This window comes from Elgaria multicarinata, chromosome 1, assembly GCF_023053635.1.
Source record: "Elgaria multicarinata webbii isolate HBS135686 ecotype San Diego chromosome 1, rElgMul1.1.pri, whole genome shotgun sequence".
Lineage (NCBI taxonomy): Eukaryota > Metazoa > Chordata > Lepidosauria > Squamata > Anguidae > Elgaria > Elgaria multicarinata.
In genome coordinates this window covers 59,278,599-59,855,314 of record NC_086171.1, presented here as the reverse complement: position 1 = coordinate 59,855,314, position 576,716 = coordinate 59,278,599, and the positions used below count along the sequence as shown (strand labels likewise).

The window sequence follows — 576,716 nt, the reverse complement described above, 5'->3', positions numbered from 1 at the left end:
CTGACCCATGCTACTCACCCCCTGGGTCGCATGACACCGGATGGGGTGACGAGAGCCGGCCTCACAGGTGGCGTTATCCCCCCACTGGGGCCACGCAACCCTTAGTGGAAGGCTTTAGATATCACTTGTTACCAAACAACAGTGCCACAGAATGATGACCATCCCTTTCTTCTAAGCATGCCTGCCCTACCAATCAGGAGAGGACGGCAAGCTTATTGCTTAGTCGTTCACCCCCCACCTGCGCGAAAACTTCACACAGGCACCTTTGCAGATCAGACAGGTTATTGCCTGAATCAGTCACATGGACCATCCTGTCAATAAAGCTCCCTCCTTGTCGATATCTAAAGCCTATTTAACTTCTGGCAGGCCCAATCCAGGGCCCATGGTTCCCAGCCTTCCATCTAGGCCATTCTGGGAATCAGGCAGGACCACAAACTTACTATTCAACTCCATCCATCCATCCATCCAGACCATTCTGGGAATCAGATGCAGGAAGAAAAGGGAAACCCCGTGAGGGAGTGAAAAAACATGCTGAAGGCAGGGGCGGAACCAAGGATAATCTTGCAAAATGTTTATATAGAAAAAGGTTTAATGAAGGATGCCGACATGTTTCGGACACAAACGTCCTTCCTCAGGGCTTATTCAACAAGGTTTTTGCAGTTGTCTGCTCAATGAAATCATAGGCAACACACCAGACCATGCTGGAATAACATGGGCAGGACATGCTCCCACCACCTGCCACATCTGTCCAACCACTGGATGCTGGCAAACTGTCTGGGTCTGAATCAAAATCCTGAGCCCAACTGGGCAGCCCTCTAACCTGTCTGGAAAACCGCATCACACTCAGGTGAACCTGCATTGATTTCCACCAATTCCAGCAGTCTAAAGAAAGAAGATAAGCATGAGAACCAGAACTGGAAACATGACTGTATTCCCAATGCTTCAGAAGTGGGCAAACACATGAACAGAATGACTCAGACTCCATCTGCCCTCAGCACGTACTTCGTGAAATGTGATGCCCAGGTGGCCACCAGAGAAGCAACCCCGACGTGGAAGAATGCATACCCGAGTAAAAGTACCCAAGTCAAGCACATACAAGCCAGTTTGTCACAGCTCAGAACAGGCATGTCATTAAGAGGCCACGTCACTATGGCAGAATAGAGGTCCAAACTCTGTGCTTCCCTCCTTGCTGGAAATGCTTCCTTCGCCTTCACAGGGCACAGTTCAGGCACTGAGCAGAAAAAGGGAGACACTCATACCAGGGTCCCTCTGGGAGAATAAAATTCCAAAAGAATTCAAATCCTTTTGGTTGACAAAATGAAAGATATCTCTTTTGTGATGGCTAAACTTATCTTCTTTTTATTTTTCTGACTTACAAAGAAAAGAAGAAAATGTTTAAGAGATGAAAAATGATACATATGTGCATATGTGTGTGTGTGTGTGCATGCATATATTGTAACAGGTATTTTGTAATAGATGTAATAGTATCATTGATTTCCTATGAGGGGAGGAGGGTGGGTTAATTATGATTGTATGTATTTTTATTTCTATTTCTGATTATTATTTCTGTATGTTATAAAAAGATATATTTTAAAAAAGGCAGGGGATACATTTCCTAAAAATAAAAGAGTAATACTAAGCACAATAATTTATATAGATCTTTGATACGTGTCATGCAATTGAATTTCAAATCTGGTTTCTCTTGCTTGGGAACACAGGCTGACAGCTGGTTATCAACGTTAAAAAATAAACAGGGTCCTTTGTTCTCTAAAATTCATGAAGTATAACACATTGGTGGGGGAATGAAAGGACATACAACTTGTTTGCTTTTTAAGAAATGAAATCCAAAAGAATAAATGAAAGACGATATGTTTTTACTAGTGCGCCTGGCTGTTCGATGGTTCTTTCCTCCCTGTTGTTTCTTTTTCAACTGTTGAGCTGTTGATATCTTTGTTTTGAAGTTCAAAAATGGCAAGGATTGAATGCTACACAGTTGAAAGAGACTATTTCACTCCAGACCAGATTCATGAAGATTGACAGCATAATCCTGTCTTCAATTTACACCAGGATGAAAAGAATGCCAGCTGACTGCCCTTGCAAAGGCGCTGGAGGGAAGGCTGACATCACACCACAGTGATGCCAGCATAGCAGTACACTAGTGTAACCATGACACTGGCATTACTCCTTCTTCCACACCCAACATAGCCTCTGATTGGCTATGGCACTGCTCTATTGTTGGTGTGGGAAAGGACCCCTCCCAGCTTTTGTTAGTGGGAGACTATATCCAGGGTCCCAATCCAAGGGACTCATGTGCACTGTTCCAGTGGACTACAGCACCATGTCAAACCCCTTCCTCCCTAGGCTTCATGGCAGAGTTGCTGGGATATTACAAAGGCCTCATCAAGTTGTTGTTTTTTCTCATACCTATGTGGGAGGATTGTTTTCTTAAGGAATTTCACATGGAAATTCATAAGCATTTGTACATTTCTCCAAATGGGAGGTCATGTCAATCATGTGTGTGTCCACATGCACCTCTGACATCATTGTTGCCGCCCAGCAACTAATCATTGCCTTATACTGGTCAATTCACCAGTCATCTGATGCTTTCCTTTACCAAGCTTTTGGGATTACATGCAGACACTGCTGTTAGAAACTTGCTTGAGTTAGCTAAGCGAATCTGTCCATTTTGGGGTTTTATTTTTCCTGCATTCATTTAAAAAAACCCAACCAACTCAAGTTCTTTCTCTCTGGAATCTGAATAACGTTGTAAAGTCTTATCTGTTCTGAAACTCACAATAATCTGCCCCAGCCAAACTCAGTCCCAGCATGGAAAGGACCATGAACAGGTCATGGAGCAGTTAAAGATGAGAAGCTTGTTAGAAATAAAGATGTGGCAACCCTTTGCCCAATACTGGGCCTCAAGGCGGCCTTACAAAGTTTAAAACATACATTGTAAAACTTAGGAAAAGAAATGTACAAAAAAAACCACCACACACCCAATATTAAAACATAAATGTTTAAAATACACAACAAAATTATAAGACATTGACATAGATGGAGGGCCAGATTATTCTCCAAAGGCCTGCTGGAACAAAGAAGTTTTAACCTGCTCCAAAAGCCCATCAAGGAGGGAGCCAGCCTAGCTTCCCCGGGAAGAGAGTTCCAAAGCACTGGAGCAGCCACCGAGGAGGCCTTCTCCCATGTTCCCACCAAGCGCGCCTGTGAAGATGGTGGGACTGAAAGAAGGGCTTCTCCAGAAGATCTCAAAGCACGGGCAGCCTCATGTTAATTCAGCACTAACATGGCTGAATACACAAAGATTCAAGCCTAAAGTTTTAAGAGCTAAGCACTCAAAGCCCTAGGCCTGGATGGATGAACCTGTCAGGTTCAGTTTTGCCCATATTCATTTAAAAAAGATATACTCAAGTTCTTCTGTCCTGAATATGGAAAACTTTGTGAATGTTGGTAAATTCTTACCCAGCTTAACTGACATTCTCACACAGTTTTAGCGATATCCCTAGCAGTATCTGTGTGCTTGTGGGATTTGGACACTTCTAAGAAGACAATGTGCATTTAGGGATAGATAGATCTGTCAGTTTTGGATTCTCTCAATTTCTCATTTTCTCAAACTTAAGATTGGTTTCTTGCAAATTTTGAGCATTTCTTCTGTCTTAAATTACGTTCATCACAAACATTAAGATTTTTTTAAAAGACGTTTTACACAAAAATGCATACACATTTTTTGCATTTCTCCTAACACATCCATTTTTGCAGCCCATTTCCCTAATGTAATACATTGTCGAATATTATTTTCCATGATATACACATTTTTTTTGCATGCATTTTTCGGAGAACTCCATGACAAAAGTTGGAGAACTACAAATTGCAATGGATAACAGTTCACACAGTGGTCTGAATTAAGTTTGCCTTAAAATGCAAACTGAACAAATTTCTCCTCTATCTCTAGCATTGATTAACTCTATCTATTCCTGGCTGAAGCAGAGGTGTTGTCAATGGGTATGATTGATGGGTAGTGGCAGAGTTCTCATGGGCATAGGAGGTGGGGGGGGTTTGTCAGTATTGCTACATTATTTCTTTTCTTAAAGTAGTAACATTTTGCTTTCTACGGCCTTAGCTAGACCTAAGGTTTATCCCGGGGTCGTAACGGGGCTGTCCCTGCCTGCTCCGAGATCCCCTGTGTGTCATTTACATGAACAGGGATGACCCCGGGACGATCCCGGGATAAACCTTAGGTCTAGCTAAGGCCTACCTTGCCATTTGAAAATAGGATCCTGATTACATTACCCCAATGTTATGCCATTGTTGGTGACTGCCAGCATTAACTGATCCATGAGATCACTCTTCCAACATAAAAGAATAATCTCCATATATCTAAAATGTTCCCTGAGGCATAGGGCCTTGCTAGACCTTCCTTTAAATCCGGCCTTCAGGCGCGGCAAGCCCGTGCTACAATTAGCATGGGGCATCGCGCCTATCCAGACGTCAGACGCGACGTGGAAAGGAAAGCCCCGTCGTGTCCTGCATTTTTAAAAAAGAGTTAAAGGGGCTATGTGCGCAGGAGCGCACCAACGAAAAGGTAAGTGGCTTTTTTAAAAAATAAAGGGTTCCCCGCTCCCCCTGCCCCCGATTTCCCACACACACACAATGTCTGATGCCCCCCACTTGCCCCCTCGCTCACCCGCTTGCTCACCCCCTCGCTCAACTCCTTCGCTTGCACCCCACTTGCCCGCCCCCTTGCTTACCCCCCGCTCACCCCCTCACTCGCCTGCTTGCTTGACCTCCACGCCCGCTCCCTCGCTCATCCACTCGCCGCCCCTGCTCACCATGTCCAATGCCCCCTCCACCACCACCCTGGCCGCAATCTCCCCACCCTGGCTGTACTCTTCCCCCCATCTCTCCTGCCGAGTCCGCTCTTTCCCCCCTGGCCCCCATCACTCCCACCCCAGCGATTCCCTCACCCCCAGCCCAATGGGCACAGCCCACAGCTTCCCCCGGCTACTCGCAAGTAAGCGAGCAGCCGGGAAAAGCTGCGGAACCAGCTAGACTTTCCACAGCCCCGGGCTCAGCCCGGGGCTGTGGAAAAACCAGGCCAGAAGTGGATCCGGTTATCCCGGGTCAAGGGAAGGTTTAGCCCAGCCTGACCCCGGGATCCCCTGTGCATCATCTGCACGCACAGCAGGGAGCTCGGGCCTCTCACTGGGCTAAACCCTCATCTAAAAAGGCCCAGAAAGTAAGAAAAGAAGAGCAGTCACTACTGTTAACACAAACAAAAAAAGTCAAAACTAAATGTTCTTGTGCAAATTTAAAGACTGGGCAAATTTCCCTTGAATTTACTGACTATACATAATTGATAGCTGAATATTCCCTCTTGCACAGTTGCAAAAGGGGTAATTTTTTAAAAAAATTGCACAAATTTCAAGACACAAACACACAGACAACTCCATTTCCCACAAATTTAAAACAAAAACAAAACAGAAACCACATTCTTGGATTGACTTGCTACAGATTATTATTATTTACTATTTTATTTATTTATTTAAAACATTTATATCCCGCCCTATATCTTTAAGATCTCAGAGCGGCGTACAGGTAAAAACATACAGTATAAAACAATAAATATGCACAGTTAAAACAAATTAAACTATGATCCAAGTTAAAACAATATATAATTTAAAAGCAGTAAAAGCACTTAAAACAGTTAAAACAATGTGCCAGTGAGTTTAACCATCAGGGAGAAACAGAACGAAATTCGTTGGGGCCAAAGTGGAAAAATCCATCATGTTTTCACCCTGCAAGTGGAATTCTCATACATTCTTAGCCTGAAGTCTTGAAGAGTTGCTGCCAGTCAGTGTTGACAATACTGAGTGAGATGGACCAAGGCAGGATCTATACTACTCCTTTATAAGGGTTTATAACAGTATTGACCACGGTTGGGGCCCATGACACACTCCATATATCATTTTCAACCGTTTTCAAAGTGTTACATCCTGCTTGGTGTAGATCTGGCCTCAGCATAAAGCAGCTTCCTATGTTCCTGTTGCTGCATTCTCTCACAGGCAATCTGTCAGGGGCTGCATATCTGTGATAGCCAAGGCCAAAGCCAATTGTAACGGAAGTCCAAGCTGGTCATCCCTTTTCTGTTTCTGCCCCCCCCCTTTTTTTCTCTTTCTTTCCACCACCTCTTATCCCCCTTATCCTTTTCCTTTTCACCCAGCAGGCTACCAGGAAAGGGACATATCATTTTGCACAGAGGTCTAAACTGATCACTTTCAGCGGATTTTGAAAATTATACTGAGGGCTGTGAAGACTGGCCAAGATAGCTGCTGTCTTGTTCAGACTTATTCAAGCTGCCTAACAGGGATGGAGGGGGGAGTTCACGAGAACCGCTCTCAAGGACCACCTCAGAGCAAACCGTTTGTTGAGCTGAACGTTCTTCTCCGACAACAGCACCTGGGCAGTTATCAGCCTAGGAGGTCAAGGTCGTGCTGCGGAAAATTGACCTGGTGGGAAAGACCCCCATTCGCAAGGGAGGGGGAGCTGGAGGCCTGAGTGAGGCTTGGGCTTGGTTAGGACAGGTCATAGTACCGACGGGGCTGAAAAGGGATAAAGGAGTGGGCAACCAGGGGCCAGCCATCTTCCCTGGAACTACATGCATGTGGAATGGAGGATCCCTGGTGAGCCGGATAACTGCTCGGTTTTAGAAAGCTTTTTTGTGTTTTAAGTGCCTGGATGCTCCAGGGATGACCAGCCACCTTTGAGGCATGATTTATGGTGGGCTAACGTTTTAAGTGTTCGATTGCTGTTAAACTTATCCTAATCCTCTTCCCTCATCCCCCCCTCTCTTTCTCCCTTCCCTTTACATTCCCTTGTCTGTACATTGTGGGGGGATCTACACTATTGCTTTTAAAGCGCTTTAAAGCACTTTGAAAACGTTTTGAAAACTGCATATGCAGTGTGTCCTGGGCTCTAACAGTTGTCAAAACTGTTATAAAGCGCTTTAAAGTGCTTTAAAGCTATGGTGTAGATCCCCCCCTGTGTGTGCTTTCGATTGGAGCCGTACATGTTAGGTTTAGTGTGTGTTAATAAAACTGCTTCAGTCTTTAGTCTGTGGTGTGTGTGGTTATTCTCCAAAGGGCTGGCTAATACCATCTTGGTACGGGGTTAGGGAGGTAGAGATCTGGGTAATCGGACGATTGGTCCAGAGCCTACCTTGCAGGGAGGTTGGGTGGACTCCAGCCTTCCTTCACACTACTGCTGCCAGTTCCCCACCCCTGCGCTAAGCACTCATATAGTTGTTGCCAAGAAGCCCCCCCCAAAAAAGTGTTTCTTTAAAAGGGATGAGGAAATAGCCCTTTCGTGTTTGATGAGGGATTAGTAAGGGAGCATTTCTATTGCCATCCGCTGCGTGGATTTGATTGGAGAGATTCTGAGAAAAGGCATCTGTTGGCTCCTGCTCGACTGGGCAGTGTGAACGGTGCACTTCAGGAGACGTTTTGAAAGCCATGCATTTTATCTCCTCAGTGCATCTTGCAACACCTAAAAGCCATTTGCAGTCTGGCTTGGTTCTTTTTTGGGAAATGCGATTAAAACATCCTCTTCAGCTTACCGCCCTGAGACAATTCGCTTTGCTGTTTAAAAGCAACAGCAGGCTTTTGTCTCTTCTTTGACTTTTCTCCCATGGAGTCTGCTTCTAATAACTCAGCGATTTGACAGGCAAGTATAGACTAATTCTTTCCCCCCCCCCTTTTTTCTTTTTTGAGTGAATTGGAATTCTATTTTCTCTTCTTAGGAAAGCACATTTCTGGTTACCTTTGAACTATGCACAGCCAGCACTTAAAACAGCATTTTTACAAAGATGTTTGCCTACTGATGAGTGCCATTATTTCCTACAGTAGCCAGATCCAGCAAATCTTGTGCAATTAAATGTTTTCTTTCTGACAAACTAACTTAATAATAATAATAAAAAAGACGGTAATCCATAAAATCAGTGTAGGGTCAAGAACCCACTGATGCCCACCCTCAAACCCCTAATATGACCAGAATGCTAATAAGTTACTGTAAATATGTTTTACAGAATAAACTGGCCTTTCTAAAGTGTTGGGCAACCTTGTTTGTAACAAGAAGCATTCTCCATTTTCTCCTCTTGTAAAGCACTATCGTTATCAGTGAGGTCAAAAACTACAACTAGGTTGCTAACCAACCAGAAAAACAACAACAGTCCGGAAATTTTACTCCACTTGAGCAAGTGGCCAGAAAAGCCAAGGACAAGGCCATCTGGTAAGTGCCCTCCGCAGCCCACAGCCATCAAGGCTTTTTTTAATGTATATAGCTGAGCTGCTCAAACACCTTGAGGATCTGCCTTGAGAACCACCCCAAACCCTTGGGTTCAACAACCCAACAACTCTACTACCAATCTTCTCGGAACAACCTTCCCTGGCCCACAGTGCTCCCTGCTGAGTCTTCAGTAAGAACCAGAATTTCATTTATTATTTCAAGGATTGAAAAACCAAGCAATACATTTACCTTTTACTAGAGAGGGAGTAGAAATCAGTTCCATTTGCATAGTAAGGTGAATTCCACTCTTTCAGACCATCATGCCAGCTGAAATCCAGCCATCCTTCAAAAGTCGCTCTTCTCCAAATTTTGCAATGGAGTTCTCCAATGAAAAATTGTGTACAAAAATGTGTATATTAAAGGTAGCAAGGTTCAAAACTGCATTATAATTAGGACAATTGCTTGCCAAAAAAAGGGGAGCATATTAAGCAAAAATGCATACACAAGTGCATGTATTAGGAGAAATATGCACAAAAACGCTTATGAATTTTCATGTAAATTGCCTTTTCTTAAAAATAAATAAATCTCAAATTCGAGATGAAACAGAGTTAAGATTGGCAATATAAGAAAATGAGCAAACTGAAACTCACCGATTTAGCCCTCCCTTCCTTTTAGCATCCCTACCTTTTTTCTTTTGCTTTGTGAATGCCATACCATGGCCACAAGTGTGAGCCCACAGACTGTGAGTTCTCAAGGGACAACCCCAGCCACATGGAATCGACAGGATGGTAGCGAGTGGTCTGCCCACAGAGCAGGAGGCAAGAAGCAATGAGGTTAACGAGGGTGAAAGTACCCTGGATAACTCCAAGGCTAACAAATGGCTCCAACATTAGTAAGAAGGGCCTGACTGAGCTTTTACATCTTTGGGCAAGCCCCAAAGATCCACCTGGACTCTGCCTACCCAGGGTGAGAGGTGCCTCCTCTGGCACTCTGTAGACCAGGGGTTAGGCAACCTGGTGCCCTCCAGATGTTTTTGAGCTACTACTCCCACCCAGCATGGCTAATGGTCAGAGATCCCAGAGATGTAGTCCAAAACAGCTTGAGAGCACTATGTTTCCTAGCCCTGATGTAGGCTGTGTAACTCATTTACTGCTGCCTCCTCAACCCCTGCATATGTGTTAGGGTCTGGGCATGGTGATTCCTTCTCTTCAGGTTCTCAGTCTGACTCATTGTGTGGAGCCATGTCTCCTGCATCCTCTCAAATGCTTCTCTCACTCTCTTTTAGTTCCAATTTGTCACAATTCACCACTCTCTTTTGTTCTCCCCTGTCCTTCTTGAGAGCCAAACTGGACATGATTTATGTTGGATCAACTGCACTGTTGGATGTGGGCTTCTCTCTCCCCTCCTTCCCATGGCAGCTCCTCTAGCCCCCTAAAAAAGCTACACAGAGAGTCAGGAGACCCTGCTGAATGGGGCAAGCAGGGGGTCCCCAAAAATTGGGCAGAAGGACTTTCCACAAGCAGAGCCCTTTCTCTTGCAGAACTTTCCTTCCTCTCACAGAAAGCAGAACCTGGATCCAACTAATGATGGGCATCTACACCAGCCCTATATCCTGGGATCATCCTGGGATCATTCCTGTGCATCCAAATGCCACACAGGGGATCCCAGGAGCAGGCAGGGATGATCCCTCCATTTTCCTGGGATAACCCTTAGGTATAGAAAGGGCCGATGCCTGTTTTCATTTATAAAAAAAATGGTGCCATGGAGAGTATGTCATCTCAAACTCGACTGCAGGAGGAGAGGTTAACTATTCACCCCAGGCCATTTCCTGCTGAATTTAGTTTCACCACCAGCTCTTTGCCCCAACTGAAAACACTGCTAAACACAAACTTGTTGCCTGTGTTTTTTTTCATTTGGGGCAAATGACAGCTTAGCAGGGGGGAGAGATGTTTGGGAACAAACAGCACCATGGGAAAGTGTTGACCACGTCCCTCTGTGCCATGTTCCCAATCTGGTTTGCCCCACAACTGTTTTTATAGAAAGAAGACGACATTGGGAGTTCTGATCATGAGACATCCCATGTGTAGCCACATTTATTCTGACCCTGATTGACCCCACTGAAGTGTTCAGCATGGCAAACGTGCAAAGTTTTGACTTTATTGTGCAAGACAGCTCTCTTGTAACTGCATGGCTTAATTAAACACAATTGGCTCTTTATAAAAAGTGTGTGTGTGTGTGTGTGTGTGTGTGTGTGTGCATGTGTGTGTGTGTGCATTTGTGTGTGTCTTTCCCCATGAAAATGCACAACATTCCAGTTTTATATCCATTCCCGTACCCCTTGAATAACACTAAATTAGTTATAGGATTTTAAAGATGAATATCTGTGAGAATTTTCAGATCTGTTCTCATTTTGAAACATGTACACCAAATTACAGTTTCTCTGTATTTGAAGATCTGTAATGGGCAGAGCCACCTGTCATACTGATATCATTCCTGATCAGGCCACAAAATTATAGGTGCTAGATACTGGAGCAGGCATCAATGCAAACAGAGGTGTACATTTTGTTTGGAAAGAAGCAGGTATGACTGCTGCACTTTAGATTCCCAGTGAAGGATACCTCCCCTTCTCAATTGAACTGTGTTCAATGGGATGATAATTCCAGGCTATGATGAATCACTACAAATGAGTAGGTGCATCCGAGAGCTTTGCATTGAAAGTTAGCTGTCTATAACAAAAGATCCAAAGGTGCAGAAATTGGCTTGTTATTTTACAGTTCAGAGAGCGTTTATTCGTCGGAACAAGCACACAACAGCTGAAAACGTAACTACTATGTGGCACAGAGAGAAAAAGCTGGAAGGGAGCTGTTTTCTTTCAACACCTCCTGCAAAATTATTTCTTTCCAAACTTAAATTTATCAGCCCTGGATCTCAATTATTTGTTAAGTTTCTGCATTCTGCTCTGATAAGATTTTTTTTGTTTGTTTGAATGCAAAAAAGAAGAAATATTTGCTCTAAAATTCAAACCAGGCCCAAATATATCAGGATACCTCTTGATGAGAGGTCCCCTTACTCCAGAATTGATGCTATATTGTTGAACTGAAAGTACAGGAAACAGAAATAACAGGTTGTCAGCCCTTCCCTTTGTTTGGCCAGAAAGCAAGCAGACTAGCAGAGCTTTCCCAAGGATGGCTTTGAATATTAGGTGACAAAAAGCCAGTGCATGAGTGATTTTCAATTGAGAGATGAGAGACCAGTTCGTCATACTTCTGAAGTTTAGAATCGTGTCTGAAGCACTCTTGACAATTCATACTTCTTGCCATGTACGACTCTTCTCTTTGGATATTTCAGTGGAAGTGTGAAAAGCAGGTGAGCTACACAAATTCGCTTCTCATTTTAATGAGAACTTAACTAATTTTATGCTTCCAAACGAATAGGCGAACCAATGCTATGACATTCGCACTTCAGCGAACTTTGCAGTGGAGTTAATACAAAACATAGTATTCAACACACATAAATTAGAGAAACCTGCATCCAAAAATAGGTGTTAGTGGAAAGAAAGTGTTCAGAAGGCATTATATTTGGAAATTGCTTGCCCCAGCCAAATGAGGTAAGGTGACTACTAAGGAGAAGGCCTTTTCAGCAGAGTCACTCTAGGTGAGGAATAAGCTTCCCAGAGAAGTTCACCCAAAGTCTACATTGTGGTGCTTTCAGCATCAAGTGAAGACTTTTTGATTTTCCTAAGCTTTTTTTTATTTCTCCAGTTTTGTTTTCAAATATATATTGCTTTAAGATCTTAAAATGTGATTTTAGATTTTCCTCAACTGCTAGCTATGATTCTGGATTTAGTCTGTTTTAAACTTCTAAAGGTTTTACATTATTTTTTAACATAATTATGTTTAGGGTTTTTAAGTATTATGAACTGACCAGAGAGATTTTGCTACTGAGCAGTATATTAGGCAAAATCTCATGTATTGCAAGTACACAAATAAATGCGTACAAATTTGCATCCAAAAAAATTCTCAAAGTTCAGGATGAACCAAAGTTAGGATTGGAAAAATTCTCGAAGTTTGGGATGAACCAAACATAAGACTGGGAAAATGCGAAACTGAGAGAATCCAAGATTGATAGTTGTATCCGTCACTAGTTTTTTTGCTGAAGACTGTGTGATCCCTGTCCTTTTATGTCTGTGGACTTAATGTCTCACAATGAAAGTGAGAACTACTTTAAGCTTCATATATAAAAACACCCTTAGCTGAAAAGGACCTATCTTTTTTAAATGTATTTGGAGAGTGTTACATTGAAATGGCTTTGTCTGATGAAGCATCAAGCCAAGAAGTGATTGAAGTCTTCAGAAACAGGGGCATATTATTTATGAGCAGTGGGTTTAATTCATAAGACAGATAGATAGAAAATCTTAATCACTTTGAAAGAACTGTCAAAAGGAAATGTTTGCTTTCCTTTGTAAGCTTGCCTTTCAGAAGTCTACCCATTTCCAGCAAGGGTACCTTGCTGTAATTCCGGAAGTAATTTGCAGTGACCGGAGACATCTCACTCTGAAAAGAAATGAATGAGTTGCCACCTGCATATCTAATTAAAAAATAATCTAATAGGCACAGTCTGAAAAGTTGCTTTTGAAAGCATGGAGTACACTTCCATCAGCTTCAAGCCCCTGCAGTCAGAACAGGTAATAGCAAGCAACAAAAATCTGGCTCAATGCGTGTTTCTTCGCGTGAGTTTACATTGTTGCAGGTGCCCAAAGCAGGACTTTGTATTTACAGGGGCTGCCATCTGATCAAGTGAAGAAAACATGCACATGCAGCAATGCCATAAGAAATTGGCTAGAAACATATTGGGAGTGTATGGCATATTTGCATGGCATTCCCACTTCTTTAAGCAGAAGCAAGTTTGAAGGGCCGGTTCAATTGTTCTTGTTCTTATAAGGAAGGATACTGGAGACCTACAGAGCAATTCTGGGTCTTCTTAGATGGTGTCTGAGAAATCATAAAATGGTGCAGATTCCCCACCCCACCCCATCCCAAAGCCATAGACCACAGTAGGAAACCTTTGGGGGCCATGGGCATATTTGGCATAGGAGACATGGCAAAGGGCAAGTAACCAGTGGAGGCTGGTGGCTCCGATGTCAGTGGGGCAGTGAATCCACTCTGGGTTTCAGTTAGGACTTTGCACCTTGGATAGCTCCTTAAGACTTCTGACATTGAAGCCACCAGCCTATACTGCAAGAAACCTGCCTAAAAGACTGAGTACAAGGCAGAAGTGGGGTCCAAGCCCCAACATACTAAATAATTCCTTTGAAACCTGCTGTTTTCAGTACCAACAGAAATCTATTTCACAGCAATTCCCCATGGTTAAAACTGTGGTTTAAGGTGGCTTCTGTACATGGCCTGGCTCTCTGACTTAACCACGAATGTTGGTGCCTACAAGTGTCATGTTGCCTATTCCTCCCATAGATACATCTATGACCTCAGGGGTGGGAATCTGAGTGCAGATTTCCTCCACCCCCACCAATCGCAGCCTTCATGGAAAGCACCATGGTGGGTTCTCTTCAGAAGATGCAATAGCATCTTTGGAAGAAGTCGAGGACCGTTAAAAGGGGGTGTTGTGAAGAGGTGAGGGAGAAAGAAAGGACCCATTCCACTTGATCAAGAACCTTTCTGTCATCATCCCCACCAACTGCCTAGATAAGGATCATCTCCTCCCATACGTACCATAAGGTCATCTTCAACTGTTCTTCTCCGTGAGCCCCTGCCAAAGGAAGTTAGGCAGGTGGCTACCAGGAGAAGGGCCTTTTCTGCTGAGGCACTCCAGTTATGGAATGAGCTTCCTAGAGAGGTTTCCTTGGCACTTACGTCATGTTCTTTCCAGTGCCACGTGAAGACCTTTATATTTCCCCAAGCATTTTTAGCATTTTAACATTCCAGTTTAAGCTGTGCTGCTTTAAACTTTCTATTAGGGCTGTGCTCCGCTTCTCCTTGGACCAGAGAAGCAGAAGCAGATTGGGGTGCTTTGCTTCCCCTTAAGGCAGAGGCGAAGAGGATCGGGGGAGCAGTGGAGCGTCGCGGAGCAGATTGAGGTGAAAGTGGATCCTTCGCCTCGATCCGGAGCTCTGCAAAAAAGGTAAGGGGGTTTACTTGGCCCTGCCGCCACTGCCACCCGTCCGGTGACAGTGGCAGAGCCAGGTAAGGGGACAAGGGGGAGGGAGCTCTTACCTGCATCCATCCGTGGCCCCACGGCTGCTTCAACTGCACCCAAGGACTCAAACAGGAAGACCAGGCCGCTGTGGTCTGGTCTTTCTGTTTGAGTCCTCGGGCTCAGTTGAAGCAGCTGCATGGCCGCAGACCGACGCAGGTAAGAGGGAGGAAGGAGGGGGTGGTTACCTGGCCCTGCTGCTGCTGCCACCTGTGCGGCGATGGTGGCAGAGCCAGGTAAGGGGGCAAGGGGGAGGGGGTCTTACCTGCGTCCATCGCCAGCTTCACTAGAGCCCGCAGCTCAACCCGGAAGTGTAGGCTGCAGGCAGGGCCTACAGTTCCTGGTTGAGCCACGGGTTCTAGTGAAGCTGGCGGCGGACCGGGATGGAAGCAGGTAAGGGGGAGGAGGGAGGGGGCCTTACCTGGCGCCGCCCCCCACCGCTGCAGAGCTCCAATTCGGAGCCGGAGCTTCGCAGCAGAGCGGAGCGGACCCTAGGTGGATTAAGGCAGGGCGGATCGGGAGCAGCCCTACTTTCTATTGCCTCTTAAATCTGTGCATTGCTACTAGATTTTACTCTGGTTGCACTTTTATGCTGTAGTTCTAAGCTATTATATTTTATATTTTATTTTATGCTGTGTTTTGCAGATTTTAATTTTCTGAACCACCCAAAGAGCTTTGGCTATTGAGCGGTATAGACATGTAAATAAATAAATAAATAAATAAATAGGGTAAATAGGGCCGATCTATCTGATGGTTTTCTTGTTTTTAAAAGAGGACTGGGGGGCTGTAATAGTCTCTGTCCTCCTCCTGCTCTGCCTGGCTCTTGCCAGGATGGACAGAGGGCCCGGAAATCAGAGCCCTCTCTTGATCAGGCATTAATCTCTTAGGATTGCACTCTTAAGCAGGCAAGCATCCCAAAAGGTGGCTGCAGCCTGGAAAGCAGGAAAGAAAGATATGACTGCATGGCACGCACATCCGTGCAGTGGGTATTTCTGAGATCGGATGTTCTCCAGCAAAATGGCTGTTCGTTTTCTTGAATCCGTTGTGCAAGAGCCGTCTCCAAAATATGATTCTCCACATGAAGGCTAAGGAAAGCAGCGAAGGTTGGAGATCAAGAAGCAAGCCTGAAAGGCACGCTCTAAAACCAAAGCAGCATTCCACTGTCCTCTTTCTTCCCAGCTAAGCTGTCCATTCCGCCCCAGGGCACGCTGGGGGCACGCTGCTGCAATATCTCATACTAATATCTGTGCTAAGGGCTCAAGAGAGTTGGCGCAATCATTTGGGGCGTCCATGTCATGTTCATAGGTCATACAAGAATTGCTTTTCCGCTCGCTAAAATATTTCTTTCCATCCCCTGCTAAACATTCCTTGAGTCTGGCGAATGTTAGCTTGGTGGGGGCAGGGTGTGTAATCTGCAGTCCAGAACAGCTTCTCCCATGACCTGTTGTAACTGGGTCATGAGACAAGTTTCTATCCTCTGTGATACATGGCTCCTTCACAGATGTTCTCTTTCTCTCTTTCTTCTTTTAATGCTGTTTAACATTCCGGTATATTCCCTGGCCTATTTGTTGGATTAAATATATAGCCTTAAGCAACAGAGAAAAAGCCGACACATTTCTCAGTGTAACCTTAAGATGTAATGTGCATTTATCCAAAATCGGTACCATTTTTCTTCTTTACCTGAGACATTTGTCATCAATCTTTTGAAGCGAGTCAAGTGGAAATCTAAGGTGTCATTCATGCATAATATTACACCCACCGCTTACTAGCCGCAAATGTTTCAAATCAGCTAACTGAAGCCTTGGGCATCTTGCTATTACTAATGGAACTTTCCTTTTGTGCCATACTTGTCATGTTAGTGAGCAATAAACTTAAAAACATATCCTCCAGTCCTAGTGTGTCAATTTGGGTGGGGGTGGGGATATACTGATCCCAGGGTTGCACTTTAGATATCCAAGGATCGGTAGTAACAGTGGAGGCTGGTGGCTCCAATGTCAGTGGGGCAGTGAATTCACTCCGGGTTTTAGACAGAACCAGTCAAAACTCTAAAGCAGCTTCCATGGTCCTCAGCACCTTGGATTGCTCCTTTAGGGTTCTGACTGGTTCTGACTGAGACCCAGAGTAGATTCAGTGCCTCACTGACATTGGAGCCACCAGCCTCCACTGAGTAGAAGCACCACACATGGTGCCCATATACCCCCAAATTACCTAATGCCCCTGTGCAGCACTGATGCCAGAACCTGGCATGTGCAGGAAGCTGCCAGACCTGCCTGGTCGGGAGGGGGCGCTTTTTTTCCAGCCTGGAACTCCAAACCGGACTGAGTGGATGGGCCATGCCACCATTTTAGGTTTCCATAATGCCTCAGAAAACATGTCACTGTGTGCATTGTGTGAAATATTAATGGTGAGTAGACCCAGCCACCTAGCAATGCCAGGGCCCACCATAGGGTACTTTGTTCCCCGATCAAACCTAGAGCTCACCTTGTCCATTTGAGGTAAGGGACCAAGGGGGAGGGGGGCCTTACCTGCCTCCGTCCGTGGTCCGTCGGCTTCTTCAGTTGAGCCCGCGGTTCAGCCAGGAAGTCTGGGCCGCAAGTGCGGCCTAGACTTCCTGGTTGAACCGCAGGCTCAATTGAAGAAGCCAACGGACCGTGGACAGAGGCAGGTAAGGGAGAGGAGGGGGGGTTACCGGGCCCTGCCGCTGTTGCCGCATGGGCAACAGCGACAGCGGCAGGGCCCGGTAAACCCCACTTACCTTTCCGGCGGAACTCCGGATCAAGGTGAAGGATCCACCTTCACCTCGATCCTCTTCGCCATGCTCCGCCAGCCCCCCAATCCTCTTTGCCTCCGCCTTAAGGGGAGGCGAAGCACCCCGCTCCGCTTCTAATTCGCCAGTCCGATTAGAAGCGGAGCATATCCCTAGTTTCTGCAAACTTTCCCTGGCATGCAATTGATTATCATGATGTTGCTCAATTTGATTTTTTTTTCTATTGTTGTTTAATTGTTTTATTGTTTCTGTTACTTTTTATCTTTGTTTGTTGTAGCTCTGATTGAGTATTTTAATAATGATTTTTAATACTTTGGCATGTAAACCGCTTAGAGATCAAGCAGTATCTAATTTTAATTTGTTTAATTTGTTTTTAGCTGTGTATATTTACTGTTTTATACTGTATGCTTTTATCTGTATGCCACCCTGAGATCTTATTGATATAGGGTGGGATATAAATGTTTTAAAATAAATAAAGAAAGAAAGAAAGAAAGTATTAATTAATTCATTCATACTTCCACCACCCACCATGCTTTCTTTCAGCTCTACTCACATTCTTGAACAATCTCACATTTGCAGAGATGTATAAACAAGGATTGCCCCTTTTCTTTGCACAGTATGTATAAACACTAAGGATGTGTCATGTCTCCAGCAGCGGCAAACTTTTTAAGAGGTCATTGTTGGGGGGGGGCATGAATTATGGAGAGATTTCCATATATACATCCAAAAAGGTTTGATTGTGGACATGTAATTTTGGAGCTTCTGTGTTTTTTTCTGTTCTTTTTTTAAGGCATGAAATTGCAATGTGGCCACTGGGGAAGTGTGGGATTCCATCTGTGTGAAGTCCAACTTCTTTTGATGGGAAAGCTAAATAGGAATTCGATTGCCAGTCAACAGATTGGTCAGTTTGCAAACACTGTCAGAGGGAACCCAGCTTTCATCCCTTAACCTAGATGTTGCTCTTTGTGCTTGGACAATCTTCTCACCACCAGCCAAACAGCGGCTTTGCCTTGGCTTTCATGTCTTATTCTTTGTTGCATTTTGCCGTAATTCTTGGAGGAACTCTATGATCTTTTCTCCCATCATTTCTGCACTATCTGGGCTTCTTGTCTATCACTCCATCTTCCACTCCTCTGGATTCCCAGAGTCTAAAGAGAGTGATGGGCCACAGACCTCTGAAAGAAACAGATTGTATTTCTGCCTGACAGATGTAACTTACAAGACAGCATGTATTTTGCCATCAATGGCAGGTAATTTTGATAGATGCTCCTGTGGGTGAAAATGCTTCCCATAATGCTGCTAATATCAGATGTTATTGTATTTTAAACATACTGCCTGTCTTTGAATGACACCAGGCCCACTGTGAAGTAACAGGTACAAGCAGACTTACTGTGTGACACTTATATTTAGTTGCAACACAAAAGAGCCTTTAGCATCATGAGTAAACATTACTTTTTGCTCCGAAATAAAATGTGGGGTGAGGTGTTCTTTAAACAATAATAAATTAAGATTCAAACCCCTGCCCTTGATTGAGAACTACTTTATGAACATTTTTCTCCTCCTTTTGTCAGCTGAAATAAAGGTTTTTGCAGCTGAAATCAATGGTGCCATAGCAGAGTGGGTATGTGGGATATCGGAGCCTATGATAAAAGCTATATTTGTTCTGAGAAGTGTGAATTATTCTAATTCAGCTGGTATTATACATGAACCATAATAAGCATTATGAGATCACTACAGACAAAAATCTGCTTGCATGGATGCATTTATACTGTCAGTGAAACAGCTGGAATTAACCTGCTTGCACAGTGTGATATATTAGGTGTTCTGAAAAATACTATTATTAATAAGTGCAAGTTTACTAGATAAGGGGAAATAAACCCTTCATATACCATGGGCATATACCAATGCATAAATGCATTGTGGATTAACAGTTACCTGGGAAGTTGTTTTATACTGTCAAACCATTTGGCCCAGCTAGCCCAGTATTGTCAATAATGACTGGCAGCAGCACACCAAGGTTTCAGGCAGGAGTTCTTCCAGACCCTACCTGGAGATGCTGAAGGTTGGACCTGAGACTTTCTGCATTCAAAGCAGGTACTCTACCACTGAGCCATGGCCCTTCCTAGTTCTCCTAGCTCTAGGTGACATGGAGATGCCACTGAAAATGGCATCCATGTGTCACATTCTCCTGTCTTCCCCTGTAGCATTTAGAACTTTACTGTGTCATTTTTTATATTCTCATGCTGTGTGTTTTGTTGCTTCCAGCTGCACCTGACATTGCTGGCTGCTGCTGGGAAGTTCTGAGAAATGCCCAGTGCTCTGAATCCAGACTAAGTTAGTTGCACTTGGAATTAACAGGAGACAATGCTGCAATTCTGTGCTTGTTTACCTGGGGAGTAGACCCCATTGAACTGGGTAGATATGTGATAGGGTTGCACTGTAAGTGGAGTCATGACTCACTTAGCCCATCACTGGAGGCTGAGTTCAACCAGTGTAGCCTGGATCCAACCCAATGTGATGAAGTCAAAACAGGGTTATGTTATGTATGTGTTGTCGCTGCTGTTGTTAACATTAACTTTACAAGAGAAGTGGTGGAGAACTCCTTGGGAGTGCTTGTTGTTATAGCATCCCCATGTCTCCCAGAAAAGAACATGCAGCTCTATCCTTGCTCCCTGGGTCTGAATGACTTCTCTGATGATTACTCATGAGCCATCATGTTCCTTGTACAGTCCTGGGACCTGGCCTCTTCACCGCATGGCTTTTGCTTTGTAAAAATTGAATCATGATTGCTAAAGAGCAGGTATTTGCAGGCCCTTGGAGAAGACACCCTGAATGGGCCCCCTCCTTCAGCGAGTCTACTTTTTCACTGCCCTTGTCACCAGCTGCTATTGCTCCTCATTCTCTTTCTCATCATTACTACCTCTTGCTTGCTTCACAAGCAGTCAGCAAGTTGGTAGTGACATCTACTACTTCTTCTTTCCACCATCATTGCCTGGGCCAGAACAAGAAGCAAGTGAACATGTAGGATGCAATGGTGACGAAGAGAAGAAATTACAGGGGCCTCTTGTCACTGGCCCCCTAGTAGGGTGTGGGCCCTTGCAAGGTGCCCAACCATACCCACCTTTGATGCCAGCCTTGCTAAGGAGGATCCTTAGAACTAGTTCCAGATATTGGCCCAGGTTAAAGCATATTATCTTAAGGATGGCTTCTTCCCATATGTAACTACCAAGACCCTTCATCTGGGGCTCTTCATTCAGTGGCTCTGCCAAGTGAGGTATGGCTTCTGGTTCTGAGTGAATGGGCCTTTTCAAAAATGGCCCTCCAAGTATGAAATGCTCTCCCCAGAGGCTCACCTGGTGCCTATGTTAATATATTCTTGGCTCCAGGTAGGAATAGCAGAGAAATGGACTTGGTTTGCATTTTAACATGGACTGACCTAAGTCGCAAATCATAAAACCATCTCCAAATTTTGAAGATCTCCAATCGAAAATGCATATATTCAGGAATATTGCATACAAGTATGCTTGCACTGGGAAAAATAGCATGCAAAAATGGGCATATTTCAGAGAAACTTCCTTGCAAAAAAAATGTGTACATTAGAGTACATTTTCATGCGTGTAAAAATGTGCATGAATTTTCATGCAGTATTATTTAATTTAAAGGGGGGGGAATCACAAACAAATGGAGAAATGGGATGGAGCAAACCTGAATAAATACAAATGTTATAGATAGTGGAGCACAGAGATTTATTCATCCTTAGCACCAAGACAAAGAGCTCTTTTATTTATTTCTCCAGCCTTTTAAATCTTTGTTGTGGCTTTTAACTTGGTCTCAGCGCCATAATTTTTATTCTCTGTTCTCTGTTTGTTTTGATCTTAATCTGGTGTTGTTTAATTATGTCTTAGAGAGCAATCCCAAGGGACTGACACTGTATAGATGGAGTACTCGGAGATCAAAACCCACTATCTATCCTATACCCTGCCAGGCAAGGCGGGAGGAATGACAGAGATGAAAACACCTGCTGTTCCTCCTGTCATCTATTTTTAGCTAGATGGGCCTCTGAACTTGACTAGCTGTCTGGTTTACTTGGGGGCATGGCCAGCAGTGGAGAGGCTTGCAGATTCTCCTCACCCCCAGTCACCAGCCTGCCTCCTTCCTACCTTTCCCAGTCCTCTTCCAAAACTGCATTAGCAATCTCAGAAGAGAAGCCAGCATGGAGCTTACCATGGTGGCTGCAAAGTGCATTAGGACTAGGACAAAATCCATTTGAACTTCCACTCCCAAGGTCACAGCAGTGTCTACGGCCTTAAGAGGGGAAATCGTTTATATCCTATGGTCTCAGGGACCCTCTCCGAGAGACCACAGATTACTGTGTTAAAGTATTTTTATTTTGTTATTTTGAATTTGCTGTTTTTATTTTTGAGTTGCCTGCAGAACTTTTTTTAAGAAATAGAATGGACTGCCAATGTCCCAAATAAATAAATATCCTAATATCAATCTCGCCAATCTCCATTACGGATGACCTGTTGAAGTAATTGCCAAAGCTGAGGGAAATTCATTCAGAATGTGAAACACATTTCCCAACATTAAGGTTTGTGCCCACCACACTCTGGTCACAACAGCTAAGATCTCTAGCATTATTAGGAGGATGCTGAGGACTCTATGGCCTTAGCTAGACCTAAGGTTTATCCCGGGATCATCCCTGTTCATGTAAATGACACACAGGATATCCAGGGAGCAGACAGGGATGACCCCGGGACAATCCCAGGATAAACCTTAGTTCTACCTAAGGCCAGAGTATGCTAAATCAGTTGCTCTAAGACAGGTGAACAACCCATTTCTGCATATAGCACGATCTTGGAGACCCCAACTTTCTCTTGTGCCATTGCTACTGCTTCTTCCTGTGGGTAGCTTCATCATGAACAAGGTAAGGGTGCTCCTATGACCCTGAGTCCATCACTAAAAATCCACTATGAGGATGACAAAAGCATCTGAGAAACAGCAGGTTCACCCTACATGCATATGGTAGTGGGCTTAAGGTACCATCATCCCCCAACACCTCAAATACCATTGCAATTTTTTTTAGTGATTGACAACACAATTCTGCATAGGTTTGTTCAGAAGTAATAAGTTTGATGGGGCATTGGGGCATTCCCTTGGCCTTCTGTTGCCAGAAAGCAGGCCCTTCATGATAAAACTAGCCTAGATACAAACTTATACTTCCAGTACTTAATCTTGCTGCCCATTCTTCATTTAAATTCAAAACGTATATGACATTACAGCATTCTGCTCCCAAATGTACTAGCAATTTTAAATTGTGAGTAGTAGCCTTGGAAGTATGGCAGGAGGCAGTGGAACTGACAAACCAGTATTTCATTAGTTGCCCAAATTCATCATACTATATGCATGAATAAATTTCACTTAAAAACTATAAAGTTTTGTTCACATTATATATATAAAAAACCTACCACTAAGGTGAATCACATAAACAGAAACTGTTAAATGTCATTTTACATATTTATTTATTTCAGGAAGGATACACAATCCATTTTTCACAATTGATCTGCATTTTGCACTACTCAAAAGATAGATGTGGAGTCATCTGAAGCTAAATCTTGTTCAGGTGTTTAGCATCTAATTTAATAGAACTGGATTTGATATCCCAGCAGAAACCTCATTAAGGAAACGTATGATTTGGAGATTGGAGTATCTTTGCTGCTTGTCAGCCGGTGAGATGAATTCATGGGGATATTTTGAAGTCAGATGATGTTTCATCCATTGTCTCTTTGATGCATTCATTTCCATTGTCGGTACACAATTAATTTCATGATGAAATTCTTGACTATCATTGCCAGTGTGCATTTCATAAAGTAATTCTCCCCCCACCCCCACACCCTTACTTTTGCCTGGAAACTGTTAATTTCCAAACAGTTTGTAGAATGAAAACAGCATTTAAGGCCCAATTTTTATGCTGCTATTATATGGCCTAGCCCTATGCCATTCTGGTAATGCCTGTAAATGTCCCTCACATGGGTAAAGCAAAGGCAAAGTTGGTATAGGAAGTAACTCAGTCATTCAGTCAAGCCTTCTGCCTTACAGAAATTGCCATTGTGGTAGAAATAGCTCCTGTGAAACTATTTTTTACCTCACAAAACTGATATTTTGTGAGGTAAAAGTTTAGTATGTTCAACTGTTGTGTTTTGTTTCAATGACTGAAGACAAAGTGGTTAACACCAGAAGGGAAAATGTGTGCCTTTTACTAGAGACTTGCATCTGAGGAATGGACAGATTGTAAATATGGTGTGCTGTTGGAGTGGCATTTACTGTTACCATTGAGAGGGGAATCTAAGGCTAGGGCCAAATCTACACCAAGCAGGATATTGTACTATGAAAGCGGTATGAAAGTGGTATATAAAAGGCAGGAGCCACACCAAGCAAGATATAGCGGTATGGAAGTAGTATATGGTATGTGTCAAACAGGCCCCAAGAGTTGTCAGTGCACTTAACTATCACTATAAAGCAGTAGTGTGGCTCCTACCTTTTATATACCACTTTCACAGTGCAATATCCTGCTAGGTTTCTGTGTTATGTATAAGAAGATTGGATCACAATTGGTACCACCTGATTGGAGGATAGCTAAACATTCTAAAGATGCCCATTGGTTCTCTTGAGTTTAAACAGAGTGTATAAAGGAGTGTTTGCCACGCCAACGTTGATTGGTTGGAGGATTCTGCCAGACGCAAAGCTAAGGTGCTGTTGAGAGGCATTTGAGCGAGTTTGCCTGGGATAATTTGTGAGGAGGTGTCTTCATGAGCCACTCAAAGCCTGAGGAAGACATCAGCCAAGCAGAAGAGCAGCTGCAAGATTGGGAAGTCAGTCTGAGAGCTGAGAACATGTGGGACAGAAGTCCGAGGAGATCTGCAAGTGAAGAGGAGAAGACTCCTGGATAAGGATATTGGAGGAATCTGCAATGGAATCAAATGAGTTCAGATTTCTCTGAATCCACCCCATGCATTCAGCAGCAGACCACCTTTTCCCAAGTTGTGCAGATTCCATGTACTTGCGGGCTGTTGTTGTTTACATTCCAGAATTTTACACAAATTTAGTCATAGAAAAATATATAGAATAAAGAAAAATACCAGCCAAAAATGCAGATTTCCCCCATAGGCTAAAGCATAAAAATGCATATGGAGGGGGAGGGATTTGTGCAAGTGCATATTTACACAAATGCAAATTTGTGCAAATTCAGGAAATTGGAAAAAATCCAATTCCATCAGTGAACGATGGAATAAAAGATACCAGACAATCTGCAAAACACAGGCGGAATGGATTTTACAAAATCTGTATAGCCCTCCTCCTGGAGCAGCCTTTGGAGGAAGGTCCTGAGACCTGAATTTCAGTGGTCTGAAGTCAGAGCAACTGGTGGACTAAACTGAAGACTTTAAGGGAAGCCTGTGAACGGCCTTAAAGGTGCCAGTCTAAACCCTACCAGAGAGAAGACTGCTGATCAAGCCCTCATTGCTAGGGCGGTGAGTTAACTGGGATGTAGCTTGATAGGGGAATTGGTTAAGATAGAAACTGGGGTTAAGAACTGGGGTATAACCCAATAGTTGGTAATAGTAACAGTAACAATATCAAAGCCCTGTTTTTAAAGTAACACTATAAGGAACTTGTTCTTAAAGTAACAGCAGCATGAATAATAAGGCTTTTACTTTTATTCCTTTTTAATTAACTATTCATTATCTTTGTTTATTATACCTGTACTTCTGCCTTGCTTGTCTCATGCCGAGTGACTAGATACCTTAGGGAAAGGGGGGAAATTAAATAAAGGGTTGTAGATTCATAGTGGCAGTGGAAGTGAATGGTGGGATTACTCAGTTGTAAGCGGTGATCTTCCTCAAGTGGTGGCAATAGCAGGAGGAATGCCCCAGTGAGGAAGGGTGTTCTTCCAGAGCTCTGAACTACAATGGCAATGGATAAATCAGGAGGGAGAGAGATGCAGGAGGCTGTGTGGTTGTCCTACCTTCTTGGACAGCCTTGCCCAACCTGGGGCCTTCCAGATGTGTTTGACTACAGCTCCTATCAGCCCCAAGCTGGGTGGACATGACTGGAGTTGTAATCCAACATACCTGGAGGGCACTAGGTTGGGCAAGGCTCTTTTTGGATGACAGCAGGAGGTAATACCTATTTGTAATGCTTGTCTTCGTATCAATCCTAAATCAATGCATTACAAATTTGCTATTAAGTTTGGAATTAATTGTGAGTTTCTGAGCATGAACAGTAAAGCAGTACACAGATGTCCACCCCTACATTTTCAGTCATCCAACCACCTAGACTCCCAAAGAACATGCTTGAAGCTGTCTCATTTGCTGCTTCCTTCAGGATCATGGCTGCACCTCTAGCTTCGAGGAGGAAGACTCTGCAGGTCCATCTTTGTACTGGCAGTCGGTGACGGTGGGGAAATATCACATGGCATCATCGCACAGGCAGGCCATGTGGAAACAAGCAACCAGAAAGGGGCCACATAACATGGCAGCACATGACATCATGCCTTACTTCATGATTCCAAACTGCAGCTCCTTGATATTGTGCATGTGCACAAACTCTTATGTAGGGTGACCATATGAAAAGGAGGACAGGGCTCCTGTATCTTTAACAGTTGTATTGAAAAGGAAGTTTCAGCAGGAGTCATTTGTATATATGGGGAACCTGGGGAAATTTCCTCTTCATCACAACACTTAAAGCTGCAGGTGCCCTGCCCTCTTTTAAATCTGGTCATTCTAGTATAGCTCCTGCAGCTTTAACTGTTGTGATGAAGACAGAATTTCATCAGGTTCTGGCTATGTGCTACCTCAGGATCAGAAGCAGCACAACAGATGTGGGGAAACATTAGCAGGAAAGTGCTATTGCACTCATGTCCTAGTAGTGGTCTTTCCACTGAGTGAGCAGGTTGACTACTGTGTAAACTGAATGCTGGACTAGATGGAATTTTGGTTTAATCCAGCATGGGTCTTCTTGTGTTCTTATGATCTCAGAGTCTCTGTCCTCTTCTAAATGTTAGTATGAGAAATAGTGAAGCCATTCTTTGCCTTTCCATCCCCCCAGAAGGAAATGACCATTTTGCCTCAGAGCCCATCTAAATTTCCCTTTCTGGCAGGGGTGTGACTGGGGGATGAGAGGGCCTAGGAACTCTTAGATTCTCTGCCACTCCTTTTCTGCCCATAGGTACAGCCTAGACACTCCCTTTCCTCCAAATCTACACAATTGGAGTTCCAACCTCATAGTACAAGCCAATGCAGAAACCTTCACAGTAGCTAGGAAAAACCAGGGCCCATTCTACACCTGCCTTTTTTCCAGGGATCATCCTGGGATCATCCTCGTGCATCCAAATGACACACAGGGGATCCCAGGAGCAGGCAGGGATGATCCCTCCATTTTCCTGGGAAAATCCTTAGGTGTAGAAAGAGCCCAGAATGTGGGTTCTGACTTAGGAAAAACTCTTCTGAGGTAGGAACTCTGTCCATGAACTCATAGGAATTTTTTAGACATACCTATGGCCCCCAGAATTCTCACTAGAGACCATAGGATTGCTCTATAAGATACTTTATACTTTTTTCTATACCACAAAAAAGGCATCTTGAGTGACATTTTCGCTAGGGCTATGCACGGACCCCCCAATCCGCTCCGGATCCCGATCCGCTCCTTTCAGATCGGGTCCACTCTGCTCCATGTTACTCCACCTTCACTCCGCTCTGGAGCTCCTGATCCGGAGCTCCGTTCCCCTCCCCAAAGACTTGCATTGCAAATGTAAAATGCCTATAACTTTTTAAGTTTTCAAGTTAGAAACATGAAAATGGGCACCACAATAGCTTCTAAATAGATCCTTAGTCATAGCCACTTCAAAGGAAATCAGATCATGCCCTGATTTGGGGGGAATATTTAAAAGATTTTCCCCCATTTACAGAAATGCAGTTATCTACATTATTTTTTAAGATACACACATGGAACTGGTCACCATGATAGCTTCCACATAGAACCTTAGGCATGGCCACTTTGAAGGAAATCGGATCATGCCCTGATTTTTAGCGATTTTTAACGTTTTAACCCTCAACCATTCCCCCAATTTACAAAACTGCATTCATCTCCGTCGTTCCTCAAGCTACAGACATGTAACTGGGCACCATGATAGCTTCTAAATAGATTCTTATTCATGCCAATTTTGAAGGAAATCAGATCATTCCCTGATTTTGGGGGAATATTTAAAAGATTTTCCCCCATTTACAGAAATACAGTTATCTCCGTTATTTTTTAAGATACACACATGGAACTGGGCACCATGATAGCTTCCACATAGATCCTTAGGCATGGCCACTTTGAAGGAAATCAGATCATGCCTTGATTTTTGGGGAATTGTTAAAAATACTTTTCCCCATTTACAGAATTGCAGTTATCTCTGTTATTTTTTAAGATACACACATGTAACTGGGCACCATGATAGCTTCCACATAGGACCTTAGGTATGGCCACTTTGAAGGAAATCAGATCATGCCCTGATTTTGGGGGATTTTTTATTTGTGGGGAAATGGGAAAAGTGGGGGGGGGGCTTTGCCCTCAGTTTTTGTATGCTTCTGCACTGTAAACAAAGCAAACACAGTCACACACTCACAAACACACACACACACACACACACAGAGAGAGAGAGAGAGAGAGAGAGAGAGAGAGAGAGAGAGAGAGGATAGATGTATTTTTTTTGGTAATTTTTTTTGTTTAGTTTTGTTTTTTTTATAAAGAAGAAGGAAAATAAGAACACACTCACAGAACACAGGGTTTAACTAAGGAAAAGACAGGGAGAGGGGGGGGGGGTAAACACTCCAAAGGAAGAATTATAAGTTTATATAAATTAAAGAAAGGCAAAAGAGCACAGGAAAGCTAAGGAAAAAGTAAGAAACAAACACACACACCCAGAAAAATCCTAAATCTCCAACTAACTCCTACAAAGACAGCTCAAGAAAAACCCACTCCTCAGTGACTGAAGTCCTACCCCACAAAGACAGAGAAAGAAAAGTTCCTCTGTATGCCTGTGGCTTTAGTCCCCCCCCCCTCCAATATTGTGATTGGAGGATGCTTCATGGGGTGATCACTTATCATCACTATTGGGAGATGAAGCTGTCTATCAATGCCAAAAAAGGCTTACTTCCTCCTCCCATTAAAAAAAATGTTGCAACCCAACAGCTGAACTTTTTTTCTGAAAATCTACACAAATGACCTCCAATCATCAATCTCTAAGCACAGTAATTTTCAGGGATCTAGCTTGAAAAACAAAGAAGTTATAGGCATTTTTTCATCCAATACAATCCTATGTAAAAAAAAACATCCAAAATGGCAATCGGAGCTCCAGATCAAGGTGAAGTGCCCCGCAACTGAGCGAACCGCTTTGCCCCCCTGACCCGATTTGGATACGCCTTTGGTGGAGGCAGATCGGGTCACTCTGCTCCGGATTCACTGATCCGAATCAGAGCAGAGCACAGCCCTAATTTTCGCAAGATGAAAACTTATTTAAATTTCATCGGTTTTCTAAAGCAGATGTCTGTTCAATTAAAATGTATTTAATTGGCCAATAGTCCAATAGCTACTATGTTTTCACACAATGCTCCCTGGGATACTTTTTTTTCCCCCATGAGACGAGAAATGAATTAACAAGACCTCGAGTGGAACAGCATCACCGCTCCTTCTTTCATGGGGGGTTGAGTGAGCAGTTGGCATAATATATCCATAAACAATATTTACCTTCAGTCTTGTTTAGATGCAATTTCAAGCAGATGAGCAATTTCTGAAAAGCAACTGTTGGAGATGCACTTTTGCCTCTTCATCAAGGAGGAATAAAAAAGCAATATATTGCAATATTTATTGCAATGTATTACAAGCTTCCGCTGTGATCCAATCGAGGCGCCTCTTTTCTCCATGGTACCCGACCTTCAAAGATGATGATGTGAAAAAGCCCCAGATTTTATGACAGCTTAACTCTGAATATGTTACAGCCTCCATATTAATATGTATTTCAAGCCCTGCTATAAACTTTGAATATGAAGAGATGCTCCATGCCGTGTGCTCTGCAGTAAACTTTGAATATGAAGAAAAAGATGTTCATATGAGCAGAAGCGGGTTCCGACAATATTTATGGGAAATCATGTTCTTTCTACCTCTTCATCCACCAAAGGCATAACTCATTTTGTGTGTCCCATAAATTTGACATTTGCTAGATTTGTAAATCGAATCATTCGCAATATAAAGACCACACCAGGAAAATGATATATTAGGATACATCATCATAAAATGACTAGCATCTCTTAGTTCCATAGCCAATTGGTACTCATAGTTTAATTTGGAGAGATTCTTCTGACATCAGTCTTATAACTACTGCTCCCTCTCAATCCTACAATGTCTCTGTTTAAACGTTATTTGCCTTAAGAGGAACTAAATTCTTTTTACATTTACAGGCAAGGCCTCTAGGTCAGGCAGAGGGTTGCCAATTGATCAAAATTATACTGTCTGGATCAGAATATAATCTTCTTACCCTGTTGCCAGAATAGGAGGTTGCAAAGGCAGAAAAGAATGAGTCCAGTGTTTTCAGTTTTTGGGAAGTCCAAAAGTATAAATAAATAAATAAATAAATAAATAAATAAATAAATCTGTCTATTCAGCAGTGAGTGCTTAGCGTTTATTAAGGGGAATAGATTTTGTGAGTGCTCTGCACATGTTCAGAGGCACTCTGTCCATAGGAATTTTTTTTAAAAAAAAAGAAATAGAAATTGGTTCCCTTCATAATCTAAAGTACCTCGCACATCTTCAGAGGTACTATAGCCTTGGTTTTTTAAAAAATAAATCATTCTCATTGGAAGAAAGGTGATCTTCAAATGCTCAGAGACACACAAAAAATGGCAACAGTAGTCAGAAAAACGGTTGGAGATGCGAGATTCCTCTCCTTCTGTATCTATGGCACTTTTCTCTCTGCTCAGACATTGAACTGCAGACGTCTTTAAAATTATGGAATTCACTACCACAAGATGTAGTGACAGCCTCCAATTTGGCTAGCTTTAAAAGGGGGTTGGATAAATTCCTGGAGGAGAAGACTATCAATGGCTACTAGTCCTGATGGTTATGTGCTACCTCCAGTATTCAAGGCAGTAAGCCTGTGTGTACCAGTTGCTGGGGAACATGGGTGGGAGGGTGCTGATGCACCATATCCTACTTTGTTGGTGCCTGGTTGATGGCTGGTTGGCCACTGTGTGGACAGAGTGCTGGGCCCTCGGTCTGATCCAGCCGGGCACTTCTTACGTTTTTCATATTGAAAAGCAGCTCTCCTAAGGATATGTTTCTGGCAGTAAGAACTTTAAGTTAAAATATGCTGGTATTTTTGGTATTTTCCCATACCTCTTTCCTTTGGCACCACCTACCACTGGAACACAGCTCCCAAAAGCTTCTCTGAAAATGATTAGGGGAAACCAAGAGTCTTGTGCCCTGCTTTCACAAGGATTTAAGACTCTGAGTGAAAGCAAGCTATTGTCCAATTTCCAGAATTCACCCATGTCTGTATTTTCTCCTGGGAAACCTTAACTATGCTTGGGATGAACCCTCTATTGCTTAGCTCCATTCATTTCACTGGGCTTCAGCACTGCCAACTCTCAGCTGGGTTGTGCTTCCTGTCATGGGGTTTGAAACACACTAAAGCTGTAATCCTATACAAACTTACCTGGGATTGGGTCCCATTGAATTCAACGTAACTTACTTCTGAGGAAACATGCATAGGGTTTCATTGCAAGTTAAGCCCTATTCAATTTTTTCCTCCACACTTGATTGATTTATTTCTATACCACCCAATTGCCAAAGCTCTCTGGGCGGTTCACAAAAATTATAACCACGAAGTACAGCTTAAAGTAAATGTGGAAACTTAAACCACACTATTAGGGTGACCATAGGAAAAGGAGGACAGGGCTCCTGTATCTTTAACAATTGTATTGAAAAGGGAATTCCAGCAGGTGTCATTTGTATATATGGGGAACCTGGGGAAATTTCCTCTTCCTCACAACAGTTAAAGGTGCAGGTGCCCTTCCCTCTTTTAAATCTGGTCACTCTAGTATAGCTCCTGCAGCTTTAACTGTTGTGATGAAGAGGGAATTTCACCAGGTTCTCCATATATACAAATGTCCTCCTTTTCATATGGTCACCCTATATAAAACCACAATATAAAAGTACTACCATAATAAAACCAAGCAGCAATGCAGAGGTTTAGAATACAGATTTCAAATGCAGGCTTGAAACAGAAGAGTTAAAATACTAGGATGGTAAAATACTAAAATACTGGGAAAATAAAATGGTCTTAACATGGTGCTGTAAAGAGTAGGGTTCCACTGAAATCAGTGTGAAATGTTAGCTGTAATTTAAATCCCATTGATTTCAATATGAACTAAGTTCAATGAGTTCCCCCTTCTGAAGTTTTTCTCCCACATCTTCAAATGGTTGATGGAAGGGGTGGGGCTATGTTTGCTAGTCACACCTCCAACATCCATGTTCCCATTGACACCATTGCTGACCTTTGAACATTGAGTCTGATGGGTGATTCTGTGCACATACAGTCCTTCATGTGATTTGGAACATGATCCTGCTCCACGCATTGTCTGAAAATCCATAGAGAAGTTCGCCTGGCACTTCTCTATGGATTTTCAGACAATGCGTGGAGCAGGATCATGTTCCAAATCACATGAAGGACTGTATGTGCACAGAATCACCCATCAGACTCAATGTTCAAAGGTCAGCAATGGTGTCAATGGGAACATGGATGTTGGAGGTGTGACTAGCAAACATAGCCCCACCCCTTCCATCAACCATTTGAAGATGTGGGAGAAAAACTTCAGAAGGGGGAACTCATTGAACTTAGTTCATATTGAAATCAATGGGATTTAAATTAAAGCTAACATTTCACACTGATTTCAGTGGAACCTTTGATCAACTTGGATCCAACCCACCATTCCTCTCAGTTGCACATCGTTTTGTTTTGGTTTTAGATTTCAGTTAGTTAATCTATTTCTGAGCATCGCACATATTGCATTTTGCTTCATACATCTTTAATGGTTTCTTCCCTTAAATGAATTAATTTGGTTTAATGGCTTCTTTGCAACTCCTTTTTGCCACCGTGCCATAGATATGAATCTCTAAGATAGCAAAAATCACAGTGTGAAGTGAACCAACAAAGCGGTGTTTATCATCAAAATGACCTGGCTACAGTCAGAAAACTCTCAGCGGTTTGTGGGAATGAGATATTTAACTAACAGAGGTCTCATTTAAAATACATGGTGTTAATGAAATAATTTCAATCTCCCTACCAGACAATCAACAAAAACAGCAGGGAAAGAATGGCAGGGGAAACTACAGGAATCCTAAAGGCCTTTCATTTAAATTAAACTCTACAACTTTTCCTTTTACTTGCAAAACTATACTGGTGTCAGGAATCACTACTCAGCCCTACCCTGCAGACTTTCAGTTAAACTCAGCTGGGATTTTTGCCCTTTCTGATCTCATTAATCACAGTCTCCCAGCAGCCCTTGTAAAAGGAAGCAGGAAGAGGCACCTGGTGGTAAGAAGGTCAACAGGTTAGTGATTGGTACACAGAGATAGAAAAGTTAAATAGTTTTATATGTGGTTCACCTTTCAGTTTTTCTTGGAAATCTCATTCCACCTGTTGTGGAATGCAACATCTCTAGATGGATTATGAGGCTATCTTCATGCAACTGAGTGTTGGCTCTGGGCTGAGAAGGATTGAAGTGGCAGTTAACGTGACTAGATTGACCTTTGCTGGGTATGTTTTAGCTAGGGGGTTGTCATTGCTGCATTTTAAGGCATTATTTAATAATACTGCTTGAACTACACATGACCTCAGGATGTCCATGATTATGCATCTGGGGAGAGGTGGTCATTGCCAAGTTGGTTGTAGTAATGTACCATGGGGGGAATGGGATGATTACCACCTCCCTGGTGGGCCATCTTTGGGGTCAAAATTATTATTTTCCCCTCCACAAACTAGTTTCCCAACCATGATGGGGGATCTGAAGGGACCACTGTGAGTAGGGGTGCAGATTTGATTGTGAAAATGGCTCACTAGGAAAGACTAAATTACCCACTTATTCAGTGTCACTACTCAAGTCCATTTTGCAACCCCCTGAGACAGCATACTCCTAAAAATGAAAAGAAAACTTTCAGAAGATTGATCATGGATCACCCAAAGTCATCTGTGGTTTAAGCCTTAATTTAATACTCGAGGGGTTGAACCCAGACTCAGTCATACTTCAAGTATATCGACTGAAATCGAAGGGACTTAAATTAGTCATGGCTTACTGGTCCCATTAATTATAATGTCAACTGTAGGCATAGAATCATAGAATAGTAGAGTTGGAAGGACCCTATAAGGCCATCTAGTCCATCCCCCTGCTCAATGCAGGAATCCACCCCAAAGCATACCTGACAGGTGACTGTCCAGCTGCCTCTTGAATGCCTCTAGTGTGGGAGAGGCCACATCCTCCCTAGGTAATTGGTTCCATTGTTGTACTGCTCTAACAGGAAGATTTTTCTGATGTACAGCCGGGATCTTGCTTCCTGTAATTTGAGCCCATTATTTTGTGTCCTACGCTCTGCGATGGACATGGAATAATGGGCTCAAGTTACATAGCCTTTCCTAAATGAAGCTTTTAACTTGCCACTGTACAGAGACTTCTGTTTCCAGATTCTTTGTGTGTTTATGTTCAGCTCCTTTACACACTTCCCCCCCCCCCCGGAGTTCTTTCTCAGCCTTTCTATATGTTCTACTATATGGCCACTAGGTGGCACTGTGTTATAGTGGAATTGCGTGAACACACCAGGGGTTCATGGCACCATTCATGGATGTACCAGACCTTCCTCATTAGAAAAAAAATGCTATAATGGTTGCAAAGCACAAGAGAGGCCCCGGAGGATGACAACATTGTGTAAAGCACCTGCAAACTACTGTGACTGAGGAATCACAAGCACACAATAAATGCCTCATATAGAAAGGCTCTAAGACTGGATCCAACCCAAGGGTTGCTAAAGTCTTTAACATGGAGAGCATTTACAGCATGTGTCACACATCATCCAATAAAGGAAAACAAAGTTGTGACAAAGGATTGATTGGGCATTAGTTAAAACAGAGCAGAAAGCGATAATAAAGATATTCCCAGTTCTTACTCATTTTCTTTCTCCTCTAATCATGCTGTGTGTTACACAGACCAAGTGGGACATGCTTTACCAGAGAGGAAATGTACTGACAAAAAGCAAAGCAGTTATAATATTTTATTGCATTGTTCATTCTGTTTGCAATGCTCACCGTATGTTTTAGAAACATTAAAGCCCCAAGCCAGCATTCGCAAAGCATGTAACTTCTATGCATGAGGAAGGGAAGCAAGCATGAGCATGGTAGCTCTCCCTCAAGCCCAATTCTCATTACCTTCCACAGATCATGAAAAATAGTGTTTTTATGGAAAAGCCTTCACAGATAGAGGAGGTGCTCCACTACATACAATGGTCTATTCCCTGCCCAAGTCAAGACAGCCTGAGAGGATTTAGTGGGAACACATGCCTCTCCTGGCCACAACCTAGCAATCCCCTCAGAGGCCTCCTTCACAATTTGAGAATTGTGATAAATGCACGCTAATGCCTCCAAGAACTAATTTTAAGCAAGACTTTTAAATCCTTGTTGGCTCTTTATGATTAAATTATGAATTTCACGTTCCCCATTTTCCCCATGACTATGCATTTTGTAGTTCTCCCCTTGCCCTGTAATAAAGACACAAAGCTCTTGACCTTTTCCAGACCTCTAGAGAATGTCCCATTATTAGATGACAGCTTTCTATTCGCTTTGCCCTCTGAAAAGGCCAGAATAAAAATAACTGTTTAACAAATCGTCCATGTCTCTCATTGGGCGTTGCTAGACCTACCGGGTGTTCCGTCGTTGAGGAGCGGTGAAAGCGGCTTTTCCCGTTCAGCCGTGACGCCTCATGATCCACACCTGCCTTCGATTTATGGCGGAAGTTTGCGCCGGTTGTGCTGCTGCCGCCGCAAGCACGGTTGCGCAGCCACACCGGCCTGATTGCCGCGGCTTTTTTTTTCGCTCGCTGCACGGTTTGCGCACGTCCGAAAGACCGCAAACTTGCGCAGCCGTCAGCGATGCCGCCGCCGGCCCTGGCGGCGGCAGCGGCGGCAGTGCCAGTGCCAGCTGAAGTGCTGCTGGTGCTGTTGAGGGTCAACATTGATGCGCTCACTTCCTGATGGGGGTTGTGGCGGGTGTCATATGACCCGAGGTCAATCGTCTGCATGGCCACTCTGTGCCTACATCTCCCATCATGCCTCTGAGGTGTCGGCGCCGATGACCGCCTCTGTGCCCTGTGCCCCATCCCAAGGAGCCAACCCACATCTGGCCGTAGCCATGGCAGCAGCCCACAAACAGCTCTGCCCTCTGCCAGCCTGGTACCCACACTAACAGGCAGCGTACAGCACCGCCATTATGCGGCCACGGTAGCTGCCCACCGCAAGGAGTCACCAGCCACTTTTCCGGTCCTCCGTTCCTGCGCAAACTGTCACTGGGGAAATAAAAAAAAAAAAGCCGCTCCGCCGCGCTGCCCCAGCTGCCGGACTGCGCGCAAATGGCGGAGGCGGCTTGACCGAAGCCGCTGACCACTCCCCCTTAGCACGCCTTTTCCTGACCAGTGCCGACCGCAGTGACCTCACATCCTCCCACACGTACTCCGAATTACCGCGGGACAGCAGGAAAAGGCGCACTACAACTCACTTTTTTAAAGTCGGGAGAAAGAGGCTTCACCGCGGGATAACGGCGGATCCTCGTGAACGTCATCTGGAAGCCTCGACGTGGCTGCGGAAGGTAACGCGCGCTAGAGCCTCGTCTAGTAACGCCCATTGTTTCCCTTTCCCTACTATCATTTTTAGTGGACCAATCTTCTCCTTTATGGCCTGTCAGCCAGGAATATATGTGATGCATCCTTTATTGTTAGGTGAACATCCTCTCAGAAAATCTCAGCTTTTCCTTGTTATCTTAATTTCTTTTTTTAAAAAAATTAGAAATAACTATGTTCTCAGGTTTTTTTAAAAACAAACACACATACACATATAACTGTGATTTCTGTTTCACTTTTTGTTGTTATGGGTTGCCCAGCCATATTAAAATGATCCTACAGCTCCAACTCTGGCTAGAGACAATTGTCATTTTAATTTGATGAAGGTGGGTTGATAGAAACATTGTTGCTTAAGCACACTCATTTTTTCTGTTCCACTTAGGATAGAAAGGAAAAGAGAAGTCACAATTCAGTCCCCAGACAGTTTCTTCAGAGAGTAGATATGACTAGTGATGCCACCCAAATTCATAATTAATCAGCTTGGTGGTCAAGCTTCACCCTTTCGTAATGCTCACCTCTTGAACAAGCCAGGGTTAAGTTCCAAACTGACCGTGAGCTTCTGAGCAGCCACAATCGGTATCTAAACAATACTACACTCATGCATATGGTGAGTTGGTTGGATTTCTTGTGGCATCATCACAATTTACAGGAAACATCCCTCTCTTACTCTCATCAGATCAGTTCTGAGTCATCACTGTTTGTACAATACTTTCTTTTATTTTGTTTGATAGGTAAATGTGTACTTTACTTACCGCTGGAGGTGTGCAGAGTGTTTCTGTAAGAGGCTACACCTAAACAACCATTCAGGAAGGGGGTACATAATGGGGTGATGCATGAAGTCATGATGCACTACACACTTCCAAACTACAATTCCCAAGATGCACCTTGATATTGTGCATGCACAAAAACTCACTTCCGCAGAACAAGATTGGATTGTTAAAACTTTGGATTCTTTAAACCAGAGGTTGTTATGTGTGAACCCAGAACCATGGGTTGTTTTACCAGGCTACAAAGGTTCCAGGCAAGAATGACCAAAAAAAAACCACCCAAGAAACAGAAAACAAAATCAGCTACTCTACATGTCAGTATTAAAGCAAAAAAGGCATTTAAGGCATATGGAGGGAATAGGTGAAAAAGGAAGGAGTCAAAGAAGCTACAGTTTGACCAATTGACTACCAGATGAACACTAAGTAGGGCAACAAACCATGGGTTAACTATGGGTTAAATAAACTACAAATTAGCATTATGTATGAACCAGGTGATTGTGTCAGATGATGCAACCACATCTGTGCATCAGCCCATCAACACCCTGAGCAAGCAATCTTCTGTTGGTGGAGGGGTTCCAATGTGCACATCTGTAAGGATGCCATTATAATGAATGAGAGCCCCCACATACAACACACCCATACATGTTCCATATACACACACTTGAACATACACAAGGCGTTGGATTAGGATGCTTACATTGATAAAATGTTTCTAGAAGAAATTCAACACCCTGCCCAAACTGGTTATTTTAAATGTATATTTACATTTAAATGTTGTACATCTCAGTGGGGAATTTTGTCTGAATAGGGTCTTGTTTTGATACAAACGTGTAGGGTCTTCATTGGCACTAATAGGAATAGTTATTTAAACAATAGTTTTTGTAACACGGTAACACACATTCTTCCTTGAGCCATATAATCAGAAAAGGAAGAGCCAAATGGAAGTTTCATAAAGCATCAAAAGTGTATTGAAACAACCTTCGAAACCTGCTGTACATATGCACAGAGGCACTCTTACTGTGCTTCCCTAGAAGTCCATACGAGTGATGGGTGCACTGGAAGTCACTTGAGGACTGGATTATTTTGCTGAACGCCCTCTAGAAATCCAGCAAAATAATCTGTTTGCTTCAAATTATTTCTGATGTGTATCAGATCCTTACTGTAGCACACCCATGCAAACCCTCTTCATGACACCCCCCTTTCCCCTTCCCTACCAGGGTGAGGTAGTGTTGAGGATTCCCTGGTCTGCAGTCCTGGCACAACCATGCACAGCAGAATCTATTGGTATCTCTCTGTACCACCATTTCCCACTGTTCCTGGTACATCTAGTAGGCATGTGCTCCGCTCCGATTAGAAGTGCAGAAGCAGGAGCGAATTGGCCTGCTCCGCCTTGCCCAGAGGCAGAGTAGAAGCGGACCGCGGACCCCTAGAAGCAAGGCGAAGAGAAGCGCCCATTTTCGGAGTGCTCCGGTTTCCGTGTTCCGCTTCTATCGCCATCTTGAAACATTTTGCCCATAGGATTGCATTGCAGAAAAGAAAGGGGGATAACTGTGTTGTTTTTGATGCTATCTTTCTGAAAATTCTTGTGCTTAGAGACTTGTGGATGGGGGTCATTTTGAGACTACTCTCACCTCTCTGCGTGGTGTGAGTCGTGCGCTAGAATTTTTTAAAAAACCGGCAGGAAAAATACCTTTTCCGAAGGGCTGAGGGGCAGAGTCAATTCCCGGTCATGATCACATGATCCCAAAGTTGGAGGAGGGGATAGGCAAAACGGGTAACTTGGGATTCTGGGAACTTCTCTTTCTTAGTCTGAACGGACTTTTCCCAGTGTTTTTTAAAACAGTAGCCCCACCAAATGCACAAACACAACCTGTGAAATCATATACTAAGCCAATAATAAGAGATAGAAACACAGCACTGCTACCCACCCTAACTTTGGGGAACAACTGAAAAGATGTGGTGCAAGGGGATGAGCTTGTGGACGTGCCCCCACTCTCTCCTGTACTTGGAGGGCCATTAGAGCCTTCCAAAGAGAGTAACCCGGTGGAGCAATGCCTATCATGAGTTGAAGTGACAGTTCCACTTTTCTGTTGTGGTGAAGCAATGGCTTTCATGAGTTGAACTGACAGCCTTGCTTCTTAAAAGACTGGTTGACCACCAGTCAAATTGGCAGCTGCTGCTTCCCCCTCCCCTGGGCACATCCCCCTATTGCTGGTAAAAGACAGATATAGCCTTTTTAAAAAAGTTCTTCTTGTTGTTTATTCAGCAACACTGCTGCTTTTAATTCCACCCCTCCTTTGTTTATTTATTTATGTATTCCATTTTATATGCATTACTGGCTTATCCTTGGCTCACTTCCTTAAGCCTCCAGAAATGTCTGCTGCCTGCCTTCCCTCTCTCCTCCCCTGCCCGCTTTGCAGGGATGTTGTGTGTGTCTGGCTTTGACTCAGGGGAGAAGTCCTTCCTGCGCTCACTTGGAGTTTTGGAAGTTCCAAATCCATTTTTCAAGTGTGGAAGAAGATTCATAGGTTTATCTCTACTCCCCAATTCATGGCATGTTGGGATTTCCTTTGAAATGGCCCCATTGAGATGTCTGCAGGTTTAAGCCCCGCCAAAAATCAGGGGATGATGGGACTGCCTTGAGTCTGGGCGTGCGTATGTATCCCTGGATAAGCTATCATGGTGTTGAGTTTGAGGTTTTACTTTCTAACGTGCAAATTGACGGAGCTTTGGAAAGGGGTGTGAATGGGGTGTTGGATTTTCCTAAATTCCCCAAAAATCAGGGGATGATGGGACTGCCTTGACTCTGGGCGTGCATGTGTATCCCTGGATAAACTGTCATGGTGGAGAGTTTGAGGTTTCTAACATGCAAATTGATGGAGCTATGGAAAGGGGTGTGAACGGGGTGTTAGATTTTCATAAATTCCCCAAAAATCAGGGGATGATGGGACTGCCTTGAGTCTTGGCGTGCATGTGTATCCCTGGATAAGCTGTCATGGTGGTGAGTTTGAGGTTTCTAACATGCAAATTGATGGAGCTATGGAAAGGGGTGTGAATGGGGTGCCCGATTTTCCTAAATTCCCCAAAAATCAGGGGATGATGGGACTGCCTTGAGTCTTGGCGTGCATGTGTATCCCTGGATAAGCTGTTATGGTGGCGAGTTTGAGGTTTCTAATGTGCAAATTGATGGAGCTATGGAAAGGGGTGTGAATGGGGTGCCCGATTTTCATAAATTCCCCAAAAATCAGGGGATGATGGGATTGCTTTGAGTCTTGGCGTGTGTGTGTATACCTCCATGAGGTGTCATGGTGCCAAACTTGAGGTTTCTAACTTTCACAGAAAAAAAGTTGTATACTTTTTTAGCTTAATGCAAGCCTATGGGGGGGGAAACGGAGCTCCGATCCGGATCCGGAGCTCCGAGTGCAGCGGAGCGGACAAGGGCAGAGCGGGGGCGGAGCGAAGCGGCCCAATCTGTGAATCACGGATCTGGAAGTGAAGCGGAGCGGGGGGTCCGTGCACACCCCTAACATCTAGTACATCTAGACAGGACATGTACATAGAAAATCCTGAGTGCCTTATACTGTATATAGAGATGTATGAGAAACTCTTTTCAGTTTGTCTTTGATCAGATTTACCCATTTTGTACCTTCCAGACTGAATACAGACTCAGACACAATCTGTGTTCGGTCTGTACATTTCAGGGCTTGCAGTGTAATTTGCAGACCAAGAAGAAGGTATTCCACAGCATGGGTACATTTGGAAAATGTGCATGAAAAAAATGCACACTTCTGAAAAATGAACACAGATACACTTTAATAAATGGGAGAAGAATGGGTTTCAAAGATGTGGACAATTGATGCATACATTTGGAAAAATATGCTCAGATTTTCATGGGGGTGGGGAATAAAGCTCACAATCTGAAAACTCAAATTGAAATGAGCTTTGAGATGGAATTTGGAGAACTTTGCCAAGCTCAGTTTTTGCTGGTTTGCACATCCCTGCCCTCCAAGCCCAGGTAATTGTCTAAATTAGCTGCAAATATTATGTTTTATCCATTTGGTTTTGTGATAGTTTTCTATTGGGATCTTATATTGCTAAGCAGCCATGTTTGAATTGTTATGGAGTGAAGACAGGGTTAGTTGGTTGTATTTTAAATGATCTAAATATTGGAGGACAGGAGAAAGATCCAACAGGGTCTAAATTTCCAAAATGCATGGTATTCGATGCAATCCTTTTTATTTTTATGCCCTGTAAAAGCTATTGCAGCGTTATCAGCCCAAGACATAGGAGTTTCCTTTCCTGTAGAAGCCAAGATATGTGTGACTTTGCCCTGCATACCTAGCACATTGTCTCATTTAAGTTCTAGAATATATATTTTTTTGAAAGGTAAATCTCGATATGGTACCAGATGGAGAATTTAATGAAATGCAAATGCATATGATGGGACACAAATTGGACATTAGAAATGCTAACACAGAGAAACCAGTGAATGAATATTTCAGTCTCCCAGGACATTCCACTTCTGAAGCCAAGGTCACTATATGCATGCAAAAAGAAAAAAAAATGTTTAGGAGGTAGGAAAAATATGAGGCTGCTGAACTGGAGTGTCAGATTTAAAACTATTTCTTTGGGCTTGATTATCTTTCTTTTAGTCAAGACACTATGAGCAATAATTGTAATAAAGTAATAAATGCATGTAGTGTAATAAATAGGAAAAAATAATTTACAAGTGGTATTATCAAATTGATCATAAGCCTCATCGAAGACCTGGGCAGAAGAAATAGATGTTTGCCACATAAGTATATATTTTAGATATTGTCATTGGATTAGACTGTGATAAGCCTTCAATGTCAACGAAGACAACCATCACCGACATGGCCACTGGTTTTCCACAAGGATGACATTGGCTGGCAAAAGCGTCAACCATGCTCAATGGAATGTAGGTCTTGCATCCTGGATCTGCCTTCCATTACCAGAAGGACTTCACTCATGGAAGGTGCCTCTGCCTGACTTTCAGATGTGTCCCCTTCCTTCCCCTACCACCTCTCACTCTGTTCAGCAGTGCCCCCCTCCCCATCACTCTGTGTAGCATTCCCAATTGGCTGGTGGGGCTGCTGTGGGGAGGAAGAGGGGGAGAGGAAGTGTTTCTGCCTGCCTTGTTGCACATGCCTAAATCTGGATCCAACCTCAGGTGTACAATACTGACTGTACTGGATTTGGTTTCAGAATAATACTGAGGAGTCAGTTGTGAATTTGCCCAGAGCCACATACAGTATTTAATGGCATAAGCACACTAAAAGGATTTGGCAAAGGGGCAGGTGGTGGGTGTGCTTCCTGACAGTTTTCTAACTCAGTGAGACTTGTTCTATAAAATCCTGAGCAAATTGGCCTGGTATCTGTTCTCATCTGAGAGAGGGAAGGCGTGCCACCTGCTCAAATAACTAGCCCCATTGGATAGAGTCTGTCACCTCTCAGGGAACTGAACTGTCTGAAGTGAGAGTTAAGGATGTGTAAGCTTTACTTTTTCTTTTCTTTTCTTGCTTTTACTTTTATTCTATCTGCATCCATTTTTCTTCAATATATACTATCATTCTTTCACACAAGTGGTCTTGAGCCATATTGGTATCCTCGAACCTGTCCAGTGTGGGTCCTGGCTGGACCAGGCCCAGACTGAAGACACTGACAAACGTTAGGATGACATTGACTCTGCGGTTAAACTTTCAAACACGCCTGCACTGTGCCTGAGATTTCAGCTTGTCTCTGCTCCTTTTATAGCAATAGGCTTGAAGACAGACACACACAGGCCCAAAGTCTGTGAGTCCTCTGTGGTCTTACTTTGTGGCCATTACTGCCACCGGCTGCTTGTGCCACCGCTATTATTATTATTATTTATTTATATAGCACCATCAATGTACATGGTGCTGTACAGAGTAAAACAGTAAATAGCAAGACCCTGCCGCATAGGCACAGTAGCTTTCAAACTGCAAATGATGGGGTCTGCAGCAGCAATGTAAAACCCCAGAGGAACCAAAGAGATAACAAGGGTTGGTGGCTGGAGCACAAGATGCAAAACTTTTGCTTTATGAGGAGATTCAAGGGTTTGGCTCTGAGACCCACTTCAGAGCATTGCCAAAAATTCTCCAACAGCCATTTTGCAATCTGTTCTCCCATCTCTTGAGCAGTAGGGTGGCCGCGTTTCCTCTATGACACACAGGCTGCCAGAAGGGTGGATGTGGTTTTGAAAGGCATCCTCTATTTGAAGGACTGTCCAGTTCAAGTTTAGTTTAAAGACACAAGAACCATCCAAAGGCAGAGCTGGGCCTCGAAGTCACCCATCAGCAGCACCTGGACAGCAGACAGAGGCAGGATCTACACTACTGCTTTAAAACAGTTTAAAATGCTATTGACAAGTGTGGGGGTGACGACACATTCCAGCTGCAGTTTCCAAACCATTTTCAAAGTGTTCTATCCTGCTCGGTGCAGATCTGGCCTTGAACAAGGCCCACAGGTCAACTGGTCACTCTTCCACACCATGGTGAGATGTACTGCGTTTCTATTTAAATTGTCATTATTATTTCTAAATTTGCATCTATAGATATATAAAATAGCATATGCAGATGTTATGCCAATAAATGGCCTCTTTTTTTAGTGATGCATGTCCTCTTTTTAGGCAATTCACAAGCGGCCATCCTACTGAATACTGAACCAGCTGGCTGCTTGATCAGGTTCCGGTCGGTGCCATATAGGTATCCCTCCTCTCTTTTCAATGGAGCCACAGTAATTCCATTGGCCGCGATAGAGAAAGGAGAAGGGTCTGTGTAGCCTACATGCTGCCTTGGGTGGGAGTGGGGAGACACCATGGACCAAAGCAGGAAGCCAGATGTGGTCTCCTCAACAAGCAGGAAGAAGGGAGGCAGCATTGAAAGCACTGGCACCCCACCCAGTTGAGGACCACAATCCTAACAAGAATAGAATTGCACCACATGCAACTCAAAGAACAATGAGAATAGACCATACTGAGCACAAAAAGGAGGAAACGGCAGTTAGGGAGGGGCTGCCTCAGAGATAAGAACATGAAAAAGTCTGAGGAAGGTCAAAAAAAAATATGATGAGAAAGAGGAAAAAGAGGGAACTTCAAAGCCTTCCTAGCTTTCTTTAAGAAGCCTTACTGTGAAAAGAGGCAAAATCCTGACTGAGGCTGTAACAAGTTCAAATGCTAAGAAAAGCAAGAGAAAACTGTAGTGGCATAGATTAGTATGTGGGATGAAAGGCTGGTGGGGGGGAGCAGCACCTCCAATAGGTGAACCAGAATGGAGGAGAATGCTCCCATGCGGAGTGACGGCACAAACCTTTATTCTTGTAGCTCTATGTGTTTGGAAGTAAAAACTCATTCTTCAGGAGCAAACTGCAGAACTTACAGAAGCAAATTGCAGAACTTTCAGAAGTAAAAGACTTGCTTGCTTGCAAGGTATTTGAAAGAAAAAAAATCTTAGAGAAACAAAAGAATAAAGCTTTCCTGTTCTCTGCATTTATAAAGGCACCAGGACCAGCATCAAGAGTAGGCATGGTTGGGCACCGCAGCAGGGGCCCACTGGCAGGAGTCCTCGGGACTTGCTGCTCCTCTTCATCATTACAACCTGCTTGTTCAACTGCCTCTCTGGCCCAGACAACAGTGATGGTGAGAAGGAAGTGTTGGGTTATTGTGCCAGAACTTTTCTCTTTCTGGAACTCTGTTTGTGCTCAGAAACAAACACACATCACGCAGGTCTTACACAGCAGAGCTGGTTTATTTCCTTCAGGCTTCTGTGCAGTCCAATTCAGATCAGTTCAGATCAGCACACAGAGGCATACACAGAGAGCAGTGATCATAGAGCAGTGATCAGTAAGCAGTGATCAGTTCCATTTTACACAAGTGAGAAACTATATACAGATCTACACAATTCTTATCTACATTACATACAGCTGTGATGAGGCTAACTTAGAATCTTGGCAAGGTTCCCAGAACAGCCTCTATCTCAAGGTAATTGCCCACAGATAGACTTTCTCTGTTTAACCCTGAGATAGCCATACACACACAATTTTAATGACTAAGCAAGTATTTCTTTTCATATACTTAACAGGAAGAACAGTAGTTGCTACTGCAATGATGAGGATGAGGAGCAATAGCAGCCAATGACGATGGTGTTGAGAAAGTAGACTGGATGACTTGCCTCAAAAAACCTGGAGATGGCACTGAAAGCCACTGTGCAACCAGAGTCTTTGATTAAAGCAGAGAGTTTAAAAATGCAGAGTCTTCTCCTTTCTGCTTTGCAGATTAGTATGTACCTACAACTTGGTGGTGGACCATAACCAACACACCACACCTATTATAGCCTGCATCATTGATTGAGGTGTACCTGTGTCCAGTCACACATGTGATGTGACTACAGCGATGGCCGCACAAAAGACCCGTTTGAGAACTACTACTCCCTGTTCTCTTTGAAATTATTATGGAAAAATCAGTCTAATTTTAGTAGGCGGGTTGTCACTTGAATAACACCTCCTTATCTCTTTTTTCAAAGACCTCAGTATTGTTTTGGCCTTTCTGAGTGCAAGTCCTTCATCAAAAAGGACATGCCAGCATTTTAAATCAAACAATAGAAGCCCCTTCTTCTGAAACTATCCTTACAGTCTCGGGTTCTTGACAAACTTGATTACAGCTGTAAGAACATCTCATTAATTTAATTAGCGGCCAAGGGAGTTCGCTTTTAAATAATTTTTCGTTAAGTAGGGCTAGATTTTATAAATAAGTGATAGATATATTTTTTTATTACCAAGAGCTTCTTTGTGACTCGATTTATGCAGATTAAGTTATCCTTAAGGAAAAAAATCTTTCCCAACATGAGTGTCGTTGTGATGCATCTTATTAACATTCCTTGAACAATTGTCCATATTTACAGCAACACAAGCTTCACTTGGATTATTTTCAGCAGGGCTAGGCAATGTGGTGCCTGTGGGCACCAATGCACCCCTGGACACCTTTCTTGGCATCCTCCATGGTGCCCTGCCTTTCCCAGTTTACATAATCTCTTACCAGCAACTGGAGTTACTGTGAAATAAGTATCTGTTAGTGCTGAAAACTATAGGTTCAACAGAGTTGTTGATTGTACTGGGGCTCAGACAGCATATCTGCTTTGCATTCTGTCTTGGGGCACGTTACTTGTCATCTGCCACACCTCCCATGGCAGCCGTTTTCTGCTTGTACCCAAAACAGTTTCTCAAATTGCCAAATATACCCATGACCCAAAAGGTGGCCTACCCCTGATTTACACAATGAATATTACAGGAGAGCTAGACATGCAGGTAGAAACTTGCATATTTCAGTTTCATTGAGCATCGTGAATGTATATCCATCCTGTCAGCTTTGTGTACAGGTACACTTGCCTGTCTAGCAGGACTTTTTGGTTCCGCTCAACATCATAAGCATAGATCTGTCATCTTTGGATAGCAGCAGTAGTGACCATTTTAAGCACTTCTTTTCTTTACTCGGTGCATAAATAAATTAAGGAATTCACTTCAGAAAGATGTGGAGAATTTAAACTGGTACACAAAGCTGACAGGTCTGTGTTTATGTTACCAAGTACAAGAAAGAGTTCCTGCTTATCAGAAAATTCCAGCTGTATACAAAGCTGACAGGTATGCATTGGCGTCGTTCAATGGAACCAAAAGGTCAAGGTTATCAGAAAAGTCTTACCCATATTCAAACCTGTGTTAAGAGATTGATGCTAGAAATGACTGTAAAAGAAATCTACTGGAAGACTATCGAGGAGATAGCTGTGACATGCTACAATTGCTTCTTTCATGCCTGAATCTTCGTAATCCAGTCCCTTGAAGGGTTAAAAGTCTTCAAACTTCTTGGCTTGATATTCTGATCCTCAAGGTTAAATCTCGACCCAGGATGGTACAACTGTGGAATGTGGGCGGGTCTCTTGATGCATTAGGTTCGCTGCTGTCCACTCACTTTTAGTAAGATAAAGAATGTATAAACATAGGAGAATGGGATTTTGACTATCACCGCAGGTGTGACCAATTAAGGTGCTGTGAGGAACAGCACGTAGTCTCAGGAGAAATCATGTATAAAAATCCCTCCAAAGTCCCACTTGATTTGAGCTTCGGCAAAAACCGGGACCGCAGAGGTGCTGTGCAATTGTCTGACTGGAGTCTCTCCATTGCCATTTCCTGGGGTTTCCAACAACAGATTGGGGATGTAAGCTATCTTGCTCAGCTTTGCTGGGTAACAGTGTAAGTTTAGCTGTAATATTTAGCCTGCTACTTAATAAATCTTTAGATTTCTACCCACCAGTGTTGCTATTGCTTCTGATTCCTAAAAGAACTCTTTTGCATTTGGCAAAACAATGACTATCCAACTGCCTTGATTAGACATCCATAGGAAGTGGGAGCATCACATTTTAGTGATGCCCCCACTTCACACTGAACAGAAGAACATTGACCCTGGCAAGATTCAGTACCCGTTGGCTGTGAAATAACACATTGCATATGTGAGTCTCTGTTCCCTAATTTAGATTTCCTTTATGCACATTTTCCAAAGTGTAGTGAAATCTGATTCCATTTGTGGGTGCCAAATGGTCATAGGGCTTACTAATTGCTGCTAATAAGCATGGTTCATTGCATTTGAGCATGCTCATCAAGACTACATACAAACATGAGAGATATATTAAAAGGAGATGAAGCACTTTTGAAATAGAAATACTCCTATCAATAGTCTCATAGGACAGCCTTTCCTCACAACCTCCCATTATCCTTGATCATTGGCCAGGCTGGCTGTGGCTTATAGGAGTTGCAATCCAAACATCTGGAGGATATCAGGTTGAGGAAGACCACCACAGGGTTTGACCATTAGAGGAACAATTGCTGCTCCACTGATCACTGGGTTCAGACCTCTTGAATCTTTGGAGAGCTGCTACCAATAAGAGTGAGCCAAAGATCTGACTTACACTAAAACATCTCCATATTTTTCCCAACTCAACTTCTTTTTCTGAATATAAGATCAGGCCCAGAACATAGGGTCAGGCCAAGCACAGTGTTTTCTGCTATTTTTGAGCCACTTTGACTGCTGGTACTATCACTTGGGGACCTTCACAAGCCATAAGGGGCCTCTTCTCTTCTCTCCAGCCCATAGTCAAGTGGCAACACTGTCCACCAGACTTGGCTGGAGGCTTTGGGGCCTTCTTCCCTATCCCCTCCACATTGTCCAAACCAGGCCTCATCAGTCAGTCAGTCAGTCACCAAGTCACCAGGCAGGCAAATCCCAACAGGTTCACTGGGTCCTTCAACTGGGGTGGATATTTCTCTCATCACTGAGAGGACACTGCTCTACTGTGGGCTGCAAAATCTCCCAGGGAAGATCCATATTTCTTGCTCTCTCATCCACATATTCCATTTCTGCACCTCTTCCAACAGCTGTGCAGTGCACCACTGCAGGTAGACAATCATGCTGTTCTTCACCTCCTTCCCACCACTGCTGATTGGCTGCATTCTCCTCTTCTCACCCCGTCCAGCCACCCTATAGCTGATGAGTGGCAAGTCTCTCCTCTTCTGGTAGCCCAACCGGTCCACGGCTAAAACAAACAAGACAAAGCTAGAGAGGCCTAGCTGAGAATGAGCAATGACTACATAGTGGAGAGCTGCTGTTGAGCTGATTGGGAGCTGCCAGTGTTCCCTTGGGGTTTGCAGTGAACAACACTGGCCTAGCACATGTCTTGCTTGACCAGGGCACAGGGTGAACAACACATCAAACTTGCTCCAGTGTTCTCCTTTGCCTTTTCCTCCTCCTCTTTGAACGTGAAAAGCTGTTTCTACTTCTGTGCCCCTATTGCTTTTGATGGCCTCCTTGATCTTCCCTAAGACGTTTAATTGCCATGCGCAGAGTGCTACACGATCCACAGCCACATTATTTATCCTAAATTATTAATAGTTAAGAGTATTCAAACTGGGTTTAGATTTGTGACCTGTGCTTTACAAAGAAGCCTTTGTCAGCTCTGATGGTATGTGGTAAACACACATCCATCCTGGATTTAGGAGACACTTCAGTGTAGTTAATAAATGTCCTTCTAATGAATCCAAGGCTGGTCAATTCCCCTTTTCTAAGCACAAGAGGTTTTAATGAAGTGCTTCTCCTTGGCTGGCTTGAAAATTCTTGTGATCTTATAGAAACCATCACAATTTTTAAAAGCCTGACAAGAGGTTTTTGTTGACCCTATTAAATACTAGTAGTGAGGGGTGAGTCCTGGTGGTTCACTTTGAATTGCTTCAGAAAGAAGGAACAAGGAGCTGATGAGGAGCAGTGTCTGGGGAGATTCAAAGGCAGTGTTAAGATACTTCTCCCTCCCAAAAAAACACAACAGGAAACATCTCTGTTCATTGCTAAGTCAAACCAAATTCCCTACTGAAATCAATGGAGAACAGCACCTCTACTGATTTCATTGAGGAAATGTAAAGAGGCTGAAGTCCCCAATGTGACCGGTGGAGGCAACAGCTATCTACTGCTGAAGTTCCCATTGACCCAAGAGTTGTCAAAGGTGGGTTTCTGATTGCTCCCTGCCTGCTCTTTGGCAATTGGCTGGCAAGGAGAGGAAATCCACAAAGTCTTCTCCACTATGCTTTTTAATCTGAGCTGAAGAAGAACTTGGAGGCTTCAGTGAGCTTTTCTACACAAGGTTGTTAATCCACTGTACCTACTTTCGGTTTCATCACAGAATTGAGATCTGAATTCTTCACAAAGAGCTTTTCCTTTCCTGCTTTTCTGCCACATAGCCTCTAGGTGGCACTGTGGTGTAGCAGAATAGGGGAAATACACAAGAGAAAATGGCACTTTTTTCATTTTTATAATTAAAAGCCACATTTTCCCTGTTCTAAAAAACTTGCCGAAGTGCTGGTTAGACATAGAAGGGAAACCAGGGAATCATGACACTGTCTAAAGAACCAGTAAACAACTGTGAGTAGTTAATGATGGACGTGCAATAAATGCCTCATATAGAAAAGTCCTAGTGCTTCACTCTCATTTGTAGTTAGCATTACCAAGTGTGCAGTGCTAGTTTCTGGGCCCAAGCCTGGGAAACCTCACCAGCATTGATACATACTAGGGATAATTCTGAAATTCTCATCCAAATGTCACTCCTGGTCTCGTAGTTCCAGAACATCTTTCTGAAGTAGCACTGAAGCAATAGAAATACTTCATTTTTCCTTCTCATTTTTCCCCACATTTGTACAACAGCACTATGTGTGCACAGCTTGTTGCAGCTTTCACATCCTTCCTGGCTTGCGCTGCCTCCGTCCCCTGTCCCCCACCCTGGGCCTTTGCATCACCAAAGTAAATGAGTGCTTTGGAAAAACACTGGGGGGGAGGGGGAGGTTACAGTCTTGATGTGACCATACACAGGCCTCCATCAAGAGCATTTTTTGGTGGCATGTGCAGCTCTGAGCATTGATAACACGCTGTACAAAAGTAAACTCAATGTAGGATGATACACAAGTTCCTTTTGTGTTCTTTTTTTACCCGTGTGCATAAGCGCATGTATGCATATCAGTAAAATGACACACACAAAAAGTCTGGATGCAAACATACATTAAGTTAAGATTGTGTTTTGAGGGTAATATTATATTAAGGCATGTGCATTAGTAATGCAGAGTGGGAAAATAATGCCAGTGAACAGAAGGAAGGAAAAGCTGAGACACTGTTCATGCCCCGATTCTAGAATTGATTTTAGAAACTCTTCTAGTTAAGCTGAAACTCAGGAGTAGAATGTAGGGCAGAGCAAACTACCCACTGAGTACTTCCTATATCAAGGTGATCAATGGTCATTAATTTTCTCCCAGCCCCAATCATTACAACAGCTTCTAAGACTTTACATGAGTCCCAGATGGAAGAAAAATAACCTAGGAGAAGGGCTGGGATGTTTGGGGTTCAGCACCCTCCCACAATCCACTTTTTCACCTAAAATCACTTCCCCAATATCCTCCTTTACAGATATTTATTGCTGATTAGTGATGGGGTGAATTAGCAATTGAAGAAGTTCAAAATATGACCTCATATTTTCCTGCAAAGTATGGGGACGGTAGTCCAGCGCACCCAGAGGGCACCAACTTGGAAAGGCTGAGGTATGAGGTATTTCTGTCCAGTCTTCTGCTGTTTGGAAGCATAAATACGAAGCCAGTAAAAAGGCTGACAGTGCTGGGAGGGGAAGAAGTTCTCAGAACACACACCCAATTTGATAGAATGACGAACGATAACACATGCATAGTCTGCCCATCTTCCAAAGAGCAAATGGCAGCATGCCTGGGTCTTCTTCCTCATATCCTCATGGCAACCTGGTGTGGTCGGTCCAGCTGAGAGATAGTGACTGGCCCATGGCTTCATGACACAACCCACCACTCTCTAAATCTACCGTGCTATTTAGGGTGGCCATGTGTCTTCTTTTACAGGGGATAGTCTTCTATCTGAAGCTGCCCTCTCTTTGAAGGTCTATCCTGTCCAAGTCCAGTTCAAAAGCAAAGAACTGTAAGAGCTGTTGCCCATCAACTGTGAGCACCTGAACATCAGGCTGACTGGCAGGAACACATAGCCTTCCATACTATGGTGAGATGTGTTGTTTTTCTCTTAATATGATTATTTCTAAATTTGCCTCTATACATATGGTTCTGCTTCTTCTCTATGATCGTGTGTTCAAGATTAAGGGCTGTATAAGTGGAACAAAACAGTGATTGCACCAACTTCAGTTTCCAGGGACAACCATAGGGATAACAACTTTGCTTAAGGTTCATGTGCCATTAATAGCTGTGTGGCAAGCCAAAGATCAGCTGGGGAAGCTATTTCACATGAAGCGGTAGGAAAAAAAGATCCACCTGCTGAATTTGTGTTTGTCGCATGACTGTTAAATATACCAGCACTCAGACTTGTTTCCCAAAAAACAAAAGTATGCACAGTGCTTCTCAGGGCTTACATTCTCATTGCCTGTCTTGTGAACAGGGTTGCTGACATCTTTTTCCTAGCTTTGCTGCTCCTGTGCCTTGAACAGCGGCCTAAAGCACAGCAATTTAGCAGGACAAAGTTTTTCTGGCATGAATTGACAAGAAAAGCTTCCATCTGCTTAATTTCTTTGTCACAGTATGTTATAAAGCAGAGAGTAGTGCCGGGGGGGGGGGGGGTGTCAACAAGCCCATTTGTCATGTAGGCCATTGTTAGATCAACTGTATAGATAAGGGAATGATGGTGAGAGATAGTGGCTTGCTAAGAAGTACTGAAAGATGGCCTAAGGCAGCCTGAGTAACATGGGGCTCTCCAGGTGTTTTAGCCTACAACTCCCATCAGCCCTAGCTAGCATAGCCAACAGTGTGGGATGATGGGAGTTGGATGCTAAAACCTCTGGAGGTCCACAAGTTGCACACTCCTGCACTAAGACATATGGGCGCCTGAGGCAAAAAATCAAAATGGCACCCACACCTTCCATTATAGTAAAAAATAGAATGGTCCTGTTCAGACAACACACTAAGACATGGTTAGACCACTAACCCTTTTGCAACAAATGCTTAGTGAAGATGTTTAAAACATGGTTATGTTGCCACCAGGGTTAGGAATGGTTCACACAACATGCTAAGCCATGTTTCACATGATACGCTAGACCATAATGTTTAACTCAAAATGCTTAGCCACCATGGCTTAGGGCCTTGCTAGATGACGGGGTAGCCCGGTGCGAGCCCCGGGCCAGCCCCTGTGCATCCAGATGATGCACAGGGGATCCCAGGCTCAGGCAGGGGAAACCCTCCCTTGGCCCAGGATAACCGGCACCGGTTGTGGCCCTGTATTTCCTGCAGTCTCGCGAGACCGTGGGCATATAGCCCATTTCACCGCTTTTCCCAGCTACCACATTTACTCGCGAGTAGCCAGAAGCGTTGCGGCAATCAGGGCAGGGTGGGGAGATGGGGGAAATGGAGCCAGGGGGGATGGGGGGATCAGAGATCGTGGGGGGGATCGGAGATCGCAGGTGGGCAGGGGGGATTGCAGCCAGGGGGGAAATCGGGGGCAGGGGGAGCGGGGAACCTTTTTTTTAAAAAAAACACTACCTTTATCATTGGTGCGCTCCTGCGCACATGGCCCCTTTAAGATATAAAACAAAATGGCAGACGTGACGGGGCTTTCCTTTACCCTGTCGCGTCGATATGTGGATAGGAGCGACAGCCCACGCTATTTCTAGTGCGGGCTGGCCCCTCCACACGCCCGGATTTTAAGGTAGGTCTAGCAAGGCCCTTAGTGTGTTATCTGAACAGGGTCAATGATAAACAAATTGACAATTGGCTGTTCTCCATTGGGGACTTTTTAAATCTGCTCCCTGAATTGGGGCACCTTGTTTTGCTTAATGGTAGGACTGGCCCAGCCACCCGATGAGAGCCAATGGTTGAACAGAGATATAAACCAATGCCTTCTAGACCATCCCAAGTTCTTTAGAATCAGACAGATGGTAAAATCTCCTATATGCCCAGAGCCTTCCTGATTTCCAGTTAAGTTCAGGGTGCCCTACCTCCTTTGTTTTATTAAAGCTCATAAATTGACCAGCCTGCATTCACTTGAAATAGGATGCTCTTCACCTGAAATAAGGGTCTCCATGCCCACATGCCCCCCTGGATAATGAGAGATGTAAATTGCAACTGGTTTAGGTATTCCAGCCACACTTTGCACTTTAGGTGAGCCCTTTGTCATGCTTTTTCAGACTGCCATTATACGCTCTTTGCCATGAGGCTGTTAAAGGCTCCATAGGTTTACCTCACAGTGGAAAGTGCTGCAGCAAGAGATATACAGACCACAGTCCCGTCCCCCGTCCCCCAATAATACAGCAATTTGCATAAAACTTGGAAATTGGCATTGTGTGATTCACCTTGCCCGAGTGTCCTCAAAAAGGAGCCACATTTGTGTTGGAACGGCAGTCATACAATGCTGTTTACACTGAAATAAATCATAATAAAATCCATTAACGGGGTTGGAAACAAAACAAAAATCCAATTTCCGCATTGTTTCCTTTTCAGTTTAGCTCCAAACAGACAATAAACCAGGCATCCAGATGAGGCAAGCTGGATTATAGAGGCCAAGCCTTTGCAAGGCGCACGGCGATTTGGAGAACTGCAAGAGTTGTCCTTTTTTGTGCAGCTTCTGAAAAGGCAAGCAAGAGCAGTTTCCAGGGCATTCCATTCTCCTTCCTGGGTTTGGCACCTTTCGAGGATGAGGGTGCCAAGCAACATGGCCCAGGAAATGGCACCTGTTATAAAGCAGATGTGCTTGTTTGGCCCCACTGGCAGCCCTGAGCTTTCTTGAAGAGACACACAGTTGCTGTTGTACTTGTGAACGGTGTCTACAGACAACGTTATGCCCATTATAATAGCCAAACATGTTGAAAGAATGGAGCTTGTTGTGGTTTGTACGTTTGCTTGTTTTAAGAAAAAAATATTTTATTAGAACAATGATAAGAAATATATAAAATAAATCATAAATCATCCTACAAATACAGAATCTCTAATACACACTGTCAGGAGATCAGCTTCACCCTGATCTCTCAGTAAAATGCATCACACACAGAGAGAGATACAAACAAAACCATAAGAACAAAGGGGCAAGAAAAAAGCCAGGGTTTAAATTTATCCAGCTGATTCCTAATTAGACAATGTCCCTATTTTCTCTAAGTTCTTGCCAGCAATGTCTTACTGTCGGAGGTCTCAGTTCTCCCAAGCATTCAGCTTCCCTCAAACAGCTCTCTGATTTTCTTTCTCTTTCTGATTCTTCTTTCCTTCCAATTTTCCTCTCCCTTTCTACATTTTTCTCTCTATGTCAGCCTGCCTTTACCCAAAACTACCTTGTTGCCCCAACTTTTTATATGTTAAAGCTAGCCTGTTCTCTTGTAACTAACCAATCAAGAGGGTTCACCTTTACCCTAAATTCCTTTTTCTGAGTGCCACACACATTTTTGCAAAGCCTCTTCATTTTGCAGAACTGAACCCTGTCTTGCAAAATTATACACTGTTCAAAGCCGCAATGTAAACAAAACTTTTGTGCAGGCTTCTTATCGCCCTGGCCATCTGTTCAATCTCCAGCCCATTCCCTTTACCTCTTTTACTTTTGCAGAATTGATGGCACCAAAGCCTAGTAAAATATTAAGTGAACTTTTGACCTTTGAGTTTTATACTGAACTGCATACAAAGAAGAAGAAACAAGTAACCCTATAACATTCAAATTGAACTATATACAAAATTAGAAGACATTTCTGTTTCTTCACACATACATTCACACTAATGAAAATAACAAGTATGGCTGAATACTATCCCAGAATTTATCATTCCAAAATATAACAGAAAAGCTCAATTTCTCAATAAATGTATTCTGAAATTTTTATTCTTTCTTGCTCTACATAATACATAATTTTCATCTTAATAGCAATGTCCCATATCCTGAAAAACCAATCAGACAATGGGGGACAATATTCTATTTCTATGTGATGCAATGAATACTTTAGCTACTGTCAACAAATTAATAACGATCTCTACATCTAAGATTAATACACATCCTTTAAAATAACTCAAAAGCACCTAAACCGACCCATTGGTATTTTATAAAGTCAGTGTAATAGAGAATTGAAGGTATTTTACCATAATGCAAAATAAAAAATAAAAATGCTCCTTGCTCAGCACACCTCCAACATTTATCATGAGTCAAATTATATATCCTCTTGAACTTATGTAGTGTAAAATAACATTCTCACTGCTTCCTGTGTTGAACATTGATGTAAGCATTCTGTTTTAAATACATCACTCAAATTTGTTCCAATATTGGTACCTTTTTCCCACTTGTTTTTTTTTTTTCCAAAATTAGGTGTGCATCCCTTCTGTAAGTCCTTTAGCAAAGAAAGAGAAGGAAGGAAGCTTGTTTTATTATTCAGTCCAGGAACATATATCAGGTTGAACACAATAATTAAAAAGCAGTGAAAATATTGGTGATTATAAATATTTAGCATTTTCAGGCTACTATCCTATACACATTTAGCTGGGAGAAAATCTCAATGAAGTCAGTGTGGCTTACTTCTGAGTAGACATGATTAGGTTTGCAGTATGAGAGCATTCATCTGTTTGGTTTGCTTCACCTATTCAAGGAGAATTTTCTAGATTGGTTAAGCAAACGAATGAAGTTATTACAGGCTGTCAGAGACTCTGGACTGCTCCTGCATGTCAGGTGTCAGATATGCTGAAATGCTGACACTATTGGAAAATCATTGGCTAGCAAATGATATGAAATATCAATTATCTGTCAAATACTCCCACATCCAGAGAATATTAGGAAATGATTCCTTATCAATGTCTGCAGAGGAGAATTTTGAAGAGGTTGTTCATGGTGGGGGAGGGACAAACTCAATTCAGCTCTTCTTTAAAGGCAAATGGAGAGTTTGGCCGGTAATCAAACTCCAGAGGTTGGCTGCATGTTGGTACAAGGCCAGGTATATAGAACCTCTTTTAGTTCAGCCCAAGGGACAAAGTCATTTTTGGAGAAGCTCTCAGGGGCCTCATTCCAATGGTGGGTGGAGGCAAAAGCAGAAGAGGCGAGATCAGGGGTTAAAGGGGCGGGGCCAAAATACCAATATATTTTAGCTTCAAGCTCTCACTGCCGGTCACTAAGCCTTAAGAGAAGCATTTTGACTTTTCAGAATGGAAAAAATAAAATCCACAAAGGCTAGTAAACCCTGTGAACCTTGGAGGCTGCTGAGTATCCAAAGCAGGGTAGGAGGAGAAATGCAAGGTGGCAGGACGTGCTCCAGCCGCCCTGCACTTCTGCTAGATGGGTGAGTTAAGGAGATTCAGGTTGCTATAGGATATGATGTAACACAGCCACCCTGGTCTCCTCCCCTCCCCTGCCCCAGGACCCCCTCTCCTTTCCCTGTCTCTGTGCTCTATTTTGCAAGTGCAGAGTGGTAAATAGGGCATTTCTTTCCACACCAGTCACAAGGGGGACGAGGAGTTGGCCGGGAGTGTGGTTTCCTGTATCCAAGCTCAAAGCCAGGAAACCATTACTATCCTATTCCCCCCCCCCTCCCCAATGTTGTCTGGTGGGCATAGGATTGCTCTCTGAGAGGCCCAGAAGAATAACAGAAAAGTAGAGTTGGAAGAGGCCTATAAGGCTATTGAGTCCAACCCCCTGCTCAATGCAGGAATCCACATTAAAGCATACCTGACAGATGACTGTCCAGCTGCATCTTGAATGCTTCTAGTGTGGGAGAGCCCACAACCTCCCTAGGCAATTGGTTCCACTGTCGCACTGTTCTAACAGTCAGGATGTTTTTCCTTATATCCAGATGGAATCTGATCAAGAAGAGATCCCAGCCCTCTTCCATGTGACGTGACAACATTTCAAGTATTTAAAGAGTGCTATCATGTCTCCCTTCAATCTTCTCCAGGCTGAACATGCCCAGTTCATAGAATCATAGAATCATAGAATAGCAGAGTTGGAAGGGGCCTACAAGGCCATCGAGTCCAACCCCCTGCTCAATGCAGGAATCCACCCTAAAGCATCCCTGACAGATGGTTGTCCAACTGCCTCTTGAATGCCTCTAGTGTGGGAGAGCCCACAACCTCCCTAGGTAACTGATTCCACCATTGCACTGCTCTAACAGTTAGGAAGTTTTTCCTGATGTCCAGCCGGAATCTGGCTTCCTTTAACTTGAGCCTGTTATTCCGTGTCCTGAATTCTGGGAGGATCGAGAAGAGATCCTGGCCCTCCTCTGTGTGACAACCTTTTAAGTATTTGAAGAGTGCTATCATGTCTCCCCTCAATCTTCTCTTCTCCAGGCTAAACATGCCCAGTTCTTTCAGTCTCTCTTCATAGGGCTTTGTTTCTAGACCTCTGATCATCCTGGTTGCCCTCTTCTGAACACGCTCCAGCTTGTCTGCGTCCTTCTTGAATTGTGGAGCCCAGAACTGGACACAATACTCTAGATGAGGCCTAACCAGGGCCGAATAGAGAGGAACCAGTACCTCACGTGATTTGGAAGCTATACTTCTATTAATGCAGCCCAAAATAGCATTTGCCTTTCTTGCAGCCATATCGCACTGTTGGCTCATATTCAGCTTGTGATCTACAACAATTCCAAGATCTTTCTCGTTTGTAGTATTGCTGAGCCAAGTGTCCCCCATCTTGTAACTGTGCATTTGGTTTCTATTCCCTAAATGTAGAACTTGGCATTTATCCCTATTAAATTTCATTCTGTTGTTTTCAGCCCAGCACTCCAGCCTATCAAGATCACTTTGAAGTTTGTTTCTGTCTTCCAGGGTATTAGCTATCCCACCCAATTTTGTGTCATCTGCAATTTGATCAGCGTTCCCTGCACCTCCTCGTCCAAATCATTAATAAAAATGTTGAAGAGCACTGGGCCCAGGACTGAGCCCTGCGGCACCCCACTCGTTGCCTCTCCCCAGTTTGAGAAGGTTCCATTGATAAGTACTCTTTGAGTCCGATTCTGTAGCCAGCTGTGGATCCACCTAATAGTTGTTCCATCTAGCCCACTTTTAGCTAGTTTGTTAATCAGAATGTCATGTGGTACTTTGTCAAAAGCTTTGCTGAAGTCAAGATATATGACATCCACAGCATTCCCACAGTCCACAAGGGAGGTTATCCTATCAAAAAATGAGATCAAATTAGTCTGACAGGATTTGTTCCTGACAAATCCATGTTGGCTTCTAGTAATCACTGCATTGATTTCAAGGTGTTTACAGATTGACTTCTTTATAATCTGCTCCAGAATTTTCCCAAGGATGGATGTCAGACTGACTGGTCTGTAGTTCCCAGGTTCCTCCTTTTTGCCCTTTTTGAAGATAGGGACAACGTTAGCCCTCCTCCAGTCGTCCGGCACCTCACCCGTCTTCCATGATTTTGCAAAGATAATAGACAAAGGTTCTGAGAGTTCTTCTGCTAGCTCCTTCATTACTCTTGGATGCAGTTCATCGGGCCCTGGAGATTTAAACTCATTCAAGGAAATTAGGTGTTCTTTGACCATTTGTTTATCAATCTCAAACTGCAATCCTGCCCCCTCAACTTCTGCTTCACTTTTTCCAGGGGGGTCATAGATAGGGTGACCATATGAAAAGGAGGACAGGGCTCCTGTATCTTTAACAGTAATGTAGAAAAGGCAATTGCAACAGGTGTCAATTGAAGTGGGTGAAATTCCCTCTTCATCACAACAGTTAAAGCTACACTAGCTATAGTAGAGTGGCCAGATACAAAAGATGGCAGGGCTTCTGCAGCTTTAACTGTGTTGATGAAGAGAGAATTTCACCCTTTTCAATTGACACCTGCTGAAATTCCCTTTTCTACATTACCGTTAAAGATACAGGAGCCCTGTCCTCCTTTTCATATGGTCACCCTAGTCATAGACCCGCTTTTGGGAGAAGACCGAGGCAAAGTAGGAATTGAGCATTTCAGCCTTTTCTTTGTCGTCTGTTATCAATTTGCCATCCTCATTAAGCAGTTGAACCACCATTTCTTTCCTCTGTCTTTTACTACTCACGTATCTGAAGAAAGCCTTTTTATTGCTTTTAGCATCTCTCGCTAATCTCAGCTCATTCACAGCTTTAGCTTTCCTGACGCCATTTCGGCACTTCTGCGCCACTTGTCTGTACTCTTCTTTTGTAGCCTGGCCTTCCTTCCACTTCCTATATGTATCCCTTTTTGTTTTCAGGTCATCTCTAAGCTTTTTGTGGAGCCACATTGGTTTCCTCTGTTGTCTTCTATCTTTTCTCCTTGTTGGAATTGTTTGTAACTGTGCCTTTAAAATTTCATTTTTTAAATACTCCCACCCATCCTGCACTCCTTTTCTCATTAGGCTCCCTTGCCATGGGATCTTACTTATTATAGTTCTGAGTTTATTAAAATCAGCTTTCCTAAAATCCAGAGTACATGTATGGCTATGCTCGACTTTTGTCTCCTTCATAATCAAGAATTCAAGTATGAAGTGGTCACTTTCCCCCAGAGTTCCCGTAACTGCCACTTTAAGTCATCCCTATTGGTCAATAACAAGTCAAGGATTGCCGACCCTCTAGTTCCTTCCACCACTTTCTGTAGGAGAAAGTTATCACCCATACAGGAGTTCTTTCAGTCTCTCCTCAAAGGGCTTTGTTTTCAGACCCCTGATCACCCTCGTTGCCCTCCTCTGAACCTCCTTCATCTTGTCTGCATCCTTCTTGGTGTGGTGCCCAGAGAATAAACAGGGACAGGCATATCTGTCGTCTTGCCTAGTTCCTAATGTAGATCATCCAACAAGGCGGACGAGGCTGTTTCCATCCCAAAACTGGCTCAGAAGCCAGACCAAATTGGATCAAAATATGGTTCCATTCATAGCTTTGGCCGCTTCCTCCCCAACTATTTCCTTTCTCTCCTCAGCATATCATGGTATCCACTCCCTGGCCTCTGCTGGTTACAGCAGTGAGCCAATTAACAGATATCCTTGGGCGCATTGTGCAAAGCGGAATCACTCTTTGCAGGCCACGTTAATTCCCTAAAGCAAATTTCTTTGCCCCCTTCCCCCCTCCCCCACTACCAGCAACATCCTTGAAACTGGCTTCCCCCCCCCACCCCGCATTGTTAAAATAATAATTGTGAGATGAAAAGCTGAGCTAATTTGAGAAGAGCACGGAAGAAAGGGACAATGTGGAGGACTTGGCAGGCCAAAGGTACCGAGAATCAGGTGAAGGGAATGAACCGGCGAAGATGGAAATGATTTGTGTGTTTCAACCTTGGTCTCATTACCGTTAATAAAAGTGCCCTCTTTGTCACCAGTGGAAATAATAGCTAGGGCTATAAAAAGCTTTTAGAAAATGAGGGAGCCCCGTGGGGGGGGGGGGGGGAGGAAGACTTTAATATAAAAAAAAAGAAGAAGAAAGGAATCAGTCTTGATGAGTGAGTGTGCAGCCTCTGCTGCTCTGAAATACAAGCTCATTATGAATAGGATATTTTCTCCCTCTCCTGCCTGTCTTTTCACACTGCACAAAAGGGTAACAGAGGAAGCCTTGAACAGCAGGTGAGGTACTTGTGATCTCTCCTGACTGGAGCGTGGAGTTTGAAGGGATGGTGAGTATGCGTGTGAAGTTTCACACAATGGAAAAAGGCTTTTCAGACACCTCTTTTGTCCTTTTTTCTTTTTTCTTCCTTTTTTTTAAAAAAAACCCTAAATCCCACGGGCTCTGCATTTCAGGAGACTCAGAATAATACAGGAGCTATCACAGAGGCTTACCTCTCAGTGTGTTCACCACACACACGTGCGCATACACATCTCGATCATTGGGTTTTGTCTTCACAGAGAAATGTTGCCATTTGCTTTCACAAAGAACACAGTAGCCAGAAGCACATCATGTAATCACGCCCAAACACACAGTCCCATTCCAATGATATATATAAAAATTACATTGTGCTGTCATTCAATGGGAAGCTTGTTTGGTTTTGCCAAGTCTTGATTAACTACATAAGAAGAAGGCCTAATCTACATCAAGCAGGATATTGCACTATGAAAGCGGCATGAAAGTGTTATATAAGAGGCAGGAGCCACACGACTGCTTTATAGCGGTATTGAAGTGCACTGACAACCGTTGGGGCCCATTGACACATGCCATATACCACTTTCATACCACTTCCATAGTGTTATATCCTGCTTGCTGTGGCTCCTGCCTTTTAAATACCACTTTCATAGTCCAATAGCCTGCTTGGTGCAGATTAGACTGGTCTCTGTGGGGTTAGAACAAAGGTCCATCTCATTCAGCATTTGGTTTCCTGCTGTGGCCAATAGGGTGGCTTCATCTCATGTTTTGTAGAGAACCGTCCTTTCATGGAAGGGCTCCTGGAGGCATCTAGTTGTGTGAAAAGGTGTCCTATTTGAAGGTGTCCTCTCTTTGACAAGATATGCAGTTTAAAGGTTTAAAAAACCCTAAAGGAAATGTTGCTCCTCAAAAGTTGGCACCTGAACAGCAGACTGAACAGGCACACTGTTCCCAGTCTTCCACACTGTAGTAAGACGTACTGTATTTCTTTTTAAGCTAAAATAATTCTTTCTAAATTTGGATCTATACATATAAAGTAGCATATGCAAATGTTATGCAAATTGCAGTCCTTTTTCATCCTCATCTTTTGGTGCTGCATTTCCTCTACTTTGGTGATTCATAAGTGGCCCCTAAACATGGATGCTCCATTAAACTATCATAATTAACAGCCATTGGAAGACCTATCATCCATTAATTTATGTAGCCCCTTTTTTAACGTCATCTGAATTGGTGGCCATCACCACCTCTTGTAGCAGCAACGTATGCATGTCAATTGTGAATGATGGGTTGGACCCAGGATCTGCCTTCCACAAGAGGAAGAGTACCATTTGCGAAAGGTACCTGCACCTGAGTCTTGGGGATCCCACACACACACACACACACACACACACACACCACAAGTCACCTCATTCATCAGGGTTTCCTGTCTCTCTGTGCAGCTTTTTCCTAGAGCTGGAGGGGATGCCATGGGAAGAAATGATTTCTGTATATCCATTTCACTTGATTGGTTGACTTCAGGATCAGCCTTCAGCAAGAGGAAGGGACCAACTGCAGGAGGAAGGGACCATCTGTAAGAGGAATTTACCTTTTTGACCACCACCATCACACACTCCTGATGTGCTGTAGTGATGGCCACCAACTTAGATGGTTTTGAAAGGGGATTTGGCAAATTCATGGATGATAAGGCTACCAATAGCTGTTCGTTACAATGACCATATATTACCATATATCAGAGGCTGAACAGCTTGTATACCAGTTGCTTGGAAAGATGAGCAGGAGGATACTGATGCATCTAGTTGTGTGAACAGAATGCTGGACTAGATAGACCTTTGGTCTGATTCAGCACCGTTGTTCTTAAGCTATTATTCATTGAGCTATACAACCACAATTTCTGGATAGCCAAAGCCTAAAGAAAGAGATAATGATGATGATGATGATGATGATGATGATGATGATGCCCCAAGGTGCTAGAGTAATCCTATACTTGAAATGTACAATGCCATTACATTGGTGGAGGGGGTAAACACGTAACACAGAAACCACCCAAATAGCATAATAGCAGATAAGCTCAGATCATACCTGGAAACACTACAAAAGCCCACCAATCAGGGACTGTGCTGGCAGCGACAGCCACATGCCACCCACACATGCCCTACTGACCCACATCCCTTTTGTTTACCTTTATTAAGCCTCAGTTATTAACTCACATCTTGTATCTTGCATACATTTCAGAACTAGAACTGGGTAGATATTGCAATAGCATGGTTCATTGGTGGTGGTTACTGTAATTTATCTACTATCAGATGCTTGCATTGACTTATCTCAAATCAATATGTGCTTCCTCTCCTCCGCGGCTGTGGGCCATGTGCAGCTGTTCTCTCTGTTCATTCTGTTTCTTGTCAGACTCATGCCTCAGCTTTTCTCCTCTTCCATTCAATACTTTGGACCACTTCCTCTGCCAACACTCATTTCTTAAGTCCCTTCCCCCAGCCTGCTGCATTTCCTAGGCCCATGTTTCATCTACCTTTCTTTTCTTAGGCCCTTCTGCCTGTTTACAGAAGTGGTTGAATAAAGAAGACTGAGACCTCATCTACACCAAGCAGGATATTGCACTATGAAAGCATTATATAAAAGGCAAGAGCCACACTACTGCTTTATAGCAGTATTGAAGTGCACTGACAACTGTTGGGGCCCATTGACATATACCATATACCACTTTCATACCGGTGTATCCTGCTTGGTGTGGCTCCTCCCTTTTATATACAGCTTTCATAGTGCAATATCCTGCATGGTGTAGATGAGGCCACAGTCCAGAAAGTGAAGGGCCTGACAAACTTGACTGAGTCATATAGCCATCTGGCTAAGTGGTCAGAAGTATAAAATAATAGATCAAATCAGGCCAGGTTTCTGACAGAATGAAATCACTACTACTACTGATCATACTAATCTTTTTATACACAGGAAAACCAGGGTAAAAGGAAACTAATTTGGATCCACCTGGCTGTTAGGAAACATCCCAACGTTGCATATTTGTGAGCCCTACTTGCACCCAAAGCTCTGATGTATCCAGAGCCATTAACTAGCTCTGCATCATCAGTTCCTTTGCTATTGAACTTAATAACTTTACACACTCTGAGAACAAATTAACCTTTAGCTTGCACTTTTGTTTGATGTGACACCCTGTCATCACTATTCCAACACTGCCTGCCTTCCCTCTTTCCAGCCAAGGGTATCAAGTTCAACCAATGCCAGTTAGAAATTATTCTACCTTTCCCACCCCTATCTCACATTATGAAGATCAGGCAGTCACTTCAAGAGGTTCCATCACCATCACAAATCCTTTAGCCCATCCCAATGAAAAACAGATCATATGCAGCAAACTACACTTGATGTACTATTGAATCTTGTATAGAACAACCGGTACTGTATGAATAGTACTCCAGTTTCACTTCCAGCAGCAGTGAGAAACGTCACCTAAAGCTAAATCCAGAAACCTTTTGTCTGTTCTGGAATTATCTTTATTCCCAAACAGCTGGATGCGGGTAATAGCCATATACTCCCTGCCAGAGCAAACAAATTAGTAATCTTCCTCCTGTTTGCTGTACAAGCTACTGTTGTAACATCAGTCTCAGAGCACATTATTGTCGCCCTTCAGGTATCTTTCCCCCTTGCAAAGCTGTATTTAACAGGAGATACTAAATCTGTTTGGGTTTCTAAGTTTTAGCAGCTTTACTTTAACTGTAGTGCTTGCATTTCATGGGGATGAATGGAGGGGAAAGCCTGCAAATAGAACAATCTTTTTGAGTTGTTTAAAAGGCAGGGATCGGCTTATATTATATGAAGGACTGGGGGACAAACGAAACGTCCATGCATAGCAGAATGATGTGTGATTGGATCATTTAATTTAGTGTAAGCAGATGACCCCAATTTGGATTGGGACCACGACACTCCGGGAGGGAGGATTTAAGCTTTTCCACCTCCCATCCAAAAATTCCAGCAGCACCACACCACTTTAAAAAAGAAAAGAAAAAAATGTCTTCATTGGAATCAATTGAGTCCCCCCCCTTTGTTTAATCCTAGGGTGACCATATGGAAAGGAGGACAGGGATCCTGTATTTTTAACAGTTGTATAGAAAAGGGGATTTCAGCAAGAGTTATATGTATGCATGCAGCACCTGGTGAAATTTCCTCTTCCTCACATCAGTTAAAGCTGCAGGAATGCTGCGCTCTTGATGTTTACCCCACAGAAATATATCTTAGGGTATCCAAGCAACACTGGGCATATCAGTTAGTCCACATTAAAGCATCCCTGATAGATGGCTGTCCAACTGCCTCTTGAATGCCTTCTAGTGCAGGAGAGCCCACTACTACCTTCTATTGTTGTACTGTTCTAACAGTCAGGAAGTTTTTCCTGATGTCCAGATGGAATCTGGCTTCCTGTCACTTGAGCCCATTATTCCGTATCATGCACTCTGGGATTATCGAGAAGAGAACATGGCCCTCCTCTGTGTGACAACCTTTCAAGTGCTTGAAGATCATGTCTCCCCTCAGTCTTCTCTTCTCCAGGCTAAACATGCCCAGTTCTTTCAGTCTCTCCTCATAGGGCTTTCTTTCCAGACCCCTGATCATCCTCATTGCCCTCCTCTGAACCCCCTCCTGTTTGTCTGCATCCTTCTTACATTATGATGCCCAGAACCATAATACAGAGTATTCAAAATGAAGCCTAACCAGTGCTGAATAGAGGGCAACCAGTACCTCTCACAATTTGGAAGCTATACTTCTATTAATGCGTCCCAAAAAAGCATTTGCTTTTTTTTGCAGCCACATCACACTGTTGGCTCATATTCAGCTTGTGATCTACAACAATTCCAAGTGTTCAGGAATTAAGCCCTTCGGGAACACAAATGCTTTGGCCAAATTTAGCTCAATTAATATTATTTGAAATACTATCAAAATTTAGCTCAAATAATAGCTCAAAGTGCTGGTATTGACATTTAAAGCCCTAAACGGTTTGGGGCCAGGTTATTTGAAGGAACGCCTCCTCCCATATGTACCTGCCTGGACCTTAAGATCATCCACAGGGGCCCTTCTCCGTGAGCCCCTGCCAAAGGAAGTGAGGCAGGTGGCTACTAGGAGGAGGGATTTCTCCGCTGTGGCACCCCGATTGTGGAACGAGCTCCCCAGAGAGGTCCGCCTGGCGCCTACACTGTATTCCTTTCATCGCCAACAAAAATACTACAGAGCCAGGTGCAGGTGGAGGTAGCAGTCAAGTCATTCTGCCTGGGTAGAGGAGTTGCTCTCATATGGTACTCAGGAAGCTACAGAGAGAAGTCACAATATTTCTAAAAAAAAATAGCATTTTTTTTCATTGAGAAGAATATCACAAAATAGTAATTAAAACATTAGCCATGAAGCTTTCTGCAAAGATAGGAGGAAGAAGGAGGATGTCATGCCCCCACCGGAGGAATCTTCCTCCTCTGAGGATCTAGAACTCCCACAGAAGGATAATGCCGAAAAATCACCCATGTCTGGGGGAACCTGGGCCCTCTGGGGAGATCAGCACTAGTCCATTCCCACAGATGGAGGAGAGTTCTGCCTCTGAGGTAGGCAACTAATTAGCCCCACAAGAAGACCGTACCCTCAAGAGGCAGGCCTATAGGACTCCTTGGAAAAGGTGGGCAACCCTAGCCCCAAATGTTGCAAGTATGTGTGAGAAAGATTTTCATTTGCACCACGGTGTGAGGAAAAGAGTTAAACAATCCCCCTCACTGAAGTCTCAATCATGATTTAGGCCCCCACCCTGGATGCAATTCAGGGAAGGGGGCAGAAAAGAAATTGATATAAAACAATATTATTTTGAATCATAGAATCATAGAATAGTAGAGTTGGAAGGGGCCTATAAGGCCATCGAGTCCAACTCCCTGCTCAATGCAGGAATCCACCCTTAAGCATCCCTGACAGATAGTTGTCCAGCTGCCTCTTGGGAAGCGTTAAAGCAATGGATTTGATTCCTAGAGAGGAGAGAGAGACCATAGTGAAGGAAATATCTGGCATAATCTATGCAGGCCACAACCAGCCAAAAATGGCACCAAACAGCTGGATGATGGCTCATCTACACCTGGGGAGACTGCACAGCCATTCCACTGTATTAAAAAAAAAAAGACAGATTTTTTGCACTCTGGTGAAAGGGGAAACCATGGGAAGAAGGTGTTTTGCTCAGGTTGTTGTGCAGATGCCTTGCAAAAGTGGGTGCACAGAATGTGGCTGTTCCTCAGTAAATGCCTGCATGCAGCTCAAGTTATGCCTGAGCTGGAAATATGGAGGGGCCCGGGCTCAGTAACAGAGCCGCTGCTTGGCAGGCAGAAGGTCTTGGGTTCAATCTCCAACACCTCCAGGTAAGCCTACAATACTGGGCTCGACGGACCAATGGTGTAACTCTATATAAGGCAGCAGCCTATGTTCCTATGGAGGAAAAACCCAGACTTCGGTCTGCTTCAAGTCATGCGATCCATCTTCTTCCCTTTGTCTTTTTAAAGCACTGTTTACGCCTGCTCTGAGCGTATACTTCCGAAACGTTATCCTTGGGGTTGGGGCTGCCCACCTGCACAGAATGCACTTTGGATGCTACAAGCCTGAAAGCAGAGTTGCTCTTCCACTTGCAGCTTGAAACAAAACAGCAATGATTGGGTACTGCTAAATCATCCACATCTCTTGATGCACTCTTGGAAAGTTATTTCCATAATCTAACACGCTGTTCTCTTTGTTGGATCTTTACTGTACTATTTCAGACAATGCCCTCTCAGTCGCTATCACATCGTTACTCGAAGGTTCCAATAAACCAATGTTTATGTGTTGGTGGGTCCACTTATTCTGGTCCCAGGAGACCATTTTGTGCAGTCTACTGGTGAGGGGAACAACGGCAATCAACTTGGGGGATAGTAAAATGCCTGTTGTGCAACCGTGATAAATATGTCGCTACAGAGTTGCTCAATTTGCTACAGCAGTCCAAAACCTGAGGAGGGCTTTTATAACCGAAACATGATGTATTATCTTGGAGAATGCCTGCTTTATCCTATCCCTTGTGATACAATTGACTACTGTTTTTAATGGCATTTTGTTATGGTTCTACTTTTCTGTACTCTGTTTTAAAAAGAAGTGCTTTTATTATTGAAATGACCTATAGTTAACCAATAAAATTGTTGGTATTGCTAGACAGCACATTAATAATCCAGTTTTCAGCTTGTCAGAGATATATTGGCAGTTCAGATCCCCAAAGCTATGAGTTAGAGTTAGTCCCAGGAACAGAGCCTGAGGTAAATCTTCCAGGACTGAGGCCCAATTTCATTAAAGCACTGATGGTCTCTAGTAGGCAGAGAGGTGAGCTCCACACAAGAAAAAGCAGGTCTCCAAATACAGATAAATCAGATTCCAGTATATGGGCTTCATGCCAAAAGAATTCTAAAGTCCAAAACCTGGTCAAATAGGACTGGAATAATTCCAGGAGACAGGGTGAAAAGACATACAAATGCAGCTTGGACATTGAAGCTAGCAGTCCATACCATCTGAGTGCCAACTTCTGGAGAATTCTGGATCTTCTGATGCAAAACCATCCTGAATTTTGCAGGAAGCTTAATAGACCCACTATCCAACCAGGCTGCAACTCTTTGAGGTCAGAAAGGTCTGCCCAAAAGACTTTATTCTGACACCGCTGCGGCATCGTAGTTTGTTTATTATTATTATATCCTGCTCTTCCTTTTTAGAAAACTCAGTGCAGCTTAAACAAGGACGTATCCAGTGGTTTCCCATGCAGGAACTAATTAGGTCCACACTGACATGAAAGAGGTTTATAAAATTATGAATTGTACAAAGAGGGTGGATGAAGAGAAAACATTCTCCCTGTCACATCATGATAGAACTTGGAAATTGCCCAAGGAAGTTAATTAGCACTAGGCACAAGAGATGGGGTGGGGGTACAATTTTTTTCTTCATACATTGTATGTGATAGCTTAGATGATTTTAATATTTCCTCTTACAACATCTTGCATCACACACACAGCTCCTGACATTATGGGGTCCTCCATTTTCTTTAGTCTCTTTGTGCACATGGAGCAGTTTCTTCAGTTGAATTGAACGAGGAAGGTGTTATGCACCAGGGATTGTCATGTGCACATCAGAACCTGTGCCCACAGCAACATCCACCTCTCTTTGTAGGAAATAGCCAACTTTTAAATGCTTCCTGCATAAAAAAAAAACTTTCTAATTTTTTTTTTTTAAAAATAGAAATTGTTGGATCTTTACATGTGCAGAGATATGTATACATACAGATAAACTAGGGATGGCACGGATGTAAAGGCAAACATATAAACTAGAGGTGTGCCCAAAAAAAGTTCCTTCAAATGTTTGTCTCAAATTTCCTACTGGCAAAATCCAGTGGTATTTCTCCTTGAATTTCAATTTAGGCGAAGTTCAGTGGCCACTTTAATTTACAACCCTGTTAACTTTCAAACAAATGACTTTGCCAAGAACAAGCATCTAAAAACCTGAGGCGCGCACGCGCTCGGTTGCGATTGTGATCTGTAACTGCAACAGAGCTGGCTGTCAATATTCCTTTCTTTGCAGTTGGAAATGCCAACTGCTTCACTATGAAAATTCACTTTGTGAAAACTTCACTGTGGCATGGGAAGGTTCTCTCTCCCTCTCTTTGTGCAAATGTTCAGACGCGTTGCAATTCATCTCCATATGCATGGAGGATTCAAGCTAGAAATGTGCCTTTCAACGCAAAAACGTTGTGTTTGCATCAATTAGAATAGACTACACAAAGGAGCCTGAAGCCGAGGAACCGGCTGGTGAATTCAAATCAATATATGCCATTCAAGACCCTTTACGCTGCTTTTGGGCAGCCTCAGCATAAGGTTGTCAGGTCATAATGCTGCAGTGACAGCAGAAATTCACAGGATAGAATTTCTTCAAGTTTCTAGACCTCAAGCCTGGGGGCCAAATCTAGCCATCTTGGGGTCCCTATCCAGACCTCTGGGGTTCCCCCAGATACCCACATTTTCTACCCTTTCCTCCAAACACTGTTCATTTGTTGGCTTTCGCAGCAGTTTTCCGCCCATTCTAAACACATTGAAATGGCTCTCCTAAGGCTTACGTACTGGCAATAAGAGCTTTCGGCTACAATAAGCTAATATTTTTGTACATTTGGCTCCACCCCTTTTACCTTTGGCCCCACCCTCTTTCAGCCCTACCTACCATCAGAATGATGCCCCCGAAAGCAACTTTGAAATGGAATTTGCCCCTGGCAAATTGTGTTCCCTTTGAAGTGCTAATATTGTCCTAAGATGCACTATCTCCTTTATTTCTGAAGGATTTTGTGGTTGAAGTTTAACTTTAAAAATGTCCTAAAAATCAGGGCATGATCTAATTTCCTTCAAAATTGGCACAACTAAGGATCTATTTAGAAGCTATCATGGTGCACAGTTACATGTTTGTATCTTGAAAAATGACAGAGATGAATGCAGTTTTGTAAATGGGGGGAATGCTGAAATCGTTAAAAATTCGCTAAAAATCAGGGGATGATCCAATTTTCTTCAAAGTTGCCATGCCTAAGGTCCTATGTGGAAGCTATCATGGTGCCCAGTTACATGTGTGTATCTTTAAAAATAACAGAGATTACTGCATTTCTGTAAATGGGGGAAAATCTTTTAAATATTCCCCCGAAATCAGGGCATGATCTGATTTCCTTCAAAATTGGCAAGACTAAGGATCTGTTAAGAAGCTATCATGGTGCCCATTTTGATGTTTCTAATTTGAAAACTAAAAAAGTTATAGGCATTTAACCTTTGCAATGCAAGTCTATGGGGGGAAAACAGAGCTCTGATCTGGATGTGGAGCTCCAAAGCGGGTGGAGCGGAGGTGAATCGATGCGGAGCAGACCCGATCTGAAAGGAGCAGATCAGGATCTGGAGCAGATCGGGGGGTCCGTGCACAGCCCTAATTTTATCCCGGGTTGGGGGGGTAGAGCGCTAAAGCAGAGGCTTAACGTCCTCCTTTGGCAAGGTTGAGCGGGAATCTTGGGATATCAGAAGAGGTTGGTGAGCACTCATTGGGCACCTTATGGTGATTGGCAGGTTTGGAGGACTGCTCCTCAGGAGCTGCGTGGCTCTCGACCCAGAATATAGCTTGCCTTTGGGAACCTCACTGTCTCACTTACTTGGGGTTATGCGGCTCTAGGCGGGAGTGACACGGGGAGGTGTCCCCACAAGCACACACATGTCGCTTAAGAAAGGAGCTGACTCTTGGCTTGGCCGAGTGGCTCGCCCTTTGTGCAGGCTAGTTGCCTGGAGATAGGATGCTTGGATTCCCGCACTCTCACATGCAGATCCAGGGAGGGGTGAGTTACCTCATTTAAATAAAGAGGGCCTAGTAATACCCTAGCTCTGGTATCTGTGTCGTTATTTCCTTGCTTCTCCCTACTCTCTGCATCCTCTCTTCAGTCATGTTTCCTCTCGGCTGTTTTCCTCACGTCCTGGGATGACTTCTTAGTCCTCAGCCACTTCCCATGCAACATTTTCATCCCATCCAAACTGATGACTTCCCTGAGTTTCACAAAAGTTGGACTGGAAATTACTTGTTTCCTGAGCAATTGGACCTATTGAGCCATCACACCAGCTCAAGACTGTCGATGTAATTGACTTCAGCACTAGAAGCACAATACAAGTATATTATTGCACTTTTGGCTGTTCTGCTTATCACCTGGTATCTGGTGTGAGATTAGAGACTTAACAACAGAGTGTAATGCTTGGAAATCTCTTTCCAAATTCTTGTAATGTCTCCGCCTTGCGCAATGGGCAGACATTAAAAGAACAGTTGCAGTTTGAATTTGGAACAGAAGTTTAGAATGGGTCCTTTTTTCTTTCCTTTCCTTTTTTTTTATTTATTTATTTATTTATTTATTTATTTATTTAAGGATTTTTATGCCGCCATTCAGCCAAAAAAGGCTCTCATGGCGGCTTACAAAAGTATTTCTTGACAGTCCCTGCCCACAGGCTTACAATCTAAAAGACATGACACAAAAGGAAAGGGGATTGGGAGGGAGGAGGAGGAGGGGGAAAAGGAAAGCAAACTCAGGCACTACAATCTTAGTTGGAAAGTTCAGCAGTTACAGGTGACAGCAGGAGGGAGGGGGCTCTCAGCTGGAGCTGGACCCAGGCACGGTGGAGAGGTGCCTGGCTGCTGCTTCCTCCCTCTCTGGTGGCCTCTGCAGTTACAGTTGGTAGCAGGAGGGAGGGGGCTCTCAGCTGGAGCTGGACCCAGGCATGGTGGAGAGGTGCCTGGCTGCTGCTTCCTCCCTCACTGGTGGCCTCTGCAGAGACAGTTGGTAGCAGGAGGGAGGGGGCTCTCAGCTGGAGCTGGACCCAGGCACGGTGGAGAAGTGCCTGGCTGCTGCTTCCTCCCTCACTGGTGGCCTCTGCAGAGACAGTTGGTAGCAGGAGGGAGGGGGCTCTCAGCTGGAGCTGGACCCAGGCACGGTGGAGAAGTGCCTGGCTGCTGCTTCCTCCCTCACTGATGGCTTCTGCAGTTACAGTTGGTAGCAGAAGGGAGGGGGCTCTCAGCTGGAGCTGGACCCAGGCACGGTGGAGAGGTGCCTGGCTGCTGCTTCCTCCCTCACTGGTGGCCTCTGCAGTGTCAGTTGGTAGCAGGAGGGAGGGGGCTCTCAGCTGGAGCTGGACCCAGGCCCGGTGGAGAGGTGCCTGGCTGCTGCTTCCTCCCTCACTGATGGCCTCTGCAGTTACAGTTTTTTTTTTTTCTTTTAAAAGGAGTTTTATAAAACAAAGGGTGCTGCCCTTTGGGAATTTGATGCAGGATTAGCATTTGTGCCATCTGTCTTGGGAGTCTGATTGTTTTCAGTCTATTCTGATTGCTTTCAATACGTTCTGATTGCTTTCAATATGTTCTGGTTGCATAATTGTAATCGGATATTACAAAAACAACACACATCTCCAGAGTCCAGTGTACGCTCCCTCCTTGCAAGTCAACAGATTCCGTAAAGAGGTCTCCACTGCAACTTCTTACCTTTGGAGAAATGAGATGACAGTGTAAGAAGATATTAGCAGATGGAGGGTTCTGTGCAAACATATTGTGCGGGGAATGTTCCATCTGTTTAGGGCCATTGTTTGATATTATCATATGAATCTTGATTTCCAAAATTCGACTTAAATATCTCTTAAAGAAATAAAATGTGGCCTCTATTAAGTAGAATTTTGAAATCGATGCACTCAGACTGCTTCTTGGTAGCTTATTTCAAGAGTCCAGTGTATCTGTCTCTAGGACAGTATAAGGAGAAGGTGACAAAGTTTCAACTGCTCAAGCTCTTTCAGAAGCAAAATGTCATTTGGATCTGCAATCATATAAGCTGCTTGATGAAGTGACGGGAATCCCTAAGTGATTACAGCAATACTACATCATTTCCCCCCTCCTTTTTTCTAATTCCTCAGCGTAGAAACAATCTTTAGTTCATTAAATCTACGTGTGGTCTGAAGAACCATTAACTATTGATCAACGTTTTCCTTCTATTCCTATAAAATATGTATGAGTCATAGGACAGCTCCTCCAAGTGACAATTTTTAAAATGCATTTAGTGGGGTTTTATTTTATTCAGATTGGCAATAAATGTACTTATCTAGGCCAAGCGAACTGTCAGGAGGGGATCTTTCTTGGGATCAAAGTCACACGCATGCCACATTCTGTCTTCTGCAGAAACCAATGTTTTAGAAACTTCTGTCTTGGGTGATGTCTGTCATCTCTCTTCACTCGCAGGCATGAACATTGGCGCAGTCCACTGCGTTTTGGCTAGCTTTCTCTTCCTAAGGCACATACATTCAGTGAATTCTCTTGATTTTCATCTGTATCTTTTTCATCTCCGACCATTTGATCATCTGTTCATGACACAGGCTGATTCACACGTGCATTTCCTTGGCTCATAAACCACTTGGTGACTCAGAAGTGAGTGTGTGATCTTCTTCCATGGAATAGAATTGATTCATCGTTGGAGTAGGACTGTTTAAAGGGTTTTGTAACTGCATGCTACCAACATCCCAATACTACTGCCTTCCTTGAAATACCAAAATCAAAATAGTTTCAAAGAATAAATTAGTATTTCCTAGACTCCCATCATTTAGTCAGCTAACTTTAGTGGGTTGATCTATTGATTAAAGCCTGCTACCCTCGCTGGAAAGGAGGTGAGGTGATACCGCGCTGTGTCATTTGCTGTTGTTCTCATTAGTTATTTCATTTCTATACTGCCCAATAGCCGAGGCCCACTGAGCAGTCCTCAACAATTCATAAAAATAAGTACAAAAACTACAACACTGTAAACATTTTAATATAACATTATAAAAGGTGGTCTAAAAAAAATCAAGATACAAAATGGAAAACAATTAAATCGCTAAAGACAATTTCAATTCACAATTCCAATAACAGACCTGCTCAAGACAGCTGACGTAAGTGCCTCATCACGTGCCAATCACATTCACATGGGTGAATGAAAGAACTTGAGATTTAAACAATTCAAATGTGGAAGACTGGTAGTTTTGCCCACCCCTAGGCAAAACTGAAGACTTTGGGGGGTTTTGTTTGTTTGTTTGTTGTTTTGTTCCAGCAGCATTTTAGGCTCTGGGAAACTCAATTTTGTTTGTTGATATTTTGCCTGATCTCTTTCTGTTATTAGATTTCCCCCCCCCCACATGTTTTAGTTGATAGGTGTTTGTTTTTTTATTGCTTTGTTCTTTTTGATCTTCTTGTGAGCTGCCATGAGTGCCTCAAACCGAGGCAAAAGGACAAAATCAGAACAATTTTTTAAAAAACAGACTTGGAACCATGGAAAAACAATGCAAAACATCTCATAGACAATGATTCGGTCATTCACTGGTACATAAGTCGCCAAAGTGCAGTTAAGCTAGGCTAGAACATTTTTCTCTCACATGCTGTCCACTTTTCAGTGTGGAGAAAAGTTTGTGTATGGAGAAATATTCAGTTTTGTGAGGCCCCGACTTGCCATCTGAAGCAGTCACAGCTTCGGTGAGCGCTAAGTCCCCTTATTTCCCCCCTGCATGCCTACTCTTTTCCATTATGGTCTTTCTTATTTACTTATTTATTTATTACTTATACCACTCCATAGCCGAAGCTCTCTGGGCGATTTATAAAAGTTAAAAACAATAAACATTAAAAACAGATATACAAAATTTTAAACCCTCAAAAGTATATATATATATATATATATATATATATATATATATATATAAAGATCCATTTAAAACAGCAATTCTTGGGTCAGTTATATACTCAGCATATGCTGTTAAATGCCTGGGAGAAGAGAAAAGTCTTGACCTGGCACCGAAAAGATAACAATGTTGGTGCCAGGTGAGCCTTATCAGGGAGATCATTCCATAATTGGGGGGGCACCACAGAGAAGGCCCTCTCCCTCTCCTGAGAAGGCCCTCTCTAGGGCATTTCCTAAAGATGAGGGCAAAGTTTATTTGGTTTGCATTTTCATACAAACTTCCCTAATTTCGCACTTGCAAACCAACATGTGCATCAAACCTCCAATTAAAAAATGCACAAACAAAATGTGTATATTAGGGAAATGTTCTCTCTAAAATTCATATATTAGTGAAAATGACATTCACAAATGCATTGTATTAGGAAATTGTTTGCAAAGAATATGTGTATTAAATAACATTATTTACAAAGATGCATGTATTTGGGGGAATGTGCAAATACATTGTAAAGGAGCTATCCAATGTACTGAACTTATTTTGGGGATAGGGTTCAGCACCTTGGATATCTCCTTTAGAGTTCTGGCTGGTTCTGACAGAAAGCCAGAATGGATTCACAGCCCCCACCAAATTCAGAGTCACCAGCCTCCACTGCTGCCTTCTTAAAATTGTATTGTTTTGCTCTGTATTTCATCATTTCGCACCCAGATTTGATTTTATTTTTTATGAAGGGTGTCATATAAACTCTTCAGATAAATAAATAACAGACATCTCAAAGTGTGGATGAGAAACAGCCATTTCTTTCTATTACACCAAAACAATCCATGCAATTAGTAGAGGAAAAAGAAGGCCTATTTTTTACCCAACGATAATAAAAAAAAAAAGCCAGATGGCTCCATCTGCAGAATATTTCCAAAGTATGACATATGTTTCATTTAATTCTTAAACTTTGTTCACAACCAAAGCAGAAAGGGGGAAAAGCTTTTGTTTTATTCATAGCTTCTGTCTTTGGTGGTTTTTAAAGAGTATTTTCGAAGAACAGGTGAAGTGTGAAGTTATCTTTACAGCCTACCGTTATGCAGCATTTTAAGAAATGTGCAATATATTTGCTTTATTGTCCGTCCCTGGCATTCTTTCCATGGTGGTGTAACTGAATCTTAGTTTTATTAGTGGCATTTTATTCTGCGGGAGCCAGAGTGGAACATATGCTTGAAACCATTTTTTTCTGGGAAGAGTAATTCTAATTTTAGGTACTGCAATCCCATAATTCTTTCAAGTTCAGCAACACTGACATTTTGACCATGTTCTGTCACTGAAACTGGAGTGCTTTGCTTAAAATATGGCTGAGAATTTAGCTCACTTGTTCATGGTTTTCAAAACTGGTGACAACCATCCGAGAAGCTGTTAGTAAGAAAACAAGCGTCTGACCGCATATTATAGTTCTGCACATTGAACAGGTCTGTGACTGTACAATAAACTTAGAGTTTGACACCCAGACTTTCAATCATATGTAGGAATATAGGAAGCTGCCTTATATTGAGTCAGACCATTGGTACATCTAGCCAGTATTGTCAACACTGATTGGCAGCGGCACACCAGGAATTCAGGCAGGATTCAGCTTGACAACCATCTGTCAGGGATGCTTTAGGGTGGATTCCTGCATTGAGCAGGGGGTTGGACTAGATGGCCTTGTAGGACCCTTCCAACTCTGCTATTCTATGACTCTATGATTCTTTCTTAGCCCTAACCAGAGATGCCAGGGGTTGAACCAGGACCCTTCTGCATGCAAAGCAGGTGCTCTACCACTGAGCTGCAGTCCCTCCCACTACATGCATCTCTCAATTCTCATGGTCAAGTTAACCTAACCTATATTGCTGAGATTCATTAAGTAGGGGTACAAAACCTCTTTCTGGCTAAGGGACACATTCAGTTTTGGAGAAAATAAGGACATAAGAAGAGCCATGCTGGATCAGACCAAAGATACATCTAGTCCAGCACTCTGTTCACACAGTGGCCAACCAGCAGTTGACCACGGACCCACAAGCAGGACATGGTGCAACAGCTCTCTCCCGTCCATATTCCCCAGCAACCCAAGTTTCCTCAGTGTAGAAAAGGGCAGCTAAAATGATCAAGGGGCAGGAGCATCTCCCCTATGAAGGAAGGTTACAACAGCTGGGATTGTTCAGCTTGCAAGAAAGCTTGTGCCACTGCTGGTGTATTGCAGCATTGGTCTGAGCAGGCAACATGCAGGCACCAGGTGGGGTACTGAGGGCGGTGTTGGAGCACAGAACTCTTTGAACAATGCACCCTATCCTGTGCTACTTAAGGTAGCCTGCTGCACTCAGGTGCATTGGAGGACTCTTTCAGTGTGCTGAAGTAACTGCCAGTCTTGGTGGATTACTGGATGTGGGACATGGATGCCATTTTCCCTTTGCTTAAAGCAGCAAAACATCTTGGGACAACCCTGGTCGCATCTGCCCTGCTTCATTGGGGTTGAGGAAACTCACAGGGCATGTCTACCCTGGGCGATATTCCGGGGATCATCCCTGTGCATCCACATGATGCACAGAGGATCCCGGGAGCAGGGAGGGAAGATCCCTGCATTCCCCGGGATATCACCATACCCTTTCTTCACAGCTTTTCCCACGGTCCTGGGACAATCCCAAGGACCACAGGTGGTATGGCCACCCATCCCGGCTTCTTCCCCGCGAGTAGCGGGGGTCATCAGAGGGAAGGAGCCAGGATGGGAAGAGTCCAGGGCCACCAGGGTGGGGTGGAGAGCAGGCTCAGGGCTTTTCTTTTTTCTTTTTTTTACTTATTTTTATGCTGGAGCACTGGTGCACTCCAGCTCATGTCCATTTTTTTTTTTAAAAAAAAAAAAAGTGGGCACGACATCCTTCTTTCTCCCTGGACGTCGCATGCCGCATGTCGACAAAGGGGAAGATCTCGCGATCAGCATATCGCGAGATCCTCCCCCCCCTTCCCTGCCCTGGTGTAGACATGCCCACAGTGGAATTACACCATTTTATAGAATCAGAGTTCCTAAACACAGCAGGGGGAAATGGGGGAGAGTCACCACAGGAATATTGGCTTTGGGCAGCATCACCATGGTGCACGTAACGAACAGCTTGGCCTTCAGAAGCATGTTCACCTCTCTCATGGAAGTCATGCGCAGGGCAGGCAACACAGATTCCCCACCCAAGTCAACTGCTTGAAAAATGAGCAGCAAGTATCTTTAAAATGAGAGTGAGGAAATTATTTATTTATTTATTTATTTATTTATTGCATACTGCCCCAGAGCCAGAGCTCTCTGGGTTGTTTACAAAAGTTGAAAACAGTCAACATTAAAACAAACATACAAAATTTAAAAACAAAAAAAGCATAAAAACACAGTATTTTTTTTATATAAAAACAGTGATTCTGGGGTCTGTTAAAAACAAACAAACTCAGCATATGTGTTAATTGCTGTTAACTGCCTAAGTAAATTATATTTACTTAGAAGCAGGAAGACTGTCGAAATGTTGACAGTCTGATTTCTCTGTAGAGTTTTGAAAATGCTGAAGTTGGTGGCTATTAAATAGAGAGATATTTCTGCAATAATGAATAATCTCTTCCTTTATATCTCTTCTCTCTCTTTTATCTCTGTGGTCACCTCTGAGGCCTTTTGCTCTACTGGCACCAATCTCCTAGTTAAGTCTATGATTTCCATCTTAGTTCACCATCTGTGCCTCTTTTCCTTGGCCCTGCTCTATCAATAGAATGCCTCCCACCTGGCTCATTTCTCTATTACTACCTTCAAGAGACACCTTAAATCCAAACCTGGCTTTCGCTGATTGACCCCCTAACATGTTCCAAATTTGTGGACAGGTTCTGTATTCACTTCTAAGCATTGCACAGTGCCTACAAATATTATCATGTTGATGCTTAATATCTTACATAGTGATGATGAAAGAATACATTGTGAGGAAGAAGATTTTATACATTGCTAGAGAGAAAAGATGGAAAGGAAGAGATGGTTCATTGTTGCAGAAATGTCTCTCTATTCAATATCACCAACTTCCTGGAGAGGAAAGCTATCAATGGCTACTAGTCCTGATGGCTATGTACTACTGGAAGTAGCAGAGGCAGTAAGCCTATGATCACCAGTTGCTGAGGAACATGGGCAGGACGTTGCTGTTGCATTCGAGTCCTGCTTGTGGGTTCCTGGTCAACAGCTGGTTGGCCACTGTGTGAACAAAATGCTGGATTTGATGGACCCTTGGTCTGATCCAGCATCTGTCTTATGTTCTAGACAGATGATAAATTTAATTCAGAAACATTTATAGAGTAATCAAGTCAGGCAGACTCCAGCAGATCCAAAGAGTTTGGTTTATTGTTGTTGTTGTTGTTGTTGCACTTGGAGTTTACCTCTTTACCTCTTCAGGAGGAATTCTGCAAGAATTTACTGTGGGAAAAGAGGAGTTTACTATTTATCACTGGAAAGCTGCAAGGAAGGACTAAGCAAAAATCCTGTACAAGAGTTGGCAGAACAGGACCGCAGTGTCAGAGCAGAAAGGCAAATGTGGTGTGCATGAAATGCTTTTGCCAAAAATAAAAACTCCCCAGTGAGAAATACTGGATTCCGTGTCCGGTATAATTTACAGAAAGGGAACTACTTTGCACTTTTGCTTATTTTCCATAAAGTTTGTATCTGTTGCTCATAAGGAGGTTCCCAGAACTATAAAGGACACTGAAGCCCCAATCCCAGTTATCCCTTTTAGCTTCAGCATTTTCACCAGCAGTGTGAATGTGCTACACATATTCAAAAGCTCTAGAAACCTATGAAAGAAAGCTGAAGTTCTTGGGAAATTAAATTCTACACAACACAATGGGTCAGTTTGGATGTAATTTGCCTCTTCCCTTCACACACAGGGTTGGATCCAGGATCAGTTGATGGAAGGTCTCCAGTCATAGAAGCTGCCTCTGCCTGATTTTAAGGATCCCCTCTTCCCCAAACCACAGCACACCCCATTCAGCGGGGTTCCCTGACACTCTGTGCAGTATTTTCAGGCGGCTAGAGGGGCTGCTATGGGAAGAAAGAGGTGGGGGATCCACTTCCACCATCCCAGTTCCATGTTCCTAAATCTGGATTCAACCCTGATTTCAGTGTTTTAATCTTGGGCCTTAGCTAGACGGGGCTTTATCCTGGGGCAATCCCCGGGATCGTCCCTGTGCATCCACATGACGCACAGGGGATCCCGGGATCAGGGAAGGATCATCCCTCCCTTGCCCCAGGATCTCGCCCTCCACTTTCAGCCCAGTTTTTCCATGGCCTCGGGCTGAGCCCAAGATCACAGGACTTGTGGCTGGGCATCACCATTTGTTCCGGCTCCTCGCAAGGAGCCAGGACTCACGCACGGGGCGCAGAGCTCCTCAGAAGCTCTGCACCCATCAGAGGTGGGGTGGGGGGAGCAGGGAAAATATATTTTTTTTAAAAAAATCCCTACCTTTGAGTGCACAAGCGCTCGTGCACTCCTGTCACTTTTTTAAAAAATGGTGGGCGCGACCCCTCTCCCTCTGAGGCTGTCACACGCTGCGTGTGAACAGAGGCGGAGATCTCGCGGTAAAGATATCACGGGGTCTTCACCCCTTCATCGTGCTAGACCACTAGGTCTAGCTGTGGCCTTGGTCTCTAAACCATCATTTTCCATTACATCCAAAAGGGAGAACTATGGTTTAATCTCAGTTTACTAATCGGGATCTTAAACCATGAGGTTTTTTTCCTGGTTAGTAAAAGGACATTAAACCATGATTCCCCATTTTGTCCATAACAGAAAACTGTGGCTTAAAGAGATCAGGATGAAAGCACTGAAGAGGGAAGGGGAATATGTGGGCCCAAAGCTTATTCCCAGCAGGGGGGTGGGGGGTGGAATCAACTTTTTCAGCCAGAAATATTATGTCTAAATCAGAGGGGTATATGATGTGAGCTTTCTGTGCTTGGATAGGATCTCAGCCATGAATATTGCTGAAGAAACTAAGGGCTTTGCTAGACCTACCTGCAAATCTGGTGGTGAGGAAGAGTCAGCCCGTGCTAGAAGTAGCATGGGCTGTTGCTCCTTTCCACACATCAGACACGACGGGGTAAAGAAAAGCCCCATCACATCAGCCATTATATCTTCATCTTAAAGGGGACGGATGTGCACGAGCGCTCATGTGCTTAGTTAAGTGTTTTATTTTTAAAAAAAATCGTTCTCCCCACTCCCCCCTGCCCTGATCTTCCCCCTGGCTCCGATTCCCCCATCTCCCCATGACTCCATTTCCCCCTCATCCCCCATGGCTCCATTTCCCCCCCATCCCCCATGGCTTCATTTTCCCCCATCCCCCATGGCTCCATTTCCCCCCCCATCTCCCATGGCTCCATTTTCCCCCCCATCCCCTATGGCTCCGTTTCCCCCCCATCCCCCATGGCTTTGATTCCCCCCCCCCCGATCTCCCCTCCTACCCTGATGGCCACTTTCCCCAGTTACTCATGAATAATTGCGGTAGCTGGGAATAGCAGCAGACTGGTCTACACACCCGCACTCTCAGGCTCAGCCCGAGGCTGAAATACCGGGCCAAAAGTGGTGCCCTGATCTTCCCCCTGGCTCCGATTCCCCCATCTCCCCATGGCTCCATTTCCCCCACATCCCCCATGGCTCCATTTCCCCCCCATCCCCCATGGCTCCATTTTCCCCCCATCCCCCATGGCTCCATTTCCCCCTCATCCCCCATGGCTCCATTTCCCCCCATCCCCCATGGCTCCATTTCCCCCCATCCCCCATGGCTCCGTTTCCCCCCATCCCCCATGGCTCCGTTTCCCCCCCATCCCCCATGGCTCCGTTCCCCCCATCCCCCATGGCTCTGTTTCCCCCCCATCCCCCATGGCTCCGTTTCCCCCCCATCCCCCATGGCTCCGTTTCCCCCCCATCCCCCATGGCTCCGTTTTCCCCCCCATCCTCCATGGCTTTGATTCCCCCCTCGATCTCCCCTCCTGCCCTGATGGCCACTTTCCCCAGTTACTCATGAATAATTGCGGTAGCTGGGAATAGCAGCAGACTGGTCTATACACCCGCAGTCTCAGGCTCAGCCCGAGGCTGAAATACCAGGCCAAAAGTGGTGCCGGGTATCCCCGGCCAAAGAAGGATTACCCCTGCCTGAGCCCGGGATCCCCTGTGCGTCATCTGGATGCACAGGGGCAAGCCCGGGGCTCGCTTCGGGCTAACCCATGGTCTAGCAAAGGCCTAAGAATGGCTTTCTTTTTCATGCATTCTTGCAAGAGGGTGTTAAAGCACAAGTCAATCAACAACAGTACACAGTGCACCAGTAGATGTGTCATTTTCTGCCCCTGTGTTCCTTTTCTTCTGAACAAAAGCTTATTGGAAGTTGCAGACAGTCCTTGGAAAAAATCCGCTCCTGTGAAAGCTTTCCAATTCAAGAAACCGAGCCCAGAAAATAATTTGCACATTTAATTGATCACCGGTTGACTTGTTAGCCACTTCCTTTCATCTGTCCTGGCAGTCAAAACAAGGTATTACATTACTTATGCCATAGTTTAACGCATCAGTGCCAAGTTGCATTTATTTATTAATTTACAGCTTTTGCCAAGGAGAACAATACATATGCAATAAAAATGCTAAAGCATATAAAATGGTTGCACTATAAAACAATATAAGATGTCTGCACTATATCTATTCCTGTGAAGTCAAAATCAGCGTTGAATAATCTTTTTGCAGCACATTTTATGGTTGTAGGGAGACTAATGAAGTATGAAGTTAAAGCACATATATACAGTATGCAGGAAAAAATGTCAAATGGTGGGAGTTCACCCCCTCCCTAAATCAGATAAACTTGACCCCCCCCAAAAAAAAATTAAGCCTGAGTAAACACCGGCTGCAGTGTTTGAGACTTCTATAGAAATTGGCTATGGGAGCTCTGTTTTCAGTTTATTGAAATGATTCTTCCTAGCAATGAGCTTGTCTGCTGAGGTGTTATGGAATATGCATGAGCATTCCAACTTCTCAGTAGCTTTTAAAAAAATCAGCATACAATTCCTAGGACACATGGAGTTATTGGTTGATAAGCCAAAGGAAAAAGAAGTAAAGTGAAGGAACTATTGCAGAGTTGGTCAACATTTAAAAGTTTTATGACAAGTGTGTACAAGTAATGTCAGTTAACAAATATTGGGTATGCGTAGTGTGAATAAGTATGTCTGTGCCTAAGGGCATATATGACAAAGTGACAAAGAGAAGGTATTACATGCACAAAAACACTTCCAAATATTTATGTGAATCTCCACTTCTGACATAGGGAGAATGCAGACAACCATTTTACAAGTGTTAGCTTATCATTATGTGCATATAACCACTTGGTAAAGCTGGTCATCTTCCAAGTGGTGAAGGAAGTCTGAGCACACTTTTCCACCTGTTCAGAAATCCAAGGAGTAATCCAGGGGAGTGGTCAGATTCTCCCTACCACTTGGCAGGGTGATTCAGATTATCAGTTTACCAAATTGTAAGTTTACACCTTGGCAAAGGGCTCACCCAGTTCTGTTTGGTAGGATGCAGATAAGCTGTCCTCCTCCGTTCAGAGGAGGACAGTGAAGATGATCAGGGGTCTGGAAACAAAGCCCTTTAAGGAGAGACTGAAAGAGCTGGGCAGATTTAGCCTGAAGAAGATTGAGGGGAGACGTGATAGCACTCTTAAATAGGGTGACCATATGACCGGATTTGCCCGGGTTTGTCCGGGTTTTTGACGGCAAATCCGGGAGGGGGAGTGAAATCTGGATTTTTTTCCAAAGAGCAGCTCTAATTGAATTAACAAAAATGCTTATACCTCTGTCATTTTTTAAGATAAAGACATGAAACTTGGCACATCGGTAGCTCTTAGGAAGGGCTTTAGTCATACCAAATTTGAAACAGATCCGTTCATCCATTGATTTTTTAGGAATTTTTTAAAAATTGAGGTTTTAACATTTTTAAAATTGTCATTTTAAAGATAAAGAGATGAAACTTTGCACCATGAAAGGATTTAGGTAGAGCTTTAGCCACACCAAATTTGAAACAGATCCGTTCATCCATTGATTTTTTTAGGAATTTTTTAAAAATTGAGGTTTTAAAATTATTATTTTTAAAATCGTCATTTTTAAAGATAAAGAGATGAAACTTTGTACGATGATAGGATTTAGGTAGAGCTTTAGCCACACCAAATTTGAAACAGATCTGTTCATCCATTGATTTTTTTAGGATTTTTTTTTAAAAAAATGAGGTTTTAAAATTATTATTTTTAAAACTATCGTTTTTAAAGATAGCTGAAAGTTGGCACCATGATAGCTTTTAGGTAGAGCTTTAGCCATACCAAATTTGAAACAGATCTGGGGGCAGTAGCAAACTCTGTTAACAACAGCAGCAGCTTGAAATGAGTGAAGATACAGTCAGAAAAGATATTTGAGGGAAGGGGAGAATGTAACACACAGAGTACAGCAAAAGCTTCAAAGTACAGCAAAACCTACAAAAGTAGGAGTGAGTGAAGTTAATTTCAGATATATTGAATCTCTCACTAGTTCTTTATTTCAGTGATTTTAACATTAAGATGTTATGTAGAACAGATTTGTCTTAAATGTGTGCTGTAAAATCAGACATGTGACCAAGGCTATGTTCGAGTGGGCACACCCCCTTGGTACTGGACACACCCTCTTGGGGTGACCATGTTGTCCTCCTTTTTGGTTTCCAAAATATGGTCACCCTATCTTAAAATACTTGAAAGGTTGTCACATAGAGGAGGGCTGGGATCCCTTCTCGATCATCCCAGAGTGCAGGACACGGAATAATGGGCTCAAGTTACAGGAAGCCAGATTCCATCTGGATATAAGGAAAAACATCCTGGCTGTTAGAGCAGTACAACAATGGAACCAATGACCTTGGGACATAGTGGGCTCCGCCACACTTAAGGCATTCAAGATGCAGCTGGACAGCCATCTTTCAGGGATGCTTTAAGGTGGATTCCTGCACTGAGCAGGGGGTTGCACTCAATGGACTTATAAGCCCCTTCCAACTCTACTATTCTATGAAACAATGAAGATACACTTCGTCTATGAAATGCTTTCTCATTTCTTGTTCATATAAAGCCACTATCCCAAATGAGTATAATGCAAATTATGGATATGCAATGAATACACAATTAACAATCTGAACAGTTTCACCTTTCTTTCTTTTCTACTTTTTTCTTTTCTTTTCTTTTGGGTGGATCTCACATTACAATTAATGGATCAAGCCGTCGTTCTCACAATGCCTGGTAAAGGCCATTTCCAAAAGGTGTTGGTAGTATCTCCTGTGTTTCGTCCAATCATTTGGGCATATCCTCCTAACACTGAATACCGCTCCTTCATTTGGACGTATTAAGCCTTTCCTGTGTAAATATTACCATGAGGCACACTTTGCACAGAGGTTATTTTTAGTCCAAGGTACTTCTCTTGGCATTTGTTAGCTGTTAGATTTGATGTGCAGCTGACGGAATGCCAGATCATGCTAATGCACCCTGTTTTGCCCTCTAATGTTTCTCTGCCAATGAGTTTTTAAAGCAACAGGCCCTCCCAGGTACTGTTCTATTCAAAAAGTGCTCATTGCTAATGTATCCCCTTGACATTGCTTGTACATCATTAGTTCCTGCGCTTAGCCTGCTTCTTTTCTTTTTCTGTGAATGCGACAGAACAGAACAAAAAAAACACACAAAAAAAAACACCTGACTTATGGAAGGACAAAAAATTGCACTCTGCAATAGCGATATTACAATATTAATGCGGCACTATGCATCTGCAAAGCACTTTGCCAGCATTAGCCGGTTTAATTCAGCAATTAAGCATTCCAAGCTGGAATATAATTTGAGAGGGAAGTAACAAGAGCTGATTGAATTGCCTGTGCTATAGTTCTTGAACTGTGAATTAACATTTCAAAGGGTCGATATTTTACCCCAGCCAGCCAGCCAGCCCATTTTAGTCCTCTTAGTTTGCTGTTTCTAAGGAAACCACTGCAAAGAATCAAGTGGTTCGGGAGACGTGAGCTTAACAGGTCCACTGTGGAGGGCGGAGAGGAGAGTTGCGAGGGAGTGTCCCTCAGAACCAGGCCCAGAAGGAGTCGCCTGCCATTCTGTATTAGAGATGGACGGATATGGTATTTGGTCTCGCTCAGATGGTTATTGTTGTTGTTTTTAAGAACAAGCTTGCCGCCTCCCATTTCCACACATGCTTGTATTTTTTTAAAAAAGAAATCCACACTGAATTTTTATATATATATATATATATATATATATATATATATATATATGTAACGTATACATTTTTAAAAATACTCATTTTTGGATGTATACCCCTACGGACCAAAGTGTTTTGTGCAAATTTTGGAAATGTGGGCATTTTTCTTTGTGCATTTTTGTATGTGGGCATTTTGTGCAATTCAGCCTGCTAGTATAGTAGACTGTACTAATCTCCCTGCTAACTATTCCACCATGCCTCTGGGTGAAGCTCCCAGTCTCTGATAGGTCATTACATAATGGGCAAATAATGCAACATTTTCAAGCATTCCCCCCCCCCTCCAGAATGGAAGTTTTGTCTTTTCTGTAGGAAGTATACTTTTTTTTGTGAATTCTCTAATTTAAATTGTGTTCAGGTCTGCAAGATGTGAATGGGATTAATCTGGTAAAAACAGAACAAAACAAAAACACCTTGATGAAGCAATTTTTTCACATAACCCCATCCCATGCTCCCCTTCCCTTTGCCACCGCCTGCCCTTTGTTTGCCTCATCATGTGGAGGGCTGTGTGACCAGAAGAAGTGGCTGTGGAGCTCACCCATGCCTGAAGACCTGGGCAAGCTCTCATGAGATCCCTACAGCCATTTCTTAGAATCATAGAATCATAGAATAGCAGAGTTGGAAGGGGCCCACAAGGCCATCGAGTCCAACCCCCTGCTCAATGCAGGAATCCACCCTAAAGCATCCCAGACAGATGGTTGTCCAGCTGCCTCTTGAAGGTTTCTAGTGTGGGAGAGCCCACAACCTCCCTAGGTAACTGATTCCATTGTCGTACTGCTCTAACAGTCAGGAAGTTTTTCCTGATGTCCAGCTGGAATCTGGCTTTCTGTAACTTGAGCCCATTATTCTGTGTCCTGCACTCTGGGAGGATCTAGAATGCATGGCTCTCTGCATGGGCAAACAGAGAGTAGGAAGCTGTTTTAGAGAGCCTCAGCAAAGACTCTCTCCTTGTGGCAAATGCCAGGGTGGGAGAGCAGCTGGTGGGTCACCCACATCAGCTGGCAGAGTGGTGAATTGTACTGCCACCCACCCCTCACCATGAGGGTTCTCAGAACATCCACTGGAGGTGGTGGGGCAGAGGTGGCAGGCCCTCCTGGGGGGGGGGGCAGGGAGGCATTGCAATTCCCCATTCTGCCCCGTAATGCAGTGCCTCACCCTGCTTCACCGGAGGGACGGCCTTTTTGTGAACCGCCCAGAGAACTTTGGCTATTGGGCAGTATAAAAATGTAATAAATAAATAAATAAATAAATAAATTAGTCAGTGGTGCAGCTAGGGATGGATCGTGGGGCCCAAATCGAACACAGCCCACAGGGCTCACAAACGACTATGCAAAGAACATCAGGAAAGCAGAAGACAACTCCATTTTATTCCTGTAGTCATGGTGCTGCTATACTTAAATGAGTTTCAAAATGCAAAACTGCATATGCTTCGAGTGCTGTTGTTGTTGTTGTTGTTAGCAGGACTGGAAAACAGTTTTGCTGTTTTTCTAACACATCAGGAATGTAGATGCTGTTTTAAAGCATGAAATGGCAGCTAGACTGGGTGAAGAGACATGTTAGTCATATGCTTTGCAGCTGAAGTAATACATATGACCATCTAAAGGGGGAGGGCATTAGACCATTCAGTTCAATTGCCTAGCGCCAACACTGAGTAGATAGAACAGAAAGAACAGAGTGAGGATTTAAAAGCATGCTTGATTAAATAAAGGACTTTGTTTTATACAATTCCTGCCAGATTCTTCAGTGGTTGCAAACTTCACTGGAGATATATGAGAAATACAGTTCAGTTCATTTTTGTTCAGGATTTACCCAATTCATACCTTCCAAACCAATCGCAGACTCAAATGCAATCTGTGGTCGAAGTCCCTGCATTTGCAACATGGCTCACAGACCCAAACAAAAGCGGCTGACAGCATGTATGCATTCGAAAAAATATGCATTAAAAAATGCTCACTTTTTTAAAATGTGCACAAACACTTTAATCAATGGGAGAAGAAAGCGTACATTTCAAAGATGCAAACAACTGATGAGTAGATTTGGGGAAATACACATAGATGTTCATGCAAAAAAAATAAAACAACCCCCCCCCTCCAAAAAAAAAATTCACAATCTGATATGGACCCAAGTTGGAACAAGCTTCAAGGTGGAATATGGAGAACTTTGGTGGGTTCAGGTTGTTACTGATTTGCGCATTGCTACTCAACACTCACACCACCCACCTCTCCAGTAGCAAGCTCCAATAATGTTGCTAGTGGTCATCGTATTTTGCACCTTGATCTTGAATATGGAAATAAACCCTATTAAATTTAAATTCCCTTATTTAAATGGTAGGTGAATCTCTTTAATTATGTATGTATACAATTACAGAACCCTCAGTAGCACACTGTGAAAGGTTTGCAAAACATTTCAGGGACAAAAATCGCTCGTATTGTCATGACTTAGATTCCACAGTTCAGGCAGTTCAGTCCACGGAGGTACCCAGGGCACTGGCTGGTTGGATATTGTCTGGTGATTTTCAGTTATTTGGACCCAAGGATGTGGACAAGATCCTTGGTAAGGTTTGATCTATATTTGCTCCTCATACATTATTGTATCTAGTAGGGAAGGAATGACTAGAGGAATTCTTCGATCCAGAGGGAAAGGCGGGAAACAAATAAATATATTATTATTATCTCTCTATATAAAATGCTTAGGTATGTTTCCGTAAAGGCTTCAGCTGATACAGGTTTCTAAGCAACAGTAACATGTAACATCAGCTGATACAGGTTGCTAAGCCCCTCGCCCAACTCCTCTGGGCTTTCCAAGGTAATCCTACCCCCCTTTCTGCCTCTTCGCACACACACCCCACAAAGGGGGTAGCGCCACAGTCTGGAGTATGAGCGAGGCACGGCCGGGGCCCTTGGTGGCTGGGTGGGAGGCCGCTCGCCTGCTGCGAGCCCAGGCCCCGGCCTAATCTCATGCAAGCTGGGCGGGCAGCCCAAGGCTGACAGGGATCCCAGGGAGAGGGGGACACCTGCTACCCCTCCCCCTGACCTCCCTGCCCCCCAGGTCTGCCAGATGGCGCTGTATCAGCGGCCTCCAAGCAGCCCCCGCCCCGCGATAATATTTAATTAATAAACTTTAAGACATGCTAAAACGGAGTACGTTACACCGGGTACAGCTAGTTGATATTATTATTATTGTGATTGTTATTATTATTATTCCTTATTAGAAGGAATGATCTCAGCCTACTTAAAGGAGGCAATTGTGAGACCATTACTGGCGGGGGGGGGTGGAGGGTGGAATCTTTGGATCTGAAAGATCTGACTAATTATAAGCCAGTGGCCAACATCACCTTCCTGGGCAAGATGTCTGAACAGGTGGTATCCAATCAGATCAGATCACTTTTGGATGAAATGGATTTTCTAGATCTGTTTCAATTGGGTTTGGCACAGAAACTGCCTTGGTCACCCTGTGAGATGACCTTTGTTGAAAGAGGACAGTGGGAGTGATTCTCCTGGGGCCTTTGGTGACTTTCTGTACCATCAGCAAGCTTTCCTTCTGGAGAGGCTATCTGAGTTGTGTGTAGATGGTACAACTTTTCAGAAGTGCCACTCATATTTGAATAAATATTTCCAGGAGGTGGTGCTGGGGGACTCCTACTCAACTGCATGGCACATATGCATTCCGTCTTGTCCCCCATGCTACTTAACATCTCCATGAAACCACAGAGTGAGGTCGTTTAGAGATTTACAGCTCTGCCTCTTGTTCTCATCAGATACAAGTGAGGTAGTGGAAGTACTTAATCAATGTCTGGTCATTGCAATGGATGGAATGAGAGTCAGTAAACTCAAGCTTAATCTGGACAAGTATTCCTGGTGAGTGGTTCATATCATGGGGATGGTTTTATATCCAACTTTGTCACTAGAGGCCCAAATGTCTTTGGTGGTCCAGAGCATCTTTTACCAGGTTGAGCTGATATGCCAGCTAATTTTATGCAAATCACTATCCTCTTTTGTTCTCTTTTTGGCAATTCATAAGTGGCCGACCTAACTAGAACTATTCACAGTGTTCTAAATGTGGCAACTCTAATGATTTACACGTCAGCTTTTGTTGGCACAATTTACAATCCACTAAGCCAGGGGCAACTCACCCTCCATGTACTAAAGCTTGTGAGACTGTTGAGAATCCTCCTGGATTTGCAGTCATAAACAGGAGCTCATCAAGGCCTTGGTAGGCCTCCATAGATGGTGAATGAACTAGGTTAAGCTGGACGGCTCACAAGTTGTGCAGACCTGATTTACATGAAATCTTTTATCAACATTTGGAAGGCACCACATTGGGGTGGCTCCTTATGAACAGGCAAAAAAAGAGGAAATGCATCAACAGAAAAAGAGGACATCAATTTGCATAAAAGTTGTTTATATGTATAGATGCAAATGTAGATATAATTATTGTAATTGAAATAGAAATGCAGTACATCTCACCACATGTGGATGACTGTGACCAGGTGTGCCTGCCTGTTCAGACTGCTGTGCAGGTGTTCATTGTTGATGGGCAAAAGCTCTTATGGTCCTTTATCCTCATACTGGACTTGGATCCTCATACTGGACTAAGCCCTTCAAATAGAGGATGCCTGCCAATAGAGCATGGTTCTCGGGCAGCCTTCAACTAGAGAACTCTCCTCCATAAAAGAGGACACGTGGTTGCCCTACATTTCATAAATGAATGAATGGCAAAAGATGTAGTTGTTCCCCTTATCTTCAGAAAGGTGAGACGCTGAGTCGACCATTCTGGATCTCTGTTTTGCCACCGCTGCTTACTATTGCTTGATAAGCGGATCCTCCCATACTCTCATTTAGACAAACCTGGAAATTACCTACTTGAAAAAATATATGCATCTGCCATTGAGAGTAACTGATAGACGAGACCAATTTGAAAAGCTCAGGCCCACTCTGGACTGTAGCCATAAATAATGATTTTTCCCCACCCCTCCACCCCCTACTCCTTTATTTATAAAACTGTGATGTCGCTTTGGCTAATGACGCATCTATCCTTTTTACAATCCACTTGATATGTGAGTAAACACCACCGCGAATTGCACCATAAATTACAAATCAGGAGATCGACTAGGTCAATATTACAAATAAAATGTGTCCAACACTTTCTCTAATTACAGCGAGTATTCCACCGACAGGGACATTTCAGATCATGCTGCCAGCTGTCCAGCACTTCAGAGCATAGTTACCCAGTAGTAAGGGAGTACTGCACATACTCAGAGACATTTTGACCCTTTTTAGATGACACACTAAGCCATAGTGGGTAAGCATTTTGAGCTAAACATTATGGCTTAGCGTGCTGTGTAAATCATTCCTAACCATGGTGGCTACATAAACACAGTTTAAACACACTCACTAGTCATTTGCTGCAAAATGGTTAGCGGCCTAACCATGGCTTAGCCTGTTGTCTGAGCAGGCCCTGTTCCTTTTGATTTCCCAGCATGAAGCCCTGGAAGCACTGAACCCTGGAGCTTATTGCAGGATCTTTTCCTCCCCTGAATCACTGTTCCCCCACCCCTCCACAGGTATCTTGTGCTCTCTCAAGACTTCCCAGTTTAATAACCACTGCTCTAACCACTTTCATTTGGAAGTCATTTCAATTAAGCAGCCTACACTCAAAAGATTGTCTTGTCAAATTCTTCTTTAAGGCTTCCTCATCTCTCTATCACATAAAGCTGGTTTGGGACCAGGGGAGGGGAGCATATACTTTTCTAAAGAATGTAAAATATACCTGTTCCTACCTTTGGGAAGATCTGGAGTTTTTTAATCCATAAACCTGAAATAAAGATTCCACCTCCGATGGGGAGGTAGGGAGATTCTAAGTATTTTTTTGTGTTAAGGCTGTTCCATTATGCTTTAAGGAAACTAAAGGGTACTGAATATGTCTACGTTGGTTTCTACCTGGCGACTCAATAGTGGAAGGAGTTCTTAACGCTAAGCCAAACCTACACAGTAAGTGACCCACCAAGCTGAACACAGCCAATATCCAGAGACGGGAAATCATTTTTTCTGTCAAGGACCACATTCCTTCAAGGATAATCTGTTGGTGGAGGAGAGACCCCACGCTGATGGTGGGTGAGGCCAGAACCAAAAAGAGGCAAATCTGCCCCTTTCCTCTTTTTCCTTCTCTCTCTCTCTCTCTTCCCACCCTCCCTCTCTTCTTTCTCTCCCTCTCTTTCTGAGACTCCTCCTATCTCCTCCCACCCCCATGCCCAGGGACAAGTTGCTCATGCCAGAGGTCTAAACTGATTGCTTGCAGAGGATTTTTGAAATTAGGCTGAGGGTCAAAGGTTGCCCACACCTGCTATTAAAAGGGAACAAGCATGGCAAAAGGGTAGACTTTATGGGGGCCCAGACATCTAAGGCCAGTGTGGTGTAGTGGCTAAAGTGTTGGACTGGGAGTTGGGAGATCTGGGTTCTAGTCCCCACTCAGCCATGGAAACTGACTGGTGACTTTGGGCTAGTCACAGACTCTCAGCCCAACCTACCCCACAGGGTTGTTGTTGTGAGGATAAAATGGAGAGGAGGAGGATTATGTATGCCGCCTTGGGTTCCTTAGAGGAAAAAGGCGGAATATAAATGCAATAAACAAACAAACAAACAAATAAAAAGGCGATCTAGCTCAGGCTGTAGCCCCACTGCCATGCCGTGGGGGGGGGGCGCGGATGAGACTAAATTGTAGATTATGCTTGAGGGAACACATGGAATCTTATTTCCCTGTATCTACCTAACTATTGTTCAAATCTTGCAAGATTTGGTGGAACCAATCAGAAGATGTATAAGAGCAAGATAAGCAATATTCTGACTAGTGAGTTGCTTGAAAAGCCCTAGTGAGTTGCTGGAAAAGAAGAGCTGCTTGTGTAGTTAAACTAGGATTTGATGTTTGAGGGGCAAATTTGTGTTTCCCCATTTATTTATTTATTTATTTATTTATTTATTACATTTTTATACCGCCCAATAGCCGAAGCTCTCTGGGCGGTTCACAAAAATTAAAATCATCATAAAACAACCAACAAGTTAAAAATACAAATACAAAATACAATACAAAAAGCACAACCAGGATAAAACCATGCAGCAAAATTGATATAAGGTTAAAATACAGAGTTAAAACAGTATAATTTAAATTTAAGTTAAAATTAAGTGTTAAAATACTGAGTGAATAAAAAGGTCTTCAGCTGGCGACGAAAGGAGTACAGTGTAGGCGCCAGGCGGACCTCTCTGGGGAGCTCATTCCACAACCGGGGTGCCACAGCGGAGAAAGCCCTCCTCCTAGTAGCCACCTGCCTCACTTCCTTTGGCAGGGGCTCACGGAGAAGGGCCCCTGTAGATGATCTTAAGGTCCGGGTAGGTACATATGGGAGGAGGCGTTCCTTCAAATAACCTGGCCCCAAACCGTTTAGGGCTTTAAATGTCAATACCAGCACTTTGAATCGGGCCCGGACCTGGACTGGCAGCCAATGAAGTTGTAAAAGGACTGGCGTAATGTGATCTCGCCAGCCAGTCCCTGTTAGTAAACGGGCTGCCCTGTTTTGTACCAGCTGAAGCTTCCGGACCGTTTTCAAAGGCAGCCCCACGTATAACGCATTGCAGTAATGTGACATGGTCTTCCATGAATCAGCATTCCCAGAGTTCCTTGTGCATAAACAGGACAGAGGCAATTACCCTCAGAATAACCAGGTACATTAATCCCTTGAACAGTGAGAGCCAAAGCTGCTAATAGGATTTATAGTATGGGCCCCAAACATGTGCAAATGAATGTTTACTTCATCCACATGGACGCACACATACATATTCCCATACACACTGCAGCCATGTCTGCAGAGGCATGTGCAAGGGGTGTGTCAGGTGTGCTCAGGCACACCCTAATGTCTCAAGCAATAATGTCTCTCTGCTGGGAACCACATTTCAAAGAGGCCAGGAGGAGGGGACCGGAAGGCTAATATTACCTCATAAGACCCTTGTCCAGCCAGCGTCACCACAAAGCTCCCCCTATGCTGAGTTTTTAAGAGTGTCTCCTCATTCTCTCTCTCTCTCTCTCTCTCTCTCTCTCTCTCTGGGCCAATCTACACCAAGCAGGATATAACACTTTTAAAATGGTATAAAACTGTATATGTAATGTGTCCTGGGCCTGAACAGTTGTCAAAACCATTAAAAACCATTATAAGCAGTAGTGTAGATCGTGCCCCCCCCCCCCCCGTCTCTCTCACACACACACCCCTGCAATGGCCCTCCTGTGGTCAGGGAATCTGAACACGGACATCAAAGGAACAGTGTTTAATAAATAAATGAATACAAATAATGAGTATTCAATAAATGTTCACCTTTAAAAAATAAAATAATACATTTCCCTGGGTACACACCCTAATGAAATGTGCTGCATATGCCTATGCATGCCTGGCTATAAATACAAAACAGGCAGCCTGAAACACAAAGAGCTTAAAGAAAAGGAACTAAAAGAAGCTAAAGGGCACCAGTTAATTTTCCAGTTTTTTCTAAACAGACAAAACCTTTCTGTAGTGTGGCTGGGACAATACACTAATTAGAGAATATCTACAGATGGAAGATGAAGACAAGCCACCAGATGGACAGATAAAACTCCAATCTAAAGTTTTCAAAAGATAATCAGGTAATATCACAATAAACACCCCCACATTCAGAGGGTGGTTTACAAAAAGCAGGCAAAAGTAGTGCCACATTATCTGATCCATGTTTTGTCAAAGATCCAGGTTCATGGTCTAAACACATAACAGATTTTATCCGTCCAAAAAAAGGGGGGGGGGTTCTATCTGACATCCTGACTTTTGAAGAAATGCAGAAGCTAACAAAGTCAATACCCAAAGACCTTGGTGGGCATAATTTTCCTGAATTTCTTCTCAGATGTAAGACTTCCAACGAGAGACAAGAAAGGTTAATCCACCTAAGCTGTTTTGTCTGTTGTTCATGAACTTGCGAGAGAAATTGACTTTGGGGAGATGATTCATGATTTTGCAAAGAAAAAGGCAAGAATGATAAACTTTTAAAGGGAATTGGTCCTTTCATAAAATGTTTGCGCCCCCAATGGGCCCATTATAAATTTTTTTTAAAAAAAGCAAAACATGACGGGACCAATCAAAAAGTTTCAAAACAGCAAGCTTTGCAGGACTCTTCTTTGGAGGGGGGTGTCTATATGCCACCACTTTGTACCTAGGCTTCCTCATAACCCTGCAGCGTCACTGCTGCAAAGCGGGACTGATAAATTCAGATGGCAGGAGGGAGTGCCGGCTCTCCCGTTAGGAAAACCACAGCGCTAGTGGCCACTTGGCTCCTCAAGCCCACCCTCTGCCCTTCCTTCCCGCCCTTCCCTGGACTTACCCTGAGACTTGCATCCACCCCCAGCAACACCCACTAGCTTAACCTGAACCAAGGCCCCCACTATCAGCCTGGGAAACAACTTGGTGACCTCGAAGCAAATTAAAAATCTGTGGTAAAAGGACACTGCAAAAAACCTGTTTCAGGGATAGAAGCCCAGTGAGCCTGCGAGTTTGCAGCTGCATCTAATAAACAACGCAGTGCCACTGCGCAGCCATGACGGGGTAACTAGGGCCATATAGACATCCTCCTCATTGGACGTTGTGTTAAACCAAATAGCAAACAAAATGGAGGGGTGTTTGAGAGCATGCAGGGGGAAGTTCCAGTGTGACCGATGGCCTTATTTCAGAAATGAAGAAAATATGATTTCATAATTAAAAAGAGAAACGTTTATTCATGCCTGAAGAAATTATACAGATGGGAAGGGATTCTGGTTTGTGTGTGAGGGAAAGGACCTCTTGTTTGTACTGTGCCCCCCAAAATTATGCTTGGTCCCTGGCCATATGCCATATAATGACCCCATTCAGAAGACACCTTAAACCATGGCTTTAACCACAGTGAATAAGGCTTTTTGCCTTAGTCACCATGGTTAAAGCCTTGGTTTAAAATGTCTTCTGAACATGACCCAGCTTTCTGGCTTAAGCACCATGGCTAAACCCATGGTTTAAAGTGTGTTCTGAATGAGGCCACTGTTGTCTTCCAACCCTTTGACAACCCTTTGGTTTTTACAGTCCCAGACAGAAAGTTTATTGAATCCATCATGGACTGCATACATTGGACTTGGGAATGGGATATTCTTATTACATGTATACACCACCCTTATCACAGAGCTCAAGGCAGAAAACGTAGGATTCCCTTCACTTCCAAAAATATTATCCTCACAAGAACCCTGTGAGGTGAGTTTAACATAATGACTGGACCAAGGATACCTACCATACTTTTCAGCTTGCTGCTTGAAAGACCATGAATAAATGTAGTCATGGGTGAATGTGGCAATGTACAACTTGAAAATACGGGAGGGAGAAAGGAACCATGTTGTCACATGTGATGTCCTGCCAGACACTACAGGAAAATGTTACTTTGGCATTTTGCCTAGTGCTTCTATAAAAAGAGAGCAAGGAAAACTAAAAGGAAGTACTTCTTCATACAGTGCATAGTTAAATTATGGAATTCACTACCACAAGATGTATTGATGGCCACCAATTTGAATGGCTTTAAAAGGGGGTTGAATAAATTCCTGCAGGAGAAGGCTATCAATGGCTACTAACCCTGATGGTTATGTGCTACCTCCAGTATCTGAGTCAGTAAGCCTGTGTGCACCAGTTGCTGGGGAACATGGGTGGGAGGGTGCTGTTGCACCATGCCCTGCTTTGTTGGTGCCTGGTTGATGGCTGGTTGGCCACTGTGTGGACAGAGTGCTGGAGTAGATGGACTCTAAGTCTGATCCAGCATGGCACTTCTTATTAGGGGTGTGCACGGACCCCCCGCTCCGCTTCTCTTCCAGATCCGCGATTTGTGGATTGGGCCGCTTTGCTCCGCCCCCGCACCGCCCATGTCCGCTCCGCTCCGCTGCGGAGCTCCAGATCCGGATCAGAGCTCCGTTTCCCCCCCCATAGGCTTGCATTAAGCTAAAAAAGTATACAACCTTTATTTCTGTTAAAGTTAGAAACCTCAAGTTTGGCACCATGACACCTCATGGAGATATATACATGCACGCCAAGACTCAAGGCAATCCCATCATCCCCTGATTTTTGGGGAATTTATGAAAATTGGGCACCCCATTCACACCCCTTTCGATAGCTCCATCAATTTGCACGTTAGAAACCTCAAACTCACCACCATGACAGCTTATCCAGGGATACACATGCACACCAAGAATCAAGGCAGTCCCATCATCTCCTGATTTTTGGGGAATTTATGAAAATCGGGCACCCCATTCACACCCCTTGCGATAGCTCCGTCAATTTGCACGTTAGAAACCTCAAACTCACCACCATGATAGCTTATCCAGGGATACACATGCACACCAAGACTCAAGGTAGTCCCATCATCCCCTGATTTTTGGAGAATTTATGAAAATCGGGCACCCCATTCACACCCCTTTCGATAGCTCTGTCAATTTGCATGTTAGAAACCTCAAACTCGCCACCATGACAGCTTATCCAGGGATACACATGCACGCCCAGAGTCAAGGCAGTCCCATCATCCCCTGATTTTTGGGGAATTTATGAAAATCGGGCACCCCATTTGCAGACGTGGACTGTTCTCTGACATTTGGACAGATAAAAAAAAGGGAAGTGAGCACACTCACAGATGCCATCTAGACCCACAATCATGCCAAGGTACAAGGCAATCCCATCATCCCCTGATTTTTGGCAGGGCTTAAACCAGCAGACATCTCAATGGGGCCATTTCAAAGGAAATCCCAACATGCCATGAATTGGGGAGTAGAGATAAACCTATGAATCTTCTTCCACACTTGAAAAATGGATTTGGAACTTCCAAAAGTCTAATTGAGCGCAGGAAGGACTTCTCCCCTGAGTCAAAGCCAGACACACACAACATCCCTGCGAGGCGGGCAGGGGAGGAGGGAGGGAAGGCAGGCAGGCAGCAGACATTTCTGGGGGCATAAGGAAGTGAGCCAAGGATAAATAAATAAATAAATAAATAAATAAACGAAGGAGGAGTGGAATTAAAAGCAGCAGTGTTGCTGAATAAACAACAAGAAGAACTTTTTTAAAAAGGCTATATCTGTCTTTTACCAGTCATAGGGGGACGTGCCCAGGGGAGGGGGAAGCAGCTGCCAATTTGACTGGTCCTAGTGACCAGTCTTTTAAGAAGCAACGCTCTTACTTCAACTCATGAAAGCCATTGCTCCACCACGAGAGCTCTACTAAGAAGTAAAGCTCTCACTTCAACTCATGATAGGCATTGCTTCACCGGGTAACTCTCTTTGGAGGGCTCTGATAGCCCTCCAAGTACAGGAGAGAGTGGGCGCATGTCCACATGGCATGCCCTAGGGGAACTCATCCCCTTGCACCACATCTTTTCAGTTGTTCCCCAAAGTTAGGGTGGGTAGCAGTGCTCTCTTATTATTGGCTTAGTATATGATTTCAGGTTGTGTTTGTGCATTTGGTGGGGCTACTGTTTTAAAAAACACTGGGAAAAGTCCGTTCAGACTAAGAAAGAGAAGTTCCCAGAATCCCAATTTACCAGTTTTGCCTATCCCCTCCTCCAACTTTGGGATCATGTGATCATGACCGGGAGTTGACTCTACCCCTCAGCAATCGAAACAGGTAACCTTTTTCCCGCCTTTACCCTACTTTTTAAAAATTTCTAGCACACGAACCACACCATGCATAGAGCTGAGAGTAGGTTCAAAATGACCCCCATCCACGACTCTCTAAGCACAAGAATTTTCAGAAAGATAGCTTCAAAAACAACACAGTTATCCCCCTTTCTTTTCCGCAATGCAATCCTATGGGCGAAATGTTTCAAGATGGCGATCAGAGCGGTCAGCGGAAAGAGGATCACTCCGAAAATGGCCGCTTCTCTTCGCCTTGCTTCTAGGGGTCTGCGATCCGCTTCTACTCCGCCTTTGGGCAAGGCGGAGCAGGCCAATTCGCTCCTGCTTCTACGCTTCTAATCGGAGCGGAGCACATGCCTACTTCTTATGTTCTTATGGTCTTGGGATGAAGTGTGAACAGTACCAAATATTTGCAGTATATTCAAGGGCAGCCTTCCCCAATTTGGTTTTCTCTATAAGTTTTGGGCTTCAGTACCCATGATTCCCATCCAGTATGGCCAGTAATTGGTAATGTTGGGAGTTGTGGTCCAGAACATCTGGAGGGGATCAGTTTGGGGAAGTCTGTTCAAGGGCAGGTTACAGAAGAACAGCTGATATAGATACACACTAAGAGTGCATTTTCTGATTTTAAAAAAATCAGGAGCATTGACCAATTCACCCACCCAGCTCTAGCCATTCAAAATTTCTCCTGCCTCAGGATCATTATCACAGTTATCATGCTTATGTTCTCCTGGGGGGAAATAATCTCTTTATCTATTTTGGTGCTTAAAGGGGGAAGGGATAATTTAAGGAGGTGGTTATTAGTAGGGATGTGCTCCGCTCCGATTAGGAGCGTAGAAGCAGTAGCGGATTGGCCTGCTCCGCCTTACCCAGAGGCGGAGTAGGAGCGGACCGCGGACCCCTAGAAGCAAGGCGAAGAGAAGTGCCCATTTTTCGGAGCTCCGAGTTCAGGCGGAGCGCTCCGGTCGCCATCTTGAAAACATTTCGCCATAGGATTGCATTGCGGCAAATAATCGCGTATAACTACGTTGTTTTTGAAGCTATCATTCTGAAAATTCTTGTGCACAGAGAGTCGTGGATGGGGGTCATTTTGAGACCACTCTCACCTCTCTGCGTTGTCTGGGTCGCGTGCTATATTTTTGTGAAAATCGGGTCAACCGCGCGGCTCAAACGGCGTTTTCGGCTTTTCGCCCATAGGATTGCATTGAGGGAAAGAATCGGGGATAACTGGGGGGGTTTAAGCTATCATTCTGAAAATTCTTGTGCACAGAGAGTCGTGGATGGGGGTCATTTTGAGACCACTCTCAACTTTCTGCATCGTACGGGTCGCGAGCTATATTTTTGTGAAAATCGGGTCAACCGCGCGGCTCAAACGGCGTTTTCGGCTTTTCGCCCATAGGATTGCATTGAGGGAAAGAATCGGGGATAACTGGGGGGGGTTAAGCTATCATTCCGAAAATTCTTGTGCACAGAGAGTCATGGATGGGGGTCATTTTGAGACCACTCTCAACTTTCTGCATCGTACGGGTCGCGGGCTAGAAGTTTTAAAAAAATCGGCGGGGAAAATACCTTTTTCAAAGGGCTGAGGGGCAGAGTCAGCTCCCGGTCATGATGATCCCAAAGTTGGAGGAGGGCATAGGCAAAACAGGTAACTTGGGATTCTGGGAAACTTCTCTTTCTTCATCTGAACGGGCTTTTCCCCGTGTTTTTTAACACAGTAGCCCCACCAAATGCACAAACACAACCTGAAATCATATACTAAGCCAAGAATAAGAGATAAAAACACAGCACTGCTCCCCACCCTAACCTTGGTGAACAACTGAATAGATGTGGTGCAAAGGGATGAGCTCCCCTAGGGCATCTCATCGTGGACGTGCCCCCACTCTCTCCTGGACTGGAAGGCCATTAGAGCCTTCCAAAGAGAGTAAAACGGTGGAGCAATGCCTATCATGAGTTGAAGTGAATGGTCACTTTTCAGTGGTGGAGCAATGCCTGTTATGAGTCGAAGTGAGCGTTTTACTTCTTCTCAGAGCTGTTGGTGGCTGTCAGTGTCTTGAACTGGCAGCTACTTCCCCCTCCCCCGGGCACATCCCCCTATTGCTGGTAAAAGATAGATATAGCCTTTTTAAAAAAAATCTTCTTGCTGTTTATTGAGCAACACTGCTGCTTTTAATTCCACCCCTCCTTTGTTTATTGATTGATTTATTCCATTTTCTATGCATTACTGGCTTATCCTTGGCTCACTTCCTTATGCCCCCAGAAATGCCAGCTGCATGCCTGCCTGCCTTCCCTCCCTCCTCCCCTGCCCACCTCGCAGGGATGTTGTGTGTGGGGTGCCCGATTTTCAAAAATTCGCCAAAAATCAGGGGATGATGGGATTGCTTTGAAACTTGGCGTGCGTGTGTATATCCCCATGAGGTGTCATGGTGCCAAACATGAGGTTTCTAACTTGAACAGAAAAAAAGTTGTATAATTTTTTAGCTTTCAATGCAAGCCTGTGGGGGGGGGGAAACAGAGCTCCAGATCCGGATCCGGAGCTCCGGGCGGAGCGGAGCGGAAGTGGGCAGAGCGGTGGCGGGGCGGAGCGGCCCGATCCAGAAAATGGCGGATCTGCAAGTGAAGCGGAGCGGGGGGTCCGTGCACACCCCTAGTTATTAGGCATGTGCTCCGCTCCAATTAGGAGCGGAGAAGCAGTAGCGGATTGGCCTGCTCCGCCTTACCCAGAGGCAGAGTGGAAGCGGGCCGCAGACCCCTAGAAGCAAGGCGAAGAGAAGCGGCCATTTTTCGGAGCTCCTAGTTCAGGCGGAGCGCTCCGATCGCCATCTTGAAACATTTTGCCCATAGGATTGCATTGTGGAAAACAATCGGTGATAACTGGGTTGATTTTTAAGCTATCATTCTGAAAATTCTTGTGCACAGAGAGTCGTGGATGGGGGTCATTTTGAGACTACTCTCACCTCTCTGTGTCATGTGGTTCGCGTGCTATATTTTTTTAAAAATCGGGTAAACAAACATTACAAACAGGGACAGCGCGGGTCTAACGGAGGTTTTCGCCCATAGGATTGCATTGCGGAAAACAATCGGGGATAACTGGGTTGATTTTTAAGCTATCGTTCTGAAAATTCTTGTGCACAGAGAGTCGTGGATGGGGGTCATTTTGAGACTACTCTCACCTCTCTGCGTGGTGCGGGTCGCGCGCTAGAATTTTTGGAAAAATCGGCCGGAAAAATACCTTTTTCAAAGGGCTGAGGGGCAGAGTCAGCTCCCGGTCATGATCACATGATCCCAAAGTTAGAGGAGGGCATAGGCAAAACGGGTAACTTGGGATTCTGGGAAACTTCTCTTTCTTAATCTGGACGGACTTTTCCCCGTGTTTTTTAACACAGTAGCCCCACCAAATGCACAAACACAACCTGAAATCATATACTAAGCCAAGAATAAGAGATAGAAACACAGCACTGCTACCCACCCTAACTTTGGGGAACAACTGAAAAGATGTGGTGCAAGGGGATGAGCTCCCCTAGGGCATCTCATCGTGGACGTGCCCCCACTCTCTCCTGCACTGGAAGGCCATTAGAGCCTTCCAAAGAGAGTAAAACGGTGGAGCAATGCCTATCATGAGTCGAAGTGAGCGTTTACTTCTTAGTGGTGGAGTGATGCCTGTTATGAGTTGAAGTGAGCGTTTACTTCTCAATCTCAGAGCTGTTGGTGAAGCAATGGCTTTCTTGAGCTGAACTGGCAGCTGCTTCCCCCTCCCCCGGGCAAGTCCCCCTATTGCTGGTAAAAGACAGATATAGCCTTTTTAAAAAAATTCTTCTTGCTGTTTATTGAGCAACACTGCTGCTTTTAATTCCACCCCTCCTTTGTTTATTTGTTTATTTATTCCATTTTATATGCATTACTGGCTTATCCTTGGCTCACTTCCTTGTGCCCCCAGAAATGCCAGCTGCATGCCTGCCTGCCTTCCCTCCCTCCTCCCCTGCCCACCGCGCAGGGATGTTGTGTGTGTGTGGCTTTGACTCAGGGGAGAAGTCCTTCCTGCGCTCACTTGGAGTTTTGGAAGTTCCAAATTTTGCAGGTTTAAGCCCCGCCAAAAAACAGGGGATGATGGGACTGCCTTGAGTCTCGGCGTGCGTATGTATCCCTGGATAAGCTTTCATGGTGGTGAGTTTGAGGTTTCTAATGTGCAAATTGACGGAGCTATGGAAAGGGGTGTGAATGGGTGTTGGATTTTCAAAAATTCCCCCAAAATCAGGGGATGATGGGATTTGCTTGAGTCTTGGCGTGCGTATGTATCCCTGGATCAGCTTTCATGGTGGCAAGTTTGAGCTTTCTAACGTGCAAATTGACGGAGCTATGGAAAGGGGTGTGAATGGGGTGCCCGATTTTCAAAAATTCCCCAAAAATCAGGGGATGATGGGATTGCTTTGAAACTTGGCGTGCGTGTGTATATCCCCATGAGGTGTCATGGTGCCAAACATGAGGTTTCTAACTTGAACAGAAAAAAAGTTGTATAATTTTTTAGCTTTCAATGCAAGCCTGTGGGGGGGGGAAACAGAGCTCCAGATCCGGATCCGGAGCTCCGGGCGGAGCGGAGCGGAAGTGGGCAGAGCGGTGGCGGGGCGGAGCGGCCCGATCCAGAAAATGGCGGATCTGCAAGTGAAGCGGAGCGGGGGGTCCGTGCACACCCCTAGTTATTAGGCATGTGCTCCGCTCCAATTAGGAGCGGAGAAGCAGTAGCGGATTGGCCTGCTCCGCCTTACCCAGAGGCAGAGTGGAAGCGGGCCGCAGACCCCTAGAAGCAAGGCGAAGAGAAGCGGCCATTTTTCAGAGCTCCTAGTTCAGGCGGAGCGCTCCGATCGCCATCTTGAAACATTTTGCCCATAGGATTGCATTGTGGAAAACAATCGGTGATAACTGGGTTGATTTTTAAGCTATCATTCTGAAAATTCTTGTGCACAGAGAGTCGTGGATGGGGGTCATTTTGAGACTACTCTCACCTCTCTGTGTCATGTGGTTCGCGTGCTATATTTTTTTAAAAATCGGGTAAACAAACATTACAAACAGGGACAGCGCGGGTCTAACGGAGGTTTTCGCCCATAGGATTGCATTGCGGAAAACAATCGGGGATAACTGGGTTGATTTTTAAGCTATCGTTCTGAAAATTCTTGTGCACAGAGAGTCGTGGATGGGGGTCATTTTGAGACTACTCTCACCTCTCTGCGTGGTGCGGGTCGCGCGCTAGAATTTTTGGAAAAATCGGCCGGAAAAATACCTTTTTCAAAGGGCTGAGGGGCAGAGTCAGCTCCCGGTCATGATCACATGATCCCAAAGTTAGAGGAGGGCATAGGCAAAACGGGTAACTTGGGATTCTGGGAAACTTCTCTTTCTTAATCTGGACGGACTTTTCCCCGTGTTTTTTAACACAGTAGCCCCACCAAATGCACAAACACAACCTGAAATCATATACTAAGCCAAGAATAAGAGATAGAAACACAGCACTGCTACCCACCCTAACTTTGGGGAACAACTGAAAAGATGTGGTGCAAGGGGATGAGCTCCCCTAGGGCATCTCATCGTGGACGTGCCCCCACTCTCTCCTGCACTGGAAGGCCATTAGAGCCTTCCAAAGAGAGTAAAACGGTGGAGCAATGCCTATCATGAGTCGAAGTGAGCGTTTACTTCTTAGTGGTGGAGTGATGCCTGTTATGAGTTGAAGTGAGCGTTTACTTCTCAATCTCAGAGCTGTTGGTGAAGCAATGGCTTTCTTGAGCTGAACTGGCAGCTGCTTCCCCCTCCCCCGGGCAAGTCCCCCTATTGCTGGTAAAAGACAGATATAGCCTTTTTAAAAAAATTCTTCTTGCTGTTTATTGAGCAACACTGCTGCTTTTAATTCCACCCCTCCTTTGTTTATTTGTTTATTTATTCCATTTTATATGCATTACTGGCTTATCCTTGGCTCACTTCCTTATGCCCCCAGAAATGCCAGCTGCATGCCTGCCTGCCTTCCCTCCCTCCTCCCCTGCCCACCTCGCAGGGATGTTGTGTGTGTGTGGCTTTGACTCAGGGGAGAAGTCCTTCCTGCGCTCACTTGGAGTTTTGGAAGTTCCAAATTTTGCAGGTTTAAGCCCCGCCAAAAAACAGGGGATGATGGGACTGCCTTGAGTCTCGGCGTGCGTATGTATCCCTGGATAAGCTTTCATGGTGGCGAGTTTGAGGTTTCTAATGTGCAAATTGACGGAGCTATGGAAAGGGGTGTGAATGGGTGTTGGATTTTCAAAAATTCCCCCAAAATCAGGGGATGATGGGATTTGCTTGAGTCTTGGCGTGCGTATGTATCCCTGGATCAGCTTTCATGGTGGCAAGTTTGAGCTTTCTAACGTGCAAATTGACGGAGCTATGGAAAGGGGTGTGAATGGGGTGCCCGATTTTCAAAAATTCCCCAAAAATCAGGGGATGATGGGATTACTTTGAAACTTGGCGTGCATGTGTATACCCCCATGAGGTGTCATGGTGCCAAACATGAGGTTTCTAACTTGAACAGAAAAAAAGTTGTATAATTTTTTAGCTTTCAATGCAAGCCTATGGGGGGAAAAACAGAGCTCCGATCCGGATCCGGAGCTCCTAGTGGAGCGGAGCGGAAGTGGGCGGAGCGGGGGCGGGGCGAAGCGGCCTGCTCCGAAAATCGTGGATCTGCAAGTGAAGCGGAGCGGGGGGTCCGTGCACACCCCTAGTGGTTATTTCTTTAAAGGAAGGTATTCATAATATGTAGCAGGGAAAGCTTCTGAACTGAGCTGTTCTTATTTCATGTACTCATTTTTGACAGTGAATAATTCACTGACACTAAACTACACATAGAGACATGGGCAAGGCAGCAGGGGTATAGATGTTCGTGTTGGTTATGACTTGAGGAAATCACGGTGTTTTCCATTCATTCTTTGAAGCCACACTGGAAATGTGGCAATCCATTCCTGCCTCATGAAGCAGCTGATAACGGCCCTAGGCCAACCCAGCAAAGGGAGAAATAATGGACAGCTTGTGGTAGAAGATGAAAAGCCAAAACTGGAATGGAACCCTTAGCCCATGTTGATTTGCTCCCTGTGCAATGGGCATTATAATGTTGCTAACCTCCCATTCGTGCCCAATTTATCTCTCTGTTCCACAGTGCCATCTAAAGGAAGGGGAGGCCTTGATCTCCTCTGGATTAATTAGGTGAGGCTATAAAACCCATAAACCATAGTGGAGCAAAAATCCGCAACTCCACAGCGCTGCCTGCAGCATTTTCTTTTGCTAATGAAGCCCAGGCGCTGCGTGGAATGGAAGTGACAGAGCAGCAGCAGCGGCGGCTCCTTCTTTTTTTCTCCAACAGCAGAGCACAGCATGTCCATCAAACAGCCGGTGGAGCTCATTCCTAAAAAGAATCGCTCTAGCCAGATGCTTTGAAGGTGGCGATCTCTCCTCCCAACCCATATTGCAGGGATAATTAGTGCCTTGGTATTCTTGGGCATGTATTATCCAATGATTGAATTGTTTTATTACATATCCAAAGGTCATCACGCAAAGCTGCTGCAATTAAAATACTAAGAAAGAAGAGAAGTAAGAATACAGCACTTAATACAGCATAAACTGTCTCAATGTCGCCTTTTAAATTCTGGAGCTCGAAATTACATAAGACACCAAGGTGCCATGGGAAATGGTATTCTTGTGACTAGCCCTCCTGGGGTATGTCTACATGAAGGGTTTGCCCTGGGGTGGCTTCACAGTAGTGGCACGTCATCTACATGACACAGCCGCCATTGCGAAGCCCTCCGGGGGCAAACCCTGCAAACTCCGCTCCTAAAAAGTTGGGCACTTAACCTGTCTTTTTTTTGGCAGTGGAGCCCATGATGCCCTGATTGGTCGCCATGGGCAGCACCACGCCTATAAAAGTTTTTTAAAAAAAAGGTTGGGGGAGGAAAGGAATGGGACTGTTCCTCCCCCCTTTTCAATTTTATTATCTGTCTCTGCGGAGCTCTGCAGATACAGATAATTAAAAGAAAAAGAAACCGGATGGGGTGGGGAGGAATGGGCAGTGAGAGGGAGGAGACGTGGTTCACCCAGTCCCTCTGCTCGGGTCCTCCTCTGGCTGCCTCATTCCTCCCCCCTTTTTATTTTTATTATCTTTATCTGCGGAGCTCCGCAGATGCAGATAATAAAATTTAAAGGGGGGGAGAAATGGCCCTGTTCCTCTCCTCCCCACCCCCATTATTTTTTTCTTCTCCAGAGCCAGAAAATTCGCACTTGCATTCCTTCCCATGCAGATTGCCGGGAAGGAATTCAAGTGCGGGAGAAAGGCGCTTTATAGCGCCAAAGCAACGCTGTAAAGGTGGGGGCCAGGGCTCCTCAGTAAAATCTGCTGAAATTCACTGTGACATCGAAATACTGTTGGGTCATCATAATACTGTTGTGACATCACAATACTATGTGACATCGTATGATGAGTATCCCTGCCCCCATCAGCACTGGCCAATGTTGTGGAGCAGAGGTAGGGAAATTCATGGTCTCATGCCACAATGTCAAGTGGTGAGTTTCACTAGACATGGCAGGATATTTTTTTAAAAAAACTAATACAGTGATACCATTTTCAGACCAGCCTCCAGTCTTCTAATGCATCTACTTATACCCTCACAATTAAGCAGGGAAATCAGAATGTAACTTCAAGAATTTACCCAACCTAAACCACAGGCCTGACAAACCTTTTTGTAAGTATTCACTTTGCCTCTGAAAGAGATGGATGCAGGTGGACTTCCATGAGGTGGTAATTCCAGAGGCTTGGCACAAGCACTGAAAAGGCCCTTCTATGGACAGCTGTTAAATGCATCTTCCAGATGGTTAGGATATGTGGAAGGACCTCTCCAGAAGGTCTTTGTGGGCATGGGTGTTCATACTGCTGGAGGCATTTCTGAAGATACAATAGACCCACAGGAATGTTATCTTTGGATGGTCAAACAACCTTTTTGTCCCATCCTTTAAGTGGTCAAATTGAAATATTTAACTGTAGACTCTGTATAAAACACTTGGTTGTTTACAAGCCAGGCTTTTAACAGGCCGCCATTGATCTTTTCTCCAAAACAATACATGCTTTGGAGCAGGATTTCATCACAACAGTGTTTGTGGGGGCACTTTTTGAACCAGATCCAACAGTTCTCTTCAGCATATCATCTTCCTGTCTGACCAAAGTCAGCTTCGTAGATAATAAATCACCTTTCCAGACATTCAATCACACAACCCAGCCTGATGTTAATTCTTTTCTTATGGTGTTTCATGCTGACTGTCATATGGATATTCCATACAGGTAAAATAAGAATTAGAAAATAACTGGCCATTGATCATTATAAGAACAGCTAAGATCATAATAAATTGAAATGATCAATGCTCCTACAATTTAAAGAAGAAGGTACATTTCATAGTTCATAACCATAGTATTTTGCAAGGAACTTTAAAAGCCGATTTGTATGCCTGTTTGTCCAAAGGGAGCTAAATCCAATAGGTGCCCATTTCTCATTATGATAGGTTTTAAGCCCAGTTGTGAACATGCTCTGCTGCCTGAAGTGGGTAGATGACTTAAGACTGATCTGAAGAGCAGCCAGGCACTGGTAGTACTTTGTGTTGATTAGGGATGGTTGAGCAATTCACTATATTGTGGAGGTTTTATGGATTTACCCAATGTGTACCTCTCAGACCTGAACATGGACCCAAATGCAATTTCTGGTCATACATCCCCAATTTTCATACATACATTTCATACATCCCACATTTTACAGAATGCGATGCATTCTGTAAAACAGAACAAAAAAATGCATCCATTAACATGTGCACATGATAAAAATGTGCAAAGAACACTGTGTACATTTCAAAAATATGCACAAACTGCAAACATTTGAATAATGCGCCCCAAAATGGTACATTTGAAAGATGCACTCAAAAATATGCATAAAGTTTGAGGGGGAGCATATAGAACTGGGACATACTGTATTTCGTAATTGTGTTTTAACCTGTTGGGTGTTTTACTGTGGTTTTAATTTTTGTGAACCGCCCAGAGAGCTTCGGCTATTGGGCGGTATAAAAATGTAATAAATAAATAAATAAATAAATAAATAAATAAATAAATAAATAATAAATAAAACAAGCTTGGTGTGGGCAGGGGTGGGGGGAACCTTGATGAGATCACGCTTGACAGAACTACCCATCCCTAGGGTTGATGGGGAAAACCCACATGCAAACTCTCATAAGGTTGGTGTAGAATCATAGAGTTGGAAGGGACCTCAGAGGTCATCTAGTCTAACCTCCTGCTCAATGCAGACTCTGGACTCCAGAGTGCAGTTACATCATCCCTTACAGTTGGCCATCCAGCCTTTGCTTAAATATGTCCAGCAACGGAGAACCCACCAGCTCCTGAAGCTGTTCCACTGCTGAACAGCTCTCACTTCTAGGAAATTTGTCCTAATATTAAGCCAAAATCGCCTTCCCTGCAATATCCACCCATTGATTTTAGTCCTGCCCTCATAGGACTCGGTTTGCAGACCCCTCACCATCCTGGTTGTTCTACTCTGAACGTGCACCAGCTTCTCCGTGTCCTTCTTAAAATGAGGTGTCCAGAACTGAACACAGTACTCCAAACATGGCTTGACTAACACAGAATTATTCATTCCCCTGATCTGGACACTATGCTTCCATAAATGCAGACCAAGATAACATTAGCTCCCTTAGCTGCCGCTAAGAAAGGATAAAATAGAGAAAGCCTCGTATATGCCACCCCGAGCTTCTTTATTCTCTGTATATTGGAATGTTTGTGGACATTCCAAAGCTCTTTTCATACCTTCTCCTCCATGTAGAAGAGAGAGTGGGATTGTGCCATTGGCCCTGCTGCCCCTGACCTTGCATTGCAGTGTGCATTCTGCTGGCTCTACATGATTTTCACACATAGTGACACAGTTTGAAAAGGGGGGTCTAAGGTCATACTGCTACATATATGTAAGAGCTCCCCATGTTCTGGATCTCTGAGAGTTTTAAGGTTCCCTTAACTGTTGGTAGCAAGGATATGGAAAGGGGCCCAGGTGATCACACCAGCTCAACGAATCCATATCAGAGGCTTCACCATCACTAGTCCACTGCAGCATAGATGGTGAGACAATTGTTCCTCCATGTACGAAGGGCAAAATTCACTTGTTTTCTTTTGGATTCACCTGAGATGCAGGCAAACCACAGAAGTAATTCTCCTGGAGACTGTTTCCTAATATTGTCTCTTAGACACTATCTTCCTAGGTCACTCATTGCCTCTCAGCTTTTTAACGAATTTTAAAAATCACTCCACTAGCTGCCAATTAGTTTCCGGGCGAAGTATAAAGTGTTGGCTATTACCATGAAAGCCCTACATGGTTTGGGTCCAGGTTACCTGTGTGATCACCTTCTCCCGTACAATCCGCCCCACACACTCAGGTCCTCTGGGAAGAATTTACTTCAGCTTGCTGGGAGAGACTGGCCAACTGAACAGTCTGAATATAAAAAAGCTATAAAGACTGGTCTCTTCCAGCCTACCCAGTTGAATTTTAAGAAGTCTGGCTGTTATTTTAACAATATTTTCATTTTATAAGTTTTGATCAGTTTTATGTATTCTTTAACTTTTTTGTATTTTATGTTGTTCCCCACCTCGATCCAGAGGGAGAGGCAGGTAAGAAATTATTATTATTATTATTATTATTATTATTATTATTATTATTATTATTATTATTTCATTTACATTTCCTACAGCTTTTCTCATTTGCACTGTCTTCCAGTGGGTGCTTTTCGGTTAACACAATCATTTGCCTGAGAGTCAGTAATGTTTCCTGCAAACATAAAAATCGAACACATGAAAGACGGAATTAATCCACTAATATTGTAACAAAAGTGTGGATTGCATGCTTGCCTGGCTTTACAGATGTGAATAAGAAAGACTGCATAAACTCTTTAATAATCCTACATAATATCTTATACTGCCATAGCCTTTTTTCTCTCTCCCTCAATCGCATTTACTGGGAAACTGGTAATTTTTAACTTGTTCGTTCTGTGCTATATCAGGTAGCTCCTATTTTATGCATTGGTTTTTACTCACCAGTAGAGCACTTATACTTATCATTGACCGATGAGCATATGTGGTTAGCTAATGGGTACGTGCACAGTCATGTGAATGCCATTTCTTGCGTGCTTCAAATGTAAGAACGTGCCTAAATTGTTTGCCAAATGACTGCCTCATGAATACTCATGACAGTAACCACTGAATCTGGAAGGAAGCACATGTGGGTGAAATTTACTGATGATACAAAGCTTGCAGGGGAGATATCACAAGGGTAGAAAATGACCAGAATATCACAGGGCCAAACTACACGCTCTCCCCTCAGCCACTTTTCTCTGCAATGTGGCAAATGCATGTCTATAATCCAAGTGGGGAGGAAAATGGTTGGTGAGTCTGTTGCAGGTGGTGCCATGGGGGAAGACTTCAGCAGCACACACACTCCTGTTTGTCCGCTGTGGGTCCCATGCTTTGTAGGTATTTAGCAGTGCCCCAGGTTTCCAGAACTGGGTCTGCCGCCAAGCTGATCTTAGCCCAATACACAAAGGAGCATTCCAAATGTTACATGGGGTTGATATTTCCAGCAGCAACTATGAGTAGGACTTAAAGTCTTTTCTAGAGGTTGAAGAACACCTTTCTTTTTGAGCTGGCATTTGCTGATCAGGGTATGGCTCTTAAACGTTGACAACCGGTGTTTGATCTGTTTAAAAGAGGGGTGCATGACCCCATGAAACTTGGTCATTCCCATGGAGCTGTGAGAACTCCGCCCCCCACTCCCGCACAGCCAAGCTGATCAGGTGACTGGCAGGATGGGGGTGGGTGGAAGCTGTTCTGGTGCTGCTATTAGCAGTGCTGCTCTGGACAGCGAATTTGCTTTGGGAGCTGAGAGAGGCATTTGTTTGTGAGACTGCTGTTTCCCAGGTGCTAGTAGCATGGTGGAGAGATTTAAAACACACCACCTGTGTGCTGAGATGTGTGCATGACGGCAAGGAGAGTATTTGTATTTGTAAGGAGGGAAAGGAAGTGTGTGTGTCTCTATCTCTCTGTGTAGATATATTGAGGAAGTATGTGTATACTATGTGCATGTGTGTGTATATATGTACATATGTATGTATGTGGGGAAGTATGTATGTGTACATGTACCTGAGCATGTATATGTGCATGTGTGTGTATCTATATGTGGGGAAGTGTGTGTGTGTGTGTATGCATGCATGTGAGTGACTGTCTATGTATGTATACATGGGGTATGTATGTGGATGGCCCCCATCCAACACTGGATTCAGCCCTTGGAGTCAAAAAGGTTGCGAGGCCCTGGTTTAAACACATACGCTAACAAAATAAGTATGTATCCAGAATGTATGAGAACAGAGGCATAAAAGTACCATAGAAGATCCTGTGGGTGAACCTGCAATGTCTGTCCACCAATGGAAGAGAAAACCAGAACTTCCTTATGTCCTTCTTTGTACTTCTCCTGTGTGCCTTATATGACTGTTATTTGGATTGGGACCACTACATTTAAACCTTCCTCCCCCACTGTTGTTTTTTTGCAAAAACAAAAAACCAGGGGGGAGGGGTAAGAAAAAGAAAAAAAAAACAATCTCAGGAGGGGGGATTTCAAGAAAAATGGGGGGGGAGATTTAACCATCTCCTCCTGGAACACAGTGTTCCTGGTCCAAATCAGGGCCACATGTGCTTACAGTAGAGTAAAAATAAATAAATAAATAAAGCTTCAGCTACATGCTATGCAATTACATAATGTGTAGTTTGGCAATCAACCACCTCACCAAAACAGCTGTATTTGTTTTTTCTAACAGGCATTAGGACCGTAATATATACCTCTGCATATAACACAATTATCCTCTTACATCAAGGGATAGAGAATCTGTGGACTTCAGATGCTTTTGGACCCCGTTCATCCTTTGCCGCAAGGCATGCTAGCTGGGGCTGATGGGAGCTTGTATCCAGCAACATCTAAAGGGCCACCAGTTCTCCCCCCGCTACTTAGAAAGAGGGAATCTGCGGCAAGGCATCAACACATGAATCCTGATGCCAGTCCTTTTCTCCCTTCCATCGCATGAATTCTTTTGCGGTTCTCATAGTTACCCTCCATTAGAGCAATTTTCTTCGAGGTTACAAGATGAGAGCTGAAATTTCATTCATCTCAGCAGGCTAATATGGCTAATACAGATTTAACCTGCCTACGTCTGTGAGCGTCTCCTGTCAAATTGTTATTCCTCCTCTGGGCAAGAGCCTAAGCAACATCACGGTGACATCATATGCCAAAATATCTTACTTGGAGAGTGGCGTCTTCAGCATCACTGCTTAATGAAGTAAGTCATCCAGTCTGGCATGCCAAAGTGTAGGTCAACAAGCAATATTATGAGTGACAGCAAGAAATGATCTTGTTATCCTATGCCTGTGCTTGTTGCATTTCTGGAATGATATCATGGCTTGGGAGTTGGGAGGAAAAAATGGTAACACGTGCAAGGACTTTGAGCAGTGGCTGCTCCAGGGTTTTGAGGACCTTCGGGCAAGATATCCTCAATGGGAGCCTTCCCTCAGTGAGTCCCTCACCAGCTACTATCGCTCTCCATCGTCTTTCTCCCCATTGCTACCATTTGCTTGCTTAACAGGTTAACAACCAGTGAGCACATTGGCATCTGCTGCTCCTCTTTCTCACCATTGTCTGGGGCAGGGCAAGAAGCAGGTGAACAAACAGCTTGCAGGGGTGAAAAGGAGGTGCAAGTCTAGAAGACTCTTGTCAGTGGGCCTCTGCTGGATTGTAGGCCTTTTGCAGGAGCCCAACCATGCCTACCCTTGACAATGGCCCTGACTTTGAGGTGGTGGTGGTGGTGGTGGTTGTAATTTAGACTTTGATCTCAGTAGGTCAGGTAAAAACATAAGAAGAGCCATGCTGGATCAGACCAAGCGTCCATCTAGTCCATCATTCTGTTCACACAATGCCCAACTAGCTGTCAACCAGAAACCCACAAGCAGAACACCGGTACAACAACACCCTCCTGCCCATGTTCCCCAGAAACTGGTCTATATATGCTTACTGCCTCCAATGCTGGAGTTGCACTAGGAGCTTTTAATCTGGAAGCAGCCCTGACCTGATTCTGGCTTCAACGTGGGCTCAATTGTGCAAGGACTACTGAATCTGTGTTTGTTCCTTATACCTTTTTGCTTTTAACGTATATACTTCTTCCTGTGTGTTGAAGAGATCCTGTGTGTTGAAGCATCTTCCATGGATGGATTTCCTGCTAAGTCCAGGAACCATATGCCTCTGTGGTGCCACATGCATTGAGTTAAGAGGCATCCAATGCATCTTTCCTTGACATCTTCGCAAGGCCATGTGTGCACTATAAACATATCCATTTTATCCCATATTAATTCTTCCCTAAAGAATTATGAGAATGTTGAGCATATGTAATTATCTATCACAGATCCATGGCATCCCTTACAGAGCTATAGTTCCTATTGCAGGAGGTGGCAACCTGGGCTCCTCCAGATGTTTTGGCCCATAATCCCTGACCATTAATCATGCTGGCTTGTGCTTATGACAGCTGTAGTACAAAACATCTGAAGGACACTTGGTTGCCTACTGCTATCTTAGGGTTGCCTGGGGAGAATGAATGACTGTTAAGTGAGCTTAATGTTGTAATGTTGATATATCCACAGTGTTACCTGCCCTGCATCAGTACACAGAGAGGAATCTTTTCTTGCTCTTGTTCTGTTTTATTTTATTGGCATCCCCTTACAGCTCTTCAAAGTTTGACATGGAAATCAGCATCGGATCTTCATTCCATTTTGATATAAAACCAGGGCAGAATGAGAGGAGACTTAACACAGTGGAGTTAACCAGCCATGATGAGATGAGTGAAGAAAATCAGTGAAGAGGATGTGAAATCTAAAAGAGTCTTTCCTCTAATAGGCAGAGAACATTATTAAAACTTTTCCCCAGAGTAGAAACGAATGAAGTCTCTAGCAGGTGTGCAACTATTGTGTTATTGTTTGTTTGTTTTAAAAAAGAATTAAGTCCATCTTTCAGACTAAAGCACATGAAAGGGAGACCAAATGCTGTAATTACTAATTTACATTCAATAATTATAGTTGTTAGGAAGCTTAGATGAAGAACCTTGAAAAACACTGGTTTTGGCTCTTGTGTAGAGTTGCATCACTCAGCTCATCTTAAGCTTTTACATTTGTTATGCATTTCTGTTGGCCCAGAGTTATCCCTGGCAGGAGGGCTTGCCAAGTTGTCAAAGCTGCATCTGGTGGTGAATTGTAAGCAATTTAGTAACACCGGACCAAGCAAACCTCCATGTGGTGAGTGATAATCCAAGGGCTTGCAGAACACTGATCACAAAACTGAGAAATGTGAGTGTGAGAAGGAAGTGAGCCCTGCCTGAACCCACATGGTTTGTACCCATGCGTGCAGAGAGTATTCCAAAGTGGAGGTTACATTTTATTCCGATCCTGAGATCTGTGTGCCCGCTGGCCCTTGGGGGAAAGGAGAGTCTACACCAAGCCTCCCCCTCTCTTCAGAAGGTCTAGGGGGATCCATTTCAAACCACTTGTGATTATTCTGCAGCAACACCTATATTTCTGACCAGTTCTACACTGCATGACTATGGTTATAAACAGTGAAATCGGCCTACGGAATTAGTGTGTACATGCCGAAGGCACAAATCCCTGTGCATAAAAAAGGACCGGGGGTGACTGACTTGTGTTGATCAAAATGCTACATAGATGTTTTCAGGGATTTAAACAGTAGGCACAAGTAATATCCTACAAAAGACATCACTTTTTGCTGTTTACGTATGACAGCCTCCAAGATCAGGAGATGAAATCTTGCTGAACATCTTCCCATCCCACCGTTACTGAAATCTCTTTGCCATCGCTTACGAAAACCTGAGATGGCAACTCTGAACAGAAACGGGAAGGGAGAGGGTTTCATGTGATGTAGTGCCTTGAGAGGGAGGAGAGCACTTCCACATCACCCAAAAAGAGGACTCCAATTTGCCTAAAATTTGCATATGTCCGTTTATATGTACAGATGCAAATTTAGACATAATCACTATCAATTAAATATCTATTTCATATTTTATTTAATTTCATAATTTTATTTCATAGAAATGCAATACATAGTGACCAGGTGACCTGTATGCCTACTCAGTCTGGGTACCATTTCTAGTGGTGGCTCCTGCCAATGCTCTGTGCTGTACCCTGGGTTGCAGGTAGTGTGGGCCAAAAATTTTGACCAACCCATTTTTGGCATTTCATGGGGGGGGGGGAGGAGAAAATGAAAACTCAGGCCATAGCTAGATGGGGCTTTATCCTGGGGTGAACCCCGGGATCATCCCTGTGCATCCACATGATGATCCCTCCCTTGCCCTGGGATCTCGCCCTCCACTTTGGCCCCATTTTTTCTGTGGTCCCAGGCTGAGCCTGAGACCGCGGAATGTGTGGCTGGTTGCCGCAGTTTGACCCGGCTCCACGCGATTCCTCACGCGGAGCCAGGAGCGCTGCGCCCGTCAGGAGTAGGATGTGTGGAGCAGAGAAAGTAAGTTAAATTTTAAAAAGGACTTACTTTTTGTGTACGAGCGTTTATGCGCTGCTGGTCCTTTAAAAAAATTTAAAATGGTGGGCACAACGCCTCTCCTTCTGAGGTCGTCGCATGTCATGCGTAAATGGAGGAGGGATCTCACGTTAAACACAACACGAGATCTTCCCTCCTCTGTCACAGGATAGCAGGTAGGTCTAGCTAAGGCCTCAGGCAAAAGGGGCTGGGAGAGTGAGAATTTCAGGGAATTTTCTCCTTGAGGAGGGGATAGGGTTTCCACAAACCTTTTTAAATGCGGCCAGTTGTTGAGGGATCTTCTTTCTTGCTTTTTAATTTTTTAAAAACACCCTTGGCATTTTCAGGAGCTCAGGAGTTCTTCCCAATTGCTTATTGAAGAGGGCAGGGTCACATGGTCTCCAATAGGCATTCACTAAGAACTGGGCTCCTCCAAATGCTGAGGGAAGGGGGGATGTTTTTTGAACAACTAAAAAAATAGAAAGAAGGTTCCTCAGCAGTTAGCTACACTTAAAAAAACATATGTGAAAACCCTGATCCCTCCCCAAGGAGAAAATTATCTGAATTTACACACCTCCCTGTGAAAAAGGCATACAAAAAAATGCCTCTTTCACAGGGAGAGAGGAAGTTCCCAAAAATAGAGGACAGGATTAGACCCAGCACTTATTGCAGGGATCTGCTAAGGATCAGCTCTTCATTAGGCTCTTGACTATGGTCCAGATTAGGTCAGGCAAAATGGGAAGAATTCAGCACCAGGGAAAGCTCTGAACAGTCCTGGGCTGGAAGTCAGAAAGAGTCGGCTTTGATCTGGTTCGCACGATTATTGCAGCTCACTGTGACTTATTTCAGTCACAATAATATTTACCCACAGAAATTGGGTAAAATCCATCATAACTCCTATTTAGAGTCGATGCATTGAAATGATGAAGGACTTAACTTCATCATTCACTTCAGTCGGTCTATTTATTATTTATTTATTTATTCCATTTCTATACCACCCAATGGCCAAGTCCGTGCTAAGTTGGACTTGTGTCGGATCTTACCCACCTCCTCTACATTTGCATCGACATATATAAATGTGCAGGTGCACATTTTATGCAAAACCGTGCCCCATTTTTATCCTATTTAGCCACCAAATCCTCATACCATCTCCTGCTCACACAGACATTACTTCTCTACTTCTGCTAGAGCATGAGTCAAAAAGTTTGGTGAGGCTTTCCAGGATTCTTGGGTGTGGTGACAGTTTGAGATATTATTTATTTATTTATTATATTTCTATACCAACGCTTAGCCAAAGCTCTCCAAGCGGTTTACTAAACAAAGCTTAAATCCGTAAAATATTATAAACCATCAGTTTAAAATAGAATAAAAACAAAGTAGTGAGCAAGATAAAAAGCCAGCAGCAGTGCAAAGGTCTAAAAATGCACTAACACAATTTTGAAACTGAAGGGCTAAAAACCTGTGGAATTAAAAAGGTCTTCACCTGGTGCTGAAAAGATCACAATGGATGGAGGTGCTAGCTGAGCCTCTTTGGAAAGGTCATTCCACAACCAGGGTGCCACCACTGAAAAGGCCTTCTCTCTTTTATTATTATTGTGAATATCAACCGAACCGAACAGAAAATACATCATGAAAATGAAAAGAAAAACACACATATAATGCATATAGGATTATCATCATTTCCCATCATGTATACCATTCAAAGGAAAAAGAGGAAAAAGGGGGAGAGAGTTATGCAAAGGTTTTAGGAAAAGCAGACCAGATATCCATGTATTTATCCACTTGCAAGTTGTGCCTATATAACACCCATTCCAAAGTTGATAATGTTATTAGGTCCTCGATCCATTGCATTATGCGAGGTGTGGATTTGTCCTTCCAATGTGATAGTATAAGTCTTTTGGCTGTCATAAGGGCTCTGAAGATCCATCTGTGCTGACCATGTGCTAACTTCCAAGAAGCCGGTAGGTAATTTAGGAGGACATGTAGCCACCTGCCTCACCTCATTTGGCAGGAGCACCCAGACAAGGGCCTCTGAGGATGATCTTAGGGTCCAGGCAGGTGTATATAGAAGAAGACAGTCCTTGAGGTAACCTGGCCCCAAGCCATTTAGAACTTTGTAATTTAATATCAGCAGTTTGAATTTGGACTGGGAACAGACTGGCAGCCAGTACAGATCATAAAGAACATACATTTTGCTGCCCTATTTTGGACCAGCTGATAGGCAGCCCCACATATGACACATTGCAGTTTGTGTATGTATGTGTGCAATCCTTGGCAGACAAATCTCAATGTGGAAGGGGCTGATAGAGTGGCCACCTATGAATTGCCAAACAAGAGGAAATGCATTGCTCAAAAGGAGGGTAGTAATTTGCATAAATTTTCAAATGCTAATTTATATGTAGAGAAGCAAATTTAGAAATAATTACAGTACTTTAAAGAGAAAAAAAACCTGTACATCTCACCACAGTGTGGAAGGCTGTGCCTGCCTGTTCAGTCTGCTGTTCCGGTGCTACCTACTGAAAGGCAACAGGTGTGATGCTTCCTTACCCTTAACCTGGAATTGGACAGGGCAGCCCTTCAAATAGAGGACTGTCCCCTGGCAGCCCTTAAAACAGAGGGCTTTTAAAAGAGGACCCATGGCCATTCTACAAAGGGAAGTTTGAAAACCACTTCCTTAAAGACCATTCCTTCATCATTCCCCTTTTCCCCTTGAGTTATTTTGTCTCCTTATTCAAAATGCTCTTAGCTGCAATGATACACTTCTGTCAAATGTTGGAAAGAACACAAACTCAAAACTCCGAAAAGACCCTAGCCGTGCTATTTTTAAAGCATTCACAAAGCATCGAAGGGGGAAAGGGGACAGTTGGCGTGATGGACAACACCTGCCTGTCTCGCCTACTGCAGAGAAGTCATACTTGGGAATATATAATTGGGTGATCATAATAATGCAAATAGCTACAAAAATCATAGGGTGTATGTTTACGTGTCTGGAAAATATTTCAGCTGGAAAGGAAACACTAGAGTGATGGCAGCTGAGTAGCACTAATTGCTTACAGCCGTTTCTTGATAAAAGGAGACAGTCAGGAGAAGGGGAAAAGTGGTATGACTAATAACTTGCAGAGCTGTGCCCCAAAATTAGAGCTGCTTCAGTATGCATTTAATGGAATGATGGTGGCGGAGGGAAAAGGAAGCAGGCTAGGAGCGAGTAGGGAGTAGATCCCCAGATGTTTTTTAGACTTCGATTTGCAGCATTCCTGACCACTGATGGTACTGGCAAGGACTTCTGGGAATTGAAGTCCAAAATATCTGGAGATCTACTTTTTGCCCATCCCTGGGACAGAGAACTATAAATGTAGAATTGCACTTCTCTACATCTGCAGAAACGAAGTTAGTTTTAATTAGGGATGTGCTCCGCTCCCTTGCTCGGCTTCGTCCATTTTCGTCTGCTGCCCCTTACGCCTGGAACGCTCTTCCAGAACATTTGAGAACTACAAGTTCAACCACAGCTTTTAAAGCTCAACTAAAAACTTTTCTTTTTCCTAAAGCTTTTAAAACTTGATGTTGTGCAGACTTCTACTGTTACTTTCTACTGTTAGTTTTTCCCTACCCTGTGCCTGCTTACCCTTCCCTGTACCTGTTGGCATTCTCTTCCCCTCCTTATTGTTTTACTATGATTTTATTAGATTGTAAGCCTATGCGGCAGAGTCTTGCTATTTACTGTTTTACTCTGTACAGCACCATGTACATTGATGGTGCTATATAAATAAATAATAATAATAATAATAATAAGCGGAGAATCAGAAGCGAATTGGCCTGCTCCGCCTTGCCCAGAGGCGGAGTAGAAGCGGACCAGGGACCCGTAGAAGCACGGCGAAGAGAAGCGCCCATACGCGGAGTGCTTCTCTTTTCGCGGACTGATCTGATCGCCATTTTGAAAAATTTCGCCCATAGGATTGCATTATGGAAAAGAATAGGGGATAACTGTGTTGTTTTTTAAGCTATCTTTCTGAAACTTCTTGTGCTTAGAGAGTCGTGGATGGGGGTCATTTTGAGCCTACTCTCAGCTCTCTGCGTGCTGCGGTTCGCTTGCTAGAATGTTTGGAAAAATCGGGTAAAACAGCGGGAAAATGTACCTTTTTCGAAGGGCTGAGGGGCAGAGTCAACTCCCGGTCATGACCACATGATCCCAAAGTTGGAGGAGGGGATAGGCAAAATGGGTAACTTGGGATTCTGGGAACTTCTCTTTCTTAGTCTGAACGGACTTTTCCCAGTGTTTTTTAAAACAATAGCCCCACCAAATGCACAAACACAACCTGAAATCATATACTAAGCCAATAATAAGAGATAGAAAACACAGCACTGCTACCCACCCTAACTTTGGGGAACAACTGAATAGATGTGGTGCAAGGGGATGAGCTCCCCTAGGGCATGTGGACGTGCCCAGTGCACTCTCCTGACCTTGGAGGATCATCAGAGTCCTCCAAAGGTAAATCACTGGAGAGAATGCCTATCATGAGTTGAAGTGAGCATTTGCTTCTTAAAGACTGGTACCTAGACAGGACCAGTCAAATTGGCAGATGATTCCCCCTCCCCTTGGGCATGTCCACTCCCCTCTTACTGGTAAAAGACAGATATAGCCTTTTTTTAAAAAAAATTCTTGTTGTTTATTCAGCAACACTGCTGCTTTTAATTCCACCCCTCCTTTGTTTATTTATTTATTTATTTATTCCATTTTATATGCATTACTGGCTTTGAAACTATCCTTGGCTCACTTCCTTGTGCCCCCAGAAATGTCTGCTGCCTGCCTGCCTTCCCTCCCTCCTCCCCTGCCCACCTCGCAGGGATGGTTTTTGTGTGTCTTGCTTTGACTCAGGGGAGAAGTCCTTCCTGTGCTCAAGTTCCAAATCAATTTTTCAAGTGTGGAAGAAGATTCATATTTAGGTTTATCTCTACTCCCCAATTCATGGCATGTTGGGATTTCCTTTGAAATGGGCCCATTGAGCTGTCTGCAGCTTTAAACCCCTGAGATAATGGGGTCTCCAACCTCAATAAATTCCCCAAAAATCAGGGGATGATGGGATTGGCTTGAAACTTGGCATCCATGTGGACACATGGATAAGCTCTCATGGGACTGAAGGTGAGGTTTCTGACATGCAAATTGACGTAGTTGTAGCATGGGACTTGATTTGGGGTGAGTTAAAAGGTTAGAGCCCCACCAAAAATCAGGGGATGATGGGATTGGCTTGAAACTTGGCATCCATGTGGACACATGGGTAAGCTGTCATGAGACCAAAGGTGAGGTTTCTGACGTGCAAATTGACATAGTTGTAAAATGGGACTTGATTTGGGGTGAGTTAAAAGGTTTAAGCCCCGCCAAAAATCAGGGGATGATGGGATTGCCTTGAGTCTTGGCGTGCATGTGTATCCCTGGATAAACTCTCATGGTGCCAAGTTTGAGGTTTCTAACGTGCAAATTGACAGAGCTATCGAAAGGGGTGTGAATGGGGTGCCCGATTTTCAAAAATTCCCCAAAAATCAGGGGATGATGGGATTGGCTTGAAACTTGGCATGCATGTGTATACCTCCATGAGGTGTCATGGTGCCACACTTGAGGTTGCTAACTTTAACAGGAAAAAAGTTGTATACTTTTTTAGCTTTCAATGCAAGCCTATGGGGGGGAACGGAGCTCTGATCCGGATCCGGAGCTCCGTAGCGGAGCGGAGCGGACATAGGCGGAGTGGGGGCGGAGCGAAGTGGCCCAATCCACAAATTGCAGATCTGGAAGAGAAGCAGAGGGGGGGGTCCGTGCACACCCCTAGTTTTAATCCAGATCTTAGGGGCTGTATTATAACAAGGGCTCTTCATTGTCCACTTCAGACTGACCTAGCATTTACAAATTAATTCTGCAGGTAAATTTAGGCTGGCAACTTTTAATTGTTTATAATTAAAATTATCAAGTAGAAGAATGATTATAGATTTCTAAATATTCTGATTATTAGATCAGGATTACCATCATTAATTTCTACAGTACCATTTAGTCTCACCTCATTTATCTTCATATATACTCACATGACGCCGGTCTTATAGGACCCTGGTATGGATGCTGAGCTGGGGGGAAATGTATTCCTTTATAGAAGTGGAAAAGAAAATAGATGATGTAGCTGTGAGGCACTTCTGCTGGAGCTGTACTGTAAATATTTGGCCACCTGAAGACCTTTCCAAAGTTACCAGTTGCGAACTTAAAATTTAGCAGCTGTGTTTAAGGATGATGTACCATGGAGCTGGAGGGAGAGAAGGTGCATCAGGATCTATCAGTAGATTTGCACTTGATCAGCAAGAGTTTCTGACTCTCAATTATTTAACAATAGTGACAACAACTAAAAGGGACCTTTCTTCCGACTGCTGACCTCAAGAAAGCTTGGAAGAAACTCTGTCTACTTTTGAGTATGAAAGGATTTGTGTGCAAGCTCTGGTTCTGGTACTAAAACGAATTCTTGAAGAAATAAAAATTGGCAACCACTTTTGCCTGAGTACATGTTTTTCCAGCACAGTGGAGCAGGAACACAGAAGTATCCCATATCAGAAGAAGTCCAACTCCAAATTAGTTTTGCTTATCTCTCTAGAATATCTGGGACCATGCCCTTTAATAAGGAAATGTGCCCGTGATACGGGGAAAAGGTCTGCTACTTCACTGGTGATGTTGACCAAATAATATTTTATATGAAGGGAAGATGAAAGGCTTGTGAAAAGCCAATCATAGAAACTTATGCTAACAAGAGCTCTCCTTTCCTCACTCAAATGTGGGGTAATTTGGATTAAGCATCCTGAAGTACTGAGCTATTACATAGAACTACCACATGTCTCTATACTTCTGTTCTCTGACTCCCTAAGGGACTCCTGTGTTCAAATAAGTGCTGGAAACAAATCAGAGTAATTGCTAGATATATATTTTTAAATGAGGGATGACAGCAATCATTTGGTTGGATCCAGACTTACTCATCCTTAGAGGAAATCAATACATTAGCCATCCCTCATTTCCCATTGATTTCTATGGGTCTACTCTAGTCTCTTTATGCCAGTAGCTGCTCGTGCAATCTGAAATATGTTCTGAGTCTAATCTGATTAAGGGTGTGATCCTATTCATGTTTAGACAGAGAAAATGTATGTTTAGGCAGTATAGCTGGCTGGAGCATGCTGGAAGTTGCAGGAGTCATTTCTGTCTAAGCATGCATAGAAGTGCACCTTTAGTCTTCTTAACATGTCCTGCATCCCATTTTAAGATGGTGACAAGCTGTCAAACTTTGGACCTCTGCCATGGCCAGCATTTTCTCTCTCCCCATAACCGCCATACTTTTATATTGCAAAATATTGTGAAATGCAAGAAAGTGCACACAAACCGCTTTTGTTGGTTTGCTTTTTCCTACTTTGCTGATATTAACATGAGCAGATATGAATGTTCCTGTTGAATTATTTGAGAGAGAGAGAGAGAGAGAGAGAGAGAGAGAGAGAGAGAGAGAGAGAGAGAGAGAGAGATTCCCGTGTAATTCTACATCCACTTTCCCGGGAATACCATTTAATTGACTTGAACTTCCTTTTGATTAGACAAAATCCACAGTAGGAGGAGGAGGAAGAGGAGGAGGAAGAGGAAGAAATATGTATGTACAAGTCTTATGCTCAGACCAAAATGGGGACTAAGACTTCTTTTTAAAAAAATATGCTGCAAAATCTTGGAAATTACACCAAATACTGGCCTGGCTCCTGACTATGTATAATAGCATTCAGCACAATTAACTGATTAACATATTGAGAAACATGATTTGTCTAAGGCTCTAGTTTGATGTATATTTTCATTTGTCTAGTATTTAAAGTATCTTAATGCTGCCTTTCCAGAAGGATGGCTCTGAAAGAAAGAAAAAAGTACAAATAAAAACCAAATCCAATATTCACACATAAAATATCAGCATTCATAATAGCAAAAAGAAAAACAAAAGGAAGCAAACATAACTAACCGCTACCCAGCAGCTCCACATTGCTAAATGACTCCCAGCACCAAAGTGTCTGACATCCTTTCCAGCAAGGCCAGCCCTAGTGATGGCAAACTGAAGCGACGGCCTCAGGTATCAGATGGTGGGGCAACAGCAGCGTTAGTCCCTGTGCTGTTCCTCTTGAGTCCCTGGTCATTTCCTTCTGTTGCAGGAAGAGCTGTGTATGCCACACACACCCTGACAGGGATCCCCTAAATTACAACAGACCGCTGCAATGTGGAGTATGATTCAACTGACAGTCCAGCTGGCTTCTCCACATGGAGTGGGTTGGTGGCACCATCTTGTTTTTTGCCTCAGGCAGCAAACTGTCTCTAGTCAGGAATATGCTGCTGCTCACTTCTACCCTTTATATGCCTTGTGTCAGGATTCCACCTATGAACTGTATCCCTGGCTAACTCTTTAAGGATCTTTCTTCCTTCCCCCTTCTCAATAATATGGGTTTTAGACTGTAGATGTGGGGTGGATGATACTTTAGGTTTAGCACAACAGTTTGCTAGTATATTGAAACAATTAAATTACAAGTAAAAGTATTTAGTCAATAGAGCTGAGTGATACAAAGGAATTAAAAGAAAATAAAAGTTGCAAAAATGCAAATTCTTTTACCCTAACTGCATCTAGATTTCTTCATGCTTTGGTCTTTTTCTGCTCTCTTATACCCTCTTCCCCCCAAACCAGAAACCTGAAGAAATGGCATTTAACCAGGGAAATAAATCATAACAAGTGAAATGAAACTACTCCTCTCAGAGATATCCCTCCCAACAGAAAAACTCCAAGCCTCTAAGGCCTGGTTATTTTATAGGTCTCAACCCTTGTCTGTTTTACTGTTATCCATCTTGGTTGTATTTTATGGAACGTGACATGTGTGTGTGTAGCTAGATGCATACACTCACACACATATTCTGATCTTCGATATACTTTAGCTCTGCTACGTTTGTCATTCATTAAGAGAGCCGCTATTGGCATGAGGACATACAGGATCAGGCTCTTGATGCAAGAGCATTGAGCAATGTTTCTAATTATAATAATTACCACCATTAGCAGCTTAAGATGTTGTGATTTCCAATGTTAGGTCCTGGTGATTTCTATTAAGATGTGGCTGTTAATTGGACAATTATTGCTTGCTGAGAGGGTGCATCCGATTAAAAGGGATTCCAGCTGCAAAGGGGGAAAGACTGAGCCAAACGGTCTAAAGACACTGATTATGGTTATTTTAAGAGGTCTTGTTGCTATTCGTTTTGAAAAGTCCAATTAAATGTTATTTTAAAAAGGTAAAAAGAAAAAAAACAGCTGTTATCAACATCTGTTTGATTAAATATTATCTAAGCATTAATGGTAAAATGCTTTAGTGCTTTTGATAAGATATGGCATTATTGTTCTGATATGTTTCAGAGAAAAACTTCCGTGGAATAATGCTGCTTTTTGCAATAGGCATGGAACTAGCCCTGGGGTGATGCACTAACATTAAGATGACTGATTTTCTTCATATAGGCCGATCCTATCCTGTATAATTGCATAATTAAGATTTCACCTATCTCCATAGAGCAAAAAACACGAAGTGAACGATCCATGTTTTCCCTATCCAAATCAGTTCAATCAGTGTCAAGAGGAAAGTCTTACAATGGAAAATGTGGAAGTAAAATTTTGTTAGCATAGATCTCCCTCCCTCCTTTTGTGAAGACTTCACCTTTTGATGTTTTGTCATTGCCTGTTGCAAATGATCCTTTCTTCACACAGTGACACCTCCGCTCATTTTAACAAAATATCCAATTCACATCTGCCTTAGTGACTGAGCAGGAAATAATATAGCCTCAGTACTGAATGGACCTGGTATTGCTACCTACAACAATTCACTTCTGTTTGAGATTTTAGTTTCTTTCATGCTGTGCCTTCAGTGAGTATACTCTTACCCGTCCTTTCTACAGAGTTTTTTGTCTAGAGATAACTATTCCCCACTGGTAGGGCCGGCCTTAGGGGTGGGTGAGCTGGGCAGGCACGAAAGCTGATCTGAGTGGGGTGCTAAGCTGAGCTTAATGGATGTATGTGTGGGTGGGTGGTTTTTTAATGTATTTCTGCAGTGAGCCAGGCTGGCTTTCTTTCAAGGGTCTACAGGTTGTTTGGGTACTAACTACAAAAATAAAGTTTACTTTGTTTAATGTTGTAGATGTCTCTTTAAATTGAAATGGAATGTTTGCTTTCTATCTGCCTGTAACTAACATTTCCGTCTTGTCTCTATCCATTCCTGTGTCTGGCGAAGTGGTTTTAGCCCAGGAAAGCTCATGCCTTAATAATAAAACACCATTAGTCTTTAAGGTGCCACGGCCTCTTTTTATTCACAAAAATGATCTACCTTCAATTAGCTTTAATGTACGTTTCTTCTTCCATTTCCAATTTGATGTCATTTACACTAGGTAAAAATCACCGGAACACAACTTTTCTTTGAGGCAACGTTACAGAGCACTTAGCACTTCAAATACCTAAACCTTATAAGTACTACATAAATAATAATAAAATAAAGCTGTAAGGTGGAAGAGGTCAGCTGGATCCCTTTTTATTTAAAACTACTATTATTTTTAAAGAAAAAAGATGGACATTTTAAAATAAAGAATGCTTGCCAAAACATAGGAACTACTACAAAACAAAACAAATAAGTAAAATGTGTGAAAATTCTGCTGTGTTTCATAGTGCACTGCCACTGCTCAGAATGTAGCTTTCCACACTTTGTCTTCGGCTTGTGCAAAGAGTGGCTGAGAGATCAGTATTTTGAGAATTGCTATTCTTGATGGACATCACACCTGCACCAGACCTGCCTACTGGTTCTTTCTATTCCATTAGGTTTCCATTATGCCTTCTACATTTATGTTTTCTTCTAAAACGAAACACTCCAATGCCCCTAACTTGCCCCTAACTTGCAGGGTCCTAAGAATACTAGCACCTATACTTTGGTGTCTCTCTGCAAATGTCTCTGGCATGAGGGTTTCCCACTACCACATTTTGGCTGTGATGAACTGCTTTACTCTCATTGCCTACTTTTATCCCATCCCTAGAAATATTTTAATCCCATAAGGATTATTTATCTTGAAACAGATGAAGAATGAAATCAGGGAAGCATCCAAAAGAGAAAGTTTTGTAGTAATAGGTACCTTCAGTTACTCTCACATAGACTGGGAAATGTATGACACAAAGGCATCATTTCTAAATACTTTAAATGACTAGAATATCTGGTCATGGTACCAAAAAGAGGAGAGATGACCCTGGAATTAATCCTAATTGGTTCTCAGCTGTAAGATCTAAGTCTTGTGAACAGATAGAAAACAGGGCTACAGAGCTATGAAAATGGACACTTGTCAAAGGAGCCCAACATCATATTTAATTTCAAAAGAGACACCTTAAAAATTAAGGGACTTGTAAAAACAAAGAAGTTGAAAAATAAAGTCAAAAAGATCAAATCTCTCCAGAAAGCGTAAGAGTTATTCCAACCACAAAAACAGAAGTTCAGATCAGAAAGGGTACCACCAAATCCAAGAGGATTCTCATGTGTTTAATAAGCAGAGAGTTAACGAAGCTTTTAAAGACAAGAAGCTGTCCTTGGGAAAATGGAAGTCTTGCTCAAGTGAGGAGCACAAAAAGAATTCAAATTTGCACACATAATGCAAAAAGAGAATAGGGGATGCAAAAGAAACAACAAAGAATTCGAGGAGCATAATCCTAAAAACATTAAGACCAAAACAGAAGTCCTAAATACATCAGAAACAGGAAACTACCTACGGAAGCTGTTGGAAAGATCGAGGACAAAGAAATTAAAAATGTGATAAATGTAAAAAGAATGCAGAAAAGCTGAATAAATTATATGTGTCTGTCTTCATGGTAGAAGATGCAGGGAAGATACCCATCCTGAATTGACCTTTTCTGGATGAGAATCAGAAGAGCTGAGGAAACTGTAGTGACAGGAGATGACATTCTAGTCCATATTGATAGATTAAAAATTAAGAAATCACTGGGTCCAGATGGTATCTACTGAAGTGTTGTTGTTGTTAGTTGCATTTATATCCCGCCTTAGTCCTCCAAGGAACCCAAGGCAACATACATAATCCTCCTCCTCTCCAGTTTATCCTCACAACAACAACCCTGTGAGGTAGGTTGGGTTGAGAATCTGTGACTGACCCAAAGTCACCGAGTGGGTTTCCATGGCCGAGTGGGGACTAGAACCTGGATCTCCCGACTCCCAGTCTGACACTTTAGTCACTACACCACACTGGCTCTTAAATAACTCAAATGTAACATTGGTAATCTAACAAAATTATGTAACTTGTCCTTAAGATTGGCCTTTGTACCAGATGATGGAAAGCAGCCAATGTAACACTAGGGCTCTATTCACATGCCTGGAAAGGGGTGGTGGTTGTGATAACTTTGGAGAGGAGAGGGCAGGCAAACCAGTGCACTGGGAGGAAAATACAAAAAGGGATTGTGAAGAGTTCCAAAAAGATCTCTCCAAAATGAGTGAATGAGCAATAAAATGGCAAATACAGTTCAATGGCAATGAAAATGAAAATAAAACCTAATTTCATACATATAGTGATAGCATCTTGAGCTGACACAGACTAACCAGGAAAGGGATCTTGGGGTCATGGTGGACATCTCAATGAAAATGTCCATCTAGTGTGTAGCAGTTGTGGAAAAAGTCCAATTCTGTATTAGGATCATTAGGAAAAGGATTGAAAATAAAACTTGTAATACCCTAATGCTTTTATATAAAGGTATAGTGTGGCCACACCTGGAATACTGTGTACAATTCTAGTTGTTGCACCTCAATAAGGACATGGTAGAGAGATTCATGCCTCTCTGAATACTAGCTGCTGGAGAACATGATGGGGATGGTGATATAGCACCCCATTTTCTGCTTGTGGGCTTCCTGGTTGGCCACGGTGCAAACAGAATGCTGGCTTCAATAAGCCGTTGGTCTCATCCAGTGCGGCTCTTCTTATGTTCTTATGTAATGCATGTTCCTCTGCTTTCATTGGATGTTATTGGCTGCCACTGCCGGGGATGGGGAAACCAAGATGATGGCAGGACATTGGAGAAGTTGTATCACATGTTGTTCTTTTGTGGGGGCGTATCCAATCTTTTGGAATCAGCCCAATTCAATTTGGGATTGGGCTGAATCCACCGCACACCCCTTTGTCACAACAAATCTAACAGCTCAATTTAATAAACAAAAGCTAAATTGCACTTTCTTCAATTATCTGCCATTTATGCTGAGAGTGTTGGCAGTATGCACATTTTTAGCAATTTATTAATCAGTTCAACATTATTTGAGTGAGTGACAGTGCTAATAGTTATCCAAGGAGAGGCCAATGTGAGAAGATCAAAGGAACAACAACCTGCTGGAACCATGAGAGTTATTTTTATTTATACCAGAAGATGTTTGGGGTAACAAGAAAGCTAAACATTAAAGCTTCCTTGACAAGACATGTTCTGAAGAGCTCTAAAGGAACATCAGAGAGCTGTGAGAGGAACAGTCACTGACCATTTGTTTCCAGAGTTTTATACATCTGTGATTCATTCCTTCTCTAATTTTTTTTATCTTACAGCAGAATTATTCACATAAACTGTATGTCCAATTAAAATCGGCCTAAATGGCCTGTCTCCCTCGAAATTACTTCTTTAACTATCCTTTTGTAACCAATTTCTGCATTCAAGGGATGAAAACACGTGGCATTTTTAAATCTTTGTCTTTAACGATGCAAGTCGCATAAACAAAACCATAACTCAGAGTGTATCCTTTTGAGAACTTCAGAACAACTTTAATACAACTTTATTTTTAAGAAGTATCTGTGCTATGAGATAGGGCTTACTTTTCCTGCCTTGGCCTTCAGGTGACAACAGCTAAAGAGGCTTTGTGTACACCACCAAATTGTCTGTATTTTCTTGAGTAAAAACATTCTGCTCTATTATTTTGATGCGCTAAACCCCCATGAGATATACAGGTGAGGGACCAATTCACACTTCAGCCCAGTGGAGGCTGGTGGCTCCGATGCCAGTGGGGCAATGAATCCATTCAGGTTTCAGCCAGAACCAATCAGAACTCTAAAGGACCTATCCAAGGTGCTAAATCAAAAACATGATACTTGGTGAATCCTACAACCAAAAAAGCACACTACTCCCATGCCCCCCCTCCCAAAAAAAGTACACAGGCCAAACTACCTGACTCATTCAAAAAAACAAACGTACAGACTTCTCCCTGCAGGGCCCAAAATTATCAGGCAGCAGCAGCAGGGTTACTTTTCTTTCCTTATTGTTAAATGTGGGGCAACAGATATTCTTCAGGAAGGGAAGGTAAAGGAAGGAAAGAACAGGGAGGCTGGATGATGGCTCTGCTATCCAGCCACCCAATGTAAAATAATAATATTTTTAACAATCTTTTTTTAAAAATTGGGTGAGGCAGGGGCCCTCTGCAGCCCCCCCCCCCCCGGAAGAGATATAAAGGTGCTTGGGCACCTGTGGGCACTGTACTGCCAATCCTAGAGCAAGACCAATGTGGGGTGTTTTTTCTGTACCTGTTCATTAAGCAACTGTTGACAACACCGTACATTCTAAAATTTAAGAACACTCCGTCTCTTCTCACAGCAAATCCACATACACATCCTTGCAAAGGGAGCAAGCTAGTTTGAGTGTCATTGATTGAAGGTGCCCCCTGGTGCTTTCACAGGTGCATCCAAAAAAACCCGCTCTTGGCCTTTCCCAAGGGAAGGCCAGAAAGGAGACTGGCCAATTTGTAAGAAGGCCATGTGTCCTGTTTTACAGAGGACAAGCCTCTATTTGAAGGACTGCCATTATATGTTGAACATCACATGTAACTCAGGGCAATGGAGGCTGGTGGCTCTGATTTCAATGGGGCCATGATTCTATTCTGGGTTTCAGCCAGAACTCTAAAGGTCTGGGGTCCTGGGACCATTTTAGGGATAGGGTTATCAAAACTAGTGCCCTTGGACTACAGCTCCCAGCATTCCTGCCTATTGGCCATACTGGCTGGGGGGCTGATGGGAGTTGGAACCTATGAACATCTGGAGAGCCACAGATTCCCCATCCCTGGGATAGTTGCTGGACAAGAGTGGAAGATTCACGTTCAAATACCTGTTACGTGGGAAGCTACCATACACAGAATCTGGTTATTGGTCCACCTCGCTCAGTATTGTCTACACTGACTGACAGAGGGTCTCTGGGGTTTCAGACAGGAGTCTTTCCTAGCCCTACTTGAAGATCCTGGAGATTGAACATGAGAACTGAACATAGAAAGCCATAGAAAAGGCATTTTACTGCCTGAAGCAAATAACAAGATGGCGTCCCCTTCCATCCCTTGTATGAAAGCCAGGTGGCCTGCCAAATGAATTTGCCTTCAACACTGATGATAGGACTGCATCTAAAGGCAGCAGGCTGACTTAGAGGGCACAGAGCAGGCTGCATGGAACACGGGTTTTTTCTCCAGCACCTTGTGCCAACCTCCCAAGATCTGCCACCTGAGGTGACTGCCTCACTCTGCCTAATAGTAGGGCCAGCCCTGTAAACCATGCACTCTGTCATTGAGCTGCAGCTATTCTGCAATGCTTCCGAGGTGACTTGCTTGGACTAGTTGCCCCCCCACCCACACACACTTCAGCCTAACCTACTTCATAGAGCTATTGTGAGGATAATATGAAGAGGGAGGGACACCACATATGCTACTCTGAGCTCCTTTGAAGAAGGGTGGAATAAAAATGTCATAAATAGCTGTAGTTGCCAGGAATTGAACCTGGGGTCTTAAGCAATGCCCTCGATGCTCTATACAGCATGGGAGATTCAGTCCCAATGCTATCAAGCATGCCATGTGACATTTATCTACAAATATATATGTGTACAAGTCAGATAAGTTTTATATGTGCCAAGAATGTTACATTTCACTGTTTTTCATTGTTATGTTGGCCTTACTTTACTAGACATCCACTGGGTTGGTTTCAAATAGTTTGGGAGGCAAGTGGCTAGAGATATCAGTTTGTCCAAAATTAAATCCCCATTTCATGAGAACCATTTAATTCAGAGGACAGGTGCCCATTTATACTTGCATGATCACTGGGACAAATCAGGGTATTTATGCTGGTACTTTTCTGTGAAACACCTTTGCCTTCTGTATACTAAACATATCCCCCATTAGTGCATTCAAGGGAAATACAAGATGTTAGATAACAAAACTGGCATTTGTGGTTTAAATTTGATCACCCAGCACTTTGGAAATTAAGCTCATGAAAGATAATGGGGCTGATCCATAGAAAGGACTCCAGATGTACGGCCAGAGGTGACAGGCTATTTGGTGAACAATTTACTGAGTGTCTCCTTTCCTCACCATGGGCATTGCAAGCTCATTTTATTAACCTTAATAGGTTTGCTTTCAAAGTGTTTTACTTGGAAGATTAAAATGTAAACTCCATCATATGTCAGCCGAGAAGGAACCTAAGCCAGAAAACTGAAAAGTGGATGCAGTGCATTTATCAGGTTTGCATGTGGAGGGAATAATTGTGATTCCTATAAGATGAGCCATGTTCCCTTGCGTTAGTAGTATGTAGTTGTACCTTCAGTGTACATCACATTTCATTCTTAAGAACATAAAATGAGCCATGTTGGGTCAGACCAAAGGCCTAATCCAGCAATCTCTTCCACAGGGGCCAGCGAGATCTCTATTGGAAATCCTGCAAGTAGGACATGAGAGCCATAGCATCCTTCCACTCTTTGTTCCCTAGCAACTAGTACTAAGAGGCGTACCACTCTGCCCTGATACTGGAGGTAATGTACAGCCATCATAGCCATTGATAGCCTTATCCTCCTCCTCACGTTGGATTTCTAGTCCCCAATTTACCTGGAGAATGAAAATCTCTACTGGGGAGATCTTCACATGAACATGGAAGGATAGTAAGTCATGGTGGGTTATTTTCCCTCCCTACACGTGCTGGTCATGAGCTGCCTAGCAAGAATAACAATTACCCTATGTCTTCGATTCTAAGACACACTTTTTTCCACATATAAACATCTCTAAAAATGGGGTGCATCTTAGAATCGAGGTTTTTTTTCCTGTTGGTGGTACTGAAATTAGTGTGCGGCTTACAATCGAAGAAAAACAGTAAGAGACTTGAAGCACATTAAAAACTAACAAATTTACTCTGGCATAAGCTTTGGTGGACTATAGCCAAACTAGGGCCCGTTCAGATGACATCTTAAACCACGGCTTCATCCACGGTGAATAAGGCTTTTTGCTTTATTCACCGTGGTTAAAGCCATGGTTTAAGGTGTCCTGTGAACACAGCCTGGCTTTCTGGCTTAACCACCATGGTTAAAGCCATGGTGTGTCTTCTGAACGGGGCCTTAGTTAGACTTTAAGATGCTACAAGACTTTTTGGAGTTTTTGCTGCAATACATCACACAAGGCTAGTCAAATGAATGTATTGTGAATAAGAAACAGATACTCCTCTGAAAATTGCATTGATTTAATGTTACCCTTTCTTCTCCCTCTCTCCTCTCACTCCATAGTCTCTGTGTTGTTGAAATGTAATTTGTAAGCTTCTTGGGGCAGAGAACTATGTTTGTGCCAGCGCATGTGGTAGCTAACAATACACCCAACCTTGAGTCTATATTGTTCTAAATCATGGGTTATTATAGAATGCAAAATCTGTGAACAAGAATTCAGTGCCTCTAAATGGGCAATTAAAAATGGTCATTATTAAGTTTTTGGACCTAAGGAAGGAACAGACTTTGTTTAATCAAACCTGATCTGGTCTGTATATGTGATTAAGTCAGAGAGTTATGATCTCTGCCTGCTTGCGATATTAAAACCACACAGCCCATGTTGGCAAATTACACAAGGCTTAAAATGCCTGAAATCCAGTTCTTATTCACAATAAATTTATTTTACTAGCCTTCTATGATTATTGCATACTATATTGATGTCAAAGCACATCCCTTCTCCTTACTAATCTTCCCGTAGCTCCTCCTGCCTAATTTGTTGTGGTAATGCTTAAATAGAGTGTTAATGACATCCATGCATTCTGCACAAATTAACCAGATAATTCTAGCAAAATTAGCGAGGTATTAATAGAATCATTTGTCTGAAACGTGGTCACAAATTCAAAAGCGGGTATATCCTCATTAAGTCAATCACATATCATAGAACTGAGGGGCTGTTCTAGCATAATAATGCGGTTTTCCTATTCTCATGGGGCAAGTGGAAGCACAGGGAAATATGAAAGCAGTTTTTGTTATGTATGTCATCCACAAAAACCCTCACCCATCCCTTGCTCAAATCTGGCATTAGAAGAGAGGCATTGTTTCTCTTGCATGACCAACACTGGTCAGGATCTAAATGCGGTCCCTGCAAAGCCATAATACCAGCAATTGGGCAGTATCCAACTGCATCAACCCATTAACTCAAATGATGTTGCACTAGTGGAAACTAGGTTCTGAAGTACGCACAAGAAGAGAAGCCGACTAAAGTTACATTTGTGGAAGCAGGGTTGTGCAAGCAGTTCTGCAAGCAGTTGTGCGTTACGCTGGCACAACCCATTCTGCAACTGGTTGTGCATACCAACTGGTTGTGCAAGCAAAATGGACAACCGCTTGCACAACAGAAAGATTTGGCGGAGCTCTGCTCATGCTATTTGAGTTTGCGGAATGACATCATTGGATACTGTCCACTGTATCAGATGCAGGAGGGAAGAGTTGACACACAACTCTGTGTGTGTATGTTTTCCCCCCTCCTACATCTGATACACACACACACACACACACACACACACACACACACACCACACTCCTGAAAAGTAGGACTGGAGAAGTATAGAATACATAATATATTGTATGCATATGGTATCCTCACACTATGTACTCCACCTTACTATCTCATTAAGGATTGCTGCCAGATCCTTCCTATTGCACATTGCTGAAGGTTCTTCTTCATTTGCTGTATTCATTTGCTTTGCCAATGTCAATCATGTACCAACTTCTGAAGCAGAGCATAATAGTAAGAAAGTTTAATCTCACATTGGATTTCGTTGTACTAGAGAGTTGCCCCACTTCTGAGCAGTGAGGAATCTCAGGGCCATCATTTATTGACTCTGATTTCCTTTGACAATGGAGATTTATATGATTTGGGGGTCATATTTGTTTTATTTACAAATGTTTTGCACATTTCAGCTCATCTTTCTTTGATTAAACAGAGAGTATTGTAGAAGTACAATGGAAGCCCCCCCCCCCCAAAAAAGGAGTTCTTCAACAGGTGGCAAATATCCAAAGAGAGCCCTTTCACTTTGAGATGGCTTCAGTGAACTCTCAGTTCCCTCACTCTCTGGCCTCGTTCGTACATAAAGAATTTCTCCATGGTTCTTCTTGTTGTGGTGGTGGTGGCCATTTTGAATATTAGAGGGGTGCCATAGCTTTTCCTTACATGTGGACCTGGAGAGGATACATTGTTAAGATGGTTCACAAACTACCTGCAACCCTAAAACAGCCTATTCTGTGTGGCTTATCAACCACCCTAACAATCCACCCTTGCTGGGTTCACATCTAATGAGAAGCCACAGCAGTGGGTGCTTGGATCAGCAACCTGGCACCAATGAGTGGTGCAAGCCGCCATGGCTAATAAGCCATGGTGGGCTGCAGTGAACCTACAAACCAGGTCTCTGCCTCTCTGTATTCCCCAAAATGCCAAAAGGCACTGTTTTTCACGCACATACCTGCAGAGCACTCAGTGGAACCCACCACCCACCCTGCAGTGTGAATTGCAGTGGAGGCTGGTGGCTCTGATGTGAGTGGGGCAGTGAATCTGCCTCGGGTTTCAGTCAGAACCAGCCAGAACTCTAAATGAGCTACCTATGGTTCTCAACACCTTGGAAAGCTCCTTTAGAGTTCTGGCTGGTTCTGGCTGAAACCCAGAGTGGATTCACTACCCCACTGACATTGGAGCCACCAGCCGTCACTGGTGAATTGTCCATTGGGGCAAACCTTGGCAGTCACTAACCAACATTAATGTTCTTCTGTCAAGGCCCTGGCTATTCATTCCCAATGATCACAACACCAGTTAAGATGCCCCGAAATTCTTCACTGTTTTTTCTGCAACCCGTCTGGAAATACTGCCTTAGTGTTCATAAGCTGACATTCCCATGCATAGGTACTAGAATAAAGATGTAAAGTACTACAAATCAGAGACTAACCTGGCAATCCTATGCCTACTCAGAAGTTAGTCTCATTGAATTGGCCTTTCTCCCTGGTAAGTCTGCCTAAGATTGCAGCCTTACCTGGAAGTAAGCCTGGTAAACAGAGTGGGATTTACTTCTGAGTAAACATGCATAGGGTTGTTTACATGTGGTTAATTTCTAAATACTTAGATGGTTGGGGGCGCAACAAGATCTAATGTGCAAATGCCATGACGAGAATTAGGGAATTAATTCCAGGAAAGGAGATCTGATTGAAAATTAGAGATATGTACATAACAACACCTAAAACCTACAGAAAGGCACTATATTAGGGCCAACCCAAAACGTCACCAAATAGTGAGCCGGCTTTTCAGTTCTTCGGAGCTCTTTTTTATTTTGGGTGTTAAGGAAAACCTGGAACGGGGGTTTCATGAAGAGAGATGGTCCGCAGTTTGTCTGTTTTTGAGCAGACATCCATTGGATTGCACTGTCAATTAGATTAGCTTGTTTACTGCTAACATGTTTCAGGTTGTACCAGTGCTGTTGGGATGAAGGAAGAAGCAAGCGTGGCAGCACCCCATATATATAATCCAGCTGTTACTCAGATCCTTCTCCAGCTCGAGGCAAAGCAATAGCAGAGAACAGATGTAAAGTAAAAGAAACAGGGTTGTCTTTTATATTAGGAAAACTGGAGATTAATTCTAGATGGTGCACAAGGTAAAGTACGCTAGGAGCCAAAATAAGTAGCTTGGCCTATTGTGACTTAACACTAGTGGTTGATGATATGTAACCCCCACTCTCCACCCCGAGGTAAAATGTACTTATAAGAGGTAGTTCAGCAACGGAATAAGCTGCCTAGGAATGTTACAGCATCTCTCTTCTTCGAGGTTTTTAAAGAGAGTTGAAAGATTCTAGGTCATCCTGCTGTTGGAAGAGGTTGAACTATATTAGTGGGGGGTTCTCCAGTGGGGTTCTTGCATGACTGTGAAGGAGGTCAGGTAGACTGCGCTGAGTGGGGATGCAGCATGGGTTTAGCAGTTCGAGGGGAGGGAAATAGTTTTAGCATGACACTTTTTAATGCATGTGTTTGAAGTAGAGGGGCACCGGCTGATAGAATTGCAATAGCCACCTGGGGAAGGGAGGCGGATAAGATAGGCGGACCTTGGCGCCCGGAAGAAGCGGCCTTATTGTTGTCAAGGTTGTAAACCATCCTGGATGGCAGGAAGGAGGATTATGCAGCTGCCACGGTGTGAAACCAAGCCTCCGCCGGCACCAAAAGGAGGGGGAGCTGGAACTGAAACGGAGAGTTTGTCTTCCCCTCCTTATGGTGTGTGTGGAGGTATCTGTGGCAGCGGTGGTGGCAGGGCCCTACTTAGAAGTAAGGAGTTTCAGCTAGGTTTTATTTTATAAGGTTACTGGGTTTTATGCTATGCATGCTTATTGAATGGTTTCTTTAGTTATTCGTCCAATTTGTACCCTACTCTTAGTTTAAATAAAGTCTTCTACCTCGTATGCTGCAATTTTCTTGCGCCTTGGGTCAAGGGCTAAATCCAGGAGACTGAGCCATAATGCTGGTGCCCTTCCGTAGAGGTTTTCCCAGTTAAGGGCCTCTGGGAAGGTGGTGGCAGCGAAGGCGAGGGGGAAAGTTGCTTGTTCCCCTTTGCGCTACCTTTACAATGACCACCCCCCACACTGAAAGAACACTGGAGAGGAGGATTGCATTGCTGCATGGGCTAACTCCACTTCCAATGGTGACTTCATGGACACTAGAAATGCTTCCCCACTGGCCATTTGTTTGGTCAACATAGGAAAGGGCTTTATGTGCATACTGATGTGCACCTGTAGATCTCCTCCATTTGATGGGTGGGGAGGGGGAGTTGATCCAATCTGGATGCCCCCTTGAATAGAGCCTTTTCCCATGATAGCCAAATACACAGATGGCAGGGAACGTGCCAGACCTCTCCAGCACCCTTGACTATATCCCAGCACTGCTGCTACTGGAGCAGTATGTGGAAGGAGGCAGGTAGGTAGGTGGAGGCTCATTGGGAGGAGGGTGGTAAGAATGAAGTAATTTGTGGTGCAATAGGGTCTCAATTTTCCTAGAATAGGGCCTGGAGGAAACAGATACTTTCCCCCTTGGGGAAAGAATTGGTTTTTCCCTAGGCCCAGTTCCAAGTCTGATTGGGGACACTCTTTCCACTCTCTGCAGAAACCAAGATGGTAGAGTCCTCTGAAGGTAGGCAATTCTTGCACCTGTGGCCCTCCATATCTTACTGGACTCCAATTCCCATCAGCCCCAGCCAGCCTGGCTGATGGTGAGGGATGTTAAGATTAGTAGTTCATCATCCTCTGGAGAGCTACCGTTTCCCTAGCCCTGACTTAGGCATTCTATGAATGTTTAGGATGTAAGTGAGCCTCCTCCATTTTTAGGGTGACCATTGGAAAGGAGGACAGTTGTATTGAAAAGGGAATTTCAGCAAGTGTCATTTGTATGCATGCAGCACCTGGTGAAAATCCTTATTCATCACAACAGTTAAAGCTGCAGGAGCCCTGCCCTCTTTTGTATCTGGTCACTCTAGTATAGCTCCTGAAGCTTTAACTGTTGTGATGAAGAGGGAATTTCACCAGGTCCTGCATGCACACAAATGACACCTGCTGAAATTCCATTTTCTATACAATGATTAAAGATAGAGGAGCCCCGTCCTCCTTTCCATTTGGTCACCCTACACATTTTAATTCATTTAAAAGTTTGAGAAACACTATACTATTCCAGAGGAAGCATATTATACTTCTAAGAATGTTGTTACAAAAACAAAACAAAAGAGAAGAGAAAAAGCCAGGGAGTGAAAGGACTGGTGAGAAAGAGAGACAGGTTCCTTACCTTGGTGAGTTTATTAATACAGAAGTCCTTGTTTGTACCAGAGGCTTTTTGAGAATCCTTCTGTCAGCCCTGACTGATTTCTGGCGTGATGAATCTTGCATTACTTTAACTAGCTGTAGTGAGGATACAAATCGCACTCACAAAAGTAGGTGGCAGCTCATCAACCATTGCACCCAGGCTGCATTGCCGAAACTGGAAAGAATTCAGTAGGAAGAAGTACAAGAAAAAGGAAGTGGTGTCGCATTGCGTGTCATATTCTAGTTTATTGGCTGCATTATTGGTGTCCCCCTCCCCCCATCAAGCTTGATTCCCCATCTAAGGTACCATGGAGTATTCCTTCTCTAAGGATTGGGCTTTCCAACTGTAAGATTGGTCAAAAAATGCAAAGATGTGGTCTAAGTGGAATATGGTTTTATTTCAAGTACTGAAATGGAGGCCTACCACAAGAATCTTTCATGGCTGCCTCATCAGGCCATGCTTCCGGAGAGAGAAATTGAGTTCTAAATAAAAACCGGGTAAAAACTAGGGATGTTTTTTTATCTGCATTTCTGAAATTGCCAGGTACCTTTTGTCCCGTCATTGGCTTATTGACAGAATTGGATTTTTACCAACTTCCCAAATTGGCACAAATTTGCAAATCCGCCCAAAATGTGCATTTTAATACTTTAGCCTACGGTTGTTGTTGTTGTTTTACTTTACATATTTTTCTACAACTAAATTTGCATAGAATTCCAGAGATTAAACAAAACTGCCTGCAAAGCCACAGAATCCATGCGTCTTGAGAAAGTCTACTGGCGGTCCACTGCAGACTCTGTGCATCACATTTATAGAAATCTGAACTCATTTGATTCTGTTGCAGATTTCTCTGACTTCCTCAAACAGAACTGTTCCAGATTCCAACATGCTGGAAGTCTAGGAAAACATGGCATGGTTATGACAGTAGATCAGGGTTGTTGAACTTCCAGCCCACAGGCCAAATTTCAAGGGCTTCCCAGATGTTTTTAAGAAACATCAACCTCCTTCCCCCACCCATTTGATGATTTCCTGGCTTTTGCATCCCCCCACCCATTCGTAAAGGCTGAAATGGCTCTCCCAAAGCTTAGTTAACAGCTGTCAGCTAAAATGTGCTCACATTTTTGGTCCTCACCCATCTGCCATCAGCCAGGCCAAAGCAGACAATACCAAACTAGATGGACAAGCAGTCTGGCCTAGTTTATGCGGACAGTTATCCTTATGGACATTTTTTTATGCATCACTTTTTAAGTGATTTTAAAGTTGCATTCTTTACAGGGTTGTGAGCTTGCTTACTATCATTCCTGTTTTATAGATGAGGACTAAGGTTAAGAGATCCTGGCTTACCCAAACCCGCAAACATCTATGGAAACTTGGACCTAGATCTCTCAGACGCAAACTACTGTTACCCTCTGTCCCACACGTAAGGGGAAAGTGTGCATGTAAGTCTCCAAGTGCAGCTTCCTTTGCACACAATTGACAGTGATGCAGAGGTGGCATAAGAAAGGCTCATTTTCTCCTATCTAGCTACTGACTAAATCCACCCCCAAACAGCATTTAATATTTTCAATCTCCGCCCCTGCAACCCTTTACTTATATATCTCAAAAGGGGTGGGGGGTGGGCAGCAGTTTATAGATCTGTATTAACTACCACAGGTGCACTTTCTCCTCTTTTCTTTTGACTGTAACTTGAATTAATTTGGCTTTCCCCAACAAAACAAAAGCTATTTAAATGTAATATGAAAATAGTGGGGGGGGGGAAGCAAAAAGCAATAGTTGCATATAATAGCTTTATTAGAAAAACCAACAAATCCACCCAGCAAAGACACAAGCTAGCTTTTGGGAGTGATAAAAGAGGACACTTTTTATATGATTTTGTATCCTTTTATTACTTCTGTAAATTACAATGCAAATTTCTTGCAGGCCCCGTCGTTGGAGAGAATATTTTGGAAAGTCACAGTAAAGGGCTGTGATCTTGATTTCTCCTCTCTGCGATTTTGTGTTATTAACATTCCTGTCATGAGATGATGCAATTGTATTAAGCTGTACTTTCTCCTTTAGTTGATATTCTCTGTGGTTTTCAATTTTGAAGGTACGTTTGTTTATAACTTTTTTTTAAAAAAAAAAAAACATTGTAAAAATCTATTTTAAGATTGGATGCTAAGCAAAACAAAAAACAAAAAAGTAGGGGGGAGAGAACCAGCACTGATGATGGATAGCCCAGGTTTGAAATTTGTAAACATTTGAGACCCAAACTAGAGATATGGGGCAACTGCTTGAATGTTTGCCGATTCACATAAACTAGGGCGACCATATGGAAAGGAGGACAGGGCTCCTGTATCTTTGACAGTTGTATAGGAAAGGGAATTTCAGCAGGTGTCATTTTTATGCATACAGCACCAGGTGAAACTCCTTCTTCATCACAACAGTTAAATCTTCAGGAGCCCTGCCCTCTTTGGTATCTGGTCACTCTAGCGACACTTTAGCAGCTTTAACTGTTGTGATGAAGAAGGAATTTCACCAGGTGCTGCATGCATACAATGACACCTGCTGAAATTCCCTTTTCAATACAATTGTTAAAGATACAGGAATCCTGTCCTCCTTTCTACATGGTCACCCTACATTAAAAAAGGTGAGAGGGTTTATTCTTTACACAAAATGGAGTTTGAGGAGGAGGAGAGTGAAATCCAACCCACACACCTTGACATTGCTCTCTACAGGTTTTTGAGGGCCCATGGGCAAGACACCCTCAATGGGCCCCCTCCATCAGTGGGTCTACCTTCTCACCGCCATTGTCACCAGCTGCTACTGCTGCTTGCCCTCTTCCTCATCATTGCTTCCACTTGCTTGCTTGACAAGCAGAGAGCCAGTGAGCTGGTAGGCAGTGGCATCTACATCTCTTCCTTCTCAAGACCACCATTGTCTATACCAGAACGAGAGGCAGATGAATGAGCAGGTTGCAGTGGTGAAGGAGAGGAGCAAGTCCAGGGAGCTGTTGTCAGTGGGTTCCTGAAGGGCTGTGGGCCCTCAACTGCCCAACCATGCCTGCCCTTGATGCCAGTTCTGCACCACCAGCCCATCTTATCTCAAGCTGTGCGGCATAGTTTTAGGCAACTTCCTCTCTTTGTGTTTCACTTCTGGTATTGGAACTGGACCAGAGAAAAGGTGCATAAAAGCAGCGGCACTTAATAAGGTAGCATGGGGGTAGATTTTGCTCCCCTCCAACACACACTCCATTCTGTGCCTCTTCCCGTTTTGCATGGGAATGGGACAAACACATGTTTAACATAGGCCAGATCTACACCAAGCAGGATATGGCACTATGAAAGCAGTATGAAAGCAACATATAAGAGGCAGGAGCCACACCAAGCAGGATACAGCGGTATGAAAGCAGTATATGGTATGTGTCAGTGGGCCCCAACAGTTGTCAGTGCACTTCAGGGCAGGATCTACACTACTGCTTTACAACAGTTCATGACAGTAGTGACAACTGTTTGAGCCCAGGACACATTCCATATACAGTTTTCAAACCATTTTCAAAGTGTTATATCCTGCTTGGTGTAGATCTGGCCATGGATCTGGAATGGAGAAAGTCATACCCCTGCTTGGTTAGGGTTGGAAGAAAAAAGCCTCTGGCTGCACCCAAAGCTACTGGGCTGCATGGCTGCTCTCCCTTCGAAAATAATGACTGCTCGCATTTTTTAAGGGAGAGCAGCCATGCTTAGCTTTTGGGCACAAACTTAGACCTTTTTGCTCCAAACTAAGGATGAACAAATCTGTCAGTTTCGTTTTCTCCATGTTCAAAATGTTAAGATCTCATGGTGTGTTTTTCTCTGTCCTGTATGTGAAGACATTTGCACATTTGAGTAACTTATTGACAAATGAATCAGACAAAACTTTCACCCGTGCCTACTCTAAACACACCCAAACTTAATTCATGTTACTGTGGCACTTTTATTCGGCCAACTCACATAAAAAAATGGGTGCAATAGCAAGCATACTTAACATTTCTTTCATTCCATCTTAAGCTATCAGAGCACAGATTTAGCCTTTCTCCATCAGTGATTTTACTATATTTTACTATATTCAGTGGGATATAAATGCCACAAATAATACTCATCATGCACAACAACTGCCCTCCAATGCTCCCACCTCTTCCTGGCTTTCGTTTTGTTTTGCTTATCATCTGTTTTGATGAGTTAAAAGAATAGGAAGGAAAGGAGACGCTTTATCACTTCTTTGAGACTTCTTTGCTGGTCTTAACACAAGTATTTTGCCACTGTTGCCTTTGGATGTTTTCTTCTGGACAATTTTTCATCTGCTTTGGAAATAGCTGTTGCTGCCATTTGACTCCTCAAGCCATGCTCCTTTGCTGCCCTCTACTGCAGAGCTGGGTATAATTTTTGAAGATGGTTAAAATAATGACATGTTTCACTCCCACCCACTCACCCCTTCCCAAAGTCATGCCTGCAAGATAGAATTTGTTTGATCTTGAGAAGTGTAATGGAATCATAGAGGGGGGAACTTTCGCACCATTGCTACCGAGACCAGTATAGAGTAGAGTAGTAGTAAGACTACTGTATTTCTTCGATTGTAAGACGCCATCGACCCACACTAATTTCATTACCACCAACAGAAAAAAAAAAAACCTAAGACACACCCGCGATTCTAAGACGCACCCCATTTTTAGAGATGTTTATATGGGGAAAAAAGTGCGTCTTAGAATCGAAGAAATAGGGTAATGCTTCTCACATGTCGGTTTCAGTCATCTTACAATAACTATACAGGGGTGGGCAAGACATGTGGCCCTCCAGATGTTTTCATCTACAATTTCCATCAGTCCTAGCAAGCATAGCCAACAGTGAGGGTTTATGGGAGTTGTAGGCTAAAACTCCCACAAGTTGCCCACTCTTGCATATAGGGGAGATCACTCTTATTTATTACCTTCATATTGTAGATAAGGTTGTTGTTGTTTTTACCAGTCTCTGCTCCTGCACCTTTAGCAGCTGCTAGATCGGTACAGATATGCAGATAATAATATCTGTCACCGGGCAGTGGAAAGCTTCACCTGTTGATTTCTGCAGATCAAGCTGCTGTTAAGGGCACAGGAGCATGCCAAGCAGTTTTTCCCTGGACAATGGCAACCCCAATTACAGATGTGCATGGGGGGGTGTAAAACTGAGAGCTAGTACCTTGCCTAAGACCACTTCATGGGAGAGGTGAGATTCGAACTGGAAATATGGCTTGTACTCTTAGCCACTAGGCCCATTAAGACATGGAAAGCCACGGCAGTTACCAAATCACAACAGTAAAAAGGAATATTACCCATAAATACCATCCTTGCTCCTTTTTTAAAGGCTGTAACATTATCTTTGATTAATTTGCAATACATGTGTGAAGCTCGGAGTTTGGAGGCGTCTGTGTTACAGTATGAATAATTGAGTAGAAAACAATGGAGTTGGTGGATTAGATCTTACAGGGTTTACTGATCTGAAGCAATGGCCCTTACAAAAGATAAAAGCATGCCAAAGGCATGAAAGTATAAATGGCGGAGGATGAGTATAATGCAAAAAAAAAAAAAAAAAAACAACCCAAGATGCATAAGTCAAAGGCAAGCTACATTAAAAGAGATGAGAAACAAAGCTGGGAGCTGACTCTTAAGTTATAGATGCAAGTTAACCATGTGAGCAGGGCAGACTTCTGCACTTGCAAATCCTAATTATCTCTGACTGAGTAGTTTCCAAAGCGTGTGCTGAGGCATACTACTAGTATGCCACCAGAGAACGACTAGCATTCCATGAGAAAGAAATACGTAATTGAAAACTCCAGTGAGCTCAAAGTACTGATCCACAGAGGAGCTGGTTTGCTGCATCGTGGTGTGATTCACTGATCCAGCCTGACGTCAATCTCTTCTGGGGATGCATGCCCTGACTTTGCACCAAATGTGATCGGGGGCGTTCGGTCACTTCCCCAATCTGGGTCTGTCCAGATTCTTTTAGACTACAACTCCCATCATCACAGACTACTAGCTGTGGTGGCTAGAACTGATGGGAGTTGTAGTCCAAAATGTCTGGAGAGACCCAGGTTGGGGAAAGCTGCATTAGAGACACACAAAAGAATCACCCGCCCTGGGGTGTCTGTACATGTATTTATTTATTTATTTATTTTATTTATTTATTACATTTCTATACCGCTCAATAGCCGGAGCTCTCTGGGCGGTTCACAAAAATTAAAAACGTTCAAAGTATAAAACAACAGTATAAAACCATAATATAAAATACAATATAAAAGCTCAACCAGATAAAAACAGCAGCAGTGCAAAATTACAAATTTAAAACACCAAGTTAAAATTTATTTATAGACAGTTAAAATCCTGGGAGAATAAAAAGGTCTTCACCTGGCATCTAAAAGCATATAATGTAGGTGCCAAGCGAACCTCCTTAGGGAGCTCATTCCACAGCCGGGGTGCCACAGCAGAGAAGGCCCTCCTCCTGGTAGCCACCTGCCTCACTTCCTTTGGCAGGGGCTCACGGAAAAGGACCCCTGAGGATGACCTTAGGGTCCGGGCAGGTACATATGGGAGGAGGCGTTCCTTCAGATAACCTGGCCCCAAGCTGTTTAGGGCTTTAAATGTTAATACCAACACTTTGAATCGGGCCCGGACCTGGACTGGCAGCCAATGAAGCTGGAGAAGGACTGGCGTGATGTGGTTTCGTCAGCCAGTCCCTGTTAGTAACCGTGCTGCCCTGTTTTGTACCAGCTGAAGTTTCTGGACTGTTTTCAAAGGCAGCCCTACGTATAATGCATTGCAGTAATCCAAACGAGAGGTTATCAGAGCATGGATAACTGTAGCTAGGCTGTCTCTGTCCAGATAAGGGCGCAGCTGGTATATCAGCCTAAGCTGGTAAAAGGTGCTCTTTGCCACTGAGTTCACCTGTGCCTCAAGTGACAGTTCTGGATCCAAGAGCACCCCCAAACTACGGACCCGATCCTTTAGGGGGAGTGCAACCCCGTCCAGGACAGGGCAAACATCACCTCGCCGGACGGATGAACCACCCGCTAACAGTACCTCCATCTTGTCTGGATTGAGTTTCAGTTTATTAGCCCTCATCCAGTTTATTAGCCCTCATGCATGAATCTGTGCTCTGGTTTAGCCTCAGTCCAGTCAGGAAATATGCCTGAACCAGTGAAATATACCGAAGCAAGAAGGTGGATTCCTCTGCTGAGTGGTGATTTTTTTACTCTGAGCTTGCCTCCAATTTTAAATTGGGGGAAAGAAACTCTTGACTCCGTGAGAGGAAAGAGGTCTGAATTGCCAGACCATATTTGAACGTTACCAGAAGCAGGAGCAGTTTTAGAGGCAGGCATCCTAGATGAACTGCCTAGGGCATTAGGCTTTGGGTACTGAAGTTGGGCTATACCTCTCATGGACCGTCTATTCAACTAACTAAAAAAAAAAAAGCAGTACAAAGGGTTCATATTTAAAGTGCTTAGTGTATTGTTGTTTACTGAATGTGGATCTTTGTGATTTTTGCCCCTGGGCCAGATCTACACCAAGCAGGATATGACACTTTGAAAATGGTTTGAAAACTGTATATGCAGTGTGTCTTGGGCCCTAACAGTTGTCAGCACTGATATAAACTGTTTTAAAGCAGTAGTGTAGATCCTACCCTGGAGATCAGGCAGGCACCAACACTAGGTTGCTTCAGGCACCTCCTGAAAACATCTCTGTTTCAAGAAGCCTTCCCTAACTGACTAGCCACTGTTTTTTCTGGCTCCTTTGTTTTTAAATTGAATAATTTAAATTTGCTTTTTTTAATCTTCTTTCTTTTACTGTTTATATCTATGTTCACCGTGCTGGAATCTGCATTAGATAATTGAGCGGTATATAAAAGTTGTAAATAAATTATTATTATTTATTACATTTATATTCCACCTTTTTTCCTCCAAGGAACCCAAGGCAGCATACATAATCCTTCTCTTCTCCATTTTATACTCACAACAACAACCCTGTTAGGTAGGTTGGGCTGAGAGTCTGTGACTGGCCCAAAGTCACCCAGTGGGCTTCCATGGCTGAGTGGGGACTAGAACCTTGGTCTCCCGACTCCCTGTCCAACACCTTAGCCACTACACCACACTGGCTCATCATCTGTAATTTAGGGAGCAATACCATGTAAGTCTACACAGAAAAAAAGTCCTACAACTCTCAGCATGTTGGCAGTTGTAGGACTTTTGGGGGGCTGTTGTAGGACTTTCTATCTTTATGCATAGAATTCCACCCCTAATTGCATATAAGCTGCTTACCTAAGGAGGAATACAATTAAACCTTAACTAACCAACCTGATATAAATAAATACAGACCTACAGATGCACACATGCAAATCGCTCATCCTACATGGCAACAATAAATCATGGATGCAGATTTAGAACCAAAAATGTGAAATGGACTATAAATGCAATCAAAGGTATGGTACTCAAAAGTTGAACTAATGGTGATTGGGTGGGGTGGGGGTGGGGCTCAAGACATTTTGGTACCGGAGGCAGAACACTAAATGGTACCCAAGAGCAGCCAAATTATTTTGACACCTAAGGTAGAAAATCGCACATGTACCTCTCCCCTTACCTGGCAGTAACCATCTACAAGTATAATAAATAAAATAGTATACAAATTTGCTACCCTTTCATGACTCCCAACATGAAATGCTCTTTGCGACCCTAAGTATATTTACTGGGAATTTTTCTAGTACCTATCTACGTATGATTTTTACTAGGAGGGATGCTCCATTGAGATCAAAAGGTAGATGCATTTATATTCAAGCTGGGCCACTGTATTCTATGTGTCATTTACCTAAAGTAGTCTTACCAACATCAGCAGGACTGCTCTACTATAAAGAGGTATTGGATAATAGCCAAAGAGCACATCTGCATGGGTGATTTAGCACTAAAAAGTCCCAGAGAACTATGACAAGATCTAGTGCAGGGATGGGGAACCTCTTTTAGCCCGAGGCCCAAATTCCATTTCAGAGAAGCTCCGGGGGGGGGGGGGGGGGGAGGTGTCATTCCAATGCTGGGTGGGGCCAAAGGCAAAAGGGTGAGGCCAAAACACCAGCATCTTTTAGCTTCAAAATCTTACTACCAGTAGCTCAGCTTTAAGAGAAGCCTTTTAACCTTTTAGAATGGGAGAAAAACTGTGTCAAAGTTGTCAATCCACCAAATGATTGGCCGTCAGAGAAAAGGAGGGGATTGACTGTCTGGGGACCCACGGAGGGATGGATTTGACCTATGAGCATTCACTGATCTAATGGAAGAGGTCTTTGCACTCGGAGCCGATTTCAAGCACTCAGAAAAAGGTTGCACTAAAGTTCTCATGGGCCTCTTCCATCTCAGCACAAGACATGTCTGTTTCACATGTTTAAATGCTTCTGTAAATATGTCTTCCAGAAGTCCCAGTTAGCATTTCAGGGAGAAAAAGCAAATCTTTCTCGCCAATGTATCTACTTTCTAGCTGAAAGGAGTTTTTGAAGTGAACATTCAAACACAAAACTCCCCATCTGCATTCTTAGGTGGTATAGTCCTATGAGGACAAGTCTCATGTGTTCTTTTTGAGCATTTAACTCAGCTCTCATGTGGTACGGACAAGGAAACCTATCATGGCTATGCAGTGGCATCCATCTTCAGCACAGATGTGGGTTAAAGATTTCAGGCATGCTGTTCAAAAATATACAGACAAGATGCCATATGAAAAGGAGGACAGGGCTCCTGTATCTTTAACAGTTGCATAGAAAAGGGAATTTCAGCAGGTATCATTTTCTATACATGGAGAACCTGGTGAAATTCCCTCTTCATCACAACAGTTAAAGTGCAGGAGCGATACTAGAGTGACCAGATTTAAAAGGTCCTTCTTTTAAAAGGTCCATCTAAGGTCCTCCTCCGAGTGCCTACTCCAAGGGAAGCTCGGAGGATGGCAACAAGGGAGAGGGCCTTTTTGGTGGTGGCCCCCCGACTGTGGAATGATCTCCCTGATGAGGCTCTCCTGGCACCAACATTGTTATCTTTCAGGTACCAGGTCAAGATTTTCCTCTTCTCCCAGGCATTTAACGGCATTGAACGCTAAGTTTGTTTTTTAATAGACCCCAGAATTGTTGTTTTAAATGGATGCTTCTGTTTTTATACTGTTGCTTTTATGTCTCTGATGGTTTTTAAATTTTGTATACTTTTAATGTTTACTGTTTTTAGCTTTTGTGAACCGCCCAGAGAGCTTCAGCTGTAGGGCGGTATATACGTGTAATGAAATAAATAAATAAAAGAGGACAGGGCACATGCAACTTTAACTGTTGTGATGAAGAGGGAATTTCACCAGGTTCTCCATATATACAAATGACACCTGCTGAAATTCCCTTTTCAATACAACTGTTAAAGATACAGGAGCCCTGTCCTCCTTTTCATATGGTCACTAGGGATGTGCTCCGCTCCGATTAGGAGCGTAGAAGCAGTAGCGGATTGGCCTGCTCCGCCTTACCCAGAGGCGGAGTAGGAGCGGACCGCGGACCCCCTAGAAGCAAGGCGAAGAGAAGCGCCCATTTTTCGGAGCTCCGAGTTCAGGCGGAGCGCTCCGGTCGCCATCTTGAAAACATTTCGCCATAGGATTGCATTGCGGCAAATAATTGCGCATAACTACGTTGTTTTTGAAGCTATCATTCTGAAAATTCTTGTGCACAGAGAGTCGTGGATGGGGGTCATTTTGAGACCACTCTCACCTCTCTGCGTTGCCTGGGTCGCGGGCTATATTTTTGTGAAAATCGGGTCAACCGCGCGGCTCAAACTGCGTTTTCGGCTTTTCGCCCATAGGATTGCATTGAGGGAAAGAATCGGGGATAACTGGGGGGGGTTTAAGCTATCATTCTGAAAATTCTTGTGCACAGAGAGTCGTGGATGGGGGTCATTTTGAGACCACTCTCAACTTTCTGCATCGTACGGGTCGCGGGCTAGAAGTTTTTAAAAAATCGGCGGGAAAAATACCTTTTTCAAAGGGCTGAGGGGCAGAGTCAGCTCCCGGTCATGATGATCCCAAAGTTGGAGGAGGGCATAGGCAAAACAGGTAACTTGGGATTCTGGGAAACTTCTCTTTCTTCATCTGAACGGGCTTTTCCCCGTGTTTTTTAAAACAGTAGCCCCACCAAATGCACAAACACAACCTGAAATCATATACTAAGCCAAGAATAAGAGATAGAAACACAGCACTGCTCCCCACCCTAACCTTGGTGAACAACTGAATCGATGTGGTGCAAGGGGATGAGCTCCCCTAGGGCATCTCATCGTGGACGTGCCCCCACTCTCTCCTGCACTGGAAGGCCATTAGAGCCTTCCAAAGAGAGTAAAACGGTGGAGCAATGCCTATCATGAGTCGAAGTGAATGGTCACTTTTCAGTGGTAGAGCAATGCCTATTATGAGTTGAAGTGAGCGTTTTACTTCTTCTCAGAGCTGTTGGTGGCTGTCTTGAACTGGCAGCTACTTCCCCCTCCCCCGGGCACGTCCCCCTATTGCTGGTAAAAGACAGATATAGCCTTTTTAAAAAAAATCTTCTTGCTGTTTATTGAGCAACACTGCTTCTTTTAATTCCACCCCTCCTTTGTTTATTGATTGATTTATTCCATTTTATATGCATTACTGGCTTATCCTTGGCTCACTTCCTTATGCCCCCAGAAATGCCAGCTGCATGCCTGCCTGCCTTCCCTCCCTCCTCCCCTGCCCACCTCGCAGGGATGTTGTGTGTGGGGTGCCCGATTTTCAAAAATTCCCCAAAAATCAGGGGATGATGGGATTGCTTTGAAACTTGGCGTGCGTGTGTATATCCCCATGAGGTGTCATGGTGCCAAACATGAGGTTTCTAACTTGAACAGAAAAAAAGTTGTATAATTTTTTAGCTTTCAATGCAAGCCTATGGGGGGGGGGGAAACGGAGCTCCGGATCCGGATCCGGAGCTCCGGGTGGAGCGGAGCGGAAGTGGGCGGAGCGGGGGCGGGGTGGAGCGGCCCGATCCGGAAAATGGCGGATCTGCAAGTGAAGCGGAGCGGGGGGTCCGTGCACACCCCTAATGGTCACCCTAACTATAAGCCTACTAAGACTGTGGCCTGCAGATACAGTAAGGTCTTAATGAAAAGACATACAAGGAAAGTCAATCACTGGGGACAGAACATGCATAAGCATTTATAGGATCTTCTATCTCTGTTTAAGTGTCCTGAAAGTGTTTGTTGCTGGTCTCCAATACAGTAGATATTCATTATCAAGCAACAAATGGATAATTGAAATGACACCTATTTTACATTAATTAGCTCTCACATAAACATATCTAATTACACAAAAACAATGCAAAACACAAAGGAAAACATTCTTACTTCTGTAAATGTACCATCCAATTAATATCAACAACTTTTACATACTTATGCAAAGCTAAGGCTGTAGGCCCGTTGACACTTACATGGGAGCAACCCTAGAGAACACAGTGAAATATACTTCTGAGTAAACATGCATGGGCTTGCACAGTAAAGGCATCTTACAACAGGGATTAAAAAAGCATTTTACAATAGGGATCCCATAAAATTAAAACAGCTAAAAATAATGAGCAATAAAATATTTTAAGGAGACAAGTGGAATTACAGCAACCTATCACTGCTTGACTGGGTTTGCATGGAACAAGCCAAAGTGGGTTGTTGTGTTGTCTGAACCTGGACTGTTTCCTATAGGGTAGCTTATATTTTGTGCCCTGCTTCCCATTTGCAGTAACCACGACAGAGAGAAGAGCCACACATAAAAAGTGGTGGGGGGAGTGTAGTTCTCTCTTAAAAGGACTTGGGAAAGTATAGAATGGAAACACGGTACACTCAAGTGTCAGACCAACACTTAAAACCTCAGGAATAATTTTGCTAAGTGGCCAATCTTGTCTTCTTTCCTCAAGCTGTCACTGTCAAAGGCTTGTCAATTCATTGTATAGGCAGTCTCATCTTGTCAATTTCCTTGTACATTTCATACTGCACTTCCTTTCCTTTCACAGGCAAAACATTCAAGGGCACTGAGAAAGCAAAGCTATATATTTGACATCTGCAAGTGTGCACTTGCGTGACTGTGAAAGGCCAACTTTTTAAACAACAATAACACACATTTGTGCAAATCCTTGAGGCTGACAATATTAAGGAGAGAGGGGGGTAGTCTTTAGATAAATGTCTAATAAATGTGGAAAGACTAACAACAGGGTATTTAAAAAAAATTAAGCTAAACTTTTTGGCTTCCGCCCTCATCAGTACCTGTGCTTAAAAAATATTTTTAAATACTATTGATAGTCTTTCCATCATCATCTGTAATGGCCCCATTTGTGCAATTCTCAGGGCCTGGATTTGGGTTTTTTTAAAGCTGTAGAACAAAAACTGGGTCATGATTGGAGTAGAAGGGGAAAGGGGTGGGACAGGCAGACAAGAGGAGTTCCACTGCATAGGACCATAGGGGTATTGGGTGGAGGACCGAGGGGTCAGGAGGGGAGAACAATCCACAGTGAAGATCATCTGTTGGATGCACCGCAGGTTGTACTGAAAATAATGGTAGGGTGGCTTGTCATGTTGTGCGAACTCAACCAGAGGGTCAGCCCTGTTCAAAAGAAAAGAAAAAGCCCTCAACGTCTACTGCTCTGTTGAGAGGGAACTGCTGTGACTTAGATTGTAAGCCTATGCGGCAGAGTCTTGCTATTTACTGTTTTACTCTGTGCAGCACCATGTACATTGATGGTGCTATATAAATAAATAATAATAATAATAATAATAATGATAATGAAGCTGAAAGCTGAGTTTTAGTTATGGTAAATTTCAAGTTATCTGTGTATTTTCGAGGTGTTTGTATTACTGTATATATAAGGTGACCATATGAAGAGGAGGACAGAGCTCCTGTATCTTTAACAGTTGTATTGAAAAGGGAATTCCAGCAGGTGTCATTTGTACATATGGGGAACCTGATGAAATTCCCTCTTCATCACAAGTTAAAGCTGCGGGAGCCCTGCCTTCTTTTAAATTTGGTCACTCTAGTATAGCTCCTACACCTTTAACTGTTGTGATGAAGAGGAAATTTCCCCAGGTTCCCCATATATACAAATGACACCTGCTGAAATTCCCTTTTCTATGCGAACCACCCAGAGAGCTTCGGCTATTGGGCGGTATAAAAATGTGATAAATAAATAAATAAATAAACTGTTAAAGATACAAGAGCCCTGTCCTCCTTTTCATATCGTCACCCTGGTATGGATGCTTTCTTTCGATGTATTTGTCATGGCCTTTGGCTAGTACAATGAACTTTGGATTGATAGTGATTGATGAAGCTGTGCCTGATCTACAGCAAGCAGGATATAACACTTTGTAAACGGGTTGAAGACAGTATATGGAATGTCTCCTGGGCCCGAACAGTTGTCAAAACCATTATAAACTGTTATAAAACAGTAGTGTAGATCCTGCCCAAGAGACAGTGTACAGGTGCAGCTTCATTCGGTCACAACCCTGTGATGGTTTAAAGAAGATTCACAACTCTGATTTCACACACACACACACAGTGCTACCACGGAGCAAGTGAAGGCAGAATATGGCAGTAGTAACTGGTTGCATAGGTTGGTTGGTGTGGTTGTGGGGTGTGTGTTGATTTCGATCAGGTACCCCTCCCCCCTTTGAAACATTTGCCCCGTGTTCTAAGGCCCGCGTTTCCCTTGATCCTCTGGGTGCCTCTGCTCGTTTCTCCCACGCGAAAGGCCCGATCCTTCTTCCTGCCGGAGAATCGGGTCCCTCCCCGCGCCTTTCCCGGTGACTCTCGTTGCAGTTTAAAAATCGAACGCCGAGCCACGGATCGCGGCGGCGATCGATGTGATCGTCTCGCTCGCTCGCTGTCCTAGTCCCCTTGCAAGCGGCGTCCCCGACGCACCCGGGGCGAGAGGAGCAGCCGGAGGAAAGCGCGTGGCTCTGTCTGCGGCGTGCATGCGGCACCAGGTACCCCGCAGGCAGGGACACGCTCCCTCCCTCCCTCCCCCTCCCTTTGCCAGTCGGTTCCCCCTCGGTCTTTGGGGGTGGGGGGTGCGGGGGGAGGAGGAGGCAGCAGAGACGCGGCTCTTGCAGCCCGATCGCCTGTACGTTTACTCGCAAGTGAGCCCCTCCGAGATCTCCGGGAAGAGCGTGCACACGGGATCGCGGCCTGGCGGAAGAGCTTCTCTTCCCGGCTTACGCTGCCTCTGCTGGGCAGCTGCTCCGCATCTCCTCCTCCTCCTCGGCTTGCCAGGGCAGAGAGCAGCGCGCTTCCGCCCGCCATGTGGGGACTTGCTTTTTACAGCGGGATGGTTGGGTCGGGCTCAGACCTGCAAGGCGGTTTCTTGCCCGCCTCCTCTGGACCATGAGGCTCCTGATCGGCGGTGTAGCAGTGCAGGGAAAAGGCTCCAGCATCCTTGCTTCCAGTGCTGCTGCCCAAGCGAATCAATAGCTTCCTGCGGTTGCGTCAGAGTAAAAGAAAAACACGCACCAGGGGATCCGGTCATGCATCTTGTGCATCATCTGATGTGGTTCAGTCCTTATGATCCGTCCTCACAGAAGCTTCCTGTGCTGCTTCTCTGGGCGTTTTCGCACCAAAGAAAAAAGAACCCTCTACTACCGTTTCCACTATGGCTGGGCTCAATCCACACTGTAGAAGTCCTTCTTCTTCTTCTGCCTTATAATTGCTGGGCAGGATCTACACTACTGCTTTAAAGCGCTTTATAACAGTTTTGACAACTGTTGGGGCCCAGGACATACTCCCTATACAGTTGTCAAAACTGTTATAAAGTGCTTTAAAGCCATAGTGTAGATTCTTTGGGGGATTTGAGAGAATCTGGTCTTTAACCTTGAATAAGTACCACTATAATAACACATCAGGTTCTGTTGTTGCCTTACCTGTGGCCATGGCTACGTTTATCAAATGAACTAATTAAGGGCTCCTTTAAATAAAGTCTCGTTTATAACCTTGTGCTGATGGCGAGGGTGTGTACTGCTTGAAAAAGAGGGAGACCCACCTCTTTGCCCTGTTGACAAAAATGGAAGGGATGCTCACGCTTGCATTTGGCTGAATTTGGTTTTCTCAATAATTTTGAGAAGACTAAAAATTGAACGTGGATGTTCAGACATCAAATAATCCTGGCATCACTGCCCCAACCTATGTGAGATGCTCAGATGACTTCTCGTTTCTGTAAGGCTGTGGCCAGCAATTAGTTTTAGCAGAGGGCCATGGGCCATTTGGACAATGGAGTGGGGAAGACAAGGCAAGGCTCTGGGCTCCTCTCCCAACAATTTTTTGCTTCCAAGGCCCTTTCTTGACGGCAGTGCGTTGGCACCATGAGGCCTCAGGCTCCCACATTGGCACTCCTTCCCGGCATCTGCACGGGAAGGAGCACCAATGCGGAGTTGCCGCCACTGGTGGGCCGAACACTGGAGAGGAGGGAGGAACACGGCAGCCAGCTCTTCTCTCTCTGGCTGCCCTGTTCCAGTCCACGCACACCACGTGTGTGTTTTAAAAGTTAATCTGTAGATGCAAACCTTTGCATCTACAGATTTTTTTAAAAAAGGGGGGGAGGAATGGGGCAGCCAGAGGGGGGAGGAGAGCCGGTTCGGGCGCCATGTGTCCCTCTCTTCCTGCCCATCCGGCTGCCCCATTCCTTCCCTCGGGTTTTTTTAATCTGTAGATCCAAAGTTTCGCATCTACAGATTTAAAAAAATTGGGGGGGGGAAGCAACAGGGCAGCCAGAGGGGAAGGAATGGAGGGACACAAAGCACTCCAAACGGCCCTCCTCCAGCTGATTGCAACCAGTTGGGGGTGCCATCGGCTCTGGCACACTGTGGCGTTACAACCCACAAGTCAGTTCCCTAATGCATGTCTGCTGGAATTGGTAAGTCTGAGTGGGTGGAGTTAGAATGTCTTGGGAAGGGGGAGGAATGATATATAAGGGAATGACTGAAGGGATTGAGAGGAGACTTTTAGGTACTCTTAGAGTCTTTAGCCTTTTGTGCTTTAGCTTTTGTGTGCAGAGTACTTGGGTACTGGAGAGTTTGAGGTTCAGTATAGAGAGTGGTGTCTTTTGAGTGGGGTGTGCAGATAGACAGTTTGTGTAAAATAAACAATACTGATAATAAAATTCAAGAGTGAATGTGTGTGTGACCGGAAAGTGTGTATGTGAATGGGTGAAAGGATTGGATGAGAGGTTTCAAAAAGGGTTTTACATGTTTTATTTTGAAACAAAGCTTGTGAACTTTTAAAATAAATTTTAATTATTTTGTTTTTAAACTACCACAAAAATCCCACGTGTCTGTTTGGCATTTATCATCTGAAGTTTATACATTTAGCACCCACTCTGACAATAATTCACCTCAGCACATATAATTCACAGCGCATTATTTTATTATTGAAATCCTTCTCCATTTAACCCCTTTCCCCACATAGTTTGGAGAAAGGCGGTGTTTGTCCCTCACCTCAGGTGTATCAAGCTTGGCTTGAGCAGGGAGTGTCCGTGGCCCGGCCTGTTGTTCAGAGCCTGTGTCGTGGCACACACCTCTACTTAAAAAAAGTTGGGGTAAGTGCTTGACTTTTTTCAAGTGGCGTTTAGGGGGTTTGTCCCTGGATGGCTTCCGGATGGCGGCTGCCTCATAGATGACTTGCCACCACTCCGGGGCAAACCCCTCATCAAGACAGGGTCCAAGTTAAGTAAGTGCTGCTCATCCATCTCTAGCTCTGATGCTGGCAATGAGTGTGTGGATGAACATATTTGGCTCATGGGCTTCCAGTTGCTGATACCTTGATGGCATTATTATTTTTATTATTAATAATAATAATAATAATCTGCATTTGTGTTGATGAGTAAACTTCCTTCCCAGATTTTTCTTGATTGAACACTACCCGTCCATATCCCTTCATCATATATCCCCCTGGGTTCTCTGTTAAGAAGTCAAAAATTGCTCAAACTGCAGCTGTTCTGCTTCAGTACCGGATGGGATGTCATTGCATCCAAAAGTGCCCTTGATTTGAAGCATTTGTCTTTACAGTTCCAGAGAATTAGGAAGACAGTGGCTATTTATTGAACAGTGAATCCCAAGATGTTACAAGTTAGACGTAGGTCTGCCTCTTGGCGTCAAGGATGTGTAACCCAGCCCAAAGTGGCTGACACAGGTCACAAATTATGTTGTCTTTTATCCTTTGTGGCTCTAAAATCATACAATTGCTTTAAAAAAAAAAAAGAAAAAAAGAAAGGCAGATGGACCAAATGTTAAAACATAGGATATTTTATCACAACATGTGGAAATAAATAACTTATAATAGGTATTGAGCAAATGGTAAATTTCCAAATGTTTTAGTACCTCTCCAAGAGAATGGGCAAGCGCAGGAACCTACAAGCAGAACAACAATAAGGGTCCTCTGCATAATTTTGTTGATCTGCTCCCTCTGGAATGCTGAAAATGTCTTCCTCTTGCTGGTACTGCAGCTTGGGCCTGTATTACTGGGGGGTGGGGGGAAACAGGAGGGGGGATTTTGGGGAAAAACAAAGAACGGTTAGTCCTTCCTGCAGGTTCATGGTAGCCCTGTTCTGAACCGTAGCTATACATACTTACACTAGAATAAAGAGAAAGGTAACCTTCAGCTCTTTTATTAGTGTCACATATAGTTTGGTTCTCACTGATACTTTTATAGCAATGTCCTTTTTATATTCTCTTCACCATATCATTAATAGGGTTGAAGATGTGAAAGTAGTTTCAGCAAGGCTACGTACCCTAATTACATGCTAGTCTTAATATTTTAAAAACGGCGACAGACACGTCATTCCGCTGTTTCTTGTAGACTTCTTTGAGATGGAGAATGATAGGATGCTTTTGTTTTGTTTTTCATTTCAGGGAGGGTGAAGAGGTATCCTCAAGGCACCCCTACTTGCAATGCACACGCTCAAGTCACTGTCCCCTCTGTTCACATATTTGCAGGTTTTTGTAATGCTTTAAAAACCTGTTTGAAAAGAGAGGACAGTGCAACTGAAAAATCAAGGATGTACACCATGGGCAACCACAGGTCTATTGTACAACCTCCAGTTGGTGTGTGTGCATTTAAAAAAACACTATTAATCTACAAACTTCCACTAACCCCATTGCTGGTGTGTGTCTGTCTGTCTGAGTGACCTAGTTAGCATGTAATGAGAAGCCACAGTGGGCGAATTTTCCCATGGGGCTTTTTGGTGCAGTGGTGGCTACCATTTTGAATATTTGAGCTGTAGTGGGGACACACTATAGCTTGTCACTACATAGAATCCTAGAGTTGGAAGGGGGCGATAAGGCCATCGAGACCAACCCCCCTGCTCAATGCAGGAATCCACCTTAAAGCATACCTGACAGATGGTTGTTCCATGCAAACCCAGCTGGGTTGGGTTGTTGGGTGTGGTTGGCAAGCCACCCAGAACCCATGGACAGTTTTGGGGTTGCAGGTGGTTCCTTGTTCTGTGTGAATCAGGTGACTCTCTTTCATATTTATAATAATTATTAGGCACGGAGGCCAGGGAATGGCTTCGGTACAAATCACAGGCAGATTGGTGAGTACAGCTTTGGTCCTATGGCTGCAGGACAGGTGGTAGGAGGAAAGTAGATTGCCAAAGTTTTGGACTTCAACTCCCAGCATTCCTGATCAGTAACAGGAAGGTTACAACAACTGGGATTATTTAGCTTAGAAAAATGGAGGGTAAGGGGAGACAAGATAGAGGTGTACAAAATTATGCATGGTGTGGAGAATGTAGATAGGGAGACATTTTTCTCCCTCTTCCATAATACTAGAACCCAATTGGGTCATCCCATGAAGCTGATTGGTGGGAGATTCAGGACAAATGGAAGTACTTCTTCACAAAGCACATAGTTAAACTATCGAACTCACTACCATAAGATGTGCTGATGGATGGCTTAAAATGGGGTTTGATAAATTCCTGGAGGAGAAGGCTATCAACATTTTTGTGAACCGCCCAGAGAGCTTCGGCTATTGGGCGGTATAAAAACGTAATAAATAAATAAAAATAAATCAATAAATAAATAAACAGCTACTAGACCTGATGGCTATGTGCTACTTTCAGTATACACCAGTTGCTGGGGAACATGGGCGGGAGGCTGCTGTTGAACCCGTGTCCTGCTTGTGAGTTCCTGGTCAACAGCTGGTCGGCTACAGTGTGAACAGAGTGCTGGGGTAGATGGACCCTTGGTCTGATCCAGCCTGGCCCTTCTTATGTTGGCCATGCTGGCAAGGCCTTCTTGGAGTTGAGGTCCAAAATATCTGGAGATCCCCACCCCTGCTGTAGGTGGTTGATTGAAATAAAGCTGATTTCATCTCATTCATCCTCTGATCTCAATCATGTCTATTTTTCAAATTCATATTGCCTTGGAGTTATTTATTTGTTACATTTTTAAGCCACCTAATAGCCAACACTCCTGGCTAGATACTCTGTGCATATCTACTCAGAAGTAAGCCCCGTTAATTTCAGTTGGGTTTACTCCCAGATAAGCTTGAATAGAATTGCAACCAAATTGATAATATATTATGCAGACCTCATTAATGGGCTTAATTTGTTGCTGTTAGTTTTTGTACCCTGCCTTGAGCCACTGGATGATGGCATTAATAATAAAGTTTTTTTAAAAAACAAACAAACAACTAACTAAATAAAGTGGGGGCTTTTTCCCAATGGTTAATAATTTTTATTTTACAAATGTGTTGGGTATTAGGCTTACTTATAAACAATGCTCCTCTGACCTGAACGTTTTTATCCTAAAGCTCAGGAATGTGTGAGCCTGACCTGGTTGCTTAGGAGCAAGGTGAATTCTTCATGTGTCCAGAGATATTCTTCTTTTTATGCCAGAGCTGAGTTTTAGCATTCCGTGTATGTTTGGGGGCTGATGCACAGAGCAAGTGAAGGCCTGATTTTGCCAGAATGCATCCTAGTAGATTATGCCCAAGGTGAATATTATAAAAGGATATTGTATTCGTTATTTTGTGTTTGTGCATTTTATTTTTAAAAATGTTATCTTTAACAATGCAAGTAATTACTCTCATACTCTCCCAAAGCTGCTTACAAACATCCATAAACTGCATTGAACAAAACACAATCAAATGCAATTAAAAAGCTAAAATTCAATCACAGGATAAAATAACAGCATGCAGGTGCAAAATAATTATCGATGCCCCTAAAACTGATTAAATATGGGCTTTTCTGAGAAGGAAGCGGTTATACAGTCCATTCCGATGTAAGTTTACTGGGAAGGGATTCCCCATTGGGTTCAGTAGGACTTCTAGGTAAACATGCATAGGCTTGAAGCTGCTGTAATGCTGCAATATTGTGTGTGTTTACTCAGAAGAAATCCCCACAGATTTCAACAGGATTTACTCCCAAGTAAAGTGTGCACAGGGCTGCAGTGTTACTGCCTGAAATAAGTCTCATTGTGTTTAGTGGGGCTTACGGCATGCAATATGGTTGCAGCTTTACAGCCCAAGCCGATATATGTTTAATGAGAAGTAAGTCTCACTGTGTTCTTAAGGGTTTACTCCCCAGTTAGGGGAGTAAGCAGCTGTAGCGTTCTAAAAATGGGAATGGAGCTGCCAGGAAAGCCCCTGTAGAACATAAGAGCCATGCTGGATCGACCGAGGGTTCATCTAGTCCAGCATTCTGTTTGTTTGTTTATTTATTTATTACATTTTTATACTGCCCAATAGTCGAAGCTCTCTGCGCGGTTCACAAAAATTAAAATCATGAAGAGCGTAAAAACAACCAACAATCTAAGAACACAAATACAAAATACAATATAAAAAGCACAACTGGGTTAAAACCACACAGCAAAAATTGATATAGGTTAAAATATGGAATTAAAGTTTGTTCCTTCAGCTGGCGACAAAAGGAAAACAATGTTGGTGCCAAGCGAACCTCTCTGGGGAGCTTGTTCCACAGCCGGGGTGCCACAGCGGAGAAAGCCCTCCTCCTAGTAGCCACCTGCCTCACTTCCTTTGGCAGGGGCTCACGGAAAAGGGCCCCTGTGGATGATCTTAAGGTCCAGGCAGGTACATATGGGAGGAGGCGTTCCTTCAAATAACCTGGCCCCAAACCGTTTAGAGCTTTGAATGTTAGTACCAGCAGTTTGTTCACACAGTGGCCATCCAGCTGCCCGTGGGAAACCCACAAGCAGCACACGAGTGCAACTGGTGTACATAGGCATACTGGAGGTAACCATCAGGATTGACAGCCATTGAAAAAACCTCCTTCCACAATTTGTCGAACCTTCTTTTAAAGCCATCCAAATTGGTGGCCATCACTACATCTTACATTAGTAAATTCCATATAGATATGTGCTGTGTGAAGGTAAGGTAAGATGTATATGTAAGATGTTCCACAGAAAGGGTGCCGCCATGAAAAAAGGGGTCACCCCTGACAAGACCCCCTGCATCAGGGCCTCTGTGATAGGTCTCGGGAAGTCTCTCATATAACAATATGAGAGCAGCCTGCTATATAAGAGGAGGCCGTTGACGGTTTTAAACAGTACCATGCTGAAAATTTATCCCACATTTCCCCCCCACCCCCCAATTTGATCGAAAAGAAATTGCTTTCTAAAAGCAATTCAGAGGAGAAGAAAAATTCGGAGAAAATTTCAGGGGCTGGGGTTGGGGTTCTTGTGCTTAACTTACTTGTGAAGCAGCTGAGGAGTGTGTGCAAACGACCTGCCTTTCATTGTACAATCATCTCTCTGGCAACTCGTAGCCTCCTTGGCTTCCCACACTTCAATTAATTTCATACCGTGGCTGCCTTCCCTCTCTTTCCCCAAAATGCCCTCGAATGATGCTAGCTATGGGATATTAGGAAGGATGTAAAATGGGGCTCAGGTTGTTGACGCAGTTGCTGCTCTTGCCTCTTGCCATCCCCCCCCCAAAAAAAACTTCATAAAAGAGCAATAAGCTATGCTACAACTCCTGCCAGTGGTGAGCCCGATCTATAAGAAACAGTTAGAGAATTTCTCCTCCGCTTGGAGAATTTTGATGAAATGGTTCCCCCAATTTCTCTGCCCATAAATAGGGCAGAGAATTTCCAAGGCTCATTTGTGCACAGCTCTAGTTTTAGAGGCAATAGACAGCGCTTTGAATCAGGAATACAGGAAGTTGCCTTATACAAGGATTGGCTGCTTGTCCGCGTAGCCTTCCCCAACCTGGTGCCCTCGAGATGCTTTGGACTCCAATTCCCAGCAGCCCCACTCAGGCTGCTGGGAGTTGTAGCTGCAAACATCGGGATGACACCTCATTGGGGTGAAGCCCAATATTGTTGACTCTTGGACAGATGTTTCCCCTATCCCCTGCTCTCTTGATTATTTTAAGGGGAGATGCTTAGGATTCAACCTAGGAGCGTCTACTCTGTGCCAAGCATGTGGTCTACCGTTGAGCTATGATTCCTGTCCTAAATGGGGCCTGCAAAACTCAGTTGTTTGGGGAATTGATGTGCACAGCAAAGGGTTGTGTGTCGCTTGTGGTCCCGGGCTGCACATTGGGGATACACAAGTGCTATACGAACGTTCAGCATCCATGCATGAGCATCTCCCTGAGGTTGACGACCCAGCAAGGGTGGTACAGGTAGAAGCCAGTTTGTTTGAAAATATGCCTTCTTAACATCAATTAATTTTTTTAAAAAGTACTCTTCTTTAAATAGGGCTGTAAATACGTGGTTCATGCAACCTTCGTTATTTTGCTTATTCAGTTTTGACTTTGGGTGGCAACTTTGCTCCTATAACAATCAATATTTACCAATTAAAAAACTGAACCCTCCCAAGCTTGGCTCATTCATTTTGCTGCTTCCCTGCTCCTCCAGGTCTCAGCTTTTCCAATCCCATGAACTGTGTGTCGCACTATCTATCAATCTGGCTGGTGCCAAATGTACTTATAGATTAATCTCTTCACACTGCAGTGGGCTTTCTGCCACCTGCTGTACGTAACGGTCCATGGTTCCGTGTAAATCAGCTTTAAATGTATTTATTTTAAAATCAATATTTGTGTGTGCCTGCCAATTTGGGGCGATTTCTGAACAGGGCTTTCACAGGAGAATTACGCTTAGGGTATAGCTTAAATATAATTAAATATTGAATTAATAAGCGAGGTTCACAAGGTAATTTTTAACAGGCTTTTTATGTTTGTTTGTTTCACTTTAGTTTTAAAAGTACATCACTCCTTAGCTGCTATGGAGCGTGTGTTTACTCCGCTGGAATGTCTGCTTCCAAACGGTATTGTACCTACTCCTTACATTTCTTTTAAGAATGTTTTTGTTGCAAGAGTATTCTGCATTATCACATTAAAAGGCTGCTTTAGTGATTTGACAGGCCGTGGTGGTGATATGTAACATTGAAAAAGAGCGGTAATTCAAGGCTGAGTCTTTCATAGCAGTGTGTGTGTGTGTGTGTATGTACATACATAAACAGGGAGATTAGGAATTGGCATGATCAAGTTCAGACCAGAAGCCATAGTAAATGGCTACTGATTTGGGGTTTAACTCAGGCCACAGCTAGACCTAAGGTTTATCCTGGGATCATCCAGGGTTCGCCCCTGCCTGAGCACTGGATCCCCTGTGTGTCACCTAGATGAACAGGTTTGACCCCTGGACGATCCAGGGATAAACCTTAGGTGGCCTCAGAGAACTTACCTTTATACTACCTATTCAGCAGGTCAGGATGCCAGCACTTAGCCAACTGTCCCAATCCTTGCCAGGTTTGGTCATAATATTTTTAATTTTTTATTTATTTATTTATTGTTTTTCTAAACCATCTTTATGAAGCCAACCAAGGTGGTGTACAGCAAATTGAGAAAATAAAAAACGATCACATAAAAACATAGTAAAACAACCTTAAAACTTTAACAACAATGTAAAAAGGCTAAGTGGGGACCAGTATTTATTTATTTATTTATTATTGCATTTATATCCCACCTTTTTTCCTGCAAGGAACCCAAGGTGGCGTACGTAATCCTCTTCCTCTCCATTTTATCCTCACAACAACAACCCTGTGAGGTGGGTTGGGCTGAGAGTCACCCAGTGGGTTTCCATGGCCGAGTGGGGACTAGAACTCGGATCTCCTGACTCCCAGTCTGACACTCTAGCCACTACACCACACTGGCTCTTAACTCCAAAGTTAGTATGGTCCAGACTTTGGGAACTGCATGGGAGGAAGACCTTTTCCATATGCCTTGCAAGTGGGCCTCTGCAAGTAAAGGTGTCTTCAGAAGGACCTCTCCTGCTAATCTTAGTAACTGAGCAGGTTCGTACTGAGGCCTCATCTACACCAAGCAGGATATTGTGCTATGAAAGCGGTATATAAAAGGCAGGAGCCACACTACTGCTTTATAGTGGTATTGAAGTGCACTGTCAACTGTTGGAGCCCATTGAGACATACCATATACCACTTTCATACTGCTATATCCTGCTTGGTGTGGCTCCTGCCTTTTATATACTGCTTTCATAGTGCAATATCCTGCTTGGTGTAGATGAGGCCTGTGATAGGCGGTCATTCAAATAGTCCTAAGACATTTAGAGTTTAAATCTTAAAACCAACACCTCTAACTGAGCCCGGAAAACAATTGGCAACCAGGACAGATCTTTCAATATCAGGGTGATGGAATTACAATACCATGCACTGGCTAGCAGGCTAGCTGCTTCATTTTGAACTTCTGGACACTCTTCCAAGGTAGCCCCACATAGAGCACATTGCAATAATCTAATTGTGATGTAACCAAGGCATGGATAACTGTTGCCAGTTGTTCCTTTGATCTCGTAGAAATCTAAGCTTTCCTTAAAAATAGATGAATATATGAATTAGTTTTGTGTCCCTGTGTCCAAAATACTTCCTTTGTCAATGTCTTTTTTTGTTACATTTTTATTGCACCTTTCCTCCAATGTGTTTGGGGTGTCATGTTCTATCTTCACAGCAACTCTGCGAGATAAATTGAGGGCTAATGACTTCTCCAAAGTCTTGCAAGGAACTTCATGCCCGAAAGGGGATTTGAACCCAGGTCTCTGTTCACCCACCCTTTCCCAGTGTCCCGGTTTGATTTGTAATTGGGATTTGGCAAATCATACTCTTCTCCTGAAAGATCCAAAAACAGCTTCGTTTCTTTTGAGCCCAATTACAAGGCAAAAGGGAACTTTATCACTCCCGGGATGATATCCTCCAAACACCCTTTCATCTGCTGTGAGATTCCAACCATCCTTCTACTTGCCTCCAACCTGCCTATGAGGTCTATTCAGGAACTGCAGCTGGTCCAAAATACAGCTGCCAGACTGCTGGCAAGGATCATTTGGATGGAACAGGTCTCAATAGTTTTGAAAACGCATTCATTGGCATAATTCAGAATACCCTTAAAGCCCTAAACAACTATGGGCCTGGTTGAGGCCCCACACAGGATGCCCCTCCCATCATCAATGAGGTGACTGTGAAACGGGCAATGGGCCTTTTCAACTGGGTCACTCAGGCCACAGCTAGACCTAAGGTTTATCCTGGGATCATCCAGGGTTTGCCCCTGCCTGAGCACTGGATCCCCTGTGTGTCACCTAGATGAACAGGTCTGACCCCTGGACGATCCAGGGATAAACCTTAGGTCTAGCTATGGCCAAAGTCTTTGGAACACTCACCAGGGGAGGTTTGCCTGTGGTCAAAATGAATGACTTCTACCACTGGGGCTAGATCTACGCTATTGCTTTATAGCATTATTGAAGGGCACCGATAACTGTTGGGGCACATTACACATCCATATACTGCTTTCATAGTCTTATTTCCTGCTTTTATTCCACATTATCCAAAATACTGTAACAAATGTTCATTGTGCATCCTACAATGTATAAATGCACAAGAGGGATATAGCATTACCATGACGGGATCGTAATGATTTGACACAACGTGAAGATCTGGCCCAGGCAAAGACCTTTTTTTTATTTACCCAGGCTTCCTTAAATGTTCAGTTCTGAGGGTTCTGCTATCTGCCAATTTTATTATTTCTATTTGTTCTGCTCTTTTAGTGTTCCTTGTATTTACAAAATTGTTTTTAATTATTGTTTACTTTTAATTTATAAGCTGCCTTGGGAGTATTTATACACCAAACTGCAGGGTAAAACTATTTTAATTTAATAAAAAAAATCCTCCAACCGTGAAGCTTCAACCACCTCCCACTTGCCCACACAACTTGCTGCTTTTGCGGGAAGAAAGGCAAGTCTCTCGCTCTCTCTGTACCTGGCAGTTGAAACTACTACAGCAGCTAGTCAGGGGCCAGGAGAACTGGAACGTGAGGTTTTCCCAGTGCCCCAGATGTTCATTGGGAGTGCAGGGGAAATTGTATTTCCTAGTGCTCCTGGTGCCTGACTTGCTGAAGTAGCACCCACAGGGGGAGCAAAAGAGACCTGCTTCTTCTCCTGCCTTCAGTATTACCAGTGCAGCAGGAAGTTAAGTCTGTGGTAGGAAGGAGATTGGAGAAAAGTTGCGAGCGAATGTGAGGAAGGTGCTCAGTTGTTCTAAAATCTGAGCTGGAGAAGAACTTGGGAATTGTAATGCTTGCTTCCTGTCTACGGCGAGCATTAGAGGTTGCCATGGTTCAATTTCCGTGCCAAGGAACAGGAAATTCAGCATCTTCTCTTTCGGAGTTTAAGCCCAACTCTCTGTTCACAGTATTGACCTCTCTGAAAGGTTGAACACTGATCCTTTCCAATTCTCCAAGACCAGGGACACTTCCATGGTATGATTTCAGCATTTGCTGATTCAGAGAAATGCTTGATATTCTTCCGCTGCACTTTGGCTTGAGTTCGAGGTTTTAAAAGATAAATATTTCATGCACATCTGAGCTATTGATGTTACAGGGTGTGTGTTTTTTCTCTCCCATTGGCATATGGCAATCCATTGCCCTCGATTAAATGAGCCAGAGCCATTTAATGGTTTGAAAGGGAACATGTGCTAGGCAACTGTCTGTAAAGCTGAAATATTCTTTCTGCTAGAAAAACCTTTCTGTTGCAACTTTCCTCGGCACCACCTCCTTACGTGTTGCCAGTCATGTCCTGCTTCAAACCAAGGTCAGCTCTTTGTCTTAGGAGTTAACAAAATGGTTCACCATTAACCGCAAAAACAAAAGGAGGGAGAGCACCCAGAACAGGTCACAAAAAGCGATACGAGTTCTCAGGATGCAAAATATTTATTTTCACAAAGCCCGACGCGTTTCGGCCTGTACTTTATTCAAAGGCCTCCCTCTGGTTTGTTAGAAGATAGTGTCGACAGAAATAATTGTCTCCTCTGATAATCTGTGGCAACTGTCAGACAACCCCCTGAGGAAGGCCTTTAAATAACGTAGAGGCCAAAACTTGTTGGGCTGCATGAAGATAAATACTTTGCATCCTGAGAACCCTTTTCTCTTTTTTCTTGCCATTAGATGCAAAATACTTCGTTGCACCAATGTGTGCAGGGGGTGGGGGAAGATTATGAATCTTCTGCATTGAAACGTCATGGAGAAGCTATAATGAAAGACTGTGCAAAAGGGTTGGGGGTAGATTGTGTCGATTCTGGTCCCCCTGGGAAAAATTGCTTGCTTAGGGTGTTGTTTTGAAAAGCAGTGATAGTCTGTGTATATTAAAGCTTTACGTTTTGTAATAAATACATACAAAAGAAGGAAATGAATGGGTCTTAAGTAGTCATAAGTATCTGTAGACATTGCTTTCCATGGGATCTATGTGCAAAAAAGAAAAGAAAACGAAAAGCAGTCTGTTCCCATATACATTGGAAGGGATTAAGGGATAGCCATAACTGTTCTTCGTAACTTGGGGTGAAGACTACAGTTTATTTGTGATTTGTCTTTAGGTAGTTTGTGATTGTAATGCTTAAGAGATTGTGATCAGCACAGTGAACCCATAGAAATGGCCGTATTGGTACGCAGTTCATCAAAATTAGGGATCTTATTTAAAGCTTTTAATTGGGGTGGTTTTTCTTCAAAATGCTTAGACTTCTTTTTCCACTCGGTTCAATAGGAGTTAAATGGGTAGACTCTGTGAACTGTCCGTTGTAATGCGTTGGGTCTTTAACTGAAAAGCATTTAAAACAATTTATTTTATTTTCCAAGTTGTTGGCCTGTCGCTGCTTCTTTATTTTGTGGAGGTAATAACACACTTCATTTAATGCAGTTATTTCACCTTCCTGTGCTTTTTAAGTAGCTGGAATGTTCATTCATGAATCTTTCCCCCCTTCCTACCCGCCCCCTCCCGGTACCTTGTTTGTGTTGGGTGTCTGACTTAATTAAACTTACTGATTTCAGTTCATAGCCTGCCGGGTACTCAAGATGGAAAACAATGGGCCGGTTCACACTTAAGGAGAAGCCACCATGGGTGAATTTCCCCACAGGGCTTCTCATTGCAGTGGCAGCTGCCAATTGGGGTATTTGAGCCATGGTGGATGCTGTAGTTTGCTGTTATGTGCGAACCTGGCAAGGGTGAGTTGTTGGAGTGCTTGACAAGCCACCAGAACCCATGGTCTTTTTAGGGTTCCGGATGCCAACCCAACAACCCATCCTCACTGGGTTTGCATATGACGAGAAGCTACGGTTTGCCCCTGAAAAGAGGCAGACGCCACATCTCTGATGACATCTGGCCCATAGAGGGCCTGGGGGAGGCAGACTATCCCCCACACAAACAATGTTCTTCACCCTTAATGTATGGACATTAAGATGAGCATCTTCCAGCTCGTGGTGGTCATATACATGGAGCCTTAGAAAGTCTAAACACTAAGATATACTGTTATGATGTTCTCCCTTGTTCGGGCACAGAAATCCTTTCCTATTCTTTATGGAAATTTGTGCGGCTTTTGGGTGAAAACAAATTGGTTGCTTTTATTGCCTTCTGGAAGAGCTTGGAATAGTTATAGATGCAAAGCATCAGAGCTCTGGTATTATTAAGTTCAAAATATCAATATGTGTTAGCTTCAGTGACATTTAAAAGATCCCTGCAATACTCTTAATTTTCTGCTATTGGAAGGTGTACAACCCGGATAGATTAAAAGGGAAAAACACACCCTGACATTCTCAAAATTGGTTTGCACTGACTGAAGTGATGCTGAAGACTAAATTTGTGACTGTCATGTAGGAAGAGCGTGATCCTGAGCAAATAAGCAGATCCTTGATTCACACTGCAATCCATAAGTGTTGTGCATGCTTAACACCTCTTAGGAAAAGTCCCTTAAATAACAAAGGTGCAAAGGTGGCTTCATTAAAGTTTATAGCAAAAAATGTTTGATGTTACGAGAGTCAGGGTGCATGGTGAATAACGCTAGCACATTGCTGCCACTTTGCTTAATTAGCAATTTTATGTTGGGGGGAGTTCTCACTTCAAACAGAGAGAGAATAATGCATGCTTCATAATTCAACTTCAGCCCTTGTTTGAATTTCATAGAATGAGGGTAAGGAATGTCATTCCTCTGGGCACCAGAGCACCCTGAGACACCTTTTTTTCGTACCCACTGAGGCATCCTATCCCTCCCAGTTTCTTTAAATTAACACATTTTCTTACTGGCAGCTGTCATAAAGACAAAGCAAAGTGAGGGCCCATCCAGCCGCTGCTATCTTCATTTTCCATGAATGCCTCTGGGGCTCAGAGATTATGGACATGTTCACACGACCCGGCAACCCATCCTGGGTGACAAGCTGTGCATTGTGGGTAGCTTTGCAAACAACCCGCAGTGGGGTGGTTCAGACAACACGCTAAGCCATGTTTAGGCCACTAAACCTCTTGTAGCTAATGGTTAGTGTCCGTGTTTAAACTGTGGTTATGTAGTCACCATGGTTAGGAATGGTTCACACAACACGCTGAGCCATAATGTTTAACTCAGAGTGCTTAACCAATGTGGCTTAGTGTGCCGTCTGAACAGGGTCTGTGTGTGGTTTATACACCAGAGAGATGAACTGGGTTATCATGGGTTGTTTCCCTCCTCCTTGGTCCTCCAGCTGGCTCTGCCCACGATCCCAGGGGACATGGCGGCAGAACCTTCCTTCTCTGTATGCAGTGCGTGGGGTTAACTGGTCGCTCTTTTGAGGGCTGAGCAGGAATTTTTGGCACGCAGTCCGATTGTTTGACTGTGTGTCTTTTTGCCTGCTTCACAGGGTAAGTGAGGTGGGAGTGTCTGAGGTGGATTTGGTGGATTTTCCTTTTGGTTCAATTGGTCACATTCCCCTAGGTAGGCTGGTTTGGGTGGGCTGTGCTTGTCTGGATAGGGATGGTGATCATTCTGAGGCCTCGTTGGTGACAGGTGATGCTTGAGGGGCCCCTGCTGAGGGTTTTGTGGCCCCAGTGGGAGGGGGATAAGGGTTGCATGTGGGGCCATCTCCCCTCACACACTCGGGTGTTTCACGGCTTGGGGGGATATGACAGGGGAAGTCCCACCTTTCCCAAACGGGGAAATCCTGGGGGGTGATTCTTTAATCGACATCCAGCAGGCAAAAAATGTTTCACCCAGTTACATTGACCGGCTAGTGCCGGCATAGAGGAATAGCCGCCCAGGGATTCCCCTTTGGGGATCAGATTTTCAATCCATACAGTCGTGTTGTCTCTTTATTGTCTCGCCTCCTTCACCCGCAACTGCACTTGCTAATACAGCACACTGTATAACAGCATAAAGTGTTCCCATCTGGGTTTGTGGCCAATCCCTAATCCTAGTTCAGGTCAGGCTTCCCCAGCCTATTCCTCTCCAACTGTTTTGGATGACACCTCCCAGCATTCCTGACCATTGGCCATGCCGGCTGGGGCTGAGAGGAGTTGAAGTCGAAAACAGCTGGAGGGCGTCAGGTTGGGGAAGGCTGGTTTAGGTATTCAGAAATAATACCTTACCATGGCTAAGGAACACAAATTGGGCCACTGTGGAGATGAATGCAGCTAAGCAAATTCAGAATGTGTACAATGGAGATCATCTTCACAGGCAGTAGGCAAAAAATTTGATCAGGAACACATTAGGTCCTGTGATCTCCCCCTCCCATTTGCTGAAAGCTTGATGGCCTCCCCGATATTGCTGCAAGTTTCTTTTCTCCCCTAAAGAAATCTGTGGCATTTATCAAATAATCGGGAGGTTTTCAAAGCGTAATGCTACTCTGAAAAGTGATTATGTCAACATAGACGCTGCCTTTTCTCTGAATACTGAGGCTCCATGTATGAATCCATTGTCAAAATCACTATCGAGAAATGAAGGTAATCTGTTTAGAGCTAAGCTGATGGATGCTGCTAAATGAGAAGCATTTTTTGGCATGGAACATAGTGTTTAGCTGGTACAATTTTTGTGTTTCACTGGCACCCCTTCAATGAACCCCCTCCCCATTCTTACACTTATTCCTTCTTGCCACGTTCACTTTCTACCACCTAGAAAACTCCATTTGTAGCTGTACTTTACAGGAAACTCTCCCTGGATTGTGGCAACAGCCCTCTTTCTCTACCTGTATGGAAGAGCTGCTGTGCTCACAGCCCCTTCTGTATTACAGCAGATAATTGAGTCCACAAGAAATGCCTAGATGAGGTAGGTGTGGGCATGAGAGGGAGAGAAACCTCAGGTTGAAATCAATATAAAAAATCAGTTGTGACTAACTTAAGCCCTGTTGGTATTCCGTGGGGCCTCTGTGATGAACGTGGCCTCGATTCAGCCCATGTATTTGAGATGGTGTATAACGAAAGGCTGCAACGCAAACGTGGTACCGTTTGTTAAGAGAATCTCACAAAAACAAATAATCAAGTTTGTTGCTCTCTATCATCATTACACTTAAGGCTGTAAGATAAACTGAAAAACAACAGCAGCACAGGGCTAGTAATCACATTTGTAGCATTGCCTTTCCCCAAGTAGCTCTGGATAGTTTTTTGTTCTTACGCACTGATTCCTGGATATTATTTTTATTTGTTTATTGAAAGAAACTTTTTGCGAACAGGGGACACGCAGCTTCTGCTGGCAAAATGCGCCAGAAGGCTCGAGCTCGCTTGGCGTACATTTTGCCGGCAATTGCTGCAGTTTCTCCATTCGGGAGTGCCGTGGCTCAGGTGTTCTTAAGAAGTAGTTCTCCAGTACAAATAGTAACATGTGAAATCACCCTTTAAATTCTACAAGAAACCCCAGGCTTAACTTTTCAACATTGGCTGATAATCGAGATAGAAAGAATCCATGAAGCCGTTCTCTTTCTTACCCTTTGGAAAACATGGAGGACAGGCATGACAATTTCGTCCTTCTTTGCTCCGAAGATCCCCTCGGCTGATGACTTTTTCAGATGTTTCCCTCTTCCGCAGTACACCACTTTGGTCCTGCCGACATTTAACTCTTGCCTTTTATCACTCTTGAATTTGTTTTCATATTCATGTCTTATTTTTCATTTCACTTTTAATTAGTTTCATTATATTTGATGGGAAAATGTTTAGTTTATCTCCACTGTTAATAGCCTAATTGTTTCTCTTGCCTTAAGTAATATCTCGTTAACTTTATAAGCCATCTTTTCCACATCATCTAGAGAATTAATTTCCTGTGCATGGAGTTGTATTTAGTCTGCAGCATTTCCCCCAAAACTTTCCTAATTAGCATTTTTATAGCTGCATTGGGTTTTTTCGTTAAGAATTAAGCTTCTGAGGAGACTTAATAAAATAAGTATTATCGGTTGATTATCTCTTTTTAACACCTCTAGAAAGCCAGAAATTGGTTTTAGGGGAAGTGTTTGCAGAATTAATAGACAGTTTTAAAACTGTGGCAGAGAAATATTGGAAATAAGGAAATAGTTATTTTATAGTAGTATATTAAAGTCTTCTGGTTGCTTGATATAATCATATGTGTTTTCTGTGGAAATTAGGTGTGTTTAGGCATTTTTCCGCCTTTGCATTTATTTTAGTGCCTTTTTGGGGTTGGATTTGTCAAAAGGAATTATTTCTCGTAGGACAGCAAACAGATGTTGTTCAGAAATAGACTTCATCTCTTGGAATTCTCTTCAATTGCAAAACAATAATTGCCCTTGGTTCTTAAAACCTCACGATACTTAGACATTGGAGCAAGCGCTAGCAATCATGGTTAGCTCCTACAATGCCCTACTTGGTGAACTAGCAGTGATGAAATCATAAATGTACATATCCATATCAACGTTCTATCAGGCCTGCACCACTAAGCTACTACAAATCAAATTCACTGGGCTGATCCCAAGTTCTAGCATTGTGTGTGAGGGAGAAATATCCATTTGGATTGTAGAAGAATGCATACTGCAATACTCATTTGAAAAACACTCCTCATCTTCTAGAAGTGCTGCTGTTAAACATTTTTCAAACCTCAACTGCTCTATGAGAGAAAATGAAAATAGCACTTCTGCAACCCAGAAGCTTTCACAAATCAGATGGGAGCCCTTTTTACATTCATCTGATTCCTCTTGAGCTTTGCTCCGCCTTGGGAAAGTGTTTCTCAGCCAGAGCTTTATTGCCAAGTGGTTTATGCCGCATGAATGTGCAACCCTTTAAACAGTCGTGTTCGTGATTGGCAACCCCCCATTTTTAAAAGAGGCATTTTGTGGAGTCCTAGTGTTATGCATGAGGGAGGATGAATGCTATTCTTTCATTCTGAGCTGAAGAAGGATATGTATTACAGTAATATTAAAAAAAAAAAAAAAAAAACCACCCACACTCATCAGACACTTCTGATTCTCCTTGATCTCTCAGGAGCTTCTAGTACCATTGGCTGTGATGTCTTTCTAGATTATCATGCAGGGACAGTGATGTAGTGGCAGATGTTGAAGTGCAGGAGATCATCATGACAATTGGCATAGCCATAGAAAGCTGTGTTGATCCATATATGTGTGTGTGTGTGTGTGTGTGTGTATGTGTGTACATGTGTCACTCCCACCCACCAAAGAGCTGCAGTACATAGGAAAATGTTCAATTTATCAACACTCCACCCCTGTTTTATCCATGGACTTTTTTGTGTCCTTGGGGGGGGGGGGAACAGGGCCTCCACGCATTTCCCCCCAGTATTTTCGTTTACTTTCACATCTCTAACAGGGCACAAATTCCCTTTTCAGCATGTAACTCCTTTGCTGAGGGAACTGCTACTGGGCCTGGTTTAAGGTTTTGGTACTAGTGTACAAGCCCTAAATAACATGGGACCAGGATACCTGAGAGAGCGCCTTAGAATCATAGAATAGTAGAGTTGGAAGGGGCCTATAATGCCGTTGAGTCCAAGCCCCTCCTTCGCTTCTCCCTTACCAACCTGCCCTGTCACTGGGGTCATTGGAAGACATGCTCCTGGTGGTTCCACATGTACCTATTGCATGATTGGAGTCCACCGGGAGAAGAGCCTTTAATGTGGTGGCCCCTTCCCTTTAGAACTCCCTGCCCCTGGAGATCAGACAGGCACCAACACTGTGCTGCTTCCGTTGCCTCCTGAAAACAGCTCTTTTCCAGGAAGCATTTCTCAACTGACCAGCCACCATTTTTATTGATGTTCTGATTTAAAATGGACAATTTTAATTTGCTGTTTTAATCTTTTTATCTTGTTACTGTTTTATTCCTATGTTCACCACTTCGGAATCTATTTTAGATATGGAGTGGTATGTAAATATTGTAAATAATAAATAAATAAATAAAGTGTCCTGCAGCCAGTGCAAGAAGCAGCAAAATCAGTCTCTCCCAATTGATCAAACGATTAGCTTTTTAAGGGGTCAGGGAGTACCATATGGCAAGCTTGGTGTTGAGAGGCTTCCTTGGTGACATGGTTGGTCAACACTGAGTGGCTATGTGTAGTTTGAAATCTTTCCTAATATCCCTGAGGTGACCAGTTCAAGACCAAGTTCAGATTTCTGTCAGAACACCACTTACACCTGGGATGGCTCCACTCCAATTCTTTTTTTCTTTTCTGGATAGAGTGAGCTCAAGTCTTTATCTGTCTTGGGATTAGCCCAGAAGGCAATAGAAGCAGTGGGCTCATGATAGCCTGCCCTTGGCATGTCACAGTATCAATATGGAGTTACATCTGTGCTTTATGAAAACAATAGTTCTTTGCAACTGTGGTGCAGCCATGGCAGGTCTACTGGAGCCCATTCCTCTGTCTCTTACCTGTGGATGTGCTTGATAGTACAGCTCTCGCCTAGTTGTTTGATGCTTTGAAGGCCCAAATGGACAGCCGCTTAGTTCATGGACCTTTAAAAAAAATATCTTGGAGAGTTCTGAAGAGTTTTGTCTTGATTTAGTGAGGAGCTTCCTAGGCCCGTGTTTGAGATCCCACCCTTCCCATACCCTAATGGAGGATGGCACGATCCCTTTGTTCTGTGTGAACTCCTCTGGATTCTTTGCATAGAACAGTGGTTCCCAGTTGGTGGTCCGTGGCACCCAGGGGGTCCACATAACCCACCCAGGGGGTCCATGGCACCATTCACATATTTACCATTCATTTCTGGAGTCCACTGACGATGAATTCCTACCAGAAGTAAAATACAACATCACTGAGCACCTGCATTATTTAACGACTAGTTTCAGAGATTACTTCCCTGCATCTAGTCCTGAAAACTCATGGATAAGGAATCCTTTTGAATGTGGTGATGTACAACTAACAGCTCTATCTGCGGAAGAGCAAGATGCACTTGTTGACTTGACTTGTGATGGTTCATTGAAATCATTTTTCAAAGAATATAGACTGGACCAATTCTGGGTGAAGGTTTTTCCCGATTATAAGAAGTTAGGTGAAAAAGATTTGAAACATCTAGTTTCCTTTTGTTTCACATATCTTTGTGAACAAACCTTTTTGACATTTTGTTATATGAAGAACAAGCATAGAAATCGGCTCAATGTTGATCCAGATTTGAGATTAAAAGTAGGAAATACTGAACCAGCTGTAGAAGGGATTGTTCGGGACAAAAAGAGGCATGATTTGTCCCATCACATTTAGGTTTAGTAGCTGCTAGACATGTCATAATTTGTTCAATTGTAAACTAGATGTTAGTAAAATTAAATTTGTCTTTATATTCCTAACTAAATCATTGTCATTTTTGCGTGGTAATATCACAAATATCACAAATTTTGTGGTCTATTTTAGTATACCTAAAATCCTTTTCTTATTAGGGGCTACCCCTTATTTTCTCCAAAAAATTGCTTCGCACAGGTAACTACCAAAGAGATAACATTTTTTTCAAAAGTAGAGGGTCCATGGCTTGGCATTTGAAGATTCCACAGAATGGAAGGCAATAGAGTTAGAAGCAAAGAAAAAGAATCTGCCCTTTTACTGAGCTCTGGCTTGTTTTAGCAAGGGTGCGCTTTTCCTTCATTTCAAATGAGCTGAAATAAATATAGGAACAAAGAAAGCAAACCTCGGAGAGGATGTTATGGGATGTGGGGAGGAATGGTTTAATTTGAATTCCCTATAACACCCCCACCCCCCCGATGCCTGAGCATTTATTATTTAAAGCTTGTGCGTGTATGTACTATAAATAGGGCCAACGATTTCAACACCACTTTTAATGCACATATGTATATCTATCAAATAATTAGACTAATTTCTCACTTCAGGATGTCATTAAAATAGGCAGGGTGTTGTTCAGTTTGCATCTCTCACTTTTCTCATCGGAGAGAGAAAGCGAGAGCCCATGACACTTGTTCGTTGAATATCCGCATATCGAAATGAAAATGTAAATGTATTCCTAGCGGTATATGTCATCATGATGGTTTGACTCCTGAAAAAGCTTCTATGAAATATGCATCTCAGGAGACTTAACCAGAGCATGGAGTTATGTGTCTTTGAGTTAACTAACTGATAGGAGCTTCATCGAGTGACACTTAGGGTGCAGTCCTATGCATGTTTAAACAGAAAAAAAGTTCTGCACTCGCAGCATGCCCCAGTTAGCCATGCTATGTGGGACATGCTGAGAGCTGTAGAACTCCCCCCCCCCCCCCGTCTAAACATGCACAGGACTGAACCTTTAAAGAAGGATTTAGTTGGAAAGTGGATAAAGCGTTGGACCCGAAAAAAGGTGATATAATGTCCTTAGTTCTTGTTTGCCATATTATTGTCAGGGCTGACAGGATTTTGGGCCAAAGTAGATGTGTGACGGTAAATTCATCTTTGCATGTAACATGCATGCTTTCAAAAAAGGCATATAACAGTTGCTGAATGGGGTGTGTGCGCTGATAATTGTTGTGTGGGGAGTTTAACCCTTTTCTTTTATGCTGCGGTCCTCATACAAATCACTCCTTCAAGACTGCTATTTGCATTGGGATGAAAGGTCCCATGGGTACCAAGACTATGTGCCAAAACCTATGTGCATAGAAGCAAAGTACAGAACTCTCTGTAGACAGTGTGTTAGACAAGACATCCAACTCTCCAGCAGGAGCAAAACAACAGAGAAGCATGTCAGGCAAAACGTACCAGCATTAAGATATCAGATAATGGGGTTAGTGATTGTGAAACCCTAAGTTCACACATGAAAATAGAGATGTATAAAATTCAACTCTATCAAATGGACAAAAACCATTTGTTAGCTGTTTCACCCACCTTGAAATTGACAATTTTATTTCAGCTGTATTTTGGGGATGAAGCAAAAGACCTTTGTGGGGTAAAAAAAAAAATGGAGTGGCTGCCATATTGTTTTCCTCAGAAAACCCTTTTCTGAGGTGCTTTTTGAATTTGTGGAAATTCAAAATGTCTGCTGCCATAAAAGATACATGGGTCTTGCCTGGGTCCAGCTCCAGCTGAGAGCCCCCTCCCTCCTGCTACCAACTGTAACTGCTGAACTTTCCAACTAAGATTGTAGTGCCTGAATTTGCTTTCCTTTCCCCCCTCCTCCTCCCTCCCAATCCCCTTTCCTTTTGTGTCATGTCTTTTAGATTGTAAGCCTGTGGGCAGGGACTGTCAAGAAATACTTTTGTAAGCCGCCGTGAGAGCCTTTTTTGGCTGAATGGCGGCATAAAAATCCTTAAATAAATAAAAAATAAAAGCAAAGCAAACGAACAAAAACACATTTGCCACTAATTGGGGGGCTATGAATGTTGCAGGAGGGGCTATTTCTCCTCAAATTACTGCATCAGTTTCATGAATTTTGGTCGAATCTCTGCTAGATAGTCTACCTAGAATGGAACTATCTACAAAGCAGTCCTTCATCCACTCATTGGGAAACAGAGCAATCAAGCATCGACAGAAGTGATTAAGGGACTATTTCATGTATCTTGTATGCAAATATATTTTACTATGTAATGGAAAACGTGATGCTGGTGCAGATTAGGTAGATCAGAGGAGACAATTCAGCATTCCGTAGTAAACAAATAGTTCAGACATGCCCTTTATCAAGAAGAATGATAAAACTACAAAAGTTAGCAACACTTACCGTTAAAATATAAAGCAGATCTCTATGGGGGGAAATGGTTAAAAATGTGGGGCAAAATTCCGCCCTAGGCATGAATAACCAAATCTCCCCTTTGGTTTCCTTGCTTGGAACGGTGCTGAGAGCAGGCCTCTGGAATGGCATTGCCGCATTTTGATTAAGTGATAATGAGGGGAACAAAATGTAGCACAATAACGTTTTGAGTTATAATATGAGAAAATATATTCAGAACAGGCACTTCTTGTTCTCAAAGATCTGAAACTTATGTTTTATAAATCAGAAATAATTTCCAACCTGAATATATCCTGCCTTTTAATGGCTTGGCAGAATCAAGTAAAAAGTTCAATTTTCTTTTTAATTAGCTCACATAATTTACTGGGGAATATAAAAATTAAAAGAAAAAAAGGTACAAGGCGCAATCCACATACTAGTGAAGTCAAAGGCATATTTACCATTGAATGTAATGGCTTGGAGATTAGACCCTAACAAGTTGAGGAACCACAGGGACTCTTGGGGTGGTGGAAGTGGCACTCAACTTTCCTTCTCCCCAAAGTAATTGTTGCGGGGAGAGAGTCAGTGGTGGTGGAAGAATAATGAGAACAGTTCCTTGCTCCCTTCTTATTTTTTCCTTCTATTTTTTATTTAATATTATTATTATTATTATTATTATTATTATTATTATTATTATTATTATTATTATTATTATTTGGTTCTGGTTACATGAGTTACATCTTATATCTAGATTCGATTTCAATACAGATTCCCTCCTGGATTTAATATTATTAGTCATTAACTTACTTAAGACATTTTGTTTCCTTTCTCCCTCCGTATAGGTCACGCTTTTGCAGACCATATTTTCTTTCATCTGGGGACTACCATTCTTTAAACCTATGCTCTCCATAACTTTGTGTATGCTGATGGAGGCATTCTCCCATCTTCTTTATTCATGAAATTGATAAATTTCTTCCATACACATTCAAATTTGCCTTCACTTAGTTGTCCTTGTGCTATCCTTAATTTTTGAGTCCGTTTTTCTAAGAAAGTCATACTCTCTGATAAGCATGTGCTCCGCTCCGATTAGGAGCGGAGAAGCAGTAGTGGATTGGCCTGCTCCGCCTTACCCAGAGGCGGAGTAGAAGCGGGCCACGGACCCCTAGAAGCAAGGCGAAGAGAAGCGACCATTTTTCGGAGCTCCTGGTTCAGGCGGAGCGCTCCGGTCGCCATCTTGAAAACATTTCGCCATAGAATTGCATTGCGGGAAATAATCACGGATAACTAGGTTGTTTTTGAAGCTATCGTTCTGAAAATTCTTGTGCTCAGGGTGTTGTGGATGGGGGTCATTTTGAGACTACTCTCACCTCTCTGCGTTGTGCGGGTCGCGTGCTAGAATTTTTTAAAAATCGGGTAAACAAACGGACAGCGCAGGTCAAACGGCAGTTTTCGCCCATAGGATTGCATTGAGGAAAAGAATTGGGGATAACTGGGTTGATTTTTAAGCTATCGTTCTGAAAATTCTTGTGCACAGAGAGTCGTGGATGGGGATCATTTTGAGACTACTCTCACCTCTCTGCGTCGTGCGGGTCGCGCGCTAGAATTTTTTAAAAAATCGGCGGGAAAAATACCTTTTTCAAAGGGTTGAGGGGCAGAGTCAGCTCCCGGTCATGATCACATGATCCCAAAGTTAGAGGAGGGCATAGGCAAAACGGGTAACTTGGGATTCTGGGAAACTTCTCTTTCTTAATCTGAACGGACTTTTCCCAGTGTTTTTTAACACAGTAGCCCCACCAAATGCACAAACACAACCTGAAATCATATACTAAGCCAATAATAAGAGAGCACTGCTCCCCACCCTAACTTTGGGGAACAACTGAAAAGATGTGGTGCAAGGGGATGAGCTCCCCTAGGGCATCTCATCGTGGACGTGCCCCCACTCTCTCCTGTACTGGAAGGCCATCAGAGCCTTCCAAAGAGAGTAAAACGGTGGAGCAATGCCTATCATGAGTCGAAGTGAGCGTTTACTTCTTAGTGGTGGAGCAATGCCTATTATGAGTTGAAGTGAGCGTTTACTTCTCAGAGCTCTTGGTGAAGCAATGGCTTTCTTGAGCTGAACTGGCAGCTGCTTCCCTCTCCCCCGGGCACGTCCCCCTATTACTGGTAAAAGACAGATATAGCCTTTTTAAAAAAGTTCTTCTTGTTGTTTATTCAGCAGCACTGCTGCTTTTAATTCCACCCCTCCTTCGTTTATTTATTTATTTATTTATTCCATTTTATATGCATTACTGACTTATCCTTGGCTCACTTCCTTATGCCCCCAGAAGTGTCTGCTGCCTGCCTGCCTGCCTTCCCTCTCTCCTCCCCTGCCCGCCTTGCAGGGATGTTGTGTGTGTCTGGCTTTGACTCAGGGGAGAAGTCCTTCCTGCGCTCACTTGGAGTTTTGGAAGTTCCAAATCCATTTTTCAAGTGTGGAAGAAGATTCATATAGGTTGATCTCTACTCCCCAATTCATGGCATGTTGGGATTTCCTTTGAAATGGCCCCATTGAGAGGTCTGCAGGTTTAAGCCCCGCCAAAAAACAGGGGATGATGGGACTACCTTGAGTCTCGGCGTGCGGCGTATGTATCCCTGGATAAGCTGTCATGGTGGTGAGTTTGAGGTGTTTTTTTAACGTGCAAATTGACGGAGCTATTGGAAAGGGGTGTGAATGGGTGTTGGATTTTCATGAATTCCCCAAAAATCAGGGGATGATGGGACTGCCTTGAGTCTCGGCGTGCGTATGTATCCCTGGATAAGCTTTCATGGTGGCGAGTTTGAGGTTTCTAACGTGCAAATTGATGGAGCTATGGAAAGGGGTGTGAATGGGGTGCCCGATTTTCAAAAATTCCCCCAAAATCATTGGATGATGGGATTTCCTTGAAACTTGGCGTCCATGTGGACACATGGATAAGCTATCATGGTGCCGAGTTTGAAGTTTCTAACGTGCAAATTGACGGAGCTATGGAAAGGGGTCTGAATGGGGTGCCCGATTTTCAAAAATTCCCCAAAAATCAGGGGATGATGGGATTGCCTTGAAACTTGGCGTGCGTGTGTATACCCCCATGAGGTGTCATGGTGCCAAACGTGAGGTTTCTAACTTGAACAGAAAAAAAGTTGTTTACTTTTTTAGCTTTCAATGCAACCCTATGGGGGGGAAAAACGGAGCTCCGATCCAGATCCGGAGCTCCGAGCGGAGCAGAGCGGAAGTGGGCGGAGCGAAGCGGCCCGCTCCGAAAATGGCGGATCTGCAAGTGAAGCGGAGCGGGGGGGTCCGTGCACACCCCTACTCTCTGATACCAGTTATCAATACAGAGCCCTTTACCATCTTTCCAATGCTTGTCTATCAACCATCTTGCTGCTAACAATAGATGACTTATTAATTCCTTACTTAGCAAGTTACTACCTAATCCTGTATATATAAGTTCAGCAAGGCTAGGTGTGGAGATGGGTGAAACTATTGTACGGTTATTGAACTAATCTCTTGGAATGCTGATGTCCAGAAAATATTTACATTAGGGCTATACCACCATATATGTACATATGTTTCTGTGCCCAAACATCTCCAACACTCGGGGATGTCCCTGGGCTCATCCTTGATATTTTCCTAGGTGTGAGATACCATCTGTTGGTTAGTTTTAATGTTAGTTCCTTACTTTTAATTGATATTGTTTTAAATGGACACCTGTTCCACAATGCATTCCATTTTTTCTCCTCTATATGAATCCTTAGATCTGTTCCCCATGCCATCTGAAGTGAATCATTTGTACCGACTTAGAATCATAGAATAGTAGAGTTGGAAGGGGCCTATAAGGCCATCGAGTCCAACCCCCTGCTCAATGCAGGAATCCACCTTAAAGCATCCCTGACAGATGGTTGTCCAACTGCCTCTTGAATGCCTCTAGTGTGGGAGAGCCCACAACCTCCCTAGGTAACTGGTTCCATTGTCGTATTGCTCTAACAGTCAGGAAGTTTTTTTTGAGCCATTATCCACTTCTTTAGGGTGACCATATTTTGGAAACCAAAAAAGAGGACAACATGATTGGCCCTCAAAGGGATGTGCCCACCAACATGTCTGGCCCCAGGGGGCGTGTCCAGCACCAAGGGGGCATGCCCACCCAAACATAGCCTTGGTCACATGTCTGATTTTACAGCACACAATTAAGACAAATCTGTTCTACATAACATCTTAATATTAAAATCACTGAAATAAAGAACCAATGTGTCTGAAATTAACTTCACTTACTCCTACTTTTGTAGCTTTTGTTGTACTTTGAATTTTTTGCTATACTCTATGTGATACATTCTCCCCTTTCCTCAAATATCTTTTCTGACTGTATCCTCACTCTGCTGCAAGCTGCTGCTGTTAACAGGGTTTGCTGGCTGGCTGACTGGATTTTTTATTTTTAAATTTCATTTTTTTAAAAACTTGTGTATGATTGTCACAAGTTTCTCTACTCTAACATTAGGGTGGGTGGTGTGCACGGTGGACACTACTTCGCCTATTCACACTTCTCTTTGCTAAAGCCCTACTTAAGAGCTATTATGGTGCCAAGTTTCATCTCTTTACCTTTAAATATGAGTTTGTTTGTTTTTTAAAAATTAAAACCTTAAACTTTAAAAATATCCCTAAAAATCAACAGATGAACGGATCTGTTTCAAACTTGGCATGGCTGAAGCCCTACGTAAGAGCTATCATGGTGCCAAGCTTAATCTGTTTAGCTTTAAAAATGATGGTGCTGTAAGCATTTTTGTTAATTCCCATTAAAGTAGAGCTGCCCTTTGTGTGGGGAGAATGGAAAAATCTGGATTTTTCTCAAGGTTTCATAATTCCTCCCCCACTTTACAGATTTGTTACCAAAAATCCTGACAAATCTGGGTTTTACCTGTCATATGGTCACCCTACAAATTGGAAATTAAGTCCTTTGTTGCTCCTGTATATCCCTAATTTTTCTATCAATTGCTCTTGCTTAATCAATTGCCTGTTTTTAAAGAAATCCACAAGGCGATAAAATCCTTTGGATTTCCACTTAGTCATTTCCACTGCTGTTAATCTACCTTCAAACGCTGGGTGGTGAGCCATCAAGATTAATGGTGAGAGCTCTGGGTTTAATGTTTCCATCCTCGATTTCCATACTTTCATAGTGGTCAGTGTGAATGGATTCTGCACCCACTCTACTAGTCGGAACATATCTTTCCAGTATGATTAAAACTCCCTCACATCTTATTCCTTCTATCTTCTCCCACTGTTTAGAAGTGTCTCCCTCCAGCAAAGGGATTATATGTTTAAGATGATTAGCCTCATAGAACCATGTCAGATATAGAATTCCCCATCTGCCTTTCTCGTGCTGTTTGTATAGGAGTGATTTACGTATCCTGGGTTGTTTTGTGCCAAATATGAACAAGTTTAGTTGTTTCTGCCATAGTTGTAGTTGGCTTTTTGGGATCCAGACTGGCAGTGTTTGAAACAAGAATATAAGTTTTGGAACTGATATAATTTTAATAGCAATTAAGCAATCTGAAATGCCTAACTCTGCTTCTTCCACTTCCTTATCTCCGAACTAATGGTCTTCCATATTTTCTTACAATTTACTTCATATAATTTGTTTAGATTCCTAGTAATTTGGACCCCTAAATACCTAAAACTTACATGTCAGAGCGGTATATCCCCATCCTTTCAGAGAGTTGTTTTCGTCTATGTGGGGGATAATTTAGACACATCTCCGATTTGTTGTGATTCACCTTCAGACCAGCCACAAGCATGTCCTCTGTTTGCCTATTGAAAGAAAGCGCCTATGTCTACTGAAAGAAATTTGTTAACCTATTGAAAGAAAATTATGTTTTAAAAAAGTTTAAAAGCCTATTGAAAGAAATCTGTGTTTAAAAATCCTATTGAAAGAAATTTATGTTAAAGAAGAAAATTGAAAGAAATTTAGCCTATTGAAAGAAATGTATGTTAGTCTATTGAAAGAAAATTATGGTTAAAAAAAGCCTAAAAGCTTAACAAAAGAAATCTATGTAAAAAAAGAAAGCCTATTGAAAGAAATTTATGTTAAAAAAGCCTATTGAAAGGAATTTATGTTAAAAAAGCCTATTGAAAGAACATTTATGTAAAAAAAAAAGCCTGTTGAAAGAACATTTATGTTAAAAAGCCTATTGAAAGAACATTTATGTTAAAAAAAAAGTCTACTGAAAGAAATTTATGTTAGTTCAAAAAACATTGTGGGTTTTGTTATTCTGTGGAAAGAATTTTATGGCAAATTAAAAAACTTTTTTTTTTTTTAGATTTCTATCACCCCCGTTGTTAATATTGTTTAATATATTGTACATCATTGTAGTTGTGTGCCCTCGGCACTCATTGGTTGCTGCTATCACCTTCAGACCAGCCACAGAACTAAAATTTTGTAATTCTTTTTTCAGATATGGTGCTGAACTAAGTGGCTGATCAGTGGTCAGAACCATGTCATCCGCATAGAGCCCTAAGAGATGAACCTCATTTTCTATTTTAATTTCCTTAATATTTGAATTATCTTGGAGATTTTGTGACAGAGGTTCCACTGCTAGAATAAACAATAATGGTGAAAGAGGGCAGCCTTGTTTTGTATCTTGGCTCAAATCTATTTTATGTGAATTTACATTATTTATCCTGATCATTGGTGTTGAGTCACTGTATATTTTACCTATTATGTACCAAAGAGTTTGTTCAAATTTCATCTTATTTTGTTTCTTGCCCCCTTCTAATGTTCAGTTCTCATGGGAAGGCTTTGTGCATGTGAAGCCCTGGGAAGGTACTGATTTGTTTTTCTTTATTTAATTCATTTTTTAAAACACACACACACACGTTCTTTTGATCCCCTAAGCAGTCCCTTTGCATTCACAAATCCCTTCCATGACTGTGGGTGGCTCCTGTTCATTCTACCCTACTTATCAGCACGGATTCACCAAGTTAGTGATTAGCAGATTCACCAAGTTAGTGATTAGCAGGAATAATGTCTGTCCTTGAATTGCCTTTTGCTTTCTGTATATTTGCTGCAGTTCAGCCCACATTGCTTATAGCCCACTACTCGCTTTGCATTGCAAGTGCATGTGGTGATGTTTTGTGAGAACTAGATAGGCTGTAGGAGCAGCTTTCTAGCAATCATACATAAGCTTCAACAAAAGAGGATCGGATTTCTAAATCTGATATCCATTTGAAGGTGGCAGCTATACGCCACTTGTTCAAGTATTAAAAGTGTTGCTAGGTCCTCAACCCATTGTATTATAAGAAGTGAGTGTTTATCCTTCCAATGTTATCATATTAGTCTTTTCACTGTCAAAAAGTCACGGAAAAGCCATTTACACTGACCATTCCTAAACATCCAAGAAGGTAAATAATTTAAAAGGACTTGTACATCAGCGAATATTAAAAACTGTTCAGATACAAAAAAAAATATCCATATAATAACCCAAAATGAAGCAAAACGTATGTTTCAAAGAGGCATTAGCTGCATTTCACAAGCAGCAATTAGATGAATTAGATAAAACCTTAAGAGACGTTGTAGCATCCATTAGATACAAATGTTTTTGCTGAATAAGTCGCAGACTAAGAGCCATAGACACGACAAGTATAGACACCAAAGCAGTGATCCATTGATCAGGCAAAATGGGACAATCCAGTTCCTTGCTCCATTTCTGCTTACAACCCTGTATACCGTATTTTTTGCCAATAACAATTATTTATAGACATGGATCATGGGTTCGGTTTGCCTGACCAGCCTCAGTAAGTGCTTCCAATAATGACGGAGACACTGAAGCTGTAAAAGCGGCTGGGTCAAATCTAGATACTAACAAATGCTGCAAATGCAAGTGTGGCCATTCAAACATAGCTGGCAAATTGTATTTGACTCATAGGATAAAAAACAGCAAGAACTCATCATCAGCACCCACGAGTTGATCCAAAGTAAAAATGCCTGCCACAAAAAAATGTCCTTACCAATTTTTAGATCTGGATTGCCCCATAAAGTCAATTTAGCAGGAGGAAATGGATCAAAGTGTAATTCATGTGACATTATAATCCACACATCTCTAACAGTAGAAAGCTGTGGAAGGAATGCTTTCAGTTCTTGTATGCCTAGAACCTAATGCCATCCATTCAGAGAGAGGAACCAGAGAAGAAGGTTCCAAAACTGACCAAGGTAGAAGAACTGATGTAAATGCATCCTCTAGCCAGCAAGATTTATGACGTGCCCATCCACCCATCCTGGACTTCTGCTTTATTTAACGATGCAGGGCTCATAAACAATGGTACCATCCTTAGGCAGACCTCAGATACAGGAGGGTACAACGTTACTCTGAATCCTGTTCCTCTGGGCCACCTTTTTGATGGCCAGACTCCAGGGAAATCCTCCTTGGCTGATCCCTATGCTGGCCTTAAGTGCAGCTTCGCAGGCCACGACTGCTCTGTGTGTTTTGTTCTCTTCTTGTGAGACATCCAGGTTTCCTTCGGCTAGGAGCTGAATATCTCCATTGCCTGGCTACCAGAGCCATAGCTCCATTCTGTGCTCTCCAGGGATATTTTGGTGCCTATTTTACAGCCCAGCCCATGTCTTCTTTCTCCTGCTTCCGGGCAGGGTGGGTGGCAATCAAATGTATTATTTAGTAACAGACCCTTTCAATTTCGTAGGTGTGAGTGGTGGGGGGAGAGCTCTACTGGTGTTATGCCTCTAGGTAGCCATGTGTATTACTTACGTTGTGATGTGCAGAAATAACATTTTTCTTCTCCCACTACCAGTCCATGCTTTACAACTACTTCTACGTTCCTGATATGCTATAACCCAGATTTTTTTTTTTAAAAAAAATCCCCACCAAAAAAACATGTGTACTCTGAACATGTGCATTTTTGCATTTTAAGCTCACTTAAATCACAACCATGACTACAGGCAGTGGTGGCTGGTGGCTCCGATTTTGGTGGAGCTGTGAATCCATTCTGGGTTTCAATCAGAACTAGTCAGAACTCTATCCAATGTGCTGAAACTATTTTTATTTTATTTTAAGGTGTGTGTGAGAGAGGGGGGGGAGAGAGAATAAAGAGAAACTATTTTGTGAGCTGAAAGAATTCATTCGTTCAGTAAAGCTTTCCAAAAAATACCAGAGTTGTTGGTTTTTAAAATATCATTCAAACATCATAATATAACCATTATGAAACATGCATTAGGCATCTAATGTGAGTCCTCTAAAATGAAAGTAGATCTGTGATATAGTTTTCGGCAGCGAGAGGAAAAAAGGGGAAAACTGAGAAACACTGAGAATTCACCGTAAGCAAATAAAATTGATGCTTTTATTGAAGGATAAAGAAAAGGTGGTGGAGTTAATTGCATACACTTCCAAGTCGCTTTAGAACTAGCAGCAGGAAATTAGCTGTTGTGCAAAAACAGCATGAAGTGTAATTCAGAGCAGCTGTCTAATTTATCAGCAAGAATAAACTGCTCATGTTCTTAAACTGTACTCAATTACTTCGTCCACCTTTTTGTGACCTGTTCAGACGGCTAATATTTGCTTAAATCTAAAAGAAAGTTTGCCAGCCCTTTTTGAAGTAAGCCAGGAAGCTCCTTCGAGCTTTCTCTTGCAATATCCTTTTCATTAGTGTTTGAATTTATATCCAGTTTTTTTTACCAATAATGACATTCTCCACTTAATTACATTTTTATCCGATTCTTCCTCCAAGGCGCTCGGGCTGGTTTATACCCTCACCCCTCACATTATATCCTCACAACGACCCTGTGAGGTAGATTAGGCCAAGAGATGGACAGTGAGCTTCATGTCCAGTGGGAATTTGAACCCATAGTTTTTATAGTATTCTGTTATGTAGATAAAATCAGATCATAGCGGCGCTCCAGTACCTCACTACATCCTTTTCTTCCCTTCATCAAACAGAAGTCCCCACCCATGACCATTGTCCACTGTGCATGCTGTGCTGTGCATGCACATTCCCACGTACAGAAAATAAACTAGATTGTCCTTTTAACCTTTAGTGACTGTTTTCAAAACATGGCTCAGCTGGTCACATGCCGTATCCTTCTAAGTGATTTTCAGTCCATCTGAAATGACGACAAAACGTTGAGGTAAAACTTTTATCTTTCTCTTGTGGCAGGCAAGGAAAGTTTCTCAAGTACTACACTGGTCTATTTTCTTCTGCTCTGGCCCTGGCTATCTCCTTGGTGCTTTTTTTTAAAGTTGCCTCTATTTTCAGCCTCACTAGATGGAAGTGTGACGGAGCAAAAGAAAACAGAATTAGAAAGATTTCGTCCTCAGTGCACGTACGCTTTTTCTATATGTTCCCAAGGAAAAAAAATCTGATTCAGAATTGTTCTTTCTGGGGTGTGTGTGTGTGTGTGTGTGTGTTATAAAAATATCTCAAGGAAGTGTTAATGTAGAGCATGGGAAGAATGTCCAGCCCACAGGCCTAACCTGGTCCTTGGAGGTTTTCCATCCAACCCATGGAGCCTCCATGGATTCCTCCAGGGTGCAGGGACAAGTCAGAGATGTGGTTCGGCAAAGCTGAGCTGGTGGCAGCTGCTATTCAGTCATGGCTTTGCTCCCAAAGAGGAAGGCTCTGCATTTACAAAGGGTCCCCGGCTCAGCTGGTGGCTGGAGGTATCCTCAGTGATGTTGGTTTTCAGAAAAATATTGAATTGGGAAATATTCCAATGCAAATTAGGACAATTTGCATAGGGTCATTTGCACTGGAAGATTTTTCAGTTTGCATCAGAAAGTGATCTAACATTTGTGTGTTTACTAAATACAGGCAAAATAAACAACAAAGCTAAAAAAGGACCCCATGTTAATTTTTGCCTCAATATACCACAAGTATGTGATCTGAAAATCAAAGCACACTTAAAGTTATTTCAATGTTATATTGACATTTTAATTGGAATACTTGTAAAAATTAAAAGACAATAGCATTTACTTCAATTATTGTTTAAACGTAAGAAAGAAATACTTCAGCCTTCCCTAACCTGGTGCTCTTCAGATATGTGGGACTACAACTCCCAACATCCATCAGTCAGCATAGATCACCAGGCTGGGAAGGCTGCACTAATTAAGTTTAGCAACCAAAGGAACCATTGTCAGCTCCAGGTTTTGGGGAGTCTTTTGGCAAGACACCCTGAATGGGCCCCCAACAATGCAGAGTAAACCCAACAATCATCCATGGTTTGTTGTATTGGATAGTGGAAGCAGGCAGGCAAGGGGGCAGCAACCAACATGCTCATAAACGAACCATGATTTGTTAACCATGGCTTGTTTGTGCGGTCCATCTTATTAAGCCTACCCTTGTCACCAGCTGTTATTGCTGCTCATACTCATTACTACCAATTCCTTGCTTGACAGGCAGAAGGTCAATGAGCAGGTAGGCAGTGGCATCTGATATTCTTTTTTCTCACCACCGCCATTGTCTGGGCAAGAGTAAGAGGCAGGCAAATAAGCAGATTGCATAATGAAGAGGAGGAAGAGCTCCCAGGGGCTCTAGTCCGTGGGCCCCTTCTAGACTGTGAGCCCTGGGTAGGTGACCAACCACGCCTACCCTTGATGCCTGCAAAGACCTGTCCAAGATATCCTCTATTTCAACAGAGTTTTACTGACTTCCACTGCAATTGTTGGGGTAACATTTAACTTCTCTGTCTCCACTTAGTTCCATTTCACAGAGACATATCTGTATTTCAGTGACATATGTATATTCTCCCACATAGGTGCTAGGGATAATCACCTGAAAAACATTAATTACAATTTTGAAACTGACCAGTTTGCCTAACATTGAATTTGCAGTTGTCATCCGTTCATTGTCACTAATGAATTTATGAAAGAGGGGAGAATCTGTTGAGGAAAAAAAGCACTGGAAAATTTGCCATGGGAAATGTTCATCGCTGCTTGTCCTACCTATATTGGGGGAAGCCAATGTGCAGTGAATCAGAGTTGCCAGCCAGGAATCAAATGACATCAGGGGGTGGGCTTACAGCCCCTAATATCATTCAACCTCCAGAGGGCTGGGATGTTACCTGGCACCCCCCCCCCCAAGTTTGTTGCCAACCCCAATGTAGAGAAATTAGAGAAGCACATTCTACTTCTTTCCTCTTTGAAAATCCCTTCTAGGTTAGGGCCTAACTTTCACATGATGCTAAATACGTTACTGACAATGTCATTGGGCTTTTTAGTTTATTTCACAGGGAACAGCACACATGTGATTTTTTAGCAGCACCAAAGTATGGTGAGGGGAGGTCTCTAAAAATCACAGTCTCTCTAAAAATCGTTGTTTCTTATCTGCTCACCATGGCGGTAGAAAAATAGCTTCCATTGGTGTTGACGGGAACTTGTCATACTGCTACTAATTGCAATGTATTGGGGACAATTGTCATGAAGATTGGGGATGGGGAGGGAAAGATAAAATCTCCTTTTCCCAGCATGATGCAGTTCAATAAAATCTGCAACACGCTCTCTTTAAAAGGTCTGTGGGGAAAAGCAAGTGAGAGACCAAGGCTTAATCTACACCCAGCAGGATATAGCGCTTTGAAAGCAGTATATAAAAGGCAGGAGCCCCACCAAGCAGGATATAACACTATGAAAGCAGTATGACAGTGGTGTATGGTATGTGTCAATGGGCCCCAACAGTTGTCAGTGCACTTCAATACTGCTGTAAAGCAGTAGTGTGACTCCTGCCTTTTATATACCTCTTTCATAGTGAAATATCCTGGTTGGTGTAGATTAGGCTCAAGGCAGCATTGGGCCAGGGGAGGGGGGCATGTCAGATTTTCCGTGGCCCATTTCCTGAACATCCATCCATGAAAGTATGTATAGGATTGCAGCCTAAATCTTGTATTTCATGTGTCTGCCTAACTGCCCGTTTGGGGCAGAATACAAGCAGTGGTTGTGATAAAGAATCAAACTGATATTCATTATAGTCAGAACTCACATAAACGCACAAACTAGGTAGCTGAGAAATGTGCATAAGTATGTAAGGTCTCCTAGTAACTCAGTTGCAGCTCCCAACACAGCCGCAGCACAAGACCCCAAAAGATAGAAAAAATTACAAGTAATATAGAGACTAAATTGGAAAATGTATTTTTTATGGAAGGAAAAAAAAATGGGTGGAAAGTATAAATAACCCGCTTTTGAGGTCTCACTGGGAAATTTGGAGTAAATATAAAGGGGAGCTGCTTCCAAGCAGCTCTCCTTTGTCACCGGTAATAATGTTGAAGAATTTCCCGGAGGAATTAAAGAGTAGATTAAGTAAAGTTTTAATAGAAAAAAATAAAATGAAATTAAGGGATTGGTTAAGAGGAATGAGTATAAGAGAGGATATGGAAGAGGTTTTGAAGGATAAAAAATTAACTTGGTTAAATTATAGGCAATTAGAACAGTGGACTAAAAAGTGGGTAAGAGATAATGGAGATTGTAGAGAATTAACAAAGTTTGAGGAACTAATAGTTAAGAAAGATAATGAAAGGGAGAAAAGAACAGTGTTAAAAGGGTTGATGAGTGAAATATATAGAATATTGGTGGAGAAAGGGACGGTGGATAATTCGGGTAAAATGGTTTGGGAGACAGATTTGAAGGTACAAATAGGACAACAGGGTTGGGAGGGATTATGGAAACAAAGAGCGTTGAGAAATATGTCAGTAAGAATAAAAGAGAATTATTTTAAAATTGTATGGAGGTGGTACCTAACTCCGGTTAGATTGAATAAGATAAACAATCAGCAATCAGAAAATTGTTGGAGAGGTTGTGGGGTTAAAGGAACGTATTTGCATATGTGGTGGGAATGTAACTATGTTCAGAAATTGTGGAAGATGGTGTTTTTGGAGATTGAAGAAATTGTGGAAATGAAGATAGAACGAACACCAAAAGTTGCATTGCTGTCACTATTTGAAGAAGACTTTAAATGTAAAAAGGAAATTAAGGAACTGATAACGAATTTGTTGATCGCAGCAAGATTGATTGTAGCTAGGAACTGGAAGATTCAAGTGGAATATTCTATTGAAGAATGGTATAAAGAAGTATGGGATATAGCTATTAATGATAAATTAACAAGTAATATTAAATGGAGAAGAGGTATAGCTAAATCAAATGATTTTGAAGGAATTTGGAAACAGTTCCTAATATTTGTGTTTTCTAAAGGAAGTGAGAAACCACCAGCAGAAGAAAGTATGAGATTCTGGAATCAGGAATGAGATCCCGAGGTGGGGGGTGCACTTGTATGTTAATTTTGATTATTTTATTAAGATAAGATATTATGTATTCAATATTCAACATTATGCAGTAAGTTGTTGTTGTTGTTGTTTTATGTGAAATGTAAATGTGTATGTTTAAGTAATGTAGAAATATATATATATATATATATATATATATATATATATATATATATATATATATATATATATATATATATATATAAAGACCCCAAAAGATGGGCACTGGTTATTTTGTACTCAGATAGTTGCTGCTTGGATTTGCAGAGCTGGTTCACATCGTATTTCAGGCATCTCATTCTTGCTCATGTTGAGTGGTTGAGGAAGGGACATGTACAAGATTGCAGCTCTTTTTCCGTGAAGAGGAAAATCACAAGATTAATAGTTTTAGGGTTTGGGTTTTTTTAATTGTGGGTGAGAAGACACAATCTCATTGAATTCCAAAATCCTTATTAGTGTAATATTTGTACTAGGCCAAGTACTGCACTAATAAGGATTTTGAAATTTTTCTTATGGCCACCTTTGCTTTTTGTGTGACTTAGAGAATGTCATTGGAGTCTCCTTTTTGACTTGGGCCATCTTCACACAAGCCTTTTATTGTGCACTTGTGGTTGGTCATTCATGGAAGTTTGGAAGTCCTTTTCATGAAGCCAACAACATCCAGTATTGATTTATTTATTGCATTTTTATACCGCCCGATAGCCAAAGCTCCCTGGGCGGTTCAGAAAAATCAAATTAGTACCTCTCCTATCATTTTTAAGCTTTATTCCGCCATTTTTTAACTTGCTGAAAATGCAGTAATATTTGCAGAATCATGCAATATTGCAGCACTACTTACTGGGCTGTATAAATGGAACATATGGAACTTGTCAAACAAAGAAACAGCCAAAGGGAGAGAGAAAAAGAAAAAGATGGGAAGCGTGTTTATTGTGCCAATTGTAATCCCACAAACACTCCAGAAGAAGAAGCCTCGGTAAGGGTGAGGGATTTTTGCTTCCATGTAGAGAAACCCTTAGACTGCTTATATGATTGGAGCATTCATAGTAGTGGTTAATCATGAGTGAACAGTTTAAATTTCTTATATTTTCCCACCCTTGAAATCTCTTTTGGTAGTCGAACCAGTTCACCACTAAACCAAGCAAGACAAAGCTAGAGAGCCCCTGCTGTGAATGAACAGATACTGCAAATAAAGAGGGAGAATGAGAGAGAGAGAGAGAGAGAGAAAGAGATTGAGATTGATTGAGGGCTGCATATGAGATGATTGGGAGACATCAGTTGCCCTTGCACCTTGCAGCGAAGAACACTGTTCTAAAATGTTGTCTACACTGCTGCATTTACCTTAAGATTGGGCGGCAAAATAGGAGGCTCCACAATGATGAAAACTTCATGAAAATAGGTCTGAGGAAGCCATACCTATTGGCATCAACCTCAAGCCCTGCATGGCTTTGGCATACCTTTCTCTTCGATAGAAAGAACACTTCACTTATGCGTGAAGGTTTTAATTCCATATAGAAAGTATTTCCTGGCTCACGGAAGAAGGAAGCCCTATGTGTGCACCAACCAAGCACATCAGCATTATCGGAGCTTTTTGATCATGGCCTTTATTTCTCAGCTATAAGGAAGTTGCATGGCCATTGTGGGAAAGACCAAAGAGAATTCCAGATTTCACCCACCCCACCTGTATTCATTCTGTCTGATGCTGTATTCATTCATCATGGGGTCCCAAACTTTATCCTTTGCAAATTGTAAATAACATTGTTTGGCAGAAATTGAGGCATCATGATGAGTTGGAAACTGTGCCAAGAAGTAGAGAATTTTGGTTTTTTTAGTTATCCATTAATGTGCATGCTAGAGCTGTTATAATCTTCTCTGGCATCTATCAAGGAGTTAGCTGGAAGCAGCAAAGGCAGTAAACAAAGTATGTTCGAAGAAAATCATCCCCCATGGGGGATTGTTTTTATAGTCACAGGGAAGTGCTGTCTTCAAAAGACAGCATCTTCAGTTCCTCCTAGTATGCTGAGTTGCCTTTGGGAGTGGAAGCTTTGCTTTGTAGGCACTTGTGCAGCTGTTATTTCAGGGTATAATCCTTCTAACTAATGTTGAGCTGTACTTGTCTTTGTTCTCATGCATTAGCACAAACACTCACTGATTTGTCCAGAATCCTATTTCCAAGACAAGGGCACCTGTCTGTTCTTACATGAATCTTAGGATCAGAACCTCTCTATGTGAGTTCTTAGTAGCTTTCCACTTTGAGCTTGTTAACACAAAGTATCAAAGTGGTTTGCCACGTTGGCTTATTGAGAAACGCATGTCCCAAATTCTCTTGGAGATATGGAATTTTTCCGGCGTTTTGGATCCTGGTTACAGTTCGCGGTAAGATGACCCACAAAGTTTCTTGCTCAAAAAAAAATTAATGTGCAAGGGCACATTAACCCTCAGGGAGGGACCATAGATAGTCCACACGCTTTGTATGCAGGAGGTTCCAGGTTCAATACCCGGCACCTCCAGTTAAAAGGGTCAGATAGCAGGAGGTGGGAAAGTCTGCCTGAGAGGTTGGCAAACCATTATCAGGCAGAGTAGATAATACTCGGCCAGCTGGACAAATAACCTGAGCTGGTAAAACAAGTTCTTACTAAACAGGTTCCACAAATCTTCATTTTCGAAACTGAAGAGGTTCCTCTTCAGATGTCTGCGATCAGTGCATAGATTTGGAGGCAGGGTGAGCATCATGTCCTAGATGTTCTACAATTGAAGGCACCACATGCAAATAAGGCATGAAAGGGATCCAGGGGCAGTATCCAACGGTGATGTTCCACAAAACCAAATAACGCTAGCAGAGCTCCGTTGAATCTTTCCATTGCACAAACGGTGCTCATTATGTTGCGAGACTAGATATGCAAGCAGTTGCACAATTGGTGCGAGCAGTTGTGCAACTGGTTGCACAACAGGAATACACAATACATTGGTTGCACAACAGGTTGCACAAGAGTTACGTAAAACTGATTGTGCAACTCTGCCTGTGCAAACGTAACTTCAGTTGGATTCATCTCTTGCACATAGTTCAGAATCTAGTTTTCCACCAGTGCAACTGTACAATACAGTGTACAATTAAGAACAGACGTTTAGTAATAAAGGTACTTTAACCCATTCAGATACAAACTTTACAGGATTATATTTCACTCACACAATTTAATACAGTATGTTTCTAATTCTGCATGAAACCCCTTCAGGCAGAATTGTATATCCATTTACAAAAACTAGTTTCTTTGTTATTCCTTCTTAGGGAGGAGCTCATCTGGGATTGAACTGTTTTGAATTTTGGTAATTTAAGGCTATCCCATTTAATGTAAGTAAATTATTAAATTTCTGAACAGATCAGAAAATTCTGACCTTAAAATCTGAAGGTAGGTATCTGAGAAAATTGAAACATTTCAAGTTCCTACAGTTGTTTTTATTATAGTAGCGCTTGGTGCCAAATGAGGCATTTTAATAGCTTTTTTAATGCTGAAATTGCTGGATTTTTTTTAGTCAGAGTGAGATAATTGGATTAAATGATTCATCTGTGTGTCTGCAAGAGTGCATTTAGAGTTTAGTTGATCTGTTGTGGGATTCTTAAGGAAGTTCAGATTTCTTTGTTTAAAACAAGCAAGTTGGGAATGTTTTCTGGGACAGTTTAATATTTGGTCATCCGGTTATACTGGCTAATTGGTAATATATATAATCAGTCTGTGACTCTAGTTTTATGTTTGGGTTGTTCCATTGATTTTAACCACAGGTGCTCAGCTTTTCTAATTAAATTCCTTAGCACATTTTTAAGCTAACAGCATCCTAAAATGTCTCTCTCTCTTCAGAGAATTATTTTAATTGTTTCATGCTTTCAAATTCAGTGAATTGATTTAATTTCCTAGGAGCGTAACTATGGTAGAGTGGAGAAAAGAGAGATGTGTTAGTGCATAGATGTCCAGACTGAGGCATGGGAGGTCACGCGTGGGAATTTGTGGCGCTCCTAAAATGGAACCTGGGCCTAGCTAAGGCATTGAGCATTAGCTTTCATTGTCATTTCGGGGAGCCTTGGGGTTCCTTGGCAACTTATTGTTTGTTCCTTAAGGAAAAAATCTGTAAGATGACATAACCTATCTCCTCTCACAATATTCCACATGAAATGAATGTGTACCCATGAACTTAGCATAGAATCCTTTGCTGGGATTCAAAGGCAGATGTGCAGGGCTACCTGAGCAGGTAAGCTGATGTGGAGAGGCCAGGCTCCCTGAAGTAGAAACTTTTTAAAAATAACTTGCATTGCCAAGCCTCCTCTGGCTTGTGTGCTCTTCTGTGCTTTGCTCCTACCAGCCTTGACAAAGCTGCTCTCCAGGGCACAGTGGTGGTGGTGTATGCATAATGAAGTGGCAATGTCACATACTTTGGACTTGACTTATGGCACTCTTGCCCCCAAATCCTTGGCCATCACAGTGTTAACAAATCTGCTGATGTAGTGTAATGGCTAAGAGATCGAGCTACAAATCAGGAAGTTCCCAGTCTGAATCCCGCCTCTTCCATGAACTCACTAGATAGCATTTGGCAAGCCACTCTCTCTCTCTCTCTCTCTCTCTCTCTGCCTCAGTCTCTCCATCTGCAGTATTGGGCATAATAATATTGACTTACATTATAGGGCTGTTGGAAAGATAACATGCTTTGAACACTTGAAGGCATGAGACAAATGTTAAGTATGATCATCATCATATCCTGCACGGTTAGAAGCTTTTGAGAACACTCTTCTTTGGAGGATGGGGATTTCACATTATGGGGGATTTCACATAATGCTCTTCTTCCTTGAATGTTTCTGTTCAATTGCTCTCAAATCTGTGATGCTCTGGTCAGTACTGTAACAAAGATGTTCCTTGTGTCAGAGTTGCAAGCTTGCTAACTGTGAAGTGTGTTCAATGATAAACAATCTCACAAAATATCCTCCTCTGAAATATAGCCTCCGTGTAATTGCAGGGATCAGCCTGCATTAGCCAGGGTATGTTATTTGCCTGGACCCACTGCACCACTACCAATGTTTTAGGAGTACTTGTGGGCAGCCTTTATTTAAAGGGCTTAAGTGGCAGGCAGAGGAACCGGATTGCCCAGTGAATGTGAAAGAATCCAAGAAGAAAAAACTGAGACCATGGTCAATTTTATTTATTTATTTATTTATTGCCTTTATATACCGCCCCATAGCTGAAGCTCTCTGGGCGGTTTACAAAAGTTAAAAACAATGAACATTAAAAACAGATATATAAAATTTTAAACCACCAAATGTATAAAAACAACAATATCCATTTAAAACAACTATTCTTGGGTCAGTTAAAAACTCACCATATGCTGTCAAATGCCTGGGAGAAGAGAAAGGTCAAGATGAAGACACTATGATAGGGGAAGAATCAGGCAGTGCTGAGAGACAGAAAAGCAAAGGAGGGCAAGGGAACATGTGAACAGAGGAAGTAAATTAAAAAGCGAAACTGGCAAGGACTTGATGGCGTTAGGTAGATAATACTCATGGAATGAATGGAATCTTTATTGCTAAAAGCGATAAGCCATCACAGTGTAACATAATTAGAAAAATAAAATACAAGTAAAAAGATGAGCTGTACGTAAATGGAATAAAAATAGATAATTTAAAATAAAATAAAAAAGATAAACAAAAATACAAGAATATAAAAATGCAAAATGACGTTTACATAAATTAAGAGCTCTACAGTGGGGTCCTAGAACAACACATTTAAAAAGGGCAAAATCTCCAGCTACCCATTACAATACATGTAGGGTGACCATATTATGGAAACCAAAAAGGAGAACCAAATGGGTTCTCAGGAGGCGTGGCCACCCCAACATGCCCACCCCGAAGGCGGAGCCAACTCAACATGTCCAGCCCCCAAGTGGGCGTGGCCTCGGTCACATTTATTTATTTATTACACTTTTGTACTGCCCAATAGCCAAAGCTCTCTGGGTGGTTCACAAAAAGTGAATGATAGCAACCAATGAGTGCCAAAGGCACACAACTACTATAATAATATACTAAATACTAAAAAAAGAATTAACACTTATATAAAACCATTTCTTTATTTTTATAACATAATAAACAACCACAACCAGCAATCATCACCAGCAAGAGAAGGAACATTATTAATATTAGAATCAGCATCCATTATCATCATCACTAGCAACTGAAGGAGCATTATTAATATTAGAATCAGCATCCATTATCATTATCACCAGCAACTGAAGGAGCATTATTAATATTAGAATCAGCATCCATTATCACCATCACCAGCAACTGAAGGAGCATTATTAATATTAGAATCAGCATCCATTATCACCATCATCAGCAAGAGAAGGAGCATTATTAACAAATGAAGCAGAAAATTCATCTTAACAAATGAAGCAGAAAAATTTAGTACAATAAAAAGAAAGCCATACTGTAAAATAACCATAATCTCAAAGACGTAGGGCTCATCTACACCAAGCAGGATATAACACTATGAAAGTGGTATGGAAGTGGTGTATAAAAGGCAGGAGCCACACTACTGCTTTATAGTGGTACTGAAGTGCACTGACAACTGTTGGGGCCCATGACACATCTATACCAAGCAGGATATTACATTATAAAAGCGGTTATGAAAGCAGTATATGGTACATGTCAATGGGCCCCAACAGTTGTCAGTGCACTTCAATACCACTATAAAGCAGTAGTGTACATCCTGCATGTTATATACCACTTTCATAGTGGAATATCCTGCTTGGTGTAGATGAGCCTTAAGTCAAAAATAAAAATTCATTCACACACACACTCAAGGTAAAATAACAACAGCAATACACACCTCACATATGCTCATCAAAGGCAATAAAAATTAAAATCCACACACCCCTACGCACTCACCCAGCATGGAAAAAACTCCACACCCTCCCCAAGACAATCTAAAAACAACAACACACATACTTAACTGGGGGGGGGGATAAATCCACCCCACACTCACCAAAGGCAAATAATAATAATCCACAGCAACACCCACCAAAGCAAACAATAAAATAACATCAAAAATACAATACTTACTCATCCAAGGCATCGTCATCACCATCATCATCATAGTGTGGTATAGTGGCTAAAGTGTTGGACTGGCAACTGGGAAATTCAGGTTCTAGTCCCCACTCAGCCATAGAGTGACTGGGAAGAAGCCCGGGCCCAGCTGAGGCGAACCGTGTGCGCCAGCCATGGCTGCGGGCCCGGGTGCTGGGAGGAGGCCCGGGCCCAGCTGAGGCGAGCCCCGTGCGCGGTGGGTGCAGCTGCAGGCCTGGGTGCTGGGAGGAGGCCCGGGCCCAGCCGAGGCGAGCCCTGCGCATGGCGGGTGCTGAGAGGCGGGGCTGGAGGGCCCGTTCCCAGCCTCCAGCCCTCCCAGGGCCGAGATTGGCCTTTTGCTGGCCCGGCATGATGGCGCCGGCCCAGCATCGCTGGGGGAGGGTGCTGGGAGACCCGTTCTCAGAGAACGCAGGCCTTCTCCTGTGTGCTGGCATGCTTGCGCCACCACAGAGGAGAAGGGGAGAGCGTCGCTGGGGGCGGGGGCTGCGAGGCCCGTTCTCAGCTCTCCCAGCTTCCATCAGGACCTCTCCTTGGTCGTTGTCACCATGGCGACCAAGGAGAGGCCCCGATGGAAGCCAGGAGAGCCTTAAACTGCGTGTTTCCGAAACATGGAAACACCCTGCTTAAGCCACACCCACCTCGTCCATCTGGGCCTCTCCAGTCGACGTCATAGGAGAGGCCCAGATGGACGAGGTGGGCGTGGCTTAAGCCAGGCGTTTCTGCATTCTCCAGGCTTCCATCGGGGCTTCTCCTTGGTTGCCATGGTGACGACGACCAAGGAGAGGCCCCGATAGAAGCCTGGAGAACGCGAAAATGCCCGGCTTAAGCCAGGCCCACCTCGTCCATCTGGGCCTCTCCAGTCGACATCATAGGAGAGGCCCGGATGGACGAGGTGGGCGTGGCTTAAGCCGGTCGTTTCCGCGTTTCGGAAAGGCGCGGTTTAAGGCCCTCCAGGCTTCCATTGGGGCCTCTCCTTGGTCGCCGTGGTGATGACGACCTAGGAGAGGCCTCGATGGAAGCCTGGAGGGCCTAAACAGGTTTTTTTGGCGTATTTTTCCCGGACAAAAGGGGGGGGGGAACAGGCATTTCCGGCCGGACCCGGATTTGCCCCCCCCCCCGTTTCTGGGCATGTCTGGGCAAATCCGGACGTATGGTCACCCTAAATACATGGAGTTAAGGATGTCCAAAGGTGCTCCATGTTTGGAGACCACCAGCATAGCTGTTTAGTGGCCTGCTGGAGGAGACTCGTCAACTTTAGGATGTTTTAACAATGTATAATATGATCTTAATTCAGTTTTATGTATTTTATATTTACTGTTGTTCCCCGCCTCGATCAAAATGGAGAGACGGGTAAGAAATAATAATAATAACAATAATAGTAATAATAATAAGTAGTAGTAGTATATTGGAATGGTATTCTTGGGAGAGGTCAAGTCAGAGCTCCATGCTGCATATAAAAACATGCACCTTTTGGCAGCAGAGCTGAACTTCCCTCACCTGGGCTTTCCTGAGGTAAGGAAGGGTTGGTCCAGAGGAAGGAGATTCCCCAGCTGTCTTTCTTGCTCAGGAGCAAGAAAGATCCGTGGTGCTGGTTTGGCTCTTTGCCTTGGCCATGTGTGTGCCATACAATCCTCAGGCTTCCTCCCAACTTGGAGCTGGGGAGGGGGTGAGCACTGCTGCACAACTGCCTGGACAATCCTCGCCCACCTCTTCAGATTCAATGTTGGGAGGAAGGCCGACTGTTCATCATGTTCACCAGTGGGTGGTGCCACACTCGCCATGGCGAGCAGGTTTATCGAAGCCTTCTCAGAAACAAGAGTCGCCGTGTTCAGTGGGGTTTACTTCCTAGTAAGTGTTTTTTTAGGATCACAGACTGAATTTGATTAATTTTTGCTCTCAGATTACATTTTATCCTGATGTTGGGATTTTGTTTGTTTTTGTTACCAGTCCAAAACTTGGGGATTGGGCCACTTACAAATCTAAATTTAAATAAAAAGGTGAATGAATATATATATAGATCTGGTAATCTACACACCATTGAAATATTAACTACTGCTTGTATCCGTGTGTGTGTGTGTGTGTGTGTGTGTGTGTGTGTGTGTGTGTGAGAGAGAGAGAGAGAGAGAGAGAGAGAGAGAGAAGTTAATATAAAAACAGCTTGAACAAATAAGCAAAAGTATTTGGTATGTGCGGCCTTAAGTGCCAGATGAGGGATTTATAACCAAAGGAACACTTTTCAGTGAAGCATGATGAACAACAAAGACACTGACAGTATTAAGTGCCGGAGTTTCTCTTTCCTTCATTGATTTTTATTGTGTTTATTGTTTGGCTCCAAGGCATACGTATTTTCATTTTCCATTAGTACAACCAATCCTCTCTCTGGAGAGTTGAGCTGACATAAGTAGCACCCATTTCATTAAAAATGGCTCCCTCTTCACATAACACAGCCTGTGATTATTAAAAGAAAAAAAGAAAAAAAGAAAGTTGACATTTGTTATTAGGCCTCAAAGCTATTAAGTTTTAAATGTCATTTGTTTTTGTTTTTTCATTAAGTAGGATTTTCTTTTTTAAATCCTTGGTTAGATTTTTACCCCGTGCTGCCATTTCATTGTGTGTTTTTTATATATGTTTTTATTAAAAAAATACATTTATTTTTACTTGGCTGTCAAGGACTTCTGGATTTTCTACCCCATCCCACTCCAAATTATTCAAATATGTAATTTTCCAACACTAGCAGTGTCCAGGCTATATTTTTTACCCTTCAAATTGTATTTGAGAGTAGAATGGGCTTTTAGTCCTTCTCTTACTTATTCTGCACACACCCTCACCATGAACAACCATATCCTGTTCTTATATAACATAGGGTCATGCTTACCCTGCAACCCCAAACCTGGTGGAAAATGTGTGTGATAAACATGAAAGACCTATTCAGGTGCTCACCTGAAAATGCGAGAGAAAAACGTGTGAAGTGAAGTGGGGCGTATACACAAGCCCTTCCCTCAATGTGCAGGCTCCTCTTTGAACCTCTGCGCATGCACCATGAAGGTCTGAAGAAGTTTCCAAGTGTGTTTGGCTGGATATGCTTAGAAGCACGTAGAAACCCTCTTCAGACCTTTGTGCTGAGGTCTGAAGAGGAGCTCTCCCATATGTGGGGACCTGGGGGGCAGGATTTGCAGGTGTCCCCCTGCCCACTATACACTTTTAGCCCTTATGTCTTCAGGTGCAAAGATCTCCTGCTTCAATCATTCACTTCTTTCTGAAGGGAGGAGCATGTGAGTGAGCAATTGAGGCTGACAATCACTCCCAAGGGAAAATACCATATGAACAAGGCTCAGGTGTAGCTTTTGACAGAGGAGCTGAGAGCCATCTGGTAAATCTTCTTATCACTTAACCCATGAAGGGAGTCCTACACGTATACCTACGGCCCCCTTCAGACTAATTTAGGTCATGGCTAGGGAGCATGGCCAGCACCTGTGCCAATGTCTAGGAGGCAGAGCTAACTTGTGTGTTTTTGAAAGCCCTTCCATGTGTTTGGTTCCCTGTGGTACCCTGTGTGATCAGAGTTGCCTAGCCATTAGATGCATATCAGAGTAGCACCCTGAGGCTACCAAAAGCCTGAAGAGGGCTCATGTCTGCCTAACTCACTAACTCATTTTCATGGTTGTGGGTATTCTTTCTGTGATGAACCAGCAAAGGATGGAACTGAGTATCTTCTACTAAATACAGTATTTCATCCTTAGCACCACCCACCAACAAATCAGGTCTCCTAGTGGTTCAAAGGACTGGGAGGTGTCTCAGTGCCAAGCCAGACTCTTCTCTGCAAAGACCTGGCTGGGGTTCTATTTCCTGGTCGTGCTGAAGTGGGACAAAATGTTGCAAACTGATTTTGATAAGCATAAACAAAACATTGGAAAATACATTTAAGAGTTAATTATTCTGTTCCTTTGACTTTGCGACTTCACATTTTAAAGTTTCAGTTGCGGTATTTTGCTATGTGTGTATGATTGGAGTTGCTTAGCCATTGGATGTATACCAGAGTAACACCATGAGGCATGGCATTGTATCTTAGCACTTCACCTGTTGTGTTGTGCTTTTTAGTTTGCATTACTTCACTAAGATCAAGTCAAAACAGCCTTCCCTAATGTCATTTGTTTGATTGTTTCTAACAACATCATTCACTTGGAAAATACATAGCTGAGGAAGTCACAGAATGTATAGTAACCTATGGTGCTATTTTGCTAACACTAAAAGTAAAATAAGGAACGTATGTAATATTACACTGAATTTCAGACAAATATCTTCAAATTAAAAACATGCACTTATATATTCCCTGTGAATATGATTTGTAACAACCGTATAGCCTGAAGACTAGTACATGGCAAGGGGAAAGACGTGAAATATTTAGAATGACGTAAATATTTATGAAACACCTAGAGTTGCTCAATATAATGGGGACAAGACAAGTTAGCTTTTGTAACAGCGCCTATGTCTGTTGCAGAAGTGAGCACTCTGGAGACAGTGAAAATAACGGCTAATGGCATGTTGGTATAAGAAACTTTGCAGGGAGTTTCAGAAAAGTCCATTTGAAATTTCTGTTAGATTGAATCATCAGATTAATTTAAAGAGAAAAGGGTAAAAATGCTTACCTACTTTTCAGAATATTTGCAGAATAATTGTAGATTTTGAGGTATGTGTATGTATTTTGTATAAAAAGTATGCATATACAGCAGATTTTCTAAATTATCTGTGAGCAGGAAAAGACCAGTGTCAGAAGTGTTTAACTCAAATGATTATAAACTATTCTATGATTTAGTCCTTAAAGAGCAACTAGTTCCACCCTGTTGGTGTCAACACATGATGAAGTCCATTTAGAGAAAAAAAAGGCAAACATGTTTTAAAATAAAATAAAAAATGTTTACACACATATACCCACTCACCACTTTTTATTTCGATCAGTGAAATATTTATACTATATTTATAAATATATATTTGACGTAAATATTTAACATACAGCAGTATGTTTCACTTGCCCTTCAAAAACCAACTCTGCAGGAAATTGGCGTGACATCTAACCCTGTACGCCGATGATACACAACTATATCTGTCATCTCCGGAACTTTCTCCTGATGTTCACGATCGTATCTCGGCATGTCTTTCAGATATCTCAGCTTGGCTGCTTCATCATCGCTTGAAGCTTAACATGGCAAAGACTGAATTGCTTGTTTTTCCTCCTAAACCTTCTCCTCATCTCTCATTCTCTCTTACTGTCAATAATGTTACGCTTACTCCGGTCAAGGAAGCTCGTAGCCTTGGCTTTATCTTCGACTCCTCGCTCTCCTTTATTCCTCATATTGAGGCAGTAGCTAAATCTTGTCGATTTTTCCTGTATAATATTGCCAGGATTCGATCATTTTTGTCTGTCTCTTCTGCCAAGACGCTTGTTCATGCACTGGTTATTTCACGGTTGGACTACTGCAACCTTCTTCTCTCTGGCCTTCCTTCTTCTCACATCAGTCCGTTGGTTTCTGTTCACCACTCTGCCACAAAGATCATCTTCTTAGCTCGCCGCTCCGACCATGTTACTCCGCTTCTGAAATCTCTTCATTGGCTTCCAATTCACTTCAGAATCCAATATAAACTTCTCCTGTTAACCTTCAAAGCTTTTCACGGTCTAGCTCCTTCCTATCTCTCCTCTCTCATCTCACACTATTGCCCCGCTCGTGCTCTTCGCTCCTCTGATGCCATGTTTCTCGCCTGCCCAAGGGCCTCTACTTCCCTTGCTCGGCTTCGTCCATTTTCGTCTGCTGCCCCTTACACCTGGAACGCTCTTCCAGAACATTTGAGAACTACAAGTTCAACCACAGCTTTTAAAGCTCAACTAAAAACTTTTCTTTTTCCTAAAGCTTTTAAAACTTGATGTTGTGCAGACTTCTACTGTTACTTTCTACTGTTAGTTTTACCCTACCCTGTGCCTGCTTACCCTACCCTGTACCTGTTTGCATTCTCTTCCCCTCCTTATTGTTTTACTATGATTTTATTAGATTGTAAGCCTATGTGGCAGGGTCTTGCTATTTACTGTTTTACTCTGTACAGCACCATGTACATTGATGGTGCTATATAAATAAATAATAATAATAATAATAATAATAATAATAATAATGAGCTAAATTAGTTTATGCTACAACATAATTTACATTAGGGGTTGTTCCTTGTTGGATACTGCCCTATAGGTTTATTATTATTTATTTAAAATATTTATATCCTGCCCTATATCACTAAGATCTCAGGGCGGCATACAGATAAAAACATACAGTATAAAACAATAAATATACACAGTTAAAAACAAATTAAACCATGATCCAAGTTAAAACAATATATAATTTAAAAGCAATAGATGCAGTTAAAACAGTTAAAACAATGTGCCAGTGAGTTTAGGGAAGTAAGTTGTCTTGAGCCATCTGAATATGTATCATTAGATTTTTGATTGCTGAGAATGTGAAATAATTTAATACATAGTTTGCTAACAGTTCCCTAGAAGCTTTTTACAATTGCACTACCCGTGAAGTTTTCCACATTGTGTAACATTGCACCTAAAAAAAGCAACTGTTCTACAGGGTGAGAGTTAATTTTCCTAAGATACAACCAATGTCAACTACTTCTACAGTTTGCTCTTGCATGTTTTAGGACATTCAGCTAAGAGGGGCAAAATGGTTTTGCTAGGAGAAAGTGAAAATAAATACTATGATACCTATCTGGTTAGCTTTGCATTAGCTTGAATTAAATAAGGACAGAAAATTGTTGATGAAAATCTTATCTGTGATGACATTAAACTTACATGCTCAATCATATTTTCTTTTGCAACAAAATGGCTAATGCATCCTATCATTGCGAATCACACTTGATACATCTGTTTTGCTTAAGGACGACGATGTTTTTAAAATCCTTTCTTGCTTTTATTTATTATACTCAAAGTTGATTACATCATAAGATTTCACAACCTGGCATATACATTCAAAGCTGCTTTATACATTGGAAGAGTAGAAATCATAAAATACCTCAGAAAGCTATATAACTCTGGATGAATGCCCTGGGAATTCAGCCATGTTGAGAGCAGGTTATCTTCAATGTCTGCCCACATACCAAATAATGTCATCTAATTCTCCAGATTTCTGAGGGTATACAGAAATGTAAAATTCACCTCAAGAGTGAGGGGTCAGACCTGCCTGCAGTGGAGGCTGGTATCTCTGATTTTGGTGGGGCTGTAAAACTGTTCTAGGTTTCAGTCATAACCAGCCAGAACTCTAAATGAGCTCTCCAAGGTGCTGAATCCATTTTGGGGATCAGGATTGGGACTGGATAGTCCCTTTAGAGTTCTGGCTGATCCGAGAAAAAAACAGAATGGATTTATAGCCCCACCAGAAAAGGAGCCACCAGCCTCCACTGCTTCTACAACATAACAACCAACTAGGGCAGGATCTACACTACTGCTTTAAAGCACTTTATAACAGTTTTGACAACTGTTCGGGCCCAGGACACACTCCATATACAGTTGTCAAAACTATTATAAAGCGCTTTAAAACAGTAGTGTAGATCCGGCTCTGACAGTCAACCAATATAATGGCCTGACACATTTCATCAACAGGAATGCAAGATGTTCTACTTAGTAGAGGACTACCTGATATGCCTGCCATTGCTCGGGTCCGTGAATAATGTTTATAACATTTATTTGATATATAACAAATTTCTATGCAACTTATTCATCTTTAGGTTGTTTGGGTTTTTTTTAGTTCGGTTGACTTAGTAAATTATTTTGTTAGAATAAATGGAAAATTGTGTTAATAAGAACTATATTTTAAATTAAAGCTTCGTGGTAAACCACATTGTTTTGTTTTACCTGAAAAGCCTACACCTCCCATCATGCCTTGGCTGGAGCAGCCGTCTAAACTTAAAAAATGATCAGGACACACAACACCCTTTCTACCAGCTGAAAAAGATGCAATCCTAAGAATATGTTTTCAAAATATACCCGGCATTGTTCAGATATCTGAATAACATATAGTAGGGAAGTGGATCCACCACCTTATGGTGCTGGTGGCATTATGCCACTGCTATGGAGCCACATAGATGATTAAGCAATTTTCAATATCTCCAGCTGAAGAAATTTTATTTATGGAATGTCCTGAAGGAATAATAGCAATTTGTACTGGTCATGACCACGAGTCATAGTTTGGTGGCAAGAGAAGACTCTTGGAAGTTCCACCCAAGGCATGCTGGGAGTTGTATGCATAAGCCTAGTTTTTTTTATTAAATTCTTTAAAAATATTTTAAATCCAAAATTTCATGTGTTTAGACTTTTTTGGTACATTGTACAGCCAGACTTATCAGCATGCCAAATTTCAAGTTTCTACCCGGCATTGCTATGTCTGCGAGGTAATCATCTTAAAGTAGCAGGCTGGTGCTAGGCCTGTGAGTTAACCTCTAAACAAATTAAATTCATTCCCCCAATCTGTTACCTTCATGACAACCCTGCAAGGTAGGCCTGTCCTAGGTCTGTGAGGTAACTTTAAAACAAATTAAATTAGTTTCTTCTCTCTCTCTCTTTCCTTCAATGCCTGGCCCGGGCCGCCTTGAAGCTGTCATCATGTTTTTTTTTTGTCCCCACAGAAAATATAAACTGCAACTCCCAGCATGCCTTTTGCCCTGAGCTGTGACCTCTTTTCCTTTATGTTAGTTTTTCCCCCTGTTATAACTAAACCATAACATTCCAAGATAGATGCAAGAATTACTGAATAAAGTTTATGATTTTTATGTAAAAGCCTGACTTTACTATTGAAACAGAAGAATGAATGGAGGAATGACTGACAGCTGAGGCTAGAATGGAATGATGGGCAGAGTTAGTGGCAGTTGGGGAAAGTCAGTTAGTTGGGGCTGAGTTAGGACTGAGAGATAGTGATGCCAGTACTACACCTCCCAGCATGCCTTTGGTGGCCCTCAGGTGTCCTTGTCCTCTGAGAGGTGCTTTCCTCCTCTTGTGGCTGATGCTGCTCCTTGACACAGCATCGAAGAGTAGCATTGCCATGGAGAGGAGGAGCTGTCAATGCCTCAGTCCACACTTCTCAGCCACGAAGTGCTCCATCAGGAGCCTATACTGAAGGACTGGGCCAGTCACTTGCCCTCCTTCGTCAAGCCTATTTCTAGGCATGCGCAGAGTGCATCCCTTTCCTCCTTCCCTCCCTCCCTCTTAAGGGTGAAGGCTGTGCATGTGCTTCCCTCAGTTTCTAAGAAAACAGCGATATCAGAATGGGGTGCCTTTGAGCATGTCCAGAGTTCGGCCTCTCAAAGACATGTTGTTGTATCTAGTCATGATTGTAAAACCACACATGGCTGGTGGGAGGAGGCACCACAAATGGATGCAGCCCATTTATGTGGGTTGTTTCTTTTTATGTGGAATTGGGTTGACTGACTTTAGGAATCATAATGGCCACCAAAGGCCAGTAAGTCTGGCCTTCTACCCAAGGCATGCTGGGAGTTGTAGGTGTAAACCTAGGTGGGTTTTTTTAAATTAAATTCTTTAAAAATACTTTAAACCCCTAAATTCATGTTTTTAGATTTTTTCTGATCCATGTACATGAAGTCCTGTGTGGGTAAACAGCATTAAGGCAGTATTTGTATTTATTTATTTATTTATTACATTTATATACCGCCCAACAGCCGAAGCTCTCTGGGCGGTTCACAAAAGTTAAAACAGTAAACATTAAAAAAATATACAAAATTTAAAAACCATCAGGAACATAAAAACAACAGTATAAAAACAACAGTATCCATTTAAAAACAACAGTTCTGGGGGCCGTTAGAAAACAAACTTACCGTATTTCTTCGATTGTAAGACGCCATCGATTGTAAGACGCACACTAATTTCAGTACCACCAACAGAAAAATCAACAACCCTAAGACACACTCGCGATTCTAAGACGCACCCTGTTTTTAGAGATGTTTATATGGGGAAAAAGGTGTGTCCTATAATTGAAGAAATACAGTAGCATTTTTAAATGCTGTTAAATGCCTGGGAGAAGAGAAAGTCTTAACCTGGCGCCTGAAAGATAACAGTGTCAGTGCCAGGCGAGCCTCAACAGGGAGATCATTCCACAGTCGGGGGGCCACCACCAAAAAGGCCCTCTCCCTTGTTGCCATCCTCCGAGCTTCCCTCGGAGTAGGCACTCGGAGGAGGACCTTAGACGTTGAGCGCAGTGTACGGGTAGGTTCATATGTAGAAGTGGATAAACATTTAGTACCATATGTGGAAGTGGGTAAACATTTAGGGACATACGTGACACACACATACTTTCTGCTTTATAGGTAGAGAGACTCCTCTTTTTGAAAGCATCTTCTATCTGATGGGCTGTCCAGTTCAAAGAACAATAAGAAGGAAGAGTATGGGGCTGGAAGTTGCCCACCAATGCTCAGCACCTGGACAGCAGACTGAATAGGCAGACAGGTCTCCTGGTCAGAGTCTTCCCCACTATGGCAAGATGTATGGTATTTAAATTATAGCTTTTATTTCTAAATTTGTAACTATACATATAAATGTGCATATGCAAATTGCTGTCCTTATCTTATTCCCTTTTGGCGTGACGCAGTTCCTGGTTTTTGGCAGTGTGTAAGTGGCTACTTATCCACCTGCCAAGCATTGTGGCTTGCTAGAGCTTGACAACTCTCAAGTTTTTGCAGTCTCAGGCAAACTCCAAAACCATGAGGTGTGCTGAGTCTCTGGGAGGCCTCAATATGTGGCAGATAGGCTACAGTCAGCTTGGTAAGTCACAGATTCTGTAGGCTGCAGACAGGCTGCTCCCCTCCGCATAGTTCTGTGCTCAATGCAGTAAGTTAACCTGTGATAAATGGTTATCTGTAGTCGCCCTTTATCTTGAGCCAAGATACCAGTATTATTCTCAGGAATATAGAATTGTATGCCTCCCATGGGAGACATTTGCAAATTTTTTTCACATCTCAAAAAGTTGTAGAAAGCAGAAGTCATGCATCCACTTTTTGCTACTTGTTGTCCTATGTATCGGAATCTTTAAGTCTCCCCAAAGATAAAGAAGAATGAGTGAGAAATCCATAAGGTATAATTAAAATGTGTCTGGGATCTGCAAATGTAAAACAGGTGATTAAAGGTTCAGATAACCACTACAGTTTAAATACAAATGTAAACTAAATTGGTACAAATATTCTTAAAATCAGAGGGTATATTGAAATACGCATTTAAGAAAGCAAATTGTGTGCATGCGTGTGTACAAGAGAAACTCACATTTTTGGCTTTATATTTATTCTTCCACTTCAGATTTATTTATTTTTCTCCTCACACTGCAGATAGCTAAATCTGCTCAGTCTACAACAGCTGTAGGAGAAGCACATCATAAAAACGGAGGGAAAAATGCACTTAAAAGACTAAGCGGTTACCTCAGGGAACAACTTTTCCCCTGTGTACCTCAGCAGTTGTGGAGGTCAGAAATATATTCCCTCAGAAAAATTTCACATACCTAAAGTTCTAAAAGCTGTCTTTGTATTATAGTTGAGCAACTCAAAAGGCATTTATTGTTTTGAGGTGTGGTTTTTTGGTAGAGATCCAGCTGCAAAGCATCAGTGGCGATATCTGAGTTTGGAGCACCTGGAGGCCAGGAAGTTTAGTGTGATTTAAATTCTTGCTATTGCATTGCCTCCTTAGAAATAGTTAGGGCCACTGCTGATATATTTCCTAATCTCATGACCATGGCTCCTTCATCTTCTCTCCCACATGACTTTCCTTTCCAATCCCAAACTGTCATGTAGTATTGTGTCTGCACTGATATTAATGCTAATATTAATGCTTACTGCTTTTAACTGTGCATATTTATTGTTTTATACTGTATGTTTTTTTATCTGTATGCCGCTCTGAGAACTTAATATAGGGTGGGATATAAATGTTTTAAATAAATAAATAAATAATAATGTGTCCCTTTAACTCATGATATGCAAACCACCTTCAACCTCTTGTTTCAAACTCTGCTTTATTTATTTATTACATTTATATCCTGCCTTTTTTCCTCCTTAAGGAACCCAAGGTGGCGTACATAATCCTCCTCCTCTCCATTTTATCCTCACAACAACAACCTTGTGAGGTAGGTTGGGCTGAGAGTCTGTGACTGGCCCAAAGTCACCCAGTGCATTCCCATGGCCAAGTGGGGACTAGAACCTGGATCTCCTGACTCCCAGTCCAACACTCCAGCCACTGCACCACACTGTGGCCACAGCTAGACCTAATGTTTATCCTGGGATCATCCAGGGTTCACCCCTGCCTGAGCACTGGATCCCCTGTGTGTCACCTAGATGAACAGGTTTGACCCCTGGACGATCCAGGGATAAACCTTAGATCTAGCTATGGCCTGTGTCTCTGGTTTAAAGTGAACTAGAGTGAACACTGATACAAAATCCCCAAAGCTAACCTAATGCCCCAGACACTGCGGCAACCTGCCAAAATTAACTACTCTAGTTTTAGATTGAACGTCAGCAAATTAGTGAAAGATATTCGGAAGACATTTTGCTTTGCTTTCTAATAATTTTATCCCCTAATGCAAAGTAGCCCCCTCTCTCCACAGTCCGCACAATAATATTGTGGTTTCTGACTGGGCACCGACTACAAAAGGGGTAGTAGGAGAATATGAAGTATTGAAAATTAATTACCAATATCATCTCTCTTACAGGAAACCTGAAGATTTGCCTGCTGATCCTTAACCAGCCTTTGAACAAAGGTCATTTACATCATCTGTGGAGCAGAGGTAATAATAACTTGATGCATCTCTCCATTTGCTTGTTTGCTGCCTGGCTTAATCTGCATTCTATTCAGCAGCTCTCTATGCAGCGGTTTCCACGAGTAACACCAGATATTCAGGGTTTGGTTTGAATCAGGGACCTAGTTCTCCTTGAGATGGTAAACCTGTGTTATCTGGATTGTGTCACTTCAGAATGCAGAAGAGTCCCTCGTGGTAAATGCTCCTTCATAGTGAACATCATCACCTGCACATAGAAAACAAGTGTATCCAAGATGCGACTAGCCTAGCACCCTTTCCCCCATTATCTAGCTTTCTATATTAGGAGATTTTTTTGGCTAGGTAGAAACTAGGGTTCAGTCATATGAGCTTTCTTCTGTACTCTGAAACGGTACAGCCAGATCCCAGTGGAGGCTGGTGGCTCCAATGTTAGTGGAGCAGTGAATCCACTCTAGGTTTTGGTCAGAACCTGTCAAAACTGTATAGGAACTAGCCAAGGTGCAAACACACCTTTAGAGTGCTTCTCCTTTAGAGTTCTGAATGGTTCTGCCTGAAACCTGGTGTGGATTCACAGCCCCACTAATGTCAGAGCCACCAGCCTCCAGTGTGTAGATACAGGTTTAACACTTTAGTGAGAAACAGGCCAGAGAATTATTTCTTTCCTTGACAAGCAGAACTAGTGGGCTGATTATGCAAATTCTGCATTTCTTATGTCAGTGAGTACTTCATGGACTGATAAGGTCTGAACGCACTTATGTGAGGAAAAGGCTCTCAGGGGCGTTTGCTTGTTAGGTTTGTAATAAACTATCGTGGATCGATGCTGCATTCATAATTTAGGGAATATGTGTTTCTGAAAGGTCACCAACAAAGTATGCTGGTTTAATTACAATAAAAAAGAGCTTGTAACCTTTTATCATCAACGCTGGGAGTTGGCTTTTCTTTTTCTTTTTTTCTTTTCCTGTTGGAGATCTGTATGATTTGAATAAGCAATGTAGAAAGCTCAGAGTCTTCAGAGATATATAAGTCATGCGAGGCTTGAAGCTATTTCCTCTTTCCATGGGAAAATCAATGCTTGGTACGAATTCTTGCCTCCGAGATCTGTACAGTATTTCAGAGCTGAGCCAAAAACCTATTTCAAGCAGTCATTTATTGAGTTTCCAATAGCTAGACAAAATTGAGAGAGGGGCGAAGTAGGATTTTCAGTGTGATTAAAAATAAATAAAAAGGTGGCTTGTTGCAAGATCTGTTTATCAGAGCTGTTTATAGGAGCTGGTATAATCTTGGGGCTAAGGCTGAAGTCCTCCCTGCAGCCTTGGTAGGCTGCAGCCCCTACATTTACTTAAGAAGGTGCCCCATGGAACTTAGCAGGCCTTACTAGTGGTGGGACTGTAATAGCATGTGATATGAGTCAGGAGATGCCCATGTTCAAATTTTATTTTAGCCATGGACTTCCTAGGCCAGGGAATGTGTGAACTCCTAGCATCCTTGGGCAGTTGCTGAGACCTCAGCTCCCACCAGGGCTGGCCCTACCATTAGGTAGAGTGAAGCAGTCAACTCAGGCGGCAAATGGTGGAAGGTGGCAGCAATATGTGTTAGAGGAATAATCTCTGCACCCCCTGTTATTTAGCTTGATGTCTCCAGATGGGATGCTGTCCCAACAGCAGTGTTGAAGACAGATTCATCTAACGGCCTGGTCAGCTTTTGTACAAAGAAGGGGAGCAGGCGCCATCTTGTTCTTTGCCTCAGTCTTGGGCTGGCCCTGGGTCCCACTGCTGATGCTTGCTCTGCATCCCCATTAAAAAAAGAAATCCATCCCAGTGCTTTGAGCAGCATAGGCCAGCTGGGTCCAGCTGCCATTTTAATTTCCCACAGTGCTTCTGACAGAGTTTGGCTCTGGAGCGTTGTGAGTCATTGAAATGGCAGCTAGCCTCAGATGCCTGCTGCTACAAGGCAAGTCACAGACACCTACTGACAGAGGAGGGACTCCACTAAGGGTAATTCTGCCTGGACGCCCCTCACAACTGAGATTGGCCTGGTACTAGATGGTCTTGGCCTGGGGTAGCCAATGTCAGCTTCAGCCCCCCCCCACTTGCAATATGAACATCACAAGTTACTGACCATGTGCACGTCATTAACAGCTGACATCTTGTCCATGGTTTACCAAAACAATTAAGAGAAACTGACAGAGAGGCTAAATAAATCATCAGCACTGGAACAGTGAAATATAATATTGTTATGATTGTTACTTAACTGAGGGTGAAAAGAGATGTTACTTTAAAGGCATAGCTAGAAGCTACACCCCCCGTTTTTTCTGTAGAGGACCCTATTTGGTGGGGGCGCTTAGGGGATTTAACCCTTCCTTTTCCATCTGCTAACTGGATACTTTGGTCCGCTGTATGCCTAGAATTGCAGCTCTAAACAGTTAAGAAGCTGCAATAGCTAATTAGCCTCTGCTGCATCTTAGTAAAAGCAGTGTTGTGAGTGCAATTGGCCCGTATTATCAGGACTTCTGGAGGATCAGTGCATAGTTCGTAGAGTTCTCTGCGAGTGGTGGCGCTAAGTTGAGAAATAAGGGACATCTATTGGGTACCATACAGCTGTAATTAGGGGGGTTTCATCCCCATCATGAGCTAGCCGTGGTTAAGTGTTATGTCTGCACTGGGCCTATGCACGGGAGATATGCATAATTCTTTCCCATTCTAGAGGCAGGATATGCTGAAATCCTAAAAACAAAATCTTGTTTGTTTAAAGAATTAGTAATTAGTCTCCCATATTATTTAAAAAATGGGAGGGGAATGAATAATTAATCATTCTCTTTGTGGTTCTTTGAAGTGCTGAACCCTGCTGATCTTTGGTTCAGAGTAACAGAACAATTGCAACGGAGAATTGCTTTGAAGTGCTGGAGAAAAAGCCAAATAGATGATTGCTGCAAAAGTAGATTTTATTTTTATTTTAAAAAGGAAGACCATTCCAGTGCTCTGTACTACTGAACTGGGACACAAATCCCATTAGGGTCTTGTATTGATTTATAAAACAGTTTTGCTCTCCGCAAGTGTTTGATACTTACACGTGTCCTTTCGCCACCGGGTTTTATTGAAGATATTTGGAACGTGCCGATGATACGACTGAGAGTGTTCAGTCAAAAATGGAAGCAGACACTGAGCAGGGATTGTGATCATTTTAATTACTTTACTGTCATCAGTCTTGGAAACTGCAGTTCTAATATATTTTTTCATAACTTTGGGCATATAGTGGCTTCAGATTCATAGATGCAAAGTCTCTTCAAGATAAAAGGACAATGAAAGAAAACTGTAACATGAAGCACAAACTGGAGAGGGCTCCAGCATTGTGCTGTCAGGCTAAAAATAGAGTAGGCTTATGGGACTAGTGCTGATGTGATATTGACCAATCTCTCATTTATGGTTAAGAGATTGGGAGCATCCTGAAGGCTTCTTCACCCTTTTCCCTTCCTCAACTCTTGCCTGTGAATTTCCCCCTTTCTTTCACTTTTTTTTTAGCCCAACCATTGTTCACATTGCAACTGCATCGAAATTTTGGCTATCTATGGTTAGCTCCAAACTACCATCCACAATCATAGTTAGAAATGGGCTTGCAAACTGTGGCTTGAGCTAACCATGGTTAGCCAAAATGCCAGTGCCAACTTAAGCATTAATTATGGTTAACTCCAAAAATGAAAAGGAGGGGGAAATTCACATGCAGGAGAGAAGGAGGGAGAAGGAAACAGTTTATGAGTCTGCAGTGTGGTCCTGATCTTGTTACGCTGTTTAGGAGATCATGCATCGCTACTTCTGTACTGGGCAAAACGTAATGGTAGCTGTCTTAAGAGGTTTATCCATCCACTGGCCAAATCTGATTGCCTTCTTAGGTTACACTTTTCTTTCATTGATGCAGCCTTTCCCAACCTGGGACCCTCCAGCTATTTTGGGATTCAGTGCCCATCAGCCCCAGCTAGCATGGCTAATGGTCAGGGGTGCTGGGAGTTGTTGTCCAAATCATCTAGAGGGCACCAGATTGGGGAAGAGGTGGTTGAAGAGAACTCTTCCACTTGAGCCCGTTCTACAAGTCTTTTGTGCCTCATGAAAGAGTTGCCTCCCTTCCTAGTGAGCTGTTTTATGGAGAATCTCCATCCTGGGCATTCTGCTGGCATGGAGGCCCTCTGGTCTATTGCAGATATTGACATGATGAGTTTGTTTTCAAATTTAATACGTTCTACATGGACAGCTCCTATGAAGAGTCAGGTTTTGGTAGCAGGCAGGGTGGTACGAGAAGTGATTTTCACCTCTCTGTCCTCCTTTGCATTTCCCCCTCTCTAGACAGACCTCTAAGCTCATCTGGAGGAGTCATGGGGATGGAACTGCAGGGGCACAGGGCAGAGCATATCTGAGGTCAGAAAGTAGGAGCTGCAGTTCTTTCCTCAGCAACTGGGTGGTGGTGGAAGGGAAAGGGATCAGATCAGATCTTCGAGTCCACTCCTGAAGTTATAGGAGTGTCTACAACTTTGGGAGAGGGAATCAAAAAATCCTATAGGATTGCTCTGTAAATTGCATTTTGAAAGACTTTTGTATCCACTGGCAAAAGCATCACAGATTGACTCTAGTGACAAGGGCCTGTTACTAAAATAGTAATTGTAACAAAGAATGTGTGTGTGTGTGTGTGTGTGTGTGTGTGCGTGCGTGCGTGCGTGCGTGCGCGCATGCGTGCATGCTGGATCATCACCTTTCAATTGATGATTTATTCCTGTCCTTCAGAAAAGCACAAAATGTCTGTACTTATTTCAACACTGGTTGTGGCCTAATGGCTTTATTTGCGTCTTTAATCGCTTTTTTGAACATGGATTGCTATTTTATGGACATTTTGCTATGCTGTCAACACTAGACCTTTAAGAGGTCTGATTGTTTTATAACTTCGGCACTAATAAATGAAGAACTCAATCACAGAATGTTTAACTAGGTTGTAATAGTTGTGACTTTATTGAGCTTCTTGACTGATGGAGTACCTTTCGCCTGTATGGTCCCTCAAGGAAACCTTTCAATAGGTTTTCATTGAAAGGATTTTATTGATTTGTTTGTTTGTGTTTTGCTCACAACAGCTGAGCATTGCATGCAGAAAGGCTGGTTGCACTGGATACTACTTCCTCAGTGTTGTTGCACTGAACTAGGGGCTGAATCCTTCCCCTCCTCACTGGGGTTACATGCTGTCACCTATGGGAACATCCCATAGGCAGCGCAAGATGTATGTTCAGTAATTCCATAATTATACCATACGTCATATGTATACCAAATGTTAGATGGTCTGTGTTAAATATATCAAATATTAAATATATCAAATGGTAATGTTATGTATTAACTATACCAAACGTCATAAACATATCAAATATTCAGGGGAAAAAGATCTGGAGATGAAAGAAAAATTAAAAATAAACAAACATTGAATTATGAGTCCATTACGGGGAATTATTTATTTATTTACAATATTTAGATTCCGCTCCATATCTAAAAGTAAGCATGCGAATAAAACACTAAAAAGAAAGAAAATTAAAAGCAGCAAATTAAAATAGTTCAGTTTAAAACAAAATACCAATAAACATAGTGACTGGTCAGTTGACGAATGCTTCCTGGAAAAGAGTTGTTTTCAGGAGACACCAGAAGCAGCATAGTGTTGGTGCCTGCCTGGCCTCCAGGGGCAGGGAGTTCCAAAGAGAAGGGGCCACCGGACTAAAGGCTCTTTTCCTGGTGGAGTCCAATCGGCCCAATGATCCATGTGGAACCACCAGGAGCATGCCCTCCAATGACCTTGGTGATCGGGCAGGTTGGTAAAGAGACGGTGGTCTCTCAGGAATGTTGTGGAGACGATACAACACAGGCTCAGCATGTATAAAGTACAATGTTCAATCACTGTCATCTTCAGTTAAAGTAACAACAGAGAGCTACTGCCAATCAAGACAGATCAGTGGTCCTCAGCATTTTTGGGATTATTCATTATTAGACTTATTTATTATTTCAATTACATCTTGCCTTTTTTTCCTCCAAGGAGCCCAAGTGGGCTTACGTGCTCCTCCTCCTCCTCTCCATTTTATCCTCACAACCCTATGAGGGAGGTTTGGCTGAGAGTCAGTGACTGGCTGAAAGTCACCCAGCTTCCTGGCTAAGAGGAGTCTAGAATCCAGGTCTCCCAAGATCCAGTCTGACACTCTATTTTGAGAGAGTGTTGTGAGCACTCTCACAAGATGGTTTCCATGGGGACGGGGCTTGCCCATTCATAAAATGTCTGCCATGGTGGACATGGGCAATCATGAAACACACATTTCCCAGAAGGCAAACTAAAAGAAAACTAACTCGCCCAAGAAATTTAAGTTCAAGGCAGAAAGTAAATACAAGACCGCCAGGGTAGATATCCAGTAGCACCATGTTAGAGAGCCCAGAAGTAAAGAGTACTGGGCTTGATAGACCAGTGGTATGTCTCAGCATAAAGCAGCCTCATATGTTCCGATGTTCAGTGTTACATTAACTGCATAAAGTATCTGAAAATGCTATTCTCTTTTTGTAATACATAAAACTTCATCTAGTATGGCAAAGAAGTGGAAGCCACACTATACAGTGTGCCCAGAGCACGTTGAAATTTGCTTCCAAAATGTTCATGGTTGTGCCAGGCATGTTGCTGGCTTGCTGCTGTCATCATCTGTCGTGAGAGTGCGGCCGCCATGTGGGACAAGCAAGGAGAATTGTGTGTGTGTGTGTGTGTAATGTGTCTTGCATTGCATAGAACAGCCCTCTCACACCTGCTATCACCCCATCGTGTGAGCGGGGTCACTTTCCCCATTCACAGCGCTCACAATTGTGTGTGGTTGCTGACATGGATGCATGCTACATGATGCTGGAATGAATGGAAGCAAAGATAATGAGAAGAGGAAGGAACTGTAGCCCTGCCCTTTAAACACTCACCCCTTGAAATCTATGGGCTCCTACTATCTACGGGCTCCTACTAGCTCCCCCTTTTATAATGTTGTTTTCCTCCTCCAGGGAGAAGGCTTTTGTAATGTCATCCTTTAGTACGGGTTTGGGGAATCTGGCTTTCCAGATGTTGCCAGACTGCAACATGCTGGCCCATGGCCAGACATTATTGGAGTGGTACTTCAGCAACATCTGAAGGGCCACAGGTTGCTCGCCCCAGATTTTGGAAGATGTGTGGGATTTGTGAAGTTGAAGGATGGAAGACTTGAACATTTTCGTGTAGATTCCAAAGAAAGAATTTTGAATCAACATCCTCTTCCACAGTGGGAGTTCATAGAAATATCCACCAAAAGGCAGCTGTTTCCCAAAATGGGAAGCCCTGCCTCTAGTTTTATGGAAAATCCGAAATGCTGTCCAAAATCCATTGAAATTCACAGAGTGAGTGAGTAAGGATTTACAGAGATTGCTTGACGGAGCTGGCGCAACAGCTGACAAGTGCATGGCTGGGAATCCCAGAAGCCTCCTTGCTCCCTCCTTGAGATAATGTTGCTACTCAAGGGAATAACAGAAATTATGCATAGCCCCATCCCTAAGAGCTAAGAAGGGGAAGGGGACGGTGGAATGCTGGGAGACAACATTCACTAGGTTCTCCCATAGTTACATGGAGGACCTTGCCCACTGTTCTGGGAGCTGATCAAGAAATAATACATGTCTCATTTTTGAGTGGAAGATAATGAAATGCTCCTCTAATTTTAACCTGGGGGAAAAACTGTGCCTCCAGTATCAGGTTTGGAAAATACTGATCTAGAGGTATGGAAATGTCTTCCATCCCACTGACCTTTTCCTTGAAAAGAGGAGAGCAAGATGTACTTGGCAAGAGTAATTAAATAGGTTGCTTTCAGCAGTGACTTACTGTAGCAGGTGACTTTTTCTTCTTCTTTTTTAAAAAAAAAAATCCTCCAAGTCTCTTTAATTGTATTACCTCCTCTTTACATTTGTGGAACTGAAAAGAAATTGCGTGTTTTGTCTGTATATTATCTGACAGTTTATAGCACTGTGACACTCCTTGCATTCACCTTCCAAAATCTTTCATAGCAGAGCTCAGTGGAGAAAAGCTGAAGGAAATATTAAATGCATTTGGCTCACATGGTTCAGCATCTTAGAAATGTTCATTGCAAACTCCCTTTGCCATTCTGGCAATTTAAATTATAATGGGCTGGCTCCAGCATTAGTCATACTTAGAGTAGACCCATTGAAAGAAATGGGACTCTAAGTATGACAAAATCTGGACTGTATGGATCATTCTCATGCCAGCATCAGCCACTTCGATGGAAGGCAAATGCTAATGTAGATAATTGCTGCACAATTGGGCTTATCTATCTGATTGGAATGTGCATATTTTATTGATGCAACACGTGAACCAACAACGGCAGTAGTGAACTTTGTAGTGGCAATCCCACTGCAAATGTAAAGTACAAATTGGGTCTCAAATTACGATTCAGTTGGGTCCAGTCTGGGACGAAATCTAAAGTAAACGTTTCCTTATTATTAACATCTATATAACTCTTCTTTCTTTCTTCCTTCTTTTTTGGTTAAAAACCCATCAAGGCATCCTTCAAGTTTACCACGTGATCATCAATTCAGCACAGCAGAGTTTAGACCTCTGGCAAGAGTGACCTGTCCTTCCTAGCAGGCTACTGGGTGGGGAGGAAGAGGGAGAAGAGGACATAGAGGAAGAGACAGGGATGGCAGAGAAAAAAGAGGTGTCCTGCCCACATTTGGCTTTGGTCCCACCCACTGTTGGCATGTGACCCCTGACATATTATCCCCAAAGAAATGTGACCCTTCATGGAAAACTCAACTCTGCTGCTTTAGCACATGGTGATGCTGCCTGGGGCTAGTGGGAATTGAAGTCCAAAATATCTCGGGGGCAACAGGTTGGGGAAAGCTGTTTTAGACCCTGTTGACTGTCACGGGATTGAGCTTTATGCTCAAAGTGTCCCACCCAGAGAAGTTTCTATGATGTGAATAACGCCATTCGTACTGGTGAAGCTTTAACATCATCATATTTTTATTGTTTTCATCTAGGGTGACCATATTATGGAAACCAAAAAAGGAGGACAACATGGTCGCCATGTTAAAATTATTTTTAAAAAATAATTTTAAAACCTCAAACTTAAAAAAAAAAAATCCTAAAACTGAATGGATGGACAGATCTGTTTCAAACTTGGCATAGCTAAAGTCCTTGTTAAGAGCAATCATGGTGCCAAGTTTCATCTCTTTATCTTTAAAAATAACATTTTTTAAAAAAAAATTAAATCCTCACATTTTAAAAAATCCCTAAAAAATCAACGGATGAAGGGATCTGTTTCAAATTTGGTATGACTAAAGCTCTTCCTAAGAGCTACCATTGTGCCAAGTTTCATGTCTTTATCTTAAAAAATGACAGAGTTATAAGCATTTTTGTTAATTCCCATTAGAGCTGTTCTTTGGAGAAAATCCGGATTTCCCCTCCCCCTCCCGGATTTGTTATCAAAAACCCGGACAAATCCAGTCAAATCCGGTCATATGGTCACCCTATTTCATCCATCTTACCTAGGTAGATAGGTAGGCAACATTTATTTTTAATCTTTGAGTTTATTTATATATTGATTGATTGATACCCCACCTTTCTACCAAAAAATTGTACTTGAAGCAGTTTACAAAAAACAACTTAAAAGCTTAAAACAAGAAAATGCATTAAAACACAATAAAACATAACAATTACAGAATCTAAATAAACAGACCCAGCTGATATGCCACAGGCCTTCTTGAATAAAGTAGTCTTTGTTTGCTGGCAGAAGCACAGCAGAGAGGGAGCGAACCTAATCTCCCTTGGGAGGGAGTTCCAAAGCCTGGGAGTGGCCACCGAAAAGGCCCTCTTTTGCATTGCCACCAAACATGCACCTGATGGTACTGGTCTTGAAAGAAGGGCCCTTCCAGAATACCTTAAGGTCTAGGCAGGCTCATATGGAAGAATGTCACCTTTGGGTAGCCTAGTCCAAAGCTGTATAGGGCTTTATATGTCAACACTCTGAATTCTGCCTGGAAACAGTCCGGTAGCCAGTGAAGCTGCTGTTACAAGGGAATAATGTACATCCTATAACCAGCTCTGGTCAACAGTTTGGCTGCAGCATTCTGGACCTGATGAAGTTTTCGAAGGCAACTCATATACAGCACATTACAGTAACCTAAACTGGATGTAATTAAGGCATACCTGTGGCTAGGTCAGACACCTTTAGGAAAAGGTGCAGTTGGCACACTAGCCTCAGCTGTGGCAACGCACACCGCCTAGACCTGGCACCTAGGTTAAGGGCCAAGTCCAAGGCAGGATCTACACTACTGCTTTATAACGGTTTATAATGGTATTGACAACTGTTGGGGCCCATGGCACATTCCATATACCGTTTTCAAACTGCTTTCAAAGTGTCATATCCTGCTTGGTGTAGATCTGGCTCAAGAGTACACCCAAACTGCGACCTGAGTATTCAACTAGAGTGTAATCTCATCCAGCACACGTTGAATTCCTATTCATAGAATCATAGAATCGTAGAGTTGGAAGGGGCCTATAAGGCCATCGAGTCCAACCCCCTGCTCAATGCAGGAATCCATCCTAAAGCATACCTGACAGACGGCTGTCCAACTGCCTCTTGAATGCCTCTAGTGTGGGAGAGCCCACAACCTCCCTAGGTAACTGGTTCCATTGTCGTACTGCTCTAATAGTCAGGACGTTTTTCCTGATGTCCAGATGGAATCTGGCTTCCTGTAACTTTAGCCCATTATTCTCTGATCTGCCTTTCAATTTACCAGAAGGACTTCTGTCTTGTCTGGATTAAGCTTCAATTTGTTTGCCCTCACCCAATCCACCACCAACCTCAGGCACCGATTTAGAGCCAGAACACCTTCCTTGGATTTAGATGGAAAAGAGAGATAGAATTGGGTGTCATCAGCATACTGGTGGCACTGAGCCCCAAAAGTCCAGACAATCTCTCCCAGTGGTTTCATGTATATGCTAAATAACATGTGGGAGAACTCCGAGGGACAGCACAGGCCAACGGCCACAGTGTCAAACAGGAATCCTGCAACACCACCTTCTGGGACTGCTCCTCCAAAAAGGACTGGAGCCACTGTATAACAGTGCTTCCTAGTCCCATCTTGGACAGGCACCCCGGAAGGATACCATGGAAGAATATATCAAAAGCTGCTGAAAGGACCAGCAGAACTAGCAGGGACACACTCTCCCTGCCGAGTTTGAGGTGTAGATTGTCCCCCGAAAGCAGTCTCTGTCCCTGATTACCAGGCCTGAAGCCTGATTGAAATGGCTCTGAGCTGGGTTGTGTTGCTTCTGTATTCTATTCTAGACTATTCTAACTGTTAGCGAGCTACCATTTTTCAGCAGAGAGCATTTGAAATAAAAGCCAGCGGGTCTGTCCTATTTTCATAGATTACTTAAATGCAAATGGGCAGATATACGGGATGCCATTTCCGCTTTATTATTACTGTCTGTACAGCAGAAAGGCATAAAGCTGTCTTTCCTCTTTTATCTGCTCAACCTGACATCAAACCTAACTATGTTCTCATTAGTGTTCAGCTGTCATATACAGCGGATGAACTTATAAACTTCGTTCTGTGCATAAAGGCGTTAAGGATCTCAGCGGCCTTCCTCATTCAACCCATCGGGACTGTCTCTGGAGCTAGCAGTGCATTTACATCCAGAGCACATCGCTAAACCAGGAGTGAACATTTTCAGTGCACCATCGCAGGAAGATGGGCACATGTATCTACTCCAGTCAGAGATGTTGATTTTCTTGTTGCAGACAGGGATATTTTGTAGAAAAAGGAGATTCGCTTCCTTTGCCTTGTGGTATGACATTCCAGGACGAGCTTCTTTGCAGGTCTGTTTTCCTTGTAACGAGAGCCAGTGAACTCTGGAGGGTGTCTTTGTAACACAGCCTCTTTCTTTCAAATTATGCAGAGCGTACTGGAAGGAATCCCATGCTTCATGCAGCAAGTGCAACTGCTCATCGGATTATCAAGGAGGAACAGTTTGTGCCTCTCTGCAGCACCTTCCCCGTTTACCAGGCTCCTGCCAAACTCCCAGCTCTCTCTTTCTACATCCCAATTCAAATTGCAACCTGATTGTTTTTCTCCTCACCCATGCTGCAAGCTGTGTCATCTTTTTTTTTTTTTTTTAATAATTTTTATTCATTTTCAACACTATATAAACATAAATGAACATTTCCAAAATATAATTGAAACAAACACAATAAGAAAAAGAAATACATCAAATATCTGCTTCATACATATTGAATAATTGTTGAGTACAAATATCAAAAACTATTACATATGCCTTATCACACTACAACATTTTCATTCTTAACATAAAAGTGCACCCCCCACCTCGGGATCATTCTTGAGTCCAAAATCTAATCGTTTCTTCTGATGGTGGTTTCCCATTTCCCTTAGTAAACACGAACACTAGGAACTGTTTCCAAATTCCTTCGAACTCATTTATTTTAGTTACGCCTTTTCTCCACTTAATATTACATGTCAGTTTATCATTAATGGCTATATCCCATACTACTTTATACCACTCCTCAATAGAATATTCCCCTTGGATCTTCCAGTTCCTAGCTATCATCAATCGTGCTGCAACCAACAAACTCGATATCAGCTCTATAGTTCCTTTTCCACACTTTATATCTTCAAATAGTGACAGCAATGCTATTTTTGGTGTTTGTTCTATTTTCATTCCCACTATTTCTTCAATTTCTGAGAACACCATCTTCCATAATCTTTGTACATATTTGCATTGCCACCACATATGTAAATACGTTCCTTTTTCCCCACATCCTCTCCAACAATTTGCTGAATGTTGATCACTTATCTTGTTCAATCTAACCGGGGTTAGGTACCACCTCCATAAAATTTTAAAATAATTCTCCTTTATTCTTACTGATAAACTTCTCAACACTCTTTGTTTCCATAGTCCCTCCCAGCTCTGTCGCCCTATTTGTATCTTCAAATCTGATTCCCAAATCACTTTCTCTGTATTCTCTCTAAACTCCTTCTCTAACAATATTTTATATATTTCACTCATTAATCCTTTTGAAACTATACTACCTCCTTTTCCTTTCTCCTTACTTACTACTAATTCTTCAAACCTCGTCATCTTTCTGCACATTCTATTATCTTTAATCCACTTTTTATTCCATTGTTCTAATTGACCATATTCTAGCCAAGATAGCTTCTTCTCCTTTAACAAATTTTCCATATCTTCTCTTGTTTTAATATCTCTTACCCAATCCTTTAATTTTATTTTATTTTTCTCTTTTAATATTTTACATAATCTACCCTTTAGACCCTCTGGGAAATTCTTTAACATTATTATCGGTGCTAAGGGAGAGTTGCTCGGAAGCAGCTTCCCTTTAAATTTGCTCCAAATTTCCCATTGAGTCCTCAGGAGTGGATTATCTATACTTCCAACCCATTTTCTTCCTCCATCTTTAAAAAAAACATTCTCCAGATTCATCTCTACCTTACTTATGATTTTTTCTTCCATCCAGTATAAATCTCCTACTCCCATAATTGCTTCTACAACATGTCTTAATCTATTTGCTACGTAGTATAATTTTATGTTTGGGAGACCCATTCCCCCCTTTTTTTGGCTTAGGTACCAATTATTTTTATTCACTCTTGCTCTCTTTTCTCCATTACAATATTTATTAATAATATTTTGCCAACTTTTTATCTCGGTTTCTGATATTTTTATAGGTAGCATCCTAAATACGAAATTAATTTTAGCTAGTATCTTCATTTTTATCAAAGCTATTCTCCCAAACCAAGATAAATTTAATCTTTTATATTTCTCCAATTTCTCTAATACCTCCTTCTTTAACCTCGTTAAATTTTCCCTTTCTAAATTCTCTAGATTTTTTGTAATTTTAATTCCCAAGTATTTAATCTCATTCTTAACTTTCAATTCCATCCCCTTAAATTCCCAATCCTTTTCTTCCTTCTTAGTATAGTTAAACAACATCATCTCTGATTTAGACCAATTTATTTTTAACCCTGTAATTTCCTCAAATTCCCTCAACTGATATTTAATTCTTTCTAATTTTCTTAATGGATTCTTAATGGTCAATAAAGTATCATCCGCAAACATGTTTAGCTTTATCTCCCTTACCTCTCCAATTCCTTCTAATTCTTTATCCTCCCTTAGTGCCTTCGCCAAAACTTCCATAACCATTACAAAAAGGACCGGCGAGAGCGGACATCCTTGTCTTGTTCCTCTGGCTAGTCGTATCTTTTCAGTAAGTCCGTCATTTACCACCACTACCGCCGTATTTTGGGAATATAACTGTTCTATTACATTTTTAAAATTATTTCCAAATCCCAATTTATCTATAATACTCTTTAGTGCCTGCCAGCTCACACAATCAAAAGCTTTAAAAATATCTAATGCCATAATACCTGCCTTAATATTTGCTTTTTTTATTACATTTATTACATTTAAAACTCTACCCACTAAATTATGCATATGTCTTCCTACCACAAACCCACATTGATCTGCTCCTATATATTCTGCCAAAAATTTATTTAATCGTTTGGCCATAATAGATGTAAAAATTTTAGCATCCTGATTTATTAAAGAAATAGGTCTATAAGAATCAGGATTAGTCAAATCTTTATCTGGTTTTGGGATCAGAATTATCACTGAATGTTCCCATGATTCAGGTATCTTCTCTCCTGATAATATCCTATTATAAAGTTCCATTAATTTTGGAACTAAACAATCTTTGAAGACCTTATAATATTCTGGACCCAAACCATCTGCTCCTGGTGATTTACCCACTTTTAACTTATCAATAACTTCTTCAACTTCTCTTTGAGTTATTACTGACTCCATTAACTCCTTATATTCTGATTTTATTTCCTTCTTTATAAACCTTCCAATATACTCCTCCACCTTTTCTTGTTGAATTTCTTTACCCTTGTACAATTCCTGATAAAATTCCTGAAAAATTTTTATTTTAGCTTTCATTGCATGACAATAATTCCCTCGACTATCTTTCAACGTTTCTATCCCATTCCTCCCTTTTTCTTTTTGTGTGAGCTTGGCAAGCAACCTCGAGTTCTTATCACTGTTTTCAAAATATTCCCTTTTCATATACATTAAATTCTTTTGAATCTCTTCTATATTTAAGTTTTCTAATTGTTTCTTCTTAGCTTGTATTTCCACTAATTTATATTTATCTTTACTTCGCCAATATCTTTCCTCCAAGTTTTTAATTTCTATCTCTAACTTTTCCTGTTCTGCACGTTGTTGTCTTTTTAAACTACATGTTTCTCTAATACAGATTCCTCTTGCTACAGCCTTCATGGTGTCCCAAATGACTGACCCAGCTGTTCCTCCTTTTTCATTAATTTCCCATGCCTCCGACAGTTCCTTCCGAATTTTATCTACTATTTTATTGTATTTCAATATCTTTGTGTTCAACTTCCATCTATATGCCTCTTTATAATCTTTCTTAACTGTAAATTCTAAACTTAACAAGGCATGATCGGTTACTTTTATTACCCCCATTTCCATTTTACAAATCCTCGTTGCAAAGTCTTTTGAAACAAATATATAATCTATCCTGGAGTATGTATGATGAACTGGGGAAAAGTATGAAAATCCAGGCCTATTCCCGTAAAGTAAGCGCCACGAATCTAAATAATCATTTTCTTTTACTAATTTATTCAATATAGTCATATTGTTCCTCTTTTCAGCATTAGTGGGATTTGACCTGTCCCTTTTATTATCCATAACCATATTAAAATCCCCAGCTAATAATGCATACCCCTCCTTAAATTCTTCTATTTCTTTGAACAGCTTTATAAAAAATTCTCTATGCCTCTCATTTGGGGCATAAACATTAATCAAAGTATAAACCTTTCCCTCAATTTTACCTTTTAACATAAGATATCTACCCTTATCATCCTTTTTTACCTCTTCTAATATAAACCCACTTTTTTTTGAAATCAAAGTGGCCACTCCATTTTTTTTTGATGTCCCTAATGATTTTTCATAATAGGCTAACCACTTTAATTTTATCATATTCGAATTCTCGGAGCCTTGGTGTGTCTCTTGGATCATTATAATATCTGATCCCTCTTTATTTAGCATTTGTTCTATTCTCTTCCTTTTCACGACTGCCCCTAAACCTTTAACATTGAGTGTTGATACCTTTATCTTTTTATCCATAATCACCCTTTTGAAATCTCTTCCGATCCCTTGTGCTCAGCAATTCAAACTTGCTTACATAAAAACACAAACTCCATACATAAAACCCACACCCTCCTACCCCGATCCCTCCTCCCCTACCTTCCCCCCCTCCCCACCCCCCCACTCTAATCCCCCCCCATATCCCCGTGAGTCTAATACTCCAGCCATCTACTTTAAAGGGGGAGGGGGGAGGCAGTGCTGTGCCTGGCCGGCAGGTCTCTATATTAGCATTTTTATTTGCAATTATCTCCAACATAATTAACAATTCTCTTACTCTCCAGATGTCCCAGCCTCATTCCCTCCCCCACCCACTCCAGCCCCATCTGCTTCCCCATCCAGACCCAGCCTCTTCAGCAAATCTTTACCTTGATCCAATGAGGTTACTCTGTATTCCCTCCTCCCATATGTAAATCTTAAGAAAACCGGGTAACCCCATGCATAAGGAATTTTATTCTTCATTAATGTTTCCGTTATTGGTTTAAGACTACGTCTCCAATTTAATGTGCGTTGAGAAAGATCATTGTAAATTTGCACTGGTTTGCCTTTACACTGTATCTGAACCTTAGATCTCAATTCTTTCATAATTTGCTCTTTTTTGTAATAGTTGCCAAATTTCACCAATATGTCTCTAGTCCCTTTGTAGTTTTTCCCCCCCACACGGTGGACTCGGTCCAGATCCGATCCATCTATTGGAATGTCAGGCGTCAGCTCCTTGAACCAGTTCACGATAATTTCTCTAAGATCTTCTCCTTGCGTCTCCTTCAGCTGCTTTATTCGAAGCGAAGATCTACGAGATTGATCTTCCAAGGCGATCAAACGCAATTCCCATTCTTTAAATTGTATATTAGTTGATTTTTCGAAAGCCTCTTGTTTCTTCTGGTCCAGATCCACTTTAGCCTCTATCTTTTTGATCTTATCCGAATTTTCCATCGTTTTATCCATAATAGTACGCATTTGTTTTCTGAATTCACTCATTTGCTGATCCATTTTTTAAAAAATAATCATGTTATTTTCTGCTATAATAGCCTTGATTTCCATTAAAGAGGGAGGGTTACTACCACTTTCTTTCCCCCCTTCTGCCATGTTTCCTTCTTTATTTGGTATTGTATCCAAAGAGACTGGGTCTATATCTTCCTCTTCCTGTTCAACTCCAGGGGCTGTACTTCCCAGGAAGGAGAGGTAAGCCAAATTATGATTTGAAGGTTTCTTTTTTTGTTTATTAAGCTTTTCCCAACTTTTGATCTTTTTGGGCATGGGCATGGGCATGGGTCCCTTCTGGGTAGGGCATAAATCTTAGAGTCCAACTCTATTCCTTAGCAACTTATGCTGGCTTCTCTATTATATAGCACTCACAGCTCCTTCTTCACGAGGAGGGGGGAAAAATCCAGTTCACAACAGCATTCACTAGAGGGGATCAGATTTAATCACTCAAAGTCTCTCACATCCCACATCTCCCTCACCGAATGCCAAATGCAGCTTTTTTCACCCCTTCACCCCCCTTCTCGCCACGCCAATAAATCCAGTCAACCACTTTAACCTTAGAAAGCCAGCATTCCAATCGTTCCCATGTGAGATAAAGATGAGAGGTTATGTCACAGATCAATGTCCAGCAAACATAAATTCCTTCTTTTTAAACTGCGTCAGTCAGCGTTTACTTTCACTTTTCATAGAGTTGCCGTTTAGACAGACATTGCATTAATCATAGTTCATCTCACCTCCCTTCTCCAAATCTCTCCACTTTCCCGGCTCCTGTTGGTTTTATAATCATTTTCTGTCAGTTGCTCAAAGATTCATGCCCATTAAAAGAGAGATAATTGCCTTTTCCGGCAAGCGCCGTTCAGAGCCTCAGAAGAAACCCGCCATCGCTCAGGCTGCCAAGCTCCGCCCCCCCCAAGCTGTGTCATCGAGGAGCCAATTTAGGCACGGTTAGGTGACCCTACCACCTTGTATGGCGCTGTGAGGGCACTCCCTTTTAAAGCTCCCAGCTGAGAATCTTCTCCAGTAGAGACTGGGGAAGATAATGAGAAAGCAAAGGGCTGAGGGGAGAGAGGAGCCTTCAGGGAAGCAGCAACCTGACATTGAGGAAGTGGGCAGGAGGCTCTTCCAATCAGCTGCCCTCTTGAACATGAGGGAGGTCTGCTCATGAGTAAGCCAAGTGAGAGCAACGTATAAAAGATAGAGGAAGGGGGAAAGGAAGGAGCTTCATGGGTGGGTGCCAGGGGCCTTGGAGAAGAAGGAAGGAACTGGGTAGGGGTGAGGCCTTTGTTCTGGCTGAGGGCAGAAGGGGCCAGTTCTTGCCCCTCCCCCCATCCTCACACATTTCAGAGATAGGGAAGAGATATTTCCCTCCATGACTGCTAAACCCTCTTGTTAAGCTCCTGATCTCTGGCTCCTGATCATCACTACATTTGTTGGAACCATAGGACACATTTGGAATTTTGAGACAGTATGGTGGGCATTCTCATAAAATGGCTGCCAGGGGCTTGCTCATACATAAAATGGCTGCCATGGTGGGCATGGGCAGTCACAGACATATGCAAGAAACCAATTCCCAGAAGGTGAAATGAAAATAAAAGTAACTTGCCCAAGAACCTAAGAACAAGGCAGAGGTGGAGTCTGAGACCAAGAACCTAAGAACGAAGCAGAAGTGGAGTCTGAGCTAGTATTTAAATTTAAATAAAAATGGTTCTGTAATTCTATTATATTCTTTCCCCCCCTCCTTTTTTCTTGTCTTTTTATGGTGGTGTTTTTGCTTTGCTGAAATTCACAATAGAAATTACTAATAAAAAAGATGGTGCTGTAGGGCAGCACTTTGCATTGCAGCATACCAGGCTCCCCGTTAATATATATATATATTTGTAAGGGCAGCCTGGTGAGAGATGTCAGCAGGCACATTGGTGCTCATCGGCATCATGTTGGAGACCCCATAGACCATTTATCATAATCAGTGTGTCCTGTGTGTCGTAACAGTAATTTCCTGTGTCGCTTTCCAGTCTTGAATCTTGATCTGTACATGGTTATACAATAAACAGGCTTTCAGAAAGGCAGTGTGAGATTGCAGGGCTCACTTTCCTAAAAAAAAAACATGGATCTTGGAAACACTGCACTAAATTTCATGCTGTTCAGAGAACAGGGGAAGAATCATACAAAAAGATTCCCGAAAAGAAATGCAGCAAAGAGTTCATTGGCTCCTTGAAAGCTGACCATTTTCATTGTAGTATGTGCTTTCATTTGCTACATCCTCCCTCCCTTATGAGATGTATGAAGCAGATAGTAGAGGAGCCTTCTTTTGTTGGAAATCCTTCTGGAATTTGTCCCTGGAAGGAACTTGTTGTTCAAAATTTTCTTCCACCACAGCTCTTGGGTTTAAAAGGCTTTGGCCAACGTATGCATTGATCTAACAAGTGACACACACAACTAGTGCATTAAACGGAATGCACCTTGTAAATGTATGTATGAACTGGACGTATAAATACATTCCTGTTTGTGGATTGGCGGATAAAGGGATTAATTTCAAGATGATTTTGGCATCTTTGTGAATCCAAGCTGCAAAAGTCGTGGGCATATTTTCACACGGTGTACAACCCTTGGTATTTGGTTTTGATTCATACCTGAGAGCTGTTACAGAGGTACCATCAGACTAAGATATGGATGTCTCTAAAGAGCAATTGTGGCCTTTTTTTCCCCTTGTACTGATTCCTGAGAAGTATACGAGGAATAACATTCAACGTAGTTTATGCCTCAACAATGTTTATGGACATTTGGGGGGCAATAAGATAAGAGGCCAACTGCCTGCTGCACCAGTGATGTTTCCAGGGGATTGTACAGCCATATATTCTTCACATTGCCTCGTTTTGATGCACAGTTTGTTAGTACCTCTGGTCTAGGGACTAAGGATGTTTTTTTCCTGGAAGCCACATTCCTTGGTCACGTAGCATTTGATGGAGCCACTGAAGCAACCAGGAGGATCACTGTTTCTACTCGCTTTTGATTGGTTTCTGCCTTTTTAGTTTGTTTTAAAAAATGACCGGGAAATGTAAGATTGGAGACCCACAGGCCGCAGTCAAAAAATGGCCTCTCTTCTATCCTGTTTAATCACCCTCTGCATGTTGATTTCCATCCCTGATCAGAAACACTGGGTGTAGATCTGAGGTGGGTGGATTTTGGACATGAGGATTCTTAATATTTGCTCACAGTTAGAAATGCATATTACAGATCTGGTATTACCGACAAAGGTACGTTGCAGTGAAGTGGAAAATGGGCGCCGCCTGCCACACTGTCTTTGGCTGCGTACACACTGTCGCACATGACTACGGCTTAGTTCCCAGAAACAGCAGATGTGCCTTGACTGCGCCTCTTCAGAATAAAGCTGGGGGCTCACCATGACCAAATGCTCCTTCCTACAAAACAAAAAACACCAACAGCAAAATCTTTGCCCATAGAAAACTCAAAACTAGAACTAGATCTCCGCTAGGCCTTTTTATCAGTATTGAAGTGCGCTCTTGAGGCATGTTACGCATTCCGTAGACTGCTTTTCTAGCGTTATTTACCACTTTATATTTGGGATATGACGTCACCATGATGGGATTGTATCAATATGACACAAAGGGTACTAGACTGGCAAGAGGAAAAATCCTTCTCTCTCCCCCCACCCCAGCTTTTCTTTTTTCTTTTCTTTTTAATTGTTTTGTGAGGGGGAACTTTGCAGACACAGACTTACTTTAACCTCATTCACTGTTTTTGAAAACTAGGGGCATGGCTAGATGGCGATATCCCGGGGATCATCCCCGGCGATATCCCGGGGATCATCCCTATGCATCCACATGACACACAGGGCATCCCGGGAGTGGGGAGGGACGATCTCTCCCTTGCCTCAGGATATCACCCTACCCTTTAATTCCCTGGCCCCTGTTGAGATTTTGTCCTGGCTCCTTGTTTGGAGCTGGGACCCGGGACCTGGGCACAGAGCTCCTCAGGAGCTCCATGCCCAAAGGGGGCAGGAGGGGTGGGAGTGAGGTCTTTTTTTAAAAAATAAAACCTTACTATTTCATAGGAGCGCTTCTGCGCTGTTTTCCGCTAAAAAACCAAAAACAAAATGGCGGGCACAACATCCTCTTCCTCCTGGGATGTTGCATGCTGCATGTAGACGATCTTGCAATCATACCCCTCCATCCCTCTCGTCTAGCCATGCCCCAGGCAACTGTAGCTTGATTGTTTTGGGGCACAATGCTTCTGCTGATCAGCACAGTACCTTATTTTGGATTAGCAATTCCTTCAGCCACAGACACGTTCCTAATGTCAAGCGAAAGCAGGTAAATCGGAGTTTACACCAAGACATATAGGGCCGATTCACATGCTACATAGGGGCAAATTCAGATGTACACTCAATAGGGAATTGCAGCCAGACAAGGCTTCCTGCCAGCATATATAATTGTCAGATGTGCATGCTTGTAAACACACTTCATTGGCTCTTAACAATTTTAGCTATATACTTAATGTAGGTATATACTAAAAACGTACTGAACTAAGTAGAGTTTCTTTCTTTCTTTCTTTTTTTCTTTTTCTTTTTTGTCAATGTAGTGTCTTACTAATGGAAATTCTATGCAGCCATTCTACCTTTCCCTGGCAAGCACTGAGCTTCAAATAGCTAGAAAAGTCTTCCTTTTCAATTTCTTTTTAAAAGACTTGTAAAAGTCTTGACCAGAATTTGTGGTAATGCCTCTTTAAAAGTGCTTTTTAAGTGTTCAGGGACTGCACAGGGTCCTTAACACAACCTCTTTCTAACAGCCCTAGTCTAGTTATCGACTATTTTGATAGAAAGAATCATATTTCTTGGTTTACAAAGGCACAAAACAAAATTAGAAAAGCATGATGGTGTTAAAAAAAATATACCTGGGGTGGATCTCTACAAATGCCCTTTGCTGCTTGGCTTCAAATAAATTCTTTTCACTGCATAGATTTTACAGGAACTTGTCAGAGGAAAATCCAGAGAAAACAAAGCAAGCTTTAGAACTTAGGGCTGTGGTGTGTGTGTGTGTGTGTTTGGAGGTGTGTTTTTTTTTTTTTTTTTTTTGAGAAATATGTTCCTAAAAATGTGTGTGCATTTTTCCTCCTTTGGAAAATCAAGTAGGTTTTTTTATTTCCTTGGTTTTTTGTTTGGTTACTTGTTACTGTAAGAACTCCAGTCCACTCAATTGTTGGAAGTGCACCAAATTGTTACACTTACACTAAATAATGGTTCCTTGAACTATGTATGCACGGAAGTTGAGTCTTGCTATGAGATAATATAGGCAAAGTAGTGATTTAATTAATACACAGAATATACTGGTTCAGAGATGGAAATCTGACTATGTACACCCGGAAACCTGGATACATAAACAATTTCAACATGTCAGGCTTTGGCAAAGTACCCAATGCAAACAGGCCATCCATGTATTTCACTTACAAACCATCCTAGGCAGTTCTGGTTTAATCTCCGGGCAAGTTGCATGGCTAAGCTACTTGCCTCATGATCTCGGCAAGTAGGAATCGTCTCTGAGCAGGAATGCTTTTGAAAAAGCTAAGAGAGTTGGTTCTTTTTGGTCTTTTAAACTATTAATGTGGGCAAGTAACTTTTGCAGACCCATTTGCAAGAGTGGAATAAGCCAATGCAGGATGGTCCTATCTGCACGCATAGCCTTGAATGTAGAAGTATATGGCAATAAAGTAGGGTGACCATATGAAAAGGAGGACAGGGTTCCTGTATCTTTAACAGTTGCATAGAAAAGGGAATTCCAGCAGGTGTCATTTGTATATATGGAGAACCTGGTGAAATTTCCTCTTCATCACCACAGTTAAAGCTGCAGAAGCTATACTACAGTGACCAGATTTAAAAGAGGGCAGGGCACCTGCGGCTTTAACTGTTGTGATGAAGAGAAAATTTCACCAGGTTCCCCATATATACAAATGACACCTGCTGAAATTCCTTTTTCAATACAACTGTTAAAGGTACAGGAGCCCTGTCCTCCTTTTCATATGGTCACCCTAAATAAAGTACAACAGCCAATTCTCCTTTTCAGAAAATGAGTGAAGAACAGCTGTTGTGACTAAAAAAAAATGGGCATAATTTTATTTATTTATTTATTCATTACATTTCTATACCGCCCAATAGCCGAAGCTCTCTGGGCGGTTCACAATCCATAAGCACTGAGGAGAATTTTGAGTATGCGCCTAACTAGCCCACTGGAATCTAAGGCTGGGTGTCCTCCATGTGTTACCACGATCCCATTATGCTCTTGCGCATTTATACCTCATAGGACACACTCTGACATTTGTTGTAGCGTTATAGATAATATGGAATAAAAAGCGGGAAATAAAAAACCACTATGAAAGTGGTATCTGGAATATAAAGTGTGTCCCAACAGTTATCAATGCACTTCAATACCTCTATAAAGCAGTAGTGTAGATCTGCGCTTAGCTTTGACTGGATTGTGTGCCCAGGATTTGTCTGCAATGAAGAACAGTCTTGTGCAAGGGATTTTTCTTTGTTTCTTTATACTTCCTAAGAAAACAGTTTCCTGCCCACAGGGTGGTGATGTAAGGAGAGGAAAGTCTTCCCTCTAGAAATCTCCTTTCCTCCTTGACTAAGAAGAAGAAGATAATTCAGAAATGGTTATGCGAATTGTTAAGGGTGAATGAAAGAAATGACTTGTAATTCAATAAAAATGCAGAAAGCTTCGTTTGCAAGATCTCTTTCAGACTGGCGCTCTTATTAATAATACTTAATCGCTTGCTTTGGCATTTACACACTGATTTTTGTTCCGCTTCCTTGATTTCATTAGTGCTTATTTGCCATAATTAAAACCCATTGCAGAGGATCATAAGGGAAGTGAATGCAAAAGATAATATAAATGCATCTAATCGTGTAGGCTTTCAAGTTCTATTTTCCAGTACACAGGATTGCTTTGTTACTGTGTCTTGTAGATGACATTAGTATATTACACTGAGTGCGCTGCTCATCTATGGGACCGTGTTTAATAAATGTGCTTTCAGGAAAGATAGCAATTCAGATCACAGAGTATAAACAAGAATATCCTCTAGGTGAATAATGCTTGACCTAGTTCTATGGGCAAGAATCACTGATTATTATTTTTAATGAACAAATTAATTTTAATTTTAAAAGTATTTTATACTGCCCTCCAATCATATCCCACCGGGTGCTTTATGATATACGTTGAGCCTCATTTTTGTACTAGAATTAATGTTTGTGTCAAATCATATAATACACACACACACGACAGAAAGATCTGAGCTAATATTTTTAGTACTCCTTCATATAAGTTGGTTGGTTATATTGTCCTGTAAGATAGCTGGACCCTATACATTAATAAAGCCTAGCATTATAGATAAGTTATACTTTTAAAAAGTTACCTTTTTGTCAAGTCCCTTTGGTCCCTTTGGACTCTCTGTTCCTGAGGTGTAAGAGATATGTGATCCGCAGAAAGGGAGTTTAACAGTCCTATAACATATTTGTAAAATCTATTTGAGGAGAAGTGGGGTGGACCAAGAACCTGTTGTAGGCTTTGAACATTTGTACAGTCAAAACGATAGATTGCATTTTGTAATAGATAATGGGGAAATGACAGAAAAATGCCTTCAATGGGCAAATGAGACCAATCCCAGGGCCTTTTCTTACATCACAATTGCAGATTGTCATGTTACAAGGCTGCTTGTGTAATATGAGACACCTTGGGTCATGTGGTAAAGCCCAATTTGGGTTTTACCATCTCAAACTGTAGATGAGAGATTTCATTTTAATGTTCTGCCAGGTAAACAAAAAAACAAAACAAACACATCACACACACACACACAACAAACTCCCTGCATGTAGAAAATCAGCATACCAGGGACTCAAGAGAGATTTAGCTTAGTCTTTTCACCGGTTTGCTAGTTTGTTCCTAGTCTGAATTGATATAGCCCAGCAAGAGCTGTGACATTTGATTCTCCTGTTCATGCAGCTTGGTTCTCAGTCAGGAATTCTGACATGGTGTTCATTTAGAAAATAACATTACTCATTAGCACCCTCCATATTTCAAATTAGAGACTGTTAGCACAAAGGTTCCTTCTCATTCTTTTCCACTGGTCCAGACTTTTCTTCCAAGTCCAAGGGTGCCCAACGGCTGCATTAGATGTCCACATATGTACAATACACATATTGTAATGCATGCTTGCACATGCGCACACACAAACACAAACAGACACATACCAAGCCTGTTGTTGGAAAGGTTTTGTATGCTAGTTCTAGCACTAGCGAGAAAAACCCTTCCCTTGTTACAGGTCTCTGTCGAGAAATTGGAGATAAGGGGCAGAATCCCATAGGTGTACTTCCACTCCCGCTAAAATGCCATTGTGCAAACGGTGAGTCCAGTGGAGTTGTGTCAGGACCTACCGATTATGCAAGGCAATTGGCGTGACGGAAAAGAATTTGTGGGGTCATAAGCACTCTGTTGGATACTGCCCCAGAAATGGAATTTCTTGCTAGTGCTAGCTAGAGTAAACCCTTCCTTATAAGAAGGGTTTCTTATATTCCCTTATAAGAAGAGAATTCTTATCAGATTCCTTCTGATCTCTGAGATCTCAACACAGTGGTGGTAGTCACTTTATTGTTTATAGCCACAGGCCACCACAATATACATAAAGAGAAAGAGAAAGAAAACAGAACAGTACAATGCAATCACATGTTTATATATACAGAAATACACATATCCCACAGGTTGAAGATAAGTAAGGGATTCCTTTGATAGCACCAGTGCAGGAAAAATTGGGCAGTGCTGCCACAATTTTTCCAGTGGTGGCCGATGCAGGGGTCTGTCGAGTTACCAGACCTGGCTTGACAGGTCTACACCTTTTGCACCCTTTGAGAGATAGATGATTGAACCAGATGCACAAGTCATGTGCAGGACACAGCTGGTTTCCTGAGGGAACTACGATCCAGCGATAATCTTCCCAATCATCCTAGATAACTTGTATACTGAAGACTTTTGCACCAACATCCTCCACAAGGATGCACTACAAGCCATCAAGAATGCCATTGCTAATGATGCTCTTAGACAAGAGGCACCTGAGAAATTCCACCAAGGCTTGTAACCTTCCCCCCACCTGAGCCTAGACTAATCCATGCAATAGGTTAACTTTCTGAACACTACTGTGCCACTACATAATGGATTATAAGCATCACTTGCTTATAACCTGCTGAACACTACACATACTTACATGCTTCCAGCTTCCACCCAGAAGATGCTGCTAAATCTATTGTATACAGTTAAACTCTACAACCACATATGTTCAGACTCATCAGTCTTACAATTAAATGATTGACATCAAGAATTTCTCAGACTATAATACCTACTCAACAAAGTGGGGGTGGGGGGAAACCTCAACAAGGCCAGAATGATACCCAGGAATAATGTACTTCGAGATGAAACTAGAGGAGAAAAACAATGGAACACTTATAACTCCCACTTAAAACCACTCAGTTTATATCATCAGTGATCTACAACCCATCTTGGACCATGATACTTCACTCTCACAGGCCTTGAGCGACAGGCCTATATATGCTTACGGACAGCCCCCCCCCCCCCCGGCTAAAACAGCTACTCACCAACCACAAGCTGCATAACAGAGATGTGGATCCTTCGGCAGATCCAGATGCCAATTCTGTCTACTCTGGCAATATAATGGCAAGACCTAATAATGTCATCCACAACATTTATTTATTTATTTATTTATTATTTAAAACATTTGTATCCTGCCCTATATCATTAAGATCTCGGGGGTTCATGCACCTGCTCATATTTTTATGTATTTGTTTACAATATTTGTATACCACTTCGCGTCCAAAGATTTCATAGCAGTGAACAGCAGAATAAAAACATGTTAAAATAATTAATATTTTAAAAAAGCAACAGAGTTCCGATAAAACTGAGTTTTGATAAACTGCGTCTGGTCACTGAAGGAAGGCTTCATGAAATAACAATGTTTTCAGGAGGCGCCAGAAGCAACACAACGTTGGTGCCTGCCAGACCTCCAGAGGCAGGAAATTCCATAGGAAGGGGGCCACCACACTCTTTTCCTGGTGGGCTCCAATTGAGCCATAGATCCATGTGGAACCACCAAGGAGCATGCCTTCTGATGTCCTCAGTGACCAGGGAGGTTGGTAAGGGAGAAGGCACTCTCTCAGGTATCCTGGTCCCAAATTATTTAGGACTTCGTACACTAGTACTATAACCAATGTTATAAATGACACCATGTGCAAGCAGGCTAGTCTCTACACAACAAAATAAATGGACTCAAGCCTGTCATCAGAAATGGCACTGTGCACTATTTTTCCTTCTTGCACTGGCAGTGGGAGCAGCACCACTGACTCTGGCAGTCCCTCCTGGTGGCTGCCCTCGCCCCCCACCCCCATGGCCCGGATTGTGTGTTATTCCAAAGCATTCGGTGGGAAGAAGAGTGTCTGCCAGAAGTTCTATTGCCACCATCAGTAGGTACAAATGAAAACTGAGTAGGTAGGAAAGTGTGTTCCAAAACACATTTCCATTTGTTCCTCAATGCATTTGTTTCGGTATGGAACCATCTGGTACAATGCTTCATTCGTTTCAAATGAATGTGTACCACTAACATACCTTGGCAGGAAGGGGGAACAGCAGGACCTCCCAGTTTTGATAAGTGGTGAATGCATCCTACATAAAGGCCCACTCCAGCTCCTCTTAAGGCTCATAGTTTGGGAAACACTGTTCTAAATGTTAGGTGAAGGATCATCTCCTTCCATATATGCCTGCCTGGACCCTAAGAGCATCCTTCTCTGGGTTTCTCCACCAAATGAAATGAGGTGGATGGCTGCTATGAAGAGGGCCTTTTTAATGCTGGTACTCTCCCTAGAGAGGCTACCTGCCTCCCTATGCTGGAGTCTTTCTGGCATCAGGTGAAGACCTTTTCATTTTCCAAGGCTGTTTAGACCTTCAGTTTTAAAAATGATATTTGTAGATCTTTCCTCTGCTTCTGGCTTTTACCCTGGCTTTTACTTTGGTTGTGTTCTGTTTTAAACTTCAGGTATTTATATTATGTTTTAATATGTGGTTGTAGTTTCCGACTTTCTGGTTTATTTTGTGAACTACCCAGAAAGCTTTGGTTATTGGGCAGTCCAGAAATATGAACAAACAAATGAACAAATATAGGCCTAGATTTCTGCTACTATTGAAATAGACTATCAAGCAAAGAAGAATGAGATGCAAAGATTACAGAATCATCTTTGCGAGATCGGGCAGTTACAGGACGAAAGGATGCACTGTGACTTCTATAAGTTAACCATAGGAATAAATAAGAAAACAGTCAGCAGTGCTCATTTTTCAATTCCTTTGAAATAGCCTTGCCCTGCCTCAGCAAGCAGCTAGGAAATTCCTTTCTCCCTACTGTGCTGATGTTCACCATCTCAACACCCCTTTGGAGATTGTTGGGAAGGCCTCAGTGTAGCTTTAAGTTAGGAGAATAAAATGTGTCTTTTAATTGTGCTGGATTTTGGTTTCCAAGTGAAAATACAAAATTAGCTGGCTGGGGAGAAAGCGCTGCAGCCATTTCCTTTGAGTTTGGCTAGCAGCTCGACTCAGCTTCAAAAGAAAACAGCCCTCCCCACTCACTCACCCCCCACCCCAAGCGTTGCTGCCTCCCTCCCTTGTGCTTGGCAGCCTGCAAACTAGCTTTGAACTTCTTCTTTTTTGCTTAAGAAGATAAATCAAGCAGTTCCCAGTTTTCCACCTTAGGTATAAACATAAAGATAGAAGCAGCTTAATGATAGGCAAATTTCAAAGCCAAAGTGAAGCGAGCTAGGAGAGAAACTCCTGTGGTAACTGTGGATCCAAGACGCTGCTAGGAATCTGAGAAATTTGCTTCATTGAGTGTGGTTCCCCCCACCCCCAATGGATTCCCCTAATTCGCGCTTCAGTGCAGATAAGAACAGAATTTGTGGTTGGAAATCTGTACATGTGATCCAAAAAGCAAAAAATTAACCCAAAAATGCTTTGAAAAGAAAAATGTGCACATTACCAAAATGTGTGCAAACGTGCTTTAGTCAATGGATGCATGCGAAAATATATACATTTAAGAAGGTTACAAAAATGCATACATTAATGCATATGAATTTCCGTACAGATTTAAAAACAAAACAGAAGCTCATGCAGATATGGGACAGAATGAGTTTGACCTCAAAAACCTGACTATCTCAACAAGACCAAAAAATTCTTATTATTTTTTTATTGTGAATTTCAAGCAAGACACAACAAAAGACCAAGATTGACAGATCCTTTCATTCCTAGAACTTGCTGCTGTAACTGTCAAAATGCACAAATGCAAAAAGAGGTCATAAAGGGTATGAATGTAGGTTTACCATCCAGCCACTGTTATATTGGTTTGACTAACTAGTAAAACCATGTTCTTCTGTCAAGTAATCATACTGAGGTTTGCAAAGTCAGTATATGCTCATGACTCACGAAATTCTGCCAGGCTCCAGTCACAGCATCATTGATCAGGGATGGGAGACAAGTGGCAGGTCTACACCTGCCTTTTCCCCCGGGATTATCCCTGGATCATCCCTGTGCGTCCACATGATGCACAGGAGATCCCGGGAGCAGGCAGAGACGATCTCTCCATTTCCCAAGGATATCTGGAAACACTTTTATCCTGGTTTTTCCCGTGGTCCCGGGACGATCCTGAGGACCACAGGCTTTTTTTTTTTTTACTTACTTTTTCGCTGGAGCACAAGTGAACTCCAGCTCCTGATTTTTTGAAAAAAATGGCGGCCACAACAGCGCAACATCCCTTTCCCCTTCTGGGACATCGCGCTTCCATTTAGATGGCCAGGGACAATCGCAGAAGCAGGAAAATCTGGGATTGTCCCCCCTCCCTCTACTCCCTTAGGTGTAGATATGCCCAAGGAAGCAGGGGAGCAAACTAAATTTGCTTGCAATCTTATACACACTTAACCTAGGAGTAAATCCCATTGAACCCAGGGGGATGTACTTTTGATGGGTATGTATATGATTGCACTCTTAGGCCGTTTCTACACCTGTCTTTTTCCCCAGGATCATCCTGGGAACATCCCTGTGCATACAAATGACACACAGGGGATCCCGGGAGCAGGCAGGGATGATCTCTCCATTTTCCTGGGATAATCCTTAGGTGTAGAAAGGGCCTTATTCTCTTATTTGATTAGCATGAGGTTTTGTAACTTTGTGATCTATAGAATATTGATAATTTGCTTTTCAATACAGTGTTTATTTTGAGATGTTTTGGTTGGTTTTCTCCCAACATTTTCAGGTAACGCACATTTTAAATTGTAAGTTGCCTTGGCCCGATAAACAACTTATAAATAATTATAAAAATGAATAAAGCACATACTTGTCAAGCAGAAGGTCTCAGGTTCAATCCCCAGCTTCTCCCAGATAGGGCGAGGAAAAGCATCCTGCCTGAAACCCTGGAGAGCTGCTGCCAGTCAGTGTGGACAATACTGGGCTAGATGGACCCATGGTTCAGTATAAGAATGCTTCATATGTTCCTAAATCTGGGTGTGTCCAATGTGTGGATAGAAGATTACCTGGGAACCCAATTCATGTCACCTTGAGTTCCATCATGGAAGAAAAGCAGAATGTAAATGAATAAATAAAACAAAAGTAAACGACCTGATTCTTTTCTGGCTGTGCTTGTCATAGCTGCAGTTTCCTGGCCCATCTGAATAAAATCTGTCAAACCATTGCTTGGGCACCATTTATGTGCTAAGATGTATCTAGAGGGGAATTGTTGGAGACATACCTTAAATATAGATTGTTATGTGTTTACTGTTGTAGAAAAGGGACTGTAAATTTGTCCCTCAATTTCTGTAGTTTTCTGCTTTTGTACCTTTTCCTTTGTCTATCTATGGGAACTCAATGGAGCATCTCAGGTCTCCATGCATTTAAGAACCGTGGAAATAAATTAGATGCGCATCGAAATGCAGATGATGCCCATTGCTTTCAGTCCTACAAGTATCTGAATGCAGATGCTGTTTCTTTCAGTGGAATGATCATTGGCTTTTCCATGGGATGATTCACCTTGTGTAAGAGTTTGCGCACTCACCTGCATTTTCCCACGACAGTAAGTAAATCGGATAGAATCAGTCGAAATGGGTTTAAGATAATTGTCCGCACCAGCAGATCTATAGTATCTGCCTTGGGAATTGAACCCTCATGAATTATTAGAGCATTCCTAATTGTGACAAATGGAAATTATGAAGAAGAATGCCTGTTGAGGAGTGATTAGCAAAGGAAGGATGTGCAATACATGTTTTGTTTAATATTACTTCTGCTCCAAAAATGAAAATTGAGCCACAAGTATTCTTCAAGGTTATTTGGGGGGGGGGATTTAATATTGTAAATGATTGCAATTTATTTATTGTAAATTAATACTACTTATTTATGTTAAGTAATGGATTGTATATTTCTTTGAGTAGGTAATTATTTTTATCTGGAATTGTAATGCAAAAGTTGGACATAAAGGGGGGGGGATAAAAAGCCGTCAGCGTTTCGTTGACCGCCAGCGCTGGGAAAGGGGGACGGCTTGGGAGGCTGAAAAAAAGTCGGAAGCCAAAAAGAGAGGAAATTTCACTTCAGGGTTTTTGAAATCACACGAAGCGTCTCCAAGGTTTTTCTTAATGAGCAGAACACGCGAGGTCGCCTCACCCCACAGCTCTTCAGAGCTGTGCATTAATCAGTTAATAAGGCGTGTTCTGTAGTGCCTGAAAGCTTTAGCAAAGCAGTCTGAAACATTGACAGTTTCTGATTAATTATTTCTTATTAGTGAGAAAGCTGTGTCATTAAGCTGCGGCAGGTGTTCTGGTTCAAAAGACCCCTGATGGATTGTGGGTAGGGGCTGTGTCAGGCCTAACTGTGACTGAGAGAGACAGGATGGTGTAAAGGGCAAAGTAGACGTGCAATAGACTAGCAGAGGCTGGCAGGAGCATCACAAATGCAGTGATGCTGGCTGGCATCCCATTGCTATGTTGTTGTATTTTGGTTTCAAGGGGATTTTAAACTTTAAACTGTGAAACTTTCAAGCCTGTGAAGCTTCAAAGATTGTAATAATAAAGCAAACTCAAATAAATAAATACTTGTGGATGTTAGTATATTTGGTTCTATGTTACTTAGATAGGATTAAAAGTCTAATTTTATGATTCCAGTTGAAGTGAAGTTTCCGATTTTCAACTGAAGTGTATGAAAGCACTTTAGGCAGGGCTTGAGCCATGTTTTAATTCCCATTTTTAATCTGACCCACAGCATTGGGGTCCATTTTTATCCTGCTTTTCTGCATTCCCAGGAAGTGTGATATACAAAATACACAACCGTCCTAAAAGTAACTATGAGAAACCCCCCCCCCCCAAATCAGTATCACGTATGTACAAAACCATTATTCCATATCAACAAAACAGCAGTAATTCAAGAAGCCCAGGATGTATATTCAAAAGTCTGGAAGAACAAGTAGATCTAGCAGTAACTGTTGGGGCACATTACACATTCCATGTACCTAGTGTTATTTCCTGGTTTTTTATTCCACATTGTCCAAAATACCGTAGCAAATGTCATTGTGTATAAATTTATGAAGTATAAATACGCAAAAGGGATATAGCGTTACCATGATGGGATCGTAACAATATGAACAAGGGGTAGTTCTGGCCCTTGTGTTTTCCCCTTTAAAAAACTAAACAGGAAGAATGTACGGTTCCAAAATCTTGAAACTGTAGCCATAAAGGCCTTGCCTTGTAGATATTCTAACCTTGTAAAGAAGTTGGAGTTTGAGGCAAAATATCCTTGTGGTTTCTGGACAACCGTCAGACTACAGTGGTCCCTGATAATATAGAAGCTGGCTATCCTTGAACTAAAGATAAAATGTAAGTATCATGGAAGAGACTAGCTCAGCCTAGCATTGGGCAATGTACCAAATGCTTTAGGAGCAAGGCATCCATTGAGATATTCTAGGAAAATTATGTCCGTCTTTATTTGTGTTTGCTCACTGAGAAGTGGTGAGACTGAGGGTTGCACTTTTGATGGATCATTTTTTTCCTCCTCAGAGTTTTTCCTCTCCCAGATTTATGTTATCGTTATATTTATTACAACCATCAATGTGTAAAAATGTTTAGTTTTGTATCAGTGCATTGGATATTGTGTAATTGAATGGCTACTTGCTCTCTTTATTGTTCTACCGAAGGCAAATCTTCTTTTTTCCCCTGCTCGTGTCCTAACAATAAATGTCATTGGCCCTTTATTTATTATATCTTTGGTACAGCTTGTTGGGGAAGCATCTTCACTTGTTAGTACACATCCATCTTGAAATTCATGTACTGTATACAATATCACTATGGGCTTTGTGCTCTGCACCGATAAAGCCAATTTATAAATGCTTTCTGCATGGATTCCTATCCATATCTTCCTGTATCTCCATCTTTGTTATAGTCATTGTTTATGGTTATAGCTGATTGATGTCAAAGTTCACCATCTTTTCATTATCTTTATGCAGATACACTGTAAATGCTTTGCTACTATAATATCCTCCCCGGCCCCCAGGACCCACCATGTTTCTCCTTTCTCGGTTTGAAGTTAGACTGTCTTAAGAAATCTTTTAAATATTAAATGGGTACAGTACTTTGAAGGAAAGGAAAGTTGAGGTCCACTGGGACAGGGGTATGCTCATGGAGGTTTTTGTGGGGGCATTTTACCCAGATTTGCTATTTCCACACACACACAAATTAATAGTTCACTTATTTCTGAATTTATTTATTTATTTATTTATTTATTACATTTCTATACCGCCCAATAGCCGGAGCTATTGGGCGGTATAGAATACAAGTTACAAAAGCTATGAATACAAGTTACAATTGCCAGTTGACCGGGGCAGTGGGGGCGGTAGGATTTGCATGACCTATTTCTGTGCATTTAACAAGATGATCTGCAAAAATCCACAGATAAAGCTTTTCACTGCAAAGAGATAAGTTTTATGGTAATATTTCATTAGCATAATTCTCCAGATTATTGTCTATAGATCAAGCTGTTGTTAAAGACACAGGAGCAGAGACAAATAAAAAAAATCAGCAACCCTAGTATTAGTGTAAATAGATTGTGGAGCATCCAGAGCCAGGGGGAAATCCATTTTCATCAATCAAATATACAAAATTCTTCCCTACCTGTTCACCTGGAGTTTTTTAATCATCAGAGACAAGTAGTGAATGATTCTACCACATGCCCAAATCACATATTTTACCACAATCTGTGCCAGAGAGTTTATCCTGGGTTAGTTTAATCATTCTTATGAGCACCATGTATCCTTCTGTCTTTGTTTTTGTGTTACAGACACATTGTACTGCACATCAGGAGTACTATTTAGGGAAGAGTTTCAGATTACATAGGCCTAATCTACACCAAGCAGGATATTGCACTATGAAAGCAGTATATAAAAGGCAGGAGTCACACTGCTACTTTATAGCGGTATTGAAGTGCACTGACAACTATTGGGGTTCATTGACACATAACATATGCTGCTTTCATACCACTATATTCTGCTTGGTGTGGCTCCTGCCTTTTATATACTGCTTTCATACCACTTTCATAGTGCAGTATCCTGCTTGGTGTAGATTAGGCTATACTGTTAGTTCTCAGGACTGCCTGAATTTCTGGCCAATTAAGTCGTTCTACACTTAAAAGGACTGTTGTTATAAACCATTCAATAGGCCAATGTACTAGGTATTAGGGGTGTGCATGGACCCCCGCTCCGCTTCACTTCCAGATCCGCGATTTTCAGATCGGGCCGCTTCGCCCCGCCCCTGCTCCGCCCATTTCCGCTCCGCTCCGCTCGGAGCTCCGGATCCAGATCGGAGCTCCGTTTTTCCCCCCCATAGGGTTGCATTGAAAGCTAAAAAAGTAAACAACTTTTTTTCGGTTCAAGTTAGAAACCTCACGTTTGGCACCATGACACCTCATGGACGTATACACACGCACGCCAAGTTTCAAGGCAATCCCATCATCCCCTGATTTTTGGGGAATTTATGAAAATCGGGCACCCCATTCAGACCCCTTGGGATAGCTCCGTCAATTTGCACGTTAGAAACCTCAAACTCGCCACCATGACAGCTTATCCATGTGTCCACATGGATGCCCAGACTCAAGGCAGTCCCATCATCCCCTGATTTTTGGCGGGGCTCTAACCTCTAACGCACCACCCATAACCCTAAGTCACACCCCTTTCGATAGCTCCGTCAATTTGCACGTTAGAAACCTCAAACTCGCCACCATGAAAGCTTATCCAGGGATACATACGCACGCCGAGACTCAAGGCAGTCCCATCATCCCCTGATTTTTGGGGAATTTATGAATATCCAACACCCATTCACACCCCTTTCCAATAGCTCCGTCAATTTGCACGTTAAAAAAAAACCTCAAACTCACCACCATGACAGTTTATCCAGGGATACATACGCCGCACGCCGAGACTCAAGGCAGTCCCATCATCCCCTGTATTTTGGCGGGGCTTAAACCTGCAGACCTCTAAATGGGGCCATTTCAAAGGAAATCCCAACATGCCATGAATTGGGGAGTAGAGATCAACCTATATGAATCTTCTTCCACACTTGAAAAATGGATTTGGAACTTCCAAAACTCCAAGTGAGCGCAGGAAGGACTTCTCCCCTGAGTCAAAGCCAGACACACACAACATCCCTGCAAGGCGGGCAGGGGAGGAGAGAGGGAAGGCAGGCAGGCAGGCAGCAGACATTTCTGGGGGCATAAGGAAGTGAGCCAAGGATATAAGCCAGTAATGCATATAAAATGGAATAAATAAATAAATAAACAAAGGAGGGGTGGAATTAAAAGCAGCAGTGTTGCTGAATAAACAGCAAGAAGAACTTTTTTAAAAAGGCTATATCTGTCTTTTACCAGCAATAGGGGGACGTGCCCAGGGGAGGGGGAAGCAGCAGCTGCCAATTTGACTGGTGGTCAACCAGTCTTTTAAGAAGCAAGGCTGTCAGTTCAACTCATGAAAGCCATTGCTCCACCGCTAAGAAGTGGAACTGTCACTTCAACTCATGATAGGCATCGCTCCACCACTAAGAGAAGTAGACCGCTCACTTCAACTCATGATAGGCATTGCTCCACCGGGTTACTCTCTTTGGAAGGCTCTGATGGCCTTCCAAGTACAGGAGAGAGTGGGGGCACGTCCACAATGAGATGCCCTAGGGGAGCTCATCCCCTTGCACCACATCTTTTCAGTTGTTCCCCAATGTTAGGGTGGGTAGCAGTGCTCTCTTATTATTGGCTTAGTATATGATTTCAGGTTGTGTTTGTGCATTTGGTGGGACTACTGTTTTAAAAAACACTGGGAAAAGTCCGTTCAGACTAAGAAAGAGAAGTTCCCAGAATCCCAAGTTACCCGTTTTGCCTATCCCCTCCTCCAACTTTGGGATCATGTGATCATGACCGGGAGTTGACTCTGCCCCTCAGCAATCGAAAAGGTAATCTTTTTCCTGCCTTTACCCTACTTTTTAAAAAATTCTAGCGTGTGACCCGCACCACGCAGAGAGGTGAGAGTAGTCTCAAAATGACCCCCATCCACGACTGTCTAAGCACAAGAATTTTCAGAACGATAGCTTAAAAATCAACCCAGTTATCCCCGATTCTTTTCTGCAATGCAATCCTATGGGCGAAAACCGCCGTTTGACCCACGCTGTCCCTGTTTGTAATGTTCGTTTACCTGATTTTTAAAAATATATAGCATGCGACCCACACGACGCAGAGAGGTGAGAGTAGTCTCAAAATGACCCCCATCCACGACTATCTAAGCACAAGAATTTTCAGAACGATAGCTTCAAAAAAAAAACCAGTTATCTATGGGCGAAATGTTTCAAGATGGCGATCGGAGCGCTCCACGGAAAGAGAAGCGCTCCGAAAATGGTTGCTTCTCTTCGTCTTGCTTCTAGGGGTCCGCGGTCCGCTTCTACTCCGCCTCTGGGCAAGGCGGAGCAGGCCAATTTGCTCCTGCTTCTGCGCTTCTAATAGGAGCGGAGCACATGCCTACTAGGTATGCATTATTAAATCCAACATCTCTTTTGATTATAGAAAAAAAAGTGGGAGCTGGGGAGATTCACTTGAATTGATAACATTGGAATGGTATCAACCATAGCAAATGTCTCCAACATATACTGGATTTTGGTGTATGTGTTTCTAATTTAATCTTGATTAAATATGAGAATGGGCCTTTGCTGAGAATCTCTCCCCTCTCCACCAGAATTTGAAATAGTGCCCCATCTTTACATATTCCAGAATGTGGCTGCCGTTAGTCTGCTGTGTATGAAGGGAACTTCTGAATGACAGTATCACACACAGGGCTCTGTAGCCCTACTCAGAAATTTGCCTTTACACATTAGCCCTATGCGTAGAAATTGAGTAGGATCACACATACCAGCCCCGCAAAATATCACATGCCCTGCCACCCCAACATGTTGACCCGCAAGTTGTGCTGGCGTCTTGATTACAAGGAGTGCCTACCCATGAACAGCTGTTTACGCATAGATTAGGGTGACCAACTGTCAGGATTTCCCCGGATTTGTCCTGGTTTTTGTTCTTTCCATGGTGTCAGGGGATTTTCTATAATTTTCAATAATGTCCTGGAATGACACACCTTCCTCTTTAAGGCTGCCATTAGCATGGCAGGAGGGAGTGACATGCTTTCTTGAGGCACATCATTCCCCCACCCCGAGCTCCAATTGAGGTCTTAAAGGGGAAAGTGGGTCATTCGTGGACATTATAGAAAAGGCCCCAATTGGAGTGGATGGTGGTGGTGCAGAATGAAATCCTTTCCCCTCCTCCACTCCAATCGGGTTCTTTAAGGTGGCGGGGGAATAACGTACTTTCTGCAGGACTCAGAAAGCTGCTTCCCCCCACACACACTAGGTGTCCTCTTTTTTGGTTTCCCAAATATGGTCACCCTAGCATAGATACCCCTTTGTAGGCATCCATACTCAATGTATGGTCATTGGAGCTCATGACTTTGTAGGCACAGCCCTACTCCATGTCTAGGCGAAATACATGGAGGAAACTATCTGAACAGAGCTTGCGTAGAGTGGTTTTTAGTCTGCCCAATGATTATTTATTAGGGATGTGCTCCGCTCCGATTAGGAGCGTAGAAGCAGTAGCGGATTGGCCTGCTCCGCCTTACCCAGAGGCGGAGTAGGAGAGGACCGCGGACCCCCTAGAAGCAAGGCGAAGAGAAGCGGCCATTTTTCGGAGCTCCGAGTTCAGGCGGAGCGCTCCGGTCGCCATCTTGAAAACATTTCGCCATAGGATTGCATTGCGGCAAATAATTGCACATAACTACGTTGTTTTTGAAGCTATCATTCTGAAAATTCTTGTGCACAGAGAGTCGTGGATGGGGGTCATTTTGAGACCACTCTCAACTTTCTGCATCGTACGGGTCGCGGGCTATATTTTTGTGAAAATCGGGTCAACCGCGCGGCTCAAACTGCGTTTTCGGCTTTTCGCCCATAGGATTGCATTGAGGGAAAGAATCAGGGATAACTGGGGGGGGGTTAAGCTATCATTCTGAAAATTCTTGTGCACAGAGAGTCGTGGATGGGGGTCATTTTGAGACCACTCTCAACTTTCTGCATCGTACGGGTCGCGGGCTAGAATTTTTTAAAAAATCGGCGGGAAAAATACCTTTTTCAAAGGGCTGAGGGGCAGAGTCAGCTCCCGGTCATGATGATCCCAAAGTTGGAGGAGGGCATAGGCAAAACAGGTAACTTGGGATTCTGGGAAACTTCTCTTTCTTCATCTGAACGGGCTTTTCCCCGTGTTTTTTAACACACCTCGCAGGGATGTTGTGTGTGGGGTGCCCGATTTTCAAAAATTCGCCAAAAATCAGGGGATGATGGGATTGCTTTGAAACTTGGCGTGCGTGTGTATATCCCCATGAGGTGTCATGGTGCCAAACATGAGGTTTCTAACTTGAACAGAAAAAAAGTTGTATAATTTTTTAGCTTTCAATGCAAGCCTATGGGGGGGGGGAAACGGAGCTCCGGATCCGGAGCTCCGGGCGGAGCGGAGCGGAAGTGGGCGGAGCGGGGGCGGGGCGGAGCGGCCCGATCCGAAAAATGGCGGATCTGCAAGTGAAGCGGAGCGGGGCGTCCGTGCACACCCCTATTATTTATGATCCACTGCTAATCTGAGATGAGCTTATTTCACATTGGTGCCAGTCACTTCAGCCCTTCTATTCATGCTGCTTGATCTAGAACTGAGCAACTGTGTTCTCTAGTGGTAGCCATACACCTGCTTCAGCTCATATTGGCATCATTTCCAGTATTTTAGGAGATGATGTAAAGAGGAGGGGACAGATTCACCAACTCTGCCACTTCTAAATCCATCTTTAGATTTGAATCTTCGTCCCATGCATCTTTTGATTTTTTTGTTCTGGTTGGTTCCGCTTTCCTCATCTCAATAATATTGGGTTTTGAGGGCCCTTTTCCCCTAAAGGTTCAATATCTTCAGTCCTTCCCTCTTATAAAACTGAGATGGAATATATTGCTTCTGTGGGTCTTCTTGGTGCGTGCTGGAACCTAGTCCCAGGGCCTTGCTAGACGAGGCCTTAGCGCGCTTTGAGACCCGGTTTCCCTGCTGTGCGTCCAGATGATGCACAGGGGAATCCGGGCCCAGGCCGCACTGAAGCCTCCTCTAACACGCCATAAGCGAAGTCGCTTATGGTGTGCCTTTTCCACAGCCCCGGCCTGAGGCCAGGGCTGCGGAACGTCTAGCAAGGGCCGTGGCTTTTTGCGGCTACTCGCCTCGCTGAGCGCTGTGCCCATCGGGCCGGGGGGATCCCGGGGGGAAGAGGGAGGACGGGCGACACGGGACACACGGAGGGAGAGGGAGGACGAGCGACACGGGACACACGGAGGGAGAGGGAGGACGGGCGACACGGGCCACACGGAGGGAGAGGGAAGACGGGCGACACGGGACACACGGAGGGAGAGGGAGGACGAGCGACACGGGACACACGGAGGGAGAGGGAGGACGGGCGACACGGGACACACGGAGGGAGAGGGAGGACGGGCGACACGGGACACACAGAGGGAGAGGGAGGATGGGCGACACGGGACACACGGAGGGAGAGGGAGGACGGGCGACACGGGACACACGGAAAGAGAGGGAGGATGGGCGACACGGGACACACGGAGGGAGAGGAAATGAGGGGAAAGAGTGGGAAGGAGGCATGGGAAGGGATCAGGACCGGATGGTGGGGTTTAAGTAAAAAACCCGACTTACCTTCTCCGGAGTCTTCGGGCCGCACATGGCCCCTTTAACAACCAAAAAAAAAAAAAAAATGGCCGACGCTGCAGGGCTTCCACAGTCCCTGCGCATCGGCCGTTTAGGAGGCGGGGCGGCGTGTGCTAAAGTTAGCGGCCGTTGCCTCGCCTCCCTGCTGGCTTATCCCGGCAGGTCTAGCAAGGCCCCCAGTCTCCTGGCCTCACTGTGTGAAAAGGATTCTTTTTTCGATCCATCAGTAGTTTGCTTTATATTGTGTGTGACAAATCTTTTCTATGGATATTGAGGCAAAGTCTTTGCTCCAGGCTCCAACTTTGATGGATGTTTGGTGTGCCAATACTACCAGGCCCTTACATAGAAAAGAATGAGGTTATGGAGCAGGGTTGACTATTAAGCCACCTAAACTTAAACATAAAAACCTGCTTCATATTTTAAAGTAGATAAAGCAGGCGGCCTAGACTTCAACCCCAGGACCTCCCATTTGTCCCCCAGCATAGTCCTTAATCTCAGGAAAGTTTAGGATCGGGCTCTGGCACTGTGTGGCCTTTATGTACCGAATGGAGAGAACTATGGATTGTCATGTGGTTCATCAATGTGTGATGTAATTTGTTTTTGTGATATCCTTTGATTCTAAAGTTTAAACAAATAACCCAAAGTGAAAGGAAAAGTGAAGGAAGCATAAATGAAAAGATGAAATGCTTATGGGAAAATTCTGAGAGCCCCCAAAAGATTTTCAAATGTTCTGGGAAAGTTAAAGAGCCCTTTCTCTGCGGGTCGGTTCACAAAATATGCGAATCCACAATGAGTGGTTGAATGTGGGTTGTTTTGAACCGCGGGTTGTTAGTTGAACCGTGGGTTATCATGTTATCTGAACGCAGCTGGGGTAGGTTGTTAACCACACAGTGTGGCTTGTTAACCATCCTGAACAACCCAACAACAGACCATGAGCTCTCAAGGTGGCTGGTTTGAGAAAAATAAACTACACTGCATGGTTAACAAGCCACCCTGACTGTATTCAGACAACATGCTAACCCACAGTTCAACAAACAACCCATGGTTCACAACAACCCACACTCAACTATTCATTGGGCCTGTTCAGACAACATGCTAAGCCATAGTTAGACCAGTAACCCTTTTGCAGTAAATGGTTAGTAAGCGTATTTAAACCATGGCTATGTGGCCACCATGGTTAGGAATGGTTCACATGGCATGGTCCACATGACACACTAAGCCACAATGTTTAGCTCAAAATGCTTAACCACCATAGCTTGTCTTGTCATCTGAACAGTGTCAGTATGGGTTAGCGTGTTGTGTGAACAGCCCCTATGTCTCAGAAGGGCTGAGCTGCTTCATTAGGCTGGGAGGGTTCTTTCAAAGCCTCTGTTGTTCATACTGGTTAGGAAAAGGATGGAATGGCATTTTGTGTGTGCCTGAAAGAGCATAATAAGAAGAAATCTCTGCCATCACCTGTGTTGTCATTCACACTAGTGAGGAAGAGGTTAAAGTGCCTTTGGCTGTGTATTGATTTCTGCAGGAATGAGTCAGTGCACAGAGCCAGTGTTGCCAACCCTTCAACTGTTGCTGCATGCAAAATATGGCTTCTCCTTCAAAATGAGTTGCTGATCAGCAGTTTTTAAGTTTAAAAAACCAAAACTGATAATGAATCTCTCTTTGGATTTTATTCACCTGACTATAACTATACTTAATATGTTCGGGTTTTTTAAAAAAAATATTATTATAGTGGTTTCTTTTAAGTACAGAAGTCCAAATATTTGAAGATAAAACTTTTGCTTTTTAAAGTGCTTTTGCAAATCATGACACACTGGCGTACTGCACAAATCTGTAAATTAAGCTTAAAAGTGCTAACCAGAACAAATGCCAAAATCATTAGCAGTCAGTTAACCTTCTGTGCCTCTCTCCAAATTTAATTGAGGCTCTGGAGTCAACTAGCTCACTGTGTGCTGATATTAAGAATCCAAAGGAGCCCAGGAGAAAGCGGAATGGCAAAGGGGAGGATTGAGTGAGGGAGAGAGATGCAAAGTCTGTATTCGGACAACACGATAGTCAACGGTGGGGTAATAATCAACTCGAGAGTTGTTTATCTAGCAGGTACTCCCCACACAACATGATAATAATCAACTGTGGTGTGGATTAGGATCAGGATTGAGTTGAGTATTGGTCCACGCTGAGTTGACTCACTCATCCCCCGCCCTCTCTCCCCACTCAGTCCTCCTGCTAGTATCCCATCAGCCATTGCTGCCGAAAATCTATCCTGCCAGCTGGACTAGAGCGGCAGCCACTGCTCTGACCACTTTTGCCTTGTGAGTCTGTAGATGACGAAACAAACAACGGTGGCTGAGGAAATAACCAACGGTGCCCTCCACACAACACAATAACCATCGGTGATTCAAATAGCCAACTCTGCACAATGTCAGTTAATTGTGTTGGTTATTTCAGCCAAATAACCAATTGTTGGTTAAAAAACTCCTGCCACACAACCCAATAACCCATGGTAGGTTAAAGAACCAACCATCAAGTGTTTAAACCTCCATTGGTTATCGTGTTGTCTGAACCCAGTCAAAGAGTAAATAGTAATACTTGATATTATTACAACAAGGTGCTAAATCCAGTGGTTAAGGTTGCCAATGGAAAGAAGACTTAACAAGGATGGTCCAAGAGATTCAACTAGGCCTAGATATTTTCTGAAAGTAACGTGGTGAGACTTTTTAATAAGTATTTGTGACCATGGGATTTTATGGGCATGTTGGATATAAGGTATGCTAGCATCTAATTAATGTATTTATAAAACATATGTATTGCCCTTCTGTCCGAAACACAAAAGGTCATGTATTATAAAAAGATATTGAAAACTATAAAAGAGTAAGAAAAATGTAAAACAAATAAAACAAGCTCCTCTACCTTCATTATCCCAGAAATAGACAGTTCCTTCCAGATACCTCCCTGCTAATTCTACCACCACAGCTTATGCTCATCATACTTGCTAATCAGAAGACTGAACATACTTGAAAAGGTGTTGTGGCTAGTTACGGTGCCTGTATGTATTTATTTTTTATTATTTATTTAAAATATCCCTTCAATTCAAAATCACAGGGTGGTATACAAAATGCATTAAAGCAACAATTAATAAAAGATAAAGATAAAAACAGAAAGAACTTCTAGACTAGGTATTAAAATTCAGCAAATGCTTGGGTAAATATATGGCTTTTTAACAGCTTTTGAAATGATGTCAAAGATGGCGCCTCTTGTTCATACTGGTGGAGAGAATTCCAAAGGACACAACAGAAAAGACCCTCTTCCTCGTTACCATCAGATGCACATGGGCAGACAGTGGAACAACCAGGGGCCTTTGTCTGTAGATTTCAGTGAACTGGAACATTAATAAGGAAGATGGCACTCCCTCAGGTAGCTTGGTCCCAAGTTGTTTTGGACATTGTCAACAATGTCATCTTTAACCTGGCCTGGTAATATATTGGCAGTTTTCGGAACAAAGGGGTAACACACGCATGATAGGCTGCCCAACTTAACAATCTATCCACTAAATTCTGCACTAGCTGCAGTTTCATGATGAGTCTCAAGGGAAGTCCTTGTGTTTACAGTTTTGTTCTGTTTTGCTGGTCTTGTGTCCGTAATAAATTATTCTTCCTCACACAGAGAGCATTGCAGTAATCCAGGTTTGTGGTTGGATGCATGGATCGCTGTGGCTGATGGTTCAAGGAATAGCCCCCAGACTATGAACCTGATCCCTCATAGGGGAGTACAGCTCCATCCAGAATACTGATGACATGCTAATTCAGCCTTTCCCAACCTGGTGCCTCCCAGATGTGTTCATCTACAACTCCCACCATCCCCCAATCATCATGGCTGGCTGGGGGTACTGGAATTATAATCCAAACCGACTGGAGGGCATCAGATTGGGAAGGATGCTTACTTTTAGCAACTCAAAGGAATGTGCTTGATATGCTGACAACCGCTCGTCTATTTCAGCATTTTTCAGCTCTCTTTCACTAAGATTATTGGAGCATCTTCAATTTCACTGACACTACTTATTGATTCCGTTTCACACTAAGACATATATGTAGTTCAATGAAATGTATGTATTCTCTCACAAACTTTCTAGGGATAATCACCTGAACAACATTACAACTTTGAAACTGCCAAGCTTGCCTATTATTGTATTTGCAATTGGCATCCATGGGTTGTTACTAATGAACTTACGAAATTGATTTTTTTCTGCGGGAAAATAAACCACCGGAAGATTTTCTGCCCTACATCACTACATCCACCGACAGTATCTTTATCTTGTCAGGATTCAGCCTTAGGTTATTGGCCGTCATCTATTCCACCGCTGTTTCGAGGCACTGATCTAGGACTTGTACAGCCATACCTGATTCAGATATCACAGAGATAGAGCTGGGTGTCATCATTGTACCAATGACATCATGCCCTGATTCTCCCAATGACTACTCCCAATGCTTTCATATAAGTGTTAAACAGCGTTGGAGACAAGTTGGTAGCCTACAGCAAGCCATTAGACAAATACCAGTGGCCCGACGTACAGCACTAGTCTATGACACTGGCCCCAAAGGTAGGAATGGAACCACTGCAATACAGTGCCCTATACACGCAGCCCACCAAACCAGCCCGGGAGGATACCATGATCAATGGTATCAAAACCTCCTTAGAGATCAAGGAGAACCAACAGGGTTGTACTCCCCCTGATCTCTACCAATAAAGGTCATCCATGAGGGCAACCAAGCTGATTTTGTCTGAAATCCAGGCCTGAAACCAAAATTGGAATGAGTATTGAATGGTCTGTCTTCGAGAGGGCCTGGAGCTGAGTCACTGCCACGATCTCAAGCATTTTACTCAGAAATACTGACCAGTAGTTATGAAATACCTCTGGGTCCAGGGTGGGCTTCTTCAGGAGTGGATGCAGTATCACCTCTTTAGCAGGGCTGTCACTGGGCAGCAGAGTGGATGGTACACCAGCAACACCCCCAGCTTGTCTCTTTGGCCCAACACTAGAGACAAACCCTCGAAGCCAGCCCCAAAGGCCTCCTGATGAGAGCGTTGTGGTATCCCTGTGGACCATGGCAACTCCCTGTACCCTACTTGTTTGGGCTGGTGCTGCACTGAGTAACTAGGTGGGCACACCTGGTTCAGATCTACTGCACTGAACTCTCCCATCCTGTTCTTAATAATATAGACCAGGGGGCTGTCTTGACAGTGCCGTTTTGGCTCTGTGACACCCCCCCCAAAACCCTGCAGTTTCACTCTTCCGGTGTTGTGCTGGGTAATCCCCATGCCAAGGAGCAAGCATGGGGTTTATGGCTGCCCCCTCCATCCCTCCTTGGCTTTTCCCCTTGCCCCCTTTAAAACATTTTAAATCAGTGATGCAAAAGGCTCCTCTGCAAAAGGGAAACTCTTCTCCCCATGCTGAAGGCAGTGTGGGGCATTCCGGCAGCCACTCAGCTCACTGGCCTGCCCTCTGCCTGGTTGGATGGTGACTTATTATGTACCAACCTGGCATTAAATAACAGCACGGCCAGGCTAAAGGGCCTGGTAGTAGAGCAACCATGTACCTGGAAAATGGAGGAAGGGACAGATTGTACGCAGTTGCCCTATTGCGGTTGTATAAGTTCTCCCCTTCCTCACATCATTGGCAACAAAAAAGCCTCCACCTTGGAACAGGAGTGGCAGTTACAGCAAAAAGCTACTCACTGAATACCATAGCATTCGTGTAAGAAGTATTTGTTTATTTTTATGTTTTATTTCAGAACTGCTTTGGAATAGCCATTTCATTTTGCATAGTAATATAGTCCCTTTGAATACCTTTGTATTATACATTAAGAGGAATTCTATGATTCTATGATTCTATGAATATAGCCAAACTAACATTTAGCTCTTTATTCAGCGAAATCATAATCTTTTTTCAAATTGTACAGTTTTGGCTGAAGAGATGTAGTAGTGGCAATCAATATTGTTTCTTTGCTCCCAGAGGAAATTTATATGAAATACAAGGCAGGTTTCCTCTTCCATTTAAACAAGATGCTAATCTAAGTGTTTAAAACATAGCGTATGCAGGAGCACACTACATATATGCAAACTTAATTGCATTTGTCTTCCGGAGAGGTCTGCAGATTTTATTTTGCAAGCAGTTTTGTTTCGGAGGAAGGAATATGTGGACAAATGTGCAATAAGCATTTATGAATAAACATAGGTAGAAGTATATACAAATGGAGTCTTCAACGTGGTGCCCATGACCATGGGTATGCCCATGGCCAGCTCCCATGGCACCTGCCAGTCGTCGTACCCCTCCTGATTTAAAAACAACAACATCAACAGTAATAATAAAAAAAGTGGGACGCCAGCGTGCTTCAAAGCAAAGTGCCAACCCTTCAGTGTTGCGCCATTGCACCCATCTTTATTTCCCATAATGCCTCTGTGCCCAATCCTGGGGGTGTTTTGCCTGTGTTGTGTGTATGTGTGTGAGGGGAGGGGCTTTCCTGTCGTGTTTTACTACAGTGTGTGTGTTAGCTGGTTTGCTTGTTTTGGTATGGTAAGTATTTTGTCTGAGTTGTGTGTGTGGTGTTTTAGCTGGATTTTGTGTGCTGTTTGCCTGTTTTTTGTATTTATTTATTTATTTATTACATTTATATACTGCCCCATAGCCGAAGATCTCTGGGCGGTTACAAAAGTTAAAAACAATGAACATTAAAAACAGATATACAAAATTTAAAAAACACCAAAAGTATTTAAAAAACCACCAATATCCATTTTTTTAAAATACTGTGTGTTTGCTTTACTTTATTCCCTCCCCCTGCCCCGTCTGTGTGCATATCTGTTTTCCTTGCAGATGGGTGTTTTTTCTGGGCACCACCGGTTCGCCTTCTGTGAAATAGGTATTTTGTTGTGCTTGTGTGAGCAAATATTTTATTTGGCCTTTGGAGCTCAGATCCCACCTCTGCCTTGTACTCAGTTCCTTGGCCTGGGTCCTTGTGGAATTTTGGGTCCTTGTACAATTTCTGAGCCTCATCACTTTAGGAAACGGAAGTCGGAGCAGAAAACTGTGATTTCAAAATAGTGAAACTCTAACTTCACATCTGTCTCATACTGAGGCTCTTGGGCAAGTTACTTTTCTTTTAGGCTCAATGTTTTGTAGCTGACCGCCCTGCCAGCCATTTTGTAAAGGGGCAATCCCCCCTTCATGGCAGCCATTTTGTGAGAGTACCCTTACCTGCTGGCTTAAAATGGTTGGTAACCCATGACAGAATGTAATCAATGGATGAAGACCCACCATGAACAACTTGAGACCACTATCTGCCTATATGCAGATGGTAGTGTTGAGAAGTGGCCAGTGGTTGACTGGATAAACTAATGGTAAAAATGTGGACTTTTGTACAAGGCCCACAAAAATGTGAAAGCTAGTTAGTGAGGCTTTCCGAGGAACTGAAGATCTGATCAGTATTTCGCCTGGTTAGTAAACATGCCTGCCTCAAAGCTTAGCTTAGAAGTTGTCTTAATTAGAACTGATTTTCACCAGCATCTCCTGCCATAATAGCAATTGCTCACACTGAAAGAGAAACACCACTAGCAGAGATGGCCATGTGAGAGGCAAAGGCTGAACACTGAGCTTTAGTACACCTCTGCAAACAACCGAGTTCAGTATATGCCCATGTTTGTGATGAATAAACTCTGGCTTGTTTATGTGACAAAAAGTTAATTGGGGGCTGCATTTGTTTTAAATGACCTTGACTAATGAGGGACTGTTGATTGTTTCTGGAAAGATGACAGTGTAAGCAACATTCACAGAAGTTTATTGATTGATTTATTGCGTTTTTATACCGCCCAATAGCCGAAGCTTTCTGGGCGGTTCACAAAAATTAGTTAACAGAACTCAAACCTCTGTAAGTGCATAGAAGAAGTATGCAAGGGTGAGCATATGAGGGAAAACCCACATACTCCTTGAGATTCTTGGCTTCTGTAGTTTAAGCGTACAAACCTGAATCAAAGAACTTCAGAAAGAATCTTGAATAGCTGCAGTTGCATAAGCAAATTCTTAGTAACTCAAAGCCTGAGAGTGGGGAAAAAAGACCTTTCTTTCTTTATTTAAAATATTTCTTGGCAACCTTTCAGGGCAGAAGCCTTCCCAAGGTAGCTTACAGCAACAAAATACATAAAAACAGTAAAAATGTTAAAAGCTAAAAAAAAAAAAAAACACAGTAAAATAGCAATAAAACCAACAATAAAAGCCAGCAATAAAACCAGAAGCAACAACAAAGGCACTAACAGCAGTAATATCAAGAGAAAGCCAAGGTAAAATAATATGTTTTCAAGGTTTACTTAAAAGCCTGCTATGACAGAACGTGGCAGATTTCCAATGGCAATTTGTTCCAAAGGTATGGGGCCACCACAGAGAAGGTCCTCTCATCCACCTCAATGCTTTCACAGGTGGGCAGATGAGAAAGGCTTCTCTCTCTGATCTTAAAGTGCGGGCAGGCTGATATGGATAACGGCGGTCCTTCAAGTAACTTGGTCCCAAACCATAAGCCTTTAAAGGTCAAAGCCAACATTTTAAATCGGGCTGGAAACTACTGGAGTTGGCATAGTATAGGCATTATGTGATCAAATTGCCTTACCCCCACTGATATTCAGGTGACTGCATTCTTCATCAGCTAATGTTTCTGAACTATCTTCAAAGGCAGCCCTACGTACAGTGCATTATTGTATTCTGGCTTGGACATCACTAATGTGTGGATAACTGAGGTGAGGTCCGTCCACTCCAGATAGTGCTGCAGCTGCAGACAGTTCTAGCTGGAATGCTAGCACAACCACCCAGAATCCTCCTGGTTGACAGGTGACTGCAAATGGACAAACTCTCTGGTGCCATTGGGTGATATAAAGCAGGGGTGGGCAACTTCAGAAGGTCTGGGGGGTATTTTTGCACTCCCAGACACCTCCCTTGCAGTCCTCAAGTGGATGCCAAAACCAGAAAAAATAAATTAAAATAAAAGGGTGTCTGGAGCTGCTACAAAGCACCCAAAGGGGGAAAAGTAGCTTATAAACAAGGTAATTTTAACACTTCTAGTAGCTACGGATGACATTTTGCTAGTAAATTTTTTTGGAGGGGCTGCATTAGAAACTTGCTAGGACTGCTTGCAGCCTGTGGGCCCTATGATGCCAATTCTTGATATAAAACTTCCAGATCTGCTGATTTTCTTAGCCTTATTCAGGTGCTAATGAAACTGTTACAATTTACTACGCGGGTAAGAATGGGTTTGCATCTAGTAGCTCTGCCCCTGATGTCATGTCGCCCTATAGGTGTGCCCAAACACGTCCACACATACAGCAGCAGGGAGACCTTCGTACGTACAGGGTTCTAATTGTGTGGAGTCCTCCGTGTGTACAGCTGTACATGTGAAGGCCTCCCAACTGCCAGCATCCATGCTGTACGCGTGGATGCCTTTGGGTGTGGCTACATGGTGATGCAATAGCAGGGGACTTTGCAACTCAGTGCGTCTCCCGTCGCTGCTCGCATGGTGAGTTTTCACAGTCTCGGCGTGGGCTGTTCATTGCTAAGGGAGGCCACCAGATTTTTCCTCCTGTACTGAGGGGAGAAACATGTTCTCAGGACACAAAATAAGTCTCTTCACAAGAATAAACTTCTTGTGAATAGCATATGGGGCTTCTTGTGAATAAACTTAGTTTGCATCCTGAGAACATGTTTCTCTCTTTTGTGACCTGCTTTGGATGCTCACCTCCGTCTGTTTTTTTCGTTCTCTTCCTGTTTCTCAACAAAACAAAGTTCTCCTCCTGTGAGCCTGAGTGCCAAATAACTGTGCTTATTGTAAAAATATCACTTCCTTTACATTCGGAAGTCCTTGAGGAAGATTTTGTTGTTGTTGTTGCAAATGCAGTCCGAAGCAAACGTGAAGTATATTTATGTGTTAATTTTGAATGTTTCTTTTTAAAGTTTGCTGATAACTTTGTCCTTCCTTCTCTGATTAAGTTAAAACACACAGGCACACAGTTAATGCTGACTCCGCTGCACCTGTACTACTGCTTCTGTTTATGGGAAGCAAAGTTACAGCCGCCATAAATATAGAGAACTCGCAGAAGAGGAGGAGGTCGTGGTAGTGGAATAAACAATTTATTTTCATGTGTTTGGGATTACTACATAACTCACAAGTGTCAGAGGGAAGTGGCGTTTAATGGTCATCCTTAGCACATTAAAAAGAAGATAGAATTGTGTGGTGAATCTCTCTTTGTGTTATTCTTATGCTAATGCCACCTTTAATTTAGAATTATGATGAAGTAACATCCCTTTATTACCCAAGGCTAATAGGATAGGGTTTTGAAAAAAGATCTCATGAAGAATTTCAAGCCAACCTGAGAGCAGGCTGGACATCAGGCTCAACATTTGCTTATACTACCTGTAGAGGAGCAGGGTTGATTCCAGTGAGATGCATGGTAATACTTTATGCATTATGCTCTGGTTTAAATGCAGGGTTAATTCACATGGGGGGGAAATTGGCCTAAAGTCTCACGAAGAGCAGATGGGGTGGCAAAGGTCTTTTGGGACTATACCATTTCAGACTAGAAGAGGCTCCCGTGTTGGTTAAATGATTTCCTTTTTAAAAAAAGAACAAACGAAAGAAGCAAAGAGAAATGTACGCTAAAATCCTCCCTGACATCTAGTTTTCTATATGCAGGGATTACATTTATTTATTTATTTATTTATTTATCTATTGGGTATGGAATATATATCTTGGTTGTGCTTTTATATTATATTTGATATTATGGTTTTATATTCTGCTGGTCTATGACCGTAATAAATTTTGATTGATTGATTGATTATGGTTTTATACTGTTTGTTTTATACTTTGAATGGTCTTAATTTTTGTGAACCGCCCAGAGAGCTTTGGCTATAGAAATGCAATAAATAAATAAATAAGTGTGGGTGTGGGTGTGGGTGTGGGTGTTTCTGAATGTGTCATATTTGTTGCCTCTTAGTGGGAAGAAGACAATTGCTTTGTTTGTTTCATGAAACTTCCAGTAGAAACAAAACAGTCATAAAAGTATTTTTTTAATAGCTATACATAATAGTTAATGTAATGCGAGGGTTATTAATATCAGTAATCCTCCTATATCCTGACTTTCCTCCCAACTTTAATAAAGCATACTTTTAAAACAAACAAGAACATGCTACACAGATCAATTCTTATTAAAGATACACTGCAGCAATTATTCGTGTATTAAGTCTAAACCAGTAAGTACACAAAAACAAATACTAATTTAAAAAACAATCTATATGAATAAAAATAATGAAAGAAACATTGAAATGTGTTAGAGAGTTTTTTGATTAAGGAGGAAGAGAGAGATGTCATCTCTATCTAGTTTAGTTTAGTTTGTTTAGCAGAGTAAGATTGAGGCTTTTTCCAAGATGGATAGTAGACTGAGGCCTGAATGAACTCATAACAAAATATAATTCATTTGTTACCTAGCTCTTCTCATGGGGCTTCCATACATGACAAAGTTTGCTTAATTACATGGGAGGTGGGTGGGAAATCCCACCTCCAGTCTGAAGGCCAAAAATAGATTTATCAGCTGTTCTGTTACTTGTGCAAACTAGGGTCTGAAAGAGGGACAAGATAGGTAGATGCAAGAAACAAGTGTATCTTAGCCTCACCTACTTCAAAGATTTGTTGTGAGGAGAAAATGGCAGGGAGAAGAAAACCCTGCATGCTCCTGTGAGCTCCTTAGAGGGTGGGATAAAAATAAAGGAATGAATTAATAATACAGTTGCCATAAGTATCTCCAAGAGGTACAAATAGTTAATTAGCATGTTTAGGATGACCATATTTGGAAACCAAAAAGGAGGACAACATGGCTGGCCCCCACCCAAACGTGGCCTTGGTCATGTCTGATTTTACAGCACACAATTAAGACAAACTTGTTCTACATAACATCTTAATGTTAAAATCACTTAAATAAAGAACAAGTGAGACAGTCAATGTATCTGGAATTAACTTCACTCACTCCTACTTTTGTAGTTTTTGCTGTACTTTGAAGCTTTTTCTGTACTATGTGTGATACAGTCTCCCCTTTTTTCAGGGAAATTAGGGTCTTCCCCCCCCCTTTTATCTGCTATGAGCCAGAGCCTGTCTCACTCTTATGTAGTAGGCCCATGAACCAAAATAAGCTTAAAGTATGATTATTGCATTGGCCTGGGTAAAGACAGGACAGAAAAACAAACTGCTTTGAGCTGAGAAACATGATGGTCTTGCACGTACCACCTATTGCTGAATCCGTTGGAAATCTTCAGATTTTTCCCTTCTCGGCATGTTTTTTTAATAATTTCATTGTTACCCAGCAATGAGCAATAAATTCCCTGGACTCTGTTCTAGGCGATATTGCTTTGGTCAGATAATGTTTGTTCAGTTTGTAGGAAACTCCCTGAAATCTGTCCTGGTCGATACTAGCATTAGTGCTAAAGAGTTGCTAAGGTAACCTTAATTAGAATGTTATGGTTATCAAAGATCAAGTTTTGTTCTGCTGAACTTTTAATTAAAAGATTGATGATTAGCATATTACTGACGCATGTAATGCTTTTAAAAATCTCTATAAAAAAAGTTTTGATTTCTGTATGAAGGAGGTTCTCACTTGGGTCTCCTTCCGAGTGTTGAACCCATTTATTGCTTGCAATAAACTACTTCTCTAAAGAGCAGAGACTCTGTCTTGAGAATTATTGACCTCTACTGAAAGATCCCAAACTACAGGGGGGTAACGCTCGTTCCAGATTTTCCCCACACACCTTCCCTCAAATATCTTTTTTGACTGCAAATCCCTCACTGGATAACCATAGTCTCACCTTTCCTAACGTTTAACACTCTTTCCCCATCACCTTTCTCATATCCATACTTACAGATTCAGCATACTGCTACCACTGAACAAATGAAGCAATTGATAAGTGCAGAAAAATTTAGTACAACAAACGAGCGACCTAGCATTCAGAAAGAGTATAAAATACTATCACCCTACAAACATTAGTCATGGAACAAAATGGACTAAAGTCTTGTTGCAGTCACTTTTCACTAGCACCTCTTAGCTTGTTTCAGCTTCTAGTTTATCACCTCTGGTTTATTAGCTATGCAAACAAGAACTTAGTCAGTAGCAATACAAAAAAAGACAAGTGCAGAGAACAGAAATCCTAATCAGGGACCCAAAGAAAACTGCCCAAAGAAACTTCAGAAATGTGATGTTGATTTCAATAAAGCTTACTATATACACCACTGGCTATGGAAGTTAAAGAACTATGGCAACAGGAAAAAGTTACAATTATTCCATTACTCACATCAGTCACCGGCATCACATCAATTTTTGGAGTTTGGGTGTGGTTTTTGGGGTTTGGTTTTTCAGAAAACCTTCAGAAAGTAGGCTTACCAAAATACATCCACACCAACATCCAGAAAGGAGTCATACTTAAAATATGTTCAATATTTCTGTATCAGTAAAAGACAGCATGACTTGGCAAAGTGTGTCATATTCATCTAGAAAAAAACACCACAAGCAAGAAAAGAGAAATAACAACAACAACAACAACAACAACAACAACAACAACAACAACAACAATGGCAACCCAATTAATTTATTTTAAAGATTTTTTAAAGAAGGATGAACAATTATCAGCAATTGTTACAAAATATACATCATGCCAATTATATCAAAGCAAATTGGAGAGGAAGGTCTATGGGTCAAAATGCATTATTAAAAAATATATTACTATCTTCTAGCACCAGCTAGAGACCCATTTCTTCCCTTGCACTATGGAGCAAGTAGGCACAAATAAGCAAGTGAGCCAAACCACATACCACAGAGGATGGCTAAAAACAATTATCTATGTTGGGAAAGAATTTCATTCATGACTCAAAATTCCTGATCCCAAGTATGATGACCCAGCAAAGGTTTTAGGAAATCTCGCTCCTATTGGCTTTGGTTGAGATACTTTGCTGGTCAGAATTTTCATCAGTAGAACTCCAATGGAAATACCTGAATGTGAGACTTGCCATTGAGATACTGTTGTAAAGGCAGTTGTAAAGTTCCACCCTCCCTTCAAAGACCATGGAGTGATGTTGTGCAGCCCAGGCCATGCATACCTACTCAGAATTAAGTCCCACAGAGTTCAATGAGATTTACTCCAAGGGTTCCAACTATGTGTACACGGGATTGCTGCCACTTATTGCTGCCACTCACCCCCAGTTTCCATTTGCAAAAGAATATTAATGACTCCCATTCCAGACAGAAGCTTCCTGACATGTGAGGCTAAAAGTGCAAAAAGAGAGTTGGCAGAGGGTAGCATTTCAATAGGATAGTTGGGCTGCAATCCAATTATACTTTCCTGGGAATAAGCCTCACTGAACATAGATGGGACTTACTTCTGAGTAAACATACACAGGATGGTACTGTGAAACGTTTGAATCAACAGGACATAAATATGCTTAATTTCAACAGTATCATGCCCACAGTATTTAATGGGAAGTAAAAAGTTTTAAATTCCTCTACACTTCTAATTAGGAAGGAAACTTCTTTTCCCAAGTGTTTTCCCTTTCCTTCTGATCTCCAAAACAGGTGTGCCCCTTACTCACAAATTCTCTAAAGCCAGTGCTCGGGCAACAAAACCAAACTATCTTTCCCAATGAGCCAAACTTAATTATGACTACTTATTTTAGAAGATACAGAGCCCAAAATCTTGACTGAACTTTGGTTACAGCCCACAAAATTCCAAACACGTGCATTCTTTATTTCCCTCTCCGCCACCCCCCCTCCCTTCGCCCAGGGCCGGATCTACACTATTGCATTAAAGCGCTTTATAACAGTTTTATAGCGCTTTAAAGCAGTAGTGTAGATCCGGCGCAGGTCTCTGTCCTACCATTTTCCTTGCTCCTCAGACTCCCCTCCTCCACTTTTTGCTACTGCGAAATAGATCCATTTATCGATGGTTAAGACCGAAAATAGAAAACCTATATAGATTTTTAAAAATCCTTTCCCCATTCAAGGCACAGCAGTGCGGGGGAATGTAAGCCGAGAGAGCTCTTCTGCATGCTTTCCCCTGCATGCATACATACATACAGCCGATGAAAAAACCACCCACCCGTCCCCACCAGGTTTTGCAATATAATGCAAGAACGAGCTAGGGAGCGGATGGCACAATGAAAATTAAATGAGATCTTTTGAGCAGATTGATGGGGGGTGCAATCATAGTGAAGGAGAGAGGGGGAGGATGACTATGGGAATAGGTAGCGATGCTGCTGCATCCTCCTCTCCTCCTGAGGGTGGTGAAAGCGCGTCGGTGTGAAAAATGGGGTTGGGGGTGTATGAAGGAACTCAAGAGCGGAAGGATGACTACAGATCAAGGGTGTAGTTGGCAGGTTAAGAAGGCACCACTGTGCAGGCGTGGATTGAGAGACTAGCTCTGGTGCCGATAAAAGTGATTAAAATCTTTAATAATTCTTGTCTGTGTCCAGAATGCTCGACGTTTCGGATTAAAAATAATCCTTCTTCGGATACCACCCTCCACCACCCTGTGAACTTGCATGTGTATATCTATCCCTGATGAACCTGGAAATATAGGGATCTTTTACACAGGCATGGTGTGTACGTGGTAGATCTTACACTGTACGATTACACTGTTAATTGCCCAAATGGGGAAATTAACTCACTGTTGAATTAGTTCACTTGAGAGTAAGTGATACAAGTTTAATTTAATTTATTATTTATTAATCATAAATATATCAGGTCATATGGTTCCAGTTCAACCCCTGAAGTCTTGTTAAGAATATAGGAAGTTTCCATTTGAAGATGCCAAGGACTGAACATTAGGGGTGTGCACGGACCCCCCGATCCGCTTCACTTGCAGATCCGCAATTTTCGGAGCGGGCCGCTTCGCCCCGCCCCTGCTCCGCCCACTTCCGCTCCGCTCCGCTCGGAGCTCCAGATCCGGATCGGAGCTCCGTTTCCCCCCCCCCATAGAGTTGCATTGAAAGCTAAAAAAGTAAACAACTTTTTTTCTGTTCAAGTTAGAAACCTCACGTTTGGCACCATGACACCTCATGGACGTATACACACGCACGCCAAGTTTCAAGGCAATCCCATCATCCCCTGATTTTTGGGGAATTTTTGAAAATCGGGCACCGTTTTTTTCCAAGGAGGGGTGGAATTAAAAGCAGCAGTGTTGCTGAATAAACAACAAGAAGAACTTTTAAAAAAAGGCTATATCTGTCTTTTACCAGTAATAGAGGGACGTGCCCGGGGGAGAGGGAAGCAGCTGCCAGTTCAGCTCAAGAAAGCCATTGCTTCACCAAGAGCTCTGAGAAGTAAACGCTCACTTCAACTCATAATAAGCATTGCTCCACCACTAAGAAGTAAACGCTCACTTCGACTCATGATAGGCATTGCTCCACCGGGTTACTCTCTTTGGAAGGCTCTGATGGCCTTCCAGTACAGGAGAGAATGGGGGCACGTCCACAATGAGATGCCCTAGGGGAGCTCATCCCCTTGCACCACATCTTTTCAGTTGTTCCCCAAAGTTAGGTTGGGTAGCAGTGCTGTGTTTCTATCTCTTATTCTTGGCTTAGTATATGATTTCAGGTTGTGTTTGTGCATTTGGTGGGGCTACTGTGTTAAAAAACACTGGGAAAAGTCCGTTCAGATTAAGAAAGAGAAGTTTCCCAGAATCCCAAGTTACCCGTTTTGCCTATGCCCTCCTCCAACTTTGGGATCATCATGACCGGGAGCTGACTCTGCCCCTCAGCCCTTTGAAAAAGGTATTTTTCCCACCGATTTTTCCAAAAATTCTAGCGAGCGACCCGCACCACGCAGAGAGGTGAGAGTAGTCTCAAAATGACCCTCATCCACGACTCTCTGTGCACAAGAACTTTCAGAACGATAGCTTCAAAAACAACCCAGTTATCCCCAATTCTTTTCCTCAATGCAATCCTATGGGTGAAAACCGCCGTTTGACCCGCGCTGTCCGTTTGTTTACCCGATTTTTAAAAAATTCTAGCACGCGACCCGCACGACGCAGAGAGGTGAGAGTAGTCTCAAAATGACCCCCATCCACGACTCTCTGAGCACAAGAATTTTCAGAACGATAGCTTTAAAAACAACCCAGTTATCCGCGATTATTTCCCGCAATGCAATCCTATGGGCGAAATGTTTTCAAGATGGCGATCGGAGCGCTCCGCCTGAAAGAGGAGCTCCGAAAAATGGCCGCTTCTCTTCGCCTTGCTTCTAGGGGTCCACGGTCCGCTTCTACTCCGCCTCTGGGTAAGGCGGAGCAGGCCAATTCGCTACTGCTTCTCCGCTCCTAATCAGAGCAGAGCACATGCCTACTGAACATGTACTACTGAGCTATAGGCCCTCTCCATGTCAGCATCCCTGATACTGCCTGCTCCACCCTTTGATATTTGGACACCCTAAGCAAAATGTTAGTGTAGTCCCATAGCTCAATGAGGGGCTATACCTCAGTAGTAGAGCATCTGCTTTGATGCAGAAGGTCCCAGATTCAATCACTGGCATCTCTAGGTAAGGCAAGAAAAACTCCTGACTGAAATCCTGGAGAGCCGCTGCCAGTCAGTGTTGACAATCCTTGGCTAGATGGACCAATGGTCTGACTCAGTGTAAGGCAGCTTCCTATGTTCCTACGTTCCCATTTATTATTGTTTTGTCATGGAATGTCATTTTATTTCAAAATGAAGGCAACAAAATAAGGGCAAGAAGAACAGTTAACAGTATTTTTATATTGCCTTTTCACATATGTCACCAAAGGGATTACATTTTCCAAAAAAAATTCCATAAAGAATAAGTCTTGATTAATATACTTCCTTGTAGCGCTGGGCCAGCAGACTATTCTTAATAATAAAGACAGAGAAAGAAAAGATGGAGGTGGGGAGTGATGATTCGCCAAACAAGGAGTGGGGAAGGCGATCGGGAAATGGTGCCACAGGGCTTGGGAAGTGAAGTGCAACAGGCAGGGGTCCTTTTAATGGCACAGCGTGAGCCACGTGTGGGACAAAATAGATTTAGAGCTCCTTGAGGAAGTTCCTCCCCAACTTGAATCCATGACTTAGTTGGGGTGGAAACATTTCCGAACTGGACTTTGGATCCACTGTTCCTGGTAGATTCCAGAGTTGTTCTGCACATACCTGAGAGTTGGATGGAATGTCACTTGAGCTGACTCTGGCTCACGTCCCACACCTAGAAGTATCAGGGACAGTCTTCCCCAACCTCCAGATGTTTTGGACTTGAACTTCTCAGCCTATGGTCAGTACTGCTGAGAGTTGTCCAAAACATCTGGAGGGCACCAGGTTGGGGAAGGCTGATCTTGGATGCTGCGGGCATGATGCTAACATAAAGATGAGAAGAGGCCAGGTGCTATCTGGTGGACCTCAGTGAAGCTGCATTAGGCCAGCTCTTGTTTGCTCTGAGGCCTCTGATGTACCAAAGGTTGTTGGAGCATGCACAGAGAAGCCTAGCCATTTTAAGCCTTTCTGCACATTCCTGGAGTAGATTGTGGAGTCCATTCTGGATGTCTCAGGCCACTCCAGCATTTGGTTGGAGAAAAATGGATTCATTCTACACTCTGCCAAAACCTGTCAGAGCGGAACCTCCTTCGATTGGCTAAATGTTGAACAAATTCATTAAGGAGGATGCAAGCTATACAAAAATTGACAAAAAAAATTCCCTTGGTTTCCTTTGCCATAAAAGTTGGGTTAGCTTTATGTTGTAAATGTATTTTCTCCTCTTGAAACAGATAACTTATTTTAGTAATAGAAAAATAAAATTGTTTGTTATCCAGGATGGAAAATAATCCCAGCGGGGATACACACAGCATATCATGCAGTAATTGAATTCTACTTTAATATGGAATAGAAGCTTAATACTGTTTTTGAGATGTTACTACTGGGTTATCAAAAACAAATTTCAGACTGAACAAGCTGACTGCTGTGGTTATAAGCCATTTTATTAAAGTGTGCATTACAAGATCTCCATCAAATCTTAATAATCACGAGCAAGCTCCTTTTAATTATTTTTTAATGTGTTCTGTTTGTGATTTCTTTATATTCTTTCTTAGTATGAGTCTGATGTCCTTAATGTGGGTTTTCCCCCCTTTCAAAAGTAGGTGTGATCAAATGAACACCATGATGCCTTGATAGTTTTGGTTGCTTTTGCGATATTAGCAGATTCTGATGATTGCTCCTTGATACTTCCTCTAATGCCTGGATTGTTAGTAGAACATTCTGATGGATGTCTACAATTCCACTCAGATTTTGCTGTCTCATTTCTGTTCTTAGCTGGAGATATTATCCACCATTTTCTGTTTTCTAAACTCCCCATCAGATCCTGCTGCTTGTCCGGGCGAGGTTGGGGCCATAGAAATTCAAACCAAATCTTTGTTCTGAGGGGGAACTGGTTATATTTTAATGTTGAATTTTAATGTGAACTGCTTGGGGATTTTAATATATTAAGAGATATAGAAGTATTTTAATAAGTAAATCAACTGGTTATAGAGACTTCAGCTGGATCCAGAAGCTGGCAAATTTGTGCAGCAGGCAGAAAGTGACTAGACAAAGGCAGAAGGCGAATCTCCTAGTATTTATACCTCCCCTGGCCAATCCAGAGGCTTCATGCTGCTGGCCTATCACAGAGGTGGAGGGTGTATACCATGGCTCTTTTCTGTGCCTGAAGAAGCTATGAGGCTAGAGCATTAATATTCTTAAGTATTTACCTGGCTAGGTCCCAGTCTCGGACCATATGGTTCTAGTTCAAGCCCCAGCGTCTTTTTAGGAACATAGAGAGCCAAGGATTGAACCTGTACCCACTGAGCTATAGCTGCTCTCCATGTCAACATCCCTGATACTGCCTGGTCCACCCTTTGGAATTTGGATGCTCTAAACAAAACGTTAAGATCGTCCCACTTTTTCTTTTTTGGCAAGAAATTTTGTGAATTTTTGAAATAAAGGCAACAAAATAAAGGCAAGAAGAAGGTATATCATACTATAACCAAGGTCACTAAAGAAACAAAGGAATTCACTAATTATATATTTAAGTTTATAATCGATACACTTATGGAACATCAACCGTAAAATGGCCTAAGTAGGAACTCAATGGGCCTTGCTAGACCTTGCTAGACTCAATGGGCCTTGCTAGACCTGCCGGCAGGGAGGCGAGGCGATGGCACGCTAACATTAGCGTGCGCCGCCCCGCCTCCTAGACGGCCAACGCGCAGGGACTGCGGAAGCCCTGCAGCGTCGGCCATTTTTTGTTGTTGTTGTTGTTAAAGGGGCCACGTGCGGCCCGAAGACTCTCCAGAGAAGGTAAGCCATTTTTTTTTACTTAAACCCCCCCCAATCCAGTCCTGATCCCTTCCCATGCCTCCTGCTCACTCTTTCCCCTCCCTCCCTCTCCCTCCGTGTGTCCCGTGTCGCCCGTCCTCCCTCTCCCTCCGTGTGTCCCGTGTCGCCTGTCCTCCCTCTCCCCCCCCAGGATCCCCCCGGCCTGATGGGCACAGCGCTGAGCGCTGTGCCCAGTCCGTGGCTTTTTGCGGCTACTCGCTCGTGAGTAGCCGCAAAAAGCCACGGCCCTTGCTAGACGTTCCACAGCCCCGGCTTCAGGCCGGGGCTGCAGAAAAGGCGCACCATAAGCGACTTCGCTTATGGCGCGTTAGAGGAGGCTTCAGTGCGGCCTGGGCCCGGATTCCCCTGTGCGTCATCTGGACGCACAGCAGAGAAACCGGGTCTCAAAGCGCGCTAAGGCCTCGTCTAGCAAGGCCCTACATCTAATGAAAAAATAAAAATACAATTTATACAGCATATAAATGGAGCAGGTGTTAGTGTGTGTGTGTGTGTGTGTGTGTGTGTGTGTGTGTGTGTGTGTGTGTGTAGAAAAAAAATAGGCAACTATACTTGGTTGGAATTTGATCAAAAGTTTGAAGGGCTTCAGCATAGGAAATAAATGGAAACCATGGTGCCATAATATCTTTCTTAAAGTTGGGGTTCCTTGCTTGCTGCACTTGCTGAGTAAGGTTATACATAGTCATAGTCTCCCACTGTTCTTCAGTTGGTTGCCTTGTTTTGGAGACTTCCAGTTACACACTATACATGATTTTGCAGCTGTATACAATTGCTTAAGAAAGTTTTTATGCAGGAATCCAGAGTCTTTAGGTTCAAAAAATGAAGAAGCAAAGGTTTAGAAGTAACCAGTGGTCTAACATGAAGAAATTTCTGACTATAACATCAGCCATATTCCAAAACTCCTGTACTGTTGAACATTCCTGCCAAACATGAAAGTATGAATCAGTCTGACCACACTCCTTCAAACAATATTGATTATAATTCAGATGTATTAGCCTTGCAGGAGTAATGTACTATCTACTGAGAACATTGTATTGTTGATTGATAAAGATAAAAAAAAGTCCAATTACACTGCCAATCATTTTTTTCCAGAGACTCGCCTAAGTTAGTCCCCCATGTCCGCACTTAAGATGGCTTGTTATCCAATAACAGCAGTTGGAGGATTGTATAAATGATGATATCATACCTTTATTTGAAGTATCAGCAACTTTTGTTAAAGTTTCCAAAGAAGGAAGTGGGTGATTGGCTACCTGTTTAATGTAATTCAGGCTAACACAGTGACACAGTTGCAGATACTGATGACAAGACAGCACAGTTGGTTCTATTCTTTTCAAAACATGGGCGTAGGAAAGAGGTTCTCCTTTATCAAATAAATCAAGATACGTATAAATGTTTGCTGCCATCCAAGCATAAAATCCTTGAGGATTGTTAGGTGCTGCAAGTTCTGGAGGATGCAACACTGACATGAATGGAGCCAGATCAGAAACCAGTTTTTCCTCCCAGTATTCAGAAGTAGGTATAGTGTCTGTAATCAATGGACGCTCAAAGATAACACTTAGGCCTAGTATCACAATGTCTGACCCATATCGAGGCATCAATTGCTTGTTGTTCTATGAGTGTCCACTGTTGCTCCAAGGAGGGATGTATCCCTCCCACAAGAAATCTCTGTTGAGCAGCAGTATAATATAATTTGGAAATAATTCTAAATGCTGGCTGGGGAATGTTGGGAGTTGTAGGACTTTTTCTGTCTAAACATGGGTGGGATTTGCACCCTTAATTTATTGTACCAGGCAAGATTTCTGGCCTTTGCGACTTCATTAGGCAGGTGAGGAGCTGACCACTTAGGTATGCTACTGTGACTAGCTGGATTGATTTAATGATGGTAATAGTTGTTAATTTTTGTAAACTGCCTTGAGCACTTTGTTTAAGGGGAAAGGTGTCCTAGAAATTTTTTAAAATACATAACACACACACACACACACACACACACACACACACACACACACACACACACACACACATATATATATATATATATATATATATATATATATATATATATATATAATTTATAGCATCCTGGAAAGTGCTGTTATCTTATAAAGCCAGACCTTGACCAGATGGAGCAAATTCTGACATACTTTTTCCATACCCTATCAGATTTTGTTACATCTCGCTACCTCTCATCCTCTGGACCAGCTGTAGCAAGTGCTGATGGATGGATGCCCTGCAAACTCTGTCAGACTTCACTAACTCACACCTGTTCTTCTACTCTGGAATAGGATAATATTTCTGGCAAGTCCCATAGATCACTGCCAAGCTTTTTTTCTTCTTCTTCTTTTCTCTCCCTTTTCTAAATCCTCACACTTTTTCTCATGCTCCTCCACCAAAAGTATGCAATAGTTGGTAGCAAGTGAGAGCAGATCATATATATCCAGATTCCAGCTGGACATCAGGAAAAACTTCCAGACTGTTAGAGCAGTACGGCAATGGAACCCGTTACCTAATGAGGTTGTGGGCTCTCCCACACTACAGGCATTCAGGAGGCAGCTGGACAACCATCTGTCAGGTATGCTTTAGGGTGGATTCCTGCATTGAGTGGGGGGGTTGGACTTGATGGCCTTATAGGACCCTTCCAACTGTACTGTTCTATGATTCTATGATATTGACTGGCTTAGGAGACACCTATCAGAGTTTGTAACAACGGACTCCCATTGTGCAGTAGGTAGCCATATCCCACAGAGATTGAAAGTAACTTTTTGAAATTTTCCTTAAGAGTTGCTTCAAGATTGGCCCTGAGGCATAAGCCCCTTTTCATGCATTCTTCTCATGATAAAAGAATGTATAAGGAAAGGATTGCTCCAGCCCTGGTCACATCTGTTGTCCTGCACATGTGGAGAGTGATAGTCAGTGGAGGGTGGTGTGGCGTTACACCCCCACAAGTCAGTTCCCTCTTTGTAAGTCTGGTGTGTTTAGAATGTTGACCTGAGTGGGTAGAGTTAGAATGTCTTGGGAGGGGGAGGAGTGATATATAAGGGAATGACTGAGGAGATTGTGAGCTCTCTCTGTGTTAGCTCTGTATATTAGCTCTTGGTGTGTAGAGTACTTGGGTTCTCGAGAATTTGAGGTTCAGTGTAGAGAGTGGTGTCTTTTGAGGGTGGTGTGCTGATAGTCAGTTGGTGAATATTAATCAATACTGATAATAAAGAAAGTTCAAGAGTGAATGTGTGAGAGAAAGGAAAGCATGTATGAGAAGAGTGAAAGGATTGAATGAGAGGTTTTAAAAAGGTTTTTTTTTTAACTGTTTTATTATGAAACAAAGCTTGTGAACTTTTGAAATAAAATTTTAATCAGTTTGTGTTAACTACCACAAAAATTCCACGCGTCTGTTTGGCAATTATCATCTGCAGTTATTTACATTTAACACCCACTCTGACAATAATTCGTCTCAGTACATATAATTCACAGCGCTTTAATTTATTACTGAAATCCTTCCAATTTAACCCCTTTCTCCGCATAGTTTGGAGAAAAGTGGTGGTTGTCCCTCGCCTCAGGCTCCTCAAGTGGTGGGGTTTAGCTTGAGCAGGGAGCGTCCGCGGCCAGGCCTGTTGTTCAGAGACTGTGTCGTGGCAGGTGGTGGCAACATTTTCTGTGGGGCGGTGAATCCGCTCTGGGTTTCAATCAAAACTCTTAAGGGAGCTAGCCACGGTGCTAGGCTCATTTGCAGGGATTTAAGGGGATTGGGTCCAGCACCTTAGCTAGCTCGTGACTGAAACCCAGTGTGGATTTACAGCCCCACTGAAATCTGACTAGGACAGCCTCCTGTATCCATGGAAGCTCTCCATGCAATTAAGAATACTGAAAAATCAGATTTCTTAGTTGCATAGAGAGCCTCCATGGCTACAGCAGGCTCTCCTGTTCAGATTGCCACCCTCTACACACACAGGGTGATGATGGAGGTGAATGGTGTTGGAGCACTCCTCACACATTTTTAAATGCATTGTGTTAGATCTGGGTTCTGGTTCTGGCATCAAGATGAAACAAGCCACTTGTGCAAAAACATGACAGTTAATTGATAGAAAATGGATGCAAAATATATACATGCAAAGAAAGTTGATGCCTCCTTTCAGCTAATCAAGCTCTCATAGTAGGGTGTCTACTGCCCCTCCATGATAGACAGAAGCCATCCCTTGAGTCTCAAAAGTTCTCCAGGCTGGCTGTGCAGAGAAGCTGAATTAATTCTTCACATCAGTATTCACTCTAGAAGATATAGGAGATATACCTGTGCCTGAACTGATGTTTTCAGGAAGGGAGTCTGAGGAACTGAGGCATAGTGGTGACAAAAGATGAAGCTCTCAACCTTATTAACAAATTAAAAGCAAATAAATCACCAGGCCTGGATGATATGCATCCTAGAGTTCTCTAAGAACTCAAATATGAAATCGCTGATCTTCTAACTAAGCTCCATTGGAGGATGGCCAATGTAACACCAATTTTTAAAAAGGGATCCAGGGGGGATCTGGGAAATTACAGGATAGTTAGTTTAACATCTGGTCCAGGTACATTGGTTGAAAGCATTATTAATGACAAAATTAGTAAGCATATAGAAGGACAAGTCCTTGTGAAAAAGAATCACCACAGCTTCTGCAAAGTTGTCCTGTCTCACTAATCCTTTAGAGTTCTTTGAGAATGTCAGTAGACATGGACGGGGAGATGCAGTGGACATTGTTTACTTGGACTTCCAAAAGGCTTTTGATGAAGTCTCCCACCAAAGACGCCTCAGCAAACTTAGTAGTCATGGAATAAGAGGAGAGGTCCTCTTATAGATCAGCAACTGGTTAAAAACAGAAAGCAGACTAGGAATAAGTGGTATAAATGGTGGGGTCCCACAGGGATCTGTATCTTTTCAATTTGCTCATAAATGATCTGGAATTAGGAGTGAGCAGTGAAGTGGCCAAGTTTGCCAATGACACCAAATTCTTTAAGGTTGTTAAAATAAAAAAGGGATTGTTAGGAGCTCAAGAAGGATCTCTCCAAGCTGCGAGAGTGGGCTTCCAAATGGCAGATGTGATTCAGTGTAAGCAAGTGTAAAGTGATGTACTTTGGGACAAAAATCCCAACTTCAAATATAACCTGATGGGGTCTGAGCTGGCGGTGACCAGAAAGAGATCTTGGGGTTGTGGTGGACAGCGCGATGAAAATGTCAACCCAGTGTGTGGCTGCTGTAAAGAAGGCAAAGTCCATGTTAGGCATTATTAGAAAAGGAATTGAGAATAATACTGCCACTCTCATACTGCCTTTATACAAATGTGTGGTGCGACCACACTTAGAGTACTGTGTACAGTTTTGGTCACCACACCTAAAAAAAGATATTGTGGGGCTGAAAAAAGTGCAGAAAGGGGCAACTAAAATGATCAAGGGACTAGAACATCTCCTCTAGGAAGGAAGGTTATAACAGCTGGGATTGATCAGCTTGGAAGAAAGGAGGCTGAAGGGAGACATAGAGGTGTGCAAAATTATTTATTTATTTATTTATTTATTTATTTATTTATTTATTTATTTATTTATTTATTACATTTTTATACCGCCCAATAGCCGAAGCTCTCTGGGCAGTTCACAAAATTATGCATGGTGAGGAGAATGTTTTCTCCCTCTTCCATAATATTAGAACTTGGGGTCGTCCCATGAAGCTGATTGGTGGGAGATTCAGGACAGATGAAAGGTACTTCTTCACACAGCGCATAGTTAAACTATAGAATTCATTACCACAAGATGTGGTGATGGCCACCAATTTGGATGACTTTAAAAAGAAGGTTGGATAAATTTCTGGAGGAGAAGGCTATCAATGGCTACTAGTCCTGATGTCTCTGTGCTACCTCCAGTATCAGAGGCAGTGAGCCTACATACACTACTTGCTGGGGAACATGGGTAGGAGGGTGCTGTTGCACCGTGTCCTGCTTGTGGGTCCCTGGTCAACAACTGGTTGTCCGATGTATAAATAGAGTGCTGGACTAGATGAAACCTTGGTCTGATCCAGCATGGCTCTTCTTGTATTCTTACATGCACAATGCCTCCTGAAATGAGACCGCAGCACAAATTCTGTGGATTGGATCTTGTAGGCTTCTCTGCTAGATGACGCCCTCCTTCTCAGGAGCTGATAGGCTACATCCCTTCCCACTGTGAGAAGAAGCAAGGGGCTCTCTCTCACAGGTTCCTAAAGCATCCCGCTTGGGAAGCCAACTGTATGATTACAGTGCCTGGATAGGAGTGAAAACCTCCCACTCATCTTGAGCTAAGACTCTATGAGAAAAGAGTGAGGGTAAGAGGCCCATCTAAGAAACGATGCAGACTTTAGAAGCTGCCCTTCAAGGGGCCTACCTCAGGAAAATCCAGCTGAAATCTACAGACTATGCCAAATTATATACAGGTCTATTAGCAGGATTTTGGAACTCTGTGAAGTCCACATTTCTACTTACTAACAAACTTACCACACATGAAGAAGAATGCATGAAGAGGGCTACTGTTGTATAAACTCTACAATAAAAAAGAAGATCAGAATTTGCATCTGTCTAAAAAAAAAGAATTGTGTGATCTACCTAAATTATGTATGTTGAACAAATCGGCATACACTTGAGTACTTTACTTAAGTATTTAACATTATTATTATTATTATTATTATTATTATTATTATTATTATTATTATTATTATTATTACCCGCCTCTCCTTCTGAGGTGGGGAACAACACCAAACTAATACATAGAATTAGTTAAAAGTCCATATAAAACCAATACAATATTAAAATAACAATCACAGCATCCTAAAATTCTTAGGTTTAAAATTCATTTGGGATTACAACCTATGTCATGGGGAGGGAGAGACAAGAAGATATGGCCAACTCAAGACATCTTGGTGCAGAAGATAGGAAATCCAACAGTTCCTGCTCCTGCATTGTATTAGCTCTTCTTCCATATTGGTGGTGGACCCAAATCCATGATTTACTGTTACTATGCCTCCTTCCCAGTCAAAGAACCCATTTTGAGAATATGGCGTATGTGGAGAACATGAGAATAATTCCCAGCATCCCCCAGGCAGTGATTGGGGAAGGCTAGTATAGTGGATTTGGCTGGGAAGAACTGGATTTAGATCCCACACAACTATGAAGCTCAGTGAATGGCTTTCGGCAATTCACTGGCTACCTATCTGCCTAACTAATCTCATGGGATTGTTGTGAGGATAAACATGAGATAATTTCATGCTTATTCCTCTGAATTCTTTGTATAGTTCAAAGAATAGGAGGCAATTAATGAACAAAGGAAACGTGAACTAGTAAGGTATGTTGCACTTCTCCACTTTTGCAAACACCACCAATGTAACAAACGTCTCAACGATTTTCATAGAATACAGTGTAAAAAGGCACATGCTCACTTTAAAAACTTGTATGAAGGAAAAAGAAAAGAAAAGAAAACCTAAATAACTAATAAAGAGTAGATAAAAGGGAATATGCCGCCATTCGTCATAGTTGCAATACATTTGTGTCTGCAGGAGGCTAAAGGAAGAATAAATAAGAATGCCTCAATTGCCTTTCCCCCCACAGCTATCGATTTTGATTTGCTAAAAGAGCACCAAGAAAAAGACATTCTTAGGCACAGAGGCTGGCCGTTCAAACAAATTTTTAAAACTCTATTTCTCTGCCATGGGGACATTGATAGATTGAACTGCACACAATGTGAGAATATCATGGATTAAAAAGAAATAAAGATGGAAATGTAGCATTTGTGTTCATTACTTCAGAAATGTCGTACCCTTACTAGAAATAGCAAAAAGGTGCTATGACACACACACACACACGTGTGTGTGTGTGTGTGTCCGTGTGTGCGTGCTATGGCCATAATAGAAAGTCCTTTTGAGCTTTTAAGCAAATTACAGGTAGTCTTGAAGACTGTGGTTGGAGTGGTAGACAGTACTAATCTGATATGGTCTCACAGGACTGTACTCAGAATGCACATGGGATGTCTCTTCATTGAAGCACCTCCCTTTGCATGGTAAACTGATCTGCTAAGGAGACGCCTGGACTAGAAATCGTGTCTCCGACATTTTGGGCTCCCTTTATATGTCTCCTTAGTGGTGTGGGTGCTTTTGCCTCTGCAGTTGTTCCCTTGCTGAACTGGTTGTCTATAAACACTTCTACCTATGTGGTTAATCCATCACTGGCATCACAGTCCAGGTATGTATAAAAGCTCATGACTGTATGATTTGCCCTGAGCTGGGTTTATATACCACACACAAATCCTACCACAAACAAACTACAATTGACTGATATCTCCAGGGGCTAGCTGTTGCTTGTGTGGTATGTAAATCCTACTCAGGGTGAACCTTGTGGGCCAAAGCCTTTACATAGATCCAGAGTGGTGATGAAGAAACCATGAAGGCAGCACAGTCCACTCTGTCCTAACTGGTGGCTTTTCCAGCTTATGGCTGTTGTTGTTTTCCTGTTTCTACTTCCATGGCCTCAAGTTTTTTTTACTGGGATCTTGAGCAGGAGCACTGGGAGAGGTGAAAGCCTCTCTCTTTCTCTCCAGTGATCTACATCAACAGCGATTTTCATCATAGAGATGTGCACAACAGCAAACCTCGAGCTCATCAAAGTTCTCAAAATTCCATCTCAAAACTCATCCCAACTTGGGTATATATCAGATTACAAGTTTTGTTTTTTTTCCTTTTCACACGAAAATCCATCCGTATTGTTGTGCGTATTTTTTCAAATATATGCATCAGTTGTATGCATCTTTGAAATCTACACATTCTTTTCTCATTGATTAAAGCTTATGCACATTTTTCAAAAGTACGCATTTTTAATGCATTGAACACGTTGTGGGGGGTGTCTGCAAATCACACTACAAGCTCAGAAATGAACAGACTTTGACCACAGATTGTGATGAGTCCATGTTTGGTCCAGAATTTGTGAACTGGGTAAATCCTGATGAAAAGTGAATCTGCTGAAGTGTGTGTGTGGGTGTGGGTGTGTATGTGTGTGCATGCATGTACTTGAGTGTGTGTACTTGAGTGTATGTGAGCACACATTAAAGAGTATGTGTGCTTGAGAGTTTGTGTGTGTCTGAGTGTGTGCGTGACTAGGCAGGTGTAGCCTCTGACGTCGCCTATCTCTGCGTGTGGCCCTGGGGGGCAATAAAGTTGCCTACCCCTGTGCTAATCATGTCTAGATTTCATCTTGTATGGCTCACTCTGCACATATGCTGGGTTTTTTTAAAAATAAATAAATAATTTATTACTACATAAAATACAAACCAACATAACAATTAACATACTATTACAACAAATTACTTGAATATATATTGTTAACACATAATGCTTTATCATAACATAATCCAAAATAATTCAACAAATAACAAGTGCTCCCCCTTCCCTCCAGGATCATTCCTGTTTCCAAAATCTTAACACCTCTTCTGCTGGTGGTTTCCCACTTCCCTTAGAAAACACAAATATTAGGAACTGCCTCCAAATTTCCTCATAATCATTCGTTTTTGCTATACCTTTTCTCACTTTTATGTTACATGTTAATTTATCATTAATAGCAATCTCCCATACTTCTTTATACCACTCTTCAATACAATAATCACCTTGAATCTTCCAGTTCCTAGCTACAATCAACCTTGCTGCAGTCAGCAAATTCGTTATCAATTCCTTAATTTCTTTACTACATTTTAAATCTTCATGTAGTGAGAGTAATGCAACTCTTGGTGTTTCTTCTATTTTCATTCCAACAATTTGCACATATGCTGTTAACGAAACAAATAATAAATAAACCCTGGTCCTTCCCACCACTGTGTACTACATACTTCGCATATCCCTCAGGACAATTACACTGAGTTGCCCTGGAAGTTCACAAACAACCTTTCCAGGACTTTCCTCTGATCTTCTCAGCATATCTCCTCAACTCTTCTTCTCCCAAACTCTGTCCCATCTTAGAGCAGCATCACACTATCTGTGGCAATCATGTTTTCTGTGGCTACACCAGAGTTACATAGGGCTTTCCCGCAGTAATCAGAGAATGTGTTTTCTGAGCTCATATGGACCAACCTGATTTACCACACATTTGCAGTTGACGTGTGGTAAAATCCTACTTGGCAGGATGACACAAACATGTGAGAGCTCGGTCTGAGTAGTTTTTCCAGTTGTATGGGCCCCAGGAGACACACATTGACATCTCCAAACATACAGGGAGTACACATGACGGAGCCTTCATTCACTGTAGCTACCTGTCCATGCCATATTCCAAGACATTCATGTCACTGTTACCAGTGTAACAGCAGCCTAGGCCACAGCAAACAAACACCATTACTATGTGAAGTGGGAAGAGATTGCCAAGCCGCTTCCCCCGCGATGCATTTCATTCACAAGGTGCTACTGTTCAAAACTGTTCAAAATATGCAGGGTTGTTATTTATTGACAAGTAGAATGATTAATCACTCATGCACTTTGAGTGAATTCTCTGTGCTGGGAATTAAGGAGCATGGTCTTCAGTGGATTGTAATGGTTTTATGAGGAGAATGGCTGCTTTGTAGTAGCTCTGTGTCCTTTTATAGAATTGTTAGAGGAAGTATACAAATCAAGTTATTAGACTGTATACTATACTTAGCAATGAGCTAAATTTGGGGTGGGGGCAGAAGGGAAACATTGTAGGAAAGCCTTTACCCTGTGAAATGCACACACAACCTAAGGAATAATTGGCCAATGGGGAGAGTGGAAAAATGAAAAAAAAAGTTAACTTGTTTAGAGTGAGGGCAGGAACCTTTGTGCCCATTCTGACTTTGTGATGTTATCGAATTTGGCTATATGGCACTGTCAGAAAGCAGGTAGCAAATAGTGTGTGAATATAGTAAGTAGGCATGGAGGATTCATGAAACCTCTCTCTCTCTCTCTCTCTCTCTCACACACACACACACACACACACACACACACACGTACGTATTTGGGTGAAATTTTGTTGCAGACCTATTTTTATACTTATAGTTCTCATAACACAATGCTCAGGGATATAGGTAGGTAGATAGATAGATATAGAGATATTCCTGGAATAAATTTATTATGGCTGCATTGCAGAGTAGCCGGAGGGCTTCTAAATACAATGTTTTACTTAATGGATAATTATGGCCCAATTTGAAGGTCCCAGAAGAGGAAGGAAAGCTTTCCTCCATATTTAACACAGTTGGATTTGTGGATCCGAAGGCATGAGAACACTTCAATGTTGAATATGCCTGGAAGGCAAAAATAGTACAGCTATGCATTAGGTAGTCACAGACTAGCCGTTGTCCATGAGGAATCTTTAAATTTACCATTTACAAATGGAACCAATCTGCAGAGTAATTGAGATAGGCAGTTTTGAGCTGGCAGGACTGTAAGAGGATTGGGATGGTATGTGCCTGACTTCATAGAACTTTGAAAAGGAGTTTCCCTGCTAAGCCGCGAGGTTGAGCCTGCAAGGACATGATAACAGTTAAGAGATGATCTACACATTATGAAGAATGAGGTGGTGGAATTCTCCAGACTGCAGGTGATGTGTGTGTGTCATATTTTTGCTCCCCTCCCTACAGAGTTCATCATGCAGTGGGCTATTTTAAAGCTTTCATCCTGATTTGCTAATTTACTACTTGTAAGGAGCTCGGGCTAACCGCCTCCCTACTAAAGAAGTACAGTCTACAATTCTACTATTCATTCTTTATATATAATGTTTTGCTCTCAGTGATGTTCCTGGCCTGCATGAACTTCTATATTAACATTATCAATTTACTTCCTTTGTATTGGGTTGACTGAGATGATCAGAAAAGGAATTAAGTGCACACCTACCTTCCACATATATTGAAGCCGGATTCAATTTTGTTTAACTGACTTCATTAAATGAAAGCATTAGTTTTATGAGAATGCTGAGAATTCTTTATTAAAGACCCCCAGCCCATTACCCAAATACCAGTTCTCAGGGTTCCTTGACCAGGAATCCATGACAGTTAAACAAACCTGAAATTGGTTTCTATTTGTAGTAATAGGAAAGAGGATTTACCAATCTCTAACAATAACAATTAGACTTATTTTGTGGGGAGCCGAGATAGAAAGTGAAATCTGGCCACTTCACCCTTCTATTTCAGCACAGTTTAGCAAAGTAATTGGTATATGTAGAGCACGTATACTAAGCGCTATTACTTGGGGAAAGCAAGGGACAATCTTTTTTGTTGGTTTGTTTATTTATTCAGTGTTTATACCAGCCATCCTACAAGAAGCACAGAGCTCAGTGGGGTTATTATATTTTAAATAGTTTCGGACATCAGATGCACAAAATTTAAAGTTTCACTTAAAGTTTCAGAATTGTGTGCAAATAATTGAAAACACACACAAAGTAATCAAATAGAAAAAGGGGGGATTAAGATAATAGTTATAAACAAGTGAATTAGCTAGATTACAGACATCTGACTCTAACATTTAACTAAAGTATTGAAAGACAAAGTTGTTTGTTGGGTTAAATACAATTGCTGAATTCTAACATGACAACCAGTTTTGTCTCCCCACTCCCACTTTGTGCACCATGTCCCTTATATATTTGGTTAATTTTGCCATGAGTGCAAACTCCCACATCCTATCTAGCCATTCTGTTAGTATTCTTCACCTGGGCGGTTTTGTGAACCGCCCAGAGAGCTTCGGCTATTGGGCGGTATAAAAATCTAATAAATAAATAAATAAATAAATAAAACACAGAATACTAGCTACAGTAATACTGTTTATGATTTTCAGTGTAAGTCAGAAGGGAAGAGCAGTTTGGTTTGAAGGAATAGGATATCCTAAAAAAAAAATAAAACTAGTAATATATATTCAAAAGCTGTTTTGCTAAGAAGCATTCCCACCATAGATCTAGGTCTAAAGCCCTTTTCTTTTCTTTTCTTTTCTTTTTGACACTTCTAGAAAGTTGTGGAATAGTTGTTATTTATTTTATTCATCAGTACTGGTGTGCCATGTACCAGCTTGCCATTTCTTTAACATAATTCTTTATAATTATCATATCCAAGGAAAAATGCATATCCTTTTTCCCGTAGGTTTCCCCATATCTGCATGTTTATGAGTGGGGGACTGGATCTCAAGTCTCACTGGTTTGAGTCTGACACCTTGACCTCTACACCAGAAAAGAAGTCTTTAGTCTCTTGAGGTGGGATATTCTCCTTCATGAAAAGCATGCAGAGCTCTAGCATTGCAAAACCCTTAGAGGCACCTGACAATGTCAAAAATATCTGATGGGTAGGAAATTGCCAGGACCTGTCAGCAGTCCGGGTATCTTCCCATCATATTCAGAAACACATAAACTCCCGGATATGGTGTTCAGAAAATGTTCGCAAGAGCTGAAGAGATAATTGCCCAGTGCTGATGTCTGACTTTTCTAGTGACCTTCCTAAGAGTACAAAAGGTTGTATCTGAACTTCCCTTAAAACATTTTCCATTTTATTGTCAAACATACTGTGGGTCTATGGAAACCAAGTGTGATGAAAGCCGGTCTTGATGTCCGCAGTAGACCCAGGCACTCTTGCTATGTTTTCTCAATGAATTCCCAATTATGTTCTCATTGACAGTGCTGTATGTATTGTCCACTTCTATTTAGTCATGGAAGCTTTTCCACTTTGTAGCCCTTTTGGCTGTGAAAAATGTGGCGGATGACTGATGAAATCTCAGAAGATGGTAGTCAGAGAGGGGGATGAAGTAGAAATGAACAGATTTTATTAAATTTGCCCCCACGGTGTTTTGTAGATTGTCAGGTGTCTTTTATTCCCTCATCCACTTATTGATGGAATTGGATTTTTTTTAGGGTTGTACGAAAATTTTGTTCCACTTATGTAAATGTGCATTGCCACTAGCGCACACTGGCCCTAAAGTACACTAACACAAGTGCAAATTTACGGGTCCCTCCCCCAAAGTTGAAAATCAGCCTGCAGGTCTGCGGAATCCATGCAACTCGGAAAAAGCCAGAACACAGCAGAATCTGCAGGTCGGACTCATGGAAATACAAACTCATTTGAATCCATTGCAAATTTCTCCGACATCCCTAGGATGACGTAGACACAGAAGGTGGTAGTAGGTGGGTTGTTTGATGTGGGGGGGTTATTGAGGTTTCCATACATATAACCGAAGCCAATTCCCCACATTCCATACCACCCTCCCAACATGCTGCCACTCCTGGTGACCAAGAAACGGAAGCTAGGATGCGGCTGTGTCGATAGCTTGGTTCTTAATGGTGTTTCAGTGTTCTAGCTGAGAAACATTTCATTGACCTGCATTATGTCGTCTGCATGCATGTCTCTCTTCCACAGGGGTGTAGTGCTAAGTTTTGAAGGGCAGGTGCTCATCATGACAGCCACGCCTCCAAGAAGGGTCCAAAAATGCAGGCAGCTGTGTTGATCCTTATCAACAAACCACTTCTAGCAATTTTCATCTCCCCAAGGGTCTGAATTGCCCATTCAAGGCCAAGCCAGCCCAAAATACTTTGCATTACAGTTGGGAAAATTCATTTCGTCACACCTTCTGTGAAGATCGCAGCTTGAGACAGAGGGAACTGGGGAGTTGGAGGAGCAGGTGGGGGGCAGATGTGGCAGATGGTCCCTGTTAATAAAGAATTGGTGATGCTGCATCTCTATGAGCTCTGACTCCACTGCGCTACTGCTCTTCCATGCATGTCCCTTCTTTGGATCTCTGTGTAAGAGTTTAGTACGTGGCCTGTAATCACCACTAGGGATGCTTGTTGCCAGGAGATCCAGCCCCTTTTGGGCTCATCAGAGTTCCACAGCAGCCTGACTCAGCTTGCATTTGTGAACTGATCCAGCTTTCCCCTGAATTCAGAGGAAGTTTTGTGTATGTGTGTGTTGGCTGTGATTTGCGCAAATAGAGATTTGTGCAAATTATGGCTACACATTTTCAGAGAGTATGCAAATTTCAGCAATTTGCACAGATTGGCAAAATTTGCACAATTACAGCTGAAAATTTTTGTGATTTGAGCAAATTGTGGACCAAACATCTGCTAGCTGGCCTGAGGAAAACCCCATGAAAGTCAATTAAGCTCCACGCCCCCAACTGGATTCCTTCAAAATCTCTAGTCATCACTGGTAGAAAAAGAAGAAGCAAGCAAAGTCCCGAAGAGCCCAGAGTGGGTCCAGAAACATCCCTCAGTGTATCATAGACTGAAAGACTTCACAGCATATTTCATTCCTTGACACAGTCAGCATTGTTCAAAATTGACATTTTATCAGTTCTCTTTCTCTGTCCCTCCCTCCCTCTTACTGAGTTAACAAGGATCTGTTACATTTGAGTGTGACCAAGAACAGATCCTGAATAGAGCTATGCAGTAGGAACAGGCTTGGGTCTTAATGGCTAGAGACCCACACCCCGGGCTTAGCTAGACCTACCTTTTAATCCACGACGGAGGAGGGAAGATCCCGCGATGTGATTATCACAAGATCCCTCTTCTGTTTACATATGCGGTGCGACGACCTCAGGAGGAGAGGCGTCGTGCCCGCCATTTTTTTTAAAGCGACACGAGTACTCGAGCTCCGAAAGGTACGTTTTTTAAAAAACTAATTTAATTTCCCCGCCCCCCCACCCTACCCCTGATGGGCGCAGTGCTCCTGAGGAGCACTGTGCTCGTGCGCGGTTGCCAGCTCTGCGTGAGGAATCGTGTGGAGCCGGGTCAACCCACAGCAACAGGCCAAAGTGGAGGGCTCCATCCCGGGGCCAGGGAGGGATCATCCCTCCTCGGTCCCGGGATCCCCTGTGTGTCATGTTCGCCCCAGGATAAACCCCCGTCTAACTAAGGCCCCCATCTCTCTCTCTCTCTCTCTCTCTCTCTCGGGATACCTCTCTCTCTCTCTCTCACGGGGAGTGCGACCCTGTTGGTTCTCCTAGACCTCTCAGCGGCCTTCGATACCATCGACCATGGTATCCTTCTGGATAGGTTGTCTGAGCTGGGAGTTGGAGGTACTGCGTTGCAGTGGTTCCGCTCCTACTTGGATGGCCGATTCCAGAAGGTGGTGCTGGGGGATTATTGCTCTGTGCCGTGGCTCCTAAGCCATGGGGTTCCGCAGGGCTCTATTTTATCCCCTATGCTGTTTAACATATACATGAAGCCGCTGGGGGAGGTTATCCGGAGATGTGGACTGAGGTGTCATCAATATGCGGATGATACCCAGCTCTACCTTTCCTTTTCATCAAACCCAGGTGAGGCAGTGGCTGTTCTGAACCAGTGTCTGGGCACGGTAATGGACTGGATGAGGGCTAACAAACTGAGACTCAATCCAGACAAGACGGAGGTGCTGTTAGCAGGTGGTTCATCTGTCCGGCGAGGTGATGTTTGCCCTGTCCTGGATGGGGTTGCACTCTCCCTAAAGGATCGGGTCCGTAGTTTGGGGGTGCTCTTGGATCCAGAACTGTCACTTGAGGCACAGGTGAACTCAGTGGCAAAGAGCACCTTTTATCAGCTTAGGCTGATATACCAACTGCGCCCTTATCTGGACAGAGATAGCCTAGCTACAGTTATCCATGCTCTGATAACCTCTCGTTTGGATTACTGCAATGCGTTATACGTGGGGCTGCCTTTGAAAACGGTCCGGAAGCTTCAGCTGGTACAAAACAGGGCAGCCCGTTTACTAACAGGGACTGGCTGGCGAGATCACATTACGCCAGTCCAGGTCCGGGCCTGATTCAAAGTGCTGGTATTGACATTTAAAGCCCTAAACGGTTTGGGGCCAGGTTATTTGAAGGAACACCTCCTCCCATATGTACCTACCCAGACCTTAAGATCATCTACAGGGGCCCTTCTCCGTGAGCCCCTGCCAAAGGAAGTGAGGCAGGTGGCTACTAGGAGGAGGGCTTTCTCCACTGTGGCACCCCAGTTGTGGAATGAGCTCCCCAGAGAGGTCCGCCTGGCGCCTACACTGTACTCCTTTCGTCGCCAGCTGAAGACCTTTTTATTCACTCAGTATTTTAACACTTAATTTTAACTTAAATTTAAATTATACTGTTTTAACTCTGTATTTTAACCTTATATCAATTTTGCTGCGTGGTTTTATCCTGGTTGTGCTTTTTATACTGTATTTTGTATTTGTGTTTTTAACCTATTGGTTGTTTTATGATGGTTTTAATTTTTGTGAACCGCCGAGAGAGCTTCGGCTATTGGGCGGTATAAAAATGCAATAAATAAATAAATAAATAAAATACCTTAGTGGTACACACACCTTCCTTGTTATTATGACAGGCAGTTTGTTAGTTTATTCCAAAGAGTAAGTTGGCAATTTTAAGCACTTTGTCTTCCCTTATTTCTCTATTTGCTGACATTACTTCCTTTCCTTTTATTATTTACCTGTCCTTTTTACCATGCTCTCCCTATTCAGTTCCCATATTTTTCCACAAACTAATGATGTGTCCAGGATGCAGAACCATGTATTGCAAAGAACTACGAGCATATGAGAACTGAATGAGATCTGAAAGGAGAAATTGCCTCCTTCGTTGAGCACTGCAAGAACGTATCAGCTCTATAAAGGCCGCAGATGAGAAAAAATACACAGGCGTACATGAAGTGAGCAACAGAGTAGAATGTACCCTGTCAAAGAATTAGAAAATATATTCTGGAAAACAATTCAATGCTAGCTAAAGGATTGTGCTTGCTGTAGCAGGTTGTACAACTTGCACATTTTAATCTCCAGGTAGCTTTTCAGGTTAAAATCTTTCATAAGAAAAGCAAGCTGTCTTGGATTATATTTCAGCAAAGTATCAATTGGGTTAGATTTGTTCAATTTATGCATTGTAATATTCCAATCTGCCTCTAAGAAAAATGGAATAATACGATTTTGTTGTTATGAGTTTTGAGAGTTCAACAAAAGAAAGTCATAATTGACAGTAGAGTTGGGGATGAGTCCTGGGCTAGGCCATTTGTAGTGAAATGTATTCTGCAGTGATAAGAAACTGTCCCTTTCAATCATTTGCAGCAGACTTAATGCACTCTGCATTATTAAATGAAATGTGCGTAAACAAACAACAGCAGCAACCAGATTTGCCAATTTGCAGTTCGTGCTCAGTTCAATTTAAGAAAACAAATCAAAGTCAGGAAATCTGTCGGAACTATTTAAAGAAATGCTCAACCCACCCTTTCGTTGTTGCTGAAAATCACAATATTTAATCTGCCAGCAAGACCATGTCAGTCTGAGGGGGATAGGTAAGGGGGTTATGCTCCCCTGGTATCTTATAGCCTGTTACCCAAGCTGCCGCCAGTCCTGGACAAGGGAAGAGTGAAACTGGACACTTCTTCAAGCAGGACCCAGACCCAGGGTCGGATTAAGACATGCTGAGGCCCTAAGTCATGTCAAGATTCGGAAGCCCCATGTCATGAAAAATAAAGAGAAAAGCATGTAGTATATCATAATCAAAAGGTAAGCCATTATATTTGCATATACTGTATACACAGGCAAAGATGCAGTGAGGAACAACTAAATAAAAGATGCTTCTAGCAAAAAGCTTTCTTTGCGTTATCAAATGCCTCATGATTTCTTAATTACCATATATGAAACTGAAAACGTTTAATTTATGGAAATACAAGAGTTGACGGAAACAGCAATATAGCTTTTAATGAAAAATTAATACTGGGATTCTTAACAAAACTATACTGATTTGCAGTAATCCTCACTCCCATGGTCTCCTCTGAGGTGAGGTTGGGTAACCTTTTGGTGATGCGAGTATTCCAGCAGCCCTGGAAAGGAAATTGATGGGATTGGGTGTGAATTGGGATGGGGAGTCCGGGGTTCAGAAAGTTGGTGGTGGGTTTTATTTGAAAAGTTATTTATGCCAATGTGATTTCAATCCTAATAAATCTATTATCTCCAAAATATTCAGAGGCCCCTCATTATAGGAGGCCTTAAAGCCATGGCTTACTTGGTTTGTTCCAAAATCCAGCACCGCCCAGTCCCTTCCTCAAGCTGTGATGAGGCTCTGCATGATGAGCAATGAGACTGATTGAGAAGGGCTCTCTCCCTGCCACCTGGCTCTTCCTCTACAGTTGTCAGGGTCTGTGATGTAGGTGAAGCCCTGTGTGCTCTGCTCTGCTTCACCTATTGTCTCTTCACGTTTGTAGTATGAGAGAGAAGCCAAGTAATGGTTTCTCTCTATGATATTTTGGGCTAGATTGTTGATGGGCAATGGGGCTGATGTCAAGTGTAGGCATGTTCAGGCAATTGCCAAGGGCCCATACCCCAGCAGGGGCCCACAGTCAACCACCGTAACTTGCTCTTCCTCTTCACCATGACATCCTGCTTGTTCACCTGCCTTTAGCCCAGACAACAATGTTGGTGAGAAAGAGGAGTAAAAGATGCTGCGGTCTACTTGCTCACCTGTTCTCTGCCTGTCAAGCATGCAAGTGGTAGTAGCAATGATCAGAAGGAGCAACAGCAGCTGGTGAAAAGTTAAACTCACTGAGGGAGGGCCCCCAATAAGGGTGTCTTGCCCGAAGGCCCTCAGAACCCTGTTGGGCAGTTCAAGGTTTGTTGGCAGTATGCATCTTTTAAGCCAGTACTGTGCTTCCTGTAGGCTCCTGTTCAGATTCCAAATAATCCCAGCTTCCAACTTAAGAGGTGCCTAGCTTACTTAGTTGTAAAGAAGGGTTTACAAATGGGATAGCACAAATCCTACAAGGTCAGAAACGGGGGGCATGTCTACAGGAGCCATCTATCCCGGGATCATCGCTGTGCCTCCAAATGCCACACAGGGGATCCCAGGAGCAGGCAGGGACGATCCCTCCATTTTCCTGGGATAACCCTTAGGTGCAGAAAGGGCCAAGGAAGCAAATAAAGCACTGTATGATTGTACTGCTGGCTGGTGTTCCAAAGGTGAAGCCCAGTCCCCTTAAATCAGGAACAACTTATGACTCATCAAGCTGATGACATTTCAACAGTCACTTATTAAAATCAGGAAGTTTGTCTAGCCCAAAGGTTCACAAACTGCAGCCCCTCCAAGGGTGCTCTGCCCCCCACTGTAAAGGAAGTCAGGGTCCACCTGACAACCCTGCAACATAGGCTCCTGGATCAAACGCCCTAAACTCCTAAGTAACCCACCTCCCTGCCTTGTCCACAACCAGGACAAGCCAGATATTCAAGGGAATAAGACACAGACACACATTTAGGGACCAACGCAATTTTATTGCAATCACTAAAACTACCACGTAAGGCCGTGGTCAGTAAAACAGCCCCTTTTAAAATGGGGAAGGGAAGGATAAGGGGGGAGGGGAATGTGGAAAAGGGGGAGTGAGGGAAAGCTCTAATACGTAGCCATTACCCCAAGAAGCATTAATACGTCCCCGCACCCAGCCGAAGAACGGCTGGCCTTCTCCAGAATACCCACACACGTTAAAACATAAAAAAACCTTTCTAACTCCAGGCAACCTCCGTGGTTGCCACGGACCTGACCTTCCCACTTGACATACGCACACACCTCCAAGGAATATGGAGGATCTTCTTCATAGAGCTTTTTATCTCTTTTTGGGACCCATGGTCCCATGACTTAGGTAGACCAACCAGTATCCTTTCTGGGCTATTGCCCACCCCCCTCCCATCAGGGCCAAGCCACCTCTTTTTCCTACAGCTGAATCCATTAGTTTGTCCACCGCCCTGATAATCTCCAGGTGCCAGTGGGAGTTGGACTGGCTCGAGACAAGAATGACCTGGGCTGGTGGCCACCAAAGCCTGGCACAGCCAGTTTGAACAATAGACCATAGATCATACCTAGGGGCAGATCTTACAACCCTATAGCAACAGCAAAGTTAAAGTTACAGGTTTGCACCCCTGTCCTTCACACCCACCACTGCCACTGAATTCCCTGCCTACTGTACTCTGTATTCTCTTCCCCAGAGATTCTTAGACAGACCACTCTTTTTCCACTAACAGCAAGGAAAGACCAATCTTGTGCAGGATTGCTACTGTTTGTGCATGCATGTGTGTGCACCCAAGCCAACATCACATGTGGCCCTTGGGGCTGTAAAGGTTGTGCACCCCTGATCAAGGCCCTGGTGGGCCACCATTAATGACTGACGAGTTCATTCAGTTCAGCAGCTCGCAAATTGTGCATGCCCACCATTGAAACGTAGTAGCTTTTGAGTGTACTTTTTTCTCTTCAGAATTCACAGGGGACTGCCAAATGTTTCTCATTTTTCCGTGATCATGAGAATAAAGGATCCCTCTCTTTTATTTTATGTGTCTGTAACAAGTTTCATCAACGCAGTGTGGGGACGTTTCTTCGCTTTTAAAATCCACCTGATGGAAATTCTGAATGGCAATTAAAATAACTTTTACCCGGGGGGGGGGGGCATTCCATCATACTCTTAGCACCTTGCCTTCCTGGTGTTAGAAATCAATTGCGGTGCTTTGGGGGGGAAACACAGAACCGGGCAATGCAGAAATTTTTAAAAAAGTCACAATCAAAACCAGAGTTTGTGCATGCTCACACTGAATTATTAAACAACCTAATTTCAAAACTTCAGAAATACCGTCAGTGCTCACACTGCACCTGCATCTCACCTTCAGGCTTAAATAATTGCCTGAGAAGAAAATGTCTGCAATTCATATTCTCAAAGCCTTTTTTTTAATGTCATTTTATTTATGTGGTGTTTTTTTTCTCATTATGCCTTTCTTACACTTATAATAGAGTACTTATGCCTCTTTTGTAAAGTAGGAGAAATCTGTTAAGGAAATCACCTGAAAGTTGAAAACATGAAGCGAAGGTACAGGGGGGCGGGGGGGGGGGGGAATGGTGATGCCAGGAGGTGATGCCAGGAGGATGTATTTATTTTTTATTTGTTTGTATTTACAATTGTTTTTAGGCTCCCTTTAAGGGCAGAACCCTCTCAAGAATGAATATGTATATATATAAAAATTACACATTCTGAGGAGAGAGTGAGCAGAGAGAAATGTTATTTCCTTTTCTCAAAATAACTGAAGATAATGATGTTGATTGGCAGTCATTTCAGTATTAACAAAATAAGTAGTTTTTCGCGCATTGTATACTTAGCAGGAAATTCAGTACTACAAGATGTCTTAATGTTTAAGATGTTTGAGTAATACTTAAACCTCTCTTTACTGGCACTCTAGGGGTGTGACTCACTAGATAAACCAAATTAGATAGTTGTCTAGTGGCTCCAGTTTTACTACCAGGACAAAATTCCCCTTTGCAATACGCAAAGAATCTATAGTTTATTTATTTATTTATTTATTGCATTTTTATACCGCCCAGTAGCCGAAGCTCCCTGGGTGCTTCACAAAAATTAAGACCATTCAAAGTATAAAACTAACCATATAAAAAAATGATATAAAATACAATATAAAAGCACAACCAGGATAAAAGCAGCAGCAGTGCAGAAATACAGATTTAAAACAGCAAAGTTAAAACTGAATTTATAGACTGTTAAAATGCTGAGAGAATAAAAAGGTCTTCACCTGGTGTCTGAAAGAATATAGTGTAGATGCCAGGTGAACCTCCTTAGGGAGCTCATTCCACAGCCGGGGTGCCACAGCAGAGAAGGCCCTCCTCCTGGAAGCCACCTGTCAATTTTCATTTGGCAGGAGCTCACGGAGAAGGACCCCGGAGGATGACCTTAGGGTCCAGGCAGGTACATATGGGAGAAGGCATTCCTTCAGATACCACCATCTTCTGGGTTAAAGGCCATTCGGACTTTTAGGTATTACAGTGGAGAGACTGAACTGGGGTGCCAAGTTACAACCTTGCCTAGAAGATTAAGTATACATTTCTCCAGTAACTGGGCCAACAGGAACCAAGGCAACTACCTTCCCTTTCTGCAGCTTTTCAAATCTATTTTAAAGTAGGAGTATGGGACAGGTAATGATGTTATAGAAATGGAAAGTGGGGTCCAGCATGGGGCTCCTGGTGCCTACCAGGATCCACCACCCCCACCCCCGGTTTTCTTTTATTTCTTAGGATTTTAAAAAAAATACTTTTGTTTTTAACTGGGGGTGGGCATGCTGCCCACCCACACCATCTTTAATTTGGGTTCAGTAGAGTGGCTTTATGTTTTGGAGTGACCCCACCTCTGCTTTGTATTTCAGTTCTTGGGCAAGTTGCTCTTTTTTGGGGTCTCACCATTTTGCCTTCTGGGAAATTAACATTTTGTGATCAGCCATGCCCACAATGGCAACTATTTTGTGAGAGTGCCATGATACTCTCAAAATTCTAAATGTCCCCACTGACCCAAAATGTTGAGGAATCCCTGGTGTAATGTGTGAAGTGGCCCTACGTGAATTTACTGAGGGCGTTGCTAGACCTACCGGGTGTTCCGTCGTTGAGGAGCGGTGAAAGCGGCTTTTCCCGTTCAGCCGTGACGCCTCATGATCCACACCTGCCTTCGATTTATGGCGGAAGTTTGCGCCGGTTGTGCTGCTGCCGCCGCGAGAACGGTTGCGCAGCCACACCGGCCTGATTGCCGCGGCTTTTTTTTTCGCTCGCTGCACGGTTTGCGCACGTCCGAAAGACCGCAAACTTGCGCAGCCGTCAGCGATGCCGCCGCCGGCCCTGGCGGCGGCAGCGGCGGCAGTGCCAGTGCCAGCTGAAGTGCTGCTGGTGCTGTTGAGGGTCAACATTGATGCGCTCACTTCCTGATGGGGGTCGTGGCGGGTGTCATATGACCCGAGGTCAATCGTCTGCATGGCCACTCTGTGCCTACATCTCCCATCATGCCTCTGAGGTGTCGGCGGCGATGACCGCCTCTGTGCCCTGTGCCCCATCCCAAGGAGCCAACCCACATCTGGCCGTAGCCATGGCAGCAGCCCACAAACAGCTCTGCCCTCTGCCAGCCTGGTACCCACACTAACAGGCAGCGTACAGCACCGCCATTATGCGGCCACGGTAGCTGCCCACCGCAAGGAGTCACCAGCCACTTTTCCGGTCCTCCGTTTCTGCGCAAATTGTCACTGGGGAAATAAAAAAAAAAAGCCGCTCCGCCGCGCTGCCCCAGCTGGCGGACTGCGCGCAAATGGCGGAGGCGGCTTGACCGAAGCCGCTGACCACTCCCCCTTAGCACGCCTTTTCCTGACCAGTGCCGACCGCAGTGACCTCACATCCTCCCACACGTACTCCGAATTACCGCGGGACAGCAGGAAAAGGCGCACTACAACTCACTTTTTTAAAGTCGGGAGAAAGAGGCTTCACCGCGGGATAACGGCGGATCCTCGTGAACGTCATCTGGAAGCCTCGACGTGACTGCGGAAGGTAACGCGCGCTAGAGCCTCGTCTAGTAACGCCCTGAGTTACCTAATCATGTTAACAGGCACTCATCATATAGAAGATTGTAAGTAATACATATCCAAGATGTGTGTATTTATGTAAGCCTCTCCCTTGTCTATACAAACTTATATATCACTACAATATTGTATGGAGTAGTATTAATGTGCATGAATAAATTATTGCAAAGATCTCAGAGACATTGGCAGATCTAGAAGTAAGCTCATTATTGATAATGGAGTTTCATCTTTATAATTCTAAAAGGCATTAAATAAAATCACTATTCTGCTATTTTCCCATCTGCCCATTCACATCTGAATTTTAGAATTATTACATGAACAGTACTACTGAACGATGAAAGAGTCTTCATATTTATATCTATTTTTAAAAGTATCAACTACTACAACAACAGCAGCAGCAACAACCAAGCACAATTCGGTCCATTGGAATTAATTCAATTTATTGAGTCCTTTGCCCATCAGTTAATTGCCCACTACTTAGCTGGAGAACAATTACATCCGGTTCATACTGATGTGAATCATTGACCCTGTTCAGACGATACACTAAGTCCTGGTGGTTAAGCATTTTGAGCTAAACATTACAGCTTATCGTGTCATGTGAACCATGATTTAGTGTCACATGTGAACCATTCCTAACCAGGGTGGTTACAAATGCACAGTTTAAACAAGCTCACTAACCATCTGCTGCAAAAGGGTTAGCGGCCTAATCATGGCTTAGTGTGTTGTCTGAACGGCACCTTGCTAATGATTTTCTAAATAACTTTTAAGGTATAGAACAATTGACGTATTAAGAGTAAATATGTGGAAGAGCATTTAAAATACAGTTAATGTAAGGTGAACATTTTAATTTGAGTGAACATGGATTGCTCCTTCCCTGGATGAGTGGCTTCGATGAACTACCCAGCTTTATCTTGGTGATTTCAATAAATAAGATGTATTCCAGATGACCTCAGAAAATATCACGGGGAATAATGTACTGCATAAGTGCAGGGCTGCGCTATAGCGCTGTGCAATTTAATTTAAAAATATATCTGAGATCCGATGCATATTTGAAGCATGTTTGAAATTGGGACGATTATTACTTTCCACGGCCTGTCAGAGGAGAAAATGAAAGCCTTACGCAGCGCCTGAGTATCTTTGTGACAATACCATAAGCAATGTGAAAAGGGCAAGGACCTGGCAGGAACATTTCAACTCTAAAGCTATGTTTCCCTTTCTGGGAGGTTTGGAATTGAAATTTCAGTGCTTTTTATAGCTGTGCATTTTTATGCGCCAATGCACATATCACTGTGCATGCAGGCGGTGGTTCATTCATGGTTTTTGTTAATGCTGTCAACCTGTTTAAAAAATGCAGTTGGTTAATCATTGGGATTTTAACTCATTCCTTAAGAAAGCAATCCTATGTCCCCTAAACAGCATCTGTGGGGGGGAATATAGGATTGTTCTGTTTTTCTGGCTCCAAACTCAGGGCCGGCACTCCGCACTCAGAGCCAGGAAACTGCTCTCCCCCTCCCCTCCCCCTTGAACTGCGGTGACTTCCTCCCTGTGCTCATAAAACTGAGCACAGAGAGAGTGAAAGGGGAGCGTTCCTGGGGTGGAGAGAGGAGGAGAGTGCAGAAGCTGTTTTAGACCTCTTCCTATGCGATGCACAGCCTTCCCCCTCTCACTTGGATCCTCTCTGGGTAGATGCTCAAAATTGAACATCTAGCAACAACTGCAGGGCGGGAGGGCGTCATGGAGGAGAGGATCCCCTCTATCTTCTGCCCATCTTGCATTGGGTACTTGTAAGCAAACCCATAGGATTGCTCCCTAACTGATGTACATACGACCAACATCTCAATATATTCCCTTCCACTGTAGGTGACTTAAGTGAGATCGGACTTATAATTTAATTATGACAGGAAGCGAATGTTTAGACTTAAAAAGGGAACAGGAAACGTTTCATAGTCAAGACATTCCAAATAATAATAATAATAATAATAATAATAATAATAATAATAATAATAATAATAATAATAATTTGTTACCCGCCTCTCCCTCTGGATCGAGGCGGGGTACAACACAAATAAAAACACCATAAAATACATATGACTAATTAAAACATTTAAAACTAATACATTCTTAAAAGCAGCACATTATTTAAAAAAGGCATCTTGAAATTCAACGGGGTAGGCCTCCCAGAAGAGATCAGTCTTTATGGCTTTCTTAAATTCTGGAAGACTGTTAAGTTGACAAATCTCTCCCGGCAAGCCATTCCACATACTGGGAGTGGCAGAAGAAAAGGTCCTCTGGGTAATAGTTGTGAGCCTTATTATTATTATTATTATTTATTTATATAAATAATAATAATAATAATAATAATAATAATAATAAGGCTCACAACTATTGTTTTTGTTGGCCGGAGTAAATTCTTCCCAGAGGACCTGAGTGTGTAGAGAGGATTGTATGGGAGAAGGCGATCCCGCAGGTAGCCTGGACCCAAACCATGTAGGACTTTAAAGGTGATAACCAACACTTTATACTTCGCCCGGAAATTAATTGGTAGCCAGTGAACAGATTTTAAAACTGGTGTAATGCGGTCACCCTTAGGTGTACCAGTGACCAGCCTAGCTGCCATATTTTGAACTAGTTGAAGTTTCCAGACTAGGCACAAAGGTAGCCCTATGCAGAGCATATTGCAGATGTCGAGCCTCGAAGTTACCAGCACGTGCACTACCATCTTTAGGTCTTCCGACTCTAGGTAGGGGTGCAGCTGGCATATCAGCCAAAGCTGATAGTAGGCACTCCTGATAGTAGGCACTTCAAATTGGAAAATTTGTATACTGTGCCACACAAAAAATTCAACACCTTAAGCCAGACTTCCCAAACCTTGGTGTTTTCCAAATGTTTTGGAATACAGCTCCCATCAGCCCCAGCCAGCATGGCCAAAGGTTAAGGATATTGAGAGTTGTAGTCCAAAACATCTGGAGTGCACTAGGTGAGGAAAGGCTGCCTTAGGCAGATCATTTAAGCTTTGAGGTTTCCTTCCCATGCCTCATAATGATAATACTGATATCATCCCTTCTCACAAGATTATAAAAATAGTGGATGGTGACCAAACAAAAAGCCCTCTCAGTGGTGGCACCGTATTTATGGAATTCCCTGCCCAGAGAGGCCTACCTGACACCAAAATTGCTATCCTTTTGGCTCTCGATAAAGACATATTTGTTCTCTCAGGCTTTTTAATGTACTTCAATATATTTTCTTGTTAAAGCAGGTTGCTGTTATTTTTTTTATGTGTATCTTATCTTGTTTTTGTAAACCACACTGGGGGCTCTGCCAAAAAGCAGCATTTAAACCTTGTAAGTAAATAAATAAATAAATATTCCGGAAGCTCTGCTGGCGCCGTGTTGCAAACAAGTATCTCCCTGCAAATAAATTCATTACTCAGTTATGACAGCAGCTTCTTGACAGCTTCTTCCTTTCCTTCCAGCTGTTCTGAGAGCATGTGCTGACGGAGGTGCTAATCGCCTGTATCATATCACAGAAGGAAACCGTGAAAGGTACATTCATAATCATCTGTCCTGATAATTTCCCCACTTTTATCTTCACAAAGAGTGTTGATGAGCTTGCATTTCCAACTTTCTAAGACCTCCCTTAGCTGATCTGTGGTTTGGTTTGGGTTTTTTGGCAGCCTGATGCACAACAAACCGCCCAGAGAGCTTCAGCCATTGGGCGATACAGAATTTAAATTTAATCAATCAATAAACAAACATGGAGCTTCTGCCCCCAGTCCCAAAATGGCATTGTGATGACATGTTCTTCTTCTCTCCCTTGTAACGCGTAGGGCAACCTGGTATCTTCTGAGTGTTTGGGCTTCCAATTCCCATCCAGTCTCAGCTAGCAAGACCAATGGTCAGGAATGCTGGGAATTGTAGTCTCAAACATCTGGAGGATACCAAGTTGGGAAAGGGTGATGTAGGGACATTTATCTAGGGTCCGGATGTCATCATGTTGGGAGTTTCCCATTCCTAACAGCTAACTACGATCTGCCCTTTGATTCAAGTGGTAGCATTAAATTCCTGCCAATGCATCTTCCTGTTTTAACACAGCCCAACGGACTCCCAGGAGATCACTGCACTGAGAAGGTTTAGCCAGTCAGCAATGTTGGCTTAATGTAGAGATGCTACAGCCTATACTGCTAAAACAAACAAACACCAAAGCCCGAATATTTAATTGTTTGTTTTTGAAGGAGCTATTTCTTCTTCCAGAATTGGGGAAGGACTTGTGTAATGTTCTTTTCCCTGATTACTTGTGAAGTTAACAAGTTCCTCTTCTCTCCAGAGACAGATGCTTCTTACTTTTAACAACTTGTTATAGTCTTGCTCTTTTCTCCTTCAATCTTTATATGACGAGACATTAACTGACAGGCTTAAGGCGCAGGGAGAATGTATAGTAGATGATGATAGGGAAGGTTAGCAATTGCTATTCCTGAGCCCAGCTCTTAACTGCTAAGCGATTTTGTTATTCTGTGCTAACCCTTTAAAGTGTTATTTAAATCCTCATAGAGAAATACAGGTAAGGAATCACAGCTCTTATCGTCGTAGTATTCTGTTTTGCATAATCGCTCTCAGTGTAGCAATTATGGGAATGATTTGTGCAAAAGAAGTACTGTGCCTGGGGGCAGGGAACCTTCCCCCCTTCTGCATTTAATAATTTAGCATGGCTGTGTAATACTGCAACCCTAAAAGCACAGAGACGTATATTTTAAAAAATCCCATACCTCACTTTATTTTTTTCAAAAGCCTTGGCTCTCTCTTTCGCTTTGACATTTTGATTTTATACTTTGCTGTTAACTAAAATGGACTTAGACATACATCCTGAACTGAGAGCTGATTTCCTAACAGAATTACAAAGGGAAGAAGCAAACACCTGGAACAGGAAAGACAGAGGGAAAGTATTGAACAAACACCTGGAAAGGAGAGAGAGAGAGAGAGAGAGAGAGAGAGAGAGAGAGAGAGAGAGAGAGAGAGAATATTGATCTACTCTGTGTCATAATATGCTTCTTTCACACTGTAACTCCATCTTCTATCTTCTTTTGGAGATACCCACCACTTAGCTACAAATTCTGATACACTGGAGGATGCGTCTCCATGGTACTTACAGTGTTTTGTTTTGTTTCTATACTGTTTTTCTATCTCTCGGCTCCCAATATGCCGTTAAACAATCATAAAATGCAACTGAAATAATATTCTCATTAAAAATGAGAATAAAATATTGAAGGATAGAGTAAGGTGGCATTTTAAAAACAGAACCTAAGAAGAGCTCGTCCAGTATCCTGGGCAGGATCTACACTACTGCTTTGGTTTATAACAGTTTTGACACCTTATATATACCGTTTTCAAAGTGTTATATCCTGCTTGGTGTAGGTCTGGCCCTGTTTCAATAGTGCCCACCAGCTACTTCCAGGAAGCCCTCAAGCAATACTGCTGTTCATGTTTAAAGCCGATAAATGGCCTGGATCCAGAGGACCTAAAGGGCTGCCTTCTTCCATAGGAGCCTACCAATTTTTAAAGATCTGCCTTAGATGCCATGCTTTGGGCCCCTTCACAATTTGAAGTATAGCACAGGGTTTCCCAGGGCAGCGCCTTTCCTATGGCAGTGATAAGACTTTGGAGAGCTCTACCAGAGGAAGTTTGTTCCTCCTTAGCTTTCTATTGTCAGGTAAAGACTGGGATATCCCTTAGGGCTTTGGGTGTCCTTTCAGTGCAGAAGAACTTTTCTTTTCACTCTGGCTGTTGTACTGGGCTTTTTGTTCTGCTGGTTTTATTGCTGTTCTGCTGATGGGGCTTTTTATGCTTTTTATAAATTTGATGTTAACGTGAGCTGGCTTAGAATGCCTGTGGTGCAAAAGGTGAGATAATTGATATAGTTTAGTAAAATAAAGAATGAATTAAAGGGGAAATGCCACTTCAGATAAGGCCTCTGGTACTGTTAGCTGGTGACCTAATTTTTGATAAAGAAGACACTCAGGGCTCATCTACACCAAGCAGGATATTCCACTATGAAAGCGGTATATAAAAGGCAGGAGCCACACTACTGCTTTATAGTGGTACTGAAGTGCCCTGACAACTGTTGGGGCCCATGACACATCTACCCCAAGCAGGATATAACACTATGAAAGTGGTATGAAAGTGGTATATGGTACATGTCAATGGGCTTCAACAGTTGTCAGTGCACTTCAGTACCACTACAAAGCAGTAGTGCGGCTCCTGCCTTTTATATATCGCTTCCATGCTGCTTTCATAGTGGAATATTCTGCTTGGTGTAGATGATCCCTCAGAGCAGGGCCCATTCATGGATTCTCATATACAGGGAGGTTCCTACCCATTGATTATAGTCAAGGAGATTTACTTGCACCAGGTGTGCACGGGCTTGCTACCTATGGCAGCTCTCTGAAGCCTTGTGTATGCAGGGCCTTTTCTTTTATCTTCTATGAGAGGTATGACTGGCATATGCGGTGGAGAATGCCACTGTCCTATCCTGTGGTTCCTTGAAGCTCAGGGCAAGGTGATTATCAGAGCAAGGCAGGAGGAAAATAGGACCTTGGATAGCTCCAAGTTGGTCCTGCTGGCTAGAATGCTTTCCTACTAGGATAATAAGGAGTATGTTGTCTCAACAAGTAGCTGAAACCAGCTGAAGCCTTCTCTAGGCTGACAAGACCTGTTTTGTGTTCAGCAATGCCTCTCCTGGGGGAGGTGACTGGACTGTTAAGGAGCCCTCACAATTTGGTAGCCTGAGACTTCTGTGAGGCTGGGTTGGTGGTGGTTCTGCCTGGGACTCGTCCTCTGAGCTAGAGGATAATGGCAGGGCTGTGTCCTCCTGCTGGGTGGGCCTTGATTAAGGCACTGACTGACCTACCCCTGAGGAAGTTGCCTGTGCCTCATCCTCATTGGAAGCCTCTGTTGCACACCGGCTAGGGGTCATAATAGTCCCTGTGCATGTGAAGTTTCTCTTGTTATAAGAAATGTTCCAGAAGCGCACAGTGATCTCAGCCCCTACGACTAGTACACTTACCTAGCAGTAAATGCAATCTGCTATCCGACATATGTAATTTACTCTGGTAGCCAGCAGTTCTGTTCAGGAAACATCATGCATGCTGCAGAAGGACAGACTCATCTGGGAAATAATGTTTTAGATTACTCATGTTATTTCAAAACTCATTAATGCACAGTATACAAATATCACTCCTATGGAATAAATGTAACGATGTTAAATGAGTTCTCATAAATGTAAATACATAATTCAGGAAAACTAGATTGTTGTATCACAAGTGAATAGTCTGATTCATTGACTTCATTGACTAGGCCCTTTATGCATTCTTATCTTGGAATTATATTATATCTTCAAAGTTTGGTTTTTGTACAATAAATCCGGCAATATTTTTTTTGTTATTTGCCTTTAAGGAAACTAAGCTTGCTAGAAAGATTATTAATTTTCTTCTGTAACATATTCCCCTTCCTCTCATTTCTCAATACAGTTTTATTAAAGGCTTGTCTGCTCAGAGAACACTGACAAATTAATTAGAATCCCCGTCCTTTAATTCCAGCTCAGTCTCCTCTTCTTTAAGGTTTTTTTTGAGGGTGGGGGTTGTTTTACAATTCAAAGGCATATCACTATCAGCACCCTGGCACCATACGGACTTCTCTGAGAAGATGGGATGCCATTGTCCATATTTTTATGCATTTTTAAAATAGTCCAAAGTGCTCCTTCAGAAGCTTGTCTCCTTTGGTGTGTCCCCTGACTGTGGGATCTGCATTACCTGCACTTCCCTTTTGGGGGTAAAATGGTACCTCATAACCAAGAAGCTCCAACTCCACCATTCCTATTGGCTCCAGAGCATTGACCTCTTACTTTATTGGGGGAATGCTCACCCTCCAAAAAACTCTCCTTGAAAACAAGGAGAGTTCGATTCAATGTTAGCCTAACTTAAGACCCATTTTATATTGTATTTTATATTATGGTTTTATACTTTTCTTTCATACTTTGAATTGTCTTAATTTTTTAAACCACCCAGAGAGCTTCGGCTACTGGGCGGTATAGAAATGCAATCAATCAATCAATGGGTCTACTCTAAGTAGGACCAGCACTGGAGACAGCCCTTTATATTTTGAGGCTTTGGCAAACACATACAGAATTCTGCATGAGCAGAGGCTGCCCCATTCTGTTTAATGCTGGAGAGATTACTTGATATAATAATAATAATAATAATAATAATAATAATAATAATAATAATAATGGGCATACGAAGCATCCTCCCCAATACTGAGCATTGGAACAGTCTCGATACTGCAGTCCTCTTGCACATGACAAATTGGGGCCTAGCAGCATTTTGGATCCTAGGTTTGTGAGTACTGTAGGAAAGCCTTCCCCAATATGGTGCCCTCCAGATATATTGCACTGCAACTCCCATAATTCCCAGTCAACATTGGCCATGCTGGCTTGGAATTTTAGGAGTTGCAATCCGATACAGCTGGGCAGGATCTACACTACTGCTTTATAATGTTATTGAAGTGTGCTGACAACTGTTGGGGCCCATGACACATTCCATATACTGTTTTCAAACCGCTTTCATAGTGTTACATCCTGCTTGGTGTAGATCTGGACCTGGAGGACACCAGACATGGGGAGGTTGCTGTAGGAGGTGATTCATTGCTTTTTAAAATTTATATTAACTGTTTATTTATTTACTTTTGAATATTTATATACCACGTCCCATTTTTAAAATCCCAAAGTGGTTCACAATGTTATTACAAAACGAAACATCTTTAAAAGCCGAACAGCATTTAGACAAGTTAATGGTTGGGAAAAGAGAGGGTAAACAAGTAGGTTTTTTAATAATCGTCGAAAGAACATCTGACTTATTGCAGATTGTAGTCTTGTCAGTAATGAGAAATCCTTTGCCTTTTTTGCCCTCTTAAACAATCCTCTCAGATAGGACATGATTTCCCCATCTTAAATATGCAAAGAGGGCCAAATGGCCTGTCCCAGGTTCCCCAGGGACTGCCCGAGGGTTTTGTGAATACAGGTCCCCAGTTTCAACTCATTTTCCCCACTAGACTCCATTCAGGGCCAATGCCCACATTACTCTGCTGTTTGTGCAAGTCTGTTCTCATACAAAACATGGTAACAAATAGAGATAGGAATTGGTTTCCCAGTGTTGTGTGCATTAGGAAGTGCCCCCCCCAACACACACACACCCAAATGCCCACTTTAGAATAAATGAGCGTAGAACTGTGTGCATAAAAATACAATGTTGGGCATAGCCATGGCTACACAGTCAGTGGAATGAGGGTTTTTTAACCACCTTTGTGTCGTGCAAACTGGGCCACTGACAGGGCTGAGAGTGGCTCAAGTATTGAAATGAATAAGGAACTTTCTTTTTTTCTTCACCTCTTCCTTCCTGTTCATTTAAATTGGTTGGTTTTTATGCAGTGGTTGCAAAGAAATGATAGTTTAATCACTTATGACATCTTTGATGGGGCAAGCTAAGCCTTGGTCATGTTGATCCGGGGAAAACCAGTCACAGCGACATTTCAGTTTCAGGTCGGTGCTGCTTGGGACTTGCGTTGCCTGGATCCAGTTCTTTTACTTTGGCTAGAACGAAGAGCACCTAGGTGTTATGGCCTTGCGTATGCGAAGGAGTAACTTCTCTCATGATTTAGTTCCTCTTCCACATGGTTTATTATCACTCCCTCTTGATGGTACAGGAGTAAGCAGAGGAAAAAAGGACATTCCGCACAGTGTTATTGATTGTAGATTTCCTGGTTGTAAAATGCCTGTAAGGTGGAAGATGAAGGCTGGGAGAAACGCAATTACTGCCACATAATTCTGCTTTCTTTCTGTCTTCCAAAGAGAGCCTTATTACCACTTTAAACGGCACTGGAGTGCTGGCGTTTGAAACTCATCTGTCTGTGAAGTTCCCATATTGAATCAGACTGACCTTGACTTGATAGGAGAATATGGGAATAAATGTTCATTAAACCCAGAATATCTATTATTATTGGCAATCGCGGGCATTCGTAGGATATTTATTATTTTGTTGTAAACGGTGTAATGCTACCTTCCCAAAGTCCATGATGGTGCACAATCAAACAGATAAAGACAATTAGAGGCTTTGCATAAACAGCACAATAATCAGGGCCAGAAATAATTTACCGCCTCATGTTGATGGGTGTGGGAGAGTGGAGTAGCTAACAGTTTTTCTGCTTTATTCATAATGCAATATTAGTGTCTCTTAAACTCCACTTGGATGTAAAAGTTAGTGCGTAAGTTCAATAACTACGATCCTACACACTCCAGGTACAGAACCTCCAGCCCATGGGTCAAATGCAACCCACATGGGATCCCAAACTGACCTCCCCAGAAGGCCTCGCCCCTTCCCTGGCCCCACCCCTTTTCCCCAGACTGCCAATCATTTCGTGGTTTACTGGCATTTGAGCGGCTAAACTATGCTCATATTTTTGGCTATGCCCCTTATGTCTTTGGCTTAGCCCGCTTTTGCCCTTAGGCCCACCCACCACTGGGATGAGGCCTCCAAGAGCTTCTCTGAAATTGAATTTGGCCCTCAGGCTGAAAGAGGCTCTGCATCCCTGGTTCACACATTTACTTCAGAGTAAATCACATTGAACTCAGTGGGGATTACTTATTTTATATATATTATTTATTACATTTATATCCCACCTTTTTTCCTCCAAAGAATCCAAGGCGGCATACATAACCCTCTTCCTCTCCATTTTATCCTCACAACAACAGCCCTGTGAGGTAGGCTGGGCTAAGTGTCTGTGACTGCCCAAAGTCACCCAGTGAGCTTCCATGGTTGAGTGGGGACTAGAAATCAGATCTCCAAATTCCCAATCTAATACTCTAGCCACTACACCACACTGAACAGACATGCATAGGATTGTGGCATAAGAAACCGAACCCATGGCAGGACAAGGCAAACGAAGAAACAGGGTTACATTAGGTTGATAGGGGCAAACTCTTTGTTCTCAGTGGCTCCCATTCAGTTTTATGGGGCAAAATAAATTGGGTACTATCTATGACACAGCCCAGTGCCCCCTACAGACCTTCCTGTTATAGTGTCACACTCCTATCCATCATGAAGATGGACCATTTGCTAAATTAAAGTGAAAGCAGGATCAGCCATACTGCCTTTTGAAGACATGGTCTCTCATTACTGGAGACTATGAAAATTGCACAGGGATTCTTTATTTCAAGTGCTAGCAACATTTAGGGGCTGGAGTATAGCTTTTAATAGCTTTACTGGGGGGAAACGGATTTCAAAACAAGTTGTTTTTCGTCTTCCCAAATCACAGTGTTTAAAAACTGCAAACGTAAGTAAAGGTTAGCTCTCTGGCATCAGCTGGCATTTATTAACATGAGTAGGTCAATCAAATTGTCAAGCTGTGTAAGCATCTTAGAGATATGCAGATTCAGAATGAAGTACAAATTTGGAAGTGATGGAAGATAAAATGGCAAGTACATTTGCTCAAGATTTACTGTTGCATTCTTGATATTAAAGGGCAATATAACACACAGTCCGTGAGAATACATTTATCTTTAATTATTGAGTGAGCCAAGATGATACATTGCTAGTCAGTTTGTTATCAGCTGCTCTGAGTTGAAGAGCTAACAATTATCCCCCAATCATTTTAGAATTAGGAGAGGAACCAAAATCCTGTGTGGTCCCCCTGCCCCAATTCTCCCAGATCACATACCACAGAGATACATTCTGAAGCATAGATTGCTGAAAGCAGCTGTAATTTCTGTTGATTACAGTTATATTGATTGATTTGATACATTTAGATCCTGCTTTTTTCCTCTAAGGAGCTCAAGGCGGCGAACATGGTCCTCCTCCTCTCCATTTTATGCTCACAACAACCCTGTGAGGTAGGCTAGACTGACAGCCACTGACTGACACAAAACCATCCAATGGGCCTGTTCCGACAACATGCTAAGCCATGGTTAGGCTGCTAACACTTTTGTAGCAAATGGTTCATGAGCGGGTTTAATCTGTGGTTATGTAGCCACCGTGGTTAGGGTTGGTTCACATGACACGCTAAGTCATGGTTCACGCGACACACTAAGCCAAAATGTTTAGCTCAAAATGCTTAACCACCATGGCTTAGTGTGTCATCTGACAGGGTCTGTGAAAATCATGACCGAGTGGGACTTGAAGTCGGGGCTCTCCCAGTCCAGCACGCTAAACACTATACAACACTGATTCGCATAAAGTATATTCCTGACCTGCTCTCAAAAACCACAACCCAAGAGTTTAGAAGACTGTTCGTGCGTGAGGAAAGCAAGCAGCCTCATCAGTTTAAAATGGAAGTACACATTATTAGTGACAGCATTGGAGATCTTTGAAAGTGAATAGTTTTACTGGCTGAATGGCTGTGACTCCTGAAGAAGACAACACAAATTGCTAAAGATCAAAGCTAGCACTTCATGGCCTTGGGGGCCCCTGACAGGACACAGTACTAGATGGACTAGTGATCTAGCCGTAGGGCACCAATGTACCCCCAGACACCTTCCTTGGTGCCCTCCAAGACACACTATTACTCTAATTTTTATTTAACAAACACACACACACACATCTTACTGGCAGCTGGGATTGTTACAAAGCGAAGTAGGAGCTTCTAGCAGCTGCCATCTTAATTTCCTATGAATGCCTCTGAGCAGGTTACTTGTCCTTTCTGACTGGCTGCCATGGCTAGGCATGGCTGTTTTATGGTTGAGCTCAGGACAGTTTCTCAAATTTTCAAATGTGTCCATGAACCCAAAAGGTTGCCTTCCCCTGCCCTACAGGGCAGCTTCGTATGTCCTTATCTTCCATGCATCTGACCCAGAAGTATGCAAACAAGGTGACTCCCCGCAACCCATAATGCTTACTGAACAAATAGCTCCATGAAAGAATACTGCATATAGACTGTGAAAGAACAGGTAACACAGTGGATTTAGACTCTTTGTTTAATATACTCCCATGAATGTTCAATGAAATTGATTGCAAAGTAAGGAAAAGGTCAAAGAAACTTCTGAAGGTTTCAAATTATATGAGAATTTATAAAACACTCACTCTTGGCTTTCACAAATCCAGTTTTGTTACAGGCAAAAAACTACTGACAGGCTGCTACTTTCCGAATATATTATAGACTGATACTGCAGTAGATTATATGATACTGAAAATATATATATATTTAAAAAAGAGAATTCCCAGTGAATTTAGATTTATTTAATTATTTACTGTACCTTTAAACCGCCCTATAACTGAAGTCCTCTGGACATTGCGGGCGGGCGGGGGGGCATCGGACATCGCGAGGGGGAATTGGGAGCAGGGGGAGCAGGGAAGCCTTTTTTAAAAAAAGCCTACCTTCTCATTGGTGCGCTCCTGTGCACATGGCCCCTTTAAGCTAAAAAAAAATGGCTGATGTGACAGGGCTTTCCTTTACCCCGTCGCGTGTCACGTTTGGACAGGAGCAACAGCCCACGCTACTTCTAGCGCGGGCTGGCCCCTCCACACGCCGGGATTTAAAGGTAGTTCTAGCAAGGCCCACTTACTGCATTGCAGAAACCCTCACAGAAGAACAATAGATTCAAGATATTCTTTGTTCTGGTACAGAGCAATGATGCCTCTGGCAAAGTGTATCCATGTGTCCACAAAGGATTGAATGTGCTTCTTGGTACTGAAAGCTGAGATTCTCAGGAGTCTAAATTGTGCTCAGATTCCTCATGAAGTTGTACTTAACACTCAAATGAACATTTTCCCCTTTGCAACAATTGTTGAATGACACTTTTTTCCCAACGTCTAGAAAGGGTCCAACAGACTCAATCAACTTATCTGTCCCATATATTTATCCATCATTAACATTAAGCCAGAGAGAAATGGCTACCTGAACGCAGAGTGTACTGAGGACTTTGGGACTTTGAGACAGAGGATCATCCCATTATTCTAGCAAAGGCTAATAGGATGTCAGAAAAAAAGATGGATAAGTTGCTGAGTTGTAAAAAAAAGTCTATTTTTAAACAGTTACCTCTTTGGAATAATGACAGGACTGGTAAAGAATTTATGTTACATTTAGCCACTTATTTGCACATTAAACGACTTGAGTATTGGCTTGGTGTGTGAGAAGTCTAATGTACAAGGAGTGACTTGCACAATAATATGGCAGAAATGTCTGTGAATAGAATTTTATTTATTTATTTTATTATAACATTTTTATCCCACCCTGTATCACTGGGATTTCAGGGTGCCATACAGATAAAATCAAAGAGTATAAAACAAATAATATACACAGCTACAAAAATATTAAACCATTAATAAGTTAAAACCAGTAGAAAATTTAAAAGCAATAAAAACAATTATAACTATGTGCAGCTTTAGGCAAATTTAGCCCTCAAAGCTTTGATAAAAAGCCAGATTTTAACTTGCCGTCAAAATGAAGCTGATGTTGGTGCCAGTTGGACCTCCAGGGGGAGGGCATTCCACAACTGGGGTGCCATAACAGAGAAAGCCCTCACCCATGTCCCACAATAATGTATGTCTCGCATTGGTGGGACGCAGAGGAGGGCTCTTCCAACAGATCTGAAATCTTGGGCAGGCATATATAGGGGGAGGCGGTCTCTCAAGTATTGAGGTCCCAAGCCATTTAGGGCTTTAAATGGCATTGCCACCACCTTGAAATCCAACCGGAAGCGTATAGGCAGCCAGTGCAATTCCTTTCAGACTGGTGATATGTGGTCTTTACATGATGTTCTGGTCAGCAGTCTAGCTGCTGCATTTTGCACTAGCTACAGCGGAGTCGTCTTCAAGGACAGCCCCATGTAAAGTGCATTGCAGTAGCCTAATCAGGACCAGTACATGCACTACTGTTACTAGGTTGTCCCTGCCCAGGCAAAGCTGTTCTTGGCGGATCAGCCAAAGCTGACCCCAAGTACTCCATCTGCCATGGAATACACCTGGGCCTCCAGTGACAAGGATAGATCACTCTCAAATCCCCAGCCACCAAACCTAGAGGTTCTGGACATATATAAAAAGTTGGGCACCTCTCTCAAATACTCTTATCCTTGTGCCCTAGAGCAGTATTTTCTGAACTGGGTCCCATTTTTAACTCTAGTCCTGCAACACAGAACTTAATTTCAGTGTTTTACTGTATAAATCTCTCCATCTCTTCCTCTGACTTTCTTTATCCTTCCCTTTAACAAACTTTAAACTGCAAAAGAAAAGGGGTTTCCTGACTCGTCCATTGAAGATGCATGGCCTAGAGCCAATCTTGCTCCTTCTCTCTGGCTGCGAAGGTATCATTTCCCATTTTGCTTGACAGTGATGTGTATAACACAGAAGCTTTGATACTTTTTTAATCCATCAGAATGTGATCCACTAAATGTCACGGCCTTGCCTGCTTTGTATCTGTAGTCTGATTTTTCCACCATGGAAGGAAGAAAAACCTACATGGACTTTTCATGAGTGAACAGGAGCTGTAACGTTTGGGTAATTGTGCTGTTGCTGCAGTTTCCTATGCCCCTGCAGTTATATTTTTATTTTCTGCCTTATTTCCCAGGCATTTAGCATGTGATGAGATTTCAAATGATTCTGGATCTGTTTTTTTTTGTTTGTTTGTTTTAGGTTTGGCTGATTGCTCAAAGTTGTTTTAAAATGTATGTTGTCTTTGTGTATATTGTCTGTTGTATGTTTTTGTGGTTTAAAATTTTGCAAAGCATTTTTAATGTTTTAACCTTTTGTAAACTGCCCAGAGAGCTTCAGCTTTAGGGTGGTGTAGAAATAATAATAATAATAATAATAATAATAATAATAATAATAATAAATAATAATAATAATAATAATAATAATAATAATAATAATAATAATAATAACAACAACAACAGTGCAAGCAGTCTTGAGTGTTTTCTGTGGGCGGAAAAGCAGTATGAATTTATTTTCAACGGGGATTGCGAAGGACAATGTCCCAGTGGATTGTGTCCTCAGTGCATGCCAGCAACGAGCACGCAGAGGTAAAATATTGGTATAGTCGGAGGGTGTTTAAAGGTTAAGGCTGTTGATAGGTAACACCCTCACACTTTGATGGGGAAAGTGAGATTGTACCTGGGCTGCCAGCCATGGCCCTCCAATGCTGAGATACATATTGGTAGGGTTGGCGTCAAGGGTAGGCATGGTCTGGCAGTTGCCAAGGGCCCACACCCTAGCAGTGGCCCCGTGACAAGACCCTCCCTGGACTTGCTCCTCCTCTTCACCGTTGCAACCTGCTAGTTCACCTGCCTTTTGCTCTGGCCCAGACAACAGTGGTAGTGAGCAGCACCTTTTGCCTTCTTGCTTGCTGCCAAGGAAGCTAGTGTTAACACTGCTGTGAGAGGATGGGGAGCAATAGCAGCTGGTGATGATAGCTGTGAGGAAGCCCTTAAAACCCGGAGCTGGCACTACTTACTGGCCATACCCCCCAGTATCCATGGATTCGGCATCAGTATAAATGGGGAATTACATATATACAAAGGAACACCAAGAGAACTTCTATAAGAGGCAGGATCCACACTACTGCTTTATAGTGGTATTGAAATGCACTTGCAACTGTTGGGGCCCATCGACACATGCCATAAAGCTCCATCACACCGGGGGTTAACACACTCCCTACCTCACTTCTCTGCCCGTGTTTTCCTTCCTCAAGTTACTTCCTGTTTCAAGAAGAGGAAGTACACAACGAGCACGAGGCCCATTGAGTCCACTGTTCTAATGGCACTGTTTCTCCTGCGCACAGCAGGAGAGAGCAGCAATTCCGTGTTTAAAAATATATCGGACTTAATGAGGGTCTTTTTTGTTGCACAAGAAAGGCCAGAAAGGGTGGAAGGCGCACAGGAAGCAGACGACATCATGTGAGGGACCTGAGCAAACTCCGTGAGTGCCCAATAATGAGTGTGCAATAAAACGCTCATGGGATGGAGCTTATATACCGCTTTCCTACCGCTTTCAGAGTGCAATATCCTGCTTGGTCTAGATTAGGCCAGTGACTCAGCCAATACCTATGTGGGGTTGTAATAGGCAGCCTGTCTGTGCTTGTGTGTGTATGATACTTATCCCTATTTATGAGTGACACAGGTATGTATACTAAAATGCTTTCACATCTGCATCTATCTTGTACAGAGTCTAGTGAATATAAACACATTTTATTATTTTATGCACCCATGGTCATGAATTTTAGGAGCATTGCTATACATTGAAAAGGGCCCCTTATGCTAGCTGCAGTCTTATGCACAATTACTTGGAAATAATTTCCACTAGAAATGAATGAGATCTACTTTCTAGTGAACGTGTTTAGGATTGAACTATTATTGTTAATTTAGGTTGTATGGTACATGTTTTAAACCTTGTTTATTAAGCAGTGATCCGTGTCTCGTTGCACACTTCTACATTTCATTAAATCTGAGGCAAAATTTCCCCTTGGAACAATATTGGTAATATTCCCATTGGCTTTGCAAATGTGCAGAAAGGCCCCAAGGTCAGAGTTTTCTTTGGAAAGGTTAATTAAGTCTGAAAGAAAGATATTATGTGGTAATTAAATAGTAATGAATAAGGAGCCAGGTAAAAATGCAGTATGTGACATGGTACCAAAGCTGAAAATACCTACAAATTTAGTATTTTATTACCTTTTCTATTATAAAATTACCCCTGAGAGTCCAGAGTAATTTTTATTCTTTCTCAACTTGCGTCTGACAGAAAGGGAATTGAGTGGTCAGCACTCTGCCATACATACATGAAATCATAATACATCTCTAGAGGAGTTCAAGGAACTTTAATAACATTCCTGACATATTTAAGAGAACTTTCATCAAAATTGCCACTGCTCTCAAGCTGAGTAGCACCTTGTTCCAAATCATACTGGAATGTGCTACTTAAATGCAGGCACACAGAGGAGAGATGCCTTGCGTTTTCACCTTGTAAAAAATTTCACATGAAATTATACCGTCACATTTACCACCCTTCTTAAGAGTCTCCACAGTATTTCCTCCATAGTCCCTGCTGTGTTGGGATTTAATATTTCAGCATTTTTGAATATACCTGGCACAAGCTTAGCAGTGGCAAAAATGGTTAATCTAATGTGGGTTTTCATTTTCCCAAATCAAGGGTGTAAATCAGCTCTGAACTGGCTCGCTGCCTAGTGCCCAGAAATCATATTTCATTCTGTCTGGAACTGCTGAAGTCTCAATGAACTCTTCATTAGTGTATTTGAAACACAGTACATAGCTCAAAAAGCTTCCATTTAGACCTAATGATTAAGTAGCAGTTTTAGCTTTTACATTTTTCCGCTGGTCAAAGTTTGCCTTTAATGTATGTTAGCATTTGCTTCAATTCTACGGCATTAAGGAGACCTTTAATTCATCAACACAAGATAGGCTTTAGAATGGATCAGTCAGTTTGAGCAGTAGAATCCACATGGGATGCCATACTCCTATCCCTAATCTCTTTGCTTATCATTTTAAGACAAGTTCCAGTCCGCAGCAAGGGGACAGATGCACTTGATACTATTTTATTTTTATTTTTTACCTTGGGTCTGAACATGTTCTACTTCTGTTTATACATTCTAACAGGTGATGCTGAAATAACAAAAACAACGCAAATCCTCCTTACTCATATAGAACTTCCATATTATTCGATGACAGCAGAAACACAATACTTTTCAGTAGAGACAGACATGTTGCAGCTGTCATCAAGTGGCGGTCTTGCAAGTGTGAATCCAGCTATTGAAGTGGTTGGGCCACAGCTTTTGTGAACATTTGCATTATTACACAGGGTGGAGCCGCCATTCTGAGCCATCTGCATTTGGATTTGGGGCTTTTTAGCTAGAAGTTTTTCATTATGAAACCCTTCACTAATGTTTCTGTAGGTGGGAATCCATAGGAGTCAGCAATCAGGAATGCAAAGGATGGAGGAGCCCGCCCTTTTGAAGAGATTGCCCCCTTCCTGCACACTTCATGCAAAGATAAATGTGAGGCTCTGAGTAGCTTTACTAAAGGAATTTCATTTATTTATTTATTTATTTATTTATTTATTTATTTATTTACAATATTTATAAAAATGCCCCCCCATCCAAAGATTTTGGAGCAGTGAACAACAAATAGAATAAAAGGCTAAAAACAGAATAAAAATACCATATTCAAAATTACATTTTTAAAAGAACAATGTTCATTCAGGGAAAGCTTCCTGAAACAATAACGTTTTCAGGAGGCACCAGAAGCAATACAACGTTGGTGCCTGCCTGACCTCCAAAGACAGGGAATTTCTTAGGAAGGGGGCCACCACACTTAAAGGCTTTTCTCCTGGTGGATTCCAATCAGATCATAGGTCCATGTGGAACCACCAGGAACATGTGAATAATGGAGTGAGTTGTTATTACCCATTCCACTTTTGTTATTTTATATATTTTATTACAGTTTAGAGGTACATCTGTATCACTACGTTCTAAGATGTGATCTGACAAACAAAAAGAGAATGTATTCATTTTAACCATGAAACAAACTCTCTATAATAGTACTTCATGTAAAACTTTATTTTTAATGCTTTGACATGTAGCAAAATGTTGGAAGGATTTTTTAAAACTTAATTTTGTAAGCTGTTGAGCCTCTTTTTTTTTTCAAATTAAATTTCAGAGAAGCTCTCAGGGGCTGCATTCCAGTGGTGGGCGGGGCTGAGGGCAAAAAGGGAAGGGGCTGAAATACTAGCATATCTTAGCTTAAAGCTCTCAATGCCAGCCACTAAAGCCTTGGGAGAGCCATTTCAACCTTTTTAGAATGGGGGGAAACCTGCACAAAAGCCAGGGAACCATCAAAAGATCAGTACTCAGGGGGAAAGGGTTGAAATCAGGGAAAGGGGCCATGGCCATCTGAATAACCTTGGAGGGCCAGGTTGAGACCCCCAGAGGGCCAGATTTGGACCCCTGAGCCTGAGGTTCAACACTCCAGCTTTAACCACTGTTTTCAATGGGGACTTATTTCTGACCAAACATGAATAGGATCAGGCTTCAAGAAGCTTAGAACTCAACTCCTTAATCAAAGGGACATGGAGACCCGATCCAAAAGAGGGCAGGGCTCCTGCAGCTTTAACTGTTGTGCTTAAGAAGGAATTTCACCCAGTGCTACATGCATACAAATGACACCTGCTGCAATTCCCTTTTCTATACAACTGTTAAAAATACAAGAGCCCTGTCTTCCTTTTCATACGGTCACCCTATCATATATGCCAAATTCCAGGACTCATCAACAATTGGTGAGTCTGCCCTTTGCCGAAGCCCTAAAATTGCCAGCTGTAAGGAGCATGTCGGGGTTTTAAATCATACTGGTGTTGGCAACTTCCACCAGGCCTAGTCAGCAGAGCCAACAGTGATGGGAATTATAGTTTAAAACATTTGGATGGGCACAAGTTGCCCACCCCTGTCCTAAAGGATCTGATAAGGCACTTTGGTTTATGTTTGACATTACTGATGTACTTCGCAATTGTTACTGAAACATGAAAAGCAGTTTCTAGATATAAAAAAAATAAAAACAACAACATAGAATTGCAGTATTTAAAATTTAAAAAATCTTAAAATAATTAGGTGTTGGGTTGTGTGTGTGTGTGTTTAAAGAATCAATACACTTTAGGAATTTTATCTAAAATCTGGTAGTTTCAAACAATATCAATTGACATGGATAAAAATTGCCGTAGTAGTCAATGTTATGTAAGCATTGTGTTTGTAAAGCAAACTAATATGGTATGCTAGGTGCCTATTGTGGTTTGCTTTTACTCCATTCATCCCCCAGGTAAGAAACTACAACAGAAGCTTTGCATTGACAAAGCTGTGCTGTGAGGTTTTCCGAATACTGATATAACATCACAGAAACGTGGGCAAACTGTTAATAATAAATTGCAAGACAAGACCTGAACAGCAAGTACAACCTGCTAACAGTCAGAGATGTGCAACAGTAAGCTGGAACCAGGCAAAATATTCCACTTTGGAAAATGCCAAGGTAGTGAACCTGTTTTGTCATGTATAATACATAATTCCATATTATGCATGTAGGTCGTACACCAATATCAAGGCTATAGAACTAGGAATGAAAAATATTAATAATAATAATAATAATAACCTGGCTCCTTGGAAATATTCATATTCTCAATGAGATTGAAAATATGATGCAAGATTCCAAATGAATGATTCTCTCTACCAGAGACAGAAGCAGCCTTGTTCTCAAATGTTGTAATTAATTATAGGATCACTCAACTTGACATAGTGAAACCCACTTCTCAGTCACAGGTCTTCTAGTAAATAGACTGCATTTGGGAAAACTTAAGGCGTAGTTTACACATTACAATAAATGGAACAATGGCCAGTGATTTTATGCAATCTATTCGCTACTCCATAAGCGGGGGAAAGAGAAGCTACTTCAATACATATGTGTTTTGAGCCTAGCTCCAGTGTTGCTGTGGGCCCTACAAGTTTAGAGCCAGAATTTAGATTTGGAACAGGATGACTCAGTTCAGTCATAGGAAGTTTGACCCCTGTGAACTTAGCTCTGCCTTGATTCTCATCTGATTGCAGGCTGAAGGAGGAGAATATCCCTATCAGCTACAACTTTAAGAGGAATCCTTGAAGGAGGGCTCTGATTTGCAGCCCGGGAAGGTGAGAACCGTGCAGAGGGAAGACTGTACAGGGGAAGGTGCTTGGGTGTGTCTTCCTGGTTATGGTGTCAACTGACGATAGCAGAACAGAGATACCCACTCAGACATCATGATTGCTTATGGGCCAGATTCCCCTGTCAGAAGAGACAGTCAGAAGGGGAATTTTACCAGCTTCTGCCCTCGATTTAGGCTGCTGCTCAGGTGAACAGATTTTGCTGAGCACGTCTTCTCAATTGCTCACAATACTTTCTTGCCTGGACTTTACAGGAATCTTAAACTCCTGTCTGCTTTGAATCTTGTATCCTTAAGACTCTGGCTTGTAATTTGTTGTTGGCACTCTTGACTGTATGAATTTTTTAGAACTGTCTCTTGAACAAAGCAATGTGCTGATAGGCTCTGCCTAGGCTATTTGATTTATTGGGTATTATAAACACTGAAGCTTTGCCACAAACTCTGGAAAGCTGATCTGAGTAACCTCATCTGCTGTGATAAAAAGCTTCGTTGTTACCTGTGATTTTGCCATAGAGTGTCAGAAACCCAAGCCTGACTTGGCATGTTACAGTAATTTATAGAGTAATGCAAAGTGAGGAACAATTGCATGCTGTAGAACATTGAATTGGTAAGGGCCTGTTCACACAGGACTGATCTAGAAATGCAGAGAAACTGCATATGGGCTTAATACAGACATAATTCTAGAGTGGAAATATTCAAAACTTCTGGAGTTCTCCTCATATCCTAGTTCCAGTCACAGCAGAACCACTATATTTTTTCAGAGCCAAATTATCTTTCCCTTCTTGGGAACTGTCATGACTCTCCTTATGGGTTTCCTTTTTACCTCTCTCTGTTAAAGGATCCCAACCATGGACCCAGTCGGAATATTGCTGCTCATTGGTTTTGTGTTCCACTGACCCTTCTTGGCCTCACAGCAACTAGACTAGCACTCCATTCTATTCACCCTTTTATTTCACCCCTGCCACCATATATCCCAGTACATCACCTCAGGTACTGTAAGAATCCATTCCAGTTTATGAAACAAAATAACTTTTATTTAACAATAAGTAAGTTCATGCAGTTTCTCAATTTTGTGGTTTCATTTGTCGCAATACTTGTTTGTTGCAATACAGTATATCATGTATCCTTGCCTACTCTACTCACTAGTCAAATCCCTCCTCCCTGAAAACAATAAAACATTGACCCTACTCTGTTCTAAACCCCTTCAGCAGACAAACTCAGGCCTTTCCTAGACCTACCTGAAAATCCGGGGGAGAGGAGGGGAGACCTCGCGTTGTGAATAACGCGAGATCTCACCCTCGTTTACACGCAAGGCGCGACAAGCTCAAGAAGAGAGGCATCGCGCCTGCCATTTTTTCTTATTTTCTTAAAGGGCTGGTTGTGCACGAGCGCTGGAGCGGAAAGGTAAGGGTTGTGGGGTTGTTGTTTTTTTAAAAAATGGATTTTCCCACTCCCCCACCCCTAGCCCCGATGGGCGCACCGCTCCTAAGGAGCAGAGCTGGGAAAAGCCACGGAAACGGGCCACACGCTCGTGGTCTTGGGCTCAGCATTCACTCTCACATTCTGTTCACTCACTCCCCCTTCCAACAGGATTAACAACTTACCATTCAAAGTTCAAACAGCATTTACATCATAGATAAATAGCAATAAACAGTACAACATCACAGGAACTTCTTTTTGGCTGATTTTTTTAAAAAAATAAATATTTGCTTATGGATTGAATGTTTGATTCAGATGTTTGATTTTATGTCTCAAATTCATTGTCGCAACTTCCATTCCTCAACCCAGCTGTCATTTGGCACAGTTAGGATAGGAGTCTCATTGGAAATAGGGAAAGATGCTATTAATACTACAAGACATCCAGGTGAACTTGGTTCTCATTCTACCAATACCTCTAACAATTTCAGTCTCTGGAATTGATTAGTCACTGCACACTTTGCAGTAGCCATAGTCACCTTTGAAATGTTACTATACCAGCGTAATAGTACTGTGTTTTACCAAAGCAGACTAACATTTGTTTAAATCCTACTCATTTATCTAGGGTGACCATATGAAAAGGAGGACAGGGCTCCTGTATCTTTATACTGTTAGTTTTACTCTACCCTGTGCCTGTTTGGTGCATTCTCTTCCCCTTCTTATTGTTTTATTATGATTTTATTAGAATGTAAGCCTATGCGGCAGGGTTTTGCTATTTTATTGTTTTACTCTGTACAGCACCATGTACATTGATGGTGCTATATAAATAAATATAATAATAATAATAATAATAATAATAATAATAATAATAATAATAATAACAACAGTTGCATAGAAAAGGGAATTTCAGCAGGTATCATTTGTATATATGGAGAATCTGGGGAAATTCCCTCTTCATCACAACTGTTAAAGCTGCAGGAGCTATACTAGAGTGACCAGATTTAAAAGAGGGCAGGGCACCTGCAGCTTTAACTGCTGTGATGAAGAGGAAATTTCCCCAGATTCCCCAATAATAATACCCTATTTCTTCGATTCTAAGAGGCAATTTTTTTCCCATATAAACATCTCTAAAAATGGGGTGCGTCTTAAAATCGCGGGTCTGTCTTAGGTTTTTTTTTCTGTTGGTGGTACTGAAATTAGCATGCGTCTTACAATCAATGGCGTCTTACAATCGAAGAAATACGGGAATATACAAATGACACCTGCTGAAATTCCCTTTTCAATTCAACTGTTCAAGATACAGGAGCCCTGTCCTCCTTTTTATATGGTCACCCTAATTCATCACATGTCTGCCATACACTGGCTTGGTCTGCACATAAAAACAACCCATGGGTTGTTTAAAACATGTGTTGTCCGGGCTGCAGGAGAGGGAATAAGCGTGCTGACTCCTGCGTACTAGCCACTTCTATTTTGAAGCCGCTTTAATCAACAACCCAAGAATGTTTGGGTTGTTTAGGGTTAAACAACCCTGAGCTAAACCCAACAATCACCCATGGTTTGTTGTTGAGTTAAAACTGTGGTTTGTTTGTTTCTCAAAACCCCAGAGTTCCAGACTCGCATGTCACATTCATTAAAGCTACTTGAAAACAAAGCAACAAGTGCAGGTGAAATGATTTGCTCATTTCTTTGCTTAAACAACCCATGAATTGGTATTACATGTGAACCAGGTTAGTACATACACTTCAGACTGCCAACAATCTGGCTTCTTATTTCTTGCCCATGTTCAGCCACGCACAACTATGAAGCTGAGTAGGAAGCTGCATTCCCCTTCCAGCAGCTATACCTGTATGGTATCACAGTTAAAAACATGTTTGACAGGTGCCCCAATTACATTATAGTTGTACGCATAAGTAAAACAACCCACAAGATCAATTTCATTATGTATGAAGTAGCCTCTTTGTTTGGCTTGAAAAAGAAAAACCCTGTATGAATTCTTCTGGGTAGGAGGAGCAGAAAAGCAGCAGGTATAAAACTGAACCCTGAGGAATGACAGAGCCAAAATAAATTAGGGAAGACTTTTCCCTTACAGTGGCTAACGTATTGCAAATTGGGAACCTGAAGCTGTAGCAAGTTGTTGCTGTTTTTAAACCAACCATAAGGGATTTTTCTCGCTGAATTGATTAAAGATCGAGTAGCGACACAGACCCTTATTTTTTCTTTCAAAATTTCTTGTCTTCAGGATAAACATTTATTTTCCCATATGTGTTTTGTGTGTGTGTGTGTGCTACAGTTACCACTTCAGTGTATACTGCAGCTACCATTAAAGCAACTGACGTTAGGGCTTGAAGAAAAGAACACTGTGACTATTGATGAAGCTTTCCTCTAGAGCAGTGGTTTTCAAACTTAGTTCAGGGGATACCTGCAGTTCCTTGAAATTCTCTGCCCTAAGGTATCTCTCCTTCAAGCTGCTGCTTTGATGTCTTTCCCACTTTAGCTTTGGGCAGTACCTGCTTGTGCTCCAGATACTCTGGGCAGAATACTACATACAAAGGCAATTATACATGGAAAGCATAATCAGGGGATGCAAAACCCGTGTGGAGCAGTCAGGAATCGTAGGCATAGCTAGTCATTTAATAATCATGCCCTCTGCTCAGTAAAACCCGGGAATGTTAAGAGGTGCTAGGAATATCATTTCAGCATTTCCACGGGCTACAACTTGGTTCCCAAAATCCTTGTGGGGGAGGAGGGGGATGTCAGTTCAAAGATGTAGATGTGTCCATTATCTTGTTGCAGATCAGAATTGAGCCACTTTGAATTTTCAACAAGTGGAAACGTTTCCAAGTCTTGTTGTTTTTTCCTGGGGAATCAGCATTTTTCTTAAGCAGCATTGATGCGTATTGATTTAGGCTACTAGACAGGCGATAGATTGGCGCTGATCTCTCCATTTGTAGAGAAGGGGTAAGTAACATATCTAAGCATCCTAAGGCTCAGATCAATGCACCTCTGCCACAGCATAAGAGGATAGTTCAGAACACCTTTGATAATTGAAACAATTCTCAGTAAGTGATTGATTTAAGCACAGATTCACCATCTTTAAGTTAATTTACTTCAATGGAAACAGCATTTTTCATTAATCAAGGGTTAAGTTAGTATTTTAATGAGAAGTTGGCTGAGCCAGGCTTGAGGGTGGAAACCTACCTAATAATACTATCTATATAGTATATGTCAAGTTTTCAAAGCACAATGATCTTTTGAATTAGATTCTGATCATGGTTCCAGATTTTTTTAAAAAAGAAAACTAACAAAATACTGTTCAAGTGACATTGCAGTCCTGTCTCTGTGTGATCATTTGTTTATTCCCTCAAAGCAGTTCATATATGGGGTACGTCAATATACAACTCTACAGTGTAACAGCTACTGAGTTGTATCTAATATTTGCCTTCCATGAGAGAAAGAGCTCCCCTCACAGAAGGTCTCTCCATCCTGTTTGGGGGGATCTCCCCTTCCCCAGATACCACAGCTCGCCCCATTCAACAGGGTCTCCTAACTGTCTGTGTAGCATTTTCAGGGGGGCTGGAAGGGATGCAATGGGAAGAAGGAGGTCAGGGAAGTTACTTCCCCCAGTGCAGTTAATCCAGTGTAAATCTGGATCCAGGCCTCTGTCAATGAAGGGTGGGCTCACACATGCAAGTTCCAGTCATTTGTTCCATTTGAATGATCATGTACACGAGCATATAGCCACATACAGAAAGATTAGTGCAAGCCAGACAGCCATTTCTCCAACCACAGCTGTACTTTTCCCAGACACTTCAAAAGTGAGAGATTGTCTCCATATAGAGTACAACCATCCATATAGAGTACAACCATCCATGTCAAGGAGAAACAAGGACATTTCGAGGAGAAATAAGTCATCTTTAGTAGTCCACCCCTGATGCTTCATTGAAGAGCACAGCAATCTGCATGTCCACTGCATGGCAACCCAAAGCCCTTGACTCCGGCTCTTTGGGCATTCACTAAACCGGATCACACATGTCATGCTGCTAGGAGCAAGAATCAACCCCATGTGTGGGGAGGAGCCATAGCTCAGTGGTAGAGCACTGGGTTTGTATGCAGAAGGTCCCAGGTTCAATCCCCAGCATCTCCAGGAAAGAAATCCTGCCTGAAACCCTGGAGAGTCGCTACCAAATGGACCAATGGTCTGAAAGCTCCATCACACTGGGGGTTAACACGCTCCCTAACTCACTTCTCCGCCCGTGTTTTTGTTCCTCAGTTACTTCCTCTTTCAAAAGAGGAAGTACACAAGGAGCACGAGGCCCATTGAGTCTGCTGCTCTAATGGCACTGCTTCTCCTGCACACAGCAGGAGAGAGCCTGCAATTCCGAGTTTAGAAGTACATCGGACTTAATGGGGGGGGTTGATGCGCAAGGAAGGCCAGAAGGGGTGTGGGAAGGCACGCGGGAGGCAGACGACGTCATGTGAGGGACCTGAGCAAACTCTGTGAGTGCCCAGTAATGAGCGTGCAATAAAACGCTCGTGGGATGGAGCTTTGAGTCAGTACTCACAAGGAAGTGTGGAGGCCAGGAAGTGGGCAGCAAAGATGGGGCTGGGCAAAAGTGAGCAGGCTGTGTTGGATCCCTCCCTGCTTTTTCCAATCAAGTTCTACTCCAGATTGGTAAGTGATGGGGAGTAGATAGGGAAGAGGAGACGGGTTTAGAGTTGGATCGAGCCTTTAGTCTCAGTATTGCATTTAATCATTTCGGATTTTAACACAGCAGGTTCCGCCATCTATACAACCTCCTTAAACCAGACTACGTTATTTACCTAATCACTGGGCTTTTGAATAATCTAAGTGTTAGCCATATTTGTAATTAATTACAAATTACCATTTGTAATGTTAATTAAAATATTACCATTAATTTTTCCCCTTTTTTAGGAATCTAACCAAGTCTCTCTATATCCAATTGGCCATTCATTGGTCTTTCCCCCTTTGCCACAAAAGACATGCAAGCCTGTGCATAGACTATCCATTTTCATACTTTCATGTATACATCAGCTCCCCAGTTAAACACCCCTGACTATGCTGTCAGAATGTTAAGTACCAGCAATGAATTTCTTTTCTTTTTTAAAAAGCTCATTATATCTAGATCACTGTATATCTTATCCCGAATTCAATAATCCTGGTAGTAGCTCACTATTGCGATCAATGGTTTTGTCATGTGAGTTAAAGGAGTGCTCATATAGGTCTAAACATATGAAATTCATAGTGGAGAAAACTGTCGGTGGTTTGGAATTAAAGAGAAAAGAGCAAAAGTTGACTGAACACATTTTAGACTCGTTAATACAGGCATAGTACTTGATCAGGGTAAACCACAAGAAAGCCAGAAGCCCCTGGAAATGCATAGTCATGAGAAATTGTATTTCCAAGTGGAAACCGTTTGTGGCTTTTTAAAAATCCTGGGGCATTATGGGATACAACATAATCTAAGGCGGCAGAGTTGTGTGGTTGGGGTCAAGGATCTCAGCAAGGCTTAAAGGTATTCTGGATTTATTCAAAATTAAACTTCAAATAACAACAAAGTAGTACATTTTAAATGAATTTGTTGTGTGTATATATATACCTCATAGTAACTATGGAGGGAAACAGATAGAGCATTAAATCAGTTGTTTTGGTGGGTTCTATACACACTGTGTGTGAGTCAGGCTTCAGAATTTTACACAACAGACATAGGCTGTTGCTTACCTGATAATCCGGTGGTGAGGAGGGGCCAGCCCGCACTAGAAGTAGCATGGGCTGTCGCTCCAATCCACACATCAGATGCGACGGGCTGCAGGAAAGCTCCATTGTGTCCGCCATTTTGTTTGTAGTGTTAAAGGGCCAGGTGCACAGGAGCGCACCAGTGGCAAAGGTAAGTCTTTTTTTAAAAAAAAACATTCTCCCCACACCTCCCCCCCCGGCTCCGATCTCCCTGCCCCCCTGGCTCCGATCTCCCTGCCCACCCCCGGCTCCGATCTCCCTGCCCTATCTCCGATGTCCCTGCCCTGTCCTGATGGCCTCAGTGCCTGCGGAGCGCTGCACCCCGTCCACCACTTTTCTACTTGCGAGTAATTGTGGTTGCTGGGGAACCCCTGGCTCAGCCCGAGACTGCAGAAATACCGGGCTACAACTGTAGCCAAATACCCCGGGGCAAGGGAGGGTTACCCCTGCCTGACCCCAGGATCCCCTGTGCGTCATCTGGACGCACAGGGGCTAAACCCTGGTCTAGCAACAGCCACACATTCTAGTGATGAAATGCAAGCATCTACAGTGAAACTTCTGACCCCACGTTGAAAACATGGTCTATACAGAGCTCAGGTGGTGAAAAGAAATCAGTCCTCTCACACCCCCATTCAGTGGCACAACAGCCATGGAATAAGCTAAGCTAGTTCCAGGTTGGTTGGTTTTTGGGCCAGTGTGTGTGTTGCCCATTTAGATCTTTCTCATGGGGCACCTCCAATTGTACCACGTGACTTCAGATTTCAAGTGAGGGGCTGAAAAAGTTCCACTATACCAAAATCTCCCCGTATATAGCAAAGTAGGATGTCATAAGAATGTAAGAAGAGCCATGCTGGATCAGACCAAGGATACATCTAATCCAGCACTCTGGTCACACAGTGGCTGACCAGGAATCCACAAGCAGGACACAGGTGCAACAGCACCTGTATTCCCCAGCAACTAGTGTATATAGGCTTACTTCCTCGATACTGGAGGAAGCACCTAGCCATCAGGATTAATAGCCATTGATAGCCTTCTCCTGGGCCATAGCTAGACCTAAGGTTTATCCCTGGATCATCCAGAGGTCAAACCTGTTCATCTAGGTGACACACAGGGGATCCAGTGCTCAGGCAGGGGCGAACCCTGGATGATCCCAGGATAAACCTTAGGTCTAGCTGTGGCCCTGCAGGGACTTTTAAAGTCATCCAAATTGATGGCCATCATTACATCTTGTGGCAGTGAATTTCATAGTTTAACTATGCGCTGCGTAAAGAAGTACTTCCTTTTATTTGTCCTGGATCTCCAACCAATCAGATGATCCTGGGTCTGGTATTATGAGAGACAGAGAAAAATGTCTCCCTCTCCACATTCTCCATATTCCATGCCATGGGAAAGCCTGGGCTGCAACCCTTTTTCCTGACATGATATCTTTGTGGAGAGGAAGCCTTTGACGATGAGGAGCATTCAATCATGATGTTGTCTGCTTCCAATGATATATCTGAATGGGCAGCGAACCAAGGATAAAAATTACCATGAAGTTTCCTGGTCTGGTTCACCATGGAAATCAGATTGCTAGACCCAAGGCAAGTACTCCCCAATTTAGCCCAGGGTCTCTAAACAGAGGCTGCTCAACAACAACAACAACAACAACAACAACAACAACAACAACCTCATAGCATCTTAAAAGACTAATTCTACCATTTCAGGCCATGGGTTCTATGATGCTCTGTGATGTAGATTATTGCAGGACTCTGTTTTGGTCCCATCTTTAGCAGGGGCCAGTTTAAGGTGCAACGATCTGGGAGTAGCTGTGGGATTCAAGTGTCCACATGGCCAGAGTCCAAAGATGGCAAGGCAAGCTCCTCTGGACACAAGAGCTGTCACCCACCCACCCCTGGGAACTTTCTGGGCTGCTGAAAGTCTCATGATACCTTTCCGTGAACAAATCCTCTTCCTGAGCTCTTAACTCTGGATCCTTCTTGGAGGATAAGGAGTCAGGATCCTCTGAGGATGACAGTTCGGAGTCCAGGTCCATAATACTAGTTTGGTAGACAAGAGCCTACTTTAACTGATGCCTTATTTGGACAATGAAGATGATGTGTTTGTATATGCACGCACACATAAAGAGATCTGTGGGCGGAGAGCTGTTATGGAAGGAAAGGTTAAAAATGAGCAGTGTACCCATCAAATGAGGTTCACAAGACCTTAAACGGAGACTGGTCCAGACACATCTACTACTTGTTGAATTTGCACGACAGCACAGATGAGATTGTGACTGGTGCTAGTGATTTAACCAATCTAGGTCTCCATTCAAAAGAAATTTTGTACAATCTACCCGTGAACTCCAATTCAGCAGCCTCACTAACGCAGGTAGCCGCACCTAACATGACTACTCTTCTAGAATTTAGCTGCAGCGGTAACAATGAATTTAATCAATGTGATTGATTAATATAGTCTTTGTAGATTTAAAAGGTGATCTTCAAAAAATGCCCACTCTGAAAGGATGTACAAAGCTGATAGCCCCTTTTTAAAATAATAATTTTGTGCATCTCATGATTGATTACATGCATTTAAAGATGACCTTCCAAAAAATAAATGAGATGTCTGTTACTTAGTCAACTGTTACCTTCATTAAGGAACCACAGAATGGCATCTATATATTAAATTTCATGGTATTTATTCTAGGGTGGTGGGGATTGATTAATTCATCAGTTAAGAGCATGAGACTAAATCTCCGTTAACCATTTATCAGCCCCAGTCCACTGTTTGACAAGCCCTCTCCTCCATATCTTTATTGCCACCCTCTTGTGGTTCAAGCCCACATAGCTTCAATAACATTAGAATGCAACAGATCATGGGACTTCCCATACTAGCATGCCCCAGCCCCTTATAACTATCTTCATTGGAGTTGTGTTGCATAGAAACATAGGAAGTGGTCCAATACCAAAGTATCGGACCACTTCATACCAATGAATTCTGGTTATTCATCCATCTTTTCTAGTATTGTCTATTCTGCTTGACAGTAACTTTCCAGGGACTTACCATGGGCTCCCGCCCAATATTGGATGGAGTCATGGTATAGAGCACCCTTCCCCAACTTAGTGCCCCCAGATGTTTTGGACTTCAGCTCCCATCAGCCCCACTTAGCATGGCCAGTGGTCAGGAATTCTGGAAGTTATCACCCAAAACACCTGGAGGGTGCCAGGTTGGGGGAGGCTGCTATAGAGGCAACCACCTTGTTATTAGAATGCAAGAACTGACCCACAATTAAATTATAGAAGGGAAAGAAAGAAAGAAAAAAGAAAGAAAGAAAGAAAGAAAGAAAGAAAGAAAGAAAGAAAGAAAGAAAGAGGTCACGTATACCAATACCTGAATTCTGTATGATGGTGGAAAGGTAATTGATGAAATTATATCTAGATGAACTTAGCCCTAGTGAAATATTCAACTAGGGTTGGGGCTGAACTGCCTGTGGAGGAGTAAGGTGCCCGTGTGGTTGGGTGGGGGGAGGTGGGGCCAGGGGAAGGGGCATGGCCATTTGGGAAACTCTGGAGGACCATATTGGGAATTGGCCCACAGGCATGAGGTTTCCCCACCTCTGATCTCCATGATGGTAGCGAAGGGCTTACATCACTCCTTGACACACATTATTATAGTTTATTGGCAACTGCATATATGAATTAGAATTTAGTTGGTGAGATGTATATTGGGAAAGTGAAGAAATCTTCCCTGGCATTACCGTGGTACATGCTTCACCTTGCCCTTGATTTAATCAGGAGTGGGAACTATCCGTTAGATGTGAGGGAGAAAACAGAGTTTGGCTCCTCTATTACCATCAGCAGTGGGAGTTTGGACTGTACCTGTTGGCTGCCGTCTGGCTACATTGTTCATTGATTATGTTTATGTCCTTCCCTTCCTCCAAGGAGCTCTGGGCAGCATGCATTGACTTCCTCTGATTTTATCCTCCAAACAGCCCTGTGAGGCAGCCGAAGCTGACAAATACTGACTTGGGCCAAGGTCACCCAGTGATCTCAATGGCAGAGTCGGGATTTGGAATGCAGTTATTCCTGATCCAAGTCCAACTCTTGACCCACCCACCCCCACACTGGTTGTATATATGGAATATACACCATAACAGTGCAGAGAAAATCACAACTTTCTGAGTATATTTGCAGTTGCCCACCAAGGAAGCTGAGTCTTGGTTTTTAAGTAAAGCCTCCATGCAGAATCTTGTACAGAGTGCTTTCCGGATGCTTCGACCTTTTTAAGCATGCATAATATCAGTGTTCTACAATACTTTCTATGGAATGGGCAATGGATCATTGTAAGTGCTAATTGGGGGGGAAATAGATTGCACAAGCCATGCCAGGATTCATAAAATTTATAAGTTGATATAAAAAACCAAGTGAGGTGATTAAAGTAAATTAAATACCTCAGCAACGCAGTTCTTGTGGTGTTTACTGCAAAGATGACATATATTTAGGAGAGATGCCATTAAAGGCTTAAAACAGAATAAAATGCCCACAGGTCTTGAAGGATTTTGTTTTCTTGTTTGTTTGTTTGCAGGCATTATGAATCGCAGACATGATGCATCATTAACTTTTAGGGATACTTTTTACTGGCAACAAGAAAGAAGTCAAAGTTACAAAATACTAATAAGATCTCACCCAAAGAAAAAAATGACTCTAACCCAGATCTACCCTCCTTCTTTTGAGAACTGTGAAATGGGAGCCACAACATTGGGGGGAAGGCTAGATCTGGGGTAAAAGCATTTGCCTGAGACTTGGGAAAGTTTGGACTGGAAGCAGATGACCTGCAAATGTCTACTCAACACTTCAGACCGTGAGGATCAGCTTGCTAAATGAGCAATCTGGCTCCCTTTTCCTGACCAGTCACCACTACCACCCCCAAAATTGCTCAAATCACAATTTGCAGAAATCACAATTGATGTAAATTACAATTTGCTTAAATAATTGAACCTGGAGGGTAAAAACGTGCAATTTGCTGTCGTTAAAAACAAACAACAGAATCCGCAAATTGGCTCGACTTGCTATTGAATGAATTGGTGCCAACAAGGGAAAACAGAACGAGATCCACAGGGCCAACCAAGAAGAGAATAATCAACCTTCACCCACCCACCCCAAACGGAATCTTCTGACATACCTATCTGAAACAATAACAGCTATTGATGGAAGAAATAGCGCTCCTGGTGGCTACACATGGACCTGCAGTTCATTTGGAGTCCACTCAGAGTAGGGTTTCATTGTATTTGCTCCCTCTCTGTCAACTGCCTGTTGACGTTAGGAAGCCATTGACTTTGTTTTGCTTTCAGCGCCTGCTGAAGACATTTTTACTTAATCAAGTCATCCCTGGTTGACCAGCAATGGGTTGATTGTCATAATAGATTTAAAATATTTTAATTCTGTATTTTGATTCTTTTACTTTCTTTTATTCCTCAACACGCAGGAATTTTGTTTGATGCAGAGCAGTATATAAATCCTGTCAAATAAATAAAGCAAAAATATTCCATAATTCCACATGGAAAATTGATTAGTCCAATCTTCCCTTATTCTGAATAGTTCTAATCTAGAGTGTTGTTAGAGTATGAAAACCAAATCAAGTGCTCAGATGCGTGCCACGTTATTTGAATGACTAATTTATAAAAGACAGTGTTGCTACATAGGAAGCACACCAGCGATTCCCGTTTGATAGGCTGAAAGACAAATAAGCCTTGATAACTATGAGCTCATAGCAACTCTTTTTGGCTCAGGGATGCTCAGCAATTGCATGGGGGTATTCAGGATTTTGAAGGGGAAAGGAGAAACATCATCTGTTTATGATGCCTGCTTTTGAATGCTGGGACCCCAACAGGATGTACTACTTCTTCAGTGTACCAGTCAGGCCTGGAGTTGCATTCAATAGCAAAAAAAAAAGCTTCATGGCAAAAATATGCCATTAAGTGAAGAATTGAACCATAAGTGTGATAATTAAAATGCCCAAAAAGGAAAAAAAAGAAAAGAAAAGAGAGGGCTGAGCAATTGCTCCATCGCTCACTTTTGCATTTCCTTGCCGCTTTCTTGCCACTGGGTATTTTAATTGTCTAATCTTAAGCCTTCCTTTGGTACTTAATGTCGCTGTTGAAATCCTCTGTGTTTTTGGAGTGTCAGAACAATACTTATACTTACGTATTGCAAAATGGAGCAGGCTGGAATGTTCTGCCTTGCTGTGGAACCCAGCAGGGCTGTTCAGGTCTAATGCCAAATCATAGTTTGGGGTTACAAGAGGTGCCTCTCTCTTTTTAGCCTCCATGAGGGGAGGGCAAATTTAGTAGGGTGACCACATGGAAAGGAGGACAGGGCTCCTGAATCTTTAACAGTTGTATAGAAAAGAGAATTTCAGCAGGTGTCATTGGAATGCATGCAGCACCTGGTGAAATTCTTTCTTCATCACAACAGCTAAAGCTGCAGGAACCCTGCCCTCTTTTGTATGTACCGTATTTCTTCGATTGTAAGACGCCATCGATTGTAAGATGCACACTAATTTCAGTACCACCAACAGGGGGAAAAAACCTAAGACACACCCGCGATTCTAAGACGCACCCCATTTTTAGAGATGTTTATATGGGGGGAAAAGTGCGTCTTAGAATTGAAGAAATAGGGTAGTCACTCTAGTATAGCTCCTGCAGCTTTAACTGCTGTCATGAAGAGGGAATTTCACCAAGTGCTGCACACATACAAATGACCCCTGCTGAAACCCCCTTTTCTGTACAACTGTTAAAGATTCAGGAGCCCTGTCCTCCTTTCTATACAGTCACCCTAAATTTAGGAAAACGAGCATCTAGCAGGGTGATGTTTAAATTCCCCCTAGCTGTGCACAGTGGTCCTGATCTAGAGTGGGGGAGGGGGCTGTGCACTTACTTAAAAGTAAAAAAAGAAAGAGAGGGTTAGTTTCACACTTTGTCTTAAACGTAATATAGTTAGCCCAAATGCTGCTGGGAATTGCACCTTTTGGCCTGTGCGGCAGTGTATGATGTATATTTCAACCCCCTGGCTGCAGTCTATGGGGCAGCTGCTGCCCTTAACTCCAGGTAGCTGTCCGCTTTTCTCGGAGTGGAAAGGCAAGGCAGTGTAAGTGAACAAAAGTTCAGATTGTGGTGGTGGTGTATAATATATATTTTCGACCTCAGTTCCAAGTGTTCCATGAGGGGAGGGGGAATAACAATTTCACTCAAAGGCTAAAAACATTTCTGCCTGTCCACAGTGTGTGGTGGAGGGTGGGGAAATAGAAGTCCTACTCTAAATTCCCTTCCTGCATCCCTGAAGTTTTGTCTTCTATGGATATGTGGAGGTCATACGTCTAGTTGCTTGCTGCCCCGGAAGCCCCAGCATGGAGAATAATCTGGTTGTTGTTCTGCTGCCTTTGCAGCTCAGCTGTGGTAGAGTTATAGGAAAGCTAGCTCTGTCTGTGACAGGAGAGATTCCTTCCTTCCCTAACCATCCCTGATGAATACACAAACTGATGAATACTCGGCCTAGGCGCCATGAATTATAAAATAGATTCAGGGTAGAGTGGAGAATCGGTTAATAAGATTCTGAGGGACTTCCTGGCTTCAACACTGTAACTCCAAGGAAGAATTGTGATACCTGTTTTAATCTTAATTCATTAAATATTTCCAACATCACGTATGTATGCATGAGTCCAGCTGATGTCATTCGCAGCTGCATGCAAATGATTACATCCTAATTTAAGGCATCAGTTTCTTAAAATATTAGGTTTGAGATTTGGATCTTTCACTTTAGATGCTGCTGTTTCAGTTTTGCATTTTGTTCTCCCCTGTCCCCTACCTCTCTGGCTGAGAATTCTATTCTCCCTCTTTCTCACCTTTTAAATTTAAAGAAGATGATTTATAAATAAATAAATAAATAAAAAAGAACCAACTAAAAATTGCTTGTCTTTCAGCTTTTTGCCAGATTACATCAGTGGGGACTTTGACTCTATTATGCCAGAAGTAAAGATGTATTATTCAGCCAAGGTAAGTATATTTTTAAAAGCCAAAGAACAACAACACCCTAACATTTCCTGACAAGTATCTTTAAAGCTCACTTGGTTGTTTTATTGGCTGGGGTCTTGGGGAAATAGCATCTTATAGCATTGGTTTTCATACTGTGTTCTGAATGAGGAACTCTTGATGGAACTTGTACATCAAGGGTAGGGATGGGCAAACCAGCCTGGTTTTGATCTGTATCACTTTTGCATATGTTCATCTTTACATTCTGTCTCATTTCCGCATTAATGTTTTGTGTCCTAATGTCCTCATTTACATGGGTTTGCAAGTTCACATGTGTACATGTCTTCCTGACGACCCCAAAACTGGTGCAGAGGCTTGGAGTACAGATGATAGAATTGAAGTATGAAAGTTTATTTTTACCATAAATATTTATTAAAAGGAAAAGATAGCATAGCACACCATTCCCTACCACTGGACCTGCAGTAGTATGAAACAAGCAAAACCGGAACTTGTGCGAATCAGCAAAACCAGAACTCACCAAAGGTCTCCAAATTCCATCTCAAAGCTCATTCCGACTCAAGTTCATATCAGGTTGCAAATTTAACTTTCTTCTTTTTGCATGAAGATCTGTGCATATTTGTGTGTGTAGTTTTTCAGATATATGCATTAACTGTGTGCCTCTTTAAAAAGCACACATTCTTCTCCCATTGATTAAATAAAGTTGGTTTGTATGCATTTTTCAAAAGTAGGGTTTTTTTTCAGGCCCATTATTCAAATGTGCCCATGCTGTTGAATGCAGTTTTTTGGGTCCGCAAATCGCATTGCAAGCTTGGGAATGTATAAACTTTGTCTGCGGATTGCATCCGACTTCCTATTCAGTCTGGAAGTCATGAACTGGGTGAATCCTGATTAAAAATGAACTAGAACAAATTTCCCAGATATCCCTAATTAACAGTGTTAAGGTAAAAGAAGTGAAAAGCAAAGTGTTTTGGCTTGCCAAATATAGAGCAGGGATGGTGTTATGGGAAATGGCGAGGAGGGGTGGTTTTTTTGGTTTGGTTTTGGTTTGGTTTTTTGGGGTTTTTTTTTTTTTTTTTTTTTGCTTTTTAGAGGCCTAAATGCTACGGAAAGACATCAAGGCCACAGCTAGACCTAAGGTTTATCCCAGGATCATCCAGGGTTTGCCTGAGCACTGGATCCCCTGTGTGTCACCTAGATGAACAGGTCTGACACCTGGACGATCCAGGGATAAACCTTAGGTCTAGCTATGGCCCAAGTTTCATTGACATGGGGTTGGTCCCGCGAGGGGCAGATTGAAAGCTATATCAAAAGAAAGAGAGGGAAAGAAGGCCAGAAACAGTGTATTCCTCTTGTTTCAGAGAAAGGATGGATAAAAGGAAATATTTCTTCACATAGCACATAGTGAAACAATGGAATTTGGTACCACAAGATGTAGTGATGGCCACCAACTTGGATAGCTTTAAAAGGGGGTTAGACAAATTTATGAAGGAGAAGGCTATCGATAGCTTCTAAACTAGGGGTGTGCACGGACCCCCCGCTCCGCTTCACTTGCAGATCCGCCATTTTTCGGATCGGCCCGCTCCGCCCCGCCCCCGCTCCGCCCACTTCCGCTCCGCTCCGCCCGGAGCTCCGGATCCGGATCCGGAGCTCCGTTTTCCCCCCCCATAGGCTTGCATTGAAAGCTAAAAAATTATACAACTTTTTTTCTGTTCAAGTTAGAAACCTCATGTTTGGCACCATGACACCTCATGGGGATATACACATGCACGCCAAGTTTCAAAGCAATCCCATCATCCCCTGATTTTTGGCGAATTTTTGAAAATCGGGCACCCCACACACAACATCCCTGCGAGGTGTGTTAAAAAACACGGGGAAAAGCCCGTTCAGATGAAGAAAGAGAAGTTTCCCAGAATCCCAAGTTACCTGTTTTGCCTATGCCCTCCTCCAACTTTGGGATCATCATGACCGGGAGCTGACTCTGCCCCTCAGCCCTTTGAAAAAGGTATTTTTCCCGCCGATTTTTTAAAAACTTCTAGCCCGCGACCCGTACGATGCAGAAAGTTGAGAGTGGTCTCAAAATAACCCCCATCCACGACTCTCTGTGCACAAGAATTTTCAGAATGATAGCTTAAACCCCCCCCCAGTTATCCCCGATTCTTTCCCTCAATGCAATCCTATGGGCGAAAAGCCGGAAACGCAGTTTGAGCCGCGCGGTTGACCCGATTTTCACAAAAATATAGCCCGCGACCCGTACGATGCAGAAAGTTGAGAGTGGTCTCAAAATGACCCCCATCCACGACTCTCTGTGCACAAGAATTTTCAGAATGATAGCTTAAACACCCCCCCAGTTATCCCCGATTCTTTCCCTCAATGCAATCCTATGGGCGAAAAGCCGGAAACGCAGTTTGAGCCGCGCGGTTGACCCGATTTTCACAAAAATATAGCCCGCGACCCGTACGATGCAGAGAGGTGAGAGTGGTCTCAAAATGACCCCCATCCACGACTCTCTGTGCACAAGAATTTTCAGAATGATAGCTTAAACCCCCCCCCCAGTTATCCCCGATTCTTTCCCTCAATGCAATCCTATGGGCGAAAAGCCGGAACGCAGTTTGAGCCGCGCGGTTGACCCAATTTTCACAAAAATATAGCCCGTGACCCGTACGATGCAGAGAGGTGAGAGTGGTCTCAAAATGACCCCCATCCACGACTCTCTGTGCACAAGAATTTTCAGAATGATAGCTTCAAAAACAACGTAGTTATGCGCGATTATTTGCCGCAATGCAATCCTATGGCGAAATGTTTTCAAGATGGCGACCGGAGCGCTCCGCCTGAACTCGGAGCTCCGAAAAATGGCCGCTTCTCTTCGCCTTGCTTCTAGGGGGTCCGCGGTCCGCTCCTACTCCGCCTCTGGGTAAGGCGGAGCAGGCCAATCCGCTACTGCTTCTACGCTCCTAATCGGAGCGGAGCACATCCCTATTCTAAACTATGCTTTTTATATTGCTTTTTATATTGTATTGTGTATTTGTGCTTTTAACCTGTTGATTGTTTTACTATGATTTTAATTTTTGTGAACCGCTCAGAGAGCTTCGGCTATTGGGCGGTATAGAAATGTAATAAATAAATAAATAAATAAACCTAAGGGCTATATGCCACCTCCAGTATCAGAGGCAGTAGACCAGTTCCTGGGGAACCTGAGGGGGGGGGGATGCTATTGCATTCATGTCCTGCTTGTGATCTTCCCATGGGCAGGTAGATGGCCACTGTGCAAACAGAATGCTGAACTCAATAGGCCTTTGGTTTGATCCAACACAGCTTTTCTTATGTTCTTATGTACCTGGATTAACCGTGTGTGTGACTATCCCCAGGTTTGTGGTTTTTCAAGTACTCAAGGCAGTCTAGAACATTCTGAATACCTGATTATTATAATCTCTTTCTGCTACCTCAGGAATGGCTAAACTGAATATTAATTTGGAATTTTCTTCTTCAAATGCTTTCTGTTTATGCAAACAACTTGGCCAGTTGTAAGTGACAGAGTGCAGACACTCCATTTCAACACATCATGTTGCAAACAGCCATAACCATGGATTTGCAGACTGGAAGTTCAGTAATGCCAATTTTCGAAACAGAGACAGAAATGATGCCATCAAGTTCCAAGGCAAGATTTGTAAATTTAAAGGGAATTGCTGGGATTGAATATGCATTGCTCCATGCTCATATTTTCAAAGTGTGAGCAGTAGTAAGTAATAAGCAGAAAGCCTGACAAGTAAAATGTTTGGAGCTTTCAAAGACATTTAATGGGATTACATCACTGTGACATTGGAACAGGCCTTACATTTAATATGAACACTTACATCAACTATTTTGTCAGCTAGTGCAGTGGTAAACAGACTGAGCTGCAAACCAGGAAGTCCAATTCAGCTCTTCTGTGAACTAACTCAGTGCTTTGCTGAAGATCCTATGCAGATAATAGTACTGACCTACCTTATAAAGTTGGGATAAGGATCACAACAAAATAGAGTGGCTAAAGTGCTTTGAACACTTCATTAAGGTTTTACTTTGTTTGAGCTGTCTATAGTTCAGTACTTTGGGAGCCTTTAGCAATCAGTTTACTCCCCATAGCAAATCAAAATACTTCTAAACAAAACATCTAAGGTCCTCTTCCAGGTCCTCCTCCAGGTGCCTACTCCAAGGGAAGCTCAGAGGACTGCAACAAGGGAGAGGACCTTCTCTGTGGTGGCCCTCCAATTATGGAATGATCCCCCGATGAGGCCCGTCTGGCGCCAACATTGTTATCTTTTCGGCACCACGTCAAGACTTTTTTTCTCTCCCAGGCATTTAACAGCATATGTTGAGTTTTAACTGACTCCAGAACTGTCTTTGGCCTGGCTGAGAGTTTAATATATATTTTTAATGTTAGCTGTTTTTATGTTCTTATGGTTTAAAATTTTGTATATTGATTTTTAATGTATAGTCTTTGACCACAGCTAGACCTAAGGTTTATCCTGGGATCATCCAGGGTTCGCCCCTGCCTGAGCACTGGATCCCCTGTGTGTCACCTAGATGAACAGGTTTGACCCCTGGACGATCCAAGGATAAACCTTAGGTCTAGCTATGGCCTTTTAATCTTTGTAAACTGCCCAGAGAGTTTCGGCTATGGAGCGCTATTAAACCTAAGCACACACATATATTTTCTAGACATCTATATAACAGATTTAATATGTATACCTTACAAAATATTTTTGCACATTAATTGATAAGCAAAAAGTTTTAAGTTCACTCTGCCCTTGAATAATACCGTTTGATGTATCTCTAGTTCTCACATAATCCTTTTCATCTCTGGTGATGAGTTATAATTCAACAATCTCTCTTTGGATATTATCAACACTGCTTTGCCAATCACATTTTGATAGCGATTTCCTAAAGTTCATTGTGATCTCACTTTGTATCTCCTCTATTGGTACCAGTTACCCTGTTATTTATTTAATTGTTTGGATTCCTACTTAGCTTCTTTGCAACATGCTTAATTGCCTGGGGCATGCAGTTCCAAGACAAGAAAGCTTTCGCTTTTGTCCCTGTGTGTGAGTGTGTAGGGTAAATAGTCACTTTCTTCAGTAATCATTTTTAGCAGATTGAGAACTATGCCACCAATCTTTCATGACAGATCCATGACAACTTAAAAGTGCAATATATCAATGCTAAGTGTTGTTGTTTACTTTGGTTCTCAATCTGCCCTCTTCTTTATACAGCTCTGGGATTAATTCAAAAGAATGTTTTTGAACAATATCATACAATCTGATATTGGAACAACTCCACACACACTCCAAGGAACCTGTGCAGTGTCACAGAGGATGCTGAGACACAGCCCTCAAATTATGCCCAGGCACACACCATTAGGGTGACCATATGAAAAGGAGGATAGGGCTCCTGTATCTTTAACAGTTGTATTGAAAAGGAAATTTCAGTAGGTGTCATTTGTATATATGGAGAATCTGGGGAAATTTCCTCTTCTTCACAGCAGTTAAAGCTGCAGGTGCCCTGCCCTCTTTTAAATCTGGTCACTCTGGTATAGCTCCTGCAGCTTTAACTGTTGTGATGAACAGGGAATTTCCCCAGATTCTCCATATATACAAATGACACCTACTGAAATTTCCTTTTCAATACAATTGTTAAAGATACAGGAGCCCTGTCCTCTTTTTCATATGGTCACCCTACACACCATCCAACTTTTTATCCCAGCATCTTCTGTGACTGTCGCATTGGAAAGGATCCTACCACACACTGACAAAAATAGAAATGCCCCAAGCAGCCTGTTCATTATGTCCGGTTCATTATTTATGTATTTCTTTATTTATTACATTTCTATAACACCCAGTATCCAAAGCTCTCAGCGGGGAGAGGTTCACAAGAATTAAAACCACAAAATACAGCGTAAAGTAAAATATAAAATATAAAAGCTTAAAACTATAGTATAAAAGCACAATCACAACAAAACCTAGCAGCAATGCAGAGATTTAAAATGCAACAACAGATTTAAAACAACAGATCTGAAAGACTAAGATGTTAAAATGTTGAAGCAGTCCTTCCAGACTTTTATTTCTTGATTGATTGATTGAGTAAAACTTCCAGGATGTTTTTCAGACTAATGGTGAGATGCAGTTGATTTGCATCTAGTGATTACAAACGCTGACTTTACTATTTACAGAAATCTTTGAATTTGACTAATTTGAGAAATTTGCACATGCTAGCTTACATTTATTATTTGCCAAACAAACAAAACAGCCCACCGGATTAGTTTAGCAAATTGGGGGAAGTATTTTCATTTCATTTCTGATTAAAATCAAGAATTCTAATACTATATTTGCGTGAACCAGGAAATAATTTAAATAAAGTTGTTCATGTCTGTGAAATTTAAAAACAAAACAAAAAAACTCCCCAAGCCATTGTTTCCTGTGTTCATTTCATGCTGACCTTTTACGTATACACTCAATAAAAGCATGAAATGCCCCCATGTATAGACTGATAAATGCAAATGTTTCAATGCAGGACTTGCTGCTTAAAGAGTGTTAAGGTTACATTCGTATGCGTCTTTAGACAGAAAGAAGCACCAGCATTCCCCAGCCAGTCATTTGTAGGACTTTTTCCTGTCTAAACAAGAATAGCATTGTATAGCAAGTTCATTTGTAGTCTCTAGGAAATAACTACCAGGAACTCATTGTCTTATTAATAAACACATTAAACTATAAGTAGCAATGTTCTTAATACCCCCTGTTAAAAAAAAAACTCAACCCAAAATACACAGTGGATATTTAAGTTACTTGTGAACCTTTTATTCAACTTTCCGTTTATTCACCTGTCAGCAATATTATATGAAGATTATATAGCACACCTATTTTTAGTCCTTTGACATAGTATCAATCATTTGACAAGTAGTGCAGAGGGCAAATGTTATGTACCTGATTATTCTTGATACCTGCTTATCTTTCCTGGTTATTATGTAGAGTAATGGGCTGAGAGGGCAAAGCTGCTTATGTATGAAGTTTAATGGGATTTTTTTTTACTTATTGAGTGAATATCAGTGGTGCAGTGGAAGTGTTTTGTTGGAGGGATGTTCTATTGTAACCATTTCTATTAGGCTTGTGTGTGGGTTTGAAGTGTGAGCAAAAGAACCTGTTATGGCTTCTTTCCCTGCCCATGTGCATGCTGTGCATGCAACCGCAATGTGCATAATTATCCACAATCATAGAATCATAGAATAGTAGAGTTGGAAGGGGCCTTTAAGGCCATCGAGTCCAACCCCCTGCTCAATGCAGGAACCCACCTTAAAGCATCCCTGATGGCTGTCCAGATGCCTCTAGTGTGGGAGAGCCCACTGCCTCCCTAGGTAACTGGTTCCATTATCATACAGGAAGTTTTTCCTGATGTCCAGCCGGAATCTGGCTTCCTGTAACTTGAGCCCATTATTCCATGTCCTGCACTCTGGGATGATCAAGAAGAGATCCTGGCCCTCCTCTGTGACAACCTCTCAAGTACTTGAAGAGTGCTATCACGTTTCCCCTCAATCTTCTCTTAAACATGCCCAGTTCTTTCAGTCTCTCTTCATAGGGCTTTGTTTCCAGAGCAGATTGCCATATCATCCGAAACCGGCTTGCAGCAGTGGGTACTTCCTACCCCACTACAACCCATGGCTTGCAGTATGGGATTTGGGGTGAGTGAGAAGCCGTCGCCGCGCACTGGGTTCAGACGACACAGTGACTCACAATGCATCGTATGCAAATTGCAGTTCCATGCATGGCATGCAAGGGGGAAGAAGCCACGATGGGTTCTTTTGCCCCCATGATCGTCCAAATGCAGCACATTTCTAGCATATTGCAGCAAAAACAACAAAGAGTTTTGTGGCACCTTTCAGATGAATAAATGTACTCTGGTTAGTGGAGTCTAGTTCAGGGACTAGACTTCACTTCATTGACTGGAGTCCAATTCACCTGATGCATGAAGGGTTAACCTCAGTTGGCACTTATAAACACATGCTTGCACAATTGGACACAGTTGTAATTAATAGCTCATAGCCAACAATCATTTGCTGAGCATTTTGTTGAACATGAGTTCTGAAATATCCTACACATAAGAATCAATGCCAGGTGCCTGAAATGAAGCTAATGTTCACTTCTCAATGGAACAAACCAATATGCAGCCCCATGTCTTGAACACCTCGCACGGTGCCACCGCTGCCTTTTTTTTGTTTGAAGACTTTCAGTCATGAACTAATTTCCTTCAATTTCCCTTTTCAGATTAAGCTGTCACTGTTCAAAACATTTTATGGATGTAATTTGCTTTCATTGCAATGCATTCCAACTTTCTCTATTGCAAACTGACAGAAAACAGTAAGTGCTTTTTTCTTTTTTTAAAAAAAAAAGTAAAGCTTTACTGAATGTACCTCCCCACTTTCACGGTCCCATTTTCAGGCTGCAACACTTGGAACAGGGGGAAGGACTTTGGTGTTTTTATCAGGGAGTAAGAGAAAAACTCAAAATATTCTGGGGTAGTAAGGAATACCAGGAAAGCAGCGTGGCTTTTTCCCCTTCAACAAAAGTCTTCTTTGCTAAAGGGCACAATCCTAAAATAAGACAGGAGACGTGTGCTTTGCCTTCCATTGATATTCCCTCAATAACTCCCAGCATTGCCCAGTCAACCAAGGACTTTTGTAGTCCTTCGTTTTTCTTTGGTATAGTACTTGTCATAGTACACATTCTGAGTATGAAGGAAACTATCCATTGTTAAGTATCCGAAAAACAATAACAAACCCCCATGCCTCACCACATATGGTTTTATACATTATACGTCATAATGACACGCATACATGATCTTTTGCATATGTATTAGAGTACAGTAATACATCGGTTGTGTGCTTTTTAGAATTTTGGGTTGTTTGTATTTCCAACTGTTTAGTTTTAGCCCTTGTTTAGTTTTGTTGATTACACTGCACTTAATATACCTTATATTTGAAATTTTCAGAGAGATACATGTGTTGCTTCCCCCAGACAAAATGGGGATGATGACGATGATGAAGATGATGATGTTGATGTTGATGATTATCTTTTCTATACCCCCCTATAGTCGAAGCTCTCTGGGCCGTAACAAAAATTCACAAAAACTACAAACCGTAATGTTATACAACATTACATAAATACAACAAAACATAGTCTAAAAAAATTTTAATGTACAAATTTTAAAAGAATTTAAACAGCTAAAAACTATTTCAGTAATATTTATTTATTTATTTATTTATTACATTTTTATACCGCCCAATAGCCGAAGCTCTCTGGGCGGTTCACAAAAATTAAAACCACAATAAAACAACCAACAGGTTAAAAAGCACAATTACAAAATACAGTATAAAAAAGCACAACCAGGATAAAACCACGCAGCAAAATTGATATAAGATTAAAATACAGAGTTAAAACAGTAAAATTTAAATTTAAGTTAAAATTAAGTGTTAAAATACTGAGAGAATAAAAATAGTCCTGCTCAAGACAGTTGACACAAGTGCTTGGCATTTAATGGCCATCATATGCCATTAAATGCTTGGGAGTAGAAGGCAGCCTTAATATAATTTAACATAAAATTAAAGTTGATGGCATATTCAGAAATAATGTGGATATATCAAGTGGACCTGGACCAGTACAATAAGAATCTCTGCTATACTGTAGATTTACATGTGGCCTTGTAAAGTTCACCTTCAGTAAGCTTCATTTCCACATCTGAAAAATGGATAGTAAATGTGGGAGATCTAACTGAGTTTCAGTGAACACAAAACAAACATAAACATGAAAAGCATGTTGGCAATTAAAGCTGGGTTTTTTTGTTTGTTTTTTACATGGTGGAACACCCTTGACAGGTGTTATAGTCACTCCCACCATCACTGATATCATGTTGGTTAATGTCTCCCACCTCCATTTAGCTCCTAAATGTTCGGTTCCTGAAGTCACATTAAAAGCCAAAACAAAGATATAGTTGTATTATGTTCCACAGGCTTCTTCCTATGGTACTGAATTTGAATGGAAGATGAGTCTCTAAATGAAGATGCAACAACAGCGAACGTGAGCTATATTTCCCCCCGTCCTTTGAGACTGTAATAAAATGCAAGCATTGAGGGCATGAATGGGAATACAACAGTCTTTCTGCTTTAAACCAGCGTGTTTGGAGCATACAAATTGCACCCAATGGGAATAAATAAATAGGTTTAAATGTCAGAGGAGGCCTTCTGGAGAATCGTTGTCAGTCAGTGTAGGAGCAAAATGGTTATAACATTTCATTCTGGACACCTGGGGAAAACTTTCTTGTCAAGATAAAAGTAGTTGTCATCTTCAAACAACTCTTCTTACCTGAGACCTGCTTGATTCAGCAGCATGCCCAGATGTGACAAATGGAATGCCCTGTCATCTCTTGTCATTCCAATCATGGATTCAGCTTCATCAGGAAGTGAAATAAATCTTTTCTCAAGCAGACAATGCATTCAACAAGCAAGATAACCAGCCATTTTTTTCCATTGCCAACAGCCTTATCCCATTGAACCCAGTTGAACATTGAACACACAAAAGAGAATACTGTGGCTTATGTTGCAATCCTATATACACATCAATCAGGGAGTAAGACCCATTGAAATCAATAGAACTTATTTCTGAGTTGACATGCATAAGATTGCATTATTAATTATGTGTGGACTGCAGCTTTAGAAGACAGAGCAATGTTCTGAGTCGAATTCTTCACTCATATATAAAACTGTAACAACATGTGGCCCTCTAGGCATTTTGGCCTATAACTCCCATCACCCCTAGCCAGAATAGCCAATGATGAGGAATGATGGGAGTTATAGGCCAAAACATCTGGATGGCCACAAGTTGCCCACCCTGCCTACATCCAGTAGAACTACTCTTGGAGAAAAGCACATCTAACAGTAAAATATAGTCCTCTGTCCACTAATGGTAGCTAATATTATTGTATAATATGTAATCATATTGTGCCATGACCATAGAAGCTGTCTACAGTTCTCTTTGACCTCTCATTGGGTTTGGGTTACAGTGCTTATAAGCAGTACTAGACTAACTGAAAGCACTTTAATACAAGTCTCTTTATTGATGAGATTTGAGAGCTTACTTGCGTTTTTTTTTCAACTCAAGAAAGATACAAAAGATTCATCTGGTGGATGATTAGAGTTGTGTATGTATTAGAATTGGTAGCATATGGGCTTATATGTATGACTTACATACATGTCCATTAGAATAGTTACTGAATTATTGGAGCTGTCTACATTTTAATGAAGCTTGAATATTTGTTTACTTATGAATCAGAGCTTTGATAACGATATTTTAACATGCAAAGATACACATTTCACACTATATGCATTTATTTTAATTCTTTTTATTTACATGTTTACTTTCATCATGAGTCATCCTCGCCAATGCGTTTTCCATTGCGTTGGGGAAAGTTATGCAAGGAGCACTGTCTTCTCCAGCTTTATTCTTTGATACTAGAGGCTGGAGTGTGCATCTACAACTACGCCCGAGTTAGATGCATCGAGCGTCACATTTGGCCTTCACTGTTTCCATTTGGATCGCTGCAGGTGGGCATTGCAAATGTGCAAAGAGCAATACCAAAACAAAAGGACAAACTGAAATGAACTGAGAAATGACCAAGTACAAGTGCACCCCAAGTGTATTGGGAGCAGTACAAATACACTTATTTATTTATTTATTGCATTTCTACACCGTCCAATAGCCGAAGCTCCCTGGGCAGTTCACAAAAAATTAAAACCATTCAAAGTAAAAAACAAACAGTATAAAAACATGATATAAAATGCAATATAAAAGCACAACCAGGTTACAATCAGCAGCAGTGCAGAAATACAAATTTAAAATACAAATTTAAAACAGCAAAGTTAAAATTGAATTTATAGACTGTCAAAATGCTGAGAGAATAAAAAGGTCTTTACCTGGCATGTAAAAGAATATAGTGTAGATGCCAGGCGAACCTCCTTAGGGAGCTCATTCCAGAGCCGGGATGACACAGCAGAGAAGGCCCTCCGCCTGGTAGCCACCTGCCTTACTTCCTTTGGCAAGGGCTCACAGAGAAGGACCCCTGAGGATGACCTTAGGGTCCGGGCAGGTACACACGGGAGGAGGCGTTGCTTCAGATAGCCTGGCCCCAAGCCATTTAGGGCTTTAAATGTTAATACTAGCACTTTGAATTGGGCCCGGACCTGGACTGGCAGCCAGTGAAGTTGAAAAAGGACTGGCGTGATGTGGTCTCATTGGCCAGTCCCTGTTAATAAATGTGCTGCCCTGTTTTGTACCAGTTGAAGATGAAGCCAGGATGGCCACCCACACCTCCCACGGTCTCAGGATGATCCTGAGAACACAGGAAAAATCAGGCTAAAAGCCATCCTGGTTATCCTAGGGAAATGGAGGGATCTTCCTTCCCTGCCCCCCGGGATCCCCTGTGCATCATGTGGACACACAGGGATGATCCCGGGGCAATCCCTGGGATAAGGCATGGTCTAGACATGCCCTGTGACTGACCCAAAGTCACCCAGTAGGTTTCCATGGCTGAGTGGGGACTAGAAATAGAATCTCCTGACTTCCACTCCAACACTCTAGCTACTGCACCACAACTGGCTCTTAACATAAGCTAAGCCGCATCCTATTACATCTATTCCTGTGAAGAATTTGACTTGCAGTCTTTGATTTACAAAAAGGAAACATGGCTTGGTATTCAAATTAAGAAAACGAAGGTGAGTCCTCAAAAAGAAAGAAACATCTTTGCATGCTGAGCAGGGATTAAGGAAAAGTAAAGATTAAAGACACAGTTATAATGAGCAAATAGCTCAGAATTCAAAAGAGATAAAGTGGGTGGTAAATTATGAAAAATGTTGTGTAGGAGTGTCAGATAGTTAAGCAAGGGAAGAAGAAAAATGCCGCTTCAGTAAAATCCAAACATGATGCCACTCAGATCAGATCCACAGATGGTCATCTAATGCAGTACTTCCTCCCAGAATTTCTTTTGGGAAGACGTGCAGGCATGGACTAAATCTTTTCCACCCATGTAGATTTCAAGAAAATTGGGATTAAAAGGAACAATTAATGGTCATCCAGGCCAACCTCCGTTGCAAGAGAGGGTGAGTGATACCTGAATCATTTGGATCGCACCTTTCTTCAGGGGACTGTGCATAACTATTCTCATTTTATCTTTATAAAAACTGTGTTAGACAAGTTACGCTTAGAAAGACTGACTTGCCCAAGGCCATATACACTGATCTTCATGGCAGAGTGCGGACTTGAACCCAGATCTCTATCCAGTGGAGGCTGGTGGCTTCTATGTCAGTGGGGCGGTGATTTTGCTCTGGGTTTCAATCAGAACTCTAAAGGAGCTCTCCAAGTTGCTGAACCCACTTTGTGGACAGGGTGTAGCATTTTTGATAGCTCCATTAGGTTTGACTGGTTCTGACTGAAAACCAGAGTGGATTCACTGCCCATAGGAGCCACCAGCCACCACTGCCGCTCTATCCCTACATATAATGGGTGATCACCTAGCTTTTCCCATTAAAACAGGTAGTTCGTTCTTTTGATGAACTGCTTTTATAGATAAGGATTAGAAATTAGTCATTGCCCCAGATTACCAGAAGTCGATCCTATACGGGTTATTGAATAATTAATACCTGTATAACATCTAGCTTTTCTTCAGAACATCTTTGTGAGGTAGGTCACCATACCTCCCATTGTGGTGATGGAGTACTGAGGTTGGGGCATAGTGAATTCTTCAAGGCTGACCAAGTATTTACCTTAGGATATATTAGCCTTCCATACATTGCAACCCAGTATCTTAAACTGGAAATGAGCATCCCGGTGAATGCGAACGCACAGCATCTTGCACAATTGTAATGTTGTTTAATCCACCAATTGGCCAAGCTTAATAAGAGTGTTCTGTACTTCCATATTCTAACCAAATACCCAGTGACTGCAATTTGAATTTGTCTTGGATGAACAAGAGTAGACTTAGATGAATTCCATCATTTAGATGCTGTGTTAAGATCCAGTTCTTTCTTCTAGTGATGATGATAATGATCTTCCACTGAGGCTTGCTGAGATGAAAAATGAAAAAAAAATATGTTTAATTCCTGATCTTGAAACTTCACAAAACCAGGCCTTTAATGGACCAGACCTGCAGCATATTTGCAAACCCTTCAGAGCTCCATCTGCTGTGCAGGGACCCTTCCACACGTCGTCCCCAGAGTGCATCTATTCGACCCCAGTGCACTCTGAGGACGATCGTGAAACTTCCCTGTAAAAGAAATGACGAAAAGACGTCCTCCGCGCTGGCGCCGCCGGCGCCGCTACCCAGCTTCCTGCTTCCCGCCCAGGACGATAGCTCGGCGGAAGAAGGCGGAGGAGAGAGCGGAAGAAGCTCTCTCTCCCAACGTCTTCAAAAAAAGCTCTCCGAGCCGGCCGGGGAGCAGGAAGCTGGGTGGTGCCGGCACCGAGGACGTCTTTCCCAGCTTCCTGCTCCCCGGCCGGCTCGGAGAGCTTTTTTTGAAGACATTGGGAGAGAGAGCTTCTTCCGCTCTCTCCTCCGCCTTCTTCCGCCAAGCTATCGTCCTGGGCGGGAAACAGGAAGCTGGGTAGCGGCGGTTCCAGTGCCGGTGCAGAGGACGTCTTTTCGTCGTTTCTTTTACAGGGAAGTTTCACGATCGTCCTCAGAGTGCACTGGGGTCGAATAGATGCGCTCTGGGGACGACGTGTGGAAGGGCCCCAGGAGAAGTGAAGCTCAGTCTGAACTCAAGGTGGAGCAGAAGAAAAGCATCAGGGAAGAGAAAAGGAACAATGTTGACTGAATCACTGTGATCAAATTGGGGAGACAATTATCCCAGGGTGGTGAATTATGGATCAAGCTTATTGAGAACCGAAACAGTTGTGAGAGGAGGTATCTGATGTAGGTATCTGTGTTGCCTCCTTCATGGAGTGCCACACAGAGGGTGAATATCAACTGATGGGAAGGCCTTCTTTCAGGTATTAACTGTTATGTTGCCACTGGAGGAATCCTTCTCAGAGGAAGAACTAGAGCTTCCAGAAACTGAGGGCACCCCAGAGCAGCCCCTGTCACCAGACCAGAAGGAGCATGGGCCTTTGGGGGAGATGGCTGCAGGTCTATCCCTGTCAGGAAGAGAGGACTTCGCCTCTGAGGCAGAGGCGGAGCAACCCCTTGCTCCCAGGATTGTTATTGCCTCAAGCGAGAGGCCAGTAGGGCTCCCACAAGAAGTGTTTGCTTGCAAGGAAGGACTCCTCAGAAGAAAGTGACTCCACATGAGTAGGCTTCTGACCAGAGAGCTCTAATGTACTGCAGCTGAGCACTGAGTGAGGCAGCAGGCTCAGGTGTTAAAACCCTTCAGCGTCTACATAGTCAGTACTGGAACAACATTTTTCTATCGACTTCAGTGCCTCGTACTTTGTTTTCTGGACCTTGTCTTGCGATTGACCCTCTGTGCTAGTGGCCCTTCTTCTTGACTCTGCTTCTGAAATCATGGGACCTTCTCATATGCAGTTGGCAGTTCCCAGTCATGCCGCTGACATTTTAGTGGAGCTATGCAACCCGTAGGCTAGGCCTATCAAGCTCATTTGCATGTGAACAACCATTGTGAAATATGTAAAGGCTCAAAGACTCTTCAGGTAAGTAGTTTAACTCCCTGCACTGTCAAGTGGCAGAGGCAGCTATTAGTTAAGCTTGAATGGGCTATTTTCTGAGCCTTGGCATGTAAAAGTGGTAACCATTACTTATTAAAGAACAAGTGTTAACAATAAGCATTAAGTAAGAGTTCCCACAGCATACTACTAGTAAGAAGGCGGAGCGGAGGTTACATACCTCTTCTCAGGACTGTTTAGCTTCTCTGTAGGCTTGAGGCCAGTTTAATGGCTCCCTGACTGAAGCCCTGCTGGTTAACCTACTCTTCTCTCTGGCTTTTCATTGACCAAGGTACTGAATACTCTACTCAATTTTGCGAGCCCTCAAGTCCTTCCCAGGCTGACCTCTCTATCCTTGGACTATGGCTTCTCTATAGGCATCAGATACACATATGAAACACAGTAAGGTGGAACTGGAAAGGGAATGTTTTTTTATCTGCTTCTTTAATAACAGTACCTCTGTCCCTTGCGAAATGCTGTCCCGGGCAGCCATCTAGGATTCCTTGGAGAAGCACTGAGTAAAATGAAGCTCGCAGGCTGCAAGTACCATCCCCGGCCTGTTTTGCAGCCGCCCACCAAGGTGCCACCACTGTTGAATGGTACCTTTACCCTGTAAAACAAGATGCACAGTGAGTGTGCTCCTTGCTTTCATGGCAAATCAAGCACATCTGGGAGCACAATTTGCTTTTAAAACAAGGTGTGCACTCAGTGTTTAAAACAAAGGGAAATGCAAGGTGTTCTTTTTATTTATTTTTTATTTATTTTGCTGCTGCACTGCCAAAATTCAGTGGCAGAAGGGCAGTGATTTCAGCAAGGGGGGCAACCCTGGTGGGATCAGAGGGGCACAAATTGGACCCTAGGCCCTCTGAAGTTGCCGCCCACCCTAGGCTCTGGGATTGCCTAAGCCCTAGAGTTAATGCTGACACCAGAGTTGGATAGAACATTGGAGTTAGACTAGGGAGGTCTGCGTTCAGATGTTTTCAGACATGAATTTTGGCCCTGGATGACCTGTCAGTCACTTATTTTTGGCCAAAGCTATTTCAGAGGCTTGTTGTGAAAGGGGGAAAAACCACCCCAGAGGGCCAAATGTTCTCCAACCCCTGGTTTAAAATCAGTGATTGTCAAAACACACAAATAAGGAATACAGAAGTTGTCCATTATGTTTAAAAGGAACAAGGATTCATATTCCAATAAATTGATGGTAAAATGCCCATTACCTGCCATTTTGCAAAGGCTGCCTCAACACAGGCCATTTCTACACCTGTCTTTTTTCCAGGATCACCCCTGGATCATCCCTGTACATGCAAATGACACACAGTGGATCCCGGGAGCAGGCAGGGACGATCCTTCCATTTCCCTGGGATAATCCTTAGGTGTAGAAAGGGCCAGAGTCTAATTGATATTTAACCCAGTTGGGGTGATGGCTTGAGTTTAAAATGCCTGTTCCTTGAAATTCTTCTATCTCTGGCCCAATAACTTAGCTTCTCCATGACACAATAGTGAACCTGTACTTCATGGTCTGTGCCCACCACATTAATATCAAGACTATACAAATGATGTACATTCTATACTATTTTTTTTTTAAAAAAAGGTGACTAATCCCCTTGAGCTCAACTATTTGCCTATTGCTGTTGTAATTGTATACTTCTGTGTATCCCATTAAGAAGCTTTTCTAATTAAAATAGGAATTTCCTGCGTTTCGGATGGTATTTTTCCTCATTATAGTATTCAAAACTTTACTTATTCCTATACACTTCCCAAAGAAATATGATTTAAAGCATCGGCTAAGTACCCACTTATTCCCATAAATTTGGATAAGATTTGATGTTCTTGAGCAGGGCTCATTTTAAAAACAGCAAGCTGATTGTGCACAGGAAGAAATACAGCCCATAATACAAGAAGAATTAGTGGGAGGCCGTAAATAACATCTGTGCACTTACTGTATATCATTTTGGTGACAGAAGGTATTGCTATGCAGACTGATCAGCTATCGCCGATGAAGCAAAGCCAATTATTTTGATAGGTTCATATGACAAATTGCTGTTATTAGTCAACATTAGAGTGTTTCATGAAGTTCTGCAGGGCAGAAATTAACCTGAAATGGCACATTATTTTATACACTAAAACATCCCTATGAAAATTAAATGGTGGGACTACGCAGATATTTATTTACTTTCAATTACAGCATATCCTATTCATTCAGTTTCTGACTCGTGTTTTTCTTCCTAAGTGCCAGCCTTCATCCCAGAATTTGACAGTGAGGCTGCACTAGTCTTTTCATATCCTTAATTGCTGAAAATGAACAAACTTTCATCAGGAATTAAAAGTTACCTGATAATGTTCATGTTGCCTGTTAGATAACAGAACCCATAGTCCCCTTAGCAAATTGTTCATGGTTTAACATTGCATATGAAATTGGAAAAGCAAACACTAAGCGTTCTATTTCTGGGTATTGGAAGAGCTCGTAGGTATACTTATTCTATACAACCTAAGTACTTCTCACTGGTTCTGTAATAAAGTAGGCACCATCTAGCAGTACATTGTTTGCATTTTTGGAACACTTGATGTCAGATATGCCCAGGCCATAACATACCAAAACACAATAGAAATGTGACATTACAGCATATTTCAATTTCTTACTACTTTTGAGAAAAAGGGTGCGATCCTATGCATGCTTAGATGGAAAAAGGCCTACAACTCCCAGTGAGGACTTATTTCTGCTTAAACATGCATAGGATTGCACCCAAATATTATTTGGATGTGGACTGTGGGCTCCCAGTTGACCTTCCTTGTTTTAAAGCAAAGAACCTTGCAGAAGCATTGGGGTATATGAATCCAGTTTTAGTCCATTTGTACATTTCCTTACATTTATGTACATTGTCTTTTCCGGACAATTTCAATTTACATTAAAATAAAATCATTCCTACTAACCAAATCTTTTACATGGATTTGAAAGATGTATTCAGAGTTTTATTATGATCGTCATTATGGCTCCTCAGGAGGTCCGTTAAACTAGGATATATTATTTTGCATTTGATTAGATTGCTTTTAGATAGCAATTTCAGTAGCTAGCTGTCACTTTCAAAATATTGTCAGACCCGATCTACTTTTATTATTGCATTTTTGTTATGACAACAACAAAAAGATTAGGAAAGATTGAAGTATAGTAGAAAAATGTAATTGGTATCAAGGAGAATATTCAGAAGTGTCATGAAATGGTGGTTGATGGTTATGCAAATATAAAATGGCAATAACTTCATCTTATTGTCATAATATTTGCTAGCAATCATAAGAGGCCAGTCCTAAGCCTTCCTAAGCCTCTTGGTGGACTTAACTTTGGCTGGATTATGCCCAATATTTGTCTTATTTGCTGTGAAATGCTTTCATTAAAAAAGTGAAGCGTTTGAAAGGGACAGTCTTTTTGCTTATTTTTTTCCTTGCAGTTATTTGAATCAAAGTAGAGACCTCCTCAATGACCCCTTTTTAACAGGAATATTTACTAAGGTAAAAAGTACTAGTCATGTTCAATGCGGCTTGCTTTGTTTTCTTTTGGCAGAAAATAATCAGAAGCATTCAAGATCCTTTTAAACCAATCATGGTTTATTAATCACTGACTTTGTTTGTCGAACAGCCTGGAGCCCACTCAGTAGTCTGGCAGTTCTGACAATGAAACCAAGCTGGCATACAGTCTACCAGACTTACTGGCAGAGGCTATCCCAGGTCTCAAACAGTGGTCTTTCACATCACCTGCCAGAGCTGGCCCAAGATGTAAAGTGTAAGGGCAGCCCCACATACTATCCTCTTCTACAACCACGTGGTGCTTATTCCCAAATAAATGTGTTTAGCTTAAGGGCAGTAAAAGCAAGCTCTATTTCATTACTGTAGTGATGAAAATGCTATGATTTAAGTGAAGTTAAAATGACCATCTGCACATGCTCAGAATATCAGGTTGGCAAACAGGCTTTGTTTTTGTTTTGATGGTGCTCTAACGTATCAGGAATGTAGAAGGAGTTGTGAAGCATGGAAGGGTGGGAAGGAGAAAAGAGAAATGTTAGTTGTGTGCTTCACAACTGAAGTAATACACATAGTCCCATCTCTTCCCCCCTAATATGATTAAGTCCAGGGTCTACAATTACCTAGCCACATCACTGTTTCAGTATGCAAGAAATTCCAAAATTGCAGAGTTTGGGCCTTGGGGGCATAAAGATTATGATTGGGAATGCATCACTGTGCAACGCTGGTTTATGGCCTAATATTCATAAAGAAGCCTTTTCAGGGATTACTTTGACGCACAGTTTCCAAGTAATTATTCTCTTGGGAAGAAGACTTTTGTTAACTCAAAAGGCACTTGTTCTTGAAATTCATTCCTGTGGATTTGTTTTTGTAGTATCATGTCATCAGACATATGGCTGTTCAAATGGTAAGATCAATTTAATATTTTGGTTACACTCTCAGAAGCAGACTTTGATGTCAGCCAGGGATTTCATTTTCTTTGTATAAAAAAATTAAATTTCAAAAAGATGCTTTAAAAAGCAAGTAATCAAAGAAATGCCCTGAGTTTGACCTGTTTCTTCTACCCAAAAAATCAAACTTCTCCTTGCCATGGTAGTACACTCATACAAGAAATATTAGTGATAGTCCAGACACTCTTCAACTTGCATGTGAACCATACTTCACCACCATACTATTTTCCATGACCAGATCAAGAACATACTTGGTGTGATTCACACAATGATGCCAGCACAAAGCAACTACTGGAATGACACAGTAAAGTACCTCGGAGCAACCCTGAGATATAGTTTTTATAAGGCATGAATCTCCCTTTGGTATGTAAAGAGTTTGGGCATTTATATTTCAAAGTAATGTGATCAATTACATTTGTCTACTGTTATTTCATGTCCATAGAATTTCATGTAGAATCTGAGATCTGTCCCAGTATTTGCATTTCTCAAACTCCTTATTCTTGCGTAAAAAAGAAAGGGTTGGTTCCAGAATTAAGCCACCCTTTGCAGCCTCCTGAAAATGCTATGCAGAGACTGAATTCCCCCAACATGGTAACCCATGTGGGTTGTTGTTGAAAAGTGGCTTGTTGTTGAAATATGAGTTGTTGTATTGTTTGAACCCAGATGTACTAACAAACTATGACTTGTTAATCACGAACAGCCCATAAAGAGAACCAATGGTTTGTTGTTGGGTTGTGAACTGTGTTTGCTCATAGTTAACAAAGCATGATTTGTTATCAAGGTTGGGTTCAGATAACAGAACAATCCATGATTAAAGAACAACCCCTGGTTCAATGACAACTCACACTCAACACATACTCAACCTTGAGTGTGGATTGTCATGTTGTGTGAACCCAGAGTCAGGCAGAGGGACCATCCACAAGTGAAACCCTTCCTCTCATGGAAGGCAGTTCCTGAATTCAACCACTTGCCTTTGCAATTGATTAACTAATATGTGTTTTTCAAGAGGTAGACTCATGTGGAGTACCATTGTCCATAATTACAGGTGTATTTTTAAAACCACAGATGTCAGCCCAACTTAATGTAAACGAGGTAGGGATTTAGTAAAGAAATTAGTTTTATATTGTGAAGGAATCTATCTAAGAACAGGCCATTGAACTTAGCTGTGACTTTTAATTTCCTCCTCCCAACCAGAAATCATGCCCTTGATAAAATTTCAGCAATAATCTGTGTTTCCACATAGTTATTTGAACCTACAGTACATGCTGTGTGAGAAGCTACTTTGGAATAGATGTCAATGCTTGAGGAATAAAACTGGGGGGGAAACTCAGAAAATATGGGGGGAAACCATTTCTCCCAAATTTTCTAAAAGGTCCCCAGGGGAAACTGTTCCCCCCCCTTTTTTTTTCTTGTTTCGCTCCCATTTTTTTCTTTTTTCTTTTTTTTTTGAGGTCTTCCCATCCCTAATTGCTAGCAATCTATTGAGTTCGTCCAGCATGAGTAACATTCCAAGAAAAAGTTCCAGAGCATAACATGCCGTGATTGTTAACCGTGGTGTAGTCACAACCTACATGGGCAGAAGACTTTTAAGCATTCTCTGAGCAGTCCGGGTGCAGCAGCAAGCACACTGGTGAGAAAACATCTGAAGGGGGAGCAATAGTCAGTGCAACAGGCGAGAGCAACCTTTTCTACAAGCCAACAATGTTGTTGTTTTTGGAGCTTTCTTTTGTTTGCCCAAGATTAAATGTCAATGTAGCAATCAGTTCCATATTGAGCTCCCAGGCGGTCTGATGATCTTTAATCATCTGAGGAATACAAAGCATCTGGTAAATGTTTTAGTTTTGTTAGAGCTAATTGGTTGATACACCAAAAGCTTACATTGACCTTTGAGATGGGCAAACCCCTGCATAAGTCACTTCAGCAAGAAATTAAGAAACCTCTGAAGAAGAAAAACACCATTAAATTGCACTGGTTTTCAACCAAGTTCCAGGTCAGCCAAGTAAATTGCTTCTAAAGCTGTGGATCATTTTCAGTGCCGCAGAGATAAAAAGACGGTTATGTACTTGTCATGAAGATGGTAGGACTTTGTTCTGGCATGTTTGTCTTGTCTGAGCATAAAGTGGTTAATCTAGAAGATCTTCCTTAGGTATAAATGGAATACAAATTACAGCAATCTGTTTTATTTGTACATAGCTATCCAGCTGCATTTTCTTTAGAAAACACAGCATGGTCAGCTGCCAGAAACACATTTGTTCATCCCACCAACAATAGCCCGTGTGGGTGGTGTTGTAATGCTCGTTGTCGTGCTGGGTGAGTGAAAACATCCAGGCATCAGTTTCAAGAGCAAGCCTATGAACTTAGCAGGATTCACTGTCCAATGAACTAACCCATGCTATAGAGCGGGCTTCCATGCTGACTAGGAATTATGAAGGTTGCAGTCCAATACATCTGAACGGCTCCAGGTTGGAAATTGGCGTAGAGCAAGGGAACATGTAAAGGAGAATGGGAGCTGGTGGTTAAGGAAGCAAGTGGAGGAGGGAAGTCCTGATATGGGGATGAGTACCTAACAACTTGCCGAGGAACTGATGTTACCCTGTAGGCAATGTGTTTATATAGGACTCTTAGCAATTGGGAGATTCAGTTCACTGATACTGTTGTCAGTCTAGTGCCAGCTAAAGATGTATTTATTTGTACAGGCTTTGGGGATGTAGGCAAGCATTTTATCTGTTTCAGTGATGGCTGTGTTGTATTGTATTGTATTGTGTTATGTTTGCAATTTAACAGTTGAAGGGCCTGTTCAGACAGCACACTAAGCCATGGTTAGGCCATTAACGCTTTTGCAGCGAATGGTTAGTGAGCATCTTTAAACTGTGCTTATTTAGCCAGCATGGTTAGGAATGGTTCACATGACATACTAAGCCATGTTTAGCTCAAAATGCTTAACCACTTTGGCTTAGTATGTTGTCTGAACAGGATCTTTGTTTTAACCGTGTTTATTATGCTGTATTATTTTATATGGGTTGTTAGTCACCCTTAGGAAAGTTGGGATGTAAATAAAATAAATACATTTATTATTATTATCATCATCATCATCATCTGTTTTGATAATTTTATTGGAAAGCGGTATACAAATTTTAAAATAATAATAATAATAATAATAATAATAATAATAATAATAATAATAAATTTTACTGGTTCCTGAAGTTCTGAAGCATCCTAGAATGCTTTCATCAGTTAACATGAGATCTCCTGTCCACCCCCCAGGATTTCTAATACTATGAATCTGTACTACAACTGAGAAAGGAGTTTAGAAATATCATGTTAGACATGAAAGAATAACAGGAATGGGAAAAGGACCGCAAAAAGGTACTAAAAGCTAAACATTTCAAAGATTAAATACAACAAACACTTTCAAAAGTTAAAGAAAAATGACTAGGCATTTTATGTTTGGGGAACATGTTCTATGTGCTATTACTATGGTGAAGGTCAATCAAAAAGCTAAAAACCAACCTGCTATGCCTGTCATATGGACATGCCACCCAGGCTGGTATATAATGAAGAGAGTGGTCACAGAGATTGTGATGGAATGCAGGGAATAATAGATTCTCAGGTGACAGGAAGCAGAATAAAAGGATGAAGACTTCATCAAGTATATGTCTAACTGCATTCAGCCGGATTTATTTGTATGTAACTCATAGCAAGATTGCAGCTATGATATCCTGCTGTATTAACCCCCTTCACAAATTACAGCTTTATTTTAAAAAGCCCACTAGCCGAAGCTTTAAAAGAGTATATTGTGTGTATGTGGTATGTCCCCATAACGTGTGGCCAATAATATTCCCATAATGTGTGACATGGTTCCTTGCATTTATTTCATTGTGTATGCACTGTCTGTGCATGCAGACATCATGTACACACAGTGAAATAACAGTGAATATAAGCATCACAAAAAATATGGTATATGCAATTTGTCTCTATATGAAATAGCCCTCTAATATGAAGTGGCCCTTAATTTGAACCTTTTATTTACAGGAGGAATATTTAAGCATGAGTTAGATGGGTGGATAGAGATAGATAGATGATAGATAGATAGATAGATAGATAGATAGATAGATAGATAGATAGATAGATAGATAGATAATCTATCTGATGGTTCCACTCCTTTGCTCCTAGGTTCCACTTCTTTGCCATCCATGAGCATGACCAAGAAATAGAACTTCAGATATGACAATTAAGTCAGTACAGATAAGGATAGGCTAAGTTCTCATTGGCCTTAATTGATAAGGATTTGGACAAAACAAAAATGAATCACTTGGGGATCTTACCATAGTAAATCATGGCCTCTGCACCTGACAGGGATTCTGAAGAGAGTTGTGATGTGCCTGTGTTTGCAGGTCCACTGTCTACATTAAGGGTGCAGAACCTGAATTCTGGCTCTCTGTGTTCTCCATATAACCATGTCCTTTTCTTCACACTCGCTTTCGCCCAACCAACAAATGTTTGGTGTTTTCTGGATTTTGTGCAGTTTTTCTTTTTTTTATTCTACAAGATTGAAGTGCTTCTCCTTAGTTATTGGCAGTAAGAGCTTCAAGACACAATATGCTGGTATCTGGACCCTGCCCATTTTGCCTTTGGCCCCACTCCCCAGTGGAATGCGCACGCCCCCCCCCCCCCCAAGAATTTCTCCAAAATGGAATCTGGCCCTCGAACTGAATTCAGTAATCTTGGCCTATGCACACTCATAATGAGAAGCATATTCTTAGCGCTACATAAAACAAGCCTGCCTTGAAAAACAACAAAAATATGACCTTATCAAAAGAGAAAGAGAGTGATTAATAAGAGATGCTTTCCATAAAATCATGATGACTCTGAATTATGCTTTTTGTCTTGATGATCTTGGAAAGTGCTAACACTAAATACTAAGCCATGCAAGTCTTTGGGGACTGACAAGGCACTCCTCACTGGCACTATGAGGCTTAACTAACTAATGTGAGCAGCGGAAGAAGTTCCAATGGAAAGGGGATTTACTTTAGTATTGCTTAATTTTGCAACCTTATGCCTTTGATCAGCAGCTTATTTTAATATGAGTCGTTACTGGGGATTTTATCTTACTAATTTTACTTTTAGATATGTTGATTTCCCCCCTCCACATAACTCGTAAAGCCTAGATGAATTCAGTGGTCAAAGGTGGTGGTGGGTGGAAAAGAAAGAACCCTCTGTTAAGTACCCTAATTTACAACACACGAAAGCAAGGATTTCTGCCCTCAGCAGCCAGCATGGAACCCTTAATGCTGCATTGCCAACATTGCATTGGCCTGTCTTAGTAGCAGATAGTGATGCCAATTCCACTAAGCTGCAGTTAAAAATTTTCAACTGAGGAATGCTATTACAACACAGCTACCGCAAATCCAGACTTCATATTGGTTAAGGCAGCCTTCCCCAACCTGCTGCCCTTCTGATGTGTTGGACATGCTCTCAGAGGGTAGTGGGAGTTGTAGTCCAACCAGGGGAGGCTGGTGGTTCCAATGTCAGTGGGCTGTGAATGCGCTCTGGGTTTCAATCAGATTCAGAACTCTAAAGGTGCTATCCAAGGTGCTGGACCCATTTTTGGAATAGAGCGTGGTGCTCGGTTCAGCACCCTGGATAGCTCCAACATCAGGCAGCCACCAGGCTGGGGAAGATTGCCTTAAGCAAGATGAAGTCTGGATTTGCAGTAGCTGAGTTGTGATAGTATTCCTTCATTGAAAATTCTTAACTGCAGCATATGCTTGTGGAATTGGCATCACCGGCTTCCACTGAGTCCAATAAGAAAAACTGCACAACATCCAGAAAACACCAAACATTTGTTGGTTGGGCGAAAGCGAGTGTGAAGAAAAGGACATGGTTATATGGAGAACACAGAGAGCCGGAATTCAGGTTCTGCACCCTTAATGTAGACAGTGGACCTGCAAACACAGGCACATCACAACTCTCTTCAGAATCCCTGTCAGGTGCAGAGGCCGTGATTTACTACGGTAATATCCCCAAGCGATTTATTTTTATTTTGTCCAAATCCTTATCAATTAAGGCCAATGAGAACTTAGCCTATCCTTATCTGTACTGACTTAATTGTCATATCTGAAGTTCTATTTCTTGGTCATGCTCATGGATGGCAAAGAAGTGGAACCTAGGAGCAAAGAAGTGCAGGTGGGAGGAAAGGGAGGGAAAGATCACCTCTGCCGTTCCCCCCGCCCTGCATGGCATGAGCATAAACCTCTGAGTTTGGGCACTTACAATCATCAAGGGTGCAACCTATAGAATTGCGCCATAATATGTCCTAATTTAATGCAGACATTTAGAAATATTTGTGACGCTTTTTCTGAACGACAGCTTAAGCACTCAACTGTGTGTGGGGAATTAATCGATCAGGGTAGTTTGCATCCTAGGACATGTCCCAGCTGTGCAGGATTATTTAAGCAGACCTGTTGATCTGGAATGGGTTCACTGAGGGTTGAAAGTCTGAAAGCCACTGGAATCCAGCAAAGCCAGTGAATGTATGGAAAACATATGCACATCTCCTCCAACCAAAATACATGAACTTGTCAAACCTGACAACTGTCTTCCTCAACCCTCTATAGCTGCAACTTTTGACTTCAACAGATGCTGATTCTTTCCCTCCTCCTCCTCCTCTCTACCTTGAAGTGTTATTCTTCAAAGTAAGTGACCCCCCTCCACACCCCCAAGGCAGCATCTGCCTTCTGGCTGACAGTGGATTTTTAAATAACATATACTTACTGTGACATTTGCAGCAGGGAAAGAGTTAGCCAACATCAACAGCAAGTGCTCTTTCTCAAGAGCACCCTTTCTTTTTTTCTTCAAAAGACTATAATTATTACATAAACTTTCAAAATACATAAAGGATCGGAAGGGACAAAACTTTTGAGTTCAGTTTCTATCAGCAGGTGTGTGCACGATCCTAGTAAAAGCAGGGGGTCATTCGTGTCAGGCTCCTGGTAAGTGGCCCCTGGCAACAGACTTGTCCAGAGATGGCAGCAGCGGGCAGCTATTTTAATTCCCCATAGTGCCCCTGATGCAGCATTGCTCCAGAGCACTGTGAGAAATTGAAAGGGGCACTTCTACTGTGAGTGGCCATTTCAGTTTCCTATGAAATCCCTGAATGACGCAACATCAGGGGCATTGTAGGAGATCAAAATGGCTGCCTGCTACTGCTGCCACCAAGTAAGCTTGTAGCTAGAGGCTTGGGGCAGGTGTCAGGGAGGTGTGAGGAGCAGGGGCAGGGGATTCATGAGGCACGTTTGGCTCCACCCACCACTGGAACATGCCCCCCAAGAGTTTCCCCCAAATGGAAAGAGGTTTTGCCATCTTTGCCACAAAAACTCCCCCCCCCCCAAAAAAAAAAAAAATTGTAGACTTTTTAGAAATAGGATCAATGAAATGGGCTTCATCTTGCTTTAATGTAGGGATGGGAAATGGGTGCCATTCCGGATGTTTGTTGGACTGCAGCTGACATCATCCCTTACTGTTGGCTAGGGCTACCTGCGGATCGCCTTCTCCCATACAATCTGCGCCACACACTCAGGTTCTCTGGGAAGAATCTACTTCAGTCTGCCAAAATTAGGCTGACGGGTATTACCCAGAGGACCTTCTCTTCCGCTGCTCCCAGACTGTGGAATGGCCTGCCGGAGGAGACTTGTGAACTTGACAGTCTAGTAGCATTCAAGAAAGCTATCAAGACTGATCTCTTCCAGCAGGCCTATCCAAGAGAATTTTAGGATGTTTTTAGGATGTTTTAACAATGTATATTGTGTTCTTAATTCAGTTTTATGTATTTTATATTTACTGTTGTTCCCCGCCTCGATCAAAATGGAGAGGCGGGTAAGAAATAAATATTATTACCAACATCTGGAGGGCCTTAAGTTTCCCATCCCTGCTTTAATGTCTACCGTTGGTTCGCTGTTCTCCCACTAGGGACATGCTCAGACTGCACATGAGTTCTGTGTTTACCAGTGACACCATTTAACAGTCCTCTTTCTTGTATATCGGATCCTGCCCAGAATTTTGTACTTGCTGAGATGGCAACCTGGGGCAATAGGTTACTTCAGCATTTCTCGGTATGGAATACTACTATATTCTGCCTGCAGAGGCCAGATCAAATCTGCAGGGAAGGGAAAAGAAACGTAGCCATTGCCTGAGAACCGCTTCAAGAGTGCTGATGGGGCTTTCCATCTTTTATTTATAAACAGTATCTGTAAACTGCTTACTTGTTGGGTATGCTGGAGCAAAAAAAATGGCTTTGGGGGAAAACAGTCTTTATTTTTTAATCTAGGAAGAAAAGAGTGATCTCCATGTCATTCTTCTATTTTCGACAGATTTTTGTGGTCCTGCAAAACCAGCTGTCATCTTATTTTCATCATTTAAAGTTCAGTTATTGAATAAAGTGGTTACAGGTGAAGGACTGATGGGATCAAGAACCCACAGGTTAATTTATGAGGAAGGACAAAAGGTTGGCTTTAAACAGTTGACACATTTTACCTCTCCTCTCTGCAACTGTAAAGACTTCCCATCAGAGGCAGGCAACTTCCAGGAATCCTGCAGCCAGTTCCCCCCATTCCCTGCTGAAATTGCTGCCACACTGCCAAATTTGCCAATGAAAATTTGGTGGCTTGGCATAATTTGGTGGCCCACACCTTGTTTTAAAGGAAAACCATGCTCTCCTAGGGCTTACAGATAACATGCACTTTTTTGGCCACCACTTTCAGCAGCAAATTCAGCCACTCAGTAAGGGATGCAAAAAAGGCCATGTGCCATGTTTTGCTCGCCTCTGCACAACACTCTGCTTTTCTCTTATGCTCAAGCAGGTCACAACCATCATCAAGAGCGCATCTTACATAGACAGCTATAAGGCTAGTTCTTATGCTATATGGTCACATCTATATAATTTATGGACATCACTGTTTTTAACTTTTGTAAACCGCCCAGACAGCTTCGGCTATGGAGCAGTATATAAATTTAATAAATAAATAAATCCCATGCTACTTCTGCATAGTCGCATTCCCATGTGTTGTAACTTTTGAGATGCAGAAGCCATGAGGGTCCATCTAGTCCAGCACTCTGTTCACACAATGGGCAAGCACTTGTCAAGCAAGGACCCACAAGTAGCACATGATGCAACAGCACCCTCCCACCCATGTTCCCCAGCAGTGGAGCAGTGTGGGTTGCAACCACATAGCAATGGCAACCATGCCTCCCAGGTAATGCAGGAACGAGTCCATAATATGTTCACTGGAAGATTGTGATATCAGCAGCCGAAAAAGAAAAAAAATGCAAACAAAGAGAAATTGGCATCAGCTGTATGCTGTAATCCAGCATGTCACATTTCTTCACATAAAATGACTACATGCATAGCTAAAGATGGATTGGGGCATACATATGTAGAAGAAAATACCGCACGGTAAACCAATCTTTAAAAACTTACAGAGCATTTAGATGAACTGGAGATCCTGAGAATCATAATATATATGCCATAATCCTGAGAAAATCTGTTGGTAGTATGGAGTGATGATATTTGCAAGTCTAGATTTAGCTGTCTTTTCTGTTGGCAAGTGTTACTTTACGTTTTTGCATTTCTAGACCTATAGTTTTAAAAGCTGTCAACCTTTGTTTTATTAGCCTTTCCTAAGCTGTAAATGGTATGTTCAGACTCACAATATAGGGGGCTTTTTTTGACTGGTGAAAACCTAATTTTCTTATCAGTCAGTACAGTACAAGGTAAAAGTATGAAATGAATCATAGCTATAGATAGAGCCTGGAAGCCTTTAAAGAGACCTTGAAGTGGTACGTAAAGGAACCTCTAAATCTAGCAACTGTGGTCCTTATTATAATTTATGATGCTATATAGGTGTTTTGTATCCTTGAAATCTCTTTGAATGGCGACTTTATATGGTGGACATACTTCACTATTCCTTACTCAGCTCTTTGGCGGAAGCTTAGGGACTGTTTGAGCTCTGAATTAAGAGACATGTATTTGATGTATTTCTTTTTCTTATTGTGTTTGTTTCAATTATATTTTGGAAATGTTCATTTATGTTTATATAGTGTTGAAAATGAATAAAAATTATTAAAAAAAAAAAAATGAATTAAGAGACATGAACTTGTGCCTTGCTCCATTTTAACGTGATCTTGGCACCTATAACTAAGTGCAGTGTAAGGGGACTTGGATTTTTTTTATTTTTTTTTACAGAAATACAGCAAACAAACTCACCAAGCTACAGAAAAGTTACGGGGTTTTTTGTCTCTGCCCTCCCATTCAAAGACATTCTGTGATAATTGAGCTGCAGGTAGGGGATTAGTGCCAGCAAGGTGCCAGATGCAGGATGTAGAGCTTGCAAAAAAAAAAAGAACAAAAACCTAGTGGTATCCAGGTGTTGTCAGCTTATGAACCTCATGATGACCATTTCAGAGGTGCCCATGCTCCACATCAGCACATGGCATTAGGCAAACACCAGGGTCCATGGACCCCAGGAGGGCGCAATGCTGCTGATACCTGCTCTTGTTCTAGCTTGGAAAGGCTCTTTTACATTACCGTCACACACACACCATAGTCAGGTGCTGCTACAAAAAAGGCCCTGTCTTGAAGACCCACCAACCTAGCCTCTCTTGGTGGTGGGACATACAATGGGACCTCCGTTGAAGATCACAAATTACGGACCGATACAGGAGGAGGCTGGCTTTCAGATATTCTGGCCCCAAGCCTTTTAGGGCTGTCTAGGTTAAATCCAGTAAAATGACATAGGCTCAACAATAAAATGGAAGCCACTGCAGTTGGTTCAAGACTGGTGTTACTCTGAACGGTATTAGGTGATGTTAATTGTGACAGATTCATGGCTGCCATGGAAGCCCTGAAATCCTGAGCTGCTCCTAATGAGGGAGGCTTCAGCCTGAATATTAAAAAACAACAACCCAAACTCAACACCTCAAAGATCATCTCTACTAGCTCAAGCAGGGAGCAGCAGGGTGGGCAGTACACCAACAGGATCTGTCCTGTCTCACTGCCCTATCTCCAAGTGCACACACTCTTGCCAGACATGGTACCTAAGACAGGGAGATGGTGTCAGGATAGATGCACGTCCCTGCTATACTTGAATATCTGGCAGGTATTGTTTGGTCAAATTGACCCACCCACCCCCATCTTCACTTAAATAGGTTTCAGATACATACGCCAGGGCAGCTTGAACATCCAAGATCAAATCGTGGATCATATAGTTCTCCCCGCTCAGTGACCTGGTGATAAGCAGAAGCATTTTTTTTTATAAACTAAAGCAGGCAGGAATCTGTCAACTGGATGGTAAATCGGAATGAGAGCTCTAAGCTTTAAAATGGTCACTCATACAAGCAACTGAATTTCTGCCAAGACCTTCGTCCCCAAAGTTGTATTTCCCATACCCTCCCATATTTTGCAAACAAAATTAGGGCACATTTGTAACACCTCTCTTCTCATACACATCTGACCAGAAACCCTGGTCAAACAGTACATCTGCATCGCAACTGCCAGGGAGCACAGGCAGTTTGCACCTCGGTGTGAAGCTGTAGTTAGCTCCCACAATGTGTCCACGAATGGTGGACTGCCTGAACAATAGGGTTGCCACTTATGAATCACCAAAAAAGACCACAACAATTTGCATAACATTTGCATATGCTAATTCATAGGTATAGATGCGGATTTTGAGAGAATGATGATATTTTAAAGAGAAATACAGTACATCTCACCATAGTGTGGTGCCTGTGTATTCAATCTGCTGTTTAGGTGCTAAATGGCTATAGATCTTATGGTTCTTTTTCTTTAAACTTCAAATAGAGGACAGTCCTCTGTAAAAGAGGACACTTGGCCACCTTACATCCAGATTGCTGGAAGGTTCTCCACTTGCTTAATGCATTATTATTTGGCTCTGTGATAGCCCCTCCATAAAAGCCAAGAAGGTGTTTATTTTGGTGGTTATACTAGAAAAATAGGAATACCATAGACAACGTTCATGTGTATGCATTTATATGGATTTGCTTGAGACAGTCTCCCACCCGCTCCACCCTCTCAGAGATTTAACATCTCGAAACCCAGGAGTGAAGGCTGAAATCGGAAGACTGGCAACTCCAGCAACTTCCATTCTCAACATTTTCACAAGGCATTCCAGAGAAGCAAAAACCAAGACAAAACAGGCTGAGATTTCCTAGGGATTGGTAGGAAACAATAGGGATTATTGGTGCATCTGTTCTCCTTCTGGCCACACACATGCGGACAGACACACACTCAAATATGGGTAGCTGTTAAGAAAAAAAGAGCTCTTCCAACATCTGGCACCTCGGAAGGTCCACTCATTGTAATAAAGCGGCCTTCTCTAACCTGATGCCCTCCAGATATTTTGGACTACAACTCCTGTATTCCTGAGCATTGCCCATGCTGGCTGGGGCTGATGGAGGCTGAAATCCAAATCACCTGGGATTGCAGCAGATTAGAAAAGGCTGTAATAAAGAAAGTGATGGATAGCCTTGTAAGTAAAGTCTGCTCTGATTTTGAAAAGAATATGTGTGCTATTTAACAGGGTTTTGAAAGCATTTATCACAGGAAAATCAATTAATCTGTTGTGTCTTGTATTGTTCCCCCGCTCCAAGTTTAGTTGTTATTGTTAATTAGGAAAAGGGTTAGCCAAGTGCCACTAATTCCTGCACCCTTTCTAAAGTCACAAATCACAGTTTCAGAAAATAACACACCCAGCCTTGCTATTTCTCTTAGCCAGCCTTCTCCAATCCAGTGCTCTCCCAATAGGGTGGTCTAGAACTTCAGGCATCCCAAGCACTAGATTGGGAAGGCGGCTATAAGCTTTTATTTTCAGCGAGAAAATAAAAGCTTATAGCTTCTGAGAAGCTTGAGCAATTTGTGAACCAGCAAGCTAAACTCAATCCACCTGCCATGGGTGGATGGTTGATCCACCCCTGGTTCAATATACATCTTGGCCGAGACTGGGAAAACAGTGTGGTTGCTAGTCCCCTGGCACGTCACAAGACATACCTTGTTTTATATCAAGGGCATGCATGTCTTACCTTATAATATCTTACGTAATATTTACACATGTTAATTGTTTATATAATATTTCGTATTAGAATGTTTCTAATGGTGGACATGAATTTAATCGCTATTGCATTTTGTATATAATACACTAAAAACATAATTTTAAAAAACACATACCTACATCGGCTTTGGAGGGTCACAAGAAGTGGAGGCTTGCTTTATGATATCAGAGCAGCCACAGAATTGGAGAGTCTGTCATGTAAAATGTACACTGGATTCAGTGTACTGGTTTGTTTGCTTGTTTTTAAAGCAGCAGTGAAGAGGCCATACGTATCTCCTTGGGGAGGGAGTTCCAAAGATGTCGGGCCATTACTCAGAAAGCCCTGTCCCACCAGCCCAAAAGCTGGTAGGCCAGAGAGCACGCCCTCCACCACTGATCTTAATTCTTGGGTAGGCTCATCCACATCCTTCAGATAATATAGCCCCAAACTGTTTAGGGTAGGATTGGGGAACATGTGGCCCTCCAGATGTTGTTTGACTGTAGTTCTCATCATGCAACTACCATAAGTCCTGGCCAAATAAATAAATAAATAATTGCATCCCAATAACAACGGGAGAGCCATATGTTCTTCACCCTTGATTTAGGGCTTTAAAGGCCAAAGCAGCACCTTGAATTGTGCCCAGAAATGATGCAGAATTGTTCTAATGTAATGTTCTAATGTAACCGATACAGAGTAGTTCTAATATTACTTGAGGGCCTAGCTCCCACAAGTGTTCTAGCTGCCGCATTGTGTACCAGTTGCAGTTTCTGAATTGTCTTCAAGGGCAGCCCTGCGCAGAGTGCATTATCGTAATCTAACCTGGAAGTAACCAAGGAATGTCTCATTGTGGCTAGGTCAGCTTTCTCTAGATAGGGCTGTAGCTGCCAAACCAGTTTAAGCTGTTAAAAAGCCCTCCTGGCAACTGACACCGCCTGTACCTTCATGGACAGTGTTGCATTTAGGCCAGAACACATAGCAGAAAGTGAGAGAAACAATTGTGCTTGAACCTGAAGTTGCAGGGAAATTAACTTTTCCCCTCTCCATTTGTTATTTCCTTGTCTCTCTATAGGGATGTGAGCTCATAGAGACCCCAGATCAAGACTTAACGGACTTCACCAAATGCCTTCAGATACTCCAGCAGAAGATAGAGAAGAATGGCTTGCAGGTAATACTCTTTCCATCCATAGTTTGTGGTGATGGGCTTTTCTCTCAGCGGTATCTGGGCTGCTGCTATAAGTTTGCAGTGCCTGAAAATGCCCGTCAAAGTACCTTGCTGTGCATTGTCTAAGGAATCCGTACATTTGCAAGGGGAACCCCCAAGCAAATGTTAGCTGCCAAGAAGATGGCTATTATTGTTTTGTACTAATGAGCCTCCAAGGCTGAAGAGTGATCAGAGCTGAATGTTCAAATATTCCACTTGGGTATATCCACTTTCACACATTGCCACTTCATGCCTCTCTTCTGAGGCATTTGGGAAATCAAAGGCCTCATGAAGTTTCCAACTGGTTGAATATGTGTCAGGTGCCACAAGCCAGGAGCCCTCCAGATCAGCCCCCTCCCCTCTTTACTTCCTTTGGGACCGCTAACTGAACTACAGCCCGTCCAAGTTAGGACACAAGCAAGATAGCCCAGAATGCTTCTGTGCCTGGCAATCAGGTGGCCCTGGAGAGCCACCCTGTGTCCTACAGTTTCGACATTTGCTATACTCCTTCAGGCTTGGCAGCTTATCGCTGAGGGATGGCGCCAGACAGTGGCCGTTTCCCTGCCTACCTGTCTCACAGCTGTCTCCCTCTCTGGGCACGGCATTTGCCTTTGCAGCCTACAAAACATTTTCAGTCTGACACATTTGCTCTTTCGTGCCAGGTCACCACCCTCAAGGTTTAAGAAGCACTTAACATAGGTGGAACCGATGATAATAGCTCACTAACTTCCTTCTGCTTGCAGTGTCACCAGCACATGTCTTTTCTGCTTCATTGAGTAGTCTTTTTACAAATATTCATTTATTTATTGAATTTATATAGCCCCCAACTGGTAGATACAGTCAGGATGGTTTATAAACATTAAAAAAAAATGAAGCAATAATAAAATAACCTATTACAACAATAAAAATATTGAAAGATTAAAAATATTAAAGAACTAGCAGTAAAGCTCATAACCATAGCAAGAGATTAAACATTAGATGCAAGACTTGGCATCTAAATGTATACAGTGAAGACAGCAGGCAGATCTCCTTGGGAAGGGAATTAAAACAGAAGAACATAAGAAGAACCCTGATAGATCAGACCAAGGGTCCACTAGTTCAGTGGACTAGATGGACCCTTGGCCAACCAGCTGCACATGGGAAACCCACAAGCAGGACATGAGTGCAACAGCACTGTTCCACCAACGGGGGGCACTGCAAAGCATGCTTTTCTTGTGGTAGCCAGACATCACACCACTGTGGTTAGCAACATACAGAAAAGACCCTCTGAACATGATTTTATGAATCCAGCAGGAACATAGGGGAGAAGGCGCTCCTTCAGGTAGACTGGTTCTAAGTGAATCTTCTAATAGGGGCAGCACATCTGAACTTCAAGAAAAGCAGGAAGAACTAAATTTGCCAAAGTCCCACTGCCTTGTGGATTTAGCATTCCGTGACTACGTAGCTTGTTAGTTCATAAAGAGTTCTCCCCAGAGATGTATAAAAGCACACTATTAAAATGAGAACAATGAAAGCCACATAATCTGCTCCAGTGTTTCAACAATACACCTTTCAACATGCTCCTTAAATCTTTGAATGCTTTGATCTGGCTGTCATTTAGGTAATCATGCAATACATCGTTAGGCCCAGTGATGGATATTGCACTCCACAGATATCCGAGCTTTGAAGCTTAACAAGGCTAACAGGAGCAGCATGAGAGAGGGGGGGAAAGCATCTCTTTGGGGGGGAAAGAATTTTGCTGAATGCATGCCACAATAGACAGCGTAATGTTTCTGTTCAATTATAGTGTCACACTGCTGCACGTAATGGCAGCTGTGGGTAACAGCTTTGAGCTCTGCACGGACATGCAGCTTTTCCAAAGGTACAAAGAATGGGAAGAACAAGTTTGCTCTAAACAGAAGCGTGGTTTGTTTGTGCTTTAATGCTTGTCTCTCTCCTGTCAAGCCGCTTGCTCCAAAAGATGCTATCATATATCAAATCCTTTTTGACCTTTTTTCTATTTGCCAAAAGGGGACTGATAGAGGTTTGTCACTGCTTTGGTGTACCTAAAATAATACTGCTCAGGTGTGAAACCTGAGTTTCGCTCATATATTCAGTTGAGCTAAAGTCTTCTCCCAGAAGCAAATGTAGAACTTTTTTTCTGTCTGAACGTGCATAGAATTGCAGCCCGAATCTCTTCAAACAACCACCCCCTGAAGGCTCTCCCAATCTCCTCAGACCAGACCTTCCAGGCCCTTCCTACAGCATCTCCAAGGATAAAAAAACAGGGTGCTGCAGGCAGTGGGCCATGCTTTACAGGGTTACGCATGTGGTTCTGGTAGACCCTCATCTAAAGACACGGGGCTGATATAATCACATGTAGATAAGTCTTTCTCACTCCTGTTTCTGACTTTATCCTCTCCACTTATTGCAGCATCCATTTTACACTAGATTACGGCATCAAATTGTCAGATGAGAGGGTTTTATTGTTCAGTTCAAGCCCCAGTGCAGAGGTGTGGTAGGGAATGTTTTTTTAAAACAACAACAACAACAACCATTTCCATTAAATTTCTCCCTGGGAGCAGTCAAGGTATTTTATTTTATTTTGACTTTATTTCCCAGGCTGTGTTGGATTCAGCTGTAGTTCTTTTCACTCCTTATTCAAAACCTGCTGAAGCTCAGCGGGCCTTAAGGTTGATGAGACCTTTGTAGTTTGTTGCTATTCAGACGAAAGCCAGGATAGTCTAAATTTAGAGATTCGGTGAGAGTTCAAAAGCCTTTGACATTACACCAAAGATTCAGATGCATTCCAAGTTGCAGTTAGATTTTTATGCAGATAAGCTAAGACATAATGGAATGTTAGAAATACAAGATGCTCTAGGAAATAAGATTTGAAGCAAGTTTAAAATGAACGATGACAGAAGGTAAATAGTATAGTATCTTGTAGCATGTTCCCTCAGAGGAATCTTGTATGTATGCATGCATTATTGCATTTATATCCCACCTTTTTTCCTCCAAGGAACCCAAGGTGGCATACATAATCCTCCTCCTCTCCATTTTATCCTCACAACAACAACCCTGTGAGGGAGGTTGGGCTGAGAGTCTGTGGCTGGCCCAAAGTGGGGACTAGAACCCGGATCTCCTGACTCCCAGTCCGACACTTTATCTACTACACCACACTGGCTCTTCACTTTAGTGGTCTCATCCTTGATTGTTGATGAAAGCCTTTGAGAGTGAATTGGGTTAGGCTTAATTCTTCTGTCTTTCCAGTACATCTATTTAGTATACTCATTCTTACAAGTAGAAACTTGCTACATACAGTAATGGTTGTGTTCTTGCGTGTGTGAAATGTCTTCTCTGCCTGCATTCCCCGTTCTTTCTGTCACACTCCCCCATTCATCTACACACCCATCATTCACACTGCACATACACACCACTGGCATACCACTTTCGTACATACACAACATTGTCACATTCAGCATAACAGTTGACCAACATTATAAGAGTGCTGCCCGTTTTCTTCTCTGCTGCACCCCTTCTACCAACAGCATGTAGTCCCAACGCTGCTCCACGTATGCTGAGAGTTTTTAAAAAACTTCTGAGAAATTGGACCACTGATGAACATTCCTTAACACCTCAGTCGAGGCAATGGCTAATGAGGACTTGTTTCAGTCACTTGAAACTAGAGCTCTCACAGCCAATCACTATGAATGTTTGAAGGGGGGCGGAGCTTGGCAGCCATGGCGGTGCCAGGTTTCTTCTGAGGCTCTGAGCGGCGTTGCCGGAAAAAGCAATTATCTATTTTTTAATGGGCATAAATCTTTGAGCAAACGACAGAAAATGATTATAAAAGCTATCGGAGCTGGAAAGTGTTGAGAAGAGCCGATGGGATGAGGTGAGCTTGACGGAATGTCTTTATAAACTGCAGAGGCAAAACCGAAAGTAACATGATTGATGTCGCAGTTTGAAAAGAAAGAACTTATGCTTGTTAAACGTTGATCTGATTTACAGCGATCCTCACTTCTCATCCTTTATCTTAAGTTGGAAAGATTGAAATACTGGCTTTGAAGTTGTTTGCTGTAATCTTTGTAAAGTGGAAAGTGGAAGCTGTTTGCGGTGTGCCGAGAAGGGGGGGGGTGAAGGGGAAGAAACAGCATTCTGTGAGGGAGATGTGGGATTTTGAGAAACTGTGAATGATTGGATCTGATCCCCTCTAGTGAATGCTGTTGTGAACTGAATATATTTCCTCCCCCTCGGGAAGAAGGTGGTGTGTTTGGCACATAGAAGAGAAGCCAGTAAAAGTTGCTAAGGAAGTGGGGGCTCTAAGATTTATGCCCTACTCAGAAGGGTCCTATGTCCAACATTAAAAAAAAGATTAAGAAGTGGGAAAAGTTGAATATACAAAAAAAGAAACCTTCAAATCATAATTTAACCCACCTCTCCCACCTGGAAGATACAGCCCCTGGAACAGACCAGGAAGACGAAGTTATAGACCCAGTTTCTTTGGATACAGTATCAAATAAAGAAAAGAATATGGCTGAAGGGGGAAAAGCAATGGACAGCAACTTTCCCTCCCTAGCAGAAATTAAGGCAGTTATTGTAGAGAATAATATCATCATTTTTAAAAAAAATGGATCTGCAAATGAATGAATTTAGACAACAAATGCGTGTTCTTTCGGATAAGACCGCAGAAAACTCGGATAAGATCAAAGAGATAGAGGCAAAAGCGGAATTGGACCAGAAGAAGCAAGAGGCTTTTGAAAAATCAACAAATATTCAATTTAAGGAATGGGAATTACGTCTGATCGCCTTGGAAGACCAATCTCGTAGATCTTCGATTCGAATAAAGCAGCTGAAGCAGATACAAGGAGAAGATCTTAGAGAAATCATTCTGAACTGGTTCAAAGAGCTGATGCCTGACATACTAATAGATGGATCGGATCTGGACCGAGTCCACCGCGTGGGGGGGCAAAACTACAAAGGGACTAGAGATATTTTGGTGAAATTTGGTAACTATTATAAAAAAGAGCAAATCATGAAAGAATTGAGATCTTTGACCCAGTTACAATATAAAGGCAAAGCAGTACAAATTTATAATGATCTTTCTCAACATACATTAAATTGGAGACGGAGTATTAAACCAATAACTGGAATGTTAATGCAGAACAAAATTCCATACGCATGGGGTTACCCGGTTTTCTTAAGATTTACATATGGGAGGAGGGAACATAGAGTAACCTCATTGGATCAAGGTAAAGAATTGCTGAAGAGGCTGGGTCTGGATGGGGAAGCAAATGGGGCTGGAGTGGGTGGGGGAGGGAATGAGGCTGGGACATCTGGAGAGTAAGAGAATTGTTAATTATGTTTGGAGATAATTGCAAATAGAAATGCTAATATAGAAACCTGCCGGCCAGGCGCAGCACTGCCTCCCCCCCCTTTAAAGTAGATGGCTGGAGTATTAGACTTACGGGGATATGGGGGGGGGATTAGAGTGGGGGGGTGGGGAGGGGGGGAAGGTAGGAGAGGAGGGATTGGGGTAGGAGGGTGGGGGTTTTATGTATGGAGTTTGTTTTTTTATGTAAGCAAGTTTGAACTGCTGAGCACAAGGGATCGGAAGAGATTTCAAAAGGGTGATTATGGATAAAAAGATAAAGGTATCAACACTCAATGTTAAAGGTTTGGGGGCAGTCGTGAAAAGGAAGAGAATAGAACAAATGCTTAATAAAGAGGGATCAGATATTATAATGGTCCAAGAGACACACCAAGGCTCCGAGAATTCGAATATGATAAAATTAAAGTGGTTAGCCTATTATGAAAAGTCATTAGGGACATCGAAAAAAAATGGAGTGGCCACTTTGATTTCAAAAAAAAGTGGGTTTATATTAGAAGAAGTAAAAAAGGATGATAAGGGCAGATATCTTATGTTAAAAGGTAAAATTGAGGGAAAGGTCTATACTTTGATTAATGTTTATGCCCCAAATGAGAGGCATAGAGAGTTTTTTATAAAGTTGTTTAAAGAAATAGAAGAATTTAAGGAGGGGTATGCTATATTAGCTGGGGATTTTAATATGGTTATGGATAATAAACGGGACAGGTCAAATCCCACTAATGCTGAAAAGAGGAACAATATGACTATATTGAATAAATTAGTAAAAGAAAATGATTATTTAGATTCGTGGCATTTACTCAACGGGAATAGGCCTGGATTTTCATACTTTTCCCCAGTTCATCATACATACTCCAGGATAGATTATATATTTGTTTCAAAAGATTTTGCAACGAGGATTTGTAAAATGGAAATGGGGGTAATAAAAGTAACTGATCATGCCTTGTTAAGTCTAGAATTTACAGTTAAGAAAGATTATAAAGAGGCATATAGATGGAAGCTGAATACAAAGATATTGAAATATAATAAAATAGTAGATAAAATTCGGAAGGAACTGTCGGAGACATGGGAAATTAATGAAAAAGGAGGAACAGCTGGGTCAGTCATTTGGGACACCATGAAGGCTGTAGCAAGAGGAATCTGTATTAGAGAAACATGTAGTTTAAAAAGACAACAACGTGCAGAACAGGAAAAGTTAGAGATAGAAATTAAAAACTTGGAGGAAAGATATTGGCGAGTTAAAGATAAATATAAATTAGTGGAAATACAAGCTAAGAAGAAACAATTAGAAAATTTAAATATAGAAGAGATTCAAAAGAATTTAATGTATATGAAAAGGGAATATTTTGAAAACAGTGATAAGAACTCGAGGTTGCTTGCCAAGCTCACACAAAAAGAAAAAGGGAGGAATGGGATAGAAACGTTGAAAGATAGCCGAGGGAATTATTGTCATGCAATGAAAGCTAAAATAAAAATTTTTCAGGAATTCTATCAGGAATTGTATAAGGGTAAAGAAATTCAACAAGAAAAGGTGGAGGAGTATATTGGAAGGTTTATAAAGAAGGGAATAAAATTAGAATATAAGGAGTTAATGGAGTCAGTAATAACTCAAAGAGAAGTTGAAGAGGTTATTGATAAGTTAAAAGTTGGTAAATCACCGGGAGCAGATGGTTTGGGTCCAGAATATTATAAGGTCTTCAAAGACTGTTTAGTTCCAAAATTAATGGAACTTTATAATAGGATATTATCAGGAGAGAAGATACCTGAATCATGGGAACATTCAGTGATAATTCTGATCCCAAAACCAGATAAAGATTTGACTAATCCCGATTCTTATAGACCTATTTCTTTAATAAATCAGGATGCTAAAATTTTTACATCTATTATGGCCAAACGGCTAAATAAATTTTTGGCAGAATATATAGGAGCAGATCAATGTGGGTTTGTGGTAGGAAGGCATATGCATAATTTAGTGGGTAGAGTTTTAAATGTAATAAATGTAATAAAAAAAGCAAATATTAAGGCAGGTATTATGGCATTAGATATTTTTAAAGCTTTTGATTGTGTGAGCTGGCAGGCACTAAAGAGTATTATAGATAAATTGGGATTTGGAAATAAATTTAAAAATGTAATAGAACAGCTATATTCCCAAAATACGGCGGTAGTGGTGGTAAATGACGGACTTACTGAAAAGATACGACTAGCCAGAGGAACAAGACAAGGATGTCCGCTCTCGCCGGTCCTGTTTGTAATGGTTATGGAAGTTTTGGCGAAGGCACTAAGGGAGGATGAAGAGTTAGAAGGAATTGGAGAGGTAAGGGAAATAAAGTTAAACATGTTTGCGGATGACACTTTATTGACCATTAAGAATCCATTAAGAAAATTAGAAAGAATTAAATATCAGTTGAGGGAATTTGAGGAAATTACAGGGTTAAAAATAAATTGGTCTAAATCAGAGATGATGTTGTTTAACTATACCAAGAAGGAAGAAAAGGATTGGGAATTTAAGGGAATGGAATTGAAAGTTAAGAATGAGATTAAATATTTGGGAATTAAAATTACAAAAAATTTAGAGAATCTTGAAAAGGAAAATTTAACGAGGTTAAAGAAAGAGGTATTAGAGAAATTGGAGAAATATAAAAGATCAAATTTATCTTGGTTCGGAAGAATAGCTTTAATAAAAATGAAGATATTAGCTAAAATTAATTTTGTATTTAGAATGTTACCTATAAAAATATCAGAAACCGAGATAAAAAGTTGGCAAAATATTATTAATAAATATTGTAATGGAGAAAAGAGAGCAAGAGTGAATAAAAATAATTGGTACCTAAGCCAAAAAAAGGGGGGAATGGGTCTCCCAAACATAAAATTATACTACGTAGCAAATAGATTAAGACATGTTGTAGAAGCAATTATGGGAGTAGGAGATTTATATTGGATGGAAGAAGAAACCATAAATAAGGTAGAGATGAATTTGGAGAATGTTTTTTTTAAAGACGGAGGAAGAAAGTGGGTTGGAAGTATAGATAATCCACTCCTGAGGACTCAATGGGAAATTTGGAGTAAATTTAAAGGGAAGCTGCTTCCGAGCAACTCTCCCTTAGCACCGATAATAATGTTAAAGAATTTCCCAGAGGATCTAAAGGGTAGATTATGTAAAATATTAAAAGAGAAAAATAAAATAAGATTAAAGGATTGGGTAAGAGATATTAAAACAAGAGAGGATATGGAAAATTTGTTAAAGGAGAAGAAGCTATCTTGGCTAGAATATGGTCAATTAGAGCAATGGAATAAAAAGTGGATTAAAGATAATAGAATGTGCAGAAAGATGACGAGGTTTGAAGAATTAGTAGTAAGTAAGGAGGAAGGGAAAGGAGGGAGTATAGTTTCAAAAGGATTAATGAGTGAAATATATAAAATATTGTTAGAGAAGGAGTTTAGAGAGAATACAGAGAAAATGGTTTGGGAATCAGATTTGAAGATACAAATAGGGCGACAGAGCTGGGAGGGACTATGGAAACAAAGAGTGTTGAGAAGTTTATCAGTAAGAATAAAGGAGAATTATTTTAAAATCCTATGGAGGTGGTACCTAACCCCGGTTAGATTGAATAAGATAAGTGATCAACATTCAGCAAATTGTTGGAGAGGTTGTGGGGAAAAAGGAACGTATTTACATATGTGGTGGCAATGCAAATATGTACAAAGATTATGGAAGATGGTGTTCTCGGAAATTGAAGAAATAGTGGGAATGAAAATAGAACAAACACCAAAAATAGCATTGCTATCACTATTTGAAGATATAAAGTGTGGAAAAGGAACTATAGAGCTGATATCGAATTTGTTGGTTGCAGCACGACTGATGGTAGCTAGGAACTGGAAGGTCCAAGGGGAATATTCTATTGAGGAATGGTACAAAGAAGTATGGGACATAGCCATTAATGATAAACTGACATGTAATATTAAGTGGAGAAAAGGCGTAACTAAAATAAATGAGTTCGAAGGAATTTGGAAACAGTTCCTAGTGTTTGTGTTTACTAAGGGAAGTGGGAAACCACCAGCAGAAGAAACGATTAGATTTTGGACTCAAGAATGATCCCGAGGTGGGGGGTGCACTTTTATGTTAAGAACGAAGATGTTGTAGTATGATAAGGTATATGTAATAGTTTTTGATATTTGTACTCAACAATCATTCAATATGTATGCAGCAGATATTTGATGTTTTTTTTTTCTTATTGTGTTTTGTTTCAGTTATATTTTGGTAATGTTTATCTATGTTTATATAGTGTTGAAAATGAATAAAAATTTAATAAAAAAAAAAAAAAAACTATGAATGTTTGAAAAACTGTAGCCTGTATTTTTATTTGGCTGTGTTCCCTTGTTGACTCTGGGGGTACAATGGCAAACATGTCTGCGTGTTCTGCTCTTTAATTTGGTACCTCACGTGTTTCTCTACAACCACCATGCGCTAAAAAGAGCACCTTTCATTTTGTACATTGATATACTTTTATACAAGTTAAAAACTGAGGCACAGTGGGTTAAGTGTCATATACTTTACACACACTAACTCCAAGAAAGAGCTGACCATAGATACCTTAGTGCCAAATTGTAGGGAGGGGGGGCGGGTTTCCTGTGGAATCATTCTTCACTCTTGGGTTTCATTGCAAACCACACTGTTTATAAAGAATAACACATCCCACTGCTGTGTTTTGTCACTCCTGTCCTAACAAATTACATCCTCCCCCATCATACAATAAAGGCAGGCTGGGTTATAAAAACACCGTCATAAAATGGAAGTAAAGGGACACAGAGTGGAGAGAGAAGTCCTCTGTGAAGGCGCCGCCAAGTGACCTGGAACAATATCATGTAAAGATTAATGGAATCGGTGAGGTGACAATGAAATTGATTGAAGGCTATCATCTTGGATACGGTGACAAAGTAACACCTATCATCCTCTGAAAGCTTTCATTCCCATAGAGAGTCAGGAGGGTAGGGATGTAAGCTAGTAGCCTGCTCTACTTCTCATTATGCATACCAATTTGCTCTGGAACCAAAGGCTGAGAGCTTTGATGTAGATCTTCCGGTGTGCAGCCAACACAAACAGCAATGGGGGTGGGGGGGAAATGTGTGGAATATAGAAGGAATCATTAAAGTTAAATTGCACTGGTGAACGTGGGGGACATTGCTGCAGTGGACATAGTTGGGCTCATTCTCACTATTTGCTTGTCCGTCTAAGAGCATGATTGCGTGGAGAGCACTTAGCCTCTCGAGAACTTGTTTACGAAAAAGGAGAAAAAGTTAGGGCATTTTTAAAAGCTCACAAAGTGGTTCAGGCAGGGGAACAGGGGCTTGAGTCAGTCCTCAGAGGGATGTCACAGGCGCCATTGATTATATGAATAAATAAGACGTGCACAAATAGAAAAATGTCCAAGAAAGCAAAACCAATATGGAGATTAAATTGGGGCGCAGCTTTAAGTACTTCTATTTCCCCATGTATGTCAATAGGAGTTAAATGCATGTTAAAAATACTTCTGTTGAAACCAGTGTGATTTAACAAAGCACTTAACATGTGCTGGATCATGATGGTTTATTTTAATCGTAAGATGGGAATCTCAGAATTACACATTTATTTATTTATTTATTTATTATATTTATATACCGCCCCACAGTCGAAGCTCTCTGGGCGGTTCACAAAAGTTAAAACAGTAAACATTAAAAAGTATACAAAATTTAAAAACCATCAGAAACATAAAAACAACAGTATAAAAACAAGGGTATCCTTGTTTTAAAAACAACAGTTCTGGGGTCCGTTAAAAAAACGGAAAGGAAAAGCCTCAGTTATTCGAGTGGCCTCCAGCAGCAAGGACAGTGAATGATACCACCAGTAAGCGGAGAAAAGATTTTGGTCCTGTTTACATTCCCACCACCACCACCACAATCACCCCTTATCATCAAAATCTCTCCAACTTCACAGCCTACAAAATGGTTGGCAAACACAGGGGTGCATTTCCACTCAGCTCTACTCAGTACTATATTTATACTTAATAAGACACATGCTTGTAAAATCCAACCTTTTAATTCTGATAATCAACCACATACAAAGCTTATATTAAGCTGCAGATGCCAATCTTGTGAATGTCAAACCAGAAGGAAAACCAGTAAAGTAACTATTCAGGCATTATATTATTCAACTTTGTGAGGGAAATATGCTTGTCTTCCTGTTTCCTATCCATCCTTATTCCCCTCTGGCATCGTGTCTGTATTAGAACATAAGTCTGTGGTGGTCAGGGGCTGTGCAGTCTTTGAATCTTTGCACACCACTTAGAAAACCGGAGGAATCAGCATCATTAGAAGATCAGATTTACAGATGTGCTTTACTCTTGCTGGAAATTCTAAAGATTTAATTAGTTAATACTAAAAAGAGCCAACCTCTTGCAAAACCCAGTGTGTGTGTGTGTGTGTGTGTGTGTGCGTGTGTGTGCGTGTGAAAGGAAATTCACTTATTTACGTGAGACCTCTTTGTGTTGGGAAGTATCCTGTCAACATTTTTTAAAATTCATCTCTGTCATATTTAGCATTTATACTGTGTTGTCAAGCATTCAAAGCCTAAGCCCTATTGATTTTAGTGGGTCTACTCCAGGTATGATTTAATTTAGATCACAAACAAACACAAAGCAATCCCTACACCAACCCTGTAAAATAAACTGTTTTCTAATTATCCCCATTTTATTATTACCCCATAGTTTGTCCACTGGTTAGAGAAATGAAGTAGGTTTACAACAGTTTTGCAATATAGTCCAGAATTGTGGCGGGGAGGGGGGTTGCACCAGGGCTGAGGCGGAGTAATTTATGACAACTCTGCTCCAACAACTGGCATGCAGACACAGAGATTGAGAAGAATTCTAAATACAACCTGAAAGCAGTGTTACTGTATTACGCATGTATGGGTTTATTTGAAATATTTCTTGGCCACCTTTCAACACCAGAGCCCTCTCAAGGCAGCATACAACAATAAAACATATCATAACTACAGATAATAGAAATAGTAAAAACAGCAAATATTATAAAAAAAAGAGAGAGAAAAGCGAACACCAGCATAAAATTAACCTTCAATCAAACAAATGCATGTACAACCCAGTCTGAAACTACTGGGAGAAGGCTGAGTAAAATAGTATATTTTCAGGGCCTTCTTAAAAACCTACAGTGATAGGGCTTGACCGACACTCTGTTCCAGAGATGTGGGGCCACTGCAGAAAAGTCCCTCTCTCATTTAGTCTAACTGTCCTCACAGTTGGGCAAATGAGGATAGCTTGTCCTGCTAATCTTAAAGCACAGGCAGTCTGATATGGGTGAAGTAAGTAATTTGGCCCTAAACTGCTTAAGGCTGTACTCTTTTGTGTCTCTTTGTCACTTCTTCATGAACTCCAAAACTGTATTGATGGGGTGGGGGAGCATGGGCTCTTTTAACAAAGGAGATCAGAGAGCACATAATATTTCCTTTATTTATATGCACATTTCAACAGTTAAACCATAAATATAAGTAATTAAAATACAAAATTAAGAAGAAAAACAGTTTTTTGGTGCCAGGTAAAGTGTTTTGTTCACTTACGCCTTTTAAATAACTTTTGTGGGGTGACCATACGAAAAAGAGGACAGGGCTCCTGTATCCAGGCCCAGTGCTGCCATAGAGGTAACTCAGGCAGCCACCTAGAGCGCCAAGCAAACAAGGGCGCCGAACAGCATACCCGGAAGCCGGTCTCCTAGAGCGGCTTCCGGGTGTGCTGTTCCGAAGCCGCCGCCCCAGCCTCCGCCCAACCCCAGCGTCCTGGCTCCTTCGAAGCCAGGACGCTGGGGTTGGAGGTGGAGGCTTCAGTACTTCCAGGCGTGCCGCTTCATTTTTTTTCTTTTTTTAAGCAGCTGACCGGCCCGCATTGGGGAGCAGCAGCAGGGGCAGCCGGGCGGGGGCTGCCTCGGCGGCCCCTCAGCAACAGCAGCGGCGGCAGCTCCTCACGTCCCAGAGGCGGCGGCGGTGGCAGCAGCTGTGAGGGGGTCGGTGGGCTGGCCCACGGCGGTGGCGTCCCCACCCTGCGTCACCGCCACCGCGCCTCGCCTCGCCCCGGCCCAGCTCTCGCCCGCAACATGCTCCAACTCCGCGACCCAGGCGCGCCGCTTCAAAGCCTCTGCCCTGCCCCCCAACCCCAGCGTCCTGGCTTCAAAGCCGGGAGCAGGAGGGAGTGGGCGGGCGAACGGGCGGGGGGAGCAGTGAGTGGGCGGGCGAGCGGGCGGGGGGGAGCAGTGAGTGAGCGAGCAAGCGGTGGGGCGGCTTCAGAACGCGCCTGCCTAGGGCGCAATATAGTCTGGTGCCGGCCCTGCCTGTATCTTTAACAGTTATATAGAAAAGGGAATTTCAGCATTTAAAGCTGCAGGAGCTATACTAGAGGGATGAGATACAGAAGAGGGCAGAGCTCCTGCAGCTTTAACTGTTGTGATGAAGAGGGAATTTCACCTGCTGCTTCATGCATAAAAAAGACACCTGCTGAAATTCCCTTTTCTATACAACTGTTAAAGATACAGGAGCCCTGTCCTCCTTTTCGTACGGCCACCCTAATTTATGTAATCTCTGTTTTAAAATCTGTTTTAAACTCTGTGCTTTAACTCCGAGGTTGCTGTCAGATTTGCTCTCTGTTGTTGCATTTCTGTTGTTGTTTTTATTTTATGGTTTGTTTTGCATTTAAATTGTTTTCATGTTTATTTATTGTAAGCCACACAGAGAACTTCATGTTGTAATGAGTCAAACAAATGTACTAAGTAAATAAATAATATGAAGAGCAAAGAATAAAAGGAAAATAAAAATGCAGTGGAGAGCACGACACCAGTGGGATTTTGTTCAACACAGGGAGCCTCTGGATATACATCAAGGCAGGTTACACAGAGGAGGATTGCTCACGTGAACTGGAATAGGGATATTAATTGCACAAATATCCATTTTCCATGCAATTTGTACGGTTTGAATATTTCATACTGACAGGACAAATTGTGTCAGTTTTATAAGGAAAATTTGTAATTTTTTTTTATTTATTTGATTTGATTTGTATCCTCACCTTTCTACCTTTACACTGCCCAGAGAGCTTCGGCTATTGGGCGATATAAAAATGTAATAAATAAATAAATAAAATACCAAGAAATGGCACCAAAGAAAGCTTACAATCATAAGAACTTAAAAAGAAGTTTAAATAAAAACTTGATTAAAAGCTATAATAAAACAAATACATTAAAACACAATTAAAAGCACAACAATAACAGAACTGTTTCTCTTTATAATGGTTGGATGCTAAACTGTTGTGATGCTTTAACTAGTCAGATGCTCCCAACTCTATATAATAATCCCAAACTGTTCATTGCAGTCCATGACTAGATTGAAAAAGCAAGGTACACAAGATATATATGAAAGAAAACACAGAGTAGTAATGAAGTATATATACAAAGCCGTATGGAACAGTCTATTATCCTTGCTGAGCAAATCAAAAACAGGTTAACTGAGCTCTCAGCTTAACTGCAACAGAAAACAAAAAACAGGATTTTTTTTCTGGTAGCTACTGGAATGGTGTTGGCAAAACAGTAAGATACTCACAACAGATCCTCACTGTAAGGAAATTTGGATAATGAAGGCACAATCCTTCCTCTCCCAATATCACAGTAGATAACCCAGCAAGCATAGGTGCTGGAGAAACTTCAATCGGATGACTGTTCATTGTGTGATTCTTAATTTCTATTTAGTGCCTATTAATAACTGTGATAGACATGTTAGAGACACATAGATAAGAGCTCCTTTTCGCATACATCATTCTTTAAGCTACCTTTGCCCCTGTCTCATTTGCACCTGCTACATCAACACACATTTTCTATGATTGTACAGCTCATACCTTCTTCATTATTAAGCTATCCACACAAGAATGAGAAATGCCTGCTGCACCAATTAGCACTGAAGCATGTTGTTTAACAAGCTTATAAACTATTTAAAACTAATTGTCCCTTCCATTAGTCCCTGTGGGGAACAGAACTGAAAGCTGTGTGATGATTATCATGTATTATCAGCTTTTGTTCCCAGTGGTTAGCGGGTGTTCCCGACCTTCCCTTTTCTCGGCTAGGTACCATTTTACGATAACACATCATTTGGACAGGTGGGGTGAATAAGCAAATCATGGTGCTCCACCCCTTTACTACCTTCCAAAAATATAACCTCTCCTCGCTTGTACTTTTACAAAATAATAATAATAATAAAAAAGCTGGCTCACATCCTGGTAATATCTCCTCCTCTCTGGTTTTCCTTTGTTTTGTCTTGATCAATTCACATCCACCCAGCACTGTGCAGCCCAAATTACTCACCTTTGTAATTGTTTTGATGAAATGACACCCTACCTTAAATCTTTGCTCACGTGTGTCATCTTTGCCTTCAAAATCCTCCACGGCCTTTGTCTTCCCTCATCTCTCCTTTCTTTTATCCCATCACATCCCTACCTATGGTCTTTGCACTTCCATCTCTACCATCTGAAAGTCTTCTGCTTCCCACTTGCTGCTCCTTATGGCCTGGAACTGTCTGGAGTGTTTCCTTCCCTGCTTTTCTGCTACATGTCCTCTAAGTGGCACTGTGGCATGGCAGAATTGTACAAATATATAAGAGGAAGTTGCGCTTTCTTTTCCTTTTACAATTAAATGCTACATTTTTCTTACTTTAAAAACCTAGCCAACATTGCTAGTTAGGCACATAAGTGAAACTGGAGGGTCATGATGATGTCTAAAGAACCCGTAAACAACCATGAGAAGGGCATGACAAGCTCATGATAAATGCCTCGTGTAGAGAAATGCTTCAGCTCTCCACATCTTATTATTATTATTATTATTATTATTATTATTATTATTATTATTTATTTATTTATATAGCACCATCAGTGTACATGGTGCTGTACAGAGTAAAACAGTAAATAGCAAGACCCTGCCGCATAGGCTTACAATCTTCCAAATTTATTTATTTATTTATTTATTGCATTTATATACCGCCCCATCGCCAAAGCTCTCTGGGCCGTTTACAAAAATTCTCCCACTATTGTGCAAATTTCTTCCTGGATTATTATTATTATTATTTATTTATATAGCATTTATATGGATGATTTCTATAAGCCTGAAACTATCTTTCTGCATTCATTATTTTTAGTGTAAAGGTGGTATGTGTGTGTGTGTGTGTATATATATATATATATATATATATATATATATATATATATATATATAAAAAAATGAAAAAGACCGTTCGTTACTGTCGTTATATCTCCGAAAGTTCTTCACCGATTGCTTTGAAATTTTGACACAACGTTGCGTTCGAATACGCGAGCGTTGTTATGTAACTATGTTCTCTATGGGGTCAAAGGTTTGTCTTAAAATCGAAGAAATAGGCCTCCTCAAAACCAGTCCTGCTGATCATTGTGACATCACCAACCAGTAGGCCAATCCGCTGCCTCTGCCTCCTCTCCTATTTGCATGTACTCTCGCAATTGGCTGAGTGAATATAGATGTCACACCTGTGACAGTTACACGTTCTGAAGAAAGGTAACTGCCAGGAGTTTCCAGTAACCTCCTCACCGTAAAAACATGCTTTTATATCTCCGAAAGTTCTTCACCGATTGCTTTGAAATTTTGACACAGCGTTGCGTTCGAATACGCGAGCGTTGTTATGTAACTATGTTCTCTATGGGGTCAAAGGTTTGTCTTAAAATTGAAGAAATAGGCCTCCTCAAAACCAGTCCTGCTGATCATTGTGACATCACCAACCAGTAGGCCAATCCACTGCCTCTGCCTCCTCTCCTATTTGCATGTTCTCTCACAATTGGCTGAGTGAATATAGATGTCACACCTGTGACAGTTACACGTTCTGAAGAAAGGTAACTGCCAGGAGTTTCCACTAACCTCCTCACCGTAAAAACATCCTTTTTAAAAACCCAAACAGTAGGCCAATCCACTGCCTCTGCCTCCTCTCCTATTTGCATGTTCTCTCACAATTGGCTGAGTGAATATAGATGTCACACCTGTGACAGTTACACGTTCTGAAGAAAGGTAACTGCCAGGAGTTTCCACTAACCTCCTCACCGTAAAAACATCCTTTTTAAAAAACCAAACAGTAGGCCAATCCACTGCCTCTGCCTCCTCTCCTATTTGCATGTTCTCTCACAAAACTTTGCAATGGCACGCAGCTTGCAGTAAAAAAATTACTGAGCAACGTCATAGAAGGAACAATCTTGACAGTACCTTTCAAAGGTGAAGATGTCCTCATTCCTTGCATTCCTATGATTCCAACAGATATGCCATTTCAATTTAAGAGATTGCAATTCCCCATTCGATTGGCGTTTGCAATCACCATCAACAAAGCTCAGGGCCAATCTTTAGAATTGTGCGGTTTAGACCTAGACACAGATTGCTTCTCACATGGACAATTATATGTTGCGTGTTCTAGAGTCGGCAAACCAGACAATCTCTATATCTACACAGACAATGGAACAACTAAAAATATTGTATATCCACAAGCATTGTGAAATTAAACATATTAGAAACATCCGCTTTGTCTTTTCTTTCTTTTCAATTTAACCAGACTGAGCCACAGCAACGCGTGGCAGGGTACAGCTAGTGTATATATATATATATATATATATATATATATATATATATATATATATATATGCTTTCAATGTGTGTTTTATGAGGAGGAAAAGCAGGAAATATGCTCTCTCAATTGTATTTGCCATTCTCACTCCTACTTAAATTCTGCCTACTTACCTTAATTAGTTTTTTGTTTGTTTTTCTTTTAGATTGACATGATTGTAACTTTGGGTGGACTTGGAGGTCGCTTTGACCAAATCATGGCATCTGTGGAAACTCTCTTTCATGCAATTAAGATAACCCCTTTTCCCATCACAGTTATTCAGGAGTCTTCCCTGATATACCTACTTCAGCCTGTAAGTAAAATGAAGCCTAAGATATTTGGTATTTTTTCTTTGTTTGTTTTTTAAATCAGTATTTATTATTATTATAGTATTATTATATTTATTTGAATCCCGCCTTTTAAGATTCTGGTTCTGTCGGTCATACAAATTCTATCATTTTTAGTAAGAATTATTAATACGTATGGAAATCAATATGTATGGGGGAATACAGCCAATGTGTTGTTTCTATCTATTTGAGTTTACAATCTAGTTATTGACTCAGAAATAAAAGGCAAAGGACCTCATCAAGCCAAAGTTAATTTCTTTCTTTCTTTTTAACTCCAATGAATTGCAATGCAGCAGGATGTTTATAGTACAATCCTACATCTGTTCAGAAGTAAGTCCTATTGAATTCAATGGGGCTTACCTTCCAGGCAAATGTGTATGGGGATGCATCATTAAGCTCAGGTTTAATTCTTCCATTGAAATCAGTGGGACTCAAAAAGTGCTTAGGTTCGTTTGGATCATATCCAGATTGTACTGTGCAACTTTTTCCATTGGCTCTTTAATATAAACACAGAAGCTAAGTCCAGCCAACTTTTCTAACAGTTGCTTCTGTGCTGCCCCCTGCTCCCCAGCTTTGTAGGCTACAGTAAACAATACCTTAAAACTTCAAGAATGGTTTGTAAAAGTACAGTAATGCATCGTCAAGCGGCCTTTGTGCTCTTTGAACCACTAATGGCGATGGTACACATGCCAAAAACACTGGCTACTGATGTGTGAAAATAAGCTATTGAGGCATATAGCAGTACCCTTGCTTTCTCTCATTTAGAAGCCACTGAGAAGATTACATTATTTGCCTCTGTACCAAATCATGTCCCCCACCACCCCGCCCTGACAAATGGATACTGTCTGCAGTATATCCCTCTTTGCTTTCTATCCCTGACTCCATTCATAGATCATCCCTACATGGAATATAGTTGCTGGCCAGGGTAAACACATTATACAGAAGTAAATTCTTTCTCTCAGCTTACGAGACCCTCAAGGTTTAAGAAGGATGTTCTGCTATTACTAGGAGATATCACTGTTATTAACATGTGCAGAGCTGAAAAGCTACCATCTATATAAGTGAAGGAGGATAATTGTGATGCAGTTTGAATTTAGGGAGTAGTTTACATGTAAACAATTTGCCCACACTGATTGACACTGTAAATTAAATTTAGATGACTTCGGGGAAGGCTGGTTAGAATTTTTTGAAGCATCTCAGCAAGTTAGCAGTGCCCAGTTCAGAACGAAAAATGGTTGCTTTTTTATTACAAAGTTGCATTAAAGCATCTAAATGGTTTTTGAAATACCGGAGTTTAACATTTGCGCAAAGAGATCATTTGAAGCAATAATGAAACCGCTAAAAAAAATTACAAACTCGCTCTGCCTCATTATTAATAATTGTATGTTATGGGCTGCTATTTAACTTCAGAATGCCAGGCACCTATTTTGTTTAGCTGAAAGTTTTTTACCCTCCTCCTCTTTTCCTCTGTTAATAAATGCACTAATAAGGAATTTTCAAGCTGATCTCACGATCATCTAAATTTTATTCCAATTGTCGTTCTTTTTAGAAAAAAATGCTTTCAGACCTCCTGGTTGCAGCCTAGGAATCCTAAATAGATGTAATTTTGGTTGGTTGACTGAAATCATTAACTAGCCTAAATATCAGCTTTATGAGAGGTAAATTGTTTCAGGATGTGCGGATATGTAAATCAGCGCAATTAGACACTCTCTACAATTACCACAGCTACCCAGCTATGTATGGGGGTCTTTTGCCAGCTTTGCTGCCAGCTTGGGATGCCCCAAATAACATGGGGAGTCAAAATAGTAGAGTTGCAAGTTGTGAGAGCCTGATGTGGTGGAAGCTCTTGTGCATGGATGGCAAAGGGAAATGTGAGGGACATGGTTAAATTCTGGGATATTTCAAATCCAGACAGTGGTAGGCTGTATTGGAAATATAGATAAGTGATAGGTCAGCACAACCTGTGCTCCACAGGCCTGTTAGCTTAACATCTATTCCAGGTAAATTGGTTGAAAGCATTGTTAAAGACAAAATTAGTAAGCATATAGAAGGACAAGTCTTTCTGAAAAAGAATCAACACAGCTTCTGCAAAGGCAAGTCCTGTCTCACAAATATTTTAAAGTTCTTTGAGAATGTCAATAGACATGTAGACAGGGGAGATGCAGTGGGCATTGTTTACTTGGACTTCCAAAAGTCTTTTGATACAGTCTCCCACCAAAGACTCCTGAGCAAACTTAGCAGTCATGGAATAAGAGGAGAGGTCCTCTTATGGATCAGTAACTGATTAAAGAACAGAAAGCAGAGAGTAGGAATAAATGGTCAATTCTCCTGAGGGAGGGAAGTAAATAGTGGGGTCCCACAGGGATCTGTTTTGGGACCAATTCTTTTCAGCTTGTTCATAAACTATCTGGAATTAGAAATGAGTAGTGAAGTGACATTTTTTGCCAATGACACCAAAGGTGCTCCCAAAGGATTTCTCCAAGCCGGGAGAGTGGGGCATCCAAATGGCAGATGCAGTTCAATGCAAGTAAGTGTAAAGTGATGCACATTGAGACAAAAAAAATCCGAACTTCAAGTATAACCTGATGGGATCTGAGCTGGCGGTTATGTTCTACGGAAGAGATCTTGGGGTTGTGGATAGCTCAGTGAAAATGTCAACCCAATATATGGCCGCTGTAAAAAAGGCAAACTCCATGTTATGCGTTATTAGAAAAGGAATTGAGAATAAAACTGCCAGTATCATACTGCCTCTATACAAATCTATGGTGAGACCACACATAGAATACTGCTTACAGTTCTGATCACCACACCTAAAAAATGATATTGTAGAGCTGGTGAAAAATGCAGAAAAGGGCAACTAAAATGATCAACGGGCTGGAGCATCTCCCCTATAAGGAAAGTTTACAACAGCTGGGGTTGTTTAGCTCAGGAAGAAAGAAAAGGAGGCTAAAGGGAGACCTGACAGAGGTGTACAAAATTATGCATGGTGTGGAGAATGTAGAGAGGGAAACATATTTCTTCCTCTCAAAATACTAGAACCCGGGGTCATCCCATGAAGCTGATTGGTGGGAGATACAGGACAAATAAAAGGAACAACTTCTTCACACAGTGCATAAGTAAACCATGAAATTCGCTACCACAAGATGTGGTGATAACCACCAATTTGGATGGCTTTAAAATGTGTGTGTGTGTGTGTGTGAATGAATTCTTGGTGGAGAAGGCTATCAATGGCTACTAGTGCTGATGGCTATGTGCTACCTCCAGTATCAAAGGCAGTAAGCCTATATGCACCAGTTGCTGGGAAACAGATGGGGGAGTGTTGTTACAACATGTCCTATTTGTGGGGCCCTAGTCAACAGCTAGTTGGCTGTTGTGTGAACATAGTCCTGCACTAGATGGACCCTTGGTCTGATCCAGCATAGCTCTTCTTATGTCCTTATCTCCTCAATACAGCTCACTAGCCAGTTACTGATTATTTATTTATTTATTACATTTATACATTGCCTTTCTGTACTACCTAATAGACATGGCACAGGAAGAAATGAAGCAAATTCAGGGACCAAGATGTCCACATTGTGCTCCCTAGGTGTGTGGGATTTTAACTCCCATCATCCCCTTGTAGTTCAACACATCTGGAGGGTATACGGTTGAGGAAGGCTGTGTTACATAATGAAAAGTGGTTGGTCCTAGCCCAGCTAATGGAACAGGCCTTGCCATTGAGTGTGTGAGAAGTATGGGATGGCTGTTGGTGTATATATGGCCTACCAGGTGCTTGTTTTGTTGTGTTTCGTTTTCTTTTGGTAGTTGCAGGTTTATTTGGAAACCCAGCCATATGCCGCTGAGTTAGGCACAATTGAATGCAAAGAAAAACCACGCCAAGCAACAAATGCAATCGTAAAAATTTACAGGCATCTTGATGTTCAAAGGTAAAGCTGCACCTGTTCTTAAAAACGTCATTTCTAAGGCTACCACACAATTAAATAAATCTTTAGTTGGTTTTTTTGCCGTCCAAGGGCAGGTAGAGTTGCTGCTTAAGCATAGCTGAACAAGAAGACACAGATTTGCGTAATATTTGTACATGCTCATTTTCAGGTTTAAATGCAATTTTGGAAATTATTATTAAATAAAAATACAATTTTATGGTGGGGAAGACTGCAACAAGGTGACCTGTGGGCCTGCCTGTTCATCCACTGTCCAGGTGCTCACTGTTGATGAACAAATTCAAGGTCCCTGCTCACCTTTCTTGTGGTTCCTTATCTTTAAACTGAACAGGATGACCCTTTGAATAGAGGACTCCTTCAAACAGAGGCCATTCTTTTGGCAGCCCTTCAAATACAGGACAGTCCTCTGTAAAAGAGAACACATGGCCACCCTAGGCAGGCAGCAAAGGCAGGAAGGCTAGTGAACTGCCCTACATGTCTCTTGAGCTATGTGTAGCTCAATAGGTCTTAAGTTATACCAGCCTGTGGTAGATTATTTTCTTCCACTTTTTTCAGCAGTGGGAAGTTTAGTTTTTTGGGGGAAGAGAGAAAGTATAAGGGACTTTTAAACAAATTTGGCTTATTTTAAATGTGCAGGTTGCAAAGAAATGATTGGCATGTAAAACATTGGTTGATGTCTAGGAACTTAACTAGCTTGCTTTGGCCTCTGAACATATGAGGTCAAAAATCCTGCTTGTCAAGTTTCCTTATCACAGAACTTAGGTCCTGTGATAAGGCTGGTATTACAAGACAGGCATCACTTTAAAGATGTAGCTAGCAGCTATGTATTTTTTATTTTTACTCCAGAGTATGTGCAGAGGGCCTTGTCCTGATCGGGACCCTAGCATAGGAAGTAGGGTATTTTAACCATACTATGGGCCCAGTCTGGTTCGGAGAGACCACACCTGCTATTTCTATTGAGATCCATTTGCTGTATGGATCATTCGGAACAGAGAATGGTGGGCTCAACTCTTTTTCTTATATGTGGAATACAATTTTGACATTGGAGATTAGTGAGGCAAGTGATAATCTGAAGCTCACTAGACATATTGTTCATGCCATGATAAAACTGTTCTTGGATTCTACTGTTTCACAGGACTAAATTCCCCCACTCGCAATCCTACTGATAGAAAACTAGAATATCATGGGAAAGGCTAGGATACAACCCTTGTCCCTGTCAGGTCTCTAGAATTTGGGACTTCAACGCTAAGCTTTCCTAACCATTGACCATGCTGCTAGGGGTTTCTAAGAGCTGAAGTCCCAAACATCTGGAGCACCTTCTTCTCCCCATCCCTGATCTAGGCCTGGTGGTTCCACATAGACCCATCCTCCAATTGGAGTCCACCAGAGGAAGAGCCTTCAGCGTGGTAGCCCCCCTCCTATGGAATTCCCTGCCTCTGGAGGTCAGGCAGGCACCAACTTTGTATTCCTTTTGGCGCCTCTTGAAAATGTCATTATTCCAGGAAGCCTTTCCTTAATGACCAGCCATGGTTCACTGTATATTTTGCTTCTTTTAAAATCTATTTTAAAGTGTTTTATTCTGTTTTTATTTTATCTTGTACACCGCTCTGAAATTTTCAGTAGTGAGTAGTATATAAATATTGTAAATAAATAAATAAAGATGGCGGAGGCTTGGACATTCAATCCTGCAGTTCTTCCACCTACAGTCTAAAGTAGAACAATCCAGGAACAGTTTTGTTCTGTGACGAACTGTTTGTCTAAAGAGCCTGTTTGAATTGGCTCTTAGAAAGCATTTTAAATTGTTCAGATGAAAGGCTGTGTAATGGGTGGCAGGGGTTTCCCCACTCTGCCACATTCTACTTCAGAAGAAAGGAAACGTAGGGGAAAATGTGTGTGTGCCGATGAAAGCTTGTTGTGTGAGTGTGTTTTTAAGCTCCAACAAAGGACATTTTTCTTTGAAGGAATTCTTAATGCGCTCAGCCATTTGGGCTAAAACAAATTTAAAAAGCAGAATTATGTGATAACACCCTCACTAAATAATAATTACGGTAATATTCTGAGTGATGAAAATGAATCATTAATAAGATGGAATCGCTCTTTATGAGCAAGAGGCTTTATGTAACAGCCCATACCCTTTTATGCTCAAAATTCAACTAATGTCAATTACCATTAGGCTAAACTTCCTTTGAAGAACACCAGTCCCTCCAGAGTCGTGTTTATCATTGCTAGCCATGGTCAGAATGAATAGCTTAAAGTTTCATGTGCATAGTTTCTCATTTTCTGCTACTGTGCTTCTCAGGAGTACAGAAACATTACACTCTGTACACTGAGCATAAATTATCTTTTATCTCTGAATTTTACAGCAGTTTGTAATACAAGGTAGTAGGATTTATGGCCAAGAAATAAGAAGATGTCCAAGAATTAATGGGGCATGGGTTTTACATTATGCCAAGCTAAGATCAGTGTAACCTGTGTAAGATTTCAACACTGCGGTGCAAGAGGAAGCTAGTTCTACTTACACTTGAAAATCCATTATGAACGCATATTTTTGTCAGCTATCTAATACTGCAGAAAGGATGTATGTGATGTTTGGGTAACCCTTTTCTTCCTTTCAGCATTCTTGTATGTGTGTCTTCTCCACCATCAGCTCATTGTGAGTCCATTCCTGCATTTATCTGTGACCCAGGAAGTCCCTGGCTCAGATGCACCTCAGACACAAACGCACTAGGGTGGCAGGTACTTTGGCAGCCTCATCCAGTCACACACACACACACACACCCCAATTTGAAATGTAGGGATAATGATATTAACCAACTTTGCTTGATTGTCAGAATGGTTGCTGCAATCATGTATGCAAAGTGCTTCTAACGCTTGAAATGTATATAACTGCTATGGATGGTTATTCTTATTGTTGTTGGTGTTATTATTATTAGCAAAATGCCCATTATTATTGGGGGAAAGGGTGTGTACATTCCCCACCCAAAAGCTCTCCCATGCAGAAGAGGGTCAGGGCATCCTTTGTCAGGTGCAGAGACTTGGGGACAGTGTCTTGGCTCCAAAGAAGTCCATGGCCGGATCTACACTAGTCTTATAATGTTGCTAGTGTCCCTTTCTAACGTGGTTCTTTGTATCGGTTCTCTGTATCATGGGGCATACTAGCGTGACTTACGTTTAGCTGTAACGTTACCGCAGGGCACATTGTTAAATCCTTTCCATTGTTCTCCCTCTTCTCTGAGAGTAGCAGAGTTGCTGGGTTTGCTCCACCCACTGTCTGCCTCATTCCTAGCCAGCAGTGCAGGGCAATAGTCATAAGCACACACAAACCATCTCCCAAAACATATTAACACAAGTCCCAGGGAATTGCCTAAATGTGTAGGAGCCAGTCACTTTGCTGAAGCTAAGCAGGGCTGGGTCTGGTCAGGGTTTGGATGAGAGACCAACTTGAAAAGTTTTAGCAGCAGCCCCATTTAAGCCCCGCTGGTCATGAGTTTTGGACTAGGAGCAAAGACCCTTGTTAATTTTCCTGCAGGGAGCTACAGCGATCCTCTGAGCGCTCCTCAGCTCCTTTGCAAAGAGGGGGGAAATGTTAAAAAAAAAATCATAAAAAATCAACCGATGACCCAATTTGATTCAAATTTGGTATTTGAATTACTGTGCCAATTTTGGTGTCTTTATCTATAAAGCTTACGCAGATGTAAGCATTTGTTTAAAATCCTGCTCCTGCGCCCACAGCAGCGGCTCGGGCAAATCTTTTGCAAAAGGAGCACAATTAAGGCAGGATGCACGGGAGTACTTCACAATAAAAGCAGATTCTAAGGTGGAAAACTTCTGAGTCCTTTGCATGCAATTCGCAGTGATTGCACAGTATAACGCTGGTGTTATTTATCTGCTGTATCAGATAAGATAGCAAACGGGGCGAAGGAAGGAGAACAGGAAGTGGGCGGAGCAAACCCAGCAGCTCTGGGTTGGGAGAGGAAAATTACCGGTAGAACAAGGCACATGAATCTGTAGCCACGCTGGAACTAAGAAATAGAACCTGTAAGTACAACTCATTTACAACGTTGGAGACCCAGGGTCACGTGACGCTGTGCGTCACAGTAACCCATTCAAAGCGTTAGAATAACATCAGTGTAGATTCCCACCATGTGTAGTTGCAAAGCACTTCCACATATTCATGGGGGTGATTTAGGGGGAGCTGCCAAAGGGAGGGGAGAGGTTAAAACGTCTTACTGTGCACCATTGTAATAAATAGCTACCATTCACTTTCATAGGAAGTAAATGGGTATACTTTGGGAGATCATTGAGGCAGCAGTTAGTGTTAGGGATTCTGGAGCCTTGCAAAAAGAAGCAGAGTACAGTTTGAAAATAATCATGGGAATGGAGAACCTGGGAGCAAGGTTTCTCCTTGGATTCTGACTTCTCCAAGGAAAATAACAGAGGCTGCGTTCACACAATATGTGAATCCCACATTCAATGGTTGAGTGTGGGTTATTGTTGAACCATGGGTTGTTTGTTGAACTGTGGGTTAGCATGTTGTCTGAACCCAGGACATTTTCAGCAGGGTGGCTTGCCAACTATGCAGCGTGGGTTATTTTTCTTGAGCAACCCATCTTAAGATGGGAGAACCTATGGTTTGCCATTGGGTTGTTCAGGGTGGGTCACACACAAAGCCATGGTTGAACAAACAATGTACAATTCAACTACCACCCATACTCAACCACTTAGTGTGGGTTAGTGTGTTGTGTGAACAGCTCGAGAGAGAAGCAAGGGAACGTAGCAAAAACAAAACAGGGAAGCTTGTTAAATGTGCATGGGAACTTGCACTAGCTCAAGACTCTGCAGTACCAACCACCACCACCCGAAGTGCTTAAAAGTCAGCAGTTCATAACAGTGATATCACTTTCAAGTGCAAGGCCCAGCCCCCTTAGTTTTCGAGACGCCTGGAAAAGCTCAGCACAATCCGATGTCTAGTACGTGAAGCCCTCGGATGTCCCAGGCAGATCTTTTGAGCTTGCAGAGTAATTGGGCCGGGCCAAAGGAATGGAAGCCATCTGGGAAGCCACAACGGTGCTTCACAGTGGGGAAGGGTCTATCTGGGCATGTGTGGCGGTAAGGTGGTGCAAGCAAGAGAACTCTCATCCTGGAAATATGAGTATGGCACCAGGGAAGAGAGGGAGAGTGCCGGGAAGGATCTCGAGGAATGAGCTGTGAGCCATTCCTCGAGCCATTCCTGTGAGTCACTCCGTCCGTGCTGGGTCCCTCAACCAAAACGTGTGCTGGGTGCTCGAAATCCAGGGCTGTTATAGGCGTCAAATTGGGAGTACAGAAGGGCAATGGCTTTGTGGGGGGGGAGTCATAGTGGGATGGGAGTCAGGATAATGAATAGCTTGTATCTGGGCAATGAAAAGAAAGGCCCTTTCTACACCTGCCTTTTTCCCCAGGATCATCCCTGTGCATGCAGATGACACACACGGGATCCTGGGAGCAGGCAGGGACGGTCCCTCCATTTTCCTTGGATAATCCTTAGGTGTAGAAAGGGCCAAAGCCTCCTTTGGATTCCTGACTACTTGACTGAATTAAAGTGAACTGATTACAAAAGCCATTCTTCCAAGAGACAATTAGGTGGACATTAGCAAAATTATTATTATTATTTATTTATATAGCACCATCAGTGTACATGTACAAAAGTGTACAAAAAGTGTACAAATGTACAAATGTACAAAAAGTGTACAAAAGTGTGCCATCATGGGTGCCCAGGTGGTGCTTTCACCTGCTGATCTGTCTTGAGGTGAGGATGCTTCAGGATTGGACCAATCAAATACAGCAGAAGGGAAACTGAGTTAAGGCATAAGACATATGGGCTATGATATTTGATTACAAATGAAGGCAGGCAGACTTTTCCAGAACAGAAGACATCTCTGATAAGATGCTAGGCTGATGTCAACAAAAATCCAGACCACATGTGCACAAGAGCCATCACAGCTGGGTTTCTCAGTAACAGCTATGGAGCTCATTCAGATCTGTTTTGTAAGGCTAAAATATGGTTTGGGGAGAACCCTGTATGACAACTTGAACTAATCTTGAATCTAAACAGAACGTTGAACTAGATGAGATTCCATACACGCTTTGAAAATGTAAATTGCAAGCATGGGCCCCAATCCAAATCAGATCTGGTGGGAGCTTGGTAGGGCTTTAACCCTTTGCCTATTGCTGTGGTCCAAATCTGGTGAGACTCCACCCCATGTCTTCCATTTGCGTTTGAAAAAATGCTCCCATTTCAGGATTTGATAAAGGATTTTTTATTATTATTTTTATTTGCTTTAACAAGCAACCCCCATGCCATATCATAACATTTTTGAAAGTCTCCTCAATTTCAAAAAATACTATGACTTAATGATTTGATAGTTGAGAAACACAGATCCAAAGTGTCCTTGCCTATGTGGAACTAGGTGCGTGGTCCATTGGATCCAATATGTTTTCTTAATCTCTTGCTTCAGAGACAGATTAAAGGAAATTTAAAAGCTCATCATGAAAAGAGGAACATTTAAATAACCCAATCTGATCGAAATAAATGTAGGAGAACATTACATAGAAAAAAAGGTATTAAAACAACATGGAAAGTTATTTTTAAGGCACATGGATGAAATTGGATTTATGCATTGCTGCAATACTGCACCCAGCTTCTTTTGCAAAGGTTCCACTGAATTCAATGGGATTTGCCTGTGCATAACCAATAGCATGATTGCATTCAGGAAATACCATGGCTGCAATCTGACCTCAAAATAACTCCTAATGAACATAGGGAAACTGGTGTTAAATTAATGATGCAGAGGTTCAGATAAGCCATACTTGGTAAAGCTGTAGTTTGTGGTGAGTGAATTCTTCAGTTATATATTCATGAATATTTGTAATTGGTGCATATGACTATAGTTGCCCAGTAATATAGATAGATCACAGACATTCATCTAGTGAAACTTGTAAGAAAGAAAGAAAACCTTCTTGTAAATTAGATGTTTAAGTGTACAAAACAGTATTCATCATTCTCCTCCACAACCCAACTTCTCCTCACACCCACCAAATCCGCAGTTATATTCAGAGCTGTATGGATTTTTTTTCCCAGGCGCATTTTATCTAGGAAAGAAAGAACATTTTAACTTGTTTCATCATATACCTAATAATGTGTTGCCAAGAAATGAACATGTATTTTTGAAGAGGAAGTTATTAAACATAATGTTGTAACTGTTCTGTATAAAGGAATAAAATGGATGGCTGGAAACGCATGCCTAGAGTACAGTTATAAGTCATGCAGGAGCAGAAACCTGCAATACTCTTTTATTACTGTTCTAGGAAAAACAAGATAATGATATCTGCTACTTATTATGTACTCCCCCATTTAAATGATTGCCCTTGCCAAATTGATCAATGCTTATACTGCCTTTAAAAGGTGGCTCCATTTTATCACGTTTAATTTGTGGGGCATTTTGCCAGGAGGCACCGTAAACTACAGTCTTTGCTACAAGATTATGATGATGGTTTTCAAGCTTTCTACAGCCAGTGTGCTCTTGCCACCTTTGCTGCTAAGGAACTTCTGCATGTTGCAGAGGATTATGGGGCATATCCTAGGCAGAACCTATGTTCAGTTCAGATGTGTCATTAGCCAGGCCTTTGGGCCCCCACTTTCCATCTGTATGAACTAAGAATGCAACCTAAGATGTGCCAAACATTCATCCCATAGGCCATGTGTCCTCTTTTACAGAGGATAGTCCTGAACCTGAAGGGCTGCCAGCAGGGCCGGCACTACCATTAGGCCAACTAGGCAGCTGCCTAGGGCGCAGAACTGCCCTTTAAGGGTCACAGTTTTATACAAATTAGCTGTTTTAAGGGGGGAAAACATAATAAAAGGAAAATATAATAGTTCAGAAACTCTTTTTGAACAGCTGAATCAAAGTTGGCAAATTTTTGGGGTGTGTGTGTGTGTGCAAGTAGCTTGACTTGCCTAGGGCACAAAATAGTCTGGCACCAGCCCTGGCTGCCAGAGGAACGTCCTCTACTTAAAGGCGTCCTCTATTGAATGGCTGTCCAGTCCAAGACCTGTATGAAGATAAAGAACCATAAGAGATTTTGCCCATCAACAGTGAGCACCCGAACAGCAGTCTGAACAGGCAGGCACACCTGGTCACAGTTTTACACACTGTGGTGAGATGTACTGTATTGCTATTTAAATTATAATAATCATTTCTAAATTTGCAATTATATTTACAAATAAGCACATCCAAACGTTATCCAGATTTCTGTCTTCTTTTGCCTTCTTTCTCGGTAATTCATAAGTGGCCATTCTAGTCACCTGCATCTGTGCATTCTGGGGCAAGATCTGTAGTAGCACGCTAGGTAGTCCCCCTTTACATATTATTTCAAGTGAAGAACCTTAGGATTTCCCAGAATGCAGTCAAAAAACACTGATCAGAAGACCAAATAATGCTTTGCAAATCCTGTGACTCCGATATTGCCAACGTGTGGGTTGCGGGCGGGTGATATTGCCACCTGCCTGCAACCCAATCCTATGCACGTTTATTCAAAAGCAAGTCCCATTTGACTTCTGTTGGACTTATTCTCCAATAAGCACTGCTGCCTTTATTTGTATAATGTAGTAACTGAGTATTTACAGATGAAACTGAAAAAATGGGGAGAGGAGGTGGAGAGAAAAAGACAGATTTTTTTCTTCTTCTTCTGGCGTTATCATTGAACAAGGGGAGTAGTTACCTTGATAAATGGTGAAGGCATTTTTGGTTCAGTGTTATTGATGACGAGTTGAATAGACCTGGCTTTGCATGGGTTGGAATAGACTTTGATAGTCTGATACAGCAAAGCCTTCAAGCAGCGTCAGAGTTGGATGCATTGTGTCCACCCTGTCTAAGTGAAGCCATGCCTGTTGGCACCCTTAGGCCACGGTGCATCACTGGAGCCCCCTGAGGAAGGGGTCTATCCACTCTATTCCCCTCAAGGGAAACTGCCTCACAGCAGAGGGGGTGTGGGAACCGTATAACTCCGTCTCTTGGTCTAGTAATCTCCCCTGACTTCAAACTGTCGGGACTGCAAAGCTATGTGCTGGTTTGGGAAATCTGACTGATGATAGTAGTCGTGACTAGAAACTGATGATGGTACTGCAGGCTTCAACCACATTACAACCATTACAGTTAATTAAACAAATTATCCCCCAGGTGCACATCTGTTAGGGACCTCTTAATATGCATGTCAGGTTTCAAATGTCTAGATTTCAGGGTCTTGGTGCTACAGAGAGATAGACAGATACACATCCTACTTTATTATTATAGATACTATCGTGTACATAATGAACACATTTATATCTGCTGCAAGAAGGTAGAACATTTTCTGGGTCTCAGTAAAATTCAATAATTTATCGATAGGATCTTGAAAGAGTTGGGGAAATTTGGTGGATCCAGGGCAGTGGAGGTTGAGAGACAGTACAGGGACCCAACAATTGATGGACAGGCTTTCAGTACAAAAATACGATTTCTCTCTCTCTCTCTCTCTCTCTCTCTCTCTCTCTCTCTCTCTCTCTCTCTCTCTCTCTCTCAAAATGGTAGGTGAACTTACACTACAACTGAGGTTTGACCTCCCAAGAGTGTATTGAAGTTGTTGTGCTGGGTAACTATATACAAATCTGTTACGATCAAGCTGTTCCTGACTTTGTGCCAATAATTTCAGAGCCATTATCAACAGTTTTTATGCAGGAACTTGCTTAACTTCAGTTATCAACAGCTCACGGATTAATGGTGGTACACTGGCATATATCATGTTTATGATTATATAGCTTGAAACCTTTAAATCAAAACAGAAGTTTCCATTGTGTTTATTTCAACTGTATATAGGAGTATTTATTTGTGGCATATTTTTAATTAGCTTCAGATATCAATTAATGGAGGGAGGGATTTGTTTTTGAGGGGAATTTAAAGACATTCACGTTAAGTAAAATCACACTTTTAATACTTTGCATTTATACAATGCTCTAGAGCATTCAAAGCATTTCACATCTAATAATCCTGGCAACAAACTTGTGACTTAGGTCAGTCATAGGGTGGCCAGTTGTCCTACTATTTGAAGATGTCTTTAAATAGTCCTCTATTTGAAGATGTCTTCTGTTTGATGGGCTGCCCAGTCAAAGCTTCTCTATACACAGGAAAAATCCCATGCCTTACAATGGCTTTCTTCCTCACTGTAACCCCACCATCCTGTGCTCATTCACATGTGACCACATGATTTATTTGCTTCTCAGAAAGGCCCCATTGTGTTTTAATGATATAGCACCATCTAGTGGTGGAAAGATCCTGCTTTTTCTGGATATTACTGCATTATCTGTGGTTTTTCCAAATGCGTGATTTCCAGAGGATAGCATGGAAGACGTCCTGGCTGTTAACAATGCTGTGTAATAAACCTGCAAACTTCTGTGATTGGCCAGTCACACGCGTACTATAAATCGCTTGTTTAGAGAAGCTCAAAGTTTAAAGCTGAAGAATCATAGAAAAGGAGAGCAGGGACCTGGAAGTTTCCCACAAGAGTTAGCACCTGTAATGCAGACTGAGCAGCCACAAGATCACCTGTCACAGTCTTCCCTACAATGGTGAGATGTGGTTTATTTCAACTTAAACTAGAGTTTTTCCAAATTTGCATTTGTATATCCAAATTAGCATATGCAAATATTATACAGATTGGCATCCTCTTTTGTCCCCTTTTTTGGCCACCCGAACAGCTGAGTGATGATGGCTTGCCTAAGGCTACCCGGTGAATTCACTACTGAGGTGAGATTTGCATCAGGGATTTTTCAGGTCACACTCTAGTGCAGCACAGTGACCAAGGGAGATTGAGCTGTGACTTTATGTCCTCTTTGAAATGAACTCACTAGCCATCTGTAGGCAAACTACTGTCTCTCTGTTTCAGGCCTTGTTGCCCAACCTTCCTCAATAATAGGATATTATTTATCTGCCTTATAGGGTTACTGTAAAGATTACTGAGATACTATATGTGTTGAGTACTTGAAACACCCTAACATAGGTAATATAGATTATGCTGATAGTTCTTCTTTTAGTCTTTCTTCAGTCTTTCTAACTTTTTGAAGAGAAAGGAAAGAAATAAGGAGGTAGAAATTCTGTATTCCATTCAACCTTGGTGATGCCTAACATTTCGTACCAATTGAAATACTTAGCATCGTTGGTTGAAACTTGAAAAGGTTAATATTTTTCTTAGGGAAGTGAAACTGAAAGTCACGTGACACCTTTTGATAGTAGTAGTTAGGCCTTCTCTCAGTGTCTTGTATTTGGGGGAAAATATGCTGTGTTTCTTGGTTTTTGCTTATGTTTGATATAAAATAAGACAAAAAGAGGAAGTCTGCAGAGTCCTCATTTTCAGGGAAGCTGTTCTACTGGATCTGGTCTGCAACATTGCTTTGTCTGGTGGCTGCTCATATGGATGTGCTGTGAATACCCACAAAACCTTTGGCATATTTTAGAACCATGGAGTTGTAAGAGATCTAAAGGGATCTTCACCCAGGTCCCCCTACTGTCTCCCCTCCATCCCTGACCACCACCCAGTCTATGCCAAGACAATCCAGACCACAGTGTGCCACAAGCACAGAGTAAGTGCATTCAACCAGAAGCCGCCAGCAAACAAATAGCACCCGGTGACCCAAGCAAATGAGGAAAGCCCCATATTGACCCTGTTCAGACAATACGCTAAGCCATGGTGGTTGGGCATTTTGAGCTAAACATTATGGCTTAGTGTGTCATGTGACTCATCACTTAGTGTGTTGTGTGAACCATTCCTAACCATGGCGGCTACATAACCACAGTTTAAACACACTCATTAACCATTTGCTGCAAAAGGGTTCGTGGCCTGACCACGGCCCAGAGTGCTGACTGAACAGGCCCACTGTAGGAGAAGGCAACAAATCATCCAGATTCATTAGCGACTTGGATCTGTGAGGAAATCCCTTACTACTGCAGTAATGTAACTTAAATAGAAACATGTAGAAACTTCCTTCTACAGAGCGACATCAGTCATCTATCTAGTCCACTCCTGGCTGCTTTGATTGGCAGTAGCTCTGGGGGGATTCAGGCAGGAGACTTGAGGGCTGGATCTAGAATAGGGTTGATGAAAATCCAGCTCTCCACGGTTCTCCAGAAGGCCCTTGCCCCTGACCACCAAACATTTGTTGGTTTCTCAGTTTCTTTGCAGTATTCTTCCCATTCTAAAAGGTGGAATTGCCTCTCCTAAGGCTTAGTTACTGGCAATACAAGCCTGCATTGAGCAGGGGGTTGGACTCGATGGCCTTGTAGGCCCCTTCCAACTCTGCTATTCTATGATTCTATGATTCTATGAAGCTAAAATAGGCTGGTGGTTTTGTATTTTTGACCTTTCCCCCTTTTGCTTTTGGTCCTGCCCCCTTCTGCCACGCCCACCACTAGAATGTGGTCCCTGAGAGCTTCTCCAAAATTGAATTCAGCCCTCAAGCTGGAAGAGATTCAATGTCCGGGACCTAGAGTCTTCAGTGCGTAAAGTGTGTGTTTCTATTACTACTAAAGCTAAAGAACCTTCCTAAAAAGCCAGTCAGATCCTGAGTATGAGGGATATGTTTGGCTGAAAGATTCTGAACAGGAATGACACGGAATAATGGGCTCAAGTTACAGGAAGCCAGATTCCGGGTGGACATCAGGAAAAACTTCCTGACTGTTAGAGCAGTACGACAATGGAACCAGCTACCTAGGGAGGTCTTGGGCTCTCCCACCCTAGAGGCATTCAAGAGGCAGCTGAACAGCCATCTGTCAGGTACGCTTTAGGGTGGATTCCTGCATTGAGCAGGGGGTTAGACTCAATTGCCTTGTAGGCCCCTTCCAACTCTACTATTCTATGATTCTATGACTGAAAAAGGAGCCTTGAACATTTTGTTCCAAGCTCTTTTAAAACACATCAAAATAACGCACGCCCCTTCTCCCCTAAAAGAGAAGGGGGGAAAGGCAGGAGCAGATCAGAAAGTGGAATCAATCCCATGGAATGCTAAAAGTGAAACAAAATGTTGTTTTTAACTTTGAAACTTTCAGCTATTAATGTAATGGCCCAAAAGGCAGTTTAACATTTTGACCATGAAATTCAAGAAAGCCTTTGATGAGATGCGCGTTTGGTAGCTCAAGGCCAGGGATAATATCTTATGATTTCTTGGCTCTTTCTCTCACCCCTTGTTCTCTGGCACAAGGTTGAATTCTCCCCCCTCTTTTTTTCTTATTTCTTTTTTTTTACAGAGAATTGCCAGTTTCTTTGATGAAAATTGCCCAAGGAAAATACAGTGCTTATAAGAAGCAGTCTAAGTTTTATGCAGTGAATGTGAAAATTGCTAGAACTGCAGAGAAGAAAATGAGTAGTTCTACCTGTTCTATGAAAACAAAACTCTATATGTAAAGTTAAAATATGTACCCCTTCTTTTCCCCAACTATATTTTGTATTTCCATGCCCAAGAAATGGGCCCCAAGTGCATTTTTCACATAAACACAGTTGAAATGCATCCTCAGCCAAGTGACTGACTTAAAAACACCAGCCTCTGAGGCGTAAGTGGCTTAGAGCTGGGGTCTCCAATGTGATGCCTGTGGGTACCACTGTACCCTTGGATGCTGCTCTTGGCACCAAACAAACTCTGTGCCCCTTCCCGATTTTTATATTATTTTATTGAGATTTTTTATAAAAAAAAATGGTAGGCTGGCATGCTGCAAAGTGAAGTGCTGTTCTACAGTGCCATCTTTATTTGCGTTCAAAAGGGTGATTTTGTGTCTTGGAGCTCAGACCCCCTCTCTGCGTTGTACTTACGTTCTAGGTCGAGTTACTTTTCTTTTAGCCCTATCCATTTGCCTTCTGGGAAATGACTGCTTTGTGACCAGCCAAGCCCACCATGGTAGCGATTTCACGAATGGCAACCCCCCCATGGCAGCCATTTTGTGATAGTGCCAACAACACACACTCAGAATCCCCAATATGCCCACGCCTGTGTTAGAATCAACAATGATGTTTTCCCATTTATTTGCTGAGGAAGTAATAAGCTATAGCTGTGGTTTCGCGTTTTGTGAGTTTACCCTGGGGCAAAATGGCAATGGGTGGATAATTTCAGTTTGCAAAAATCCAGAGCTTCTGAGCCATTCTAGCAGCTGCTTGGCATCATTTTAACATTGCTTGGAGCATAGACAGTCTCCAACCTTTTGGGGCCTAGGGATACATCTGGCATTTTGGAAAAAGTGCCCAAGGCACCACCACAAATTAGCTACTGGGGGTGGGGGATAGAGGGCCAATCACAAAAAATGTTGGGAGTGCCCCCACTTATCTGTATTTGTGTATGTGAATAAATGTGAACCCTGTCAGTGTACTTCTCACTTTGACCTCTCTCTCTCTCTCTGGATCATCTCCCTCCTTTCTCTTTTTCTGGTCCTTCCTCCCTTTCTTCCTTCCTTCCCTCCTTCCCCCAAACCAAGGACCCTCTTGCCCCAAGAGTCCTCAGTGGGGATGGACTTCACACACACACCTCCAGCCATCTTTCAGCAAGGTTTCCCCACCCACCCCTATCTATTCAAATGAATGAAGGAATCACTCCAGTCACTTCCAGAAAGAAGAAATAGCTTGGCAGGTGCCCAGTGTTAGTGCTCTGCACAGATTTCGGGATCAGGACTTTTATGTGAAGAACAGGTGGAGTTTTAACTAAAGCTGCCCCTGTTTTTCATGGAAGAGTCTATAACCTATTTAGTTTCAAGTCCTGATCCAGAGATCTGTGCAGAGCACTTACACTATCAATGCTTCAAGATACCGGAACCTGCCATTAGGAATTTTAAGCTAGCCATATGGATTTAAACTAAGGGCAGACCCTAAGGACAGATTCTAGTATTCAGTGTTTGCTGCTGTAGCATGGGGAAGCAAGAAGTATTTCTTGAAAATGCAGACACCTTTTCCTGAAGAAAATCACATTGCTCAAAGAGTGAATCCGTAGGTGCTGGTACTGGTACTGTACCAGCACTGATGCTGATACTGCAGCAGCCACTGTTCGCTGTGTGGCTCTTTGTTGTATGTTACCATGAACTGACACATGGTAACATACAACCAGGAGCACCTGAAGTGTCCTTGAAAAACAATAGCACTGTACCTTTTATAACACTGCCCTCCTCAAAGTGGGATGTCATAGGTGAAAGCCCCAGCATCCATTGGCCTTGCGATCTGCAGTGTTCACCATGTCAGCTGATGGGAGCAGGGTAAACTGAACCCTCCCATCTATGTACATGGCAGTGCTAAAAACACTACATCAAATCCCCTTTTAAACATCCATGTGCATTTGTTCTGAAACATATGCACCAAAATGCCACCTAGTTACATATAGTTATAAATCAGCAAATCTGTTTAAGACACCACAAACATAAACCCAAGCAATAGTGAAATAAATTAGGGTTGAACAAGAGCAAGCCTTTGCCCTTGCGTAACTCCCGTTTGTCCCCTTCGGGGCTGTGTAAAATTGCCCCCTAAACTCTGCTAAATCTCTTCCCTGGTTCCATATGTCTAGGTGTGCAAATGACGTACGCATTCTTGCTAATTGATGATGCAAGGATGCTGGCTATATATTTAACATTAAATAACAGAGCACCTGTATGAGGACGGCAACATCTGACAGCCATCAAATCTCATTACAAAAACGTACTACGCCGAGCATTATTTAATATATAACAAACATGAATGCAAGGCAAGTGCGGTTTAATTTTGAGAGTTACAACCACCAGCTCCATTCTTCCCCTGTAATCTAAAAGCCTGTAACTTTCTTCAAAAGATACATCAAATAAGTAAGTATATGCAAAAACAAAACAAAAAAAAGAGGGGGAACTCCACAGTGGGGGATGCAATTTTAATGAGCAGTTTGCTCATGAATGTGTTTGAAATCCATGTGACTTCGAAGCAGAAATAGGAGCATGCTCTGAAAGTCAATATGCAAAGGCTGCTAAGCACCACAGGTAGGAGTGAACTCCAAGATGGAGAGCCTGCCTGCTTTATTTGAATAGAAGCGCAGGCACTCTGGTGTGTAGGCACCCCGGCGCTTTCAGCTATGGCAAGGAAACATGTGGAATTCCAAATACCTATGACACCCTTTTTATCACTGCAGGATGCAGAAGGTACTGAGAAAACCAAACGGATCTCCTACAGGAGCAGATGGGGTGCCAGTGAGGAGCATGATGCACGGACGGTGCTGTGCCATGCTCTTGTGTACCTTCCCTTCAGTCCAATCAGACCCTTTCTACAGGATGTTCCTAGTTCTGTAAATAGAAATGATTTCTTACCATCAAATGTCTTAAGCAGAACGTCAGAACTTAAGCCAAACTTCAGGCAGAAAAAGGCTTTCATTTCTCAGCATGCTTCAGACAACATGGCTGACTGGGTCATGATGGGAGTTGTAGGATTTTTTTAAAAAAAAATTATGTCTAAACATCGTGGAGGAGGACATGGTTGCCTGGCGGCCAGAATCCTGAACAGGAGTACTCCACACTGCAAGATTTCATTTCAGGGTTCTACTTGTACAGGCCTGGCTCCTCAACTGTAGCAACTAAGACAGCAAGTGAGGGTTCACATGGCAGAACGCACCTCCAAAATGTGGTGCACATTCTGTGCCCAATGAGCAGCAGAGGCTGTTGGCTCCGATGTCAGTGGGGTGGTGAATCCTCTCCAGGTTTCAGTCCAAACCAGCCAGAACTCTAAAAGGAGCTATTCGAAGCGTGGATACTGAGTGTGCTCAGTATTCTTCTTTCTTTCTTTCTTTCTTTCTTTTTGGATTAAAGATTTTCTGTATTTCCGCAAACCTTGGGCCTTCCCCCAAGCTTGGTGATAACTTCCCTCTTAAGCTTGGATGGTGCAGCTTTGGCTACATAATTATCCACATTCAGCAGGGCTGGCCCAAAATATTTTGCTGCTGAGGTAAAGGACAAGATGGCACCCTCTCCTGTTCATGTATAAAAGCTGACCAGACTGTTTCTTCAACGCTAACAGTGAAAAGGGCAGCAGGTTAGCTTAGAGGGCACAGGGCAGGCCATTTGGCACTCAGGTCTCTCCTCCAGTGCCTTGTCACCTCACTCTGCCCAACGGTAGGGCCGGCACTGACACATGAAGAATAGTGCTTGCTATTAGTAAATAGGATTGTTATTTTGTTCCCCCCCCCCCACGCACCAGATCACCCTGAGGCAGCTTGTCTTAACTAGCACCAGATTGAAATAGACCCAGGAAAGCCACTTTCTCCAGAATACCTTCCACAGATTTTGTATGCCTGCAAGACTTGCTGTCGTATAATCCGTTTTGCTTTGCTTTGTTTCCCTGTGCTGGATCACAAAATCATTTTGGATAGCCTTTGGTTATCTCCTAATATAGCACTGGAATTCTGTAGGGATAATTCATCAGTATTATGGCTATGATGATAAATGAGATGCCAGGAAGAAGCAAATACTGCTTGAGGAGGTTTATGCATTTTGAGAAAATGCTCCCTCTTATACTACATCCTGTAAAACGGGCACTGTGAAGTAAGTTAGGGTCACACATGTGTTTAACACTGCTGGGCTTTTATGTTGTCCAAACCAGGTCTTTAGGGATTCCTAATCCCATATATCCAATCAAATAGCAGTTGCTTAAACCTCCCCCCTTTTCTGTTTAGTGTTGTGTAGAAAAGATCAAATTCAAGGTAGATCTTTATGAGGGAAACCTCAAAAGACATTTTTTCCCTATTGGATTTAATGCCACTGTGAAGTAAATGAATTATGAACTGAACTTTTAGTTCAGTTGCTGCAAGGCTCATTTTTCTTGCCATCAGTTCTATACTGTTTTGTTAGTCACAAAGACCGCATTCAATGAATAAAAGCCCTATTTTTTTAAGGATTTCTAATTGAAATAGTATATTAATATGAGCAAAATATATATATGAAGCTATGCAAACAAAGAATATGAAAAGCAAAGTCTTGTTTTGGATGAAACACTTCTTTTTTTAAAAAAAACACCTTTGGGTGTTTTCCTCATAAGGCTGAACTTAAAACATTGATCTTTATTTTCCATCACCAGACATGAAATGAAAATGGGAAAAGAACTGAATCAATTTTTCTGATTGATCAAAGTTTTTCCAAAAAAAGGTTTAATAAGATAAAAATCGATGCAGCCACATTATATAACATGATTTTGATCAGCAGTAACATTAATTAAAGCATGGTCAGATTTGGATTCAGGAGTTAAAATGTTAAAGCTCTGTGCAGGTTCTCCACTTCGGAGGCAGCTAAAACATAAAAGAGAATACGTAAACTACCTTGGCTTTGTTTTTTGGTTTTTAACTTTAAAGCTTACGGATGCATCTGCACCCATTCATATTGGCTCATCCTGTGCCAAACTGAGGCATCATATCTGCACCATAGCAAGTTGGACACCAGTTATGCTGGTGGACCCAGGTTGTAGACTAGAATGGCTGCTTGTATGATACACTAGGACCTGAGCAGTGTTGGGATGTGATCTACCATCGCCAAACTGTTTCTTCAGTGCAGCCTATGAGAACGACATAAGAAGAACCATGCTGGATTAGATCAAAGGCCCATCTAGTCCAGCATTCTGTTACCACAGTGGCCAAGCTGAGGCCTGTGAGAAGCCCACAAATAGCACCCTCCCACTCATCTTGTCCAGAAAGTGGTGTACATAGGAACACTGCCTCTGGTGCTAGAGCTGATATGTATAGCCATTATGACTTGTAGCCCTTCACAGCCTTCTTCTCTATGACAATAATGCCCTTCCACAATCCAATGTGATTACCTTTTATCTTTTGACACAGTGAAGTCCTTAGGAGATTGTCTGGACACCTAACTATTTCTTATGTACGTATCTACAAGTGTTGAGAAATACCATTTACCTCATAAGGGCACTTGTTAGCTAAGCTCTTCCCTCGAGTTGTTAGATTAAATGCCAGCTATCACCACACAGGGATGGGAGTGCTACATGAGAAATTGGCAAGGGGCTAGTTCATACAGTGGCCTGTCATGTTCTGGCACAGAAGAACTTCCCTTTACTGTGACTTACTTGTTCTTCTTTGCCAAAAGAAGCCAGCTGTGTCCAGAAGATAAGCTGTAAGGGGCAATTCTGCAAGCGGGTGTAGCAGCTGTTGGAACTGCTAGCACTACAGCAACCTGTAGGCCATTTGTGTTAGCCTTCACATGCCCAATGGCATCTGGTACAGCTCACGGTTGGAGTCACCTGCAGAAACTCCCCTTATGGCCCTCTCAGTACCAATACTGCCAATTGCTCATCCTATGGATAGGGATGGGGACCCTCTGGCCTGGAAGCCAAATCTGGCCCATCAGGCTGGCACATCTGGGCCACCGGGTGTCAGGTGAGGGCCTGCCCCCTCGGAAGGAACAGCAGGTGAAGAGCAACTGATGCTCGGCTCAGTCACTTCCCTCCTCTATCGCCTTCCCTTCTAGGTGCAGCTGGTCTCTGCTTGGTGAACAAGCAAGCAGTAGTGAGGATGCTGTCATCAAGGGGGCTGGAAAGGGGGAAGTGTCCATTGCCAGAAGTCCAGTGAGGTTAGCACAAAACTTAGGGATGGCCCCCTTCTTTGATAAACAAGGATGAGTTGGGCGCTGCACACACAAATCTGTCATGAGGATTTCCATCATCTTCCTAGTTATATACTTCATCTGTAGCTACATGACATACTTGAACATTGAAGGTTGCCAATGATAAGCTCATAGTTCATTTAACACACATACCTACACACATACATAGTCCAATATTCCCAGAAAGCTAGGCTGCTGAAACCCTGTTGAAAGGATCATCCTGAAGGCCACTTAGCACAACTGCTTTTAAAAGCACTCACCTGGAAGTAAACCATATTGAACCCAGTGGGACTTCCCTCTTGAATAGATATGCATGGGATTTCACTGTTAAGTTCTCTTTGTAAATGTAAGCCAACTGGTGTCTCAGGATAAAAGCCAAAGACAAGGACTGCCCAATGAATCATTCACATCTAATCCCCAACATTATTTAAAGTTCCATTTTCTAAAAAGTTAATTTCATTGTTTCTAAATAACTATTTTGTTTGTATAATTAGCATAAGTATCAAGCCTGCTTATGATTTTATTTCTTATTTTGTTCTAATAAAGGCAATGTTATTTTTATTAATGTTTTATATAATATAGCAAATATTTTTTAAAAAAAATCTTGATCATTATTTGACAATATTTGACTAGTCAAGTGACTGAACTTTTTTTTTGACTGAATGTTGTGTCTGTTAACAACTACCTTGATTCTTTTTGAGAGGTTCTTGAGTAGGGCCTCGTAGGAAAGAAAAGAGGGGAAGAATTGGGGCCGGAAAAGGAAACTGTAATCCTGGCCAGGAATGGAACTGGAAATAATTAGTGAAGCGGGGTTTTTTTGGAAATATTGGAATTTCTTTCTTATGGAGGAAGGGTCAGACCCAAAGCTGGTGAAATGCCTAATCCCAATGTATTTATTTAGAGTCATAAACCTGTCATAACCTGAAAATCCAGGACATTTATCATCATCATCATCATCATCATCATCATCATCATATACTGCCCAATAACCACAGCTCTCTAGACAATTCATAAGAATTACAAGTCACACATATAGATAATAAAAACATAATGTAAAATCTTTAGCATAGAAAATTTGAAAACGATTTAAAACAGATTTTAAAAAGCAGTTACAGTAACATACAAGATGATAAAAACAACTGGCATAAATGAATCATCGTATGCCGTCAAATGCCTGGGAGTAGAGGGCAGTCTTAACCTGCTGCTGGAAAGATATGTTGGCTCCAGGTGGACCTCAGTGGGAAGCACATTCCATATTTGGTGGGCCACCACTGACAAGGCCATGTCTCTTGTTGCTACTGTCTAAGCCTTCCATATCAAACAAACAAGCTTATTAAATTAAATCCTCCTCAAATTGTCCATAGCCCTTGCTGACATGTAGAGCAATCCTATTCATGTTTACTCAGAATTAAATAGCACTGTGCTCAATGGGGCTTACTCCCAGGTAAGCGTGCATAGGATTGTAGCCTTAACTCTGAACCCCAAAGGCCAGCCCAAGTAGGTTGGTCTAGCAGTGCTTCTTAAAAAATCTCATTCTTGGACTTTGGTGAGTCTGTGGTATCACTGAGAGAATGCCTGTCTTTGCACCTTTGCTGTCAAGCTGATGCATCTGTGATATCATGAAGAAAGCGCCCTGGAGGATTGCTGGAGATTAAAAAGAGTATACCGGACCTCCGTTTTTGATGTCCTAGTTCTTCATGCATAATAACCTTATAACCCTTTTAAGCTCTCTGCTAGTATTGCCCTCGCCTCTTAGCTTTTAAAAGATTCTGATTCTGAATAACTGTATTAAATCTATTATTTAAAACAATAAGATGTACGTCTCGCTGTTAATTAACTGCTCGCCTTTCCCCCAGAGATCTTAGCAATGAGGAATATTCCATTTGAATGCAGAAAGTAAGAAGAAGAAGAAGAGGAGGAGGAGGAGGAGGAGAATGGCAAAATTACTAAGAGAGAGTGGGGGGATCTCTAGCTATTTACAGATGTCATATTCATAGGGGGGCATAATCCAGTGGTTTCTTTGGTCTGTGCTCATCCCCTGATCAAATGCACTTGCACAACGCAACCAAAGGGAGAGAATGTTTAAGAGAGTGGCTGTCAGTTCTCACATGCTCTTGGGAAAAGAAGCGCTTATTATTTATTCTCATTGGCTAGCATGTTACATTGGGCCAGTTATGATATATATACAGGATAGATAGATAGATAGATAGATAGATAGATAGATAGATAGATAGATAGATAGATATCCCAGCTTTTTTGTCCAAGTACCTCAAGGCGGCATACATAATCCTCCTCTCCATTTTATCCTCACAACAACAACCCTGTGAGGTATGTTGGGCTGAGCATCACCCAGTGAGCTTCCATGGCTAAATGGGGATTAGAACCCGGATCTCCTTAGTCACAGTCCAACACTCTGACCACCACACTCTGACCACCGCACCACACTCTGACACCACACTGGCTACCTAGGGGCCTTCTGCCGACCTTCTCTGTGGTGTCCTATCAGAAAATATGTCTATACACATTATCAAATGAGTGAACTTCATCTAGATCAGGTTTTCCCAACCTGGTGGGGAAAAGCTGGCTGTGGGCTTATGAGAGTAGTAGCCCTGCACATTCGGAGGGCACCTGATTGGGGAATGTTGATCTAGCCCCTTACCAGACTGTCCTTTCTTGGCTCTATTTCCATAGTGATGCTTGTCATTCATATGTCTTCCCACCATCAAAACACTCGATATGAATTGCCTTAGTAATCCTTAAGACTCCCACTGACCCAGGTAAGGAAGATCAGTACTATCAGCTTGAAATTTACGGGTGAGGACGGAAACTGAGCAATATCCATGGCAGGCAGTTTTGGAACCTGAAACGTCCTGGTTCATAGCACAGTCCTTCAGGCTGCAATCCTAATCACACTTAGTAGTAACTAAGGCCCATTGAACACAGTGGCCCCATTCAGACAACACGCTAAACCATGCTGCTTAACCACAAAGTGGTTAATGGAATGCATTATGTATTCCATTAACCATTTTGTGGTTAAGCAGCATGGTTTATCGTGTTGTCTGAACAGGGCCAGTAAGACTTACTTCCAAGTAAACAAGAGTAGCATTGAACTGCGCGTCACTGTGTCGCACTGGTATCCATCATGCATGTGCAAACTAATCTAAGCCAGTGTGGTATAGTGGTTAAGAGTGTCAGAGTAGGACTGGGAAGTCCCGGGTTCAAATCCTTACTCGGCTGTGAAGCTCACTGGGTGACTTTGGGCTAGCCACGGACTCTCAGCCTAGCCTACTTCACAGGATTGTTGTGAAGATAAATTGGAGAGGAGGAGGAGGAGGAGGATCAGGTATGCCACCTTGGGCTGCCTGGAGGAAAAAGGTGGGATATACATGTAACAGATCAATTAAATAATCCTGTGTGCATGTTTGCTCAGAAGTAAGTCCCAATTAGCCCAGTGTGGGTTGGATTGCAACTTCAGCTATGTAACCAGCCTTCCTAATTGCAGATGGCGACCTCATTCAAAAGTAACTGTCAACCAGGTTTGCTCAGACCTTGCTTAATTGAAAATGTGGATATGGATGAGGGCAGCCTTATGGTTGGTTGTGGGTTTTTTTTTAAAAAAAAACACACACACATTTTTTCATAAGATGTATGGCATAAAACTAGAGTCTGTTTTTGTTTGTTTTAAATAAATACATTGAAATTAACATTCAAGAGCACTCGGTGCTCTTATGAGAGGGGAAACAAACCACTATTGCAGCATTGATTAATTTTTTTAAAAAAAGAACAATGTATTCGCTGTTCAACCTAGCTGTGGTCTTGCTCAACTTTGTTCAACACATGAAGACAAACCCTTGGCTAGGATCCAAAGAGACACAAACTTGGTTCTGGGAGCTTGAGGGGGCTTTCAGCATTGGTTTTGTTGAACAGCTGCCCCGCATGCTATGTGGGAAACTACTTTGTAAACTGAGGGGGCTTTCAAAAGCAGCTTGTGCTACGACATGAAAGCCGACTGTTCAAAGAAAAAAAAAATGTGTCAGAAATTCCCGGTGGCTAGAGCAAGCCCCCTCGTGAGAGCCTAAGCCGCAGCTGGGCTCCCGACCATTGTATAAACTCTTACTACTGTGAGTTAAATGTTTGTTTGTAGCATTTTTATCCTTCTCGTCAGCTCAAAGTGGTCCCAGAGCTGCTTACCTGAGATCAGTAACAAACGAGACCGTCTCTGCTCACAGGATTGCAGTCTAAAAGACCCAAAAGGAAAAAAAGGGAGGAGGAGGGAGGAGGAAAACCATCAAGCTCAGGCACCAGTTCCTAAGTGACAAAGTTCTTGTAGCAAGCATCGAGAATAGAAAAATAGAGAGCGTCAGGCTTCGGCACAGGGAGAGGAGGATCACAATGGAGCTGGTCTCTCAGCAGAGCCAATGGAGTAGCTCTGCTTTCCACCTCTCCCTCTTCTGTGGCTTGATGGAATGGCTGCTCCCAAGTGGCAGATGAGGGGGAGGAAGAGTCAAATGGACATGATCTTTCAGTAGAGCTGAGGAAGTAGGCCCTACACACCTGCCTCTTCCTCTGCTGTAGCCTGATGAGATAGTATATGCTTCCCTTACTTTTGTCTTTACTTTGTAATACATATTTCAATTAAGACTTCCCCTTGATGCCCTAGTACTAAACACTGTGTAAGTCCTGTCTATACATTTGGCATCCTCCAGTTGGGGTTATGGGATTGCAGTTTTAATTTTAAAAAATGAAGTGTCTCCATCAGTTTTCATCTGTTTTCCATCCCAGTTTCAATCCCAAGGGAATAGTCCTAAAATACACAATTGAAACTAGTCTCTCTCCAATATTTTAAGTTATGCTTAGTACATGCAGGGACTTCTCTTACAGCTATAAAATCAGATGCTTTTTTTTAAAAAAAAGAACATGCACAACAATATTTTCTCAAACCCTGGAGAGTTTCAAAGTGCTGTTTACATGACCTCATTTGACATGCTTACAATTGCTTTGATCTTGGGTAGTGAGGCTGGGGGAATATACAAACCTCTGTAAGCCTGAGTTTCTAGTGGGATTTATAGCAAATCTTAGAGACCAGCTGGATCATGCCAAGGGTTCAACTAGCCTGGCATCTTTCTTCCAACTGCAGCTACTCAGATTGTTCTGGGAAACTCACAAGTTGGGTATGAAGGCAAGAGCCCTCCTCCATTGTATCTTCCCCCCACCCAGCAAAGCAACTGGTATTCAGGGATTTGATGCCACTGATGTCTTTGCGTCCCACCAACACAAGACATACATTATGGTGGGACATGGGAGAGGGCTTTCTCTGTTGTGTCACCCCGGTTGTGGAATGCCCTGCCCTTGGAGGTCCGACTGGCACAGACGCTGGCTTCTTTTCGGCGCCAAGTTAAAACGTGGCTCTTTATCGAAGCCTTTGAGGACTAAATTCTCCATGGTTACACTTAGGCCTTAGCTAGACCTAAGGTTTATCCCAGGGTCATCCCTGCCTGCTCCCGGGATCCCCTGTGTGTCATTTACATGAACAGGGATGACTCCGAGACAATCCCGGGATAAACCTTAGGTCTAGCTAAGGCCATAGTTTTAATTGATTTTATTGCTTTAAAAAAATTCTACTGATTTTAATTTGTTAACAATTTAATATGTTTTTTATTGTGTATATAATTTATGTTTACATTGTTATGATTTTATCTGTGCCGTCCTGAGATCCCAGTGATATAGGGCAGGATAGAAATGTTTAAATAAATAAATAAATACATACATACATTTTGCTCTCATGGCTAATATCCCTTTATAGAACATAGATTTGGCTCATCCTCTTTTAAAGTCATGTAAGCCAAGTGGGCTGCTTGCCTAGTCAGAATGCCTCCAACCTGCCAGACTTCACTGCTTCCTCTTTCTGCACGTATTCCCTTTTCTTGGATCCTAGACATGATGTCTTCACATTCATAGTCACAACCATTCATAAAGCAACTTTGTTTGATGGGTCTTTTTACATAAGACGGGGCAGACAACCTCTTTTGATCTAGGGGTCAGATTGCCACCCAGACCAAGTCAGCAGGCCGGATGATGTCAGGGGAGCTGTCCCCTCTCCCAAAGCCCCCCTCCTCCCATGACCTCATCCAGACCATCCCCACCCACTTTTCCCTTCTTTTTGAAAAGAGGTGTGTGTGTGCTGTACAGAGAAAGGGGCTTGGTCAGCTCCTGCAAGAAACACTAACCACCTTTCTGCACCACTGATTGGGGTGCGAGCAATGTGGAACAGCTTGCAGTCCCAGCCCCTGCAAGTGCCAGTTGAGTCCAGATGATGATGATGATGATGATAATGATTTGCATTTTTATACCACCCAACAGCCGAAGCTCCCTGGGCGGTTCACAAAAACTAAAACCATTCGAAGTATAAAACAAACAGTATAAAAACATGATATAAAATACACATTAAAAACTGATTAAAAACATACCATACATGATTAAAACATCTTTAAAACATTCTAAAATCTCACTGGATAGGCCTGCTGGAATAGATCAGTCTTTAATCCCAACATTATCTCAAATCTGTAATTGGAGATAACAAAGTGATTGCCGTTCACGCTGCTCACCCTTGTCGGTGAGGGGGCCACAGATTGGAGATAAAATGGGGATTCCTCTGCTCCGCCTCCTTCCAAAGTCTCCAGACCAGGGTGTGGGGTTTGGAGAGGGGGAGGGACCAACGGAGGGCACCATGAGCTGAATTTGGCTGGAGTATCCCTGCCCCTGACATAATGGGAACTGAAGAAGAGCCAGGGTGATTTGACCAAAGATATCCAGTACATTCATGATGAAGTGGAATTTGAAGCAATCTCTCCTAAATCTAGTATGGCATCCATTGCAACACAAGACACTAAACGCACATGCTGAAATGTGTAGTGGGGGCGGAGAATAGCCTAGAACAAGATTTCACCTGGGATCAACTCAAAGTTTCATGCCTTCCCCAACCTGGTGCCCTCCTGATTTTGTGGATTTCAACTCCCATCAACCCCAGCCAACCTGGCCAATGGTTAGGTATGCTGGGAGTTGTATCCCAAAATATCTGGAGGGCACCATGTCAGTAGAAGATGCTCCATTTGGAACAACTCAGGCAATACTAAGACAATCTTCCAACTGAGTTCAGTAGGACTTCCTCCCATGTACGTTTGCATGGGTTTGAAGCACACTGTGTTCCGTATCTGAACTTAACAGCTCAGATTTGCCTCTCATCTGCATCTTCTGTCTTGCCTAAAGCGTAGTTGCTTCCATAACATTGTGTTTCCTGATCGGTGCAAGCTAAATCAAAGTTCCTTCTGTGTTGCAGGGAAAGCACAAACTCCACGTAAACACGGGACTAGAAGGCAAGTGGTGCGGCCTCATTCCTGTTGGGAGTTCTTGCGAGTGCGTTACCACAACAGGCCTAAAATGGAACCTCGGTAAGGAAGGCTTTGAGTACCCGCTACGTCTGGATAGATAACATAGTATTTCTTTTTAAGATACTTTCTAGATCAGGGGTGGGTAACTTGTGGCCCTTCAAATGTTTTAGCCTACAGCTCCCATCAGCCCTAACCAGCATAACCAGTGGTGAAGGATTATGGGAGTTATAGGCCAAAACACAAGTCGAGCACCCCTGTTCTAGATTATGTTGGGGGAGAAGGAGGGGTTGGCGGGGAGGACCATGTGGCAGTTAATTTACTTCTAGTTTACTGTGATACCATCTTACCAGTCAATGCATTGCATTTTGCCTGAAAACAAAGATCTGCTTATAGTTACTGTAATAATACAATTCTTTCCTCCGCCAACAAATCTGTTATTGGTGGTGAAGTAGTTTGTGTAATTAGATGTGCATTGAACTCATAAGGAGTCTTGGAAGCAGGCACTTAAAAGCTTCAGGGACCAGTCCCCTGAGACACAAATCTGCATAAAATTTGTATAAGTTGATGTATATCTATATATGCAAAGGTCGAAATAATTACTAGAATTTATTTAAATTTCACTGGAGCCAGTCAATTAATTTCTCATCCAAATAATCTCAGAAAACATAAATTCTTCAGTAAATTTGCGCCCTGTTCCAGATCGTCCCAAACTAACAGAAAAGGTTTTTTTCTAAGATTAATTGCCATGCAGGGAGATATTGGGGTGGGGGGAGGTTGTTACAGCATGTGAGGGGAGAGTTAACCATTCCCTCCCCAACTGCAATTCCTCTTGAAAATCACCCTCTGCATGGCAATGAAGCTAAAGCAAAAAACTGCCATTGGCACCAGTGGACACTCAGGACTCTGGGGAGTAGATTCAGGGCTGTGGCCTCATGGGCCCCAGGCCTAGCAACACCCCTGCTTACAAGCAAGATTGGGACAATCGTAGCCCTATACACCTGCTACAAGCAGAGCTATGTTTGCCTCAGTCCTATGAACCATGGCCAGCTCCCTTTTCCCCTACCCAAAGGTCCAGAAATTTACTTGGACAGGCAGAGGGAAACAAGCATTCTCAGACCCCAGAACAGCACCGGATTCCTGTCACGGTCGGAGAAGGCCCCTTGGGGTAGAATCCAAAAAGGCCTACTTACAGTAGACCCATTGAAATGAATGGGATTTAAGTTAGTCATAACTAACAGAAGTAGGGTGACCATATTACAGGAAAAACCCAGATTTGTTAGGATTTTTGGTAACAAATCCAGGAAGGGGAGGGGATTACGAAATTTGAAGAAACAACCAGGTTTTTCCCATCCTCCCCACCCAAAGGGTGTCCTCCTTTTTGGTTTCCAAAATATGGTCACCCTAAGCGGAAGTCCCATTGATTTCAATGGGTCTACTGTAGGTAGGACTAGTTGGATTCTATTTTTGGGTGTCCACTCTCATGGAGGAGACCGGCATCCATGTATCAGTATGCACAGAGGCCCCCTTCACACTACTGTTGAAGATGTGGCTATCAAAGAGCATGTCCAGCAGGTGGTGCAGCAATGGGGGGGGCGGGGGGGCAGTGGATATGAACCCCCGATCCCCTAAACCATTTACAGGATATGTGTGTATCTTAAGAGGACTTTTGTACATTAATAATTTTTAAGTCGAGGGGAGGAGGAGACACAGGATTGAGCTTTAACTATATTTTCAATCACTGGGGTTGGGCGAATGGATTAACTGCATTTAAACTTGCAGCCTTGCGCAGAGAAATGTGTTTGTCTCCTGAGAATCCTGAGAAGGTTCGTTGAGGTCACGACACATTACCCTCTCCAATATATTACTCTTCAAAGAGAGGAGGCTTCTAAGGCCTAAATCTCATATTTCATAAGCAGGCAACTTGACAGGCAAATAATAGAGCAATAGTGATTATTAAAGGGCCTGTTTGTTGTATGTCATTTGTTTCTCAATTCTGGATAAATATCTGGCTGAAGGTCCGTTTTATCTTGGAATGAAATTGGTTATTGATAAGCCGAAAAGCAAAACAGAAAGCTAAGAAGATAGCTTCCTATGCCTTTCATTTGATTGGGCCACTACTCGTCTCACAGTGCTGCTAAGATTGCATGGTCCCTTGTGTGGCTGCATGGGATCCGGTACTAACGGGGACGGGGGCAAAGGGAAATGTCAAATTAGTCACTTTTGTTTTGTGCTTTATGCATTTTGCCCTGATCCAAAGAGCACTGCAACTTTTTCCATGTGCTTAAGAGTGATGCCAACACACACACACACACACGACCCTAAGCAGAATCCCCTCCTTGCTGCCTGGAAGTGAGGGATTTGATCTCAAAAGTAGTTGTTGTAGCAGAGAATTTTGTCATGCTGAATAAGGAAAAATCAGAAATCCCATTGGGCCCACACTAGAGCTCATTTAAAGTACCTCTGGGTCCTGGCACCTTTTTCTTTCCTTCATTTATTTCAGGGTGCTACATTGTTACTCTGCCTTGAGGCTGTGTTGCAATGCTCAGCACACTCGGTTGGGCAGGGGTGGGGAATCTCAGGTGCAGCGGCCAAATCTGGCCCTCCTGGGACCTCAGTAGGGCTCTCCAGCTTTCTCACAGCCACCGATTTGTTTGGTGGTTTCCCAGCTTTTGTGCAGTTTTTCCCCCACTCTAAAATGTTGAAATGCCTCTTAGTTGCTGGCAGTAAACACTTTAAGCTAAAATATGGTGGGGTGGAGTGGGGGTTAACCGCCTTTGCACAACACTGGAACGTGGTTCTCAACAACTTCTCTGAAAGTGGGCTGAAAGTGGCTCCCCACCCCTATCTTGGGGAGTAAGTCCCATTGAACTTACTGGAACTTACTCTCATGTAGACATACTTTAGGACTCTGCGACAAAATGCCGTGCCTAGTAAATCCATATGGCTGGTTCAGTTTTAGAAGTTTAGTTAAAAGCTTCCTGTTTAGGACAGTGTTTTGGTTGCTGAGAGGCTATGGATGTTAATTTCATTTATTGCTACTCACGCTTTTGATTTCTAGATACTGTGTACTGGAATTGCAATATTTTACTGTAGTTTTAATAATGCAGTATATAAAGGCAGGACAGTCCAGGTTGTGATTGAAGGCAGGTTGTGACTGAATTGTGGATTGTCGTTATGTGCAAACCCTGCACTATAGTTTAACTATTGGTTGTTAATCATGAACAACCAAGGAAGAGAATACATGGTTTGTTGTTGGGTCGTGAAGTCTATGTTGTTTGTTGCTAACAACCTATAATTAAACTTTAGTGCAGGGTTCCCATATAATGACAACCCACGATTCAATAACAACCCATGCTCAGCCTATAACATGTGAAAGTCAAATGGTACATATAAAGTGTGTGTGCGTGCATGCGTGTGTGTGTAACTTTGAGATGCGTTGAGAGCCCAGTAATGCAACATATACATATATATTAGAAATAAAAGAAAATTTTAAAATGATGCACTCTGAACCTTTAGAAGAGGATGGAATACTAAATCTAAATAAAGAAATAAAAGTTTATGAGAATAGTAATCAAATGCACTCTCTCCCTCCAGCAATAATCCTAAACGAAGCTGGATGATTTGATTACACGTCTAATTCTAAGAAATCCATACATGTTAGTTCGTTCTGGCCTTTTAAAAAAAGCATAATACACGTGTATAGAGTAGGTTTCTCTATTTCCATTTTGTGGACAGAAACTGGATGCACAGGTGAGTGCCTAACCAGGTTTTGAATTTGTGACATTTTTGCTTTGCTTTTTCCTTGCAAGTATATTTGGTGTGCTCTTTATATTCATGAGAACTTGTTTCTTGGAAGGCAGAAGCCAAATTGTTCTAAATTTGTGATCTTTCCAACACAGAAAGCAAGCAAGCAAAGAAACACAATGAAAAGACAATCTATTATGATTCAATTGGGATTTTGAATTTTGTTCACCAGCAATTTCTTTTATTAGACAAAATGAAGTGTTTGGGCCTCACTTGTATAATACAAACACAAGCTGCAATGGTTCCCATTTAGCAGGGACAGAATCTATTTCCTGATAAATGAAGGTCCCAATTCCTTTTTGCATAGGTTGATTGGGATACCTTTTTGATCTTGGGAAACACATATTTCTCCTTGACGTATTGCCATAAAATGACTGGAATAATTTTGTCTTTCTGGGGTGCCTATTGAAACTTGTTCTTGTGCATACACATGCACTAGAGTTGCCATTCTTGAAGTTTCAGCCCAATCCTTCAGGTTTCTAGAAATTAAATCTCTCGATGGAGGATAGATGCAAATTGTCTCTAGTCAACGTGCGCACGCCTTTGGAAGCGCATGAACCCAAAGGCTCCGTGTACTGCAGAGGCTGCCATTTCGCCTCCTGCAGCTGACGAGGTTCAAACTGTGGTGCCAAGTATAACAACATATGAGAGGCAATTTTCTTTTCTCCTAGTCAGTATTTTAACAAAATTAGCTAATTAATCACGGCAATCAGATCCAAGTGTATCCACCTTTATTCTTTCTTGGCCCAGTAAACCAAAAATGTCAGTCTGATCCATTCTGAGGTTAAAGATTTTATTAAACATGTTTAACTTTTGTTTTGATATAAGGAAAGATAGGGTGACCATATGGAAAGTTAAAGCTGCAGGAGCCCTGCCTTCTTCACCAGATACAAAATAAGGCAAGGCTCCTTCAGCTTTATCTTCCCTGTATCTTTATTAGTTGTATAGAAAAGGGAATTTCAGCAGATGCCATTTGTATGCATGCAGCACCTGGTGAAATTCCCTCTTCATCACAATAGTTAAAGACCTGCAGTCTTTTGTATCTGGTCACTAGAGAGGGCAGGGCTCCTGCAGTTAAATATACAGGAGCCTTGCCCTCCTTTTCATATGGTCACCCTAACACACAAGTAAGCAGGACAGCCTCTGCATGTCTACTCACAAGTGAACAAGACCGAATCACTCCACAGCACCTTCAAATAGCACCCAAATGCCAAGCCCCTGCATTTCTACTCACAAGTAAGTAGGACAAGCCTCTGCATGTCTTTTCAGAAGTGAGCAGGGCAAGCTTCTGCAGGACAGTCCTCAGAAGTAAGCAGGACTGAAAAACTCAGCAACTTTCTTCCCCTGGCTGTGCCTCCTTTCCATGGCAGAGGAAAGGTCTGATCTTCTCAGCAGCTGATGGGAGGTCAGAGTTCATCCCTGCTGCACAATGACGCGGGCTCCCTTTCTCACCATGCCCCAGGGGAAAGCAAGAGCTTTTCCCTGGAGAGGGGCGGAGCCTAGGGAAGAAGCTGGTAGGCTGGATGGGGAAACTTCATAGGGCAGAGCTTCCCCACCCCTGGCTTAGTCCTTTTCCTGCCAACTGTTTGCTCCTTCAGATTTCCCCCAAGTTGCTCTCTCCCCTGCAGGGTTCCAGATGCATGTATGAAAGGACATGCACGCATTGGAACTCTGTAGGAAGAATGCATTTCACGGGGTATGATTTGGATCAGAAGCACCGACACAAAAAGAGATGGCAGGGGAAAGGTGAAGTACCCTCTCTACCACACACACACCACTCCACTCCACCAAATCATGCCCTCCCGAAATTGCTTTCCATGCCAGAAATGGCTGACAGATTTTTCCTACATGCATTTGTATGTACCATTACACTATAAGCCACCAGGAGTGCAGATTTCAGTGGACAGGCTTCTCAGGCCTGTCTTCTGTGCAGATAAGGACAAGGCAGCAGGGGAGCCAAGTGCAGAAGGCCTGTTAGGCCCTAATGCACGTATTCAAAACAAACAAATGAAAAGATTCCTAGAAAACTAGAAATCAGAAAGAACATGTGTGTGATGGGGCATTTCATTATCTGAGCCCCCAACTGCAGTCTGAAGTGATACGGGCCATACCTGGTGCAAAGTAGACCATAGTTGCTCAGACCTGACTAGGAAACCTTAATATCATCCAGGAAATGTCACCTGCCTGGCTCGGCCCTATCAGTTCAAGCAAGCTTCCTTGCCAGGTATGTATAGCCTCTGTGCTGTTTTCTCCTTTGGGCAGAGTTGGCTGAGGGTACCTAGGTGGAATCCCTGCCTAACATAAGAAGAGCAGTACTGGATCAGATCAAAGGCCGAACTAGACCAGCATTCTGCTCACACAGTGGCCAACCACCTGCCTGTGGGAAGGCCAGAAGAAGGACATGACCATCCTCCTTCTCATGTTCCCCCAGCAAGGCTGGCTCTACCAGTAGGCAGAGTGAGGCATTTGCCTCAGGCGGTAAATGATGGGGGGTGGCAACAGTGTGGCGGAGGAGAGAATCATGCTGCCTAAACTAGCTTGCTGATGGCAGAGGATGCTGCCCCATTGCCAATGTCCAAGGAAGATTAAGCTGCTAGTTTGGTCTGCTTTTTTACATGGAATGGGAGTGGGTTACATCTTGTTCTTCGCCGTAGGCAGCAAAATGTCTGGGGCCAGCTCTGACCCCAGAAATTGGCATATAGAGTCATATTGCTTCTGATACTGGAGGTAGTATATAGCCATCATGACTACTAGCCATTGATAACCTTACCTTCTATGAGACTATCTTCTAGGTTACCAGTTCAGACCCACTATGGGCTCATGTCATGGTATCCTCTTGGGCTACATTGTCCCATCACCAACCAACTTGGAATTAGTGCCCACCACCATGATTTGATTTTCTTCCATTTGTCAGCCAGTATAGTTTGTTTCAGAAAGGTTTGTTTGCATCCCCCCCTTCAATGATGGCATGGAAGTCAGCATTTGCTAGTCTTCTCAAGTGGTCTCCCTACCAGGCACTGGCTAGACCCTGCTTAGCTTCAGTGAGATTGCTGTATCATGTGTCTGCAGAACATGACAGATGATGATGATTTTGTACAGGAATAGCACTATTATGCAGCTCTAGCAATTGGAGGGAGGGCTCACTGCCTGTGCCAAGTACCAGGGGATGAATGAGAGGGCAAAACCTCCTTCTCTGCCTCCTACTGTCATAGGAATTGCACCTTCAAGGTAAGCAGGCAGGTGGTTGGGTAAGCAGGGGAAATGAAGGCAAGTGTTTGGGTGGGTGGAAAAGAGGGATGAGTTGAGCTCTTTTCTAACTCAGATTAAGATCCAAACCAGAGAAGAACTCAGGGGACGTGATGCTCGCCTTGTATTTGATGTGAGCATTTTGAGCCACTGAAGTTCATGTTTCTGACATAAAGAATTGCAAACCTTGGCAATAACTGTAGTGGACCATGTTCCCTGAAATTTGAAAGTTTGGAAATCATTGCACTAGGGAATTGGTGGAGGTTTGAGGTCGGTGACTGTTTGAATCTGTGGCCCAATTTGATCTCAATGGGCCTTTCTCGATGAAATGTTACACCTGATACCATTTTATCCTTGTATATGCTGTGTTTGACACATCGCTAAACCTGCTCTGTTTTGAGCAGAAACATGGCTGTGGATATAGAGTAAATGACAACCCAATTTGACAGAGGGAAATCCTTAGTAGCCTTCTTCTTTCAAGCCCCTGACATAAAATGCTAGAGAAATCAACTCCTTTAGACCACTGCAGAGGCATTGCTGAAACAGGATTCAGGGATGGAGGCCACTGAGAACTTGGCTGGTGTTCAGGTGCTCATTTGTCTCACTCCTGCAAATGCCCTGCATCATTTTCATAATACAACCTAAATCCACCATAATGAATGGGAGGTGTCTTGCTGTTGAGAGATGAAAACTATGACTCACAGTCTCTCTTGCTTCTCATGCATTTCCTCTGAGGCACTCGCCGTGCAAACAAGACAAAAATCCACTTCTGTGTGTAAAATTATGAGAGGAGAAGGGTGCCTACAGTTGTCTCCTTGAAAGAAAGGGGAAAAAAACCTGCTTCTAGAATCTCGGCACTGCAAGGAGATGTGCAAGCTTCCTTCCTGCACTGTCATGTACTAACCTATTTTGTTGAACGTGTAACCCTCTTTGGATCTGTGACCAAGAGCAAGACGGGACAGAAATTAAATGAACAAACTGCAGATAAACCAGTTCCTTGACACTCTTATGCAACTTGCCTCTAGTGTTTGGAATTGTTGTTGTTGAATTAACATGCCAGTCTTTAGGATCATAATACTAAATTAAATGAAAACACTAAAATATGATTATAATAAGTAATGGAAATACTAAGAAATTATCTCCCCGATGAGGCCCACCAGGCACCAACATTGTTATCTTTTCGTTGCCGGGTTAAGACCTTCTCTTCTCTCAGGCATTTGGCAGCATATGATAAGGTTTAAATTAGATCCTGGATTTTTATTGTTGTTTAAAATTGTTTTAGATACAGCTGTGTCTGTGCTGCATTGTATACATGATACAATACATTGTATAATGCATTTTAATGGTTTTTAATCCTTGTAAACTGTTTAGAGATCTTTTGGATAATGGGTGCTATAGAAATGCAATAAATGAAACAAAAATAAATGAAATAAATAAATGCAGCAGAGCAGAAACTATACCTTTGCATGAAAAAAAAATCTGTATAGGAGGGAGATTTTGTTATCTGTGTTAATAGTCAAAGATGTTAATTTCCCAGGCTCAGCCTGGGTCAGTGAAAAAATCACTACAAACAGGGATACCAGAACTCCCGTGAGAAGTGCTAGATTCTAGCTTGACTCTATGTGAGAAATAGCAGTAACCTCATTGAGACTTCAGCTCCATATTTTCTCCCAAGTCTCTGAAGCATCAGGAATGGGAAATTGTGGCTTTTGTCACATATCATCCAATACTATAAGACTCTTTGTAGTAAATAGAAATTATTAACTAAATATGAAAAAAATATATAAAAATTAATATAATACATGTTTTGCTGACATGTAGTCACACAGGAGGGGTGTAGTGGATCACATGTGTGATTTGGACTGGAAAACCTGAGTTCAAATCCTTACATAACCCACTGCACAAGGTGGCTGGTGGTTTGTGTAATACAGTGTTACAGGCAACCTTTCCTTCAGTACCTTGGACAGCACTTCTAAATGAAGGATACCACATTCAAATAGTAGCTCCTTCTATACAATATGTTCCAAGTAACATTAAGAAATAAAATACACCTCTGAAGTTTACATCTAGATCAGGTTACAGGGGATGTATTGAAAAAGCTTTTAGCCAGACTATGTTTTCCTTATAACTACAAGCCTAAAAATTTAGCCATAAGGGAAAATTAGGAGTATGCCATCTAAATATGGAAATATGGGTTTATGTATATGTCAGCTTTTAGATCTTACTTTTCAGAATTGAATTTCTTTTAGATACAACAAAGCAAATGACACTATAAATCTTAAGTGAAAGTCATTAATCTTCAGGTTTTTCTACCTATTTATTCATCAGCTTCAGCCTGTGAACTCACTATGAGAATGAATGCATGAATGCCCCCTGCGGGGAATCATTTAGAAATACAAGATTGTAGAGGAATCTTACTGAACATCCTTCCTAGTGCATTGGCTTATTATAGCCCCACCCATCCAACCACTTGCCGTCAAACAATATTGTATGAGCACTAATCCCTGCCCCCGCCCCCACCCCTGGCCTGCCCCAATCTGACACATCAACAACAGCAAGATAAAGAGGACGTTTTTCCACACTTAACACTTGAAGATTATGTAATTCCCTCTGAAAATATAGAGATAACTCCAGCTGGAGGTGGAACATCACATGGACAGATTTATGTCAGGAAATGCTAGCTAGATTATGATATTTTCTACAGGACACTAATGTGGTGAGGTTAGTTTCATATTTGGAGATTAATTGAGGACCATGTTTTGTAGGTAGAAGGTAATTTTACCATAGCACTATTCATTTGGTGGCTTTAGTGTTTAGATTGCTTTGCCTTTCCTTTTGGTGTACAGGAAAGTTCAGTTTAGGTTGCAATCCTATGGACACTTGCCTGAGACTAAGTCCCAATGAGTAATACAGTATTTTTAGGATGGCGCTTAGCCACCTGGATGGTTGCTCCTGCTTTCTAATTGTAATCTGAGATAGGGCTTATTTAAGTTGTCTTATGGGGAAAGCTCTTGAAAAAGCATACGAAGGTTGTCCTGTGTGATCACTGTGCATTGCAGTAAAATAACACACATGAGGGATGGTGTTTCTCTCTTTCGTATTGTGCATGGGTCCTCTGGAAGGGGTACATTGAACCCACCTTCATCCATAGGCTCCATAATCACAAGACTCCATCAATAAGTGCAGGCAGATTTTGTTTGTAAGCCTTTGCCTTCAGTTACAATACTGAGGCAAAGCAAGCGTAAAGACTTCCAAATCAAGGCAAGGAATTACACCTTCTTCCCTCCTCTTCTGGCTTTAAATTACAAAAAATGCCCAAGCCTCCCCTTTTTAAGCACTGGCCTTTCAGTACGCCACTGTTCCTTGTTTTCCTTCACAGGAAGTTGTCCCAGCAGCAGGTTGGGTTCTTAGAGAAAGATGCAAACCCCAGGCTTCAATATGGCTGAGGCCTTCCTGGTAGGGCTGTGCACGGACACACACACACCCAATCCGCTCCGGTTCCCAATCCATAACTTCTGGATCAGGTCCGCTCCGTCCCACGTCGATCCGCTCCACTCCGCTGTGGAGCTCTGGATCAGAATCGGAGCTCCGCGGCAGTGGCACCAGGTAAGGCCTCCCTACCCCCCTCACAACTTACCTGCCTCCGTCGTGGTCCAGCGGTGGCTTCAACTGAGGCCAAGGACTCAAACAGGAAGACCAGGCCGCAGCAGCTTGGTCTTCCAGTTTAAATCCTTGGCCTCAGTTGAAGCTGCCGCCGGACCGCGACGGAGCCAGGTAAGCCCCCCTCCCCTCTGCCACCTTACCTGGCTCTGCCGCCGTCACCACATGGACTGCAGCAGTGCCAGGTAAGCCCCCACTTACCTTTTTTTCAGAGCTCTGGATCGAGGCAAAGGATCCGCTTGGTCTCGATCTGCTTCCTCTCAATCCACAGCTCCCCCGATCCATCGCCGCCTTAAGCGGAGCACAGCCCTACTTCCTGGGGTTGCCAACCAGGAATTTTCAAATCTCCCTGCAAAGGAAGACTTGGGGGGTGGCTGCAGGGAAGACTCTCCTCCAGCAGCCACCTTGTCAGAGCCAGCCCCCTGCTCTCACCAGCCCAGCTTCCCTTCTTTTGTTCACCCCAGTTCTCCCTCCTGGAGCTTTATAGCCACACCTTGATGAGGCCCAGCTGTTGCTGGGAAAGAGGCTTCATTCTTCCGCAACTGAGCTGGGATGCCCTTATCAGCTCCAACCCTTCCCAAACAGTGCTCCCCTTTAACTTAATGCCCAGGCTCATCTGTTTGCTGCCTCTCTGCCTGGGAGTCTTCAGCAACAAAAGGAATATGACTTGGCCTGGTGAGTCCTAGCAGGCTGTTACACCTATACAGAAGTAATTTCTGTATAGGGAAATTTGCATATTGGTAGTAGCCCACAGTATGGATTCTGTTGTGGGTGTTTGTTTGGGTTACACAGGTTCTGCCCTAGATAAGGAGAAGGCCCTTCCTTTATTATCTACAGAGAGAAATGGCTCTAGCTTATTTTAAAGTGACAGGGATATAATGCCTTTTTTCCCCCTTCTGTTTTTAAACCTTCTCTTTTTAAACAAGTGGATGCATGTATTTCTGTGTCCAGGTGCATCACTAGGAAGCTCAGAACTCTGTCTTTTTATCCCACTATCAAACCTAAACTGTATTACTTGACATAAATGACTCCGCAGTCTTGAGAGAGCTGCGGGTCTTGAACTGGTGACTTTTGGGATGCCTGCTGGGGTTCGCCACCACCCAGCTTTGCTCAAAATAGGCCAGACCAGGTCAGCTGATACTCCCTGACTCCTATTCCGGTTCACTCAGCTGTGGATTGCCTCACCCTGCCCTTGACCGCACAGGACCTGGAACTGTTACATTCTTACTAATATCAGGAAATAGGGATTGAGTGAGAATTTTGTTTTGGTACAGTTTGATAAAGGTTTACCAAGCTTCTCAAAGTTGTCCCCATATTCAAAAGGAAAAGAACTTGAGGTGTGTGTGTGTTTAAACAAATATAGAAGAAAATGGGAGAGAGTTGGCTCACGTCAGGATGCGGGATTTGAGTGCTCAGCAATTTAAAGTCTGGGTTTGCATCCCTGTGTATTCTATCATGTTATCACTTAATTAGGGCTGCTACCTCTTTTTGCCTCATTTTTAACTATTCTGTGGCAGTCAGGTACATCATAGTCCATTCCATGCTATTATATTTGGCTGGAGCAAATAGGGGAAAATTTTGTTTCAGTTTATTTTTGGTAAGAATTTGTCAAGATCCGCAAAAATTCCTCCTATTCGTGCAAGAAAGAATTTGAGAGGTAAAAGAAATCATGTGGGAGAATGTTAAAACTGATAGATTTGCCTGTTCCTATCAAGGAATGCATCTCTTATAACTTTCTCTACATCTTGTTCTGCAATGACACCTTCTCTTTGAGGAACCTACCTGCAATATTACTGAACAGTTGAGCAGTGAGTAAGAGAAGTCTTCAGAAGCAGAGACACCACACTGACAACAAAGGTCCGCATAGTTAAAGCAATGGTATTCCCTGTAGTAACCTATGGCTGCGAGAGCTGGACCATAAGGAAGGCTGAGCGAAGGAAGATAGATGCTTTTGAACTGTGGTGTTGGAGGAAAATTCTGAGAGTGCCGTGGACTGCAAGAAGATCAAACCAGTCCATACTCCAGGAAATAAAGCCAGACTGCTCACTTGAGTGAATGGTATTAAAGGCAAAACTGAAGTACTTTGGCCACATAATGAGAAGACAGGATACCCTGGAGAAGAGGCTGATGCTAGGGAAAGTGGAAGGCAAAAGGAAGAGGGGCCGACCAAGGGCAAGATGGATGGATGATATTCTGGAGGTGACAGACTTGACCTTGGGGGAGCTAGGGGTGGCGACAGCCGGCAGAAAGCTCTGGCGTGGGCTGGTCCATGAAGTCACGAAGAGTCGGAAACGACTGAACGAATAAACAACCAAAAACTAAATGGCTCTTTATACGCTGTTGCAGTGTAGCTTTGAATAACAGTTGCTGGGCATCATCCGGGTGGGCGAAGAAGAGCGGGGGGGATTGTTGACCATGTCCCTTGCTTCTGGGCTTCCTGAGGGCATCCCGCCAGATGGTTGGCCACCATTGGAAACAGTGCCCTGGACTAGATGGACCCTTGCTCCGACCAAGCAGGGCTCATCTTGTGTGATGTAGCATCTCTTCTGATTGCCTTTCTCCTGAAGGGTTCTGTTTGTGAGGCAATTTTCTAATCAGCTGCATGAACATTCATCAAAAGGAAGACGCCTAATTTTGAAGCAGAACAGCTGGAGATCAGCTGCATAAGGGAAGTTGATCAAGCCAATATATGAAAGGAAGAAGCAGACCGGGTTTTGTTTTTGTTTTTTTGCATAACCCACAAAAATCAGATATTCATTATACGAAGCAAAGGTACATTGTCAAAGAATGTTATCAACACATTATTTATCAAAAGGGCTTTTTCTCTCTCTCCTATGATCTGATTATGCCCTTATTATTACATTGTTGTCTCTAATCAAAAGCTGATTTGTGGATGTGAGTGAGTCAGTACTTTAAAAAGAAAAAAATTAAAAAAATCATAGTTAGCAGCTCTGAAATTGGCTAGCAATTACTGACAAATTAAAATCTCCTATTTGCAAAGCATTGCTCTGTTTGTAATCATCAGCCTTTTTCACAGCAATAATAAATGAAATTATCTGATGTTCCAGGAAGCAAGATGGACAGTTCAAGTCCTTATTGTTTTTACATCACTTTCAGACGAGGACTTTTTTTTTCTCCTCTCCTCAACAAATTTAAACCTTAATGCTATGGCTTTGGTGTTGTTTCATTGAAATGTAGTCCCTTCCCTTAGTTCAGGGCCGACAAAAGGATACGCATAACAGTATGCATAACAAACTTACATAATTCAGTACCAAAAGATGTGGTGATGGCCACATCTTAGCTGGCCAGTAGTCCAGTTTGCTTTTAAAGAAGGATTAATCAAAATTGAAGAGGAAAAGTTTTCCAACAGCTATTAGCCATGATCCTTCAATGGAGTCTCCATATTCCAAGGCATTAAACTGTACTTCTGAGTACCTCAGTACTGAGCAATGGAGGACAATTTTCCTCTTCTTGTGAGCTTTCCAGTGGTATCTGTCTAGCTGCTCTTGGAAATTAATGCTGGGCAGATGGACCTTTGATCTTTCAAAGCAATTTGTGCCATCTTAATTTATCTTGTTGGTTAGTAATTTACTTGCAGAACAATCCTAACCCCCTCAGACAGCCATCTGAGGGGAGCGGCTAGGATGTAGCAGGGTGCCCCCCCCCCACTGACAGAGAGGAGCTCTTCAGAGGCTTCATTACACCTGCAGAAAGCTGCACGGGCATAAATTAGCCAGCAGCAGCATGCCCCAAAGACAAACACAAGCTAACAGAAGGAACCAGGTGTGTTTCCTGAAATACGGTGTGCCTTTATCAACTTTTTTAACAAGCAAAGTGAGAGGAGAAACCCACAAAAAACCCACGGAGAACTGTGGAAAGATACATTTTATCAATGTGGTTGAATGCTAAACACACCCCCCCATGAGTTTTTTATTTTATTGCAAGTGATCCCCCACCCCCCTACCCTGAGAACTTTGTTAATGATTGATGTACATGTTATGAAATGGCTGGCAGGGGGAGTCTTGTCTGGAAATGCTTGAATATCTATTATATCACATTAATATATAGATATATTAAATGGGGCATTCCAAGGCAGGAGCAGGTTAGAGTTGATCTTCCATTCCCCTAAAAGAGGCCCAGATTGGAGTTCATATAGCTAATCCCTCCACTTCCATTGGTTTCAATTCGGAGTAGAGAATTCCATTTTACAAAAAGCCACTGCTCCTGCCCCAGCCCGCGTGAGCAGGCCAGGCTTTGGAAGTGGCAGGTGATCCACTGCTTCATGCCCACCCCCTCCAACTCCAATTCGGAACGCTTTCTTCCTCATGATGTTTCTGCCACTGCACTCAACACAGCTGACAAACTGTGTTGAGTGCACTGGCAGAAAAGCCATGAGTATCACGATAGACGTGCCAAAGGAAAGCAAGGAAAGTGGCCGGCGAGGGAATCAACTGAGGCACCAGATGAAAATGGCTAGGTGGAGTGCTGACGGCAATTGGGGAAGAGAGCGTCCAAATGGCAATTGGTTCCATCCAATCCTATGGAAGGGGCCTGGCTAGCTCACCTCTTCCGCTGATGTAGAGGAAGTCGAATGGCTGCATTTCCCTTTGAGTGACTTCTCATTTTAAAGATGCCTGCCCCAATCTCACTAGGGCCATATCCATGCAGAAGTAGCTTTCCACATATCCATCGCTACTTTAATAAAGAGCCACACAAACACGCAGGTGATCATGTGAATTTCCCCAGGCTAAAAAGACTGGCCCGGAAGCAATTTATTTACTTCTTTAAAATATTTACCCTTCATTCGCAGGATCCCATGGCACAACATCAAAAACTGACAGTAAATCTAATGTAAAAATGATATATTTCACACAAAAGAGGAAACTAGGCAACAATAACTGTTCAACCAACAAATCAAACAACAGTCAATTTGATATACTAGGCAAAACAAACATTTTAACCTGTTGCCCTAAAAGAAAACAAAGTCAGCATCAATTGTATCTCCTTTGGCAGGGCATTCCAGCGTCAGGGTGCCACCACCAAGAATGCCCTCTCCCTTGTGGGTACATAATGTAACTCTCCCAGTGATCATATTTGGAGAAGGTCTCCTCTATCTTAATGCATGGGCAATCAGCAATACCTCTGATTCAGACGTCCTCTTCATCTCCTCTTTGAATAGTTCAGGGGTGGGCAACTTGTGGCCCTTGAGATATTTTGGCCTACAACTTCCTAATCCCTTACCATTGGCTATGCTGGCTATGGCTGATGGGAGTTGTACGCCGTCTTTAGGGCCACAAATTGCCCACCTCTGAAATAGATTATTAGCATTGATTGTGAGATTTCTTTGTTATGTATAAGGAGACCATTAAATTCACATTTTAGGTTAAAACATTTTATGAATAACCTTTTTATACATGTGCAGAACCCAATAAATCTGAGGACATGCCTTTTCTTCTCTCCAAGTAAAGATATTATATGGAATGTAATCCTTAATATATTTACTCAACGGCACCTTATTCAGTTCAGTTCATTATTTGGTCTAATCCAGCAAGGCAGTTATGACATGTTCTTCTGTATATTACTTTCTTTCTTTTTTTGGTATTTCTTTCCAGTTGATCACATGGAAAATCAGATGCCTCTCTAGTTCAGTCTTCTCTTTTCTTATCTTTATATCCATGATTACATTACAACAGAACTTTTCCGCTTTGACAACAAACTGCCAAAAAGCTTTTGTGTGGTGGCTTTGGTGCCAAATCACAATAACCTTATTATTTAAATCAAAAGGAGGGCTCTCTCTTTCTTTTATTTTAGAAGCATGATGCACAGTCTCACTACAGAGCACACTACAGATACGGCGTTGACAACGGACCGTTAGAAACGAAGTCCCGAATTACCGATCGCGTTCCAGTGTTGTTTTTAGACGGTTAACATTGTAAAATGATCTACAATTCTGACTCCGTATACTTTGCATATTGCGCTCACTACTGTGATGAGGCTACAGTTTTTATTCTCCACAGAATTCGGAGAAGAAAAGCCCATTGTTTGACACACACTGCCATCTACAGAAGAAGCTTTGCAACCCAAGAGCGTCGTATAGCATGCCTGCGGTTTTTACTACAGTACAAATGACATCTGTGGTCACAGTGTGTGATGAACCTGCACAGTCGGAACATTTATCAGCTGCATCGTCATGGTCAATAAATGCTAAATTGGAATCTATAAAGTGTGTTTGTCAGTGTACCCAAACACACTATGGAACTCTTTTCTATACTGTCAGGAACCAGAATGAAAATCATTAATTGTTTCAGTGCACCCCGGGGCCTGACCTTACAGCTGTAATGATGTGTTTAATTGTAAAAGTATCCCTTTTATGCAGGAAGGGTTGACTATGCTGCCTGCATCATTTAGGGCCTCCATCACTTCTGAGCAGACAGAAGTGGCAGCAAAGAGTGCAGTTTCACATAGCGGGGCTTGTGACCATCCTGAACATGCTGACACTGAAGAGGATATAGAGGGCAGGTGCAGCAGGCAATGTTTGCCTTTAGTTTCAATAGATCTGTTTGTTTTTATTACATCAATAATCTTCTATTGATGATGGGAGATTCAGGAGGGATAAATGGAAGCCGTTATTCGCACAGCACATTAAACTACGGAATTGGCTACCACAAGAAGGCCACCAACTTGGCTGGCTTTAAAGGGAGAGTTAGTAAGATTCATGCAGGAAAAGCTATGAGTGGCTACTAATCGTGATGTCTTTCCACACACAAAACGTTCATTGCTCAATCCACAGATCATTGCAACATATACAAACTTGAAATTTTACTATACCATTATACAATACTACATATGGTTAAAACTACAGAACTATCAAGTACATGACATCCATTACTGAAATGATGGTAAAATGAGTGAATAGCACACATATGGAAACCTTTAATTACTTTTCAATCACAATTCATTTATATCTGACTCTTTATAGCACCTCACACTAATCGTATCCAAAAACTTTGCTCTACATCTATTAGCTTTTGCTGCAAATAGTGCAACCCTCTGAATCACATATGAGTCGGTTGAATGTAATAAATAACTCAGTTTTTCCTTAACACCCCTGTATTTCACATTCTTTAAAACAGGCTCCAAAAGACTTTTTCTTATTTCTGTGTATAAGGGACGGTCAAATACGTAATGCGCTATGTCCTCTGGACTTGGCTCTCCACAAACACACAACCTGTCTTCTGCTGGTATGCCATGGAATCTCCCCCATTTCATCATAGTATCCATTTGTTCAAATCTTAAACGTGTAAAGGCTTTCCGGTGATGTCTTTCCATTAGCTACAGCAAAGATAGGGAACAACTGTTGTTGTTTTTATACTGTTTTTATGTTTTTTAAAAAAATTGTATACTTTTAATGTTTACTATTTTTAATTGTTGTAAACCGCCCAGAGAGCTTCAGCTGGGGGGCGGTATATAAATGTAATAAAATAAATAAATAAATAAATAAATAACCTCTTTCAGCCTGAGAGCCAATTCCAATTTTGGAGAAGCTGTCAGAGGCCACATTCCAGTGGTGGGTGGGGCCCAAGGCAAAAGGGGAGTGGCCAAAAAATACCTGCATGTTTTAGCTTAAAGCTCTTACTTCCAGTAGCTAAGCCTTAGGAGAGGCATTCCAACCATGTATGTCTACACCTAGGAAAGTAGACAAATAAATCGCATTTCTACACGAGCTATTTATTGCACGCTCGTGATTGGCCACTCACAAAAGTTTTGTGGGTCTATTACACGACATTGTTCACATCCAGGGCCCCCTCTGCACCTTTTCAGGTTTACCACACTTCAAAAACACTGGAGATAATAAAGTATTAAAATAAAATGCACACAAACCATAGTGTGTAATGTCGGTGTGGTGTGATATTTCAGCCTCTAGATGGTGCTGTCTAACGAAAACCAATAGAGGGAATTGAAATGAAAGGTTTCAATTCAAACCACGTGGTCACCATGTATGCCCATGTAATGGATCCGACTGCAATCCTGCAAAGAATGTGGAAGCAGCAAGCAAAGGTAAGGCAGTGGGATTTTCCCTTAATATAGAGAAGCCTTCAGTCTGGGACACTACTTGCTGAGCAAGGTTAACAGTATTTCTCTCTGTGCTAGCAGTCTACTAGCTTTTAGTCTCTCTGCCCATGGTGTTTGCCCCGAGCTCTTAAGAAGAACTTTGCAACATTGGTAGTTTCAGTGTAGGAAGCCGCCTGACACATGTGTTCTTGTCAAAGATGAATGCTAATAACCATTCTTTTGTTTTGTTTTCTGTTTGTGTGTGCATGCCTGCATTTTGTGATTTTCTTAATCAAAATCAAACCTGAAAGGGGACAGAATGAAGTATGATTTGCTGCGGCGTCTTCGGATAATTACGTTGCAGTAATCGCCGGCATTTCCATCTTTAAGTAAAGTAGTTTGGAACTGCTTAAGCATGGCAGTTCCTGCAGCCTGAGATTAGATAAATGGATGCAAATGGTAATTGTAACTGATGAATGATTGATGGTGGCTCTATATGTTTGCTGCTGTAGACCCTTGTAAACGATTCCTTCCCCATCAAGGATGGACGCCTGTAGGCAGCAAGCTGCCTGCTCAAGCATCAGCATTCGAAGCACAACCCTTTTAGCAGCATATGGGGTGTGGAAACTGGCCCAGGGATACTCTCTGGGAGAATCATGATTAATGGAATGAGTTTGCCATTGAAGTCAAGGTGTTCGGTTCCCCCATCACATCAAGATAAATGTTAAACCCAGAAGAGCTCTGGAATCATATTGATAGAGGGAGCAGGAGGCAGGCGGCCTTGGAAAACTCACATGGAGAGGTTATTAAACTCTGTTCAATGTAATCACCTGCATGCACTTCCCTTGGAAATCATGACTCCCTGGTGCTCTCTTACCTTTCCACCTGGGCTATTTGCCCAGGGAACTTAAGATTCACAGGGCATAGACAAGGCTTTTATTGGGCAATTGCCTGGCCTCATTCATGGATTTGGGGTGAGGGGGAGGATTGAAGGGGGAGAAACATTCTTGGCTTCCATTTGTAACCCCACCATGTATTCCCACTGCTTCTTTTGACATATTTTTATAGCTACAAGAGATCCGTTAAGGAAGGAAAGAAGGAATAGCTGCACAGTGCCTTTTGATTGTTAGTGCCCATCTGGAAGCATTCCTCTCTCCAGGGAACCCTGGGAACTGTATCTCTGTAAAGGGTGTTACGGATTTCCAGCATCCTCAAGAAACTACAGTTCCCAGGATTCTTTGCAGGAAACCATGAAAGCTCATATGAGTTCTGCTGGATAGATGTGACCAAAGTATTACAGAGCTGAAAAGATCCACTGGATCACCTTCTAGTCGAATTTCTTGCCTTGAAACAGGTTTCCCTGTATCAGTTTCTCCTATGAGGGGTTCATAGTATGTGGTGGACTGCCTGCCTTAGGCTGTGTGAGTGACCACATAGGGTAGTTTTCTCCAACCTGGTATCCTCCAACTTTTCTGACCGTTGGCCATGCTGACTGGGCCTGATGGGTCTTGAGGTCCAAAACATCTAGAGGGCACCCGATTGGTGAAGGTGAAATGGCAGGAGAGCCCATTTCAGTTTGTTAACATGCCAATAATCAGGCCTGCCACAGGGCTTCTCTACACCAGGCTTTTATCCTGTGATCGCAATTGGTTACTCACAGAAATATGTGGGTCTTTTACATGACATCGTCAACCTCCAGGGCCTCTCCCATGCGTTGTGACCATTTCCGTGGCTTTATTTGTAGTGGGGGAAATTCACTATTTTAAAATAGTTAGAATCGCTCCATGTAATTATGGAATTGCACTATAATTGCAGCTATACCACAGTGCCATCTAGTGGCTATATAATAAAACATATAGAACTTGCAGAGGAAGGAAATCCCAAGGGAGGGGGGAGGAAGCGCATGAAGTACCGATCTTAATCCTGCAAAGAATCTGGAAACAGAAGCCCTGGTAAAGTTGCAGGATACAAAGCCTGGTTGAGAGAAGCCCACAGTCTCTGTAGACTCGGAAGTCACCTACAGTACAAAAAGAAACATTACATCTGCCCAGAAAAGCCATCACATTCTGTGTAATTTGTTTCAGTATTTTATACCACATTTTTAAAAAGAAACCCTTAAGGTGGTAAACAGCAAATTTAAAATCAGTTAAAATGCTATTAGTAAAGAACAGTGAAACACAATAAAGCATGAGACCTACAACCACCAACAGAGCAAAACCAATGAAAACCAAAAATATCTGGCCCTATGCCAGATATCAGAGGGAATGGGGGGGGGGGGGGAAAGGTACAGTGTACTAGACACAGTTAGTGCTGGGCCAAATCCTGCCCCCTGTTTTCAGGAAGTTTCTCCCTGCAAATGAGACATTGTTTTTTCTGCCTCTTTCACCGGGGTGTGTGTGTGTGTGTGGAATTAGGAGAATTTTCTTCTCAGGCAGGCGGACAGGGTTTCGATATACCTTTTTTAAGTTTAGCCGAGGGGCCTTCTTCCTACTTTTTAGTTTTCCAGTCCCCCCTTCCCTCAGCGTTTGGAGGAGCCTAGCAGTTCCTGAAAATGCCGGGGGTGTTTTAAAAAAACAAAGAAAGAAAGGCCTCTCAACAATTGCCTACATTTAAAAACATATGTGAACACCCTCCCCCGCTCCCCAATGAGAAAATTCTATGAAATTCTCACCTCTCCCAGCCTCCTTCGCCCAAGTTTTTGTATTCCCCCCACGAAAAGCCAATAGTGGAATGGTCGAAATTTTTGGCACAGCACTAGACACAGTGTTACACTTGGAGTGGGGATTGCTTCTTATTTAGTTTATTTAGGACATTTATATACCACTCCACATCTAGACAGCTTGTTCACTGATCATTTGTGCCACAGTGTCACGTTGTTAATTAATTGACAGCTGAGCATATTTCAGGACTCAAATACAATTTTCACTCCTGCTTCTCTAGGGCAGCCTTCACAGGAACATAGGAAGCTGCCTTATAATGAGTCAGACCATTGGCCCATCTAGAATAATGTTGTCAACCCGGACTTGCAGCAGCTCTCCAGGATTTCAGTTAGGAGTTTTTCCAGCTGGGTATTGAACCTGTGACCTTCTGCAGGCAAAGCAGGTGCTCTATCACACTGAGCCACAGCCTCTCCAAGAATACGGGCTCCTACACAAGAGCAGCTTGGGCTGAACCATACGTTGCCTGGTGCCATCCATATGTGTTGGAAGACAATGCCCATCATTTCATACCAGCATGGCGAATGGCTATGCTGGCTGGGGATGATGGGAAGTGTCTTCCAACACATATGGACAGCCCTAGGTTAGGCAGGGCTACTCTTGTGTATAAGCCAGTATTCATGGTTTCACGGGAAGTATGGACGTAGCAGGAGCTGGCTCTGGCCAGCTTTGTAAGTAGGGTTGTTTTGAGCACCCAACTGGATCTGGGAGTCTGGTGGACATCCCCCCCCCACGTCTGCCTCCCCTGCACCCAATTGGGCATTCCTGGCATGAGTACAGACCCCACTCGAGCACCCATAAGGCTTGGCAGCTGCCCACTCCTTTGCTCCAAAATTGCGCACTTACCCTCCTGTGTCAATGGCGGCTGAAAAGGCCCCATTTACATGATAAAGACATGAACAGAGTATTTGCACTTTTACCCTTGCGTATATCGGGCCTTTACAGCCCCCATTGATGCAGTGGGGAGAAGTGCACAATTTCAGCACAAAGGGGCAGGTAGAAGAGGTTTGCGCGGCCCGGCGAGCAGGAGTGGACGGCGGCAGTGATAGGCTGAGGTGCGCACGGAGGAGTTTGCCCACCCTGTCTGTGAGTTTGCCAGACATACCACATTTAAACGGGTGTGGGTGTATCCTGTGGAATCATTTGATCTTCAAAGTGCTTTGGGGAAATCCAGCTAGGTTGAGAAAATTGACCGGAAAAAGAAGACAGGCCCACAGCGAAAATGTTGTGGGTAATGGGAGAGAATTACGAGATTGTATTTGGAGCGGGCACTGCTTGTGAGCTTTGACGGTTCCTCGGTAAACACTTTAGCGCTGAATATTTAGCAAACCGATTCCATGTATAATGGGGATTGCATTCAAGCAGACGGAGAGCTTATTGGAATTTCATATTTTTATATTTGTGTGCTCAAGGTAACCTTTCCATATTTACCTAGAAAACCTTTCATGGGCAGAATATATCTTAAGAAAAGCATGCAGATCTGAGTGCGGAAAAAAGCCCTTCGCTTTAAAAATCTTTGAATAAGCTGCATGGCTGCAGAACAAACTCTCTTTTTTCACATTTTCACTGTGGCCTTGAAGACGGGGAAATAAGCTTGGTTTATGTGCTTTTTGGAGAGGGATTACCCAGCGTAGTGTTTGCACAAACTCCTCTCTAGTTTCAGGGCTGTTTATCACTTTGCCCTGGTTCGCACCTCACAACAACCAGGGGTTACTGTTTTTTAACTAGTGAATATGCTGGTAGACACAGTCTGATTTAAAGAACAGTGATGTTTTTGCTGTGAACTCCGGCTTGTCTCTTCCCTTCCAACAAGCCAGAGTTGGAACCCAGGGTTACTCTGATCCTGGATTGTTGTGACATGTGAAATGGGCCATTATGCAATAGCAAGCCACTGGGACAGGGAAGGACGCACAGGCATCTTGTCCCGCAGATGAATGTACCTGTATTAAATATTGTATATATGTTCATGGCATTCACACTTGAGATTTTTGGGTGTACATGTAAAACATCTTAGACGGACACCTGAAACATAATGCATGAAGTCAGGGGTGGCTCCATTTTTTTGAGGGCCCTTGTGCAAGACCCCCTCAATGCTCCCCTCTCTCAGTGAATCTACCTTGTCATTGCTCATCATTGCTACCACTTGGTTACTCAACAGGCAGAGAGTCGGTGTGCAAGTAACGGTGGCTCTACTGCTCCTCATTCTCATTCCCACCTTTGCCTGGGCCAAAGCAAGAGGCAGGTGAATCAGCAGGTTCCGGTGTTGAAGAGGAGGAGCAACCCCAGGGAGATGTTGTCATTTGGCCCTTGCTAGAGTGTGGCAATCAGCGGGTCACCAACCGTGCCTGCCCTTGATGGCGGCATCCTTACATGAAATGGCCCCTAAATGCAAATGCAAGGCGCACCCAGTTTGCTGGTGCATCGTTATTGTCATCATTAATTTCAGGAATTTGAAATTATTTGAATTTTGGTTAAGCATTGTACCAGCCATACTGATGCAGATCACACACCTGATGAAGTGGACTCTAGTCCATGAATGTACCTGTATTAAATATTGTATATACGTTTGCGGCATTCACACTTGAGATTTTTGGGTGTACATGTAAAACATCTTAGACGGACACCTGAAACATAATGCATGAAGTCAGGGGTGGCTCCATTTTGGGTGGATTGAAAACAGGTATCTTGCTTCTGGAGAGGAAGCTGCCTTGTGTCTTATAATGCATTTTACAGGTCTCTTCATTCTCTAATTTGCTTAGTCAAAAAGTGTCTACACAGATGGCTTCTAAATTTGGAGGGGGGACTATTTGGTTGTTTTCTCCCTGCACAGTCTGTTGTTATGGTTTAGTTCTGAAATTATTTGAAAATGAAGCCAGAAAAGATCTCTGGTCTCATTATGAATACTAATTGCAAAAGCGCACAGTTTTTCCATAATACAGGCTTAGTTTTATTGACACTTTTTTTCTCTCGCACTTGGTTTGCATCCCAATTTAGTGCAACTTTCTATTTTCTTGCACAAACACCTGCAAATCAGTCTTTCAAGTCGTCTCTATACTTTGTTCATCCAGCTGCCCTAACAAAAAGGAATTGGGAATTCGATCCTGTTTGTATCTTTGCCGAGAAAGAAATTGAGCAAATATAGAGAACAGATGTGATGGGAAATAAGCCGTGCAGTGGAGATGCATGCACTGAGAGAGACAGAGAGAGGTGCATGCTCACGGTTCTTCAGAATTATCTCTATATTTGGCCCTTTAAATAACACCGAAAATGTATCTGTTTTATGTTGCTGTTTTGTTATTTTTTTGAGATTGGTAGAACCTGTACACCCACAATTCCGAACGTGTCTTCTCACACGACATCTTCATGTATACCGGTCCAGCTCTTCCCTCTGCATGGGCACATTTGCATGGTCTCATACTGGGTTCTAAAGTATCCCAAGAAATGTGTTTTCTGTGATTTCATAGCACGCACCCCCATCTTTCTATGAAGCAGACTCCATTAGTTGAATCTACCTTGGCCCACAAGTAAAGTCCACTCCATGATGTTCTTGTTTCCATTTTCTTTCTTAGTATCTATGGGCAAAATCCAACAACAGGTGAGTGGATGTCCGTTTGTACAATGTGACTTTCTCATCTTCTCTTCCTTGTTACTGCAGATGCCAAAAATCTGCTCCACGGGGCTTCCCGGGCCTCTGGAGCAGATTCTGATGGAAGGGGTGCTACAGAGGGGAGGCAGAATTGCCCCCTCCCATTTCCCTGGCAGAAGCCACTCCATCAGCAAGAGAACTTAATTGGATCCGACCCTGTGTTGTTGTTTTGTCCTATCAGTTTCTTGGAGGTGTGTTGAATAGGCAGCTCTCAGGCAGAAGAGCATGAGCAGCAAGTGAGACTTTGGTAGGGGGAATACCTTTCTCACACCCTAGCAAATTATTGTTTCTTTGTGGCTTCTTGTTTCATAGGCAGCCTTAAGGATGTGCATTAGTACCAGGGTTGCCCCAGGGTGAACCCCTCCCCCACTGTTATGGGGCAAGGTTGGGGGCATGGACAACAAATCTAGGCAGAGGATGTATGTTTGGGCAGGATACACATTTACCTGGGAGTAAGTCCCATTGATCCCTAGGGATTCATTTCCCCAAAGGCATGCATAGGTTTGCACTATCAATGTATTTAGTGACTATTATGTAGATAATTTTGGTGATATTCTATTATTTTGTTGATAATTCATATTGCACCTACAAGTATGTTGTACACTGTTTATGGTATTGAAAATAATTCCATCACCACTGATTTTTTTTATTCCTTTCTTTTCGGGGGGATGGACTTTTTTCTTGTTCTTTGGCCAAATGTTGGTTCATCTCATTCCCTGTTTTGTTTGGTGTAGCCCTCTCTGATAAGAGGGCAGCATTTCAAGATACAACATTCCCACACACACACCCCTGCAGTCTGAAGTGGTACAGTCCAGAATTCTAGCACCTCAGTCTGTCACTTTATCCTGTGTTGAGCTTCGGTTATGAAGCAGTATAGAAATTAAATGAAATAAATAAATAATATGTGGAGCAGTTCTCCTGGCTTGTATGTTTCTTGTTTTCATGAACAACGCTGCTGACAAATTTGCTCTCTAACTCTCTATTAGTTGTATGTCTGCCTACTCTTCTAATGTTATCTGCTCTTCACATAAAACTGGAATAATTACTTGGGCAAGCCCATAGGTTGTTGATCTCTCCTTCATAAAGAAAATTGACCATAAAGTTCCATTCTAAACATAGTAGACAATCCAACATTTTAATAGAGAAAAGTTTTTTGGGGAAAAAAATGAAGTGTTCCTGGTAATTAAACATCATAACTCTGCTTTATATGTATTTAATAGGCATAATAATATTTACCTGCTGCTTCTTTCAGGAGCATTAGAAGCTTAATTAGTCTTTATAAACTGTGTACAGGTCTTGGGGTAAGGAACAGTGTAGTTTGCAACAGTTTCTGGCTGTTGGCATTTTATTCATCAGTGCTAGGTACAGGTTTAGTGTTAGCAGAATAGATTTCAGTAGTTCTGTTAGAACGCATCTTTATTAAGTTTAATTTGTTTTCCCAGCTCTCTGAGTTTTGTTTGTGCTTACCCCACCTCACCCAACATACCATTAATGTGATTTGTTTTTTAGAAAGCTAAAAGCATTTGGCTGAGAATAATCTTCAATGTGTGCTCTGTAGGTTGAGCATTAATTGTCTCCTGGCAAGGTACAGAAATAAAACCCAAGCCATTTGAACGTTCTATAAAATCATGAACAGGAATGAAGCCCCCACCCTACCCCAGCTCTCTCATAATACGAGAACTCAGGCCATGGCTAGACCGGGACTATATCCATCCCGGGATTGTCCCAGGATCATCCCTGTGCATCCAACTGACACACAGGGAGTCCCCTCCATTTGCCTGGGATAATCCCTAGGTCTAGCTGAGGCCTCAGAGTGGTTTAATGAAGTTGTGGGACATACTGCATTGGGTTACATTTTACTTGGTCTCCTTGAACATAAGATGGGAGCTGTGCTTGTTCAAACTTGCAATGCAGAACAGACTGAATCTGCACAAGAATGTAAGACTGTCGTGTTTCTTTTCATTTCTGCTCTCTGCCCACTCGGGGACCTGTATGTTTTGGCCAGAGCAAGAGATAGATCTGAGTGCTTTCAGAAATGGGGAGTCACCCATAGCTCCTTTGTCCCAGAATGTTAGGTGTGTAAGCTGATACCTGTAACAGCTACCAGTGACTTATTCAGTCTGAAATCACCATTTTGAGACTGAGGCCAGATCTACACCAAGCAGGATATAACACTATCAAAGCGGTTTGAAAACGGTATATGGTATGTGTCCTGGGCCCCAACAGTTGTCAGTGCACTTCAATACCGCTATAAAGCACTAGTGCGGCTCCTGCCCAAGTCTATACATAGTGGAGGCTGGTGGCTCCGATTTCAGTGGGGCTGTAAATCCATTCCGAGCTGAGGTTCAGCACTTTGGATAGTTCCTTTCGCATTCTGGCTGTTTCTGACTAAAACCCAGAATGGATTCAAAGCCTCACCGAAATTGGAGCCTCCAGCCCTCACTGTCTGTAATACAGATGTCAGAGCCATAAGATCTGGCTATTTTTATTATTATTATTTCCTGTTTCTACCCCCATCCCCTGCCTCTTCTACTGCTAAACATGATGAAGGCTCATGAAGGACTCAGAAGTTGCTTGACTTTTTGGTAGCATTTTGGTTGGTCCTAATTAAGGCAGTATTCCCTAACTTTGGATTTGGAATCCCCCCACCCCTGTATTTTGAATATATTCAACATTTTATTCCTCCTTTCATTTGAAATAATTGCAGGAATTGAACTGGTATTTGAATTTGTAACATAGGATTGAGTCCTTGAACATGATTTCACAATGATGTCTTCGTATCTAAGGGACTATCAGATTTAGGGTGGCCACTTACACACTGCCAAAAATGTTGAGCCTGTCCCATACTCAGTGGCTTTGCTTGTTGATCCGTTTTTCCATATTCTTGGGTGAGTATTGTACATCTTAGAATGGGTGATGTAAATCCTGCAGCTCCCACATCCCTTAGTCACATCCAGAGCCTGCTCTTGAAAAGTATCTGGAGACTGCAACTGGTGCAAAATACCGTGGCCAGAATAATTTCTGGTGGCCTCTTCTCTGGTCTTTTAAAATTTGCACTGGCTTCCAAATTATTATTGGGCAAATTCAAGGTGATACTTATTGCCTTTAGGCTGCAATCCTATACCCATTTACCAATTGAACACACAGGGGCTTACATCTGAGTAGGCATATCCATGATTGCACTGTTAAAATCCTAAACCAGGGGTGCAAAACCTCAAGCACAGATAGCAGTTTTTGCCCTCCTGGGGTCCCAATCCAGCCTGCTGAGATTTCCCAGAGGACCAGGCCCCCTTTTGCTAACCCCTTTGCCCTAACCATCCATCCTCGTTGCTTTCCCTGCTTCCCGCAACCTTTCCTCCTTTTTCAAAAGGTTGAAATGCCTCTCCAAAGGTTTAAGTACTGACAGTAAGAGTTTTAAGCTAAAACATGCTGGCATTTGGGGGGAGGGGCTTTGCCTTTGGTCCTGCCCACCACTGGAATGCAGCGCCTGAAATTTTCTTCAAAATGACATTGGCCTTTGGGCTGAAAGAGGTTCTGCACCCATGTCTTAAAGAGTGTGGGACCAGAAAACACCCCCCCCCCATCATGAACCTGTCTGTCGGTTGCAGTTGTCTTCGGAGCCATGCTCAATGTTCTGCCATCAAGGAGGTGTGGTTGACAGGGGCCTTTTCGGTGGTAGCACCTCAGTTGTGGAACCCCAAGGGAGGTTAGATTGTCCCTTTCTTTGTTGCCTTTTAAGCAGGCGGCTAAGACGTTTTTGTTCCACTAAAACTTTAGTGAATTTTAGTCTTGTTTGTTGTCACATTTATTTTATCCACTTTATCTTGGCTTTATCTTGGCTCTCCGCGTTCTTAGCGGGGGGGAGGCTTAAGGCCAGAAGGCAGTATATGAATGGGGGAGTTGTAAATAAGGAAGTAAATCAGTGTTGCCCTCTGTCAGGAAATGCTGTTATATTGCAGGATTTGGCTGTGGGGAACGGGGAGAAGACATTTCCAGGGCCTTGCCAAAGAGCCAGTGGCTGCTAGGAGGTTGCACTGCCTCCTTGCCAGCAAGAACATGCAGAACAACTACTGGCTGGTCTCAGGGTAGCTGCCATATGGCAGTAGCTGCTCTGAAAGTGTTAGTAGAATATTTAGTAAAGTTCAGATTCTTGGCATTTTTCATACAAAACTTTAAACAGTTGTATAAGCTGCTCAGAGCCTTAGAGACAGGGAACACATCTAGCAATAATTGTTTTCCTACTGTCGCCATTGGGTTTTCACCCCCTTATTTATTTATTTTCCTACTTGATGCTAAGGGTTGTGCTGTTTCTTGCCTCCGTGGGTTGGCCTACATTTCACAAAGATGCTCCATTATGACATGCTCTGCAATTTCCTTCTCACTCTTGCTGTCTTGCTGTGCAGATGGCTCCACCATGGTCACAGGCAGGCAGGACTACAGCCTATCCTATCGGTCCTACTTCTCATTCCATCTGGCCATTTAATTTCCTCCCTTTTAAAAAAAGAATGAGCAAACAGCATGACAGAAACATACCGCATAGCTAGCTCAGTATGTTAAAAGTGACCAGGCTTGGTATTTTAAGAAAACCTCATTTCCCACTGTGTCTAGATTTGCCTGTCTTGTATAGTATACCTCTATGCTTAAATTCTTAGAGATGCTTCATTGGGTGTATAAGGCAGATGGCACAATCAGTGGATTGTTGAAGAATAAAGGAAAGGCTCTTTTTATTTTAATTTGTTTATTGTTTTTACAAAGTTACAAAACAGAATGCATAACAGTAGAGGCAAGTACATATAAAGGCAAGCATTAATGGTCACTGTCCAAAACAGAGAATTGAAAGTTATTGCTAGGTGTGGATGATGGTAGTTGTAGTCCAACACATCCAGAGGAGGCCCAATTTATTTATTTATTTATTTATTTATTTTTATTTTATTTATTACATTTTTATACCGCCCAATCGCCGAAGCTCTCTGGGCGGTTCACAAAAATTAAAACCATAATAAAACAACCAACAGGCTAAAAGCACAAATACAAAATACAGTATAAAAAGCACAACCAGGATAAAACCATGCAGCAAAATTGATATAAGATTAAAATACAGAGTTAAGACAGTAAAATTTAAATGTAAGTTAAAATTAAGTGTTGAAATACTGAGTGAATAAAAAGGTCTTCAGCTGGCGACGAAAGGAGTACAGTGTAGGCGCCAGGCGGACCTCTCTGGGGAGCTCATTCCAATTGGGAAAAGACTGCATTAGGGTTAGTAAAAGACAGTGCTATCACTTTCATGCCCTGTTTGTGAGCTTCCAGAAACTTCTGGTTCACTGCTGTTAGGAACCATGTGCTGGGCAACGTGGACTAAAGGTGAGTAAGGGGTGACATGATTGAGGTGTACAAAATTATGCATAGTGTAAAGAAAGTAGATAGGGAGACATTTTTTCTACCTCTTCCATAATACTAGAACATGGCGTCATCCCAAGAAGCTGACTGGTGGGAGACTCAGGACAGATAAAAAGAAGTGGTTCTTTACCCAGCGCATAGTCAAACAATGGAATTTGCTACGTCAAGATGTTGTGATGGCCACCAATTTGGATGGCTTTAAAAGGGGGTGGATAAATTCCTGGAGGAGACGGCTATCAATAGCTACTAGTCCTGATGGCTATATGTTTTTAGCTGTGTATATTTACTGTTTTATACTGTATGCTTTTATCTGTACGCCGCCCTGAGATCTTATTGATATAGGGCAGGATATAAATGTTTTAAATAAATAAATAAATATGCCACAGCCGGTATCAGAGGCAGTATGCCTATCTACACCAGTTGCTGGGGAACATGGGGGGGGGGTGCTGCACTCGTGTCCTGCTTGGGGATTCCTGGTCGACAGCTGGTTGGCCTATGTGTGAACAGAATGCTTGACTAGATGGACCCTGGGTTTGATCCAGCATAGCTGTTCTTATGTTCTTATGATCTTGTTCTGATCCAGCTGTTGCCTCCACCTCTTGGAATAAAGAAACAAGAAAGTATATATGGATTAATCAGGCGTCACGGTTTCATTATAACTTTCAAGCAGAAACATGTCAGCAAAACACCTTTCATGCTACCCAGCCGTGCAGGCTCCCAAACGTAACATGAGAGCTGGGAGAACACACTTCCCACTGGGTGCCCCACACATGATCTGTGGTTTTCCTTGCTCACTCACCTTCAAGGTGTGCCAAGGAGGTACCTGTCTGCTTTCTCTTAGCTCAGCTGGAGAGCTAGAGATGGGATGAAGTGGGCCAGGTTTCCAGGGTGGCTTCCCTCCTGTATCCTCTTGAACCAGGTGGCTGAGGGAGGTTGGTCAGGTAAGCATCCTGCTGCCATCAAGAAGCCCCAGGGGACTCACCAGATCAGCCTAGCTTTAAAGCCTTCCCTGCCTGCTCTGAACCTGCTTGTTGTGGTCAGCACTACCTAGCACCAAATCAAACTAAATTGTGCACAATCACACCCCAAAATGTCCCTCCTGTGGGGAGCAGACGAATGGAGGTGTTTCCTGATGCTAATTGTGGCATCCCGTAAAACTCACTGTTCAGCCCCAATCAATGACCGGCTAATCCCATGCTGTTAGATCTTGGGTGGCTAGCCAAAGCTCCCTCTTTACCAAAATGCTGTGCAGGTGAGGTGAGGCCCATCTATTAGAGCTGGATGCAACCCCCATCCCCTCCGGATTGGTGTTGTGCTCCCTCCAGGGCAGGGGTGGGGCAAATCCAACCTTACCCATAAGCCACAGGCCAGAAAAGCAGCCTTCTTCAACATAAGAATGTTCGAGCTTTTTAATTATCAGTATTTTATAAATCCAAGGTGTTCCAAATAGTTAAGATACTTCTGTTCTCTCTCTCTCCCTCGCTCTGTGTTTGAGCAATTTATTTACGCATCCAAGTTGAATAGAATGTAGCTTGACAAGCAAGCAACTCAAAAGCATTTGACCTTGCAATCTCTATAATAGGCTTTTAAAATCACTCTTTATGTGAATGTATTTGGTTGCATAAAGCAAGGGTTCTCTTCCCCATTTCATTACAATTCAAGTGGATGAGGTGACATAGCTTTTTGCTATACCGCTAAACTTTGAAGGCTGCAGTTGATGCTTTGTAAAACAGGCAAACAGGATGAATGGAACAGGTTTGCACTGTTTTCATTGGATTCTACATTTTTAGTTCTTTCTTGTTCTGCAAGCAAACATTTCCTATTTGAAAACATGCTAGGCGAGTGTTTTGCTGATAAATAACAAAAAGAACATGATTAGCAGTGCAATGCTGTGCCCACTTTCTGGGGAATAAGCCCCATTAAACTCCATGGATCTTTCTTCTGAGTAGACCTGCCTAAGATTGCACTGTACTATCATTGCGAAGCCTAGATGTGAATCATGCAACACCTCTGGCACACCCTGAGAATCCCTATATAAAGGGTTGAGACAGGAAACTGAGGTGGCAAAGGAGACAGATGGACCTACAGGTGCAGTTGTCAGGGAAACAGCATTAGGGATGTCTGTCGCTTGGAAATCTGTCCCTTTGGGGGTTCGACGGAGTTCCAATGCCTGCCCAACTCACTTGCAAGCTGAGCTGCCAGTTCTCCCTAACCTCCAGGGACTTTTTACATTTTTAATTATTTTTGGGTGTCAGCTGCAATTTGCACAAATAGAGATTTGCACAAACTTGCATAATTTGCACAAGTAGAGATTTGTACAAATTTGCATGATTTGTGCAAATTGTGAATGCAAATTTGTGCAAATAATAATTAAAAAAAACAGGTAGTGAGAAATGAGTCAGGCCAGGTAGTGGGAAAGCGATCGAAGTCCAGGGAGGCTGAGCTGATGAAAATTCGTTGAGCTCCACCCCCAAACGGATTCTTCCGACATCCCTAAGCAGAAGTGACAAAGCTCTTCTCCACTTTTCTTTCTCAAGCTCCCTAGTCATTCCCCTGAGAGAATTCCCCAAGAGGAATGTCCCTCCTTACCATGATGTTGGTTGGCAGACCTTCAGCCTCATCCCAGGCCAGTGCCAACAACCTAGAACATAGAACACGGTGCTTGTGGCATGGCTGGGGTGGGGGACACGGTCTATGTTAGCATTTTCACACTGATTTTTGTCTTGGTCCCAATCAGTGTTATAGTAGAGCCAGGGCTCATGGGGTCAAAGCACCAGCAGTTTTTGATTAGCACGGATGAAGATGCTTTGTGCCACCCCCTCTAGGCTTCCCTGTTCTCTCTCAGCTTAACGGCAATCCTTACAGTGGCTCGGGGGGGGAAAGGACTTTCCCCAGCAACGATGTATTGCTTGATGCAGTGCAAAGTATTTTGGGGTGACTTGGTCTTGAGTGGGTGATTAAGGGTTCATCTACACCAAGCAGGATATTCCACTATGAAAGTGGTATATAAAAGGCAGGAGCCACACTACTGCTTTATAGTGGTATTGAAGTACACTGACAACAGATGGGGCCCATGACACATTCCATATACCGCTTTCATACCACTTTCATAGTGTTATATCCTGCTTGGTGTAGATGTGTCATGGGTCCCAAAAGTTGTCAGTGCACTTCAGTACCACTATAAAGCAGTTGTGTAGATCCTGCCTTTTATATACTGCTTTCATAGTGGAATATCCTGCTTGGTGTAGATGTGCCCTAAGACCCATTGGCTTGATGAAAGACCTGCTCCTGGGGGAGATGAAGATGGCTAGAACAGGTCTGTTGATTTGGATCAACACAGCAGCCTGCATTTCTGGACTCTGCTAGGGGTGTGACTGCAGAGGCTGTCATGGTCCACACCTGCACTTTCACATTATTTCCCACTGTGCCACTGTTTGGTAGAAAATCTGTTGACCCTTTCCCATCCCTCTCTGAGACTGTAGTACATAAGAAGGTTGTAACTTGAGTAGTCCCTGTGCCCAGTCCATCAGCTTGGAGGTGCACCGAGGTGTGTACAAACTAACTCCTGTGCAGGCAGCCTCTCTCATTCACTTCTGTGGAGGGCTCAGCTCTCCGCTACTGGAGCCATCCGCTCCACAGGAGAATGGCGAAGACTTTGCAGTCCAGGGAGTTCCATGCGCACATCAGATGGCAAGCAATTCCTGGATCAAAACGAGAACTCTTTCTCCAGACATTATATGGCGTTAACTCCTACAAGGCAACGCTAACGGTTATTGCTAACCAGTTAGGCCAGCTGCAAAAGGAGTTGCAGCCATAGAATGGGAATTTATTTATTTATTTCAAAAGGTATTCCTGCCATCCACTGCAGAATTATGATAAAACTGTTTTGCTGAGCATTAAATATATGAGAATGGGAGGCTAAGCACAACAGCTTGGATTGCCTTCTGTTTCCTTTTCTATTTATTTAGCTTATGATTTCCCAGCCCTTCACTCTTAATTTAATAACTGCGCATTCACTTCTGTGTTACTAACCTGCCGCTCATGATTATAGTGCCTTCTGCAGTTAGGCTGATCTCCATTTTCCCTTGACTCCAGCCGTGAGATGGTGATGTAGAATTGCGAAGCAAGTGAAAATTAAAACAGAAAGGGTCTTCGAGCACTTAAAAAAATATTGCAGTTATAACAAAACAGAAGAGGGAAACCTACAGACAATAACACCAATAGCAAGAATGTAAGAAAAACAAGAATAAAAGCATATCCAATCGCAGTTCAAAAAAACATTGAATTTTTTAAAAAAAGTTTTGAAACTTCTGTTTCAAATATACGTATTAATATAAGCAGACCATATGCCTAATTAAGGGGGGATCTACACTACTGCTTTAAAGCGCTTTATAACAGTTTTGACAACTGTTGGGGCCCAGGACACACTCCCTATACAGGTTTCAAAATGTTTTCAAAGCGCTTTAAAGCGCTTTAAAAGCAGTAGTGTAGATCCCTCCTAAGCATCCAGATGTAATAGACCATTGTAAGGTATGTGTCCAAATGCAGCAAAGCGCAACAAGATCTTCAGTCCACTGAATAATAGGTGGTAAAGATCTTTGAACACTTAATGACAATTATTTATTGATCTGTAAGTCGTCATCAGTATACATAGCGCCTTACCAAGTTACATAAGCAAAAATAGACAGGTCCGTGCTCCAAAACTCCTACAATCTAAAACAGACAATGGGGAAAACACCAGTAGGAAGGGAGAGGCAAGGGTAGGAGAGATAAGATGGGACTTGAAGTCCAACAGTTCTGGGGAGGGGGGCCACCAGGTTGGGGGAGGATGAAGAGAAAATAAGAGAGATTGGGGCAGGAAATAATATAGAACACTTCATGAATTTGGAAACATGAAACTAGTAGTTTCCATCTAGTTGTTTTTGAGCCAATCACTTGCTGAATTCCCTGCTGGAATTCCCATGCATTAATAAGTCAATGTTTAAGGAAGTGGATCATCAGCATTGTCTATAAATCTTTCTGGTGTCAAGTTCATGCGTTTTTACTCTTTACCATGTGCTTCTGAAGGTGTGCCACTCTCACATTGTTAACCTTATCATGCAGGCTTTTTAGAAAATTAATTTTGGGGTTTGCACAATAAGCTAACCCACACTCAGTGGGTTAGGGTGGGTTGTCGTTGAACCATGGGCTGTTCGTTGAACCACGGTTTAACATGTCTGAACCCAGGGTATTTTCCTCTGGATGGCTTGTTAACCATGCACTGTGGCTTATTTTTCTTGAACAAACCACCTTGAGAACCCATAGTTTGTTGTTGGGTTGATCAGGGTGGTTAATAAGCCGCACTGCATGGTTAAAATGCCACCCTGTGTAAAATATCCCGGGTTCAGACAACACACTAACCCGCAGTTCAACAACAACCCACACTCAACTGCTGAATGTGAGTCTCTGTGTTGTGTGAACATCCCCAACAGCTGGTGGGGAGGATGATCTGGATCAGGATCCTGGGGTGGGGTGGGGGGATAGGGAAGCTTCAAGACCCCTCATGCCTGCTATTTGTATTGGAGGGGGGAAGGAAAGCTCTAATTAACTCCAATGGGAGCTGCCCCTCTATTGAACTAGCAGATGTGGGGGCTCAATCTAGATCAGAACTACAACTACTTTAGAGGCAAAGGGTTAAAGTCACACTACACAACAGCATCCCAATCCAGATCAGCCCCATCACAACCACCACCATCACACACACACACACACCAGCTGGCTGCTTGCTAGTACTTTGGCCCCATACAAAAATCAATCAACAGGGAGCACCGTGGGTCCTGGCTGCCTAATGGGTGTATGTGTAAGACTAGTTTGCAAGTGCACATTTCTCCCAATTTCTTCACATTTTCAAGTGTATACTTAAAGCACCTTGGGGATACAGCTTAAAATATTGTAATGTGTGAATCAGACCTGAGAAGCCCCAGAACTGAGCCTCTTCAGTTCACAAGATAGACAAAGATATTTTTTTCCAAACTATTGAACTAGCTTGTTTAAATGCCATATAATTTTAAAGGTCCATAATGTAATCTAAACTACTGTAAAAAAAAAAAACAAAAAAACCTAATTATCTTGAGTGAGCGTTTTGTTAGCGACAGCACTCAATGCAGGGATAAACCTTTACAGATAATTGCCAGAATCTCCTTGATTTCCCCAGTACTTTATATAAAATGGATACTTAGTTAAATCTATACAATATTTTATAACATGCTTTTTATAAAAACAACCCCTGTAATTAAGATTCAGCAGCCGGCTTGCCTTTCAGTTTGGATCTTTCTCTAAAATGGGTGGACAACTTCAGGAGGTCTAGGGGGCAGTTTTGCCCACGGGACTCCTCCCCCTTGCAAGCTGCAGTCTCCCAAGCAACCCAAAAACTATTTTTGTAAAACTTTAGGAGTGAGGGAATGTTGTCTGTAGCAGTACAGAATGCCCAAAAGGTCAATTTGATTCCTTTAGGACTCCGTAGCATGTTCAGAGCCCTAAAGTGGTCAAAATAACCTTACAAACAAGCTAAATTTGACCTTTTGGATGCTTTGTAGTGGTACGGACACCATTTTCTCCCTAAAAATGGGCAGCAGTAAGGGGAAGTGAGGGGACCGAGCCACACTGGGAAGGGAGGGCTGCATGCGACCTGCCCAACCCACGTTGCCCACCCCTATTCTAGAACATCAAGGAAAGTCTTCTCCAATGGAGTGAACTGGTAAAATTCCACCCCCTGAGCCCAAAATCTGAGTTTGCCTTGCCTCCATGCATTGATATAGCATATAAATATAGAGTTACAAAATAGGTTGATGGAGCCACTGATGAAGTCATAGTGGCCTGATTAAACCAAAGCTGTCATGGCCAGATGTATGGTTTTCCTAAAGCTACATTTAATACACGAGACGGAAGTTTCTTTGAAGAATAGGTGAGCAGTCCAACACTATTGGGATTGTGAACTTGTTGGGTTGGGTTCAGGAACTGCCTTCTGCTAACAGAAGGCAAAGTTTCTCTACCCGTTGTTGTTTTTAAAAAATCACACATTTTTAAAAAATTCAGTCTGTTTGAGAAGGGGTACTATGCTCCTTGAAGAAGCAGATACCTTATTTGGGGGATGCCTCCAGACCCATCTTTGCACCTGGATGGTCAAGTGGCAGCTGTAGCCAGGAATGCCTTTGCCCAGATTAGGCTAGTGTGCCAACTTCAGCCATTCCTGATGACGTCAGACCTGGCCATGGTGACACATGCTTTAATTACTTTTAGACTGCTTTTAGCAATGGGCAGATCTGTTGAGGCCATTCCTGCAGAGTTTCTCCATTTTCCACCTCCAAATCTGTTCAATGTCAGTTCCATGTGGAATCTTTATATTTTTTACAGGCATTGTTCATGTATTTTTTTAAAAAATGTGCACCTTTTTCAAACTGCCCATTTCAAACGCAAACCCACCCACTCCATGAGTTTGTACACATTTTTGAAATGTATGCCTTTTTCTTTGTGCACTTCTCAAATGTGTGCATGTTTCTGGACACAGTTTTCCTCATTGCACATCCAGAAATGAATGGATTCCTGGAAGCAAACTGCAACAGATCTACATTCATTTCTGAGTGGTGTGGATTGGAGAAATCCACACAAAAAAAATATCAGACTGGATTTCTCAGGCATCCCTAACTGGATTATTGCAATGTGCTCTACATGGTCCAGAATGCAGAAACAAGAATGTTGGTGGTCACTCGCTTACAGGATCATGTTATACCTCTCCTGCAAGGGCATACTAGTTACCAGTGTAATTCTGGGCACAATTCAAAGCATTGGCATGACTTTCAAAGCCCTAAATAGCTTAGGTCCAGGATACCTTAGAAACTGCCTCCGCCCATATCAATCTGCCTGCAGCCTAAGATCTGACAAGAAAGGCTTTGCCTTGACTTCAGTGGAAACTTGGCCGATGGGGGCAAGAGAAAGTTTCTTTTGTGGCAGCATCTAAATTGTCAAACTTTTTGCCCTGGGAGGTTTGTTTGGCCCTCTCACTGATAGTATTTCACCATATGGCAAATATCTTTCTGTTTAGGCCAGCTTTTGTTTTATCAGCTACAATATATAACTTTTTAATACAATCCCTCTGTATGCACCAGAAAGGCCAGGTTTTCATATCAATCAATCAATAATATAGTTAAAAGCTTTCATTCCTCATCATGATTTGGGGCATCTTTAATAGGCCACAAATTTTCAGTTATTTAATTTCTTCTTTCTTCCTTCCTTCTTTTTTTCTTTTTCTTTGTCTTTCCTTCTTCACCATTTTAACTTCCTGTCCCAGTCACCGAAGTGCCTTTACATGAAGGGGAAATCACATTGCTTATCTGGGGCTTTGTGCTTCCTGCTTCTTTGGCGTGATTGTTATGAGCTGCATTACACAGTGGAGAGGGACGACCACATGGTTTGAATTGAATACTTACCCTCTAAGCCTGCTCCTTTCACTTCTATTGAGACAGTGGTGAAAGATCCCATTTTTTTTCTGGATATTATATTAAAACTGGTTCTTTTAACCACGGAATTTCCAGGGGATGGCACAGGAGATGACCAGGTCATTGACGTCATGTAATGGACCCACAAACCTGTGAGTGGCCAATCACAAACATGCAATAAATCACTCATTTAGAGGAGCCCTTTGTCTACACCTGCCAAATCTTGGTTTATTCATAGCTGCCTGTATGTCTCTCCCAGGTCTGAATTGCTATACAGTAGTGTCCTTTTCTGTTTTGACCATCCTTCTGTGATGAGCAAGTTTTGTATTACGTCAAGACATCCAGCTCTGCAGCAATGTTTTGTCAAAATGCCTTTTAGAGCGGTCATGTTGAATATTTCAGTAAATAATTCATAGACTGAGAAGTTAAAGCTACTACTGCCACCTGTTTCCCCATTATCTGGTTGATTATGTGGTTTTCATTTATAGCCTAATTGATTCCCAAAGGCTCAAGATGACTTACAACAATTATACAGGGCCGCATAGTCTAAGGATATTTTCCAGCACGAGGATTAATGCAGCTCTTCCTTCCAGTGCCATTTATAATGAAAATTTAAAGCCTACAACATTGGCTAGAATGTGTATTTGCATTACAAATGCCTCCCCTCGGATTTCACTTCCCCCTGAACAATGATCAGTTGTGAACAGCAGGAGAGGTGCTCAAAGGTACTTTAAACCTCACATGTGAAAACATCTCTAGGCTTTGAACACACAACTGCTCCTTGGAGCCTTAGAAGCAATATTGTGAAGCTGTCGTTGCCAGTGGTGCACATTTGTTTTCCGTGTCCTGCCCACCATCTTTGCTTAAACTGGTTTTGTGGGTTCTCATAACAGCTCAGGCTGTATTTTGGAAAAACCCAGACTGGCCCTAGGTATGTGATCAGTACTACTGCATTTAGCCCTTGGGAGCATGGTCAGCGATACATTCAGTGTGTTTGTGACTGAAATAAGTGTGCATGCATACACATACACATACACACACACACCATCCTCCATGCCTGCAGCTATTTGTGCAAATCTCTTTATGCACTCATCTGCAAAGGAGTGACATTCACTAGACTCAGAAGCTGCTTATGATCTTTTCTAGTCAGTTTCATCTCTCCACTGACTCATATGGAGATGGGGGAAGAAGTTGCCATTAGGACTTTGGAAAGCAGAACAAGCAGGATTTTTCTGCCTGGGGGAGCAGAGCAGTAGGAGCTGCTCCTTTCCCACCCTTCCTTTAGGTATATGCAGTTATTCGAATGGTGGTGGAGTAGGACTAGCTTCACAGCTCTAGTTAAAGGGAAGTCATTTCTGATGCTTTGTAGGCAGCAGAGGGACATAGGAATTGAACACCGGTCCTTCTAGCTCATCCTTGTCTATACCAGCCTTTCCCAGCCTGGTGTCCTCAAGGTGCTTTGGACTTCAACTCCCATCAGCCCCAGCCAGCATGGTCAGCGGCCAGGAATTCTGGCAGATGTTGGCCAAAACATACGGAGGGCACCAGGTGTTGGGAAAATTGGTCTACACGGACCGACAGAAGACCTTCTGTCAGTCCGTGTAGACCAATTTTCAGACAAAAGTTTCAGGCAATAGTTTCCATCACTATATGTGCTGTATAGAAACCTGAAACTCTCCATAATGCTCCATGCATCAGATGAAGTGGGCTCATCTCCATATGGGGGCTGCAGGCAGATGAAGTCCAGGAAAGTAGGGGTGTGCACGGACCCCCCGCTCCGCTTCACTTCCAGATCCGTGATTTGTGGATCGGGCCACTCCGCCCCGCCCCTGCTCCGCCTATGTCCACTCCACTCCATTCGGAGCTCCGGATCCGGATCAGAGCTCCGTTTCCCCCCCCCCCCATAGGCTTGCATTAAGCTAAAAAAAGTATACAACTTTTTTTCTGTTAAAGTTAGAAACCTCAAGTTTGGCACCATGACACCTCATGGAGGTATACACACGCACGCCAAGACTCAAGGCAATCCCATCATCCCCTGATTTTGGGGGAATTTATGAAAACCGGGCACCCCATTCACACCCCTTTCCATAGCTCCGTCAATTTGCACGTTAAAAATCTCAAACTCGCCACCATGAAAGCTTATCCAGGGGTGCACACGCACGCCAAGACTCAAGGCAGTCCCATCATCCCCTGATTTTTGGGGAATTTATGAATATCGGGCACCCCATTCACACCCCTTTCCATAGCTCCGTCAATTTGCACGTTAAAAATCTCAAACTCGCCACCATGATAGCTTGTCCAGGGGTGCACATGCACACCAAGACTCAAGGCAGTCCCCTCATCCCCTGATTTTTGGGGAATTTATGAAAATCGGGCACCCCATTCACACCCCTTTCCATAGCTCCGTCAATTTGCACGTTAAAAATCTCAAACTCGCCACCATGATAGCTTGTCCAGGGATACATACCACACCAAGACTCAAGGCAGTCCCAGCGGCAGAGCCCGGTAAAGGACCAAGGGAGACGCCGACGGACCACGGACGGAGGCAGGTAAGGGAGAGGAGGGCGGGGAGGGGGGTTACCGGGCCCTGCCGCCGTCGCCGCATGGGCGACAGCGACAGCGGCAGGGCCCGGTAAACCCCACTTACCTTTCTGGCGGAGCTCCGGATCGAGGCGAAGGATCCGCCTTCACCTCGATCCTCTTCGCCACGCTCCGCCGGCCCCCCAATCCTCTTCGCCTCCGCCTTAAGGGCAGGCGAAGCCCCCCACTCCACTCCTGCTTCTCCGGTCCGATTAGAAGCGGAGCACATCCCTACAGGAAAGTTTATGCCAGAATAAATGTGCTAATCTTCAAGGTGCCACCAGACTCTTTGCTGTTTTTTTTCGGACAAGAGTTTTTCCCAGCCCTACTTAGATCTGCCAAGAATCAACCCCAGAACCATTTGCACAGAAGCAAGTATTCCACCATTAAGCCCCTGCCCTGATAATCACCTGTATGCCACCCAAGACTGTGATCCCTAAGATATTTTTCAAGCAAGCTCCATTTATTTCAGTGGGACTTCTTTCCATGTTAGATACATTTAGGACTGAGTTGTAAGTGAGGAGAAGGAAAGAAGGGAATGAAACCAAGTGACCAAGGCTGCAAGCGCATACATGCCTACCTAGGAATACGCTCCCATTGAGTTCAATGAGTCTGCTTTCTTAGTATTATTTATTTATTTATTACATTTTTATACCGCCCAATAGCCAAAGCTCTCGGGGCGGTTCACAAAAATTAAAACCATGAAGAGCATAAAAATCTAAAAACACAAATACAAAATACAATATAAAAAGCACAACCAGGATAAAACCACACAGCAAAAATTGATATAGGTTAAAATACGGAATTAAAACAAGGTTTAAATTTAAGTTAAATTAGGTATTAAAATACTGAGAAAATAAAAAGGTCTTCAGCAGGCGACAGAAAGAGTACAGTGTAGGCGCCAGGCAAACCTCTCTGGGTATGGCTAAATCTGGATCCAAACTCTAGATGGGGAGGCTTATTTTTGAGCAAAGAAAAAGTAGATGGGCAGTTGCAAGCTATGAATTGAATGTAACACGTTGTTTAACCCTTTGTTCTGATTCACACAATGCCTCTTTTTCCATGCAAGCAATCCCTACATTCCCTGTACAAACACGGGCTGGCAAATGTAATGTGTTGAACCAGGATATTATGGATATCTTTGGCCTCAGTTCCCATGATTGTGGCAGAATTTTTTCCAGTTTCTGGAAAATCATGGGAACTGCTGCTGGCTATATCTGTGTTCTGTTGATTTGTGTATTATGATTCTCCACTCCAGGTGAGCATATGCTCCACCTATCTTAAGAACATAAGAAGAGTCCTGCTGGATCAGACCGAAGGTCCATTTAGTCCAGCATTCTGTTCACACAGTGGCCAACCAGCTGTGGACCAGGAACCCACAAGCAGGACACAAATGCAGCAGCACCCTCCTGCCCATGTTCCCAGCAACTGGTGTATATAGGCTTACTGCCTTTGACGTTGGAAGTAGCACATAGCCATCAGGTCTAGTAGCCATTGACATCCTTGTCCTCCATATGTTTGTAAATTTATTCTTACTCACCCTTCGATATTTCATGCTGCAGAAATATGGGAGAAATGTTGTGCTTTAGACAAATCACATGCTTAAAACATATGATTGGGAGAATCGATCAGTCTGTTTTCCCCTGGATTGTACTATTCAGACTTTATGTGAGGGATCATATGCTTGAATAGTCCCTTATATTTAAAAAGTCCCTTCACAATTCCTAGGAACTTTCTGCCTGGCGGGATAATTTTGGATGTGCAGAATGGGTTGCGTTTCGCTTTGGTTTTATGCAGTCCCCCACCTGCTGTTGGAAATGGCACAGCCCAGCAAGCACTATGTGATCTGATTCTTCTGATCATGTGTTTCAACTCTACATCTGATGCGCCCCAGTTGAAACCAGCAGTAGGGGAGTATGCATCATCTAGTATCATTGCCTGGTCTCTGCAGGCAACCTGCTTTATTATGTTTATAAATATGTTCTAAATGTAATTAATGATCAACTTTTAAAAACAATCTGCAATTTAATCATCAAGTTGTGCAGTTTTGGAGACCAAACTAGCCACAAGGGAGCACTCCACTAGCGTTTCCAACGTAGCAAATAGAAAGCAGTCCACATCTAAGGGATTTTGGGGGTGGGAGGGTGGGGGGCAAATGTCTGGAAATCATTGCAATCAGTTATGGATGCTAATTCTAATTTGTAAAGGTCATTTCTGCAAAAAACCAAGCTAATGCGGTCTTTAACTGCTGCTTTGATTTGTTCGAGCAGAAGGACAATTAATTGCCCGTGCTTAATAGCAGGCCTGTTTGGACTCCCCTCTGTTTAGAAATCAGTGTTGTGTGTTGATTAAATGCCTACTGAGAGCTCCAACTCTTTTGTAAAATACACTCCTGGATTCTGAAAAATATGGTCTGGAACCTGGGGCAAGTGGGTGGTGGTTAAAAAAATGAGCAATTACTATATTATTTGTATGCAAAATGGAAACATTTCTTGCTATTCTATGCACCTCTAGCCTCCTTTCCTTCCTTCTCTTCTTCCTTTTCTTGCATTTAATGTTTGTCTTGCATCATCTGCCAGATGCATTTGTGTATGGTTTATTTGTTTTTTGTTTTATGGGATCCATAAGGAGTAGGAAGAGATAGGAAGGCCCCAAAATTCACAGGGCTTGAATACTTGTTTGGTTGGTTCCCTCTTTGGCCTTAGCTAGACCTAGAGGGGTGGAGGGGTGAAGATCCCATGATATTTTTATTGCGAGATCTCCCCCTCAGTACACACACAGCACACAATGACCTCAGAGGGAGAGGCGTCACGCCCGCCATTTTTAAAATTTTATTAAGGGGACAGCAGCGCATGAATGCTCATGCGCAAAAAGTAAGTAATTTTTTAAAAAATAATTACTTTCCCCGCTCCCCCACCCCACCCCACCCCTGATGGGCACAGTGCTCCTGAGGAGTACTGCGCCCCGTACCCAGACCCCAGCTCCTCATGAGGAGCCGGGACAAACCGTGGCGCCCCGCCACACGTCACACGGTCTCGGGCTCAGCCTGAGACTGTGGAAAAAGTGACCCTAAAGGGGAGGGCGAGATCCCGGGGCAAGGGAGGGATCATCCCTCCCTGATCCCATGATCCCCTGTGCGTCATGTGGATACCCGGGGATCGCCTTGGGATAAAGCCCCGTCTAGTTAAGGCCTCCCTCATCATTTCCAGCATTACAGGCCAGTATTGAGCAATGTCAGTGTGATAGGACAACAGAAATTGTGACCCTTCAAACAGAACCCACCCCCACCCCCAGGGCATGACTGGTAACCTTCCAGGTGCTGGACAACTCAACTCTTCACTTCCATTTTTTTTTTGGTCCTATAGAGACATAAGGAGGAGGTATCAACCACCCCAGAGGGCCATCATCACAGGTGTCCAGAGGGCTGCATTCAGTAGGCCTGCTAAATCAATTCCCTCTGCCCCGTTTTAGGAACAGCTAGAATTACAATCCCCAATGAACATCATGGAAGGCCTTAAAGGAAAAAAGAAAAGGGGGGGAAAAAACCCTAAGGATTTATGTGAAGTTCCTTTTTTAAAAAAAAAGTCAGAGCAAATGTTAGCCCCAATGAAAAGATGCCACACTGTTTCTGCCTTGCAGCATCCTCACTGTGCCAGACTATCACAATGGTGATTTGGAGATGGAGCCTAGGAAACGGAGAGCGAGCCGTGTTTCTTAGCCCGTGGCCTTCTTTAGCACATTTGCCAGCTGACAATTAATTACAATGTCTGACACCGAGGACTGGCCAAAGACCAAAGCCACACATTGTACATCAAATGCCAGCCAGGGTTTCCAGCATTAATGTGCCGCTGCAGATGCGAGCTGCCGTTGTGGGCTCCTTTTCTTTTTCTTATCTTTTTCTGCGCCTTCAGCTCACGTTCAATTCTCTCACAAGCTCCTTTGCCAAATACCCAGTAGCACTGGCTGCTCAGGATCTAAATCGTATTTATGACTGACAGTGTCTGAACGGATTCCACTGAAAAGCGTTGTGCGGGGTCACACGACACATCATGTAATGTCCATTTCCCTTTCTTGGTCTTCTTTACTCATTTGGATCAGGACCATCGCACGTACAGGGAGGAGCGGTTGAATCCTTCCTTCTCCAACTGCTTTCTTCTAGGAACATAGGAAGCTGCCATATATACAGAGTCAGGCCATTGGTCCATCTAGCCCAGGTTTCAGGCAGGATTTTTCCCTAGCCCTACTTGGAGATGTCGGGGATTGAACCTGGGTCCTTCTACATGCAAAGCAGATGCTCTACCATTGAGCCACAGTCCTTTTCTAAAATCCTACCCACCACCCCAGTTCAGCAGTTAAAGAGAAGGGAAAGCCTCTATTGGTGCCAATGGGTTTTTTCCTTCCTTCCTTTGTTTATTTGTTACAGTCATATCCTGCCTTTTCCTCCAGGGACCCCAAGGTGGCTTATATGGTCGTCCTCCTCCCCATTTTATCCTCACGACAATCCTGTGATGTAGGCTAGGCTGAGAGTCAGTGACTGCCCCGAAGTCACCCAGCGCTTCATGGACGAGTCGAAGTCTCCCATATCCCAGTCCAACATTCTCACTATTATATCACACTGTCATAACTGCCCCATTGAGGGGGGTATCCAGGAAGGAAGTGGTGGGGAAGGATTAAATTTCCCTTCCCCACATGCAGTGGCCCTAATATAGATTGGTGCCCATGCACTTTCTTTAGAGAAAAGAAAAACAAGAAAGGAAACTGCATGTCACATAATTGATGTAAGGGGCAGTTTGAACCTCAGATTTTATGAAAGTTCTAACCTTGAGATTTGATCTATCATTCACACATGCAAAACATCACTTGAGTTACTTATTTAGGGTGGGTTCCAGACTAAGATGTGCTTTGTGTAGATGGATTGAAATCAATGAGGTCTAACTTAGTCACAGCTTACTGTTCTGGCCAAGACTAGATCTAGGTAGAATAGTATTTCTCAACTCTTCTGAACTGCAAGGCCCATCTTTATTTATTCATTTATTTATTTACTACATTTCTATACCGCCCAATAACCAGAGCTCTCTGGGCGGTTCACAAAAATTAAAACCATTCGAAGTAGAAAACAACAGTATAAAACCATAATATAAAATACAATATAAAAGCTCAACCAGATAAAAACAGCAGCAATGCAAAATTACAAATTTAAAACACCAAGTTAAAATGTATTTATAGATTGTTAAAATGCTGGGAGAATAAAAAGGTCTTCACCTGGCATCTAAAAGCATATAATGTAGGTGCCAAGCGAACCTCCTTAGGGAGCTCATTCCACAGCCAGGGTGCCACAGCAGAGAAGGCCCTCCTCCTGGTAGCCACCTGCCTCACTTCCTTTGGCAGGAGCTCACGGAGAAGGACTCCTGAGGATGACCTTAGGGTCCGGGCAGGTACATACGGGAGGAGGTGTTCCTTCAGATAACCTGGCCCCAAGCCATTTAGGGCTTTAAATGTTAATACCAGCACTTTGAATCGGGCCCGGGCCTGGACTGGCAGCCAATGAAGCTGGAAAAGGACTGGCATAATGTGGTCTCGTCGGCCAGTCCCTGTTAGTAAGCGTGCTGCCCTGTTTTGTACCAGTTGAAGTTTCTGGACTGTTTTCAAAGGCAGCCCCACGTATAACGCATTGCAGTGCAGCATTGCCCTGCTGCCTGGGAGTGATGGGAGTTGCAATCCCAACACATCTGGAGAGCATCAGGCTCAGGTAGACTATTCTAGCATCATGATCCCGCCATGGGCCTCTTTCAGCAACTTCAAAGATTTAAAAGCAGAAAAATGACAAGCGGCTGTCTTGGCAATCTCCTTTCCCAAGTTTTGTGTCAGGACTTAGGGTCCACAGCAGGTCTTGAAGCCAAGGTGCAAGTCTGTAGCTAGGGATGGAGACTGGAACTTCTAGGGCTGATTCATACTCATATACAATCTGTTGCTTGATTACTCCTAACGTTGACTCTCCGTTGAATGTATTCATTGCCTTCTTTGAGGAATTTAAAAAACACATTGCTTTTGAATTGATATCACCTGATATGAGAATTGATGATTAAGCTGTGATGGCTCATTTAAACATGCTAGTTAGCAAAGTCAACAGATGATGAATGAGTGATGCCTACATTCAAGCATGCAGCCACACACAGAGGTATACTTGAAGCTTGGCTTTAAAATCATTTAAACATAATGTTTACAATGTATCTATCAGCAAAGGGTTACTGTGGACCTTTGCTAAGACTGTGAAATGGTTAGAGTTCAAAAGTGCATTATGTATTTTCAAGACTTCTACCCCAGCTTTCAATCTAATAGTCTCCAAGGCAGCTGACAACCAGGGCCGGCCCTGCCATGAGGCAAAGTGACGCAGTCACTTCAGGCAGCAGACGTTGGGAGGCAACAGCAAGGTGTTGGAGGAGAGAGCTGTGTACCATGCGGCCTACTCAGCAACTCTTAAATTAGCTTGCTACTTTCAGGTGTGATGGAGGACACTGTCCCATTGTCATTGTTGAAGGCAGATTCATTGCCCGGGGGCATTGGCTGTTTTGTACATGGAATGGGAGGGGCGCCATCTTGGTTTTTGCCTCAGGCAGTAGCCAGCCCTGCTGACAACAAATAAATAGTGTGGTCCTGTGTTCAGTGGAGATTACTCCTCACTGTGTTTAGGATTGCAGCTTAAAATATACATGTACCCAGCCACTGTTCTTTTCACTGAAGGTACTCCTAGATCCTATGGCCTGGAATGCAGTCTAATACATCTGCAGTCCTGGGGCAACTGTAATTGGAGCAAAGTTCTTCTTGGTGGGGAGGAAGGAAGCAGGTTCCTGCAGCTGCTCCTCAGTCTGACAACTGGGGTCAGGCTAGTCTCCCCTTGGCCTACTTCCCTGGAGAGTGGTGGGGTTACAAACTTCCGGGAATTATTCTTCCTCTGGCTGTAATGGAAGCCGGAATGTCCTACTCCTCACTTTGACAGTCTCCTGTGCAATCCTCATTTCGGCACCCCCAATACATAAGCAAAAGTTAGTTTTGTGATATTTAAAAAGGAAATTGGGATCGTGTTATATATGTGCAAATGAGCACCCGTTCAGCTTGACACTTACTTATGCCAAAGCCTGAAAGTGTAACGGACAGTGATGGGCATAGCTCAGAAAATGTTTAAGTGGGCCAAATAACATGGTGATTGTGGAGGGGGGGGGTGTTGATCTTGCCTTTGTCTTTTCTCCTTTGCTTCTGAGAAAGTTAGGAGCCTCTCTAAAGCATCCTCCAAAGGAGCATGAGGAGCCATGACCCGTTCCAGAGGATGACAAGGCTAGGTATTTGCTAGGACCCCCAGCACTAGCAAAATGCCACCTCCCATTCCAAAAGAACTACTATTATAACATTGCCTGAGAAGGTTAGAGGCAATGTCCTAGTTCCCACAAACAGCAGATGAGGTGGGAAAGCTCTACATGGACTGCACCACTTTGACTGCAGATGAGGACTCATGTGATCAAATTCTCTTCCATTTTTTAAAAAATTAATTTGTGCACACAGAAAACTAATGCATTAGGGGAAAGCTCCCTTGAATCTGGGGCCTCGACCACAGGCACTGCTTTAATAGCTTATTTAAAAATATCTGTCCGCTTGCTAGCCTCACTTCCTTTGGCAGGGGCTCACAGAAAAGAACCCCTGAAGATGATCTTATGGTCCGGGCAAGTACTTATGGGAGGAGACATTCCTTCAGATAAGTTAGCCATGATTTCAGTGGATCTGCTGTAATGTTGACTAAATCTGGATCCAACTTTATATTTCTAAGCAGGACTATGAAGAAGCATTAAGAGGGTCTAAGGAGGCATGAATCCTCAACGTTTGTGAAACTGGTGCTGATCTTGAAATGGGAAGATGTTTTACACTTATAGAACTGATTACTTTTCTGCTGGTCTCCACCTTCCTGGTATGGCTACAGACTGGCAGGCACACTACCTGAGAAGCTCTAAAACACCATATACATTCAAGTTTCACAATGGGGCTGAGGAACACAAGTGTGACAGATTGATGTAAGCCAAAACTTATACCTGAGGAGGTATTATGCCACAATGTAGGCGAAAAGTAGCTCTCTTATATAGGAGAGAAGAGTTAGAAAGCATGTGACACTTTATTTTAGAGGGAGGAAACAGGTGACTAGGGGAGACATCAGAATGGTTTATACAACTCTAAATGGTATCTGGAAGGGGATTTGTTTTCTGCTGGTCTTATATTAGAATTTGTGGCTACCCCTCTGTAACTTAGTGGTCAAACACATGCTTTGATTGCAGAATATCCCCTGTTCAAACCACAGTGTCTCTGTGTAGGACTGGAAAAGACGCCGGCTTGAAACCTGGAGAGTTGCTGCCAATCAGTGTTGACAATACTAAGCTAGATGGACCAATGGTCTTACATGTTCAAAATAATGGGCAGTAGGTTCAGGCCGGACAAGAGCAAGCACCTCTTCACACAGCATGCAATGAATGTGATTAGATGGCTTTAAAGGGGATTAAATAAACGAATAGATAGGTTTGTCAACAGCTGGAAGCTAAATAGAACTGCCAGATTAGGGGCCTGTTTAGACAACACATTAAGCCATGGCTAGTTCACTAACCCCTTTGCAGCGAATGGTTCATGAGCGTGTTTAAACTGTGGTTATGTAGCCACCATGGTTTGGAATGGTTCACACGTCACAGTAAGTCATGGTTCACATGACACCCCGCCATGGCTTAGCGTGTCTTCACCTAGTATGCCATTGAATACTAGGTGCCTAGCACAAGCAAGGCAAAACATTGCCTTTATTTCCTATTTGTGAGGATGCAGAAGCATCTTTATGGTTGCTGTTGGAAAGAGAACGTTGGTTGAGGTGGACGTTGGTTTGACCCAGCAAGCCAATTCTTAATGTTCTTAGTCACCAGCTGTGGTCCCTGTCACAAAATGATCATGCAGTCCCATATCCTCCATGTTATTAACCACATACTCTTGACTGGAGCAGCATCGCATCCGTGGCAAACAATTATTGGTTTTCTGATGCACTGCATCCCATCATATCGGCAAGAGTGATGGCCTGTAGCATAAAACATGACAAGCCTAATGGAGCATAACGCGGATTATTACAACTTTTACAACAATGGCGATTGTAGAGAATGGTTTATTCTTCATGCACATGGTGCCGTTATATTGGGAAGGACCATAGCTGAATGGCAGAATGCATGCTGTGCTTGCAAGGTGGACTTGTTTTAGTCCCTGGCTATCTCTAATTAAATGGGTCTCAGAGAGGGCTTGGAAAAGAACTCTGCCCAAACATATTCTTAAAAGTGTGAATGAAAAAACACCAAAAAGGGGTGGGAGAGGTAAAGATTAGTGTGAGAAATGATGTGGAATAGGATTATGTACTAATAGAATGGGAGGACCTAGAAAGGGAGCAGGGAAATAAAGTTGCTGTTCACAAACAGCATGGATGTGATGATATCTGTCTGCAGATTTTGACAAAGAGGAAGAGGAATGGAGTTTGTGAGATGGGCGGGCCTAGTAGTCATTGGTGGGATCTACCTTGTAACTGTCATGGACCAGGACCCCGAACCCTCATCCTCAGATGACCTCGAGCTTTCATCCCCAGAAGAAGGGGCTCCTGAGTTAATGGTTACAGAAAGGCACAACAAGACTTCCAGCTCCTCAGGATCCAGTTCCCCAGAAAGACTACAGGGGACCTGCCCTCTGGCATCCAAAGGAGGGTGTGTTGCCTTCCTCGGATTCTGAGGAGTCCAGCCATGAAAGGACCAGCATGGCACAGCCACCCCTGTGTTGTTGCATCCTGAAGCTGCTAAAACAGTCCAGGTTCCTATAAGAGAAAAGGAGATAGTGTTATGGCAGGATTAACCAGCCTCAAGGAAGCCAAACCCCTACTTAAGCCTCAGTCAGGATCTGCTACTTGTTGGAGCAACACAAAGACCCTGTTCAGATGACACACTAAGCCACGGTGGTTAAACGTTTTGAGTGAAACATTATGGCTTACCATGTCATGTGAACCATGACTTAGCATGTCATGTGAACCATTCCTAACCATGGTGGCTATATAACCACAGTTTAAACACACCCACGAACCATTTACTGCAAGAGGATTAGCGGCCTAACCATGGCTTAGTGTGTTGTCTGAACAGGCCCACAGACAAGTTTGTCAGGCTTCGAGCCCTACTTGGAGCTCTCCATGGTGCTGTGCTGTCCCTGCCTTCCCAGGAAACTGGAGGTGTTCAAAACTTTGGTTAACACCTGATCCATACTGGAACCCTAGAATCCAGACCTCTCTGGTGTCAAGGAGCACAAAGCCCTCACCCATGACAGAGGCTGAACAGAATAACACAAAATAGCTGAAAGACATCTCTTGGAAAGTTGGAGAGGTGGAAACTAGTGTTGACCTTAGAAAAGGAAATAACAAACACTTTTTACAGGGGAAGAGTTTGTGTTTCTGTTTAGTTTAACTAAAGGAACAGGCTTGATGCTGTTGTTTTTGTTAAATCAAGATAATCCCCAAGACTCTTTTAAGGATATTCTATACCACTAGAAGAATGTGCTTGGATTTATAAAAATCAAATCTTCCATTTAAAAAATTAATTTGAGTTGATGAGAAGGAGAAAAATCAAGATGTTATATCAGCAGTGACTCAGTCCACATAGGTTAGATCAGATTTATCTTCTGGAGATGTTCTGATGTGCATGGAGATATTTTTCCTTTCTTCTGGGACTCTCCTATTATCTCTGCTTTCTGAGGAGCAGTGTTAAGAATCATTCAAATAACAGAATACAATATTGTTATAGATTAAAAAAATCTTGCTTTGTTACTTACAAATATAATTCACTTGGACGTGGTATTGGCCTTACTAATAGTGGCAAAAAAAAAAAAAAGGAAAACCAACAACGCTGTTATTTCTTCTGAGTGGGTTAAGAAGTTTGGGATGTAGCATTAATGATCAAACAGATTAATTCTTCTAGACCATATTTTAGAAACCAAACAGACAGGTTTGTAGAAAGATGGTTCCATTTCATAATGTACTAAAACGTTAAGTTTTGGGATAGTGTTCAATCTTGGGTTAAATCCAGATGTATACTGGATCGATTGTACCAATGGAAGTGGACTTCCCTGCCCTCTCCTTCCCATAATAATTGGGGCAGATCCCCAAAAATTGGGGGGAGAGACTTTCTGTGAGCAAAGCCTTTCCTCTCCCAGAAGGCAGATCCTGGATCCAACCGCTATTGCTTTGTTTCTTGTTGTAATGGACTCTGTGTCTCTCTCTGTGGTGTGTCTCTGTATGTGGTTGTTTCTCTTCTCCCTTTTTCTTCTACATAATTTAATAAAACATAAACAAATCAAATTTCCCCTCCCCCCTGCAACTCCCTGTGTCCTTCCCCTGCCCCAAACCTGCTCCAGAAGGAGAACTGCAGAGGGGGAGGGAAAGTCCAACTGCACAAGTGAAAGTCTATTTGACACAACTTGATTTTGTCCCACTAAAAGAGAGTAAACTGGATGAAGCCCATGCATAGGTTAATAGGATGAGGATGGAAAACAAGGTGGGTAGCTAACTTAAGAAACCTAATAATATACCATGTGTGAATGGATTCTTAGACCTTTCTTTTGTCGTACCCCCTCTCTTTCACACAAACACACTTCAAAAAGCCAATCACTTTCATTCAACCAGAAGAAATGTTGCAAATCTGATTTGCATAGCCAGACTGTCATAATATAGCCAGACTGTCATTGAATTTTATAGGCACAGAATTTGGATTTTCTAGCTCAGTCCCTAGGGTCTAAAGCTTCCCCTTATTCTTCTGCACATAGGTGTGAGCTATTGGTCTTTAAATCTATCATACCAGCCGAGTGCTGAACTGGCAGGTTCTAAACTCATGATGCATGTAAGCACAGAAAGTCTAAGTGGAGTCATTTTTGTGACTTCAGAAATCGTATGGGTTATAATTTTTCCTGCCTTTCTAGTCCTGCAGAGGTTTGCTTGCTGGCGGCTGTGGCGCACAGCTAGCAGGTACAGGAGCGATAAAAATACATAACAAAAAGCTCCAGTAAATTTTTGGAAGGCTGCTATTTGTTACATTGTGATTCAGTAGTGCCAGGATGTCTATGCCAAATACAGGCATAATAAAGAATGATTTCTTTAAAGGGTTATATTAATGCCGTGGTGAATTATCACCAGTTTGTAGTTGTATCGCAGCCTTGCATGGAATAAAACTGCATATTGTTATATAGCTGTACAGTCCTGGTCAGCAGGTCTCTTTTTTCCCCGCAGAGGGCTACTTTGAGAAGCAGAGGTTAAGTAGCCAAGATGTGCACGTGCGCACAAACTCACAGAGTTCTCGGTCATTCTCTCTGTCATTGTAACTTGACAGCTAAAATGCATGAAGGAGGAAGAGTAAACTGGACACCCCAGCTACCTTGTGAGCTATGTTATCATCACCACCTTTCAGCCCCTTGGAAATCCAACAGGAGGGGAGCAGAGGCCAAGCATATGGGGTGAGGGAGGGTACAATTTACCGGGGTCCAGAGATCCAGTGGGTCCTGGCCTGCAACCCCATTACCATGTTTGGGAAAGGGAGGGAATGAGGCTGAACTGTAGACCATGCTTCAGGATATTTGGGAACATCTATTTTCTAAGTTTGGATCCAGGATCTGCCTTCTGCAAGAGGAAGGGACCTTCTACAAGCCGAAGGGACCTCTCACAAGGGGAAGGGCTGTATGCTCACAGAAAGACCCTCCATCGTATTTTTGGAGTTTCACACACACACACACACACACACACTGCAGTTCACCCCACTCAGCAGGTCAAAGGGTTTTTTAGAGGGCTGTTTTGCCAGGCTAGCTAGGGAATGCTGGGTGTTGTAGAACTTTTTTCTGTCTAAACATGCACAGAAATTGCACTCTTGCCATTAAGTTATTACAACGTATTGGATCAATTGAAGGACTGTCTGTATTTTTCCTCTCTCTACATCATTAATTTCATTTGAATTTCAAGGTACAGAATAAAGGAATAAGGTAGATTGCATTTTCATTACAGTAAAACTAGCATTAAATCCACAGTAACACTATTGACTTTACTATAATAACTTTTCTTAATCTATAATTTCTGCCGAGGGAGCAGTAACTATGGAATCCTTGCCTTGAAATGAATGGATTTTGCAAAGAACAAACGCTAATACATCACTGTGTTACAGTTTTAGACACCAACGTCCAAGAAGGGTAGATTTAAACTGAAAAAAAACTGTGGTTAAAGCGTATGAGAATGCTTGTTGGGACAGAGAGTCCAATTTATGAATAGTGATTAAAGAAGACTCCTATTAAGCTTTGAAAAAAGAGGCTGAAGAGATATGACTGTTCTCATATCAGAGTGGAATGAAGAAGGGAACTTTATTTACTTATTTACAATGTATATATATCGTTCTATATCTAAAATAGATTCCAGAGTGATAAACATAGGAATAAAACAGGGGGGATTAAAACAGCAAATTAAAATTGTCCAATTTAAAACAGAGTACCAATAAAAACAGTGGCTGGTCAGTTGAGGAATGATTCCTGGAAAAGAGTTGTTTTCAGGAGGCACCAGAAGCAGCACAGTGATGGTGCCTTCCTGAACTCCAGGGGCAGAGAATTCCAAAGAGAAGGGGCCACCACACTAAAGGCTTTTCTCCTGGTCCACTCCAATCAGACCATAGCTCCATGTGGAACCACCAGGAGCATGCTCTCTGATGATCTCAGTGACCGGGCAGGTTGGTAAGAGAGAAGGCGCTGTCTCAGATATCCTGGCATCAAGTTAAAGAAAGCCATGTTCAAAAGAACTAATATATGCAAGGTAGCTAATTAAAGTGTATGCTTTGGAAATTAGACAGCTTCTAACCATTATGAACCTGCTTGTGGCTTAGAATCTTCTTTGGAGGATTTTCTTTGTGTCCCACCACCAAAAGACGCTGGGTTAGTGGGAACATGTGATAAGGCCGTGGCAACACCCTGCCATGGAACTCTCTCCCTAAGGAAATTGGACTGGCCCCTTTTTAAGTAGGTGGTTAAAACTTGTTTGTTCTGCATGGCTTTCTAGTATTTTAAATGTAGCACCTCTTCACTCTATTTTTAAGATTTCTCTGTACATTCTGCTATTTGTGGCATTTTTAATTTTTAAGTTGCTGTTTCTTTGAAGTAAGTGTGTGTGTGTGTGTGTGTGTGTGTGTGTTTGCTGCAGTGGGGGTATTCTAGAACATGTACTCCAGAATCCCACACCAATTTTTAATTTTTAGAGACATAAAGATCAACATAGAGATAGACTGGGGTGGGATCCTGGCAGGTTTTGTTCTTCGGCGTACATTCCACATATGCCACAAGAGCAGGCCCTTTCTCTCTCTGGGTGTATCATTCCACATCCTACTGTGTTGCCATGGGAGGCAGATGTTCATAAGAATCTGGATTAGCCAATGAACACACTGGGAAGTTCCTCTTTAAACTTGGTGGGTTATTCAAAGGAAGAGGCACATACAACATAAGAGGGGGAAAACAGATATATAATTTACCTCCCTTGTGTTGCTGAGGAACCCCTGAATCATCAAGGAACATGGCTCCTAGGCCAGCATGCCATAGCACACTTCACAGTCCTAGCCCATGGTGAAGTTCACATGGGCACCATCCTTTGGGTTTATATTCCATCCACCAGTGCTCACCATGTAAATTGCATATTGGTCATGCAGGTGCTTTGGACTCACTGTTAATGCACACCTGACACTGAGTAGTTCATTGTTTCTAGCCCAAAGCTCCTGGTCCTGGGTACAGCAAAGACGTAAGCATAGGGAACACTTATTGCATGCATCAAATCCTAACTTCACCATACAAAGGTCTTCCGGTGGGTCCCACTGCACCTACCTCAACCTATGTTTCAAACATGCTCTCGGGGGTGTCATGATTTCAGCTCATAGTAACATCACAGTAAGTCCTGAACCATAGTTTCAGAATGCTCCTGCGTGAACCTTCGGAACCTCCTTGGTTTCTATTGTACTTCCACTCCACTACTATGAAAAACTAGTTGCCTGTAACAAATATGAAAGTTTTCATCTTCATGTTTCTTTTTGAAAAAATCCAGCTGTTTCCTTCTATTGCGTAGCCACCACTGTTGGCAGCCAGTGAATTCTGGAAGACCCAACTGCGGTGTTCTTGTTTTGATGGCCAGATGGTACCAACATGTGCATTCCCCAAGTGTCATTCCTACGTGTGCCTTTGCATTCTCCTTCCAGTCTGTCCTTTTGTGTTTCATTAATCAGTGTTCCGTTAAAAGGCAGAATAAATTACATATTTTCCCCTTCCTTGCTCAATTAGATTAAGAGGGAGAGAATTCTGCTGTAGAATTGTCTTCAGTAAGAACGCCTTCTTCAGTAGCGTGTTGTTGTGATTAGCTTCACTCTATTCTAATTATCTGAGCTTGGATCCAGCAGAGTTCTTCTGCTTACTTGGGAGGGGGGCGATTTTCCCTGATTCTCCCCTACAGTTCCTTATGCGACAGTGAATACTATTCCTGAGTGACCCCCCATCATCAGGAGCAGCTGTCCAGGAGGATCTCTGGAAGCTGCAGCAGATCCAAGCTGTTGTTGTTGTTTACATGGCACGTTATCCTCACAACAACCTTGTGAGGTTTGTTTAAGCTGAGGATGATTCATCATCAGTGGCATCATAGCATGATAAAATTGAAGGCTATCTTGTAGGCTATCTAATCCAATCCCTGCTCATTCAGTGTGAGAAATCCAGAGTGATAGCATCCCCAACAGATAGCTGTCTAGTCTCTACTTGAAGGCCTCCAGCAAAGGAGAGGCCACCACCACATCACCCCGGGTAATTGGTTCTGTTGTCAAACTGCTCTTGCTGTGAAGACGGTTCTCCTTACCTTCAGCCAAAATCTAGCCTCCTATAACGTAAACCTGTTAGGTCTAGTGGTAGGTGAACTTACCCTAAGAAAGCAATCCTGTGGCCCCTTGACATCATCTGAGAGGCCATAGGACTGTTTGGATTCCCCCTTCCAGGATTGGAGACAGCACTCTGACCTCAGAATGGGGGGGGGAGTCAAAGATCCAATTCCCCATCCCCCTCGCAGCCAGCATGGAAAGGACTGTGCTGGCTGCTCTCCAAGGGGGAAAGGGGAGTATTTCGATGGGCTGGAAGGGGAGGAGACTGGAGAAGCCAGGATACGGGCTATCCTGAGGCCTCTCCATCCTCCTTCCCTCCCCATCTGAAGTGTCCCCGCTAGACAGGCAAAAATCTCATCTAGCAAAAAATGCAGGGCAGGAAGTCAGGGAGGCAAAGATCGCCTCCACCACTCTTTCCACCTTGCATCGGATGATCGGAAGCCTCTGTGTTTGGGGACTTAAATCATCAAGAGTGCAATCGATAGGATTGCACCCTAAATGAATGTATTTCCTTAGAAAGTAAGTTCTCCTTTGATTCAAGATCTCGAACTGTGTATATGAGTTTTTGCGCATGTGCAGTATCAAACTCCACCGTAGGAACTGTAGTTTGTAATCGCATAATTTGTCATGGCATCAGGTGTCACCACGTTATGTACCCCCTTTCTTGTTTCCATGTGGCCTCCCTACGTAATGTAGGAAAAGGATTTTTTTTAAAAAAACTCCTGCACGAAAATGCCGTAGTTTAGATACAGGCTTCACATGCTCTGAAGCTTGCAATCTGTTCTGAAATTGATAACTAATTTTTAAGGCAGTGATCCAAGCTCACTACACTGGTGAACATTACAAATCCATGAGTTTGGACCATCAAGCCAACTAATTATGAAATTTGGCAGCATTACAAATTAGATCTCATCTAGATCTATGGAATATCATGGGCAAAGCAGGGATTTTTTGGACTTGGGTTTCCTCCTTCTACTCCAACACTAACTGCTACCCCCTATTTTGCTGACAGTGGGCTTTGGGTGCCCTTATTACTGGTGGGCAGCTTGTTGTTGGCCTGTAAATCCTATCATTGTTTACCATTGGCTATGTTAACTTGGGCTAATGGGACTTGCAGTCTAGCAACATCTGGAGGGCCACAAGATCACAAGCTGAATATGAGCCAACAGTGTGCTGTGGCTGCAGGGGAACCCAAATGCTATTTGGGGCTGCATTAGTAGAAATATAGCTTCCAAATCACACAAGGTACTGGTTCCCTTCTATTTGGTAGTGGATAGGCCTCATCTTGAGTACTGCATCCAGTTCTAGGTACCACACTTCGAGAAGGATGGAGACAAGCTGGAGGGGGTTCAGAGGAGGACAACGAGGGTGATCAGGGGTCTGGAAACAAAGCCCTATGAGGAGAGACTGAAAGAACTGGGCATGTTTAGCCTTGAGAAGAGAAGATTGAGGGGAGACATGATAGCACTCTTCACACAGAGGAGGGCCAGGATCTCTTCTCGATCATCCCAGAATGCAGAACTCACCTTTCAGGGATGATTTAATGTGGATTCCTGCATTGAGCAGGGGGTTGGAGTCGATGGCCTTATAGGCCCCTTCCAACTCTACTATTCTATGATTCTAAATCTCCCACTCCCATCTCATCATATGGGCTGTCCCAATTGTACAGCTGCTTTTACGGAGCAACACTTCTGGAAATACAGAAGAACATCACTCCCATCTCTGAGATAGAGTAGACATTGATTAAAATGAAGGAGAGACATCAGAGACGAACTTGTTTACTGCTGTGTATCCTGTGTGATTTCTCCCCTCCCCATCCTCTCCCCTAAGTAATATATTGCAACATCTTGGCAGAACAAATGACCCTCATCTAAAGATTAATAGAGCTATGTGTGGATATTTCCACAGGTGTACAATGAAACCTGAGTTCTTCTATATGTCTAGACACTGAGGTGTTCTTTATCTGCAGATATCAAGATCTTTGAAAACTAAGATCATTATTGAAGAGGGCACTAGGCAATTTAGAAAGATCACTGTCTTCAAATGACAGAAACTTTGCAGCAAAGCACAGTAATTTATGATGATAAATTGCAGCTGTCAGAATGTCGAGATCACTTCATGGAAGGTATTTCCAAGCTCCCATTTTGAGTTTAGGTGGCGGTGGTCCAACCCCTCCTGCGTGAACTTCCCCGGAAAGCAGTCTTTTCCTCTGGGGAAAAAGAAAACAGAAGCATGGTGCAGCTAGGGGCAAATTAATCCCACTTTGCCTTAATGCAGAGACAAAATGACTTCTGTCTTTTGGAAAAGACAGCAGCTGCAAAGGGATAGAGAATTCCAACTTCCAGATTTGTTAATAAGTTTAGAAGCACAATCCTCCTGACCTTACCCCTTTTTAAGCAAAAATTTACCAGCACCTGAATTGTATGCTGCTTCTTACTTGTGGAAAACCTTACGGTTTTCTTTTTCTGGCAAACAAGAAGCAATGCTAGTAAGTAAGGGTGGCTGCCTTGCAACCTGGACACTGGACCTAGCTCATTAAAGGCACAATCCTATGCATGTTTAGATGGGGGATCCTACAACTCCCAGCATTCCCCAGCCAGTATGGCTGGCTGGGGAATGCTGGGAATTGTCTGACTTTTGACCATCTGAACATGCACCAGAGAACATGCCTTCTCCCCTGCCACCAGAGCAAGGGAGAAGGCAACTTCTGCAGATGGAATGGTCAGGAAACCCCCAGCCCTTTTGGGTTGGTGGGCACATTTGGAATTTGGGGCGAGTGTTGTAGGTGCTCTCACAAAATGACTGCCGTGGGGAAGGGCTTAGCCATTCATGAAATGGCTGCCTTGGTGGCATGGGTGATCCGAAAACACCCTGAGAGCAAACTGGAGAGACTAAAAGAAAAGTAACTTGCCCACGAACCTAAGTACAAGGCAGAGGTGTGGTCCAAGATCCAAAACACAAAACCACTCTTGAACTCAAAGAAGGATTTATTTGTTTGTTTGTTTGTTTATTGCATTTATATCCTGCCTTTTTCCTCCAAGGAACCCAAAGTGGCATACATAATCCTCCTCATCTCCATTTTATCCTCACAACAACAACCCTGTGAGGTAGGTTGGGATGAGAGTCCATGACTGGCCCAAAGTCACCCAGTGGGTTTCCATGGCCAAGTGTGGACTAGAACCCGGATCTCCTGACTCCCAGTCCAACACTTTAGCCACTACACCACACTGGCAGCCCATAACTTTGCAGCATGTAAACCTCCATGGTTTTGTGGGGGTTTTAAAGTAATTTTTAAAATCTTAAGAAAAAAAATAAAAATCAGGAGTGGCAGGAAGGCGAGCAGGCTCCAAGAATGGTGCCATCAAGAATACTGATGCCCAGGGGTACATGTTAGATACCCCAGTGCAAGAAGAAGCACAACTGCTTTCTCTCCTCCTTTGGTAAGAGATTGAAAGGGCCATGTCCAGGTTGCAACCGTATCAAGCGTTCCCACAAGAAGCCCCTTGCGTGTCTGAAAACATAGCACAGGGTTGTTGATTAGAACTAATAGCTTCAACGAAGGTGTTAGTACTGCTACTACACCAAAGGAGTATCCAAGCCTTCTTGTGTGGCTGAGAGTTAAAACTCTAAATCATCTCAAGCTACATTTTCAGACCACAGTAATGAATTGAGCTTGGGTAGCATTCAGGGCTAAAGTTGAGGCTGTCAGATGAAGGGGAGAAAGAACCCTGATATCCTTCCATCACATCTGGATGCCATCTTGGCTGAGAATCCCTTGCCCACAGCAGTGGTATTTTGTCCCTTTGAGACAAAAGTTATCAACTAGCTCAGCCTTCCCCAACCTGATGCCCTTCAGAGGAGTTGCTTGTTTGTTTTTCAGCTCATTTTCCCTCGCATGCCAAGAGAGGCTGCCTTAAGCAGTACCCCATTTATGTTCCAACTTGTGTTGGGCCAAATCCTGCCCCCAATTTTTGGAAGCTTTCTGTCTCCCTGCAAAAGAGGCATTGTCCCTCTTTCGCAGGGAGGGGGGATTCAGAGAATTTTCTCCTTGGGGAGAGGGTCTGGGTTTCCTATGAGACCATGTGACCTCTCCCTCTCCCATAAGCACTCAAGAAGAACTTCTGGGCTCCTGAAAATGCCAGGGGTATTTTTAAAAAAGAAAAAGAAAAAAGACCCCTCAACAACTGGCTACATTTAGAAAGGTATGTGAAAAACCTGTCCCCTCACCAAAGAGAAAAATTCTCTGAAATTCTCAGCCCTCCCAGCCTCTTTCACCCAAGTTTTCATTTTTGCCTGACCCCCGATGAAATGCCGAAAATGGAATGGTCGAAATGTTCGGCCTAGCCAGCACTAGTTCCAGCACCCTTCCTGAACCTGACACTTTCACTGATTATGGGTTTCTGTCATAGAAAGGCCTGGGTCGTGCTGCACATTAAGGATGCTTCAGTGTGCCACTTCAGCTTGCCGTCCCTAGTCCACCTCTCTCCTGCGTAAATTATGCAAATTGGGTGGATGCATGTAATTTCTCATCACTTGTTCTGCAGTGCTGTTTTGCATAACAAATTCTAGTTTTGCCCATCATGGAGCTTTGCAGGGCAATGCCCCCACTCTTACCCCTGTCACCGGAAACTTTATTCAGTTATCCCTCTGGTCTCTGAGATATCTATAGGCGTGGGCCCTCATGCTTTCTGGCCTAACTTTGCCACCATAAGGGCTAGTAACTTGCCCTTTTAAATGAAATGTACATGATATATGTTTGCAATTGTGCATTGTTACTCAGCGTACAGATTTGTATGTTTGTAAATGAGTATTTTAAGAGCAAATTTGATGTGAACGTATATGGGGTTTTATCTGTAGGGGTATGGGGCTTGGGATTCCCCTTATTGTTGTTTGGATAGGGATGATTAGATCTCCCGTCACACCTAGCTGAACCTTCAGGGAGAATAATCAAATTGCCACCATTCCCACATTTGCATTGCGGCAAGTGTTTCATCACTAATTATCAGGACTTGGGTGTCTCTGACTTCTTGGGCATTTACTAGACACCAATATCTGCCTGAGTAGGCGATCCAGGGGCGGGGCGTAGAGGAATGAGAAAGATTTCAGGCAAGATGATGAACAGCTTGGTGTGTAAATCAAGTCTGCTTGACAGGAACTCACTACAGCCCTAGAAAGATATGCTTGGGGAGTTGATTTCCTTACTTTTCAATTGTGCCTGTCACCATCTTTTAACCCCTAGTGTCTGAAATTAGTTGGCGTTGACAGAAATCCAACTAATTTCAAGCACCCGGGGTTAAAAGACACTGACAGGCTGTAATGCATTTGATTTAGTCTATGATTGGTGTGGGTTGGTTTTTTTGCGCTTTTATTGCCTGATTTCTGAGTTGTCAATTCCATTCCCCCTGCCCTCCGCCCCGGTTTTACCTAACAATGTTTGAAGTGTAGCTCAACCCTGTGCTTTTCCTTTTATTTAGATGGGTTTATGGTTAAATTGGAAGCCAGCCTCATGTGCTCCATGCTCTAGGATTGGGCAAGGCACTGATATACTTCCCAGAAACTCTGTGTGTGACTGCTACCCTTCATCTTGAAAGCGTGTTTGAAGGTTGGGGGTGACATGCAATTGATGGCAGTGTTAAAAATTTAATGTGTTGTGGAATGGTGTACCAGTACATTAATAGAGGCGTGTTTTAAGATAAGCCATTTCAAACAACATTTTTTTTTCATTAACCAAGAAATACAATATAAATGAATATATGTAGCAGCATATTAAAGCTGCTGTATGATATTCAAGAGCCAAGGAGGTGCTCAGAACCTGATCATTTCCCGTTAGTACAAAAACCTTTCATTCTGCTTGGCCTAACTAGAAAAAAAAGTATATCTCTGCCAAAGTGGTTTTTCTTGGAAAAGGGGGAGAAGGAAGACACTCGATCCTTCAAGTTAACACTGCCCCGTGGGAATATGAGATCTTCTTGAATTCTGACACTACCATGGAAGTCAATTTGCAAAACTAACCAGAAGAAAGTTTTAAAGGTCATACTGTAGGTTGCTAGGGATAAGCGTGTGCTCATTGGAACACACGCTTATCCCTAGCATCCCTCCCTGTTGGAAAGCGGAGTCACTGAAAGATGGCCACGTGACTTCTTTTACAAATGACAATCCTCTATTTGAAGGGCTGCCCAGCCCAAGTCTGGTTTAAAGATAAAGAACCATCACATGGCAGAGCTGGGACCTTGAAGTTGCCCATCAACAGCACCTGGACAGCAGACTGAACAAGGCACACAGATCACAGCCTTCCACACCATGTTGAGGTGTACTGTATTTCCAGTATCTTGTAATTATTTCAGTGATAACAAATACTTCTAAATTTGCATCTATACATATTAATTAGCATATGGGGATTTTACGCAAATAGGTGTCCTCTTTTGTCAATATTAATATTTTTAGACCAAAAAAAAAAAAAGAATGAGGCTAAAGAAGACTCTTGTAAGGTAAAGTATTCTTTATTTTAATGCATATGGATTAGATGCAGGATCTGGATTTTCCATGAGAATAAGGGCTCTGCTTGTGGAAGGTCCCTCCCACTCGACTTTTGGGGGGGATCCCACACACACCACAGCTCATCCCATTCTGCAGGTTCTTCTTACTCTGTGTAGCATTTTTAGGGGGCTGGAGGTGCTGCATGGGAAGGAGTTAGCAGGAAAGTCTCTTTCCGTCAGCGCAGTTGATCCAGCATAAATTTGGATCCAACCCTACATGAGCATTCATAGATACTGATGAGCTAACAACACAACCTCTCTCAAAAACCAAATTAGCAATATGTCATAATAAGGATCATGTAGAAATACCTAATTCTCACCATACAACCCTATGCATGCTTTACTTAGAAGTAAGTCCTCAATGGCAATTTCCTCTCCATTATTACGTGTGCTTGTTGTTGTTGTTTATTACAATTCTATATCACCTCATAACCAAAGCACTCTGGGTGGTTTACAATATTATTATGACAATAGTGTTATCAAAGTCATTTTTGCATAGTTATATGCAACATTTGGACTGAGTGTATATTAATAAATATCTTTATATTAGAAAGGACAAATGTCAACATTTGAATGGGTGGTATATAGGCGCCACTCATAAATGGATAAAAATATGGGTATTTGGTCTTCTTCTTTTTTTGAAATTACACATCATCTTTCCCCCTCCTTTTTTTTTTTTTTAGAATGTTGTACTTGATGGAATATTGATATTTCTATGCATGTAATTTCTTGTTCTTTTTTCGTTTCTCTTTCCACGATTTGTGTTTTGTTTTGTTCTGTCAAATTCACAATAATAAAAAAAAAGATTAATAAAAAAATATTAGAAAGGACAAATGTCGTGCATTATAGAGTTCCGCTTTTTAAAATGGGTTGCAGGGTTTATTCTGAAAGCCTGCTTGGATCTGTCAGAAACACTGAACTGATAGCATGATTAGGTTTGTTGAATCCCTACAGAGCTTGTTTACAGACATTTGTTAAGTTTGAAGGCCAGTGGCTCCTACAAATTCTCCCTGTAGTGAACATCTATAGGATTTTGCATAAACAAGTCATTAAATAAAAAGCCACTGTACTGACTTGTAATTGGAAAAGCAAAGATGCTCGTGGTATGTACATAGCACATTGATCAAAAGGATGACTCGGGCTTAATGAAGTAATAAAATGGGGGGGAAATTAAAAAATGTAATGCTTAATTGTGAGGTAGCAGATCAGAACGTGTTTGTAACATCAGGTTTTAACACAACTTCATCTCGGTAAGGAATTTCTGTTAGTTTTGTGTGAGAGACAATCTAATATCCCAAAATATGTGTGTAAAATGATATTTAGTTCATAATAATAATTGTACACAAGGAAGTACTGAAAAAGAAGGAATCCTGAGGTTCATTTCCCTTTTTCTGTTTCACATGAGTAAAAACATGTGCTGGATCCAGACTAATTTGCCATATCGGTTTCAGTGGGCCTACTCTAAGTATGGCTCAGTCTGGATCCAATGCACTGACCCCAATCCAGCTGTGTGCTCATTGTGTACAATAGCTAGTGGGTCGGGGTGGGAATATACCTCTCCATTTGCGTTAAAACAAACAAAACCCATTCAACCAGTACAATGGGCAGTATTCAACAATGTCATTCCATTCATGCAAATTCCCTTGTGCTAATGCAAGCGACCTCTAGCACAAGCCAATAGCATTAGCTTGCACAGTGGATTTCTTGGGCATCTAACTTCCTCCCCAAAGCAAAGGGCTGCCTTCTATTTACCATCTTTATTTGGATTCCGAAGGGTGGTTTCGTTTTTAGAAGCTCAGACCCCACGTCTGCATTGTACATTTCTTTTCACCATACCAATTTGCCTTCTGGGAAATGAGTGTCTTTTGACTGGACAAACCCAGCACGGCAGCCATTTTGTGAAAGGGCAAGCCCCTCTCTACCATGGCAGCCATTTTATGAGAGCACCCACTTCATTCTCTCAAAATTCTACAGGGATTTGGGACCCCAGATCAAGAAGCTGTCTGTGTGGGAAGGGAATCCCTACCCCTTTATCTACTCTTTTGATCAGAGAAATGAGGGGAGGAAGGTGTGATCCAGCTGCCATTTCCCTTGTCAAAATTACCCTGCTGGAAGCTTTCTTCTTCTCTTGCTCTTCCTCTCCTTTCTTCTATCTGTGATGCTCCAAATGTGTGCTTGTACAAGGTAAGGGTGAAGGCACCTGTGATGAAATCACCTTCTAGTTACCTTAGTCTGTTTTGTTACAGTAATCTGAACGTATTTAGCAGGAACTGTATATTCAGGTAAGAAAGGGTTAGCTGAGAGCAGGATGGGGCTTGTGTGTGGTTGTCCATTTTAGTTCTGCTGGGGGAGGGAGTGATGCCACAGGAGGTTTTATTTTCTGCTCTGACAGTTTTGTGGGGAGATGGGGTTTGGAGTTCAGCTGAGCACCATCTTAGTTGGGGAAGGGAGAATTTAGAGGGATAGTGAGGCAGGCTTAGGTTAATCAACAACGTACATGTAAATAATAACATCTATGACACTGAAACAACATATTGCAAATAATACACTTTAATTTTATTTTTCTGAGGTCAATCCATGTTCCAGCTTGGTCTTCGTTTACGCCACTGTATACATGAATGCAGAACAGCCAGCACATCCTCCCCCAAACTAGAAGTAACAGTGAGAAATTCGACACACTTGGCTTTAATTGTGGCTGGGTAAAAGGTTAGCTAAGCCAGTGGGTATGGCTGATTTGGCTGTGACATCCCACTCCTTGGGCTTATTATCCTAGGCATGAAAGGATAATAGGGGAAGCCTGAGGAGAAGGCTTCTTGTGGCGCAGAGTGGTAAAGCAGCAGCTTTTACAGCTGGAACTCTCCCCACGTCCTGAGTTCGATCCCAGCGGAAGCTGGTTTCAGGCAGCCGGCTCAGGTTGACTCAGCCTTCCATCCTCCCAAGGTAGGTAAAATGAGTACCCAGCTAGCTGGGGGAAAGGTAATCATGGCCGGGGAAGGCAACGGCAAACCACCCTGCTATAAGGCCTGCCAAGAAAATGTCAGCGAAAGCTGGCGTCCCTCCAAGAGTCAGTAATGACTCAGTGCTTGCACGAGAGGTTCCTTTCCTTTCCTTCCTGAGGAGAAGGAGGGGTAGATGTCACAGGACCCACTTTGAGAAAGGGGGAAGTTGGCCACGCAAACTCCACCGATTCTCTGATCCAGATTTCCCAACCCCCCTTCCCCACCCTGTCCAAAAATGGCTTTTCTTGGTTTAAAAGGGCACCTGCATGTAACGTGCAGTTTACTTATTGGGCCTTCATCCTTTTTGAGGTCAACATGACTTCACAGGGCTTATTTCTGAGAACTGCTGCTTCCCCATATTACAGATTAATTCAGTTGCGTTGCATTTACTTTGTTCGTTTCCAGGCAGGCTTTTTGTGACATGAAGACAAATGAAGGAAGGTGAGGTACTTTGATACAATGCTAATGAGGCTGATATAATGATCTTAGATAAGTATTGTCACCTCACTGCACTGATAAGGAAACTCTGCATCCAAGGAGGATAAAGATAAATGGAGTTTCTTCCCTAACAGGAGTGTTAACAGTCTCGCGTAGTTGCCTGAGGTTTAAAAAATAGATCTGTCTGGAGGAGAGAGGGACTCCATTGTTGTTGGCTGTCTATAGCAGATCAATTCCTCTCCTTGCCCCACCCCCACCCCAAGAAGTATTTTTCCACTCCAGAATGAACAGAGCATAAAACGCTGAGCTGATACTTAGGTGCTGTGCATACATTTATTCTTTTCACTTTCCAGTGAGAACGTAATGCCATGTTTCCATAAATTCCATTATCTTCTCAAAAGTAATGGCACAGTTTATTCTCAAAAGCTCCACAATAAAGCTCCTTGTTATGAGGTTTAATTTGATCCGAAGCTGCTGTGCATAATCTAAGCTTTATGAGCCACATTATAGACCAGCAGAGAACGGTCCACAAGGCAGAAACATGCAGCCAAGCGTAAGTCTGGCCCATGGCCAGTTCACGCCAATGGTAACAAGATGGCCATCGAATGGTGGGCAGATGTCATCCATTTGCTTGAAGTAAATCCAGACTAAATGTCATCACTTTCCTATGTCCTTACTCTTTGTTCGTGGCTGTGGCGCTACCCAGAAGCCTCAAGGGCTTGGCTGGTGCCCTGCATGAACAGACTTCACTGTAAAACACTCCCCAGGTCCTCTGCAATGTGCGGGGGTCCTGTGGCAGACACATGTAGGTTGAAAGAGTGAAGGTGGAAGGTTTGCAAAGCTGTGGCGTTATGTAATATGCACAAATCAGTTCGTGATGACCCATCTCCAGCCAGCCAATGTTGGACCCTAGAGAGCACTCCTTTTCATGTATGTGGCGGAGTGGAGGCTGTTGTTGTTTCATTTCTGTGTTATTTATTTCATTGCTCCCTTTTGGCTGTACAATGATCACAAATAACATCACCAAAAATCAGCTGTGACGCCACCAGTAAGAGAACTGGACTATCGTCTTAATCTGGCTATGTACATTAATCAGATGGTTAATATACACAGAAGCCATTGTTCCAGGGCTGGCTCTACCGTTACTCAGAGTGTAATATACACAGTTGCCTCAGGCAGTAGATGCTGCGACATGGCAGCAAAATATCGGAGCAGAGAGCTGGCCTACATGACGCCCGCTAAGCCAGCCTGCTGCCTTCTGGTGTGGTGGAGGATGCTGTCCCATCGCTAGTGTTAAGGAAAGATTCAACTCTCAATTCAGTCAGCCTTTGCATGTGGGATGGGAGGGGGCACCATCTTAGCCTTCGTCTCAGACGGCAAAATGCCTTGGATTAGCTCTGCATTACCCACAATTCCGTCGCACTTCAATACGAAGAAGAATCAAGATGGCACATAGCAGCAGACAGGATAGCGTTCCAAAGTGCTCCTTTATGTCCTCGCGTAGACGTGAATAGTTGCCATTCGTTCATAGGGCAGTCGGGGAGGGCAGCAAAGTCATGTACTCAAGTATAACGTTGCAGTGAGGACAAAACTTGCTTTTCATGGACAGCCCAGATCTTACTGTCAGGGATCCCACAGGGGTGTTAAATGTGTCTCTGTGCAGAGCCAAACAGTGCGCAGACATAAATGCATACACAGTCCCTGCAATACGCAGGCCCTTGCTTCATACACATATATTATCCATCATAGTAGAAAATAAAAAGTAAAGCAGAGTGCTGCTTGTCAGTGACCTGCAAAGACAAGCTGGTGTATTATTCTTCAAATGCAGATTTTGCTTCTGACACAGAGGCTTTAGGGAATTCCGTTCTAGATGAATTGTCATAGGTGAGAAAATTGTTATTCAGTATTTCACTTTACTTATGTTTCAAGTTATTGATCTTCATTTTTCTATCATTTTATAATGCACAAGTTCCCTCAGGGGGAAAAGCAGACGTTTGTGTTTATTTTAATAAAACTTTTAGTTGAATATTGTTTCTGATATTCCAAATATCAAGGTTTGAAGAACTTTTTCTGAATAACAAAAATTTGAACTCATTCTAATTCTGAATTTTTAGTATTAGAGACAACCTAATGGAGAACTTAACTGCAATAATAATATTCTCTGATCCCCTAGAATAGTGTGAGGTTCAGAGGTTTGAGGTCATTCATCATGGATCTCTGCAAATCTGTAGTAAGTTTTTGGATCTTCAAAACCAGTATAGGATTAGTTTGCCATTTTAGAGCATAGAGCTGGTCTTTAAGTGTGTTTTTTCATCAATGCTCAGTCAGTTTAATCCCAAATTTATTAATCCCAGATTAATCCACTGACGCTCTAGCTGACATCTACCACATGACTTTGCTAAATATGTAGATCTTTCAAGTGTCTTTCCTGCCTCTTGCTTTTTCCCACTTTTTTCCCATGGAATAACGGACTCAAGTTAAAGGAAGCCAGATTCCAGCTGGACATCAGGAAAAACTTCCTGACTGTTAGAGCAGTATGACAATGGAATCAGTTACCTAGGGAGGTTGTGGGCTCTCCCACACTAGAGGCATTCAAGAGGCAGCTGGACAACCATCTGTCAGGGATGCTTTAGGGTGGATTCCTGCATTGAGCAGGGGGTTGGACTCGATGGCCTTGTAGGCCCCTTCCAACTCTGCTATCCTATGATTCTATGATTCTTCGTATCAGCACAGCGTGTGAGAAAGACCTCCCTTCCCGATGCAATCCAGTTTACACCAATAGCCTTTTCTTGCTCTCTTTTCTAATTATCCTTCCTGGTCTCATAAACTAGGTTGGAAGAAGTGAACGGCTCAATCAGTAACATGCTTCATCTGTCATCTAAGCCCTTAGTGGTCATATGTAGTAATCCTGGCCATCTTTGAGATGCTTGGGGAATATGCATACTATAGGCATATTTTCAAGAGTTCTCCACCGATGTGGGCTAGAAACTGTTTTAAAAATAAAAGATGAGAATTAAAATACTAATTAATGAGTATACAGTCATTCTGTTATCTGTGAAAACCAACATGTTAACATCTGTTTACCATTTACATGAAAATCATCCAGAGGTTTGGGCTGCAATGTCACCAACATGTGGATGACACACAGCTCCACCTCTCTTGTTCCCCGCCTCGATCAAAATGAAGAGGCGGGTAAGAAATAAATTATTATTATTATTATTATTATTATTATTATTATTATTATTATTATTCCATCTATTTTATTTATTTATTTATTTATTTATTTATTTATTTATTTATTTATTTATTACATTTTTATATCACTTAATAGCCAAAGCTCTCTGGGCGGTTCACAAAAATTAAAACTATGAAGAGCATAAAAACAACCAACAATTTAAAAACACGAATATGAAATACAATATAAAAAGCACAACCAGGATTAAAACCACACAGCAAAAATTGATATATGTTAAAACATGGAATTAAAACTGCCAAGTTTAAATTTAACTTAAATTAAGTGTTAAAATACTGAGAAAATAAAAAGGTCTTCAGCTGGCGACGAAAGGAGTACAGTGTAGGCGCCAGGCGGACCTCTCTGGGGAGCTCATTCCACAGCCGGGGTGCCACAGCAGAGAAAGCCCTCCTCCTAGTAGCCACCTGCCTCACTTCCTTTTATTATTGTATTTTTTTATATCCCGCCTTTTTTCCTCCAAGGAACCCAAGGTGGCATACATAATCCTCCTCCTCTCCATTTTATCCTCACAACAACAACCCTGTGAGGTGGGTTGGGCTGAGAGTCCTGTGACTAACCCAAAGTCACCCAGTGGGTTTCCATGGCCGAGTGGGGACTAGAACCCAGATCTCCTGACTCCCAGTCTAACACCTTAGCCACTACACCACACAGACTAATCCCAGGAAGGCTATGGACCTCCTCAATAGGTGTTTAGAGGAATTTTTGAGATGGATGAGGGTGAACTAGTGGAAGCTTTAGCCAGACAGGATAGAAGTACTTTGAGTGGGGAAATCTGCTCATCTGGATGAAGCGATTCCACTAGCATTGAATGATTTGCATTCCCCCTGGAGGACCAAAATTCATAGTTTGAGGGCCCTTCCGGAGCACAGGTGGCAACAGTATAGCCAGTTGTGCCCTTTATCAACTTTGGTTGGTACATCAGCTGTGACCCGATCTAGGGAAAGCAGACTTGGCCTCGGTCATGTATGTCTTTGTTATATTCAGACTGGGCTACTGTAAAGTGCTCTCTGTAGCACTGTCTTTGAAGATGGCTCAGAAACCCCAGCTGGAAGAGAATGCAGCCACTTGTGTCCTCATCAAGACTGAATGGTCAGATCATAATACACCAATCCTGTATCAGCTGCATGGTTGCTTAGTAAAAAAAAAAACATCTTTGGCAGCCCTTTTTACAGACCACTACAATCAGTAAGGATGGTGGGCATTAGAGAGAGGGCCTTCTCAGGGATGGCCCTGACCCTATGGAATTTCCTCCCAAAAGACATAGAGGTGGGTCCTTCTGTGTCTGCTTTTAATTAAAAGAAACATCCTGGTTTTTAACTAAAAAAATAGGGTATTTGTTGCTAATAAATTTAACAATAAATTTAAAACTGAAATTTATTGGAATTAGTTTGTTTAAAATTGCTTACATTTAATATGATTTGATTACATATTATTATTATTATTATTATTATTATTATTATTATTATTATTATTATTATTTTATTCTGTAAGCTTCCTTGGGAAGACTATTGTTCTAAAAGGCAACCATTTGGGATGGTTTCACCAAAAGATGGTCCAAATGGTACACACTCAGGTTGCAACTTTAGCTGCCTTCAGAAGTTTCCTCCATAAATTCAGAACCCATGAAGGGAGGGAGTGGAACCACAAGCATTGGCCATACAAAAGTCCCTGCCCATGAACAGAAGACCCAATCACTCAAGTCTCCCTAACACATAAAAGGTGTGCAGGCTCCTCCATAAACCTCCCCCAAACCACGGCCGTCTGGGAGCGGTCCCAGTGATGTTGGAGGCAGGGCCATCACCCAAAGCCCTCCATCCTGCCCCATCCATTCAGAGGGGATTTTGGAAGGAGGCTTTTGTACACGATTGATGTTGTATTGTTGCTGTTTTTAAAAAGTGTTAGCTGGGAAATTTCCAGTTCAAATGTCACCTCAGCCATTAGCTCATTGAGTTCCTCAGGCAAGCTTCAGCCCCCTGTCTGCAATATAGGGATAACACGGAGCTAATTTTCAGCGTTGTTGTAAAGGTGTATGCAAAGCATCATTATTAATTTCCAGCTAGAAGATCTACAATGAGGGAGGAGACTTGTCACATGGCACACAGGTGTGTGTTGTTGTTTCATATAGCACAGTGGTGGTGGGCAGATTTTGCTGAATTCTTAGGAAAAACAAGCAAAATTCTCACCCAATCCCGTCAAACAGTTATGTGTCAAAAAATATGGCCAAGTCATATAATAATGTGTTAGATTTGCCACTTCGTTAATTAATCTCAGCCGTGGTTGTTTGTTTTCTTCAATGACAGCAGTTAGAAATGTTTGCTGGGTAGGATTCACCTGTTTACACGGAATTAGGTGACTTGATAGTCCTGTTTAATCCTTGTCAGTTTCACCAGTGTTTCAGTCAACAGCCTTTGCAAAAGAAAAACGGGTTGGAGGGAAAGAGGAAAGGCGCCACCTACTGTGCACAAGGAGCTATTGCTGAACTGATTTTATTCAACCAACTAATTTCCCTTTGTATTTTTATCCATCATTTAGCCCTGCTGTGTTTCTTTCCCAGAGAGAAGAGATTTGGACGGGGGGAGGAGTTAGCATGAGTTTTGTATCTCATGCACCCTCAACCTGGGGCCCTCCAGATATTTTGGACTTCTAGTTCCATCTTTCCAGGCCAGGCTGGCTGGGGACAATGGGAGTTGTAGCCCAAGACATCTAGAAGGCAGCATCTTGAGGAAGGCCGGCTTGAGCTCCCTGGTGCCCTTTTGTGCTAGAATCTAATATCTGATTTTAGGGTTTTTTTTAGTGTGCAGTTGGGAATCTGATAATGTGCAGTTGAAAACGGTGAAAAAAATAAGACACATTATGTGTTAGTGTTTATTAAGAACTTAACAATAGACAAAGTCAGGGATGGCATGTAATACAAATTATATAAGGATGCAGGTGAAAGAGCCCTTGATGGTGTGACTGATGTTCTTGGGTCCTGTGACATTGTTGCCTGAATAGATGTGGGGGCAAAGTTGGCACTTGGTCTATTGCATGGTCTGATCGCTCTGTGTCTCTGTCCTGTGTACTATTTGCTGGTTAGCATCCGCTTCAGGTTGGGAGGTTGTCTGTGGGCCAGGACTGGCCTGCCTCCCAAGGCTTGTGGGAGAGAAGTGTCTGTACTGCTGATGGGTTGGAGTTCACTGATGATCCGTTGCAGTGGTTTCAATTGGGGGCCGTAGGTGACAACCAGTGCTGTACTTCTCTTGCTCTGTCTTCCTTCCTGGGTATCCGTATGGCCCTGTCAATCTGTCTTGAAGTTTAAGGTGCTACTAGTGTTGGTGATAATGCATTTGGCTTTTGACAGGGCATTTGTGCAGTTGGAAACTTTGCTTTTAAAAAAACCTGCCTTATTTGGGTGCAGTGGTAGCCACTGGCAAGTGTTGCAGCTTCACCCCCCCAAAAAAACAAAGGCACTCTTCGCTAAGCTGCTGATGGCCCTGACAAGATCCAAGAAAAGCCAGCACAATGGCATTTTTCCCTGAAGTATGTGTGGCTGGGGAGCTCAGCCTTGCTGCTGTACTCCCAACACCTTGGCTGTAAAAAGAAGAAAAGCATTTTACCTGGGAAAGGTGGACCCAGCAGAGGCTTGAGGAGCCAAAGAAAAATGGCTGTATATGTTTGTTGTCCTCATTTTGTAGCAGGGTTGGGGAGCTTTTCTTCTGTCCAGCGCCATATTCCCTCCACCGCAATCTGTCAGAGGTCACATGACAGCAATGGGTGGGCCACTCTCCCCCCCCCCTTGTTCCCCACCAAACAGGCTGCTGGGTGAGAGACTGATAAGCGATAGCTCTCGCGAGAGGTCTGAACTGAATGCTTGTGGAGAGCTGTTGAAATTAAGCCACAGGCCGCGTATGGCAAACCTGTTTTACAGTGTACCCTAAGCAGAATGCCATACCCTCAGGGTTTAAAGAAGTGCAAGAACTCTGGCAATAAGGGCTCGTAGAACTCTAAGCCACATGTGAGAAACCCCTGGCCCGTGAACAGCGTGCAGCCCTCAGGGGCCTTTCCTGTGGCCAGCCAATGCCCTGGTTTCTGCCTGCTGAATACCACCACCCGCTTTCTTCCTCACACTAAAAATATTTCCTACACTCATTTCCCGCTTCCTTGATCCAGCTGTGCCCAAAGGGCCAAAATTCCTCCCCCCCCCCCTTAGATTGAGAGAATGATAGCTGGGGAGAACCACTGCTATGCAGTCCCCTTCACATGTAAATTATTTGCATTCCCCACAAACAGCTTCTTGGTGGACTGGAGGCTAACCATAGCACCAAGAGGCCAGAATTCCACCACACATCCTAGAAAGCTCCGTGTGCATGCATGTGTAGGGCAGGGATGGAAATCCTCAGGCCCGAGGTCCCAATCCAGCCACCGGGAGTCTCCAAGAAGCTGTGCCCCTTTCCCCAAAGCACCGCTCAGTTGAGGAGTTCCCAGCGTTTGCAGTTTTTTCTCCTCTCTAAAAGGTCGCAATGCCTCTTCTGAGGCTCAGTTATTGGCAATAAGAGCTTTCAGTTAAAATATGTCAGTAATTTTGGTGTGTTTGCCCTGACCCTTTTGCTTTTGGTTCTGCTCACAACAGGAACGCAGCCCCACCCCCCAGGAGTTTCTCTGAAATGCATTTCAGCCCTGGGACTGAAAGAGGTTCTGCACCGTGGGGTGCCAGTCTGTTGTGTGAGGGAGGGAGGGCCGTTTTCTATGGGCCCTCTCACCAATGCAGCCCTAAAAAGATTCCCCAAAAACCCTGGTGCATCCAAGGTCAGTTTAGACACCCTATTCAGTTTTGCTCCAGACACCTATGGCAAGGAACTTAGATCTTTGCAGTTGTGCACACTACTTCCATATATAGGTCAAACCTAATCCAGACCCCTTTTTCTGTTCTCTTTGTTCTGCATGAAGCCACCCCCCCCAAACCCCACGGTGGCAAGAAGGCATGCAAAGCATTCCTCTGGACTCTTCTCGCTGCCAGCTATCTGGGCTTCCTAAACCTATTCCCTCTACTCAGTTTCCTCTCTCAAGTCATTTTTTATTATTTTTACTTTGTTTCCTTCAGGGCCTGACAGGAACACACTGCATCATGTTCCTTCTCAAAGCTTGTACCTAAGGGAGCATTGTAGCCTCGTGGGCAGATTTCAGGCATGTGGGATCTGCTTTGATTTTTACTAGAAACTGGCGATCCAGCAGCCAGATATTGGCACAAAAGACTTACACTTGGAATTATAGAATTTATTTTCAGTACCAGAAGTGAATGGAGCACACAGCCCTTCCTCACAAAAATCCTCTCCTGTTTATCCTAATTTTTCCTTTCAACCGTGTAATTTAGGGTTGGGGGTGGTGGTATCATTTTGTTGCCTTGCCAGTCTACCGTAAATTACCCAAAGATCTACTAGTAAATCCAGTCCTACATTCTACCTAATATAAAAAAAGTCTTCAGGAACTTTCAGAGTTCTGTTTGCCCCTAGTTCCTCATGCAGACTATATCAGCAACTTTGGTGGTCTGCAACCAAGTAAGGCTTCCTGATCCACAAGCATCCCTCAAAGTGACCTGTTTTGTCCCTTGCTTTCGTGGAGAGGTAAATATACACATACGAACAAGGACACACATTTACAACACAGGTGGCCTGGAAGAGGTTGCCACTTCAACTACTACTATGCAAGCTACGGTTTACCCTGCCCCAGGTAAAGCAGATATTTAAAATCAGGCTGTAAGATGCCTTGCAGACATTGTCAGCTAGGGAAAGTGAAGCATCACTGTCCTTCATCTCAAGTCACTTCACTGCATCCTGACACAAACAGGCGATAAGGAAAGGGAAACAGCAGCAGTATATGATTGATGATGGCGCTGATCCATACATTTTACCACTTACAGACTGGTGAGCCAAGTCAAAATAGTTTTAGCATACAGAACAGTATTTTGTAAGCTTCTGATGGCTGAGACACACTTGTAGAGCAGGGGTGCAGTCTTTCTGGCACTCAGGGTCAGGTGCACGCACACACACACACAATTCTTAGCAATGTGAACATTTTCCTACCAAGCACACAAAGCACAGCTCAGTTCTTTGCACGTCTACTCAGATGTAATGCCCAGTGCCGCAGGTTTCAGGCATACAAAGCACAGCTATTTAGATTGGCATTACTGGGGGTGGATGGGGAGGGGGTGTTTCTTTAGGTTAAGTCAGGGAAATCATTCTCATATCTGATCAGAGAAAAGAGCGATTTAAAGGCATTTAAATTTTATGTTTAAGAATGCCGTTTTTACTGCTTAAAAACTAAAGAAAGCCTTTCCACCCCCAGTGACACCAATCTGGTTTGCCCAGCACTAACAGCCATGCAACTTGCTGCCAAGGGCCATGCGTAGGCCGCGGGTTACACAGCCCTGTTGCAGACTGCAAAAGAATTCAGACTTACGCACCCTCAGGAAGCCGATCCCATGTGTTTTTGCACAAGCCACTGCTCTGGACTTGCCACTTTTCCAGTGATTCATGCTGAGAGGTGCAGCCAAAGGCCTCTTCTGGGTGTGGAGCAATTGATTGCTCCATTCCCACCTGATGCAAAGTCACAGCCAAATGGCTTGCCCTTAGCAAAGAGCTGTTTGGAAAGAGGCAAGACCAAAGCAATGGGCCATGCAGAGCAGGCAGCCAACTCCGTGGATCCACACTTTTGAGGCCAGACTAGCCTTGATTTCATTAATTTATTTCTCATGACATACTAGTGGTTCTCTCATGGCTGCCTACCTGAATTAGGTATTCAAGCAGGGCTGCCTAGTCCCTAACAGTTAACACTATCAGAATGAATCATACATAGCCCGCAGGGCAGGATGGGGGGAATTACTTGGTCTCAAATAACGAAGTCCAAAAACCTTGAAATAATTTCCGTTAGTGAGTTCGGGATGGGTGGGAGAGGCTGATGTGTGTGGCAGCTATAAAGAAGGCAAACTCCATGTTAGGCATGATAAGAAAAGGAATTGAGAATAAAACTGCCAGTATCACACTGTTTTTATACAAATCTATGGTGCGGCCACTTACATTGTGTGCAGTTCTGGTCACCACACCTAAAAGAAGATACCATAGAGCTGGAAAAAGTGCAGAAAAAGGCAACTAAAATGATTAAGAGGCTGAAGCATCTCCCCTATGAGAGAAGGGTACAACAGCTGGAATTGTTTGGCTTGGAAAAAAGGAGGCTGAGAGGAGACATGATAGAGGTGTACAAAATTAGGCATGGTGTAGAGAATGTGGATAGGGAGACATTTTTCTCCCTCTCTCAAAATACTGGAACCTGGGGTTATCCCATGAAGTGGGGAGTTTCAGGACAAATAAAAGTACTTCTTCTCACAGCGCATAGTTAAAATTATGGAATTCACTACCCACAAGATGTAGTGACAGCCACCAATTTGGATGGCTTTAAAAGGCGGTTGGATACATTCCTGGAGGAGAAAGCTATCAATGGCTGCTAGCCTTAATGGTTATGTGCTATCTCCAGTATCCAAGGCAGTAAGCCTGTGTGTACCAGTTGCTGGGGAACATGAGTGGGAGGGAGCTGTTGCACCATGTCCTGCTTTGTTGGTCCCTGGTCGACAGCTGGTTGGTCACTGTGTGAACTGAGGGCCAGACTAGATGGACCCTCAGTCTGATCCAGCATGGAACTTATGTTCCTATGCTTTGTGTAATGTTTTGGGATGTGTATGTGCCTACTCACCCCACCCACCCACGACATCTTTTCCCCTGTATTGTTCTATTCCATGGGTGGAATTTAGTCACAGGTGCAAACATAATTCTTTGAAATTTGCAGGGGAAAGGCAGACTAGGGCCAGTAGTTCCCTCAATATAATTATGTGACATTTGTTTCGGTTTTAATGGCTTTTTGCTCCGTTGACACAATCAACAACAGTAGAATGAAGATGGTTACAATGCAATGTAATGTTATGACAATACACAAGCACTGTGAGGAAAGTGGACTTGATTGTGACGAGCAAAAGGCTAATTTTTAGAAGCTGAAATGAGGTATTGCACAGGATATACACAACAGCAAGAGGGATGGGAGTGATGATTTAGTTTATTGATCAGTGCTGAGAGTCCCAGTGGCTCAAGCTTCTGTGGTGAACAGGATACTGAATAGTAAAAGTAGGTATGACCTTTCATAAATGGATCCTTTCCATCCAAATCTCTATACATTCCCTACCATGTCCCAGCAGAATTCAGTTGACCCACTCTCTTTTCCCAACCATTTTACTACACTTATTGTCAAAATCAAGGGCCATGAAATGGCTAGCCAAAACAAAATTCCATTTCAAAGAAGAAAAATATTTGTTTTTTGTTATGAAACGGGCCCATCGAGTAGCCTTTACCCGGCTTCGATTCGAGCTGATGGACACAATGATGTTACAGGGTAGATTCCAAGGTATTCCATCGAAAGATAGACTATGTATATGTGGCAACCCTGAAATTGAAGATTTAACTCACTATTTACTTGAATGTTGTTTATATTCAAAATGTAGAGAACATTATCTATCTATGTTTTTAATACGCATGAGAGACTGGTCAGCCAAGGATAAATTGGCCTTTCTCCTACGCGGTTCTAACTATTTTGTGACCCAGAGGGTTGCTCTCTTCGCTCTTAAAGCAGCCAGTATAAGGAAAAAAGAATTAGAAAAAATGGATTAATTAATAAGTTTTTATCAAATGTTGCAATATATGTGGGGTTTTATTAACTGTTAGTCATATATAATGTATTAATTATGAACTGTATATTGTTTTAGAATTTTAAATCATAAATTTTAAGTATTTGTTTGCTTTTAATAATATGTGATTTTTTGAAATGGTCAGTAGACTTATTCAATAAAGGTATTCATTCATTCATTCATTACTACACTTATCACCAACACCCTTGTTTGCTAAACTACACCCTCCTGCTCTTCCTTCACCATGTTCGTTCCATATCACACTTTTTCCTCCTCACTTACACCAGCCTTCCCCAACCTGGTGCCCTCCAGATGTATTGGATGGCAATTCTCATAATTCCCAGCCAGGAAGAGCTAGTGACCATACTGGCTGGGAATTCTGGGAGTTACAGTCCAATACATCTGAAGGGCAACCAGGCTGGGGAAAGGTGACTAATACCATTCTAGGAACATCTCAGCTACAGGCTCAGATGACCTGAAAGCTATGTATGGCAAAGGCTTTTAGGGTGGCTGGGGAAGAGATAACATTACAGTCTAAAACTCATTAAAACACTGACAGTGTAGGGTCACTTGTTGCTTTCATAAAGATGTTTCATCTCCTGTAAATATGAAGGAAAGTGATATCCAATGGAGAAAAGTGTTAAGCCGCTAGTCCACAATTGGATATTTCAGTAAGCCAGAGGCCAATAATGAGCTGGGGACCATTGCCAGTGAGTCCCTGGATACAGGTACCTTCTGTATCCTCCACCTTTACATCACAACTTTTAAAAAGATACGTCTAAGAAATTGCAATTTTAATTAGTTGTACAGAAAGGGAAGGAGAGCTAGAGATCTTGAGTTCTCAGATCATTTTTATGGATACCTGCCCTGTTGAGCAGATCATTTTAAACTGGGGCTGTCCTTTGAATTGAGTTTTAACTATTCCAGCAAATCATTTTGTTGCACTGATTGGCTTCACCCTTTTATCATATCACTCCCACATGAGCATAAGTAAGGGCAAATATTTCTTAACCCTTTCCTTCCCAAGGAGAGCAACAACTCTGCCACTGTCTCGCAGGGCAGCAAAGGTGATGTATAGTAAGGGAGAACTATCAGGAGCTTTACTGAAATCTAGATGAGCTCCGGACTGAGACCTTGGCTAATGCTTCTTGGAACATACAAACCTACTACACTACAGAATTTAAATGGGCTATCAGTCATTACCTCTTTCAGGGAACCCAAAGAATTGTGGTTCAGTTAGGCAGACTTACTTTAACAGAAAATGTTAATCAGAACTGCCATTCCCCGGATTCTTTGGAGGAAACCATGATAATAACAGTTTAACACCAGTAAGAGCTTTATATGCATAGCAGTATGCATGTTTAGGATCATGCTGTAAGTGGTTAAGAAAGCAATCCTATGCCCGACAGACAGCATCGGGGGGGGGGCACATATGATAGTTCCCGATTCAGGGATCCAAGGTCAGAACACTGTCTCCAACCTCAGACCCAGGAGTCCGAGCTCCCCACCCTCCCCTTGCAGCCGGCATGGAGAAAACAGTGCCAGCTACCTTTCAGAGTTTGCAAAAGTAATCTCGGAGGACAGAAAGGCAGCTGTTCTGTGGGTGGGGAGAGCCCTAGCTAGACGGGCAAAAATGCCCATCTACCAAATATATAGGGCGGGGAAAGCACGGAAGTGGAGATGCCCTCCACACTCCTCCCACACCGCATTGGATGCCAATCAGCCTCAGAGTTCAGAGGCTGATAGGCATCTAAATAGGATTGCACCCTAAGAATATTAACATTGGACCAGCTTTGTCATGTTTATATGCACTTCCTGTGTTCATTAAGAGTATAAATGCATCAAGCTTTGGAATTTTTGAATTAATTTTTCTTTTTCATTGCTTGCAGATGGAAGCGTTTTAAGGTTTGGAACACTGGTCAGCACTTCAAACACTTACAATGAATCTGGGGTTGTGACTGTCGAAACTGACAAGCCTTTGCTTTGGACAATGGGCATCAAAGATGAAGAGTGTGCCTGAAAGGCTATAAGTCGCCTTAATTTTGTTAAGACCACGCCTTAAAGTGACATTCCTTGGAAACCTCCAACCCTTAATGAACTCAGAATTACGTATAACGCAGTTAAAAGTCATTCACTGTAATTTTACAAAAATTTACACATTAGCTTATTTTTATGCAGCTTCTATCTGTAGAGTGCCAGGGCTTTTTATGACTTGTTATTGCTGTTGGATCAGTGTTGTATATATAAGATTTTTTTAAAAGAAAAAACTGAAAATGGATATATTTTTCAATATACTGTGTACAGGGTAGTTGCTTTTAAAGAGGGGGAGGGATAGTAAACGTAAGTGGATATACAATGTCTCATAAGTTATTTATCATATAAACGTCCTCAAGCAATTGGTATCGGCTTTCAGTAATGCACCAATTGGCAACAGCATACATGTATATTTACATGTGCGCATGTCAGAAACCAAATAATGCAGAAAAGGAGAACAGACATGCAGCCTCCAGAAACAAAGCCTATCCGAATTGCTCCTACACAACTCCCACCATCAGAGAACATCTGACTCTTTACTGCTAAAGGAAGCACATCCTGAAAGCTTGAATATCCTCATGCTGATGAGCTTGCTTGCTTGCCACCTTGAGTGTCATTTTTCTTGGTTGAAAGGCGGGGTACAAATCAATAAATGGTATGAGAAAAGACAAGTGCACCCTGAAAATGTGTGCCAGGGATAGCGGTGGATGGGAACAATGCCTCTTGAGTAATTTTATTTGTGTGTGTGTGTACACAAGCACATGTGTGTATAATGGTGGGGTGTGCATATGGTAGCTTTGCAAATGTTCATAAATGAGGTTGTCAAGGATAGTCATGACAGACCTTAGTCTCATAAATGTCACTGGAAACAGAATTAAACTATAGTAAATCCCATTCATTGTCAATTTAAGCAGTTTCGTTAGTATGTTAATCTGGCCTTGCTTTGATCTGCATGAACCATTGTAACAAATTTTGAGCTTGACACATTTCATAATTGCCAGTTTAACTGAATATATTATTCAAAAAGAAAACCAAGGTAATGCCACATTGAGATCAAACATTACACCAAGTCTTACATTTAATAAAGATTATTTTGAAAGAGTAGATTTGGTAGTTATGTTTTTGCTTTTGACATCACATAGGGGAGCAGACAGTTGGGACTACTTTACATTTGGAGTCAAACATAGGAAGGGGGAATGTTTCGGTGCCAGATCTCTTCAGTGGCAACCTAAAACTAAGTTTGTACACAAAAGTTATGTCTAGATTGACACAGAGCTCCTGTGTGCTGATCAGTTTATTCTAACATTGATGCTCCTCATAACCCCTGAAGAAATGGGACATTTCATAAAACACTATCTGATCTCCTCTCCAAGCTTACATCTTATTCACCAAGGACAAAGCTTTACGAGTCTGTGATGAAAGTTAATCAGGGTCAGTCTACATGTGCTTGCAGTAACCAAATAGGATGCCACACAGGTTTTACTTTAAAACGTGGTTTATATTGACAAGTTGTAAAAGATCGATGCAAATTACTCAGTTAGAAAGCCCACACCATTTTCCCAAGTGACCATGCTCAACGTGAAGCAAGACTTCTTCCTGATGCATTCAGCCACCCCTGTAAAAAAGAAAAAGCCACAATCAACCAGATGCTCTGCAATGTGACATTTAATTATATTACTCTGCCATGATATATTGCTTAAGTGATCCAATGTAGTCGTTACAATCAGAAGTGGAAGAAAAAAATGGGAATAAGAATTATATAGGAGCAGAGAACATTAGGTATAGTCACTGGTCAACTGAGCTCCAAGGTCTCGATTTGTATTTTTTGAATAGCAGCCCCACAAGCTGCACAGCAAAGGACTTCTGAAACTAAGGAGAAATCATAAAGACAGTTTATAATATGACATAGTAGACTGTCATTCAAAAGGAGGTTACCCCATTGGCTGAATGCAAATCTTCACTAAATCACTACTTGGGATCTCAGCCTATGCCCGGATCAAAAAATACTCTTTATGTTCTAAGTTATACTTCGAATGTAGAACAGAAGCCCTCTTCCTTGCAGAAATACTTAACAATAGCACAAGTCCCTTATCACTGTGGGCCTGGTCACACACTTGATTGGATTCTATTGATTTCTTAATTGTGTGTGTTGCTGTTTCTTTTTTATATAAGCAGCTTTGGATATTATTTTTTAACAAAAAAACAGCCTAGAAATATTTAAAGCAATCAATGTGATAGGGAATATATGGTAGACACTCGAAGCAGCCATCAATGTTACTCTGCGAACACTAGATGTGTCGATAATTTTAAACACCATGGTGAGGGTGGCATGGTTTGTGTACCTAGAGAGAATACTGCATATTATCTTAAGTCCCAGCAGAGCGACCCAAAAAATGTTAGCATGTTCCTCACATGTGTTTTTTTTTCAATACTATTAACATCTCCTGCCACATTTACTTACACAATGATGTTGTTGATTGGAATATGGATCAGTTTTACAAAGAAACCAATGAATCCCATTATTGCAAAACCTATTGCTGTTGCCATGGCGATCTTCTGGAATTCTGAAATGAAAAAAACTTGTCAAAATGCAAGTGATTAACACTTCAATTGATGGCGATTTCAAACATGAACTCTTAAGTGGATTTGAATAGTTATTACAAGTTATCTTAGCCTGGAGTATATTCTTGAACAATTGAAAAATAACATTTTTGCAACCTGAGATTTAAAGCTGGCATACTAGGGCAATAGTCAGCTAGCGCCCTTTTATTTTATCCCGGCCAACGTGGCCAAATTGCAATTATGGGAGCTGCAGTCCAATATACATGGAGGGAACCAGGTTGGGGAAGACAGCTTGAGAGTAAAAGATGCGCTCATTAGTGACAAGCACGTGTCTAGACCCTTGCTCAAAATCACTCTCCTCCCCTACCCCCTCATGTTCAAAACATGAGCTCAGTCAAATGTATACCAGCCAAAGAAACTTATTATGCTATTTCCCTTTTTAAAAATGCAATCTGAGTGCAGCATGAGCTGCTTCTGAAAAACTGACTTTTTCACCTACAAAATGAAAATATGAGACTGAATACAGAAATCTCATATGAACCCATATTATCTACAAAGCGTGTTTCTTTACACTTTGTTTATGACGGTATTGCATAATACTGATTCAGGTTTTTTTTCTTCTGGATTGCTTTACCTTTCCTATCTGGCTTTGTGCATCTTTTAACAAGTCTGATGGAATCTTTCACAAACTGCCGACTGGGTTCCACAAATTGCATTACTTGATCCATGATAAACTGCAAGAAAAAAAACCCCAAATATTAAGCCGTTCTGTACCATCATTCCAAAGCAGCCCAGAAGTTACCTTCTCCAGAAATTATACAGATGACGAGCAAATAAAATGACAAGTGCATAATGTTTCACAAGTTTGGGGTTTAGCTTTTGCAAGAGCACATACCTTGATGTTAACTTAGAAACATACCAACTTTGGGGTGTTTAGCATGAGAAACATTGTTTTTCCCCCTATTTGTCAAGTCCACATACAATGTATTTTAAGAAACTTCCAACATTTCCCTGTAACGTTATCTTTTGCACCAGTATACAGTGCTTCTTAACACAGCTGAAGAAATATTACTGTAACAGGAATGTCAATTCCTAGTACTCAGAAAATCTGGATCTCTTGCAGTATATACCATCAACAACTACGGGTAACTCTGAGACTCCCACATCTGTTCCCTGCCTCCTTTCCTATTCTTTTTAGGAATACCCAGCAGCTCAAAACTTTTGACAAAGCTGCAATATTGTTAGGGGGGAAAGGCACTGCATGCACAGTTGATGGGCCGGGGGAGGGGGGGAGAATGTATAAAACAAAGTGGAATTATAATGCCTAAAACTACACAGTTAAATAAGAAGTCTCCACCCCATCCATATATACATCTGATATCTGAATTCTGAAGCTAGTTACACGGGTTAGCAGAACGCTCCACAGCCCTTGATGTTGGCACAGAAAGACTGGCAATTCCTTTTTAAATGCTTAGCATCAACTCCCATTCTCTTGGGCACATTTATACAATAGTTAATCAGGAATAGTGTTTGCACCATGGGCAGAGGACCTGAATGTGTGTACAATGCATCATGTGATGGGACATGGCTTAGATTTTATTACCCTTCTACACCCGGAGTTGGATCCAGACCTAGTCAAACATACAGCAAACTCACTGAAATCAATGGAACTAAGGTTAGTCATGAACCAATTCATTCTCACCTATTTCAATGGGTGTGCTCTACGTATGACTAAGTCTGGATCCAACCCCCACACTTTTTGAGGAAAAGGAAAGAAGAGAAGGTAATAATGATAAAGATACATCACACAGTAAGTCAGGAGTTGGCAGACTGATGCCCTCCAGATGTTCTGAACTACAATTCTTATCAGCTCAGCCAGCATGACCAATCAAGGATTGTGGGAGTTGTAGTCCAAAGCATCTGGGAAGTACCAGGTTGCCTATCCCGACAATAAGTGATACATATGGACTGAACTGCCATATTTTGAACTGCCTCCTAGCAGACTCAGGCTCCCAGCACAGAACCATCTCACCCCCAGCTGCAACATCTTTTTGGGACTGACAGCTTAAGAGGCAGGCTCCTTTGGGGGTGTTGAGTATTTTAACTCTTTTTTGGGGGGGGATTTCTTTTCCTATGTTTTAAAATGTATGTTTTAAACTTTGTAATACCGCCTTGAGGCCCAGTATTGGGCAAAAGGCAGAATACAAATAAAATAATAATAATAATGGAGAGATTTTGTCGCACTGTATTTCCAGACTAGATGGTGGGAAAACCAACACTTTTTCAGTGGCAAAGGCACTCTGCTTCCAAGATGAAGTAGGTGATGTCCCACAATATCTCTAGTTCAACTATGACACACACACACACACACACACACACATGGAAGGCTATTCCTGGCACCAACCTTGATGTATTTTCGGCATTAAATGAAGACCTTTATTTACCTATGCTTTTAAAAATGTTTTTATACAGGTTCAATCTGGGTCTTTACTTTTACCTCAGCCACCTTTGCTTTTACATTATGTTAGATTGGGTTTTTTTATTACTATTTTTATGTATCATTATTTTCACTTTTAACTTTATTAACCATTTCAGGAGGTTTTACCTGAAAAAAAGCATATAAATTCATTAATAAACCAAAAACGCTCAGCAGCCTAAACACCAAAAGACTAATAGCCATACCCCTCCCGCTGGAAGCCCTGACACTTCCTGCCATATTATTATTATAAATATTATTATTATTATTATTATTATTATTGCGTGGGTGGAAAAGGAAGGAAAAGACAGGAGGAGATTGGCTATGGTTTCTCGGCGGTAAAGCCACTCTGCGTATGCCCAGAGACTTACAACTGTTGCTAACAGCACAAACCTCACGTTCGACCCTTGGCGACGTTATTCCCTCCCTTGTCCCCCCACAAGCCACATAAAAGCCCGGGAACCGCCCCCGTTTAATCTCCCTTACCGATTCTCGGTGAGGCGCCGCTGCGACTAAGACCGGCCAACGATGCTCCTAAAGACACGTAGCAATTCGAGCAAGGCAAGAGGAAGCCGGAACCGGAAAGAGGAACTAGGCCGGGAACGCCCACGCGCGTCAGACACGGGTTTCCTCTCAAAGGGGACGCAGTCTCGATTGTTGTCGTACGATAATTCCGGCTCTCAGGTGAAGCATTTCCAATCCTCTAAAAGATAGGAGAAGTAAAGAAGAATCAATAGTTTTAGACTCAAAACAGGGCGGGCTTACAGGCGGCTTTTTGATGCATTATTTCCAATAATCATCTACCCCACCCCACAACTAAAAAAATAAGTTTTTTAAAAAGAGATAGTTTATTTATTTATTATTTATTAATTACATTTGTATACCGCCCAATAGCCGGAGCTCTCTGGGCGGTTCACAAAAATTAAAAACATCCAAAGTATAAAACAACAGTATAAAACCATAATATAAAATACAATATAAAAGCTCAACCAGATAAAAACAGCAGCAATGCAAAATTACAAATTCAAAACACCAAGTTAAAATTTATTTATAGACTGTTAAAATGCTGGGAGAATAAAAAGGTCTTCACCTGGAGTCTATAAGCATTTAATGTAGGTGCCAAGCGAACCTCCATAGGGAGCTCATTCCACAGCCAGGGTGCCACAGCAGAGAAGGCCCTCCTCCTGGTAGCCACCTGCCTCACTTCTTTTAGGGTGTTCTCTTTTTCTAGCAGGGTTTTTTGTGCTTTTAAAAGCCCCACAATATGGAAGAGTTCAGCAACGACAACTGCAATGAAGGAATGTCCTTTTCCGGTTGAATGTCTGTATAACCTTTAGACCTTAATTTTTATTTTATTTTTGAAGGCATAGGTCTTGCAGTCTCACTTTGCTTGCAGTGATTTGAAAGCACCGCCTCTTCACCCAACACAAAGCCCAAATATAAAACTACAGGTGTTTCAGAAACACATCATTCTGGCATACATTGTGCGACTTTGAAAGGCATCAGGACAAGCACCAGTTCAACAGGTGCAGCCTTCCCCGGTATACCAATGGGAACGGCTGCCCCTATTGAATTTCTTCTGCCCACTCGCAGCTACACGAACATAGTATAGATTCCTCTGTTATGCGCAGCTCCGATTTCAGATACTGAGAGGTGGGGGAAAGCAGCAAAAAATAACTGGGAAATTTCTGAGGATAGATGATTGGATTGTCACTCTTCCCTTTTCTATCACTATAGATATACCAGCCATGCTTAACTTTCCAAGGCAAAAGGCATTCAACGTAGAGCTGGAACTGGATAGAACGACACCATTTGCGTCCATCATGGAGATAATAACTTATGAGCATCTCATGGACTGTTATTTCAATACTGGCAACTTCCAGTATTCGCACAACTCTCATCTTTGTCTAGCTCTATGCTTAGGCTGCTGTTTTACTGTTTTGTATGCCAGGACACGCTGTGAGCGTGGTCCGCCTCTAAGGCATCCTATTGTCTGAGCAAGAAATACATAAACATTTCTCTTTTTTTCTCCCCACTCCCCCCTTTTTTAAAAAATACGTATAAATGTATGTCTCAACACAAGGTATCTTTACTCTCTGCCAAGGAGTGGCATTTTATTTGTGTTGGGAGATGTAGCTGTGTACAGGGGTTTTATTAGACACTCTTGCGCACGAGTGTGTGTGTGAGTATGAAAGGGTTAGAGAAAAGTCAAAGCATATTTTTGAATCCTGTTCTTAATCTGTAGTGAAAGAATCCACACTTCAATTAACAAAATAATCCTCGAAATGTGGGTTCATTTTCCCAGCGTTTGAAACGCTGTTATAAACATATTTTGTACAATTTGTATCTATACGTATAAATACAGAGATAATTATTTTAATTTAAATAGAAATGCAGGATGTCTCACTACAGTGCGCAAGACTGACCAGGTGGGCTCTGTGCCTTTGCTCCTCAGTCTGCTGTTCAAGTGCTGCTGATGAGCAACTTCAAGGCCCAGCTTTCCCTTCTGATGATTCTTTATCTTTAAACCAGACTTGGACTGGACAGCCCTTCAAAGAGAGGTTGCCTTCAAAACAGAGGACAGCCTTCTGGCAGTTCTTCATCTGTCAGGGATGCTTTAGGGTGGATTCCTGCATTGAGCAGGGGGTTGGACTCGATGGCCTAGGTCCCTTCCAACTCTGCTATTCTATGATTCAAACAGAGGACTGTCCTCTGTAAAATAGGTAACATGGCCACCTTATAAGCTCAGCAGTACTAACTTCCATTAGGTTAAGCTTCCCAAATGGGATTAAATTGAGCTGTCCATGGACTCTTCCTCACCCACATAACAGTTCAAAGGAAATTCTGTATATAAGGGCCAAAACAGGCATTACTTTAAATCCTTACCTAGCAGTTGGTGTGTGTGTGTCTTTATTTTCATTTTTACCCTAGACTCAGCAAAAGAGACTCAATCTGGATCTTAAAAGCCTCCTGCACCCACAAACCTCACCATGGCCCTGATCTAGGGACCTTATGTCTGCTCTAGAGTAAAAATAAAAATGAAAATATGTATCTGCTAGATATGGATTTAAAGTAATGCCTGTTTTAATCATATTTCACCCTCTTTGCAAGGCAGATTTAAAATAAATGTAGTTTAACAGTCATTTGTCATTATTAGTAGTTTCCCTTACTAATGATGAAATATTTAGAAATGAGAGAGAGAGAGAGTTGTGAATGGTGTAAAATCCAAGATTATTATCCCAAATCAACAGTATTACTTTTGATTTTTAAAAAAATTGTTCAGAAACTATACATTATTTTTATAGTGCCACAAGCATCATAATTATACTGTGTACTTACTGTGAATTATAATCTCACCTCTTACGTTTTAAGATTCTTATTTCTTAGAACACACTGAATTCCTTTTATTTACAAAGGTATTATTTGTGAGAATTATCCCATAATCAGTTTGATGCAATGGATACAATTCATTTATTCATCCATTACATTTATATCCTGCTTCCCTAGTTCTCACATATTTCAGAGAGAAGGTTTCTAGTTTACTTTCTCCCTGGTATCTGGTTTTCTGTGTGGAGGGAATATTTATTTATTTATTATGGAGGAGGAGCATTTTGTGACCCCACCTCCTTGCAGCCAGATTCAATTTGCCCATGATAGAAATAATGCTAGGCCTCTGCCTGATGGGAACCCTGCAGCCAAAAATATCAGATGTGGTATGCAAGAAAATGATAGCAGCACTTTGGATAGTTTCTCTGCATGTAACAGCACTCACATTTTCTTGGTCGACAGGTAAAAAAATGCTTCAAACATGAAACAACTTTAGACTAAAATATACTCCCAAATTAGCAGATTATTATTATTAATATTATTTGAAACAGACACAATTGCTCCAAATTATACTATGCCAAGGTCCCACATTGCACAATTGTCTTATTGTTTCCCAATCTAGCGTTCAATTCCTCTGCTCTTCTAACAATGCCCATCTGTCAATCTCTAGTAGAACTGTTAATAACACTTCATATGTTTTGTAAGAACAAGTACTATGTACCAAAAACATAACTAGGCATACCAGCTTCTGGGTGAGAAACCATGATGTTTCATGGTTTTCGGGCAGAAAAGTTCAAAGTTGCTGGCACATTTCAGTGAAAGAGCAAGCTGCAGTTTTCCATCTAGTGGTGTAAATGCCTTCCTCGTTTTGGCTGCAAGTATTTTTGTGCAGGTGAAAAAGCTGTCTAAATCTCCTGCCACACACCCCATTTTAACACAGTGGAAAAAAAGAAGAGAAACTTCTTTGTTTGCTGGCATCGCACTAAGTAAGAACTTGCCTCAAGATTCTGTTGATGATGTGATGGGTGACATCACAAAATCTTCCTTTGTTGGTGGGGCTCTCGGACTGAGTTTTAGCACATTAAGTAGTAGTAGTAGATATAGAAGTAGGGCCATGGAAGAGAGGAATTATGAGGGCCATTTTTCATCAGGCCGCTCATTAGCATAACAACTAAATCCTCTCTCAAGTCAATTTCCTTACATTCTTCCTTCCCTTTAATTATCTCCTGCACCAGTTCATCCTTTTTCCTCATCATGGAACCAAAGAACGTTCAAAGTGGCTCGCTAGACCAGGGTAAGTCTGATCTCCACTGTGCAAATTCCGAAGACAGACTCTTCCTTCGGGAGTCATTAGAAAACTTAAATGATTCCTTATCAGTGACTCTGAACAATGTCTGTGTAGGTGAGGCTGGTGATAAGCCTCTGGAAGATCTGAGCAAAATGAACGGTTTGGAAACTTGTAGTGAAGACATGATGGAACAACAGCAGAATGACATTCAAGAAGTGGCATACGGGAGCCTGCAAGTAACTGATGAGATGAGGAATCAAATCAATAAACAGAACAAGGAGGCTTTTGAAGCCCTAGCTAAAGGTGAACTTCAGAAAGCAATTGATTTGTTCACCAAAGCGATTGAGCTGAATCCACACATTCCCAGTTCCTACATGAACCGTGCCAATGTCTTTATGCTGTTGCAGGATCCAAATGCTGCCATTAAAGACTGTGACGTAGCCATTGAGCTGAATCCGAAATCTGCAGAGTCGTTCAAATTGCGAGGGAAAGCATTCAAGAATTTGGGGCATTTGAGAGAGGCGGCCTGTGACCTTGCTTTTGCTTCCAAATTAGAATACGACGAAGAAGCCAGTGCTGTGCTAAGGAGATTGAAGTTAGGGTTTCAAAGGATTTCTGAGAGGCAGGTAAAGTGTGCCCTAAGATATAAGGAAACTGAGATACTGGAGACATCTTCAGAGGATCAGGGGAAAGATCAGAGCGAGAGAGACTCCAGCACACAATTGGAGAACGAAGAAGCAAAAGATAACGAGGAGGAAGAGATCAAGCTAGATCATGATGAGGATTTCCATGTGGAGACAGCTGAGAAGTGGAAGCAGGCCAGTGGAAAAACGAAGGAAGCCTTTGCTGCAGTGGAGAAAGGTGAATTAGAAAGAGCCGTTGACTTATTCACCGAAGCTATCGAATTAAACCCCCGGTGTTCCAGCTTGTATGTTAACCGAGCCAGTGCCTTTCTAAAGTTGCACATGCCAAATGCTGCTATCGGTGATTGCAACCAAGCCATTAAAATAAACCCTGATGTAGCATTACCATACAAGTGGCGTGGGCGAGCATTTCGTCAGCTGGGTTACTGGCAGGAGGCTGCTAAAGACCTTGCTTTGGCCTGTCAGTTGGATTATGATGAACATACCTATGCCATGCTGATGGAGGTGGAAGCACAGGCTCAGAAAACCATGAAAAGTTGGGGAACACTTGAGGAACACTCTAATGCAGGAGAGTGTAAGGAGAAAATGGACAGGATGAAGGAAGCTCCTGCACGCCAGGGGAGAATGCAGTCAAAGATACCCCAGAAGAAATCTGAAACTCAAGAAACCGTTTCAGAAGAACAAGAGAGAACTAAATCTAAAATCTCTAAGGAAAAGGAAGATCCATATAATTGTTCCCCAAAGCACAACACATATCCTCTTTGTTTTCCAGAGGAACAAGTCAAAGCTTATCCTACATATGCTGCTGACCAGGAAAGGGATCCTCTTATAACTCGTGAAAAACATGAAACATCTAAAATGCTGGACCCGGGGACTCAGGAGGCAGCAAAGAGAGAGCAAAAATGCATTACTCAATCAGACAGTGAGGAAAGTGAATTGGAGTTTGATACTGAAGAGGTGATTGAGCCAGATGAAGGTGTTCCTCAAGAAATGGGAGATGAACGCTTGAAGGTGACCGATGAAATGCAGAAACAGGCAAACAAAAAGAAGAGAGAAGCCTTTGACGCAGTCAATAAAGGCGAACTTTTCAGTGCTTTAGACCTGTTCACTGAAGCAATTAAGCTCAATCCGCACCTTACCATCTTATATGCAAACCGAGCCAGGGTCTATCTGAAGCTTCAGAAGCCTCATGCTGCTATCAGGGACTGTGATAAAGCCATAAAAATTAACCCAGATTCTGCACAACCCTATAAGTGGAGAGGGAAAGCATTGCAGCTCCTTGGTTACTGGCAGAAGGCTGCTAAAGACCTTTCCTTGGCCTGCCAATTGGATTATGATGAAGAATCCTATGCCATGTTGAAGGAGGTACAACCAAAGGCTCAGAAAATTGCCAAAATCTTGAGGAAGCGTGATCAGAAACATGAGGAAAAGAAGTACAAGGAGCTATTAGACAGAATTCAGAAAGTGTGTGAGAAGTGTGAAGGACCTCAAACTATCCCAGCGGAGCTAGAAAGAGAGCACAAGGGAGCCACAGAAAACCAGAGGGAAGCTTGGGAGCGAACTATGAAGGAGCCACAGACAGTCGGGCGAACAATGCAGAGAAAGCAAGAGGGCACGCCCTGGGAGGAACTGGAGAGAGATCTGAAGGAAAGCATAAGGAAACAATACAGAAACAATACAGAGAAGGAGACTGGGGAACAAAAAAACTTCCAGCAGAAGTTACTGGAAGAAAAAGAGAGACTTCAACAGAAGGGTCTGAATTACCAGGGAATAGTCCACCAGAAAGAGCTGGAGGAACAGTTGAAAGCTCTTCAGCAAGAACTAGAAGATAAACTGAGATCTTATGAAGAAGAGCAGGATGAAGGCGAGAATACTTGGCAGAGATTACTAGAAGAGCAGGAAAAATCACAGCAGAATGTACTTTATGAACGAGAAAGAGCTTACAAAATAATCCTAGAAGAACAACAGAGAGCCCAAAAGGAGGCTCTAGAGGAACTTGCAAGAGCTCAGCGAGAGGCTCTGGAAGAATTGGCCAGAGCTCAAAAGAAAGCCCTGGGGGAACAGGAGAAGGCTCAGCAACAAGCTCTGCAGGAACATGAGAAGGCTCAGAAAGCTTTGGATGTTTTGGAAAGAGCTCATAAACAGGTCTTGGAAGAACAGAAGAAAGCCCAGGTGGCTGCTATGGAAGAACAGGAGCAAGCCCAGAAAAAATCTCTAGAAGAAAAGAAGATGGCTGAGGCAGCCTTGGAAGAACTCCTAAGGACTCAGAGAAAGGTCCAAGAAGAACAGGAAAAGGCTGAGAAGAAAGCAATGAGAGAAAGGGAAATACTTCAGAAGGAACTAGAAAAATTAGAGATTGCACAGAAGCAAGCGATGGAGGAACAGGAGAATGCTCAGAAAGCTCTGGATGCTCTGGAAAGAGCTCGTAAAGAGGCTATGGAGGAACAGAAGAAAGCTCAGATGGCTGTCAGGGAGGAACAGGAGCAAGTGAAGAAAAAATCTCAAGAAGAAAAGAAGATGGCTGAAACAGCCTTGGGGGAAGTCCTAAAGGCTCAGATAAAGGTCCAAGATGACCAGAAGAGGGCTGAGAAGAATGCAATGAGAGAAAGGGAAATACTTCAGAAGGAAATAGAAAATGTAGAGATTGCACAGAAGAAAGCAATGGAGGAACAGGAGAGAGCTCAGATAGCTGTACAAGCTCTAGAAAAAGTTCATAAACAAGCACTGGAAGAGAAGAAGAAAGCTCAGATGGCTGCCATGAAAGAACAGGAGCAAGCACAGAAAACATCTCTAGAAGAAAAGAAGATGTCTGGGACAGCTTTGGAAGAACTCTTAAAGATTCAGATAAAGGTCCACGAAGACCAGAAAAGGGCCGAGAAGAAGGCAATGAGAGAAATAGAAATGCTTCAGAAGGAACTAGAAAAATTAGAGATTGCTCAGAAGAAGGCTCTGGACGAACAGGAGAGAGCGCAGAAAGCTCTGGAAGTTTTGGAAAGAGCTCATAAACAGGCGATGGAAGAACAGAAGAAAGCTCTGATGGCTGCCATGGAAGAACAGGAGCAAGCCCAGAAAAAGACTCAAGAAGAAAAGAAAAAGGCTGAAGCAGTCCTGAAAGAACTCTCGAGGAAGGTCCAAGAAGAGCAGGAAAAGGCTGAGAAGAAAGCAATGAGAGAAAGAGAAATGCTTCAGAAAGAACTAGAAAAATTAGAGATTGCTCAGAAAAAGGCTCTGGACGAACAGGAGAGAGCTCAGAAAGCTCTGGAGGCTCTGGAAACAGCTCATAAACAGGCGATGGAAGAACAGAAGAAAGCTCAGATGGCTGCCATGAAAGAACAGGAGCAAGCACAGAAAAAATATCTAGAAGAAAAGAAGATTTCTGAGACAGCTTTGGAAGAACTCTTAAAGTCTCAAATAAAGGTCCAAGAAGACCAGAAAAGGGCCGAGAAGAAGGCAATAAGAGAAAGAGAAATGCTTCAGAAGGAACTAGAAAAATTAGAGATTGCTCAGAAGAAAGCTCTGGATGAACAGGAGAGAGCTCAGAAAGCTCTGGAAGTTTTGGAAAGAGCTCGTAAACAGGCGATGGAAGAACAGAAGAAAGCTCAGATGGCTGTCAGGGAAGAACAGGAGCAAGCCCAGAAAAAGTCTCAAGAAGAAAAGAAAAAGGCTGAAGCAGCCCTGGAAGAACTCTTGAGAAAGGTCCAAGAAGAGCAGGAAACAGCTGAGATGAAAGCACTGGAAGAAAGAGCAATAGCTCAGAAGGAACTAGAAAAATTAGAGATTGCTCAGAAGAAGGCTCTGGACGAACAGGAGAGAGCTCAGAAAGCTCTGGAGGCTCTGGAAACAGCTCATAAACAGGCGATGGAAGAACAGAAGAAAGCTCAGATGGCTGCTGTGAAAGAACAGGAGCAAGCACAGAAAAAATCTCTAGAAGAAAAGAAGATGTCTGAGACAGCTTTGGAAGAACTCTTAAAGACTCAGATAAAGGTCCAAGAAGACCAGAAAAGGGCCGAAAAGAAGGCAATGAGAGAAATAGAAATGCTTCAGAAGGAACTAGAAAAATTAGAGATTGTTCAGAAGAAGGCTCTGGACGAACAGGAGAGAGCTCAGAAAGCTCTGGAAGTTTTGGAAAGAGCTCATAAACAGGCGATGGAAGAACAGAAGAAAGCTCAGATGTCTGCCATGGAAGAACAGGAGCAAGCCCAGAAAAAGTCTCAGGAAGAAAAAAAAAAGGCTGAAGCAGCCCTGGAAGAACTCTCGAGAAAGGTCCAAGAAGAGCAGGAAGAGGCTGAGAAGAAAGCAATGAGAGAAAGAGAAATGCTTCAGAAGGAACTAGAAAAATTAGAGATTGCTCAGAAGAAGGCTCTGGACGAACAGGAGAGGGCTCAGAAAGCTCTGGAGGCTCTGGAAACAGCTCATAAACAGGCGATGGAAGAACAGAAGAAAGCTCAGATGGCTGCCATGAAAGAACAGGAGCAAGCACAGAAAAAGTCTCAAGAAGAAAAGAAAATGGCTGAAGCAGCCTTGGAGGAAGTCCTAAAGGCTCAGATAAAGGTCCAAGATGACCAGAAAAGGGCTGAGAAAAAGGCAATAAGAGAAAGGGAAATACTTCAGAAGGAACTAGAAAAATTAGAGATTGTTCAGAAGAAGGCTCTGGACGAACAGGAGAGAGCTCAAAAAGCACTGGAAGTTTTGGAAAGAGCTCGTAAACAGGCGATGGAAGAACAGAAGAAAGCTCAGATGGCTGTCAGGGAAGAACAGGAGCAAGCCCAGAAAAAGTCTCAAGAAGAAAAGAAAAAGGCTGAAGCAGCCCTGGAAGAACTCTTGAGAAAGGTCCAAGAAGAGCAGGAAACAGCTGAGATGAAAGCACTGGAAGAAAGAGCAATAGCTCAGAAGACCCTAAAAGAATTAGACGTTGCTAACAAGAAGGCCCTGGAGGATTTGGAGAAAGCTAAAAGAAAGGCCAGGGAGGAACAAGAAAGTGCCATGAAAGCTCTGTACACGCTGGAGAGAGCTCATAAACAGGCATTGGAGGAACAAGAAAAAGCACGGAAAAAATCTCGGGAAGAAAAGAAGATGGCTGAGGTCGCCCTGGAAGAACTCGCAAGGGCTCAGATAAAGTTTACAGAAGATCAAGAAAGGGCTGAGAGGAAAGCAATGAAAGAAAGGGAGAGAATTCAAAAGTCCCTGGAGGAATTAGAAATTGTTCAGAAGAAGGCCTTGGAAGAACAGGAAAGAGCTCAGAAAGCTCTAGAAGCTCTAGAAAGCGCTCATAAACAAGCGATGGAAGAACAGACAAGTAGTCAGAAGGCAGTCATGGAAGAACAAGAGGAAGCACAGAAAAAATCTATAGAACAAAAGAAAATGGCTGAGGCAACTTTGGAAGAAGTCTTAAAGACTCAGAGAAAGGTCCAGGAAGAACAAGAAAAGGCTGAGAAGAAAGCAAAGAAAGAAAGAGAAAGAACTCAAAAGTCCCTCGAGGAATTACAGATGGCTCAGAAGAAGAGCCTGGAGGAACAAGAAAGAGCACAAAAAGCTCTGGATGCTTTGGAAAAAGCTCATAAACAAGCATTAGAGGAACAGAAAAAATCATGGAAAAAATCTCGGGAAGAAAAGAAGATGGCTGAGGTCGCCCTGGAAGAACTCGCAAAGGCTCAGATAAAGTTCAAAGATGATCAAGAAAGTGCTGAGAAGAAAGCAACGAAAGAAAGAGAGAAAACTCAGATGTCCCTCAAAGAATTAGAGATTGCTCAGAAGAAGGCCCTGGAGGAACAAGAAAGAGCACAAAAAGCTCTGGAAGCTCTCGAAAGAGCACATAAACAGGCCATGGAGGAACAGAAGGAAGCTCAGATAGCTGCCATGGAAGAGCAGAAAAAATCCCTAGAAGAAAAAAAGATGGCTGAGGCAACCTTGGAAGTACTCTTTAATTCTCAGAGGCAGCTTCAAGAAGAGCAGGAAAGGGCTGAGAAGAAAGCAGTGGAAGAAAGAAAGAGAGCTCAAAAGTCCTTTGAAGAATTAGGGATTGCTCAAAAGAAGGCCCTGGAGGACTTAGAGACAGCTCAAAAAATGGCCATGGGGGAAAATGAAAGAGCTCAACAGCGGGCCTTAGAAGAACAAAGGAAAGCACGGCTTGCTATGGAAGAACTGGAGAAAGCAAGAGCTAGGGCCATAGAGGATCAGCAGAGAGCTCAGAAGGTGGCCTTTGAAGAACAGCAGAGAACTAAGATGATGCTTTCTGAACTGGACGAAACTCGAAGAAAGGCCTTGGAGGAACAAGAAAGAGTACAGAGGAAGGCTCTTGATGAACAAGTGAGAGCTCATCATGCTATAGAGGAACTGGCTAAGGTTCAGAGAACAGCTCTGGAGGAACAAGAAAAAGCTCGAAAGATAGCTTTAGCAGAACAGCAGAAAGCTGAGATGATGCTTAAGGACCTAGAGGAAAGACAGAGAAAAGCTTTGGCTGAAGAGGAAAGAACACGGATGAAGGCACTTGAGCAACAAACGAAAGCTCACCTGGCTATGGAGGAATTTGCCAAGTCTCAAAAGGCAGCTCTGGAGGAACAAGCAAAGGCCGAGAAGACGGCCTTAGAAGAACAGAAGAGGGCATACAAAGCTAGGGGAGAACTGGAGAGGGCAAAAAAACAGGCCTTGGAAGAAATAGAAAGAGCACAGAATAAAAATCCAGCACAAATCCAGGAGCCTGCTCTTAAAAAGATTAATGAGGCATGCAAGACAATACTAAAAATAGGTGCCTACGACCCAGACATTGCTCAAAAGAAAGATCAGGGCATCGCTCATAAAACGCTCTGTGCTGAGCAAGGAAAGACTCACAAAGACCTGGAACAGAGAGAACAGCCACAATCTCAGAAGATCACAGGAAATGACAAGAGTTCACGAAAACACTCAGTTTTGGACTTTTTCCCAAATGAGTAAATTCCAGAATTCTGATCCTGCATGAGGGTTAGAAAAAAGATGAGCTGAATTTCAAGGTCACCTGCAGGTATTGTGTACATGGAAGTAAAACTGGGAAGGAAGGAATATGAAGAGAAATGTTTCTATTTTAAATGGGCGTTCCCATATAAAGAGTATTTTTACCCTTTAAGATTAAAATAGCTCTCCCATTGGGCCCTGACACAGATATCCCTAAACATACTGTGTTTTTTCTTGACATGTCATCGGGCGTGCCTCAGGGCTCACTCAGTGGACAGGAAAAGAGAGGTAAAACCATCATTGGTTGGCTGCTCCTTCATCAATATAAATATGAAGTAGTGAGCACTTGACCTTTCCTCCCACCCCAAAATATTTGACAGATCCTTAGCAAATTTGGAATTGGCCAGATGTTTTAAACCAGGGGTGCAGAACCTGAGGCAAAGGGCCCAAATCTGGGTCTTCTGGGGTCCTAGGCTGGTCCTCTGCAGTTCTCCAGAACACCACGTCCCCTTCTTCTCCCCCTCCCACCCCCCAACCAGTGATCATTTCCTGATTTTCCAGCTTTTGTGCAGTTTTCCCCATTCTAAAAGGTTGAAATGCCTCTCCTCAGGTTTAGTTACTGGCAGGGAGAGCTTTAAGTTAAAATATGCTGATATCATTGGTATTTTGGCCACTCCCCTTTTGCCATAGGCCCCACCCACCACTGGAAATGCAGCCCCCAAGAGCGTCTCTGATATGGAATGTTGACTTCAGGCTGAAGGAGGTTCTCTACCCCTGTTTAATGGCCATTGACTGGCCATTAAAAACTATTATAGTTTTTTTCACCTATTCAAATGATTTAAATATTTCTCCATCATCACGATTACCATTACCGCTACCACCACCTCCATGAACGAGACAGATATAGAAATAAAAACAATATTTTTGTTGGATGTGAATGAACAAGGCAAAATCTGGAAACTCATAAAATAAAATTACTGGCTTTTTAGTTTGAGTACTTTCAAATTTCATGCCAATTCAATCCAAATGTCAAACAATTCTTTGTTTAAAAAAGAAAGAAAGAAAAGAAAGTCCATTACATAGAAATCCCATTATTCTAATGAGGCCTATGGAAAATAATTAGTCTCTTTCCTTTGCTCCATTCTTCAATCTAGGTGAGGCGAGAAATTCATAAAAGCCTCATTAATCTCCCATTTATAATGTTAATATTGTTTCCATGGTGAGAAGAGCTGTGTTTTGATATATTCTTCCCAAAAGCAGAAGTCAGAGAAATAGTACTTTAGCGCAGGGCTGAGCCGAAGGCAATCTCCAGTTCTTTGGGACCTCAGTTCCCAGAAGCCCATACCAGAATGGCCAATGGTCAGGAGTGCTGGGAGTTGATGTCCAAGCCATCTGGAGATCTACTTTCTGCCCCCCACTCCCTGTTGCTTTAGGGCAATGGATTCATGGAGCAATGTTGCGGAATGAATGTGGTGTTGACATCAACAAATTTACACTGAAGGTAGGAGGTAATCCATACGATACAGAACAGATTTCAGATTCCCAGGCTACGAACATAGGGTGCTTCCAAATGATAGTTTTGTTCTTTGCCTCATTCGTGGAATTTTACAGGGCATTCAGATTACGTTGTCGTAACCCTCTCACATTTCCCCCCTGTTCTTTCCTTCTTGGTTCTTTCCACTGAAAATCCACCATGGAGGAAAAGACGGGATAGGGCCACAATGCCTTTGATTGTTAGCACTAGGAGACCTCAACCTGGAAGTACCCCATGGAATAAAAAAAACAAAGTCTCTGGATATTTAGTTATTTAGTTATTTAAAATATTTATATCCTGCCCTATATCACTAAGATCTCAGGGCGGCGTACAGATAAAAACATACAGTATAAAACAATAAATATACACAGTTAAAAAATTAAATACTGAAAAACAATGTTCTGTTTTATTCCAAGGAGTAGCTCTACACAGTTTGGCCTTGAATGGGCCTTCTTCAGAGGTCAGTATTTCTAAAAGTGCCTGCGGAGATCTCTCAAAAATAATTCATCTTGGAGTGCAAGTATAAAACTACCCTGAAACTTCATCACTTTATTCCATTGGGCATTTTGAATGTTCTCCAGTTTTGTTTGACCATTTTCCTTTCTCCTGAAACACCCTAACTTTGTCTGTTAGGGAGTCCCATTGAATTCAGCAGGATTTATTTCCAAGTAAACTTGTTTAGGATGGATAACATTTTAGGATCTTTATTTCATTTTTTTAATCATCCATAATAGTTAAGAATCTAGGGAGAGAGCATCATTGCATATTTTGTAATAGAAACATTTCACCCTTCAAGAGTGATAGAAGCCAGATTATTTCTACTTAGGTTTGTCAGTTAGCCAGGGGAAAATGTCCTGGACTGCTCCTGTGTCTTTAAGCAGGTTTTTTATAAATTGCAGAAATCAGTAATTGAAGTTTCTCATTGCATGGAGTTAAACATTATCACCTGTTAGTTGCTGAGTCATTCACAGCCAGCATTCACATTCATTTGAAGAGATTAACATCTAAATACTTTCCTACCCCACAGGCTGTAGCCTGATACTCTAATCTGGGATGCTAGAATGAAAGAGTTGGATACATCTTAATTATTCAAATTGGAGCAATTTTATTCTAATCTATTATTGTATGTATGTATGTATTTATTTATTTATTACATTTCTATACCGCCCAATAGCCGGAGCTCTCTGGGCGGTTCACAAAAATTAAAAACATTCAAAGTATATTTGGATGAAGGAAGTAGTTTTGCCTTCTCTGGAAATTCTCACTAAGAATTTCAACCTGATCCCAATTCCTAGTGATGGAGATGAGTTAGGGTGAGCAACCCATCAGGGGAAAAATGGTTTGATCTGGTTCAACTTGCAATGATGGGAGTTGTAGTCCAACACCTTTGGAGAGCACCAGGATGGGGAAGGGCTGCTCTAAACAAAAAAAGAGAAGTAGGTGGCCCTAAGTTGTTCATCATCAGTTTTCCACAACCCGACAGTCACCTCTGCATATCATATTCTCCATCCTGTCCTCATGGTTTATCTGCTTTGGTAGAATGAGAATTTATTATTATTATTATTATTATTTATTTATATAGCACCATCAATGTACATGGTGCTGTACAGAGTAAAACAATTCACTTGTACTTTCTGCCTCCTTAGGGAGGATACGGTGTTAAGGTTTGTGAGCCTTAACTCCCAATATCCCTGCTTTTTGGTGCTTGGTTGAAAACTGTAGAGCCTTAACGTTGTTTTGTAAACCATAGTTTTTTTGTTTAATGAATTACATGGCTTTGTGTAACGGATGACCAGATATTATATAGTTGACAACCAAACTAGAGGCAGCCAGGATGATACACCATGTTGACATCCAATATAAAATCAAAGCCAGTGTTATGTGTTGAACTCACTTTTCAAATTAATTAATTAATCAGGAGACAGACTAAACACCAATCATATGTAATGCTTCATAGGACTTAAATTAACCATGACCCTTCATCTGATAATATGCTATCGTGTTTTCTCAATAATTAATTAGACATTTGGGGCAGATTTTTTCCAATATTAGTATCTATTTTCTTTAAGTTCCTGTATTATGGACTGGACTTACTTGTGAAGTTTATGCATTATGAACAGCTTCTCTTTCTGGATAAAAACTGGCAACCATCTCTCATTGTTCTCAATGCCTGAGGTTAGGGAGACACTCCCCTCATTAGCTAAAATGTGTTTTTGCAAAGAAAGAAAGAAAGAAAGAAAGAAAGAAAGAAAGATTCACTGTACTTATACTCTTATTTTCCAAATATCAGCTCTAGGTGGCACTGTAGTCCACTTGTCAGCAAATCAAACTCAGCCTCCTTCAACCTCAGTAAGATTTTTCAAGAAGTAATTTTCGTTATACCAACTATTAAAAGCAGATTGGAATGGTTCATTGTTATGTACTGATCTTTCTAGAGCACAAAACGTGGTGAACATACATTTCTTGCCTATGTTGTTGTTGGTCCTTCCTGAACCCAACTGAGCTTTGACAATGAGTTCAGCCTGTGGTGCCCAGGTGTCCGCTTTTACTGTCCTCTGTTTGAAGGCATCCCCTGTATGAAGGGCTGTCCTGCCCAAGTCTGGTTTAAAGTTAACCATCCACAGTTAGCACCTGAACAGCAGCCTGAAAAGACAAGCACATAGGTTCCCTGATCACCTTTATTCTTTTACTATGTACAGCACCATGTACATTGATGGTGCTATATAAATAAATAATCACAACCTTCCACACTAGAGTGAGATGCACTGTATTTCACTTTAAATTATCATTATTTCTAAATTTGCGCTTATGTATATAAATTAGCATATGCAAGTTTATGCAGATCGTGGTCCTCTGTCCTCTGTTTTCGATTACGTATTTCCTTTTTTGAGGATTCACAAGTAGCCATCCTATCAGACATCCATTGTCCCTGAATTGTCTGAACACAGTTCCAATTGGCATATGCCTATTCTAGAGTGAAAATGGTGTAGGCAGGAGACATAGCTGCTAGATAAGGATTTAAAGCAGGGATGGGCAACTTGTGGCCCTGCAGAAGTTTTAGCCTATAACTCCCAACAGCCCAAGCCAGCATAGTCAATGGTGAGGGATCATGCGACTTGTAGGCCCTTAACATCTGGAGGCCTACAAGTTGCCCACCCCTGAAAGTATTGTGTGTTTTGGCACTGGGGGAGAAGACAAACTGACCGAGGAACATCCCAGAGGTGGGTCATCATGGCTATGAATAGCCACATAAGATATAATACTGGTATTTCCCATTTGAGAAGCTTGGGGATAAATTTCACATTTCACCCACCCACAACCACTTTGCCCCCAATATTTTTCGGAATGATCATAGCATCATAGAATAGTAGAGTTGGAAGGGGCCTTTAAGGCCATTGACTCCAACTCCCTGCAGGAATCCACCTTAAAGCATACTTGGCAGATGGTTGTCCAGCTGCCCATGACCTCCCTAGGTAATTGGTGGTGGTGGTGGTGGTTATTACATAATCATCATCCTCCACTCCATTTTATCCTTACAACAACAACCCTGTGTGGTAGGTTGAGCTGAGAGTCTGTGACTGGCCCAAAATCACCCAGTGAGCTTCCATGGCTGAGTGGGGACTAGAACCCGGATCTCCCGACTCCCAGTCCAACACTTTAGCCACTACACCACACTGTTGTACTGCTTTAAAAGTCAAGAAGTTTTTCCTGATGTTCAGACGGACTCTGGCTTCCTGTAACTTGAGCCCATTAGTCCGCATCCTGCGTTCTGGGATGATTGAGAAGAGATCTTGGCCCTCCTGTGTGTGACAACCTTTCAAGTATTTGAAGAGTGCTATCATGTCTCCCCTCAATCTTCTCTTCTGCAGGCTAAACATGCCCAGTTCTTTCAGTCTCTCCACATTGGGCTTTGTTTCCAGACCCTTGATCATCCATGTTGCCCTCTTCTGAGCACACTCCAGCTTGTCTGCATCCTTCTTGAAGTGTGATGGCCAGAACTGGGCCCAATCTACACCAAGCAGGATATAACACTTTAAAAACATTAGGAAAACCGTATATGTAATGTGCCATGGGCCTGAACAGTTGTCATAACCATTATAAACCATTATAAGCAGTAGTGTAGATCCTGCCCTGGATGCAATACTCGAGGCCTAACCAGTGCCAAATAGAGGGGAACCAGTACCTCATGCAATTTGGAAGCTATACTTAATGTAGCCCAAAATAGCATTTGCTTTTTTTGCAGCCACTTCACACTGTTCACTCATATTCAGCTTGATACTTCAAGCTATCCCTAAATGTAATTCTGTTCTCTTCTAAAGCTTCCTTAGTTTCACCCCTTGATTTCTTAAAGTTCCAGTCAACTCTAACATCGCTTTCCCCAGTCTCGCAAACTTCTCTCCTAATTGCTGGACTGTTCTTATTTCATACTGCCCTCTTGTCCCCACAGTCCAGACCTGCAGGGTGCCTTTAGTCTGTGCTGATTTTGGCCAATTTACGCAGCTGAAATGGACAAGCGTGGGCTGTGAATTCTGCTCACTGCAGGCTATCCTGGGCACAAAGGTAATTCCCACGCTCCCTGTGGTCCGCTAGAGGGCTGAACCAGGAGCACAGGAAGGAAGCCAATGTCTGGACTAGCCTCCCAATACCATTACAGATGTTTCTGAATGCAAAACATCCAAAATTAAACACAGATCAGTAATTCTTAATTCTGGAAGTGCGACTTTTTCTGCACCTCTAGGAGTTGGAGTTTAAGGCAGCTGTGTTCTAAATCATGAAAAAAAAAGCACTGCTTTCTGATGTTTAAAGCTTTAGCCTTGAAATCTGGATGAGAATTTCAGTATTGTGTAAATGGAGTTAGTTGCTATGGCTTTTTATTAAAGCTTTTATGCTGTGGCCAGCTGTTTCCTCATTTTTACCAGACTGTAAAAATGTGGTTAAAAAAAAGCTATACAGTGTCTTTGTACTGAGCTACTGAGGCTGCAGTCCTTTGCCCACTTACTAGGGACTATTGCACTTAATGAAGCTTAGATCTGAGTAGACATGTACATGTTTGCACTGTGAATGTCTCAGAATGAAGCTACCTAATTCTCAGCTGAAGCCTACAATAAATGGATCAAACTTTGGAAACGCATAGCATTCTGCACCACCCAATAGCCAAAGCTCTCTCTCAGAGGTTCACAAAAATTAAAACCATAAAATAAAACATGATAAAACCTTTAAAAATATAAAACAGAATAAAACCAGAGTAAAAGCCACAGCAGTGAAAAGATGTAGAAACACAACAGTACATTTAAAAAACAAAACTGGAGAACTAAAAAGCCTGGGAAAATGAAAAAGTTCTGTACCTTGCACTGAAAAGACTACAATAAAGGCACCAGGTCACAGGCGAGCCTCTCTAAGAAAGGCTTTCCACAACCAGGATGCCACCACTGAAAAGACCCTCTCCGTAGTACACTAGGAATTGGGGAGGAGGGTCGTCTGTGGAAATGGTTTGTATCTTGATTAATCACCTTGAACAATCAAGACTGCAATCCTAGAGCTCTTCTACATGAGGCATTTATCGTGCACTTATCATTCCCTAATCACGATTGTTAACGGGTTCTTTAGATGATGATATGACCCTCTGGTTTCACTTCTGTTTGTAAACAGTACTTTCCGTGACTTTCTTTTACAGCAGGGAAAATGAGGTATTGTTTTTTATGACGAAAGAAAATGCTGTTTCCACTGGTGAATTTGTGCTATGCCACACTGCCACCTAGAGGTTATGTAGTGGAAAAACAGGAAGAAAAATGATCCTCATGTAGTGCTCGGATCTCAGGTCTGTGACAAAACCAAAAGAAGATGCAGTGGACTAGCAGCCTTGTGTAGAAAAGCTGCGATTCAAACTTACTGGGAAATAAGTCTCATTGAACCCAGTGGGAATTACTTCTGAGTAGACATGCATATATTGCGCTATAAGGCTGCAATCCTGTACATTATTAGGTCCCACTGAACCCAATGGGATTTATTTTTGAGTCAGCATACACAGGAGTGCACCGAAAACCTATTTCTCAGTTTTAGAAAGGCCAACTTGAAGCTTTCTCTGTTCTTTCTGTATTATGCTAGCAGACTACAACCTTTCATTCTCGGCCCACCAATTAATTTCTTCCCTCATGAATTAAAATGGCCTCTGCCAATTAATCAAGTAAAGCTTTAGTTGATTAATCTTCTAATTAAGCCAATTCAAACCTGCAGGCCGAAGAAAACTTGCAGCAATAATTTCTATGGCAACGACTGAAGTGCTCTCTCTTTTTTCTTCACTTGGAGTAACATATTAGGTTGACATGAAAAACTGTATATTCCTTTACTCTGAAGGAGAAACGTTATGTACATCAGGCCTTAATATTTCTCACAGGCTAATTAATTCCACAAAGAAAGACAGAGGAAACGGAAGGGGATGTTGCAGTGTTCGCCGTTCTGGGGGTTTATTCCTGTTAGCGATCAGCTTGACATCTGGAGAAAAAATTGTAATGAATACAATGGATGAATAATGGAACTGATTGCAAAAGATTTGGTCAAGGTGCCATTGCTGGAGATTAGTTCAGTGGGGAGCAGAATGATGGTGCAGTCAGACCAAATAATCCTACCAGTCACTTCCTGGCCCTATTAGCTACGTTTCTTTTATGATGGGCCAGTGCTTTTACCACATCAGCCAATTTCCTTATCTTCTTTGACAGTTTGTCATTATTTGGACTGCTAGTTGGTTGTTACAGCAAAATGTCAAGGACAAGGACAACCTGTTATTTAAGACCCTCATTGACGCAGTGTGGTTAATTTTTCTCTTCACAGCAGCAAAAGGATTGTATTATAGCATTGTAACCTGTATACTTTGCTCAGAATCAGGCGTATTTAAGGAGGTATTTTATTTCCCTAGATGAGTTAAGTTCCATAGAACGTATCGAAACCTATATGTTAGAGTTCCCACACAACACACCTCTAGATGGATGCATGTCTGAACAATGAATTTTCAGAAAATGTGACTGCCTTCCTTTGCGCTCCCGTACACTGAGGTCGTAGCTAGACCTAAGGTTTATCCCAGGATCATCCCGGGTTCGCCCTTGCCTGAGTGCTGGATGCCCTGTGTGGCTCTTAGATGAACAGGTTTGACCCCAGGACAATCCTGGGATAAACCTTAGGTCTAGCTATGGCCTCATACGGACTGCCCCAATTTGCACTCCTACATCAGATGGTGCTGCAGAAAGAGGATCTTCCAACTTTCACAAGGACTTGCACTGGCTTCCTATATGGTTCCAGTCAGAATTCAAGTTGTTGGTAATGACATTTAAAGCCCTAAAAGGCTTAGGACCTCGATTCTTGAGGGAGTGCCTCTCCCTATATACGCCTGCTCGAGAATTGAGATCAGTGAGAGGAGCCCTCCTCTCCCATGCTGGGACATGGGAGAAGGCTTTCTCCATTGTGGAATGCCCTCCCCTTGGAGGCCCGACTGGCACCAACGCTGGCTTCATTTCGGCGCCAAGTTAAAATGTGGCTTTTATCAAAGCCTTTGAGGGCTAAATTTGCCTAAAGCTGCACATAGTTTTAATTGTTTTTATTGCTTTTATATTTTCTACTTGTTTTAGCTTGTTAATGGTTTAATATGTTTTTAGCTGTGTACATTATTTATTGTTTTATACTGTTTGAATTGATTTTGTCAATATGCCGCCCTGAGATCCCAATGATATAGGGTGGGATACAAATGTTTTAATAAATAAATAAATAAATAAAGTCAGGGCCTTTGTAGAACAGCAGCTGGTCTGAAATGTACCCTTGCTTCTGTGTTTCCTAGAAAGCTTCAGTCAACAGTCATACTGAACATGCTCAAGGATATTTAGTGATATGGGTTGTTGAGAAACAATGCTTGCTCCAAGTTTGGCCGGGGGTGGGTGGCAGCCTGGACAAGGCCTTCTCAATGGGCTCTCTGCTCAGTGAGTCTACCTTCTAGGCCAGAGTGAGAGGTAGGTAAACAAACATGTTGTAATGGTGAAGAGGAAGTCTAGGGATCTCTTGTCAGGTGTTCTTTGTGTCACTTTATTGTCCCAACAGAGTAACTACCACTTACCTGATGTGTAAAAACACTAAATGCCACAGCACAACATTATTTGAGTGATGGGTGAAATCTGCTTTGGAAGATTAAGGGAGAACATAAGATTAGGGACTTATTTTGTGACTTGCTAAAGTAAAATAAAGGGGTATTTTGCAACAACAAAAGCCTCCCCACATTGTTGGTTCATTCTTTTGCCTCAAACCAAAAAGTAGAGGAAACATAGGAAGCACCATTGGCATGTATTTTATCACCATTTTATTTGCATGTGTAGAATCCCATTAGGCTTTGGTTATTTCCAAATGCTTAAAAATTGGATTTCCTGTTTCATTTGTTCTCTGATGTTCTAGCAAGACACCAAACCAATTCAACAAACATCATCAATTCTAATCTGTCTGATTAGAAAGCCCAATTTGATATGTTTATGATGTCTGGAGGGCAAAACTCTAGCCTTTGGTTCTGAATGACTATTTCACAGTCCCTTAGTGCTAATTTGTACATTAAGTTTCAGTATTGAGGTATTCAGATTTGGAAATGTGTCCTGTTTACATAGATATCCAAAGGAAACTAGGGCTGCAAGTTACACATTCACATTTACCTGGGAGTAAATCCCACTGAACTCAATATTACTTTTGAGTAGAATTGCACTATAAAATCTTGTAGTGCTCCCCAGAACTTCTTACTACTTAAGAAAGGGGAGACTGTCATAAAAAATAATAATAATCAGGGTGTACTACTAGCTAGTTCACCAGAGATTGAGGACTTCTCTAAATGAGCGATTTATAGCACACTCATGACTGACCACTCATGGAAGTTTGCAGGTTGATTAGATGAAAACTATTCCAGGAATCCTTTCCGTAATGACCAGACATGGTTTACTGTACATTTTGCTTATTTTAAAATCTATTTTAAAGTGTTTTCTGGTTTTGTTTTATTTTATCTTGTCTCTGAAATTTTCAATGGGAAGCGGTTTATAAATATTGTAAATAAATAAATAAAATGATGTTGTAAACAGCCAGGACATCTCCTGCTGTTTTCCCCAGTAAGTCCATGTTTTAAAAACACAGAGCTAATTCATTATCTAATGTATGATGGATTTATTCCACCACTAGATGGTGAAGTTTCATTGAAAAAAATAGGCACTCCCTTTTCAATTCAAAATCATGTGGTTACTGTTGGTCACTGCCATTCTGAAAGTGAAAAGATCCTAAACTAGGTAAAGCAGTGGGGGGGGGTCTTAATGTACAGATGCCTGTAGGTGACCCTGAACAATAATTACATATGATCTCTGTAGCCCTGGGGGATGAGGGACTGCCCCCTTCCTTAATGACACCCTTAACTAGAGCATTGTTGGATGAATGTTAGTCTGTCATTAGTTTGGAACATGCAGAAAACCAAACTAGGTGTTTAATCAGCAACCCCCAAAGGTTTCTGGCATTGCTTAACTTCCCCCAAACTCTACAACAGGTTTCAGGACAATTCTTCATCCATCATCATCCCGCAGGCCAGCTGTGGCCACCAGAATACATTGATACCATGTACAGGAACAGCTGGATCTCAATGGTAGAGCACCTGCTTTGCATGCAGGAGGTCCCAGTTTCAATTGCCAGCATCTCCATCCACGTCAGGAAGCCTGAAATCCTGGAGAGCTGCTGCCAGTCTGTGTCAGCAATACTGGGCTAGATGGACCAAGGCACTGACTCAGGATATGACAATTTCCTATGATCCTAACTTCCTAGAAACATTTTGTCTTATTTCCCTTGACTAAGACCACATACAGATTGTTTTGTCTGGAACCAACCCAAGTTTCATTAAAATAAAAAACCAAACTCTCTGACCATATGAACTCCTTTAAACAAATCCATTGTTCTGTGTCTTTCCATTCCCTTGCCGTGAGTAACTACACATCCAAGAAAACCGCTTCACAGTGGACGGCTTCTATGTGCAATGAAAACACAAGGCGCAAAAGGGCCATCATTCACCAACGAAACAATGAGGAAAGACATGGTTTCTGACTGTCTGCATTTGAAAAGAATTCTGGCTCTTTGGCTATTGTGGTTGTCTGTAGTTTCTGTCTTAACAATTAAGGGTGGTTCCAGACGGAGACCGCCCAGCGCTTCCAATCAAACTGTGTTGTGCAGCCATTCCATCTTGCCATCCTCAATGGATTTTTGTCTAGTAAGAAAAAAGATGGAAGAGGCAGTGGGAAAACATGGGGGGGGGGGAAGGGTTCTCAAGTGGAGGGCAATTACATCTATAACCCACAACCCCAATTAAACAAGAATTCTGTGTTTCAGGTATGGCAACTACACAATAAAAGCTTCATCTGGCAGAGCTTCAAGTTTGATTTGGGATAATTTCATCCTCTTATTATTTTCATATTCTTGTTTATTAACCAGCCTTTTCACTGGTTATGTGAACCTCTCTTGTTTCTCCCCCACCCCGCCTTTCTTTTCTGTACAGAAACAGTTATTATTTCTCTCTTTTTTTTCTTTATTCAACAAAAGGCTGATCTGATCATTATAAATTGCTCCATATGAAGTGGCCGCAGGGATACAATCATACAGAGGAAGTTGTAACTGACCTGGCACATCTAAGGATAGAGGTTGTCATCTCCCAGCGGCAAATCACAGAAATGTGGGTGGCTAAAAATATGATGTTGTGCTCACAAATTGTCATGGGAAAGCAGTGCATATATCCATGGATGCATGGGTCAGATGTTACTGCCTGCATGGAATGCGCCTCAGGCTGCTCTTTGTGGAGCAACTCATAAACATCTGAACTGGCCCTAACTCTCTTTTAAGGCTATAGATTGTCTTGGATTTATTTCTTCTGTATTAGCTGGAGATAAATAGCTTCTCTAACTGAGCGATTTATTGCATGCTCATGATTGGCCACTCATGGAAGTTTGTGGGTCCTTTACATGATGTTGTCAACCTCCAGAACATCTCCTGTGCCTTCTCCCAGGAACCTCGGTTTTAAAAAGGTCAGAGATAATGAACTATTTAAAATTATAATGAGATATAGCAGGATATTCCCAGTGTGTAAAGTTAGCATTGCACTATAATACATCCACTAGATGGCAATGTTTCATTTAACTTTTTGGAGCATTGCTGAGAGGAGAAGTTTTCAGTTACAAATCACATGGTCACCATCTAAAGGAGTCATAGTAAACGCAGAAAGACCCCAGAAGAAGAAAGCCTGTTAAGTGTGCAGGTTTTTTTACTTAATGTAATGTAATTTACATCTGCTGCTAGTTGGAGCAGCATTTATGTACCCCATACTGGGAACCTTCTCCCTGCTCCTCCATGTTTTGCATTATGTTCCCTGTTTTCCATTGCTAAAATATGTTCTTGTTAGATTCTTCATCATCCCTCACCTTACTGCCCTCACCTCTCCACTGGTTGGCTAAGGGTTTCTAGTCCTCTCTGATCTCATAGTATTTGGGGGGGAACTATTTAGTTCCCTAGTTAGTTTGGAGGTCAGGGCCTTGCCTTGAACCTTCTAAAAATAATAATCTGTACATTAGGAAAAATCTAAATGCACTACAACACTTATATGTCTACAATCAGTATTGTTTTTAGCAGGTCATTACAACTTTATTATAATATAGCCAAGTATCCTGTGCATTTGCTATAAACAGTAAGAAAAAATGAAATATGACCAAATTAGTCCCCGTGATGTTAAAAAGCTCAGATATGAAAGAGAAAATTCAGCAACCAACACATCAACAGGAAATAGTAAAATACAGTAACATAAAATTATACAAATTTTAGTCACAAATGAGAGATTAAACAAAATTGAACCCACATATAATCTCTATCAAAATACAGAAGTGGTCGGTCAGAAATCGGCCTGGTTGTGAACATCACTAGAAGGTAGAACAGGAGAAAAAGAAAAGAAAGGAAAAGAAAAGGTGGCCATTCTTGTTCCAACTTCCAAGAAGAATAGTACACATAATATTTTGCAACTATTACAAGCTCTTGCTAGGTGGCAGTATACCTCCAAAAGCTCACCATGTGCCTTGGTTACTGTAACACATCAAAGAAAACATGTCTGAGAGACCTACTTATAATGGGGAGAGAAAGCAAGATAACATCAAGATAGAAATCATAGTTTACTGGGAACTTATCAATGATCCTTTGCATTTCTACTAACCTGCTACTCCTGTCTCCAGCCAGTCAATATTTACCCTATAATGATCAACAGAATAAAACATTAACCTGCTTCCCCTCTTCTTTAGCCTGCAGAAAAATGAAATTCTCATGCTAATAGCCTAGTTTTGATCATAGGCTACCTATTGCAGATTGGAAGAAAACATGCTATTTTATTGTCCTTTTCATGATGCAGCATATATCTGACTAAACATCCAGATGCCAAACATGAGGCGTCATTTTGCTCATGAGAGTGGAATTTTCATGCTAACATTTATGAGATTAACTTCCATTTGAATGCATGTGGGGAGAGAGAGAGAGAGAGATGTCTTGCCAACAGAGTATCAAGTTCAAACCATGATTTCTCTCTTATAGTTTTGATTCCAGGAACTGTCAGGGTTTCTTTCTTCCAAAAATAATGTCGTGGGAATGCTGTGGGATGACCATCACTCTATGCCAGGGTTGGGCATTTTTTCCCAGGTGGAGGGCCACATTGATGAATGAGGAATCCATCCAGGGCCACATTGGTGGATGGGGATGGTGCCAGGTGGGATCAGGACAGATGGGACCACGCATACTCACACTAACCCTTCCTTCCTCACTCATACACCCTTCACATACACACGCACACACCCCAAGGCCAGCATCAATGGTAGGCATGTTCAGGCAACTGCCAAGGGCCCACATAGAATCATAGAAGAGTAGAGTTGGAAGGGGCCTATAAGTCCAACCCCCTGCCCAATGCAGGAATCCACCTTTAAGCATCCCTGACAGATGGCTGTCCAGCTGCCTCTTGAATGCCTCTAGCGTGGGAGAGCCCACAACCTCCCTAGGTAACTGGTTCCATTGTCGTACTGCTCTAACATTGTAGCAGGGCCCCACTGACAAGACCTCCCTGGAGTTACTCCATCTCTTCACCATACATTGCAACCTAGTTGCTCACCTGCCTCTCACTCTGGACCAGACACTGATGATGGTGAACAGGAGGAGCAGTAGATGCTCCTGGCTGATGGCTGGTTGGCCACTGTGTGAACAGAGTGCTGGAGTAGATGGACCCTTGGTCTGATCCCGCATGGCACTTCTTATGTTCTTATGGATGCATTGGGATAACTTCAGGATGGGGAGTGAAACCCTTTCCCACTCCCCCACCAGCAATCCTGATGAAGGTTGCTGTCAATACACTTCTAATCTGTCCCATGCTACTCCAGTGATGAATGCATAGTAGGGAAAAGTGGGTGGGGATCTGCAGGCCACAAATTGCTGACCTGCTCCTAGGCTTTTGTATGGCTCCATATTGTGAAGTTACCTGCTAGTTAACTGACTTTAATGGCTGTTGATTGCTAATGGTTACTAGCTACTAAACACATGCCATTGTCTTTGGTGGGCACTTCAAGACACAGTTTGGTATTTTTTAATGTCTTCAGTGAAAGATAGTGATACAGACTTGAGTTTTGTAGCCAGCTTGCAAGAAGAACCACTGGTGATGGGTGGTGGTGGTGTCCAGCATATGCGTTGCTTTCTGTCGCTGATTTCTAGACTTGCACAGTCTTCTAAATAGAACCCCAAAGACCATAGAACATCTAATGCTTGGGATTGTGGGGAACACAGCAGAAAACAAGGATATGCCCATTAAAGTATCAAATGTTATAGTCTCTTCTGGACCACCCGTCACTTCTAGTCGATACCTGAAATCTTTGCATTTGGCATGAAACTGATTGAACCAAACACTATTCCTTTTCCTTATCATTTTCTTTTCCGTCTGAACTGGAAACAACTAGAACCAGATTCCCTTGGCTAAATTATTTAAGATAGAGAAGGCATTTGAATATTTGTATCTTGATGTCTTCATTTTGAGATACAGTCCAGGGCTTGCATGCAGAGCAGAAGCTCTGCAGTTTATCTACCTTTTGGGTTTTGTTTTGTTTTTAACTAGAGGTTTATATTTGCTTTGCTTTTATCGGATATCTAGACATCTCAATTGCCAACAGAGGACTCATAGAGATGTGACTTTAATTAACTTAACTGGTAGATTAAGGGTGCATGTTTAAACAGAAAAAAGCTGCACAACTCCCAGCTTTTCTCAGCTAGGATTATGCTCTAATTAGCTGAAGCTATAGTTAATTAATTGGTGAGTGACTATTTTAATAGGTGAGGATACATTTGAGTTGATGTGGACTGTAAGTTAAGGGTGCATGTATTTGGGGGAAGCAGTTTGCTGGCTATTTTTGGTTTTAGTGAGTTACTGTAAACTGGAATAAAATAAAACATTAAAGATGACATTTTTCTCCTAAAATGGGTAGTCACATTTATTTCTTAAATTGTATGTTGCCTTCTGGGTTGTATGTATGCTACTATTCCACAGAGGTACAGAAAAAGCATCAAATTTGGTAGTGGATACAGATTTCATTTTCCAGGAACTCTTAGCATTTTAGTTGTTAAGGATAAATTCCAGGTTTCTAGCCATTATGGTTGTAAAGATAGGCTTGAAAGTGTGTGGGCAATGTCTGGTGAGATTGCAAAACCATATGAGTAGTAACATCATAATAGTTGGGGAAAGAGCTTCACTGATCTGTATAGCACCTTGCTTCTTCAGAATAAATTATGCAAAACAGGAGAAATTATGCAAATATGATCAATTTTCATAAATTATGCATAATTCAACTTTCCCATATGAAAATTTATATATATATATATATATATATATATATATATATATATATATTAAAAAGCAAAGCCCTGTTTAGCTTACATTTCTTTCGGTATCTCCAAAAGACATTTCTATTTTGGTGGCATGCAAATTTACCTAAATCACTTAAAAGGCAAACAGTGACTCAGTTAAGCTTCACTCTCTATTAATCAGTGGACAGCTCTCTTCCTTAGCCAACCCACTCGTGTTCAATGGTTTCTATAGGTTACCAGTCAACTCTCTCTTCTGGAATTTGACTTGACGTTTTTATGATGTCTGGATTTATCATGACCCACTCATTTCTACACAGTTCCCAAATGCTACACAGCAGAGAAAGAAATGCAGATGTCTGGCAGCAAGTAGGATGATGTGTTCCATTCTTGATCAAATAGTCACAGATATTTAGAAGAAAAAGATTCCAGAATGAGGGCAAGGAAGCCTTGAATCATAAGTGTCAGTGGTGAGTTAGTGGGACAGACATTTCAACGCACCACCAGTCTTCCCAGGGCTATGGCAACCACTGACAATGTGAAAGACAGATGAAAAACACAAGCTTCAGAACAAAATGTTTTTTTCCTAGAAGTCTGTCCAAACTTCTTGAGATATTGTTTCTGGAGACATGGGTGTCATTCCCATGTCCACAGAGAGAGAGAATTAAACAGAACAAGCCTTCATGATCAAGACAAATACTTTGGATTGCAATCTGAAGCATTCATTCCTCTTCCTGTTCCTACAAGTTTTGTGGGGCATACATGTTTATAATTTTGGCATTCCATCTCCGTGTTTCACCTATCTGTAGGTTATCACCACTTGTAAAATCAATTGGTCAAATTGTTGCTTTTTTAGGGGAAGATGACAACAGCAGTTTAAAGAGAAAAGGCAAAAGTAGGGAGGGATAATTAAGAAACCTTGAGGAATGTCATCCGTTGAGCCTTTCATTTTTCCTGGACATTTTTTTAATAAAAAAATTAGACTAATCAACTAAACTTTTTAATTAGCAAGGCTGCAACTTAGAGACGTTGCTCGTTATTTTTGGAGCTCTTTAGGTCTTGGATGACACTGTAATAAGGAATAAAAAAAGAAAACGTTACAGAGGGCCTTTCTTTCTAATAATGAGTGGTTGTTCTTTGTTCATGAATTGGGGTATGCTGAGATACCCCCAATTGACGTGTGGTACAAAGAAGTCAGATAAGCAGCAGAAATTGGCTGGTCCAAGTAAAGGAAAGTAGTTTAGGCATTCTATTCCTTTTCTTATCCAATGGAGTCAACGAGCCAGTGCCATCACCCTCCCCTTCACACACTGCTAATGAATAACAAGTCTGTTTCCAATAAAACAGCTGTTCTCCAGAATTAAATCTCAGGAGCCAACCTGCCATATGTCACAGAGATAATGGCTGGGTAAGGCCAGGAGACTGGCTTTACTTTAAATGTGTCAAGACAGTTTCTGCACACTATTAATAGATAATGGAAGATCAGGGAGGGTGGAGCAGCTTTCCCCAACATTTATTTATTTATTTATTACATTTTTATACCACCCAATAGCCGAAGCTCTCTGGGCGGTTCACAAAACATGGTGCCCTCCAGATGTTTTGGACTACAACTCCCATCAGCCCCAGCCAGCATCACCAATGGTCAGGATTTTGAGGTGCTGTAGTTCAAAACATCTGGAGGGCACTATGCGGGGGAAGGCTGATTTATAGGAATTCCATTTTTTCTGCCAGGTTTTTCATCTTTTCATTTGGGTTTCTCCTAATGTACCACTCCCTTGGACACCCTGACAATCATGTAGGTGTCTTATATGCCAACACTCAAGTCATATCATGAGCTTGTTTTCACGGCTTTGTTTTGTGGATTGGGCTAGGAATTAGTGGCAATAAGTGCTTTAAGCTAACATATGCTGGTGGTTTTGGTATTTTGGGCACACACCCTTTGCCTATGGCTCCACCCACCGATGGAATATGATACACAGGCCCCCTGAGAGCTTCTCTGAAATTGAATTCTGTCCTTGGCCCAAAGAGGTTCAACACCCCTGATTCATTCATTCATTCATTCATTCATTCATTCCAGGAATCATCATCAGAAGAGGAAACTGACTTACCAGAGGTTGTAGACTCTCCTTCCTCCAGCAGCTTTTAAAGCTCAGCTAAAAACTTTTCTTTTTCCTAAAGCTTTTAAAACTTGATTTTGTTCTGACTTTTATACTGCCTGTTTGGTGCATTCTCTTCCCCTCCTTATTGTTTTATTATGATTTTATTAGAATGTAAGCCTATGCGGCAGGGTCTTGTTATTTATTGTTTTACTCTGTACAGCACCATGTACATTGATGGTGCTATATAAATAAATAAATAAATAAATAATAATAATAATAATAATAATAATAATAATAATAATCTTTTGGGTCTAAAAAGAACTCCCAAGGCAGTTTACAACAATATGGGACTATTACAACTTTTAAAAGTATTGAAAGAAGAAACCAGATAAAACAAAATTATAGCTAGAAAAAGTTAAGACACATTAAAAGTCGGCCGAAACAAAAAGTCTTAACAGGCCACCTAAAAAACAACAGACAAGGGTCTAGTCTAACCTCCCTTGAGAGGCAGTTCCACAATCAGGAGGCTGCCCCTAAAAAGGCCCCGTCCCACATCCCCACCAATCGAACATCCCTGTGGAGAAACACAGAGCAGAGGCTCAGAAAATGATCACAATTGACAGGCAGGTTCATGTCGGAGGAGGCAATCCTTCAAACCCTGGCCCCGAGCCATTTAAGGTTTCATGGGTAATAACCAGCACCTTGAATAGGGTCTCATTAGAACATGTGCAGGTTTGTACATGAATCTAACTAGAGCACATCACATAACAACTGAGTCTGGGAATCCAGTGCAATTTTAATAGAACACAGCTTACTGGTTATTTTAAGCTGTGTGTCTGTATTTCTCCACTTGCATTGGTTCAGTGTCATTCAGTGGGACTTTTCCAAGTAGTGCTTAGCTTAATTACTTCCTGGTCTCTCTGTTTATGAAGTAGAGCAGTCAATAGCCCATGTTGACTTGTTTGCTAAAAACCTCGAAGATACCATGTCTCACAATCACACCCCTTTTGTCCCGGCTTCCTGGTGAATCTGTACCTGAGGTGTCCTCAGCTACTTTGTACTGCTGTTGCTTGGATATGTAGTTCCTTGATTCCCTGAAGGGGATTGGAGCAAGATAATAGCTTGAGACATGGCCGAGCATGCTGTTTTGGGTAGTGCTGATTTTCTGGACACACTTCAGTATGATTTCAGGCCTGGTTTGTGGACAGCAATTGTTGTGTCAAAGGGGAATGGATAACTCTTGGTGAAAGAAACATGGACAATGTGTTCTGTAACACACAAACACAGACACACTGGATAGCTCAGCAGCTTTCAGTATCATCAGACATGGGTAGCATCTACACTACTGCTTTATTACACTATTGAAGTGCAGTGACAAATGTTGGGGCCCATGACACATTCCATATACCATTTTCCTACTGCTTTCAAAGTGTTATATCATCATGCTTGGTGTAGATCTGTCCATGGTCTCCTTCTGGTCAACCGCATTAGGATGCAATTTGGGGACACTGCTTTGTTGTAGATCCATCTCTACTTGGCTGGTAGATTCCAGACCCATAGGAATAATTCTGTGGGGTCCCACAGCATTCTATCCTGTTCCCTGTGCTTTTCAACATCTACATGAAACTGCTGGGAGAGGTTGTTGTCTGAGGATGTGGGCTATCAGGATGCTAATGACAGTCAGTTATATTTCTCATTTCCTCAAAACACAGTGAGGTGGTTGAATCCCTGATAAGTATGCTGCAGGAGGGCCGATAAAATGAAGTTTAATCTAGATCAAACAGGTGATGGTGGCAGGTGGCTCTTTGGATTGAGTAGATGAGTGGCCCTCTCTGGACAGGGCCACACTACCTGAAAAGAGTAAGTTCATTCTGTGTATGTGGGTGGTGGTGGGCTCGCCAAGAAGTTGCACCCCTTGGTAACCTCTCAGCTAGACCACTGCAATGCACTCTGGGTGAAACTGCCATTGAAGATGGTTCAGAAACTACAACTAGTTCAGAATATGGTGGCCAGAATTTCAACTGATGGGAAGAGACTGATGATATCACAGAACACTGGTCATAAAGATTTATCCTGATCAATGAACAGTCCATTTCCAAACTCAATTCAAAGCCAATAGTTAACCTGCTCAGATGTAGGCAACTGGATGCCATCCAGATGCTTTGGATTACAGCTCTCATAGCTCCAGCCAGCCTGTCCAATGGTCAGGGAACATGGGAGCTGTTATCCTACTTTTTAAGTAGCTATAGATGTCCTCCTCACTAAAGGTTCTAAGTGAGGAGTGGGCAACTTTGGGGAGTCCACAGGCCACTTTTCAACCCCCAGATCATCCCTGCAGGTTGTACTCTCAAGCAGCAGCAAAAACAAAAATCTGGTTTCCCACCAAAATTGAAAACAAACTTAATTTGTTATTTTTAAAGATCTGTAATGGTTTGCTACTGAATTTTGGCAGCAAACTGGTGATATTTTTGCCACCACACAGTGCAGCAGGGACAATTTTAGTGATACAGCAGTGGAGGAGACAGAAGAGCATGGGAGGCTGCATGTATGCCATGTGCCACATGTTGCCCACTGCTTCTCTAGGATCACTGAGGTGACCAAGAAAGTGCCATTCAAAGACCCTTGGGATAAATAGCTTTTTTTCTGGCTAAGCTGAACAAACAATGCCCATTGACCTCCATGTAGAATCAAAGCTTTCCCCTGCTGCCTCAAAGCAGCCAGAAGAGTGTCCCATGAGTCTTAACAACACAGGCTATGACATCAGAGCAGTAGAACCACTGGCAGCTAGAAGGTATGATATTTGGGTTTCGGACAAACTTGTAAGAGTATTGAATAGTTGATTCATTTTTAAAAATGCATGCCATCTTTCTGCCATCGTTGGCATTTAAAGTCCCATTGTGATGTTGGAGTTGGATAAGTCTTGTTTTGTGTTTTGCTTCATGGACTCTTGTGAAAGCTTAAGGAAGATACCACAGTTCCTTCTCAGCCCATTTCTACTTCAATTAGGTTCCAAGTTAAGCAAGAAGAGGCTGAAAAGTAGTGTGCTGTGTTGAACTACTTGCCAAAAAAGGGTTAAGGATTGTTGAGGGAAAAGTACTATGGGAGCAACTGGTCAGGTGTGAGAACTGTGAATGATCCCTTTGTTTGTGACAAAGGCTCCTTTGACATCTACATCTGCGATGTCAACATTTCTGAGATCTCTCGAATCCGCAGGACAAGCAGATGGAAGAGATTCAGAAAAGGAGGAAAACAGCCAGCACATGAGGTTCAATGCTCACAGCTTGCCCTATTGGCAGGACCTTTGTTAGTTCCTTGACAAACTTACATTGGCTTTATACCAGTTTAGCTTCCCTTCAAAGAATCCTGGGAACTGGAGGTGGTGTTGAGAATTCTCTATTTGAGCCTTTCTCCACATTGCATCTTACAACACAAGTATAAAAACAGTAACGTGGAAGCCGGTCCTACAGTTTAGCTATTGCTGAGCCTGTCCATGGCTTGCAGCTTCCATCTGATGTTTGTATTTCAACTTTGTTCAACTGGAAAACTTGAACCTCATGTCCAGGCATTAATTTGAGCCTGGGCTCACCCAGACTTAGCCCAGGAGGCTGTTTTGAGTTCAAGAGCTCAGTCCTGGAATACGTGAAGTAATGAAAACCAAAAGACTTTTTTTTCACTTCACCGCTGAGTAAACCACAAGCAGCCCCCACACATCTGGGATTCACAATATGGTTTCCAGGGCAAAGAATGTAACTTCCAGGGAACCTTGAACTCTGGCACCTCTTGCTTTAAAAAATAAGCACTGCTTGCGACTCAAAAATCACTACACAAGTCAAACAAACTTCCAATCTGTTAATGATATTCAACAGCCTGAACATTAAGTCATGCCTGTCTTTTTAGAAACTGTGCGTGGGCTGGCTCATATTCTAGAAAGCTGTGAGTTTAATATGGATCATATTTGTGTTTTTTGAGTTCCAGTTTGGGGATTATTTTTGTTTAATTTTTCTTTTTTAAAGTATGTTTTCTGTGTATTTTTAACTGTAAACAATTTCCATTTTTGTTCGGGAATAAGACCTTGAATCTTGCATGATAATCTGGAGTGGTTTGTGTAAGCGTGTGTCTACTAAACCAAAGAAAGTTTAACATGTATTCTTCTTGGTCTCTTGTAAAATAAAATACCCCCACAATTATGTCTTAAAATTAGCAGCTGTGCTGGAAAGGATCAGGAATTTTAAACTCTGATCTATGTATGCATACCAAACATTCAGTCGGTTAATTATCTGCTTTTTGACTGGTTATACAAAGAATGAATCAGTTCTATTTAAATAGAGTTGAACTATATGGAATAAATGAATTGGATGGACCCCAAATTATCACTGTATGTGTCTGTTGGGAATTTGAGATTCTACAGAAGGTTATGATTTCACATTGCATCTGGAACAATACTGACACATACTAGCACTGTAAGGACTATACACACTGGTCTCTGTTGGGGGTGTAGGAGAGAGGTTCCATGTTGCAGTTGCTGTAGTTGTAAATGGCTTAGACTGGACTAAAGATCCTAAGGCAGGGGTTGGGAACTTGTGACCTTCCAGATGTTTTTATCTACAGCTCCATTCAGCCCCAGCCAGGATAGCCAATAGTGAGCGATCATGGAAGTTGTAGAGCAAAACATCCGGATAGCTATCTAGATAGCCACAAGAGGCCTTGGGCATGTCTAAACAGGGCAATATCCCAGTGATTGTGCCGGGATCGTCTGACACACAGGGCATCCCAGGAGCATGGAAGGACAATCCCTCCCTTGGCCTGGGATATCACCCTATCATTAAATTCTGATTTTTCCACAATCTTGGGATGATCCCAAGACCGCAGAACCTTGCGAGTAATCACGGGGCGGGGAGTGGGAGAGTTGGTGTTTTTTTTATAAAAAAAAACCCACCTTACATTTTGTGCAGAAGCGCTCCTGCGTTCTTTTCTGATTCAAAAAGAAGAAGAAAAGAAATTGGCGGGCATGAGGCCCTCTTCCTCCCAGGACGTCGATGCGTGTGTAGATGAGGGGGACGATCTCGTAATCATAAAATCACGAGATCATACCCCTCCACCCCCCTCGTCTATACATGCCCCTTATCGTCTTCCTGCTTATCTTGTCCTATGAATTTATTTATTTATTTATTTATTATATTTTTATACCACCCAATAGCTCTGGGCGGTTCACAAAAATTAAAACCATCATAAAACAACCAACAAGTTAAAAACACAAATACAAAATACAATATAAAAAGCACAACCAGGATAAAACCACGCAGCAAAATTGATATAAGGTTAAAATACAGAGTTAAAACAGTATAATTTAAATTTAAGTTAAAATTAAGTGTTAAAATACTGAGTGAATAAAAAGGTCTTCAGCTGGTCTTCAGCTATGAATGCAGTTATTGCTGCATTGCTGCTGGTGGTTCTATTATATTTATTGCTGCTATGTTCAAACTTTGTTTTTATTGCTTCATTGTTTGTGTTTTTAAGCCAGCTTGGAAAGATGGGGTGTAAAGGTTTTAAAGTAATAATACCTATGCGCGTCCACCTCTGATCCCATGATACCTGTGGCCAGAACTTGGAGGTGAGATTCAATATCTGGGTGTTTCCATATGGAGAAGTTCTAGCACATCATGCATTTATTCTGTCTTAGTTTCCTTAACGGATTTCCTGCAATAAGGAAAAAGATGGAAGAAGTGGTGGGGAAACACACCAGGGCCTCAAATGGAAGGTGTCTGGACCTCCTACAAAATTCTGTGAATGAGGCAGTGCAATTGTCTAGAAGCATCGCTGATTTTACCCTTGGATGTTACAAAAAAAATAACTACTGGTTTGGAGGGGGATGTCAAATATAAAGCCATAAAAATAAAACACCTGAGGAATGGTATTAAGTACAACACCACTTGCAAGCATTTTTGTTTCATTTTTTAAACATATTTTACTTAAAACTTTCCTTTTTTAGGAAAGCTATCTAGTTACAAAGGGTCAGTGATACCCTACAATATGAAGTACAAACACCTATGGTGTAGAAGCATATAACTACAGTTTTCTAAAATGTAAAACATAATTTCCTACGCATTTAACATAATAGTAACACTACAATATTAATGAGTTTTATCTATTAACGACATACAAACAGCCAATGTGCAGTTACTACATTTCACGTCTGCAGGTGCTGGACAGATAAAACAGTTGCTGCATTTTTCTCTCATTACATAGACTACAGAGATGACACCTGTCCCTTATCTTGGTGTCAGCGGTGGCAAGTCCTACCAGTTTTGAGTTTGCTTCTCATGAAATCAAAGTCAAGCTGGCTTCATTTCTAGACTCAGCCCAGGGCTCTAGATCACGTATACTAGGAAGATACATCTTTTGGGATGTTCACTCCATCATGGATTGTTCAGCTGCCACATGCTATAGGCATTCAAGCAGGCAATTTCTGCCATTTGGAAAGATATGTGGAGACCATCAAAACACAGGTTTCTACACTACCTTTACTTTTACTATAATAGAGCAGGTGTCCCAAACCTGCTGCCCTCCAGCTGTTTGAAACTCCAACACCCAGCATTCCTGACTATTGGTCATGCTGGCTGGGGCTGATGGGAGTTGAACTCCAAAACACCTGGAAGGCACCAGGTTGGGGAAGGCTGTAATACAGAATGGGGATTACTGCTAGGTAAGTGGGTATGAAATTGCAGCCTGTCACTGTAACTCTGGACTGACTGGTTACAAAGGTGCCTGAGGATACCCTCAACAACGCATTTTGCAACAAACATTCTCAAAACAGAGCAAAGGGTAATTTAAAGATATTTGACATTAGGTGAGATGAGGTTGCAGATTGATTGCAAAGTTTACAGATGCATTTGGGGTCAATGACACCCCGCTCAAAAGCTGAATTAGTAAGTCCTGCTCAACATGAAGTCTCCAAAAAGCTATTGGGGGGGGGGGGGAGAGACACAATTTTGCTGAGTCTATCATATGTTCATCCTGTTTGCTCCTTTCTTATAAGAAATGGAAATAACAGGTTCTGGTCTAAGAAGCTATAGTCATGAAGAGTAAGTAAATAACTGAGCATCATTTTGCAGGGTCATGTTGACTCTAATGGGCATAATTTTCCAGTTTTTGCAGTAATTTCAATAGGAGTAGAATCAACCACAAATGTTGTAACAACTCCCATTCCCCATCGATTTGCCTCTAAATTTAGGAGGAGGGACTTGGAAATGCACACCTTATCTTGCTTGAGGAATACCTGAGCATGAGATTGCAGAAGGTTGACACAAATGTGTGTTTTTTAATTATTTTTTCAGCATCCCTAGAGTGCATTTCACCCCACCTATTGATCAAAACACTCTTGCCCATCACCTACCACAGTCACCACCTAGTTGCTACCTCTGCTCCTTCATACTGGCTCCTACCTCCTCAACATGGCATTTCCCCTTCCACATCCCCTCCAACATTACAAAGCTTTTTTTTAAAAAAAAATCTAGTAAGAAGCAAAGGCTATGAACTTATCCCTAGACACAAAGTGCTAATTCTGCAGTGACATCCAGCACTGAGGTTAACCAAAGTGTGACTCACTAGGTGGAACGGTTCATTTGAGTTCAGGCTTGTTGGTGAATCAGACTTTTTCTTATAGAATCATAGAATCATAGAATAGTAGAGTTGGAAGGTACCTAAAAGGCCATCAAGTCCAACCCCCTGCTCAATGCAGGAATCCACCCTACAGCATACTTGACAGATGGTTGTTAAGACTGCACATCCCTTGCTCTTCCGAAGCAAACTCTATGGATATGAACTGTGGACCACTACAAGGAACAATAGTTTGACTTGAAGGACATTAAGCATCACTAAGAATGTGTGATTTCCAATTTCCGTTAATATGCTTTTTACTCTGATAGTGGCAACTGGGGAAGGAGTTTATTTTAGACACCCAGCTTTGCCTTCCCAAGTACTCGGTGCAGCACCAGCACCAACTTTGCCGCCAGTAAGTAATTTAAGATGGCGTGTACATCCAAATATATTAAAGAGCTTTCTAATGCAAAATTTATGCATCTGATAATTTCCTCCCAAAAGGAGGTGACTATTGGACATTTCCAGAACATATGAACAAAAGCTGTGCGACACTTCCAACAATTAGTTGATTTGGACAAACCTTTATTAAACAGGTGCTGTGGCATCCAACAGACTCAAAACAATATTTTTTGCTGAATAAGACGTAACCAGAGATCCATTGACATATCAGTTACAAGTTGACATCCAATATGAAATCTAAGCTAGTGTTATGTGTTGAATCCACTTTTCAATTTAATATATTAGCCCCAGAAGTTATGCTCTGATGATACCCATTTGAACTTTTCAATAGCCAGTGTCCAGAGAACTCCCAGCATGCCTTGGGCAGGTGGCCAGACTTACTGGCCTTTGGCAGCCATTGTGAGTGCATAGGCGGGTTGCCACTGAGTGTCTTTCACAACCCCAACTCCTGAGGTTGGTCTCGAGAAGTCAACACCATTCTACATGAAAGGAAACAACCCACATAAATGGGCTGCATCCATTTGTGGTGCTTCCTCCTGCCCTCTGTGTGGTTTTAAAATTGTAACTAGAAACAACAGCATGACTTTGAGGGTCCAAACATGCTCAAAGACACTCCGTCCTGATATCGCTGCTCTCTCAGAATCTGGGTGAAGCAAGCACATAGCCTTCATCGTTAAGAGGGAAGGAGGGAGGGGAGGCACTCTGTGCATGCCCAGAAACAGACATGATGAAGGGGGGGAAGTGCCCGGCCCAGCCCTGGCCCTCCAGTACAGGCTCCTGATGGAGAACTTGGTGGCCGCGCCTTTCCCGGGGTCTCCGCCTCCCCCTGGCTTGTTCTCGTCTTCGCCCAACTCTACCTATTGGTGGCCCGCGGCGGGGAAGGGCGCGGCTCGCGGCTGCCCCGCCTGCCGCCCTAGAGATAGGGAACGTGTGGGTTCCCCGCTCTTTTGTCGAGTGGGAACCTGCAGTTTGCGTGGCTTCGGCGGCAAGCGCGCAACGTGGCCACGAGCGTGGCTTGCGGTCAGCTGAGGCCTGGCTGCTTCGGCCTGCCATTCGCCTGAGCTCGCGGGCCCGCTTTTGCCGCAGTTGCGAAATGGTTCAGACACGCTTCGCTTGGAACAGCGGGATCCCGCGAAATAGTTTTGACCTTGGTCGTATCTGCTTGGCATTTGGTGAAAATGTGTTGCATTTTATTGGGGAAATATGTTGCATTTCCCCAATAAAGGCCGAGCAGGTGACAGTTCTCCTTCTTAAAGTTCGTGTTATTGTAAGATACTATCAAACTTAGCCCCCTTTTGAAATATCATAATCGAGCAGGGGTGGGCAACCTGCAGCACTTGGCAAGCCTTTGGAAATAATAATCTGTCCCTCCCCACAATAGTCTGCTGGAGTGGAAGAAGCAGCACACACACAGGCTGAGTTCCCACGACACACTAATCAACTGGGGGTGGGGAGGGTAATAAGAACAGACTGGGAAACCACCCTGTCGTCCCAATTCAGCCACAGAGAGGAGTGGCAGAGAAAGAAAGAATTAGGGCAGGCAGCTGTGGTCTTTTGCTCTGGGCCTAGCCACCACTGGCATGCAGCCCCTAACATGGAATGCAGCCCTCCACAGAGGAAGAAAAGCACTCTCCCGCCTCCCCTCCGCCTTCACAGACAGGAATTGTGTTATGCCCATTGCAACCTACAATATGGAGGCTAATAATACTGCACTACTTTGCACCATTGTAAATCACACTTGGTCTGCAATCCTAAACATATTTATCTGGGGATGAGTACAATTACATTTGATTTCAGCCTCTTCCACACCACAGCCTATAATGGTATAACAGGGCTAGACTACAGAGCTGGGTTGTTGCAATTCACTGCCTTTCCACCTCAACATCTCTCCCTCTGCCCTGCAATATGAAGGATAATAACTCTAGACTATGGCCAACCTAGAACTCCCACCCTCCGTCTCAAACTAGCAATTGTGGGGAAATAATATTGTGTCATTCATCTTATTCCTTCTTGTGCACAAATCATATACCCTTTTTTGTGCTTATTTGGCAGGCATTTTAAATTGAATTGTAAGAGACTATACATGCATTGCATGCTTTGGGGTTAGCTGCTGGAAAGTCACCATGCACATGTGATAATACTTTTATAAATTACTTTTAGACCATAGCCTATGAGATGCTACTGAAGATACTCAAGAGGAAAGGCCAATTACACTCCACAGTGAATGGAGCACATTATCAGCGTAGACAAAAACCAAGTGTCTTGTAGCACCTTAAAGATTCTATCCATTATTTGTTAATCTTTAAGGTACCATAAGACTGTTAGTCGAATTTGTTATGAGTTCTATCAACTTAGAAAAAAACTATCTGGGCATGAATAAAGACAATGGTTTTCTGTCCCACTACAGGTGTTAATTAACTTAGGAATGCGAGGTTGATTGTGTGATCACCCAATTACTGCAGTTGTTAAATGATAACTGTGTTTGTTTTGCATACATTTAAGCATTAATTGTATTGTCACAGATCGTACTTTTTGCCATTTCATTGCCATTCAACCATACGTTGTTACCATTTTTTCCTCTACATCCATGTCTATATATACCTTCCAACTGAGGATAACACTCCAAACATCTGATAAAGTGGATTCTAATCTGCAAAGGCCTATACCGTAATATATTTGTGGGATATCAAATGCATTTGTTAGTGGCTATAAGTCTAAGTGGGAAGAGTACAAGGAGAACATAAGGCAAGGCCTTTTGTTGAGGCTGGAGTGGTGATTGTCCCTGCCTCATGAAGGGACAATTTATGCGTTAACATTTCAGGATAAAGGGGCTTGGAGGAAAATGTCTATTTGGCTAATTTCATATGGCTAAAGATCCAAAATACTGGGCCTGATTTTTGGAGGAATCTCTGAAGAGTGATTATTTTGTAATACGTCAGAATTCTTGGTCAAAGGCTGCTCATGGAGGAAGAGACCATTCCTTTCTTTTAAAACACAATAGCCTTTTGTAATTTTTTTTTAAAAAAAACCAGAAAGAAAGTGAAGGGGTTCATTCTGAATGGATAAACATATACAACTTCCAGACTGAACTGGCTAAAATGCAATACTGGCTAAGGGGATATAGTTTCCTTTTCAAATAACAACAGTATCAATAATAAATGTACTAATTCTAACTGTGGTGGCAGCATTATAATATCTTTATTTGTCATATAGATATAAATATTTCAATATGTTCAATAAAATCGTAAAAGTCAAATATAAAAGCTCTCCAGCATTCAGGTTATTATTACATCCTCTGCTATTCAAACTCATCCTGTAAAGAGAATGTGTAATAGGTAAGCTTTTTTTAAAAAACCATTCTAAGTATCTCCACAAATGTTTCTGTCTTACTATAAGAACAACTTTGAGCAAATGTAAACTCAGATTTAAAAACAAATTGATGTGTTGTCATTTTTAACAAAAACATACTGTTTGTCTTTAATAACAGATTTAAATACTCAGATAAATAGCCATTCAGAGTGGAATAAAGAAATGAAATAAACAATGCAATATGAGAATCTCATCCCCATGTTTGTGTCATGACAATAATGCAGGTGGGGACATTTATACTGGAGAACTGGAGGCTGCAGGGTTTCTGACTATTTCTCCTATCCACCAGTCCTCTACTGCATCCTGGCCCCTAACTGTCACTACCCACAACTGACTCAGACAAGAAATAAATTGAATTGGGAAAACAGGTCTCTGGTGAGGGGGTTCATGAGAGAATCAGGAGGTACTGAAAAGATCAAGGACTTCACACCAATTCTCCCTAGTCTAGCATTATTGTTAAGCACATATTTCCCCCCTTTCTTTTTCTATTACTGTGGAAGTCTGTATATGGACATAGTAGATACTGAGAACAAAAAAATGTATTTTGTATCAAAATTGCACCAAATAGAATAATAGGCACAAACCAATCCAAGTTAAATGCTTTTAAGTGCTATTTTATATATATATATATAAAATGGGACTGTGAAAAATAGGTGTTTAAACCCCCTTTTGGAATAAATGACACATAAAAGTGTTTGATTCTGGCTAGATGATTTATTTGTATACCACCATATAAGAAAATGTTCTCAGGGTAGCTCACAATATTGTGCCTCTATATCTATTCATACACATACACACCATCCATAACCATACAAGTGCTTGTGAAGTATTGGCAAGCAGAGACTGAGGACCTTTCTACACCTAAGAATTATCCCAGGAAAATGGAGGGATTGTTCCTGCCTGCTCCCGGGATCCCCTGTGTGTCATTTGCATGTGCAGGGATGATCCCGAGACGATCCCAGGATAAATGGCTGGTGTAGACATGTCTGAGTGCAAGCTCCTCAGCACATGCAGCTAGGAGCTTCCAGGTTGGAATGATCAAAGGAAACCACTATATTTTCCAAACTAGGAAAAGGAATAACACCCCACTTTCCAAACTAGATAGCATAGAGGAGAGAATGGGGGGATTTGAGTGGTACCTGTTTTGCATCTATTTTTTTTTAAAAAAATACATTCAATAGAGGATCAGTGTGGACTCCAGGATGTTGGACACAGGTAGAGCTAACTAGTTGCAGTGTCTGCACAGCAGCTGTTTGCTGAACAGAGCTATACACTTTGCTTACCTGTGATAATGAGTCTTCTACAATATAGCTACATTGGAAAGAAGAATAGATCAAGTTAATTATCTAAGATACAGTCCATCACTTCATCTAAACTTTAGCTGCAATCCAATGTATACCTACCAGAAAGTAAATCCCACTGAATTCAGTGTTACTACTTCTGAGTAAATGTGCTTAGAACTTGGTTGCACGGAACTTGCAACTGTGAGCTACAGTCCACTAACCCCTGCAAGGGTATAGGAGTCTTCAGGACAAGTGGGGTAAACATGGAAGGCAGAAGAAATGGGACATGCCCTGTTTTCTTATTTAGACCATGGCAAAGCCCTAAAGAGAGTAAGGCCTCAACATATAAATAATTTTGGATGCCCCGCTCAATACCTACACCATATTTTCACTAGCGTTGCATGTCTACAGCTTTAATTCTTGTCTTCTGCCAACCTTGATCAATAGGTAACAACTTGCCTTTAAGTGCACTAAGGAGAATAATTTTCACTCTAATGGAAAATCCTAAGTGAGGGCGGTTACTAGCCCCAGAGCAGCTTGGGATTTCTTTAGTGCCCTTCTCTCCTCATGAATTAGAAGTACAGAGAATCAAATTATTTTTGTGTGTGGAGTGCCCAGGCAATGTAAACAATACACTTTACATTGTATTGTTTTAAATAATTGTCCCCCACCCCCACTGTATGATACCTTGAGCCATCTTCTCCAGTCTGAGTTTCAACAGTTCTGTGCGGGTTGGAAAAACACCAAAATAAATTATGAGTAGCAACAGGGGAGCGATTTTCATAATCTGAAACCCCGCCCCCCAATGTATCTGCTATTCAATAAAGGAAAAAAGCATGCAAAGGCCCATAACACAATTAATGTTATGTCTACTTTGGTCTTAAGTGTGTTACTGTGGAGCCTTAGGGCTTCTCTAAACAAGTGATTTATAGCACGCTTCCCCCACAATGATTTAGGTCAGGGTGGGGAAATGTTTTTTGCCTAAAATTAAAATGTATGTATTTAAGGACCTGGCACCAGGACTTGTAATGTTGTTTATACAGAAGCTGAGTAATTTAAAGGTTCCTCAGCCTTCCTTTTTATTTAATAAAAAATTCAGTCGAAGTAAATTGGACATCACAGTGCATTGGTGGAAGTATATCATGTACACTTTGTGCTTTATGCGAGTGGCAAAGGTGGAGCATGCTAATAAATGGGGATCATTCCATAGCAGAATACCTGAATTGTCTTGGTCAAGATCGCCTTAATTCCTTATGGAAATACCACCAGGAATATGGCTGAAGTTTTTAACTTAAAGGCAATTTCAAAACAAAGTAAATTATACAATTGCCCTTACCTTTTCTCCAGTCCAAAAGAACCATCTGTCTGAGTGCTGTGAATATTCAAATGAAAATCCTGTTATTTTAAAAGTTAGTACTATCGATTTATATATTTATATCTATCAATGCTGCTGTTTTATCCAGTTATAGCCCAAATGGGAAAGATTTCTTCCTTCTAAATCTTACTGTTTCAATAAGACACATAGGCTCAGTTCAGACAACATGTTAGTCAATGCAGTGTGAAAACTCCACTCAACTGTTGAGTTTTTAGGAGGTACTCCCCACACAACACGTTCTAACTCCACCATTGTGTGACTGTGGACTACCGTGGAGTTGAGTAAAATTCATCGTGATGTCTGACTGATAGTTCCTCCGCCCTCTCTCCTTCCCTAGTCCTCCCGATGGTATCCCATCAGCCATTGCCGTAAAAAAACAATCCCAGTGGCTCTCCTAGAGTGGAACTCGCTCCTTTCACCACGCTTGCCAGGGAACTCTGTAGCCAGTGGAAAAAGTCAACTCAACAGAGCCCTCCACCCAACACGCAACACAATGGTTGTGCAGGAACTCTCCTCTGCACAGCGTGGATATTCAGCATGGAGTGTTTTCCCAAAAATCTCCACCATGGGGTGGAGTTTCCCTGCTGGACAACACATTTCTCAACAGTGGAATAAAAAATCCATCATGGAGTTCTAAAACCACCATTGAGAAATATGTTATCTGAACTGAGCCATAGGAAAACAATGTCCATGATCAAATAAACCTACTGAAGCCTTTTTTAAGAGTCAAACTATGATACTGTCCATTTGTGAATGGGACAAGTTCTAATCCTCACCTGACATGTTTTCTTTGTTCACTTAGTGTCCTTTTATCTATAAAATTAAAAATGACAATGATTTATATTTGGAAATCTTTCTGTTATCTGCTCGCTTGATCTAACAGCCTCATCTTAAAACTAGCTGTATACCCAACAAACAAGTAAGAACCATATGAAACAGCATCCTGGATCAAAACAAGGGTCCATTCTGTTCACACCGTGTGGCCAACCGGCTGCCCCGGGAAACCCACAATAGGACATGATTGCAATTGCACCCTCCTGCTTATGTTCCCCAGCATCTGGTGTACATAGGCATACTGCTTCTGATACTGGGAGTAGCATATAGCCATCAAGGGGGGATCTACACTACTGCTTTAAAGCACTTTATAACAGTTTTGACAACTGTTGGGGCCCAGGACACACTGCATATACAGGTTTCAAAACGTTTTCAAAGTGCTTTAAAGCGCTTTAAAAGCAATAGTGTAGATCCTCCCCAAGACTGGTAGTCATTGATAGCCTTATCATCCATGAATTCTCCAAGTGTTTAAGACAGACATCAGACCTGAAGGGAACAGAATTGCAGGAATATTATTTAGAACATAGACTTAATATTTACAATCATGTCCCCAATCAAGATGTTAGTCTTCATACTACATGAATATTGCTGTTTAAATTAGTGAGTCAAATTTCTTAGTATAGTAATGTGAAATTGTGACATTGTACACAGTAGTGTAAGCATGACATAAAGATTTACTTAAAAGCAAGTGGAATGATGACGATGATCTTTGCAGTCTCTTAAACAACATACCTTGGCCATTGAGAAGCTCAGACTCTTCATACTAAAAGAAAATAAACAATCTAATTCACATTTAGTGAAACAAGCCAAATGTCTTTATAAGACCAAAAGGTATTTGAGATGTAGCTGGAGGGGAATATGGCAAAGTCCCTCTCCCCATGCCCACCTTGACCCTAGAATTATTTATTTATTTTGATGATGTTTAGGCCATCATTCAGTAAAATGTTTAGGAAGGCAAACAACAAAGTAATTTTAAAAATCAATATAAAATTACAATAAAATACATACAAAATAAACAGCGTAGAGCAAGAAAGGACAAAACAACCCATTTTGGGAATTAAAAATTTTCTGATAATTCGTGAATCTCTATAAAGACAACAATATCTATAATTCATGGCCAGAGCCTCTTCCACTTTCTAGACCTGGACTGCTAAAGCTAATCGCTACTAAGTACTATTAAAAGCAACAGGACTTGATATAGCCATTGCTAACATACTCCCTTGTGTTCAATGAGACCAAAAGTGGAATCTGATACATGTCTACTCAAAAGTAAGTTCCATTGAGATCAGTGAAGCTATGCAGAAACAGTATATTCTGAGGTAACAGTTATATAAATGTGGTATAAATTTATAAGTAGGATATATAAACAGTGTTGTGTTATGGGGAAAACCTTATCTGGTTAGTAAATAGTTAAGTGTAAGAGGTGAAAAGTTTACCTCTAACTGAATGGCCTACATACATACTTCGGCTATTGGGCGGTATAAAAATGTAATAAATAAATAAAATAAAAATATAAATAAGTTAGCAGATTGCCAAGAAACAGCAGAAAAAGGCAACTGTAGGCAACAGAAAGTTTACTATTAGGTCCAGTTGTTTTTATACTGGACAGCAGAATAAAAAGGACAGGCTGTTATATGTCCATTAGAAAATGCGCCTTTTACTGTCATTGGTTCTTAAATTTAGGCCAATGGACTGGCAGCTAGCCAGTTGCTCAGGGTATTGGCTGAGGTGTATAAAAGGGTAAATACATTGGTGCAGCTAGGGCTGGGCCTCAGGGGCAAAGTCCAGTGCTCCACATCCCTGGGTGGGTGGGCCACAAATGACCACCCAGACAACAATGGCATCAGCACCTGGCCCTGCATGGGCATGCCAGGACCCACCAGGGCTGATGCTGGTCACTGCAACATCCTTTCTTCTTACTTTTGAAAGTAGGCAGACAACCAGGCATGTACATTGTTAAGGATACTCGTCATATTATTTTTCCTTTTAAAATATTTTCCCTTTTCTATTTATTTATTTTTGATTTATTTTTTATATTTCTATCCTGCCTTTTTTGCTCCGTAAGGAACTCAAGGCGGTGTACATAATCCTCCTCCTCTCCATTTTATCCTCAGAACAACAACCTTGAGAGAGTCTGTGACTGACCCAAAGTCACCCAGTGATCTTCCACAGCTGAGTGGGGAATAAAACTCGGATCTCCCGACTCCCCGTCCAACACTCTAACCACTACACCACACTGGTGTCTACAGTAAGCACAGTAAAACTTGATTAAAACAATAATAGACACAATTAAAACACAACAATAACATTATTATTTATTTATTTATTTAGCACCAACAATGTACTTGGTGCTGTACAAAATATACAAATAAAACAGCGATACCCTGCCTTAGAGGCTTACAATCTAAAATAACAGAATAAAAACAGCATCCTCTCCAAGAGACCCATTTACATGCCAAAGGCCTAGACAGCAGAGAGTTCAACAACCTAGAAGTGGCTATAGAGAAGGCCCTCTGAAGGCAGAAGTCTTGAAAGAAGGGCCTCTCCTGAAGATCTTAAGTAAGACACAGGCAGGATCATATGGGAGAAGGCAGTATATAATAAGTCAAGGCTGGCTGGCTGGCTAGATTATATATATATATATATATATATATATATATATATATATATATATATAATCTTATTATACAAACTAAGGTAATAGCTACTTCCTTAAAGTAATAGTACTATTCTAAGCAAGAAACATAACATATTTTGACTATCTAACCTACTATGTAATTAAACATCTTGAGGTGTAAATAAGCTTTAAATACATATATTTGTTTTAATTTTAAAGTTAATCTCCCTGTCTGTCCTGTACATCTAATCCCATTATTAATTATGTGATGAAGGAAATAAGGATCATTAAGAAGTTAATGGTGGTAGTGGAAATTAGGGGATAAGGAAAACAAGTACATATGTTACATAGTACTATCCTAGTGGTTGGATTATGTAAAGTAAAGACGATTTACCACATTTAGTGATACTAAGGTAGTATAGTAAGATCCAGTCTCCCAACAGGGTCTTAATCCCAGGCCAGGGTGAACAGGATTGCACCTTTTGGAGTAAGGGATCAATGTTGCTTACTTCTAAGTAGACATGTATAGGATTATACTGTTGAACACTGGGTTAGGCAGATCTATGTTTCTTCCATCATAGTGTACCAGATATCACATGCCTTTAGAAAGCCGATGTTCCACCCCTAAAATAATTAAATTATACTCACCCAGAAATTGGTGACATTCAAGTAATTTGATATCTCACCCGAAAGTCTCTCAATCTCACTTTGAAAAGAAATCAGAATACAAGTCCATATTCATGAGTTTAAATTTAAAAACTACTGATAAAAATGGTTAGAAGTATAAAAAGGATTGTGACAAGCCGCGAGCCCAACAGTGTTCAATCTATTTCATTCTGTCATTTGTAACAGGCTCTGTTTCTTTTTATGCCTAACAAGATAAAAGGAAAGGGGGTTGGGGGGGAGGCATTTCAAGGGCATATGGACTGGAGACTTAATTGACTAAACAATCCTAAGCATATTTCTTTAATAAAACCATAAGAAACAACTGAACCAGTATATCATTAAACTTCAATGCCCTCTGAGCAAAGCAGAATGCAGAAACAATACAATTGCAGCAATGCAGTATCATGACTTCTGGCAAAGCAACAGTCCTGGAAAATATGAAGGCGCTTGCATTGGCATAGCAACTCAGAAGGGTGAAATTTCCCTACACGAGCTCTTTCAGAAGTGAGATGTAGATGAAGAATGAGCATGGTAGAGACAGGGCAAGGGTGTGTGACACTGCAGGCAGTCCTCATTATGCTGGTGTAGCGTTCTCGTGAACATCCAACTGGGTCCATGATGGCAGCCGATCCCCCTGTGTCTGGCCCTCACAGACCCAGTCGGACACGCTTGGTGCAAGTGCAGACCTGTGCCCAAGTGCTTGTGAGGCCCCTGTGAGCGCTCAGTAGCCGCCCACCCTCGCTGCTAACATCACGCACTTCCCCCCTGCGTTAAAGGTGGCCACCATTAGTGTGAAAGGGGGAAGTGCGCGATTTCCCAAGGCTCCGGAAATTGCTCATTTCCCCCTTTCACGTTAACGGTGGCCGCCATTAGCGTGGAAGAGGGAAATGTGCAATTTCTGGAACCATGGGAAATTGCACATTCCCCCTGCACCAGTGGGGAGGCAACACGCGATTTCTCTAGGCTCCAGAAATTGCTCATTTCCCCCTTCCACACTAATGTCGGCCAGCATTGGTGTGCAATTTTGGCAGCAGCTGCAAGAAGCTGCTGAGGAAGAGTGCCCGCTGAGCGCTGCTCCGGTGATTTCACCCATCTCTATGCTGATGTGCTCAGAGACACTGCTGCGCCTATGCAACATTGTGATCATAACATGGATATCAGAGACATCTCCAACAGATCCAAATGACTTCAGAATTCCGTGAATCCAACCTGCGGATTCTGCAGTGGACCGGATTTTTCTGAGTCACACGGACTTGTGGGCCAGTTTTTCATTCTTGAGGATTTGCACTGACGTGCGTTAGCAGTAGGGTTCATTAGCACAAGAATGAAATTCTGGTTAAAAAAAAAAACTGATTCTGTCAATGAACAGATGACGGAACCAAAGACTCCTAAAAATCGATGAAACACAGTCAGAACAGATTTAACAAAATCCATACATCCCTAGTATCAAGTGCTAAGCAATGTAACTCAAGCAGCTCCTTCACAGCACAGACAGATCCACAAATGATAGCGCTAAGCCACACACTGACATAATCAGGCATTAGCCAAGACCCTCTTTTATAGCCACTGCATATCAACAGACCTGAGAGGAAAAGGACTGAGAAAGGACTGTTGGTGTATCTACACTGTGGGTTCCAGACCTGTCTGGCCCCACCTTTTTAACATAGGATGCTAATTAATATTCTCCAGCTACAGCCTTCTGCAGGTACCCCAGGTTCAATCGGCTGGAAATTTCCCAGCAAATGTTTCTAAAATGTCACTGTTACATATTATGTCTTACTTCTCATATTCTTCTTTCTTTAGGGCCCAATCTAAGAAGAAAGAAAAGGATTGTTTTGACCCTTGAAAGTGGTTCTTATTTAAGATGGAAATAAAGGTCCCCCCTTTACAACTATCACTACAAATGCTACCCGTTCCCCCCCCACACACACACACACACCATGTACACTTTAAAAACCAATGTATTGAGACTGGTCTGCAGGCATTGTTTGATGTAGTTTCTTAGCTAAGCAAGTCTACCTGGACAGAAAACCTCCTGGAAACCTAATATGATCTATGCAGGCTATGCAAGGTAGATGGAATGCATCAGGGCAAGCAGAGTGGGCTCACCCCTCTTGGCATCCCCTTCAGCTTCTGTATTTTATTTATTTATTTATTTATTCATTCATTATATTTATATCCCACCTTTCTTCCTCCAAGAAACCCAAGGCAGTGTACATAATCCTCCTCCTCCTCTCCATTTTATCCTCACAACAACAACCCTATGAGGTAGGTTGGGAGAGTCTGTGACTGGCCCAAAGTCACCCAGTGGGTTTCCATGGCCAAGTGGGGACTAGAACCTGGATCTCCCGACTCCCAGTCCAACAATCTAACCACTATGCTGTACTGGCTTAGAACCTACATACATACACGCTGTACACACACAGACACTACAAAAATGACTCTGCCTGCAGTCAGCCACATAGAGCTACTGAGCTCTTGGGAAGAATGACAGTGCAGAGTAGAATATCATAAAATAATATAATCCAGTTCCCCAGTCTTCCATTGCTTTTGCGTTAATACATACCTTTTGTTTTATAACGCAGCCTTGAGTTCTAATTTTAAAAAGAATGAGAATGGCATTAGGCCCTGATGAATCCTATATTCTCAACAGAGTAAGAGTGTCCCCTAGAGGATCTGTGATCAGACCACTTCTCTGGTAGTCTGTGACACGTATCCAATCTTTTATTCCCAAATATACATCCTATAAATTAACACCCACCCACCTTTTTTTTTTTTTAACAATAACACATCTAGTTGAATATGGTCTTTTGTATATTTGGGAATAAATTAAGTCTATATAAGTCAAGTATTGTTAAGGAGGTGGAAGTAAAACTTTAAGTAAATTTCTGATTGGCAAGCTAGTGCACTTAAGTCGGAGATGCAGGTGCTCTCCTCATTGGACAAAACCAGTCTACCTCTGCCAAGGGGCTGGCTTTTACTTGTCTCAACTTCCCTTGAATAGGTGAATATCACCTCAGTATTTTCTCTTCCTGGAAACATCTAATCAGAAACCCAAAGATGCTCTCCCTCAACCTACACTCTCTGTTTTTTGGGAAATGAAATCCAACAAATGATTTATTCATTCTAGAGCAGGGCTGAAGGGACAAGTCCTTGGCAATAACGTTTAGAAACTCCTCAAGCAGCTGGACAGCCTACAGGTTTCAACGTACGATCAGTCTGTCACAATAACTTTTGGAGAAAACCCTTACAAAAAAGGGGGTCCACCAGTAAAGAAAGTCTTTCCCACCTCCCAGTTCTGTCATGGGTTCAAATATAGATCCATATCTATTGGGTCATAGCACGCATGCACCCTTTGGATCCTATGAATCAGAATAAGGTGCCTCTGTAGCTAACATCAGAATCAGAACTCCAATGGGGCTTATTATGTATGGCCATCAAACCAATACCATCAGCTGGGGTGACATTCTGATTGAATGAACAGCTCTTAAGCCTGATCCTATGCACGGAAGCACTGTAAGCCAGCCACAAACATATATAAAATATCAAATTGATACCGCATTTTTTAGCTTCCTATTTTCTGTTCTGAGAGCATCAATTTCCTGGACCTAAACAAAAAAAAACATACACACCAAAAATTGATTTTTGTCGTTGTCCAAGTAGCATATCTTAAAGTTAAGCTCAGGTGTCATCAGATTCTAAAGGCTTTAATTATTGTTCTTTTTTAAAAGCATGCATTAGGCACTTTTGCACTCAGTTCTGGCATGTCATAGTTCTTAGAGATCTGCTGCTTAGGCTTTTGTGTGATATATAGACACATGTGGCCAAGCAGTCAAGCTGATCTTCCTCTTTCTCCCTCTCTCCCTCCCTCCCTCTCTATTTTTGCAGGCTGGTGAATCTTCTATTTTCTTTCTGTACTTATCAGTTATGTCACATAATCTGGTTAGTGCTAGCATTTGCCACAGTAGTCCAAGAGATGGGGGATACTCAGCTCAGCAATACTACAAGCGAGAAGGATCTTGGAATTGTTGTAGATCACAAGCTGAATATGAGCCAACAGTGTGATGTGGCTGCAAAAAAAAGCAAATGCTATTTTGGGCTGCATTAATAGAAATAAAGCCCCCAACTCGTGTGAAGTACTGGTTCCCCTCTATTCAGCACTGGTTAGGCCTCATCTAGAGTATTACGTCTAGTCCTGGGCACCACACCTCAAGAAGGATGCAGACAAACTGAAGGGGGTTCAGAGAAGGGCAACGAGGATGATCAAGGGTCTGAAAACAAAGCCCTATGAAGAGAGACTGAAAGAACTGGGCATGTTTAGCCTTGAGAAGAGAAGGCTGAGGGGAGACATGATAGCACTCTTCAAATACTTAAAAGGTTGTCACACAGAGAAGGGCCAGGATCTCTCCTTGATGACTCCAGAATGCAGGACCCAGAATAATGGGCTCAAGTTAAAAAAAGCCAGATTCCAGCTGGACATCAGGAAATACTTCCTGACTGTTAGAACAGTATGACAATGGAACCAATGACCTAGGAAGGTTGTGGGCTCTCCCACACTAGAGGCCTTCAAGATGCAGCTGGACAGCCATCTTTCAGGAATGCTTTAAGGTAGATTCCTGCATTCAGCAGGGGGTTGGACTCAATGGCCTTATAGGCCCCTTCCAACTCTACTATTCTATGATTCTATTTTTCCCTAAGTCTTAAATTTAAAAGGTCCTTAAAACGTAGGCAATATTCACTCTGAATCTACCACATTCTCAATTTCAAGGACATTTTGTAACCACCACCAAAGGCTCATGAAGACACAGCCCTGGAACACATGCAGTAATAATACTGTCTCAGAGTTTATAAAGAATGCATTTCCCTCATTATGGAGTAATTACAAGCCAACAGCATTCCTTCAATTAAGAAACAACACTGGGCTAGGAGGTAAACGTGCATAGCAGAATTTAAATTATGAAAATAGATGTAAGTGGGCTTAAGAAGTTGTTCTCTAGTTTTTTGCCCTTCCCACAAAGAAAATGAAGGGGGGGGGACCATGGAATTAAGCATGATCTTAACCTGCATACAAAACATCCATTTTTCGTGGACAGTACACTTACAAGGTTTGTTTCATCAGTTACTTACAGACTGACTGCTGTCCAAAAAGGTGCAGATCTCATGTACAAGCCTCTTTCGCTGATCTTTGTTTTTTCTTAAATTAAAAAAACTCCAATTTTAATAACAAATATTTTATAATAAATAAATGACATGGAAATTAAAAGGTCACATCTGTCTTTCAAAAGGTAACAATAAAGGAATACTTACAAAAGCTGCAGATAGGTTTCATTTTTCACCAGCACCTGCTCACCATTTTCTATGGTAAAACATGTACAGATGGTGAGAAATAGGTAGGAACAAAGATTTGTGTGTCTTTACACAGGTTTGCATCACTGGCGAGTTCATCACTGCGTCTGTATTGAATTTATTGCCCACCTTGATCTTTGGAATGGAGAAGACTTTTAAAATGAAAGTTTTAAGGATATCTGAGTAGACAAAGTGCTACAATGGAATGATATTCATGGAGAGGATTGCAAAACGTAGCAAAAGACAGTCTGGATGTCGATAAATAGTTGGGAATGTTACTGATTGGCAAGAATAGAAACTAGCAGCATGCCCTGGTCCATTTAATGCTAAATAGTTAAAATCCTGAAATTATGCTTACATAAAATTGCAAAGGGAAACTGTCAGCTTGATGAGCAATACTATAGAGGAAGTATGCTATGTACTTGCTTATTTCTGTTCTGCTGTGTACTTCAGTTTATTGCCTTGCATGTTGATTTATTTGTTGCCAGATGCTTTAACTTTTTCCAAAGCTAAAGTGGGATATAAAACTTTAAAATAAATAAGTCAAATCTAGAGTTTTACAAAATGCAGTGTCAGCAAGGTCAGATTGCACCAAACTCTGGTGCAATTCCTTTAGAAGTTGGTGATAACTCCACTGGTTTCATCATTCAATGTCACATATATTTATTTGAACAATATATATATATATATATATTGTTCCAGTATATCTCCAGTATTCAAGGCAGTAAGAATGTGTGCACCAGTTGCTGGGGAACATGGGTGGGAGGGTGCTGTTGCACCATGTCCTGACTTGTTGGTCCCTGGCCGATGGCTGGTTGGCCACTGTGTGAACAGAGTGCTGGACTAGATGGACCCTTGGTCTGATCCAGCAGGGCTCTTCTTATGTTCTTATATAGACTGCTCTTCAGCAGAACTTCCAGGACAGTTTATGGATAGGGGACCTGTCTCTCAAAATTGCCATCTCTGTCAGTACACTTGGAAATCATTGCCACTGTAGTAACTGTGACTACCAGGATCAATGCATTTTTAAACAGGACAGATTAGAGGACAGACCTATTTAACTATGAGGGGCAATACTAAAAAAAATCAGCTTATGCCTCAGATGTTCATGGCCAGTTTTAATTTGCAGAAGTAGCATGTGACATAGACTTCCTTTGACTGTACCATTTCAAAGTACAAGAGGATCACATGTTTGAGTGTTTCCCCACATAAAGCACTCTTTGAACAATGGGACAGCCAGGGCTGGACCTTGGGGCCAAAGTCGAGGACGAAAAAAACCATCCACAGAAGGGGGAGCATCAAACAGGCCTAGCCTCTCGGCTAGCATGCTATGGACCACTAGGGCTAACACTAGTCACCACAACATCCTTTCTTTTTATTTTTTAAAACATCTTATAGCGAAAGGGCAGCTGGGCAGGCTTAAACATGGTTACATATTCATATTTTATTTTACTTTTAAAATATATTACCCCTTTTCTACAACAAAAGAGTGTGTATACCCAAGTCAAAGTGTTTACCAGCAGAAGCAAACTCCATTATATTCCCGTAGTCATGATAGTGCTATGATTTAAATGAATATGAAATGCAAAACTGCACATGCTCAGAGTATTCTGTCTTTTATTAGAGTTGGGAAATGGTTTCGGTTCTTTGCTGTAATATATCATGAATGTAAATGTAGTCATAAAGAATGGCGGTGAAGGGGAGAGAAGACAAATGTTAATTGTGTGCTTCACAACTAAAGTAATACACATGGCTTTCTAATGAGGGAGAGGCTTGTAAGGCCATTGCGTCCAAGGTCTAAAATTACCTAGCTGCACCACCGTCTCTGTAAATGGAAACCTGGCACATCAGGGAGAAAGCTGGGCCAAATCTTTGGTCCCCTAACACACTAGTTTTCTACATGCAGTGAGCTGTTAATACAGGACTCCATTCAGAAAATGCACTATGAAATGCTCCATTCAGGAAGAATTGCATCAGCTCAGTTTCTGCATATTTGTTTTGAATCATGTGATGGAGGCTTGAGGACATTACTATCAAACTCCCATTGTGAATGGCCACCACAAGGCAGCATGTACTTTGAGTTAAGCATATCACTGGCAATATCCTTCATTTGATGTATGATCCGTTATCAAAAGGGCAGCATGCAATTGGCCTTCCAAAACTACTCTCTTCAATGGACACCTCTCACAGTGCATGACAAATAGGGTTAAGGGCCCCACACTGTTGGGAATGATGCACCCTCTTCTGCAAGTTATAGGAGGGGGCATACAGTTAGTTAGTTAGTTCATACATAGGAGTTTAGGTGACAGCTAGCCTTAGAATCTCTATAGCCTACAGTGTGGCTCCTCTCCTCCCCGTCTCTTGACCTCCTCCATTGCTGGGAGGACATGGCATGCTCCCTAGCTCCTATCAGTGTTATAGAACACAAAGAAATGGACTGAACAAACTCTGTTTGAAACGATATGCTGTACCTGCATTTTTATGCAAGAATATTGTGAGTAAACCATGTGTCCTTATATTCGCTAAAGAAGGCTGTAGTCTCTTTTTTTAGCCTTGTGTGCATGTATGACGGGTAAAAGCTCATTTTATTCTGACTTTTTTTCCTCTGTTGACTGCCTTCCCAACAGGAGGAAGAAAGACCAAATAATTCCCATCACACACAGGGAGTTTATAAAGTGGCCTTCAAAGAAGTGGTCTAGATTCACACATGCAGCCCTTCCAACATGAATAAAGTTGCAGTCTAGACTGTGGCCATAGTTTTTTAAATCAACCAGCAAAATATACACATGCATGCACACGCACCACAGTACAATTCTGTACCTGTAAACAAAATTTGATTGTATCAGTAGGATTCTGTGTATACTAAAAATCTATCACCATGGAACAAGAGGTATCTTCTTGTAGGATCATGTTTTGGCCTGTAATAAATCCCACTTAATTTCAGCAGGACAGAACTAGATTGGGGAGGTCAACCAGTTCAACAGATTCACAGCTCAAACTGCAGGTCAGATCACTTTGGTACACATCATATCTAAAAAAGCACTTTAAAATATATTTACATAAATCTTTCTTACCTTGTTTCTCAAGTAATGGCATTTCTAAAGCAAAACCTGGAGCCAGGAATAAACATGGAGTCAGCAGTGACTTATCCTTTATGTTAATATTTTCTCCCATTAGGACAAACCAAAGAAGGCACAATCCACAGATAAAGACCACTATCCTTTACAAATACTCAGTCCTTAAAATGCTTGCAAAAGTATGGGAACATCAATAACCTAATTTATCATAGAGAACGTGATTAATTGGACATTGGAAGCAAGAGGAATGACACCTCTGTAATTCATATGAGCAATTGGTGGTGGGCAGCAACTGACTCCATGTCCAGATCAGATACCAGATACAGTGTGTCTACAGATGGTGATAGAATCATACATGGTCCCACCCTAATAGTGTCCTCTAATTAAACGGTAATAATTGCCTCCTCCCCCATGCCTATATTTACAATCATTAAATACTGAAGTCAGAATGCTGACTTCACCTATAAGCCATGCATCAAAGGTTTTGTTGGAAGAATAACAACGCAGGAATGTATGTTTGTATGGAAGCTGCTAGTAATAATAATAATAAATTCCTCCAGGCATCATGTCTGTAAAAATATAAAACTCTGACTATACACACACACAGGATAACAGGGTACACAGTTGTTAACAGTACTCCCCCCGCCCTCTCCATACACTCCCTTATCATCCCTCCTTCCCGTTATGGAGCCTAATACTTTTATGAGATCAACTCAAAGATCACAAAAACCGTGCAAGCTTTGTGATCTTTGGATAGCATCCAATGTTAGCCCTACATGTAGAGAAGAGCCATTGAAATGTATAAGATTTAAGTGAGTCACAACTAAACCCCCGTTCATTTCAATAGGTCTACTCTGCGTAGATTAAAACTGGAGCTGTACTTATAAAAGGTATAACATTATATGGGTTGGCCTTTTCCTTATGGCCAACATGCAGATTCCCTTACTTACACCCGCGTGAGCACAGATCCATATCTAGAAAGAAAGGGCTATGCGTGGGGTGAGTAGGAATCGCTCTTCACACCCGGACTCACACTCGCTCCCTGCCGCCTCACCAACTCTCACGCTCACTCACACCTCGCTCTCTCCTGCTTTTCAAGCCTGAAGGTGAGCAGAGGAGAAGCGCCGGATTTATAACGGCCGTTTCAGGCCGGCCGGTGGAGAACGAGCAAAGGGCGCCAACCGCCGCCTGGCGGAGGGGGCGCTGCGATGCGGCTCGGAGGGGGGGATTCGTCTCTCCCTGTTCATCTCGTTCCGCAACCCGGATTATGACTGAATCATTATTCGATTTATGGGTGGTGGTTGTTTTGCTTTTTACTGCTGGTAAACACACATATCCCGATGCTGCTGCTTCTTTTTGGCCTCCAACCCGGCTCCACCGAGCGACCCGACGCACGTTTGCTCAAGGAGTGAGGTCAAATGGGATATTATTATTATTATTATTATTATTATTATTATTATTATTATTATTATTATTATTATTATTATTTATATAGCAACCTTGGCCTTTAAAAACAATAAATTAGAAAGTGCAGAGCAGAATTTATGTGGGTTGTTTATACTACTATTTGCTTGTCTGTTGTTATAAACACAGCACCCTCCAGTTACAGATTTACAATATCTGCCCTCCGCCTTTATCCTTTCAGCTCCCTCCTCAAAGGCAGCTTACATAAAGCTATATTCGATAAAAGACAGTAATAACCGTTCAGACTGCAGCCCTTAAAACGCTCTTATGAGGGAGTAGGCCCTATTGAATATTGTGGGCCTTACTTCTGAGTAAATATTTATAAGATTGCATCACAGGAGTTATCTGAGGCAGGCAGGCTGAGAGTGGTTTACAAATATCCCTGTAGTCGACTCTACAGTATAATTTTCACATTGCAGACTGAAAGATAGTAGATTACAACAACCCTGTAATGTAATCCAGTATTGATATTGGAGGTGCAACTGAGACTGAGGGTGAATCCAAATGAAACTTTTATTGTGCAATTTCCCTCTTTCATTCATGGAATTTTACAGATGGTCCAGATGAGGTCTTTAGTTTATAAACCTCCCAAGTTTTCTCTCTTCCTCTTCCATCTTTTTTCTTACCCCCTCCCCCCCAAAAAAAAACACCCCAAGGAGGAAAAACCAGGTGTTCTCCATCTGGAAACACCTTGAAAGTAGTGATAGTCCAGTATAGTTATTCATCCCAAATTGCAGCTGAGAGACAAACTAGCATATCAAAATCTTACAGCATAATCCCTTTTTTAACAAAATGTGGAGTATGTGGTTTGGAACAGTCATACAGGAGAGCCACTCTTCAGTACGATAAGCGAAGCTGTTAAATAGTGCTTTGAAATGCGGTAGTGGAAATTGGAACCCTTTTCTAAACCTAGTTTTCTAGCGCGCACACACACACATACCTCCTTTACAAAACAATCCATGATTTGCAGCAATGTTCCCAGTTAAAATCTCTCCTCTTAGCCAAAACCCAGGCTGTCTGTATGCTTTAAAAGCTCTGCAGTGGCTGCACTGTGTCAGTTATACAATGCAGAAGCCACCTTGTAACCACCGTGGGGCTTACTTGTGAAGCTGCGCACTGGAAAAGTTGGAGACTTACCCTTACTTTTCCTGGTGGAGTGAGGTCACTACAGCTCCAGGACTTTCCTTGGCGGAAGGCAACTTCTAATAGGCCGCTTGAAGACGTGTGAGGGGCAGGGGCCTGGCAAGCTGAATGCCACCAGAAAGCCCGCACTGCCGCCTCATGTGAAGATTACTTGCCACCAACCTGCAGCAGTAATACTGCAGGGTTTGGCGGCATAGCAGCCAGAGATCCATTGACTTCAGAAGCAGCTTCTGCTTCATTCAAATGCATGCAGAGCTGCCATGTTGCTTAGCGCATATCTTGGAAGGTGATAAGGGTTGAGTCAGAAGTGTTACTACAGCAAATCATTTGATATACCCCTTGCAACAAACACTAAAAAACCAAAGGTGGGTTTCATACTTAATTGAAAGTAAGTCCCGTTGAAAACAAAGAGATTTGGGGTGCAATCCTATGCATGTTTAGACAAAAATAGTCCTATAACTCCCAGCATTTCCCAACCAGCCATGCTAACATGTATCCTCTTATCCTTTTTATTATCCTGTTATTTTAGAGTGTTTAAAAAGTGCCTATGTAGAAATGTTCAATTATCTGTAAAGACATAATCCCAAATGAGCTTCTATGACTTTTTCTATGCCTGGCATCTCAGAGATACAACCTGATTGGCTTTGTTATTACAGCATACAATACATTAGTAATTTTTATAAAAAAAGAATCTCACTCCACACACCGGCCTGCTAGGCTCAGTATGGAAATGATATTTGGGGGGGGGGGGAGCCAGCATCACGTGACATGACATCACGTGACATGCCCCTTAGTTCAACGCATTACATGTGTGTCATGTCTTATTTCTCCTCCAGTGTCTGCAAATAACATAAATGGAATACAATGTAATAATAGTTTGAGATTTGGCAGAAGGATGTGTACAAGATACACTTACAGAGTCTTTGTACAATGAAGTCAGAATCTTTTCTGAAATAATTTCAGCCACCAGGTGTCACAGTACAAAAGGGAAAGTAATGGTTTACTGAAGACAGGGAGGGAATCTACACTTATAGTTTTAGAACGTTTCTTACCAGTTTACATGACGTATACTTTTTGATGTATTTTTCTTGCCTTTTCTTCGTTTTATTTTTCGAACTTCTCAGGAAAAGGCGTGTTTTTTTGTAAGTTGTGCCCGGATTCTTCATGTTAAATGTGTTTCCAGTAGTACTGGGGGCGTCTTTATTTAATTTCCATGCCTAAACCTCCAGCCATTAATTTTTTCTAGCCTTGCAAAAGTGAAATTGGAAGTGGCTGCCACTTCCAGTTTCACTTTTGAGAGGGTCATCTTGGTGTGTTGGATGTCTTCTAATCTAAAGGTAAGAGAAGAGGAAGTGGGAGGGGAAATGGCAACACAGGGAAATAGAAGAAGCGGATTCCTTTCCTAAGTGTGCCAAAAAAGAATGCTTTCCCACTGAAAGAGAAAACGTAAGTAAACGTGTTAAAAACACCTACGTTTAAAAACGTTTTTAAAAGAAACGTTTATATACTGTAAAAAAAAGTTTCATATACAAGTGTAGATGTCTGAGGAGCTGTAACTAAATTCTCGTACAACAAATAATCAAAACAGACAACTCCAAATGTGAACACTAGTGCATTTTTTCAACAACAAGAAAAAGTTCACACATTCCTGGACTTGTGATTGTAGTTTTTTTTAAAAAAATGCACACTTTTTGACATGCTTTAGCCAATGGGGGGAAAGTGCACACTTTTGAAAAAAATGCACACAGAAATGCACACTTTTCCCATTCAAAATGCACACTTTTCCCATTCAAAATGCACACTTTTCCTATTCAAGCAGGTTTCAAGCAAAAATGGGAGCAAGCCAAATCATTCAAAGAATTTTGGTGAGCCCAAACATCCTTGCTTCTCCCATCCCTATAAGGCAATATTTTCCAGCTACTGCAGCAGAATGGCTTTTGTCCTATTCAATAAGTGTGAATCTTGATCAACTTGTGCATATTTAGACTGTAGAGAGCCCTCCTCTTAAGGACCCCCAATAATGTGTTTAGTTTATATAATAAAGTACCTAGTTCAAAAATAAGCTTGCACTTTTCTGTAGAAATGAGTCCAGAAGTTTTACTCACTATAACCAAAGTGTTGTCACTAGAGAGGCGACCTGAGAGGACAAGAGGGATTTCTTGCACATCACGGTGATCCCTCCGCTATGCAAGGAAATGCTAGCAGGGAGTCTCCTCTCAAAGCCAACTCAAACTGTTGGATGGTGTAGGCTGTACTACCCTCATGTTGCCAGTGAAATTTGGCAGTATAAAAGTAGCTTGAAGGCACAAGCCCTCATTCGTACTGTCATATGAAACCAGAGAAGAATATTTTGTGATGCCCTGGAACGACTCAACAATGATGGAGTTGGGACAAGGGTGGGTAACAAACCCCCCCCACATCTTTCTCTTGAATCCTATAGGGAGACTCAAGGTGCCTTCAAAGACTGCTTCTGCTTGACAGTCTGGAGCAACATTGATAAGAATGGAATAGCTATCGGAGCTATAGCTTCTGTGTATATGATGTCAAACACAGGGCCCTGTATATGCTCCGAAGGCTGCTGCATCTCAATACCAAGTGTCTGTGCCATTTGTATTAGCTGGTCAGTAAAATGATACACCACCTTTCCACCAAAATTATGGGTCTCAAGAGGGCCATTCCTCTCTTAAGGACCCTTTAAGCTGCAGGGCCCCTCACAGCTTAAAAGATGGGGATGCTTGGGTTTCCCAGTATGTGTCAACACTTGAAAAATCCACCCCCATCCCAGTTCTCACAATCGTGATTCCCATGATCTCTCAAGGAAAGCTCACAGTCCCTCTTGTAGAGGGAAGAAGGGAGAAAAACCTATCCCTTGCTGAATCCCAAGGGCATCAGGGATAAAGGGCATAGCGTGGCTTCCTTGGCTGCCCCTAATCCAACATGGACCCAGAGTTTGAGGTCTGCAATGGAGTAGTTTACGTTCAGGCACATCTCCACAGATAAAACCAGCTTTAGGTTCTTAAGGCAGTTAAACAAGCATACCTCAGCAGTTGAGGGGAGCCAGTCCAGAGATAGGTCCACAATGGCTGGTCATAGTATCTGGGATGGACTGACATGCTCTAGGAGATGTTACATGCAGGGCCAGCTCTACCATTAGGCAGAGTGAAAGGGGATCAAATTGTGAGTTGCTTAATTTATTTGTTGTATTTTTACTGACAGGGAAGGAAGAGTTTAATAAGCTGGCCTTACTTACTCTGCTCTTTTGATTTTGCCGGAGTGGGATTTGTTGCTCCGCTTCAGGCAGTAAAATGTCTTGGGCCAATCCTGGGCAAGTCAACTCAATTTGCCTAACTGTTAGATTCCTTCTGTACTCTTTCACAATGTATTTCCACCTTTTGTGAGTGTTTTCGTAAGCAAGAATATACACAGTGCTGGCCAAACTGTTTCAATTCAATCACAGTTCCAAAGTTAAAACAAAAACCACTTATCATCCAACCCTGATTAACCTTATCAGTAGCTACTTAGAACACCCAGAACTATCTCTTTTTGGCAAACAGGAAAAGCCTGTCTATGTCATGCAACTTCCAACTTTGCTAAAGACATTAGACTTTGACTGAAAACTTTGGCATCCTATAAGTTGTTCAACTAACTAGATATTTCTGGATGAGGACAGTCAAAGAGTCAAGTGGTGTGTGTTACAAACACCAGTTCTTCTTCCTGGTCTCTGTGCATCACACATCTGGGCTCTGCACCTGCGCAGACCCTCAATTTGGGAAAGTTCTATAGCTGAGGAACATTTTGGCCGGACCCCTCGCGCACTGTTCTACTGCGCATGTCCCAGCAGATTCCCAGCCTTTCGGCCTGCTTGCTTTATAGGGAACTTTGCTCTGTTAAGAGTCTTATAAATCACTGCTGAGGTAGTCTAGTTCTTTCTCTTGTTTTCATTCTTGTTCTGCTCTTTCTTGTTCCTTCTCCATCCCCTGCCAAAAAAAAAAAAAGGGGGGGGGGGAGAATGTAGTTAGTATGATTAGGTTTTCATTGTCATTCTTCATGATCTTTGATCACCCTGGTGCGCATAGGGCAGTTAAGGCCCAGCTTCGCAAATGTGTGCATTATGGCAGTAAACGCACTAATGGACATTTGCTCTGTCTCTTGGGAAGCACAAGTTGTGGAGATTTGTCCTCACTATATGAGATTCACAAAGCAAGCTAGGTGTAATCACTCAGATGATACTCTAGAAAAGAGTTCTTGAGGTGGTGGATCCAAAGAAATTAATGGCATCTAAGTCTCACAGATCTCTTGGACCAGTGGAGATACAGTCTTCTCCAGGCCGCCAAGGGTCTCCAACTCTAACCACAGGACACACTGACCTGCCTACTCTGGGATGGTCTCTCACCATCTCAGCTGCGAGAAAAGTTTCAATGAAATCTCAAGCCCCTGAAGCATCTGTGGAGAGGCATAAGAAGAAAAAGCGTAAGAAGGATTTGGGGCAAGCATGGTCCCAATCCTAAAAGGTCCTGCAATACATCTCAAACTTTACTTCTGCCTGAAGTTCAACACCCCTGCTATAGGGAGGAATGGGCTAGGAACACACACTTATCAGGACATAAAGGGGCAGTAGGCTTCGCAGCTTAAAAAATGCTTTGTGATGGTGGCGGCAGTGTGGAATTGGGCTTGGGGGACATGCACCATGAAGCTCTCATCCCTGAGTTCAATCCCCCTTCCTGGTGATGGCCCCAGGAAAAGCAAGCAAGCACCCAAACTCTTGCTTCCCTTCATCCTAACGTCCGGTATGGGCAGCTGAAGGCTTGTGCCTACTGACTGCATTTATGCTGCCAGTGTTCAGCGGCACCATGAGGACAGCATACATGTGCAGGCAGTCCTCTTCCCCCCTGCAACAGTTTGGCGGAATTTGAGCAGAGGCAGGGGTTCCCCCCAAAACTAGCATGTGCTAGTATTCAGGGTGGGAATCTCTTGGACAAGAATACTGTAGGCTTTCAGTCTGCCACATCTCAACCAGATTATAATTGAACCACCTCAGTCATACTGAAGCCAATGGGACCAAAGTACTGGCTGGGGAATGCTGAGAATTGTGGGACTTCTTCAGTCAAAACATGCATAGGATTGCAACCTTAGACTCTCTGGGTATAAGGCTGAATCCTATACTCATTCACTCAAGAGTAAGTTCCATTGAACTCAGTGGGACTTCTGGCTAGACATGCATAAGGTTGCACTGTAAGTTGCACTTTAGTTCTGTTGAAATCAATGGGATTACGTAAGTCATGACTTAAGTTGTTCCATGAATTTCAGTGGGAAGAAAATATGACTATCTTGCAGTGCAATCTTTTGCATGTCTATTCAGAAGTAAGCCCCATTGAGTTCAAGGAGTAAGTATGTATGTCCCAAGTATGTATGTCCAATCTGGCTCCAACCCCAATACTATGGTTCTGTGGGATCATAGGTGGAACTGTTTGGCCAGTCTGCCAAAATGCAAAGGTAGTGAGTGATTCACTGACTGAGTAAATGAGTGTAACTTCATTGCAATCAGAGTCAGTGATTAATGAATGACAGAAAACTCTCTTTCCTATTAGTATATGTAGCTGTAACAATTCTGGCTGCCACTGACATAGCTGCAGCCTGTGCCAGTGGGTAAAGTCCATCTTGCTATGAGCTACGCAGTTTGCACGCCCCGTTTAGGTTACAACAACGAGGTACAGGCATTGCACTGAAGTAATCATAATGCTTTCAGGACGGTGTGATTTGTTGCACAACTACATCTGGTGATTTAAAGAGGAAAGTTTAAGAATTGGGAATCTTTACCCCACATGTCAGGACATCGTTGCTTTTCAGTTGTTGCACACAGTGTGGTGATGTCTAGATACCACTAAATGAATGGGAACACATTGAAGCAGATCCATGTTTTGAGACAGCTCACATTACTTTGAGAATTATTTTGCAGAATGAGTTCCTAGCATAATTTGTAGGGTGGCCAAATAGTCCTTTGTTTGAAGGGTTGCTTGAGGACTGTCCTCTATTTGAAGGGATGCCCTGTCCAAGTCTAGTTTACAGGTAAAGAACCATCAGAAGAGATGTTGAAGCAGCCCATCAACACTTAGCATCTGGAGCTCATGGGTTGCCTAATGATAGACGTCCACACTATGTATTTCAATTGAAATAACAACAACAACAACAACTAAATTTGCATCCACATACGTACATTTGCATATGTAATTTTAATGCAAATTAGTGGGCTTTGTTTTCCGGTGATGCATGTCCTCTTTTTGTCAATTCACAAATGGCCACCCTACAGATCAGCATAAATTGATCTCTTCTTTCTTGGGCATTTACTTCTATTATGTGAATTTAGGGTAAGATGTGAATAATATTTCTGATATGCCTTAAAAGATTTGCCTCCACAGTACTTTGTTCAGGGCCATCTGGCCTCATTCATGTTTTATTGAGGACCATCTGGCTCCTGTATTGTTCAAACGCTTCAACCCTTAGGGTTTAGTCACAAATAAGATTTAAAAACCATCAGATAAAACACCACTTCTACATGAATCGTTGTCATGTGATTCTACTTTCAGTTTAAATATGTGGTTTGGATGATGGTAAATGTCAAACACACCTGTGCTTTTTTTTCTTCCCTTAAAAACGAAAATTAAAATAATTCAGTGCTATATCCCAACATATTTAGGGTTCATCAGTGGGCTGTGCTCTCCAGGCTGGGGGCGTTGAGCCTCTTTCAGCCTGAAGAAGCTCTCAGGGCCTGCATTCCTGTGGTGGCTGGGACCAAAGGCAGAGCCAAAATGGGGTGGGGGGAGCAAAAAAAAAAAAAGCGTATTGTAGCTTAAAGCGCTTACTACCAAAAACTATGACTTAGGAGAGGTATTTCAACCTTTTGGGGGGGGGGGCATGCAAAAAGTGGGAAACCACCAAATGGTTGGGGGAAAGGGGATGGAGGAGCTAGGAGAACCTGAGGGTTGGACTGGGACCCCCGGTAGGCCTACACTTCCAGGTTGAGCTGCAGGCTGAAGTGAAGCTGGCAACAGGCTGTGATGGACCAGGTAAGTGGTGTGCGTGGGGGGGGGGGGGGTTACCTGGCCCTGCCGACGGTGGCAGAGCCAGGTAAGGGGGGGGTCTTACCTGGTCCGTCGCGGCCCATCTCCGGCTTCACTTGAGCTGGCGGCTCAACAGTTCCGGGTTGAGCCACGGGCTGAAGTGAAGTTGGCAACGAGCTGTGACAGACCAGGTAAGTGGTGTGCATGAGGGGGGGCTTACCTGGCCCCGCCACCACAGTTCGTGTGGCGACAGTGGTGCAGCCAGGTAAGTCTATGGGTGTGGGAGAAACAGAGCTCTGATTCAGATCCAGAGCTCCGTAACGAAGCAGACCAGGCCACAGGCAGATCGTGGCAGGGCGGATTGGGCCGCGAAGAGGATCGGGGGGTCCATGTACAGCCCTAATTTACAAGCTACCAAGCTCCATTAACTTGGCAGGAACTCACCTCCATGTTCATATTTAAGATCAAGGTGCGCGGCTTGTTAGTTGAGTGTAAGCACTTTTTCCTGAGCAAGACGTGAATAACAGTGGATTCTCACTTTAGAAGCTCTGCTGTTGGTTGGGAAAGAGTAGAAGTGCAAGCAGTGGAATATGCAAGGCAGCTTTCCCAGACATCTGAAAGCTGAGGCACAGTGGAATTTTTCTGGGTTAGAATTGCAGGCACACTTTGTCTGTACTGATATTAATTCTCACATATATTAATATCCCTTTCTTCTTGACCTGTGGATGCTGTTCCATATATAGTTAGAGCAGAGCAGGGACCACTGCTGCATGGCATCTCAACACCTCCCCTAAAGAGCATAGAAGGTTGGACATATCCAACACGGTGATTTCATTTTTGAAGGGTCCCAGCCCAACCTTGGTCCACAATTTGAGAATCACTGATCTAAGGATTACCGCCAGTGTTTCCTCATCATTGGAAGGCGTTTAACCCTCAAAATACAAAATCCCTCTTCAGGTGGTATTTGCAAATGAGTTTGCAACAAATATTTGGGAGCTCTGCTATGCTGGAGTAGCCTTTACCATATTAAGGGCTGCCACATGATTCCATTTTAGGTGTATCTAAGTTTCATCCGACGAGTGTTTTATTGCATGCTCGTTACTGGGCGCTCACGGAGTTTGCTCAGGCCACTCTCATGACGTCATCTGCCTCCCGTGCACCTTCCGCCCCTTCTGGCCTTCCTTGCATGACAAAAAAAGCCCTCTTTAAGTCTGTTTTTTTAAAAAAACACTCAGAATTGCTGCTCTCTCCTGCTATGTGCAGGAGAAGCAGAGCCATTAGAACAGTGGACTGAATGGGCCTCGTGCTTGTTGTGTACTTCCTCTTTTGAAAGAGGAAGAAACTGAGGAACAAAAACATGGGCTGAGAAGTGATGGTAGGGAGCGTGTTTCCCTCCAGTGTGATGTAGTAGCTTTATGTGATCTGCCATATACTCCACTCTTGCCTCAACCTGGGCCAGATCTACACCTTGAGTCAAATCATTATGAATGTGGAATAAAAAGCAGGATATAATGCTAAGAAAGTGGTATATGGAATGTGGATTGTGCCCCAAGAGTTATCAGTGCATTTCACACCTCTATAAAGCAGTAGTGTAGATCTAGCCCTAATCTCTGTTTAATTTCTGTAAGGACATTCATTTCTTTTTCTCCTCTTCTAAAAGCAACATCGTTTGTATGTGTTCTGGTGACATCTAGTGGCTACAGATGGACATTAAAAAGTTATAATGTTTTACCGTATTTAATGGTTTTAAGGTTTGCCCAGAGAATTTAAGGCAGTATAGAAATGCACATTTTTTAAAAAATTAAAAAATAGAGTCACAGGCTAGGCATAGGTCACTGAACTTGGAAGTCACCTAAAAGTGTCTAATCTTTGTGGCCTTTTCATCACAATGTGGCTCTGCAACATTCTAGTATCTTTCTCCTACACATATGCAATATATGGAGAAGTCTGAAAAATGCAATGGATTCTATTTCACATCATTAATTCTTCTTTCAGTATTCACTGTAGCTGCATTATTCAGTACCCTGGTGTTCACAGGTGAGGTCTATCCCTGTTGGAGAGGATGGTTGTCTATTGTGATACAAGCCAAGTAATCCCCCTCCTCCCACAGTGATGAATGGGTAAGAAGAACTCCAGTAGCGTGATTGCTTGACTTTGTTCCATTTTCAGCTTGGCAGAAGCTCAGACAGGCTGCCAGAACCCAAAGTAAGCAAAATAATAAATCTTTTCTCTTTCAGCTTTTTGACAGGACTTTGCTTTAAAAAGAGTGCTGAAGAGAAGCTTTTGCAAAACAAAAACCCCAAAGATTTCAGGTAGCACCTTAATCATTGTTTTTTCAAACCACGTTCTAGTTCTTGTCATTTTTATATCATCCAAACAAGACCAGTAGTAAAACATTTTTTACAGTGTAGTAAACTCAGGGTCACATAAACAGCCATCACTTAATGTTGCTAGCCTATCATGATGATTTAACTCAGAAAACAGTGGCTACAGATCAAAGGTCTCAGAGAGATACCACATCACCTAAACAATATTTTTCAGTGATAGCATTTCAGCAATTCAGCTGAAAGTCAAATGAAGAGACATCAATATGATGGCCTTGGCTGTGTGCTTCAAATTGTCCTCTTTCAGTTTGTGAGTTGGGATAGGGTGCAATTGCTGAAATACACGATGTGCTAGCAACACTGTGGGTGGTCAGTGCTGGATCTAGGAACAAGCCAAGTAAGCCATGGCCTCTAAATAGTTTATGAGGGGCTTCTAAATAGGTTGGAGGTAATTAAGATGTAAGATAACTATGATGAAATCACTTTGGCTTAAATATGTTGGAAAGTCTGGTGTGACTTACAGCACAGCAGAGTTGCCTTAAACAGAGAAAGAGACAACACAGCATTTAGTATTGGAGGCAATAAGTGCAAACTAGAGCCAGTTAGAAGTTCAAATCAACTTACTAAATTTTTGTGCTTTTATGCCCATCTTTAGAGAAGGCTGTCTAGCACTGTTTAACTACAAGCACCCCCTAATGCAGGATGGCATCCTTTCATTACCCTTCCAATTATAACATAATATACTTTTTCTCTTTATTTTTATGGTATGGGACATCTGCATCTTGATATCGCTTAGGGCCTCAGCATGTCTTAATCTGGCCCCATGGGCTGTAGTAATACATGA

At 42.4% G+C, this 576,716-nt stretch overlaps 3 protein-coding genes across 3 annotated transcripts; 2 read left to right on the top strand and 1 right to left on the bottom strand.

The window, feature by feature from the left end:
* The first annotated feature begins 155,174 nt into the window (after nucleotides 1–155,174).
* Nucleotides 155,175–502,264, top strand: TPK1 (thiamin pyrophosphokinase 1). Its single transcript, XM_063129032.1, has 9 exons — nucleotides 155,175–155,244; nucleotides 164,464–164,535; nucleotides 213,727–213,801; nucleotides 302,676–302,745; nucleotides 336,043–336,115; nucleotides 370,474–370,569; nucleotides 388,825–388,971; nucleotides 419,938–420,049; nucleotides 501,347–502,264. The coding sequence occupies exons 2-9, from the start codon at nucleotides 164,493–164,495 to the stop codon at nucleotides 501,475–501,477; spliced, it is 747 nt and encodes a 248-aa protein (XP_062985102.1). The 5' UTR covers nucleotides 155,175–155,244; nucleotides 164,464–164,492; the 3' UTR covers nucleotides 501,478–502,264.
* Nucleotides 502,265–502,968: 704 nt separating this feature from the next.
* SEC61G (SEC61 translocon subunit gamma) lies at nucleotides 502,969–507,123 on the bottom strand. Its single transcript, XM_063129044.1, has 4 exons — nucleotides 507,016–507,123; nucleotides 504,688–504,787; nucleotides 503,953–504,055; nucleotides 502,969–503,106 (listed from the first exon to the last, which is right to left on the bottom strand). The coding sequence occupies exons 2-4, from the start codon at nucleotides 504,779–504,781 to the stop codon at nucleotides 503,097–503,099; spliced, it is 207 nt and encodes a 68-aa protein (XP_062985114.1). The 5' UTR covers nucleotides 504,782–504,787; nucleotides 507,016–507,123; the 3' UTR covers nucleotides 502,969–503,096.
* A 3,987-nt stretch (nucleotides 507,124–511,110) lies between these two features.
* On the top strand, nucleotides 511,111–518,733 carry LOC134396191 (trichohyalin-like). The gene is given in 3 exon segments (XM_063122637.1): nucleotides 511,111–515,397; nucleotides 515,431–516,531; nucleotides 516,811–518,733. Coding segments are annotated over 3 exon segments (7,311 nt in total).
* Nucleotides 518,734–576,716: the final 57,983 nt, after the last annotated feature.

Excerpts from the sequence above, each read along its gene's own strand:
- TPK1 (XM_063129032.1), top strand. The coding sequence starts at position 164,493 with ATGGAGCGTGTGTTTACTCCGCTGGAATGTCTGCTTCCAAACG. Across the intron at positions 213,802-302,675 it reads ACATCATCTGTGGAGCAGAG|CTGTTCTGAGAGCATGTGCT; the intron begins GTAATAATAACT and ends CTTTCCTTCCAG. Across the intron at positions 336,116-370,473 it reads AGATGTATTATTCAGCCAAG|GGATGTGAGCTCATAGAGAC; the intron begins GTAAGTATATTT and ends GTCTCTCTATAG.
- SEC61G (XM_063129044.1), bottom strand. The coding sequence starts at position 504,781 with ATGGATCAAGTAATGCAATTTGTGGAACCCAGTCGGCAGTTTGTGAAA. Across the intron at positions 504,056-504,687 it reads CACAAAGCCAGATAGGAAAG|AATTCCAGAAGATCGCCATG; the intron begins GTAAAGCAATCC and ends TTTTCATTTCAG.